At 40.5% G+C, this 576,716-nt stretch overlaps 18 protein-coding genes and 2 long non-coding RNA genes across 33 annotated transcripts; 11 read left to right on the top strand and 9 right to left on the bottom strand.

Moving 5' to 3' along the window:
- Positions 1-31,152: 31,152 nt before the first annotated feature.
- Positions 31,153-50,720, bottom strand: ogfrl1 (opioid growth factor receptor-like 1). Of its 2 annotated transcripts, XM_054798403.1 has the most exons (7): positions 50,374-50,720; positions 47,195-47,281; positions 46,192-46,270; positions 44,072-44,150; positions 42,049-42,115; positions 40,466-40,611; positions 31,154-38,488 (listed from the first exon to the last, which is right to left on the bottom strand). In XM_054798403.1, the coding sequence occupies exons 1-7, from the start codon at positions 50,557-50,559 to the stop codon at positions 37,951-37,953; spliced, it is 1,182 nt and encodes a 393-aa protein (XP_054654378.1). In that variant the 5' UTR covers positions 50,560-50,720; the 3' UTR covers positions 31,154-37,950. The 2 variants fall into 2 exon arrangements, with proteins under 2 accessions (XP_054654379.1, XP_054654378.1); XM_054798404.1 differs by lacking the exon at positions 47,195-47,281 and having other exon boundaries at positions 31,153-38,488.
- A 1,214-nt stretch (positions 50,721-51,934) lies between these two features.
- LOC129193776 (tetratricopeptide repeat protein 7A-like) lies at positions 51,935-74,584 on the bottom strand. 2 transcript variants are annotated; one of them, XM_054798410.1, is made up of 6 exons: positions 74,439-74,584; positions 73,656-73,842; positions 72,797-72,948; positions 72,504-72,672; positions 62,330-62,460; positions 51,935-54,438 (listed from the first exon to the last, which is right to left on the bottom strand). In XM_054798410.1, the coding sequence occupies exons 1-6, from the start codon at positions 74,493-74,495 to the stop codon at positions 54,382-54,384; spliced, it is 753 nt and encodes a 250-aa protein (XP_054654385.1). In that variant the 5' UTR covers positions 74,496-74,584; the 3' UTR covers positions 51,935-54,381. The 2 variants fall into 2 exon arrangements, with proteins under 2 accessions (XP_054654385.1, XP_054654384.1); XM_054798409.1 differs by lacking the exon at positions 51,935-54,438 and adding an exon at positions 59,128-60,478.
- Positions 74,585-76,096: 1,512 nt separating this feature from the next.
- LOC129193779 (hepatitis A virus cellular receptor 1 homolog) lies at positions 76,097-79,257 on the bottom strand. The gene is made up of 8 exons (XM_054798414.1): positions 79,105-79,257; positions 78,712-79,041; positions 78,258-78,340; positions 78,040-78,135; positions 77,941-77,966; positions 76,971-77,024; positions 76,505-76,559; positions 76,097-76,372 (listed from the first exon to the last, which is right to left on the bottom strand). Exons 1-8 carry the CDS (start codon positions 79,160-79,162, stop codon positions 76,310-76,312), a joined length of 765 nt encoding a protein of 254 aa, XP_054654389.1. The 5' UTR covers positions 79,163-79,257; the 3' UTR covers positions 76,097-76,309.
- Positions 79,258-94,608: 15,351 nt separating this feature from the next.
- LOC129193775 (coxsackievirus and adenovirus receptor homolog) lies at positions 94,609-96,970 on the top strand. The gene is made up of 2 exons (XM_054798408.1): positions 94,609-95,495; positions 95,561-96,970. Exons 1-2 carry the CDS (start codon positions 94,620-94,622, stop codon positions 95,594-95,596), a joined length of 912 nt encoding a protein of 303 aa, XP_054654383.1. The 5' UTR covers positions 94,609-94,619; the 3' UTR covers positions 95,597-96,970.
- Positions 96,971-134,286: 37,316 nt separating this feature from the next.
- LOC129194311 (hepatitis A virus cellular receptor 1 homolog) lies at positions 134,287-420,489 on the bottom strand. Its single transcript, XM_054799448.1, has 8 exons — positions 420,402-420,489; positions 416,860-417,099; positions 136,812-136,894; positions 136,552-136,689; positions 136,453-136,478; positions 135,766-135,843; positions 134,773-134,834; positions 134,287-134,621 (listed from the first exon to the last, which is right to left on the bottom strand). The coding sequence occupies exons 1-8, from the start codon at positions 420,487-420,489 to the stop codon at positions 134,614-134,616; spliced, it is 723 nt and encodes a 240-aa protein (XP_054655423.1). The 3' UTR covers positions 134,287-134,613.
- On the top strand, positions 154,600-158,726 carry LOC129193774 (coxsackievirus and adenovirus receptor homolog). The gene is made up of 3 exons (XM_054798407.1): positions 154,600-154,671; positions 156,719-157,649; positions 157,715-158,726. The coding sequence occupies exons 2-3, from the start codon at positions 156,744-156,746 to the stop codon at positions 157,748-157,750; spliced, it is 942 nt and encodes a 313-aa protein (XP_054654382.1). The 5' UTR covers positions 154,600-154,671; positions 156,719-156,743; the 3' UTR covers positions 157,751-158,726.
- On the top strand, positions 201,344-204,814 carry LOC129193780 (hepatitis A virus cellular receptor 1 homolog). Its single transcript, XM_054798415.1, has 8 exons — positions 201,344-201,509; positions 201,573-201,902; positions 202,273-202,355; positions 202,478-202,573; positions 202,647-202,672; positions 203,280-203,357; positions 204,294-204,355; positions 204,507-204,814. Exons 1-8 carry the CDS (start codon positions 201,452-201,454, stop codon positions 204,512-204,514), a joined length of 741 nt encoding a protein of 246 aa, XP_054654390.1. The 5' UTR covers positions 201,344-201,451; the 3' UTR covers positions 204,515-204,814.
- On the bottom strand, positions 212,546-226,352 carry LOC129193783 (uncharacterized). The gene is made up of 3 exons (XR_008573610.1): positions 226,267-226,352; positions 217,543-217,673; positions 212,546-212,642 (listed from the first exon to the last, which is right to left on the bottom strand). It is a non-coding gene; the product is annotated as an uncharacterized LOC129193783 (long non-coding RNA).
- On the bottom strand, positions 232,161-237,259 carry LOC129193773 (coxsackievirus and adenovirus receptor homolog). Its single transcript, XM_054798406.1, has 3 exons — positions 237,204-237,259; positions 234,064-234,994; positions 232,161-233,998 (listed from the first exon to the last, which is right to left on the bottom strand). The coding sequence occupies exons 2-3, from the start codon at positions 234,967-234,969 to the stop codon at positions 233,963-233,965; spliced, it is 942 nt and encodes a 313-aa protein (XP_054654381.1). The 5' UTR covers positions 234,970-234,994; positions 237,204-237,259; the 3' UTR covers positions 232,161-233,962.
- On the top strand, positions 250,957-254,510 carry LOC129193778 (hepatitis A virus cellular receptor 1 homolog). The gene is made up of 8 exons (XM_054798412.1): positions 250,957-251,122; positions 251,186-251,515; positions 251,885-251,967; positions 252,090-252,185; positions 252,258-252,283; positions 253,183-253,236; positions 253,648-253,702; positions 253,835-254,510. The coding sequence occupies exons 1-8, from the start codon at positions 251,065-251,067 to the stop codon at positions 253,895-253,897; spliced, it is 765 nt and encodes a 254-aa protein (XP_054654387.1). The 5' UTR covers positions 250,957-251,064; the 3' UTR covers positions 253,898-254,510.
- On the top strand, positions 255,669-331,170 carry ttc7a (tetratricopeptide repeat domain 7A). 6 transcript variants are annotated; one of them, XM_054798397.1, is made up of 21 exons: positions 255,669-255,770; positions 256,368-256,554; positions 257,261-257,424; positions 257,549-257,717; positions 265,866-265,996; positions 270,095-270,219; positions 272,001-272,079; positions 274,481-274,650; positions 281,871-281,934; positions 282,022-282,159; positions 285,224-285,307; positions 286,686-286,790; positions 287,616-287,733; positions 291,984-292,041; positions 292,868-292,940; positions 294,789-294,949; positions 308,028-308,144; positions 308,405-308,517; positions 311,413-311,547; positions 314,049-314,251; positions 329,195-331,170. In XM_054798397.1, exons 1-21 carry the CDS (start codon positions 255,714-255,716, stop codon positions 329,411-329,413), a joined length of 2,670 nt encoding a protein of 889 aa, XP_054654372.1. In that variant the 5' UTR covers positions 255,669-255,713; the 3' UTR covers positions 329,414-331,170. The 6 variants fall into 6 exon arrangements, with proteins under 6 accessions (XP_054654372.1, XP_054654373.1, XP_054654374.1 ...); XM_054798398.1 differs by lacking the exon at positions 255,669-255,770 and adding an exon at positions 255,777-256,233; XM_054798399.1 differs by lacking the exon at positions 255,669-255,770 and adding an exon at positions 255,777-256,284.
- Positions 344,882-359,048, bottom strand: stpg4 (sperm-tail PG-rich repeat containing 4). Its single transcript, XM_054798411.1, has 7 exons — positions 358,909-359,048; positions 358,735-358,791; positions 354,129-354,383; positions 351,166-351,230; positions 351,037-351,082; positions 345,512-345,616; positions 344,882-345,121 (listed from the first exon to the last, which is right to left on the bottom strand). The coding sequence occupies exons 1-7, from the start codon at positions 359,044-359,046 to the stop codon at positions 345,011-345,013; spliced, it is 777 nt and encodes a 258-aa protein (XP_054654386.1). The 5' UTR covers positions 359,047-359,048; the 3' UTR covers positions 344,882-345,010.
- LOC129193781 (calmodulin-1) lies at positions 361,683-365,330 on the bottom strand. Its single transcript, XM_054798416.1, has 6 exons — positions 365,189-365,330; positions 364,473-364,503; positions 363,348-363,491; positions 363,161-363,267; positions 362,950-363,085; positions 361,683-362,848 (listed from the first exon to the last, which is right to left on the bottom strand). Exons 1-6 carry the CDS (start codon positions 365,189-365,191, stop codon positions 362,820-362,822), a joined length of 450 nt encoding a protein of 149 aa, XP_054654391.1. The 5' UTR covers positions 365,192-365,330; the 3' UTR covers positions 361,683-362,819.
- On the top strand, positions 384,399-393,533 carry LOC129193782 (uncharacterized). 3 transcript variants are annotated; one of them, XR_008573607.1, is made up of 6 exons: positions 384,399-384,525; positions 384,826-384,978; positions 385,086-385,170; positions 385,604-385,744; positions 391,700-391,879; positions 392,792-393,533. It is a non-coding gene; the product is annotated as an uncharacterized LOC129193782 (long non-coding RNA). The 3 variants fall into 3 exon arrangements; XR_008573609.1 differs by having other exon boundaries at positions 392,642-393,533; XR_008573608.1 differs by having other exon boundaries at positions 385,604-385,881.
- Positions 420,490-423,202: 2,713 nt separating the features above from the next.
- On the top strand, positions 423,203-423,811 carry LOC129194310 (gonadotropin subunit beta-2-like). Its single transcript, XM_054799447.1, has 3 exons — positions 423,203-423,266; positions 423,349-423,479; positions 423,557-423,811. Exons 1-3 carry the CDS (start codon positions 423,203-423,205, stop codon positions 423,809-423,811), a joined length of 450 nt encoding a protein of 149 aa, XP_054655422.1.
- Positions 423,812-442,332: 18,521 nt separating this feature from the next.
- papolg (poly(A) polymerase gamma) lies at positions 442,333-469,944 on the top strand. 2 transcript variants are annotated; one of them, XM_054798871.1, is made up of 24 exons: positions 442,333-442,624; positions 443,707-443,865; positions 446,109-446,175; positions 446,269-446,350; positions 453,440-453,549; positions 454,204-454,257; positions 454,991-455,102; positions 458,580-458,669; positions 458,835-458,973; positions 460,024-460,096; positions 460,841-460,961; positions 461,058-461,142; positions 462,642-462,695; positions 463,166-463,285; positions 463,571-463,680; positions 463,844-463,965; positions 464,046-464,203; positions 466,016-466,116; positions 467,110-467,297; positions 467,389-467,466; positions 467,543-467,602; positions 467,710-467,813; positions 467,894-467,994; positions 468,897-469,944. In XM_054798871.1, exons 2-24 carry the CDS (start codon positions 443,711-443,713, stop codon positions 469,070-469,072), a joined length of 2,460 nt encoding a protein of 819 aa, XP_054654846.1. In that variant the 5' UTR covers positions 442,333-442,624; positions 443,707-443,710; the 3' UTR covers positions 469,073-469,944. The 2 variants fall into 2 exon arrangements, with proteins under 2 accessions (XP_054654846.1, XP_054654844.1); XM_054798869.1 differs by having other exon boundaries at positions 442,333-442,650.
- A 3,294-nt stretch (positions 469,945-473,238) lies between these two features.
- rel (v-rel avian reticuloendotheliosis viral oncogene homolog) lies at positions 473,239-503,476 on the top strand. 2 transcript variants are annotated; one of them, XM_054799174.1, is made up of 11 exons: positions 473,239-473,339; positions 473,892-473,930; positions 476,000-476,139; positions 476,240-476,388; positions 479,509-479,600; positions 491,814-491,954; positions 493,505-493,609; positions 493,780-493,998; positions 495,580-495,645; positions 497,314-497,385; positions 497,954-503,476. In XM_054799174.1, exons 1-11 carry the CDS (start codon positions 473,333-473,335, stop codon positions 498,823-498,825), a joined length of 1,902 nt encoding a protein of 633 aa, XP_054655149.1. In that variant the 5' UTR covers positions 473,239-473,332; the 3' UTR covers positions 498,826-503,476. The 2 variants fall into 2 exon arrangements, with proteins under 2 accessions (XP_054655149.1, XP_054655151.1); XM_054799176.1 differs by having other exon boundaries at positions 473,293-473,339; positions 473,892-473,977.
- A 5,716-nt stretch (positions 503,477-509,192) lies between these two features.
- On the top strand, positions 509,193-516,792 carry pex13 (peroxisomal biogenesis factor 13). The gene is made up of 4 exons (XM_054798632.1): positions 509,193-509,317; positions 509,904-510,610; positions 512,262-512,384; positions 516,125-516,792. Exons 1-4 carry the CDS (start codon positions 509,244-509,246, stop codon positions 516,433-516,435), a joined length of 1,215 nt encoding a protein of 404 aa, XP_054654607.1. The 5' UTR covers positions 509,193-509,243; the 3' UTR covers positions 516,436-516,792.
- Positions 516,793-518,197: 1,405 nt separating this feature from the next.
- On the top strand, positions 518,198-541,738 carry sanbr (SANT and BTB domain regulator of CSR). Its single transcript, XM_054798348.1, has 21 exons — positions 518,198-518,338; positions 519,098-519,249; positions 519,341-519,458; positions 520,452-520,545; positions 520,634-520,860; positions 520,992-521,050; positions 523,764-523,924; positions 524,289-524,375; positions 525,691-525,801; positions 525,887-526,010; positions 526,104-526,256; positions 526,363-526,505; positions 528,409-528,499; positions 528,579-528,611; positions 529,699-529,798; positions 532,607-532,692; positions 533,163-533,191; positions 536,738-536,811; positions 536,872-536,960; positions 537,096-537,178; positions 538,695-541,738. Exons 2-21 carry the CDS (start codon positions 519,100-519,102, stop codon positions 538,729-538,731), a joined length of 2,049 nt encoding a protein of 682 aa, XP_054654323.1. The 5' UTR covers positions 518,198-518,338; positions 519,098-519,099; the 3' UTR covers positions 538,732-541,738.
- Positions 540,813-572,384, bottom strand: xpo1b (exportin 1 (CRM1 homolog, yeast) b). Of its 3 annotated transcripts, none has more exons than XM_054798347.1 (25): positions 571,483-572,384; positions 569,552-569,683; positions 569,318-569,419; positions 563,469-563,541; positions 562,176-562,237; positions 560,367-560,411; positions 557,715-557,896; positions 556,697-556,745; positions 556,497-556,616; positions 555,399-555,527; positions 555,168-555,326; positions 554,896-555,093; positions 552,670-552,808; positions 551,464-551,645; positions 551,123-551,279; positions 550,878-551,041; positions 550,657-550,791; positions 550,153-550,336; positions 548,638-548,744; positions 546,877-547,071; positions 543,901-544,069; positions 543,658-543,792; positions 543,428-543,587; positions 543,254-543,350; positions 540,813-542,055 (listed from the first exon to the last, which is right to left on the bottom strand). In XM_054798347.1, the coding sequence occupies exons 2-25, from the start codon at positions 569,675-569,677 to the stop codon at positions 541,909-541,911; spliced, it is 3,216 nt and encodes a 1,071-aa protein (XP_054654322.1). In that variant the 5' UTR covers positions 569,678-569,683; positions 571,483-572,384; the 3' UTR covers positions 540,813-541,908. The 3 variants fall into 3 exon arrangements, with proteins under 3 accessions (XP_054654322.1, XP_054654320.1, XP_054654321.1); XM_054798345.1 differs by having other exon boundaries at positions 550,144-550,336; positions 571,483-572,383; XM_054798346.1 differs by having other exon boundaries at positions 550,144-550,336; positions 571,515-572,383.
- Between the last annotated feature and the right edge of the window lie 4,332 nt (positions 572,385-576,716).

Raw genomic sequence — 576,716 nt, 5'->3', positions numbered from 1 at the left:
ATTTACATTGGACAGTGAACGTGTGCTGTACATGACTATTCAGGTGGAGGTGCAAAATAAAGGTTCTGGCATCTTGACTATAAGGAAAACTGTTGTCTATTCTCAATGAAAATTAACCAGAAAAGCGATCCCCAGTGACATAAAATTATACTCAAATCCTCGGAATTTACAGCTGCTTCAAATTGGAAAATATTTCAGGAAATTGAGCTAAAATGGGTTTCCCCTAGTACCGGTAATTTTATAAATAGAATGTTTGGGCTTAAACGATATATTCCAAGGATAAAAATAAACTGTTGAAATTGAGGACATAAAATTGGCCTCAGAGGTCTAATTTTAAAAAATTTTCTGGGGGAGGGCCCCCAGACCACCAGCTCCATTTCCAGCACCTCAGCCAACAGCCTTGGTCACACCCTCCCTTTTCAAAAAAGCTACATCCGCCCCTGGGTCCCTCCCTTAGGACCTGTTTGTCATAGTGGACCCTAACAGGGGCATAAAAGCCCCCAAAAACTTCGCTCGTAGGATCATTGGGACATGGAAACTCCATCACGATAAGGTGGTGGCTCAGGAAGGGAATACTGTAAATAATATATATGTAATAGTACAGTCGTCCCTCGTTTATGGCGGTTAACCCTGTAAAACCCAAATATAGAAATATGCACACAAAAAAATCACTCATTAAGATGTTGATGTAGGAGGTCTTTGAGGCTGAAAATTAGGTGTTTTTGAAAAATATGTTTTTGGAAGTTTTTACAGAAATTTTCAGCAACGTTGGGCTCAATGGGGAGCAGAATCTCCTGTATTTGTACTCATTATCTGAACATTACAGATTCTAACGATTCGTTTGCAGGATTTTGATTCTGTCCCAGAACAATATAACATATAAAATAATCTCAGTCAGAATCTCAGTTATGAACAGTCATTTATTGCAACAACAAGAGCTTTGACGTTTATTTACAGCGATAGTCCCAGAACCAGTGTCCAGTATGTGTCTGGACAGAGAAGAATGAATAAGTCATAGATGTCACAAACATGGCAAACAGCAGAAATAGATTCTTACCAGAATGAGAGAGGATGCTAGTTGTGCCTGGAACTTTCTCATGTTCAGTATCTCCTTCTTTGGCATCTTGAGAGCTTGACAGTAGAAGAACCACAGCAAGAGTGATGGTGTGCCAGAAGATGTACGTGTACCAACGCCGAGATTTCAGGGCGAACTTGTATTTCGCTGTAAACGCGTCCAACAAATCCATGCCTCCCATGTATTTGTTGTAGGTACCCACAATGTAAGGCCTTTCAACATCAATGTAGGTTGTGGTGGCTTTGTTCCAGTGTTGAATCTAATCCCTAAAAAAAAAGTGTTGTAATTCTGAAACACTGGGTCCTACAGGGTTAAAATAAGATAAAATATGCCTTTATTAATACCACAAGGGGAAATTACAGGTTTACAGCAAAAAGTACAAACAGCACACGAGCATAGTTAATTGGTTCCAGGCTCGAGTCAAGTGGTAGACGCAAAAAAATCACACTTGCGCTCAGCCGGAAGATCCGATTGGCTGTCCATCAAGACACAGGGCGGTCTTCCACCCAAATTAAAGCCCTAACTGGTGCCGACTGCAGCGCAATAACCATCAGACAGTATCTGCGGGCAAAGGGTTTAAAAAACAAAAAACGAATTCAAAGACCTTGTCTTTGAAAAAAAAAAAAAAAAAAAAAAGACCTTGTCTCCTTCATGCCACAAAACTGCCCTTTCGGCCCTTTTAGACTTTGCCAGGGAGCATCAAACATAGGGCATTGAAAGGTGGAAAAAAGTTTTATTCTCTGATGAGAAAAAAAAGTTGCATGCCCATGCCCGAATCAAGCATGCCCAAATGAATTTTTGAAGTGATTAACAAGAACGGTGGAGCTCCTCATTGCTGAGTCCTACTGAGAACATTTTTTGTTCTGGTTTGGAGACTTTTTTGTTGTTTTTTTGAGCGATGTTCCTAAACCTTTGATCAGCTGCTAAACAGCCTATTTCAGTTTAATTGTTGTTTTCAATAAATGACTTTTTCAAAGTGCTTTTTGTCTCACTCGTTTTCGCCTTTTGCATATTGTAGCTCTACTTAAAACCTCATTAAGATCCAAACGTGCAAAATGCAAATTCTAGCAATTTTACATGTATATTTGTGTGTATATTTGAGTGTATTTCAGGCTGAGGGTTAAGCTTGTGACTTGTAATTCTCTACCAAAACGCTAGGGTGCAGTGTTTTCCTGAAAGTGAGCAACCACAACTCTCGTTGAGTAGCTATTTAGCTTCCTGTGTAGTAGTCGTGAACAGTGGCGACTGAAGGCACATCCAGATTGATTGATATACTGTAGATACAGTATCTGTGTATAATAACGTAGCACATTTCACTGTCTGTACCAGTGTTGTAACATTTAAAATAGTAATTACTGTGGAACCTCAGTTAGTGTATGCGCGGTTAGGGTGTTTTTTGCTTAACATTGAAAATTTACGGCAAAATTTTGCTTCGGTTTGCATACATTTTCAGGCTAGCCTACAATACGGCACATGTCTTGTGTTATTAACACACTGCATGACTCCAGCTGTGTTCTTAATGTATTTTTGGTCACAAAACGTCCTTGTTAGCGGCCTATTAGCTTTCTAATACATGGAAACAGGAAGCAGAAGTGAGCTTCATTGCCCGTCTGTGATGTCATCCGTGGTTGACTCTGTAGTTCTTTGCTAACTAACATTAAGTCTCAAAAACGTTAATTGTATATGCGATATCCATTACACTAATGCAAAGCAGTACATTGAGTTATGGCGCACATTATTCTTAGCTAATATCAAGACAATTTACATAAACTTTTTTTCCATTGAGCAGCTATATATAGCATGTTAAACCCAAGAGGATAAAAAGCTATGGGAACTGCTTGTAGACATTTATGCAAGTCAACAGGCCCATATAACACTACTGGCATTTTCCACAACCCTCTTTTTTTGTCTTATTTATTGTTGGTTTTGTGTAGGAAATATAAACCTACCGGTATGGGGATCTAAAAGCAGTTAAAAGACAGTCCGGGTGGAAAAGTATAGTGTTTACACCGAAAGCACCAGTTGGGATGTGGGCCTTAGTTGACACTCATAGCAATGCTGACCTACAGACAATACCCCATTCATTGTTTTCATTTTTCATGTTTAAATGTAGGAAAGTATCATGGTAGGCACGATGAAAATGTTTTATAATTGGTTTGTATGGAAGCATTCGTATTATTCCAGCATGAATAATCGGTAAGATTCAAGTAAATGGTAGGCTTTGAAAATCATATGCATAATAATTTGACAGTGAGCCAATACAGTGATGTCATTGATAGAGGTTATTTTGAGGTATAATGTAAGAAAACATTGCGTGTTTCTGAAAAACTAGTTCATGGTGAAATGTTTGGTCTGTATTTACATTATTTTATTCTGTTTTTATATTTTTTATTATTTATGCGTCCTTTTTGAAAGTAATATGATAGTTTGGATTTACTGTGTTATTTAAAATGCATAATGTGTTTTACAATATTTAAAATTTAAATTTAAAAAGACGCTGCTGCGCCTTCTGCAAGGTGAGTTAGAGTACAGTCAAGTTAAATATAACTAAACAACAATACACCGTGAAAACATTAATTTCATAATAAAAGCATGACGTATACGTAAGAACGTGCTCCATATACTGTAGTGGTTATGAAATTATGCAGTTTGACCAGCTATTAAGTTAATTGCTAAGACTTTATGTATAGTTTAAATAATATAAAGTTATTAATTTTATTGTTATTTCAAATACAAATGTCAACCGGAAACTGGGTGGCTCTGACACTACGAGCTAATACAGTAACGCTAGCTAAGTAAGTACACACCGGTCAGAGGGAAGGGGGCAGGACGACGTCCACTCATGCTCCAATACAAAAACCTTCGTCATCTTAGACGACACACTTTCCTATAACAAACTAGCTCTCCGTCTGCCAGCGCGCTACAAAAGACTGAAAATCACCGGAGAATTTCCAGTTTAAATACCGGGGAAGTTACACAGGAGTTCATCCTCTCATCGATGGAGTCGTAAAGGACAAGTGAACCCAGCTTTGGCAGAACACTCAAGTTTGACCCCAGAGACATTTATCTTCATGTTTTTTAAGTTTTCAAAGGACTGCAAGCTGCTATTACACCGCGATATGTAAAGCGCAACCTCTTTCCCACAACTTTTGTCGGCAGTGAAGTACTCATGGTAAGTTCAAGTTATGTCCGGAATCGCTGGCACAAATTATTTTGCACGTTTCCATAGTTCAAAGACAAATTAATCTCTTAACGCATTCTACGTTTATATTAATTATTTGTTAATGTATATATTCTTTAGATTTTGTTGATCATTGCATCCTAAACTACAGTCCTACCGGTCCCAATTCTGCTTCTTTTGAGGGCATTTTGTGGTAAATAACATGGATGGGATAGAATATTATAGGTTAATATGCCTAAACCGTCTTCATCTAATATTTGTTAAAAACAAATACAGATACCGGCAAATGCCGACATACAGTATGCACGTGACATGTGCAGTTTATTATGTAAGGAATATTTCTGCTTTGCTGTGTGATTTGTACAGTAAATCAGGTATCTTAAACCAACATTGGCTCATGATTTCATTACTTGGGATTTCCCCCTCCAAAATATCAAATAAAATCAATAAAAAGTGACCCCAGAGCCATGCCTATCCATCCCATGGTCCCAAGGTCCTCCCTTGGGACCATGGCTCCGTTGGTTCCCAGGAAGAATAAGATTGTAGATGAAGCACAGTTGGGAAAATATATGTACTGTATATTCCAACAAGACCTCATGAGAACACAGTCAGGAGTGCTAATGCTGTCATTTCATGTAGCCCATGGATGCCCTCTGAGGGCGAGTTTCCCTGAATTGGATTATTTCAGGTTTTTGTAACCAACAAATTGAGGATAACTCGTTTTGGTATCAGAAGTTATGTAAAAATAGTGACAAGTAGAGAGTTATATATATACTACTACTGTGGATCCTGCATATTCACAATTCATCATTTGCAAATTTGCATATTTTTGATGATAGTGGATTTTTTTTACTTGTTTTGTCCTTATAATCTTCATAATTAGCCTATGTATTGGTTAGGAAACCCATCTTGTTTCCGCTACATTCATAAAGCTTGAGTTCCATATGATGTAGTCAGATGCAAACTTCATCTTTATTGAGGAGGTGTTCTTGATATGCAGTAAATTAGCCTATGCCTACCTCACTCAAAAATAACACAACAATTTACACATGTGGAACGCACGGTATAACTAACTAAAATAGATGCTTATACACTAATATACATGCAAAACAATGCTATTTTAAAAATGCATTTAGCAAGAAAGATAAACAACCAAATGCGTTATTACCGGACAAAAGGCCTCTATTAGCCAGTTTTACACAAATTGTCAGTTTCACTCTCAAGTGAAACTACATGTTGAGAGATGACATCAACATGTCTGCTAAATGTGGAATGGTGAGGAATGCTGCACTTGGCAGCAAGGAGATATTTTTCAACATCAGTCTGAATTCTGAGAAAAGCAGTCTCCACCGTGCCCTATGTTTTAAAATGCTCAGTTGTATATATACAGAAAAAGACAGGAACCACTATTTGCATGCGGATAAATGGCATCTGCCAAAACTCGTCACGTTTGCGATGCTCTGCCTTTCCGTTGCAGATGCAAACTCCGGAAGTGATGTTCTCTACTTTCTTGCCCTCGTGCCCTAAGGGGTTTGCGAGCTCCCGAATCTCTGTCCTTCCTAGTTGCAACCCCTGTACGAGGCTGCACCTCAAGAGTCTGTCATTTAAAGACACAGAGCATCCATTGCTTATTTGCCATGATGTGTGAGCAACATGGTTCCTAACTATCATCCCTATTGGCAGTCCTATTGGCACATGACTTTTTTTGTGGTGGTATATTGAACTGCTAATTCTCAGTTCAGTACATTTTATTGCAGCTTGACTTCATCTCTGCGTGCGTGTGTGTATGTGTGTGTGTGCATGTGCGCGTGTCTGTGAGACCAAGCTGGGTTGTTTGTGTTGATCCAGACCTCTGGGCCTCTGTGTTTGAGGAGGGGTCTCCGGCCTTGCAGGGTTGACCTCAGTGTTGCCATAGAGACGACAAGAGTCACTTCCTGAATTCTCAGCCCATCCCAGAGTACATTATTTGCCAGGGAGCTGGACTTAACTCATGACAGAGAAAGAATAAAATGGAAAAGGGTAAGGAGGTGATTTTTATTTCACTTGCATTATTCACAGCGTGACAATGTAATGAACGCGCACTGATAAATAGACTCATAAATTCAACCAAATGTAGTGGTGTACAGTGGAGACAAGCTGTGAACGGCGAATTACTTGAATGAAGAAAAGCATTCTTCAAATTAAGTGAGTTTAGTGTCAGTCCATTTTATAGACTATAATAATTTAATGACACCTCACATTTGTTTGATCCCAGCCTCATGTCTTTGATGGTGTCCGAAACTTTGACCTGGGAGCTAAGGTGTTTCTTGTTTTGGATTTCAGAGGTGTACATTTCCTACATTGTGGGTTTGAAACATTTATTTCAAGTACAGTGCTACCTCGGTTTTTGTACGTCCTGGCTTTTGTAGGATTCGGTTGTCGATTAAAATTACAGTCATCCCTCGTTTATCGAGGTTAATTGGTTCCAGACCCAACTGCAATAAATGAATATCCGCTGAATATTTGCATAGTTAGAGCATAGAAAACCTGTTTAGGACTTTCTTAATACAGGTCTTAACATTGCTATAGCCCTGTAGACATGAAATAACACCCCTATAGTTACTTTTACGCTCCTATTATTCTTTGTTTACATCACATTGTGCAGGCTACAGGAGCACTGCAGGGAAATAACAGACGGGCGCTGCTAGCATAGCAAGCTAGCGAACTAACTAGTTAGCCTCCCCAATTTACTTATTTTAAACTTAAGAAAGTGTTTCAAAACAAAGTGAGGAAGAAGGACAAAGACGCCAAAAATGTACCACTTCCACACGGAATGAGAGGAGCACTTTTTGGTCATCCATTCTCAGCCATGGCATGTCGGCTCGGCTCTGCTGGCACAATAGCCAGTCTCCATGCAGTGTGAAAGGTAATGTAATGTAACATCATGTCTCATAACATTACTGATGCCTCGTGACCAGAATATTACAAATACGTAACTTGTCTTTCAATATTTTTTGACTAATAATAGGCCACAGTCAACCGCGAAACAGCGATCATTTATTATTATTGTTATTTTTTTAAACAACGCAATATAATGAAGGAGCAGTATTCGAACCACAATGTAGCGAGGGACGACTGTATTGCCAGAAATATGTCTCGGTTTTTGTACACTGTCTTGGTGAGTGTATGGTCAAACAGTGCGAGGAATCGAGTGGCCAAACAAAGCATCCACACATTGGTGACTCAGTCTCTGTGAAGAACGGATAGCGGTTCTATCAGAGTTGGGACAGCATAGACAGATCCTGGCCAGGGAACCAATTCATCATCTGTATTGTGTGTGTGGTTTATTTGCTCATAGAATGCTTACAAAATGATGGATAACTTCGTGTCTGTCTACTTTCTTCCTCCTATAAAGCACATATAAAACTGATGAGGCGTTCAATCACACTGTGTATTTCTGAGTGTTAGACAAGCACAATCTATGCTTCTTTTAATTATGTGGCGCAAAAAAGTTGCAAGTAGCAGAACTTTGATAAAGAAGGTGAGAAACACCATTGAATCCAAGAAAGACATCCTAGCAAAGTACGAAGGTAGCGTCCGTTAAAATAGGATTGTAATGTAAAGGTTCCTTGTTAGTAGCGGTTGCAGGGGAACAGTTCAAAGGCGACACGTAACAGTGAGCTGGGCCAGCGTGTGCCATGATGATTGTACCTGCTGCTGAAGTTGACAATGAAGTTCAAGTGGGCATGTATACAGCGCTAACCGTCCACTCTATAGCTACGTTTGTCATAGCTTGAGGCAGCTTTATTTTGAAGCAACCCCAGGTTCTCAAGCGACATCAATTTGCATTTGAAGTCTTTATGAGTCAACCATGTTAATAATCAAAGTTGTGGTTACACGGGCCACCAGCTCTGTTAGTATTCTGGACTCTGTTATATCCGGTGGCCTGTTAAAACTGCTGCAGTGGACTGATGTGCAAGGTCAACTTCGTGATAGGTCAACGACAGAAAGCTGAGTGAAAGAGGAAGGGAGGGTGCTAGAAAAAGCTCGCTGATAAAGAATGGAAACTTGAGGAAAACTTTGGAATGGTTGAGGTAGAGGATTGTTTTTGTGTTCAATATTTGAAGCTCAACTATTAATCACGTCAAGGTTATGTCGTGAAAGTCAAACATTGATTAATTAAGTCAGGACTTCCCAAAGTGCAGGCCGGGGGCCATCTGCGGCCCGTGACTGTTGTTTAATTGGCCCTTGGCACATGAAAAAAATACAATTAAACAAAAAAAAAAAAACAACAGCAGAAATGGAAAAAAGAGGAGAAATTTTCCGAGAACAAAGTCAAAATACTAGTAAATTAAAATCACAATGTTAATTTAAAAAATTGGCGTTTCACAAGAAAAAAAGTCATAAAGAATAAAATTGTACTATGAGGGGGAAAAAGCAATTTACTATTATAAAAAGCAATATACTATTAAATAAAAACAAAAGGTTTTTTGAAAAAGTTTTGAATAACATTTTTTGGAAAATTATGTTGGGAAAAGCTGTAATATTACAAGAATAAACTCAACCTATTATGGAAATAAAGTCCTAATATTACAAGAAAAAAAATCCGAGAAGAAAACTGAATTATTTGTTAATTTAAAAAAATGGAGAGCTGATCCAAAAAGTGTATTGTAAAGAGAAAAAGTTCATAAAAATGTGCTTTGTGACCTGCAACACAAACCTGAGATGCATGCTGTGTTGTATATATATTTGTGTGTGTTTAGTTAATTTAAATATGGTTGTATTATAGTTAAGAATATGGTAGTGTTGTGCAATAGATGTGATAGTTATGTGAAATGACATGTTTGAACGACAGGTGTCGCTAATTCGCAAGGTTGTACAGAGCGTAGAAGAAGTAGTTCAGGAAGTCAGAACAAAAAACCCGAAAAAGTGTTACAGACGCATGTTGAACGTATGTTGTGTTACGAAGTAAAGAAAAACCAAGAAACGACACCTCTGACGTCAACTTCATTCTGTGACTAGCAACGAAGTTACAGCTAAGTTACCACATGCTGTTCTTTTTTTTGCCTTCTTTTTTCATATTACTTTTTTGCAACTTGTTGGGATATGTACATGCATTGGTTTAGGACACCTTTGATTTTTCTGTACACAGCCCTTGCTGGAAAACGTCTGGACCCCTGAATTCATTGTAATTAATACAATTTGGAAAATGCTGTGAGTTTTTTTGAAGTGTTGTCTCCTTAAAGATAAGTAACTGTGCTGTGGAATCTTAAGGCTCTTACGTACCCTCAGGCTTAATTGTGGAAAGTCACGCTGTTGACATCAGGGCCATTCCGAGAAGCCTGTAAATGTAAAACCCACTAAGCTGAGCTGTAACTAGATGAATGGGGGTTCTGCGTGACTCTACAGAAATCCAAGTACCAAGTTAACAATTACATTTGAGTCAGAAAAAAGTAGTAGTAGCAGTGTTTCTGACAGAGGTGATAAGTTGTATTTTCTGTAACGACAATGTAGTATGGTCTCCGTGACAATTGAATAGGATGCCTTACGTGACAAAATTAGCTTTATGGCATATCCGCCATGTTTAGCACAAAAAAATTTTGCAAGGTTAGTTTTTTGGGGGGGGTTTGCGCGTCAGTTAGGGGTGGAAGGTTCGGAGTGCTCCAGTCTTTATCAAGTTAGGTTGGTTACAAAATTGTGCAATGTAAATATTTCCACATGGACAATTGTTAAGGCACAATAGCAGCAATGTAGACATCTACAGAATGAATTGCATGATAGGCAAACTGGTGCTGCCCGCTGACCAAGTACTTTGCAAGAGTCAGGAGATGGATGGTTTGAATCTCCATTTGGGTATATCTGAGTGGAGTTCTCCCCATGCATGGGTTTTAGGTGTGAATGGTAGTTTGTCTATACGTCCAGGTGTAGCAGTATAAATACTGATTGAGCGACTGACTACAAGGCAAAATAAAATAAAATATAGACCAGTCAGCTTGTGTTCGTATCCGCGAGTGTTCGCTAGTTGGGTATTCGTAAGTTGGGGACATAGTGTACATAAATACATATATATATATATGCCACTTCCATATTGTGTGTATCATTCACACTAGCGATGCTTGATTGGTTTCTGACTGCCCTGTTCTGGCGAGTCAGCTCTTCTCTAAACGAGAAATATCATCGTGTTTTAATCTCAAGAGATCTCGTGTTGTGACCCCCCTATGAAATTAAGTAAAATACAAATATAAGACATTCAGATAATGCATTCAAAGACGGTGGGATGATATGTATTATTCTACACTGGTCACTAGGTGTCAGTAATGTTACTGTAATGTCGGGTGAGACACTCAAGCACCAGTCTTGATCGCCAGAACATCAGGCTTTTATTGCAGGTTTGAATTATTCCACAACAGGCACCATAATTCTTAACACGGGCTATTTTTACACCAATAACCCACGGCAAGCTAAAACCCCACTGTGAACCCCCAACGTCGCTTCCTGCCCACGCCACTGGAACACATTTACAGCAACACACATGAGCACAAGTTTTAATTTATGTCTTAAATGTTTTTTTTACTCTTTTATATCTACTATATTGGGTATTAGGAGTGTAAAGGTTACTAGGGGTGTTATTTCATGTCTACAGGGCTCTAATAATGTTAAAAAGCATACTTACACGGTCATGAACAGGCTTTCTATGCTCTAACTATGAAAATATTCCATTTATTAATAAGGAATCCTACTTTGTGGAAATTCACTTATCACGGTCTGGAACCACCATAAACAAGGGATGACTGTATATTCATTTACTACAACCACCTTCAAAAGCCATTTGGTCATAAACCGATTGTCTGTCTAACAATGAATAAAGTAGCCTTTTGGGTTCCAACCCTAAACCCAGATGTTGGGGCCTGCTAGTCATCAGGTAGGTTTTTTAATTTCTCTGCGTGTTTGGTGTCGTAATGGCGATTCAAATTGTAGTCTTTAAACACGGCAATCTGCTCTACAAAAACAAAACACATGGCTGAACAATTAGCAGTTCATCTTTTGTGTAAAACTCTGGGTCCAGTCTTTTTTTGTCATTTTCTTGCCATTTTAATGCACGAATGAAGTAAATTTATTTGAATTTTATTTTCTAACAGGAAGGGACTGGTCATACCCTGCCAGTGATTGTAATGCTTTTGTTGTACATTTGTTGCATGTTTGACTTTCTATGAATTTCGGAGGGTATAGACAGTCAAAACGGCAAAATTGAAACACTAGTTATTTGCTTCATACGCACCATCAGTCAATTACAGTCCAGGATTTGGTAGGTTTCAATTAATCTTGTAAAACTGTGTGGCACTTACAAGAGATTATTGCATACACCTGTCCTTTTTTTCTTTAACTCACGCTTTCTCCTCCTTTACACCTCCTCCTCTTCTCCCTCTCTCCCTCCCTCCTTCCCTCTTCATTCTGTGTGTTAGCCAGTTGCCAAGAATCCAGGGAATGCAGGAATCCAATGTTCTGATAAAGTTTGCTTTGTTCCCCAAGAGACCTGAGTGAGAGCGAGAGAAACAGTGCGTGGTATCCTGAAGTGTTCTGCGCTAGTCTCATACGCTGGCTGGAGCATGTGGAGACAAATTGCCTACCATAAAGTACATGCTGGTCTGTGACATACACAACTAAATATGAACGCTCTCACGCAATTAGCTTTAAATAACACGTGCTGTTGAACAAGTAGCATTCCTGAGGCATTATCTGTGCACTGCATTGGGAAGCACTCGTTAGGCTTTCCACACAGGCACTCGTGGAGTTAAGAGCATTCAGACAATGGGGAACAAAAAGTCGAGTGCTCCTTATGTTCCCAGGGGAGGGACAGGACGAACAGTGTCTAAAACTTGCTGGGTTTTTCTACCTCATTCAGTAGCTTCTCCTGGAGGTCATTGTTCATTTAGTTCAGGGGTGTCCAAACTTTTTCCACGAGGGCCACGTACTGAAAATTTATATACTTTGAATATAAATGGAAGTTCTAGATAAAAAAAAGGCATCTGAGCTTCGTGATATAGATCTTTTTTCCCAAATATTTCAACTTCTTAAATAATTTTCTTCTAGTAATATTCTGACTTTATTCCAATAATATTTTGACTTTATTGTCATGATGTTGAAACAAACATTTTCCACAACCTAACTCTCCAAAAATGACAACTTTATTATGTTTTGTTTGTTTCTTAAAATTAAGATTTAAAAGAAATTATATTAAAAAAAATTATTCAACTCTATGCGACTAAAATTACATTATTTTCCCCTCATAATATTACGAGTTTGTTCTCGTAAAATTGTGACTTTTTTTCTCATTAGAATACAACATTTTTCTCATAATATTTATTCTCATAAAATTACAGCTGTCTTTTCCATTTCTGCTCCTTTTTTTTGTCCAGCTATTTCAACTTCTTAGAAATTTTCTTCTCATAATATTACGACTTTATTGTTGTATTATTGTTATTTTTATTTTATTATTATATTTAGTGTGAATTTTGATATTTACCGTTTTCTTCCCATTTTTTTCCAAATATTTAAGCTTTCTTCTTAAATAATGTTCACAAATTTCTTCTAGTAATATTATGACTTAACATTTTGACTTAATTCCTATAATATTATAACTTTTTCTCCAACCTAATTTTCCCAAAAATACTTTATTTTGTTTTGTTTGTTTCTCATAATAGTATGACTTTTAAAAAATGTTTTTTCTTTAATATTTCAACTCTGTGCTCCTAAAATTATTTTTTTTATTGTTATTACAAGTTTGTTCTTGTAAAATTGCATTTTTTCTCGTTTGAATACAACATTTTTCTTTTTAATATGTTCTCATAAAATTACAGAGGTGGGTTTTTTTCTAACTTTTTAACTTTCTTCTTGTAATATTTTTACTTTATTCTCATATCCATCCATCCATCCATTTTCTATACCGCTTCATCCTCATTAGGGTCGCAGGGGCATGCTGGAGCCTATCCCAGCTGACTTCGGGCGACGGGCGGGGTACACCCTGGACTGGTCGCCAGCCAATCGCAGGGCACATATAGACAAACAACCATTCACACTCATATTCATACCTATGGACAATTTAGAGTCGCCTGCATATTTTTGGGAATGTGGGAGGAAGCTGGAGTGCCCGGAGGAAAAACCACACGCAAACTCCACACAGAAATGCCCAGGGGAGAATCGAACCCAGATCTTCCCGATCTCCAGGCTGTTCCTGTATTGGCCAACGTGCGAACCACTAGACCACCGTGCGGCCCAATGACTCCGCTTATTCTCATATTTTTCCTCAAAATATTACAATGTTAAAATTACTATCGGGACACCCCTAATTATGACTTTTAATTCATCCATTCATTTTCTATGTCGCTTAATCCTCATTCGGGTCGCGGGGGTATGTTGGACCCTATCCCATTTTTGGGTTAGAGGCAGGGCACACACTGGACTGGTCACCAGCCAATTGCAGGCCATTCACACTCACATTCATGCCTATGGACGTAGGCCACCGTGCAACCTAGTGGTTAATAATGATCACTTTATTCACATAACATTTTGACTTTATTCCCATAATAGTGTAACATTTTCCCCAACTTAACTTTATTCTAATAAAATGACGTTATTTTTTCTCATAATACTATGTGTTTATTCTCGTAGATTTATTCAGATTTTTCCATTTTTGCTGTTTTTTTTATTTTTAGTTTTATTGTTAAATTACATTTTTAGAATGTGCTGCAGGCCGCAAAGGGCCCCGGGGCTGTGCTGTGGACATGTCTGTGACGGCTATAAAGACCACAACAGAGAGGACAAAATAATATCAACAACCACAATGATAATACTGCATTGAAACAGTCATACATATTAGTAGTAATAGTAGTAATTAACGACGATAGTGATCAGAATGACAATAAAAGTAATGCACACAATTGTAATAACTATAATCATATTGCCGACATCACGGTCACTGTAATAAAACCAACACCCCTGGTTAACTCGTTAGTTATGTGGGGAAATATGTATGTACTGTGAGTGTGCATATGTACGTGTATACAGGTACAGTCAAACATGTCTATAGCGGCCACTAGAGGGAGACTTCAAAAGTGGCCGCTATAGACAGGAGGCCTCTATAGACAGGTTGGTGTCCAGTTTGAATGTTGACCAGTAGAGGGAAAAAAAAAGGGAAATTTGTTTTTTTAATGTTGACCAGTAGAGGGCACTGTGTGACTGCGGATAAAAGTTGTACAGCACTACTACAAGTAGACTTGTTATTATCCACGACCCACAGAACAAAGCTGTGCTAGTAATATCTTAGGCTTGTTTTTAATATTTTACTTTTTATACGGCAGAGTGTCATTACAGCTTTAGTTCATCAGGAAGTGACGGGAAGTGACGGTGGGCGTCCCGAGCAGGAGAGCTAGGCTCAGTGCTAGCTGTGAGTTTGGAGAGAGTTGGGAAGTGTGTTTATGTTGGCGTGGATGTAAAGTCCTGCAGTGTTCTCCGCTGTTAATAAAGCCATTAAAGTGCATCGGCGACGTGAGTCTCTCCTTCCCCACAACAAGCGGCATTACAGTATTGACACACATTGTGCACATTGTCTCACACCAGGAAATAAACGGTGTCACTTACAGGCATTGGCTGGACAGCTATGTAGTGGGGCTTGTTTAACCTTTGCCTTGTGGGCAAGCAGGAAGGAGAGACGATGCTGAGAGATGTGTGTGTGTTCTGAGCTGCTGTCTGTTGGCCGCGTTCAATAAAGTTGGCAGAAGCAACAGGAGAAGTTTCCTTCTTTGCTTCGGAGCTGAATAACACTGACAAGTTAACAGACTAGTAGCGAACGGAAAAGAAGACGGCTTTGTTTGTGTCGAATACAGAAGATGAGGACTTTGATGGATTTGTGGAAGAGGATTGATGAAAAATAACGTGAGTACATTCTAAAATACTTCAATTAAGTACAACCAAACTCAGTTTTGCTCCCGCTGCCTTTTTAACATGCAGTATTGTATTGTAGCGTCGCTGGGAGCACGTCCTGTTCCTACTTTACGGTAATGTTTTGGTGCAAATGCTCTTAAAGTTACATGTTTGACCAGGAAATAGCAAGCTCAAAAGAAGACGGCTTTTTTATGTGGAACAACTGACAGTTTGTGTGGATCTTGTGAATGATTGTGACTGAGCTAGGACTCAGTAATTAAAGTCTACACACGACGGCTTCATTGATTGAAAAACAAAACGTTTTTGTGCATGAAGCTTCTACTTGAGTCGGTAATTTGGCCGCTATATGCAGTCAGATATTGACCAAGGGAAACAAAATGGGTGGCCGCTGGCCGCGTTAGACAGGTGACTGCTATACACAGGGTCTATAACATGTAAATTTGCTGCGGGGGATTTTTCAGTGGCCGCTATAGGCAGGTGGCCACTCTATAAAGGTGGCCGCCAAGACAGGTTTGACTGTATCTACATGTGCAAGTCGTCATGTATATAAATGTGCGCGAATATGTGAGCGTGTAATTGTCAGTGAGGATGCATGAAAGGAGAGGGACTGCCTCCCATGACCCAGCAAACTCCGCCCCACACAGCCAGGCCGAGCCCCCACCACCAGAAAGCCACTGGGCCCACTGGGCGGGCAGCACCAAGACCAGCCCCCAAGAGCCAGCCCACTGAGCCAGGAAGACCAACAAGGGGCCACAGAGAGGCAATCCCAACAAGAAACAGGGCGCCGGCAGGCTGGAGGACAGCCAAACCCCGAGGCCGTGTAGCCCGCCAATGGCAAAAGACCGGCGGTGACAAACGCCTAAGCGCCCGGCAGAGCACCACACCCCCGGCAGACCCGGCCCCAGGGCGCACGCTCACCACCCCCCGCCCGTCACCCAGGTCCACTGTCCCCATGAGCAAGACCAAACCCCACCCCACCAGAGAGCCCGGCCACCCAGCAGCCACCACGGCGCTGCAACCCCAAGCCATCACGGCGGCATGCAGGCCAGGCCAGGTCAGTCCAAGGAAAGCACCGCAAGCCCCCCCCCGCCTCAAGCCCCGTCATCAACCGGCCCCAACCGGCCACCCCAGGGAAGAGCAGGTGAACCAGACAAAAACGCCCACAAGCCAGGGCACCCCGGGCCATCCACCGCGCTGCGACGGCCAGCGGACAGGTCCACAGCTCCATCCCCGACCCCGCCCGGTGGACAAGCGCCCGGGAATAGGCAGGAGGTACCTCAATCCAGCCTGCTCTATGCTCTGTGATAAGATCATTGCATCAATTATGCAATTAAAAATATTTTTAAAAAGAGGGCAGCTCTGAAGGGCTGGTCTCTGTGTCCCTGAGGGGTCTATGTGTGTGCACGTACAGTATATGATAGGGATGTACAGTATGTGGATGACAGCTAACGACGCAATTAAAATTAAAAAGTGTCTTTTGTGCGATTAAAATTGAGGGGTGACAGACTCAGAGGCATGCCAGGGCCAAAGGAGCTGCGACTTCACTCCCTCGCCACGCGCGACCGTGGACCACGCCCCAAAGTATATGTATATGTATGTGAACTGGTGCAGCGTAACAGGAAGGACGAGGTGCCAATGAATTCTCTGCACCTGAATCATTGCTGTGAAAGAGTTCATTCTAAACGTAATTCTAGTGGTCTTTCTAGCTTTTAGCACATACTGTATACAGTAGTACCTCAAAATGTGAAGACCCCAAAGAACTTACAAACTTGAAATATAAAAGTTACCATAGTTTTAATCCTGTATGTTTGGGAGTTTTCTCTGTCTTTCTTGTGACATATTGGAGATTGGAGATTGAGCTGCCTCAATAAGGGGAGAAGAAGAAAACAATATAAGAAACGTTTCACTGTAAGTTATTAAGTAGGTAAACTTGCATTCAAAGCATGTCTTCATAGTATCCAGTGTATTACTGGTGTATTATTAGTATGAGCAGCCATTTTTGCAGCTGACTTGCTAGCTGCTTTTCGCCTTGTCACCTGTTAAGAGTTTGGGATTGTTTTTGTTGGTTTTTAAGTTTTACAGAGGTTAAATTCTTTTCACACGTGAGAAAATTAAGGATGTTAACACATGAGATATTAATTGTATTCAACTTTCATTGTATGTAGTACTGTCTCGTGAAAGAGCGCAAATGCAACAAACAAATGCAAGAAACGGCTGTAATTTTATGAGCATTGTATTCTAATGAGGGAAAAAAAGTCGCAATTTTACAAGAATAAACTTCTTATATTATGAGGAAAAATAATGCCGTTTTGGTAGCATAGAGTTGAAATATTAAAGAAAAAATACTTTTTAAAGCTTTTTTTAAAGGTCGTAATATTATGACAAACATACAGAACCTCAAAAATGGGGAAAAAAAAGCAAAGACTGAAGTTCATAATACTTCTATAACAGGGTTTTTTAAATACACTTCTGTAAAATACGCTTTTTCACCTATATCACAATCTGAGATGCTTTTTTTTTCTTGAAATTTATATAACTTCTTAGCTATTTACATGCGTTGCTTTACAAAATATCAAAGTGGCCCTTGCATCCTTTTAATTTTTCACTATGTGCCCCTTACTGGAAAAAGTAAAAAGTCTGGACTTCCCTGCTATGAAGCGAAACCTAACTCATTCAGTCCCAGCCATTTTTCAAAAGACAACCCATTCACTTCCGGCCATTTTAGATGATTTTGACTGATGTTTTAAGGCACACAGAATATTGTGTTCTGTGGTTATATAAACATGGAACCTACCAAAACAAATATTAGACTCCTGTCTTTCATCAGAAAAAAAGAGTTTGTTCCTACCTTTTTTCGTTCTTTAGTAGTCAGCAGTAGAACATAGGTAAGTTTCAATATCGGTTCCCGACTAAAAAAAGGGAGAAAACCAGCTTTTTGTGAAAAGATAGATTTCAAGCACACTTTTACTTTGACACATTTTTTTTTTCTGACAGCTCAAATATCTAAACAACTACACCACAACATAAATAACACAAAAGGGGTTGTTTTACATTGAAATTATTTATTTAGAAATATAACATCATGAACTATTTTCAGTTTTTACATTTGGAACTGATCTGTGTGAGTGCATGTGTGTGCACGCGTGTGTGTGCATGTGCATACGTTAAAATTTCCCTAAAATACGGAACCTTCTGCACGCTACACTCTTCCACGTTCTTTGACTTCCTCCTGGCTGTCATGCATGTTTTTTTTCATCCAAATTCCCATGCCCAAACTCTTATCAAATGCACTTCTGCCACCTTTTGCTAGTTTTTATAGCTTTAAACTGCTCTAAAAGTGACATCCATTAGTGTGCAGTTATGTCATCACTTCTTTTTGCGTCTCGCGCAAAAAAATGTAAAAGACATATAAATATAAAAGACGTATAAAAGTCTTTATATGTCTTTAGGATCGGCCGTTTACATCATGCCTGTGCCCCATGCAATCCTTAAACCTTTTACAGGTGGCTATGAGGAAGGAGTGTAAAGGAGAGTTTGTACTGTCAACAGGCGGGAGCTGCCATTTCTGTGTGTGTGTGTGTGTGTGTGTGTGTGTGCGTGCGTGCACGCGTGTGTGTGTCTGTCAAAAAGGGCACAATGGGAGTTCTTCACATTCATTTGCGTGTGAAGATGTAACTTGATTGCTTTGTGTTTGTGTGTTTGTGTGCTGGCTTTGGGCAGTGTGCATGATGGCTCAACAGAAAGTGTGTTTACATGGTAAACATGTGTATGTGTGTGGGATGGGAGTTAAGGCTGTGGAATGTCACATGCTGACAGGATGCTTACTGGACAACAATGGTAGGGAAACTGTGCTGGTGTTTTGGAGTGTGGAATCCTAGGATTTTACCACTTCCACAGAATATGTATTTATTTATGCAAACTGTGTTTTACCTCTGCCAAGCGAGGGAGTGCAAAGGCCTGTTTGTTAGTCATTTAGTTAGGCAGTTATGCATGTGCATGTGCCTAGCAAGAACCCATACATTTTGGTACAAATGGTGACGATAATGGTATATAGTTACTTGCCACTTTGCGCTTCAAATTTTGCAGCTTCACACCATCACGGTTTTTCAAAATTATATTCATTAATAAATCCTGCTGTTTTATGCTTATTATGAGTTTTTAAAAAATGCATATTTAAGCAAATTTGACATATATTTTGCCTAAAGGAAGCATTTTCAAGCATAACAATTTAAAATACAAATATAAGGCATTCACAAGACGCGTTCAAAGATGTTGTGACGATATTTAGTATTCTACACTGGTCACTAGGTGTAATGTTACACAAGCACCAGACTTGATCACTGGAACAGCAAGCTGCTTGTTTAAATGATCTCACAACAGGCACAATGATCCCTAACTTGGGCTACTGTTGCGGCCATAACTCACCCCAAGCTAAAACTCAACTCTGAACCCCTGACGTCACTTCCTGTCCGCTCCTTGGAACACATTTACAGCAACACACACAAGTCTTATTTATGTCTTATTTTCATTTACAGTATTACGTCTGCTATATTGGGTAATACGTGTGTCAAACTGACTATAGGAATGTTATTTCATGTCAAGAGGGCTCTAATAATGTTAAAACCGTATTTAGAAGGTCGTAAACATGTTGTCTATGCGCTAACTTCCATTTATAAATAAGGAAATCTACAGTACTTGGTGGAAATTCACTTATCACAGTTGGGTCTGGAACCAATTAACCTCGATAAAAGAGAGTGTAGAGTCTAGGGACCAATAGTGCTTGTATTGTGTTTTTTAAATCTACAGCAACACCACCTGAACACACTATTACTACTATTTCAAAATGTGACATCTAGAAAGGGTGAATCATTTTGTAATTAATTTAATTTGATATTGTTACATCCCAGAGCCTATATTGGTAATAATTTATCAATACATAATAATACAGGTAAATGTACAGCATACATGTACCACTGTTAAAAAGACCATCATTTTTCTTTATGCCGCACTGTTAATATTTTTGTGTCAGGCGTTCAGATTTCACACTTTGTTCAGTGGTCCTTATACACTGTGAGACACAAAAGTGAAATATATGCAACAATAAATTTATTAATTGAATCATTATCCAATTATTTTGGTATTTAATTAATCATTCCTTGATTTAAAAATGGAAATATCCTCTGATTTCAGCCTCTCAAATGTGAATATTTTAGAATTTACTTAGGAAAAAAGATATTCATGCAACTTTGACTTTGGAAAACAGTGGTGGACATTTTTGCTTCTTTTCTGATATGTTGCGGACTAAACCACTAACTGTTTGTGTTTGGTTCATATTGATTTGGTCCGTCTAGGGCGGATTACTCCGCCTAAACATCAAGCTTCAGAACAGTCTTTCCACCTTGGCAGAGGTTGGTGCCTTTCTAGTTGTTTTTTTGGTTGTTGTTTGTGGACCACAGTCAATATTTACTTCAGCTTCCATTCCCTGATGGTGTCATGGCTAGGTGTGCTATTGTCCATATAATGTTACATACTGGGTGTTCACAAGTGGGAGATGCACCAATGTAGTGTTTTCTTCGTTGCTCAGCACAAGACAAACTAGCAGGAATGCAAGAGTCTGTTATTTTTAACACAGGTTTCTGTCTCTGTTTCTTTCAGGCTTCTACTGCGTGAGGGAAAAGGGCGCAGAGGCCCAGGCCAGTGTTAACACATGTGTATGAATTCTTGTATTGTTTTTGTTATGACAGCTGAGTAATTGAGATAAGATATTCTTCATACCTTCAGCATGCTGGTTGGCAGTTTGGGCTACTGTAAACATCCTTGACTGGAAGCTGGTGTTGGGTCTTGGAGCTTTCAGTCGGATGTTTGCAGCAGCCACCTGCTAGTACCATCACCAGACACTGGACACTTCCTTGGACACAAAACTTCATCTCAGGACGACTGGAGATGGGATATGCACTTATGGCCTAATGTGACCAAACGAGGGACGATGAGACAATTTAAATGGTGGGACACCAACCACTAGCTTCTAAAATAGGAAAAATACAAAACCGTCTGGTGTGCTTTATTAGCCAACAGATCCACGGTCGTCTGTCTACGAACATGTTTCTTCGCTACGCTGGCGTTGTAAGTTGAGTTTTAGAGTAAGTCAGAACCTAAAAACCTAAAATAATAAATACCTAAAATACAGTAAGCCCTTGTTTATGCAAGTTAATTGGTTCCAGACCCGACAGGTGAATTTCCGTGAAGTCGGATTCCTTATTTTGAAATGGAATATTTTCATAGTTAGAGCACAGGAAACCTGTTTATGACACTCTAAATGTTAACATTATTAGAGACCTCTAGACATGAAATAACACCCCTATGGTCACCTTTATACTCCTATTACCCAATATAGTAAGCATAATAAGAGAAAATAAGACATTTAAGACATAAATAAGACTCATGCTCGTGTGTGTTGCTTTAAATGTGTTCCTCTGGAGCAGACAAGAAGTGATGTCAGGGGTTCAGAGTTGAGGGATGATTGTGCCTGTTCTGAGATCATTCAGTCTGGTCAAATGTGGTGCTTGTGTGTCTCACGCAACATTACAGTAACATTAGTGACACCTAGTGACCAGTGTAGAATACTACATATCATCACAACGTCTTTGAATGCGTCTTCTGAATGCCTCATATTTGCATTTTAGATCATTTTTATGCCTGAACATGTTTCATTTAGGCAGAAAATCCATAAAATGGGCTTAAATATGCATTTTTTTTTTGACTAATTATAGGCTGTATTCAACCACAAAACTGTATGATTTATTAATTAATATATTTGTGAAAAACCGTGATAGAGTGAAGCTGTGAAATTTAAAGCGTGAAGTGGTGAGGGATGACTGTACACTGTAAATATCATAGGAGCAAATCCATTCAAATGTCAGTCCCGCACAGTGTCGGCAATCTGTAGTCTGTAGGCATCTGCAGTGGAAACACAACCAGAGCGAGTAAACAAATAAAAATCTAAATAAGAAAACAGAAAAGTGGAACATAAGACATCTTCTACGTTGTACATTAAGATGTGCAAGTTAAACTACGTGTCCTTGCCTTCTGCAATTCGACCACCATGATGAGGAAGGATTTTGAGCAAGGACGTCCACCAGACAGATTAGGTCCAACTACGACTTGGCAAACCGGACTAAAAGTCTCCTTTGTTGGAAGAGAAAGCAATACACCTGGCGCCCAAATACAATACAGTACATCCCACGTCTTTTCTATAGTCCTCCCTCAGGGCATTATGATTGCTGTGTTCTGTGAAAACAAACAAATGGCTGCACTCTCTTCTACTTCTCTTTATTAGAAAATACAATAGGTGGTATTTATAGAATACTGTATTGTTTTGGACAGGTCCAAAAGGACATTTCCACTGACAAAGTCAACATTTTATTGGATATACAGGCTGCCATCATTTTAGGTCTTTTTAAAGGAAAACTGCACTTTTTGGGGGGAATTTTGCCCATCATCCACAATCCTTATGTGTGACATGAACACACGTCTTTCCCTTTTCCGTGTGTTCTAAATAGATAAAATCTGCTAGCACAAGGCAGCTAACAATGCATGTAATGGGATTCATCTGTTCTACCTACAGTATAAAGCCCTATTAAAACACTTCCAAAAATCTCCAACAACATTTTATGACTTTGTATACATGCTATGATTATGCAGTGACAGGTACTTTCATGATAACATGTAATACTTACAGTATTTTTGCTGTATTTTGGCCATTTTAAGCATTACCGGAGCTTCCTTTCCTGGGTGCGTTGATTTCACAGAACCCATAGCAACGGCTGCTGCTTCGGTCCACAACAGCAACATAGAGAGAGCGTTTGCTATCACTTAATCATGGCAGACTTTGTAACAGCCGATGACTACTGCTACTTTTGACTTTTACGCCCCTCCAGGCAGGTAATAATGTTGCTGGGTGCGATGCAGATCCAGCTATAGTGAAACACAAAGCCATTTTCATAGCGTTAGCATGTAGCACTAGTGGTAAAAGTTTCATTGGCAAAATAAAACCATAATGAAACAGGCATTTACAATGTCCGCTCTCACTGGGATGCCGACCGATGGGATGGATGTATCTTTCAGCACAAGACTTGTGCTCCCCGTTGAGCTGGTAAATTCAATTCAGATTTCCATTAGCTTATGTTATGTCTTGGTGGCGATGTGAGACGTGACCGAGACGCCTTGAGTGAGGCGCTGTGTCACTACGCCAGAAAAGTAGTTCTTCAGCGTTAGCTCCTACAATAAAGTGTTGCTCGGTTAATATGCAGGTCACGTTATGTAAATGGGACATTCTTGGCATTTTTGGAGTGTTTTTTTTAAAGGGCTTTATAGTCGAAATACGAGGGTCCCATTAAGTGCATTGTTAGCTGCCTCATGCTCGCTGTTTTTCTTTCATTATAACACTCGGAAAAAAACTAAAGATGTGTGTTCATGTTTCACATAGGGATTGTGGATGATGGGCAAAATTCCGCAAAAAGTGCAGTTTTTCTTTAAGTGTTTTCGTGTGGACACAGCTATTCACGGTGGCTGACGAGGGCAAACACAAACGCTCAAAACACAGAAATGATCCCAAACCAAAAACACACAAACACCATAAAACACATGCAACGGGAAAATCCTGTAATTATGTAAACGCTGTAGGATCAGAAACGAATGCAACAAAAAAATTTGGGAAATGCTAAAACACACACACAAACCCCCAAAAATGCATGCATGCATGAAGAGAAAGCTCATGAAAGTCTAGCCAGGCTAGAAGGGGTGCCAGACCTGTGGGATATCCATCTTTAAAGACTTAAGATGTAATATTTTAGAGCCAAGGTTCCCAAATTGGGGTACGCCAATTGTCATAAGGGGGTATGTGAATAAAAATTTCGAACAATTATTGTCTAACACTCACAATCACGAGTCCGCCTGAACTCCTCGCAAGGCAGAGAGCACAGAGCAGAAAGCAGGAAGGAGGCAGAGCATGAAGTTGTTCATTAAGAGTGCATTAAGAGTTTTCATCTTGAATTCAATTATTGTGGTGTTCCAATCCCACACTGCTTCTAAATTAGGATGAAAATATGAAAAGAGATATGAAAAAGCTTACCAATCCTTTCCAGAGAGACAACAAATCAATGAGAATAAGGTGGGGAAAAAAAAGCCAGTGTTGAGGTTTTGACATTGAATGTCTTCACTCATTAGCCGAGCTGGGAGGTTGCGTGTGTGTGTGCGTGTGCGTGTGCATGTGTGCAACACACCACTGGACCACTGACATGGAAGGAAGGACGGAAGGAAGGAAGGATTTATATTACAAACAACCTCACCTTCACATCCATCGGATCCATCCACGGATTAAAAACATGCTGTGCTTCTTGTGCTTGGTCCTGGAAAGGCAAGGACAGCCATTTCAGACTACTGTATACATACCCGCTGAAAAGTACTTCATAATTCATGAATATATGTTGTACATAACCAAAAAGAGTGCTTTTGATTCAATCAGGGTGTATATGCCATGCAATATTACTGACCTCTGAGTTGCAGGAAGTGTAAACATCCTACACTCTCGGCATCCTCCCCCTGGTGGCCGGGAGTGGGACTGTTTGCACTGCCTTACTCGGGAATTCAACGTCACAATTAATGACAACTTAGGTCATACTTACTTGTACCTCGTTATTACTTTTATATTCATATTTTTCACAATGTAGGATGAGTGGTAGAAAATCAAATATTTTTTTTAATGTAGTAATTTTTGTGGCTATTGAATGAATAAATCATTAAAATACAGTGGTGCCTTGGTTAACGTCATTAATTCATTCCACAGGGTCCGACTCAAACCAAAACAGACTCTAACCAAAGCAAATTTTCCCATAGAAAATAATGAAAATCCAATTAATCCACCATGTGGCAGATGATCACCGGTTATGACTAACGTAGGAAAACACTGGCGTGCAAGTCATGGAGTGTCAGTGGGGACGACCAATCACACACTAGCAAAAAATAGATGAGCTTGTGGGCGGTCTAAAGGGAAACAGGCTTCCTCCTGTTTTCCGCTTGGTCCTAGTGCTTGACCAATGTCTTTTATAATATAGCGTAACATTGTTTTGTAAAAACGAAAAGGGACCTAAACTGTGTTTTAAAAAAAGGGGAGGGGAGGGGACATGTCTCCCCCGTAGACTCCCTAAAATTGTAGAGTATTATAATGCTGGAAATACTTAAGGTAAGGTTCTCCAGTGTCCGAAAAGCGTCTCCTCTGTTTTAACTAATACAACACAACAAAACAGCAAAGCCATTTATTTTTTGCATTTTACTTTTTTTTTTTTTTTAATTTCCTTCCAAGACTGCACATGCATTTTTACATTTGGTAAAGCACTTTCATTCCCAGTGTGCCAATGAAAAGGACACACGTACTGTATGGTCTGTGTCAATAAATAAAGAGCTGTTTAAGTTTGAGCGAAAGGCTTTGTGAAATTCCTTTGACATCCGTGCTGTGAGGGCTGGGGAATGCTTCCCATTCAGGACAGGAAACAGGGAGCGGTTCATCTCTGATTGGCTGCTTTTTTCTGACCCAACAACCTGGGTCATGACTGTCCCTCTGGAATTGAAACTGCCACACATTTTACAATGTACAGTATGACAGTCCAGAGTCCTTTAACAGGGAAAGGAAGTCATTTCATAGATGCTCCATATTGGCTTTTTATAGATATCTGATATACCGATGTTGTCCTGCACTTCATTGCTTAAATCAATATTGGCAGCAGATCTTCCCTCAAGGTCACGTCTTGTATAATGAATAGGGATGTCCGATATTGGCTTTTTTGCCGATAACCGATATGCCGATATTGTCCAACTCTCAATTTCCAATACCGATATGTGTAACATGACGTATCTCCTGTCGTGGAAGTAAGACATACTGTATCTGTTGTGAAGCTAATGGATACAGCATCAGCAATTAGCCTCTCAAGGTGGCTGTAAACAACATTGTAAAACATCTGAGAAATGCTTGCCATTAGGCTTAGGCTGTGACATTTGTTTTAAAAGCCAACAGAGTTGCCATATACATTTTTTTGATCATCAAAAAGTCCAGGGAAGAAAATCAAGTGTCATAATTTTCATGTAGGCCTAGCACTCTCAGTGCAGCAGCAGCAGCAGTGGCGGAGCCAGGAATTTAATTGGGGTGGCCAAGGTGAGACGAGCACTAGCACGAGTGAGACAAATTAAGTTCAAATGTGAAAAGGTATTCTCCAGTCATAAATTACAGTCATGAATTAACCACGATAAAACGAGGGATTATGTATAACAAATGTATTACACGTTATTATTTAACTGTACCAACATTAACACATGTATTCTTATTTATCATGTGAAGTAATGCTTTCTTTATTACAGTCCGTCATGACATGCACGTGGGCATAAAGTGAATATAACGTCCTCCTTTTCCTGTTTAATAAATGTGTATTATGTCATTCTGATGTAAGGTGGTCGTTCCTGCCCAGGTTTTGTGTAATTTCTGACCGTTTCGCTAATTACGGTCGCAGTTATTACAATAAAAACAATCGCAATCACAATAGTAACACTTCTGTCAAGGGAAAAAGTCTTGTTCTGATTGTAGTTTTCTAATCAAACATGCAGTTCGTATAGTCTCCACAAGATGGAGACATTACAACAGGACTGTGCAATCAAACCAATGAGCGATACTAAATGCCTTTTTAATACTCAATAATGCACATCACAGTGTATGTTGGATATATATAATATATCCATATATATATATACATATATGTGTGTGTGTGTGTACGGTCTGGCTCTGTAAACTGTGTATTATGACTGCAAACTGCCTTGTTTTTATAATGGAGTTTAGTCGGCTCACGGAGCTTTAAACAGAACTGCATCACAGCGTGACGTAGTTCACTCACAAATACAGCACACACAAACACACAGCTGCACACAAAATTCTGATAATAATAAAGCACTTGACAATCCTGTAGTCGGCAATAGATTCTGCATTTAAGAGTTTTAAATACTACGCCATAGTTTTCACGACCGTCACTAAGCAATACGTTCTGGAAACGCAATCGGCTCTGTGCATGCACGAGACCTATAGGTCGTTTCCTCCTTTAGCACGTTTTTACGCCAGCGCTTCTGCGACGTCACGTGCTGTGGTAATTATTATTTTTTTAAATGTATGAACATAAATGGTCAGTAACCATACTTCATATATGTAATATATCAGGGGATTATTTTATTAGTGACTCTCCTGAAAAGACTTTGTTAGTATGCGGATGTTTCTATCATCTTATGACATCCACAACTACATAAAAACTTACGCACTGCACATAGCGCAGATGTAAACCTAATATCCAGTTATGTGTAACATAAATCAATAAATACAATAAAATTCAGTGATATTTCAATGTAAACAACCATAAGCAGAGTAGATAGATGATAGACGGAACGCGTAGATCACACGTTACCGAAAAATAGGCCGACCAGATGTACAGTAGAAGACGTGCCACTGCGCAATACGTACCTGGAACGCAATCGGTTCAAATGGGTTCTACGCATGTGCAAAACGCGTCTACATCCGGTTGGCCTATTTTTCGGCAGTCACATGTTAGGCATGTGTAATCTACGCCATCCGTCTCTCTATTTTACGGCAGCAAGCAATATACGTCCCCCCTCCACTCCCAAAAACGTTATTAAGATAGATAGAAATTTGAGAAATAACCATTTTTTTTCTTATATCTTATGCGTTCCGGGTACATATTGCGCAGTGACAAGACGCGTTCTGCACATGTGTACAACCGATTGCGTTTGCGGTACATTGTTAGCTTTAGCTGCTACTTATTGGAGCTTGTTAAACAACTGTCTGACACATTACTGCCAGCAAGTGGTGGGAAGCTGTATTGTATTGTTACTGAGCTCATGGATAATATCGTTGCTGTCTACAACTAACAACATAACCCATACAACAAAATTTAAAAAGTCACAATGTCATCTATTTTGAAGCAGATATGCTTTATTATTATTATTAATAGTAGTAGTATTTATGTATTATTGCACGACAAATTTGACGTGATCTGTTCCGTATTTATTTATTCATATTTTATTTACTTCTTTTTCTTATTTCTCGTGTGTGCAACTTCATCAATTAATTAGATCTGTCACAACCACCCATCAAAGTCTGTGGGCGGGACTAACGCGGATCTAGCCCAATGATTGCGTTGGTCTGAAGCTCTGAAATCGGAGAAAATACTCCCAACTTTCTCGGGAGTCGGTGAGAGATATTTTAAACCTTGCAGAGTATTTGGAAGCCGGATCTGCTGGCCAAGAGCATGTAGCAGTAAATACAGAGGAATTTACTGAAGTTGTTGCAATTATTTGCGCACTTTATGACCAATATATTGAACGGAGAGTGGCTGAAAATTCAGAGGAAGTGCCCCAGCACTTCTCCTCCAGGGTCCATGGACGACATGGTCGACATACACAAGGACCAACGTTTGGCATTTGCCATACCGAACCAAGGTGATTTATGAGTGAAGAATCTTCAGATATGATTATGATAATCATATCTTTCCGTGATGAATATACTCTACATAGAAACATTGGAAAAAAGAGCAATAAATTAACCAAATAAGTTTTTTGTACATAGAATTCAGGCAAAGAAGACGTAACATTTGCTAAAATAAGCATACTGTATATCTGGACAAATAATAGGCCAGAACATATTGTAGCGACTGGTATATTGTGTTGCTCCCAGCTGCTGTTTTGTGTCTGAGCTATAGGGGGCAGTCGGGTTCAGCATGTTGGTTGGAGCAAGCGTTTGGAGGAAAAAGACGTAGATCAAGAGAGGAGGAAGTGTTGCTGCCGTGTACTCATGTGTAGCTAAGTTCGCCTGCAAACCTGTAAGTACTGTTTTGTTGTCAGGAAAATAAATGGCCAACTGCATACATCCATCCTGACGTGTAGTTATTCAGCCGCCATTACAATATTCTGATACACTGGGTGGCGCTATTTATCGCGGTTCTTTGCCTGAATCCACTTGGTTCTATGTCAAATGCCAAACGCTGGTCCTTGTGTGTGTCGTCCAAATGAACCCTGGTGGAGAAGTGCTGGGGTACTTCCTCGAAATTTTCAGTCAATACATAGGTCATAAAGTGCGGAAATTGTTCCAACGACTTCAATAAATTCCTCTGACTTTACTGCTACGTGCTCTGGGTCAGCAGACCCCGCTTCCAAATACCCCGCAAGGTTTAAAATATCTCTCACCAACTCCTTGTATTTTCTCCGACTTCAGAGCTTCAGACCAACGCAGTCATTGGACGAGATTCGCGTTAGTCCCGCCCACAGACTTTGATGGGTGGTTGTGACAGATCTAATTAAATCATGAAGTTGCACACACAAGTCCGTGAAATAATTAAATAGTGAAATAAATAAGTAATTAATTAATTTAATGAATAAAGAATTAAATAAATAGTGAAATAATACATTGTTGAAATAATTACATTTGATTTTACATTAAATGAACTGGTATTGTAATTATTTAGTGACATGTTTAATTAATTATTTAAGGATTTATTTATTGATTTAAATAATCAATTACACATTTAATTATTAAAAAAATTGTTATGGATTTAATTAATTAATTACACTTTTAATTAATTATTTAAATATTTATTTATTGATGTAATTATTTAATGACCCATTTAATTAATTATTTATTTTTTTATTAAGATTTATTTATTTATTTCATTGTGTCCCATTTGGTCCTCCTTAGGGATGCAGATATTTCTTGAAATATATATAACTTCTTACAAAATATCAACGTGAACCTCGCATCCTTTCATTTTTCACCCTTTTGCCCTCGCTGGAAAAATTATGGACACCCGTGCTTTAAACGAAATGAAAGACTTTCCATTATGGAATAAATACGGTCTGTCACCTCATGTAAAAGAAGAACGAAAAAGAAATGCTTCACATTTGCTGTGTAAGAATCCAGGCCTCCTTGTGTCCCAGTTCTTACTGTGCCAAATCCCCACACAATTCTCCCATCTAAGAAATATGCTGCTCATGCTGAGGAATACCTCCCACTTTTGGAACACCTTGAAGCGTGAGTGTGAGTGTGAACGCTTGCGTGGTCTCTCAGTGACTGCTGTGCTGTACGGTTTATGCCTCTTGTGCTGTGGACCCTTCATTCAGTCAGTGTTATTTATGATTCTTATGTAATTATTGTATTATTTGGGAGATGGATGTGTTTTCTGGGGAATGGAAGAGATATTGTATCTCTTTTGCAAGAGCAACAAAGCAAAGACTGCAAACATAAACAAGAAAACAACGGTGCAACTGTTTGTCCAACAGCTGTTGGGATCTACTTTGTCCTCGTCTGCCATAACGAATTGAGAGTTAAAAGAATATTGTGAAGGTATTGTTGAAGGTAGAGCAGTGTGGGGCACACTGAGCTGGCAGGAAATGAAGGACAAGAAGACAGGAACCACATGGAGACACCATCTGTTGTTGGGCAACAATTCAGAGAAAAGCATCAAATTAGACACAACACTGTCTTTCTCTCTCCCACACAACAGAAAGCATAGAAAGGACACAAAGAAATAAATTTATGATGAATGAGTGTACAGTATATTCAATGTATGAAATACAAAAGATTGTAAAATTTGAATAATGTACTGTACTTTCAGGAATTGCATACAGTTTGTCCATTAATCCCTCACCACTTCACAAGTCAAAAAATATGCATATTTAAGCACATTTTACGTATTTTTTGCCTAAATGAAGCATTTTCAAACATAAATATATATAAATGAAGTAAAATACAAACATAAGGCATTCAAAAATGATATGTGGTATTCTATACTGGTCACTAGGTGTCAGTAATGTTACCAGACAAGCACCAGACTTGATCACCGGAACAACAGGCTTTTATTGCAGGTTTGAATGATCTCACAACTCAACTCTGAAACCCCGACATCACTTCCTGTCCTCCCCTCACTCAGCTCCCCTAGCCCCGGAACACATTTAAAGCAACACACTCGAGTATGGGTAGGGTTGGACATCGAGTCTCAAGCATCGATGGGAACCGGGACGAACATTGCCATTCTCCCGGGGTCGGTCACATTTTTAAATTTTGATTCCTAGATTCGATGCTCATGTCACAAATAGCCGCGCACACCAACGAAGAAGCCGGCGAGCACCAATGAAGAAGAAGCAGCTAAAAAGATTGGCTTACCATCATAAAAAAAAGAACGGTCGGCTCAGTGGAACATTTGCGACACAATTTTCAACCCACACAACACATTTCTGGCCTTTAAAATAAGAGCTCCGTTGGCTACATCCTGTTTACTTCTGACAAAAAAATACGTCATAAAAAATACTGTATCTTACACCAACACTGAAGCAGCAAACGAAGTCAACTAGTGCTGAGTGCTAACATTAGCTGGTGTACTCTTTCATAGCCAAATCTTTTTCAAGTTGTTTGATTGTGCATGTTTAAGTGGCTGCAGCGTCACACACTAACACATGAACAACAGCATATGTGGAAATGTTTTTTCATGAGCTTTTCAAAAGTAAACATCTTTTGTGAAAGTGTACTCCTGTGGAAAGAAAGTTCATAACATTGATTCAAGTTAGCGCCTTAATTTAAACCATGCAAACTTTTATGACCCTTACTCTTCAAAGCATCAGAATTGTTAGGAACTGGAATCGAAACAAGGCATTGGAATCGTTCAAATTCCAACGATGCCCAACCCCAAGTACGGGTCTTATTTTTTCTCTGATCGAATCTCCGCTGGGCATCTCTGTGTGGAGTTTGCATGTTCTCCCTGTGCGTGCGTGGGTTTTTGCTAACAGAGTGCTGGCAAATTTTAAATGCTCAGTGGATATCTTGTCTGCACCACAGGCCTTATTATTTCTGAACTTCATCACAATCTTCATTTTTGTCTCTATTGTCCACCACAAAGGAATTATGTTTGACACAGTTAAACAGCTCATAATAATGTTTCTGCCAGAAGTGAGTCATTTCCTCTGGTCTGTTTGCCCCATCAATGTTTGTTGGCAAGGATGTTTTTAAAGTGTTCCATCTTTTGATTTCTTTCCAAAATTCAATAGGACCATTGTTTTGTCTTTTTTTTTTTGCGAGTCAGACCTCAGCGTGTTAATAAATCGTAAGATATATTTCAAATTTGCCTGTTTCGTATAGTTTCTTATATTGTATCTGTAATTTCCTAAATGGTAAAAAAAAAAGCAACGTCTTTGTGAAACCTGGAAGTCAACATTCACAGACAGTAAAGTAATGACAAGCCACTGACGCCACTCTTCGTTCACAACCGCAATATTTATTGAATTCATATTGTGTGCATTCATTTTAAATTGTGGCGTACACATGAGCTTGCTAATACACTAAAGTCCAGTAAATATTGTGAACATTGAAACCTGGAACAATCCCACCGATTCAATGCGCCACATACAAAGTATTCCAGGATGGTTCTCCCAAACAATCACATTCCTGCCTTCATTTCATCCAAACAATGACTCATAATGAATCGGACTAGAATGCGATCACGAGTAAATATCAAAATTCTATACAAAAAGAATGCCAAATAAATGATGGGAAATACTATCCTTTGAGACGCCATTACAAAAGAGGCACTTAATACAGTAGTATCAGTTCACATAATATATTACCACAGTATCCTAAAAAGTCAAACAGTTTAGCCCATGGGATGACATATTTCACCTGAAAAGGTATGACGTGTTGCTAACTATACATTTAAAAAGGGAATTTTCATGGAAACATGAGTATCCTCACAACAGTACTAAAGCGTCACATTTGTGGGCTCATTGTTCACATGTTACTACTATTTGCTGAATACTACCGAGACGTGTCATCGAATACAATAGTTCAAACGTACATATCATGTAAATATTATCAAAGGTATTGTACGGGTGTCCCTAAATATCGAACCATTTGAAGTAACCTTACAGCGCTTTAACAGGAAGACGAAGATTGTCAAAAAAGTGCAGCACATCACCTGACATTAGAAATATCGACGCAGAAGGCTTTCAGGTGACACAAGCAGTCATATTCAAGGTCAACTGTCTGTCCGAACAGCATTTGAACACAACACTCCTGCTCTTTATTCTCGCCAACCTCCAGTCCTACCTTATGAAGTACTAGGAGTACTAGGAGTACTGATGAGAGAAAAAAAAAGGAAATTACATGAAAAAGAGCATTAAAAAAATTAAATAAAGCAGCAATAAAACTTTAGAAGAATCAAGTAGTTTAAAAAAAAACACATTAGTACAAGAATAAAGTAATTATAAAGTGAATCTCAATGTTGCCACAGACACTTTCTATAAGCTGTTTATCACTTCACACTTAAAGGCTCAATAAACTAAAAAGTGCTATTAATGCTACCACCTAATTAATGGTATTTATTACACTTTACAATAATGTTCCTTTTTCTAGTTATGCAGTACAGTAATCCCTCGTTGATCCCGGCTAATTGGTTCCAGACGCGACCACAATAAGTAAATGTCCTCCAAGTAGGATTCCTTATCTACAAATTGAATATTTTTGGAGTTAGAACATAGAAAACCTGTTTACGACCTTCTAAATGCAATTTTAAATATTATTAGAGCCCTCTAGACAATAAATAACACCCCTATAGTCAACTTTATACTCCTATTACCCAATATAGTAGACATAAAACGAGAAAATAAGACATTTAAGACACAAATAGGACTTAGTGATATCGGGGGTTCAGAGTTGAGTTTTAGCTTGGCATGAGTTACGGCCGAGACAGAAGCTCGTGTTGTGAGATCATTCAAACCTGCAATACAAGCCTGTTGTTCCGGCGATCAAATCTGGTGCTTGTGACTCACACAACATTACAGTAACATTACTGACACCTAGTGACCAGTGTAGAATACTACATAATGTCTTTGAATGCGTCTTCTGAACGCCTTATGTTTGAATTTTACTTTATTTAGCTATTTTTATGCTTGAAAGTGCTTCATTTAGGCCAAACTTTGCTAAATATGCATATTTTTTTACTAATAGGCAGCATGATTTATTCATATATTATTTTTGAAAACCCGTGATAGAGTGAAGCCGCGACGTTTGCAGTGCAAAATGGTGAGGGATGACTGCACATTGAAAAACTTTTTAAGGCATACCTGTCAACCTTTGCATTTGAGCATTTCAGGAAAATGAAGGGAAATTCTGGTCTTCCCAGCGTAATTCCACCACAGCCCAGAATTTTACTGCAATGCTTTTATTTTGAAGGCCTGACTTTAATGCCAACATGTGCTACGCCAATATTACATTGCCAGGGTTGCCTCTATTGCCCTCGTTGGAGAGTATTTTTTTTCCCATGAAAGTTAACATACAGGAAATTTACGGCAAACTATTCAAACGGGAGGGCGCCTGGAAAGGTGGGCAAAATATGGGAAAATGGGAGGCTTGACAGGTGTGGTTTATGGTGAGCACAGGATTAACAGCTAAACCGAATGGATAACTATAAAATACAGCAACAGCTGAAAGACCCAAGGGCCCACTGCCAATACACTGCACCACTGTCACCTGCAGTGGTGGGAAAGAAGGGCAGGATTTCCCGGGAGGGTCGACAGGTATGACTTTAACTTGACAAATGTCATACTTTATTAAACAGCCATTTATAACTTTGTTCATATTTGACCTATAAACTAAAAGGCAAGTAACCATCCATCCATTTTCTATAGTAACATTAAAATAAAGCCTTTGGTTGGCTATCCTAAAGTGGTACCTATGTTTTTAAACGCAATAGCAATTGCGTATCTATACTGTAAACAATAGAAAACATGAGCATTTTAAGGTTAAGTCCATTTGGTGCTACTTTTTGCTTCAAAACAACAATATATGATTTATGGAATTAAATGTTCCTCGAAAGAAGTAAGAATGGCTTATCTTGAAGTTTCTAGAAATATTCAATCACATGAATTGGTGTATACAGCAGACAAGTACTATCGTCACTGTGAGTAGATATTGGTAACTAGCATATAATACACAGTAATCCTTCGTTAATCGGTTATGCCTTATTTATGAATAGAATATTTTGTAATTAAAGCATAGAAAAGTTGTTTACGACCTTCTAAATATGGTTTCTAACATTATTAGAGCACTCTAGACATGAAATAACACCCCTATAGTCACCTTTACACTCCTATTACCCGATATAGTACACATAATAAGAGAAAATAAGACTCATTCTCGGTTCAGGGTTGAGTTTTAGCTCGATGCGGGTTACAGCCGCGACAGTAGCCCATGTGCCTTTTGTGAGATCATTCAAACCTGCAATAAAAGCCTGTTGTTCCGGCGATCAAGTCTGGTGCTTGTGTGTCTCACCCAACATTACAGTAACATTACTGACACCTAGTGACCAGCGTAGAATACTACATATCATCACGTCTTTCAATGAGTCTTCTGAACGCCTTATATTTGTATTTTACTTCATTTTTATGCCTGAAAATGCTTCATTTAGGCAGAAAATCCATAAAATGTGCTTAAATATGCATATTTGTTACTAATTATAGGCTGTATTCAACCACAAAACTGCATGATTTATTAATTAATATATTTGTGATTCATTTTTATGCCTGAAAATGCTTCATTTAGTCAAAAATACCTAAACTTTGCTTAAAAATGCATATTTTGGACTAATAATAGGCCTTATTCAACAACAGCATGATTTATTCATGTATTTTTGAAAAACCGTGATAAGAGTGAAGCTGCGAAATTGGAATTATGATGTGGCGAGGGATTACTGCACTATGATTCAACTTCAAAAATCAGTTGAATCAATTTAATGACAAAAAAATTCACCCAGTCTGCTGTCTTTTTGTTGTTTCACTGAGTTTGAAAAGGAAACGTATAAAATATTTACAGTATATAATGCGAGGGTGCCACCATGTTTCCAATTTGAAGATTTGCATGAGTGGATCATCAGCAGGATAGGCCTCTGGTTTAGAAATGCACCTCAATATCAGTAACTAGTAAGCATAAGGCAATCTTTAGTCATGTGTTCAGATGTCCCTGGCGACACGTATGGGCCTCAAGGTTAACACACACTCAACAAAAATATAACAACATTCCACCACCTGATCAACTCTATGCAGAAATGTGAGGCAGATGATGGCCACACGTTTTCTGGCCTTCCCAACTGCACATTTTGGAGTGGCCTTTTATTGTGGCCGCCTAAGGCACACCTGTGCAATAATCATGCTGTCTAATCAGCATCATGATATGCAAAGGAGAAGCACTCACTAACACAGATTTAGACACATTTGTGAACAACATTGGAGAGAAATCGGCCTTTCGTTCAGCTCCCGAAAGATGGGAGCAAAAACAAAAGCATTGCATTTGTATTTTTGTTGAGTGTAGGTTGGAAATTGAGTCCATGGTGGTCTTATCCCAGACAGCATTACTGAGCAGAGCTGAAATGAATTCCCAGCAAAGAGATGTTTACATGAATAAGCCCTTGAGATAATCTACGAGAACAGGGGTGTCCAAAGTGCAGCCCGGGGGCCATTTGCGGCCCACGGCTATTTTTTTTTTTTTATTAACCCACGGTACATTCTAAAAATATAATTTAACAAGAGAACTAAAAAAAAAAACAGAAAACAACAACAAAAATGGAAAAATCAGCAAAGATTTAACAAGAATAAAGTCACAATATTAAAGAAAAAAAGACGTTACTGGTCGTGATATTATGAGTAGCAAACAAAACAAAACAAAGTTGTCATTTTTGGAAAATCAGATTGGTGAAAAAGTTATGATAATATGGAAATAAGGTGAAAATAAAAAAGTCCTAATTATGAAAGGAAAGTTTAAATAGTTGGAAACAGCTATAATTTCATAAAAAAATAAAGTCAAAATATTAAGAGTAAAATTTTTTTAAAAGTCACAATTTTACAAGAATAAACTTATAATATTACGAGGAAAAGTAAAGTAATTTTAGTAGTCATATTGAAGAATTTATTTTTTTAATTCATAATATTATGAGAAACAAAACTAAATGAAATTGTAATTTTTTTAAAATTATATTAAGGAAAAAGTTCTAATATTATGGGAATAAAGTCATAATATTACAAGAAGAAAATTTACAAAAACAAAGTTGAAAGAGTTGGAAATATAAAAAAACCCAACAAAACAGAAAAAACTGCTGTAATTTTACAAAAATAAAGTATTAATAAAAAATTTCAATTTTACGAGAATCATTTCACAATATTACGAGGAAAAATATTGTCATTTTAGTGGCATAGAGTTGAAATATTACACTTATTTTTCAAATAGTAATATTATGAGCAACAAACAAAACAAAATAAAGTTATAATTTGGGGAAAATTACGCTGGGGAAAAGTGATAATATTATGGGAATAAAGTCACAATACTCTGAGAACAAAATTTGCGAAGATAAGATGAAGAAGGAAGCTGAAATATTTGAAAAATTAAAAAAGCAAACGTAAAATCCAAGTGGTCCTTGCATCCTTTCATTTTTCACTGTGGATAAAGTTTGGACACCCCTGTACTAGAACTAGAAAATAAACATTTGTTCACGACATTACAATGTTATCTCATTTAACTTTTTATGGGGTTGTAAAACCTAACCAACAAACTGTTTTTTTTTACTGCTCCATCTATATTGGCCTCATTATTACTTTCTGGAAAAGCCAATATGAATCCAACCATCAGACCACTGGCACCCTACAAAGGAACAACCTCAGCGTACTTGTTTCCTTCTCCCTTCATAATAAGTACCCCCTCCAGTCTATCCATGCCAGTGTATGTGTTCATCCCCTCTGCAGACACATCATGGCATACCACGGCATCATGGGAAGACACAAGTGTCCCGCTACACGCAGAGGAGGAGATGAAGCTCTTGTCCCCCCTCCTCTGTGGTTCTGGTGTGGGAGCAGGTGCTCGGATCCCGCTGCTCCCGGCCCCCACACTAGCACCGTCATCTCCACCTTTAAACCTGGATCTCTTGGGCGGAGGACCCCAGAGAAAAGCGTGGGCGGGCCTGTAGTGGCGGCGAGCGTAGCGCAGCAGGCGTCTACGAGTGGCCGGCAGGCGAATGGTGTATACAAAGTATTCCAGGATGCTGTGCTGCATGTTAGGAAGGGTATTGCGATGCAGGGACTCCTCCAGGAACAAGCCGACCAACGGAGCTTTGAAGGCCTCATAACCCAGCTCGCCCAGTGACTTCAGTATGCGAGTGATGCGTAGGTAGTTGTGCTGTGACCTTCACAAAGTGACAAAGTCATTTCCATCGTTTCATCTTATTCATGACAGTGGCAGGTGAAATGATTTGGTGGAGTAGCATCAGAAGTGGGGTGCAATATTTCATAAGAGGAATAGTGTTCATAGTAGGAATTTGTGGTGGCCTGCCACAAATACATTTGGACCGCCACGGATAAATGTGGCTCTACATGTTTGCCCTTGAACACAAACACCGTGCGTGTTATCAGGCACGCATACAGTGGTGTGGAAAAAGTGTGTGATTTTTTTTGTGCATATTTGGCACACTTAAATGTTTGAGATCATCAAACAAATGTAAATATTAGTCAGTGACAATACAACTCAAATGGTCGGGCCACCCTGAGCAGCAACAACTGCAATCAAGCGTTTGTGATAACTTGCAATGAGTCTCTTAAAAGCACTGTGGAGGAATTTTGGCCCACTCATCTTTGCAGAATTGTTGTAATTCAGCCACATTGGAGGCTTTTCCGGCATGAACCTCTTTTTCAAGGTCATGCCACAGCATCTCAATAGGATTCAGATCAGGACTTTGACTAGGCCACTCCAAAGTCTTCATTTTGTTTTTCTTCAGTCATTCAGAGGTGGACTTGCTGGTGTGTTTTGGATCATTGTCCTGCTGCGGAACCCAAGTTGGTTTCAGCTTGAGGTCACAAACAGATGGCCGGACATTCTCCTTCAGGGTTTTTTTAGTAGACAGCAGAATTCAGGGTTCCATTTATGACAGAAAGTCTTCCAGGTCCTGAAGCAGCAAAACAGCCCCAGACCATCACACTACCACCACCATATTTTACTGTTGGTCTGATGTTCTTTTTCTAAAATATGACGTTCCTTTTACGTCAGATGTAATGGGACACACACCTTCCAAAAAATTCAACTTTTGTCTCATCAGACCACAGAGTATTTTCCCAAAGGTCTTGGGAATCATCAAGATGTTTTCTGGCAAAATTGAGACAAACCTTAGTGTTCTTTTTGTTCAGCAGTGCCCAGTGTCTTTATGATGGAGTCATGAACGCTGACCTCAACTGAGGCAAGTGAGGCCTGCAGTTCTTTGGATGTTGTTGTGGGGTCTTTTGTGATCTCTTGGATGAGCCGTCGCTGCGCTCTTGGAGTAATTTTAATTGGCCGGCCACTCCTGGGAAGGTTCACCACTTTTCCATGTTTTCACCATTTATGGATAATGGCTCTCACTGTGGTTTGCTGGAGTCCCAAAGCTTTAGAAATGGCTTTATAACCTTCTCCATACTGATAGATCTCAATTACTTTCTTTGTCATTTGTTCCTAAATTTCTTTAGCTCTCAGCATGATGTCTAGCTTTTGAGGATCATTTGGTCTATGTCACTTTGTCGGGCAGGTCCTATTTAAGTGATGTCTTGATTGACAACGGGTGTGGCAGTAATCAGGCCTGGGTGTGGCTAGAGAAATGGAACTTACATGTGATAAACCACAGTTATGTTTCAACAGAGGGGGCAATCACTTTTTCACACAGGGCCACTAGGTTTGATTTTTTTTTTTTTTTTAACTGCATTTTGTGTTTAGTTGTGTTGTCATTGACTAATACTTAAATTAGTTTGATGATCTGAAGCATTTAAGTGTGACAAACAAGCAAAAGAACAAAATGTTTCCATGTAAAAATTCCAATTCAGAAAAGAAATGCAATGACAGTTTATGGGGCCATGAAACCAGTGAATTAAGAGGGACAAGAAAATCCAAACAAAAACTTGTTTGAGCATCTGCTTGTTCTTGTGGCTTCACATTTGCTGCTGAATGCAATCACATCACGCAGCAAGAAGGCACCAATTCTTCAGGCAACGTTATGTTTCTTACTGATAGATCCTACTGTGTCAGTCAGCGCCACGTTCCACATAGGACCGGTTCTCACTGGTTCTTTGCATTGATGTTTCTACATGCATGTTACAAAAACCTCTTAAAAGTGCAGCCCCAGCCTCATTTGCGTACTTACTCGTTAAGGTGATGGAAGCGCTCCTGCCAGTTGGAAGACCGAGAGACGTTCCCGCTCTTATCAAGCAGTTTTATGCCGTAGAAATCCAACATGAGGGAATAAGCTGCCAAGAACCTCCTCTTGGCTTCTCGAGTGCTTTGGAATTCCTGAGAGGAGCCAACAAAGGTGCTTAAAGATGCTCGTTCTTTGTTTTGTCTCATAGTGTCCCATAATGTGAAAGTGTGAAATAAAATATTCATGGTCATCGTTGAGGCCAGTGGTTCTCAACTGGTTTGGCTGCACACCTTCATGCAGGGGGTGTCCAAGCTTTTCCCACCGAAGGCCACATAGTGAAAAATGAAAGGATGCAAGGGCCATTTTGATATTTTGTGAAGACGTGCTCAGAAGTTATAAGAAAAAACTGCATGTGAGCTTTGTGATACAGGTGGAAAAGCCTAGAACTTCAGTCTTTGCTCTTTTTTGTCATCATTCTTCCTATTTTTTTTCAAAATTTTCTTTTCTTTTATCTTAAACAATCTTTGTAAATCTTCTTATCATATTATTATGACTTTATTCATATGATATTTCAGTTTTATTCCCATCATATTTTAACTTTTTTCCAATCTAATTTTTAAATATTATAACAGTTTTGGGTATGTTTTCTCATAATACTACGATTTTTAAAACTTAAGGTATTTTTGCTTTTTTATTTTCAGCTCTACGCTACAAAAATTATATTATTTTTCCTCATATTACCACTGTATTCTCGTAAAATTTTGATTTTTTTTCTTGTCAGAATAAGATTTTTTTTCTCTAAATATTTTGACTTTATTCTCATAAAATTACTGCTAATTATTCCATTTTTGCTGTTGTTGTCTATTTCAACTTTCTTCTTGTACATTTTCTTCTCATAATTATATAAATTATATTTTATAATTATATAATTATAAAATGTTTTATAACTTTACAACATTATAACTTCCCCCCCAACCTAATTTTGCCAAGAATTACAACTTTATTTGTTGTTTTGTTTCAACGTTATGCTACTAAAATGGCATTATTTTTTCTCATAATATTGCAACGTTATTCTAGTAAAATGAAACTTTTTCTCGTTCGATTACAACTTTTGTCTCTTTTGACTTTTAAAATTACTGCTGATTTATACATTTTTTTCTGGTGTTTTTTTTCCCCAAATGTGCAGTTGGCCAGTAAAAAACTGCTGCGGGCCGCAAGTGGCCCCTGCACCGCACTCTGGACACCCCCGTCTTAATTACGGGTTTTTTTTCAGTCAAATTCTCAAATATCTCGAATTATTTAATGAAAAGACTTGCAGTTTTAAAATATAACCCAACGTGTCAGTACAAAACAGGCTCAATGAACATTTCAGGAGTAATACGTTTTTATCCACAACGTTGTCGCCTCCTATAGGACTATTAATAGATGACACCCCACCACATGAAAAAATCCTTTTATTAATTGCCACTAAAAATAGGTGTGAGTCGCTACCCATCAGTTAAGAATCACTGTGTTTTTTTATTAGTAGCTTGTCAAGTCATGTAGTGTGTGTGCGTGTGTGTGCGTGTACATGCGTGTGTGTGTCTTACTTTAATCTCATCCTGAGTCAGTTCATGTGCGTAGAAGTTGAGCCCTTGTTCTCGTAATGGAAACAGCCTTTCACCCGGAAATGACGTTTTAAAAAGATGCAAAGAACATTTTTTATATTTATTCACAAGTGAAGTTCAGAGCATCAAGAGCTATGTCATTCATTTGCACCTTCCTGTGGAGTTACAATTACAGCTGGTCCTCGGTTTACGAGTGTTTTGTGATTACGAACGCGCTGCCATTAATTAAAACTGAATTTTGGTCCGTACACACAAGATTCGCTTGAAACCAAGGGACGCCGGCGGAAGAATACGCACCACGTGCACAAGAATGCACTTTTTACACGTCATCGTGTGTCCCAAGCAGCAGTGCGCCAAGGAAAAGGAAAGCCATCACCAGGGAAGTGAAAATTAACATCATAAAAAGCTCAGCGAGAGGAGAGACGCCCACCAATGTTGTGGCTGTGGCAACCACCATTAAAGGCCCTGTCACACCTTGACGATTTAGCCAGCTTACGCCAACGTACGAAAAATTTGGCCAATACGCTGGCGTACGTCGAATAAGTTATGGGTAAGTTTTGTATAAGTTAAGAGCACGCTGAAGCACGCCGGCATACGTCGTAGTGCGTCCAAGTCATCCAAAAATATGGTGCATGAACCAAACTTTTCGACGTATGTCAACGTATGATTCATACGTCACGCATACGCGGGCAATAAGTTATGCGATTGTTGACGCCCGTTCACATACGTTATTTGTAAGTTACGCACAAGTCGTAATACGTCAACATAACTTGAGACAAAACTGCATCTTCTTGGCAAGCTTTGGCTGAGAGGAGATGGAGGCTGTTGTTTTTGCATAGATTACATTATACAGTAAATTATGCTATGCCTTGTAGGAAGTCCTTATTTATACTGTACATGCTTGACCAGTAGAGGGCACTGTGACACTGGGAATGGAACTAACATTTATTAATTTTTTTTTTGCGCTTTGTCTGAGAGAAACAATGCACGTTTTAATCAAGCATTACTGATCACGTCGACATAAAGTGCATAGGAGTATTTACATTCAAAAAGAATGGAGAGATACAGCATGTTCCTGTCCAAGTTAGTGTTTGCTGGAAAAAATAGAACTATTTACAAATGAGTATAAAAGACAGCCGTGAAAAACATGACCATATGTCATAATGACACCACACCCCAGCAATGAACGATAATACACGTATTCCTTCAAGTGTTATTGCACAGTGCAACACTTTAAAAATACTCAAACAACTTTGGGAAATGGAACTAACAGGAGGGGAAGAGGCGTTACAACCTGCGTCATCTCCATCAGAGTGGGAGGGGGAGGCTGTGGGTGGTGATGGATCCCTCCGTCACTGCCCTGACGGCAGCGGTCTTGGAAATTGTCTTCGGCATGATGCTGATGTTGACACTGCGATGTCTCGTGAGGTGAGTCATCAAGTGGCAGCCTTTTTATAGGCTACGGCACGTCATCGTCGGCCATACGCTGCCGTGCGCTTTGCATAAGTTAGACTGGTGTCGGGCATAAGTTGTGAACGCCGGCAACACGCTACGCATTCGTTGGTATGAGTTGCCTATAAGTTATAGACACGTTCTATATAAGTTACTAAAACGCTATGTATACGCCCAAAATTGAAAAAAACGTCCACAGTTCAACGTATGCCATCAAAATGAACACGTCAGGCATGCGCTGGCTAAATCGTCAAGGTGTGACAGGGCCCTAAGGAATGAATGAATGAAAGAATACTCCAGGGGTCATGGATTCTGTGCACTATTACCAGGAGATCTGGGAGGAGAAGAGGTTATTCTTCCACACTAGCCTGTCACAATATTATATGTTCTTTGTGTGTTCTGTGTACAGTGTGAGTGTTTTACAAGTTTCGGTATCATTTTGGTATAAATTCCGACATAAAAAAACTAGACTCACATCACAGGATAGAACGGGAAATTGTTCGTAACCCGAGGACCACCTATACAATGACACCGTGCGTTACGTGTGTCTCACCACTGAATGTAGGTGTGATTGTGCTCCAGCTTGTCGTAGTCACCTCTCCACCTTGTCAAAATCTCTTCTATGTAAATACCTGACGAGAGACAAGATGTTAGTATCCATAGACATTTAGCAGCGTGTGAGGGATCAGTTCACCTGCTGGTCTTTCCAAATCAAACTCAACCTGAAATTTGTGGTCAATGTAATTTGGCTTTTTTGACACTAATTAAAAAAAAAAAAAGATACTTTCACGTCCAAGAGAAAACAGATTTTTACACATTTGTGTCAATGAAGTGTCAAAGAAATATCTCTATATTGCGAGAAATATCTCTATATTAAATAAAGCAAAATATGTCCTTGATCAAAAATCATTCCACACTCTGTACTGTTCCTTAGTATTACCATATCTAACGTATTGTGTGGAGATATGGGGAAATAATTACAAAAGCAATCTTCACTCACTCACTGTACTGCAAAAAAGATCTGTGAGGATAATTCATAATGCCAAGTATAGAGAACATACAAACCCTTTATTTTTACAATCACAGATATTAAAATTCGCACTTTCAAACCGCTAGAATAATGTATAAAGTTAATAATAACTCGTTACCCAAAAATCTAATCAAGTATTTCTCAATCAGAGAGGAGAAATATGATCTTAGAGGAAAATTAAACTTAAAACATTTATATGCGAGAACAACGCTGAAAACCCACAGTATTTCCGTGTGTGGAATTAAATTATGGAACGGATTGAGTAAAGAACTAAAACAATGTACAGAGATGAGCAAATTCAAAAAACAATACAAGCAGTTGATGTTTGCTAAATACAAGGCAGAAGAGTCCTGATTGTTCTGTCAGGTTTGTTATTTTATTTTATTTATTTTTTTATTTTCTATTTTATTTTATTTTATTTTATTTTATTTTTTATTTATTTAATTCAATTTTATTTTTTATTTATTTATTTTTATTTATTTATTTATTATTTTTTTTTATAATTTTCTTTGTTGTGTTAAAAAAAAAAAAAGCTTTGTTCTTATTTATTTATTTATTTATTTAGTATTGTCATCATTATTATCATTATTATGAATGTTCTCTCTTTTTTTGGGGGGGGAGGGTTATCTCACCGTTATCTATTATTATGTGTTATTCTGACTATCACTGAAAACATGACATGGAATGCAGGAAGTGAACTACATGTACTGTACTAGATGTAGAATGGATGGGGGGGTAGGATTAAATAAGCTTTGCTTCTTCCTACTCCTTTTGGACATGTGGAACTGTGAAAGGATGATTCATGAGATGTATTCCATTGGAACCTTCATGTTCAAATAAACTAAACCAAACCAAACCAAACCGAAGTAAAAATGTACAGTCGTCCCTTACAATATCATGGTTCGATTATCACTCCCTCACTCTATGGGGAAAAGAGTTCTCCTCCCATTCAGTGTGGAAGTGGTACATTTTTGGCTTCACTCTCCTTCTTCCCCACTCCACTTTAACCCCTTTCTTAAGTTTAGAATACAGTAAATAAATTGCAGGCTACCTAGTTAGAGCGGACTAATGACGCTAACCGAGGTTCCGCTGTACTATAATATGCTGTATAAATATTCCAAGATGTGCAGCTCTGGTGAATCCCATACCCAAACGGATGACACCAGTGCTCACACGGAATATTGACACTTTGGGCACAATTTAGACATGTTCACTGTGAGGTGTACGTACTACTTACTTGTTGCAAACTTTCCAAGTCGCACACAACAGTGGCCAACAGAGGCCACTTTAAAGACATGAGTGGGATGCCCAGATTTTACTTTACGGCTTGGCTGTAAAAATTGGTTGCTCTACAATACTGTAAAATATTAGAGGGACGTCCCTCAGCTCCAGCGCCCCTGGTAGTCTGGCTGACTTCCCTTTTGTTCCATGAACTTGCAGCACTTTTCTCATGTAGTTGTTTTGGGAGTTTGTGTGTTTTTGCATTTGCAGCATTTTCTAGTTGCAATGTGTTCTATGGTGTTGGTGTGTTTGGATCATTTCTGTGTTTTAAGCGTTTGGACGTTACTGTGTGTGTGTGTGTGTGTGTGTGTGTGTGTGTGTGTGTGTGTGTGTGTGTGTGTGTGTGTGTGTGTCGCACTCACCATCAGGTACTAGTGGGATCTTGTTAAGGTAGAAACGCAAGTTGAGGAACTCGTTGGGTTGCCGGGACTTTTTGTAGTTCTGCATGCAACAACAACAACAAACGTATGTCAGAAGTCGTACGCATGCTCACATTTGTTGTTAGAAAGACCATATGTAGGCAATTAGACATATAATGTGTATACGCTTGCCAACAGTGTTAAAGCATGTTCAATCATTTCCACTGAAAATGCTGTGATGTGAGTGCTCAACCGAAAGGACAGACATGCTAATCTTGAAGAATTTTATGAGTACGGGCACTACACCTTAAGTAAAAGGCTGAAAACAGAAAGGTAAATACAGTTATCCCGCTATTTGCCACTTTGTGCTTCAAATTTTGTGGCTTCACTCTGTGACAGTTGCTCAGAAATATCATAATTAATAAATCATGCTGTTTTGTGGTTGAATACGGCCCGTTAGTAGTCAAAATATATGCATATTCAACGAATTTTTTGCCTAAATGAATCATTTTCAAGCATAAACATGGCTAAAAATGAAGTAAAATACAAATATAAGGCATTCAGCAGACACATTTGAAGACATTGATGATACAGTATGTAGTATTGGGTCACTAGGTGTCAGTAATGTCACTGTAATGTTGTGAGACACACAAGCGCCAGACTCGATCGCCGGTAATAAACGAGAGAATGATGTGTTACAACAGCATTTTTTATTGTAAATGTTTTACTGCAAATTGGAGACGTGAAATTGCCCACAGGTGCGAATGGTTGTTTGTCTATTATGTGCCCCGTCACTGACAACTGAGCCAAAATGGGTGGCGATAGGCTCCAGCTAACTGTATCTGTACTAGAATTTGCTGTTTTACTATTTCAAAATGCCCTTTTCACAGTATTGTTTCTTTCCGCACAGTGTGAGAAAGAGGAACTGAGAGTATGGCTGCCAACGCATGAAACCAAACACACACAAGATAACTCGTATTCTCTACTTGAGTCTGTCTGCGTTTACCGGATAGCAGTGGCGGTATTTGTACAAGTCTCTGGCGGCGTAAAAACTCCTCTTCATCTTCGGAGGAGACTCTGGAGAGTCAGTCAGCTGAGGGAGGAGGAGAGAGAAATGTGATAGAAGCGGATGAAACTGAGAGAAGTAGCGTCAGACTCAACTGCGAACAGCAGGAATATGTCGAGGTTGAGCAACATCCAACATTCACGTCGCTAATGTCGACAAATGACTCCTGAGTCTTTAACCTTAGCGCTGATGTCCAAACCATTTCCGGTGAGGGCAATAGTGAAAAATGAAAGGCTGCGAGGACCGCTTTGATATAAAAAGCAGCACATGTACTGCAGATATGCTAAGAAGTTACCGTACATACTGTACGTTTCAAGAAAAAGACTGCATCTCAGCTTTGCCTTATTGGTGAAAAAGCCTATTATTACTAAGAGCTTCGCTCTTTGCTCCTTTTTTCCCCAATGTTGCTGTTTTTTTTTCATTTATTTGCAAACATTTCAACTTTGTTCGAAAATAATCTCTGCAAATTTTCTTCTCGTAATGTTATAACTTTATTCCCATATTATTATAACTTTTTCATCAGCCTAATTTTCCAGTTACAACTTGATTTTGTTTTCTTTGGTTCTCATAAGATTATGACTTTTTAAATATTTCATCTGAATGCTTCTAAAATCATGTTATTTTTTCCTCCTAATATAATAACATTATTCTTGTAAAATTTTGATTTTTTCTCGTTAGATTACAACTTTTTTCTCTTAGTACCGTAAATCACGGTGTATAAGCCGCACCCCTGTATTAACCGCACCCCCGTTTTCAGGCTCACGGCGGGGGAAAAAAAAAAAAGTTTAGTTCATAAATGCATGCCAGCTCTCTCATCTCAAATCAACATGCGTAAAGGTACTAAGCAATTTCAAAAAGAAGAAGAAAGGAGAAATCTGCTGTCCGTCAATTCATCTGCAATGGAATTCATGTAAGAAAAGTTTATTCCGACACAACCTGCCAATCATACACACTTATTATACACACCAAAGTAACACTCAAACGTAACACTCATGCCGAACTTCGGCATCTACATCTTTAATATTATGGCTAAGCACAGATTAATAATAATAATAATATATATATATATATAATTATATAGTATTATAATTATAATATATAATTGCATACACAAGCATTTTCAGCAACTGTACAGCAGAGGGCGCTAAAGCAACTGTCTGACCCATAGACTGCTATTCTCAAATGGGCTTCTGGTCAATTTCTCCCCGTAATTATAGCCCAATTCTGGCCTAGCGGACCCAAGCGTCACGCGGCGCCAAACTTTGACTGGGCGTTGTTGGAGCGGTGATGAACTTTGCCGTGGCGGAAAATTGCCCGCTCCTCACCGCAATATTTTGTGCAGCTCAAAACTTTCGGAGCGGTAGGAGGAACCATCAGCGGTGGCCGAGCGGATACGGCGTTGCCTTAATGGGGGACAACTTCTGTTAAACGGTGGTGCACGGTTACGAGCGGTGATGAATTTTTTTCACCGCTCCAGGAACGCTACAGCAAAGTTCAGGTGGTGTGACCGGGCTTGTAGTACGAGTGATCTTCCGCAGAAGCGTTGTAGAAGCGTTGTCCGATATTATTTTTCAGTCCAAGTCTGGTCACAGACCTGTCATCGTGTATAAACCGCACCCCGATTTTTTGCTTCTTACCGGTGGAAAAAAGGTGCGGTTTATACACGATTTTGACGAAGTTCTTGTAAAATTGCCGCCGATTTTTCAATTTTTGCTGTTGTTTTTTTCCCCAAATATTCCACTTTTGTCCTTAAATAATCTTCATAAATGTACTTCTTCTAATATGAACACTTTATTCGCATAATATTATAACAATTTCAACTTTATTTTGTTTTGTTTTTTGTCTCATAATATTATGACTTTAAAAAATTAACTGTTATATATAATGATATATAACTACTCTATGCTACTAAAATGACATTATTTTTCCTCATTTTCCAAGTTTATTCTCGTAAGATTGTGAGGTTTTTTTTCCTCGTTAAAATATTATTTTTCTCTCTTAATATTTTTACATTATGATGGTAAAATAACAGATGTTTTTTTCCCCTTCTCCTGTTGTTGCTTTTTCAAAACATTTATTTCAACTTTCTTCTTGTACATTTTCTTCTTGTAATATTATGATTTTAGTCCCAGAATATTTTCACCTTGTTCCCAATAAATAATCTTCGTAAATGGACTTCTTCTAATATTAAGATTTTATTGCCATAATATTACAATTTTCCCCCAAAAATTAAAGCTTCATTTTGTTTTGTTTGTTTGGCAAAACATTACGGCTTAAAAAAAAAAAAAAATCATTAATATTTCAACTTTTGCATTCAACTTTTCAACTTTTTGCAGTGACTTTGGTGACTTTTTTTCGTGTTAAAATTCTCAAGGCATTCAATCGATCGCAGCTGGATTGCTCAGGTTGTCTTAGCTTGTTAAAATATGACTTTTTCCTTTAATATTTTTGATTTATTCTCCTAAAATAAAAGATGTTTTTTTTCCCTTTCTGCTGTTGTTGTTGTTGTTTTTTTAAAATTTTATTTCAACTTTCTTCTGGTAATATTATGTCTTTATTCCTACAATAATTTCACCTTATTCCCATAATATTATAAAATTTCCCTCAACCTAAATTTTCCAATCATTACTACTTAATTTTGTTTTGTTTGTTTTTCAGAATATTATGACTAAATGATAAATATAATATTATGACTAAATAAAAAAAATAATAAAATAATAATAAAAATAACGTTTTTTTCTCTAATATAATCGATGTTATTTTTCTTCATAAATTGACAACGTTATTCTTTGAAAATTGCACATTTTTCTTGTTATATTGCCACTTTTTTTCTCTTAATATTTTGACTTAATTGTTGTACTATTTGCCCCCCCCTTATGTACAGTATTATATTATTATAAATGTGATGCGTTAAAAACAGGAAGTGCTGGTGTGTTATGTCACGTGTGTTTTACCAAGGGGTAAAAGTTCACACAAGACGAACATTCATGATAATTTGGTTGTATGAGATGTTTACTTTAAACGGAATTTAAATATTTGTGCTATCCGTTTGCCCCCACTCGTCGCGCCCCTTGTTCCGCATTCCTTCCCGATGTCAGCAAGCTAAAGCTCCACCGTACCTTATGGGATGAGTCTCCATTGTCTTCCGCGGCCCGCTCGCTCCCCGCCGGGCTCACGCTCTCGGAGATGCCGCTGTCCTCCTCAGCCGCCGGCTCGTCGCTCTCCGAGTCCGACCCCCACGTCGAGTCGCATTCCTCCACGGTGCTCGGCTCCTTGACTCGCCAGTGGCCCAACAGATTTCCCATTTAAATACAAGCAGCTCCCGTTCCCTCGGTCGGTTCCCGTTACCAATATTACATTATGACCTCTGTTTGTAGCTGCACAGCACAGCCCCGTCCTGGCTGCCTTCCACTCAGCTTTGCCACACAGCAAAAAAAAGGAAGAAAAAAATGGCAAGTCGCGCACAGAGGATGCGCGTTGAGGTATGAGGGGTGCTCAGTGCCACTTTGACCAATAGGGATAAGCGTTAAGGAATCACAGTGCCTATCAAACAATACTGTGTAACTGATGGGCTTACCTTGCAATGTACTCTTATTTGGCAATATGTTCATTTGATTTGTTTTGCGCACAATACGGCAATTAAAGAGATGAAATTACAACATTTTATTTCACACTCTGTGGGAGTATGTGCATGTGTAAAAAATTGGGATTTCGCTTTGTAGTGGCGTGTGCCGGAGAGAGATGTTTCATGAGATTAGGCGGGGGGTTGAGTTTATGACTTGAAATTCTCTACCAAACGCTAGGGGGCAGTGTTTTCCTGAAAGTGAGCAACCACAACTCTTGTTGACGAGCTAGCTATTTAGCTTCCTGTGTAGGTGTAGTGAAGACTGGCGACTGAAGCCACATGCAGACGGATGAAGGCCAGGCAGCCAGGACAGGACGTTTGGTCACCCAAAATGATGCAAGAATTTACATTTTGCATTGTTTGATCTTAAGGAGGTTCTAAGTCGAGCTTCGAAATGCAAAAAAAAGAAATAAAAAAAATTTTAGTCAACAATTTATTGCAAAGAAGCATTAAAGTGAAATAGGCTGTTCACCAGCTGATCAAAAGTTTAAGACCATATCTTAAAAAAGAGCCCCTTCTAAAATAGAAATGAAATGTTAAAAAAAATGTACCCTTTCAACACACTTCTGACGCCATGTAAGACAAATATTCACTTGTTTTAATGCAAACTAAAAAAATTGTGAACCTCCCGCATTTTGGAGAACATTAGAAAAACAATTTCTATCTGAGACAAATTTTTGAATTATTAATATTATTTCATTTTTAACCTTTGACACACTTAAGCAGATGTTCTATAAACTACTTGTAATCATTCACTAAATTATTAGATTAATTGATGAAACAGTTATGTCGATACTGTACTCATTTTAAGGCACTCAACCATAATTCAATCAATAAGCATCAATGCAAACAGTTATTCTAAAATCTACTTGTAATCATTATTTATCCACTCAGTCAATTATGTTTTCCTACAGTATGCACCATGTGTATGTACTGCACTGTTTTGTACTACTTTGTTATTGCAATAAAAGTTATTGAAAAAAAATGGCCAAAAGAGGCGGTTCTCAAATAAGAGGCGATCACTACTGGAGACGATGGCTCCAAAAGCTAGTCAACACAGTCAAGGAAAAAATGATTAGACCACCCTTGTTTCTTCAGTTTCTTGTTCATTTGAATGCCTGATACATCTAAAAGTACCTTTGTTTGGACAAATATGACAATGACAACAAAAAGAGGCAGTGCAATACTATAGCTATTCATGAAAGAACTTAAGTGGTTTTGGTTATGATCAAGAAAACCATGGAAGTTGCTAGATATCAGCTCTTAAATTAAACTCTTATGAGCTATATTTGTTATCGTCATTATATGTGTCCAAACAAACGTATCTTTAGTTGTACCAGGCATTAAAATGGATCAATAAACTGAAGAATAATTTTTTCCATGACTGTACCGTATCGTCATCATTGTATCGTGTGTTAGCCAAAAGTTACCGATAGATGGCAGTACTGTAAGGTCATGCATGGTAAAGCCGCCGAATAAAGCAAGGCGATGAAAAACCAAGATGGCGTTTGATGGAAAAGACAACATCACTACGGTCGTGATTGTTTTGTGTTCTTAATGCATGCGTACACGTGCACATGTGCGTCTTGTCACACAGTAAACATCGTTAATAACGGTTTGCATCCGGAATCATTAGTCTTAGCGGCAGCGCACTTCGACGCTTCTCAAGCCAACTTAGCTTGGTCGATGCTAACAAAGAGAGGCGGGGGTTATTGACACATCGCTCAGCAGAGTTCAAATCTGAGTGCCAAGTGTTGTGATTGTGTGAACATGTGCGAAAGAACGATAGCAGAGTACGAGCAGGAACTTTCCCAAACAAAAGAGAACGCGCGACCACGTCAACTACTGGACGCTGTTGTCGAGAAGCACGAAGTTGTGTTACACACAGCAGGTTTGTTTTACTCGTACTCTCACTAGTTTACTAACTTCATATTTTATTATTAACAGTATCCCCAAAGAGGTTGTCCTGTAAGGATGAGGCACTTTGTTTCGATGGTGTTGTTTCAGAAAACGAGACATATTTATGAGGTTGATGTTACTCTCCGCTTGTAACAACGTACCAACATGTTTACACAAAGCTCGCACAATCACCAAAGCAGAGTCTTGATATTTTACACTGCAGTCAGTTGCTGGGTTACACGTGGCGTCACTTCCGGTTACAGTCGTCACCGGCTCAAGCAGATGGGGGGCAAGCAAGCGTGTTTGCAGGTAGAAGTCATGTAACGTCACAGCGAAAATGCTGCATACGTGCGCTGTTCTAGCATGTGGAAATCGTTCAAATAGGGATTTCGGGGAAAAAAAAAAACTCAGGGAAAGTTGGCTGCTGAATCTTTCTCATCGAGTGGAGCCGAGGCTCCAGTTTGCAATGAGCCACAACAACCAACATTTGTACAAAAATGTGGTTGGAACTTGATAATGCTCATGAATATGTGAAATGCAGAAATAATTGCCTTAAAACATAAAAGTATATATTTGTCATTTGGCCTTACCGCTTCGTCTAAAAGCTCCAACTGTTGAAATGTGCAGTTATTCAATAAGCACCATAAATATACCGCCGAGATCACAAAGCCTGCTCGGTTGCATGAGAATAAAGTGGAAAAGTAACATAAAAGAGGGGGGAAGTCCGCACTCATTATGAACACGAGACTACGAGAACACACACCTTCACCTTTTTAAAACAAATATTTATCGAAATAAAGCAGTGTTCTGGTAGAGCGATGCAATCTCGTCGCAAATTGTTTGAACTGCAGGCTACTGGGGAGCATATCAAATTAATTATTAAATTTGCAGCCTCTCGGAAAGACAGCGCAGTGAAATGATGGAGGACACAGACAAGAATGTATTAATTCAGACCGACTTGGTTTAAGAACGCAGGTAGACATGTTCGAAGCGCTATTTTCATCTGCTACATTGTCATGTAGCATGTCTGATGCGGAAGATAAGCTTTCACTGCTGTTAGATCACTTTGTCTTCAACTATTTCATGTCTTCATGCAACACACCATGCACGCTCACACAGTTGGAGCAAATCATGTCAACGGCATCCACAGTTGCTCGCTTTAATGTACCAAAACATTGTACAAACAGGAGTGGGTGTGTGATCATAGTCAATGTGTGCCCCCCATCGGATCACCGGAAGGGACTTGGACTGCCTCTTGGTGTCACGTGTTTGCAACCCAGCAATTGTGGATGGAGATACTTGATAAAAACACGACGTGGTAAAACATGTTGTCATTGGTTGTTTAGCCACACACTTTTAACACAACACACAGGAGAACACAAAGAACCTCAACGTGTTAACACAGTCAATAAGTACTTCTATTCTCTCTTAGCAATCTTACTGTTTTTTTTTCTAAAGCATGTGTTTGTCTTTTTGTGTCCTGCAGACGTCAGTGAAGAACATCTTCCACCTGAGCAGCAGGAGCCACAGCCCGCCGGCATTAAAGAGGAAGACGAGGAGCCACAGCGCCCCCACATTAAAGAGGAAGAGGAGGATCACAGCATCAATCAGGAGGGAGGGCTTCTTGAAGGGCTGGAGGAGTTCCCAGTGATTGGTGTCCCTGTGAAGAGTGAAGATGATGAAGACGAAGTTCAAAGTGAGGAGAAGAGAGAGGTGGAGCCTCCACGTAGCGGCTCAACTCAACACATGACAACAGAAGCTGATGGAGACCACTGCGGAGGATCACAAGCAGACCGCCTCTTAGCTCCACTATCAGATAGTGACGACACAACGTCACACTCTCCTGACACTGATGATGAAGACTCGAAAGCTGATAAGGCACGTCACACTTACAACACACTCTTTAAATGCTCTCAGTGTGACAAAACCTTTAATGACCGTAGTAATATGAAAAGACACATGAAAAATCACACAGGAGAGAAACCCTTCGTGTGCTCGGTTTGCGATAAAAGATTCTCTCAGAAGTCCCATTTGAAAGAACACAAAAGAACACACACTGGAGAGAAACCTTTTACTTGTTCAGTGTGTGGTATAAGTTTTATACGAAGTTCAGATTTAAAGAGACACATGAGGACACACACCGGGGAGAAACCTTTTACCTGCTCAGTGTGCGGTATCGGATTATCGCAGAAGTCACATTTGACGTCACACATTCGAACGCACACTGGAGAGAAACCTTACACCTGCTTGTTCTGTGGCATACGATTTTCTCTAAAGTCATCTTTGACAAAACACACAAGAGTACACACCGGAGAAAAACCTTTTCCTTGCTTGGTGTGTGGTAAAAGATTCTCTAAAAAAGATGGTTTAAAAAGACACACAATAGTACACACTGGAGAAAAACATTTTCCATGCTCCATGTGCAGTAAAAGTTTTTCTCATAAGACAACTTTGATAAGACACACAAGAACACACACTTGAGGAAAAAAAGGTTTTCTGTTCAATGTGCGGTCAGTGAGTCACAGATGGTACAAACGTGACAGAACGACTTCTAGCGATGCCAACTGATATTGTCATGAAACGTGTGCAAGATCCATCCATCCATTTTCTGTACCACTTGTCCTCATTAGGGTCATGGGATATGTGCAATATGATCTTCATCTGCCACATTTAGTCTAGAGAATTGCACATTTGCCCCTCAATAAAACTAAAAACACAATTATGTTCCGTATCATATTTGATGAATCTCCACTTGGAGACAATGGGTGGGAGGCAGGGGACACCCCGAGTCTGACTGGTTGAAGATTTTTAAAAGTTATTATTATGAAAGGAAATAAAGGAAAATAAATGAAAGTAGATGAAGCAACTTTAGTAGAAATTGTGTATGAATGCTGAAGCTGAACTGAAATATTTTTGAAGTATATTCACTGACTGAGGATCGAACCAGCAACCATCAGGTTGGGAGATGACCACTTCATCTCTGCACAGAATAAACACAATGTTTTATGTAATGTTAAATGTAAAATGAATCTCCACCAATGTGCGCCCCCGTTGGTGCGCAATGTGGGTATTTTTTAGAGAAGTCCTGAAAGATAGCCTACATGTCCGGAATGAGATGAACATTTTGATGATGAAATGGTTTGAGAAATGTAGTAGGTAGGTAGCTGACAAAAAACAGAGGAATTTGAAATGTTAGAATGTAAAAAATGGAGACTGATGAAATATGTGAAAGGACGAGACAACGACTGAGGATTGAACCAGCAGCCAGCAGGTTGGGAAACAACCAATCTACCCCCTGAGCCATGTCACCCTGTAGAATGAGTTGAATGTTACAGTAATGCAGTGCTTCTCAAATATAGGGGCGGGTCCCCCTCGGTTGGGGGTTGTTTATGTTGTGTGTGGACGACAACATCATCAGTGAAGTATCTTCATCACCAGAAAGAAAAAAGGTATGGGAGAGAAAGGGGCTTGAGGTTATTTTCTTATATTACAATCCTCATGTCTTCTGGTCTGAATACTGACTATAATACTGAGTAACTTACAGGTTACGAAGGCCTTTGGCTGCTGACGTATGCTGTGTACCTGCAGTGAAGTTAGAAATAGTAAATTCACATCCGGGATCAATAACTCCCAAGCGAAAGTTTGTTAGACCAGCAAACGATACCTCTTTTTAACAATGGTAGCCAGTTAAAAAGTTGCAAGGATTTACATGCCGCACTGTTGGATCTTAGAGGTTCTAAGTAGAGCTTCAAAACGCAAAACAAAGACATGCCAGTGAGACAAAAGAAATTGTCGAAGCACTTCGTTACAAAAAAGCATTAAAGTGAAATAGGCTGATCAAAAGTTTAAGACCACAGACTTTGAAAGCCAAAATCTTGGCAAAAATGTGGATTCAATGTAATTTTCCATCACGTATTCACACTGTCATGATCTCTTGATGCCAAAGGCAAAACATCTTTCTCTCTTTGACCGTGGTGGGGTTATTGAGCTGCATAAGCAAGGCCTCTCGCACAAAAAGTGAAATGTTACACCCAAAAAATGTCACCGACCCTGACCCGATTGGCTGTCCTTCAAGACACGGGATCATCTTCCACAAAAATGAAGGTTGTGAGAGATGCAGAGTGCAGTCCAATAACCATCAGACAGCATCTGCGAGAGAAGGGTTTTAAACTTCAGGAGCTTCAGGTTGTGCAGGGGCGTCAAACAACAGCTGGCTGTGTGGAGTTGCTGCAGGGGGCATCCCTCATGACTGAAGGCCCTCGTCTGTGTGGTAATGTCTGGCTTTTTCAACGGGACAACGCTGCAGTTCACAATGGCCGCCTGAAAAAGGACTTGTTCCAAAGTAATAACCTTTGGACCATCCTGCATGTTCCCCTGATCTAAATCCAATTGAAAACATTTGGGGTTGGATGGCAAGGGAAGTTTACAAAAATGGACATCAGTTCCAGACGTGGATGCCCTCCATGAAGCAATCTTCACCACCTGGAGCAACATTCCCACTAGCCTCCTGGAAACACTGGCATCAAGCATGCCCAAAACAATCTGTGAGGTGATTAACAAGAATGGTGCAGCTACTCATTACTGAGTCCTTTTTTGAACATTTTATTTCTACTTCAGGGGGGATTCACATTTTTTTTAGCTATGGTCTCATACTTTTGATCAGCTGACGAACAACCTATTTCAGTTTAATTGTTGTTTGCAATAAATTGCTTGCTCAAAATTGTTTTTGTCTCACTCCCATTTCTTCTTTTTGCATTTTGAAGCTCTACTTGGAACCTCCTTAAGATTCAACAGTACAAGTGTGTAAACGAGATTTTCTTCATGAAAATTGTGCCAAATGCGAACAGTCGTGTGTAGTGCGTCTGTGTAGGCTTTCAGTCGTACAGGAGTTGTCCAACGAGGGAAAGGCTTCTTGAGACGTCATCTGTACTTATACTGTGAAGAAGGTGTCGGACGTTTCGCTCCTCATCTGAACCAAAAACAGAGCAATGTGGTCTATTCCATCCAGTGTAAAAATGAGGAATGCAAAGAACACTACATTGGGGAAACTAAGCAAATGCTCCAAAAAAGGCTTTATCAACATCGCAGGGACAATTCGAGTGGTCCTCAATCAGCAGTACATCTACACCTTAAAGCAACCAATCACTCTTTTCAGGACAGCGAGATAAAGATTTTGGCCAAAGAAAACAGATGGTTTGAAAGAGGAGTAAAGGAAGCTATTTTTGTCAAACAACAGAACCCATCATTGAATCGGAATGGTGGTTTGAGGTTTAATTTGGACCCTGTGTTCAGCAGGTTACTGAGACCAAAACCCACAGCTCTTAGTCTTGCAAATGAGGTGAAGCCAGGGCCGAGCCAGAACAATAGATGCTAACGAGCCAGTATCAGAGTCGTTCATACCCAACTCAGGGAGCTACACTTCCCTTTGATCAGAGGTGCTAATATCAGGAGAGGATTAGACCACTACTCCTCCCAGTCTTAGTGTAAGGAACCAATAGGAGGAGGGCATTGGCACACCAATTCCGCCCACTCTTACTGTATTTAAGGCCTAGGCTACCAGCACTTGTTAGTTCGCTGACGAAGCTCTTCGGATGAGGAGCGAAACGTCCAAAACCTTCTTCACAGAAGTACAGATGACGTCTCAAGAAGCCTTTCCCTAGTTGTTTGAAGTGTTTAGTAAGAAGTGTTTTTGGGACTGCAGTTGAGTTTAAAGCAGGAATCGTGTTTGCAGTTCAGCAGAACGTGTTCAGGAGGTTGGTGCAGGCGTCACAAGTACCAGTATTTGTGGGTAAACACTAAAAATGTCAAATTTGTTTTGCAACTTTATTCAGTGCAATGAGAAACACACAATAGTTCTGATGTTATCTACCGCCGTGATTGTTGTCTACTTATCACTGACTATACAAACACAAATCTATTATTTTCTATTTTCATTCACCTGTTACCGTACTCTGATGAGCCATCCATCAAAGCGTACTGCAAGACGATTGCCAATGATGTCATATGTGGTGTTGTTGATAGAAGGACAACGTTATGAAAGATTTAAAGTCCTGGAGCTTAATTTCCTGCTGCTGGTCTCACCAGAACTCTTGTGATTGTTAAGCTGGTACTTATCAGAGAATCTTTCATCACACACACTGCAACTCCACACTTTCTCACCAGTGTGTATTCTTGTGTGTATTACAAGTGTTCTTTGGTCACAAACGCTTTTGCTGCAGATTGAACAGTAATATGGTTTCTCTCCAGTGTGTGTTCTCATGTGTACTTTAAAATCGTTGACAAAACTTTTCCCACACACTGAACAGGTAAAAGGTGTTTCTTCAGTGTGTTTTTTCATGTGTTTTCCAAGTGTTCTTTGGTCGTAAAAGCTTTTGCTGCAGATCGAACAGGAATATGGTTTCTCTCCAGTGTGTCTTCTCTTGTGTCTTTTCAAACCATGAGTAAAACGAGTAAAACCTGTACCACACACTGAACAGGAAAAAAGCTTCTCTTCAGTGTGTAATCTCATGTGTCTTGTAAAACTTTGACTTCGTATAAAACTTTTACCACAGATTGAACAGGAAAAAGGTTTCTCTCCAGTGTGTATTGTCATGTGGACTTCAGGCATAAAAATGGCTAAATTAACACAAAAAAACCCCAAATATAACGCAGTCAGAAGATGCATTCAATGACGTTAAGATTATATGTAGTATTCTACACTAGTCACTAGGTGTCGGTAATGTTACTGTAATGTTGGGCGAGACGCACAAGCACCAGACTTGATTGCTGGAACAACAGTCTTTAATTGCAGGTCTCATTTATCTCATAACAGGCACAATAATCCCAAATAAAAATTGAGGTTACTATTGCGGCCGTAACCGACGCCAAGCTGAAACTCAACTTTGAACTCTGAACAATATCTCTACCTGTCCACCAATCACTCAGCTTCCACACCACAGGAACACGTTTACAGCAAAACACCGGAGTCTTATTTATGTCCTAAATGGCTTGTTTTCTCTGATTATGTTTACTATATTGGGTAATACGAGCATAACTGACTATAGGCGAGTTATTTCATGTCTAGAGGGCCCTGATAATGTTAAAAACTGTATTTAGAAGGTTGTAAACAAGTTTACAAGTCTTCTATGCTCAAACTACAAAAATATTCTATTTATAAAAAAGGAATCCTATTTTGAAATTCACTGATGATATTCAGGTCTGGAACCAACCAACTGTGATAAACGAGGGATTACTTTATTTTTTGAAAACACTTTGTCCCAACAATACTCATTAAAAAAATAATGACCAAAAGTCAACTCACACAACATTTTCTCCTGCGATCAACAAATCTATTTAAATAATGCTGGCATCCTACAATTTGGAACGCTGCACATTTCTACTTGGCACAAACATCCGTATAAGAACAAAGTAAAATGCCAAGTAAGAAACTCTGGACTAATACAATCAGTGAAATCATAAACTGGGCTCATTCAGTGCATCATGCATGAATGCAGCATGAACAAGACATTTTAGATTAGAACAGTGCTTCCCAAATAGTGGGGCAGGTCCCTGTCGTGGGGGCATGAGAGGCAGGTAGGACTTTCAGTATGAGTGCAGACCTACCAACATGTGCAATGTCGTATTGTGGTATTCATCATGCAGTTTGACTCTTGAATATGCTTCTGTGCTTCGCTGCTCTCCATTGTGTTGCATTTCGCTGGCTGTGCAGTAAAGATAAATAATAATATTAGCAGTTTCTCAATAGCATTTCAAATCGGTGGGATGTGAAAACATTTTTGTCCCACAGTGAGGGCATGACAAGAAAATAACTGAGAACCACTGATTTAGGACCAGCGCTTTCATTGCAAACTGCATACAGTTAGCCCTCATTTATGGTGGTTTATTGGTTCCAGACCTGACCGTGATAAGTCAATTCCCGTAAAGTAGGAGTCCTTATTTATAAATGGAATATTTTTATATTTAGAAAATAATAAAACTTGTTTACGACCTTCTAAATGTGTTTTTTTTTAACATTATTAGCGCAAGATGTGAAAGAACAGCCCTGTGGTCACCTTTACACTCATATTACTCAACATACAGTAGTAGACATAATGTCATGTTCTGCTGGAGTTGCTTTGCTGCTACCTGTCGGCTGTTGCAGTGTACTGTTGGTCCTGTTGGTCCTAAAATCAAGCCTGTGATTCATTCTGATAAAGCTTGACTTTAACTAATTTGATACCTCACTTTTCACTTCTCTATCCCTGATATTAAAGAAGCAGATTTTATAGCAGGAAAATAGTGTCTTTGGTCCCCATCGCTTTAACATTGAGTCAAAACAAAAGCTGTGATTGACCCACAGACCTTGGCAAGAACAACCATCCTATAAAATATATCATTTAGGCTATGAAAATCTGTTTTAAAAGTCAACAGAGTATCCTTATGAATTTTTTGGTGAATCAAAAAGTCCAGGGAAGAAAGTAAAGTGTCATAATTTTCATGTATATGCCTCACACTGACCCCGCCTCTCGCCCAAAGTCAGCTGGGATAGGCTCCAGCATACCCCCGTCACCCTAATGAGGGGAAACAGCATAGAACATGGATGGATGGATGGATGGATGGATGGATGCCTCACACTGCAGTGCAACAGCATGCTGTGTATTTGTTTTCACCCCACACTAACCACAATACAAATGCGACATGTAGTATTTAAAGAAAAAACAATTTCGAACAATTACATTTTAATGAAATTTCATCTGCAGAGAGATATAAAAGTAAATTAATATCCCATATACTTTTTATCTTGTCTTATAGCTCTGGCCCATGAGTTTGAAGGGCTTAAATTGTACTTCACTTTTCCAAGCACTAATTTTCATGGACTCTCCTTACTGAGTGCGCACGCTCTGAGTCAGATTTTTTCATCGCTAAAATATGGGTTTTGTAACATTGCTAATTAAACCTTTTTCTCTACACTTTGTGTTTTGTCCTCTCTGCATTGAGATCCAACCACTGGCTTGCGCCATTCCTAACACATAATAGAAATATAACCTAATAAAGACTCACATGTTAACATTTGGAGAATTCCTTGTTGTTGTTCCATTTATACTTCGGGTTTCTCAAAGTACTTGACTATTGTCTCATCAATGTAACGTTACTGACACCTAGTGACCAGTGTAGAATACTACAAATCACAACGTGTGTTTTCTGAATGCCTTATTTTGTGTTTTAGTTCATCTAGCCATTTTTATGCTTGAAAATGCTTAATTTAGGCATAGTTTTTAGTAATAATAGGCCATATTCAGCCACTAAACAGTGATTATTTAGAAAAAACATGATAGTGAAGTGTCGAGGGACGACTGTATTTACAATGCAAACTTGAAAATACTGAGCTAGCAAGCTTGTTGCTGCGTGGACCACGTCATCACTCACTTGCCGATATAATTATTGGCAGAACACCGATACCGATATGAATCGATATCCCATTGTTATGCCTATTATTGGGCATCCCAGTCCAAAAGTCTAGTTTAAGAAGTGAAAGCCAAACAAGACGAAAAGCACAATGTTCCCAGAAGCACCTTATCAAGCTCCTGCAGGTAGGACAGAGCAGCGTCACAAGCTTTGAGGTAACAGGAAAGACTCTCTTCCTCCCTCTCCAGCAGACGGATACGAGACACTGAAGAAAGTGCCTGGTGGTCCAGAGACAAACCTGGAACACATACAGACACCAAGAAAAGAAAATTCAGGATAAACATTGACAGTTGTTTATCATTCCTTCAGCAACACAAGCGTGCTCACGGAGGACCATGCTGTACATCCTGTATACAAGCCAAGTCATTTGGGATAGCACCACTGTGACACACAGGAGAGAAGATTAAGACTTAGACAACACACATGCAGTAACCTGGGACCTCCATATAGATATCGAGCATACCTTGGCCAAGGACACTGTTTGGAAATTAATTCAGTTGCAGTCAAATGTGCTTTTAGTTACAATTAAAATAAAGTAATGACTGTTTGTTACATTTGCTATGCTGAGCTACTAAAATTGATTTCATTTTCTCTATCACTTGTGATTTGGATTGCAGGTTAACTGGAGCCTATTCTAGCTTACTTTGGTCAAGAGTCAGGGTATACCCTGGACCAGGGGTCTTTAATTACATCTGTTAAAGGGACAGAATATTTCCCAGACACTTTGAGGGCCAGGACAAAATGTGCCCAGTATACTCTTTAACATTCAATTGGTCGGTATTGAAGTCCATCCATTCATTTTCTATGCCGCTTACCCTCACTAGGGTCGTGGGTATGCTGGAGCCTATCCCAGCTGACTTTGGGCGAGAGGAGGGGTACACCCAGGACTGGTCGCCAGCCTTTGACAGGGCACATAGAGTATAGACAAACAACCATTCACACTCACATTCATACCTATGGACAATTTAGAGTCGCCAATGAACCTAACATGCATGTTTTTGGAATGTGGGAGGAAACCGGAGTACCCGGAGAAAACCCAGGCACACACGAGGAGAACATGCAAACTCCACACAGAGATGCCCAATGGAGCTTTGAACCCAGATCTTCTAGATCTCCTGAACGTGCTGACCACTCGGCCACCGTACGTCCCATTGAACTCCTTCAAAAGCTCACTAGATGTCGCCAAATATAAACAGCCATAAAACAACCCACATCATTGTAAAGCAGGGGTGTCCAAACATTTTGCACTGAGGGCCACTTTGACATTTGCAACACATACATACACACACACATATATATATATATACATATATATATACATACAGTACATATATATATATATACATATATATATACATATATATACATACATATATATATATATACACATATATATATATACACACATATATATATATATACACATACATATATATATATATATATATATATATATATATATACATATACATATACACATACATATATATATATATATATATATATATATATATATACACACACATACATATATATGTATATATATATATATATATATATATACACACACATATATATATATATATATATGTATATAGTTATATTTATATATTTCAAGAAAAAAATACATCTCAGCTTTGTGATATTGGTGAAAAAGCTACTATGAACTTCGCTCCTTGTTCTTTTTTTCCCCATTTTTGTTGTTTTTTCTATATCGTTCTTCTTAAATAGTCTTCTTAAATGTTCTCATTGTAATATTACAACTTTATTCCCATATTTTGACTTTATTCCCAAAATATAACTTTTTCTCCAGCCTAGTTTTCCAAAGATTACACATTTATTTTGTTTGTTTCTCATATTACAACTTTTAAAAAGAACACATGATTTCTCTTTAATAATTCAACTCTATGCTACTAAATTGACATTATTTTTATGAGTTTATTCTTGTAAAATTGCTTTTTTCTCATTAGAATATGTTTTTTTTTCACTCTTAATATTTTGACTTTATTACAGCCGTTTTTTCCATGTCTGAATACAGGAACAGATTATCCCTGAACTTAAGTAAAACTAAAATAATGCTATTTGGAAATAGCAGAAGGGATACGTACGAGCAAATACAAATTAACGGAGTGAATATTGAAAAAGTGGAAGAATATAAATTCCTTGGGGTTGTAATAGATGAAAAAATGAGTTGGAAATCTCATATTAAATATATACAGCAAAAGGTGGCGAGAAATATCTCTATATTGAATAAAGCAAAATATGTCCTTGATCAAAAATCATTCCACACTCTGTACTGTTCCTTAGTATTAGCATATTTAATGTATTGTGTGGAGATATGGGGAAATAATTCCAAAAGCAATCTTCACTCACTCACTGTACTGCAAAAAAGATCTGTAAGGATAATTCATAACGCCAAGTATAGAGAACATACAAACCCTTTATTTTTAAAATCACAGATATTAAAATTCGCAGATTTAGTAAACTTACAAACCGCTAGAATAATGTATAAAGTTAATAACAACTCGTTACCCAAAAACCTAATAAAGTATTTCTCAATCAGAGACGAGAAATATGATCTTAGAGGAAAATTAAACTTAAAACATTTATATGCGAGAACAACGCTGAAAACCCACAGTATTTCCGTGTGTGGAATTAAATTATGTTATGGATTGGGTAAGGAAGTCAAACAATGTACAGAGATGAGCAAATTCAAAAAACAATACAAGCAGTTGATGTTTGCTAAATACAAGGCAGAAGAGTCTTGATCATTACAATGATTGTTCTGTCATGCTTGTTATTTTTTTTGGTTATAAAAATAAAGTTGTATTCATTATTCATATTTATTTTAAACATTTATTTATTTATTATTTATTATTATTATTATCTATTATTATTTTTTTTTTTTTGGGGGGGGGGGGGGGTGTCTTACCGTTATCTATTATGTGTTATCCTGACTATCACAGAAAACATGACATGGAATGCAGGAAGTGAACTACATGTACTGTACAAGATGTGGAATGGATGGGGGGTAGGATTAAATAAGCTTTGCTTCTTCCTACTCCTTTTGGACATGTGGAACTGTGAAAGGATGATTCATGAGATGTATTCCATTGGAACCTTCATGTTCAAATAAACTAAACCAAACCAAACCACTGTATAGACGTTTTCAATCTGGTTTTTCAACCACTATTGGTAACATATTGTTATACTTTTTGGGTGAAACAAAATCTAATCTTGAGCCGGTGACATGCGGCAGCTTTAACAGTTATTCAGTAACACCTTAAATGTTTGAAGACAAACACAAGATGCAGTGCAGTTGCTCCATCTCAGTGAGAAGATAGACCAAAGACAACACGTTAGTTTAATAAACTACAATTTGTTTGCCATCTATTATTGTATTTGTTTATATGCATCATGAATTTATCCCTGATTGAATAAACTAGTGGTCTAGTGGTTAGCATGTTGGCCACACAGTCAGGACATCGTGAAGATCTGGGTTCAAAGCTCCGTTGAACATCTCTGTGTGGAGTTTGCATGTTCTCCCCGTGTGTGTGGGGGTTTTCTCGGGTACCCCGGTTTCCTCCCACATTCCAAAAACATGCATGTTAGGTTCATTGGCGACTCTAAATTGTCCATAGGTATGAATGTGAGTGTGAATGGCTGTTTGTCTATATGTGCCCTGCCATTGGCTGGCCACCAGTCCAGGGTGTACCCCGCCTCTCACCCAAAGTCAGCTGGGATAGGCTCCAGCATACCCGTGACCCTAGTGAAAATAAGCGGCATAGAAGATGGATGGATGGATGAAATAAACTAGGAATCGTCTTTTCCACTCTTCACTCAATCACAAGTTTCTGCTTTGGTAAAAAAACAAAAACGTTAGTGTATCAACTTATAGTGCTTGAATCCTTCTGGATGAGACAAACATTGAGTGAAAACCATGGGAAATGATACTAATTGAATCCATGTAAAAATACATGTCTCTCGTCCAACTGATGGTGGACTTGAATTGCAAATAATAATACCACTGTTGCTGCTATTGACACTGCTATGTAGCACGTTGCTGATCTTTCTTTTCCTCCCTTGTAGTAAATGCTCCTGATTCCCAAGGTGCAAGTTACAAATGTTTCTCATTCATTTATTTATTTGTGGCGGCCCGACACAATTACATTTGGACCGCCACAGAAGCACTATTTTTGTTTGTTTAGCGTGTTCGATCTCACCGACACACACATTCTATTTGAACTGCCAGTGTGGCTTGTCGGTACAACTCCGCACAGGAGATGGCATCATGAATGTGTGCTTCACACATGTAACGCAGACCAGCCCTGAACCCTGCCTGGACTCGATCCAGCATCCACACATCCCCACTTAGAGTTAAGTTGAGCAGTGCTAGTCATGGAGCCAGTAATCCCTCGTTTATGGCGGTTAGTTGGTGCCAGACCCGACTGCGACAAGTGAATTTCCGCAAAGTAGGACTACTTATTTATAAATGGAATATTTTCGTAGTTAGAGTATAGAAAACCTGTTTACGACCTTCTAAATACAGTTTTTAAAATTCTTTGAGCTCTCTAGACATGAAATAACACCCCTATAGGCACATTTACACTCATACTACCCAATATAGTAAATATAATAACAGTAAAAAATCAATTTAAGACATAAATGAGACTTGTTGCTGTAAATGTGTTCCCTAAAGGACCTGAAAGAGAGGCGGACAGGAAGTGATGTTGGGGGTAACAGCCACAACAGTAGCCTGTGTTATTATTAGGGATGAACGATAAACCAATGCGACGGGATATCCGGTTTGAGCAGAGAACAATTTCGATTCGGAGGATGAACCACATTTTGAGTATGGGATTGCTTAGTTTTCCAAGCTAAAACAGCATTTTTATTGCACTCATGTGATTAATAGTTCTATTTACTTATCTGTGCTTGGAAGACGTGTCATTATTTAAGTGGCTTTGCACTATTTATTTATTGTATATTATTGATTGGACTGAAGGTTAAGACTTGTTATATTTGATATAGATTGATGTTTATTGTCAATGCACACAGTATCGTTTGGTGGCTCCATTTCCATTTCTAGCAACATTAAGACATGTAAAAACTGAAGTGTTCCAAATCCAAATTTAACAGGTATAAAATATACATATAAAATATCAAATGTAAAATATTGATCCTATCAAAGAAAAAGATGTTCATTCAGCACGTCTTTTTTTGGTCTGTGTCTAAACAACACAGTAGACACATTTGACACGTTATTCTGTTCACTTTATTTTTGCCAGTGCCTTCCAGCATGCGTGGGGATATAATGTGCTCTTTTACACATTTAGAAATACTGTAAGAATGCCACTTTAATATAATTGCCATCTTTATTTTATACAGCAATGTAAGATTAATAGCTACATCAACAAATATTAAGCGAATCGTATCGTTTCGACACTCCATTGAACCGTATCGAAACGTTCTGTTTCGTTTTTGTATGATATCATTACGTGTGTCTCTAGCTTCAAATCGAGTCGTCTATCACAAAGAGATTTACGTCCCTAGTTATTATTCTCACTATTATTATCATTATTATTGTTGATCATTCAAACCTGCCATAAAAGCCTGTTGTTCCGGCGATCATGTCTGGTGCTTGTGTGTCTCACCGAACATAGTAGCATTACAAGTGATACCTAGTGACCAGTGTAGAATACTATATGTCATCAATTTCTTTGAATGCCTTATACCAGGGGTATCAAACTTGTTTACACTGAGGGCCACATCACGGTTATGGCTGCCCTCAGAGGGCCACGTGTAACACTGAATATACTATACAGTCATCCTTCGTTTATCACGGTTGGTTGCAGACCAGGCCGTGATAAGTGAATTTCTGCAGAGTAGGATTCAGTATTAATAAATGGAATATTTTCGTAGTTCCCATTTCCCACCTCTTTGTTGAGGGGGGGCCATTAGCTACTAGCTACCACCCTAGCAGCAGTTAGCTTTGTAAGCCAGCATGCACATGAATGACGGCACAAAAGTTTTTAAAGCGAATGCCATAGCATGCCACAGTGTGGGAACATTTCGGTTTTAATCACAATGAACACGGTGAGCGCATTAACACCAACACTAACGATTTTGTCAACTGGGGAAAAAAAATACTAATGGAGCTGCTCGGGCAGCGGAGTCTTCGTCCCGACAGTCAACGCTTGCTGAGGCGTTTGGTTGGCAAATAGAAACACAACAGTGCGAAATGGGGCGCACTCACAGACAGTGTCGCTGGCTACATTGCAAAAACATACATATAGGCAACTGCTCTACTTGAGGACCATCTCATGGTTTAAATGTGAATTAAACATCACAATTACACATTAATGAAAAAATTGTCTCAAAAAATGTTGCAGATAAATTTGAAAATCAACGGTAATTTGTAGCACAATTATCGTCCAGCAAAATTTGTTATCGTGACAGGCCCACGCCACAGTGTGCTGTCATGTGCAGGCTGCGAGATCACTGCAGGGACACAAGAGACTGCCGCCGCTTTAAACATAGCAAGCTACTGAACTAACTTGTTAGCCTCCAATTTACTCATTCTAAACTTAAAGTGTTTGCAACAAAGTGGGGGAGAAGGACAAACTATGAAGCCAAAAACCTCCACACGGAGGAGAACTCTTACACTCTATCATGTCAGACATGCCCCACTATTTGAGAGGTCCTGAACGACATGAGCTACAATACAAATACAACGTAGAAGAAGCATTCTGATTGTGAGTGGGGTGCTGTATTATACATTGGCCACTAGGTGTCAGTAATTGTTCAGACTTCGATCACAGGAACACATTTAGTGTAGCACTGCTCGAGCAGGAGTTTTATTTACATCTTAAATGACTTATTAAGTCTTATTTTGTCTACTATATTGGCTAATACGAGTGTAAATCGGCCACTGCGTTAAAATACATCAGGGGTCACCAACGTTTTTCCTTGTGAGAGCTACTTTTACAAAATGAAAATGGCCAAGAGCTACTCATTTTTGTAACATTTATTTTCAGAGCTTATTTTAAACCCAAACAAAGCAAATGTGCTTGTTTTACCAGAACATTAACAAAATGCTGGTGTCCACAACTCACATTTTGTATTTCAGAATGCATTTCTTTCTACTGTTCATTATCTTTCTACTGTTCATTATCATTATTAACTGAAAACCTGAATGAAAAGCAGGCTTGCGGGCATCTCGTGGTCGTGGGGGGCTACCTGGTGCCCGCGGGCAACACGTTGGTGACCCCTGAAATACATCAATGTATTGTAATGGCGGAAGTATGCTGTCCAGAAAAAAACAAGGAACCCCTAACATGTGAGTCTATGTTATCTTATTTATATCTAATACATATGTCTTATTTTCTCTGATTATATCTACTATATTGGGTAATATAGTGTCAAGATGACTATAGGGGTGTTATATCATGTCTAGAGGGCTCTAAAACTGTTTAAAACTGTATTTAGAAAATAGTAAACAGGTTTTCATTGTTCTAACTAAAATATTCAAACTAAATATTCCATTTATAAATCAGGAATCCTACTTCACGGACACACATTATTTCCAGGCTTTCACGGGCCACATAAAATCATGGGCAGATCTGTCCTGTGGGCCATGAGTGGCCATGACACCTGTACCTTACACTGTATTTGCATTTTAGTTCATTTTGCCGTTTTTATGCTTGAAACTGCTTATTTTAGGACAAGACTGCATACGATTTGGTTAATATATATATTTTTTACTAATAATAGGCTGTAACCACAAAACAGCAATCATTTATTCATTAATTCACAGCATGTATATAAAACCATAAAATCTTGTTGGAGGTTTTTGGAGGTGATTGAATAGCGGCCTTTGTAGGCAGCATGGGTGGATCCCATTACGTGCGGTAATGAGCTGTCTCTGTTTATCTGTTTTTATATCTTTAGAACGTACCGAAAACAGAAAGACAAATGTGTTCATGTCTCACATAAGTATTGTGGATGATGGGCAAAATTCCAAAAAAAAGTGCAGTTTTCCTTTAAGGCAATACAAGATGTTGATGAACCCTCTACACTGGCCACTAGGTGTCACGAGTAACATGCACCAGAATATCGCCAACTTTTGCTTTTATTACTATTTTATAATTATTTATAACACAATAAATAACAATAATAATAATAATAACAGTCATCATCATCATAATAATAACACGGACTGCAGCTAAAACTGACCTCTGAATCCCCAACATCACTTCCTGTCAACACGTCTGGAAGACATTTCTTGAAACACACATGAGCATTAGTCTTATTTATGTCTTAAATGTCTTACTTTCTCTGATTGTATCTACTATATTGGGTAATAGGAGTGTAAAAGTGACTATAGGGATGTTATTTCAAGTCTAGAGGGCTCTAATAATGGTAAAATTGGATTCACAAAGTCATAAACAGTCAAACTACGAAAATATTTTGTTTATCAGGTCGGGTCTGCAACAATTAACTGCAATAAAGGAGGGATGACTGTATTTGTACTTTTCTTCATTAGCTATTTTTATGCTTGAAAATGCTCAATCTACTTAATTTAATAATACGTACATTTTTTCATAAAAATTCATTTTTTTTTAAATAACACCCTGGTTAACTCGGTGAGTAATGTGGGGAAGTACGTATGTACTGTGAGTGTGCATATGTACGTGTGTGCCGGTATCTCTGTATGTGTGCAAGTCTTCACGTATATAAAGGGGCGCGAATGTGTGAGCGTGTAATGAGGATGCATGAAAAGAGAGGATCTGCCTTCCACCACCCATCAAGCGCTGCACCACACAGCCAGGCCGAGTCCACACCGCCAGAAAGCCACCGGGGCACAGGGGCAGGCAGCACAAAGTTTAGCCGCCCAAGAGCCAGCCCACAGAGCCCTTCCCCCCGGGAAGACCAGCAAGGGACTGCAGAGAGGCAATCCCAAGCAAAAACAGGGCGCTAGCAGGCTGGAGGACAATCAACACCCGAGACCGGCGAGAGATCACACCGCACAAGGGCAGATGGGCATCGGGGGCCACACACCAGCAGGCCCAGAGACGGCCCAAAACCGGAAATGAGCCCGCCGATGAATAAAAGCACGCACAGACACAAACGCATGCACGCACGCACACATGCAAGCACTCATGCACACACACTGTGGTCGACTACCCAATACCTGGAAGCATCGTTGCAATACATGCCCCGCTGGGGATCCAGGGCGCAGCAGAGTAGGGGACCCACAACCCAGTTCCCGAGCCGGACCACTAGGGACCCCAGGCGCCCCCCCATCCCAATGGCAGGATGTTACCAGCAAGGCGCATGGAGCAGGCGAGGAGGAAAGCAAACGGGCGAGCAAACGGGCAAGCAGCAGGGCAACCCACCACACAGCGCCAGCTGACACCCGCGGGGCAGCAAATTAGAGGGAGTGCTGCACCCCCAGGCCGCAGGGAGGCAGAGCACCAGAGCCGAGAAGGCGAGACCAGCAGCAGACCAGCCGCCGGATCCCCCCAGCCACCGGAAGCCAGACCACCCACCCGTCCCCAGAACCGACGGTGCACCACTTGCGCGCCGGAGCACCACTCCTGACAAGCCCGCAGACAGACCGGGGGCGTCAAAGACACAGACGGCGGCCCAGCAAAGCACAAAGACCAGCGGCGACAAACGGCCAAGCGCCTGGCAGAGCACCACCAGACCCGACCCAGGGTGCACGCTCCCCACCTCCCGCCCGTCACCCATTTCCATTTTGTAGATTTACATGGAGCACAGGAAACATCAAGAATGTTATGGATAATTATACAGCGAGTCAACTCTAGTGCCCCCCGAGCCAACAACACAGCACCACAGATACATTAAAGCCCTGTGGGGAATACTGTATGCCATAATTACTTTTAGGAATAGTATTACTAAAAATATTAAAATCAGACTTAAAATCAAACTGAGTATTGACACTCACATCTCAGTCCAACTAGTCAACCCCATAGTGACTCTTAGTTCTGTTCAAAGTTTCTTTTCCTCGCCTCTGTCGCCAATGTGCTTGCATATTGAGGTTCAGTATGTGTTTTATTTCCTCCACACGGTGAGTACCTTGAGATAACACAACACCATCAGTCCCAGTTGTTCATCATCTAAGAATTCTGCAACTTTTTGCTCTCTACCTTTTGGTCTGGACACATATTTTGCAATGGATGATGTGAGATGTCAACAATGAACTTGTTAAGCATAAAAATGACCAGAATAATAATTTCCTGGAGAGCACTGTAGTACCTTTAATGATGAAGGCCTCAGCCAGCAGGCGCAGGTGGTAGGTGGGTTGGTCGTCACGTGTAAGCTCCTCCAGTCCCACCCTTGCACACATTCCCTGGGCATCGCGGTGGCGCCCCTGCACATAGTGCACTTTGGCCATCAGGAGTAGAGCCTCATTCAAGTAGCGGGGCTGAAGAAGAAGGGGAAGAGGAAAAGGTGTGCGCAATTGTTCTTTGGTTTGTGTCACATTGTTTTAATGGGCTTCAATAACGGCAGATAAAAGCAAGAGCACTCAAGCATGTCATCTGACTGACCGTGAGACGGCCTCGACTTAGGATGGTGTTAAGGTAGCATAATCTGGGTTGCGTCGTGTCCATCAAAGGTGTGGATCGCCGTAATAGGTCCATATTTTCTTGCAGGCACTCTTCAAGAAGTGCCTCGGCCAATAGCAACATCCTATAATCGTCTGGAGGCAGGATTTGAAAACACAACTTGAAAGAAAACATTACACAGTCCATGAAAAGTTGTTGAAGCTCAGGAGTGGTGGTTCCCATATGTCACAGTGCTCAGGTGTGTTTAAAAACTACTGTCTGAACATAAAATCACAATACTGTACACAGTTTACACAGACAGTAGAGAGGGCTATGGATCATATTTTCCAAAACAAACACTCAATCCAAGCCCTGTTTACCTTTTTTGTGCGCTCTGATGCCAGCAGTGTTAAGTCTTACTGCCAATTTGTTTTTGTTGCATTTGTTTGCATTTAAACATAACAGATTTTCCAATAGGAAATTACATCTGGTGAATTCGTTCCAGAGTGAAAATGTCATAACTTACTATTGGGCCAACCAGCCACTGTGTCAAGAGTACAAAGTTCAACTTTAGTACATACTGGTTACACAAATATCTGTACTATTACAAGGCACGAGTGGGTGTTGACTAATGTCAGAAAGGTGCAAATGTAAAACATCACATCCTGATTTCGTGACTTTTAACTGAATTTTGATCATACATGTACGTATACACACACGAACATCCTAAATATTGTGGGTGTTGACCGACGTCAGAAAGTTGCAAATATAAAACATTTATTAGAATTTCGCGACTTTTAAGATATTTGTGTATTTGTGTGTATGTATATATGAGAACAGGGAAAAGGCTAAACGTACTCACCATCTTCGTGCATGCGTGCAGCCTGCATGTGTTCGATGATAGGGGGGATCCTGTCCCACTGACATTCGGCCCGGTACCGATCCAGCTCCGCTTCCAACCGCAGCTGGGTGAACGACACCCGGGATGCCATGGCCGCTCTGTCCCGATGCTGACTGTACTCTCCGGACACGATGGGAGTGACTGCAGACTTCCAGGGGAAAAAAGTATGTAATCTTTGGAGTGTGTGCGCGCGCGCGCGCGTCTGTGGTGGATTAATGATTTTCGATCACCTAAAACACGTGCGTCTGTGGAACAGTGCTACTGTTATTTGAAGCAGTTACCTGCAGTTGGTACATTGAGTCGATACATTTCACATAGGCAGCAGTGGAGTGGAACTATAACTCCTGCTAATCTTTTCAGTTAGCGCATTAAGGGATCAGGTAGAGCTGAGGAAACAGCAATGCAACCTTTTCTGTGTCTCATATGCAACGCAAATAAAGGGAGACTCCAAGTGCGTTCGAAACGTGTGTTTCAAGTGTGAACACAATTCCAAGAAATTACAAAATTGTTCGGTTGTGGTTTGATTTATCAGGCCACACTCGGCATATTCGCAGGATGGCTGGGGTGTCAAGGAAAGGTCAAACTACCAAATGACACAGCTGAGTAAAGGTGCTGAAGTGCAAAATGAGGAGCTATATAGACACAAATCCAACGATAAATTGGGATTGTCCTAAATCACAGCACTGGGTTTGAACAGACACGCACTACTTTAAAAGTCAGCTACTGTATGACATAAAATAAAACCTCAAGTCTTCTGAAAAGCGATACAGCAGCGTCATTTTCTCTCTGGAAACTTGACATTTTTGCTTCAAGTGAAACCGCCTGCAGAGAGGACGGGCGCGGAATCCTTTACGCCCCCTGCTGGTGGCCACAGTCTACACCTGCTTCACCTTTCCTCAACTGCAGTACGGCAACACCACTTGGACAAACGACGTGGTCCATGCCCTTTTTCCTCTACTACTTTTCCAGCCCAAATAGAAATACTTGAATTATTTATTTAGCAAACCATTACAAAGTAATTTCGGTTAAATTACCACACAATGCCTGATGGTATATTTATTGTATAATTACCACATAATTCCTGATGATATATGTATGTGTGTATCTGGAAAGGAGAGGAAGAGTACGTGTAAGACAGAGTACATGTGTGTGAATGAGAGGGACCCAAGTGGAAGAGTGAGCTTACAGGGAGAAGAGATCAAGAAGGTGGAGGATTTTAAGTACTTAGGGTCAACAGTCCAGAGCAATGGAGTGTGGAAAAGAGGTGAAGAAGCGTGTACAGGCAGGATGGTACGTGTGGAGAAAAGTGTCAGGTGTGATGCGTGATAGAAGAGTTTCAGCTAAAATGAAAGGAAAGGTGCACAAAACTGTGGTGAGACCAGCGATGTTGTTTGGTCTAGAGACAGTGTCAATGAGGAAAAGACAGGAGACAGAGCTGGAGGTAGCAGAGATGAAGATGCTGAGGTTCTCTCTGGGAGTGACCAGGAAGGATAGGATCAGGAATGAGTACATCAGAGGGACAGCACATGTTAGAGGTTTTGGAGATAAAGTCAGAGAGGCCAGACTGAGATGGTTTGGACATGTCCAGAGGAGAGATAGGGAATATACTGTGTAGGTAGAAGGATGCTGAGTTTGGAACTGCCAGGCAGGAGGCCTAGAGGAAGACCAAAGAGGAGGTTTATGGATGTAGTGAAAGAGGACATGAAGGTAGTCGGTGTGAGAGAAGAGGATGCAGAAGACAGGGTTAGATGGAGGCAATTGATTCGCTGTGGCGACCCCTGAAGGGAAAAGCCCAAAGGAAAAGAAGAAGAAGATATGTATGTGTGTATCTATCTGCTGTACGTTAAGGACCAAGACAAATATTACTGATGTGAATTGTTGACCTGTGGAGTTATAAAAATAACATGCATACATCTGATTTATCATGAAATGTATACATAAAAATCACATGTACATGTGGAGCATTTGATGAGTATAACGATCCTCAAAGTCATTTGACAAGTTACGTTTGCATTTTTTTATTGAATTCAAATCATAAGTGATTACATGACATGATAGAAAAAATGTGCAGGATGTAACTGGTACGCTTTCAACCAAGCACATTTCTATGTAACACAAGTAGAGATTGAAGGAGTCTGTCATTCTTGTCTACATTGAAATAAAAAAGAACACAATGATTTACTGAGCTAAATAAAACTAACTTGAGATCATATCAAATATATAGATGATAGAAATACACTGTTGTGTATTTTATTTGTATTTCTTGTGCAGTTATGTCCCATTCTGCACACAACAACCTACACGACCCTTGTAGGATAAGATGGATTTGACCTAGATGTTTCTTCATACGTCTATTCAAATAGCATAAACACATCAATGAGTACTGTAGATAAAATACACCATAAAGGAGATAAGCATCAAAGAAAACCTGAAATCACGGCGAGAATACAATATTATTCAATGAAGAGAATTCATTTTCAAATCATTCTGTGCTAGTCAAAGAGTAGGTTATGAAACCCGATGTTAGCATCGAAATCACAGCTTCTCCACCGAGTGATTGTAATGATTCATCTTGGAAGGTGCAGCACGGTGGACTAGTGGTCAGCATGTCTGCCTCACAGTTGGGTGACCACCACATCTCGCTCAAAGCCAGGTGGGATATGCACCGGCCCATAACCCTGAGGAGGACAAGCGGTACAGAAGATGAATGATTTTCAAAGGTCTACGTAGATCTACACTTTAAAGATGAGCCAAGTTTGCTATCATTGGCTGAAAGAAAAGAAGCTAATATAGAAATAAGGGACGCTTACCTCCTCTAAAGGAGTAAACTTCGTCAGCACCACACCCCCTTCATTCCACGCCACACTGAAAATAGAAGACATGTGATTGGGTCATTGCTGATCTTCATCATTCACATGAACTATTTAGAATATATACGCTCTATATGATGCTGTATGTATTCACTAGGGGTGCAACAATACACAAAGATGGTGTCCGTGTTGATCTTGCTGCCACATCGCCGTCTTTGCCAACAATCAAGTCTTCAATGAAGGTAAAAGTAACCTTAAATGTTCATTTATCCCTTCCATTCATCATTTATACGTATTTTAATGCCTTTTAATTGTTTTCTGCAAGTAAAACTATAATTGTAAAACTATAAAACATGTTTTGAGTTAACATTTTTTGGCTTTCAGGAACCAATTAATGACACTAACCAAGGTTCCGTTGTACATGTATTGTTGCAACCCTAATATATACATAAATACATATGCTTACTCGTCAGAAAACGTCGCAATCTCCGACCCAAAGACCGTCCACTTGGGGTTCACACTGCAAGTAGAAGTCATTTAATTGGGTAAATGCAGAGAGTCTTCTTTATATAAATAGATGCATCTCAATAAATTAGAATGCTGGGCAAAAGTTATTTGATGTCAGGAGTTCAGTTTCCGAGTAAGAGACCAATTAAACACCCAGCAAGTTTTTGCAGTTCCTGTTTTGATTAGAGTGTGAACTTGTTTTTCAAATTTTATGAGATACTAAATTTTAATATATAGTATGTGTTATCAATCATCAAAATTATTTAAAAAATTAAGAAATATATTCTGTAAATATTGTACATATATGAGATATAACAGTTTCAGTTTTTGAATTCAACGACTGGCATAAGTTAAAAGATACTTAAATGTATTGAGATGCACCTATGTGGAAAAATAGTAACGTGCATTATTTTTTATTTATTAAGATCCTTAACATAAAAATGTGTTTTGTATGTATCTTGTTTAAAAAATAGAAGGAAATATTTCAGATCTTTGCCTAACACATAACACTAATCTTTTTAGCTTTTGAAATAGTGAAAAAAATCTGAATGTTCTCCTTTCTATTCCAGGTGGTCTAATAAGTCCCTTTAAGCACTGTACCTTGGCTTGTTTTAAAACACCTTTAATGTAAAAATAGCCCCCGCATCCTTCAATTTGCTGTATGCGGCCCTTGTGGCAAAAGTTTGGACACCCCACCATACATCATTATTATTTTTATCAATTATATAATTATTTTATTTATTATTTTTATTATTTATCAAACTAAACCAGCATCAGTGCAAAACTTGCTTCCTAACAAAAAGTGAAGCTGGGAATCACCAATCAGATTCCTATGATGTCATTCCTATCCTGCTCACAGCCTCTAGAGGGAAGATTTGCATCACATTTGAGGATTATTCAGCTCTTTGTTGAAAAAAACGACTACTCACAAGTCAACACTGCCTGTCCGTGTTTTCTGTGAAGAGAGGATGAGGAGCAAGTTTTTAAAAAAGTACTTTGTGGTTCCTCAAGGTAAACGGCACACTTACAATGTACCATGTGGCAGCCATGGCAACAGTCAGCATCACCAGAACAAGGGGTGTCACAGTGGAAGCCACCACAATTGTTGTCTCACTCTCGGTCTCCTATGCAGGGAAGATACCAAAACAGAGCACAGGAACACAGCAGACACTTTTACATGTTATTTTACACTGATGGGTCGGCACACTCTGAGTTCCAATATGGAGGTGGTGGGAGTGGTGCTCACGTTGGCAGTGGAGGGCGTGGTGGCCATGATGGGAGTTGGTGCTGTCTGGATGGAGGAGGGGGCCAAGGCCTCTCTGGGGGGTCCTGGAAAGTGTGTGACACAGCCACAGGAGTCCAAAAGAGTGAACTGTTGCCAGACTTGGGCAGTGCAAGACATGCTCGAGGCCTCGTTAAATATGTCAGTTATAAACACAGACGGTATAAAAGTTAAGAAAAAATACAAATAAATAATTTTCTCTGTGAAACTTCAAGAATAAAGTTGCAGCATCGGTTATGCATAAGTTTCACTTTGGTATTTCTAACTGTGGCACGTTCAGGGAAGTGTAAAAAAGATGGGTTCAACTGAATTAATGCAAAAATACTTTTAATACGTTTTTTTTTTATCAAATATAGTCATCTTCAAATATATATTAAGAACTTCAGACAGTGAAGGCTGATGGTGTGGTGGGTCTTACCTTCTATCTTCACGTCCCAATTGAACAACTGATAGATACCGATGCCCTTCACCAAACAGAAATAATATCCAGAGTCATCCTCATTGACATCCATGATGGTCATTGCCGCATCGCCCTCAGCAATGTTGCCTGTGAAGTGGTAGCGCCCAGACGGTCTGGTGAAAATCACTTTCCCATCTGACCGGAACATCTCATCAGTGCACTCATCCTCGTACTCCGAAACTTCTCTACCCCAGCATACTAGACGTATGTCAGGTGCTTGTTCAGGCAAAAAGCTGCATGGTAAATTGGCATTTTCCCCAACTGGGAACGTGAGCGGTAAGACGCAACCTGTAAGACAGAAAGTCCTTTAAGATGTGCCAGCCTATGAATCAGGGAAAATGTAACTCTTACCCAGGAGGAGACTAAAACCACAAGTCCAAGCAAGGAGTCTTCTGACAGGAGAAGTCATGGTGTCGTAATCTGGCTGTCTCAGAATCAGTTGAAAAAACTTCAGTTCAGCTCAACACTGACAGTGCGACTGGGGAAAAGTCTTTATCAACAGGAGTGACGACGCCCAAAGAAGGCGGATGAGAACTCATGAGGGCTGTGGCCATCCCTTTGGTCCCTCCCACATTTAATTCTTATGAGCACAGTGAAAAAATAAAAAAAACACTCCTAGCAGTGATGCAATGTGAGGAGAGACAATTCAAAGACAGATTAGAACAGGGGTGGGCAAACTTTTTGACTCGCGGGCCGCATTGAGTTAAAAAAATTGGCCGGGGGGCCAGACTATATATTTGATACATGCACACTATTTTACGCTTATAATTCTGACAGTCCACCTGGAATTACAGAGTCATACAATCTGCTATATGTGCCTGTGTCCCTTTTTTCAGGAGCACTCTAAACATCAGACCACATCACACAACAATTGAACTTTACATTTTTTTTCTACTGAATTAAGGATGTGATACACATGTGAACTATGAACGCTGAAACATTGACTATTAAATAATATGTGAACGTCCCTCCTTTTTTACTTCCCAGACATGGCAGTGGGTAGGTTAAATTGTGTGTCACATATTTTTTGACTTGTGTTTGTTTGGTACAATGGGTGAGGTAGTTGTTTGGATCGCTGTATGTGAAAAAGCTATTTAAACCATCAAAAGGTTGTCTCAGATTGACTGACTCTGACTACTTGCAAGTCATGTTGCCAGCTTGTATGTTTAAGGTTTAAATACTTTGGAAGCAACTGGCGGGCCGGATTCAAATGCTTGGCGGGCCGCATGTGGCCCCCGGGCCGTAGTTTGCCCACCCCTGGATTAGAACAATTATTCGTAGTCTGTCTTATTCCGGTTTTATTCCCAAATCAAAGTAGATTGTGTTGTTTTCATAACAGCAAAGGAACAAACTAAAGATGATTGACCAAATGTCTCTCTAGACCAGGGGTGTCCTTAGTGCGACCCAGGGGCCATTTGCGGCCCGTGGCTGGTTTTTAACTGGTCCGCGGCACATTCTAAAAATAGAACTTAACAAGAAAATTTTAAAAAGTTGCAAAAATGTACAAATCTAACAATAAAGTCAAAATATTAAGACAAAAACAAGGTAATGAAAAAAAGCTCTGAGTTCACGAGAATAACATCGTAATATTATGAGGAAAAATAACGTTATTGTAGTAGCATACAGTTGAAATATGGAAAAAAACGTTATTCTTTTAATATCGTAAAATTAAGGTGAAATAGGGGAAGGGTTCAGTTGAGTTTTATCTTGGGGTGGGTAACGGCCGTAGCCCATTTTAGGGATTATTGTTCCTGTTGTGAGATCATTCAAACCTGCAATAAAAGCCTGTTGTTCCGGCGATCAAATCAGGTGCTTGTGTGTCTCACCCAACATTACAGTAACATTACTGACACCTAGTGACCAGTGTAGAATACTACATATCATCACGTCTTTGAATGCCTTATACCAGGGGTATCAAACCTCAGAGAGCCATGTGTAACACTGGATATACTATACAGTCATCCTTCGTTGATCACGGTTGGTTGCAGACCCGACCGTGATAAGTGAATTTCTGCAAAGTAGGATTCAGTATTCATAAATGGAATATTTTCGTAGTTAGAGCATAGAAATCCTGAATAGAATACTACATATCATCACGTCTTTGACTGTGTCTTCAGAATACTTTACTCATTCAGCGGCCGCACGGTGGCCTAGTGGTTAGCATGTTGGCCACACAGTCAGGAGATCGGGAAGATCGGGGTTTGAATCTCTGTTGGGCATCTCTGTTTTCAGGTTCATTGGTGACGCTAAATTGTCCATAGGTATGAATGTGAGTGTGAATGGTTGTTTGTCTATATGTGCCCTGCCATTGGCTGGTGACCAGTCCAGGGTGTACCCCGCCTCTCGCCCAAAGTCAGCTGGGATAGGCTCCAACATACCCTAGTGAGGATAAGCGGCATAGAAGATGGATGATTACTACATTTAGCCATTTTTATGCTTCAGAATGGTTAATATTGACAAAGATACGTAACATTTTCTTAAATATGAACTAATAATGACACTGATACTTTAGTTTGCACTTCAAATGTACTTTAAATTCTACTGTGATGAACCTTATTTTTTAAAATGCCCTTTTGCTGTTACATTAAACCAGCTACATTCAAATGCAGAGGTCAGTGTTTGTTTGGTTTGGTTTGGTTTCATTTTACTTGAACATGCATGAAGGGTCCAATGGAATACATCTCATGAATCATCCTTTCACAGTTCCACATGTCCAAAAGGAATAGGAAGAAGCAAAACTTATTTAATCCCACCCCCCATCCATTCCACATCTTGTACAGTACATATTGTTCACTTCCTGCATTCCATGTAATATTTTTCCATATAAGGATCAGTGTATTCATGAATAAATAATACAAAATAAAAGCAAGCATGACAGAACAATCAGTGTAATGATCAAGACTTTAGCATGTATGGACATCTAGATCAACAGGACAGGAGTAATAATGTTCCATAAGGTCTGATGTTGATCATAATTGGTGTGTATGATGAAGATGACACCATGAAGACATCTGCCTGGATAGATCACTTCCTCAAGTAGTCACAGTGCCACCAGTCAGCTGGGTTAGGCTCCAGCTCACCTGTGACCCGAATGATGACAAGTGGCATAGAAAATGGATGGAAGGATATGTTTTATTGTCTGGAAGTACACTTGTTTGTTGGTGAAACCTAAGAGAAACTTTCGTGCCTTGAGATGTTGTCCTTGAAACCCAAATACCGTGGCTGAGAACAAAAAACAAACAGAAAAGTATTCTTTCTTTGCTACTTCATGTAGCAAACTAAGTATTCCTGATAAAAGCTGAATCACACTCCCAGCAGTGGAATGCAACTTCAAAGGACAACTTGATATTTGCATTTTTGAGAAGAGAAATACTGTTCCTTATACAGTATGTCACAAAAGTCAGTGCACCCGTCACATGTGTGGTGTTCCCTCAAAATAACTTACCACACCGCAATTTACTGTATGTCTGAACAAAAGTAGAAGTGAGTGACGTTAGCTGGATATTCCAGTTGGCCACCGTATTCGCTGTATAAAATATAATTTGTTTGCCACATCAATGTTATCATAAGACATGCTAGCATAGGATATGAGGACAAAATAATTAAGCTGGACTTCCTAGCGACAGGTGCAGAGAGAAAATCTTTGGGCATCGTACATGATGCCAGCCACCCTCTGCATGCCACCATCAGTGTGCAGAAAAGTCTGGTCAGTGAGAGGCTGCCCCTCCCCAGGAGCACAACTAACTGACTTAAAATCCTTTGTTCCCTGTGTCATCAAACTGTATAACTCCTCACTAAAAGGGAGGGGGGAGGCACAGAACAAAGCATCACTGACAATGTACATGCTATATGGTATATAGATGTGAACATTTGTAACCTCCATCCATTTTCTATACCGCTTCTCCTCTTTAGGGTCGCAGGGACATGCTGGAGCCTATCCCAGCAGACTTTGGGCGACAGGTGGGGTGCAATCTAGACTGGACTGGTACATATAGACAAACAACCATTCACACTCACATTCATACCTATGAACAATTTAGAGTCACCAATTAACCAACCATTAGACTTCTTCGAAATACATAAAATTCCTATATTTATACCCCCCTGCACGGTTTCTGGTGCTATTTGGCATGAAAAAGCCGAATATCACAACCATTATTTTCTAAAACATTGGGAACCTTTGCCTCGTGAAGCAAGAAGCTCTCATGTATACACATTTTCCGAAATGCTGGTTTCACAGCATTCGGAGGCTTAGTCTCTGCCACTCTGAAGGCTGGTTGTACAGACCTGGACAAGTTTGTAATCTCAGCCTCAACAACAAGAAGGAACAGGACTTTGGTTGTGCTTGCCTCAGGTCCACCTACATATCCTGAAGGCAAGCTTCTGGGAGTACCGGTGATAGACAGCTCAACAGGAATGGCTCAGGCAGAAGCCTCCATGGATTTACTGGAGGCATGGGGGCTTGCAGGTGTGGTGACTGCCCTTGTGTTTGATACAACGTCTAGCAACAGTGGTGTACACAAGGGAGCTGCTAAACTACTGGAGCAACAGTTGGATAGAAAGGTCTTCTACTTAGCATGTAGACATCACATCCTAGAGGTTGTGGTTGGGGCTGCCTGGAAGAAGCTGTTCGGAAAGGTCAAAGGTCCAGACAATCCATGGTTCAAAGCATTCAAGGGTGCATGGACAGATCTTACTACAGACAACCCCAAGAACCTGTCCATCAGACAAGGATGGCTGAAGGAGAAGAAGAAGGAGTGTGGGGAGCTGCTCCAGGGAATACTTCTCAGAAGCCTCCAAGAGCAGATTATCGTGAGATGGCAGAGCTGACAGTCATACTGCTTGGTGGGACCCCTCCTCGTGGCATCCACTGGAGTCATCCTGGAGCCATCCATCAGGCCAGATGGATGGCCAGGAATATCTACTGTATGAAAATGTACATGTTTGCAGAGCAGATGCACTATGATGATGACACTGTGGCAAAGCTGGAACACCTCAATGTCTTTCTCTCTTTGTTCTACACGCCAATGTGGATGACTGCAACGTTTGCTGATCTGTTTTGTTTTTTTTTCAAATGTATACTTGAATTGTTTCTGCAAATAGAACATTAAAAATGATTCAATTTCATACCCATTATGTTGTTCTATCCCTATTGCATCAAAAGTTTTGGGTGAAAAAACGGCAAAATTTGGCGTTTTTCTACGGTCGTGGGATTATCATCTTTATGGCCAATGAGGCAAAGGTTCCTGACATTTTAGCTCAAAATGGTTATGATTTTTGGCTTTTTCATGCCAAATAGCATCAGAAACCGTGCAGGGGGGTACAAATATAACAATTTTATGTATTTTGAAGAAGTCTAACCTAACATGCATGTTTTTGGAATGTGGGAGGGAACCGGAGCACCCGGAGAAAACCCACGCACGGGGAGAAATTCCCAAGGGAGAATTGAACCCAGGTCTTCCCGATCTCCAGACTGTTACTGTGTTGGCCAACATGCTAACCCCTAGACCACCATGCCCACATTTGTAACCAGGACAATGTAATAATTCCACTTTAGCCTTAAATTATGTACTGTACATATATTTCTCTATCTCTATTTCTCCATTCATTCAGCCATTCATTTTCTTTCCAGCCATTCTCCTTTTCGCTCGTCCTCAATAGCATCGCGGGTATGCAGGAGTCTATCCCAGCAGACTTTGGGAGAGAGCTGAGGTACACCCTGGACTACTAACCAGTCAATCGCAGGGCAAACAAACGTTCACACTCACCATCACACATATGGACAATTTTGAGTATCCAATTAAGCTAACATGGATATTTTTGGAATGTGGGAGAAAGGAACATGCAAACTCCACACAGAGATGTTCCATTCCAACGGTGATACCAACCCAGATCTCCTGACTGTGTGGCCAACATACACTTACACCTGTTTACTCTGTGCTGTACTCAGAGCCGCCCCTCCCTACATGCAGAAGACGAGCAGTGCATTTTGCACAAGGGTGCACATTCTCAGCAAATGTACAGAGGAAGGGCACTGCTGCTGTGAGGTGCGCATAGGGCACCAAGTTAGCCCATGGCAGGCAAGAAAAAAAAAAGAGTCAAGTATTCTGACACAATGATTGACAGCACAAACCATCTGACCAATCAGGAAGTGAGGGGAGAATGCTTAGGACAATTTGCTGTGTTGCTGCTATCGAGACTTTCATTTCTTTGAGGACATATACCCAGGGGTTCTATTTAGTTCTATTTAATCTAATCTAATCTCATCTAATTATGGCTCCTCTCAATGTTAAAGAGCAACAACTCTAAGCCACCAACTTCTCATCTGAAATGCTGTCTATGATTTGGATAAAATGAGCCCGTGTTTAAAAAAGTACTTTGCTATGTGTCTACAGCGATATGCTACAATTTATGTTGAAAGCCTTCGTGACTATTCATAGATTTTTGGTTAAAAATAAATAAATAAAATAATGAATTGAATGAATGAATGAATGAAACACATCTCATTTATCGTATATACTCTGGTCTTGGACCGTAACCCCCATGAAGTGGAACTTGCTTTTAATCATCAGAATTACTGTAGTGACTGTTAGCGGCCCCTTTCTTTGCCACAAACAACAATCTTTATTGCCTGATGTACAAGTTCACACAAAGTTCATATGGTTGTGCAGGATCTAGTCACAGAGATAGAGACTGCCTTTTGAAAGTTGCACATGGAGCAAATAACACAATCACAATGTAACAATGTAATCTAGCCATTGGACACATTACATTTTTGGGAGGTTCAGGGTGAGAAAGGTCAGCCGTGACCCGGCCTGAACGCCTCCGAGTCCTGGAGACAAACAGGTCCTGGAGAGATGTCCTGCAGCCGATCACCTTCTCAGCAGCACGCACAATACGCTGCAGTCTGTGCCTTCCCCTGGCAGTGGCCCAGCATACCACATGGTGATGGAGGAGGTGAAGATGGACTCGATGATGGCCGTGTAGAACTGCACCAGCATCTTGGCTGGCAGCTTGAGTTTCCTCAGTTGCCGCAGCAAGAACGCCCTCTGCTGGGCCTTTTGGATGCGGGAGCTGATGGTCACTAATCTGATGTACAGTTAAGCCTCATCTTTGACATATACTGTAGCCCCCACCCCCTAACATTTATTAAATGGAAAATAACTCACTGTGTGTGTGTTTTTCAAAGTAAAAACAATGACAGCAAAGAGTTAAAATCATAACATGTACAATTATTACATGTGGTATTTTTATTAGAATTGAACTTGAGAGATTTGAGGAAAAAACAGTAGTAACAATTATTTATGTTATGTTTTTATAGCAATTTTACAGATAGGACAGACATAAAAACTTACGCAACACACATAGCGCAGACCTAAACGTCACATCCGGTTACGTATGCCAACAATAACAATACATTAAATGCAGATATTTGAATGTAAACCACCATAAGCAGAGTGCAATGATGGATTCATCTAGAGCAGGGGTCTCAAACTCAATTTCACTGGGGGCCACTGGAGGTAGGTTCTGGGTGAGCCTGGGCCGCATCAAGTATTCGGAGTAGGACTGGGAATCTCAAGGTACCTCACGATGCGATACGATTCGCAATACATGGCTCAAGATAACGAAAATATCTTGATACGGTGATAGGATGACAGAAAAAAAAATGACATAGTTTGTATGTTGCTGCATTCAGCTGGGATAGGCTCCAGCTTACCTGTGACACAAATGAGGACAAACGGTATAGAAAACGGATGGAATTTTTACAGCATATTTTAACCAGAATCAAGCAGCATGGCTGCAAAAAGAATGAGACTCTTTTAGTGCAACATAAGTGGAAACGGGATTTTAGTTTAGGTATCTGACAAACACTGTTTTAAACCCATTCAAGTAGATCGACTCTATAGAGTAGAAGCATAACAAAAATAAATATTTAGTGTAGTATGGCAGTACTGACCGAGAATGACCCGGATAAGACTGAGCAGCACGACTGTACAATTTTGACAATAAACGACGTAAACTAAACACACATCTCTTGATTGAATAACACAACATTTAGTGTTTGAATACAAAAACAAACATTTCTCTTAGTGGGCAGTTTTGTCCACGTGAGCGTGGTGATGCACGAGGTTGCTGTTCATGTCTGTCGTGCCGCCCGTGTGTCCTATTCTTGTCAGACACTTCTTCCATATTGCAAAGTCAGAGTTGTTTCCTCCATGCTGTGAAAGCCACAGTGAGTCCTTACTTTTGATTTGAATCTTTCCACTTAACTTTACCGTCTGAGTCTGCTATTCCGTGCGGTTGTTTGTTTTTTTTTTTCTTCATTTCTTCTTCTTCTGTGGTTTCTGCTCAACTTTTCTGTAAAATGGCGACTCTGCTCACTGAGAAGGGACAGCGCTCGAAGCTTATAGCGGCTATATTTTAATAACAATAAAAACAAGGCGAGAGCGTATTGATGATCCATACTAGGGTTTAATGTGGCGATAGTTTGAGATAAAGATGTTTTGCCACACCCCTAATTGGGTGTTATTCCAGCTCCCAGCATAAATTGTGGTGCTTGGTTTGTAAAACGTTGCTGAAGTTATGTGTTTAGAGTTAACATAGTTGTTTATTATTCCCCATAGTAGTAGTTGCCCTGTGTGTTTACTTACCTGTTACATGTTGTGCTGTCATTTTGTGTTAGCAGCGTGATTGTAGGTAGCGTTCTGTCTCGTGACCCCTTGGTCTCCATGTGATAACACCACGGTTAGTCCAGTATTGGTGTTTACTGTAAGTAACACTGAACTTGCCCGGATGTCGTGGGCTGCAATTACACTACTCTTTGATGTCAGGTTGGGGCCCGCAAAATACGATTCTGCAGCCCGCAAATGGCTCTGGATTTGGTTTCTGCTGGACTTTTTTTTTTCTAAATGGAGAAATAGCATCCGTCCAAACATCTTGCTGGCAAATGCTTTTGTCTGTATTTTTTCAGTGGCAAAAATGTTTAAATCATTTATGGAAGCAAGAAAAGAGGGCTTATAATTTATCCACTTGCACCATGGATATGATATAAAAAAGATGTATTATGTTGTAATTTCTCAAATCTTCATAACGTTTTTGAGAGTGTGTGTGGGGAGGGGGTGACGTATATTGCTGCCGTGAAATAGATTGGTGTAGATTACACGACTAACATGTGACTGCCGAAAAATAGGCCGACCGGATGTAGACGCGTTCTGCACATGCGTAGCACCGATTGCGTTTCCTGTACTGATTGCGTAATGACAGAGTAACAAGCTTGCTCTGTCCTTCCATTCATCTATTTTCTATGCCGCCTATCCTCACTAGGGTCGCGGGTGCTTGCCCGCTCCTGACTAGCGTTATGTCTGTGGTGCCTCCTTTGGATGTTAAACTAGCGAGAGTTGGTTATGCGAGGCGGAATCAAGACTTCTTCTTTGGATACTTCCAATTCTCAGGGTGAAGCCATCAATTGGAAAATCATGGAGTGTATCGCACTGGATAGACGGGAGACGCTGAATTCACCAAAATGTGCCGAATTCACCGAACTTGTGGAGTTTTTCGAGCCACGCTTTGCCATGCCCAGTAGCAAGTATTTCAGAAATATATTTTTTAAATTGCTTTAAATAATTACTATTATTGAATTATGAAAATGTAATAAATAAATGCTTGAAATATTTCACTCACACTGTGTGCAGTGAATATAGAACATAAGACTTTTACTTTTTGAATTGAACTACTGAAATATATGATCTCATATTGTAAATTATTCTCATGTATTGAGATGTGTGTTGAGTCTTGTACGTTGGTAAATATGAAGGATAAAAAGAGTGTGTCTCGCTTTATTACTCAGGCTGCCATACAGTGTCTATTCACAGGCACAATCTGAATAGACTGAACAGTACGGGGGATTTGACCTGCTCTGTTTCCAACCTGGGCCGATGAACCCCTCCTGAGACAACCTGGTGGCTCCGGGACCCCCCAGGAGCACCGTATCGGTACCGAACTTAGTGCAGACACCCCGTGGACATAATCCACTGCAGCTCAGAGCTCCTGGGCTCAAACGGCCCTCCAGCCTCAGCCTCCCAGTAGCTTGGATTACAGGCACGCGCCACCGTACCCGGTCAGGCTCACTCTCACGAGCAGTGCTTTTGACTTTTGCTATAGTGACGTCACCAGGAAGTATGGCGGCCTCTAGTGGTTTTCCATGAAAATAAAGCACTTCCCTGAAAGGAAGGAAATTATATTTATCCACAATATTTAATTTTTTTTTAATTATTTAATTGAAAATGAAAGAAATATCATCCATCATTGCAGACAGTGACTAAAAAATAGATGACAAAGTCGATGAATAGATTTTCATGAAAAGATTTGTTGTGTGGCGTGGCGTGGGGTCCCACTATGTATTGACACGATACAAAAAACACACCAAAGACCTTTTGCAGTAATAAAATATACAGGTGTCAAATGTTAAAATACATATTTAAAAAAACGTTCTGAGACCCTTATTAAAAACCATGTAACCCGCAACGCCTTTATTGTGAAGGCCGGGAGTGTGTCGTTTTGTCTTTGCGTTCTTGACGGCTGTAATGTGTGTGGCTGAGACCAAGTTGGGGGTTCAATCAAGTCCCTCCCAAGTTCATCGCTGTTCCTTATGTTAAGCTTTCACAACGTCAGTGGGCACATTTATGAGAGCCTTGTTTACACATCCATCCATACAATGTAGTTTTAGTGCAAAAACATTGAACAACAATATGACTTGGTTGTCAAGGACAAATAGGGAAATGATTTGTGAAAGATGATGTAAAAAAATATGTAAAATAAACCATATGTTCTTTTTGTTCTGTTTATGTTTGCAAATACGTGTTTTTGTGTTGTGTTGCTCATAGTGTTACACTGTTGATGTTGTAGTGAGCGCTGTATTGTGTAGGGTTCGGACCTGTGATTCAGGGGATGAGCTGGAGGGGGCAGTAACGTTCGCATGTTGTCTTGGAGAAGCCCACGAGTATAAGAAGAGTGAGAAGAAGAGCGTTGGTAGCAGCCTTGCCAGTTGTACTATAAAAATTGTATTTGTACAATACTTTTAGCGTTTGTATGATGTATGATCAATAATCCCATAATATACGATAATCTGACCCCCCCTATACACAGTTATTAGCAAACAAAAACAGGTTACATCCTGCGCTGCGCATTATGTTGTGTATTGTCTCACATGCCTCTTTTACAGCCAATCAATGCGCGATGAAACATGTACGTACAATCATAGACGAAGGTAGACGCCGCATCGAACGCTGAGCTGTACGTCAACGTCGCCGCCATATTGGATGTGGCAAGGCTGCACTTAAAATGAATACAAGTAAATGTACTTACTTCCATTAAGCGTCTTAATTCCTCTCCTTTATACATTCACACACACACTAATATACTTGGGAAACAGTTAGGCACCAAAAATTTGAGAAGATCAAATACATTGTTTTTGGTGCCTGACTGTTTCCCAAGTATATTAGTATTTTCTTTGACAAGGGTTGGTGACACGGCAGTGTAGATCATCCTTGCAGACCCAATTAATGGATGATGTTAAGGCAAGTGGAAACATGCACCAGTCCACATGATGCCCCGGTAACTCGCATCATATTTGAAATACATGTTTAATAATAGTGTACTGTATTTTCATTCATGTCTAAAATGTAGCACCTGCAGCCATTTGTAAACCTGTCATAAATGACTGTACTTTACACTGTACTTGTAAATACGAAGTAGAATACAGTAAATTAATTGTTGGGCAGAATATCCTCCCATTCCTAAATCTTTGCAATTAATACAGCAGATGAAAACCACATAAGCAGTAGATTCAGCACAATATTTATTCATTTACATGTCAAATACTGAAAACATCATTTTGTTTGCCAAACTTTCATCTGAACTTGTACATACTCTATTTGTTTTTATTGTCCGCTTGATGAATGTGCCCGTGCATTTCCTCCGAGACTGCTCTAAAGACAGAAATGTAAACACAAGATCACATTAACACAAGTACAAACATTCATAAGTTAACACACAGAATTTCCCAATAAAACATGTATGTGATGTACACAAACACAAATAATGACTTCATCTTGTTCCATTTATATACGTAATATGTGTGTATAAGTGTTATGTCCTTACATATTCATGCTAGTAAGATCAAACTGTCTATGTCGTAGAAAGATTCAAGACTTTACAAAGGCTCCACACACCAAACTGCTTGCATAAATATATATCAATATTTTTGACGCTTTCTCCCCATTGCACCATAATCTTGACATTTTTTAAGGACTGGACGGAAGTGCGCAAAGAATCTTGGGATATGATGGACCACGAAGGACAGTTTGAATGCAGACTTCCATTCAGTGGAGGAGGAGGACACATTTGGAGGAGACATCGCAGACTTTGTAATTTGGACAGCCTTCACGCGGTGCATGATGATAAATGATCGTACGTCTGACAATGGACTGTACACACTGAGCATGAGTTTAAATGGCACGTTGAGGCATGGGCTGTGATATGGTGGTGTGTCCATTTTGTAATATTGTTAGGAAAGTAACAACTTTCATGAAATACAAAGTGCTTGTGGTTTCTTCATTAAAATTTTACAGCTAGGGCTGGGAATCTCAGGGTGCCTCACGATACGTTACGATTTGTGATACTTGGCTTCATGATAACAAAGATAGGGACAAACGGGCACCATCTTCATACTTTGTGATGAGGTCTTTCATGAATACAATCGTGTTTGTCAGCGTTTATCAATGTTATCAATATTTAGACTCAATGAAAAATCACAGACACCGAAGGTTCTTTGTTTGGTTTGCTGAAGGATACAGGACAGTGCAAACAGACTAGATTGTTACGTGCAATATTGTACAAAAACCAGGGCAAAATTTTGATGGTAATTTTTGTCAAATCATACTTACAAAAACTGAGGTTTGACTATACCGTATCGATTTTTTTGTCACTCCTATTTACAACTCCAAAAAGTACAAACATCACGTGTCACAGACACATCAATTATGTTTGTTTTGAATGTATTGAATCATATGATTATTCAAAATTGTCAACACTTGGAGGTACGACTGTCGTAATTTTACCTTATTGTAAAATGTTACCAAAAAAACCTACTTTCTGATTGGATGGTTGGCCAGTAAGATGAAAGCGTCTGTGCTTTATGACATGCAACTCTTATGTATTTGTACTTTGAAGGGGTGCATATATAAAGTGATTATTTACTGAGGATTCAATGTGTTTGCTGCAGCCGTGTCAGAGAATCTAACTGAGGCTTCCTTCATCATTCAAGAAGTGCAGGTAAAGCTCACATTTTTATGCACAATGCTTAAAAGAGCGTAGAGTGGGGGTGTGGGCAGTGCGGCCCGGTGGCTATTTCACAGCACTTTTCATGGCCCTCAGCATATTCAGACATTAAAATTAATGAATTATTAATATGAATGATCTCATTGAAAACATGCCGTTAAACATTGAACACCAGATGACAGCATTAGTACTTATAAAAGATGATTCAATTGAACTTTGATTTATGGAGCATATGTTCAACACCATGTGACCAAATACAGCATCAATAAATACTATTTATGCCATTGGAATGAATAAAATATTCAAACAACAATACAGGCACAAAAGAGAAGTCAAATATATATAAATAGGGAATCAAATCAACCAAGACATCCTGCCTAAGTAGAAGTAGAGTCGTGGCTTTTTAGGAAACCAGTTTGAGGACGGGGAGGATCAAAGAGAGGAAGACCCGCATGATGATGATGATGATGATACACCAAACCTTGAAGCTAATATGACATGTTTCATACCTATGTGACCTGTATGACATGAAGCTAGTTGTACAGCAGTAATCTGATTTATATTATATATAATATATGTATTTGAATATGATGTAACTGTTTTTTTTGTTTATTTCTCATACAATATAATCACCAGATTAGGGCAGACAAGTGGTGGCACGGTTGCAGGAGAGCATCCACCTTCTCACAGCAGACCTCCAAAATCTTGTCTGTCTTAATTAACAGCATAGGACACTTGGCGAAGAGTGACTTGGCAAAGAGTGACTTGGCAAAGAGTGGTCCTGTTGCTCGAGAGCAGCCCCTCCAGCAGCAGGTCCACAAAGCACGCTGTCTCTTTAAATGCACGATATGTTTTATCCAAACTCAATATCAACTCTAATAAACCAACATGATTACTAAATACAATTCTAAATACAATTCTATGCATAAAAATTGGATATAATACATGACTGATATGTTGATACTATGAGTAATGACATTAGTGTTGATAAGATGTATAGTGGAAGTCATGTTTTGGATCAGAATCATTGGGAGAGACCTGGTAGGCCCTTTGTGGTCATTGAAGGTGTGAAAATGACCTCAGCAAAGTATGTATAGTTTCTCACTGACCATTTTCTTCCATGGTACAATATGAAGAACCCTACCTTGTGTAGCAAAATGACCTTCATGCATGACAACACACAATCGCGTGATGCAAAGAATACCTACCTCTCTGTCATTGGCTGTTATGGGCATAAACGGAGAGAAACTTGTGGTTTGGCTCCTTTTTTTTCTCCTGACCTCAACTAAGTGAGAACCTGTGGAGCTTTGGCAAGCAAATTGTAATAATTGTAAAGGTTACATCAATGAAGCCTGTTAAAATGTTGGTGACTGAAATAGCTTTTGCTTTCAGTAAATATGACCTCCATATGCTGCAAACTCAACCAATGACCATTTTCGGTTCCTAACCAGTGAGATGCTTTGAAATGCCATTGTGCATAATAATGTGGAACAGTGCATGTTAAGTTTTTATTTTTTAAAAACTACTGACGTCATTGGGAGGTTTGTTCAATAAATAATAATTCAAATTGTACTCTGAAGGTTGATGATTTATGAGTAATTTATATTGACTATTGAGCAAAATCAGTAAAATATCAATTGCAAAATAGTTTGAAACGGAATATGTATATTGTGTATGTATTGTAATGTATAACGTATTGCATATTAATGTGCTTTAGTGCTACTTATGAATAAATATACATGAAGTATTATATGTAAGTTATAGTAGCAATCATATCATTTATGAATGAATGGAGGTTGGCGTAAATAAGTTGGTCTTCTTCCCACTCCTTTTCAAGTTAATTTAGGGGACAAAAACAAAAAAAAGAGAGACAAGAGACAAGGACAACAGCAGCAACAACAACAATTGTGACAGAACAACAGAAACATACAGAACGACATCAGCAAATAAATGTCCGTGACAACTATAAAGACGAACAAGGATAAAGGACAAATCAATATCAACAACCACAATGACAAAGCTGTCAATGACAATCAGACATAATAGCAGTCATGAAATGATGAACTATGACAGTGATCACAATGACAATACTGCATTGAAACAGTCGCACACAATAGCAGTCATGAAATGATGAATTATGATAGTGATCACAATGATAATACCGCATTGAAACAGTCACACATAATTGTAGTAATGAAATGATTATCCATGATAGTGAATAGAATCAAAGTTACTGTAATGCAGATCATTGTAAAAAAAAAAAATATATATATATATATATATAAAAATAAGTTAATTTATTTTCTGTTCATATGTGTATTTCGATTCTGTTCTATCTAAACCTTTTTGTTTGCTCTACCCAATGTTGGTGCCATGTACAATCTATATTTTTGCATGGCTCAAAATAAAGAAGCAATCAATCAATGTTTGATTGATTTTTCATGTTTATTTTATAATTTGTTTGATTTTACAGCAAGCTCCTGTCCAGCAGTCCAACCATGGTGTGGGTGCTGTGGTCTTTGGTGGTGATGCTGTGCTTTTGCAGGACAGATGGGGATGATTCACATCAGTCAGTTGTTGGAAGTACCGCCTTTTTTCACTGCAAGTACACCCTTTCCTCTGCTGACGGGTACTACAATATCGAGTGGTTGAAGCTTCCAAGCACACCAGAACATGATAACAGGACCATTATTAGCTTTACTGATGGCAAGCTGCATACTGATCTGTACCCACAAATGGAGGGCAGGGTCTCCTTCACGTCTCCTGACCCCCGCAATGGAGATGCTTCCATATACATCCGCGACTTGCGTCCATCAGACACGGGCACCTACGTGTGCAGCGTGCAAACATCATCTAAAATCTTCAAGCAGAATGTGATGTTGACAGTCATTGAAGAGCTGAGCAATCCAGTGTGTAACGTGGAAGGGAAGCCTGCGGTGGGTAAGGATGTGACACTCAAATGCAGATCAAAAGGCAACCCGCAGCAGTACATATGGGAAAAGACCAGCGGAAACAAGGTGTTGCCTCCTAAAGCCAATGTGGACACCAGAAAAGGGGACTTGCTTGTAAAGAACATCACTGAGGATGACTTTGGACATTATCTCTGCACGGTGAAAGGTCTGAATTCCACCAAAAGCTGTCTGGTCCAACTCAACAATCCACTGGCACCCCCGGGTGATGAAGTTGAATCTACAGGCGCGCTGTCCCCAGTGGCCCCCAGCAATGGAGATCCAGCTACTGTAGCGGCCGTGACAACAGTAATGCTTTTGCTGGCCATTGTCTGTGTTGTGGTTGGTATCTGGTACTGGCGCAGAAGAAGTCGTACGTATGCCCCCAATGAAATTGAGGTGGCGGCGCATCCTAAGTCAAAGAGAGCCAACACGCTGACTCAACCATCAAACACGGTGAGGGACACGTTTTTGACATGTCCACCACCACATGCTGATGATTGATGTTTTTGCTCCGACAGGGAAATCTCTTCTATGACCAGGTGGACGCTCTTTGAGGAGGACCAGGACATGCAGCGGCAACATCATCCCTTTTCTGTCGTTTTTTTAATCATTTGTCCTGTGTTGTCTATACCGTACACTCGGGGTTTCCAACCATGCAGGGGCTCACCAGCTGATGAGCAGCTCACCAATGAGTTTTCTCAGTGTTAATTCAGACATTATACGTATTTAATGCCACATTACCACAAAATAGCGTAGACTAGTGATTTGGATAATGGAAAACTAGGACAAATGTGTTTTTAAGTTTTGGAAAGCAACCAATACTTTCAGGATAAATATCTCGCTAATGTTGTGAGAACATGAAAATAGAAACGTGAAATTTTATGAGACTTCAACTTGGCAAGCGTCAAAAGGATTAACTCTGCATATGTATGTGTCGCTTTGCTTTTTCTTTGGCTTTTTGCAGCCCTTTTGGCAACACTGATTTCAAAAGCTGCCCGCCCGGCAATGGCACGCCAGCCTGTTAGGGATGACGTCACGTGCAGCAGAGTGCCCTGATTCCGCTCAGTTTGATGAAAAACAAGTTGGGAAAAAAACAATACAGCCAAGACAGGACATAAATGTGAGTTGTGGATACTAACATTTTGTTGATGTTCTGGCAAAACAAGCTTATTCAGCATAAAAAAATATTGTACATTTTTTTAAAAAGCAAAAAGAAATGTTATCCCTTGACTATACAGTAGACGCCCCTACAACGTAAATAATCCGCTCCGATAACCTTTATGTTATAGGGTTTTGATGTTATACGAAGCGTAAAATACATGTAAATAGCTTAATCTGTTCCAAGATCTTCCCAAACTCACCCCTTTGGCCCTTCAAAATATTCAAAGTCCACCAAATATTGTGGGAAAATATAAGAAAACATTAGCATAAACATAGTAGAGTAACATTCCAATATAAAATAAGGTAATAAATAAGATTACTGTAAATGAGTAAAACTGAAAAACAAAAACAATCCTACCGTTCACGAGATGTCTTGATCAGGAGCGCAAGTGGAGGCAGGAAGGAGGAGGAGGACTAGCCTGAGTCGAAACGCGACTCAAAGTCTTAAGAGTCAGCTGGTCTCAGACAAACGCACATGCACTACACGATAATGCTGTGTGCAAAATTTGAATTTGTAACTGAATTGTTTAATTAAAATTTGAATTTGTAACTTAATTGTTTAATTAAAATTTGAATTTGTAACTTAATTGTTTAAGTTAGTTTAAGGGGGACTACGAAGAGGAAGGAGTTTGAAGGGACAAGCCTGTCTCTCACACAAACTCACGTACGTGCTGTATAACTCAGCCAATGAGATGAGAGCGTAGGCGGTGCCTTGAAAATCAGCCAATGAGAGCGTGGTGCGTCAGAAGGCGTCACCAAGTGTTAGTCTGAACTTGCACCGACTTGAGGCATTAATAAAGTTGATTGAAAAAAAAGACTTGCACTGACTTGACGCTTTACGTTATATGGAATTTCTTACGTAATACAAAGCAAAAACTGTACATAAATTCTTTATGTCTGTGTAGGCTCTCAGTCGTACAGGAGTTGTCCATCGAGGAAAAGGCTTCTTGAGACGTCATCTGTACTTCTGTGTAGAAGGTGTCGGACGTTTCGCTCCTCATCCGAAGAGCTTCGTCAGCAAACTAATAAGTGCTGGTAGCTTAGGCCTTAAATACAGTAAGAGTGGGCGGAATTGGTGTGCCAACACCCTCCTCCTATTGGTTCGTTACACTAAGCCTGGGCGGAGCAGTGGTATAATCCTATCCTGTTATTCACACCTACGATAAAAGGGAAGTGTCGCTCCCTGAATTGGGTATGAACGACTCTGATACTGGCTTGTTAGCATCTATTGTTCTGGCTCGGCCCTGCCTTCACCTCATTTGCAAGACTAAGAGCTGTGGGTTTTGGTCTCAGTAACCTGCTGAACACAGGGTCCAAATTAAACCTCAAACCACCATTCCGATTCAATGATGGGTTCTGTTGTTTGACAAAAATAGCTTCCTTTACTCCTCTTTCAAACCATCTGTTTTCTTTGGCCAAAATCTTAACCTCGCTGTCCTGAAAAGAGTGATTGGTAGCTTTCAGGTGTAGATGTACTGCTGATTGAGGACCACTAGCATTGTCCCTGCGATGTTGATAAAGCCTTTTTTGGAGCATTTGCTGAGTTTCCCCAATGTAGTGCTCTTTGCATTCCTCATCTTAAAGATCTACATGTAACTGATGTGTTAATTCAGTTAATTTCACCAATAATTCATTTTTCATTTACAGATGAGTACAGATGATAACAGATGAGTAAAGATGAGGAATGCAAAGAGCACTACATTGGGGAAACTCAGCAAATGCTCCAAAAAAGGCTTTATCAACATCGCAGGGACAATGCTAGTGGTCCTCAATCAGCAGTACATCTACACCTGAAAGCTACCAATCACTCTTTTCAGGACAGCGAGGTTAAGATTTTGGCCAAAGAAAACAGATGGTTTGAAAGAGGAGTAAAGGAAGCTATTTTTGTCAAACAACAGAACCCATCATTGAATCGGAATGGTGGTTTGAGGTTTAATTTGGACCCTGTGTTCAGCAGGTTACTGAGACCAAAACCCACAGCTCTTAGTCTTGCAAATGAGGTGAAGGCAGGGCCGAGCCAGAACAATAGATGCTAACAAGCCAGTATCAGAGTCGTTCATACCCAATTCAGGGAGCGACACTTCCCTTTTATCGTAGGTGTGAATAACAGGATAGGATTATACCACTGCTCCGCCCAGGCTTAGTGTAACGAACCAATAGGAGGAGGGTGTTGGCACACCAATTCCGCCCACTCTTACTGTATTTAAGGCCTAAGCTACCAGCACTTATTAGTTTGCTGACGAAGCTCTTCGGATGAGGAGCGAAACGTCCGACACCTTCTACACAGAAGTACAGATGACGTCTCAAGAAGCCTTTTCCTCGATAAATTCTTTATGTTCAGTGGAATTTATGTAAAAGGAGGGTTGTTATGCGAGGTACTACTATACTTGGAAACCTTTAATATATTTTAGCACATGTAACTTGATGTAAGAAAACAATGCCAGACATGTGTTACCACCATGGAACATCACTGACAGCCTCCAAACCACCTCTGGCTTCCTGCACGTCGTCATTCCACCTGCTTGATACTGTGCAGGATGCTACATTGTTTTATTATTCGTCATATATGTGATCAAATAATACATTAAAACTTATACTGTCATATGCAGGTATAGTCAAGGTTTTCAAATGATCCATGAATTTATAATAGGTGTTATTGCTGATCAGAGTTTTGTACAAATGAAGAAAGTAGCAAAATAATAAAAAACTAGCTAATATTACTATTGTTTAATAAATTAGGTTTAGCTCTGAGTTGGAGGTAAATCTACCGACGGAGAACCTCTTTTCTCTCGTCTAAAACATACACCGACTAATAATTTTGCTTTGCCCGTTTTACAGAGCGGGATCTAAAGTGCCAATGTTTCTTACTCTTCATTAAATGGCTGCTCATTACACTCAAGCCTCATTCGGACTCAGTACCTGTCAGTGTGTCAGAACGTGTGATCTGAGAATGATGCCTGAGAAGTTAAACAAGTAGTTCTAACTGCAAGATAAGCGGTGGAGGCTGGAGGCGGGTCCGAATGTAATTATTACGCTGTCTAGACTTAGAAAGGCGCTGGCCGAGATAAATTAGTAAAATTATTTTGTTGAAGTGATGGCCAATTTTTAAAAAAATCCAGTTAATTTGTAATTCTAAACATAATTGAGGTGTTTTTAGTCAATTTTTGTCTCTCGAACGAGGTTAGGATTTTTTCCTTCAGCATCCCTTACAACGGGTGTAAACGCATTTTCATTGAGGGCCACATCGCAGTTACGGCTGCCCTCAGAGGGCCACTTGTAACTCAGTTTTTATGAATCTAAATATGAATATAACCTCATATTATTACACAGTTGCCCATGCATTAGATTATGATAGTTTTACTAACAAATTGATGGAACTTGCTTCAAAATGAGAAGTGAAGTGAGAATGTCATGGTGACAAGCAGACATTCAAGTATTTGTTTTTGAAAAATGCTTGGAATATCTTGCTGCATGATTAAACAATACTGACGTTTAGAAGAACTGCATGCAGTGCAATTTTTCTGTCAAAATGACAGATCAAATACATTTAGAAGGGCAAAGGTGAAGTGCATTATTGACATGGTTTATTCCAAGGGTTTCGCGGGCCGCATAAAATGATGTGGCGGGCCTTGTGTTTGACACCTGTGCCTTACAACATCATGCGATTGAGCTGTCATTAGATGTCATCTAGCGAGTTCTGGGATAGCCAATAGCTACTTTTCTTCCCGAGGAATTGGCAACAGACATCTTGGGATATGAAGGGCCACAAAGGATGGTCTGAATGCAGACTTCCATTCAGTGGAGAAGGACACATTTGTCGGCCACATTTGGAGGAGCCTTTGTGAACTTTCAAATTTGGACAGCCTTTGCATGACGACGTAAAGCCCACAAATGCGGACTAGTAGGCTGCGGACCCTGGATTTAGACAGTCATTGAAACCAAGAGAGAAATGGTTGCTGGGTAACATTCTTGCAATGCTATTGTATGTATAAACACACAGTCAAAAGTTTGGACTCACCTCTTGTATAGCAGTGAGTATGTATGTAGCCGGTCTGTGCTGATACTGGCTAAAAATGTATTCTGCGTTGTGTTCTTTGACGTTGTGAGTGACGAGGAGACAGCTGCAGTTCTCTTGCCAGCCAGAGGGGGGCGTTTATTTTCTGTGCACAACATATAAAATGTACAGCCACCTGAATAAACTTCATGCACACGTCTCCTAAAAAACACATGAAAAACGAACTCCCCAAAACTAGCTTAATTAAAAGCAATAACTTTCGTGAGTTGTCTTCAAACGCTGTACATAATACAGAGAACACACAATGGCATGAAATGTCTTATATTCACATTAGCACATTAAAACATTGTTGCCACCAGACTAACATACCTCTCAGCAGTCAAGGCGACTGAAGAGCGCGCCAGAATGGCAGGAAATGACATCACAGTGATGTCAAAGTTCACACAAAAAGGAATGCAAATAAAATAAAGACTGACCATAAAAAAGTGCTTATAACAAATACATACGTGAGAAATGAAAAATGAATTATTGGTGAAATTAACTGAATTAACACATCAGTTACATGTAGATCCAAATATTTGACTGATACTGTAAAAGTAACCAGACGTTTTAGTTGTGAAAATTCCTTGCTGCATTTTGTTCGTAAAACCTACTCTAGATGTCCTAAGTATTTGGACAGTGACAGTGTTTTAGGATTTTGCCCTTCCAGTATACACTATCATAGTTGATTAATCGGCATGTGATAGAAGTGTTTTTCTGCTTTAAGAGCTTTGACAAAAATATGGCAAACAATTAGTAATTACAGCTGCAAGAAGTTCAACCACTGAAAGATAACATGGAGATTATCTACATGCCACACTTTTTTAATTACATTTTTCACAATTAAACCTGTTACCATTTCATGTTAGCACACATTTAGACTGTTCCAAATTATTATGCAAATGATATTTTTCTCAGGTTTTGCTAAACAGTCTTAATAAATTAGTCACAATTTTCAATTCATCAACCTTTAGAGTACAAACCTAAAAATGCACTGTTCCACATTATTATTCAAAATGAAGTTTCAAAGCATTTCACCGTTAGCCATAAGGAGGATAAGGAGGCACAGGCATAAGGAGGTAATTTTCTGAACGCAAAAGTTATTTCAATCACCAACATTTTAACAGGCCAAGTTACATGTTAGCACAGGGGTCGGGAACCTTTTTGGCAAAGAGCCATGAAAGCCACATATTTAAAAATGTATTTCCATGAGAGCCATATCATTTTTCATCACCAAATACAACCAAATGTGTGTATATTTAAGGAAGACCAACAATTTTAGAATATAAGTCTCTGAATTTATTCTTTTTAATAAAAATGTTATATTGAAGCTAACCAATAATAAATACATTACTTTTTACCATTAATGCAACTTCTGCTGCTGCATGGTTTTGCGCCCTACTCCGTATCTTTCTTTCCCTTTTTCGTCAAAAGGGTTGTCTCTGCACAATTAGCTAGCTGACTATTTGATTAAAGGAGGGACGACCCCAATAATTGTTTTGGTGTCTGACACTGGAAAATGGGAAGGACAGCTGGCATTGCGCTACTAAATCAAATGGATTAAAATGCATTAGAATGCATATTTTAAATGTTATTTTTAACACTGATTTCATTTTACTTTAAAATGTCAGGAAAACAAATTAAAATAAAACACATTTTATGGTGTTAAGAAATGTCTGAGAGCCAGATGCAGTCATCTAAAGAGCCACATCTGGCTCCCGAGCCATAGGTTCCCTACCCCTGCGTTAGCATAACCTTCACAATTCTTACTGAATTTGGGTTTTTGGAGCGTTTCAGCTTGAAAAAAGATGTCAGAATACCCTCCCACAGCTGCTGCTTTGTTGTGATCTGCCTCCCACCCTCATAGATTGGCTTTTTTTTGTTGCGTAATGCTCAGGATCTTTCAAACAATTTAGAATGACTGATTTACTGCTCCCAACCTCAGCAGCAATGGCACGCTGCGAGAGGCCTTGCTTATGCAGCTCGACGATCCAACCACGTTCAAAAAGAGAACGCTTCTTAGCTTTAGCCATCAGGAGGGCATGACCGTGTGAATGCCTGACAGAAAATGAACATTTTGAGCAGATTTTGGCTTTAAAGCCTGTGGTATTAAACTTTCAGCTGATAAACAGCCTATTTCAATTTGTTTTCAATAAATTACTTTTTCAAAGTGCTTTTTGTCTCACTCCCCCGTCATGTTTTTGCATATTGTAGTTCTACTTAGAACCTCATTAAGATCCAAATGTGCAAAATGCAAATTCTAGCAATTTTTCAACGGGTTTGATCAGGAGAGATCAAAGAGTTTGATCAGGAGTGTAAATTTACATGACACTAACGCGTGCATATACAGGTGTTTACTTTCCGTCTGTGTCCTACACTGCCTCCTCCTGGAAGAAATGTTCAAGGACATGTCATCTCATAGTTGATATACTGTACAGCAGTGGTTCCCCTAACCAATACTCACAAGCAGAAACGGTTGCAGTGGGCCAACAAATACATACAATCCTGTTTACTGATGAGGGCCATGCAACCTTGGGTGGTCCGGATAGAGGAAGTAAAGTATGGCCAGCATCTCTCAACAAGGCTGTGATGTCAGCAAGGAGGTAGCTCAGTCATGTTTTGAATCAGAATCATTGGGAGAGACCTGGTAGGCCACGTATGGTCATTCAAGGTGTGAAAATGATGTCAGCAAAGTATATAGCATTTCTTCCGTGGTACAATATGAAGAACCGTACCTTCTGTAGCAAAACGACCATCATGCATGATAAAGCATCTCATGATGCAAAGAATACTTACCCCTGTCATTGGCTGTTATGGGCATAAAAGGAGAGAAACTCATGGTTTGGCCTCATTTTTCCCGACCTCAACCTCAATTGAGAATCTATGGAGCATCGTCAAGCCCAGGTGGACCTAAAAAAAAATCACACCTGCACTGGAGGATCCGATTGGCTTTCCATCAAGACACAGGGCCGTCTTCCACCCACATTAAGGATCTTACTGGTGCCGACTGCAGCGCAATAACCATCAGACGGCATCTGCGGAAAAAGGGTTTAAAAAACAAAAAATTCAAAGACCTCGTCTCCTTCAAAGCCACAAAACTGCCTGTTTAGACTTTCCCAGGGAGCATCAAACATGGGACATTGAAAGGTGGAAAGTTTTATTCTCTGATGAGAAAAAATGTAACTTTGATGGTCCAGATGGCTTCCAACGTTACTGGCATGACAAGGAGATCCCACCTGAGATGTTTTCTACCCGGCACAGTGGAGGGGGGGTCCATCATGGTCTGGGGTGCTTTTTCATTCAGTAGAACACTGGAGCTTCAGGTGGTGCAGGGTTGTCAAACGGCGACTGCTTCCATGCAGATGTTGCAGCGGGCATCCCTCATGACTGAGGGCCCTCGTCTGTGTGGTAACAGCTGGCTTTTTCAACAGGACAACGCTGCAGTTAACAATGCTCGCTTGACCAAGGACTTCTTCAGGGAGAATAACATCACTCTTTTGGACCATCCTGCATGTTCCCCTCATTTAAATCCTATAGAGAACATTTGGGGATGGATGGCAAAGCAAGTTTATAAAGATGGCTATCAGTTCCAGACAGTTGATGCCGTTCGTGAAGCCATCTTCACCACTTGGAGCAATGTTCCCACTAGCCTCCTGGAAACACTCGCATCAAGCATGCCCAAACCAATTTTTGAAGTGATTAACAAGAACGGTGGAGCTACTCATTACTGAGTCCTACTGGGAACAGTTTTTGTTCTGGTTTGGAGAGTTTTTTGTTATTTTTTGAGCGATGATCATACATTACCGTATGACTAAACATGCTACTGTTTTGCTGGCAAATGATATAAATACAGAAAATCAACAAGATATTCATGCAACCTGGAAGAGTTGGCAGCTGTGGAATGTGCAGACAAATTTCCCAGCATTCCTTGCTGTTGTTACAATGATCCCTTTTGACTGTCCTATGCCTCCTTATTTTGTACAGACGGGGTGTAATAGTTAAAGTGCTGCTGTTTTTAGTCGTGTACAGTTAAATTATTTAGACTTTTGGTCTGAATCTGGCACCCTTATTAAGAATGGAGTGGTTTGTCCCGGCCTAGTCAGGGTAGAGCTGTCCTCTAATCTTTGAGCACGGCCTGTGAAGCCTGCTGGGATGAGGCCAAATGGCTTCTCAGTAGGGGTGTAACTGTCACGTTTTGGCAGAGCTGTCAGAAGCTTGACGCCCAGAATGCAGAGAAGAAGCAGCTTGCAAATAAAAATACTTTAATGTGCTCAAGCAGGTACAGGTACTCACAGTTGCAAAGGTGCAAACATAAAGCGACAGAGGGAAAAGCTCTGTGGGCGAAATAACATGGACGATGTACAACAAGTGAGTCAAATCCTTCGGTGACAGTGTGACAGATTGAATAGTATGCACTATGTGGGTGTAGCACAAGTAATTCACAATTGCCTTAATATTCATATGGTACCTATATCATGCTTAAAATGTTAATTGTTAGTTGCAGCACTAAAAGTACAGTAAAATGTTTTTGGCTTAATGTTATTGTAATAGAAAAAGTGATAGTTATTGTAATACTGGAGGGCTCCAGCAGGGGGCGCTTAGAGCTTTTGGATCATACTAAGGACACCTTACTTCCTCCTCCTCAATCATCACAAACGTGGTTTGAGGAAAGATCGTGTCAGTTTGTCATGATTCAATAATTCCCCTTTTCAGGTATTTGTTCTTCCAAATAAGTAGTTTATGCTTATGAATGTGTCATTGAATGTTTAAACGTGTTATGGAATGGTATATGTGTTACGGTGTATGTGTGTTACGGCGAACAGCTGTTTGCCAGCTGATGCGCGAGCCCGTGACTGCGGCGGCCCTGTGACGCGCTCGGCAACAGGCAGAACCCTGTTTAGATTATTGCAGTTTTCTGTAAGAGAGCACTTGGTCGAGCACATCCACTCCCGTATTCAACCAGGTTACTAGAGAGGGGTTTTATATAATTCGGCATTAGTTCGGCCAGTCAATTCACATGATCATAGCCAATTTACTTTCATGAAAAGTTACAGCGGTGAGCGCTCCCGTCTCACCGGCTGGTGCGCGAGCGCGCTAATTACGCAGCTGTGTCAAATCAGGCAGAGTAAAGAGACGCCACTGCAGAGCAGAGCAAAGGTTTTAGTTCCTCCATAGAGCTGTACGGACAGCCGGTAAGATCACTTTTTATTTTCTTTGTGGATGTGCGGCACTTGTTGCGCTGCTGTGGCATTGGAATGTGGGGCAAGGTGCTTTGTGTAATGTTGGCTGAATGGTTGCTTTTGGGGGAAACGAGTCACTTGGTTCACTGCTGGATAATAGTTTAACATTGGATATGGATTGTAAATATGTGCCTCTAAAACGGGGGTAAAATTTGTGGTTAATTCGGTATTTATTAATTTGTGTGTTGGATTTAACCAGTTCCATTACTTAATTGATTCCCGTGGTTAAAAATGTATTTTTATGCATTCACACTGAAATAATTCAGTTAAAATCTGTTTTAACTTAAAGGGAGAGAATTAATCTATTTTTATGTACTTGTGTAATGGTTCAAGGTTAATATTTAAGGGTTTGAAAATTAATTGTGTTGTATTTATTATGGGTTTTGATAATTATTTGATTTGTGAGTACTTGGGTCGCCTCCACCTGCCGAGGAGACTGAGGTCCTTTGGTGTGTGCAGGACTCTTTTACGGACCTTTTATGACTCTGTGGTGGCCTCAGCCATCTTCTATGCTGTGGGCTGCTGGAGAGAGGGGCAGCACGGACAGGGACAGAAGCAGGATCAATAGGCTGATCAGGAGAGCGAGCTTTGTCCTGGACGGTCCTCTGGACTCCGTGGGGGAGAGAAGGATGTTGGCTAAGCTGACATCCATCATGGACAACACCTCTTACCCCCTACATGACTCTGTGGGTTCCCTGAGCAGCTCCTTCAGCAGCAGACTGTTACACCCACGGCTGTCAGGCTCTACAACACCTGCACCACCTGAACCATGTTGTAGTCACTGTATTCCTTACTTGCGTATCTTGCTTGCTGCTGTAACAAGTGAATTTCCCTGCTGTGGGATAAATAAATTACAATACAAATACAAGAATAACATAACATGTCAAATGTGTCTACTGTGTTGTTTAGACACAGACCAAAAAAGATGCTGAATGAACATCTTTTTCTTTGATAGGATCAATATTTTACATTTGATATTTTATATGTATATTTTACACCTGTTCCAAATCCAAATTTAACATTTCAGTTTTTACATGTCTTAATGTTGCTAGAAATGGAAATGGAGCCACCAAACGATACTGTGTGCATTGACAATAAACATCAATCTATATCAAATATAACAATAAAAAAAACAAGTCTTAACCTTCAGTCCAATCAATAATATACAATAAATAAATAGTGCAAAGCCACTTAAATAATGACACGTCTTCCAAGCACAAGCTACTGTTGTGGCCGTTACCCACAACATTACTTCCTGTCCGCCATTGGTTTTCTACTGTTATATTTACTATATTGGGTAGTATGAGTGTAAATGTGCCTATAGGGCTGTTATTTCATGTCTAGAGAGCTCAAATAATTTTAAAAACGGTATTTAGGTCGTAAACAGGTTTTCTATACTCTAACTACGAAAATATTCCATTTTCTATACGGCTTCATCCTCATTAGGGTCGCAGGGGTATGCTGGAGCCTATCCCAGCTGACTTCGGGCGACAGGCGGGGTACACCCTGGACTGGTCGCCAGCCAATCGCAGGGCACATATAGACAACCATTCACACTCAGTCATACCTATGGACAATTTAGAGTCACCAATTAACCTCACCTGCATGTTTTTGGGAATGTGGGAGGAAGCCGGAGCACCCGGAGAAAACCCACGCGCACACAGGGAAAACATGCAAACTCCACACAGAAATGCCCAGGGGAGAATCGAACCCAGGTCTTCCCGATTTCCAGGCTGTTACTGTGTTGGCCAACGTGCTAACCACTAGACCACCGTGCGCCTCTACTTTGCGGAAATTCACTTGTTGCAGTCGGGTCTGGCACCAACTAACCGCCATAAACGAGGGATTACTGGCTCCATGACTAGCACTGCTCAACTTAACTCTAAGTGGGGATGTGTGGATGCTGGATCGAGTCCAGGCAGGGTTCAGGGCTGGTCTGCGTTACATGTGTGAAGCACACATTCATGATGCCATCTCCTGTGCGGAGTTGTACCGACAAGCCACACAGGCAGTTCAAATAGAATGTGTATGTCGGTGAGAGCGAACACGCTAAACAAACAAAAAAATGCTTCTGTGGCGGTCCAAATGTAATTGTGTCGGGCTGCCACAAATAAATAAATGAATGAGAAACATTTGTAACTTGCACCTTGGGAATCAGGAGCATTTACTACAAGGGAGGAAAAGAAAGATCAGCAACGTGCTACATAGCAGTGTCAATAGCAGCAACAGTGGTATTATTATTTGCAATTCAAGTCCACCATCAGTTGGACGAGAGAAATGTATTTTTACATGGATTCAATTAGTATCATTTCCCATGGTTTTCACTCAATGTTTGTCTCATCCAGAAGGATTCAAGCACTATAAGTCGATACACTAACTTTTTTGTTTTTTTGCCAAAGCAGAAACTTGTGATTGAGTGAAGAGTGGAAAAGACAATTCCTAGTTTATTTCATCCATCCATCCATCTTCTATGCCGCTTATTTTCACGAGGGTCACGGGTATGCTGGAGCCTATCCCAGCTTACTTTGGGTGAGAGGCGGGGCACACCCTGGACTGGTGGCCAGCCAATGGCAGGGCACATATCGACAAACAACCATTCACACTCACATTCATACCTGTGGACAATTTAGAGTCGCCAATGAACCTAACATGCATGTTTTTGGAAGGTGGGAGGAAACCGGAGTACCCGGAGAAAACCCACACACACGGGGAGAACATGCAAACTCCACACAGAGATGCCCAACGGAGCTTTGAACCCAGATCTTCTAGATCTCCTGACTGTGTGGCCAACATGCTAACCACTAGACCACTAGTTTATTCAATCAGGGATAAATTCATGATGCATATAAACAAATACAATAATAGATGGCAAACAAATTGTAGTTTATTAAAGCGTAAATTTAGAAATGCAGCAACATTTCTTCCAGTCAAATGAAAAATAGGTCAACCTGATTTTCTTATTTTCTATTCATTGTATCCAAGGTCAATGAGTACTGTTGTAACCTTGATGATGTTTGATTAATTAAAAAAACAGTGTGTTAAAAAAAGGTTTAAGTGCAACCAACGTCTGTAACTACAGATTTTTTATTCTCAATAATACCTACCGACATAGGAATATAAGCCAATACATTGATTAAACAATTCATATTTGGAAAAAAGGAAAATCAAAACTGAACCGAATGTCTTTAATGTGCTTCTCCTGAGTGCTTTGTGCAGCGATGAGGCTCTATGGAGCCTCCTAATGTCAAAGATGCACTAGCTTCCTAAGTTTGTACAGGCCGACTGAGATGGTCTGAAGTCAGACGCCAGACGTACTCTAATGTTGCAGATGTTCAAAGTAGACCTCACCACCCAAATATTATTCCTTCCTTACTGCTGTAGTACAGGGACTTTCTCATCTACTGCGTCTCTATTAGTGCACCTTAAAACCATCACGAAGTCACATCTGCTCATCAGGAAACATGGGGTGAAATGAATGATGATGATATTGGTGATAACAAGATTATCCATGCAGGGCTCTGAGAATGAAGTACACTGTCATATTTCTGTGAATCTTATCCCTGACCTTTCCCTTGTTTTGATATGTGCATACAAAGATGAGTAAAAGTAACGTGTTGTCTTTGGTCTATCTTCTCACTGAGATGGAGCAACTGCACCGCATCTTGTGTTTGTCTTCAAACATTTAAGGTGTTACTGAGTAACTGTTAAAGCTGCCGCATGTCACCGGCTCAAGATTAGATTTTGTTTCACCCAAAAAGTAAACAATATGTTACCAATAGTGGTTGAAAAACCAGATTGAAAACGTCTATACAGTGGAACAGCAGACATGGAAAAAACAGCTGTAATAAAGTCAAAAACATATTCTAATGAGAAAAAAAGCAATTTTACGAGAATGAACTAGTAAAAATAATGAGAATTTAGTAGCATTAAATTATTAAAGAGAAATAATGTGTTCTTTTTAAAAGTTGTAATATGAGAAACAAACAAAATAAATGTGTAATCTTTGGAAAACTAGGCTGGAGAAAAAGTTGTATTTTGGGAATAGAAGTCAAAATATGGGAATAAAGTTGTAATATTACAATGAGAACATTTAAGAAGACTATTTAAGAAATATATCGAAAAAAAACGACAAAAATGGGGAAAAGAACAAGGAGCGAAGTTCATAATAGCTTTTTCACCAATATCACAAAGCTGAGATGAATTTTTTTCTTGAAATATATAAATATAACTACAGTCAAACCTGTCTTAGCGGCCACCTGCCTATAGCAGCCACTGAAAAATCCCCCGCAGCAAATTTACATGTTATAGACCATGTGTATAGCAGTCACCTGTCCAATGTGGCCAGCGGCCACCCATTTTGTCTCCCTTGGTCAATATCTGACCGCATATAGCGGCCAAATTACCAACTCAAGTAGAAGCTTCATGCACGAAAAAGTTTCGTTTTTCAATCAATGAAGCCGTCGTGTGTATACTTTAATTACTGAGTCCTAGCTCAGTCACAATCATTCACAAGATCCACACAAACTGTCAGTTGTTCCACATAAAAAAGCCGTCTTCTTTTGAGCTTGCTATTTCCTGGTCAAACATGTAACTTTAAGAGCATTTGCACCAAAACATTACCACAAATTAGGCTGCGAACAGGACGTGCTCCCAGCGACGCTACAATAAAAAAAAAAAACTTACGCTAGCATGCATGCGGCAGCGGGAGCAAAACTGAGTTGGGTTGTACTTAATTGAAGTATTTTAGAATGTACTCACAATATTTTTCATCAATCCTCATCCACAAATCCATCAAAGTCCTCATCTTCTGTATTCGACACAAACAAAGCCGTCTTCTTTTCCGTTCGCTACTAGTCTGTTAACTTGTCAGTGTTATTCAGCTCCGAAGCAAAGAAGGAAACTTCTCCTGTTGCTTCTGCCAACTTTATTTATTGAACGCGGCCACCAGACAGCAGCTCAGAACACACACACATCTCTCAGCATCGTCTCTCCTTCCTGCTTGCCCACAAGGCAAAGGTTAAACAAGCCCCACTACATAGCTGTCCAGCCAATGCCTGTAAGAAATGACACCGTTTATTTCCTGGTGTGCACTGGTCAATACTGTAATGCCGCTTGTTGTGGGGAAGGAGAGACTCACGTCGCCGATGCACTTTAATGGCTTTATTAACAGCGGAGAACACTGCAGGACTTTACATCCACGCCAACATAAACACACTTCCCAACTCTCTCCAAACTCACAGCTAGCACTGAGCCTAGCTCTCCTGCTCGGGACGCCCACCGTCACTTCCCGTCACTTCCTGATGAACTAAAGCTGTAATGACACTCTGCCGTATAAAAAGTAAAATATTCAAAACAAGCGTAAGACATTACTAGCACAGCTGTGTTCTGTGGGTCGTGGATATATTCTATCAGTTATTATTAAGCCTCTAGCTTCCTTTTAGTAAGTAAAAACCTTGGCTATGATTGCACTACATTGTCATGTAGACCTACAAAGTACACTTGGAAGAACAAGAGGTGAATAAATGTATTGCAACTGATGTGAAACTGATGAGGGGTAGGATTAAATAAGCTTTGCTTCTTCCTACTCCTTTTTGGACATGCAAAATTGTGAATTGTACTATGTGATGTACTACTGTTTGACTCATGCATGTTCAGGATTAAAACCATGAACCATGATAACAAGCCTCGTAGTGCTGTACAACTTTTATCCGCAGTCCGCAGTGCCCTCTACTGGTCAACATTCAAACTGTCTATAGAGGCCACCTGTCTATAGCGGACACTTTTGCAGACTCCCTTGAGTGGCCGCTATAGACAAGTTTGACTGTGTGTGTGTATATATGTGTGTGTATGTATGTGTGTGTGTGTATATATACTGTATATATATCTGTATGTGTTGCTTTACAAAATGTCAAAGTGCCCCTCAGTGCAAAATGTTTGGACACCCCTGCTTTACAATGATGTGGATTGTTTTATGGCTGTTTATATTTGGCGACATCTAGTGAGCTTTTGAAGGAGTTCAATGGGACGTACGGTGGCCGAGTGGTCAGCACGTTCAGGAGATCTAGAAGATCTGGGTTCAAAGCTCCATTGGGCATCTCTGTGTGGAGTTTGCATGTTCTCCTCGTGTGCGTGTGGGTTTTCTCCGAGTACTCCGGTTTCCTCCCACATTCCAAAAACATGCATGTTAGGTTCATTGGCGACTCTTGTCCACAGGTATGAATGTGAGTGTGAATGGCTGTTTGTCTATATGTGCCCTGCCAAAGGCCTCTCGCCCAAAGTCAGCTGGGATAGGCTCCAGCATACCCACGACCCTAGTGAGGGTAAGCGGCATAGAAAATGAATGGATGGACTTCAATACTGACAAATTGAATGTTAAAGAGTATACTGGGCACATTTTGTCCTGGCCCTCAAAGTGTCTGGGAAATATTCTGTCCCTTTAACAGATGTAATTAAAGACCCCTGGTCCAGGGTGTACCCTGACTCTTGACCAAAGTCAACTGGGATAGGCTCCAGTTAACCTGCAATCCAAATCAGCACAAGTGATAGAGAAAATGAAATCAATTTTAATAGCTCAGCATAGCAAATGTAACAAACAGTCATTACTTTATTTTAATGGTAACTAAAAGCACATTTGACTGCAACTGAATTAATTTCCAAACAGTGTCCTTGGCCAAGGTATGCTCGATATCTATATGGAGGTCCCAGGTTACTGCATGTGTGTTGTCTAAGTCTTAATCTTCTCTCCTGTGTGTCACAGTGGTGCTATCCCAAATGACTTGGCTTGTATACAGTATGTACAGCATGGTCCTCCGTGAGCACGCTTGTGTTGCTGAAGGAATGATAAACAACTGTCAATGTTTATCCTGAATTTTCTTTTCTTGGTGTCTGTATGTGTTCCAGGTTTGTCTCTGGACCACCAGGCACTTTCTTCAGTGTCTCGTATCCGTCTGCTGGAGAGGGAGGAAGAGAGTCTTTCCTGTTACCTCAAAGCTTGTGACGCTGCTCTGTCCTACCTGCAGGAGCTTGATAAGGTGCTTCTCGGAACATTGTGCTTTTCGTCTTGTTTGGCTTTCACTTCTTAAACTAGACTTTTGGACTGGGATGCCCAATAATGGGCATAAAAATGGGATATCGATTCATATCGGTATCGGTGTTCTGCCAATAATTATATCGGCAAGTGAGTGATGACGTGGTCCACGCAGCAACAAGCTTGCGAGCTCAGTATTTTCAAGTTTGCATTGTAAATACAGTCGTCCCTCAACACTTCACTATCATGTTTTTTCAAAATAATCACTGTTTAGTGGCTGAATATGGCCTATTATTACTAAAAACTATGCCTAAATTAAGCATTTTCAAGCATAAAAATGGCTAAATGAACTAAAATACAAAATAAGGCATTCAGAAAACACACGTTGTGATTTGTAGTATTCTACACTGGTCACTAGGTGTCAGTAATGTTACATTGATGAGACAATAGTCAAGTACTTTGAGAAACCCGAAGTATAAATGGAACAACAAGGAATTCTCCAAATGTTAACATGTGAGTCTATATTAGTTTATATTTCTATTATGTGTTAGGAATGGCGGAAGCCAGTGGTTGGATCTCAATGCAGAGAGGACAAAACACAAAGTGTAGAGAAAAAGGTTTGATTAGCAATGTTACAAAACCCATATTTTAGCAATGAAAAAATCTGACACAGAGCGTGCGCACTCAGTAAGGTGAGTCCATGCAAATTAGTGCTTGGAAAAGTGAAGTACAATTTAAGCCCTTCAAACTCATGGGCCGCAGCTATAAGACAAGATAAAAAGTATATAGGATATTATTTTACTTTTATATCTCTCTGCAGATGAAATTTCATGAAAATGTAATTGTCGCATTTGTATTGTGGTTAGTGTGGGGTGAAAACGAATACACAACGTGCTGTTGTACTGCAGTGTGAGGCATCCATCCATCCATCCATGTTCTATGCTGTTTCCCCTCATTAGGGTGACGGGGGTATGCTGGAGCCTATCCCAGCTGACTTCGGGTGAAAGGCGGGGTCAGTGTGAGGCATATACATGAAAATTATGACACTTTATGTTCTTCCCTGGACTTTTTGATTATCCAAAAAATTCATAAGGATACTCTGTTGACTTTTAAAACAGATTTTCATAGCCTAAATTATATTTTATAGGATGGTTGTTCTTGCCAAGGTCTGTGGGTCCATCACAGCTTTTGTTTTGACTCAATGTTAAAGCGATGGGAACCAAAGACACTATTTTCCTGCTATAAAATCTGCTTCTTTAATATCAGGGATAGAGAAGTGAAAAGTGAGGTATCAAATTAGTTAAAGTCAAGCTTTATCAGAATGAATCACAGGCTTGATTTTACAAATGTAAACATTTTGTAACATTGTTAGTTTAATACAAAGAGTAATACTCCAACAGAGTAAGACAAAAAAACATACAAGAGTTCAAAACAAAGTACAACTCAAATTACTGGGCAAAGCCACACACAAAGAGGACAAACAAAAATGCTTCTGGAAAAGCCAAGTAGGAAAGAAAAATACTAGCAGGGTAATAACTAACAAAAAGCACTGCTGGAGAAACCAAGCAGGGAATCTAAGGTAATGCTGAAGCTAGTAACAAAAAGAGCTGCTGGAGAATGCCACACAGACAAAAGTTCTCGTAGTATCCTGGAAGGACGAGTGACCAGAAAGCTACAACACGAGGACTGGATGAGCGTGGAGCGAGTGAAGTCCATGGAAAACAATCTGGCAACGAGTGAGTCACACAGCATGGCTTATGAAGGCCGGGTGACTAATTGACCTCAGGTGTTCTCCGGTGGCTCCGCCCCGCAGGACCAACAGTACACTGCAACAGCCGGCAGGTAGCAGCAAAGCAACTCCAGCAGAACATGACATTATGTCTACTACTGTATGTTGAATAATATGAGTGTAAAGGTGACCACAGGGCTGTTCTTTCACATCCAGCGCTAATAATGTTAAAAAAACATATTTAGAAGGTCGTAAACAAGTTTTATTATTTTCTAAATATAAAAATATTCCATTTATAATTAAGGACTCCTACTTTACGGGAATTGACTTATCACGGTCAGGTCTGGAACCCATAAACCACCATAAATGAGGGCTAACTGTATGCAGTTTGCAATGAAAGCGCTGGTTCTAAATCAGTGGTTCTCAGTTATTTTCTTGTCATGCCCTCACTGTGGGACAAAAATGTTTTCACATCCCCCCCAATTTGAAATGCTATTGAGAAACTGCTAATATCCTTATTTATCTGTACTGCACAACCAGCGAAATGCAACACAATGGAGAGCAGCGAAGCATAGAAGCATATTCAAGAGTCAAACTGCATGATGAATACCACAATACGACATTGCACATGTTGGTAGGTCTGCACTCATACTGAAAGTCCTACCTGCCTCTCATGCCCCCACGACAGTTCACCGCACCCCCCCGGGGGGACCTGCCCCACTATTTGGGAAGCACTGTTCTAACCTAATATGTCTTGTTCATGCTGCATTCATGCATGATGCACTGAATGAGCCCAGTTTATGATTTCACTGATTGTATTAGTCCAGAGTTTCTTACTTGGCATTTTACTTTTCTTATACGGATGTTTGTGCCAAGTAGAAATGTGCAGCGTTCCAAATTGTAGGATGCCAGCGTTATTTAAATGGATTTGTTGATAGCAGGAGAAAATGTTGTGTGAGTTGACTTTTGGTCATTATTTTTTTAATGACTATTGTTGGGCCAAAGTGTTTTCAAAAAATAAAGTAATCCCTCGTTTATCACAGTTAGTTGGTTCCAGACCTGACTGTCATCAGTGAATTTCAAAATAGGATTCCTTTTTTATAAATAGAATATTTTTGTAGTTTGAGCATAGAAGACTTGTAAAATTGTTTACAACCTTCTAAATACAGTTTTTAACATTATCAGGGCCCTCTAGACATGAAATAACTCGCCTATAGTCAGTTACGCTCGTATTACCCAATATAGTAAACATAATCAGAGAAAACAAGCCATTTAGGACATAAATAAGACTCCGGTGTTTTGCTGTAAACGTGTTCCTGTGCTGTGGAAGCTGAGTGATTGGTGGACAGGTAGAGATATTGTTCAGAGTTCAAAGTTGAGTTTCAGCTTGGCGTTGGTTACGGTCGCAATAGTAACCTCAATTTTTATTTGGGATTATTGTGCCTGTTATGAGATAAATGAGACCTGCAATTAAAGACTGCTCTTCCGGCAATCGAGTCTGGTGCTTGTGTGTCTCGCCCAACATTACAGTAACATTACCGACACCTAGTGACTAGTGTACAATACTACATATAATCATAACGTCATTGAATGCATCTTCTGACTGCGTTATATTTGGGGTTTTTTTTTGTTAATTTTGCCATTTTTATGCTTGAAGTCCACATGACAATACACACTGGAGTGAAACCTTTTTCCTGTTCAATCTGTGGTAAAGGTTTTATACAAAGTCAAAGTATTACAAGACACATGAGATTACACACTGAAGAGAAGCTTTTTTCCTGTTCAGTGTGTGGTACAGGTTTTACTCATGGTTTGAAAAGACACATGAGAAGACACACTGGAGAGAAACCATATACAGCACCAAGTACAGCTTAAAAATGCAAAAAGAAGAAATGGGAGTGAGACAAAAACAATTTTGAGCAAGCAATTTATTGCAAACAACAATTAAACTGAAGTAGGTTGTTTGTCAGCTGATCAAAAGTATGAGACCATAGCTCAAAAAAATGTGAATCCCCCCTGAAGTAGAAATAAAATGTTCAAAAAAGGACTCCGTAATGAGTAGCTGTGCCATTCTTGTTAATCACCTCACAGATTGTTTTGGGCATGCTTGATGCCAGTGTTTCCAGGAGGCTAGTGGGAATGTTGCTCCAGGTGGTGAAGATTGCTTCATGGAGGGCATCCACGTCTGGAACTGATGTCCATTTTTGTAAACTTCCCTTGCCATCCAATCCCAAATGTTCTCAATTGGATTTAGATCAGGGGAACATGCAGGATGGTCCAAAGGTTATTCCTTTGGAACAAGTCCTTTTTCAGGCGGCCATTGTGAACTGCAGCGTTGTCCCGTTGAAAAAGCCAGTCATTACCACACAGACGAGGGCCTTCAGTCATGAGGAATGCCCCCTGCAGCAGCTCCACACAGCCAGCTGTTGTTTGACGCCCCTGCACAACCTGAAGCTCCTGAAGTTTAAAACCCTTCTCTCGCAGATGCTGTCTGATGGTTATTGGACTGCACTCTGCATCTCTCACAACCTTCATTTTTGTGGAAGATGATCCCGTGTCTTGAAGGACAGCCAATCGGCTCAGGGTCGGTGACATTTTTTGGTGTAACATTTCACTTTTTGTTCCATAACCCTCAGGATGTTTGAAGGAGTTTCAAATGACTGTCTGACTGCGTCCAACCTCAGCACCATTGGTGCGCTGCGAGAGGCCTTGCTTATGCAGCTCAATAACCCCACCACGGTCAAAGAGAGAAAGATGTTTTGCCTTTGGCGTCAGGAGATCATGACAGTGTGAATACGTGATGGAAAATTACATTGAATCCACATTTTTGCGAAGATTTTGGCTTTCAAAGTCTGTGGTCTTAAACTTTTGATCAGCCTATTTCACTTTAATGCTTTTTTGTAACTAACTGCTTCGACAATTTCTTTGTCTCACTGGCATGTCTTTGTTTTGCGTTTTGAAGCTCTACTTAGAACCTCTAAGATCCAACAGTGCGGCATGTAAATCCTTGCAACTTTTTAACTGGCTACCATTGTTAAAAAGAGGTATCGTTTGCTGGTCTAACAAACTTTCGCTTGGGAGTTATTCATCCCGGATGTGAATTTACTATTTCTAACTTCACTGCAGGTACACAGCATACGTCAGCAGCCAAAGGCCTTCGTAACCTGTAAGTTATTCAGTATTATAGTCAGTATTCAGACCAGAAGACATGAGGATTGTAATATAAGAAAATAACCTCAAGCCCCTTTCTCTCCCATACCTTTTTTCTTTCTGGTGATGAAGATACTCCGCTGATGATGTCGTCCACGTACAACATAAACAACCCCCAACCGAGGGGGACCCGTCCCTATATTTGAGAAGCACTGCATTACTGTAACATTCAACTCATTCTACAGGGTGACATGGCTCAGGGGGTAGATTGGTTGTCTCCCAACCTGCTGGCTGCTGGTTCAATCCTCAGTCTTTGTCTAGTCCTTTCACATATTTCATCAGTCTCCATTTTTTACATTCCAACATTTCAAATTCCTCTGTTTTTGTCAGCTACCTACCTACTACATTTCTCAAACCATTTCATCATCAAAATGTTCATCTCATTCCGGACATGTAGGCTATCTTTCGGGACTTCTCTAAAAAATACCCACATTGCGCACCAACGGGGGCGCACATTGGTGGAGATTAATTTTACATTTAACATTACATAAAACATTGTGTTTATTCTGTGCAGAGATGAAGTGGTCATCTCCCAATCTGATGGTTGCTGGTTCGATCCTCAGTCAGTGAATATACTTCAACAATATTTCAGTTCAGCTTCAGCATTCATACACAATTTCTACTAAAGTTGCTTCATCTACTTTCATTTATTTTCCTTTATTTCCTTTCATCATAATAACTTTTAAAAATCTTCAACCAGTCAGACTCAGGGTGTCCCCTGCCTCCCACCCATAGTTTCCAAGTGGAGATTCATCAAATATGATACGGAACATAGTTGTGCAAATGTGCAATTCTCTAGACTAAATGTGGCAGATGAAGATCATATTGCACATATCCCATGACCCTAATGAGGACAAGTGGTACAGAAAATGGATGGATGGATATTGCACACGTTTCATGACAATATCAGTTGGCATCGCTAGAAGTCGTTCTTTTACTCAAATTGCTTTTTCACCCAGAGATGTGGATGTGTGCTTTAAAAAAAGAGGTAAAGTTTCTTTCCAGTGTGGACTGTGATGTGATGTGGTTTGGTTTGGTTTGGTTTGGTTTAGTTTATTTGAACATGAAGGTTACAATGGAATACATCTCATGAATCATTCTTTCACAGTTCCACATGTCCAAAAGGAGTAGGAAGAAGCAAAGCTTATTTAATCCTACCCCCCATCCATTCCACATCTTGTACAGTACATGTAGTTCACTTCCTGCATTCCATGTCATGTTTTCTGTGATAGTCAGGATAACACATAATAGATAACGGTAAGACAGCCCTCCCCCCAAAAAAATAAAAAATTAAATATATATATACATATGCATTAATAATAATAATAACAATAATTAATGAATAAATAAATAAAGAACAATTTTTTTATAAACAGATATAATAATAAATAATAGATAAATAATAAATAATAATAACAATAATTAATAAATAAATAAAGTTTTTTTTTTTATAAACAAAAAAATAATAAATAAATAAAATAAAATTAAAAAAAACAAACCTGACAGAACAATCAGGACTCTTCTGCCTTGTATTTAGCAAACATCAACTGCTTGTATTGTTTTTTTGAATTTGCTCATCTCTGTACATTGTTTTAGTTCCTTACTCAATCCGTTCCATAATTTAATTCCACACACGGAAATGCTGTGGGTTTTCAGCGTTGTTCTCGCGTATAAATGTTTTAAGTTTAATTTTCCTCTAAGATCATATTTCTCCTCTCTGATTGAGAAATACTTTATGAGGTTTTTGGGTAATGAGTTGTTCTTAACTTTAAACATTATTCTAGAGATTTGAAAGTGTACTAAATCTGCAAATTTTAATATCTGTGATTTTAAAAATAAAGGGTTTGTATGTTCTCTATACTTGGCGTTATGAATGATCCTCACAGATCTTTTTTGCAGTACAGTAAGTGAGTGAAGATTGCTTTTGGAATTATTTCCCCATATCTCCACACAATACATTAAATATGCTAATACTAAGGAACAGTACAGAGTGTGGAGTGATTTTTGGTCAAGAACATATTTTGCTTTATTCAATATAGAGATATTTCTCGCCACCTTTTGTTGTATATATTTTTAATATGAGATTTCCAACTCATTTTTTCATCTATTACGACCCCAAGGAATTTATATTCTTCCACTTTGTCAATGTCCACTCCATTAATTTGTATTTGGTCGTGCGTATCCTTCCTGCTATTACCAAATAGCATTATTTTAGTTTTACTTAAATTCAGGGATAATCTATTCTTGTCAAACCATGACTTTAATATGACCATTTCATCCTTGACCTTTTTAATGAGTTCTTGTGTGCTTTCACCAGAACAGAAGGCGGTGGTATCATCCGCGAATAATACCAATTTTAAGTCTTTTGTTGCTTTACAAATGTCGTTGATGTACAAATTAAACAGTTTTGGTCCCAGTATGGACCCCTGGGGTACTCCACACGTGGTGTATAAACTCCCAGATGTATATTCTCCTAGCTTTACAAATTTTTTCCTCTTTGCTATGTAGCTTTTAACCCAATTTAAGACTGAACCTCTAATTCCATACCTTTCTAATTTTGAAATTAAAATAGTGTGATTAATTGTATCAAAAGCTTTTGTCAGATCCATGAATACTGCTGCTGCACATCTTCTGTTGTCTATGGCAGTAGTGATTTCCTCCGTGATTTCGATCAGTGCCATAGAAGTTGAAATGTTGGCTCTGAAACCATATTGACTGCTTGCCAATAATTCATTCTTATTAATAAATTTGTCCAACCTATTATTAAATAACTTCTCCACAATTTTCAAGAATTGTGGTAACAAGGAAACTGGTCGATAATTTGTAAATAGGTGTTTGTCTCCTTTTTTGAAAATTGGAACCACCTTGGCTGTTCTCATTTTGCTTGGAAATATTCCAGTCTGAAATGATAAGTTACTAATATATGTTAACGGGTCTGCGATCTCATTAATGACCTTTTCAACTGTTTCCATTTCGATTCCATGACAATCAGTTGATGTTTTTGCCTTAAAATGTTTAACAATGTCCATAATCTCCTTTTTGGTTACAACAGTGAGAAACATAGAATTAAGATTCCTATCAATAATATCATTCCCTTCATCAATTGTGTCTTGTTTTGGAATTTCTTCTTCCAGTTTTTGTCCAACATTTACAAAATATTCATTAAACATTTCAGCTACCGCATTCATGTCATTCCTGTAAGTGTTTCCAACCATGAAATAGAGAGGATAGTCTGCTTTCTTAAAGTTGTTCTTTATAATACTTTTTAAGATGCCCCAAGTTGCTCTCATGTTATTTTTGTTCTTATCAAGTACATGACTATAATATTCCCTCTTACACACTCTCAAGATAGTTGTCAACTTGTTTTTGTAAGTCTTATACTTTTGTTCTGCTTCTTTAGTCTGTTGAATGATGAATGTCCTTTATAATGTGTTCTTCTTACAGGTGTTTTTTAGTCCTTTTGTCATCCACGGCTGGTTGTTTTTCTTTTGCTTCTTGGGCTTTTCTTGCCAGGGACAGTTCTTATCGTAGAGCTCCATATAAGTACCAAGGAAGCTGTCATATGCCTCGTCCACATCTGTTGCACTGTAGACCCTCTCCCAACTTTGTTCTTCTAGATCTTTCCTGAAGGCCCGGATGCTGTCCTCTGTACGCAATCTTTGAAAAGTCTTTTTTGCCTCCACCTGTCTTTTCTGATAATGTTCATTGTAAATAGTGAACACTGGAAGATGATCACTGATGTCACTAATTAGCAGGCCACTGATGGTGTTGTCAAAGTCATTGGTGAATATATTGTCAATGAGGGTGGCACAGTGGTCTGTTATTCTGCTTGGTCTAATAATTTTTTGGATATAAACTCAAGCTATACATTGTATCTGTGAAGTCGTCTATTTCCTTGCACTTGTGTGAGTTCAAAAGGTCAATATTGAAGTCTCCACATATAAAAATAGTTTTTTGACCTATGTCTGTAAACATTGTCTTAATCCAATCCTCAAATATTGCAATCTTTGACTTTGGAGTTCTATACACACAACTTATTAACACATTTTTGCTTTTTTCTTTACAGATTTCAATTGTTATACATTCTAAAATGTTATCAATGACAAATGACATATTCTTTACCATTTTGTAGTTCAGATGTTTGTCCACGTATACGGCCACACCTCCTCCATTTGAATTGTTCCTGTTTGCACACGTCATTTCATATCCTTCCAGCTCAAAGTCCATTCCTTTGTTAGCATTGATCCAGGTTTCTGAGATTGCTATAACTTTGAAAGGTTCTTTGAATTGATTCAAATATTGTTTAATATTAGTAAAGTTTGCGTACAAGCTTCTGCTGTTTATGTGTATGATGGATAACTTGTCGTCGTTGATGAAACTGTTGTTGTATTGCTCCTCCGTATAATAATGGCAGTCGTTTGTAATGTGAGAGAAAAAATTTAAGTCTGGATCAATATCTTTTTCCATATCCGATTGTTTGTGATCTGTAAAGTAAAAAGTGTCCAGTTGTAGATCTTCTTGTAGCATATTGAAGCTTTTTTCCTCCATGATGGGACACCTCAATATCTTTCTAAGTCCTTGATGTCTTTGACAGCAAGAACTCTTGCCTCTGGTCCTCCATTTACTTTGATGAAGATTTTGCAGTTTGCACTCCATGTTCCTTGGATCTTTCCTTGCTTCCTCAGATCACGTGCTTTCTTCGCAATCTCAGCATTGCGCTTGGTCAGGTGGTCATTCATGTAGACGTTTGTTCCTTTCAGCTTCTTTCCCTGTTTCAGCAGAGCAACCTTGTATTTCTTATTAGTGAATTTGACGATGATGACGGGCGTTGTACGGTTCCTACCATACAATGGGATGCAAGTATCAATAGATTTGATGTCTACATCCACATTCTTTGATTGCAAGAAATCAACAACTTGTTGCTCTGATGAGGCGACATCCATTTCATCTGGTTCTTCAGTATTCGCCACTGCTCTGGCATAGGACCTTGGTTTGATTCAAAGTCCCGTCACGACCACGTCATTCATTCTCGTGTTCTGATCCATGTCATCTATGGTAATTTTCAGCTGCTCAATGATTCTATCTTTTTCTTCACCTTCCTTTTTGAGAGTGGCTACCAGTGCAGCATGACTTTCCTGTAATTCTTTATTCTCCACTCTCAGACCTTGCATTTCCTCTCTCATACTTTGCATTTCTCTTTTCATGTCGTTGGAAGACTCTAGCAGATTTTGAATTACTCTGAACATGGAGTTGGAATTCTCCACAAGTTGCTGCAGCTGTTTTCCAGAATCCTCCGTGGTTTTCGCCATGGTATCCTCACTCTTTTCCATTGAGCTTCTTTCTTGCTTTTTTGCGCGGTGTTTAACTTTCTGTAAGGCTCTCGCTGTTGCTTTATCTATATTTCCACTCAGTTGTGTCATCTGATTAACTGTGTCAACCTTGTCGGGTCTCGGCGGCGGTTGTGGTACTAGGTGAGCACCTCCGGATGTCTCAGGAATCTGTTCTATATCGACATCTTCCATATATATGACTGAATCTGGAGTACTTCGACCAGAACTGCTAGAGCCACCGCTTGTTGCGCTTCCTCTCCCTCTAGCCTTTGACATTGTTAGTGTTGCTTAGCAACGCCGTCAGTTAGCCGTTGGCTTGTGGTGCAATGCCTTCGGTGATTAATATTCGTTTTAACAGCGAGCTTATCTCTCACCAGTATCTCACCAGAGTCCCATTAATCCGGAAAAATCTGCACAGGATAACTCCAAATGTTATAAATCAGGCTTCGTGTGCAGCTGTCAAACCGCGGCTAGCCTGATAGCTTGCCTTTAACGGCTGTCGGCTGCACCTGATTGTCTCTTTTGGTGAGTTTAGTCCACTCGCAGGTCCGAATTGAGGCCGAAGTCTCAGCACTCACTTGCAAGGTTGTAATCACGAGTTGTGATCACGAACTGTATTCGCCAAAGTCGCAAAAGTTTAAAACTCCGGTAATAGTGGACGGAGCTTTTCCGTGAGCGTCCTTTCCATACAACAGGAAGTGACGAAAAATGTGTTCTGTCATGTTTGTACCATCTGTGACTCACTGACCGCAAATTGAACAGAAACCCTTTTTTTTCTCAAGTGTGTGTTCTTGTGTGTCTTATCAAAGTTGTCTTATGAGAAAAACTTTTACTGCACATGGAGCAAGGAAAAGGTTTTTCTCCAGTGTTTACTCTTGTATGTTTTGTCAAAGATGACTTTAGAGAAAATCGTATGCCACAGAACAAGCAGGTGTAAGGTTTCTCTACAGTGTGCCTTCGAATGTGTGACGTCAAATGTGACTTCTGCGATAATCCGATACCGCACACTGAGCAGGTAAAAGGTTTCTCCCTGGTGTGTCCTCATGTGTCTCTTTAAATCTTTGTATAGAACTTATACCACACACTGAACAAGTAAAAGGTTTCTCTCCAGTGTGTGTTCTTTTGTATGTATGTATGTATGTACTTTATTTATCCCACAGCGGGGAAATTTACTTGTTACAGCAGCAAGCAAGACAAGTAAAGAGAACAGTGTAAAGAAAGAATAGTGTCTACAACATGGTTCAGGTGGTGCAGGTGTTGTAGAGCCTGACAGCGGTCGGTATGAAGGACCTGCGGAACCTCTCCTTCTTACACCGTGGGTGTAACAGTCTGCTGCTGAAGGAGCTGCTAAGGGAACCCACAGTGTCATGTAGCGGGTGAGAGGTGTTGTTCATGATGGATGTCAGCTTAGCCAACATCCTTCTCTCCCACACTTCCTCCACGGAGTCCAGAGGACCGTCCAGGACAGAGCTCGCTCTCCTGATCAGCCTATTGATCCTGCTTCTGTCCCTGTCCGTGCTGCCCCCTCTCCAGCAGCCCACAGCATAGAAGATGGCTGAGGCCACCACAGAGTCATAAAAGGTCCGTAAAGAGTCCTGCACACACCAAAGGACCTCAGTCTCCTCAGCAGGTGGAGGCGACTCTGGCCCTTCTTGTAGAGGGCGTGGGTGTTGACGGACCAGTCCAGCTTGTTGTTAAGGTGAACACCCAGGAATTTGTAGCTGTCTACCAACTCTATGTCCGCTCCCTGGATGTTCAACGGTGTAAAGTGAGATGTTTTCCTCTGGAAGTTAATGATAATCTCCCTTGTCTTGCTGGTGTTGAGCTGCAGCTGGTTAAGCTCACTCCAGCTGACAAAGTCCCTGATGACCGTCCTGTATTCCAGATCATTCCCCTCTGAAACACAACCAACGATGGCTGTGTCGTCGGAGAACTTCTGGATGTGACACTGTGTGGAGTTGTGTGTGAAGTCCGAGGTGTAGAGGGTGAAGAGGAAAGGGGAGAGCACCGTACCCTGAGCGCCAGGTGGCAATTACAACCCTGAGCTGGCAGGATCTGTAGGCATGCCCTTGTGTCAGGCCTTGGTGGAATATCAGGGAGGAAATTACGGTTGAACTGTGGAGTTAATGTACCCCATACGCTATCGTTTAGTGGAGTTGGGCGGCAGCAGTGCGCAGGTAAGAACACAAGAACGCCCTGCATAAGAGCGATGTATTGTACTGCATAGTGTGAGAATGTCGAGCACAGTGCACACACATGAGAGTAATGCATCTCTGTAATGGATGCTGATGGGCTTCAGGCATGGTGTGTTCTGTCTTCCCAAAGGTGCGACAGTGTAAACTCTAAACAGCTGAAAGCCTACATGTTGTGTAGTTTTGTTTAGTAATGCTTCATCCAATTTGCAGAGAGACGTCTACAATCAACTACTTATTATGCAGCCTTGAAATCGGGGAATAAGCGTCACCAGAAACTTGGAAGGTAATGAACTGCAAGGAGTGCCACATCGGACGGTGCACTCCATGCCTGTTTTAGGACTGTGTGCCTTGTCTTCATCTGTGAGACTGCAGAGAGATGATATAGTGACATAGGAAAAAGAAAAAACGTGACACTGATGTCCAGTCAGGTTAACGTTATGTGCCGTCGTTCCATGTGCATACTGAACAGGATTATACTATTATGTAAACAGGCCTGTCCTTGTTGATTGTCGTCTTGTTAGATTCTAGTCTCTCTGAATAAGAGTTCATCTACATGCGCGGTCTTGTGTTCGATTCCAATAGATGTCTTCTGGTGGAGCGTGAAGCCATGAGGCCAAACTCCCCTCTGACTAATCGTCTGAAGCAGAGAGCCATGGCTCCTCACGACTAGACTGATTGCAAGGTGCACCAAGCACCGCCCTAATTGATGCTCCAGTGTGTGGTGTTGAGGCACCCTTGGACCAACTAGTGTTGTAATATGGCATTTGTCAGATGCTAAAACATGCATCAAGCCTGAAAAGTATGCTAGATAAACACCTATACTGTGATTTTTTTTTCTGCATGCTAAATGTATTTTCATTAAAAGGAAGCATTTCAAGCCATGCATCATTTCTTCATTTGTTTTTCCATTTGAAACCAACACTAAAAAAGCGGAATAATGATAAAAGCATGTTTAGTGTTAACACCAGTTTTGCCCTGAGTTCCTCAAGGCTTTGGATGTTGGAGGACTGTCTTGGTTGACCCCTTTTTCCAACTATAGGGGGATCATACACCTCAGCCTTCCTGGGAAAGTCTATTGCTGAGTGCTGGAGAGAAGGGAATGACCGTAAGTCGAACCTCGGCTACAGGAGGTGCAATGTGGTTTTTGTCCTGGTCGCAAAGCACTGGACCAGCTCTACACCCTTGCTGGAGGGTACTTGTGCTTTGTGGACTTTGGAAGGATTTTGACGGTGTCCCTTGCTGTGTCCTGTAGATGGTGCCAAGAGTACGATATTGGTGGCACACTACTACGTGCCATTCAGTCCTGTTACAACCGGAGGAGGAGCCTGGTTCACATTGCTTGCAGTAAGTCGAGCCTGTTTCCGGTGAACATGGCCTCCGCCAAGGCTGCCTTCTGTCACCAATTCTGATCATAATTTTCATTGACAGTCCAGTTTGGTTGGGGGCTTTAGAATCTCGTGTCTGCTCTTTCTGATGGCCACAGGCTGTGACCTTCAGCGTCTACTGGGGCTTGTTGCAGCTGAGTGTGAAGCTTGTCAGATGAGACTCAGCACCTCCAAGTCCAAGGCCATGGTTCTCAGTGGGAAAAGGGTGGCTTTCACCCTTCGGGTTGGGAATGAGGCCTTTCCCCAAGTGGAGGAGTTCAAGTATCTCGGGGTCTTGTTCACGAGTGAGGGAAGGTTGAAGCGTGAGGTCGACAGGCGGTTCGGCGCAGCGTCTGCAGTAATGTGGTCACTGTACCAGACCGTCATGGTCAATGTACCGCTGGATCAATGTTCCCACCCTCACCTATGGTGATGGCTTTGGGTCGTGACCGAAAGAACGAGATTGCGGATACAAGCGGCTGAAATGACTTTCCTCCGTAGGGTGGTTGGACTCACCCCAAGAGATAGGATGAAGAGCTCGGTCATCCAGGAGGGGCTCAGAGTAGAGCCACTGCTTCTTTACATCGAGAGGAGCCAGTTGAGGTGGCTCGGGCATCTAATCCGGATGCCTTCTGGATGTCTCCCTGGTGAGGTGTTGTGGTGTTCCGCGCATGCCCAGCCAGGAGAAGGCCCTGGGGCAGATCTAGGACACGCTGGAGGGATTATGTCTCACAGCTGGCCTGGGAACACATTGGTGTCCTGGTCGAACTGGAAGAGGTGGCCTTGGACTGAAGTCTGGGCTTCCCCACTGAGACTGCTGCCCCCGTGAACCGGACTGGGATAAGCATAAGAAAATGGATGGAGATAACATTTTTGGCTTTCTGGAACTGATTCATTGGATTTACATCATTTCTTATGGGAAAAATTGATTATGTTAGGGGCTGTTTCGGTTAGAGTCTAACCTTCACGGCGTGTCACATTTGGCTCAGGCATGGACGAGGATCCCGAGATGCAGAGTGAAGAGTCAATGGAGGTTGAAGGTGTCTTCACACAGAGGTAGCAAAAATACAAAAAGAGGTAACAAAGTCCAACACAAAAAACCTAATCGGGCACAGCCACGGGAAAACAGGTGAAAACCAAATACATTGCTAAATAACAGGTAGCAGGAAAAAATACACAACTGTGGGTGCTGCTGGGACCCAAGCAGGAAACAAAAGGAACTGAGAATGTACGCTAATAAGAGCAACACCAGACGCTAACAAGCTACTGCTGAAGTAAGTCAGGCAGGTAGCAAAAATACAATAGCAAGGAGGACCAGAATGAACACACACCGGTAGCAACTAACAAGGTACAAGAGTGCAGCAAGCAGGTGAGGAGCTGAGAACAATCTGGCGGCGAGTAGAGGCAGTCGACCGGCTTAAGTATGCCAGCAGTCCGAATGAGAGACAGGTGTGTCGGGGTGACTCTGCCTCTGCTGGCACAGCATGCAAAAGATGGCAGAGAGGCAGCAGCAGAGTGGCAACGCAGGCTGTCTCCTCCCCGTCCAAACCTCTTCCGGGTGAACTCGGCGTCTCAAACAGAAGCGCAAAAATGAATTTTATACGCTTATTAGCCATCTTTTTCATAGATAGAATTAGCAAAGTCGGTACCTTTATTGCAAGTTTGACAGACGATCTTACAATTTACATGCGTGGTATGCGCGTTCGACTTAGAAGCTGTACGTTGGGTGCGCGGTGATCTTACACCCTCATGGTCACCACAACTATGTTACCCACAAGCAAAAAAAAAAACAAACTCAGCGATTTGGGAAACCCCACAAATCGCAAGACCAAAAAAAAATCTTACATCCGTTTATGACCTAAGCTTTAGTTACTTTAGTCTACCAAATGGCGATTTCTTTCTATGCTTCTCAGAAGCACCACAACCACTAGAAAAGCAGATGTCATTAAACACACATGGAAACATTACCGACAAAACGAAAGAGAAAGTTATATCGTCTATTAGACTGCGGACGGCTTCTTCAAGCAAAGCTCAACTCATAGATATCAAAACATATTTGCGGGGAATTGAGGACAGTCATTTTTATTCTGAAATAATTGAAAAGTATAATTGGGCAAGGGTGTCTCAACTTTTTCCAGTGAGAGCCACATGCAAGTAATTTGAAGGATGCAGGGTGCAGCATGTGCCACCTACTCCTGGACACTTAAAAAACAAACCTTTTTGTGTTAATTAACTTGAAATATTGATCATAATTCATTTTATCGTAATTCTAGGTCAAAAATGTGCATTTTGCATGGTCACATTTTGATTCAAGTTGAGCACTGATAAATAGATAAGTAATCATCCTACATATCTTTTGTTCCAGTTGAATGTTGGCATCCTTCCGTTTGAATGGGTTGAATTTGAGCTTCGCTTTTGTCCACTTAGGATGGTTATGGTTTAAGTCTGCATATTAATGCAATGCGAAATGTAAGGGGGAAGTTTCACAATCATGATAAAGCAGTATCGGAAGTACAAAAATACATAGAACCAACGATAAGGCCTCATTTTTGGAGGAATCCCCACTCGCGGTTGACAGGTTTACATTGCTGCGCCGTGCAGGCATTAGGACGCCAATATAAATGAAATCGTCAAGATTAAACACTCTTTAATGCACAACATAATCATCAAACTTATTTGTTCATATAACACAATGAACAACTCTTCCTCTGTTGGTCTCATTAGCTCTAAGGCTGCATTAGCAGTGTCACAGTGCCCTCTACTGGTCAAGCATGTACAGTAGCAGTATAAATACAGTACTGATTGAGCGACTGACTACAAGGCAAAATAAAATAAAATATAGACCAGTCGGCTTGTGTTCGTATCCGCGAGTGTTCGCTAGTCGGGTGTTCGTAAGTTGGGGATTAGACACCATGATTGGTGCACAGGTGTGCCTTAGACTGCCCACAATAAAAGGCAACTCTGAAATGCACAGTTTTGTTTTATTGGGGGGGTGGTGGGTTTTACCTCATGCAGTGCAACACATCTCCTTGGCATAGAGTTGATCAGGTTGTTGGTTGTGGCCTGTGGAATGTTCGTCCAATCTTCAATGGCTGTGCGGAGTTGCTGGATATTGGCGGGAACTGGTTCACGCTGTCGTATATGCGATCCAGAGCTTCCCAAACATGCTCATTGGGTGACAGGTCCGGTGAGTATGCTGGCCATGCAAGAACTGGGATATTTTCAGCTTCCAAGAAGTGTGTGCAGATCCTTGCAACATGGAGCCGTGCATTATCCTGCTGCAACATGAGGTGATGTTCTTGGATGTACGGCACAACAATGGCCCTCAGGATCTCATCATGGTATCTCTGTGCATTCAAAATGCCATCAAAATGCACCTGTGTTCTTCGTCCATAACAGACACCTGCCCATACCATAACCCCACCGCAACCATGGGCCACTTGATGCAAACCGCGATGTAAACCGCTCACCCACACAGCGCCACACACGCTGTCTGCCATCTGCCCTGAACAGTGTAAACCGGGATTCATCCGTGAAGAGAACACTTCTCTAACATGCTAGACGCCATCGAATGTGAGCATTTGTCCACTCAAGTCGGGTCGGAGTCTGGTCGAGACCCCGATGAGGACAGCGAGCATGCAGATGAGCTTCCCTGAAACGGTTTCTGACAGTTTGTGCAGACATTCTTTAGTTATGCAAACCGATTGTTTCAGCAGCAGTCCGAGTGGTTGGTCTCAGACGATCTTGGAAGTGAACATGCTGGATGTGGAGGTCGTGGGCTGGTGTGGTTACACGTGGCCTGCGGTTGTGAGGCTGGTTGGATGTACTGCCAAATTCTCTGAAACGCCTTTGGAGACGGCTTACGGTAGAGAAATGAACATTCAATACACGAGCAACAGCTCTGGTTGACATTCTTGCTGTCAGCATGCCAATTGCACGCTCCCTCAAATCTTGCGACATCTGTGGCATTGTTTTTGTGGTTGAATACCACATATTAGTAAAAAACAAAAAAAAGCATACTTAAGATAAATACTTATAATCTCCAAGAGAAAATTTTATGCATTTTCAAGCATAAAAAAAGCTGAATAAAGTAAAATACAAATATAAGGCATTCAGAGGACACATTCAAATAGTGATATGCAGTATTCTACATTGGTCACTAGGTGTCAGTAAGGATACTGTAATGTTGGGTGAGACACACAAGCACCAGCCTTGATCACCGGAACAACAGGCTTTTCTTGCAGGTTTGAATGGTCACACAGCAGGCAAAGTAATATCACATAATAATCATAATCATCATAACTCTATTGTTGCACTCCAGTCTGAACCCCCTCCATACATTCATTTTCATGTCTTCAATGTTTTATTTTCTCTTATGTCTACTATATTTGGTAATACAAGTGTAATGGTCATTATAGGGGTGTTATTTGATGTCTAGAGGGCTCTAATAATGTTAAAACCTGTATTTAGAAGGTTGTAAACAGGTTTTCTATGCTCAAACTATGAAAATATTCCATTTATAAAGAAGGAATCCTACTTTGTGGAAATTCACTTGTCACAATTAGGTCTGGAACCAATTAACAGTGATAAACAAGGGATTACTGTACAATAAATTGCAGTAATTACGCTGGATTTAGCACAGTGCTGGTTTGCATCTGTAGTCTCATACATAAAGAGCATAAAACCATACAATTCAGTAAAAATGAAGGAAAACAGAATAAAACTGATTCAATAATACAGATGATTTATTTAAGCAAATAGTTTTATTTGCATACCTTTGTGTTGCACAACAAACATAGCAACCAGAGTGTCTATTGACTATTGTAGATAATTTGTGTCTTTTTGGCTGTGTTGTTTCTGTGTTTCTGGCTCAGCACTCCCCTTAGCAATGCATTGTTTTACTCCTCTAGAAAGAGATTTTAATTTTAACTGCATATCCAATCCCTTTTTTCCACTAAAATCCATTGTCATGATCCTTTACTTTTTTTTTCTTACTTTCATACAATTCACTATGCTCTCGTCTGTACAAAATATGAATCATAAAAGAGAATGACTTTGGACAAGTTTTAAAATCAATGAACATTTTTCTGATTTTTTTTGTTTGTGTTATGAAATAGAAATAACCTCTTTTCTGATATAGAAATATATTTTAACAAAAACCACAAGAATAAAATGTAATATAATATGTAATAATATATAAACATTGTCTCCATATGGGGGTAAATTCGGGTAAACAAAAAAACGTATTTTTTTTTATTTTTGCAAGCAACCGCAAATTATTTAGTAGTCTAGTCGCGGTTGTTTGTTTACATATCCCCCACGGCCCCCTATGTAAAGCCGTTATGACTCAGGTATGGTAAGATATCGACAGAATTTTTAAAAACTATCATACCCGAGTCCTTATGACTAAGCTCAAGCACACCTGTTGTTAGTGTGAGTGGGTAACAAACTAACAACAGACTTAACAACTCACAAGTTCTGACATAAGTCATTGTCCGAGAAGTGTTTCTTTTGAGTGGTAATATGGCGGCCGCGTGGCTTCACAAGTCATTGACCAATGGCCTATCCACATTTTTTTCGAACAGATCAGTGGTAAAGACCCTTAGGGGTGTTATGTGTTGTGTTGATTTCCGTATTTTTTTTTTTACTTTTATTGAACATTACGTTAAAAAACAAAGAAATACGAATAACAAACGACAAAGGAATTGAAATCGGAGGAATGTACATAAAGTATAAAGTAACACAAATTGATAAAATGTTCAAAGTTTCAATTTAGTCACAACGCTAGGAGTTTTCCATGAGTGTAACGTCCTCTACCGGTGTTTGTGTACGTGTTGCCATGGAAGATGTGTTCCGGATTTGGAGGGGGGAGTGAAAAGAGATACGGACAGGAAGTGACGACATGAGTTCATGTTGGTAGAGCTGTTGGAAGTTAGGTCGGCGTGGGGGCCGTGACAGTAGCCGGTGTTCGGGATTGTGGTGCTGTGTAGTGATTGTTTGACTTCAATAAAAAAGGCTGTTGTTCCGTACATCCGGTGTTTGTGCTGCGCACAGAGTGTTCCAATATACTACAGTGATTGGTCGTGCTCCGTCATGACTGTGGTGACGGCTTACGCAAGGCTAATTTATATGAAAAATAATAATAAAAACAGTAATATAATAATAATAATTAACACGAGTTTTTCCATCCGGGTTACACTAATATTTTACATATATTCTCTAACGCATTTTTTTTTACACTCATTTAGCATTTTATTTTGCCATTTCCACTTTGTAATTCGTTTTTATGTGACATGTGATACTAACCTGGCTTGCTTTTGTGAGGCAAAGAGTAATACTGACACCTGCTGACCAAAAACATTTTTACTTGGACAAGCCTCTTGCAGTGGTGCATTCTTTGTTTTTTCTATTCCTTTGGTATTTTTTTATTTGCAAACATTGAGTGCGTGTTTAAAGCAGTGCTGGACATATAAAGTGCATATTTACATATGTGAGTCGGTTATAGAACACAGTACATAAAAGATAAGTCAGCAATGGTCTACCAAAGGAGCGAGGCGGTGCGTTGTCGGGGGATGTGTCACTCAATGAAAAGTGAGCTGTAAACTGGTAAAACCTAGTCATCAAATATGAGAGCAAAAAGAATAAAAACAGGATAATGATAAATAATAGTCGTCATGATGATTGTTATGTAGCTGAGAGAGAGAAAAATGCTATCCAGTATGTATATACCTGTATGCATAGAAAAAATTACAAATTAAAAAAATAAGGATAAATAAAATCGATTAAATCATACAAAATAATATTGGTAATTAAAAATAATAGTTAATAACAAACATAATTAATATTATTTTGTATTTGTTAGAGCTTCTAATCGATTAAAATAGTTAATCATGATAATCGCATTTTGCACATAGTTAAATCATAATTGATCACATTTAATCGCAGATGAAAAAGGCAAATGGTGGTCACACCAGATACTGACGGGTTTTCTGAGTCCCCTTCTTGCCTTATTAATGGGGTTGGGACCGTGGGGTTGTATACAGTAAATGAGAACAGGGAAAAGGCTAAGTGTAGTCACCATCTCCATGCATGCGTGCAGCCTGCATGTGCTCCATGAAAGGGGGGGTCCTCTCCCACTGACACTCGGCCCGGTACCGATCCAGCTGCGCTTCCAACCGCAGCTGGGTGAACGACACCCGGGATGTCATGTGTCTGTTCCGATGCTGACTGTACTATCCGGACACGATGGGAGTGACTGCAGACTTCCAGGAGAAATAAATATGGAATCATTGGAGTGTGCGCGCATGCGTGTGTGTCATGGATTTATGATCGATCACCTTAAACACGTGCGTCTGTGGAACAGTGCTACGGTTATTTGAAGCAGTTACCTGCAGTTGGTACATTGAGTCGATACATTTCACATAAGCAGCAGTGGAGTGGAACTATAACTCCCGCTAATCTTTTCAGTTAGCGCATTAAGGGATCAGGTAGAGCTGAGGAAACAGCAATGCAACCTTTTCTGTGTCTCATATGCAACGCAAATAAAGGGAGACTCCAAGTGCGTTCGAAAAGTAGGATGTGTAAAATGAGGTATTGAAATGTTACCAATGATACTAATCAAAGTTGTGTCTCTATTATGAGACTGCACTATTAGAGACAGTACTGGAAGCTCACAGGAAATAAATTACTGTAATCTAATTCATTCAAGTTAATTTGAGTACTCCATACTCAATATAAACAAGTAACTGTAATCCAAATATTTAAGATATTTTGAGTACTGCAAACTCAAAATAAACAAAGTTACTATAATCCAGTTATGTAGTAAAATTGAATTACTGCACGCTCACAATAATTAAGTAAATCCTATGTAATTCATCTAAGTTAACAAAAAATAGTTTTTGTGAGGCAGGAAGTTTGCATATTCTTTTTAAGTAAAGTCAATTTATTATATTTTACAGGAGATAAAATACACGATAAAGGAGATGAGCATCAAAGAAAACCTGAAATCACAGCAATAATACAATATTCTTCAATGAAGAAAATTCATTTTCAAATCATTTTGTGCTTGTCAAAGAGTAGGTTTTATCATGATCACTCGAAAAAACAGAACCCAATTTTAATATCGAAATCACAGCTTCTCCACCGAGTGATTGTAATGATTCATCTAGGAAGGTGCAGCACGGTGGACGAGTGGTTAGCATGTCAGACCAGGGTGTCCTCCGCCTCTCGCCCAAAGTCAGCAGGGATAGGCTCGAGCTCACTCAAGGCCCTGAGGAGGACAAGCGGTACAAAAAAATGAATGATTTTCAAAGGTCTACATAGACTTACACCTTTAAGATGAACCATTAAGTTGTATCATATTTGGTTTGGCTATCATTGGCTGAAAAAAGACAAACTAATATAGAAAAATGGATGCTTACCTTTGAATGGACCATACGGCATCCTAATGAATTCCACACCCTTTCCGTTACTGGCCTGCACGCTGAAAATACAAGACATGTGATTGGGTCATTGCTGATCATTGCTGATATATACGCTCTATATGATACTGTATGTATTCACTAGGGGTGCAACAATCCACAAAGATGGTGTCCGTGTTGATCTTGCTGCCACATCGCAGTCTTTGCCAACAATAAGTCTTCAATGAAGGTAAAAGTAACCTTAAATGTTCATTTATCCCCTTCATTCATCATTTATACGTATTTATATGCATTTTAATTGTTTTCTGCATGTAAGACTATAATTGTAAAACTACAAAACATGTTTTGAGTTAACATTTTTGGCTTTCAGGAACGAATTAATGACAGGAACGAATTAATAAATAAATGCCGTGCGAAAGTTATTTGATGTCAGGAGTTCAGTTCAGACTAAGAGACCAATTAAAGGTTCAGCAAGTTTTTGCAGTTCCTGGAGTGTGAACCTGTTTTTCAAATTTTATGAGATGATGAATTTGTTTTTTTAAAAATTATATTTCAAATTAAATATTTATTATTAATCATCAAAATTATTAAAACATTAACAAATATATTCTGTAAATATTTCCCTCTTTTTATAAATAGAATATAACAGTTTCACTTTTTGAATTCAACTGATATAAATGAAAAGATATTCAAATTGATTGAGATGCACCTGTGCGTGTACGTGTGTGCGTGTGTGGGTCACATGTACGGTATATACTGTAATTATAATGAACAAAAAACAGTAAAAATGGGGGGAAAGAGCAAAAAGGCATAATATAACAAGAACAAGTCAATACGAATAAGATTCAGCATGCAGCTCGTTTGTCAGTTGGCCTGCGGCACATTCAAAAACAATATGATACAAAAAAAACACCTAAAATAAATGAATCTGTAAGAATGGAAAAAAGTAGACATTTTGCTAGCAATGAAACAAAAATCTATACATTTTGTTACCTATAAACTGCCATTGGCTCGCGACCAGTCCAGGGTGTTCTCCGCATTTCCTGGAGTAGGCTCCATACCCTCGCGACCCTGGTGAGGAAATGGATGGATGGATGTTACCGATTACCCAAAACTGACACAAAGTTGGCCTAAATGTGAATATATAATCAATTCCAATATATACTCTTTATACGTTATACTCTTCTTTGTAGCCTTTTGGTACTGTTTTCCAACAACACCCCTGAAAAAATAGTAACATGCATTATTTTGTGTTCATTAAGGTCCTAGTGTTTGTATTTTGTTATTATGTAAAAAAAATTTAAGAAATATTATTTTGCCCAACAAATAACAATAACCTTTTTTTAGCATTTTAAAATAGTGAAAAAAATGTGAGTGTTCTCCTTTCTATTCCAGGTGGTCTAATAAAGCCCTTTAAGCACTGCACCTTGGGTTGTTTTTAACGTCTTTAATGTAAAAAGTGTGTCAGAATGGCCCCCGCATCCTTCAATTTGCTGTACGCAATTTAATCAAACTAAACCAGCATCAGTGCAAAACTTGATTCCTAACAAAAAGTGAAGCTGGGAATCACCAATCAGATTCCTATGATGTCATTCCTATCCTGCTCACAGCCTCTAGAGGGAAGATTTGCATCACATTTGAGGATTATTCACTTCTTTGTTGAAAAAAACGACTACTCACAAGTTTACTCCACCTGTCCGTGTTTTCTGTGAAGAGAGGATGAGGAGCAAGTTTAAAAAAAAGTACTTTGTGGTTCCTCAAGGTAAACGGCACACTTACAATGTACCATGTGGCAGCCAGGGCAACAGTCAGCATCACCAGAACAAGGGGTGTCACAGCCAGGGCAACAGTCAGCATCACCAGAACAAGGGGTGTCACAGTGGAAGCCACCACAATTGTTGTCTCACTCTTGGTCTCCTATGCAGGGAAGATACCAAAACAGAGCACAGGAACACAGCAGACACTTTTACATGTTATTTTACACTGATGGGTCGGCACACTCTGAGTTACAATATGGAGGTGGTGGGAGTGGTGCTCACGTTGGCAGTGGAGGGCGTGGTGGCCATGATGGGAGTTGGTGCTGTCTGGATGGAGGAGGGGGCCACGGCCTCTCTGGGGGGTCCTGGAAAGTGTGTGACACAGCCACAGGAGTCCAAAAGAGTGAACTGTTGCCAGACTTGGGCAGTGCAAGACATGCTCGAGGCCTCGTTAAATATGTCAGTTATAAACACAGACGTTATAAAAGTTAAGAAAAAATACAAATAAATAATTTTCTCTGTGAAACTTCAAGAATAAAGTTGCAGCATCGGTTATGCATAAGTTTCACTTTGGTATTTCTAACTGTGGCACGTTCAGGGAAGTGTAAAAAAGATGGGTTCAACTGAATTAATGCAATAATACGTTTAATACATTTTTTTTTATCAAATATAGTCATCTTCAAATATATATTAAGAACTTTAGACAGTGAAGGCTGATGGTGTGGTGGGTCTTACCTTCTATCTTCACGTCCCACTTCATCAACTGATAGATACCGATGCCCTTCAACAAACAGAAATAATATCCAGAGTCATCCTCATTGACATCCATGATGGTCATTGCCGCATCGCCCTCAGCAATGTTGCCTGTGAAGTTCTAGCGCCCAGACGGTCTGGTGAAAATCACTTTCCCATCTGACCGGAACATCTCATCAGTGCACTCATCCTCGTAAACCAAAACTCCTCTACCCCAGCATACTATACGTATGTCAGGTGCTTGTTCAGGGAAAAATCTGCATGCTAAAGTGACATTTTCCCCAACTGGGAACGTGAGCGGTAAGACGCAACCTGCAAGACAGAAAGTCCTTTAAGATGTGCCAGCTTATGAATCAGGGAAAATGTAACTCTTACCCAGGAGGAGACTAAAACCACAAGTCCAAGCAAGGAGTCTTCTGACAGGAGAAGTCATGGTGTCGTAATCTGGCTGTCTCAGAATCAGTTGAAAAAACTTCAGTTCAGCTCAACACTGACAGTGCGACTGCGGAAAAGTCTTTATCAACAGGAGTGACGACGCCCATAGAAGGCGGATGAGAACTCATGAGGGCTGTGGCCATCCCTTTGGTCCCTCCCACATTTAATTCTTATGAGCACAGTGAAAAAAAAACAAAAAAAAAACACTCCTAGCAGTGATGCAATGTGAGGAGAGACAATTCAAAGACAGATAGTCATTTCATCGTAACAGATTAGAACAATCACTCGTAGTCTGTCTTATTCCGGTTTTATTCCCAAATCAAAGTAGATTGTGTTGTTTTCATAACAGCAAAGGAACAAACTAAAGATTATTGACCAAATGTCTCTCTAGACCAGGGGTGTCCATAGTGCTGTTTTTTAATTGGTCCGCGGCACATTCTAAAAATATAACTTAGCAAGAAAACTAAAAAAAAGTTGCAAAAATGGAAAAATCTACGAATAAAGTCAAAATATTAAGATAAAAACAAGTTAATGAAAAAAAGCTCTGATTTTACGAGAATAACATCGTAATATTGATGTAATATGACGAGGAAAAATAACGTCATTGTAGTAGCATAAAGTTGAAATATGGAAGAAAAGCCTTATTCTTTTAATATCGTAAAATCAGGGTGAAATAGGGGGAAGAAAAACCCAGCAGAAATTAAAACAAAATAACTGTAATTTTGCAAGAATAAAGTCAAAATATTAAGTGAAAAAAGTCGTATTCTAAGAAGAAAAAAGTAGTAATTTTAAGAGAATAAACAAGTAATATTCTCAGGAAAAATGATGTAATTTTAATAGCATAGAATTGGAAAAAGAAAAAAAAACATAACATTTTTGAAGTTCGAGGAAAAGGCTTCTTGAGACGTCATCTGTACTTCTGTGTAGAAGGTGTCGGACGTTTCGCTCCTCATCCGAAGAGCTTCGTCAGCAAACTAATAAGTGCTGGTAGCTTAGGCCTTAAATACAGTAAGAGTGGGCGGAATTGGTGTGCCAACACCCTCCTCCTATTGGTTCGTTACACTAAGCCTGGGCGGAGCAGTGGTATAATCCTATCCTGTTATTCACACCTACGATAAAAGGGAAGTGTCGCTCCCTGAATTGGGTATGAACGACTCTGATACTGGCTTGTTAGCATCTATTGTTCTGGCTCGGCCCTGCCTTCACCTCATTTGCAAGACTAAGAGCTGTGGGTTTTGGTCTCAGTAACCTGCTGAACACAGGGTCCAAATTAAACCTCAAACCACCATTCCGATTCAATGATGGGTTCTGTTGTTTGACAAAAATAGCTTCCTTAACTCCTCTTTCAAACCATCTGTTTTCTTTGGCCAAAATCTTAACCTCGCTGTCCTGAAAAGAGTGATTGGTAGCTTTCAGGTGTAGATGTACTGCTGATTGAGGACCACTAGCATTGTCCCTGCGATGTTGATAAAGCCTTTTTTGGAGCATTTGCTTAGTTTCCCCAATGTAGTGCTCTTTGCATTCCTCATCTTTACAGTGGATGGAATAGACCACATTGCTCTGTTTCTGGTTTGGAGCCTTGTCTTTAGGATGCACTAATTTTTGTCTCAGGGTATTTACTGGTTTGAAATAGGTAGGAATTTTGTGTTGCCATAAGATCCTCTGGAGTTTTTCGGAGACCCCCGCTACATAAGGGACTACCACTCCTCTCCTTTTTGCTTCTGTGGGCTTTTGGGTTTCTTTCCCTACTCTCTTCTTTTGACATTTGTTAAAAGCCCACCGTGGGTACCCACAGGTTGAGAGCGCTCTCTGGACAACCTGTGGGTACCCACGGTGGGCTTTTAACAAATGTCAAAAGAAGAGAGTAGGGAAAGAAACCCAAAAGCCCACAGAAGCAAAAAGGAGAGGAGTGGTAGTCCCTTATGTAGCGGGGGTCTCCGAAAAACTCCAGAGGATCTTATGGCAACACAAAATTCCTACCTATTTCAAACCAGTAAATACCCTGAGACAAAAATTAGTGCATCCTAAAGACAAGGCTCCAAACCAGAAACAGAGCAATGTGGTCTATTCCATCCACTGTAAAGATGAGGAATGCAAAGAGCACTACATTGGGGAAACTAAGCAAATGCTCCAAAAAAGGCTTTATCAACATCGCAGGGACAATGCTAGTGGTCCTCAATCAGCAGTACATCTACACCTGAAAGCTACCAATCACTCTTTTCAGGACAGCGAGGTTAAGATTTTGGCCAAAGAAAACAGATGGTTTGAAAGAGGAGTTAAGGAAGCTATTTTTGTCAAACAACAGAACCCATCATTGAATCGGAATGGTGGTTTGAGGTTTAATTTGGACCCTGTGTTCAGCAGGTTACTGAGACCAAAACCCACAGCTCTTAGTCTTGCAAATGAGGTGAAGGCAGGGCCGAGCCAGAACAATAGATGCTAACAAGCCAGTATCAGAGTCGTTCATACCCAATTCAGGGAGCGACACTTCCCTTTTATCGTAGGTGTGAATAACAGGATAGGATTATACCACTGCTCCGCCCAGGCTTAGTGTAACGAACCAATAGGAGGAGGGTGTTGGCACACCAATTCCGCCCACTCTTACTGTATTTAAGGCCTAAGCTACCAGCACTTATTAGTTTGCTGACGAAGCTCTTCGGATGAGGAGCGAAACGTCCGACACCTTCTACACAGAAGTACAGATGACGTCTCAAGAAGCCTTTTCCTCGATGGACAACTCCTGTACGACTGAGAGCCTACACAGACGCATTTTTGAAGTTGTAATATTATGAGAAACAAAACAAAATAAAGTTGTCATTTTTAGAAAGTTAGTTTGGGGGAAATGTTATACTATTATGGGAATAAAGTCATAACATTATGTGAATAAAGTCATAATATCACAAGAAGAACATTTACAAATCTTTCAGAAGAAAGCTTGAAATATTTGGAAAATTTTTCATTTGTTTTTTAAACAACAGCAAAAATGTGGAAAAATAGCAGAGTGAAGTTGATATTAAAAATAGTCCTTTTCACCTTCATCACAAAGCTGAGATGCATTTTTTTTGCATATTTATTTCACAATGAAATCAATTTAATTAAAATACTTCATGTGTATACAGTAAGTCAAGATTACGGTATATTATAGATCAATGGGAGTTGCACAATTACATAGTGATCTCGTCACTGTACTCTATAAGTTAAAGGTCTTTCACGTCACAGCTTTTATGTGTTAGGACTTGGTTCCAAGGAATATAACCTACGGAGGCACTTTTGCTTTTGGATACACACACAGAAATGAAAAACTTTGAAAGACAAATACAGTCATTCCTTGTTTATCATGGTTAATTGGCTGCAGGCCCGACCGTGATAAGTGAATTCCTTATTCATAAATGGAATCATTTTGTAGTTAGAGCATAGAAAACCTGTTTACAACCTTCTAAATACAGTTTTTAACATTATTAGAGCCCTCTAGACATGAAATATCAACCCTATGGTCACCTTTACACTGCTAGAACCCAATATAGTAGATATAATAAAAGAAAATAAGCCATTTAAGACATAAATAACACTCATGCTCGTGTGTGTTGATGTAAATGCGTTCTGGTGTTGAACAGGACGTGACATTGAGGGTTCAGTTGAGTTTTATCTTGGGGTGGATAACGGCCACAACAGTAGCCCATTTTAGGGATTATTGTTCCTGTTGTGAGATCATTCAAACCTGCAATAAAAGCCTGTTGTTCCGGCGATCAAATCAGGTGCTTGTGTGTCTCACCCAACATTACAGTAACATTACTGACACCTAGTGACCAGTGTAGAATACTACATATCATCACGTCTTTGACTGTGTCTTCAGAATTCTTTACTCATTTAGCGGACGCACGGTGGCCTAGTGGTTAGCATGTTGGCCACACAGTCAGGAGATCGGGAAGATCGGGGTTTGAATCTCTGTTGGGCATCTCTGGAGTTTGCAGGTTCATTGGTGACTCTAAATTGTCCATAGGTATGAATGTGAGTGTGAATGGTTGTTTGTCTATATGTGCCCTGAGACTGGCTGGTGACCAGTCCAGGGTGTACCCCGCCTCTCGGCCAAAGCCAGCTGGGATAGGCTCCAGCATACCCTAGTGAGGATAAGCAGCATAGAAGATGGATGATTACTACATTTAGCCATTTTTATGCTTCAGAATGGTTAATTTTGACAAAGATACGTAAAATTTTCTTAATAATGACACTGATACTGTAGTTTGCACTTCAAATGTACTTTCAATTCTACTGTGATGAACCTTATTTTTGTAAAATGCACTTTTGCTGTTACATTAAACCAGCTACATTCAAATGCAGAGGTCAGTGTATTCAGCAAATATCAACTGCTTGTATTGTTTTTTGAATTTGCTCATCTCTGTACATTGTTTGACTTCCTTACTCAATCTGTTCCATAATTTAATTCCACACACGGAAATGAAATGCTGTGGGTTTTCAGCGTAGTTCTCGCATATAAATGTTTTAAGTTTAATTTTCCTCTAAGATCATATTTCTCGTCTCTGATAGAGAAATATTGTATGACGTTTTTGGGTAACAAGTTATTTTTAACTTTATGCATTATTTTATGAGTTTGAAAATTTACGAAATCAGCTAATTTTAGTATCTGCGATTTTAAAAATAAAGGATTTGTATGTTCTCTAAACGTGGCGTTATGAATGATCCTCACCGATCTTTTCTGCAGTACATTGAGTGAGTGAAAATTGCTTTCATAATGATTGCAAGATTGCAAAAGCAAAAAAAAAACAAAAAAAAATGCAGAGTTCAGTCTTTAGCTCCTTTTCCACCAAATGTCCACTAAGTTTTGATTTTAGTTCCTGGAACTAAAAGATTCCTGTGAACCATGGCCTTTTGTGTTTGATTACAATGTGTTGATTGGACTTCACTAACTTACTAAACACATCACCTGCCATTCAGTCTATTCATATTTTAAAAATCATAGTTGTGATCATACAAATCACACGTATTGATTTTCATAAAATTCAGAATTAAACATATTATCTGCAACAATAGCTTATAAACATTCTGATTGATGCATCCATCCATCCATTTTCTATACTGCTTGTCCTCATTACAGTCACAGGTAGGCTGGAGCCTATCCCAGCTGCACCTCACCGGCCTCCCCTGACTTCACATCACTGCTTCTCTGAGAGACTGCTTTGGTGTATGTGTGTGTGACGGACGTGTACGTGGATACCAGACAGTGGTGAGTGAAAGCCATGACCGCCCTTCATTGAATTTGGGTCAAATTTAACAAAGTTTAACTTTGAATTGTGACCAATATAAACATTTATTTGTCCAATCTGTTCTTTTGGTGGTGGTGTTCTTATATGTTTTGGTTGAAAAGTGTAGTTTGGAGACGAAGACTGACAGCAACGACGCACTTTCTTCTAAAATAAACATCAGCATAAATAGTGAAAGATTTTAATCCTACACCATGCAGGCTGTATAGGCGGGGCATGGTGACCGAATTTGATGGCCAGTCTACTGCTTCACCACAAAAAGGGATGATATAATATAATATCATAAGGTCTGACGTTGGGCTTGAAGAAAACACCCTGAAGCAATCCATTGGTCACTTCCTCAGTTACACACAGCATCACCCAGTGGGGACACAACATGACATTAAAAAAGCTGTCATACATTCTCAGTGACAATTACAATTACACACACGCGTGCACATATATGCATGTATATATTCATGCAGACATGCATACATAGACATGCATACATACACACCTACAGAGATACCTGTACATTCATACGCTGTATATACGTACTTCCCCACATAACTCACTGATTTATCTGTGATTTATCAATGGTATTGTCATGCTGTTCCTTTTATTATAATGATGGTGATGTTGCCAATAAGATTACTAACAGTTGTTGTTCATTTTATTATTATTATGGTTAATATTTTCATTATTCCTATGACCACTAATAAGTATAACTGCCTCAATACAATATTATCACTGTGGCTGTTATTATGTTATTATTATCTTATGTCTGGTGACCAGTCCAGGGTGTACCCTGTCTGTCGCCCGAAGTCAGCTGGGATAGGCTCCAGCATGCCCCCGCGACTCTAAAGAGGAGAAGCGGGATAGAAAATGGATGGATGGATGGATGGATGGATGGGATTATCTTATGTTGCTGTTGTTGTTGTCTCTCTCTGGATAGATCACTTCCTCAATTAGTCACAGTGCCACCAGTCAGCTGGGATAGGCTCCAGCTCACCTGTGACCCAAAGGATGACAAGTGGCATAGAAATTGGATGGAAGGATATGTTTTATTGTCTGGAAGTACACTTGTTTGTTGGTGAAAGCTTAGAGCAACTTTTCTTTTCTTGAGATGTTGTCCTTGAAACCAAAATACCGTGGCTGAGAACAAGAAACAAAGAGAAAAGTATTCTTTTTTTGCTACTTAATGTAGCAAACTAAGTATTCCTGACAAAAACTGAATCACACTCCCAGCATTAAAATGCAACATTAAAGGACAACTTGAGGATATTTGCATTTTTGAGAAGAGAAATACTGTTCCTTATACAGTATGTCACAAAAGTCAGTGTACCCCTCACATGTGTGGTGTTCCCTCGAAATAACTTACCACACTGCAATTTACCGTACAGTATGAACAAAAGTAGAAGTGAGTACACCCCTATGAATAAGTACACAACCTTACGTTAGCTGGATATTTGAGTTGGCCACCAACAAGTTGGCAGTATAAAGTATAATTTGTTTGCCGCATCAATGTTGGTATAAGATCGACAAAATTTATTGTTTTGCTTGTGTGACTGGTTGGAAGAAGTCCAGTGTAAAAAACGGGGAACTTTGTACACCCTGAATCCGGAGGTGTTTAATCCTGTGAGTGGTGCATTCTCCTTTGCACAAATCTCCTTTTTTGCACAATTTCAGCCAAACTAGAGAGCACCGTCGCACACTGTCCATGGTTGAAATGGATGAACACAAACGCTTCCTGCAGCTTCTTCTTTGTTGGTGTTCCGCTGCCACTTTGAACATCAGTGCTTCTGATGGTGTTTAGGCCAGCAGAGAAGGCAGCACACCACTGCTGTATGATAAGATGGAGTGACCAAACAACACGGACCATCTTAACAGGAGGACCAGAGCAGACAAGTCCTGCAGATGTTCTTCCAGTCTGTTGTTACCTGGATGGACAAAATAATGAGGCGGCCTAGTTCTGTGACTGTCATGAAGCTGGACTTCCTAGTGACAGGTGCAGAGAGAAAATCTTTGGGTACACTGCTGACCATCGTACATGATGCCAACCACCCTCTGCATGCCACCATCAGCATGCAGACAAGTTTGGTCAGTGAGAGGCAGCTCCTCCGCAGGAGGAAAACTAACTGCTCCTAACTCAAACTAACTTACAATATAAGTCAACTTAAACTAACTTACAATACGTATAAGTTAACTTAAACTAACTTAAAATCCTTTGTTTCCGGCGCCATCAAACTCCTCACTAAAAGGGAGGAGGGGAGGCAATGAATGTGACACTAGACACTAAACAAAGCATCACTGACAATGTACATTTGTAACCTGGACAATGTAATCATTAAACTTTAGCCTTAAATTATGTACTGTACATATATTTCTCTATCCAGCCATTCTCATTTTCGCTTGTCCTCAATAGCATCGCGGGTATGCAGGAGCCTATCCCAGCAGACTTTAGCAGAGAGGCGAGTTACACTCTGGACTGGTAACCAGCCAATCGCAGGGCATATATAGGGCACATATGGAGTAGAACGAAAAACTGTGAGGGCAAACCACTGAACTCTATGCGTGGAATGGCCCCGATCGATTGCTGCGCGTCGATTGACCATAGAGGCCTGACGCCACCGGAAGTATAGAAGTCGCCATGTTGTTTCACCCAAAGCAAGAAAGCCGACTGCGATTGACGCGTTCTGCGACATACTGTATGAATAATTTCAAGATTCAAGAGTTTTATTGTCATCTGCATAGTAAAACAGGCAGTTATACCATGCAATGAAATTCTTATTCTGTTCATTCTCCCAAGAAAAGAAAGAAAACACAAGAAAGTAATAAGAACATAAGAAACATAAATACCAATAAATTAAGCAACAACAACAGAAGAGACATTAATACAGATAAATAATACAAATAAATAAATAAATAAATAAAGTGCTATGAGTGTGTTGCGTGCGGCGTGTGTGAGTGCTTCGTTGAGAAGCCTGATGGCCTGTGGGTAAAAGCTGTTCGCCAGCCTTGTGGTCCTGGACTTCAAACTCCTGTAGCGTCTGCCTGACGGTAGGAGTGTGAATAATGAGTGTTGTGGATGTGTGCTGTCCTTGATGAGGTTGTGTGTTCTTCGTAGGACTCTAGTTTTATAAATGTCTTGCAGTGTGGGGAGGGCTGCCCCAACAATGTTCTGTGAGGTCTTGATCACCCGCTGGAGTGCCTTCCTATCACGTGTCGTACAGTTACCGTACCAAACAGTGATGGAGTCGGTAAGGACACTTTCGATAGTGCATCTGTAGAAGCAACTAAGGTTTGTGGTGGACATGCCAAATTTCCTCAGTCTTCTCAGGAAGTACAGTCTCCTTGGGACTTCTTCATAATTTGTTGGGTGTTGTGAGACCAGGTGAGGTCCTCACTGATGTGTGTGAATAGTAGCCCTCCAGCTTCTGTCTGTACTGTCTTTTGGCCTCTCGTATGGACCTCCTCAGGTCATATCTGGCCTTTTTGGAGTCCTCAGCGGTGCCCATGACAAATGCAGTTGAACGAGCACGTAGCTTAGCCCTTACATCACAGTTCATCCACTGTTTTTGATTGGGGTATTTTCTGTAATACTTGGTGGTGGTAACAGTCTCTATGCATGTGCTAATGTAGCCAGTAACAGCAGAAGCATATTCATCCAAATCAACAGTACAATCTTCCCTCCCCGCTGCAGTTTTAAACACATCCCAGTTTGTGCAGCCAAAGCAGTCCTGAAGTACTTGATCAGTTTCTTCATTCCACACTTTAACTGCTGTACTTACGGGGGGAGCTTGTTTAAGAAGTTGTCTGTATGTTGGATAAAGGAATATGGAGATGTGGTCAGCCTTTCCAAAGTGGGGTATTGGAACAGCCTTCAAAGCACCTTTCATGTTCCTGTAGACTTGGTCCAGGATGCTATTTTTCCTCGTGGGAAAGCTTACATGCTGGTCATATTTGGGGAGAACAGTCCTGAGGTTACAGTGGTTGAAATCGCCAGATATAATGAATACAGCGTCTGGGTGTTTGGTCTCGTGTTTATCAATGATGTCATGCAGGAGGCCTAGTGCGTTAGCGGTGTTAGCTCGTGGTGGAATGTAAACAGCAGTTAAATACACAGCGCTAAACTCACGAGGCAAATAAAAAGGTCTGCATTTCACCATCAGCAGCTCAATGTCCTGCGAGCAGTGCTTTTCCATCGTCTGTACGTCTGTGCACCACCGTTTGTTTACGTAAACACAGACGCCGCCACCTCTGTGTTTACCAGACGCTAAAGTCCGATCTCCCCGGTAAGCAGCAAATGATTCCAACTGGATCGCCGAGTCCGGTATATCCTCCGTCAGCCAGGTTTCTGTGAAGGTGAGGACACAGCACTCTCTGATCTCACGTTGAGCTGTAATCCTTGCTCTTAGTTTGTCCATCTTGTTTTCAAGAGAGCGGACGTTGGCTAGCAGCAGGCTTGGTAGCGGTGGCCTAGTCGCTCTAGCTTTTAGCCTAGCATGCAGGCTGGCCCGCTTACCTCGTTTACGCCTCGGATGCTTTGCTCGCCGGGTATTCAGCTCACCAGGCCTGCAGGCTGCTGCGTTCTCCCGGCGCAGAAGAAAGGCAAAGTCTGAGAGGCTAAATGAAAGTTCATGGTGAACCCTGCCGATGTTCAAAAGTGTCTCTCTGTTGTAATGTACTGCGTGAGTGTGCTGAATGTCCAAAATGAACAATAAAATAGAAAAAAATAGAAAAAAACGGAAGAGTGTCTCAGAGACGTCTGCCACGGAGGGCGCCATCTTGCATCTATTTTGTTTACCGTTACAGTAACACTTTAATACAAATAATTTATAACACCAAAAAAAATATTTGTTGTTTAATACATGCGTTTCTAAGCGCAGTTTTTTGTCTGTTATATTAAATCGCAGGAATTAAAGTTAAATAAAATTAGTGAAAAAAAATAGATACTTTAACTCTGTAAGCATCTTTTCATCTAAGTAGTTGTAAATGACCCCTTATTCTCCTTTAGATTTCCGCACTGCAATGCTCCACTTCTAAAGCAATGGGTAGTAAATATGCGGAGAGACAGGTGGATTCCTGCAGCCAGATCGCAACTCTGTTCAAGTCATTTCACCGAGGAGAACTTCGACAGGACCGGCCAGACTGTTAGATTGCGACAAAATGCAGTTCCAACAATATTTGACTTTCCTGATCATCTTCTAAAGGTGTGCGTTGCATTTAACTTTGATACTACGGAGATCCTTATCATAACAAATACCTTGTGAACACTGAAATTGAGTTGCTATGCATTGTAATTTCACACCATAGAGGTAGAAAAAACCTTAAACTAGAGGGAAATTTGGAGATTTGGGTCTAGTAAATTTACTCTGTTTCAATGGAATTTGTGTTAATTCGTGTTCATTTTTATACCGAACCATAATAAATGTAGTAAATGAAGATACATGTACCTGTATGTGTATGCGTGTGTGCTTTTTTGGGTGAAGCAAGATGGCCGACAATGACTTCATGCGGTCAGCCATGACTCCCCTTCCACGTAGCTTAGAGTTCAGTGGGGCAAACCCAAGCAGTAGCAGTAGCAGTAGCAACCAACAATGTGAACAACAGGATCCGGGCTAAGCGTGAGTCAGGAGGTACAATCTGCCAATGAGGACAAGCTGCTGCTGTGCTTAAGAGGGAATAGCAGGTGATCGCTTGCAGGTGTGCCCCTGAGTCTCCGCCTCCGCCAGACAGAGTGTACTGCAACCAACCATTAAAACATGAATAAACTTTTCTGCAAAAAACACATCTCATTTATCGTATATACTCTGGTCTTGGACCGTAACCCCCATGAAGGGGAGATCTACAGCAACTTTTAATCAGCAGAATTACTGTAGTGACTGTTAGCGGCCCCTTTCTTTGCCACAAACAACAATCTTTATTGCCTGATGTACAAGGTCACACAAAGTTCATATGGTTGTGCAGGATCTAGTCACAGAGATAGAGACTGCCTTGTTACAGTTGGACATGGAGCAAATAACACAATCACAATGTAACAATGTAATCTAGCCGTTGGACACATTACATTTTTGGGAGGTTCAGGGTGAGAAAGGTCAGCTGTGACCCGGCCTGAACGCCTCCGAGTCCTGGAGACAAACAGGTCCTGGAGAGATGGAAGGCTGCAGCCGATCACCTTCTCAGCAGCACGCACAATACGCTGCAGTCTGTGCCTTCCCCTGGCAGTGGCCCAGCATACCACATGGTGATGGAGGAGGTGAAGATGGACTCGATGATGGCCGTGTAGAACTGCACCAGCATCTTGGCTGGCAGCTTGAGTTTCCTCAGTTGCCGCAGCAAGAACGCCCTCTGCTGGGCCTTTTGGATGCGGGAGCTGATGGTCACTAATCTGATGTACAGTTAAGCCTCATCTTTGACATATACTGTAGCCCCCACCCCCTAACATTTATGAAATGGAAAATAACTCATTGTGTGTGTGTTTTTCAAAGCAAAAACAATGACATCAAAAACTTAAAATCATAACGTGTACATATTTTTCATGTGGTATTTTTGATTAGAATTGAACTTGAGAGATTTGAGGAAAAAAAGTAGAAACAATTATTCATGTTATGTTTTTATAGAAATTTTAAGGAGAGGACAAACATAAAAACTTACGCAACACACATAGCGCAGACCTAAACGTCACATCCGGTTACGTATGCCAATAATAACAATACATTAAATGCAGTGATATTTGAATGTAAACCACCATAAGCAGAGTGCAATGATGGATTCATCTCGAGGTTTCCGATGGAGCTTTTTTTTTTCTAAATGGAAAAATACCATCCATCCAAACAAATGCTAGCAAATGCTTTTGTCTGTATTTTTTCAGTGGCAAAAAAAAGTTAAATAATTTATGGAACCAAGAAAAGAGGGCTTGCAATTTATCCACTTGCACCATGGATATGATATAAGAAAAAACATGATTATGTTGTAATTTTTCAAATCTTCAAATGGCATTTTTGAGAGTGTGTGTGGGGAGGGGGTGACGTACATATATTGCTGCCGTAAAATAGATTGGTGTAGATTTCACATGACTAACTGGCTGGCGGGCCCTCACAGGACGGAGCCCAGGCCGCAGAGGATTATCCTGCACATCTGGTGCAGGTGGATCAGGTGGCACAGGTGCCTGCACATCAGGCCACTCCCAGTCACCCTCTGTGTGGCATGGATACACTTCAGTGGCCTGGTCTGAAGAAGACGGAGGTGGCACTCGTCTAAGGCGGCTGGCGTGCCAGCGTGAGCTGTCAGCTAGGCAGAAGGTGGCTGGTCCCAGCTGTGCAGTGATCTGACGAGGTGTTGACCAGAATGAAAGCAGCTTGTGGGCCTGGTTGGGAGGATGGATTCGGACCCATTCTGACACGGCAAGTGCAGGGCATTTCGCACGATGCGTCCGGTTGCTGCTTCCTGCGGCGTTGCTGCTGGGCCACTCCGTCGCCCGGGGAGGGCGTCGCCACCGGGGTCCCGCCTTTTAGTGGGTGCAAACAAGTCACGGCCAAGCATCAGGAGGGCTGGAGAACTGCCAGTAGTGGCATGCGTTGTTGCCCTGTAGTGCAGGAGGGTGCTCTGAAGCGCTGATGCAAATGAGAAGCCATCCACCAGGTGTGCTCTGAGGCCATTTTTTAGGGTCTGGTTAAACCTTTCCACACCACCGTTCGCCTGAGGGTACTACAAGGCAGTTGTAATATGTTTGAAGGTTGTAAAATTGGCTGAGATGAACTGAGGGCCGTTGTCAGTCGTGATGGTGTCAGACACACCCCAGCGGGCAAACAGTGAGGAGAGGAAGTCAGTGACCACGTCGGTGGTGACAGTCCCTACGTGCAGCACTTCAGGCCATTTGGAATGGACGTCATAGGCCACCAGGAGGAAGCGCTGATGCTGAAGGGTGCCGTGGAGCTCCCCACAAATGTCAAGCTGGATGTGGGACCACGGTGCTGACGGCCAAGGCAGAGGCTGCAAAGGCATCTTTCCGCATGCTGCACAGTCCTTCACGAAAGCCTCCAAGTCACTGTCGATGCCCGGCCACCAGACGAGGCCCCTGCAACGTTGTTTCACCTTAACAATGCCCAGGTGGCCCTTGTGTAATTCAAACCTGCAATAAGCCTGTTGTTCAGACAATCAATTCTGGTGCTTGTATGTCTCACCAGCATTGGTTTGGTTGAGTTTAATTTATTTCGAACATGCATACAGCATACATTGAAGGCTTCATACCCCCTCTTCGTATCTCATACATACAGTATATACAAACATACTGTACATATATATACAAACATACATACATACTGTATGTACAGTCAAACCTGTCTTAGCGGCCACCTTTATAGAACAGCCACCTGCCTATAGCAGCCACTGAAAAATCCCCCGCAGCAAATTTACATGTTATAGACCCTGTGTATAGCAGTCACCTGTCCAACGCGGCCACCGGCCACCCATTTTGTCTCCCTTGGTCAATATCTGACTGCATATAGCGGCCAAATTACCAACTCGAACTAGAAGCTTCATGCACAAAAAAGTTTTGTTTTTCAATCAATGAAGCCGTCGTGTGTAGACTTTAATTACTGAGTCCTAACTGAGTCACAATCATTCACAAGATCCACACAAACTGTCAGTTGTTCCACATAAAAAAGCCGTCTTCTTTTGAGCTTGCTATTTCCTGGTCAAACATGTAACTTTAAGAGCATTTGCACCAAAACATTACCACAAATTAGGCTGGGAACAGGACGTGCTCCCAGCGACGCTACAATTTAAAAAAAACATACGCTAGCATGCATGCGGCAGCGGGAGTAAAACTGAGTTGGGTTGTACTTAATTGAAGTATTTTAGAATGTACTCACGTTATTTTTCATCCATCCTCATCCACAAATCCATCAAAGTCCTCATCTTCTGTATTTGACACAAACAAAGCCGTCCTCTTTTCCGTTCGCTACTAGTCTGTTAACTTGTCAGGGTTATTCAGCTCCGAAGCAAAGAAGGAAACTTCTCCTGTTGCTTCTGCCAACTTTATTGATTGAACGCGGCCACCAGACAGCAGCTCAGAACACACACACATCTCTCAGCATCGTCTCTCCTTCCTGCTTGCCTACAAGGCAAAGGTTGTAAATGCTTGAAATATTTCACTCACACTGTGTGCAGTGAATATAGAACATAAGGCTTTCACTTTTTGAATTGAATACTGAAATATATGAGCTTATATTGTAAATTATTCTCATGTATTGAGATGTGTGTTGAGTCTTGTACGTTGGTAAATATGAAGGATAAAAAGAGTGTGTCTCGCTTTATTACTCAGGCTGCCATACAGTGTCTATTCACAGGCACAATCCCACTACTGAACAGTACGGGGGATTTGACCTGCTCTGTTTCCAACCTGGGCCGATGAACCCCTCCTGAGACTACCTGGTGGCTCAGGGACCCCCCAGGAGCACCGTATCGGTGCCGAGTTTAGTGCGGACACCCCCTGGACATAATCTACTGCAGCTCAGAGCTCCTGGGCTCAAACGATCCTCCAGCCTCAGCCTCCCAGTAGCTTGGATTACAGGCACGCGCCACCGTAACCGGTCAGGCTCACTCTCACAAGCAGAGAGTTGACTTTTGCTGTAGTGACGTCACCAGGAAGTATGGCGGCCTCTAGTGGTGTTCCGTGAAAATAAAGCGCTTCCCTGAAAGGCAGGAAATTATATTTAATATGTAATATTATTATTATTATAAAAATTCTTCTCCTTGATACATTCACACACACACTAATATACTTGGGAAACAGTCAGGCATCAAAACTTTGAGAAGATCAAATACATTGTTTTTGGTGCCTGACTGTTTCCCAAGTATATTAGTATTTTCTTTGACAAGGGTTAGTGACACGGCAGTGTAGATCATCCTTGCAGACCCAATTAATGGATGATGTTAAGGACAGTGGAAACATGCACCAGTCCACATGATGCCCCGGTAACTCGCATCATATTTGAAATACATGTTTAATAATAGTGTACTGTATTTTCATTCATGTCTAAAATGTAGCACCTGTAGCCATTTGTAAACCTGTCATAAATGACTGTACTTTACACTGTACTTGTAAATACGAAGTAGAATACAGTGAATTAATTGTTGGGCAGCATATGCTCCCATTCCTAAATCTTTGCAATTAATACAGCAGATGAAAACCACATAAGCAGTAGATTCAGCACAATATTTATTCATTTACATGTCAAATACTGAAAACATCATTTTGTTTGCCAAACTTTCATCTGAACTTGTACATACTCTATTTGTTTTTATTGTCCGTTTGATGAATGTGCCCGTGCATTTCCTCCGAGACTGCTCTAAAGACAGAAATGTAAACACAAGATCACATTAACACAAGTACAAACATTCATAAGTTAACACACAGAATTTCCCAATAAAACATGTATGTGATGTACACAAACACAAATAATGACTTCATCTTGTTCCATTTATATACGTAATATGTGTGTATAAGTGTTATGTCCTTACATATTCATGCTAGTAAGATCAAACTGTCTATGTCGTAGAAAGATTCAAGACTTTACAAAGGCTCCACACACCAAACTGCTTGCATAAATATATATCAATATTTATGACGCTTTCTCCCCATTGCACCATAATGTTGACATTTCTGAAAGGCTGGACGGAAGTGCGCAAAGAATCTTGGGATATGATGGACCACGAAGGACAGTTTGAATGCAGACTTCCATTCAGTGGAGGAGGAGGACACATTTGGAGGAGACATCACAGACTTTGTAATTTGGACAGCCTTCACGCGGTGCATGATGATAAATGATCGTACGTCTGACAATGGACTGTACACACTGAGCATGAGTTTAAATGGCACGTTGAGGCATGGGCTGTGATATGGTGGTGTGTCCATTTTGTAATATTGTTAGGAAAGTAACAACTTTCATGAAATACAAAGTGCTTGTGGTTTCTTCATTCAAATTTACAGCTAGGGCTGGGAATCTCAGGGTGCCTCACGATACGTTACGATTTGTGATACTTGGCCTCATGATAACGAAGATAGGGACAAACGGACACCATCTTCATACTTTGTGATGAGGTCTTTCATGAATTCAATCATGTCAGTGTTTATCAATGTTATCAATATTTAGACTCAATGAAAAATCACAGACCCCAAAGGTTCTTTGTTTGGTTTGCCGAAGGATACAGGACAGTGCAAACAGACTAGATTGTTACGTGCAATATTGTACAAAAACCAGGGCAAAATTTTGATGGTAATTTTTGTCAAATCATGCTTACAAAAACTGAGGTTTGACTTTACCGTATCGATTTTTTTGTCACTCCTATTTACAACTACGTAAAAGTACAAACATCACGTGTCACAGACACATCAATTATGTTTGTTTTGAATGTATTGAATCATATGATTATTCAAAATTGTCAACACTTGGAAGTGCGACTGTCGTAATTTTACCTTATTGTAAAATGTTACAAAAAAAACCTACTTTCTGATTGGATGGTTGGCCAGTAAGATGAAAGCGTCTGTGCTTTATGACATGCAACTCTTATGTATTTGTACTTTGAAGGGGTGCATATATAAAGTGATTATTTACTGAGGATTCAATGTGTTTGCTGCAGCCGTGTCAGAGAATCTAACTGAGGCTTCCTTCATCATTCAAGAAGTGCCGGTAAAGCTCACATTTTTATGCACAATGCTTAAAAGAGCGTAGAGTGGGGGTGTGGGCAGTGCGGCCCGGTGGCTATTTCACAGCACTTTTCGTGGCCCTCAGCATATTCAGACAATCAATTTTATCAATTATTAATATGAATGATCTCATTGAAAACGTGCCGTTAAACATTGAACACCAGATGACAGCATTAGTACTTATAAAAGATGATTCAATTGAACTTTGATTTATGGAGCATATGTTAAACACCATGTGACCAAATACAGCATCAATAAATACTATTTATGCCATTGGAATGAATAAAATATTCAAACAACAATACAGGCACAAAAGAGAAGTTAAATATATATAAATAGGGAATCAAATCAACCAAGACATCCTGCCTAAGTAGAAGTAGAGTCGTGGCTTTTTAGGAAACCAGTTTGAGGAGAGGGAGGATCAAAGAGAGGAAGACCCGCATGATGATGATGATGATAATGATGCATCCAACCTTGAAGCTAATATGACATGTTTCATACCTATGTGACCTGTATGACATGAAGCTAGTTGTACAGCAGTAATCTGATTTATATTAATATATGTATTTGAATCTGATGTAACTTTTTTTTGTTTATTTCTCATACAATATAATCACCAGATTAGGGCAGACAAGCGGTGGCACGGTTGCAGGAGATCATCCAGCTTCTCACAGCAGACCTCCAAAATCTTGTCTGTCTTAATTAACAGCATAGGACACTTGGCGAAGAGTGACTTGGCAAAGAGTGGTCCTGTTGCTCGAGAGCAGCCCCTCCAGCAGCAGGTCCACAAAGCACGCTGTCTCTTTAAATGCTCGATATGTTTGATCCAAACTCAACATCAACACTAATAAACCAACATGATTACTAAATACAATTCTAAATACAATTCTATGCATAAAAATTTGATATAACTCCAAGAATGCGTCGTAATACATGACTGATATGTTGATACTATATTTATGAGTAATGACATTAGTATTGATAAGATGTATAGTGGAAGTCATGTTTTGGATCAGAATCATTGGGAGAGACCTGGTAGGCCCTTTGTGGTCATTGAAGGTGTGAAAATGACCTCAGCAAAGTATGTATAGTTTCTCACTGACCATTTTCTTCCATGGTACAATATGAAGAACCGCCATGGTACAATATGAAGAACCGTACCTTGTGTAGCAAAATGACCTTCATGCATGACAACACACCATCGCGTGATAAAGAATACCTACCTCTCTGTCATTGGCTGTTATGGGCATAAACGGAGAGAAACTCATGGTTTGGCTCCTTTTTTTTCTCCTGACCTCAACTAAGTGAGAACCTGTGGAGCTTTGGCAAGCAAATTGTAATAATTGTAAAGGTTACATCAATGAAGCCTGTTAAAATGTTGGTGACTGAAATAGCTTTTGCTTTCAGTAAATATGACCTCCTTATGCTGCAAATTCAACCAATGACCATTTTCGGTTCCTAACCAGTGAAATGCTTTGAAATTCCATTGTGCATAATAATGTGGAACAGTGCATGTTAAGTTTTTATTTTTAAAAAAGTACTGACGTCATTGGGAGGTTTGTTCAATAAATAATTCAAATTGTACTCTGAAGGTTGATGATTTATGAGTAATTTATATTGACTATTGAGCAAAATCAGTAAAATATCAATTGCAAAATAGTTTGAAACGCAATATGTATATTGTGTATGTATTGTAATGTATAACGTATTGCATATTAATGTGCTTTAGTGCTACTTATGAATAAATATACATGAAGTATTATATGTAATTTATAGTAGCAATCATATCATTTATGAATGAATGGAGGTTGGCGTAAATAAGTTGGTCTTCTTCTCACTCCTTTTCAAGTTAATTTATTTTCTGTTCATATGTGTATTTCGATTCTGTTCTATCTAAACCTTTTAGTTTGCTCTACCCAATGTGGGTGCCATGTACAATCTATATTTTTGCATGGCTCAAAATAAAGAAGCAATCAATCAATGTTTGATTGATTTTCCATGTTTATTTTATAATTTGTTTTATTTTACAGCAAGCTCCTGTCCAGCAGTCCAACCATGGTGTGGGTGCTGTGGTCTTTGGTGGTGATGCTGAGCTTTTGCAGGGCAGATGGGGACTCTTCACTTCAGTCAGTTGTTGGAAGTACCGCCTTTTTTGACTGCAGGTACACCCTTTCCTCTGCTGACGGGTACTACAATATCAAGTGGTTGAAGCTTCCAAGCACACCAGAACATGATAACAGGACCATTATTAGCTTTACTGATGGCAAGCTGCATACTGATCTGTACCCACAAATGGAGGGCAGGGTCTCCTTCACGTCTCCTGACGCCCGCAATGGAGATGCTTCCATATACATCCACGACTTGCGTCCATCAGACACGGGGACCTACGTGTGCAGCGTGCGAACGTCATCTAAAATCTTCAAGCAGAATATGATGTTGACAGTCATTGAAGAGATGAGCAATCCAGTGTGTAACGTGGAAGGGAAGCCGGCGGTGGGTAAGGATGTGACACTCAAATGCAGATCACAAGGCACCCTGCAGCAGTACATATGGGAAAAGACCAGCGGAAACAAGGTGTTGCCTCCTAAAGCCAATGTGGACACCAGAAAAGGGGACTTGCTTGTAAAGAACATCACTGAGGATGACTTTGGACATTATCTCTGCACGGTGAAAGGTCTGAATTCCACCAAAAGCTGTCTGGTCCTACTCAAGAATCCACTGGCACCCCCGGGTGATGAAGTTGAATCTACAGGTGCTCTGTCCCCATTGGCCCCCAGCAATGGAGATCCAGCTACTGCAGCGGCCGTGACAACAGTAATGCTTTTGCTGGCCATTGTCTGTGTTGTGGTTGGTATCTGGTACTGGCGCAGAAGAAGTCGTACGTATGCCCCCAATGAAATTGAGGTGGCGGCGCATCCTAAGTCAGAGAGAGCCAACACGCTGACTCAACCATCAAACACGGTGAGGGACACGTTTTTGACATGTCCACCACCACATGCTGATGATTGATGTTTTTGCTCCGACAGGGAAATCTCTTCTATGACCAGGTGGACGCTCTTTGAGGAGGACCAGGACATGCAGCGGCAACATCATCCCTTTTCTGTCGTTTTTTAATCATTTGTCCTGTGTTGTCTATACCGTACACTCGGGGTTTCCAACCATGCAGGGGCTCACCAGCTGATGAGCAGCTCACCAAAGAGTTTTCTAAGTGTTAATTCAGACATTATACGTATTTAATGCCAAATTACCACAAAATAGCGTAGACTAGTGATTTGGATAATGGAAAACTAGGACAAATGTGTTTTTAAGTTTTGGAAAGCAACCAATACTTTCAGGATAAATATGCTCGCTAATGTTGTGAGAACGTGAAAATAGAAACGTGAAATTTTATGAGACTTCAACTTGGCAAACGTCAAAAGGATTAACTCTGCATATGTATGTGTCGCTTTGCTTTTTCTTTGGCTTTTTGCAGCCCTTTTGGCAACACTGATTTCAAAAGCTGCCCGGCCGGCAGCGGCACGCCAGCCTGTTAGGGATGACGTCACGTGCAGCAGAGTGCCCTGATTCCGCTCAGTTTGATGAAAAACAAGTTGGGAAAAAGACAATACAGCCAAAACAGGACATAAATGTGAGTTGTGGATACGAACATTTTGTTTATGTTCTGGCAAAACAAGCTTATTCAGCATAAAAAATATTGTACATTTTTTTAAAAAGCAAAAAGAAATGTTATCCCTTGACTATACTTGCAAACCTTTAATATATTTTAGCACATGTGACTTGATGTAAGAAAACAATGCCAGACATGTGTTACCACCATGGAACATCACTGACAGCCTCCAAACCTCCTCTGGCTTCCTGCACGTCATCATTCCACCTGCTTGATACTGTGCAGGATGCTACATTGTTTTATTACTCGTCATATATGTGATCAAATAATACATTAAAACTTATACTGTCATATGCAGGTATAGTCAAGGTTTTCAAATGATCCATAAATGTTACAAAACACATTTCAAAAATGTGTTATTGCTGATCAGAGTTTTGTACAAATGAACAAAGTAGCCAAAAAGTAGCTATTAATATTACTATTGCTTAATATATTAGGTTCCGCTCTGAGTTGGAGATAAATCTACCGACAGAGAACCTCTTTTCTCTCGTCTAAAACATACACCAACTAATAATAAAAATGAATTACTGGTGAAATTAACTGAATTAACACATCAGTTACATGTAGATCCAAATATTTGACTGATACTGTAAAAGTAACCAGACGTTTTAGTAGTGAAAATTCCTTGCTGCATTTTGTTCGTAAAACCTACTCTAGATGTCCTAAGTATTTGGACAGTGACAGTGTTTTAGGATTTTGCCCTTCCAGTATACACTATCACAGTTGATTAATCGGCATGTGATAGAAGTGTTTTTCTGCTTTAAGAGCTTTGACAAAAATATGGCAAACAATTAGTAATTACAGCTGCAAGAAGTTCAACCACTGAAAGATAACATGGAGATTATCTACATGCCACACTTTTTTTAATTACATTTTTCACAAACCTGTTACCATTTCATGTTAGCACACATTTAGACTGTTCCAAATTATTATGCAAATGATTTTTCTCTGGTTTTGCTAAATAGTCTTAAATTAGTCACAATTTTCAATTCATCAACCTTTAGAGTACAAACCTAAAAATGCACTGTTCCACGTTATTATTCAAAATGAAGTTTCAAAGCATTTCACCGTTAGCCATAAGGAGAATAAGGAGGCACAGGCATAAGGAGGTAATTTTCTGAACGCAAAAGTTATTTCAATCACCAACATTTTAACAGGCCAAGTTACACGTTAGCACAGGGGTCGGGAACCTTTTTGGCAAAGAGAGCCATGAAAGCCACATATTTAAAAATGTATTTCCGTGAGAGCCATATCATTTTTCAACACCAAATACGACCAAATGTGTGTATATTTATGGAAGACCAACAATTTTAGAATTTAATAAGTCTCTGAATTTCTTCTTTTTAATAAAAATGTTATATTGAAGCTAACAAATAATAAATACATTACTTTTTACCATTAATCCAACTTCTGCTGCTGCATGGTTTTGCGCCCTACTCCGTATCTTTCTTTCCCTTTTTCGTCAAAAGGGTTGTCTCTGCACAATTAGCTAGCTGACTATTTGATTAAAGGAGGGACGAGCCCAATAATCAAGTTTTGGTGTCTGACACTGGAAAATGGGAAGGACAGCTGGCATTGCGCTACAAAATCAAATGGATTAAAATGCATTAGAATGCATATTTTAAATGTTATTTTTAACACTGATTTCTGTAATGTTTTACTTTAAAATGTCAGGAAAACAAATTAAAATAAAACACATTTTATGGTGTTAAGAAATGTCTGAGAGCCAGATGCAGTCATCTAAAGAGCCACATCTGGCTCCCGAGCCATAGGTTCCCTACCCCTGCGTTAGCATTACCTTCACAATTCTTACTGAATTTGGGTTTTTGGAGCGTTTCAGCTTGAAAAAAGATGTCAGAATACCCTCCCACAGCTGCTGCTTTGTTGTGATCTGCCTCCCACCCTCATAGATTGGCTTTTTTTTGTTCCGTAAGGCTCAGGATCTTTCAAACAATTTAGAATGACTGATTTACTGCTCCCAACCTCAGCAGCAATGGCACGCTGCGAGAGGCCTTGCTTATGCAGCTCGACGATCCGACCACGTTCAAAAAGAGAACGCTTCTTAGCTTTAGCCATCAGGAGGGCATGACCGTGTGAATGCCTGACAGAAAATGAACATTTTGAGCAGATTTTGGCTTTAAATCCTGTGGTCTTAAACTTTCAGCTGATAAACAGCCTATTTCAATTTGTTTTCAATAAATTACTTTTTCAAAGTGCTTTTTGTCTCACTCCCCCGTCTTGTTTTTGCAAATTGTAGCTCTACTCAGAACCTCATTGAAATCCAAATGTGCAAAATGCAAATTCTAGCAATTTTTCAACGGGTTTGATCATGAGAGATCAAAGAGTTTGATCAGGAGTGTAAATTTACATAACACTAACGCGTGCATATACAGGTGTTTACTTTCCGTCTGTGTCCTACACTGCCTCCTCCTGGAAGAAATGTTCAAGGACATGTCATCTCATAGTTGATATACTGTACAGCAGTGGTTCTCCTAACCAATACTCACAAGCAGAAACGGTTGCAGTGGGCCAACAAATACATACAATCCTGTTTACTGATGAGGGCCATGCAACCTTGGGTGGTCCGGATAGAGGAAGTAAAGTATGGCCAGCATCTCTCAACAAGGCTGTGATGTCAGCAAGGAGGTAGCTCAGTCATGTTTTGAATCAGAATCATTGGGAGAGACCTGGTAGGCCATGTATGGTCAGTCAAGGTGTGAAAATGATGTCAGCAAAGTATATAGCATTTCTTCCGTGGTACAATATGAAGAACCGTACCTTCTGTAGCAAAACGATCATCATGCATGACAAAGCATCTCATGATGCAAAGAATACTTACCCCTGTCATTGGCTGTTATGGGCATAAAAGGAGAGAAACTCATGGTTTGGCCTCATTTTTCCCGACCTCAACCTCAATTGAGAATCTATGGAGCATCGTCAAGCCCAGGTGGACCTAAAATAAAAAAAAATCACACCTGCACTGAGCCCGAGGATCCGATTGGCTTTCCATCAAGACACAGGGCCGTCTTCCACCCACATTAAGGATCTTACTGGTGCCGACTGCAGCGCAATAACCATCAGACGGCATCTGCGGAAAAAGGGTTTAAAAAACAAAAAATTCAAAGACCTCGTCTCCTTCAAAGCCACAAAACTGCCTGTTTAGACTTTGCCAGGGAGCATCAAACATGGGACATTGAAAGGTGGAAAGTTTTATTCTCTGATGAGAAAAAATGTAACTTTGATGGTCCAGATGGCTTCCAACGTTACTGGCATGACAAGGAGATCCCACCTGAGATGTTTTCTACCCGGCACAGTGGAGGGGGGTCCATCATGGTCTGGGGTGCTTTTTCATTCAGTGGAACACTGGAGCTTCAGGTGGTGCAGGGTTGTCAAACGGCGACTGCTTCCATGCAGATGTTGCAGCGGACATCCCTCATGACTGAGGGCCCTCGTCTGTGTGGTAACAGCTGGCTTTTTCAACAGGACAACGCTGCAGTTCACAATGCTCGCTTGACCAAGGACTTCTTCAGGGAGAATAGCATCACTCTTTTGGACCATCCTGCATGTTCCCCTCATTTAAATCCCATCAAGAACATTTGGGGATGGATGGCAAAGCAAGTTTATAAAAATGGCTATCAGTTCCAGACAGTTGATGCCCTTCATGAAGCCATCTTCACCACTTGGAGCAATGTTCCCACTAGCCTCCTGGAAACACTCGCATCAAGCATGCCCAAACCAATTTTTGAAGTGATTAACAAGAACAGTGGAGCTACTCATTACTGAGTCCTACTGGAAACAGTTTTTGTTCTGGTTTGGAGAGTTTTTTGTTATTTTTTGAGCGATGATCATACATTACCGTATGACTAAACATGCTACTGTTTTGCTGGCAAATGATATAAATACAGAAAATCGTAGACCCGAGCTCCTGTCATGTCTCGTCTTGCGAATTGAGTGTCTTGTGACACCTGTAGTCAATTATATATAAAATAAACTATTTTGGTCCCGGTAACGACGCATGGGGTACACAGCAAAGTATATCCACGCATGATGATGAATGTTTTCTCAGCTTCACAAAATGCTTCTTTTTTGTTACATAGCTTGTTCTACTGCTTCGGTGAGGAACACTGAATTAGGATTTCTGTGTATGGCGTATTTGCAAAGTGGCTGCTAAATCAAGTTCATTAAAGCTTAAAGGCCTTGCGTTTGTGTTGTTGCACTACAACGCATTTTATCCACAGATGGCAAAAACATGGAACACAACACTTTTTCACACCACTGTATAATGTGTGTAGTTATGTTCTACATTGTTCGTTTGAAAGCGAACGGTAAATTTGCAAAAATTAGATTTATAGTTCATGGTGCCAGCCATGATGAACTTGGTGTCGCAGCAAAGCGTCATTTTCAGAATTGACATCAGCGGAGTAAAACCTCTCAGTTTGTTCATTTTCGGACTGCAGTTGAGTTTAAAGCAGGAAACATGTTTTGTTTGCATTTCAGCAGAACGTGTTCAGGAGGTTGGTGCAGGCGTCACATGTGCTCATTGTGTCTCAAGTACCAGTATTTGTGGGTAAACACTAAAAATGTTACATTTTTTTTGCAACTTTATTCAGTGCAATGAGAAACACACAATACTTCTGATGTTATCTACCGCCGTGATTGTTGTCTACTTATCACTGACTATACAAACACAAATCTATTATTTTCTATTTTCATTCACCTGTTACCGTACTCTGATGATCCATCCATCAAAGCGTACTGCAAGATGATTGCCAATGATGTCATATGTGGTGTTGTTGATAGAAGGACAACGTTATGAAAGATTTAAAGTCCTGGAGCTTCATTTCCTGCTGCTGGTCTCACCAGCACACTTGTGATTGTTAAGCTGGTACTTATCAGAGAATCTTTCATCACACACACTGCAACTCCACACTTTCTCACCAGTGTGTATTCTTGTGTTTATTACAAGTGTTCTTTGGTCACAAACGCTTTTGCTGCAGATTGAACAGTAATATGGTTTCTCTCCAGTGTGTGTTATCATGTGTACTTTAAAATCGTCAACAAAACTTTTCCCACACACTGAACAGGTAAAAGGTGTTTCTTCAGTGTGTTTTTTCACGTGTTTTCCAAGTGTTCTTTGGTCGTAAAAGCTTTTGCTGCAGATTGAACAGTAATATGGTTTCTCTCCAGTGTCTATTGTCATGTGTACTTTCAAATATTAATTTAGTCTAAAACCAACACCACACACTGAACAGAAATACGGTTTTTCTCCAGTGTGTATTCTCATGTGGAATCTCAAATGTGGTTTTCGACTAAAACCTGTACCACAGACTGTGGACGGTGGACATGCCAAATTTCCTCAGTCTTCTCAGGAAGTACAGTCTCCTTTGGGACTTCTTCATAATTTGTTGGGTGTTGTGAGACCAGGTGAGGTCCTCGCTGATGTGTGTGCCAAGGAACTTGAAGGTTTTCACCCTCTCCACCTCAGTCTCATCAATAAACAGGGGTCTATGCGGCTCCTTTTCCCTTGTTCTTGGTTCGATGATCATCTCTTTAGTCTTATCTGTATTGAGAAGGAGATTGTTATCACGACACCAAGCTATGAGGTCCGCCACCTCTCTTCTGTATGATGTTTCAACACCACCAGTGATCAGGCCGATGACTGTAGTGTCATCCGCAAATTTAATGATGCTGGTGTTGTTCTGGGAGGCCACACAATCGTAGGTGAAGAGCGTGTAGAGGAGCAACTCAGCACACACCCCTGTGGGGTCCCAGTGCTCACAATTCTTGAGCTGGATGTGCGATTGTGGACTCTGACTGACTGGGGCCCGCCTATTAGAAAGTTAAACGTCCAGTTACAAAGGGAGGGAGACAGGCCAAGTGTGAGGAGCTTATTTGTGTGTTTGTGGGGGCTGACTGCATTAAAAGCAGAGCTATAGTCTATAAATAGCATTCTGACGTATGTGTCCTGGCCCTGTAGGTGAGAAAGGGCTGTGTGGATGGCAGTGTTGACTGCATCATCCGTGGACCGGTTCTGGCGATATGCAAACTGTAGAGGGTCCACAGTTGCCGCCGGGATGCTCTTTTTGATGTGGGTCATGACTATTCTTTCAAAGCACTTCATAACAATCGGAGTGAGTGCTATAGGGCGATAGTCATTCAAGCAGGTCACGTTGCTCTTCTTGGGTACGGGCACTATGGTGGTGGACTTAAAGCAGGTCGGTACAGATGCTTGTGCAAGCGACAGGTTAAATATGTCAGCAAGCACATCAACTAGCTCTGATGAGCAAACCCGAAGTGCACGTCCTGAGATGTTGTCTGGGCCTGCTGCTTTTCGTGGGTTTGTTTTGTTTAGAACCCTGCGCACATCAGCTGATGTCACCATGAGAGGTGAGTCCTGTGTGCTCCCCAAGTCCAGCCACCCTCTCTGCTCATCAGGAGTTTGGGTGTCAAAGCGGGCATAGAACTCGTTCAGCTCATCAGGAAGTGTGGTATGGCTGGATGTGGCTACGCTACTCCGCTGACGATAGTCTGTGATGCGCTGGAGCCCCGCCCACATGCGCCGAGGGTCTGAGGTGGAATAGTAGCCCTCCAGCTTCTGTCTGTACTGTCTTTTGGCCTCTCGTATGGACCTCCTCAGGTCATATCTGGCCTTTTTGTAGTCCTCAGCCGTGCCCATGACAAATGCAGTCGAACGAGCACGTAGCTTGGCCCTTACATCACAGTTCATCCACTGTTTTTGATTAGGGTATTTTCTGTAATACTTGGTGGTGGTAACAGTCTCTATACATGTGCTAATGTAGCCAGTCACAGCAGACACGTATTCATCCAAATCAACAGTACAATCTTCCCTCCCCGCTGCAGTTTTAAACACATCCCAGTTTGTGCAGCCAAAGCAGTCCTGAAGTACTTGATCAGTTTCTTCATTCCACACTTTAACTGCGATACTTACTGGGGGAGCTTGTTTAAGAAGTTGTCTGTATGTTGGATAAAGGAATATGGAGATGTGGTCGGTCTTTCCAAACTGGGGTCTTGGAACAGCCTTCAAAGCACCTTTCATGTTGCAGTAGACTTGGTCCAGGATGTTATTTTTCCTCGTGGGAAAGCTTACATGCTGGTAATATTTGGGGAGAACAGTCCTGAGGTTACACTGGTTGAAATCGCCAGATATAATGAATACAGCGTCTGGGTGTTTGGTCTTGTGTTTATCAATGATGTCATGCAGGAGGCCTAGTGCGTTAGCGGTGTTAGCTCGTGGTGGAATGTAAACAGCAGTTAAGTACACAGCGCTAAACTCACGAGGCAAATAAAAAGGTCTGCATTTCACCATCAGTAGCTCAATGTCCTGCGAGCAGTGCTTTTCCATCGTCTGTACGTCTATGCACCACCGTTTGTTTACGTAAACACAGACGCTAAAGTCCGATCTCCCCGGTAAGCAGCAAATGTTTCCAACTGGATCGCCGAGTCCGAAAATCCTCCATCAGCCAGGTTTCTGTGAAGGTGAGCACACAGCACTCTCTGATCTCACGTTGAGCTGTAATCCTTGCTCTTAGTTCGTCCATCTTGTTTTCAAAAGAGCGGACGTTGGCTAGCAGCAGGCTTGGTAGCGGTGGCCTCGTCGCTCTAGCTTTTAGCTTAGCATGCAGGCCGGCCCGCTTGCCTCGTTTACGCCTCGGATGCTTTGCTCGCCGGGTATTCAGCTCACCAGGCCCGCAGGCTGCTGTGTTCTCCGGGCGCAGAAGAAAGGCAAAGTCTGAGAAGCTAAATGAAAGTTCATAGTGAACCCTGCCGATGTTCAACAGTGTCTCTCTGTTGTAATGTACTGCGTGAGTGTGTTGAATGTCCACAATTAACAATAAAATAGCAAAAACTAGAAAAAAAAACGGGAGAGTGTCACAGAGACGTCTGCCACGAAGGGCGCCATCTTGCATCACATGACATTAAAAAGAAAGAGGAGGATCACAGCATCAGTCAGGAGGGAGAGCATTTTGAAGGACTGGAGGAGTTCCCAGTGATTGGTGTCCCCATGTGAAGAGTGAAGATGATGAAGACAAAGGTCAAAGTGAGGAGAAAAGCACGGTGGAGCCTCCAAGCAGCAGCTCAACTCAACACATGACAACAGAAGCTGATGGAGACCACTGTGGAGGATCACAAACAGATGGCCTCTTAGCTCCACTGTCATATAGTGATGACACAACATCACGCTCTCCTGACACTGATGATGAAGACTCGAAAGCTGATATGACACATCACACTGACAACACACTCTTTAAATGCTCTCAATGTGATAAAACCTTTGGTAACAAAAGAAATCTGAAAATACACATTCGATGTCACACAGGAGAGAAACCGTTCACCTGTTCAGTGTGTGGTAAAGGTTTTGTACAAACAACAGATTTGAGAATACAATCTGGAGGGAAACCTTTTTCCTGTTCAGTCTGTGGTACAGGTTTTAGTCGAAAACCAGATTTGAGATTCCACATGAGAATACACACTGGAGAAAAAACACGTATTTCTGTTAGTGTGTGGTGTTGATTTTAGACGAAATTAATATTTAAAAGTACACGTGACAATACACACTGGAGAGAAACCATATTCCTGTTCAATCTGCAGCAAAAGCTTTTACGACCAAAGAACACTTGGAGAACACGTGAAAAAACACACTGAAGAAACACCTTTTACCTGTTCAGTGTGTGGGAAAAGTTTTGTCGATGATTTTAAAGTACACATGAGAACACACTGGAGAGAAACCATATTACTGTTCAATCTGCAGCAAAAGCTTTTACGACCAAAGAACACTTGGAAAACACGTGAAAAAACACACTGAAGAAACACCTTTTACCTGTTCAGTGTGTGGGAAAAGTTTTGTCGATGATTTTAAAGTACACATGAGAACACACACTGGAGAGAAACCATATTACTGTTCAATCTGCAGCAAAAGCTTTTACGACCAAAGACCACTTGTAATACACACAAGAATACACACTGGTGAGAAAGTGTGGAGTTGCAGTGTGTGTGATGAAAGATTCTCTGATAAGTACCAGCTTAACAATCACAAGAGTTCTGGTGAGACCAGCAGCAGGAAATGAAGCTCCAGGACTTTAAATCTTTCATAACGTTGTCCTTCTATCAACAACACCACATATGACATCATTGGCAATCATCTTGCAGTACGCTTTGATGGATGGATCATCAGAGTACGGTAACAGGTGAATGAAAATAGAAAATAATAGATTTGTGTTTGTGTAGTCAGTGATAAGTAGACAACAATCACGGCGGTAGATAACATCAGAAGTATTGTGTGTTTCTCATTGCACTGAATAAAGTTGCAAAAAAAATGTAACGTTTTTAGTGTTTACCCACAAATACTGGTACTTGAGACACAATGAGAACATGTGACGCCTGCACCAACCTCCTGAACACGTTCTGCTGAACTGCAAACACGTTTCCTGCTTTAAACTTAACTGCAGTCCCAAACTGTACAAACTGAGAGGTGTTACTCCGCTGATGTCAATTCTGAAAATGACGCTTTGCTGCGACACCAAGTTCATCATGGCTGGCACCATGAACTATAAATGTAATTTTTGCAAATTTACAGACACGCATGCACACGGCAATATATTAAGGCACGCAAAATGATCTTATCGAGTTCATTTTCATTTATTGTGTGATTCATTTAGTGTTGTCCCAGGCCCAGTGGCCACGAGACAATTTTTTTTCTCAACAAGAATTTCACATTTTCACAAGAAGTCCCATTTTAACCTCACGAGATCTTGTGGCACATAGTTCATTTCACAGTTCCACATGTCCAAAAGGAGTAGGAAGAAGCAAAGCTTATTTAATCCTGCCCCTTGTCTATTTCACGTCATTTGCAATACAGTTCTTCACTTTATGTATTCCAATGTAGTCTTTATCAGTGATGAAAAAAAAACACATGGACATAAATCCTGCCTTGCTTAAATCAATGCTTTACTTCCTAGTATCGATTCAATCGATTGATTACCTTTTTAATCGATGTTAGATCGATATATGCCATCCACAATGAAAATCTTGGTAAACAGATCAATGTAGTTGAATCGGTCGGAATATAAATCGATGCATTGATGTAGTGAATGAATTGTTACTGTCACGTTCTGCAGGACAGGAGAGCGCGTCTCCTGTCCTGCGCTCTTATTTTGGCGGGTCGCACTTTCTCCAGGGAGGAAGTGGCAACCGCGTCACGTCTGGTGGCAGCGCAGCTGCTTAAGATTATCAATGGCGGTTAAAGGACAGAACTTTGGTACGTGGTTGATTGTCATTGCTCCTCGTCTCTGATCCGGAGCTGTCACCTAAGGATTTGACTCACTTGTTGTACATCGTCCATGTTATTTCGCCCACAGAGCTTTTCCCTCTGTCGCTTTTTGTTTGCACCTTTGCAAGTGTGAGTACCTGTACCTGCTTGAGCACATTAAAGTATTTTATTTATTTGCAAGCTGCTTCTTCTCTGCATTCTGGGGGTCAATCTTCTGACAGCTCTGCCAAAACGTGACAGTTACACCCCTACTGAGAAGCCATTTGGCCTCATCCCAGCAGGCTTCATAGGCCGTGGTCAAAGATCAGAGGACAGCTGTACCCTGACTAGGCCGGGACAAACCACTCCATTCTTAATAAGGGTGCCAGATTCAGACCAAAAGTCTAAATAATTTAACTGTACACGACTAAAAACAGCAGCACTTTAACTATTACACCCCGTCTGTACAAAATAAGGAGGCATAGGACAGTCAAAAGGGATCATTGTAACAACAGCAAGGAATGCTGGGAAATTTGTCTGCACATTCCACAGCTGCCAACTCTTCCAGGTTGCATGAATATCTTGTTGATTTTCTGTATTTATATCATTTGCCAGCAAAACAGTAGCATGTTTAGTCATACGGTAATGTATGATCATCGCTCAAAAAATAACAAAAAACTCTCCAAACCAGAACAAAAACTGTTCCCAGTAGGACTCAGTAATGGGTAGCTCCACCGTTCTTGTTAATCACTTCAAAAATTGGTTTGGGCATGCTTGATGTGAGTGTTTCCAGGAGGCTAGTGGGAACATTGCTCCAAGTGGTGAAGATGGCTTCACGAACGGCATCAACTGTCTGGAACTGATGGCCATTTTTATAAACTTGCCTTGCCATCCATCTCCAAATGTTCTCGATGGGATTTAAATGAGGGGAACATGCAGGATGGTCCAAAAGAGTGATGCTATTCTCCCTGAAGAAGTCCTTGGTCAAGCGAGCATTGTGAACTGCAGCGCTGTCCTGTTGAAAAAGCCAGCTGTTACCACACAGACGAGGGCCCTCAGTCATGAAGGATTCCCACTGCAACATCTGCATGGAAGCAGTCGCCGTTTGACAACCCTGCACCACCTGAAGCTCCAGTGTTCCACTGAATGAAAAAGCACCCCAGACCATGATGGACCCCCCCTCCACTGTGCCGGGTAGAAAACATCTCAGGTGGGATCTCCTTGTCATGCCAGTAACGTTGGAAGCCATCTGGACCGTCAAGGTTACATTTTTTCTCATCAGAGAATAAAACTTTCCACCTTTCAATGTCCCATGTTTGATGCTCCCTGGCAAAGTCTAAACGGGCAGTTTTGTGGCGTTGAAGGAGACGAGGTCTTTGAATTAGTTTTTTTGTTGTTTAAACCCTTTTTTCCGCAGATGCCGTCTGATGGTTATTGCGCTGCAGTCGGCACCAGTAAGATCCTTAATGTGGGTGGAAGACGGCCCTGTGTCTTGATGGAAAGCCAATCGGATCCTCGGGCTCAGTGCAGGTGTGATTTTTTTTTTTAGGTCCACCTGGGCTTGACGATGCTCCATAGATTCTCAATTGAGGTTGAGGTCGGGAAAAATGAGGCCAAACCATGAGTTTCTCTCCTATTATGCCCATAACAGCCAATGACAGGGGTAAGTATTCTTTGCATCATGAGATGCTTTGTCATGCATGATGGTCGTTTTGCGACAGAAGGTACGGTTCTTCATATTGTACCACGGAAGAAATGCTATATACTTTGCTGACATCATTTTCACACCTTGAATGACCATACGTGGCCTACCAGGTCTCTCCCAATGATTCTGATTCAAAACATGACTGAGCTACCTCCTTGCTGACATCACAGCCTTGTTGAGAGATGCTGGCCATACTTTACTTCCTCGATCCCGAACACCCAAGGTTGCATGGCCCTCATCAGTAAACAGGATTGTATGTATTTGTTGGCCCACTGCAACCGTTTCTGCCTGTGAGTATTGGTTAGGGGAACCACTGCTGTACAGTATATCAACTTATCGACAGAGGAGTAGCGTAGCCACGTCCAGCCAAACAACACTTCCAGATGAGCTGAATGAGTTCTATGCCCGCTTTGATACCCAAACTCCTGATGAGGAGAGAGGGTGGCTGGACTTGGGGAGCACACAGGACTCACCTCTCATGGTGACATCAGCTGATGTGCGCAGGGTTCTGAACAAAACAAACCCACGAAAAGCAGCAGGCCCAGACAACATCTCAGGCCGTGCACTTCGGGTTTGCTCATCAGAGCTAGCTGATGTGCTTGCTGACATATTTAACCTGTCGCTTGCACAAGCATCTGTACCGACACGCTTTAAGTCCACCACCATAGTGCCCGTACCCAAGAAGAGCAACGTGACCTGCTTGAATGACTATCGCCCTATAGCACTCACTCCTATTGTTATGAAGTGCTTTGAAAGAATAGTCATGACCCACATCAAAAAGAGCATCCCGGCAACTGTGGACCCTCTACAGTTTGCATATCGGCAGAACCGGTCCACGGATGATGCAGTCAACACTGCCATCCACACAGCCCTTTCTCACCTACAGGGCCAGGACACATACGTCAGAATGCTATTTATAGACTATAGCTCTGCTTTTAATACAGTCAGCCCCCACAAACTAACAAATAAGCTCCTCACACTTGGCCTGTCTCCCTCCCTCTGTAACTGGGTGTTTAACTTTCTCACAGGCAGGCCCCAGTCAGTCAGAGTCCACAATCGCACATCCAGCTCAAGAATTGTGAGCACTGGGACCCCACAGGGGTGTGTGCTGAGTCTGCTCCTCTACACGCTCTTCACCTACGATTGTGTGGCCTTCCAGAACAACACCAGCATCATTAAATTTGCGGATGACACTACAGTCATCGGCCTGATCACTGGTGGTGTTGAAACATCATACAGAAGAGAGGTGGCGGACCTCATAGCTTGGTGTCGTGATAACAATCTCCTTCTCAATACAGATAAGACTAAAGAGATGATCATCGACCCGAGAACAAGGGAAAAGGAGCCGCATAGACCCCTGTTTATTGATGAGACTGAGGTGGAGAGGGTGGAAACCTTCAAGTTCCTTAGTTCTTAGTCCACTTTCAAATAGCTAGAATAATGTTTAAAGTTAATAACAACTCGTTACCCAAAAACCTCATACAGTATTTCTCAATCAGCGAGGAGAAATATGATCTTAGAGGAAAATTAAACTTAAAACATTTATATGCGAGAACTACGCTGAAAACACACAGCATTTCCGTGAGTGGAATTAAATTATGGAACGGATTGAGTAAGGAACTAAAACAATGTACAGAGATGAGCAAATTCAAAAAACAATACAAGCAGTTGATGTTTGCTAAATACAAGGCAGAAGAGTCTTGATTGTTCTGTCAGGTTTGTTATGTTTTTGTTTTTTTTTGTTTATAAAAAAAAGCTATTTATTTATTTATTAATTATTGTTGTTATTATTATTATTATTATTATTAATGTATATATATATTTAATTTTTTTTAAGTTTTTTTGGGGGGAGGGCTGTCTTACCGTTATCTATTATGTATTATCCTGACTATCACAGAAAACACGACATGGAATGCAGGAAGTGAACTACATGTACTGTACAAGATGTGGAATGGATGGGGGGTAGGATTAAATAAGCTTTGCTTCTTCCTACTCCTTTTGGACATGTGGAACTGTCAAAGAATGATTCATGAGATGTATTCCATTGTAACCTTCATGCATGTTCAAATAAAACTAAACCAAACCAAACCAAACCAAACCTTGGCACACACTTCAGCGAGGACCTCACCTGGTCTCACAACACCAACAAATTCTGAAGAAGTCCCAAAGGAGACTGTACTTCCTGAGAAGACTGAGGAAATTTGGCATGTCCACCACAATCCTGAGTTGCTTCTACAGATGCACTATCGAAAGTGTCCTTACAGCCTCCATCACTGTTTGGTACGGTAACTGTACAACACGTGATAGGAAGGCACTCCAGCGGGTGATCAAGACCTCACAGAACATTGTTGGGGCAGCCCTCCCCTCACTGCAAGACATTTATAAAACCAGAGTCCTACGAAGAACACACAACCTCATCAAGGACAGCACACATCCACAACACTCATTATTCACACTCCTACCGTCAGGCAGACGCTACAGGAGTTTGAAGTCCAGGACCACAAGGCTGGCAAACAGCTTTTGCCCACAGGCCATCAGGCTTCTCAACGAAGCACTCACACACGCCGCACGCAACACACGCACACACTCATAGCACTTTTATTTATTTACTTATTTATTCATTCATTTATTTGTATTATTTACCTGTATTAATGTCTCTTCTGTTGTTGCTGCTTAATTTATTGGTATTTATGTTTCTTATGTTCTTATTCTTCCTTGTGTTTTCTTTCTTTTCTTGGGAGAATGAACAGAATAAGAATTTCATTGCATAGTATTGTCATATTGTCATATGTTTTACTATGCATATAATAAAACTCTTGAATCTTGAAACTATGAGATGACATGTCCTTGAACATTTCTTCCAGGAGGAGGCAGTGTAGGACACAGACGGAAAGTAAACACCTGTATATGCACGCGTTAGTGTTATGTAAATTTACACTCCTGATCAAACTCTTTGATCTCTCATGATCAAACCCGTTGAAAAATTGCTAGAATTTGCATTTTGCACATTTGGATTTCAATGAGGTTCTGAGTAGAGCTACAATTTGCAAAAACAAGAAGCGGGAGTGAGACAAAAAGCACTTTGAAAAAGTAATTTATTGAAAACAAATTGAAATAGGCTGTTTATCAGCTGAAAGTTTAAGACCACAGGCTTTAAGGCCAAAATCTGCTCAAAATGTTCATTTTCTGTCAGGCATTCACACGGTCATGCCCTCCTGATGGCTAAAGCTAAGAAGCGTTCTCTTTTTGAACGTGGCCGGATCGTCGAGCTGCATAAGCAAGGCCTCTTGCAGCGTGTCATTGCTGCTGAGGTTGGGAGCAGTAAATCAGTCATTCTAAATTGTTTGAAAGATCCTGAGCCTTACGGAACAAAAAAAAGCCAATCTATGAGGGTGGGAGGCAGATCACAACAAAGCAGCAGCTGTGGGAGGGTATTCTGACATCTTCCAAAGAAATTCAAGCTGAAACGCTCCAAAAACCCAAATTCAGTAAGAATTGTGAAGGTTATGCTAACGCAGGGGTAGGGAACCTATGGCCCGGGAGCCAGATGTGGCTCTTTAGATGACTGCATCTGGCTCTCAGACATTTCTTAACACCATAAAATGTGTTTTATTTTAATTTGTTTTCCTGACATTTTAAAGTAAATGTAAATGTAAATGGTGTCTTCATGCTCCCCGGCGGTCCGCGCTCTCCGCGCCTGGGTTCTGGATCGTATGTCTGGGACCCCGGGGTCCCTGGCTCCGCTGCTCCTTGGGTTACCAACGGGGGATAGGGTGGGGCTTCCGGGTGTCAGGCAGTCGACCACTGTGTGTGTGTGTGTGTGTGTGTGTGTGTGTGTGTGTGCGCGCTTGAGTAAGTAGGTGTGTGTATGAGCGTGCGCGTAGGGATGTGTATGTGCGTAGGAGTGTGTATGTGCGTGCGTGTGGGTGCGTAGGAGTGTGTACAGTATGTGCGTGAGTGTGTGCACTTTTATTTATTTATTTATTTTAGTTATTTATTTTGGGGGGGGGTATATAGGGGTTTGCTCCGTGGGGTCGGGTGCTGGGTGATACATCTCTGCCGCCCGTGCCTCCGCCGGGTGGGTGGAGGGTGTGCCTCCTGCATCCCTTGGCGGGGCGGCCCTGTGTCGGGGGTCGGGCGGGGGTTGGCCCGGGGCGGCCGGGCTCCGCTCCCTGGGGGTGTGGGGGGGGCGGTGAGCGGGAGTTGGCGCTTCCGGCGCGGGCGGGCTTCTTTCCGGTTGTGGAGGCGTCTCTGGGCCTGCCGGTTTGTGGCCCCCGGTGCCCGTCTGCCTTTGTGGGGTGTGATCTCTTGCTGGTCTCAGGGGTTGGCAGTCCTCCGGCCCGCTGGCGTCCTGTCCTTGGCTGGGATTGCCTCTCTTCGGCCCCTTGCTGGTCTTCCCGGGGGGGGGGCCCTCTGGGCTGGCTCTTGGGGCACTGATCTTTGTGCTGCCTGCCCCTATGGGCCTGGTGACCTTCTGGCGGCCGGGGCCCGGCCTGGCTATTTGGGGCGGGGCTCTCTGGGGGGTGGGGGCGGCCCCTTTCCTTTCATGCATTCTCAGTGACAATTACACGCCCACACATTTCTGCACCTTTATATATATGAAGTCTTCCTCACATACAGAGATACCTGTACATATGCACACTCACAGTACATACGTACTTCCCCACATTACTCACTGAGTTATCCAGGGTGTTATTATGTTGTTGGTTTTATTACAGCGATGGTGATATCAGCAGTATGACTATATGTATGTGTGTGTGTGTGTGTATGTGTATATATGTGTGTGTATATGTATATGTATATATATATATATATATATGTATATATATATATTTTTTTTTTTTTTACAATGATGTGCATTACAGTACTTTTCATTCTGTTCACTATCATGGATAATCATTTCATTACTACAATTATGTGTGACTGTTTCAATGCGGTATTATCATTGTGATCACTATCATAGTTCATCATTTCATGACTGCTATTATGTGTGATTGTCATTGACAGCTTTGTCATTGTGGTTGTTGATATTGTTTTGTCCTGATGTCCTTGTTCGTCTTTATAGTTGTCACAGACATTTATTTGCTGATGTCGTTCTGTATGTTTCTGTTGTTCTGTCACTATTGTTGTTGTTGCTGCTGTTGTCCTTGTCTCTTTTTGTTTTTGTCCCCCCCCCCCACTGTTTCCTTTTCTCTTCTTCTCTGTCCCCTCCTGCTCCGGTCCGGTCAAAAGAAAAAAAACCAAAAAAAAATAGATGACTGCATCTGGCTCTCAGACATTTCTTAACACCATAAAATGTGTTTTATTTTAATTTGTTTTCCTGACATTTTAAAGTAAAAGATTACAGAAATCAATGTTAAAAATAGCATTTAAAATATGCATTCTAATGCATTTTAATCCATTTGATTTTGTAGCGCAATGCCAGCTGTCCTTTCCATGTTTTCCGTGTCAGACACCAAAACTTGATTATTGGGGTCGTCCCTCCTTTAATCAAATAGTCAGCTAGCTAATTGTGCAGAGACAACCCTTTTGACGAAAAAGGGAAAGAAAGATACGGAGTAGGGCGCAAAACCATGCAGCAGCAGAAGTTGCATTGATGGTAAAAAGTAATGTATTTATTATTTGTTAGCTTCAATATAACATTTTTATTAAAAAGAATAAATTCAGAGACTTATATTCTAAAATTGTTGGTCTTCCTTAAATATACACACATTTGGTTGTATTCGGTGTTGAAAAATGATATGGCTCTCACGGAAATACATTTTTAAATATGTGGCTTTCATGGCTCTCTTTGCCAAAAAGGTTCCCGACCCCTGTGCTAACGTGTAACTTGGCCTGTTAAAATGTTGATTGAAATAACTTTTGCGTTCAGAAAATCACCTCCTTTTCTCTGTGCCTCCTTATCCTCCTTATGGCTAACGGTGGAATGCTTTGAAACTGCGTTTTGCATAATAATGTGGAACAGTGCATTTTTAGGTTTGTACTCTAAAGGTTGATGAATTGAAAATTGTGACTAATTTAAGACTATTTAGCAAAACCAAACAAAAATATCATTTGCATAATAATTTGGAACAGTCTAAATGTGTGCTAACATGAAATGGTAACAGGTTTGTGAAAAATGTAATTAAAAAAGTGTGGCATGTAGATAATCTCCATGTTATCTTTCAGTGGTTGAACTTCTTGCAGCTGTAATTACTAATTGTTTGCCATATTTTTGTCAAAGCTCTTAAAGCAGAAAAACACTTCTATCACATGCCGATTAATCAACTATGATAGTGTATACTGGAAGGGCAAAATCCTAAAACAGTCACTGTCCAAATACTTAGAACATCTAGAGTAGATTTTATGAACAAAATGCAGCAAAGAATTTTCACTACTAAAACGTCTGGTTACTTTTACAGTATCAGTCAAATATTTGGATCTACATGTAACTGATGTGTTAATTCAGTTAATTCATTTTTCATTTCTCACGTATTTATTTGTTATAAGCACTTTTTTATGGGCAGTCTTTATTTTATTTGCATTCCTTTTTGTTCTGTGAACTTTGACATCACTGTGATGTCATTTCCTGCCATTCTGGCGCGCTCTTCAGTCGCCTTGACTGCTGAGAGGTATGTTAGTCTGGTGGCAGCAATGTTTTAATGTGCTAATGTGAATATAAGACATTTCATGCCATTGTGTGCTCTCTGTATTATGTACAGCGTTTGACGACAACTCACGAAAGTTATTGCTTTTAATTAAGCTAGTTTTGGGGAGTTCGTTTTTTAGGAGACGTGTGCATGAAGTTTATTCAGGTTGCTGTACATTTTATGTTGTGCACAGAAAATAAACGCCCTCCTCTGGCTGGCAGGAGAACTGCAGCTGTCTCCTCGTCACTCACAACGTCACAGAACAACACAGAATACATTTTTAGCCAGTATCAGCACAGACCGGCTACATACATACTCACTGCTATACAAGAGGTGAGTCCAAACTTTTGACTGTGTGTTTATACATACAATATACATTTTGTTATGGCAATTGTTAACTTAACAATTAGCATTGCAAGAATGTTACCCAGCAACCATTTCTCTCTTGGTTTCAATGACTGTCTAAATCCAGGGTCCGCAGCCTACTAGTCCGCATTTGTGGGCTTTATGTCGTCATGCAAAGGCTGTCCAAATTAGAAAGTTCACAAAGGCTCCTCCAAATGTGGCCAACAAATGTGTCCTTCTCCTCTGAATGGAAGTCTGCATTCAGACCATCCTTTGTGGCCCTTCATATCCCAAGATGTCTGTTGCCAATTCCTCGGGAAGAAAAGTAGCTATTGGCTATCCCAGAACTCGCTAGATGACATCTAATGACAGCTCAATTGCATGATGTTGTAGGGGATGCTGTAGGAAAAATTCCTAACCTCCTTCGAGACAAAAATTGACTAAAAACACCTTAATTATGTTTAGAACTACAAATTAACTTGATTCTATTTCTTTTAGTTTAAAATTGGCCATCACTTCAACAAAATAATTTTACTATTTTATCTCGGCCAGCGCCTTTCTAAGTCTAGACAGCGTAATAATTACATTCGGACATTCGGGAAATAATAATGTTGACCAGTAGAGGGCACTGTGGGAATGCGGATAAAAGTTGTACAGCACTATTAGGCTTGTTATTATCCACAACCCACAGAACAAAGCTGTGCTAGTAATGTCTTACGCTTGTTTTTTATACGGCAGTGTCATTACAGCTTTAGTTCATCAGGAAGTGACGGGAAGTGACGGTGGGCGTCCCGAGCAGGAGAGCTAGGCTCAGTGCTAGCTGTGAGTTTGGAGAGAGTTGGGAAGTGTGTTTATGTTGGCGTGGATGTAAAGTCCTGCAGTGTTCTCCGCTGTTAATAAAGCCATTAAAGTGCATCGGCGACGTGAGTCTCTTTCCCCACAACAAGCGGCATTACAGTATTGACCAGTGCACACCAGGAAATAAACGGTGTCACTTGTTACAGGCACTGCCTTGACAGCTACAGTATGTAGTGGGGCTTGTGGGCAAGCAGGCAAGAGAGACGAGACGTGTGTGTTCTGTGTGCTGTCTGGTGGCCGCGTTCAATAAATAAAGTTGGCAGAAGCAACAGGAGAAGTTTCCTTCTTTGCTTCGGAGCTGAATAACACTGACAAGTTAACAGACTAGTAGCGAACGGAAAAGAAGACAGCTTTTTTTGTGTCGAATACAGAAGATGAGGACTTTGATGGATTTGTGGATGAGGATTGATGAAAAATAACATGAGTACATTCTAAAATACTTCAATTAAGTGCAACCGAACTCAGTTTTGCTCCAGCTGACGCATACATGCTAGCGTATGTTTTTTTTATTGTAGCGTCGCTGGGAGCACGTCCTGTTCCCAGCCTAATTTGCGGTAATGTTTTGGTGCAAATGCTCTTAAAGTTACATGTTTGACCAGGAAATAGCAAGCTCAAAAGAAGACGGCTTTTTTATGTGGAACAACTGACAGTTTGTGTGGATCTTGTGAATGATTGTGACTGAGCTAGGACTCAGTAATTAAAGTCTACACACGACGGCTTCATTGATTGAAAAACAAAACTTTTTCGTGCATGAAGCTTCTACTTGAGTCGGTAATTTGGCCGCTATATGCGGTCAGATATTGACCAACGGAGACAAAATGGGTGGCCGCTAGCCGCGTTAAGACAGGTGACTCCTATACACAGGGTCTATAACATGTAAATTTGCTGCGGGGGATTTTTCAGTGGCTGCTATAGGCAGGTGGCCGTTCTATAAAGGTGGCCGCTAAGACAGGTTTGACAGTATATGACGAATAATAAAACAATGTAGCATCCTGCACAGTATCAAGCAGGTGGAATGATGACGTGCAGGAAGCCAGAGGAGGTTTGGAGGCTGTCAGTGATGTTCCATGGTGGTAACACATGTCTGGCATTGTTTTCTTACATCAAGTCATACGTGCTAAAATATATTAAAGGTTTGCAAGTATAGTCAAGGGATAACATTTCTTTTTGCTTTTTAAAAAAATGTACAATATTTTTTATGCTGAATAAGCTTGTTTTGCCAGAACATAAACAAAATGTTAGTTTCCACAACTCACATTTATGTCCTGTTTTGGCTGTATTGTCTTTTTCCCAACGTGTTTTTCATCAAACTGAGCGGAATCAGGGCACTCTGCTGCACGTGACGTCATCCCTAACAGGCTGGCGTGCCGCTGCCGGCCGGGCAGCTTTTGAAATCAGTGTTGCCAAAAGGGCTGCAAAAAGCCAAATAAAAAGCAAAGCGACACATACATATGCAGAGTTAATCCTTTTGACGCTTGCCAAGTTGAAGTCTGATAAAATTTCACGTTTCTATTTTCATGTTCTCACAACATTAGCGAGCATATTTATCCTGAAAGTATTGGTTGCTTTCCAAAACTTAAAAACACATTTGTCCTAGTTTTCCATTATCTAAATCACTAGTCTACGCTATTTTGTGGTAATTTGGCATTAAATACGTATAATGTCTGAATTAACACTTAGAAAACTCTTTGGTGAGCTGCTCATCAGCTGGTGAGCCCCTGCATGGTTGGAAACCCCTAGTGTACGGTATAGACAACACAGGACAAATGATTAAAAAAACTACAGAAAAGGGATGATGTTGCCGCTGCATGTCCTGGTCCTCCTCAAAGAGCGTCCACCTGGTCATAGAAGAGATTTCCCTGTCGGAGCAAAAACATCAATCATCAGCATGTGGTGGTGGACATGTCAAAAACGTGTCCCTCACCGTGTTTGATGGTTGAGTCAGCGTGTTGGCTCTCTCTGACTTAGGATGCGCCGCCACCTCAATTTCATTGGGGGCATACGTACGACTTCTTCTGCGCCAGTACCAGATACCAACCACAACACAGACAATGGCCAGCAAAAGCATTACTGTTGTCACGGCCGCTGCAGTAGCTGGATCTCCATTGCTGGGGGCAAATGGGGACAGAGCACCTGTAGATTCAACTTCTTCACCCGGGGGTGCCAGTGGATTCTTGAGTAGGACCAGACAGCTTTTGGTGGAATTCAGACCTTTCACCATGCAGAGATAAAGTCCAAAGTCATCCTCAGTGATGTTCTTTACAAGCAAGTCCCCTTTTCTGGTGTCCACATTGGCTTTAGGAGGCAACACCTTGTTTCCGCTGGTCTTTTTCCATATGTACTGCTGCGGGGTACCATGTGATCTGCATTTGAGTGTCACATCCTTACCCACCGCAGGCTTCCCTTCCACGTTGCACACCGGATTACTCATCACCACTTTCAACATCATATTCTGCTTGAAGATTTTAGATGACGTTTGCACGCTGCACACGTAGGTGCCCGTGTCTGATGGACGCAAATCGTGGATGTATATGGAAGCATCTCCGTTGCGGGGGTCACGGGACATGAAGGAGACCCTGCCCTCCATTTGTGGGTACAGATCAGTATGCAGCTTGCCATCAGTAAAGCTAATAATGGTCCTGTTATCATGTTCTGGTGTGCTTGGAAGCTTCAACCACTCAATATTGTAGTACTCGTCAGCAGAGGAAAGGGTGTACTTGCAGTGAAAAATGGCGGTATTTCCAACAACTGACTGATGTGAATCATCCCCATCTGCCCTGCAAAAGCTCAGCATCACCACCAAAGACCACAGCACCCACACCATGGTTGGACTGCTGGACAGGAGCTTGCTGTAAAATAAAACAAATTATAAAATAAACATGGAAATCAATCAAACATTGATTGACTGCTTCTTTATTTTGAGCCATGCAAAAATATAGATTGTACATGACACCAACATTGGGTAGAGCAAACTAAAAGGTTTAGATAGAACAGAATCGAAATACACATATGAACAGAAAATAAATGAACTTGAAAAGGAGTGGGAAGAAGACCAACTTATTTACGCCAACCTCCATTCATTCATAAATTATATGATTGCTACTATAACTTACATATAATACTTCATGCATATTTGTTCATAAGTAGCACTAAAGCACATTAACACAATATGCAATACATTATACATGACAATACATACACAATATACATATACACTGCGTTTCAATTATTATGCATATGACATTTTTCAGATGTTCAATTGTCAATAAAAATTAGTCATCATAATTTAAGTTATCAACCTTCAAAGTACAATTTGAAAGCTGTTGAACAAACCTCCCAATGATAACAGCATTGGTTTGAAAAATAAAAACTTAAATGCACTGTTCCACATTATTATACATAACGGAGTGTCAAAGCATTTCACTGGTTAAGAACCGAAAATGGTAATTTGTTGAATTTGCAGCATAAGGAGGTCATATTTACGTAAGCAAATTTGCGTAAGCAAAAGCTATTTCAATCACCAACATTTTAACAGGCCAAGTTAACATCGGATCCCTTCTCTCATATAACCTTCACATTTCTTATATTGAACTTGTGAGTTTTTGGAGCGTTTCTACTTGATTGTCTTTGCAAGATGTCAGAATAGCCTCCAACAGCTGCTATTTTGTTGTGACCACCCTCAGTTTTTTTGCTTGACAAAGCTCCACACGTTCTCAATTAGTTGAGGTCAGGAGAGAAAAAAAGGGTTCCAAACCATGAGTTTCTCTCCTTCCATGCCCATAACAGCCAATGACAGAGAGGTAGGTCCTCTTTGCATCATGCAATGATGCATTGTCATGCATGAAGGTCATTTTGCTTCAGAAGGTACGGTTCTTCATATTGTACCATGGAAGAAAATGGTCAGTGAGAAACTATACATACTTTGCTGAGGTCATTTTCACACCTTCAATTACCACCTACCAGGCCTACCAGGTCTCTCCCAATGATTCTGATCCAAAACATGACTGACATCACAGCCTTGTTGATATATGCTGGCCATACTTTACTTCCTCTATCCGGACCACCCAAGGTTGCACTCAGCAAGATTATTTGAAAATTAATCTTCATGTATTTGTTGGCCCACTGCAACCGTTTCTGCATGTGAGTATTGGTTGAGGTGGCCAAATAGTAGGCTTATGCATAACTTCAAGCTTCTGGAGGATCCTACACCTTGAGGTTCATGGGACTATCAACATATCAGTCATGTATTATGACTAATTCTTGGAGTTATATCCAATTTTTATGGATGGAATTGTATTTAGAATTGTATTTAGTAATCATGTTGGTTCATTAGTGTTGATGTTGAGTTTGGATGAAACATATCGTGCATTAAAAGAGGCAACGTGCTTTGTGGACCTGCTGCTGGAGGGGCTGCTCTCGAGCAACAGGGCCACTCTTTGCCAAGTCACTCTTCGCCAAGTGTCCTATGCTGTTAATTAAGACGGACAGAAGATTTTGGAGGTCTACTGTGAGAAGGTGGATGATCTCCTGCAACCGTGCCACCACTTGTCTGCCCTAATCTGGTGATTATATTGTATGAGAAATAAACAAAAAAAAACAAAAATAGTTGTATCATATACAAATACATATAATATATGTATCATATACAAATACATGTAATATCTATGAGTCAGATTACTGTTGTACAACTAGCTTCATGTCATACAGGTCACATAGGTATGAAACATGTCATATTAGCTTCAAGGTTAGGTGCATCATTATCATCATCATCATCATCATGCATGGAAAAGTCTTCCTCTCTTTGATCCTCCCCCTCCTCAAACTGGTTTCCTAAAAAGCCACGACTCTACTTCTACTTAGGCAGGATGTCTTGGTTGATTTGATTCCCTATTTATATATATTTGACTTCTATTTTGAGCCTGTATTGTTGTTTGAATATTTTATTCATTCCAATGGCATAAATAGTATTTATTGTTGCTGTATTTGGTCACATGGTGTTTAACATATGCTCCATAAATCGGCATGTTTTCAATGAGATCATTCATAATAATTGGTTAATTTTGTCTGAATATGCTGAGGGCCACGAAAAGTGCTGTGAAATAGCCACCGGGCCGCACTGTCGACACCCCCACTCTACGCTCTTTTAAGCATTGTGCATAAAAATGTGAGCTTTACCTGCACTTCTTGAATGATGACGGAAGCCTCAGTTAGATTCTCTGACACGGCTGCAGCAAACACATTCAATCCACAGTAAATAATCACTTTATATATGCACCCCTTCAAAGTACAAATACATAAGAGTTGCATGTCATAAAGCACAGACGCTTTCATTTTACTGGCCAACCATCCAATCAGAAAGTAGGTTTTTTTGGTAACATTTTACAATAAGGTAAAATTACGACAGTCGCACTTCCAAGTGTTGACAATTTTGAATAATCATATGATTCAATACATTCAAAACAAAGACATAATTGATGTGTCTGTTACACGCGATGTATATATTTTTAGGAGTTGTAAATAGGAGTGACAAAAAAAGCGATTTTGGGACCTACGTATGTGACCTATGTGATTTTTCATACCTATGTGATGGGACGATGATGCCTCAAGGAGTGTATTGACACACTACACAAACTGTGTCGGCACTGTATTGATACTGTGTTGGTCACCCAATAGTGACCCCTGCAGTAGTTATAAATCATTGTGTAACAGATGCGAAAAAAAACATGTATTATCATGTCTGATATGTTTTTGTTTATGGGTTAATTTCTCCAAAATCCCTATTTTGTGATTTGTTTTGGTTTCTTCTTAAGTTATAAATTACCATTTGTAACTTTATTTTCGTATTTCCTTTGTCATGGTATAAGCTTTTATTTTGAAGGTTCAGGGGATGTGTACTGCTGCTCACGTTGTCAGTCAGTCCATTTTTGTGCTGGCTGACAGGTACGTTGGTGTGGGAGCAACTAAGTTCTGTAATAACATTTCAGTGGTTAAAATATTGTTTTATTTAACCTAATGGAAACCATGTTACTTATTTATGTTTCTTTAATAATATGTCGTATAGTGTGGTTTGGGGGATGGTTTTGACTGTGGGAGAGCAAGCTAACTAATTAGCTATCAGCCACGTTTTTCTCTCCTATTAGGGGTGTGGGTGAGCGTGCTATCGTGCATTGTGCTGAATGTGCCTCATTCCTGTACAGGCCCGTTGTTATTGAGGAGCTCACGCGCATGTCCTCTTCATGTATTCCACCACACTGCAGGAATAAACTTCTGTTCCAAAGCCGTCTCTGTGTCCCTCCATCGTGCACCAGAACACAACGCAGTGTAGTCGGGACGTGCGGATACACTGGTAGCCCGGCTACAATTGCAGTTAAAGAAATTTCTTGTTTGTGTAAATGCTAAACGGAGTTGGTATGTAAAATATTGCAAATTTAAGTTACAATTCAGAGTTACAATTTTTAACTGATGTAAACATTTTTGTCAACTTAACTGTAAAATCATATGAAATAAAAGACAAAAAAATGATTAGTTTGTGAATTTTTATTGAGGAACAAAAGTTTTTGGAGTGTCTTTGCTCCAAGGCGATTTCTCCTCTTAGACACCAGAAAATTCTCTTTCACATGGTACAGATGACGATGGTGAGCAGAGAGAAAAAATAGACACCCTATCTCATGATTTCGAGATCAGGATCTCGTAATTACGAGATAAAATGAATAAAGCAACTGTAAGGCTCTTTAACTGACTATCATATGTATCACAGGTCATTCACTTGATAAACTGATATCTTTTTTGTTATATCATGATATATGTATTTCTTTAAGGGACGAAGGTTGCGTTACTTGAAGGAATGGGAGAATCTCAGTGCTTCCATGATGCTTACCAGGCATTGTATACAGTGCAGTTAGCAAGCCAGTTTGCATACAATTGACCCGGCATGACCCTTCATTTGGATAAACGACATTTTTTTTTGTTTGCTGCTGCTGCTGAATGACTGACGTAAAAGGATTCATTCATATGATATGTTCTGGAAAATAATAATACTGAACATGCATACCGGTATGTTTGAGATTGCAAACAAGTTATTGTCTTACCCAAAGCATATGGTTTTGTTTCAGTGTTGTTGTTTTTTTCTGTGTGTGTGTGGGTGTATGTGTTTATGGTTATCACACATTATGGTTATCACATATTATTCCTGTGGTTTTTGTTCAAATATATTTCTATATCAGAAAAGAGGTTATTTCTATTTCATAACACAAACAAAAAAAATCAGAAAAATGTTAAATGATTTTAAAACTTGTCCATAGTCACTCTCTTTTATGATTCATATTTTGTACAGACGAGAGCATAGTTAATTGTATGGAAGTAAGAAAAAAAGTAAAGGATCATGACCATGGATTTTAGTGGAAAAAAAGGATGGCGACGCAGTCGGGCGCGGCCGGCGCGGCCGGGTCTGCATGATGGCTTGCTCCCGGCCGATGGACGGGCTGCGGTGAGCGACGGCTTGTTCTCGGCCAGAGGAGGAGCCGCGGCGCAGGAAGACTTGCTCGCGGACGAAGGCTTGCTCTCGGCCGGAGGAGGAGGAGAAGCCGCGGCGGACGAAGGCTTGTCTCGGCTGACGGAACAGCCACGGAGGACGAAGGCTTACTCTCGCCCGAAGGTGGAACCAGAGCCAAAGGTGATCCAATCTCGGGCCCGCGTGGAAGGTTAGCAGGCCTGACCTCGCTCAAGTGAACTGTCGCCCCTGCGGCCGACTCCGGAAGCGCCCCCAACCGTACAGTCGACCATAGCCCCCCTCCAGGGACAGATCCCAGACGTCTCCAGAAGGGTGGAGAAGGGGCTGGAGATGGGTCTTGCATCTGGTTACCTGGCCGAGAGCGACGCTGGTCCTTAGCTCCCGGAGGCGGCTATCTCTGCAATGCTACGGAAAGAAGCACAGGAAGCACTCGCTCCTGTCCTGCGAAACATGACACACTATTGTATTCATGAAAGACCTCATCACAAAGTATGAAGATGGTGTCCGTTTGTCCCTATCTTCGTTATCATGAGGCCAAGTATCACAAATCGTAACGTATCGTGAGGCACCCTGAGATTCCCAGCCCTAGCTGTAAATTTGAATGAAGAAACCACAAGCATTTTGTATTTCATGAAAGTTGTTACTTTCCTAACAATATTACAAAATGGACACACCACCATATCACAGCCCATGCCTCAACGTGCCATTTAAACTCATGCTCAGTGTGTACAGTCCATTGTCAGACGTACGATCATTTATCATCATGCACCGCGTGAAGGCTGTCCAAATTACAAAGTCTGCGATGTCTCCTCCAAATGTGTCCTCCTCCTCCACTGAATGGAAGTCTGCATTCAAACTGTCCTTCGTGGTCCATCATATCCCAAGATTCTTTGCGCACTTCCGTCCAGCCTTTAAGAAATGTCAACATTATGGTGCAATGGGGAGAAAGCGTCATAAATATTGATATATATTTATGCAAGCAGTTTGGTGTGTGGAGCCTTTGTAAAGTCTTGAATCTTTCTACGACATGGACAATTTGATCTTACTAGCATGAATATGTAAGGACATAACACTTATACACACATATTACGTATATAAATGGAACAAGATGAAGTCATTATTTGTGTTTGTGTACATCACATACATGTTTTATTGGGAAATTCTGTGTGTTAACTTATGAATGTTTATACTTGTGTTAATGTGATCTTGTGTTTACATTTCTGTCTTTAGAGCAGTCTCGGAGGAAATGCACGGGCACATTCATCAAACGGACAATAAAAACAAATAGAGTATGTACAAGTTCAGATGAAAGTTTGGCAAAAAAATGATGTTTTCAGTATTTGACATGTAAATGAATAAATATTGTGCTGAATCTACTGCTTTTGTGGTTTTCATCTGCTGTATTAATTGCAAAGATTTAGGAATGGGAGGATATTCTGCCCAACAATTAATTTACTGTATTCTACTTCGTATTTACAAGTACAGTGTAAAGTACAGTCATTTATGACAGGTTTACAAATGGCTACAGGTGCTACATTTTAGACATGAATGAAAATACAGTACACTATTATTAAACATGTATTTCAAATATGATGCGAGTTACCGGGGCATCATGTGGACTGGTGCATGTTTCCACTTGCCTTAACATCATCCATTAATTGGGTCTGCAAGGATGATCTACACTGCTGTGTCACCAACCCTTGTCAAAGAAAATACTAATATACTTGGGAAACAGTCAGGCACCAAAAACAATGTATTTGATCTTATCAAATTTTTGATGCCTAACTGTTTCCCAAGTATATTAGTGTGTGTGTGAATGTATCAAGGAGAAGAATTTTTATAATAATAATAATATTACATATTAAATATAATTTCCTTCCTTTCAGGGAAGCGCTTTATTTTCACGGAACACCACTAGAGGCCGCCATACTTCCTGGTGACGTCACTACAGCAAAAGTCAACTCTCTGCTTGTGAGAGTGAGCCTGACCGGGTACGGTGGCACGTGCCTGTAATCCAAGCTACTGGGAGGCTGAGGCTGGAGGATCGTTTGAGCCCAGGAGCTCTGAGCTGCAGTAGATTATGTCCAGGGGGTGTCCGCACTAAACTCGGCACCGATACGGTGCTCCTGGGGGGTCCCTAAGCCACCAGGTAGTCTCAGGAGGGGTTCATCGGCCCAGGTTGGAAACAGAGCAGGTCAAATCCCCCGTACTGTTCAGTAGTGGGATTGTGCCTGTGAATAGACACTGTATGGCAGCCTGAGTAATAAAGCGAGACACACTCTTTTTATCCTTCATATTTACCAACGTACAAGACTCAACACACATCTCAATACATGAGAATAATTTACAATATAAGCTCATATATTTCAGTATTCAATTCAAAAAGTGAAAGCCTTATGTTCTATATTCACTGCACACAGTGTGAGTGAAATATTTCAAGCATTTACAACCTTTGCCTTGTAGGCAAGCAGGAAGGAGAGACGATGCTGAGAGATGTGTGTGTGTTCTGAGCTGCTGTCTGGTGGCCGCGTTCAATAAATAAAGTTGGCAGAAGCAACAGGAGAAGTTTCCTTCTTTGCTTCGAAGCTGAATAACACTGACAAGTTAACAGACTAGTAGCGAACGGAAAAGAAGACGGCTTTGTTTGTGTCAAATACAGAAGATGAGGACTTTGATGGATTTGTGGATAAGGATTGATGAAAAATAACGTGAGTACATTCTAAAATACTTCAATTAAGTACAACCCAACTCAGTTTTACTCCCGCTGCCGCATGCATGCTAGCGTATGTTTTTTTTAAATTGTAGCGTCGCTGGGAGCACGTCCTGTTCCCAGCCTAATTTGTGGTAATGTTTTGGTGCAAATGCTCTTAAAGTTACATGTTTGACCAGGAAATAGCAAGCTTAAAAGAAGACGGCTTTTTTATGTGGAACAACTGACAGTTTGTGTGGATCTTGTGAATGATTGTGACTGAGCTAGGACTCAGTAATTAAAGTCTACACACGACGGCTTCATTGATTGAAAAACGAAACTTTTTTGTGCATGAAGCTTCTAGTTCGAGTTGGTAATTTGGCCGCTATATGCAGTCAGATATTGACCAAGGGAGACAAAATGGGTGGCCGGTGGCCGCGTTGGACAGGTGACTGCTATACACAGGGTCTATAACATGTAAATTTGCTGCGGGGGATTTTTCAGTGGCTGCTATAGGCAGGTGGCTGTTCTATAAAGGTGGCCGCTAAGACAGGTTTGACTGTACATACAGTATGTATGTATGTTTGTATATATATGTACAGTATGTTTGTATATACTGTATGTATGAGATACGAAGAGGGGGTATGAAGCCTTCAATGTATGCTGTATGCATGTTCGAAATAAATTAAACTCAACCAAACCAATGCTGGTGAGACATACAAGCACCAGAATTGATTGTCTGAACAACAGGCTTATTGCAGGTTTGAATTACACAAGGGCCACCTGGGCATTGTTAAGGTGAAACAACGTTGCAGGGGCCTCGTCTGGTGGCCGGGCATCGACAGTGACTTGGAGGCTTTCGTGAAGGACTGTGCAGCATGCGGAAAGATGCCTTTGCAGCCTCTGCCTTGGCCGTCAGCACCGTGGTCCCACATCCAGCTTGACATTTGTGGGGAGCTCCACGGCACCCTTCAGCATCAGCGCTTCCTCCTGGTGGCCTATGACGTCCATTCCAAATGGCCTGAAGTGCTGCACGTAGGGACTGTCACCACCGACGTGGTCACTGACTTCCTCTCCTCACTGTTTGCCCGCTGGGGTGTGTCTGACACCATCACGACTGACAACGGCCCTCAGTTCATCTCAGCCAATTTTACAACCTTCAAACATATTAAAACTGCCTTGTAGCACCCTCAGGCGAACGGTGGTGTGGAAAGGTTTAACCAGACCCTAAAAAATGGCCTCAGAGCACACCTGGTGGATGGCTTCTCATTTGCATCACTGCTTCAGAGCACCCTCCTGCACTACAGGGCAACAACGCATGCCACTACTGGCAGTTCTCCAGCCCTCCTGATGCTTGGCCGTGACTTGTTTGCACCCACTAAAAGGCGGGACCCCGGTGGCGACGCCCTCCCCGGGCGACGGAGTGGCCCAGCAGCAACGCCGCAGGAAGCAGCAACCGGACGCATCGTGCGAAATGCCCTGCACTTGCCGTGTCAGAATGGGTCCGAATCCGTCCTCCCAACCAGGCCCACAAGCTGCTTTCATTCTGGTCAACACCTCGTCAGATCACTGCACAGCTGGGACCAGCCACCTTCTGCCTAGCCGACGGCTCACGCTGGCACGCCAGCCGCCTTAGACGAGTGCCACCTCCGTCTTCTTCAGACCAGGCCACTGAAGTGTATCCATGCCACACAGAGGGTGACTGGGAGTGGCCTGATGTGCAGGCACCTGTGCCACCTGATCCACCTGCAGCAGATGTGCAGGATAATCCTCTGCGGCCTGGGCTCCGTCCTGTGAGGGCCCGCCAGCCAGTTAGTCATGTGAAATATACACCAATCTATTTTACGGCAGCAATATATGTACGTCACCCCCTCCCCACACACACTCTCAAAAATGCCATTTGAAGATTTGAAAAATTACAACATAATCATGTTTTTTCTTATATCATATCCATGGTGCAAGTGGATAAATTGCAAGCCCTCTTTTCTTGGTTCCATAAATTATTTAACTTTTTTTTGCCACTGAAAAAATACAGACAAAAGGATTGGCTAGCATTTGTTTGGATGGATGGTATTTCTCCATTTAGAAAAAAAAAGCTCCATCGGAAACCTCGAGATGAATCCATCATTGCACTCTGCTTATGGTGGTTTACATTCAAATATCACTGCATTTAATGTATTGTTATTATTGGCATACGTAACCGGATGTGACGTTTAGGTCTGCGCTATGTGTGTTGCGTAAGTTTTTATGTCTGTCCTATCCGGAAAATTGCTATAAAACATAACATGAATAATTGTTTCTACTGTTTTTTCCTCAAATCTCTCAAGTTCAATTCTAATAAAAATACCACATGTAATAATTGTACATGGTATGATTTTAACTCTTTGCTGTCACTGTTTTTACTTTGAAAAACACACACACAATGAGTTATTTTCCATTTAATAAATGTTAGGGGGTGGGGGCTACAGTATATGTCAAAGATGAGGCTTAACTGTACATCAGATTAGTGACCATCAGCTCCCGCATCCAAAAGGCCCAGCAGAGGGCGTTCTTGCTGCGGCAACTGAGGAAACTCAAGCTGCCAGCCAAGATGCTGGTGCAGTTCTACACGGCCATCATCGAGTCCATCTTCACCTCCTCCATCACCATGTGGTATGCTGGGCCACTGCCAGGGGAAGGCACAGACTGCAGCGTATTGTGCGTGCTGCTGAGAAGGTGATCTGCTGCAGCCTTCCATCTCTCTAGGACCTGTTTGTCTCCAGGACTCGGAGGCGTTCAGGCCGGGTCACGGCTGACCTTTCTCACCCTGAACCTCCCAAAAATGTAGTGTGTCCAACGGCTAGATTACATTGTTACATTGTGATTGTGTTATTTGCTCCATGTCCAACTGTAACAAGGCAGTCTCTATCTCTGTGACTAGATCCTGCACAACCATATGAACTTTGTGTGACCTTGTACATCAGGCAATTTTTCAGTCAAGATTGCTGCTTGTGGCAAAGAAAGAGGCCGCTACAGTCACTACAGTAATTCTGCTGATTAAAAGTTGCTGTAGATCTCCACTTCATGGGGGTTACGGTCCAAGACCAGAGTATATACAATAAATGAGATGTGTTTTTTGCAGAAAACTTTGTTAATGTTTTAATGGTTGGTTGCAGTACACTCTGTCTGGCGGAGGCGGAGACTCAGGGGCACACCTGCAAGCGATCACCTGCTATTCCCTCTTAAGCACAGCAGCAGCTTGTCCTCATTGGCAAATTGTACCTCCTGACTCACGCTTAGCCCGGATCCTGTTGTTCACATTGTTGGTTGCTACTGCTACTGATACTGCTTGGGTTTGCCCCACTGAACTCTAAGCTACGTGGAAGGGGAGTCATGGCTGACCGCATGAAGTCATTGTCGGCCATCTTGCTTCACCCAAAAAAGCACACACGCATACACATACAGGTACATGTATCTTCATTTACTACATTTATTATGGTTCGGTATAAAAATGAACACGAATTAACACAAATTCCATTGAAACAGAGTAAATTTACTAGACCCAAATCTCCAAATTTCCCTCTAGTTTAAGGTTTTTTCTACCTCTATGGTGTGAAATTACAATGCATAACAACTCAATTTCAGTGTTCACAAGGTATTTGTTGTGATAAGGATCTCCGTAGTATCAAAGTTAAATGCAACGCATACCTTTAGAAGATGATCAGGAAAGTCAAATATTGTTGGAACTGCATTTTGTCGCAATCTAACAGTCTGGCCGGTCCTGTCGAAGTTCTCCTCGGTGAAATGACTTGAACAGAGTTGCGATCTGGCTGCAGGAATCCACCTGTCTCTCCGCATATTTACTACCCATTGCTTTAGAAGTGGAGCATTGCAGTGCGGAAATCTAAAGGAGAATAAGGGGTCATTTACAACTACTTAGATGAAAAGATGCTTACAGAGTTAAAGTATCTATTTTTTTTTCACTAATTTTATTTAACTTTAATTCCTGCTATTTAATATTACAGACAAAACCTGCGCTTAGAAACGCATGTATTAAACAACAAATATTTTTTTTGGTGTTATAAGTTATTTGTATTAAAGTGTTACTGTAATGGTAAACAAAATAGATGCAAGATGGCGCCCTCTGTGGCAGACATCTCTGAGACACTCTTCCGTTTTTTTCTAGTTTTTGCTATTTTATTGTTCATTTTGGACATTCAACACACTCACGCAGTACATTACAACAGAGAGACACTTTTGAACGCCAGGGTTCACCATGAACTTTCATTTAGCCTCTCAGACTTTGCCTTTCTTCTGCGCCGGGAGAACACAGCAGCCTGCGGGCCTGGTGAGCTGAATACCCGGCGAGCAAAGCATCCGAGGCGTAAACGAGGCAAGCGGGCCAGCCTGCATGCTAGGCTAAAAGCTAGAGCGACTAGGACCTTTTTATTTGCCTTGTGAGTTTAGCGCTGTGTATTTATTTCCAAGACCCCACTTTGGAAAGGCCGACCACATCTCCATATTCCTTTATCCAACATACAGACAACTTCTTAAACAAGCTCCCCCAGTAAGTATCGCAGTTAAAGTGTGGAATGAAGAAACTGATCAAGTACTTCAGGACTGCTTTGGCTGCACAAACTGGGATGTGTTTAAAACTGCAGCGGGGAGGGAAGATTGTACTGTTGATTTGGATGAATATGCTTCTGCTGTTACTGGCTACATTAGCACATGCATAGAGACTGTTACCACCAAGTATTACAGAAAATACCCTAACCAAAAACAGTGGATGAACTGTGATGTAAGGGCTAAGCTACGTGCTCGTTCGACTGCATTTGTCATGGGCACCGCTGAGGACTCCAAAAAGGCTAGATATGACCTGAGGAGGTCCATACGAGAGGCCAAAAGACAGTACAGACAGAAGCTGGAGGGCTACTATTCCACCTCAGACCCTCGGCGCATGTGGGCGGGGCTCCAGCACATCACAGACTACCGACAGCAGAGTAGCGTAGCCACATCCAGCCATACCACACTTCCAGACGAGCTGAACGAGTTCTATGCCCGCTTTGACACCCAAAATCCTGATGAGCAGAGAGGGTGGCTGGACTTAGGGAGCACACAGGACTCACCTCTCATGGTGACATCAGCTGACGTGCGCAGGGTTCTGAACAAAACAAACCCACGAAAAGCAGCAGCCCAGACAACATCTCAGGACGTGCACTTCGGGTTTGCTCATCAGAGCTAGCTGATGTGCTTGCTGACATATTTAACCTGTCGCTTGCACAAGCATCTGTACCGACCTGCTTTAAGTCCACCACCATAGTGCCCGTACCCAAGAAGAGCAACGTGACCTGCTTGAATGACTATTTATGCTATTAGAATGCTATTTATAGACTATAGCTCTGCATTCAATACAGTCAGCCCCCACAAACTCACAAATAAGCTCCTCACACTTGGCCTGTCACCCTCCCTCTGTAACTGGGTGTTTAACTTTCTAACAGGCAGGCCCCAGTCAGTCACAGTCCACAATCACACATCCAGCTCAAAAATTGTGAGTACTGGTACTGGGACCTAACAATCTCCTTCTCAATACAGATAAGACTAAAGAGATGATCATCGACCCAAGAACAAGGGAAAAGGAACCGCATAGACCCCTGTTTATTGATGAGACTGAGGTGGAGAGGGTGAAAACCTTCAAGTTCCTTGGCACACACATCAGCGAGGACCTCACCTGGTCTCACAACACCCAACAAATTATCAAGAAGTCCCAAAGACTGTGACACACACGGTGTAAGAAGGAGAGGTTCCGCAGGTCATTCATACCGACCGCTGTCAGGCTCTACAACACCTGCACCACCTGAACCATGTTGTAGTCAATATGTATTCTTTACACTGTACTCTTTACTTGCGTATCTTGCTTGCTGCTGTAACAAGTGAATTTCCCCGCTGTGGGATAAATAAAGTACAAATACAATACAAAGGAGACTGTACTTCCTGAGAAGACTGAGGAAATTTGGCATGTCCACCACAATCCTGAGTTGCTTCTACAGATGCACTATGGAAAGTGTCCTTACAGCCTCCATCACTGTTTGGTACGGTAACTGTACAACACGTGATGGGAAGGCACTCCAGCGGGTGATCAAGACCTGACAGAACATTGTTGGGGCAGCCCTCCCCTCACTGCAAGCCATTTATAAAACTAGAGTCCTACGAAGAACACACAACCTCATCAAGGACAGCACACATCCACAACACTCATTATTCACACTCCTACCGTCAGGCAGACGCTACAGGAGTTTGAAGTCCAGGACCACAAGGCTGGCAAACAGCTTTTACCCACAGGCCATCAGGCTTCTCAACGAAGCACTCACACACGCCGCACGCAACACACGCACACACTCATAGCACTTTTATTTATTTATTTATTTATTTGTATTATTTATCTGTATTGATGTCTCTTCTGTTGTTGTTGCTTAATTTATTGGTATTTATGTTTCTTATGTTCTTATTACTTTCTTGTGTTTTCTTTCTTTTCTTGGGAGAATGAACAGAATAAGAATTTCATTGCATGGTATAACTGCCTGTTTTACTATGCAGATGACAATAAAACTCTTGAATCTTGAAATTATTCATACAATATGTCGCAGAACACGTCAATCGCAGTCGGCTTTCTTGCATTGGGTGAAACAACATGGCGACTTCTATACTTCCGGTGGCGTCAGGCCTCTATGGTCAATCGATGCGCAGCAATCGATCGGGGCCATTCCACGAATAGAGTTCAGTGGTTTGCCCTCACAGTTTTTCGTTCTACTCCATATGTGCCCTATATATGCCCTGCGATTGGCTGGTTACCAGTCCAGAGTGTAACTCGCCTCTCTGCTAAAGTCTGCTGGGATAGGCTCCTGCATACCCGCGATGCTATTGAGGACAAGCGAAAATGAGTATGGCTGGATAGAGAAATATATGTACAGTACATAATTTAAGGCTAAAGTTTAATGATTACATTGTCCAGGTTACAAATGTACATTGTCAGTGATGCTTTGTTTAGTGTCTAGTGTCACATTCATTGCCTCCCCTCCTCCCTTTTAGTGAGGAGTTTGATGGCGCCAGAAACAAAGGATTTTAAGTTAGTTTAAGTTAACTTATACGTATTGTAAGTTAGTTTAAGTTAACTTATATTGTAAGTTAGTTTGAGTTAGGAGCAGTTAGTTTTCCTCCTGCGGAGGAGCTGCCTCTCACTGACCAAACTTGTCTGCATGCTGATGGTGGCATGCAGAGGGTGGCTGGCATCATGTACGATGGTCAGCAGTGTACCCAAAGATTTTCTCTCTGCACCTGTCACTAGGAAGTCCAGCTTCATGACAGTCACAGAACTAGGCCGCCTCATTATTTTGTCCATCCAGGTAACAACAGACTGGAAGAACATCTGCAGGACTTGTCTGCTCTGGTCCTCCTGTTAAGATGGTCCGTGTTGTTTGGTCACTCCATCTTATCATACAGCAGTGGTGTGCTGCCTTCTCTGCTGGCCTAAACACCATCAGAAGCACTGATGTTCAAAGTGGCAGCGGAACACCAACAAAGAAGAAGCTGCAGGAAGCGTTTGTGTTCATCCATTTCAACCATGGACAGTGTGCGACGGTGCTCTCTAGTTTGGCTGAAATTGTGCAAAAAAGGAGATTTGTGCAAAGGAGAATGCACCACTCACAGGATTAAACACCTCCGGATTCAGGGTGTACAAAGTTCCCCGTTTTTTACACTGGACTTCTTCCAACCAGTCACACAAGCAAAACAATAAATTTTGTCGATCTTATACCAACATTGATGCGGCAAACAAATTATACTTTATACTGCCAACTTGTTGGTGGCCAACTCGAATATCCAGCTAACGTAAGGTTGTGTACTTATTCATCGGGGTGTACTCACTTCTACTTTTGTTCATACTGTCCAGTAAATTGCAGTGTGGTAAGTTATTTCGAGGGAACACCACACATGTGAGGGGTGCACTGACTTTTGTGACATACTGTATAAGGAACAGTATTTCTCTTCTCAAAAATGCAAATATCCTCAAGTTGTCCTTTAATGTTGCATTTTAATGCTGGGAGTGTGATTCAGTTTTTGTCAGGAATACTTAGTTTGCTACATGAAGTAGCAAAAAAAGAATACTTTTCTCTTTGTTTCTTGTTCTCAGCCACGGTATTTTGGTTTCAAGGACAACATCTCAAGAAAAGAAAAGTTGCTCTAAGCTTTCACCAACAAACAAGTGTACTTCCAGACAATAAAACATATCCTTCCATCCAATTTCTATGCCACTTGTCATCCTTCGGGTCACAGGTGAGCTGGAGCCTAACCCAGCTGACTGGTGGCACTGTGACTACTTGAGGAAGTGATCTATCCAGAGAGAGACAACAACAACAGCAACATAAGATAATCCCATCCATCCATCCATCCATCCATCCATTTTCTATACCGCTTCTCCTTTTTAGAGTCGCGGGGGCATGCTGGAGCCTATCCCAGCTGACTTCGGGCGACAGACAGGGTACACCCTGGACTGGTCACCAGACATAAGATAATAATAACATAATAACAGCCACAGTGATAATATTGTATTGAGGCAGTTATACTTATTAGTGGTAATAGGAATAATGAAAATATTAACCATAATAATAATAAAATGAACAACAACTGTTAGTAATCTTATTGGCAACATCACCATCATTATAATAAAAGGAACAGCATGACAATACCATTGATAAATCACAGATAAATCAGTGAGTTATGTGGGGAAGTACGTATATACAGCGTATGAATGTACAGGTATCTCTGTAGGTGTGTATGTATGCATGTCTATGTATGCATGTCTGCATGAATATATACATGCATATATGTGCACGCGTGTGTGTAATTGTAATTGTCACTGAGAATGTATGAAAGCTTTTTTAATGTCATGTTGTGTCCCCACTGGGTGATGCTGTGTGTAACTGAGGAAGTGACCAATGGATTGCTTCAGGGTGTTTTCTTCAAGCCCAACGTCAGACCTTATGATATTATATTATATCATCCCTTTTTGTGGTGAAGCAGTAGACTGGCCATCAAATTCGGTCACCATGCCCCGCCTATACAGCCTGCATGGTGTAGGATTAAAATCTTTCACTATTTATGCTGATGTTTATTTGGAAGAAAGTGCGTCGTTGCTGTCAGTCTTTGTCTCCAAACTACACTTTTCAACCAAAACATATAAGAACACCACCACCAAAAGAACAGATTGGACAAATAAATGTTTATATTGGTCACAATTCAAAGTTAAACTTTGTTAAATTTGACCCAAATTCAATGAAGGGCGGTCATGGCTTTCACTCACCACTGTCTGGTATCCACGTACACGTCCGTCACACACACATACACCAAAGCAGTCTCTCAGAGAAACAGTGATGTGAAGGCAGGTGAGGCGCAGCTGGGATAGGCTCCAGCTTACCTGTGACTGTAATGAGGACAAGCAGTATAGAAAATGGATGGATGGATGCATCAATCAGAATGTTTATAAGCTATTGTTGCAGATAATATGTTTAATTCTGAATTTTACGAAAATCAATCAGTGTGATTTGTATGATCACAACTATGATTTTAAAAATATGAATAGATTGAATGGCAGGTGATGTGTTTAGTAAGTTAGTAAAGTCCAATCAACACATTGTAATCAAACACAAAAGGCCATGGTTCACAGGAATCTTTTAGTTCCAAGAACTAAAATCAAAACTTAGTGGACATTTGGTGGAAAAGGAGCTAAAGACTGAACTCTGCAGTTTTTTTTGTTTTTTTTTTTGCTTTTGCAATCTTGCAATCATTATGAAAGCAATCTTCACTCACTCAATGTACTGCAGAAAAGATCGGTGAGGATCATTCATAACGCCACGTTTATAGAACATACAAACCCTTTATTTTTAAAATCGCAGATACTAAAATTAGCTGATTTCGTAAATTTTCAAACTCATAAAATAATGCATAAAGTTAAAAATAACTTGTTACCCAAAAACGTCATACAATATTTCTCTATCAGAGACGAGAAATATGATCTTAGAGGAAAATTAAACTTAAAACATTTATATGCGAGAACTACGCTGAAAACCCACAGCATTTCATTTCCGTGTGTGGAATTAAATTATGGAACAGATTGAGTAAGGAAGTCAAACAATGTACAGAGATGAGCAAATTCAAAAAACAATACAAGCAGTTGATATTTGCTGAATACACTGACCTCTGCATTTGAATGTAGCTGGTTTAATGTAACAGCAAAAGTGCATTTTACAAAAATAAGGTTCATCACAGTAGAATTGAAAGTACATTTGAAGTGCAAACTACAGTATCAGTGTCATTATTAAGAAAATTTTACGTATCTTTGTCAAAATTAACCATTCTGAAGCATAAAAATGGCTAAATGTAGTAATCATCCATCTTCTATGCCGCTTATCCTCACTAGGGTATGCTGGAGCCTATCCCAGCTGGCTTTGGCCGAGAGGCGGGGTACACCCTGGACTGGTCACCAGCCAGTCTCAGGGCACATATAGACAAACAACCATTCACACTCACATTCATACCTATGGACAATTTAGAGTCACCAATGAACCTGAAAACTCCAGAGATGCCCAACAGAGATTCAAACCCCGATCTTCCCGATCTCCTGACTGTGTGGCCAACATGCTAACCACTAGGCCACCGTGCGGCCGCTAAATGAGTAAAGAATTCTGAAGACACAGTCAAAGACGTGATGATATGTAGTATTCTACACTGGTCACTAGGTGTCAGTAATGTTACTGTAATGTTGGGTGAGACACACAAGCACCTGATTTGATGACCGGAGCAACAGGCTTTTATTGCAGGTTTGAATGATCTCACAACAGGAACAATAATCCCTAAAATGGGCTACTGTTGTGGCCGTTATCCACCCCAAGATAAAACTCAACTGAACCCTCAATGTCACGTCCTGTTCAACACCAGAACGCATTTACATCAACACACACGAGCATGAGTGTTATTTATGTCTTAAATGGCTTATTTTCTCTTAGTATATCTACTATATTGGGTTCTAGCAGTGTAAAGGTGACCATAGGGGTGATATTTCATGTCTAGAGGGCTCTAATAATGTTAAAAACTGTATTTAGAAGGTTGTAAACAGGTTTTCTATGCTCTAACTACAAAATGATTCCATTTATTAATAAGGAATTCACTTATCACGGTCGGGCCTGCAGCCAATTAACCACGATAAACAAGGAATGACTGTATTTGTCTTTCAAAGTTTTTCATTTCTGTGTGTTTATCCAAAAGCAAAAGTGCCTCCGTAGGTTATATTCCTTGGAACCAAGTCCTAACACATAAAAGCTGTGACGTGAAAGACCTTTAACTTATAGAGTACATTGACGAGATCACTATGTAATTGTGCAACTCCCATTGATCTATAATATACCGTAATCTTGACTTACTGTATACACATGAAGTATTTTAATTAAATTGATTTCATTGTGAAATAAATATGCAAAAAAAATGCATCTCAGCTTTGTGATGTAGGTGAAAAGGACTATTTTTAATATCAACTTCACTCTGCTATTTTTTCCCCATTTTTGCTGTAAAAAATTTATTTTCCAAATATTTCAAACTTTCTTCCGAAAGATTTGTAAATCTTCTTGTGATATTATGACTTTATTCACATAATGTTATGACTTTATTCCTGTAATAGTATAACATTTCCCCCAAACTAACTTTCTAAAAATGACAACTTTATTTTGTTTTGTTTCTCATAATATTACGACTTCAAAAATGTTATGTATTTTTTTTCTCTTTTCCAATTCTATGCTATTAAAATTACATAATTTTTCTTCACAATATTACTTGTTTATTGTCTTAAAATTGCTACTTTTTTCTTCTTAGAATACGACTTTTTTCACTGAATATTTTGACTTTATTCTTGTAAAATTACAGCTATTTTGTTTAAATTTCTGCTGGGTTTTCCTTCCCCCATTTCACCTTCATTTTACGATATTAAAAGAATAGCGTTTTTCTTCCATATTTCAACTGTATGCTACTACAATGATGTTATTTTTCTTCATAATATTACGATGTTATTCTAGTGAACTCAGAGCTTTTTTTCATTACCTTGTTTTTGTCTTAATATTTTGACTTTATTGTTAGATTTGTACATTTTTGCAACTTTTTAAAGTTTTCTTGTTAAGTTCTATTTTTAGAATGTTCCGCAGACCAATTCAAAAACAGCCACGGGCCGCAAATGGCCCCTGGGTCGCACTATGGACACCCCTGGTCTAGAGAGACATTTGGTCAATCATCTTTAGTTTGTTCCTTTGCTGTTATGAAAACAACACAATCTACTTTGATTTGGGAATAAAACCGGAATAAGACAGACTACGAATGATTGTTCTAATCCAGGGGTGGGCAAACTACGGCCCGGGGGCCACATGCGGCCCGCCAAGCATTTGAATCCGGCCCGCCAGTTGCTTCCAAAGTATTTAAACCTTAAACATACAAGCTGGCAACATGACTTGCAAGTAGTCAGAGTCAGTCAATCTGAGACAACCTTTTGATGGTTTAATAGCTTTTTCACGTGTGTATCACATCCTTAATTCAGTAGAAAAAAAATGTAAAGTTCAATTGTTGTTTGATGTGGTCTGATGTTTAGAGTGCTCCTGAAAAAAGGCACACAGGCACATATAGCAGATTGTATGACTCTGTAATTCCAGGTGGACTGTCAGAATTATAAGCGTAAAATAGTGTGCATGTATCAAATATATAGTCTGGCCCCCCGGCCAATTTTTTTAACTCAATGCGGCCCGCGAGTCAAAAAGTTTGCCCACCCCTGTTCTAATCTGTCTTTGAATTGTCTCTCCTCACATTGCATCACTGCTAGGAGTGTTTTTTTCATTTTTTTCACTGTGCTCATAAGAATTAAATGTGGGAGGGACCAAAGGGATGGCCACAGCCCTCATGAGTTCTCATCCGCCTTCTATGGGCATCGTCACTCCTGTTGATAAAGACTTTTCCCCAGTCGCACTGTCAGTGTTGAGCTGAACTTAAGTTTTTTCAACTGATTCTGAGACAGCCAGATTACGACACCATGACTTCTCCTGTCGGAAGACTCCTTGCTTGGACTTGTGGTTTTAGTCTCCTCCTGGGTAAGAGTTACATTTTCCCTGATTCATAGGCTGGCACATCTTAAAGGACTTTCTGTCTTACAGGTTGCGTCTTACCGCTCACGTTCCCAGTTGGGGAAAATGTCACTTTACCATGCAGCTTTCCCCCTGAACAAGCACCTGACATACGTCTAGTATGCTGGGGTAGAGGAGTTTTGGTTTACGAGGATGAGTGCACTGATGAGATGTTCCGGTCAGATGGGAAAGTGATTTTCACCAGACCGTCTGGGCGCTACAACTTCACAGGCAACATTGCTGAGGGCGATGCGGCAATGACCATCATGGATGTCAATGAGGATGACTCTGGATATTATTTCTGTTTGTTGAAGGGCATCGGTATCTATAAGTTGATGAAGTGGGACGTGAAGATAGAAGGTAAGACCCACCACACCATCAGCCTTCACTGTCTAAAGTTCTTAATATATATTTGAAGATGATTATATTTGATAAAAAAAAATGTATTAAAAGTATTATTGCATTAATTCAGTTGAACCCATCTTTTTTACACTTCCCTGAACGTGCCACAGTTATAAATACCAAAGTGAAACTTATGCATAACCGATGCTGCAACTTTATTCTTGAAGTTTCACAGAGAAAATTATTTATTTGTCTTTTTTCTTAACTTTTATAACGTTTGTGTTTATAACTGACATATTTAACGAGGCCTCGAGCATGTCTTGCACTGCCCAAGTCTGGCAACAGTTCACTCTTTTGGACTCCTGTGGCTGTGTCACACACTTTCCAGGACCCCCCAGAGAGGCCGTGGCCCCCTCCTCCATCCAGACAGCACCAACTCCCACCATGGCCACCACGCCCTCCACTGCCAACGTGAGCACCACTCCCACCACCTCCATATTGTAACTCAGAGTGTGCCGACCCATCAGTGTAAAATAACATGTAAAAGTGTCTGCTGTGTTCCTGTGCTCTGTTTTGGTATCTTCCCTGCATAGGAGACCAAGAGTGAGACAACAATTGTGGTGGCTTCCACTGTGACACCCCTTGTTCTGGTGATGCTGACTGTTGCCCTGGTTGCCACATGGTACATTGTAAGTGTGCCGTTTACCTTGAGGAACCACAAAGTACTTTTTTTTAAACTTGCTCCTCATCCTCTCTTCACAGAAAACACGGACAGGCGGAGTAAACTTGTGAGTAGTCGTTTTTTTCAACAAAGAAGTGAATAATCCTCAAATGTGATGCAAATCTTCCCTCTAGAGGCTGTGAGCAGGATAGGAATGACATCATAGGAATCTGATTGGTGATTCCCAGCTTCACTTTTTGTTAGGAATCAAGTTTTGCACTGATGCTGGTTTAGTTTGATTAAATTGCGTACAGCAAATTGAAGGATGCGGGGGCCATTCTGACACACTTTTTACATTAAAGACGTTAAAAACAACCCAAGGTGCAGTGCTTAAAGGGCTTTATTAGACCACCTGGAATAGAAAGGAGAACACTCACATTTTTTTCACTATTTTAAAATGCTAAAAAGGTTATTGTTATTTGTTGGGCAAAATAATATTTCTTAATTTTTTTTTACATAATAACAAAATACAAACACTAGGACCTTAATGAACACAAAATAATGCATGTTACTATTTTTTCAGGGGTGTTGTTGGAAAACAGTACCAAAAGGCTATAAAGAAGAGTATAACGTATAAAGAGTATATATTGGAATTGATTATATATTCACATTTAGGCCAACTTTGTGTCAGCTTTGGGTAATCGGTAACATCCATCCATCCATTTCCTCACCAGGGTCGCGAGGGTATGGAGCCTACTTCAGGAAATGCGGAGAACACCCTGGACTGGTCGCGAGCCAATGGCAGTTTATAGGTAACAAAATGTATAGATTTTTGTTTCATTGCTAGCAAAATGTCTACTTTTTTCCATTCTTACAGATTCATTTATTTTAGGTGTTTTTTTTTTGTATCATATTGTTTTTGAATGTGCCGCAGGCCAACTGACAAACGAGCTGCATGCTGAATCTTATTCGTATTGACTTGTTCTTGTTATATTATGCCTTTTTGCTCTTTCCCCCCATTTTTACTGTTTTTTTGTTCATTATAATTACAGTATATACCGTACATGTGACCCACACACGCACACACGCACACACACACAGGTGCATCTCAATAAATTTGAATATCTTTTCATTTATATCAGTTGAATTCAAAAAGTGAAACTGTTATATTCTATTTATAAAAAGAGGGAAATATTTACAGAATATATTTGTTAATGTTTTAATAATTTTGATGATTAATAATAAATATTTAATTTGAAATATAATTTTAAAAAAAACAAATTCATCATCTCATAAAATTTGAAAAACATGTTCACACTCCAGGAACTGCAAAAACCTGCTGAACCTTTAATTGGTCTCTTAGTCTGAACTGAACTCCTGACATCAAATAACTTTCGCACGGCATTTATTTATTAATTCGTTCCTGTCATTAATTGGTTCCTGAAAGCCAAAAATGTTAACTCAAAACATGTTTTGTAGTTTTACAATTATAGTCTTACATGCAGAAAACAATTAAAATGCATATAAATACGTATAAATGATGAATGAAGGGGATAAATGAACATTTAAGGTTACTTTTACCTTCATTGAAGACTTATTGTTGGCAAAGACGGCGATGTGGCAGCAAGATCAACACGGATACCATCTTTGTGTATTGTTGCACCCCTAGTGAATACATACAGTATCATATAGAGCGTATATATCAGCAATGATCAGCAATGACCCAATCACATGTCTTGTATTTTCAGCGTGCAGGCCAGTAACGGAAAGGGTGTGGAATTCATTAGGATGCCGTATGGTCCATTCAAAGGTAAGCATCCATTTTTCTATATTAGTTTGTCTTTTTTCAGCCAATGATAGCCAAACCAAATATGATACAACTTAATGGTTCATCTTAAAGGTGTAAGTCTATGTAGACCTTTGAAAATCATTCATTTTTTTGTCCCGCTTGTCCTCCTCAGGGCCTTGAGTGAGCTCGAGCCTATCCCTGCTGACTTTGGGCGAGAGGCGGAGGACACCCTGGTCTGACATGCTAACCACTCGTCCACCGTGCTGCACCTAGATGAATCATTACAATCACTCGGTGGAGAAGCTGTGATTTCGATATTAAAATTGGGTTCTGTTTTTTTAAGTGATCATGATAAAACCTACTCTTTGACAAGCACAAAATGATTTGAAAATGAATTTTCTTCATTGAAGAATATTGTATTATTGCTGTGATTTCCGGTTTTCTTTGATGCTTATCTCCTTTATCGTGTATTTTATCTCCTGTAAAATATAATAAGTTGACTTTACTTAAAAAGAATATGCAAACTTCCTGCCTCACAAAAACTAATTTTTGTTAACTTAGATGAATTACATAGGATTTACTTAATTATTGTGAGCGTGCAGTAATTCAATTTTACTACATAACTGGATTATAGTAACTTTGTTTATTTTGCGTTTGCAGTACTCAAAATATCTTAAATATTTGGATTACAGTTACTTGTTTATATTGAGTATGGAGTACTCAAATTAACTTGAATGAATTAGATTACAGTAATTTATTTCCTGTGAGCTTCCAGTACTGTCTCTAATAGTGCAGTCTCATAATAGAGACACAACTTTGATTAGTATCATTGGTAACATTTGAATACCTCATTTTACACATCCTACTTTTCGAACGCACTTGGAGTCTCCCTTTATTTGCGTTGCATATGAGACACAGAAAAGGTTGCATTGCTGTTTCCTCAGCTCTACCTGATCCCTTAATGCGCTAACTGAAAAGATTAGCGGGAGTTATAGTTCCACTCCACTGCTGCTTATGTGAAATGTATCGACTCAATGTACCAACTGCAGGTAACTGCTTCAAATAACCGTAGCACTGTTCCACAGACGCACGTGTTTAAGGTGATCCATGACACACACGCATGCGCGCACACTCCAGTGATTACATATTTATTTCTCCTGGAAGTCTGCAGTCACTCCCATCGTGTCCGGAGAGTACAGTCAGCATCGGAACAGACACATGACATCCCGGGTGTCGTTCACCCAGCTGCGGTTGGAAGCGCAGCTGGATCGGTACCGGGCCGAGTGTCAGTGGGAGAGGACCCCCCCTTTCATCGAGCACATGCAGGCTGCACGCATGCATGGAGATGGTGACTACACTTAGCCTTTTCCCTGTTCTCATTTACTGTATACAACCCAACGGTCCCAACCCCATTAATAAGGCAAGAAGGGGACTCAGAAAACCCGTCAGTATCTGGTGTGACCACCATTTGCCTTTTTCATCTGCGATTAAATGTGATCAATTATGATTTAACTATGTGCAAAATGCGATTATCATGATTAACTATTTTAATCGATTAGAAGCTCTAACAAATACATAATAATATTAATTATGTTTGTTATTAACTATTATTTTTAATTACCAATATTATTTTGTATGATTTAATCGATTTTATTTATCCTTTTTTTTATTTGTAATTTTTTCTATGCATACAGGTATATACATACTGGATATCATTTTTCTCTCTCTCAGCTACATGACAATCATCATGACGACTATTATTTATCATTATCCTGTTTTTATTCTTTTTGCTCTCATATTTGATTACTAGGTTTTACCAGTTTACAGCTCACTTTTCATTTAGTGACACATCCCCCGACAACGCACCGCCTCGCTCCTTTGGTACACCATTGCTGACTTATCTTTTATGTACTGTGTTCTATAACCGACTCACATATGTAAATATGCACTTTATATGTCCAGCACTGCTTTAAACACGCACTCAATGTTTGCAAATAAAAAAATACCAAAGGAATAGAAAAAACAAAGAATGCACCACTGCAAGAGGCTTGTCCAAGTAAAAATGTTTTTGGTCAGCAGGTGTCAGTATTACTCTTTGCCTCACAAAAGCAAGCCAGGTTAGTATCACATGTCACATAAAAACGAATTACAAAGTGGAAATGGCAAAATAAAATGCTAAATGAGTGTAAAAAAAATTGCGTTAGAGAATATATGTAAAATATTAGTGTAACCCGGATGGAAAAACCCGTGTTGATTATTATTATTTTTCATATAAATTAGCCTTGCGTAAGCCGTCACCACAGTCATGACGGAGCACGACCAATCACTGTAGTATATTGGAACACTCTGTGCGCAGCACAAACACCGGATGTACGGAACAACAGCCTTTTTTATTGAAGTCAAACAATCACTACACAGCACCACAATCCCGAACACCGGCTACTGTCACGGACCCCACGCCGACCTAACTTCCAACAGCTCGACCAACATGAGGAACTCATGTCGTCACTTCCTGTCCGTATCTCTTTTCACTCCCCCTCCAAATCCGGAACACATCTTCCATGGCAACACGTACACAAACACCGGTAGAGGACGTTACACTCATGGAAAACTCCTAGCGTTGTGACTAAATTGAAACTTTGAACATTTTATCAATTTGTGTTACTTTATACTTTATGTACATTCCTCCGATTTCAATTCCTTTGTCGTTTGTTATTCGTATTTCTTTGTTTTTTTTTAACGTAATGTTCAATAAAAGTGAAAAAAAACACGGAAATCAACACAACATATAACACCCCTGAGGGTCTTTACCACTGATCTGTTCGAAAAAAATGTGGATAGGCCATTGGTCAATGACTTGTGAAGCCACGCGGCCGCCATATTACCACTCACAGGAAACACTTCTCGGACAATGACTTATGTCAGAACTTGTGAGTTGTTAAGTCTGTTGTTAGTTTGTTACCCACTCACACTAACAGGTGTGCTTGAGCTTAGTCATAAGGACTCGGGTATGATAGTTTTTAAAAATTCTGTCGATATCTTACCATACCCGAGTCATAACGGCTTTACATAGGGGGCCGTGGGGGATATGTAAACAAACAACTGCGACTAGACTACTAAATAATTTGCGGTTGCTTGCAAAAATAAAAAAAAAAATACGTTTTTTTGTTTACCCGAATTTACCCCCATATGGAGACAATGTTTATATATTATTACATATTATATTACATTTTATTCTTGTGGTTTTTGTTAAAATATATTTCTATATCAGAAAAGAGGTCATTTCTATTTCATAACACAAACAAAGAAAATCAGAAAAATGTTCATTGATTTTAAAACTTGTCCAAAGTCACTCTCTTTTATGATTCATATTTTGTACAGACGAGAGCATAGTGAATTGTATGAAAGTAAGAAAAAAAAAGTAAAGGATCATGACCATGGATTTTAGTGGAAAAAAGGGATTGGCTATGCAGTTAAAATTAAAATCTCTTTCTAGAGGAGTAAAACTATGCATTGCTATAGGGGAGTGCTGAGCCAGAAACACAGAAACAACACAGCCACAAAGACACAAATTATCTACAATAGTCAATAGACACTCTGGTTGCTATGTTTGTTGTGCAACACAAAGGTATGCAAATAAAACTATTTTCTTAAATAAATCATCTGTATTATTGAATCAGTTTTATTCTGTTCTTTCATTTTTACTGAATTGTATGGTTTTATGCTCTTTATGTATGAGACTACAGATGCAAACCAGCACTGTGCTAAATCCAGCGTAATTACTGCAATTTATTGTACAGTAATCCCTTGTTTATCACTGTTAATTGGTTCCAGACCTAATTGTGACAAGTGAATTTCCACAAAGTAGGATTCCATCTTTATAAATGGAATATTTTCATAGTTTGAGCATAGAAAACCTGTTCACAACCTTCTAAATACAGGTTTTAACATTATTAGAGCCCTCTAGACATCAAATAACACCCCTATAATGACCATTACACTTGTATTACCAAATATAGTAGACATAAGAGAACATAAAACATTGAAGACATGAAAATGAATGTATGGAGGATGTCAGAGGTTCAGGCTGGAGTGCAACAATAGCAACAATAGAGTTGTTATTATGATTATTGTGTGATATTATTATTTTGCCTGCTGTGTGATCATTCAAACCTGCAAGAAAAGCCTGTTGTTCCGGGGATCAAGGCAGGTGCTTGTGTGTCTCACCCAACATTACAGTACCCTTACTGACACCTAGTGACCAATGTAGAATACTACATATCACGATTTGAATGTGTCCTCTGAATGCCTTATATTTGTATTTTACTTTATTCAGCTATTTTTATGCTTGAAAATGCATAAAATTTTAAGTATTTATCTTAAGTATGCTTTTTTTTTGTTTACTAATATGTGGTATTCAACCACAAAAACAATGCCACAGATGTCGCAAGATTTGAGGGAGCGTGCAATTGGCATGCTGACAGCAGGAATGTCAACCAGAGCTGTTGCTCGTGTATTGAATGTTCATTTCTCTACCATAAGCCGTCTCCAAAGGCGTTTCAGAGAATTTGGCAGTACATCCAACCAGCCTCACAACCGCAGGCCACGTGTAACCACACCAGCCCAGGACCTCCACATCCAGCATGTTCACCTCCAAGATCGTCTGAGACCAACCACTCGGACTGCTGCTGAAACAATCGGTTTGCATAACTAAAGAATGTCTGCACAAACTGTCAGAAACCGTTTCAGGGAAGCTCATCTGCATGCATCGGGGTCTCGACCAGACTCCGACCCGACTTGAGTGGACAAATGCTCACATTCGATGGCGTCTAGCACGTTAGAGAGGTGTTCTCTTCACGGATGAATCCCGGTTTACACTGTTCAGGGCAGATGGCAGACAGCGTGTGTGGCGCTGTGTGGGTGAATGGTTTACATCGCGGTTTGCATCAAGTGGCCCATGGTTGCGGTGGGGTTATGGTATGGGCAGGTGTCTGTAATGGACGAAGAACACAGGTGCATTTTGATGGCATTTTGAATGCACAGAGATACCATGATGAGATCCTGAGGGCCATTGCTGTGCCGTACATCCAAGAACATCACCTCATGTTGCAGCAGGATAATGCACGGCCCCATGTTGCAAGGATCTGCACACACTTCTTGGAAGCTGAAAATATCCCAGTTCTTGCATGACCAGCATACTCACCGGACCTGTCACCCAATGAGCATGTTTGGGAAGCTCTGGATCGCGTATACGACAGCGTGAACCAGTTCCCGCCAATATCCAGCAACTCCGCACAGCCATTGAAGATTGGACGAACATTCCACAGGCCACAACCAACAACCTGATCAACTCTATGCCAAGGAGATGTGTTGCACTGCATGAGGTAAAACCCACCACCCCCCCAATAAAACAAAACTGCATTTCAGAGTTGCCTTTTATTGTGGGCAGTCTAAGGCACACCTGTGCACCAATCATGGTTTCTAATCCCCAACTTACGAACACCCGACTAGCGAACACTCGCGGATACGAACACAAGCTGACTGGTCTATATTTTATTTTATTTTGCCTTGTAGTCAGTCGCTCAATCAGTACTGTATTTATACTGCTACTGTACATGCTTGACCAGTAGAGGGCACTGTGACACTGCTAATGCAGCCTTAGAGCTAATGAGACCAACAGAGGAAGAGTTGTTCATTGTGTTATATGAACAAATAAGTTTGACGATTATGTTGTGCATTAAAGAGTGTTTAATCTTGACGATTTCATTTATATTGGCGTCCCAATGCCTGCACGGCGCAGCGATGTAAACCTGTCAACCGCGAGTGGGGATTCCTCCAAAAATGAGGCCTTATCGTTGGTTCTATGTATTTTTGTACTTCCGATACTGCTTTATCATGATTGTGAAACTTCCCCCTTACATTTCGCATTGCATTAATATGCAGACTTAAACCATAACCATCCTAAGTGGACAAAAGCGAAGCTCAAATTCAACCCATTCAAACGGAAGGATGCCAACATTCAACTGGAACAAAAGATATGTAGGATGATTACTTATCTATTTATCAGTGCTCAACTTGAATCAAAATGTGACCATGCAAAATACACATTTTTGACCAAGAATTACGATAAAATGAAATATGATCAATATTTCAAGTTAATTAATACAAAAAGGTTTGTTTTTTAAGTGTCCAGGAGTAGGTGGCACATGCTGCACCATGCATCCTTCAAATTACTTGCATGTGGCTCTCACTGGAAAAAGTTGAGACACCCTTGCCCAATTATACTTTTCAATTATTTCAGAATAAAAATGACTGTCCTCAATTCCCCGCAAATATGTTTTGATATCTATGAGTTGAGCTTTGCTTGAAGAAGCCGTCCGCAGTCTAATAGACAATAGATATAACTTTCTCTTTAGTTTTGTCGGTAATGTTTCCATGTGTGTTTAATGACATCTGCTTTTCTAGTGGTTGTGGTGCTTCTGAGAAGCATAGAAAGAAATCGCCATTTGGTAGACTAAAGTAACTAAAGCATAGGTCATAAACGGATGTAAGATTTTTTTTGGTCTTGCGATTTGTGGGGTTTCCCCAAATTGCTGAGTTTGTTTTTTTTTTTGCTTGTGGGTAACATAGTTGTGGTGACCATGAGGGTGTAAGATCACCGCGTATCCAACGTACAGCTTCTAAGTCGAACGCGCATACCACGCATGTAAATTGTAAGATCGTCTATCAAACTTGCAATAAAAGGTACCGACTTTGCTAATTCTATCTATGAAAAAGATGGCTAATAAGCGTATAAAGTTCATTTTTGCGCTTCTGTTTGAGACGCCGAGTTCACCCGGAAGAGGTTTGGACGGGGAGGAGACAGCCTGCGTTGCCACTCTGCTGCCGCCTCTCTGCCATCTTTTGCATGCTGTGCCAGCAGAGGCAGAGGCAGAGTCACTCCGACACACCTGTCTCTCATTAGGACTGCTGGCATACTTAAGACAGTCGGCTGCCTCTACTCGCCGCCAGATTGTTCTCAGCTCCTCACCTGCTTGCTGCACTCTTGTACCTTGTTAGTTGCTACCGGTGTGTGTTCATTCTGGTCCTCCTTGCTATTGTATTTTTGCTACCTGCCTGACTTACTTCAGCAGTAGCTCGTTAGCGTCTGGTGTTGCTCTTATTAGCGTACCTTCTCAGTTCCTTTTGTCTCCTGCTTGGGTCCCAGCAGCACCCTCAGTTGTGTATTTTTTCCTGCTACCTGTTATTTAGCAATGTATTTGGTTCTCACCTGTTTTCCCGTGGCTGTGCCCGGTTAGGTTTTTTGTGTTGGACTTTGTTACGTCTTTTTGTATTTTTGCTACCTCTGTGTGAAGACACCTTCAACCTCCATTGACTCTTCACTCTGCATCTCGGGATCCTCATCCATGCCTGAGCCGAATGTGACACGCCGTGAAGGTCAGACTCTAACCGAAACAGCCCCTAACATAATCAATTTTTCCCATAAGAAATGATGTAAATCCAATAAATCAGTTCCAGAAAGCCAAAAATGTTATCTTTATCCATTTTCTTACACTTATCCCAGTCCGGTTCACGGGGGCAGCAGTCTCAGTGGGGAAGCCCAGACTTCAGTCCAAGGCCACCTCTTCCAGTTCGACCAGGACACCAATGTGTTCCCAGGCCAGCTGTGAGACATAATCCCTCCAGCGTGTCCTGGATCTGCCCCAGGGCCTTCTCCTGGCTGGGCACGCGCGGAACACCTCAACACCTCACCAGGGAGACGTCCAGAAGGCATCCGGATTAGATGCCCGAGCCAACTGAACTGGCTCCTCTCGATGTGAAGAAGCAGTGACTCTACTCTGAGCCCCTCCTGGATGACCGAGCTCTTCATCCTATCTCTTGGGGTGAGTCCAACCACCCTAGGGAGCAAAGTCATTTCAGCCGTTTGTATCCGCAATCTCGTTCTTTCGGTCACGACCCAAAGCCATCAACATAGGTGAGGATGGGAACATTGATCCAGCGGTACATTGAGAGCTTCGCCTTCGGCTCAGCTCTCTCTTAACCATGACGGTCTGGTACAGTGACCGCATTACTGCAGACGCTGCGCCGAACTGCCTGTCGACCTCACGTTTCGACCTTCCGTCACTCGTGAACAAGACCTCGAGATACTTGAACTCCACCTGGGACAAGGCCTCATTCCCAACCCGAAGGGTGAAAGCCATCCTTTTCCGACTGAGAACCATGGCCTTGGACTTGGAGGTGCTGAGTCTCATCCGACAAGCTTCACACTCAGCTGCAACAAGCCCCAGTAGATGCTGAAGGTCACAGCCTGTGGCCATCAGAAAGAGCAGACACGAGATTCAACCATCAGGTTGGGAGATGACCACTTCATCTCTGCACAGAATAAACACAATGTTTTATGTAATGTTAAAGGTAAAATTAATCTCCACCAATGTGCGCCCCCGTTGGTGCGCAATGTGGGTATTTTTTAGAGAAGTCCCGAAAGATAGCCTACATGTCCGGAATGAGATGAACATTTTGATGATGAAATGGTTTGAGAAATGTAGTAGGTAGGTAGCTGACAAAAACAGAGGAATTTGAAATGTTGGAATGTAAAAAATGGAGACTGATGAAATATGTGAAAGGACTAGACAAAGACTGAGGATTGAACCAGCAGCCAGCAGGTTGGGAGACAACCAATCTACCCCCTGAGCCATGTCACCCTGTAGAATGAGTTGAATGTTACAGTAATGCAGTGCTTCTCAAATATAGGGGCGGGGCCCCCTGGGTTGGGGGTTGTTTATGTTGTACGTGGACGACAACATCATCAGCGGAGTATCTTCATCACCAGAAAGAAAAAAGGTATGGGAGAGAAAGGGGCTTGAGGTTGTTTTCTTATATTACAATCCTCATGTCTTCTGGTCTGAATACTGACTATAATACTGAATAACTTACAGGTTACGAAGGCCTTTGGCTGCTGACGTATGCTGTGTACCTGCAGTGAAGTTAGAAATAGTAAATTCACATCCGGGATCAATAACTCCCAAGCGAAAGTTTGTTAGACCAGCAAACGATACCTCTTTTTAACAATGGTAGCCAGTTAAAAAGTTGCAAGGATTTACATGCCGCACTGTTGGATCTTAGAGGTTCTAAGTAGAGCTTCAAAACGCAAAACAAAGACATGCCAGTGAGACAAAGAAATTGTCGAAGCAGTTCGTTACAAAAAAGCATTAAAGTGAAATAGGCTGATCAAAACTTTAAGACAACAGACTTTGAAAGCCAAAATCTTGGCAAAAATGTGGATTCAATGTAATTTTCCATCACGTATTCACACTGTCATGATCTCCTGACGCCAAAGGCAAATTCCTGTGAGGTGATTAACAAGAATGGCACAGCTACTCATTACCGAGTCCTTTTTTGAACATTTTATTTCTACTTCAGGGAGGATTCACATTTTTTTGAGCTATGGTCTCATACTTTTGATCAGCTGACGAACAACCTACTTCAGTTTAATTGTTGTTTGCAATAAATTGCTTGCTCAAAATTGTTTTTGTCTCACTCCCATTTCTTCTTTTTGCATTTTTAAGCTGTACTTGGTGCTGTATATGGTTTCTCTCCAGTGTGTCTTCTCATGTGTCTTTTCAAACCATGAGTAAAACCTGTACCACACACTTAACAGGAAAAAAGCTTCTCTTCAGTGTGTAATCTCATGGGTCTTGTAAAAATTTGACTTTGTATAAAACCTTTACCACAGATTGAACAGGAAAAAGGTTTCTCTCCAGTGTGTATTGTCATGTGGACTTCAGGCATAAAAATGGCAAAATTAACAAAAAAAAACAACAAATATAACGCAGTCAGAAGATGCATTCAATGACGTTATGATGATATGTAGTATTGTACACTAGTCACTAGGTGTCGGTAATGTTACTGTAATGTTGGGCGAGACACACAAGCACCAGACTTGATTGCCGGAACAGCAGTCTTTAATTGCAGGTCTCATTTATCTCATAACAGGCACAATAATCCCAAATAAAAATGGAGGCTACTATTGCGGCCGTAACCGACGCCAAGCTGAAACTCAACTTTGAACTCTGAACAATATCTCTACCTGTCCACCAATCACTCAGCTTCCACAGCACAGGAACACGTTTACAGCAAAACACCGGAGTCTTATTTATGTCCTAAATGGCTTGTTTTCTCTGATTATGTTTACTATATTGGGTAATACGAGCGTAACTGACTATAGGCGAGTTATTTCATGTCTAGAGGGCCCTGATAATGTTAAAAACTGTATTTAGAAGGTTGTAAACAAGTTTACAAGTCTTCTATGCTCAAACTACAAAAATATTCTATTTATAAAAAAGGAATCCCATTTTGAAATTCACTGATGACATTCAGGTCTGGAACCAACCAACTGTGATAAACGAGAGATTACTTTATTTTTTGAAAACACTTTGTCCCAACAATAGTCATTAAAAAAATAATGACCAAAAGTCAACTCACACAACATTTTCTCCTGCGATCAACAAATCTATTTAAATAATGCTGGCATCCTACAATTTGGAACGCTGCACATTTCTACTTGGCACAAACATCTGTATAAGAACAAAGTAAAATGCCAAGTAAGAAACTCTGGACTAATACAATCAGTGAAATCATAAACTGGACTCATTCAGTGCATCATGCATGAATGCAGCATGAACAAGACATATTAGGTTAGAACAGTGCTTCCCAAATAGTGGGGCAGGTCCCCCCGGGGGGGTGCGGTAAACTGTCGTGGGGGCATGAGAGGCAGGTAGGACTTTCAGTATGAGTGCAGCCCTACCAACATGTGCAATGTCGTATTGTGGTATTCATCATGCAGTTTGACTCTTGAATATGCTTCTATGCTTCGCTGCTCTCCATTGTGTTGCATTTCGCTGGTTGTGCAGTACAGATAAATAAGGATATTAGCAGTTTCTCAATAGCATTTGAAATCGGTGGGATGTGAAAACATTTTTGTCCCACAGTGAGGGCATGACAAGAAAATAACTGAGAACCACTGATTTAGAACCAGCGCTTTCATTGCAAACTGCATACAGTTAGCCCTCATTTATGGTGGTTTATGGGTTCCAGACCTGACCGTGATAAGTCAATTCCCGTAAAGTAGGAGTCCTTATTTATAAATGGAATATTTTTATATTTAGAAAATAATAAAACTTGTTTACGACCTTCTAGATATGTTTTTTTTACATGATTAGCACAAGATGTGAAAGAACAGCCCTGTGGTCACCTTTACACTCATATTACTCAACATACAGTAGTAGACATAATGTCATGTTCTGCTGGAGTTGCTTTGCTGCTACCTGTCGGCTGTTGCAGTGTACTGTTGGTCCTGCGGGGCGGAGCCACCGGAGAACACCTGAGGTCAATTAGTCACCCGGCCTTCATAAGCCATGCTGTGTGACTCACTCGTTGCCAGATTGTTTTCCATGGACTTCACTCGCTCCACGCTCATCCAGTCCTCGTGTTGTAGCTTTCTGGTCACTCGTCCTTCCAGGATACTACGAGAACCTTTGTCTGTGTGGCATTCTCCAGCAGCTGTTTTTGTTACTAGCGTCAGCATTACCTTAGATTCCCTGCTTGGTTTCTCCAGCAGTGCTTTTTGTTAGTTATTACCCTGCTAGTATTTTTCTTTCCTACTTGGCTTTTCCAGAAGCATGTTTGTTTGTCCTCTTTGTGTGTGGCTTTGCCCGGAAATTTTAGTTGTACTTTGTTTTGGACTCTTGTATGTTTTTTTGTCTTACTCCGTTGGAGTATTACTCTTTGTATTAAACTAGCAATGTTACAAAATGTTTACATTTGTAAAATCAAGCCTGTGATTCATTCTGATAAAGCTTGACTTTAACTAATTTGATACCTCACTTTTCACTTCTCTATCCCTGACATTAAAGAAGCAGATTTTATAGCAGGAAAATAGTGTCTTTGGTTCCCATTGCTTTAACATTGAGTCAAAACAAAAGCTGTGATGGACCCACGGACTTAGCAAGAACAACCATCCTATAAAATATATCATTTAGGCTATGAAAATCTGTTTTAAAAGTCAACAGAATATCCTTATGAATTTTTTGGATAATCAAAAGGGCCAGGGAAGAAAGTAAAGTGTCAATTTTCATGTATATGCCTCACACTGACCCCGCCTCTCGCCCGAAGTCAGCTGGGATAGGCTCCAGCATACCCCCGTCACCCTAATGAGGGGAAACAGCATAGAACATGGATGGATGGATGGATGGATGGATGGATGGATGCCTCACACTGCAGTGCAACAGCACGCTGTGTATTCGTTTTCACCCCACACTAACCACAATACAAATGCGACGTAGTATTTAAAAAAAAAAACATTTTCAAACAAATACATTTTAATGAAATTTCATCTGCAGAGAGATATAAAAGTAAAATAATATCCCATATACTTTTTATCTTGTCTTATAGCTGCGGCCCATGAGTTTGAAGGGCTTAAATTGTACTTCACTTTTCCAACCACTAATTTGCATGGACTCTCCTTACAGAGTGCGCACGCTCTGAGTCAGATTTTTTCATCGCTAAAATATGGGTTTTGTAACATTGCTAATTAAACCTTTTTCTCTACACTTTGTGTTTTGTCCTCTCTGCATTGAGATCCAACCACTGGCTTGTGCCATTCCTAACACATAATAGAAATATAACCTAATATAGACTCACATGTTAACATTTGGAGAATTCCTTGTTGTTCCATTTATACTTCGGGTTTCTCAAAGTACTTGACTATTGTCTCATCAATGTAACGTTACTGACACCTAGTGACCAGTGTAGAATACTACAAATCACAACATGTGTTTTCTGAATGCCTTATTTTGTATTTTAGTTCATTTAGCCATTTTTATGCTTGAAAATGCTTAATTTAGGCATAGTTTTTACTAATAATAGGCCATATTCAGCCACTAAACAGTGATTATTTTGAAAAAACATGATAGTGAAGTGTTGAGGGACGACTGTATTTACAATGCAAACTTGAAAATACTGAGCTAGCAAGCTTGTTGCTGCGTGGACCACGTCATCACTCACTTGCCGATATAATTATTGGCAGAACACCGATACCGATATGAATCGATATCCCATTGTTATGCCCATTATTGGGCATCCCAGTCCAAAAGTCTAGTTTAAGAAGTGAAAGCCAAACAAGACGAAAAGCACAATGTTCCCAGAAGCACCTTATCAAGCTCCTGCAGGTAGGACAGAGCAGCGTCACAAGCTTTGAGGTAACAGGAAAGACTCTCTTCCTCCCTCTCCAGCAGACGGATACGAGACACTGAAGAAAGTGCCTGGTGGTCCAGAGACAAACCTGGAAGACATACAGACACCAAGAAAAGAAAATTCAGGATAAACATTGACAGTTGTTTATCATTCCTTCAGCAACACAAGCGTGCTCACGGAGGACCATGCTGTACATCCTGTATACAAGCCAAGTCATTTGGGATAGCACCACTGTGACACACAGGAGAGAAGATTAAGACTTAGACAACACACATGCAGTAACCTGGGACCTCCATATAGATATCGAGCATACCTTGGCCAAGGACACTGTTTGGAAATTAATTCAGTTGCAGTCAAATGTGCTTTTAGTGACAATTAAAATAAAACAATGACTGTTTGTTACATTTGCTATGCTGAGCTATTAAAATTGATTTCCTTTTCTCTATCACTTGTGATTTGGATTGCAGGTTAACTGGAGCCTATCCCAGCTGACTTTGGTCAAGAGTCAGGGTACACCCTGGACCAGGGGTCTTTAATTACATCTGTTAAACAGGGACAGAATATTTCCCAGACACTTTGAGGGCCAGGACAAAATGTGCCCAGTATACTCTAACATTCAATTTGTCGGTATTGAAGTCCATCCATTCATTTTCTATGCCGCTTACTCTCACTAGGGTCGTGGGTATGCTGGAGCCTATCCCAGCTGACTTTGGGCGAGAGGCCTTTGGCAGGGCACATATAGTATAGACAACCATTCACACTCACATTCATACCTATGGACAATTTAGAGTCGCCAATGAACCTAACATGCATGTTTTTGGAATGTGGGAGGAAACCGGAGTACCCGGAGAAAACCCACACGCACACGAGGAGAACATGCAAACTCCACACAGAGATGCCCAATGGAGCTTTGAACTCAGATCTTCTAGATCTCCTGAATGTGCTGACCACTCGGCCACCGTACGTCCCATTGAACTCCTTCAAAAGCTCACTAGATGTCGCCAAATATAAACAGCCATAAAACAATCCACATCATTGTAAAGCAGGGGTGTCCAAACATTTTGCACTGAGGGGCACTTTGACATTTTGTAAAGCAACACATGCAGATATATATATATATATATATATATATATATATATATATGTATATATATATATGTATATACACATATACATACACACACACACACACACACACACACACAGACAGTCAAACTTGTCTATAGCGGCCACTCGAGGGAGTCTGCAAAAGTGTCCGCTATAGACAGGTGGCCTCTATAGACAGGTTGGCGTCCAGTTTGAATTTTGACCAGTAGAGGGAAAAAAAGAAAAAAAGGGGAAATAATAATAATAATAATAATAATAATAATCATAATAATAATCATAATAATCATAATAATCATAATGTTGACCAGTAGAGGGCACTGCGGACTGCGGATAAAAGTTGTACAGCACTACTAGGCTTGTTATTATCATGGTTCATGGTTTTAATCCTGAACATGCATGAGTCAAACAGTAGCACATCACATAGTACAATTCACAATTTTGCATGTCCATAAAGGAGTAGGAAGAAGCAAAGCTTATTTAATCCTACCCCTCATCAGTTTCACATCAGTTGCAATACATTTATTCACCTCTTGTTCTTCCAAGTGTACTTTGTAGGTCTACATGACAATGTAGTGCAATCATAGCCAAGGTTTTTACTTACTAAAAGGAAGCTAGAGGCTTAATAATAACTGATAGAATATATCCACGACCCACAGAACAAAGCTGTGCTAGTAATGTCTTACACTTGTTTTTTATATTTTACTTTTTATACGGCAGAGTGTCATTACAGCTTTAGTTCATCAGGAAGTGACGGGAAGTGACGGTGGGCGTCCCGAGCAGGAGAGCTAGGCTCAGTGCTAGCTCTGAGTTTCTGGAGAGTTGGGAAGTGTGTTTACGTTGGCGTGGATGTAAAGTCCTGCAGTGTTCTCCGCTGTTAATAAAGCCATTAAAGTGCATCGGCGACGTGAGTCTCTCCTTCCCCACAACAAGCGGCATTACAGTATTGACCAGTGCACACCAGGAAATAAACGGTGTCATTTCTTACAGGCATTGGCTGGACAGCTATGTAGTGGGGCTTGTTTAACCTTTGCCTTGTGGGCAAGCAGGAAGGAGAGACGATGCTGAGAGATGTGTGTGTGTTCTGAGCTGCTGTCTGGTGGCCGCGTTCAATAAATAAAGTTGGCAGAAGCAACAGGAGAAGTTTCCTTCTTTGCTTCGGAGCTGAATAACACTGACAAGTTAACAGACTAGTAGCGAACGGAAAAGAAGATGGCTTTTTTTGTGTCGAATACAGAAGATGAGGACTTTGATGGATTTGTGGATGAGGATTGATGAAAAATACATTCTAGTACATTCTAAAATACTTCAGTTAAGTACAACCGAACTCAGTTTTGCTCCCGCTGCCGCATACATGCTAGCGTATGTTTTTTTTTAATTGTAGCGTCGCTGGGAGCACGTCCTGTTCCCAGCCTAATTTGCGGTAATGTTTTGGTGCAAATGCTCTTAAAGTTACATGTTTGACCAGGAAATAGCAAGCTCAAAAGAAGACGGCTTTTTTATGTGGAACAACTGACAGTTTGTGTGGATCTTGTGAATGATTGTGACTGAGCTAGGACTCAGTAATTAAAGTCTACACACGACGGCTTCATTGATTGAAAAACGAAACTTTTTCGTGCATGAAGCTTCTACTTGAGTCGGTAATTTGGCCGCTATATGCAGTCAGATATTGACAAAGGGAGACAAAATGGGTGGCCGCTGGCCGCGTTTGACAGGTGACTGCTATACACAGGGTCCACAACATGTAAATTTGCTGCGGGGGATTTTTCAATGGATACTATAGGCAGGTGGCCGCTAGGACAGGTTTGACTGTAGTTATATTTCTATATTTCAAGAAAAAAAATTCATCTCAGCTTTGTGATATTGGTGAAAAAGCTACTATGAACTTCGCTCCTTGTTTTTTTTCCCCCATTTTTGTTGTTTTTTTCGATATATTTCTTAAATAGTCTTCTTAAATGTTCTCATTGTAATATTACAACTTTATTCCCATATTTTGACTTCTATTCCCAAAATACAACTTTTTCTCCAGCCTAGTTTTCCAAAGATTACACATTTATATTTATATTATAGTTTCTCATATTAGAACTTTTAAAAAGAACACATTATTTCTCTTTAATATTTCAATGCTACTAAATTCTCATTATTTTTATGAGTTCATTCTCGTAAAATTGCTTTTTTTCCTCATTAGAATATGTTTTTTTTTTCGCTCTTAATATTTTGACTTTATTACAGCTGTTTTTTCCATGTCTGCTGTTCCACTGTATAGACGTTTTCAATCTTTTTTTTTAACCACTATTGGTAACATATTGTTATACTTTTTGGGTGAAACAAAATCTAATCTTGAGCCGGTGACATGCGGCAGCTTTAACAGTTACTCAGTAACACCTTAAATGTTTGAAGACAAACACAAGATGCGGTGCAGTTGCTTCATCTCAGTGAGAAGATAGACCAAAGACAACACGTTACTTTTACTCATCTTTGTATGCACATATCAAAACAAGGGAAAGGTCAGGGATAAGATTCACAGAAATATGACAGTGTACTTCATTCTCAGAGCCCTGCATGGATAATCTTATCACCAATATCATCATCATTCATTTCACCCCATGTTTCCTGATGAGCAGATGTGACTTCGTGATGATTTTAAGGTGCACTAATAGAGACGCAGTAGATGAGAAAGTCCCTGTACTACATCTGTGTAGGCTCTCAGTCGTACAGGAGTTGTCCATCGAGGAAAAGGCTTCTTGAGACGTCATCTGTACTTCTGTGTAGAAGGTGTCGGACGTTTCGCTCCTCATCCGAAGAGCTTCGTCAGCAAACTAATAAGTGCTGGTAGCTTAGGCCTTAAATACAGTAAGAGTGGGCGGAATTGGTGTGCCAACACCCTCCTCCTATTGGTTCGTTACACTAAGCCTGCATTCCTCATCTTTACAGTGGTATAATCCTATCCTGTTATTCACACCTACGATAAAAGGGAAGTGTCGCTCCCTGAATTGGGTATGAACGACTGATACTGGCTTGTTAGCATCTATTGTTCTGGCTCGGCCCTGCCTTCACCTCATTTGCAAGACTAAGAGCTGTGGGTTTTGGTCTCAGTAACCTGCTGAACACAGGGTCCAAATTGAACCTCAAACCCAAATTGGACCCTGTGTTCAGCAGGTTACTGAGACCAAAACCCACAGCTCTTAGTCTTGCAAATGAGGTGAAGGCAGGGCCGAGCCAGAACAATAGATGCTAACAAGCCAGTATCAGTCGTTCATACCCAATTCAGGGAGCGACACTTCCCTTTTATCGTAGGTGTGAATAACAGGATAGGATTATACCACTGTAAAGATGAGGAATGCAGGCTTAGTGTAACGAACCAATAGGAGGAGGGTGTTGGCACACCAATTCCGCCCACTCTTACTGTATTTAAGGCCTAAGCTACCAGCACTTATTAGTTTGCTGACGAAGCTCTTCGGATGAGGAGCGAAACGTCCGACACCTTCTACACAGAAGTACAGATGACGTCTCAAGAAGCCTTTTCCTCCCTGTACTACAGCAATAAGGAAGGAATAATATTTGGGTGGTGATGTCTACTTTGAACATCTGCAACATTAGAGTACGTCTGGCGTCTGACTTCAGACCGTCTCAGTCGGCCTGTACAAACTTAGGAAGCTAGTGCATCTTTGACATTAGGAGGCTCCATAGAGCCTCATCGCTGCACAAAGCACTCAGGAGAAGCACATTAAAGACATTCGGTTCAGTTTTGATTCGATTTTCCTTTTTTTCCAAATATGAATTGTTTCATCAATGTATTGGCTTATATTCCTATGTCGGTAGGTATTATTGAGAATAAAAATCTGTAGTTACAGTTGGTTGCACTTAAACCTTTTTTTTAATTAATCAAACATCATCAAGGTTAAAACAGTACTCTTTTACCTTGGATACAATGAATAGAAAATATGAAAATCAGGTTGACCTATTTTTCATTTGACTGGAAGAAATGTTGCTGCATTTCTAAATTTACGCTTTAATAAACTACAATTTGTTTGCCATCTATTATTGTATTTGTTTATATGCATCATGAATTTATCCCTGATTGAATAAACTAGTGGTCTAGTGGTTAGCATGTTGGCCACACAGTCAGGAGACCTAGAAGATCTGGGTTCAAAGCTCCGTTGAGCATCTCTGTGTGGAGTTTGCATGTTCTCCCCGTGTGTGTGTGGGTTTTCTCGGGTACTCCGGTTTCCTCCCACATTCCAAAAACATGCATGTTAGGTTCATTGGCGACTCTAAATTGTCCATAGGTATGAATGTGAGTGTGAATGGTTGTTTGTCTATATGTGCCCTGCCATTGGCTGGCCACCAGTCCAGGGTGTGCCCCGCCTCTCACCCAAAGTGAGCTAGGGTAGGCTCCAGCATATCCGTGACCCTAGTGAAAATAAGCGGCATAGAAGATGGATGGATGGATGAAATAAACTAGGAATCGTCTTTTCCACTCTTCACTCAATCACAAGTTTCTGCTTTGGTAAAAAAACAAAAACGTTAGTGTATCGACTTATAGTGCTTGAATCCTTCTGGATGAGACAAACATTGAGTGAAAACCATGGGAAATGATACTAATTGAATCCATGTAAAAATACATGTCTCTCGTCCAACTGATGGTGGACTTGAATTGCAAATAATAATACCACTGTTGCTGCTATTGACACTGCTATGTAGCACGTTGCTGATCTCTTTCTTTTCCTCCCTTGTAGTAAATGCTCCTGATTCCCAAGGTGCAAGTTACAAATGTTTCTCATTCATTTATTTATGGCGGCCCGACACAATTACATTACACAGCACTGTTTTTGTTTGTTTAGCGTGTTCGCTCTCACCGACATACACATTCTATTTGAACTGCCTGTGTGGCTTGTCGGTACAACTCCGCACAGGAGATGGCATCATGAATGTGTGCTTCACACATGTAACGCAGACCAGCCCTGAACCCTGCCTGGACTCGATCCAGCATCCACACATCCCCACTTAGAGTTAAGTTGAGCAGTGCTAGTCATGGAGCCAGTAATCCCTCGTTTATGGCGGTTAGTTGGTGCCAGACCCGACTGCAACAAGTGAATTTCCGCAAAGTAGGGGCGCACGGTGGTCTAGTGGTTAGCACGTTGGCCAACACAGTAACAGCCTGGAAATCGGGAAGACCTGGGTTCGATTCTCCCTTGGGCATTTCTGTGTGGAGTTTGCATGTTTTCCCTGTGTGCGCGTGGGTTTTCTCCGGGTGCTCCGGCTTCCTCCCACATTCCAAAAACATGCAGGTGAGGTTAATTGGCGACTCTAAATTGTCCATAGGTATGACTGAGTGTGAATGGTTGTCTATATGTGCCCTGCGATTGGCTGGCGACCAGTCCAGGGTGTACCCCGCCTGTCGCCCGAAGTCAGCTGGGATAGGCTCCAGCATACCCCTGCGACCCTAATGAGGATGAAGCCGTATAGAAAATGGAATATTTTCGTAGTTAGAGTATAGAAAACCTGTTTACGACCTAAATACCGTTTTTAAAATTATTTGAGCTCTCTAGACATGAAATAACAGCCCTATAGGCGCATTTACACTCATACTACCCAATATAGTAAATATAACAGTAGAAAACCAATGGCGGACAGGAAGTAATGTTGTGGGTAACGGCCACAACAGTAGCCTGTGTTATTATTAGGGATGAACGATAAACCAATGCGACGGGATATCCGGTTTGAGCAGAGAACAATTTCGATTCGGAGGATGAACCACATTTTGAGTATGGGATTGCTTAGTTTTCCAAGCTAAAACAGCATTTTTATTGCACTCATGTGATTAATAGTTCTATTTACTTATCTGTGCTTGGAAGACGTGTCATTATTTAAGTGGCTTTGCACTATTTATTTATTGTATATTATTGATTGGACTGAAGGTTAAGACTTGTTTTTTTATTGTTATATTTGATATAGATTGATGTTTATTGTCAATGCACACAGTATCGTTTGGTGGCTCCATTTCCATTTCTAGCAACATTAAGACATGTAAAAACTGAAATGTTAAATTTGGATTTGGAACAGGTGTAAAATATACATAAAATATCAAATGTAAAATATTGATCCTATCAAAGAAAAAGATGTTCATTCAGCATCTTTTTTGGTCTGTGTCTAAACAACACAGTAGACACATTTGACATGTTCTTGTATTTGTATTGTAATTTATTTATCCCACAGCGGGGAAATTCACTTGTTACAGCAGCAAGCAAGATACGCAAGTAAAGAATACAGTGACTACAACATGGTTCAGGTGGTGCAGGTGTTGTAGAGCCTGACAGCCGTGGGTGTAACAGTCTGCTGCTGAAGGAGCTGCTCAGGGAACCCACAGTGTCATGTAGGGGGTGAGAGGTGTTGTCCATGATGGATGTCAGCTTAGCCAACATCCTTCTCTCCCCCACTTCCTCCACGGAGTCCAGAGGACCGTCCAGGACAAAGCTCGCTCTCCTGATCAGTCTATTGATCCTGCTTCTGTCCCTGTCCGTGCTGCCCCCTCTCCAGCAGCCCACAGCATAGAAGATGGCTGAGGCCACCACAGAGTCATAAAAGGTCCGTAAAAGAGTCCTGCACACACCAAAGGACCTCAGTCTCCTCGGCAGGTGGAGGTGACCCAAGTACTCACAAATCAAATAATTATCAAAACCCATAATAAATACAACACAATTAATTTTCAAACCCTTAAATATTAACCTTGAACCATTACACAAGTACATAAAAATAGATTAATTCTCTCCCTTTAAGTTAAAACAGATTTTAACTGAATTATTTCAGTGTGAATGCATAAAAATACATTTTTAACCACGGGAATCAATGAAGTAATGGAACTGGTTAAATCCAACACACAAATTAATAAATACCGAATGAATTAACCACAAATTTTACCCCCGTTTTAGAGGCACATATTTACAATCCATATCCAATGTTAAACTATTATCCAGCAGTGAACCAAGTGACTCGTTTCCCCCATAAGCAACCATTCAGCCAACATTACACAAAGCACCTTGCCCCACATTCCAATGCCACAGCAGCGCAACAAGTGCCGCACATCCACAAAGAAAATAAAAAGTGATCTTACCGGCTGTCCGTTCAGCTCTATGGAGGAACTAAAACCTTTGCTCTGCTCTGCAGTGGCGTCTCTTTACTCTGCCTGATTTGACACAGCTGCGTAATTAGCGCGCTCGCGCACCAGCCGATGAGACGGGAGCGCTCACCGCTGTAACTTTTCATGAAAGGAAATTGGCTATGATCATGTGAATTGACTGGCCGAACTAATGCCGAATTATATAAAACCCCTCTCTAGTAACCTGGTTGAATACGGGAGTGGATGTGCTCGACCAAGTGCTCTCTTACAGAAAACTGCAATAATCTAAACAGGGTTCTGCCTGTTGCCGAGCGCGTCACAGGGCCGCCGCAGTCACGGGCTCGCGCATCAGCTGGCAAAGAGCTGTTCGCCGTAACACACATAACATTCCATAACACGTTTAAACATTCAATGACACATTCATAAGCATAAACTACTTATTTGGAAGAACAAATACCTGAAAAGGGGAATTATTGAATCATGACAAACTGACACGATCTTTCCTCAAGCCACGTTTGTGATGATTGAGGAGGAGGAAGTAAGGTGTCCTTAGTATGATCCAAAAGCTCTATGCGCCCCCTGCTGGAGCCCTCCAGTATTACAATAACTATCACTTTTTCTATTTCAATAACATTAAGCCAAAAACATTTTACTGTACTTTTAGTGCTGCAACTAACAATTAACATTTTAAGCATGATATAGGTACCATATGAATATTAAGGCAATTGTGAATTACTTGTGCTACACCAACATAGTGCATACTATTCAATCTGTCACACTGTCACCTAAGGATTTGACTCACTTGTTGTACATCGTCCATGTTATTTCGCCCACAGAGTTTTTCCCTCTGTCGCTTTTTGTTTGCACCTTTGCAACTGTGAGTACCTGTACCTGCTTGAGCACATTAAAGTATTTTTATTTGCAAGCTGCTTCTTCTCTGCATTCTGGGGGTCAAGCTTCTGACAGCTCTGCCAAAACGTGACAGTTACACCCCTACTGAGAAGCCATTTGGCCTCATCCCAGCAGGCTTCACAGGTCGTGCTCAAAGATTAGAGGACAGCTCTACCCTGACTAGTCCGGGACAAACCACTCCATTCTTAATAAGGGTGCCAGATTCAGACCAAAAGTCTAAATAATTTAACTGTACACGACTAAAAACAGCAGCACTTTAACTATTACACCCCGTCTGTACAAAATAAGGAGGCATAGGACAGTCAAAAGGGATCATTGTAACAACAGCAAGGAATGCTGGGAAATTTGTCTGCACATTCCACAGCTGCCAACTCTTCCAGGTTGCATGAATATCTTGTTGATTTTCTGTATTTATATCATTTGCCAGCAAAACAGTAGCATGTTTAGTCATACGGTAATGTATGATCATCAAAAAATAACAAAAAACTCTCCAAACCAGAACAAAAACTGTTCCCAGTAGGACTCAGTAATGAGTAGCTCCACCGTTCTTGTTAATCACTTCAAAAATTGGTTTGGGCATGCTTGATGCACGTGTTTCCAGGAGGCTAGTGGGAACATTGCTCCAAGTGGTGAGGATGGCTTCACGAAGGGCATCAACTGTCTGGAACTGATAGCCATTTTTATAAACTTGCTTTGCCATCCATCCCCAAATGTTCTCTATAGGATTTAAATGAGGGGAACATGCAGGATGGTCCAAAAGAGTGATGTTATTCTCCCTGAAAAAGTCCTTGGTCAAGCGAGCATTGTTAACTGCAGCGTTGTCCTGTTGAAAAAGCCAGCTGTTACCACACAGACGAGGGCCCTCAGTCATGAGGGATGCCCGCTGCAACATCTGCATGGAAGCAGTCGCCGTTTGACAACCCTGCACCACCTGAAGCTCCAGTGTTCCACTGAATGAAAAAGCACCCCAGACCATGATGGACCCCCCCTCCACTGTGCCGGGTAGAAAACATCTCAGGTGGGATCTCCTTGTCATGCCAGTAACGTTGGAAGCCATCTGGACCGTCAAGGTTACATTTTTTCTCATCAGAGAATAAAACTTTCCACCTTTCAATGTCCCATGTTTGATGCTCCTTGGCAAAGTCTAAACGGGCAGTTTTGTGGCGTTGAAGGAGACGAGGTCTTTGAATTTTTTGTTTTTTAAACCCTTTTTCCGCAGATGCCGTCTGATGGTTATTACGCTGCAGTCGGCACCAGTAAGATCCTTAATGTGGGTGGAAGACGGCCCTGTGTCTTGATGGAAAGCCAATCGGATCCTCCGGCTCAGTGCAGGTGTGATTTTTTTTTAGGTCCACCTGGGCTTGACGATGCTCCATAGATTCTCAATTGAGGTTGAGGTTGGGAAAAATGAGGCCAAACCATGAGTTTCTCTCCTTTTATGCCCATAACAGCCAATGACAGGGGTAAGTATTCTTTGCATCATGAGATGCTTTGTCATGCATGATGATCGTTTTGCTACAGAAGGTACGGTTCTTCATATTGTACCACGGAAGAAATGCTATATACTTTGCTGACATCATTTTCACACCTTGAATGACCATACATGGCCTACCAGGTCTCTCCCAATGATTCTGATTCAAAACATGACTCAGCTACCTCCTTGCTGACATCACAGCCTTGTTGAGAGATGCTGGCCATACTTTACTTCCTCTATCCGGACCACCCAAGGTTGCATGGCCCTCATCAGTAAACAGGATTGTATGTATTTGTTGGCCCACTGCAACCGTTTCTGCCTGTGAGTATTGGTTAGGAGAACCACTGCTGTACAGTATATCAACTATGAGATGACATGTCCTTGAACATTTCTTCCAGGAGGAGGCAGTGTAGGACACAGACGGAAAGTAAACACCTGTATATGCACGCGTTAGTGTTATGTAAATTTACACTCCTGATCAAACTCTTTGATCTCTCCTGATCAAACCCGTTGAAAAATTGCTAGAATTTGCATTTTGCACATTTGGATTTCAATGAGGTTCTAAGTAGAGCTACAATATGCAAAAACAAGACGGGGGAGTGAGACAAAAAGCACTTTGAAAAAGTAATTTATTGAAAACAAATTGAAATAGGCTGTTTATCAGCTGAAAGTTTAAGACCACAGGATTTAAAGCCAAAATCTGCTCAAAATGTTCATTTTCTGTCAGGCATTCACACTGTCATGCCCTCCTGATGGCTAAAGCTAAGAAGCGTTCTCTTTTTGAACGCGGCCGGATCGTCGAGCTGCCTAAGCAAGGCCTCTCGCAGCGTGTCATTGCTGCTGAGGTTGGGAGCAGTAAATCAGTCATTCTAAATTGTTTGAAAGATCCTGAGCCTTACGGAACAAAAAAGTCAATCTATGAGGGTGGGAGGCAGATCACAACAAAGCAGCAGCTGTGGGAGGGTATTCTGACATCTTTTTTCAAGCTGAAACGCTCCAAAAACCCAAATTCAGTAAGAATTGTGAAGGTTATGCTAACCGTTAGCATAACCTTCACAAGTTACACGTTAGCAGCTAACGTGTAACTTGGCCTGTTAAAATGTTGGTGATTGAAATAACTTTTGCGTTCAGAAAATCACCTCATTTTCCCTGTGCCTCCTTATCCTCCTTATGGCTAATGGTGAAATGCTTTGAAACTGCGTTTTGCATAATAATGTGGAACAGTGCATTTTTAGGTTTGTACTCTAAAGGTTGATGAATTGAAAATTGTGACTAATTTATTAAGACAGTCTAAATGTGTGCTAACATGAAATGGTAACAGGTTTAATTGTGAAAAATGTAATTAAAAAAGTGTGGCATGTAGATAATCTCCATGTTATCTTTCAGTGGTTGAACTTCTTGCAGCTGTAATTACTAATTGTTTGCCATATTTTTGTCAAAGCTCTTAAAGCAGAAAAACACTTCTATCACATGCTGATTAATCAACTGTGATAGTGTATACTGGAAGGGCAAAATCCTAAAACACTGTCACTGTCCAAATACTTAGGACATCTAGAGTAGGTTTTACGAACAAAATGCAGCAAGGAATTTTCACAACTAAAACGTCTGGTTACTTTTACAGTATCAGTCAAATATTTGGATCTACATGGAACTGATGTGTTAATTCAGTTAATTTCACCAATAATTCATTTTTCATTTCTCACGTATGTATTTGTTATAAGCACTTTTTTATGGTCAGTCTTTATTTTATTTGCATTCCTTTTTGTGTGAACTTTGACATCGCTGTGATGTCATTTCCTGCCATTCTGGCGCGCTCTTCAGTCGCCTTGACTGCTGAGAGGTATGTTAGTCTGGTGGCAACAATGTTTTAATGTGCTAATGTGAATATAAGACATTTCATGCCATTGTGTGCTCTCTGTATTATGTACAGCGTTTGACGACAACTCACGAAAGTTAATGCTTTTAATTAAGCTAGTTTTGGGGACTTCGTTTTTTAGGAGACGTGTGCATGAAGTTTATTCCGGCTGCTGTACATTTTATATGTTGTGCACAGAAAATAAACGCCCCCCTCTGGCTGGCAAGAGAACTGCAGCTGTCTCCTCGTCACTCACAACGTCAAAGAACACAACGCAGAATACATTTTTAGCCAGTATCAGCACAGACCGGCTACATACATACTCACTGCTATACAAGAGGTGAGTCCAAACCTTTGACTCTGTGTTTATACATACAATGTACATTTTGTTATGGCAATTGTTAACTTAACAATTAGCATTGCAAGAATGTTACCCAGCAACCATTTCTCTCTTGGTTTCAATGACTGTCTAAATCCAGGGTCCGCAGCCTACTAGTCCGCATTTGTGGGCTTTACGTCGTCATGCAAAGGCTGTCCAAATTAGAAAGTCCACAAAGGCTCCTCCAAATGTGGCCGACAAATGTGTCCTTCTCCTCTGAATGGAAGTCTGCATTCAGACCATCCTTTGTGGCCCTTCATATCCCAAGATGTCTGTTGCCAATTCCTCGGGAAGAAAAGTAGCTATTGGCTATCCCAGAACTCGCTAGATGACATCTAATGACAGCTCAATTGCATGATGTTGGAAGGCACAGGTGTCAAACACAAGGCCCGCCGCATCATTTTATGCGGCCCGCGAAACCCTTGGAATAAACCATGTCAATAATGCACTTCACCTTTGCCCTTCTAAATGTATTTGATCCGTCATTTTGTCAAAAAATTGCACTGCATGCAGTTCTTCTAAACGTCAGTATTGTCTAATCATGCAGCAAGATATTCCAAGCATTTTTCAAAAACAAATACTTGAATGTCTGCTTGTCACCATGACATTCTCACTTCACTTCTCATTTCGAAGCAAGTTATCCATCAATTTGTTAGTAAAACTATAATAATCTAATGCATGGGCAACTGTGTAATAATATGAGGTTATATTCATATTTAGATTCATAAAAACTGAGTTACAAGTGGCCCTCTGAGGGCAGCCGTAACTGCGATGTGGCCCTCAATGAAAATGCGTTTGACACCCCTGTTGTAAGGGATGCTGAAGGAAAAAATCCTAACCTCGTTCGAGAGACAAAAATCGACTAAAACACCTCAATTATGTTTAGAATTACAAATTAACTTTTTTTTTTTTTTAAATTGGCCATCACTTCAACAAAATAATTTTACTATTTTATCTCGGCCAGCGCCTTTCTAAGTCTAGACAGCGTAATAATTACATCCGGACCCGCCTCCAGCCTCCACCGCTTATCTTGCAGTTAGAATTACTTGTTTTAACTTATCAGGCATCATTCTCAGATCACACGTTCTGACACACTGACAGGTACTGACTGAGTCCGAATGAGGCTTGAGTGTAATGAGCAGCCATTTAATGAAGAGTAAGAAACATTGGCACTTTAGATCCCGCTCTGTAAAACGGGCAAAGCAAAATTATTAGTCGGTGTATGTTTTAGACGAGAGAAAAGAGGTTCTCCGTCGGTAGATTTACCTCCAACTCAGAGCTAAACCTAATTTATTAAACAATAGTAATATTAGCTAGTTTTTTATTATTTTGCTACTTTCTTCATTTGTACAAAACTCTGATCAGCAATAACACCTATTATAAATTCATGGATCATTTGAAAACCTTGACTATACCTGCATATGACAGTATAAGTTTTAATTTATGTATTATTTGATCACATATATGATGAGTAATAAAACAATGTAGCATCCTGCACAGTATCAAGCAGGTGGAATGACGACGTGCAGGAAGCCAGAGGAGGTTTGGAGGCTGTCAGTGACGTTCCATGGTGGTAACACATGTCTGGCATTGTTTTCTTACATCGTCACATGTGCTAAAATATATTAAAGGTTTGCAAGTATAGTAGTACGTCGCATAACATAAACCTCCTTTTACATAAATTCCACTGAACATAAAGAATTTATGTACAGTTTTTGCTTTGTATGTATGTATGTATGTACTTTATTTATCCCACAGCGGGGAAATTTACTTGTTACAGCAGCAAGCAAGCAAGACAAGTAAAGAGAACAGTGTAAAGAAAGCATAGTGTCTACAACATGGTTCAGGTGGTGCAGGTGTTGTAGAGCCTGACAGCGGTCGGTATGAAGGACCTGCGGAACCTCTCCTTCTTACACCGTGGGTGTAACAGTCTGCTGCTGAAGGAGCTGCTCAGGGAAACAACAGTGTCATGTAGCGGGTGAGAGGTGTTGTTCATGATGGATGTCAGCTTAGCCAACATCCTTCTCTCCCCCACTTCCTCCACGGAGTCCAGAGGACCGTCCAGGACGTCCAGTATTACATAAGAGATTCCATATAATGTAAAGCGTCAAGTCAGTGCAAGTTTTTTTTTTCAATCAACTTTATTAATGCCTCAAGTCGGTGCAAGTTCAGACTAACACTTGGTGACGCCTTCTGACGCAGCACGCTCTCATTGGCTGATTTTCGAGGCACCGGCTCCGCTCTCATCTCATTGGCTGAGTTATACAGAACGTACGCGAGTTTGTGTGAGAGACAGGCTTGTCCCTTCAAACTCCTTCCTCTTCGTAGTCCCCCTTAAACTAACTTAAACAATTAAGTTACAAATTAAAATTTTAATTAAACAATTCAGTTACAAATTAAAATTTTAATTAAACAATTCAGTTACAAATTAAAATTTTGCACACAGCATTATCGTGTAGTGCGTGTGCGTTTGTCTGAGACCAGCTGACTCTTAATGAGTTGCGTTTTGACTCAGGCTAGTCCTCCTCCTTCCTGCCTCCACTTGCGCTCCTGATCAAGACATCTCGTGAACGGTAGGATTGTTTTTGTTTATCAGTTTTACTCATTTACAGTAATCTTATTACCTTATTTTATATTGGAATGTTACTCTACTATGTTGATGCTAATGTTTTCTTATATTTTCCCACCATATTTGTTGGACTTTGAATATTTTGAAGGGCCAAAGGGGTGAGTTTGGGAAGATCTTGGAACGGATTAAGCTATTTACATGTATTTTACGCTTCGTATAACATAAAAACCCGATAACAAAGGTTCTCGGAGCGGATTATTTACGTTGTAGGGGCGTCTACTGTATAGTCAAGGGATAACATTTATTTTTGCTTTTTTTAAAAATGTACAATATTTTTTTATGCTGAATAAGCTTGTTTTGCCAGAACATAAACAAAATGTTAGTATCCACAACTCACATTTATGTCCTGTCTTGGCTGTATTGTTTTTTTCCCAACTTGTTTTTCATCAAACTGAGCGGAATCAGGGCACTCTGCTGCACGTGACGTCATCCCTAACAGGCTGGCGTGCCATTGCCGGGCGGGCAGCTTTTGAAATCAGTGTTGCCAAAAGGGCTGCAAAAAGCCAAAGAAAAAGCAAAGCGACACATACATATGCAGAGTTAATCCTTTTGACGCTTGCCAAGTTGAAGTCTCATAAAATTTCACGTTTCTATTTTCATGTTTTCACAACATTAGCGAGCATATTTATCCTGACAGTATTGGTTGCTTTCCAAAACTTAAAAACACATTTGTCCTAGTTTTCCATAATCCAAATCACTAGTCTACGCTATTTTGTGGTAATTTGGCATTAAATACGTATAATGTCTGAATTAACACTTAGAAAACTCTTTGGTGAGCTGCTCATCAGCTGGTGAGCCCCTGCATGGTTGGAAACCCCGAGTGTACGGTATAGACAACACAGGACAAATGATTAAAAAAACGACAGAAAAGGGATGATGTTGCCGCTGCATGTCCTGGTCCTCCTCAAAGAGCGTCCACCTGGTCATAGAAGAGATTTCCCTGTCGGAGCAAAAACATCAATCATCAGCATGTGGTGGTGGACATGTCAAAAACGTGTCCCTCACCGTGTTTGATGGTTGAGTCAGCGTGTTGGCTCTCTCTGACTTAGGATGCGCCGCCACCTCAATTTCATTGGGGGCATACGTACGACTTCTTCTGCGCCAGTACCAGATACCAACCACAACACAGACAATGGCCAGCAAAAGCATTACTGTTGTCACGGCCGCTACAGTAGCTGGATCTCCATTGCTGGGGGCCAATGGGGACAGAGCGCCTGTAGATTCAACTTCTTCACCCGGGGGTGCCAGTGGATTCTTGAGTTGGACCAGACAGCTTTTGGTGGAATTCAGACCTTTCACCGTGCAGAGATAATGTCCAAAGTCATCCTCAGTGATGTTCTTTACAAGCAAGTCCCCTTTTCTGGTGTCCTCATTGGCTTTAGGAGGCAACACCTTGTTTCCGCTGGTCTTTTCCCATATGTACTGCTGCGGGTTGCCTTGTGATCTGCATTTGAGTGTCACATCCTTACCCACCGCAGGCTTCCCTTCCACGTTGCACACTGGATTGTTCATCTCTTCAATGACTGTCAACATCACATTCTGCTTGAAGATTTTAGATGACGTTTGCACGCTGCACACGTAGGTGCCCGTGTCTGATGGACGCAAGTCGCGGATGTATATGGAAGCATCTCCATTGCGGGGGTCAGGAGACATGAAGAAGACCCTGCCCTCCATTTGTGGGTACAGATCAGTATGCAGCTTGCCATCAGTGAAGCTAATAATGGTCCTGTTATCATGTTCTGGTGTGCTTGGAAGCTTCAACCACTCGATATTGTAGTACTCGTCAGCAGAGGAAAGGGTGTACTTGCAGTAAAAATAGGCGGTACTTCCAACAACTGACTGAAGTGAAGATTCCCCATCTGCCCTGCAAAAGCTCAGCATCACCACCAAAGACCACAGCACCCACACCATGGTTGGACTGCTGGACAGGAGCTTGCTGTAAAATAAAACAAATTATAAAATAAACATGGAAATCAATCAAACATTGATTGACTGCTTCTTTATTTTGAGCCATGCAAAAATATAGATTGTACATGACACCCACATTGGGTAGAGCAAACTAAAAGGTTTAGATAGAACAGAATCGAAATACACATATGAACAGAAAATAAATTAACTTGAAAAGGAGTGGGAAGAAGACCAACTTATTTACGCCAACCTCCATTCATTCATAAATGATATGATTGCTACTATAACTTACATATAATACTTCATGTATATTTATTCATAAGTAGCACTAAAGCACATTAATATGCAATACGTTATACATTACAATACATACACAATATACATATTGCGTTTCAAACTATTTTGCAATTGATATTTTACTGATTTTGCTCAATAGTCAATATAAATTACTCATAAATCATCAACCTTCAGAGTACAATTTGAATTATTATTTATTGAACAAACCTCCCAATGACGTCAGTAGTTTTTTAAAAATAAAAACTTAACATGCACTGTTCCACATTATTATGCACAATGAATTTCAAAGCATCTCACTGGTTAGGAACCGAAAATGGTCATTGGTTGAGTTTGCAGCATAAGGAGGTCATATTTACTGAAAGCAAAAGCTTTTTCAGTCACCAACATTTTAACAGGCTTCATTGATGTAACCTTTACAATTATTACAATTTTCTTGCCAAAGCTCCACAGGTTCTCACTTAGTTGAGGTCAGGAGAAAAAAAAGGAGCCAAACCACAAGTTTCTCTCCGTTTATGCCCATAACAGCCAATGACAGAGAGGTAAATATTCTTTGCATCACGCGATGGTGTATTGTCATGCATGAAGGTCATTTTGCTACACAAGGTACGGTTCTTCATATTGTACCATGGAAGAAAATGGTCAGTGAGAAACTATACATACTTTGCTGAGGTCATTTTCACACCTTCAATGACCACAAAGGGCCTACCAGGTCTCTCCCAATGATTCTGATCCAAAACATGACTTACACTACACATCTTATCAACACTAATATCATTACTCATAGTATCAGCATATCAGTCATGTATTACGACGCATTCTTGGAGTTATATCCAATTTTTATGCGTAGAATTGTATTTAGAATTGTATTTAGTAATCAAGTTGGTTTATTAGTGTTGATGTTGAGTTTGGATAAAACATATCGTGCATTTAAAGAGACAGCGTGCTTTGTGGACCTGCTGCTGGAGGGGCTGCTCTCGAGCAACAGGACCACTCTTTGCCAAGTCACTCTTCGCCAAGTGTCCTATGCTGTTAATTAAGACAGACAAGATTTTGGAGGTCTGCTGTGAGAAGGTGGATGATCTCCTGCAACCGTGCCACCACTTGTCTGCCCTAATCTGGTGATTATATTGTATGAGAAATAAACAAAAAAAACAGTTACATCATATTCAAATCGAGGGAAAGGCTTCTTGAGACGTCATCTGTACTTCTGTGAAGAAGGTGTCGGACGTTTCGCTCCTCATCCGAAGAGCTTCGTCAGCGAACTAATACGTGCTGGTAGCCTAGGCCTTAAATACAGTAAGAGTGGGCAGAATTGGTGTGCCAACACCCTCCTCCTATTGGTTCGTTACACTAAGCCTGGGAGGAGTAGTGGTATAATCCTATCCTGTTATTAACACCTCCGATCATATTCAAATACATATAATATATATAATATAAATCAGATTACTGTTGTACAACTAGCTTCATGTCACACGGGTCACATAGGTATGAAACATGTCATATTAGCTTCAAGGTTGGGTGTATCATCGTATCATCATCATCATCATCATGCGGGTCTTCCTCTCTTTGATCCTCCCCCTCCTCAAACTGGTTTCCTAAAAAGCCACGACTCTACTTCTACTTAGGCAGGATGTCTTGGTTGATTTGATTCCCTATTTATATATATTTGACTTCTCTTTTGTGCCTGTATTGTTGTTTGAATATTTTATTCATTCCAATGGCATAAATAGTATTTATTGTTGCTGTATTTGGTCACATGGTGTTTAACATATGCTCCATAAATCGGCATGTTTTCAATGAGATCATTCATAATAATTGGTTAATTTTGTCTGAATATGCTGAGGGCCACGAAAAGTGCTGTGAAATAGCCACCGGGCCGCACTGCCCACACACACACTCTACGCTCTTTTAAGCATTGTGCATAAAAATGTGAGCTTTACCTGCACTTCTTGAATGATGAAGGAAGCCTCAGTTAGATTCTCTGACACGGCTGCAGCAAACCCATTAAATCCTCAGTAAATAATCACTTTATATATGCACCCCTTCAAAGTACAAATACATAAGAGTTGCATGTCATAAAGCACAAACGCTTTCATCTTACTGGCCAACCATCCAATCAGAAAGTAGGTTTTTTTTGTAACATTTTACAATAAGGTAAAATTACGACAGTTGCACTTCCAAGTGTTGACAATTTTGAATAATCATATGATTCAATACATTCAAAACAAAGACATAATTGATGTGTCTGTGACACGTGATGTTTGTACTTTTAGGAGTTGTAAATAGGAGTGACAAAAAAATCGATACGGTAAAGTCAAACCTCAGTTTTTGTAAGTATGATTTGACAAAAATTACCATCAAAATTTTGCCCTGGTTTTTGTACAATATTGCACGTAACAATCTAGTCTGTTTGCACTGTCCTGTATCCTTCAGCAAACCAAACAAAGAACCTTCGGTGTCTGTGATTTTTCATTGAGTCTAAATATTGATAACATTGATAAATGCTGACAAACACGATTGAATTCATGAAAGACCTCATCACAAAGTATGAAGATGGTGTCCGTTTGTCCCTATCTTCGTTATCATGAGGCCAAGTATCACAAATCGTAACGTATCGTGAGGCACCCTGAGATTCCCAGCCCTAGCTGTAAAATTTTAATGAAGAAACCACAAGCACTTTGTATTTCATAAAAGTTGTTACTTTCCTAACAATATTACAAAATGGACACACCACCATATCACAGCCCATGCCTCAACGTGCCATTTAAACGCATGCTCAGTGTGTACAGTCCATTGTCAGACGTACGATCATTTATCATCATGCACCGCGTGAAGGCTGTCCAAATTACAAAGTCTGCGATGTCTCCTCCAAATGTGTCCTCCTCCTCCACTGAATGGAAGTCTGCATTCAAACTGTCCTTCGTGGTCCATCATATCCCAAGATTCTTTGCGCACTTCCGTCCAGCCTTTAAGAAATGTCAACATTATGGTGCAATGGGGAGAAAGCGTCATAAATATTGATATATATTTATGCAAGCAGTTTGGTGTGTGGAGCCTTTGTAAAGTCTTGAATCTTTCTACGACATAGACAGTTTGATTTTACTAGCATGAATATGTAAGGACATAACACTTATACACACATATTACGTATATAAATGGAACAAGATGAAGTCATTATTTGTGTTTGTGTACATCACATACATGTTTTATTGGGAAATTCTGTGTGTTAACTTATGAATGTTTGTACTTGTGTTAATGTGATCTTGTGTTTACATTTCTGTCTTTAGAGCAGTCTTGGAGGAAATGCACGGGCACATTCATCAAGCGGACAATAAAAACAAATAGAGTATGTACAAGTTCAGATGAAAGTTTGGCAAACAAAATGATGTTTTCAGTATTTCAAATGTAAATGAATAAATATTGTGCTGAATCTACTGCTTTTGTGGTTTTCATCTGCTGTATTAATTGCAAAGATTTAGGAATGGGAGGATATTCTGCCCAACAATTAATTTACTGTATTCTACTTCGTATTTACAAGTACAGTGTAAAGTACAGTCATTTATGACAGGTTTACAAATGGCTGCAGGTGCTACATTTTAGACATGAATGAATATACAGTACACTATTATTAAACATGTATTTCAAATATGATGCGAGTTACTGGGGCATCATGTGGACTGGTGCATGTTTCCACTGTCCTTAACATCATCCATTAATTGGGTCTGCAAGGATGATCTACACTGCTGTGTCACTAACCCTTGTCAAAGAAAATACTAATATACTTGGGAAACAGTAAGGCACCAAAAACAATGTATTTGATCTTCTCAAATTTTTGGTGCCTAACTGTTTCCCAAGTATATTAGTGTGTGTGTGAATGTATCAAGGAGAGGAATTCAGGCGCTTAATGGAAGTATGTATATTTACTTGTATTCATTTTAAGTGCAGCCTTGCCACATCCAATATGGCGGCGACGTTGACGTACAGCTCAGCGTTCGATGCGGCGTCGCGCAACGTCGTGCATTGATTGGCTGTAAAAGAGGCATGTGAGACAATACACAACATAATACGCAGCGCAGGATGTAACCTGTTTTTGTTTGCTAATAACTGTGTATAGAGGGGGTTAAATTATCGTATATTATGGGATTATTGATCAAAGATCATACAAACGGTAAAATTATTGTACAAATACAATTTTTATAGTACAACTGGCAAGGCTGCTACCAACGCTCTTCTTCTCACTCTTCTTATACTCGTGGGCTATTCCAAGACAACATGCAAACGTTACTGCCCCCTCCAGCTCATCCCCTGAATCACAGGTCCGAACCCTACACAATACAGCGCTCACTACAACATCAACAGTGTAACACTATGAGCAACACAACACAAAAACACGTATTTGCAAACATAAACAGAACAAAAAGAACATATGGTTTATTTTACATATTTTTTTACAACATCTTTCACAAATCATTTCCCTATTTGTCCTTGACAACCAAGTCATATTGTTGTTCAATGTTTTTGCACTAAAACTACATTGTATGGATGGATGTGTAACCAAGGCTCTCATAAAATGTGCCCACTGACGTTGTGAAAGCTTAAAATAAGGAACAGCGATGAACTTGGGAGGGACTTGATTGAACCCACAACTTGGTCTCACCCACACACATTATAGCCGTCAAGAACGCAAAGACAAAACGACACACTCCCGGCCTTCACAATAAAGGCGTTGCGGGTTACGTGGTTTTTAATAAGGGTCTCAGAACGTTTTTTTAAATATGTATTTTAACATTTCACACCAGGGTTCGATTCTCCCTTGGGCATTTCTGTGTGGAGTTTGCATGTTCTCCCCGTGTGCGCGTGGGTTTTCTCCGGGTACTCCAGTTTCCTCCCACATTCCAAAAACATGCAGGTGAGGTTAATTGGAGACTCTAAATTGTCCATAGGTATGAATGTGAGTGTGAATGGTTGTTTGTCTATATGTGCCCTGCGATTGGCTGGCGACCAGTCCAGGGTGTACCCCGCCTGTCGCCCGAAGTCAGCTGAGATAGGCTCCAGCATGCCCCCGCGACCCTAATGAGGAAGAAGCGGTATGGAAAATGGATGGATGGAAAAAAAATTAAATATTGTGGATAAATATAATTTCCTTCCTTTCAGGGAAGTGCTTTATTTTCATGGAAAACCACTAGAGGCCGCCATACTTCCTGGTGACGTCACTATAGCAAAAGTCAAAAGCACTGCTTGTGAGAGTGAGCCTGACCGGGTACGGTGGTGCTTGCCTGTAATCCAAGCTACTGGGAGGCTGAGGCTGGAGGGCCGTTTGAGCCTAGGAGCTCTGAGCTGCAGTGGATTATGTCCAGGGGGTGTCTGCACTAAGTTCGGTACCGATACGGTGCTCCTGGGGGGTCCCGGAGCCACCAGGTTGTCTCAGGAGGGGTTCATCGGCCCAGGTTGGAAACAGAGCAGGTCAAATCCCCCGTACTGTTCAGTAGTGGGATTGTGCCTGTGAATAGACACTGTATGGCAGCCTGAGTAATAAAGCGAGACACACTCTTTTTATCCTTCATATTTACCAACGTACAACCTGTCGCCCGAAGTCAGCTGGGATAGGCTCCAGCATGCCCCCGCAACCCTAATGAGGATGAAGCGGTATAGAAAATGGATGGATGGATGGAAGACTCCACACACATCTCAATACATGAGAATAATTTACAATATAAACTCATATATTTCAGTAGTTCAATTCAAAAAGTAAAAGTCTTATGTTCTATATTCACTGCACACAGTGTGAGTGAAGTATTTCAAGCATTTATTTATTATTACATTTTCATAATTCAATAATAGTAATTATTTAAAGCAATTAAAAAAATATATTTCTGAAATACTTGCTACTGGGCATGGCAAAGCGTGGCTCGAAAAACTCCACAAGTTCGGTGAATTCGGCATGTTTTGGTGAATTCATCGTCTCCCGTCTATCCAGTGCGATACACTCCATGATTTTCCAATTGATGGCTTTCACCCTGAGAATTGGAAGTATCCAAAGAAGAAGTCTTGATTCCGCCTCGCTTAACCAACTCTTTGCAGTCATTGCAAATCGCAAGATTAACATCCAAAGGAGGCACCACAGACATAACGCTAGTCAGGAGCGGGCAAGCACCCACGACCCTAGTGAGGATAGGAAGGAAATAGATGGATTGAAGGACAGAGCAAGCTTGTTACTCTGTCATTACGCAATCAGTACAGGAAACGCAATCGGTGCTACGCATGTGCAGAACGCGTCTACATCCGGTCGGCCTATTTTTCGGCAGTCACATGTTAGTCGTGTGTAATCTACACCAATCTATTTTACGGCAGCAATATATGTCACCCCCGCCATTTGCGGCCTGCAGAATCGTATTTTGCGGGCCCCAACTTGACATCAAAGAGTAGTGTAATTGCAGCCCACGACATCCGGGCAAGTTCAGTGTTACTTACAGTCAACACCAATACTGGACTAACCGTGGTGTTATCACATGGAGACCAAGGGGTCACTAGACAGAACGCTACCTACAATCACGCTGCTAACACAAAATGACAGCACAACATGTAACAGGTAAGTAAACACACAGGGCAACTACTACTATGGGGAATAATAAACAACTACGTTAACTCTAAACACATAACTTCAGCAACTTTTTACAAACCAAGCACCACAATTTATGCTGGGAGCTGGAATAACACCCAATTAGGGGTGTGACAAAACATCTTTATCTCAAACTATCGCCACATTAAACCCTACTATGGATCATCAATACGCTCTCACCTTGTTTTTATTGTTATTAAAATATAGCCGCTATAAGCTTCGAGCGCTGTCCCTTCTCAGTGAGCAGAGTCGCCATTTTACAGAAAAGTTGAGCAGAAACCACAGAAGAAGAAGAAATGAAAGAGAAAAAAAGGAGAAAAAAAAAACAAACAACCGCACGGAATAGCAGACTCAGACGGTAAAGTTAAAGAAAGATCAGCTCGCATTGTTCAAATCAAAAGTAAGGACTCACTGTGGCTTTCACAGCATGGAGGAAACAACTCTGACTTTGCAATATGGAAGAAGTGTCTGACAAGAATAGGACACACGGGCGGCACGACAGACATGAACAGCAACCTCGTGCATCACCACGCTCACGTGGACAAAACTGCCCACTAAGAGAAATGTTTGTTTTTGTATTCAAACACTAAATGTTGTGTTATTCAATCAAGAGATGTGTGTTTAGTTTACGTCGTTTATTGTCAAAATTGTACAGTAGTGCTGCTCAGTCTTATCCGGGTCATTCTCGGTCAGTACTGCCATACTACACTAAATATTTATTTTTGTTATGCTTCTACTCTATAGAGTCGATCTACTTGAATGGGTTTAAAACAGTGTTTGTCAGATACCTAAACTAAAATCCCGTTTCCACTTATGTTGCACTAAAAGAGTCTCATTCTTTTTGCAGCCATGCTGCTTGATTCTGGTTAAAATATGCTGTAAAAATTCCATCCGTTTTCTATACCGTTTGTCCTCATTTGTGTCACAGGTAAGCTGGAGCCTATCCCAGCTGAATGCAGCAACATACAAACTATGTCATTTTTTTTTCTGTCATCTTATCACCGTATCAAGATATTTTCGTTATCTTGAGCCATGTATTGCGAATCGTATCGCATCGTGAGGTACCTTGAGATTCCCAGTCCTACCCCGAATACTTGATGTGGCCCAGGCTCACCCAGAACCTACCTCCAGTGGCCCCCAGTGAAATTGAGTTTGAGACCCCTGCTTTAGATGAATCCATCATTGCACTCTGCTTATGGTGGTTTACATTCAAATATCACTGCATTTAATGTATTGTTATTGTTGGCATACGTAACCGGATGTGACGTTTAGGTCTGCGCTATGTGTGTTGCGTAAGTTTTTATGTCTGTCCTATCCGGAAAATTGCTATAAAACATAACATGAATAATTGTTTCTACTGTTTTTTCCTCAAATCTCTCAAGTTCAATTCTAATAAAAATACCACATGTAATAATTGTACATGGTATGATTTTAACTCTTTGCTGTCACTGTTTTTACTTTGAAAAACACACACACAGTGAGTTATTTTCCATTTAATAAATGTTAGGGGGTGGGGGCTACAGTATATGTCAAAGATGAGGCTTAACTGTACATCACAGTAGTGACCATCAGCTCCCGCATCCAAAAGGCCCAGCAGAGGGCGTTCTTGCTGCGGCAGCTGAGGAAACTCAAGCTGCCAGCCAAGATGCTGGTGCAGTTCTACACGGCCATCATCGAGTCTATCTTCTCCTCCTCCATCACCATGTGGTATGCTGGGCCACTGCCAGGGGAAGGCACAGACTGCAGCGTATTGTGCGTGCTGCTGAGAAGGTGATCGGCTGCAGGACATCTCTCCAGGACCTGTTTGTCTCCAGGACTCGGAGGCGTTCAGGCCGGGTCACAGCTGATCTTTCTCACCCTGAACCTCCCAAAAATGTAATGTGTCCAACGGCTAGATTACATTGTTACATTGTGATTGTGTTATTTGCTCCATGTGCAACTTTCAAAAGGCAGTCTCTATCTCTGTGACTAGATCCTGCACAACCATATGAACTTTGTGTGACCTTGTACATCAGGCAATAAAGATTGTTGTTTGTGGCAAAGAAAGGGGCCGCTAACAGTCACTACAGTAATTCTGATGATTAAAAGCAAGTTCCACTTCATGGGGGTTACGGTCCAAGACCAGAGTATATACGATAAATGAGATGTGTTTCATTCATTCATTCATTCATTCAATTCATTATTTTATTTATTTATTTTTCACCAAAAATCTATGAATAGGCCAGGTCACGAAGGCTTTCAACATAAATTGTAGCATATCGCTGTAGACACATAGCAAAGTACTTTTTTAAACACGGGCTCATTTTATCCAAATCATAGACAGCATTTCAGATGAGAAGTTGGTGTCTTAGAGTTGTTGCTCTTTAACATTGAGAGGAGCCATAATTAGATGAGATTAGATTAGATTAAATAGAACATAATAGAACCCCTGGGTATATGTCCTCAAAGAAATGAAAGTCTCGATAGCAGCAACACGGCATGCTCTACATAAGACAACAGCAGCACAGCCAGGGCTGCCTATGGCCAAATTGGGGCCCTAAGCAAATTGTCCTAAGCATTCTCCCCTCGCTTCCTGATTGGTCAGATGGTTTGTGCTGTCAATCATTGTGTCAGAATACTTGACTCTTTTTTTTTCTTGCCTGCCATGGGCTAACTTGGTGCCCTATGCGCACCTCACAGCAGCAGTGCCCTTCCTCTGTACATTTGCTGAGAATGTGCACCCTTGTGCAAAATGCACTGCTCGTCTTCTGCATGTAGGGAGGGGCGGCTCTGAGTACAGCACAGAGTAAACAGGTGTAAGTGTATGTTGGCAACACAGTCAGGAGATCTGGGTTGGTATCACCGTTGGAATGGAACATCTCTTTGTGGAGTTTGCATGTTCCTTTCTCCCACATTCCAAAAATATCCATGTTAGCTTAATTGGATACTCAAAATTGTCCATATGTGTGATGGTGAGTGTGAACGTTTGTTTGCCCTGCGATTGACTGGTTAGTAGTCCAGGGTGTACCTCAACTCTCTCCCAAAGTCTGCTGTGATAGACTCCTGCATACCCGCGATGATATTGAGGACAAGCGAAAAGGAGAATGGCTGGAAAGAAAATGAATGGCTGAATGAATGGAGAAATAGAGATAGAGAAATATATGTACAGTACATAATTTAAGGCTAAAGTGGAATTATTACATTGTCCTGGTTACAAATGTGGGCATGGTGGTCTAGGGGTTAGCATGTTGGCCAACACAGTAACAGTCTGGAGATCGGGAAGACCTGGGTTCAATTCTCCCTTGGGAATTTCTCCCCGTGCGTGGGTTTTCTCCGGGTGCTCCGGTTCCCTCCCACATTCCAAAAACATGCATGTTAGGTTAGACTTCTTCAAAATACATAAAATTGTTATATTTGTACCCCCCTGCACGGTTTCTGATGCTATTTGGCATGAAAAAGCCAAAAATCATAACCATTTTGAGCTAAAATGTCAGAAACCTTTGCCTCATTGGACATAAAGATGATAATCCCACGACCGTAGAAAAACGCCAAATTTTGCCGTTTTTTCACCCAAAACTTGTGGGTAACAACATAATGGGTATGAAATTGAATCATTTTTAATGTTCTATTTGCAGAAACAATTCAAGTATACATTTGAAAAAAAAAACAAAACAGATCAGCAAACGTCGCAGTCATCCACATTGGCGTGTAGAACAAAGAGAGAAAGACATTGAGCGTTCCAGCTTTGCCACAGTGTCATCATCATCGTGCATCTGCTCTGCAAACATGTACATTTTCATACAGTAGATATTCCTGGCCAGCCATCTGGCCTGATGGATGGCTCCAGGATGACTCCAGTGGATGCCACGAGGAGGGGTCCCACCAAGCAGTATGACTGTCAGCTCTGCCATCTCACGATAATCTGCTCTTGGAGGCTTCTGAGAAGTCAGTATTCCCTGGAGCAGCTCCCCACACTCCGTCTTCTTCTCCTTCAGCCATCCTTGTCTGATGGACAGGTTCTTGGGGTTGTCTGTAGTAAGATCTGTCCATGCACCCTTGAATGCTTTGAACCATGGATTGTCTGGACCTTTGACCTTTCCGAACAGCTTCTTCCAGGCAGCCCCAACCACAACCTCTAGGATGTGATGTCTACATGCTAAGTAGAAGACCTTTCTATCCAACTGTTGCTCCAGTAGTTTAGCAGCTCCCTTGTGTACACCACTGTTGCTAGACGTTGTATCAAACATAAGGGCAGTCACCACACCTGCAAGCCCCCATGCCTCCAGTAAATCCATGGAGGCTTCTGCCTGAGCCATTCCTGTTGAGCTGTCTATCACCGGTACTCCCAGAAGCTTGCCTTCAGGATATGTAGGTGGACCTGAGGCAAGCACAACCAAAGTCCTGTTCCTTCTTGTTGTTGAGGCTGAGATTACAAACTTGTCCAGGTCTGTACAACCAGCCTTCAGAGTGGCAGAGACTAAGCCTCCGAATGCTGTGAAACCAGCATTTCGGAAAATGTGTATACATGAGAGCTTCTTGCTTCATGAGGCAAAGGTTCCCAATGTTTTAGAAAATAATGGTTGTGATATTCGGCTTTTTCATGCCAAATAGCACCAGAAACCGTGCAGGGGGGTATAAATATAGGAATTTTATGTATTTCGAAGAAGTCTAATGTTAGGTTAATTGGTGACTCTAAATTGTCCATAGGTATGAATGTGAGTGTGAATGGTTGTTTGTCTATATGTACCAGTCCAGTCTAGATTGTACACCACCTGTCGCCCGAAGTCTGCTGGGATAGCCTCCAGCATGTCCCTGCGACCCTAAAGAGGAGAAGCGGTATAGAAAATGGATGGAGGTTACAAATGTTCACATCTATATACCATATAGCATGTACATTGTCAGTGATGCTTTGTTCAGTGCCTCCCCCCTCCCTTTTAGTGAGGAGTTATACAGTTTGATGACACAGGGAACAAAGGATTTTAAGTCAGTTAGTTGTGCTCCTGGGGAGGGGCAGCCTCTCACTGACCAGACTTTTCTGCACACTGATAGTGGCATGCAGAGGGTGGCTGGCATCATGTACGATGCCCAAAGATTTTCTCTCTGCACCTGTCGCTAGGAAGTCCAGCTTAATTATTTTGTCCTCATATCCTATGCTAGCATGTCTTATGATAACATTGATGTGGCAAACAAATTATATTTTATACAGCGAATACGGTGGCCAACTGGAATATCCAGCTAACGTCACTCACTTCTACTTTTGTTCAGACATACAGTAAATTGCGGTGTGGTAAGTTATTTTGAGGGAACACCACACATGTGACGGGTGCACTGACTTTTGTGACATACTGTATAAGGAACAGTATTTCTCTTCTCAAATATGCAAATATCCTCAAGTTGTCCTTTGATGTTGCATTCCACTGCTGGGAGTGTGATTCAGCTTTTTATCAGCAATACTTAGTTTGCTACATGAAGTAGCAAAGAAACTAATACTTTTCTCTTTGTTTTTTGTTCTCAGCCACGGTATTTGGGTTTCAAGGACAACATCTCAAGGCACGAAAGTTGCTCTAAGGACTCACCAACAAACAAGTGTACTTCCAGACAATAAAACATATCCTTCCATCCAATTTCTATGCCACTTGTCATCATTCGGGTCACAGGTGAGCTGGAGCCTATCCCAGCTGACTGGTGGCACTGTGACTAATTGAGGAAGTGATCTATCCAGGCAGATGTCTTCATGGTGTCGTCTTCATCCTATACACCAATTATGATCAACATCAGACCTTATGGAACATTATTACTCCTGTCCTGTTGATCTAGATGTCCATACATGCTAAAGTCTTGATCATTACACTAATTGTTCTGTCATGCTTGCTTTTATTTTGTATTATTTATTCATGAATACACTGATCCTTATATGGAAAAATATTACATGGAATGCAGGAAGTGAACAATATGTACTGTACAAGATGTGGAATGGATGGGGGGTGGGATTAAATAAGTTTTGCTTCTTCCTACTCCTTTTGGACATGTGGAACTGTGAAAGGATGATTTATGAGATGTATTCCACTGGAACCTTCATGCATGTTCAAATAAAATGAAACCAAACCAAACAAACACTGACCTCTGCATTTGAATGTAGCTGTTTTAATGTAACAGCAAAAGGGCATTTTAAAAAATAAGGTTCATCACAGTAGAATTTAAAGTACATTTGAAGTGCAAACTAAAGTATCAGTGTCATTATTAGTTCATATTTAAGAAAATGTTACGTATCTTTGTCAATATTAACCATTCTGAAGCATAAAAATGGCTAAATGTAGTAATCATCCATCTTCTATGCTGCTTATCCTCACTAGGGTATGCTGGAGCCTATCCCAGCTGACTTTGGGCGAGAGGCGGGGTACACCCTGGACTGGTCACCAGTCAATGGCAGGGCACATATAGACAAACAACCATTCACACTCACATTCATACCTATGGACAATTTAGCGTCACCAATGAACCTGAAAACAGAGATGCCCAACAGAGATTCAAACCCCGATCTTCCCGATCTCCTGACTGTGTGGCCAACATGCTAACCACTAGGCCACCGTGCGGCCGCTGAATGAGTAAAGTATTCTGAAGACACAGTCAAAGACGTGATGATATGTAGTATTCTATTCAGGATTTCTATGCTCTAACTACGAAAATATTCCATTTATGAATACTGAATCCTACTTTGCAGAAATTCACTTATCACGGTCGGGTCTGCAACCAACCGTGATCAACAAAGGATGACTGTATAGTATATCCAGTGTTCCACATGGCCCTCTGAGGTTTGATACCCCTGGTATAAGGCATTCAAAGACGTGATGATATGTAGTATTCTACACTGGTCACTAGGTGTCAGTAATGTTACTGTAATGTTGGGTGAGACACACAAGCACCTGATTTGATCGCCGGAACAACAGGCTTTTATTGCAGGTTTGAATGATCTCACAACAGGAACAATAATCCCTAAAATGGGCTACTGTTGTGGCCGTTACCCACCCCAAGATAAAACTAAACTGAACCCTCAATGTCACGTCCTGTTCAACACCAGAACACATTTACATCAACACACACGAGCATGAGTGTTATTTATGTCTTAAAAGGCTTATTTTCTCTTATTATATCTACTATATTGGGTTCTAGCAGTGTAAAGGTGACCATAGGGGTGATATTTCATGTCTAGAGGGCTCTAATAATGTTAAAAACTGTATTTAGAAGGGTGTAAACAGGTTTTCTATGCTCTAACTACAACATGATTCCATTTATTAATAAGGAATTCACTTATCACGGTCGGGCCTGCAGCCAATTAACCACGATAAACAAGGAATGACTGTATTTGTCTTTCAAAGTTTTTCATTTCTGTGTGTTTATCCAAAAGCAAAAGTGCCTCCGTAGGTTATATTCCTTGGAACCAAGTCCTAACACATAAAAGCTGTGACGTGAAAGACCTTTAACTTATAGAGTACAGTGACGAGATCACTATGTAATTGTGCAACTCCCATTGATCTGTAATATACCGTAATCTTGATTTACTGTATACACATGAAGTATTTTAATTAAATTGATTTCAATGTGAAATAAATATGCAAAAAAAATACATCTCAGCTTTGTGATGAAGGTGAAAAGGACTATTTTTAATATCAACTTCACTCTGTTATTTTTTCCCCATTTTTGCTGTTGTTTTTTTTTTTTATTTTAATTTTCCAAATATTTCAAATTTTCTTTCGAAAGATTTATGCTATTAAAATGACATGATTTTTCTTCACAATATTACTTGTTTATTGGCTTAAAATTGCTACTTTTTTTCTTCTTTGAGTACGATGTTTTTCACTTAATATTTTGACTTTATTCTTGTAAAATTACAGCTATTTTGTTTAAATTTCTGCTGGGTTTTCCTTCCCTCATTTCACCTTCATTTTACGATATTAAAAGAATAGCGTTTTTCTTCCATATTTCAACTGTATGCTACTACAATGATGTTATTTTTCTTCATAATATTACGATGTTATTCTAGTGAACTCAGAGCTTTTTTTCATTACCTTGTTTTTGTCTTAATATTTTCACTTTATTGTTAGATTTGTACATTTTTGCAACTTTTTAAAATTTTCTTGTTAAGTTCTATTTTTAGAATGTGCCGCGGACCAGTTAAAAACCAGCCACGGGCCGCAAATGACCCCTGGGTCGCACTATGGACACCCCTGGTCTAGAGAGACATTTGGTCAATCATCTTTAGTTTGTTCCTTTGCTGTTATGAAAACAACACAATCTACTTTGATTTGGGAATAAAACCGGAATAAGACAGACTACGAATGATTGTTCTAATCCAGGGGTGGGCAAACTACGGCCCGGGGGCCACATGCGGCCCGCCAAGCATTTGAATCCGGCCCGCCAGTTGCTTCCAAAGTATTTAAACCTTAAACATACAAGCTGGCAACATGACTTGCAAGTAGTCAGAGTCAGTCAATCTGAGACAACCTTTTGATGGTTTAAATAGCTTTTTCACATACAGCGATCCAAACAACTACCTCACCCATTGTACCAAACAAACACAAGTCAAAAAATATGTGACACACAATTTAACCTACCCACTGCCATGTCTGGGAAGTAAAAAAGGAGGGACGTTCACATATTATTTAATAGTCAATGTTTCAGCGTTCATAGTTCACATGTGTATCACATCCTTAATTCAGCAGAAAAAAATGTAAAGTTCAATTGTTGTTTGATGTGGTCTGATGTTTAGAGTGCTCCTGAAAAAAGGGACACAGGCACATATAGCAGATTGTATGACTCTGTAATTCCAGGTGGACTGTCAGAATTATAAGCATAAAATAGTGTGCATGTATCAAATATATAGTCTGGCCCCCCGGCCAATTTTTTTAACTCAATGCGGCCCGCGAGTCAAAAAGTTTGCCCACCCCTGTTCTAATCTGTCTTTGAATTGTCTCTCCTCACATTGCATCACTGCTAGGAGTGTTTTTTTTATTTTTTCACTGTGCTCATAAGAATTAAATGTGGGAGGGACCAAAGGGATGGCCACAGCACCTCATGAGTTCTCATCCGCCTTCTATGGGCGTCGTCACTCCTGTTGATAAAGACTTTTCCGCAGTCGCACTGTCAGTGTTGAGCTGAACTGAAGTTTTTTTCAACTGATTCTGAGACAGCCAGATTACGACACCATGACTTCTCCTGTCGGAAGACTCCTTGCTTGGACTTGTGGTTTTAGTCTCCTCCTGGGTAAGAGTTACATTTTCCCTGATTCATAAGCTGGCACATCTTAAAGGACTTTCTGTCTTACAGGTTGCGTCTTACCGCTCACATTCCCAGTTGGGGAAAATGCCAATTTACCATGCGGCTTTTCCCCTGAACAAGCACCTGACATACGTCTAGTATGCTGGGGTAGAGGAGTTTTGGTTTACGACGATGAGTGCACTGATGAGATGTTCCGGTCAGATGGGAAAGTGATTTTCACCAGACCGTCTGGGCGCTACAACTTCACAGGCAACATTGCTGAGGGCGATGCGGCAATGACCATCATGGATGTCAATGAGGATGACTCTGGATATTATTTCTGTTTGTTGAAGGGCATCGGTATCTATCAGTTGTTCAAGTGGGACGTGGAGATAGAAGGTAAGACCCACCACACCATCAGTCTTCATTGTCTGAAGTTCTTAATATATATTTGAAGATGACTATATTTGATTAAAAAAATATATTAAACGTATTATTGCATTAATTCAATTGAACCCATCTTTTTTACACTTCCCTGAACGTGCCACAGTTATAAATACCAAAGTGAAACTTATGCATAACCGATGCTGCAACTTCATTTTTGAAGTTTCACAGAGAAAATAATTAATTTGTATTTTTTCTTAACTTTTATACCGTCTGTGTTTATAACTGACATATTTAACGAGGCCTCGAGCATGTCTTGCACTGCCCAAGTCTGGCAACAGTTCACTCTTTTGGACTCCTGTGGCTGTGTCACACACTTTCCAGGACCCCCCAGAGAGACCGTGGCCCCCTCCTCCATCCAGACAGCACCAACTCCCATCATGGCCACCACGCCCTCCACTGCCAACGTGAGCACCACTCCCACCACCTCCATATTGTAACTCAGAGTGTGCCGACCCATCAGTGTAAAATAACATGTAAAAGTGTCTGCTGTGTTCCTGTGCTCTGTTTTGGTATCTTCCCTGCATAGGAGACCAAGAGTGAGACAACAATTGTGGTGGCTTCCACTGTGACACCCCTTGTTCTGGTGATGCTGACTGTTGCCCTGGCTGCCACATGGTACATTGTAAGTGTGCCGTTTACCACCACAAAGTACTTTTTTGTTTTTTTAAACTTGCTCCTCATCCTCTCTTCACAGAAAACACGGACAGGCAGCGTTGACTTGTGAGTAGTCCGTTTTTTCAACAAAGAAGTGAATAATCCTCAAATGTGATGCAAATCTTCCCTCTAGAGGCTGTGAGCAGGATAGGAATGACATCATAGGAATCTGATTGGTGATTCCCAGCTTCACTTTTTGTTAGGAATCAAGTTTTGCACTGATGCTGGTTTAGTTTGATAAAAATCTGGTCACTGCAATAATGATGTATGGTGGGGTGTCCAAACCTTTGCCAACAAGGGCCGCATACAGCAAATTGAAGGATGCGGGGGCTATTTTGACACACTTTTTACATTAAAGGTGTTTTAAAACAAGCCAAGGTACAGTGCTTAAAGGGACTTATTAGACCACCTGGAATAGAAAGGAGAACATTCAGATTTTTTTCACTATTTCAAAAGATAAAAAGATTCGTGTTATGTGTTAGGCAAAGATCTGAAATATTTCCTTCTATTTTTTAAACAAAATACATACAAAACACATTTTTATGTTAAGGATCTTAATAAATAAAAAATAATGCACGTTACTATTTTTCCACATAGGTGCATCTCAATACATTTAAGTATCTTTTAACTTATGCCAGTAGTTGAATTCAAAAACTGAAACTGTTATATCTCATATATGTACAATATTTACAGAATATATTTCTTAATTTTTAAAATAATTTTGATGATTGATAACACATACTATATATTAAAATTTAGTATCTCATAAAATTTGAAAAACAAGTTCACACTCTAATCAAAACAGGAACTGCAAAAACTTGCTGAGTGTTTAATTGGTCTCTTACTCGGAAACTGAACTCCTGACATCAAATAACTTTTGCCCAGCATTCTAATTTATTGAGATGCATCTATTTATATAAAGAAGACTCTCTGCATTTACCCAATTAAATGACTTCTACTTGCAGTGTGAACCCCAAGTGGACGGTCTTTGGGTCGGAGATTGCGACGTTTTCTGACGAGTAAGCATATGTATTTATGTATATATTAGGGTTGCAACAATACATGTACAACGGAACCTTGGTTAGTGTCATTAATTGGTTCCTGAAAGCCAAAAAATGTTAACTCAAAACATGTTTTATAGTTTTACAATTATAGTTTTACTTGCAGAAAACAATTAAAAGGCATTAAAATACGTATAAATGATGAATGGAAGGGATAAATGAACATTTAAGGTTACTTTTACCTTCATTGAAGACTTGATTGTTGGCAAAGACGGCGATGTGGCAGCAAGATCAACACGGACACCATCTTTGTGTATTGTTGCACCCCTAGTGAATACATACAGCATCATATAGAGCGTATATATTCTAAATAGTTCATGTGAATGATGAAGATCAGCAATGACCCAATCACATGTCTTCTATTTTCAGTGTGGCGTGGAATGAAGGGGGTGTGGTGCTGACGAAGTTTACTCCTTTAGAGGAGGTAAGCGTCCCTTATTTCTATATTAGCTTCTTTTCTTTCAGCCAATGATAGCAAACTTGGCTCATCTTTAAAGTGTAGATCTACGTAGACCTTTGAAAATCATTCATTTTCTGTACCGCTTGTCCTCCTCAGGGTTATGGGCCGGTGCATATCCCACCTGGCTTTGGGCGAGATGTGGTGGTCACCCAACTGTGAGGCAGACATGCTGACCACTAGTCCACCGTGCTGCACCTTCCAAGATGAATCATTACAATCACTCGGTGGAGAAGCTGTGATTTCGATACTAACATCGGGTTTCATAACCTACTCTTTGACTAGCACAGAATGATTTGAAAATGAATTTTCTTCATTGAATAATATTGTATTCTCGCCGTGATTTCAGGTTTTCTTTGATGCTTATCTCCTTTATGGTGTATTTTATCTACAGTACTCATTGATGTGTTTATGCTATTTGAATAGACGTATGAAGAAACATCTAGGTCAAATCCATCTTATCCTAGAAGGGTCGTGTAGGTTGTTGTGTGCAGAATGGGACATAACTGCACAAGAAATACAAATAAAATACACAACAGTGTATTTCTATCATCTATATATTTGATATGATCTCAAGTTAGTTTTATTTAGCTCAGTAAATCATTGTGTTCTTTTTTATTTCAATGTAGACAAGAATGACAGACTCCTTCAATCTCTACTTGTGTTACATAGAAATGTGCTTGGTTGAAAGCGTACCAGTTACATCCTGCACATTTTTTCTATCATGTCATGTAATCACTTATGATTTGAATTCAATAAAAAAATGCAAACGTAACTTGTCAAATGACTTTGAGGATCGTTATACTCATCAAATGCTCCACATGTACATGTGATTTTTATGTATACATTTCATGATAAATCAGATGTATGCATGTTATTTTTATAACTCCACAGGTCAACAATTCACATCAGTAATATTTGTCTTGGTCCTTAACGTACAGCAGATAGATACACACATACATATCTTCTTCTTCTTTTCCTTTGGGCTTTTCCCTTCAGGGGTCGCCACAGCGAATCAATTGCCTCCATCTAACCCTGTCTTCTGCATCCTCTTCTTTCACACCGACTACCTTCATGTCCTCTTTCACTACATCCATAAACCTCCTCTTTGGTCTTCCTCTAGGCCTCCTGCCTGGCAGTTCCAAACTCAGCATCCTTCTACCTACACAGTATATTCCCTATCTCTCCTCTGGACATGTCCAAACCATCTCAGTCTGGCCTCTCTGACTTTATCTCCAAAACCTCTAACATGTGCTGTCCCTCTGATGTACTCATTCCTGATCCTATCCTTCCTGGTCACTCCCAGAGAGAACCTCAGCATCTTCATCTCTGCTACCTCCAGCTCTGTCTCCTGTCTTTTCCTCATTGACGCTGTCTCTAGACCAAACAACATCGCTGGTCTCACCACAGTTTTGTACACCTTTCCTTTCATTTTAGCTGAAACTCTTCTATCACGCATCACACCTGACACTTTTCTCCACCCGTACCATCCTGCCTGTACACGCTTCTTCACCTCTTTTCCACACTCTCCGTTGCTCTGGACTGTTGACCCTAAGTACTTAAAATCCTCCACCTTCTTGATCTCTTCTCCCTGTAAGCTCACTCTTCCACTTGGGTCCCTCTCATTCACACACATGTACTCTGTCTTACACGTACTCTTCCTCTCCTTTCCAGATACACACATACATATATCATCAGGAATTATGTGGTAATTATACAATAAATATACCATCAGGCATTGTGTGGTAATTTAACCGAAATTACTTTGTAATGGTTTGCTAAATAAATAATTCAAGTATTTCTATTTGGGCTGGAAAAGTAGTAGAGGAAAAAGGGCATGGACCACGTCGTTTGTCCAAGTGGCGTTGCCGTACTGCAGTTGAGGAAAGGTGAAGCAGGTGTAGACTGTGGCCACCAGCAGGTGGCGTAAAGGATTCCGCGCCCGTCCTCTCTGCAGGCGGTTTCACTTGAAGCAAAAATGTCAAGTTTCCAGAGAGAAAATGACGCTGCTGTATCGCTTTTCAGAAGACTTGAGGTTTTATTTTATGTCATACAGTAGCTGACTTTTAAAGTAGTGCGTGTCTGTTCAAACCCAGTGCTGTGATTTAGGACAATCCCAATTTATCGTTGGATTTGTGTCTATATAGCTCCTCATTTTGCACTTCAGCACCTTTACTCAGCTGTGTCATTTGGTAGTTTGACCTTTCCTTGACACCTCAGCCAGCCTGCGAATATGCCGAGTGTGGCCTGATAAATCAAACCACAACCGAACAATTTTGTAATTTCTTGGAATTGTGTTCACACTTGAAACACACGTTTCGAACGCACTTGGAGTCTCCCTTTATTTGCGTTGCATATGAGACACAGAAAAGGTTGCATTGCTGTTTCCTCAGCTCTACCTGATCCCTTAATGCGCTAACTGAAAAGATTAGCAGGAGTTATAGTTCCACTCCACTGCTGCTTATGTGAAATGTATCGACTCAATGTACCAACTGCAGGTAACTGCTTCAAATAACAGTAGCACTGTTCCACAGACGCACGTGTTTTAGGTGATCGAAAATCATTAATCCACCACAGACGCGCGCGCGCGCGCACACACTCCAAAGATTACATACTTTTTTTCCCCTGGAAGTCTGCAGTCACTCCCATCGTGTCCGGAGAGTACAGTCAGCATCGGGACAGAGCGGCCATGGCATCCCGGGTGTCGTTCACCCAGCTGCGGTTGGAAGCGGAGCTGGATCGGTACCGGGCCGAATGTCAGTGGGACAGGATCCCCCCTATCATCGAACACATGCAGGCTGCACGCATGCACGAAGATGGTGAGTACGTTTAGCCTTTTCCCTGTTCTCATATATACATACACACAAATACACAAATATCTTAAAAGTCGCGAAATTCTAATAAATGTTTTATATTTGCAACTTTCTGACGTCGGTCAACACCCACAATATTTAGGATGTTCGTGTGTGTATACGTACATGTATGATCAAAATTCAGTTAAAAGTCACGAAATCAGGATGTGATGTTTTACATTTGCACCTTTCTGACATTAGTCAACACCCACTCGTGCCTTGTAATAGTACAGATATTTGTGTAACCAGTATGTACTAAAGTTGAACTTTGTACTCTTGACACATGGCTGGTTGGCTCAATAGTAAGTTATGACATTTTCACTCTGGAACAAATTCACCAGATATAATTTCCTATTGGAAAATCTGTTATGTTGAAATGCAAACAAATGCAACAAAAACAAATTGGCATTAAGACTTAACACTGCTGGCATCAGAGCGCACAAAAAAGGTAAACAGGGCTTGGATTGAGTGTTTGTTTTGGAAAATATGACCCATAGCCCTCTCTACTGTCTGTGTAAACTGTGTACAGTATTGTGATTTTATGTTCAGACAGTAGTTTTTAAACACACCTGAGCACTGTGACATATGGGAACCACCACTCCTGAGCTTCAACAACTTTTCATGGACTGTGTAATGTTTTCTTTCAAGTTGTGTTTTCAAATCCTGCCTCCAGACGATTATGGGACGTTGCTATTGGCCGAGGCACTTCTTGAAGAGTGCCTGCAAGAAAATATGGACCTATTACGGCGATCCACACCTTTGATGGACACGACGCAACCCAGATTATGCCGGGCCAAAAGCTACCTTAACACCATCCTAAGTCGAGGCCGTCTCACGGTCAGTCAGATGACATGCTTGAGTGCTCTTGCTTTTATCTGCCGTTATTGAAGCCCATTAAAACAATGTGACACAAACCAAAGAACAATTGCGCACACCTTTTCCTCTTCCCCTTCTTCTTCAGCCCCGCTACTTGAATGAGGCTCTACTCCTGATGGCCAAAGTGCACTATGTGCAGGGGCGCCACCGCGATGCCCAGGGAATGTGTGCAAGGGTGGGACTGGAGGAGCTTACACGTGACGACCAACCCACCTACCACCTGCGCCTGCTGGCTGAGGCCTTCATCATTAAAGGTACTACAGTGCTCTCCAGGAGATTATTATTCTGGTCATTTTTATGCTTAACAAGTTCATTGTTGACATCTCACATCATCCATTGCAAAATATGTGTCCAGACCAAAAGGTAGAGAGCAAAAAGTTGCAGAATTCTTAGATGATGAACAACTGGGACTGATGGTGTTGTGTTATCTCAAGGTACTCACCATGTGGAGGAAATAAAACACATACTGAACCTCAATATGCAAGCACATTGGCGACAGAGGCGAGGAAAAGAAACTTTGAACAGAACTAAGAGTCACTATGGGGTTGACTAGTTGGAGTGAGATGTGAGTGTCAATACTCAGTTTGATTTTAAGTCTGATTTTAATATTTTTAGTAATACTATTCCTAAAAGTAATTATGGCATACAGTATTCCCCACAGGGCTTTAATGTATCTGTGGTGCTGTGTTGTTGGCTGGGGGGGCACTAGAGTTGACTAGCTGTATAATTATCCATAACATTCTTGATGTTTCCTGTGCTCCATGTAAATCTACAAAATGGAAATGGGTGACGGGCGGGGAGTGGGGAGCGTGCACCCTGGGTCGGGTCTGGTAGTGCGCTGCCGGGCGCTGGAGCTTTTGTCGCCGCTGGTCTTTGTGCTTTGCTGGGCCGCCGTCTGTGTCTTTGACGCCCCCGGTCTGTCTGCGGGCTTGTTGGGAGTGGTGCTCCGGCGCACAGTTGGTGCACCGTCGGTTCTGGGGACAGGTGGGTGGTCTGGCTTCCGGTGGCTGGGGGAATCCGGCGGCTGGTTTACGGCTGGTCTCGCCTTCTTGGCTGTGGTCCTCTGTCTCCCTGCGGCCTGGGGGTGCAGCACTCCCTCTCCCGGAATTTGCTGCCCCGCGGGTGTCTGCTGGCTCTGTGTGGTGGGTTGCCCTGCTGCTTGCCCGTTGGCCCACCCGCTTGCTCATTTGCTGGCTTTCCTCCTCGCCTGCTCCTTGCGCTATGCTGGTAACGTCCTGCCGTTGGGATGGGGGGGCGCCTGGGGTTTTCTTGCTCCCTAGTGGTCCGGCTCGGGAACCGGGTTGTGGGTCTGGGACCCCAGGATCCCCTACTCTGCTGCGCCCTGGATCCCCGGCAGGGCATGTATTGCAACGAGGCTTCCAGTGTGTGTGCATGAGTGCTTGCATGTGTGCGTGCATGCGTGTTTGTGTGTGTCTGTGCGTGCTTTTATTGATCGGCGGGCTCATTTCCGGTTGTGGGCCGTCTCTGGGCCTGCTGGTGTGTGGCCCGTCTGCCCTTGTGGGGTGTGATCTCTCTCCGGTCTCGGGTGTTGGTTGTCCTCCAGCTTGCCGGCGCCCTGTTTTTTCTTGGGATTGCCTCTCTGCGGTCCCTTGCTGGTCTTCCTGGGGGGAAGGGCTCTGTGGGCTGGCTCTTGGGGGGCTGATCTTTGTGCTGCCTGCCCCTGTGGGCCCGGTGGCTTTCTGGCGGTGTGGGCTAGGCCTGGCTGTGTGGGGCGGCGCTTGCTGGGTGGTGGGAGGCAGATCCTCTCTTTTCATGCATCCTCAGTAACAATTACACGCTCACACATTCACGCCCCTTTATATACGTGAAGACTTGCACACATACAGAGATACCGGCACACACGTACATATGTACACTCACAGTACATACGTACTTCCCCACATTACTCACTGACTTAACCAGGGTGTTATTTAAAAAAAAATGAATTTTTATGGAAAAATGTACGTATTATTAAATTAAGTAGATTGAGCGTTTTCAAGCATAAAAATAGCTAATGAAGAAAAGTACAAATACAGTCATCCCTCCTTTATTGCAGTTAATTGTTGCAGACCCGACCTGATAAACAAAATATTTTCGTAGTTTGACTGTTTATGACTTTGTGATAACTTTACCATTATTAGAGCCCTCTAGACTTGAAATAACATCCCTATAGTCACTTTTACACTCATATTACCCAATATAGTAGATACAATCAGAGAAAGTAAGACATTTAAGACATAAATAAGACTAATGCTCATGTGTGTTTCAAGAAATGTCTTCCAGACGTGTTGACAGGAAGTGATGTTGGGGATTCAGAGGTCAGTTTTAGCTGCAGTCCGTGTTATTATTATGATGATGATGACTGTTATTATTATTATTATTGTTGTTATTTATTGTGTTATAAATAATTATAAAATAGTAATAAAAGCAAACGCAAAAGTTGGCAATATTCTGGTGCATGTTACTCGTGACACCTAGTGGCCAGTGTAGAGGGTTCATCAACATCTTGTATTGCCTTAAAGGAAAACTGCACTTTTTTTGGAATTTTGCCCATCATCCACAATACTTATGTGAGACATGAACACATTTGTCTTTCTGTTTTCGGTACGTTCTAAAGATATAAAAACAGATAAACAGAGACAGCTCATTACCGCACGTAATGGGATCCACCCATGCTGCCTACAAAGGCCGCTATTCAATCACCTCCAAAAACCTCCAACAAGATTTTATGGTTTTATATACATGCTGTGAATTAATGAATAAATGATTGCTGTTTTGTGGTTACAGCCTATTATTAGTAAAAAATATATATATTAACCAAATCGTATGCAGTCTTGTCCTAAAATAAGCAGTTTCAAGCATAAAAACGGCAAAATGAACTAAAATGCAAATACAGTGTAAGGTACAGGTGTCATGGCCACTCAGCCCACAGGACAGATCTGCCCATGATTTTATGTGGCCCGTGAAAGCCTGGAAATAATGTGTGTCCGTGAAGTAGGATTCCTGATTTATAAATGGAATATTTAGTTAGAATATTTTAGTTAGAACATAGAAAACCTGTTTACTATCTTTTAAATACAGTTTTAGAGCCCTCTCGACATGATATAACACCCCTATAGTCATCTTGACACTATATTACCCAATATAGTAGATATAATCAGAGAAAATAAGACATACTGTATTAGATATAAATAAGATAACAAAGACTCACATGTTAGGGGTTCCTTGTTTTTTTCTGGACAGCATACTTCCGCCATTACAATACATTGATGTATTTTAACGCAGTGGCCGATTTACACGCGTATTAGCCAATATAGTAGACAAAATAAGACTTAATAAGTCATTTAAGATGTAAATAAAACTCCTGCTTGAGCAGTGCTACACTAAATGTGTACCTGTGATCGAAGTCTGATGCCTGTCTCACCAAACAATTACTGACACCTAGTGGCCAATGTATAATACAGCACACCACTCACAATCAGAATGCTTCTACGTTGTATTTGTATTGTAGTTCATGTCGTTCAGGACCTCTCAAATAGTGGGGCATGTCTGACATGATAGAGTGTAAAAGTTCTCCTCCCATTCCGTGTGGAGGTTTTTGGCTTCATACTTTGTCCTTCTCCCCCACTTTGTTGCAAACACTTTAAGTTTAGAATGAGTAAATTGGAGGCTAACAAGTTAGTTCAGTAGCTTGCTATGTTTAAAGCGGCGGCAGTCTCTTGTGTCCCTGCAGTGATCTCGCAGCCTGCACATGACAGCACACTGTGGTGTGGGCCTGTCACGATAACAAATTTTGCTGGACGATAATTGTGCTACAAATTATCGTTGATTTTCAAATTTATCTGCAACATTTTTGAGACAATTTTTTCATTAATGTGTAATTGTGATGTTTAATTCACATTTAAACCATGAGATGGTCCTCAAGTAGAGCAGTTGCCTATATGTATGTTTTTGCAATGTAGCCAGCGACACTGTCTGTGAGTGCGCCCCATTTCGCACTGTTGTGTTTCTATTTGCCAACCAAACGCCTCAGCAAGCGTTGACTGTCGGGACGAAGACGCCGCTGCCCGAGCAGCTCCATTAGTATTTTTTTTCCCAGTTGAGAAAATCGTTAGTGTTGGTGTTAATGCGCTCACCGTGTTCATTGTGATTAAAACCGAAATGTTCCCACACTGTGGCATGCTATGGCATTCGCTTTAAAAACGTTTGTGCCGTCATTCATGTGCATGCTGGCTTACAAAGCTAACTGCTGCTAGGGTAGTAGCTAGTAGCTAATGGCCCCCCCTCAACAAAGAGGTGGGAAATGGGAACTACGAAAATATTCCATTTATTAATACTGAATCCTTGATGATTGATGATTGACAATAAACATCAATCTATCTATATAAAATATAACAATAAAAAAAACAAGTCTTAACCTTCAGTCCAATCAATAATATACAATAAATAAATACTGCAAAGCCACTTAAATAATGACACGTCTTCCAAGCACAGATAAGTAAATAGAACTATTAATCACATGAGTGCAATAAAAATGCTGTTTTAGCTTGGAAAACTAAGCAATCCCATACTCAAAATGTGGTTCATCCTCCGAATCGAAATTGTTCTCTGCTCAAACCGGATATCCCGTCACATTGGTTTATCGTTCATCCCTAATAATAACACAGGCTACTGTTGTGGCCGTTACCCCCAACATCACTTCCTGTCCGCCTCTCTTTCAGGTCCTTTAGGGAACACATTTACAGCAACAAGTCTCATTTATGTCTTAAATTGATTTTTTTACTGTTATTATATTTACTATATTGGGTAGTATGAGTGTAAATGTGCCTATAGGGCTGTTATTTCATGTCTAGAGAGCTCAAAGAATTTTAAAAACTGTATTTAGAAGGTTGTAAACAGGTTTTCTATACTCTAACTACGAAAATATTCCATTTATAAATAAGTAGTCCTACTTTGCGGAAATTCACTTGTCGCAGTCGGGTCTGGCACCAACTAACCGCCATAAACGAGGGATTACTGGCTCCATGACTAGCACTGCTCAACTTAACTCTAAGTGGGGATGTGTGGATGCTGGATCGAGTCCAGGCAGGGTTCAGGGCTGGTCTGCGTTACATGTGTGAAGCACACATTCATGATGCCATCTCCTGTGCGGAGTTGTACCGACAAGCCACACTGGCAGTTCAAATAGAATGTGTATGTCGGTGAGAGCGAACACGCTAAACAAACAAAAATAGTGCTTCTGTGGCGGTCCAAATGTAATTGTGTCGGGCCGCCACAAATAAATAAATGAATGAGAAACATTTGTAACTTGCACCTTGGGAATCAGGAGCATTTACTACAAGGTAGGAAAAGAAAGATCAGCAACGTGCTACATAGCAGTGTCAATAGCAGCAACAGTGGTATTATTATTTGCAATTCAAGTCCACCATCAGTTGGACGAGAGACATGTATTTTTACATGGATTCAATTAGTATCATTTCCCATGGTTTTCACTCAATGTTTGTCTTATCCAGAAGGATTCAAGCACTATAAGTTGATACACTAACGTTTTTGTTTTTTTACCAAAGCAGAAACTTGTGATTGAGTGAAGAGTGGAAAAGACGATTCCGAGTTTATTTCATCCATCCATCTTCTATGCCGCTTATTTTCGCGAGGGTCATGGGTATGCTGGAGCCTATCCCAGCTCACTTTGGGTGAGAGGCGGGGCACACCCTGGACTGGTCACCAACCAATTGCAGGGCACATATAGACAAACAACCATTCACACTCACATTATATCTGTGGACAATTTAGAGTCGCCAATGAACCTAACATGCATGTTTTTGGAATGTGGGAGGAAACCGGAGTACCCGGAGAAAACCCACACACACGGGGAGAACATGCAAACTCCACACAGAGATGCTCAACGGAGCTTTGAACCCAGATCTTCTAGGTCTCCTGACTGTGTGGCCAACATGCTAACCACTAGACCACTAGTTTATTCAATCAGGGATAAATTCATGATGCATAGAAACAAATACAATAATAGATGGCAAACAAATTGTAGTTTATTAAAGCGTAAATTTAGAAATGCAGCAACATTTCTTCCAGTCAAATGAAAAATAGGTCAACCTGATTTTCTTATTTTCTATTCATTGTATCCAAGGTAAATGACTACTGTTGTAACCTTGATGATGTTTGATTAATTAAAAAAACAAATAGTGTGTTAAAAAAGGTTTAAGTGCAACCAACGTCTGTAACTACAGATTTTTATTTTCAATAATGTCAACTATTCCACTGTTTGGGCAAAACAAACACGCTGCTGGTAAAACCTGTTGGTTTTTTCAGAGGGCTACACCTGCAGGTGCGCTGGAAGCGAGAGCCAGCCACCGGCTTATCGGGAACATCAGTGTTTCCACATGCTGCAGTGGGGCTTGAAAATCTCTAGCTGCTTCAGTTACCCGTCTGCCGCGCTTCAATGTGTTGCTTTTCTTTGCACCGACATCGAAACAGGAAAGTGGAAATCAAGCATTACTTTCAACAAGCTAAGTAGAAATCATTTGAACATTATTGTGCTTCATTGTTGTGCTTCATTCCCACTGCACACATTCTTAATAACCATCGAAGTGACTTTTGACCTTGTAAAATCAATGTTATATCTTGCTGAGGTTCTACCGACATAGGAATATAACCCAATACATTGATGAAACAATTAATATTTCCACGCCCAGTGGAAAAAAAAGATAAATCCAATCAAAACTGAACCGAATGTCTTTAATGTGCTTCTCCTGAGTGCTTTGTGCAGCGATGAGGCTCTATGGAGCCTCCTAATGTCAAAGATGCACTAGCTTCCTAAGTTTGTACAGGCCGACTGAGATGGTCTGAAGTCAGACGCCAGACGTACTCTAATGTTGCAGATGTTCAAAGTAGACATCACCACCCAAATATTATTCCTTCCTTACTGCTGTAGTACAGGGACTTTCTCATCTACTGCGTCTCTATTAGTGCACCTTAAAACCATCACGAAGTCACATCTGCTCATCAGGAAACATGGGGTGAAATGAATGATGATGATATTGGTGATAACAAGATTATCCATGCAGGGCTCTGAGAATGAAGTACACTGTCATATTTCTGTGAATCTTATCCCTGACCTTTCCCTTGTTTTGATATGTGCATACAAAGATGAGTAAAAGTAACGTGTTGTCTTTGGTCTATCTTCTCACTGAGATGGAGCAACTGCACCGCATCTTGTGTTTGTCTTCAAACATTTAAGGTGTTACTGAGTAACTGTTAAAGCTGCCGCATGTCACCGGCTCAAGATTAGATTTTGTTTCACCCAAAAAGTATAACAATATGTTACCAATAGTGGTTGAAAAACCAGATTGAAAACGTCTATACAGTGGAACAGCAGACATGGAAAAAACAGCTGTAATAAAATCAAAAACATATTCTAATGAGAAAAAAAGCAATTTTACGAGAATGAACTAGTAAAAATAATGAGAATTTAGTAGCATTGAATTATTAAAGAGAAATAATGTGTTCTTTTTAAAAGTTGTAATATGAGAAACAAACAAAATAAATGTGTAATCTTTGGAAAACTAGGCTGGAGAAAAAGTTGTATTTTGGGAATAGAAGTCAAAATATGGGAATAAAGTTTAAGAACATTTAAGAAGACTATTTAAGAAGAAATATACAGAAAAAAAGTTCATAGTCGCTTTTTCACCAATATCACAAAGCTGAGATGCATTTTTTTCTTGAAATATATAAATATATCTATATCTATAGATATAGATATAGATATATTTATATAAAACACCCCTGCTTTACAATGATGTGGATTGTTTTATGGCTGTTTATATTTGGCGACATCTAGTGAGCTTTTGAAGGAGTTCAATGGGACGTACGGTGGCCGAGTGGTCAGCACATTCAGGAGATCTAGAAGAAAAATTCTGTCCCTGTTTAACAGATGTAATTAAAGACCCCTGGTCCAGGGTGTACCCTGACTCTTGACCAAAGTCAGCTGGGATAGGCTCCAGTTAACCTGCAATCCAAATCACAAGTGATAGAGAAGATGAAATCAATTTTAATAGCTCAGCATAGCAAATGTAACAAACAGTCATTACTTTATTTTAATTGTAACTAAAAGCACATTTGACTGCAACTGAATTAATTTCCAAACAGTGTCCTTGGCCAAGGTATGCTCGATATCTATATGGAGGTCCCAGGTTACTGCATGTGTGTTGTCTAAGTCTTAATCTTCTCTCCTGTGTGTCACAGTGGTGCTATCCCAAATGACTTGGCTTGTATACAGTATGTACAGCATGGTCCTCCGTGAGCACGCTTGTGTTGCTGAAGGAATGATAAACAACTGTCAATGTTTATCCTGAATTTTCTTTTCTTGGTGTCTGTATGTGTTCCAGGTTTGTCTCTGGACCACCAGGCACTTTCTTCAGTGTCTCGTATCCGTCTGCTGGAGAGGGAGGAAGAGAGTCTTTCCTGTTACCTCAAAGCTTGTGACGCTGCTCTGTCCTACCTGCAGGAGCTTGATAAGGTGCTTCTGGGAACATTGTGCTTTTCGTCTTGTTTGGCTTTCACTTCTTAAACTAGACTTTTGGACTGGGATGCCCAATAATGGGCATAAAAATGGGATATCGATTCATATCGGTATCGGTGTTCTGCCAATAATTATATCGGCAAGTGAGTGATGACGTGGTCCACGCAGCAACAAGCTTGCTAGCTCAGTATTTTCAAGTTTGCATTGTAAATACAGTCGTCCCTCAACACTTCACTATCATGTTTTTTCAAAATAATCACTGTTTAGTGGCTGAATATGGCCTATTATTAGTAAAAACTATGCCTAAATTAAGCATTTTCAAGCATAAAAATGGCTAAATGAACTAAAATACAAAATAAGGCATTCAGAAAACACACGTTGTGATTTGTAGTATTCTACACTGGTCACTAGGTGTCAGTAACGTTACATTGATGAGACAATAGTCAAGTACTTTGAGAAACCCGAAGTATAAATGGAACAACAAGGAATTCTCCAAATGTTAACATGTGAGTCTATATTAGTTTATATTTCTATTATGTGTTAGGAATGGCGGAAGCCAGTGGTTGGATCTCAATGCAGAGAGGACAAAACACAAAGTGTAGAGAAAAAGGTTTAATTAGCAATGTTACAAAACCCATATTTTAGCGATGAAAAAATCTGACACAGAGCGTGCGCACTCTGTAAGGAGAGTCCATGCAAATTAGTGCTTGGAAAAGTGAAGTACAATTTAAGCCCTTCAAACTCATGGGCCGCAGCTATAAGACAAGATAAAAAGTATATGGGATATTATTTTACTTTTATATCTCTCTGCAGATGAAATTTCATGAAAATGTAATTGTTTGAAAATGTTTTTTTTTTAAATACTACATGTCGCATTTGTATTGTGGTTAGTGTGGGGTGAAAACGAATACACAGCGTGCTGTTGTACTGCAGTGTGAGGCATCCATCCATCCATCCATCCATCCATCCATCCATGTTCTATGCTGTTTCCCCTCATTAGGGTGACGGGGGTATGCTGGAGCCTATCCCAGCTGACTTCGGGCTAGAGGCGGGGTCAGTGTGAGGCATATACATGAAAATTATGACACTTTACTTTCTTCCCTGGACTTTTTGATTATCCAAAAAATTCATAAGGATACTCTGTTGACTTTTAAAACAGATTTTCATAGCCTAAATGATATATTTTATAGGATGGTTGTTCTTGCCAAGGTCCGTGGGTCAATCACAGCTTTTGTTTTGACTCAATGTTAAAGCAATGGGAACCAAAGACACTATTTTCCTGCTATAAAATCTGCTTCTTTACTATCAGGGATAGAGAAGTGAAAAGTGAGGTATCAAATTTGTTAAAGTCAAGCTTTATCAGAATGAATCACAGGCTTGATTTTACAAATGTAAACATTTTGTAACATTGCTAGTTTAATACAAAGAGTAATACTCCAACGGAGTAAGACAAAAAAACATACAAGAGTCCAAAACAAAGTACAACTCAAATTTCCGGGCAAGGCCACACACAAAGAGGACAAACAAACATGCTTCTGGAAAAGCCAAGTAGGAAAGAAAAATACTAGCAGGGTAATAACTAACAAAAAGCACTGCTGGAGAAACCAAGCAGGGAATCTAAGGTAATGCTGAAGCTAGTAACAAAAAGAGCTGCTGGAGAATGCCACACAGACAAAAGTTCTCGTAGTATCCTGGAAGGACGAGTGACCAGCGAGTGAAGTTCATGGAAAACAATCTGGCAACGAGTGAGTCACACAGCATGGCTTATGAAGGCCGGGTGGCTAATTGACCTCAGGTGTTCTCCAGTGGCTCCGCCCCGCAGGACCAACAGTACACTGCAACAGCCGACAGGTAGCAGCAAAGCAACTCCAGCAGAACATGACATTATGTCTACTACTGTATGTTGAGTAATATGAGTGTAAAGGTGACCACAGGGCTGTTCTTTCACATCCTGCGCTAATAATGTAAAAAAAACATATTTAGAGGGTCGTTAACAAGTTTTATTATTTTCTAAATATAAAAATATTCCATTTATAAATAAGGACTCCTACTTTACGGGAACTGACTTATCACGGTCAGGTCTGGAACCCATAAACCACCATAAATGAGGGCTAACTGTATGCAGTTTGCAATGAAAGCGCTGGTTCTAAATCAGTGGTTCTCAGTTATTTTCTTGTCATGCCCTCACTGTGGGACAAAAATGTTTTCACATCCCACCGATTTGAAATGCTATTGAGAAACTGCTAATATTCTTATTTATCTGTACTGCACAACCAGCGAAATGCAACACAATGGAGAGCAGCAAAGCATAGAAGCATATTCAAGAGTCAAACTGCATGATGAATACCACAATACGACATTGCACATGTTGGTAGGTCTGCACTCATACTGAAAGTCCTACCTGCCTCTCATGCCCCCACGACAGTTCACCGCACCCCCACCAGGGGGACCTGCCCCACTATTTGGGAAGCGCTGTTCTAATCTAATATGTCTTGTTCATGCTGCATTCATGCATGATGCACTGAATGAGCCCAGTTTATGATTTCACTGATTGTATTAGTCCAGAGTTTCTTACTTGGCATTTTACTTTTCTTATACGGATGTTTGTGCCAAGTAGAAATGTGCAGCGTTCCAAATTGTAGGATGCCAGCATTATTTAAATGGATTTGTTGATAGCAGGAGAAAATGTTGTGTGAGTTGACTTTTGGTCATTATTTTTTAATGACTATTGTTGAGACAAAGTGTTTTCAAATGAATAAAGTAATCCCTCGTTTATCACAGTTGGTTGTTTCCAGACCTGACTGTCATCAGTGAATTTCAAAATAGGATTCCTTTTATATAAATAGAATATTTTCGTAGTTAGAGCATAGAAGACTTCTAAACTTGTTTACAACCTTCTAAATACAGTTTTTAACATTATCAGGGCCCTCTAGACATGAAATAACTCGCCTATAGTCAGTTACGCTCGTATTACCCAATATAGTAAACATAATCAGAGAAAACAAGCCATTTAGGACATAAATAAGACTCCGGTGTTTTGCTGTAAACGTGTTCCTGTGCTGTGGAAGCTGAGTGATTGGTGGGCAGGTAGAGATATTGTTCAGCGTTCAAAGTTGAGTTTCAGCTTGGCGTCGGTTACGGTCGCAATAGTAGCCTCAATTTTTATTTGGGATTATTGAGACCTGCAATAAAAGACTGTTGTTCCGGCAATCAAGTCTGGTGCTTGTGTGTCTCGCCCAACATTACAGTAACATTACCGACACCTAGTGACTAGTTTAGAATACTACATATCATCATAACGTCATTGAATGCATCTTCTGACTGCGTTATATTAGTTTTTTGTTAATTTAGCCATTTTTATGCTTGAAAATGCTTAATTTAGGCCAAAAATGTGTAACATTTGCTTAAATACACGTTACTATTAATAGACTGTATTCAACCACAAAACAGCATGATTTACAAATGTATATCCTATATTTTTGAAAAACCATGGTAGAGTGAAGCTGCAAAATTTGAAGCATGAAGTGGCGAGGGATTACTGCATGGCACTTCTAACATGTATTGCAAATTGTAGTATTTGTCTTATTTTGCAAAAACGTTGTTTATTTGTGAAATGCATCCAGCAGCATCACAGGACAAGAAGTAATTTAATGTGTTCATTCATTACATAAGATGCAACCTGACATTGGTTTTAGGGAAAAGCTGCTGCCAATATCGGTGTTGGTAATGAAGTGCTGGACAAGATCGGTATATCGAATATTGGTCAAAAAAGCAATATCGAGCGTCTGTAGTTCAGCTGCCCCAGTGAATGAATCAGGGATGGATGGAGGGGTGAATGGGTGTATTGGGATGCTATTTTAGTGATGCCAACAAAACATCTGATACACATATGAACGTCTCCATCCACTGTGTGTTATGTAAAATTGAGGTACATGCATAAATGTCAATAAAAGTTCCAAAATTTGTCCTAAAAGTACACAGTAAGCTTGGATAGAATGTTTCTATTCATTGTGTAATTTAAAATGTGGGCTTGGTGGGTCTGAAAATGTACACTGACAGTCAATAGTATGAAGGTGATTGTTGCTTTATTTGCAGATAGTAACAACGCCCCACAATAAGACAGCCAAGCTCACTCTGCCGTCTCCACCTGTGGACATAGACTTGGGGTTCTTCCTCCAGGCGGCCCTACAGAGCGCTTACCTGTGTTTGCTGCACAGAGGGTGAGTCCAGTAAGCCTACACACGCACATGCGCACACACACGCACACACATACACATTCGCTGCGGTTGCAGCAAAGCTTTTTAAAAAATTTTTTTTTACTTGTAAAGGCAGTAAATAATTTATTTAATTAATTACGTTAACATTTTCTACCATCATTAACGCATGCGCATCATGTCGCCCCCACCCCTCTCTGTTATGACAGCAGACGCAGGCATAATAGTGTCCCCACATAGAGTCTGCTGCTCTTTAATAACTTCATTCTGACCTGAACACATCAACAGCAGTGTAATTCCAACATCATATATTAGGGATGTCCGACATTGGCTTTATTGCCAATAACCGATATGCCGATATTGTCCAACTCGCAATTTTTGATTCCAATATCAACCGATACTGATATGTGTAACATCACGCATCTTTTAAAATTGTTGTAAAGTAACAATACTCTTACATGGGTACAGTTGTTTTGTTGGCCACTCCACCCATCTTTGAGTAGATAAAATACATGAATTTGCTGATTATTATTTTGATTGATAACGTTCATGTTCTTATTTTAAATTCTTATTTTACTTCATTAAAACTACTCATTAAAACTACTATAAAATATATATATATATATATATATATATATATATATATATATATATATATATATATATATATAATTTATTTATTTATTTATATAATTTTCTTTATTTAGATATTTTATTTTACCAATTTGGTTTTAATTTTACTCTTTTTTTAAATTTGTAATTTTTTTCTACACATCCAGGTATACACATACTGTATATAATTTTTTTCCCTCTCCGCTACATAACAATCATCATGACTACTATTAATTATCACTATCCGGTTTTCTCTCATATTTGATGAATATGTTTTGCCAGTTTACAGTTCACTTTTCTCCTGACAACGCACAACCCTCACTTCTTTTTGTACGCAATTGTTGACTTATGTTTTATGTATTGTGTTCTAAGTATGCACTTTATATGTGCATCGCTGCTGTAAATACACACTTAATGTTTGCAAATAAAGAAAAATACCCAAGGAATACTGTAGAAGCCACTGCAAGAGGCTTGTCCAAGTAAAAATGCTTTTGGTCAGCAGGTGTCAGTATTACTCTTTGCCTCTCAAAAGCAAGCCAGGTTAGTATCACATGTCACATAAGACTGAATTACAAAGTGGAAATGGCAAAAGAAAATGAGTCATACCGCTGATCTAATGAACTAAAAATGGAGCATTGGATATCATTGCATTGAGAGTAATCGATGCTGAAAAAGTTAATTCACATCACTCAAATGTTCTTAGGGTATGAATCATGTTGTGTTTAAGATTCAAGATTCAAGATTCAAGAGAGTTTTATTGTCATGTGCATGGTAAAACAGCAGTTATACCATGCAATGAAAATCTTATTCTGTTCATTCTCCCAGGAAAAGAAAGAAAACACAAGAAAGAATAAGAACATAAGAAACAAACACATAAACATAAATACCAATAAATTAAGCAACAACAACAGAAGAGACATTAATACAGATATAAATAAATAAATAAATAAATAAAGTGCTATGAGTGTGTGCGTGTGTTGCGTGCGGCGTGTGCGAGTGCTTCGTTGAGAAGCCTGATGGCCTGTGGGTAAAAGCTGTTTGCCAGCCTTGTGGTCCTGGACTTCAAACGTATGTGTTTGTCTTTTTCACCTCTGCTCCTTCGTGGTGCATTTTCTGTGTGTATGGCTTTAAAAAGTAGACATAATACTGATTTATGCCTGCTCTGTGTTTGTTAGTCATTTGGCGCAGGGTGCTCACCAGCTGCGCCGTGTGATGAGGGTGGTAGAGTCAAGAGCCTCTCAGGGTTTCAGGAAGGTGAGCTGTCTCACTTACCAATAGAATACTTTAAAGCATGCATTCATATTTTGGTGAAAATATACACAAATTAACATTAATATTAAGCTCAAACTGTGATTTGGCAAGCAGTAGTTCTTTCCCCTATTGCATGGGTGTCCAAACCTTTTCCAGCGAGGGCCACATACTGGAAAATGAAAGGGTGATATTTTGTAAAGCAACACATGTAGATATGCTAAGAAGTTATATATATTTCAAGAACAACAATACATCTCAGCTTTGTCATATAGGTGAAAAAGCTTATTATTAACATGAACTTAGACCTTTACTCTTTTTTTCCCATTTCTGCTGTTGTTGGTTTTTCCCCCAAAATATTTAAACTTTCTTCTTAAAGCCCCCATCACACTAAGGGCCCTGTCACAACTTGACGATTTAGCCAGCGCATGCCTGACGTGATCATTTTGATGGCATACGTTGAACTGCCGATGTTTTTTTCAATTTTGGGCGTATACATAGCGTATTCATAACGGGTTCGACGTATGCATGACGTATTAGTGACTTATATAGAACGTTTCTATAACTTATAGACAACTTATACCAACGAATGCGTAGCGTGTTGCCGGCGTTCACAACTTATGCCCAACACCAGTCTAACTTATGCAAACCGCACGGCAGCGTATGGCCGACGATTACGTGCCGTAGCCTATAAAAAGGCTGCCACTTGATGACACACCTCACTAGACATCGCAGTGTCAACATCACCATCATGCCGAAGAAAATTTCCAAGACTGCTGCCAAGAAGTATCAGGGCAGTGACGGAGGCTGAGGGCGAGGATGTGGATGTAAGAAGGATCCATCAACACCCACAGCCTCCCCCTCCCACTCTCACTCTGATGGAGATGACGCAGGTTGTAACTGCCTCTTCCCGTCCTGTTGGTTCCATTCCCAGTGTCACAGTGCCCTCTACTGGTCAAGCATGTAGCAGTATAAATATGGAGTTCCTACAAGGCATAGCATAATGTACTGTATCTGCAAACACAACAGCCTCCATCTCCTCTCAGCCAACCCTTGCCAAGAAGAGAGCCAAGAAGACTCAGTTTTGTCTCAAAGTATGTTGACGTATTACCAATTTGTGCGTAACTTACAAATAACGTGTGTGAACGGGCGTCAACGATCGCATAACTTATTGCCCGCGTATGCGCGACGTCTGAATCATACGTTGACATACGTCGAAAAGTTTTGTGCATGCACACAATTTTAGGACGACTTGGACGTACTACGACGTATGCCGGCGTGTTTCAGCGTGCTCTTAACTTATACAAAACTTACCCATAACTTATTCGACGTACACCAGCGCATTGGCCAAATTTTTCATACGTTGGCGTAAGCTGGCTAAATCTTCAAGGTGTGACAGGGCCTTAAGCACAAATCAGCAGCAATCAAGGAGAACCAGCCGTAATGAAAACATTTCAAAATTTGCGCTAAATTCAGGAGAGGATTTGAATGCCATTGGAATATGTATCAGGAAAACGAGCTGGCGCTTAATTAGCTTCCTGGATTTTAGCACCTCTGTACTGTGCACACCGGAGGCCGGTGGTAAGATTGGCTCCTTTTTTTCTTGCCGCCATGATGTGATGTAATTGGCGACGCGGAGGTGGCGAGTGACGCTTCAAGGGGCTTGTTGGCTTTCAACCTCTTTTCAGCACCTCTGTCCACACCGGCGGCCACTGGTGAGGTTAACTTGGCTTCTTTTTTCCTTGGCGGTGATGTGAATGTGATATAATGTGAATAAGGCGACTAAAAATAGTATGAATGTTTGGAATGCTGTTTAAGAATATTTAGAATGCAGCCAGTGCAGTTTGACTACCTTTCGAATGCCGTTTGATATTTTTAAACTTCAAATCCACCTTGAAAGTTTTCAGCATGCTAAAATCATTCAGATCAGCCAGAATGGGCCCTAATATTTGGCGTGCACTCAGTACTTGTTCTTTCAACAACTTTTTCCACAACCTACTTTATCAAAAATGCCAACTTTATTTATTGTTTTGCTTCTCTAATATTTAAACTTTATGCTTTATTTTATACTTTATTTGTCCTCATAATACTACAATGTTATTCTCGTAAAAATTACGACTGTTTCTTACGAGATTAAAATTTTTGTCAGTTAATTTTTTTACTTTATTTTTGTAAAATTATTGCTTGATTTTTCAATTTTTGCTGCTGTTGGGTTTTTTTTTTTTTTTGTTTTCTTGTTAAATTATATTTTTAGAATGTGCCACGGGCCTACTTAAAAAAAAAAAATAAACAGCTGCAGGCCGCAAATGACCCCAGGGCTTCACTTTGGACACCCCTGCTTAACTGAGTACTTGAAAAGACAAGGTGAACTACTAATACTTAGTATAATACTGTGGATGCTCCTCAGGCTGCAGCAAGAAAGCTAGCAGAGGTGCTGCTGAGCTCAGTGAGTGAGGACAGCTACTGGCCCCCTCTGGGACCCCCACCCTCCGCCTGGCTCCGTCGAGAGGGAGCCGCCACCTCCAAAGAAGCACTTTACCCTACAGTCAAACCACCACAACGTTATGGCACTGACAGGTTTGAACCCTCTTGCTTTACTTTACATTTCACTGCCTGTTCTTGACATGATCTCCTGACATGATTTTTCAACTTAAATATGTTATATATTGTTTGTAATTATGTTCTATGTTGTTCGTTTTTTGAAAGCGAACGGTAAATTCCCAAAAATTACATTTATAGTTCATGGCGGCAGTAATGATGAACTTTTCCGGAAGTAACACCTCTCAGCTACAAAAGCATAGCGGTGTACGAGCCAGAGGATGTTTACAGCGATTACAGTGGAGATTTCAGCGGTGTGCCAATGGTTTTCAAGGAAAAAAGAAGGGAGAAACATTTGGAGATGAAATAGAGAACTTGCAGAACAAGGACTTAAGCCTTAAGTACGGATGTCCGATATTGGATTTTTTGTGGATAAACGATATTGTCCAACTCTCAATTTCCAACTCTGATAACGATGGATACCGATACCGATATGTGTAACATCACATATCTTTTTCTTGAGTAAAATTGTTGTAAAGTAACAACACTCCTAAAATGAGTACAGTTGTTTTGTTGGCTACTCCACTCATCTCTGAGTAGATAATTCATGTATTACATATTTTATATAAGAATACATTTGTTTCTTGTGCCTTGATTTATGTTATTTTTGGAAAGATTAAATTAATTTTTAGTTTAAGGGGTGTTGTTTAAAATACATGAATTTGCTGATTATTATTTTGATTGAAAACTTTCATGTTCTTATTTTATATTGTTATTTTATTGCATTTATTGCATTAAAACTACTCATTGAAACCACAATATATATATGTGTATATATATATATATATATATATATGTACAGCTGCATAAACAAGGCGTCTCGCAGTGTGCCATTGCTGCTGAGGTTGGAAGCAGTAAGACCGTTATTCTAAATTTTTTGAAAGATTCTGAGCATTATGGAACAAAAACGTCAAGTGGTAGACCGAAAAAAATCACCCCTGTGCTGAGTCGGAGCATCCGATTGGCTGTCCATCAAGACACAGTGCGGTCTTCAACCCAAATTAAGGCCCTTACTGGTGCCGACTGCAGCGTAATAACCATCAGACTGCATCTGCGGGAAAAGGGTTTAAAAAACAAAAAACTAATTCAAATTCTCCTTCAACGCCACAAAACTGCCCGTTTAGACTTTGCCAGGGAGCATCAAACATGGGACATTGAAAGGTGGAAAAAGTTTTATTCTCTGATGAGAAAAAATGTAACCTGAATGGTCCAGATGGCTTCCAACGTTACTGGCATGACAAGGAGATCCCACCTGAGATGTTTTCTACCCGGCACAGTGGAGGGGGGGGTCCATCATGGTCTGTGGTGCTTTTTCATTCAGTGGAACACTGGTGCTTCATGTGGTGCAGGGTCGTCAAATGGCTTGCTTACGTGCAGATGTTGCAGCGGGCATCCCTCATGACTGAGGGCCCTCGTCTGTGTGGTAACAGCTGGCTTTTTCAACAGGACAACGCTGCAGTTCACAATGCTTGCTTGACCAAGGACTTCTTCAGGGGGAATAACATCACTCTTTTGGACCATCCTGCGTGTTCCCCTCATTTAAATCCCATAGAGAACATCCAGTGTGGGGGACACGGCCTCCAGTGCTCCTATGACCACGGGCACCACTGTTGCGTTCACCTTCCAGGCTCTCTCCAGGTCTTCCTTGAGCCCCTGGTATTTCTCGTGTTCCTTTTTCCTGATATTGCCATCATTGGAGATGGCTACATCGATCACAATGGCTGTCCACTGCTGCTTATCCATGATCATGATGTCCGGTTGGTTGGCCACAACCATCTTATCGGTCTGTATTCGGAAGTCCCACTGGATCTTAGCCCTCTCATTTTCCACCACCTTGGGAGGTGTTTCCCATTGCGATCTCCAGTCCATATTCTGCACAGATGTTTCTGTACACTATACCTTGGTTATGGTTATAGCGTAACCATACTCTTGGTTATGGCGTTCCATGTATTCTTTTCCTGCCAGTATCTTACACCCTGCTATTAGGTGCTGGACTGTTTCAGGGGCCTCTTTGCACAGCCTACACATGGGATCCTGCCTGGTGTGGTAGATCTGGGCCTCTATTGCTCTGGTGCTCAAGGCCTGCTCCTGTGCTGCCATGATTCGCGCCTCTGTGCTGTCCTTCAGTCGAGCCCTCTCTAGCCATTGGTAGGACTTGTTCATATCCGCCACTTCAGCTATCTGTCGGTGGTACATCCCATGCAGGGTTTTTCCTCCCATGATGGTTCCTCCAACTCCTTCTTTTCCAGTTTCCACTGCCTGAGACGTTCACTAAGTGCTTCATCTCTTGGGGCCATCTTCCTGATGTATTCGTGGAGCTTGGATGTTTCGTCTTGGATAGCAGTCCTGATGCTCAGTAATCCTCGGCCTCCCTCTTTGCGCTTAGCGTATAACCTCTCGATACTGGATTTGGGGTGGAACCCTCCGTGCATGGTGAGCAGCTTCAGTGTTTTAATATCTGTGGTCTGAACTTCCTCCTTTGGCCAGCTTAATATTCTAGCAGGGTATCTGATCACTGGCAGGACATAGCTGTTCATCCCCAGCCACATTTCTCCAGTCCGGATGACATTCCGATGTCCACGCTGTAGATCCTGGTGGTGTGGATCCACACATATATATATATATATATATATATATATATACATACACACATATATATACACTCCTGATCAAAATCTTAAGACCATTGCCAGTTGTTCTAATGTTAGAAATAGAAGGATTCCTAGATATGTAAAAAGGACATATATCTAAAAATAAGACAACTTTAAAAGAGGTTTTCCCATTTTACATACTTTATTGAAACAAAAGCCAAAATACAAGCATGTTGTGTCAGTGTGTTAATGGTTAACTCCGAATGTAAATAAATACACAGAATATTGTCATGACATTGTATGGTGATTTGATGGCAGTGACTTCAAGATGCAGAGTTGACCCAGTGCAGGTAAAAACTATTTTTATCAGTCGTAGAGCAGAAACCAGAAAGCGTGCAGCAGGAATGTGTAACAAAAGACAAAAAGCTAAGCAAATAACAGCGGAATGGCAAACAGGGACCAATACATACACACATACAATGCTCTGACCAACTAAAGACTAAAATCATAAGAAACCAAATTAGCCACACGTGGGTCCCAGACAACTGTTGTTTTCCCCTTACATGGTTGGGTCCCTCAATGTTCTTCTAACGTTCCCTCTAAAAAAAACAAACAAAAAAAAGAAAGAAAAGTTTGAAGACAAGAATAAATACAAAATTGCAATTTTTCTCATCACCACAAGTGATTGAAAGATTTCAAATTAATTTCATATTTTGAAAATTCACCAACTGAGACAAATAGAAGAAGCATTTTAAATTTACCGTCTGTGTGAGGCAAACTTGACTGTTTGCCAGATGGACTCCTCAAACTCTGCTTGTTTCTGGCCGGGGACATTCTTCTGACCGGTCGATACAGTACAAAGTCACAATGAAGCCAAGTTACACATCAAAACTTCATCAGTCAAGCTTGGCATGAAACTGAAGTATACAATAAACTAACACTAAGAAAGGTTAGATTGCAACTTCCTGGTCATGAAATGGTATTAAACTGGAAATGAAAAACTGAAAGCCTTTGTACCTTGCAGTGGGTCCAGAGATGTATACATTGGTGTCTAAGACGTCTCCAATCCCGGGTGACTGGCTACTTGGTAAACCGGTTGTTGAAAAGATGTATCAGGGTGCGTGGTGTTGACTCGTCTGAAAATAGATATGGATGTTGTTCAGTTCTTTATGGTCGACATGGCACCCATGGTATTTGCAAAAGATGAATCTATGGTGTTACATGAGTCAATAAAAAAAACATACATGAAGGAGGTGGTGACATAGAAATCTGCTGGCACACAAACACATCAGTGCATTTCAATTCAATTAATTTATCTAGTGCCACATCACAACAGCAGTTATCTAATGGCACTTTACACATGGTCACATATTAAAACAGAGACCCAACTGAAACCCTGCATGAGCAAGCACTTGGCGACAGAGGCAAGGAATCAGATCAGTCACATGACATACACTAGGTGGTTCATAATGAATGTTAGCTCCAAGCTAGAAAATCTGAATTTATTGGCAATGTTCTTAAATATGTGCATAGCTGTTAATTTAGATGGCTTGCAGGCATACGCACAGTCCTGAACAACTTTGTTGATTTCTGACCACATTCATCTGGAAGGAAAGCGTGTTCAATATGTACAGTTAGGGAAAAAATATTGAATTGTAAAAATAATGTAGTCTGTACTGAAGGAGTCTTACCGTCACCAAGTCTGATGCCAACCACTTTGGGCGTCTACACTGCCTCAGTTTAGAGATGGTCACATCATCCTCCATCTTCTTCAGTCTCCTATGCCAGTTGTAGTTGTGGGTTCTTGTAGCTGGTCCCAATGTGGAAGTAGTTGAACTGCTTCTTGCACACACAGCCTTTTGCACGTTTTCCACTTCTAGCTTTGCCCTGTTTCATCGCTTTGTGTAGGCCTGTGGCCAATATCTGTAAACATGAGATTGGCCACAGGCAATCCCTGGAATGAAAATTAAAACAAAACCATATGTGCCAGGATATGCATCTCTCTGGATTGCATTGGAGCACCCAGTACAGCATGTTGTTTTGCTCAGATCACTCAATAAGTCAACGTGACAGATGCAGGCTTGACAAATATAACTATAGGTGAATTGTATTGGCTGTACAGGTACAACCATCACAAGTTGTACAGGCACTCAGTCATATCAACAACCACTACAAGTCCATCAATAAATGGGGTGCAGCGGAGTGAAAATGAAATGGCCGAGCTATGTTAACAAGTAACATACCTACCAATCAGCATTTTAGGTGGTCAATTCAAACTGGACAAAGGAATGCCAGTTACCCCCTGTGATGTACGATAGTGTAGCTCATGCCCTAAAAACACTTTTTTTTAATGCATCTGCTCCGAATACCAGCGCATTAAAAGAGAAAGCAAGGAAGTGTTTCTTTGGTCATGCATTTACTCTGTTATCAACGAGCGGTCACGAGAGTGCCGCCGCAGCGCACCTCCACAAGCTGTGGAAGCCTGCAGCCAGTCTACGCATATAGCGGGGGTCATTTAATGAAATTGCTATGAAAACACAGCATGGTCACACTCATTTGTTAACACTACCACCTCCCTGTGAAATATGTAAACCAGGGATGTCCAAAGTGCGGCCCGCGGGCCATTTTTGGCACACATTTTTTATGAAAAAAACTAAACTAAGAATTTACCTTAAATATATGGATTAAAGCCTTTACAAAAAAAATAAAACGTGTACATCATGGCCAATTATGCAAAATCGACAAGTCACAAACAAAGAACAAGATACTAAAAACATTATAAAAGAGTCTCGATTAGTTTGCTGTTGGTAGCAGTTTTTAAGGATTTCATGCTTTATTTTATGTCACTTATAGATGTCACATAGGCTACAAGAACATGTGGAATTCTCTTTTTTTGTGTGTATATGATCATTTTGATGATGGTTATCTATCCAGTGTAAAGACAACATGGCACACACATATAGGCAAAAGGTTAAGGAGAGGTGTCCCCTTCCGTCCTGATGACTTGTATGGAGGCTGCAGTGTGTGGGATGGGTTGGCCAAACCTGTTAAAAAAAATGGTTTAACTGGTTTGCCCTTCTCACATCCCCCTCAATGTGGGCACCTCTCTTTAAGGTCTTCTAAGGCTCAGAAGGTCTTTGATGGCACTTGTTATCCAGGGCTTGTTGTTGACAAAGCAGCGTACTGTCCTTATATAAATAATGAATATCCATCCATCCATCCATTTTCTATACCGCTTCTCCTCATTAGGGTCGCGGGAGTATGCTGGAGCCTATCCCAGCTGACTTCGAGCGACAGGCAGGGTACACCATGGATTGGTCACCAGCCAATCGCAGGGCACATATAGACAAACAACCATTCTAAATAATGAATATAATTAATTAAATATAATCTTTCATCTTGGCAGTCAAATTCATTCATTCATTCAGCAGAACACACAGCAAAACAATACCCCGCTAGCTTTTTCTCTCTATGGAGCGACAGCAGTGACACGTTAGCCTACCAAAAAAGTCATTAATCTCCGTCCTCATCTTCCTCCTGGGAACTAAAACGACTAAGGTCATCCTGTTCCTTAACTATTAAACATCCTCGTAATTCCTTCATCACACACCTTGTCAGTCTCTCTGCCTTTCACTGCCGCTGACGGTGTTGCATTCGTCTCGAGGCAAATTAGCCCTTTGGCTTGAGGTGTCCTCTTCGTCGCGCAGTAGTCCAGCCTTTCGAAACTTGTTGGTGATAGTGTAGCGTTCGAGGTGTAGGGCATCTAAAGTCACACTTTGACAGAAGCTGACAAACTTGAACTCTTTTGGAGTGGACTTGCTGGCTCCGTTTATTCAAAACGTGAGCACAGCATATCACAACACCAGTCGCCTTTATATGACATCTTCCATCATCATCCCACCTTCCAGGCATGACCAATCAACCTACACTAACTGAAAGTGTTACAATAGTGATGGTTACTTACTTATTACGTACTGATATCGATATCAAGGATCTGGATGTCGTTTCAGTCGACCACGACTACACAGAAAGTTAAATCGCTAGTCAGCATGCTCATTCTCAGGAAAACACTTTCCCCTAGCGTGTTGGTAGAGAATTGCAAGTCACCATTACCCATTCAAATCTCATTACAAATACATGTCCCGTTATATCCGTAGTCACAGCAACCTGTCTAATCCTGTCCACGGTTTGATAAAATCATCTCATGTTTTTAGATTAGAGGAAGAGGAGGGACACAAGTAAAGCTGAGGAATAACTGCTATTGTGCTGTCAATTAATTGCTTCTTTTAAAAGGCCCCAATGATATCTGGTAAACATGTCCCATAATAGGACTGTGAAGAAAGTGATCAGTACTGCAAACACTGCATGTGTGTGTGTGCGTGTGTGTGTGTGTGTGTATGGGTTTGTGAGAAAGACGTGAGAACATGCTGTGTAGAGATGATACTCCTAAGGTGGTCTGTGTTGGATTACACACCAGGTGAGTCCGAAACCTGACACCTCTGGCAAAGTGGCACACTGACTGTGAAGGCTTAAGTCAATGATATGTGTGTGTTGACAAGACAAAGACAGCCTTCCAATAGTGTCTTGTGTCTCTTTTTTTCAATGCAGTTGCTTCTGTCCCCAGGACGTGGTAGAAGAGGCTGTGTTACTGCTTCTCATTACCGAGTCCATGGTGAGACATAAACACGCATACTGAAATGCATAGGCAAACAGCTGTTTCCTCCTCTTCATCACGCTAAATATCTTTTTGTCCATGCAGGCCAGTGGTGATGCAGTCATCAGCCGGCAGCCAGACCAGGCTGAGGCGCGCCAGACCACTATGCAGGATTCGGTCTCAGTCTACGACTTGCTCACTATCGGCATGGCCAGGAGGGGGCAGTACACCATGTTGTCTGAGGTGGGTGAGACACACTCACCACCATGCTGCAGGTCTGGGTGGTGTCGAGCAAATGAGTGAGAGATGTGTTAGGGGCAGCATTGTCTTGGCTAAAGCTGTTAATGATCGCCCCCATCAGCCGACAGTAAGGGGATTACATGTCTCCTTCCCTTTGTTTCTACTTCCTATCCCTTTTTTCACGCCATCCCCCAGCCTAGGTCACACTTGGATCTTCTACTCTAACTTTAACCTTGCTTAATCTCATTTTTCCTTGTATTGTGACCTCTGTACTCTTGTAATTGTTACATTATTTTGTGATATGTTTTACACTTAACATGTTGGCTATTAGTTTAAATGAATTAATTGAAACAGGGACTAGCTTTCTACCCATTTTTCCACAAACAAGCATACTGTATCATGGGTTCAGCAAAACCGAGCTTTTCTGTTCTTCTACCTCATTTTTATGAAAGTGGAACTGTTTTCTAAGACAAGGCAAAAATATTCTGTTTTTGTTTTTTTAATGACAGTCTTAAAATACCATAAACCTGCAGTGTCTGCAGGACCTTGGTTAGTGTCATTAATCGGTTCCATGGTTAGTTTCATTAATCGGTTCCAGATGATCCGACTCTAACCAAAACGCACTCTAATCGAATCCATTTTTCCCATAAGAAATCATGTAAATCCAAAAATGTTAGTTTCACAATTATAGTGTTACATGCAGAATACAATTTAAATGCATAAAATACATATAAATGTCAATTGAGAGAGATAAATTAACATTTAAGGTTACTTTTACCTTCATTGAAGATGACCGCGACTGCGAAAAGGGAATTTCCACAAAGTAGGATTTAATATTAATAAATGAAATAATTTTGTAGTTAGAGTGTAGGAAACCTGTTTATGACTTTCTAAATACAATTTTTTACCATTGTAGACATGAAATAACACCCCTATAGTCAAACTTTACACTGCCATTATTTTTGGTTTACACCACATCTGACTAAAAGAAACGCTGACATTGCCAGACAAGCACGACTAAGGAGGAAGCAGGGTTTGATACAATCAACATGGACAAGTAACTGTAAAATCTTCATAATGATGAATGGACCTCCAGAAGAAGCCAAAGTAATGATTATTAAAGACATCACAGATCTGCAAAAGTACCAGAGGAATCAACCCACGAGAGATCAGTAACCAGTCAAACATATAAAACATCAAATAGATATTAGAGACAATTGGGCCTTACTACACATATCTTGGATAACGATATACTGTACATCCGCAGACAAACGTCTTCGCACATATTAGACACATTGCTCAACTGTAATGCGCATCACTGCAGGAACACAAGAGATGCTTTAAACATAGCAAGCTACTGAGCTAACTAGTTAGCCTCCAATTTGTTTATTCTAAACTTAAGAAAGGGTTTCAACCGGAGTGAAGAAGAAGGACCAAGTAAGAGGACAATGCCTTACTTACTTCCACACGGAATGGGAGGAGAGCTTTTTTTCCACTCTATCATGTTGCTGATAGTCCATAGTCGATCAAGAAACAGCGGCCATTTATTAATTAATTAGTTCTTGAAAACCTGCAATAGAGTGAGGGAGCGATGTTTGAACGGCAGTGTAGCAGTGTATATTTTGGGGTGCGATTTACCACATTCAAAACAACATGTAATTATGTCAACAAAAGCCTCCAAACTTGCCATTTTGTATATTCTGAATTCTTAATTCTCTTCTCCTTGGTTTGTTTACCCGCACACACAAGTAAAACCACTTCTGGGTGAACTCGACGTACTGTAATGGAATCACAAAAATCAACATTATATGCTTATTATTCATTTTCTTCAAATTTGATTTCATTCAGAAATGTAAAATAATCCAAAACAAATGAACGAATGATGCGCAGATGTGCTGTTGTTCTGTGCCACTGACTGGTCTAAAGGAAAGAGCATGATTGTTAGAAAGTACGGAAAACGTGAGAAGCTGAACTGAACCAAAATTTGAAAAAAGTAGAGACAAGACATACAAAAAGTACAAAATAATCTAACCAGAAGGAAGTGAATTTATCCAGATGCATGCGCCCACGGTCCACCGGAGCGGCGGCCACTCGTGCCTTTTAAGCAGCTGCGGGCCCATTAGAATCACTTGGGACCTGTCAGCTGATGATCAACTGGAGAGAAAAAGAGTAGAGGCACAGCCAAACAACGGCTCAGGGATCGTAACAGCCGTTTTAGAATGCTAAAATTGTAAATATTTCGATTAGTTTTGATGTTAGAGTGCTGACAAGTTGTTTAAACAACATGCATCAGTTTACTAGTTGTCTCTTTTATTGTGTCCAATTTGGCTGAACTGCATGCTAACCTTTTAACCGGAGGTGAATTTGGGATTGGTCATAGAGAAGCATTTGTTTGCACTTCCATGGTGATGGCTTTCCTTTTCTTTGGCACACTGCCGTTTGGGAGGCATAGTGAAAAGTCCAAAAAGTGAACTAATAAGCGATGTTATTCTTCCTCAGTGTGGCTGAGCAGGCACACATTGTATTCTTCCACCCAGCACACTGTGCTCTGCGTGGTGTATTCTCCCACCGTTTATAGATCAAAATGTATTTTACGTTTACGTTGTAACAACACAGAGCGGCGTACACCGAGGATCACCTGTGCTGTACTGCAAGACGACTTTTTCTGCACCTTCAACGGTCAAATGAGTTTTGAATAGTTTGCTGTCATTTAATGAAAATATGAGACAGACCTTTTCTGCTGTCTAGCTGACTGACAACATCTGGCTGAGCTGCACTGCCTTGCACCCCCCTTCTCATCCACACACATCAGTCACATCATTATGGACTGAAATAGTGCAGAGTGGGTAGTGATGGTGACTGACAGCCATTTCAAGAAAGAAAAATGTGCCAAACCAGAGAAGCCACCGGATTTAGCAACCCTATAAATGAGACAAAAAGGAATGTGTTTAGGTTCATAATACTGATCATCTTATAAGGACGTTTGTGACATCAGTGCGCAGAGCATGCATGACATCAGCTTTTTAAACATTCAACTATTGTCACCAGTCTGCATTTATACTTGCAGTGTCTGGAACGGGCAATGAGGTTTTCATTCAACGAGTTCCACCTCTGGCACCAGCTGGGCTTGTCACTCATGGCGTCTGGGAAGGTGAGGTCATTTCCCCTTAAATGCCATCAACAGCCGCTTCTTACATTCACGGTGTCGCTGCAGAAACATGCAGCGCATGGTTACACAAAGGGTTGAGGCATTGATAACAATCAATTATACAAAATACCCCTGTATAACGTCTCTTGATACACTTGATACACAACCATAAATTGCATAAACTGTCTTGGAATGTTGATTATGATTATTAAATGGTGTAGAATATCGTTGTCGTTTTGACATAACAACTTGAATGAATAGTGGTTACGATAAGGGAAATTGCATAGATCCTCCATGTTGCTTGTCTCCCTCAGTGTGTGTGTGTGTGTGTGCACGAGTGTGTGTGTGTGACAGAAAAATTGATCTGGGTTCCACTAAAAAGTGACGCTGATCAATGAGGGTTCTAGAAATAGGCTGGTCCCAAGAAGGAGAAGGGGCCGCATCAGTGTCGTCAGTTCCGCTTCTATTTAGGGCCAGACTGTTGTGTGCAAATGGGCTCATGCGAGCACAAGTGCATTTGCACATAGTCCATTATTGACCTGGCATACATTTAGTTGGTTTTAAATTGGTCGAACAAGGCTTAACGTATTAATTATTCATGTATTTTGCAGCTACATGATCACTGACTGTTGCATATACTGCAGATCCCCGCTTTTCACAGGTGTTATGTCCGGGCTTAATGTTGATGCTCTTCTCTGATTTCAGATCAGCAGATCTGCTTCTTCCTACTTATTTTTGGACATGTGTAATTGGCGAATTGTAACAAAGTATTCCAATGTAACCTGTATGCATGTTTGACATAAATTAAACCGTACCATACCATACATTTGTACATTCAGCTCCAGAACCCTTCCCTTCTTGCTTCAGTTGCCATTGTTCACTGGCGAAACAATCCAAAGGCCTTAATATGCCTCACGCACTTATTACACACATTTAAAGTATAAAATGTGTAGGAAACGATCGATGACTGTCACAGCTCGTGCTTCTGTAGCCACATAAACTCAGTACACAACTATGGCGTGTTCAAAGACCACCGAACAAAGTGCAAAACATCATCAGTGACACATAAACATGTAACAATTGTCCGCTTCATAATAGCGGTACATGTATGTACTGCATTTTACCTGTATTGATTAATTAATTCATAATAATAGTACATGATGATAATAGTATTGATTGTTTATTTCTATTAATTAATGGTTACCAACTTTTAGTGAATGAAATGTGTTTTTTGTGGTAAAAAAAAGCCTTTTTTGGAGGAAAAAAAAATCTTTTTTGACCAAAAATCTGCAAAGCTGGGAATGTCCACTGTACATGACTCACAATGTGTGTGTGTGTGTGTGTGTGTGTGTGTGTGTGTGTGTGTGTGTGTGTGTTTCAGGCTGTCGGTGCTGTTTCTGTTTTTAAGGAATGTGCCAGGATGAGACCAGAGGACCCTTCATTGCCCCTGTTGGCTGCCAAAGTTTGCATTGGTCATCTGCATTGGGTAAAAAGAACAGTCAACAAATGAATACTGTAAACATGAATTCATGCAAAGAACCCACTCAAAGTACAGTTAAGATTTGTTTCACTATTTTTTCTCTTATCTTTTTCAGATAGTTTGCTGTTAGCATATTCCTTGTGTTGCCAATGTTATCATGACATGCAGACCATTCGGGCAGGCGCACATGGCCAGAATCACGGGCAGCTTGGATAGTCCTGCTGTTCATGACCTAGACAAGCTCCAGAAAGTCACATCAAAAGTGGCATTTTGGGAGGGGAGAGAAAGAATGAACAAGGGCGAGATAGAAAGATACAGAGAAAAGGACCAGATTAGAAAAGAGGAGTTAACAGGGGTGAGTGTGGAGAGCACATCTGTCAGTGGCTGGAGATCATGCTAGGCCGGAGAGACAGTAAGGAGCTTACGGTCTTAATCACAATGGGACTCAATGGTCATTGCACAGTGGCGCATTATATAAATGGGCCACCATTATCCACCACGCACTGGAGAGTCTGGACTGTTATGCAGACGCCGCCAACAAATTTACAATGTTTTGGTCTGTTGATGCGTGCCAGAGAGCGCCACAATCGCAGCACTTAAAATCTGATGTTCCCTCGCCAATCCTATGACATCACCACGTAATTCCTGAAAAGCAGTTTTCTGCTGGTGTCCATTCCAGTAACACATTTCAGGAACCACTGAGCTAATCCTGACTCCTCCTTTGTTCTTAACACTTCACTTTAGCTCCACTTTTCTACTCATGTGCTGTGATCCACCCTCTATCCACCCCACTGTCTTCGTGAGCTAACTGTGTGTCTGTTTGTCTTCCAGTTCTCAGAAGCAGAGGCTTTGTCCCAAAGTGTTGTGTCGATGGGAGAAGGAGCTGGAGAATTTCTTCCCCGGGCCTACCTAGCTTTGGGACTCTCCTACAGTCTGCAGGCTTCTGATGGTGACGATGCACAAAATAACATTAACAAACATTACTGATTGGGTTCATTTTCAAGTCAGGCTTTGGATGCCCAAAAGGTGGTTGCATGGTTTAGCAGCCAAAAGACACTCATTAATATTGCAGAATTTCTTGGCACATGTCTGTGTTGAGTCTGCATGCTGTTTCCTACTTCGGCTTCCTCCCACATTCCAATAACATGCATGTTAGGCTAATTGGAGGCCAGTCGAAGGTGTACCCTGTCTCACACCCAATGTATACTGGGATAGGCTCCAGCTCACCCTCAGCCCCAATGAGGACAGGTTGCATAGAAATTGGATGGATGAATACTGTATACGTACAGTAAGGACAAACACAATACGTTCCAGGATGCTAGTTGAACTCCACTTCGTTCGAATTTCGAAAAAAAAAAAATCTCATTTGAGATAAAAATAGCAAATAGCAAATTTTGAGGGTCAAAATATTAATGACATATCAAAAAACATTAATGAAAAAGTAAAACTAAAACTATTTGAGTAATGTACGGGTGTTGTGATTCATGCATCTCGCTTTTTCTGTTCTTTTTCTAGAAGTAGGGGTGTCCCGATTTGATAATGACATCAGACATCAGCAAAAACAAGTATCGGATGATATAGTCCTGCATTGAAAATGTACTATACACTCCTGATCAAAATTTTGAGACCAGTTGAAAAATTGCAAGAATTTACATTTTGCACTCTTGGATCTTAAGGAGGTTCTAAGTAGAGCCTCAAAATGCAAAAAGAAAAAATGGGAGTTAGACAAACAATTTTTTGAGTAAGCAATTTATTACAAACGAGTATCAAAAGTTTAAGACCATAGCTAAAAAAAAAACAACCTAAAACATAATTAGTATCATGACACCAATAGACACTTGAAAAAGTTAGTAGGTACCCGATGGACGTAATATAGCACTTCCCCGTGTGAGAAAAACGAGCTCCAAACTAACCGCATTGCTTGTTTGTTTTAAAAACAAAATGTCACTGTGGTAAAATGTCACACTTGGACGCCGGATACGAGAAGCAAAGCGGATAATTCCAGCTAGTTAGCTGCGGATAGGTAGGCAAAGCATGCAAAGAAAGAGGCAAGAGAAGTCGAACACCAATAGGTCTGACAAGGGAGTGATCAAACACACTGCCATGGATTGGCGTAGCCTGTGTCAAGCTGTCAAACTGAAACCATTGAGATGTTACAGACTAGCCTTGATTCTTGCAGCAATACGGGACAAAGTGCGTTCCTTGTTGGCTCAATACGGGTGTTGGCAACCCTTCGTGACACAGCACGCGTGCACATTCATGTCATGCCTGTGTTGACTTGACATGAATTGTCATGTTACCGCCGCATGATGATCGTTTTTTGTGATCCGCTTTGAAATGCATTATCGGCATATGCGATCACATATTTTTTACGGAAATCATCCGATACTAATCGAGGGCCGATCTTTGGGAGCTTTCCTACCTAAAATCCCCCTAAAATAGAAATAAAATATTCAAAAAAGGAGTCAGTAATGAGTACCTGTGCCATTCTTGTTAATCACGTCAGAAATTGGTTTGGGCATGCTTGATGCTGGTGTTTCCAGGAAGCTAGTGGGAATGTTGCTCCAGGTGGTGAAGATGGAGGGCATCCACTGTCTGGAGCTGATGTCCATTTTTGTAAACTTCCCTTGCCATCCATCCCCAAATGTTCTCAATTGGATTTACAAAGATCAGTGAAACACGCAGGATGGTCCAAAAGAGTCCTGTGTCAGGCGGGCATTGTGAACTGCAGTGTTGTCCTGTTGAAAAAGCCATTCATTACCACACAGACGAGGGCCTTCAGTCATGAGGTATGCCCCCTGCAACATCTCCACATAGCCAGTTGCCGTTTGACGCCCCTGCACAACCTGAAGCTCCATTGTTCCATTGAAGGAAAAAGCACCCCAGATCATGATGGCGCCCCCTCCACTGTGCCGTGTGGAAAACATCTCAGGTGGGATCTCCTTGTCATGCCAGTAACGTTGGAAGCCATCAGGACCATCAAGGTTGCATTTTTTCTCGTCAGAGAATAAAACTTTCTTCCACCTTTCAATGTCCCATTTTTGGTGCTCTCATGAAAATTACAAACAGCAAGGAGACCTTTTTTCTTCTTAAAAGCCTTCTCTCGCAGATGCCGTCTGATGGTTATTGGACTGCACTCTGCACCAGTAATGAACAACCTTCATTCAGCTGATGAACAGCCTATTTCACTTTAACGGTTGTTTAGACTAAATGCTTACTCAAATATAAATTCATTTTGATAAGGCGTGTTTGAGCACTCTGATACAAGCAGTTGATTCCTGACTCTGCCCAAGCACGTCTGACCAGCAGCGGCCAGATAGAGCCCATGAAATCACAACAAGGGCGTGTGCTAATGTGGTAACAACGTAGCAGAAATACTAGTAGGAGTGATGTCAGTCGCGTGGCAGTGTTTGTTGTTCAAGTTGGAAGGAGACGTTCAAACTGAGCACAAAACTTGTCATGCATACCTCTTTGCACATTTGAAGCAGCATCACGCGGAAAACTCCCACGGGATGGCAAAAACTCATTAACTGTATATAAAAGAGCCAGCCTATACCGGTGGTGAGTAACGTCGGTTTTAAGCGCTTATGTGAGCACCCAGAACCTCGCTATATTAGCTTCACTGACACTACATTGTAGATAAAACTATACCGCAGATGCATAAAGAAGTAAATGGGTCAGTTTTTCTCATACCTACTGTTGCTGACTATTGTCCTCTGTTTGAGTAATATCACTTGAGCAATCATTTTTTCACATTCCACATTAGAAAATCAGTATGGTAATAAAATTTGACATATCGGATTGACATTGGTGTCGGCTGCAGTATATTGGTTTAGTATTGAAAGTGAAAAGGTTGTATTGGGACACCCCTAAATAGAAGTTACCCACTCTCCATCACAACACTCTCCCTATATTTGATATCATGTGATACGGTGATGCATGCATATGGTGATGCTGGGGTCTTACTGCTTTGATTTTGAGTCCTCTTACTTGCACATAAGTCTTGTGTGTATTCGTGTGTGTGTATTCTTCTTCCTTTGTTCTAATGTTCTTCTCTTAACACCACATGTTGAGCTTGGTCCTCCTTTAAGAATAAGAGTCACAAAAAAGCAAAACAAAGCCAAAGAAAACTCTAAATGTGTAGATTATCAATGAATTGCCCTCAGCGATATGCTGATGTCTCATGACATCATCCACGAAAGCCTTCCTAACTTGTAAGATTTTTGCGTCTTTAGTGGCGTATTTGCTCCCAAAAATGTGAGAAAATCCCAAATTGTACTACCTCAGGTCCGTCCGACTGTAGAGGTGCTGCTGTGCTAATAAAAATACAGTAATCCCTTGTTTATTGCATTTTATAGGTTCCAGACCTGACCGGGATAAGTGAATTTCCGCAAAGTAGGATTCCTTATTTATAAATGGAATATTTTTGGAGTTACAGCATAGAAAGCCTGTTAATGCCCTTCTAAATATGTTTTTTAACATTATTTAAAGGCCTCTAGGCATGAAATAACACCTTTACACTCCTATAACACAATATAGTAGACATAATAAAATAAGCAATTTAAGACATAAATAAGATTTGTGCTCGTGTGTGTTGCTGTAAATGTGTTCCAGTGCTAGGGGAGCAGAATGGGGGTCGGACAGGAAGTGACGTCGGGGGTTCAGAGTTGAGTTGAAATCTGTCGTAGGTTACGGCTGCAACAGTAGCCCGTGTTAGGGATTATTGTGCCTGTTGTGAGATTATTCAAACCTGCAAAAAAAGCCTGTTGTTCCGGTGATCGGGTCTGGTGCTTATGTGTCACACCTAGTGGCCACTGTGGAATACTACATATCACAACGTCTTTGAACGTGTCTTCTGAATGTCTTATATTTGTATTTTACTTCATTTAGCCATTTTAAAGCTTGAAAATACATCAATAAACTTTGCTTAAATCTGCATATTTTTGACTAACAATAAGCCCTATTCGACCACGAAACAGCATGATTTTTTAATTATATATATTTTAAAACTTGTGATAGGTTGAAGCTGAGAAATTCAAACTGCAAAGTGGCAAAGGATTACTGTATTTCTAAAACCAATTTACTGGATGTCTTGCTGAGCCGTTATCCGCTAAGATATTGAATCCACATGTACAACATGTGGATTGTATGTGCTAACAGTAAAGTAAATAACCTGCTGATTCTGTCCTTCTTACTTAGCCTCTCTGAAAGAAGATCGGAATGAGTACAACAAAAAAGCACTTCGGATTCTGAGAAAGTAAGTCCCGGTTATTCCAGCCAAATGTTCTATAACTTGTCAGTCTAGTCCAGGGAAGAAAATCAAGTGCCATAATTTTCATGTGGGCCTAACACTCTAGCAGCAGCAGTGGCAGAGCCAGACATTTTTTTATTGGAGTGGCCAAGGTGAGACCATTACTCAGATAGGGGTGGCAATAAGTTGAGACCTGAAACGTCTAGATGGCCGGTGGGGTGGCTGAAGAGTGTCCACCACGTAGCTCCGCCACTGTGCAGCAGTGTTTTTGTAACATTGAATTGTAACATTCCTATTTGTGAGTATAGGTGACATAGAAAATGGATGGATGGAAGGAGCGAGCTAGCTTACTACTTACTAGCCGCCCACGTTTGTTTACACGCTTGAGAGGCGGTTTGATGAGGTCATATTTTGCACACCGGCAAATATGGGAGCCCATAGGCATATATACAGTGTTATATTTATTACTGTCTTTCATTATAGGGAAAAATCCTGATACCAATATTGACCGATATTACATTTTTTATGCCAATATCAGGCCAATAATATTGGTGGGCCGATATTGACAGACATTCCTACTATTGATTTTAGTGTGTACACCTTAGTTTTCTCAGGTCCAGGTGAATTTAATTATTGTGCGTTAATTAAAGATCTAATACCTCATGCAGTCTAAGCCGATGAACATCGTGGCTGCTGAACGTATCCATCTTCATCTGATACCTGTGTTATTTTAGCCGTGTAAGATGCTAGTGCAGGAGTAAAAACTACACAATTGGTTTCAGTGCAATGCAATTTTTGGCACAGCTAGTTATGGCTTTATGTGTCTTCACAGGGCTCATTCCTTGGATCCACTGGATTCTCACATTGCCATGTGCCTGGCTCTTCAGTTGGCACTTGTTCGCCAGGTGAACACACACAAGTCAACTGTCATGTTTGTTGACATGTGTTCTTGAAAGATATTGCTGTTTTCCACCAAGCAGGAAGTCCTTACAGCAGGGTATCGAGAAATTTTGGTTGATTAGACAACACATTTTCCTACTAATTTAAATGTATTTAAATGCACATAAACACAAATGTAATATACAGGAGCTCTGGCAGTGACATCCCCACATTTTAGATCCCACATTTAAGTTAGAAATATTAGCACATTAGTTTTTAATGCACATTAACAAGTTACATTCATACATGTCACCTGTCCATCCATTTTCTTCCACATATCCGAGCCCAGCTCGCAGGGGCTGCAGTCTCAGTAAGATTGCCCAGAATTGCTTGTCTTCGGTTACCTATTCAGCTCCACCAGGGGGCGACACTGAGGCATTCCCAGACCAGCTGTGAGACATAGTCCTTTGCGGCTGGGCATGCCCGGAGCACCTCACAGGTGAGGTGTCTGAGAGGCATCCGAAATAGATGCCTGAGCCACCTCAACTGGCTCCTCTCCATGTGGAGGAGCAGCGGCTCTAGTCTGAGCCCCTCCAGAATGAGTTCCTCATCCAATCTGTACTGGACAGTCCAGACACCCTGCATGGGAGCTCATTTAGGGGTCTTGTGTCCACAATCTAGCAACCACCCAAAGCTTCCAACCATAGGTGAGGTTAGGGACGCAGAGTGACTGGTAAATTGAAACATCACAATGACAGTTTGATACAGTGACGGCATTACCGCTGACCAAGTATATAAAACTAAGAACAAAAAAATCACTTTAAAACATAATCACTGTAAAACATTGAACACCCATGTCCTAAAGTGTATCAAAATAATGGACTGCATCAGAGTTTTGATTTCTGCAGGTTACAGTAATCCTTTGCCACTTTGTGCTTTGAATTTTGCGGCTTCACTCTATCACGGTTTTTAGAAAATATATTAATACATCAAGTTTTTTCAAGGTTGAATACAGCCTATTATTAATAAAAAATATTCATAGTTAAGCAAATATTCGTATTGTTACATGTTTATATATTTAGGTATGTATATATTATGAGGTATACCTTTTTAGTGTTAAGTTGCGGTGTGATGACTTTAGTGTTCTTTGTAAGATGACGCCATGAGTCAGAGTCAGTTATGTTGAGTCTTGACCTCCAGCAATTTCCAATGGGTTGACAAGCTTGTTGTTTTGAGTTTTTTTAATAGTTCCTGATTGGCTCCTGTCAAGTAAAGAGCTACCTGGTCCTCACGGACTCGTGTGTGCCATAATATGCCATTTTTTTCCCCTACATTTAGTGGGTGCAGCTTATACACCGGTGCAGTTTATGCAATGGAATTTACGGTATGTAGTTCTGCTAATGTACACACTATTGAATTGACACTGGGCAGTCACACACCCTCCTTACGAGCGTATATTGTGATTATTAGAAGTCGCTTCAAGAAACGACCAAGTTATACTGTATCTAAGTCATCAGTCAATCATTCAGCATTATATGGTAGAATGACTCAGTATTGAATAACAGAGTGTCTTGCAAACTAGAAGGGACTAAACGCACACACTCAGCATACCATCAAAGCTCACTGGTATTACACATCATTGTTTTCTGTTTTGAACTTTATGGGTATGAATGTTGTGTTGATGATCCATGTCTTTGTTATGTGTTCGGAGTCTTACATAAATGAAGCCTTACCACTCCTCTTCTCTCTCACCTTCAACCTTCAAGTACAGTTATTTAATATTTCACAGCCGGTTGTAAACTATACTGTACATTTAACCGTACATTTGGTGGAAATGCGACTTTGGTTACCTCCAATAATGGATGTGTGTGCAGGTATCGGCAGCGATGGAGCCCTTGCAGGAGGCATTATCTCTCCAAGAGGATGACTTACACTCCCTCCACCTGCTGACTCTTCTCCTCAGTGCTCAGAAACACCACCGCCATGCCTTGGACACCTTGGGACTGGCCCTCAGCCAACACCCTGACAACTTCAAGTAAAAATCACACTCACACATGCAATAGAAAATACGAAGCAATTCGACAGGATGGCTTTTTAGAGTTTGTACATGGTCTTTGAGAGAGAGCGTGCCTGAGTGATTGTGAAGAGCCATGCTGCAGTAACACTTGTCATCTTGCAGGGATAGGGTGTCTCAGCTCCACTGCGTTGGAGGCCAGGCGCACACACAAACAGACACACATACTCGCAATGCCTTATTTAGAAGTGCCAGAGTGAAGGCCTGCATTGCGGTACCTATTTCCCCCTCATACTCCCCTTACCCTTTTAACACAGCAGCTTTGACCCAAGCCCGGGAGCTGACGTTTCTACAAAAACATGCACTCCCGACTTAGTAGCTGTCCTGGACTATCATACTATTTCTCTTTATCAAGCTCATTTCCTTAATGTATTAAATTAAATAACCAATCTGCTGAAATAAAAAATGCAGAATAATCATCATGAAGAGAAGGCCAGATTATATGTGATGGTAGCAACAGGAACAGTTCCTTCACATAAACTACATTATGAAAGCATGTTGCATCATCTCTGAGATGTGTATACTCACTGTTTCAAGAGCTTGTAAAGCACTTCTCTGTACAGCCATTTGGGGTCAGTATTGGCCTCCACCGCCCCAGCAGGACGGCTGGGGGTACTTCCACATCAGGAAAGAGGGGAAGAGAGTGATAATGCACAAACACAACAAAATCGATGGTACAACACAGGGAAAGACAGATTTAAAAGTTGAAAAAGAAAAACATCAAAAGAGAGACAGCTGCTTCTGTGATGAAGCTGTACTGCTTTGCCCTGCATGTAAAATCATTTTACTCTCTTCTCTCTGTCTTCCGTCTAAAATGTACAACCACACACACACACACAGGCTTCCTCTGTAGAGACACTTGACTACTTTGACCCATTTAAGTGCTCTTTTCCAGACCCAGCCAATCACATTCGCTCTTTGCGCCAGGAATCCCCATCACCTGGGTAACCATGAGGTCATATGGGCAGAACATGTAGCATCGGTTGTCATCCTCAAGCTCTTTTTTTACCCGGCAGCACAGAGAAATTAAGTTAAACAATAAGAGAGAGTGTGAGATTAAATATATATATATATATATATATATATATATATATATATATATATATATATATATTTATATATACCAGCAGTTTACTGAGAGGAACAGTTCAAATTTTGTCAATGAAATTTCCTCTCAAGTCTATGGTTCCTAGGTCATACATTTTTGATTTCTGGACTACAGTTATCCTTTGTTTATCGCGATTAATTAGTTTCAGACTCGATCATATCATCAATAAATGATGCTTATTTATAGGATTGCGTATTTATAAATGGAATATTTTTGGAGTCACAGCATAGAAACCTGTTTACGACATTCTAAAGATGTTTTTTAATATTATTAGAGCGCTCTAGACATGTAGTAACACACCTATAGTCATCTTTACTCTTGTATTACCCCATATAGTAGATATAATGATAGAAAATAAGACATATTAGACATATATAAGACTCGTGCTTGTGTGTGTTGCAATAAATGTGGTCCGGACGTGTGGAGGACAGGATGTGACGTCGGGGGTGCCGAGTTGACTTTTAGCTTGGCATGGGTTACCACCGCAATAAGGATTATTGTACCTGTTATAAGATTTCAAACCTGCAGTAAAAACCTGTTGTTCGAGCGATCAAGTCTGGTGCTTGTGTGTCTCACCGAACATTACAGTAAAATTACTGACACTTAGTGACCAGTGTAGAATACTACATATCATCACACCATCTTTGAAAGTGACTTCTGAATGCCTTATATTTGTATTTTACTTCATTTAGTCATTTTTATGCGTGAAAATGCTTAAATACGTAAAATGTGTTTAATCATGCATATTTTTGGACTAATAATAGGTCGTATTGAACCACAAAGCAGCATGATTTATTAATTCATATACAGTATTTTTGAAAAACTGTGATACAGTGGAGCTGTGAAATTTGAAGCACAAAGTGCAGATGGATCAATTCATAATGAAAAATTATTGTTTCGTTTGAACAAAACTATCATAAACATTTTGAGTGTCGGCGGGGCACTTTGCGGCAGTCTACAACCATGCAATGCAACTAAGTTGTTTGGTCCAGATACAGTGTGGTAAAATACACAAGCTTATCTACAGAGAGGAAACTGATGAGGAATATAGCAGGTCGTTGAAACGATAAATAATAGTATGTGAGAAAAGCCAATCATCACCATGCATTTTGATCAGTTCTACAGTAAAAGTCCAAACACTGTTTCATTACAGTAACCTCTTGTTTATTGCAGTTAATTGGTTCTAGACCTGACCGTGACAAGTGAATTTTTGCAAAGTAGGATTTATTTATAAATGAAATAGTTTTGTAGTTTTGTAACAGCACAGAAAACCTGTTAACGACCTTCTGAACACAGTTTTTAACATTATTAGAGCCCTCTAGATGTAAAATAACACCCCTATAGTCACCTTTACACTTGGATTACCCAATATAGTAGATATAATAATAGAAAATAAATGATATAAATGAGGCATAAATGAGACTTGTGCTCATGTATGTTGCAATAAACGTGGACAGGATGTGACCTCGGGGGTTGAGGTTTAGCTTGAGGTCACAAAAGTAGCCCGTGTTATTATTATGACTATTATGTTATTATTATAGTGTCTGTTGTGAGATCATTCAAACCTGCAATAAAAGCCTGTTCTTCTGGCGATCAAGTCTGATGGTTGTATGCCTCACCGAACATTACAGTAACATTACTGACACCTAGTGGTCAGTGGTCAATACTACATGTCATTACAACATCTTTGAATGAGTGTTCTGAATGCAGTATTTGTGTTTTATTTCACTAAGCCATTTTTATGCTTGAAAATGCTCAATTTAGGCAAAAAAATGTGTAAAATTTGCTTAAATATGCATTTTTTTGACTGATGCTTTTCCACCACGAAAAAACATGATTTATTATGTCTGGAAAGCCGTGGTAGAGTCACGCCATGAAATTCGAACCGCGATGTGGTGAGGGATAGTACGTTGATCATTTCATTGTGCCCAAAGCTCACCCTCAGTGCAGTTTTCCTCAGTTTGAGGAGCTTGTTGCTGTGTATTATGACACAACAGTTGTGTTTGTGCACTGTGCTGGTGAGAGGAAGTTTGTGATGTTGTGTATGAGTGTACCAAAGGGAGTGATGTACTTGTGTCTAAGATCTTAACCTTGCACATCCATCTTTGTGCGTCACTGTGTGTGTGTGGGTGCGCAGGTGTGTGTGTGTATGTGTGCGTGCATGCATGTGTATGATCCTTGTTAGATATTGCCAGAGCAAACTGTCAGTTTGCTGTGGCATACCAAATTTCTTCTTCCTGCATCACTCTCACATCAGCTTCCACCAGCCTCTGACTTTTGTTCTATCCTTCCCTTCTTTGCACTTGATTCCTTGATGTCTTTCCACACTGTACATTTTCTGTAACTATTAATTTTCTTCTCTTGTAATTCTAATCGCCCAACACGTGGGTATGCTTTTCACTGTGTGATGGGCTTCTGCATCAGATGGAGAGGTGAAAGGGTGTGTGTGTGTGCGCGCGTGTGTGTGTGTCATGCTTGTGGTCTCACAGTTTGTTCTAAAGAGAATGATTAATCCCTGCCTTTGATTCCGCATTCATCGAACAGGAGGTTGCAGCATGAGCTAGTGTGCGTGTGTGTGTGTGTGCGTAGCTATATAAATATGTGTCAGTTGGCACACACATACGTGCTTGCTTAATGCTCTTTTCACAAACAAAGCATATCAGCACAGGCATGAGTAATCTCTTTGCATGTTTTGCACATGTGTGTGCACCTGCACGTGCCTGCAGAAAACAAACTTTGATCTGTGGGAGTGTAGAATGAGTAATACTGTCGATTGACCACTTTTTTAAGGGAACATTGTTTGCTGTCTTTAAATGGAGTTGATGCTGGCACTCATCCCTTTTAGCTGGCCACCACTGAGCATTTACACAGCAACGCTGCTGCTCACTGCCATCTATTCACCAACACCACACTCTGCACACACTAGTCTCATTCCCAAGAGGCTGAAAATGACAGTTGTAATCAGATGTGCATTATTTCGTCTTGAAATCTACCTTTGTACTGGAGCTCTGAGGCAAACGCTGGCTTTGAACCACAGTTGTATAACAAGCCTTATGTATGACTTTGGACAGTTTATATTTACAAATGAAAATGACTGAGGCGAAGAAGAGTCATAGTCTATAGGCCCTGCATTCATAGATGTATACAGTCAAACCTGTTTATAGCGGCCACTAAAGGGAAACGGCAAAAGTGGCCGCTATAGGCAGGTGGCCATTATAGACAGGTTGGCGCCATTTTGAATTTGTGCGCGCACATATTAACACATATGCACATATGTCTGTGATTAGAAGCTTGTTGTGTTTGCAGATACATATTTCATTGCATAGCAGAACCACCAGTTTTACTGTGCATGTGACAATAAAACTCTTGAATCTTGATATAATTATACTGTTACATGTTGACCAGTAGAGGGCACTGTGGGACTGCGGATAAAAGTTGTAAAGAACTACTAGGTTAATAAACGGCTGTTAATAAAGTGATTAAAATGCATCGGAGACGTGAGTCTCTCCTTCCCCACAACAAGGGGCATTACAGTATTGACCAGTGCACATTGTCTCACACCAGTGTCACTGTCTGCAACGAGCTCCAAAGAAGACAGCTTTTTTTATGTGGAACAACTGACAGTTTGTGTGGATCTTGTGAATGATTGTGACTGAGCTAGGACTCAGTAATTAAAGTCTACACACGACGGCTTCATTGCTTAAAAAACTAAACTTTTTTGTGCATGAAGCTTCTGCTTGAGTCGGCATTTTGGCCGCTATGAGCGGTCAGATACTGACCAAGGGATAAAAATGGGTGGCCGCTGGTCGCGTTAGACAGGTGACCGCTATACACAGGGTTTATAACACGTAAATTTTCTGCGGGGGAATTTTTCAGTGGCCGTTATAGGCAGGTGGCCGTTCTATACAGGTGGCCGCTAAGACAGGTTTGACTGTATTTGTGAGGTTGCCGTGTTAATGTTGTATATGTCTGTATCAATACCATACATGTTACTATGTTTCTAATGTAGATACACAACCTGAGATAATTGCAGATTTGAGAAGAAGAGCACGACCACATCTGCTTCAACCCTAATGTACAGTAAACCATCTGGTCAACCACTGATGTGTTTTGATTTCCTCCCAAAAATGTCCATAGGAAGCAATGGAAATACTGTATATAATAAGTCACTGCACATAATCAATCATACAACCTTCAACAGTACAGGCCAAGTCATTTTAATGTAATTCTGATGTTATTAACCTTACAGCAAGTGTAAAAATAAGTGAAGCATTCTTGTGCAGTCTTAATTACACATAATGTGAGTAGTACGTTGGAGATGCACCTCACTCATTTTACTTTGTAACAATTCTAAATTGTCACTTGTGTTACTTCTGAAATATGAAAGCAACTGACTAGTGTGAGAGTGATAAAACCAGATTGATGACACGGGACTCTTACTGCTTTGACCTTGAGTTTTAGGGTCCGTCCACACGGGGATGTTTTCAGGTTGGAAACGGTAAAGTATTTTATCGTTTCAGCCTTTCATCCACACTGCAACAGTTCTAGGTTGCCCTGAAACTGTATTTTTTGAACATGGCTTCCAGGGTGGGAAAATCTGATGACGTCTGATAACGCCTTGTTGTTTCTGTGTGGACAACACACCACTATGTAGGAACGATGATGTCACAAGACCAGACGTCAGCGGTTGTGTACTGCTACCGAAAAGCCAACATAATATCTGAATATTTCGACTGGCATGAATCCCAGTCGACCCAGGCCCAAACTGCTATTTTTATTATTATTATTATTATAACGTGCATGCGTGAAAACTCACCAAAATATGCAAGCATATCAGATTCAGCAAATTTTTTATATTTCAGGGGTCCCATACACGAACTCCCAAAACTCACTCAGTAGCGCCTCCTTTAAATTTTGCCCCTTCCACCAGTCTTACTGAAAATTTGGTGGAGACGTCGATCATGACAGGACACACGAAAAAGTCTTATGAACCCATGTCGAAAAACAAACAGGAAGTTGGCCATTTTGGTTTCTGTCGGCAATTTTGGGAGAAAACAAGGGGTCTTGCTTCGACATGCTAGTCCAAGGGACTTTGACCAAATGTGCCCAAATTAAAGTCATGAACACTGGACAGTTGGGCGAGGATATGTTGCAAACCAATTTAGCTTACGCCACAGGATGTGTGCGGCGGATGGCACCAAACTTTGATGGTCAATCTGTCGATTCACCACACAAATGTGAACATTAATAGCTCGGGTCCACAAGGTCAGATCTTGATCATAGTTGGTATATACTGTATGATGAAGACGACACCATGAAGTTATATGTAGGTCACTTCCTGAATTTGTCTCAGCGCCCCAAGTGAACCCCACAGTGTGTGGGGGTGCGAGGTCAGGTTTTAGCTGCTCGCGGCTTTAATTTGTCTTACACTCACAGTCACTCTTACACTCTTAGTTGTCAGTCTAGACAAGCGGTTGTGGTGGAAATCTTCTATTTTACCATTAGGCCAATTGATTTGAAGAAATAGTTCTGCTAATATACATTTATGTCAGACTGATTTGCTTGAAGAACAAACTATGCTGTGTTACGACTATTTGCTCATGGCTTGAGCCCTTCTGTCTCCAAAAACAGGTTTCTCCAATGGCGTTTTCACGTCAACAGGTTCTGATTAATCCGGAATACATCCTTGCACCTGATAAAGTCCTGATAACGTTTGTATAACTATGCTTCTGTCCTGTCCTTCGGGGGAGGGGCCCTTGCAGCAGACTCTCAAGGGTCTGTGTCATCTGTCTTCCCCATCTGCAGAATAAATACCCAGACAAACAGATCTGTCATTGAGCAGTTTATTTCTTCTCTCCACCGGTGCTAACGGACATTTTCCACTTCACCGGGCAAGCGGAAGACAATGGACATGAGGCATGCGTTTTTTCTTCTTCTGTAGTTTTGGTGTGTCACGTGGCTTTGTCTGGCTGTCTGTTTACAGCGCCACATGCAGGTGTGCCTTATGTATTACATTGTTTTCACCCAGTGATCCGTTCCTGTGTGTCTGTGACTATTTACTGATCCGAAACTGTGTGAACAATTTAGTTTCAACAAAAAAGAAAAAAAAAACAGGAGTGTTCCCGTATGGACAGTGCCTTATAGTTGTCCTCGTTTCTCGCTCTTTTTTTCACACATCTCTTAACTCTTGTTGAGGATGGTGTAATGACAGGTTACCGGTTGGACCCCAAAACTGAAACATAGCGTGCAGATGGAAGAAAAACAGCTGCTCTCAAAGAGCGGGAATTTCCAAATACGACAAGTCCAGAAAATGACAACAAAAAGCAACAGTGCAAAAGAACCACACCATGTACAGAAAAAATAAAACGTAAATCTAGGACACGAATGTGACGAAGCGTGGGCTGTCGCGGAGCAACGAGGCACTCCAGGAAGACATGACAAAAGCAGACGTGCAACGCAAAACAGGTAGTACATTAACAAAACAAGAAAGAAGCACTAGCACACATAGAAAGTACAGGAGCCGATCAGAAACTGGAAGCAGACCTAAGCAGCGTGCATGTGTGTGTGTGTGTGTGTGTGTGTGTGTGTGTGTGTGGTAGTCTCTTCAGAGCATATTTAAATCCATACTTTGAATGTCATCTGTAATGTGTGAGTTTAATATGACAATCAACACCCTCTATTTAGTCCACAGAGAGTCAGTTCACATGATACACACCAACTCACCATGTCACATTTCAACACAAGGATGGGTTTACACCATCAAAATGCCTGTAAACGTTTTGCCACAGTGGTAATAGGGAGCCTAGAGACACACGCAGCAGGTGTACCCTTCACACAGCACTCCTCTGCAACACTTGTCATCCGCATGTCTGAAAACCTAAGCCCCATCCTCCCACACACTCATGCTTTCAATCCTTCCATTTCCCCCTCTCTCAAACCCTGCACTCAAACACACACACACACACACACACACCTCCCCCCCAGTCATCTACTGACCCATGAGCTGGTAATAAGACGCATTTCACAGAGAGTTTTCTCCCCTGACACAAGCTCTTCTCACTCTGCTATTGAGCCTCACCCGCCCTCACACACCCCACCCCCCACCCTCGTCTGTTCTCCATCCTCTGATAATTGGAGGACCAATCAAGAGCAAGGAGGCAGTGGACAGCAAGAAGGAGACCATAGTCGTCTTTCTCCTCACACTTCTTACTAATGCCCATGACAGACTGCTTCCTCTGAGAAGCCCTCTGACAATTAACACACACACACACAAGCGCTACATCTGTGACTCCCACATCACTTAACCAGTTGTCGTCAACTCAAAGGGTTGAGCAGAAACATCATGGCCTCTGCTCATCCGCCTTTCAACACACTGTATATGGGCGCACAAACTCACGCACACATTGACCCGTATGTGCCTCAGACCTCCGACACTGACGCTTTTTGGCACTTAACCCAGCTACTCTAAAAGAAGGCAACTAATGTATTCAATTTTGTATGCTTTGCTAGATGTTATCAGCTGTGTTACAGTGATTCCACAGTGAAGTACGGTCCTTTATAGCAGGGACGCTGGACAGTGGCCAGTACTGGAAGAGAGAAAAACGAAACATAGTATAGTACCTTTTAGCTTAGCAAACGATAACGATAAATAAAAATGGACACTACGATTCAGATAAAAATTTACTGTGTGAATGTTAAGAAATGCTCTCAAAAAATACATGAATTGAGGACTACAGTCATTCCTCGCCACTTTGCGCTTTGAATTTCCCAGCTTCACTCGAAAATATATTAATTAATAAATCATGCTGTTTGGTAGTAGCCTACTATTAGTTTAAAATATGCATATTAAAATGCATATTTAAATTTGACTTATGTTTTGGCTAAATTAAGCATTTTCAAGCATAAAAATGGCTAAATGAACTTAAATGCAAATATAAGGCATTCAGAAGATGTACTCAAAGATGTTGATGATGTTGTAGTATTCTACACTGGTCACTAGGTGTCAGTAATGTTACTGTCGCCGCAACAACAGGCTTTTCTGAGAATCAACACAGGCTACTGTTGCAGCTGCAACCCACACCGAGCAAAAATGAACTCACGTCACCACTTCCAGTTCGCCCCTCAGTCAGCTCCGCTATCACCGGAAAACATTTACAGCAACACACATGGGCACAAGCCTTATTTATGTCTTAAATGTCTTATTTTCTCATATTGTGTCTACTATATTGGGAGATATGAGTGTAAAAGTGACTATAGGGTGTTATTTCATGCCGACATGGTTTTAATAATGTTTTAAAAAATGTATTTAGAAGGTCATAGGCAGTTTTTCTATGCTCTATCTACGAAAATACAGTAATCCCTTGTTTATCGTGGTTAATTGGTTCCAGACTTGACCGTGACAAGTGAATTTCCATGAAGTAGGCTTCAATATTAATAAACGGAATATTTGCATAGTTATAGCATAGAAAACCTATTTATGACTTTCTAAGTACAACTCCTACCATTACTAGAGCCCTGCATACATGAACACACCTCCAGTCACCTTTTTACACTCATATTACCAGATATAGTAGACATAATTAGAAAAAAGAAGACATTTAAGACATAAATTTGAATGTCTTCCAGACGTGTGGACAGGAAGTGACGACGGGGATTCAGAATTGAGTTTTAGCTGGCGTCTGGCCACAACAGTAGCCCATGTTATGATGATGATGATACCACCTATTATTATTAGCTCCACCAAGCGCAGTGCAAAGCACGAGCACAATGCAGAGGTTATCTGGCGTTTATCTGTTTGTTTGTGTTCAAAATAACTTAAAGTTATGAATGGATTTGGATGACATTTTCAGGAATTGTCAGAAATGGGAATATGGAAGAACTGATTACATGTTTGGGGGTGATCTGGATCACCGTCTGGACCCAGGAATTTTTTTTACGATTCCTTAAAAGAGACTTACTATATTAATTTTCGGGCCTTTGTATTGAGTTCTGGTCTCCTATAGAGCAAAGAAAGCTTTCTAGATCTTTCAGTCTTCCAGACTCTGCACCTCTTCCTGCAGTGTTTAATGCCTCCTGCCCAAACGGTCTGTGTAATTTACTCCCTCCCTCCCATCGAGCCCACTCCGCTGTGATTGGTCACACTCCCAAGCGCTCCCGAGGACTTTCGGACAACTGCCGAATCCCTTTTGTCTGATTATTTACACCAAATAAACACAGTTAGTACCCTGATAAATCGTTACCTACAGCTTGCTGTTCTGTATTATATTGCCGTACTACTATATTTGTAATTTAGTTTATTTAGAAATTTTTTATGCTTGAAAATGCTTAATTTAGGCCAAGAATACCCAACATTTGCTTAAATAAGCATTATTTTGGACTAATAATAGGCCGTAATCAACCACTAAACAGCAATCATTTATTAATTCATTCATTTTTGAAAAACCTTAATAGAGTGACGGAGCGAGGGACGACTGCATTGTATTTATAAGTAGGAATCCTACTTTGCGTAAATTCGCTTATCACGGTTGAGCCTGGAACCAATTAACCGTGATAAACAAGGGATTACTGTATAGCATTCATTCAGGTTAACAAATGATAACGATAAATAACAATGGACACTACAATTCGGACATAAATTTACAATATGAATGTTAAGAAATACTGTCAATATAAATACATACAGTGAGGACTATACCACAGGGAGGTCATACTTCTAGCATGCAGCATAATCCAAATGCTTGAGTTTCCATTTGAAATGTCGTTATAAGCATTTGCCATGTATTGTTTTAGATTAGAATAACATTAGTGTGAATGCTGGAATCTGTGAATGTTTAAACTAAATTACGATTAAACAGAGTACCATCAGCTATAAAGCCCACAAAGAACAAAATTAATAGTGCACAACACTCATCTTTAGTGTCTTGATGGAGTACTCTGTTCAAATTTAATGTCTCTGGGGAGAGCTTCCACCATGATGAAGCCTCTACTTCAGAAGGACAATCATCTTTTATACTGATTTGAGAACAAGGGACATGCTTGTAGGTCCTGCTGAGAAGGGCTGATGAAATGCAGATGAAGCTCATCACAAATGTATTCATGTTGCCTGACCATGTATTAATAACCTTATCTTGAAGAGATGATTCTGTATCATTCTGTACCAAACCAAAAACAAATCCAGAAAACAAATTAAATAAAGGCTATAAATGATTTTTATTTTGTTGTGGTGAAATAAGTATTGGATACCTAATGATTATTTTCTTAGTCAAGTCATTTCAAGCTTGTTATTTTAATAAATTGAGTAAATCGCTTAGTCAGTCAGTCACTTTTTTTTCCAAAGTCAAATCTGATGTGTGTGAATATCCTGTTTTGCCTAAAACATAAGGATAATAGGTCTGCTTTCATGGATGACCGAGGAAATAAAAAAAAATATTCGCATTTGAGAAACGCGAAGGATATTTACGTTTTTAAATTTAAGAAACGATTACTCAAAGACCAAAATAGGATTGGAGCATTGATTAATTGTTGCAGCTCTACAAATTAGTCCTCCCCATCAGCAAAAAGCTTGGTGAGATATGAGAAAATCTGTGGAGGGAGCTGAAACTTGCCAAAAACAGCCCAGGAGAGTACTGTATCTCCCCTCCTGAGATGTGCTAAGAATAAAGCTACAGTGCCAAAAAAATCATGGACTGTTCATGTTTTTGTTCGAGGGTCATTCTTTGTTGAGAACTCAGCGATTGTGTGGGATTGATTGTTGACTAATCGTGTCTTGAAGAAATTGAAAGAAAATGGAGTGCACTATAGTCAGCCCTTACCACTTTGCATTTCGAATTTCGCGGCTTCACACTAGGACAGTTTTTCAAAATATACAAATTAATGAATCATGCTGTTTTGTGGTTGAATGGGGCCTACTATTAATCTAAAATATGCATGTTTAAGCAAATTTTACACATTTCTGGCCTAAATCAAGCATTTTCAAGCATAAAAATGGCAAAATGAACTAAAATACAAATATAAGGCATTCAAAAGAAGCATTCAAATCTACTAGGTGTCAGTAATGTTACATTGATGAGACAATAGCCACTGCAGGAAGTACTCTCCCAATGCTAGCACGTGTGAGTCTACATTATGTCCTATTTATGTCTTAAATGGCCTATTTTCTGTGTATGTACTATATTGGGTAATACGAGTGTAAATGTGATATAGGGGTGTTATCTCATGTCTAGAAGGCTCTTATACTGTTAATAAATGTGTTCAAAAAGTCATAAACAGGTTTTCTATACTCTAACTACAAAAATATTGCATTTATCAATAAGGAATCCTGCTTTGCAGAAATTGTCACGGTCAGGTCTAGAAGCAATTAACCACGATAAACAAGGGATTACAGTACTTGGTCGCGCCAGCAGAGGCGCTGTTAGTTCAGTCTCATTTTCTGTCTAAAGAAACCCAACATGACATCTGCTCTGGGGATCCACACAATCCTCCGGCTTGGACCTCCAGAAAAAAATGTAACTTAAGGTAGATAACGTAAGGGCTTTTAGTATATGGTTTCCTGTGCATATATGACTCGCTCAGAGGGTGTACAGCCCACCATTCTGTTGCAGGAGCTACATTTGCAATAAAAATGACTTTTGGAACACAGTCCCGTCTCCATCAATACTCTCTTCAAGGAGCTAATAAGCTAAATAGTTGATGAGTAACATGGTTTCTCACTGAGATGACTTCCTGGAAAACACCGCCCCTAGCTTTTTGGTGACTTGCCTGGCATGCGTTCAAACTTGAAACAGAACTTTGAATGGTTCATGAAGGTGACGGAAGGGACGTCATAATGACACAGAAGTGTAAACCAAACTTAATATGTTATGGCCATGGACTAGGAAGTTTTTGTTCGAATTTGAATTTATCTAAGATGCCATCTTTGTGTTTTTCCTTCAGTTTGCTGTTCACAAAGGTGAAGCTTGAAGAGGTTCTGTTCGGTCCTGGTGTGGCCTTACATACCTGTGAAGAAATGCTGCAATGCTGGCAAAGCTGCTACGATGTCAGTCACTCAACGTAAGTGTGCCTGCCTACTGTGTTTCACTGTTATATTAGATGCAATTTTAGAGGGAAGGTATTGCTATTGATCGCCTATAGTGTTTATGTGGGTGAGTATTCATGCAAGTTACATATAAGGATCTAATCTAAAAATTTTAAACTGAAAATTTGTATGAGGAAAAAAATGCTTTAAAAATTGCTTTTACTATGCAAACCAATTTAATTAAAATAGCTAATTGTTGAGCTAACATTATCGGAACCTGATGTGTGTGTTCCAGTGAGACAGATGACACGAGTAGTGTACCAGCAGTTGAGAGGCATGGTGCCAGCCCTGGAGTCAGTAAAACATCCATACACCTCACTCTGCCTGACTTCCAAGACACTTCCACTGGTTTGCTTTTTCACTGGTTCAAGTATTTTTAGCTTTCACTTAGTTGGAACTTCCGCTTTACATACATCAATAAGTTAAACACACTTCCACCCATCTAAGTACTATCCAATGTCAGACCAAAAACCTCAATTATTTTAAAGATTGCTAGACTGCCAGATGTAGACCAGGTAAAAACTCATAATGGTTGTAGGTACAAATGATGTTTCCATTATGGGGTCATAAAACTGAATTGACAGTATTTTCCGGATTATAAGGCACACTTTTTTTTTTTTTAATAATTTTACTGGTCCCGCGACTTATCACGTGTGACTTACACAGTATATGGATGCTGGACATATGTGGGCAGACCTGAGAGACCCAAAAGTGTGATGAGGGTGTGCTGGGAACGTTTGGCAAAGTCTCCCGTTCATCAACTCTCAGAGCTTTGCCTGCATCCCGGGGAAGAAAGAGGATATCGTGTTCGAATGGGCTGTATTCCGTGACTCTATTGCTGAGGCAGCCGATCAGAGCTGCTGCCGCAAGGTGGTCGTGCCAGTCATGGCGGCGAGCCCCGAACCGGATGGTGGACACCAGAGGTCAGGGCTGCCGTCAAGCTGAAAAAGGAGTCCTATGGAGCATGGATGGCTTGTTGGACTCCTGAAGCAGCTGACAGGTACCGGCAGGCCAAGCAGCACCCGGCTTTGACGGTGGTGGAGGCAAAAACTCGGGTGTGGGAGGAGTTCGGTGAGGCCTCGAAGAGGTTCTGGCAAACCGTCAGAGGTGCAGGTACAGGAGGTACAATGTAGTTTTCGTCCCGGTCGCGGAACACTGAACCAGCTCTACACCCTTGCAAGGGTACTGGAGAGTACATGGGAGTTTGCCCAACCAGTTTACATGTGATTTGTGGACTTGGAAAAGGCATTTGGCCGTGTCCCCCACGATGTCCTGTGGCAGGTGCTCTGGGTGTACACGATTGGTGGCACGCTACTATGTGCCATTCGGTCCTTGTACAACCGGAGCAGGAGCCTGGTCCACATTGCCAGCAGTAAGCCTGTTTCCTGTGAATGTCGGGCTCCACCAAGCCTGCCCTATGTCACCGATTCTGTTCATAATTTTCATAGGCGTCAAGGGAGTCCAGTTTGGGGGCCGTAGGATCTCGTCTCCCCTATTCGCAGACGATGTGGTCCTGATGGCCTTATCGGGCTTGACCTTCAGTGTTTACTGGAGCGGTTTGCAGCTGAGTGTGAAGCTTCTGGGATGAGACTCAGAACCTTCAAATACGAGGCCATGGTTCTCAGTCGGAAAAGAGTGTATTGCAGCCCCCAGGTTGGGAGTGAGGTCTTGCCCCAGGTGGAGGAGTTCAAGTATCTCGGGGTCTTGTTCAAGAGTGAGGGAAGGTTGGCGTGTGAGGTCGAAAGGCAGATCGGCGCAGCATCTGCAGTAATGCGGTCACTGTACCGGACCATCATGGTGAAGAGAGAGCTGAGCCGGAAGGCAAAGCTCTCAATTTACCGGTCGATCTACAGTATGTTCCCACCTCACCTATGGTCAAGCATGAGATTGCGGATACAAGCAGTGGAAATTTGTTTCCTCTGTAGGGTGGATGGGCTCACCCTAAGAGATAGGGTGAGGAGCTCAGTCATCTGGGAGGGGCTCAGAGTAGAGCCACTGCTCCTTCACATCGACATGGCTCAAGCATCTAGTCCAGATGCCTCCCAGACGCCTCCCTGGTGAGGTTTTTTGGGCATACCCAGCCGGGAAAATGCCCCGTGGGGTAGACCTAGGACACGCTGGAGGGATTATGCTCACAGCTGGCCTGGGAACACCTTGGTGTCCTCCTGGTGGAACTGGAAGAGGTGGCTGGGGAGTGGGAAGTCTGTACTTCCCAACTGTAACTGCTGCCCCCGTGACCCGGACCCAGATAAGCGGAAGAAAATAGATGGATAGGACTTATATTTCAAACTATACAGTAATTATTTGCCACCTTGCACTTTGAATTTTGTGGCGTCACTCCATCATGGTTTTTCAAAATTCTAATAATAAATCATGCTGTTTTGTGGTTCAATACGGCCTATTATAAGAAAAAAAATATGCCGAAGTAAGCAAACTTTATGTATTTTTTGCTTAAATTAAGCATCAAAATGGCGAAATGAACTAAAATACAAATATAAGACATTCAGAGGATGCATTCAAAGACAATGATATGTAGTATTCTACACTGGTCACTAGGTGTCAGTAATGTTACGGTAACATTACTGTTACATTAACACACAAGCACCAGATTTGATCACCGAAACAGGCTTATATTGCAGGTTTGAATTATCTCACAACCAGCACAATAACCCCTAATAAAAATCTGTCATAAAAACACTACAACTGTTGGGCTGCAACCTACACCAAGCTAAACCTTAACTCTGAACCCTCAGTTCCACTTCCTGTCCTCCCGTCACTCAGCAACACATTCACAGCAACACACACGAGCATGGTTCTTTTTTATGTCTTAAATGGCTTCTTATATTATGTCTACTAGATTGGTAATAGGAGTGTCAAGGTGACAATAGGCGTCTTATTTCGTGTCTAGAGGGCTCTAATGTTAAAAACTGTATTTAGAAGGTTGTAAACAGGTTGTCTGTGCTCTAGCTATGAAAATATTTGACTTTTAAATAAGGAATCCTATTCGCGGAAATTCACTGACTTGCACCAGCCGTTTTAGTGTGCAATGAAAATGTTGGAAACATAACGGATACTCCTATACAGTGATCACTTTCCAAAGCCTCGCATACTTAACAATTTTTCAGTCACCTACCATCGTAAAACAGTACCTTAATATCATGTTTCACATTCACTCATGTAGTCACTCAAATGATCATTATTATTGTTTTAAATGTTAATTTTAACATCACTTTCCACTATCAGGTTCAAAGAGTCCATCATCGGTTGCAGCATCTCGTCTGGATGCAGCACTCTCAGAAGTGTCGGACATTAGCTCCATGCATCGCCAAGGACCTACGTACATCTGGACTACCCTAGAACGTATCTGGCTGCAAGCTGGTATGACAGCAGCACGCATCATTTAAAAAAATGCTGACAAATGTTTGTTTTGATTGACTCAAGGAAACCCATACAGTATTAGTCAAGTGTGAACACTTTCAGGTCAGCAAAGAAAATAACCCCCAGCTGCCTATGCCTGTAGTGTCTTTAGTTATGTCTAGACAGGATAACGTTTACACATTATTGCCAAAAGTTTGGGACAGAGCAACAAATGATTCATCTGTGACAGGATGTGCTAAACCCCTTAGCTTCTCGTGAATATTGAGTATATTGAAACAATCCCATGCTTCCAACTTCATGGGCATGATGTAAGGTCCATTAACATATTACAGGAGGAAGAACTTTAGTGTTTCCCATACATTTATTTTTTCTACTGCCACAGAATAGTTTTGGCGCTACTTGTTCGTCCTCGCTCATACACACATAACTATGCGTCATGCATTTCCTCAGTAAGCTGGCAAGGAAAAAAATACTACACAAGCAAAACAAAAGGTGCTGCTGGAAAAGCCAAACAGGATAAAGACCTAGCTGTGGCACAAAACTCAAAACACTGCTGAATAAGCCAAGCAGGGAGCAGGAACTCACAAAAGCAGGAATCTAAAAGCCAGAACACAAGGTTACACATAATACACCACAAGGTGAGAGCAGGTGAACGCTGAGGTACAATCTGGCAATGAGGAGCTGCTTCAGCCATGCTTAAAAAGCCAGGTGAGGTAATTGGCAGCAGGTGTGTACTGACAGCTCCGCACTGCAAGATATAGCAGACGGGCGGCAGCAAAGCAACACCACAGAGCATGACATGAATCATATCTTAACGATGCGTATCAAATTATTTACCACAAAGAGATTTACATCTCTACTTATCATAATACCTAAAGTAAATACTTTTTTTTTAGCTGTGATTAATTGTTTAACTATGGACAAAAAGTGATTAATCGTGATTAAATATTTTAATCAATTGACAGACAGTTGATACTAATAATAACACAAACATTTGTCTTTACATATATGTAAACCATTAATAATATTCCAAACAATATAACTCTATTAAACTTATAAAAATATATAAATATATTACAAAATATTACTACAATAATATGCACGAGCATCAATAGCCAATTATGCGCATTAGACGATTAGGTCTTGGAATTGAACTACATTTTATTTACACTGGCCTAATACATCCTTACTCAATGGAACAAACCAAGGCATACAAAAAGAGTACAGACAAGCAGTTCAATTCACACACTGAGACATTATGAGAATGAGACAGTAAATCTATTGTACACAGCAGAGGAGGAGATCCAAAAGAGAACTATTCCAACCAGCCTGCCTTATTGGGCTGAAGGGGGTGGAATGGGTGGAAGCATGTGGGAGTCATGCCCCCTGTTGCTTACTGTATTTGAAGGTTATTTTCTTTAAATGTCCAACCTTTGACTATTTCTTATTCATGTGCTGAGAAATGAAGCAAAATTGCATCCAAATTGCATCCGTGTGTGCTCATGTGTGTCCCTTGTGTAATGGGACCACACTGAGTTCCTTCCCAGCATTCCGACTCCCATCGGCCACTTCCTGTCACAATCTAACTTCCTGGCCACAGAGGGAAAATAACACAGGAGACTTTATGAGAGGGCGACACCAATTGAGACACATTACACACAGAAGTCATCCCTGATGACATGGATTTTCTGATGAAACTACATCATGAAAATGAATGACAATTTACAAGAAGAAAGTTGACATAATTGGGGGAAAGAAATAGCAGAAATGGAAAAAAACCCAGCTGTAATTTTGCGAGAATGAAGTGGAAATATTAAGTTGTATTCTAACGAGAAGAAAAGTCGCAAATTTATGAGAATAAACTCATAATATTATGAGGAAAAATAATGCCATTTTAGTAGCACGGAGTTGAAATATAAAATATGTTCTTTTTTAAAGTCATAATATTATGAGAAACAAAGCAAAATAATATTGTAATTTTTGGAACATTAGGTATTATTATGGGAATAAAGTCATAATATTATGAGAAGAAATATTATTTCAGAATTAATTATTAAATTAATTATTATAAGATTTATTTAATAAGTATTTAAGGAAAAAGTTGAAATATTTGGAATATTTTTAAAAAACTGCAAAAATTGGGGAAAAAAAGAGGAATAAACAACGTTAATATGAATTATAAGCTTTTTCATTTATATCACAAAGCTGAAATGCAGTTTTTTCTTGAAATATATGTAACGTTTTTGATATTTATTTTGACCTATCAAAGTGCCCCTTGCGTCTTTTCACTTGTCAGTATGTGGAAAAAGTTTGCCACCTGGTCCAGGGCCTAACCGTTTACTCGATGAATCGAAACAACAAGCTTCAGATTCATCGACTTTGTGTTCATATAGCATTCAAGGGCGGCTGATGTATGCAGAATATTTGCATAGCACAGTTGACTGTCGAGTTGAGTCTAAAGTTTTGACTTGAACGTGACTATTTTTGATCTATTGCTGCAGGAGAGCTGTTCATGGAGGATGGCCGACTGAAGGAAGCCCAGTTTTGCATAGCCGAGGCCAGCTCTCTCTATCCCAACTCACACTCCGTGTTGCTACAGAGGGGCCGCCTAGCCGAGCTCCAGGGTCACATGGATGAAGCTAAAATTCTCTATGATGAAGCCCTGGCCATCCACCCTACTGGGGAGCGCATACTGGTGCACATGGTGAGCAACAGCAAGATTCTGTTAAATGAAATAAAACCCAATAGAATGGAAAGAGCATATTTATGTGATGCTGTTTAGGCACACACACACACACAACAGACATACACTGGGTTTGTAGAGCAGTGAGCCTGCACTTCGAGAATAAAAAAAGGCTGAGGCCTACTATACTCTCCCGAGTATACAGTATATACTGTAAATATGATATCATAGCTACAGTGTGATTGTTGTTGTGGTTGTTCTTTGGCATAAAAAAACAATGATTAAAATTTGTAATCATTTGACAGCCCTAATTTTTGTCAAAAGGCTATGAGGAACTGCTCTATTTTCCCAATTTTTGCTGTGTATTTTGTTTAATTTTATTTCTCCAATATGCATTGAGCCACTAAGGAGCCGTGGGCCACAAGAGGCCCCTAACCCCCACTGTTTTAGCGTGCACCTAACATGCATGTTGTTGGGAGAACATGCAAACTCCACACAGAGGTTTTGCAATGGAGATTCTATACTCCAGCCTCCAGACGACGAGGCTGACATGCTAACCATGCAGTCCAACTCTTTTGACATTACTATTCTGTGCTTGACTGCGCTGTCACTGTCCTAACTAAAAATCGGCAGTAGTAGTTAGCATGCCAGCCTCACAGACATCAGATCGAGAGTTCTCCATCGGAACATCTCTGAATTTGCATGTTCTGCCCATGCGTGCGTGGGGTTTTGCCGGGTACTCCGGCTTCGTCACACATCCCAAAAACAATGAATGTTTGGCTAATTTCAGACTCTAAATTGTCCATAGGTGTGAATGGTTGTTTGCTTATACTGTATGTACCCTGTGATTGACTGGTGACCAAACCAGAGTATACCCTACCTTTCAAGTCTGGGATGGGCTCCATGAGGACAAGCGGTGTAGGTGAACGTAGCTGAAGTTAGTTTAGCACAGTGGTGTCCAATTTTTTTCCACCGAGGGCCGCAATACTGATAAATCAAAGGATGCTGGGCCACTTTTACGTTTTTTAAACCAACCCATGTAGATATGTTGAGGTGTTTTTTTATGTTAAAGAAAAACACAGCCCGCATCACAGCTTTGACGGTGACAAAGCTATGATGCAATTACTAGGGTTAACTTTTTCTTTTAACATTACACATTTTTACAAATATTTCAACTTTCTTCTCGTACATCTTGTAACATTATGTCTTTATTCTCATAATATTCTGACTTTATTAGCATAATATTATAACTTTTACCCAATCTAATTTTCCTAAAATTGCAATTTATTCTCTTTTGTTTGTTTCTCAGAATGTTACTGTTTTTAAAATTACATATTTTCGTCATAAATATTTCAACGCTATGCTATGCTATTTTTCTCTTAATATTGCAACCTTATTTTTTCTAATATTTCATTTTTATTGTTTTGTTTTTCATTTTCTTGATTAATTGTATGTTAGAATATGCTGAGAGACGACAAATGGGCCATACGTTGGTCACCCCTGTTTTAGTACTGTATTAGCGTTTAAATTGTTTTTCTCAGGCTACTGCACCTAAAGATATAAAATCTATTATATTAACCATAGTGAAACCATAGTTAAAATGTATTCAACTGTACTTACATTTCTTTATCCAGCCAACAATGCACACACAAATAGATTTTAATCAACGGCCACTAAATTACATTTCATTTACAGTACTCTTCTGCCATCATGAGATGTGTCCTTTTAGCAATGCTTTAATGACTGACTAGAATGCTCCACCAAAGCTGCTCTTGAACTGTGGACACACAATGTTATTACTTTGCAAGCAAGTTGCATCTATCTTACAGCAGCTTTTGTATACTAATTTATTCAGAGAGGGCACATCAGTTATTTAAAAGGTCAAATAAAATGTAAAATTTCACAATTAGGCCAGTAGTGCTGTGCTGCATAACAAGATGTTGCATAATAGTGTACCAAAACAGAAACAATGCAGGGGATGCTTTGATGTTTTTAACTGCAAAATTGACCAACAAGCCCCTTTCCCACCCCCATCACCCCCCAGGCATGCATTGACGTTGTGCATGTGCCTGACTATTTAAAGGGTCTGAATCTTTAAACCTACCTACATCTCCAATTCGTAAAACACTAAAGTGAACAGAATGTTTTCTTTGTGCAGTAGAGGGAGCTGCTGTTTGTGAGTGCCCTTTGCCATGTGGTTTTCAAGTGCAGGGTTCGCTCCTCACAGTTATCATGAATGACATGCTTGTGCCAGCTAGTGATCAGCTACTTCTCTGTACCATTCCATTCCATTTCATTTTTGTCTGCTCATCCGGAGGCGCAGTCTCAGTCAGGAAGTACAGACTTCCCGGTCTCAGGTCACTTTGTCCAGTTCCACCAGGAGAACATCAAGGTCTTCCGAGACCAGCTGTGAGACGTGTGGGTGAGACGGTGGCTCGGGAGGTAGAGCAGGTTGTCCAGAAACTGGCGGTTTGATCCACCCAGTCACTGTTGTTGTGTCCCTGGGCGAGACAATTTGTTGTGTCCCTGGGCGCCCACAATGATGTATGAATGGTTGGTGGTGTTCAGAGAATTGGACATTACCACCACAAGTGTGTGACTGAGGAGTGAAAGACTAATGGGTTCACTTCACTGTAAGTGCTTTGGGTACCTTGATAAAGCACTATATAAAATCTAGTCCATTATTATTATTATTATTATTATCACCAGGGATGTCCGATAATATAGGCCACCGATCATTATCAGGCCGATAGTGGCATAAAATATAATATCAGCCAACATCGGTATCAGTTTTTTTCCCTACCATCAAAAGCAATACAGAGCTTTAGCTTTTGCGCCAACGTCACAAATTTGCTGAACTTGCTGCATCATGTAGTCAATACTGTGCTGCTTACAAGTCTGTTGAAGCTGAAGCTCACAATGAACTTACCAGCTCCATAGAAAAGGTGTGTGTGTGTGTGTGTGTGTGTGTGTGTGGGTGGGGAGGGGGGGTTACGATTCAACATACTCACAGTGTTTTTAAAGAAAGAGCTAAGAGCTTTTTCTAATGACCATAGGTGAAGGTAGGAACATAGCTCCACTGGCAAATTCAGAGCTTTACCTTCTGAGCTCTCTCTTTACCTTCTCAGCTCTCTCTTCACCACCACGGTCCGCCATAGCGACTGCATTACTGCGCCGATTCACATGTCATGCTAATGCTCCAACCTTCCCTCATTTGTGAACATGACCCCAAGATATTTGAATTCCTGCACCCGGGGAAAGACCTCACTCCCAACCCGAAGGGTGTAATCCACCCTCAGAGGAGGCGCTGAGTTTCATCCCAGAAGCTGAGAACCGCCCCAGTAAACACTGAAGGTCACCGGTTGTACAAGGACCGAATGGCACATAGTAGCATGTGAAAACCACATTGCAACTCCTGTAGCTGAGGTTGTACCCTTTTGTCCAGCAATCTGGAATAGACTTTCCCAAAGATGCTGACGAGTGCGGACCCCTGCAGTTGGAACACATCCTCCGGTCACCCTACTTGAGAAGCAGGACCACCACCCTGGTCTGCCAATCCAGTGGTACTGTTCCCAACCAAGACAGTCCCTTAACATCCAGAGCCTTGAGGAATTCAGGGAAAAACTCATCCACCTCGGAGCTTTGCTTTCTATATAACATTCAGCAGGTCAAGCACAGTGAATCCCCCCACATTCGTGATTCAGCATTTAGCAATTTTTTATCAAAAACTGTTATAGTTTTTTATTTTTTTAATTGAAAATAGGCCATTTTTTCTGCTGAAATCATTCAGTCGGTAGTACTTTATGGCGATAGAGCTAAAATGTACAGCATGCATGTTCAAAGCCCACAATTTGTACGTTTATGTCCTTATGCTTCACTGATCATGTTTTTTCGTCACTTTGTTCGGCAGTCCAGGAACCATTGTTGTGTGCTGTGAGACGCAGGAGTTTGTTTGGCTACAGAAGCACTAGCTTCGACAGTGAGTCAATGCAGCCTCAAAACTTGCAGGGAGGCGAACGCAAGTTCAAAATAGGCATTTCTTTGGCCATATCAATTACTGATTGAATACATACATATTCAATCAGTTCAATATTCAATATATTATCAGAATCAAACTCCGGTCTAACATCACTCTCTGTTACAAAGTACAACAATAGGAAATAAAGTTCCTCTATGGAGGGCAGGCTGGTCCCAATGGTTTTCTCTGTGGACCAGAGATGGTCAGATGGTCCGTTGCAGTCTGCTCTTGTCCAGTTTAGTCGGAGAGCTATATATATTATGCTATTAGAGGTACGGGAATCAATCACCTCTATTCAGTAACTGGTTGTTACCAAATCTTTTCAGAATGTGCACACTTATACTCAACTGTTGTTGGTGCGTTCATGTTTGTTGTGGGGTCTTTGTATAGTTCTACATAAGCTGGCAGCAGCATTGTCAGCTGTTCACAATCATTATGTGTTTTTGTTGAGTGTGCAACTGTACTGCCATCGTGTCTTTTTCAGCTAATTTTGGATACTGCAAATAGATTAGGATGTGCCTCACTTTATTCCAATTTATTGCATTGTCAAGTGTTTATTGCGGGAGAAAACAACAAATAGCAAATTTGATTGAAAGAGTGTCTGTGTGACCCTTTCTCTTTGTTTCCCTTTCTTGCTCGCTTCCGCTCTACAAAGATCCTCTCTTGCCCACTCCCACCCACTCACTGCCAGTCTGTCTTCCAGATGATCCGTTGATTAACCGCTGCCTCTATGACTTTTGAGGTCTCTCTGTTATCATGCCAAAGGGACAGAGTGAGGGATATTCCTCAAATTCAAGACCTGCACCCACTCAACACATTCTCCCACATGCAAATGCAAGCCGTCTCCATAGTGACCATAGATGTGTTGTTGATATCTCCTTGACTTAAGCACAGGCTTTCTTGTGACCACATAAGGCTAGTGCATTTGCTGTGATTGTGCACTTTGGTGAGTGTGTGTGTGTGCGTGTGTGTGTGTGCATGTGTGTGCAGAAGTGTAGCCGTGTCGTCGCGTCTTTTCCATATTTGGCCTGTGCTAGAGCCAATCCCTAGAGGTGAAATGTTGAAACAAAGCCAGCTGGCAGTGTCCCACTCTGTGACTCTCACAGGACAGATGTGCTCATTGTGTGTGCGTGTGTGGATTAAGTCTCATGTTGTTGTGGGCACTAATAAACTATAAGAGCTGCTGCTCACAGTGTTACCCTTCATATTTTGGATTAGATTGGAGACACACTAATGGATCTGTGTGCTGAATAGATGCATCCTTGCTTTGTGATGGATGCTAAGTGGGACAGTGTGTGGGACATCATTTGGACATCATCCCTTATTTCTGGCTTGCATGCGCTTGCTAGAATACAACCCACAGCGGCTGCTTTTCTTAGTGGCTCAGGCTCCCTCGTGTATTTTTATACTGTATTTGCCGAGGACACTTTATGTGCCAGTGGCCCATTTATTGTGCTCTACCCCTAAGGGGAATTCTGATTATATTCTTGGTTGACATTCTTGAGCGATTATTCTGCAAAAGTACATACTGTACTCACTTTGAATATCCTTCAGATGTTTTCACCTCGGAGTTAATAAGGGTAGAAAAAAAGAAGATGCATCCCTGCTACGGCTTTCACAGTGACGCAAGCAGGATTTGAGTCAAGTGGGTGCTTGGGCTGATTATATTTCCTCTGTTTCTTTTTCATTTTGAAAAAGTAGGAAAAGTTTGGTTTGCAACGTGAGTGAACACCTTCATTTTCAGTCGGTTCATTTGTGAAACACAAAATTTGTGAAATACAAAAACATACAGTGGATCCTCGCACCTTTGCAATTCTGCATTCACAGCCATGCAATTTAGCGGATTTGCGTTAAAAAAAAAATATTATTTTGGAAAGTAGGCAGTTTTTTTCCCCAATGAACACATCTCATTCACCATAAGTCTGACCAGTGTAAAATAGTACATTTCATCACAACGTCTTTGAATGTGTCTTCTAAATGTTTTTGAATTTGCAATTGACATAATTTTTTGCCATTTTTAAACGGTTAAAGGGTCACTGACATGATTTTTCAACTTTGTTTAAACATGTTCTATGTTGTTAGTAATTATGTTCTACGTTGTTTGTTTTTTTGAAAGCGAACGTTAAATTAGTAAAAATTACATTTTTGGAAGTGTTTTGTTTAAACATGTTCTATGTTGTTAGTAATTATGTTCTACGTTGTTTGTTTTTTTGAAAGCGAACGTTAAATTAGTAAAAATTACATTTTTGGAAGTGTTTTGTTTAAACATGTTCTATGTTGTTAGTAATTATGTTCTACGTTGTTTGTTTTTTTGAAAGCGAACGTTAAATTAGTAAAAATTAAATTTTTGGAAGTGGCGCCGCCTTTTTTCTTTGGAACATGTAAGAAAAGGGGCGCTTCCCATGTGACATCAGTGAAGGCAGAGCTCTCATCTTAGGCAGAGTAAACAAACATGAGAGAATGGACGAGATAGAAGACGTTTACAGTGATGATGGCAAAGATTTGAGAGACGTGCCAGTTTTTGAGGTGGAAGAAACATCTGGAGATGAAGTAGAGAACTTGCAGAACATGGAATTAAAGCCATATTTATTTGAACCATCGACGATAGGACGATATGTCTGATGCTGAGGTGTCCCATGACAAAGACATGGAGATGAAGATTGGTCGACTTCAAACACAAAATTGCAAGTCTAAATTATCTTGTCGTTGCTTATCTTTCAATTATTATTTAAAATTGGCTTCTTCAGGAGTGCAAAGGGCTCTTTGGAGCCTTTTTTATTGTGTAGTTCGTCGTCTATGTCACCGCCCCACCCAGCCCCCCACCGTCAACATATCACTGTGAAAGTAAGTTTTATAAGATGTATAATGCTTTGAATGCTTGCCGCTATGGTGGCATAGTGTTTACAACAATATATGATGATATAGCTGTATATGTAAAGAAGACATTACTTACTGTGTTCTGTGGCAACTTTGACTCCTTTCTCCTCCTTAGCGTCCAAAATGCGTTTATACCGATGAGCACCGTCCCTATACTGGAAAACGCTCCCTTTCAGGGATGGCGATCAGAAAAATTTCCCGCCACGTACTTTAAATGTAATTTTTAGTAATTTGATGTTTGCTTTCAAATAAACTAACAATGTAGAACAGTGGTCACCAACCTTTTTGAGACCAAGATCCCTGCTCTCGGCCGTGAACCTGCACAAGATCTAAGGCTTCCTCACGGGCAGGCATGCCCGGAACATCTCACCAGGGAGGAGTTCAGGAAGCACAACACTAAAAATGTAAAGTATGTATGCAGACTTAAATTATGAAACGGACTGAGTAAAGAACTTACACAGTTTACTAATATGAGTCCATTTAGAAAACAGTACAAGCATAGTGTCTCATCACAGTGTCTCATGTCATCATGAAAAACTCATCATGGGACAGGGGTAGGATCAGGCAAGCTCTGCTCCTTCCGACCCCTTTTGGACATGTTGAAGTATTGAAAAGCAAGTTGTGATACGTGGATTTATATGTTTATTGTGTTGTAAATATTTTAACATGATCTAAATAAAGCACTTAAACAGACAGTGACTCACAGCCCTGGCCAGCTGCTGATATTTTTGGATCAATGAGAATGAAGGTGTGGTCGTGAAGAAAACCTGCAGATGGTTTTGGGCTGCTGTGTGCTCATGATGAATGTAAGCGGTTTAGTCCTTGCAAGCAGCCCACAGGCTAAAATGAAGTGTATTTTCTGTTTGCTTGCCTTGTCAGCCTTTATGCATTTGTGTGGTATGGTGGGGTGTGTGGAATGTGGTTACTTGGACTTACTGTGGTATGAAATGACCCACTCCCAACATCCTTCACATTTCATCTCTGGCACCTGCTGTGAGCCAGGCACACATGTACACTTGACTTTGCTTCCTCTCCTATGGAAACATACACTGTGTGCACAATGATTAAGCAAGTGAATATTTTGATCTTATCATTTTTCTGCAGATTTTCTGGTATAAACCTGGATGCTTTTTGGATGTAAGCATATGTGTTGATGGTGTGGCCGAAGGAGATCAACACACTATATAAACATGTGCTAAGTTTTCATACTTTGCATGCCTTTTGACCCTTGAATACGCTTGTACGCTTCGCTTCTCTCCAGGTACGCATTTTCGAATTTAGTCTCTGAAACCCAGATTATGCTTGGGGTTAGGCCATATGGACCAAAACTCATATCCCGATATGTTTAGGTTGAATATCGATCTACGATATACAGTATATCCCGATATTTTTTTAAGCAAAGTGAGTTTAGGAAAATCAAAGCCAAATATGCGTGTCAAGTTGTTTGATTAAAATAAATACTTAACATAAGGATCCATCCATCCATCCATTTTCTATACCGCTTCTCCTCTTTAGGGCATGCTGGAGCGTCTCCTGACGGTAGGAGTGTGAATAATGAGTGTTGTGGATGTGTGCTGTCCTTGATGAGGTTGTGTGTTCTTCGTAGGACTCTAGCTTTATAAATGTCTTGCAGTGAGGGGAGGGCTGCCCCAACAATGTTCTGTGAGGTCTTGATCACCCGCTGGAGTGCCTTCCTATCACGTGTTGTACAGTTACCGTACCAAACAGTGATGGAGGCTGTAAGGACACTTTCCATAGTGCATCTGTAGAAGCAACTGAGGATTGTGGTGGACATGCCAAATTTCCTCAGTCTCCTCAGGAAGTAAGTCTCCTTTGGGACTTCTTGATAACTTGTTGGGTGTTGTGAGACCAGGTAAGGTCCTCGCTGATGTATGTTAGTCTTATCTGTATTGAGATGGAGATTGTTATCATGACACCAAGCTATGAGGTCCGCCACCTCTCTTCTGTATGATGTTTCAACACCACCAGTGATCAGGCCGATGACTGTAGTGTCATCCGCAAATTTAATGATGCTGGTGTTGTTCTGGGAGGCCATGCAATCATAGGTGAAGAGCGTGTAGAGGAGTAGACTCAGCACACACCCCTGTGGGGTCCCAGTGCTCACAATTCTTGAGCTGGATGTGTGATTGTGGATTCTGACTGACTGGGGCCTGCCTGTTAGAAAGTTAAACACCAGTTACAGAGGGAGGGAGACAGGCCAAGTGTGAGGAGCTTATTTGTGAGTTTGTGGGGGCTGACTGTATTAAAAGCAGAGCTATAGTCTATAAATAGCATTCTGACGTATGTGTCCTGGCCCTGTAGGTGAGAAAGGGCTGTGTGGATGGCAGTGTTGACTGCATCATCCATGGACCGATTCTGGCGATATGCAAACTGTAGAGGATCCACAGTGGCCGGGATGCTCTTTTTGATGTGGGTCATGACTATCCTTCCAAAGTACTTCATTACAATAGGAGTGAGTGCTATAGGGCGATAGTCATTTAAACAGGTCACGTTGCTCTTCTTGGGTACGGGCACTATGGTGGTGGACTTAAAGCAGGTTGGTACAGATGCTTGTGCAAGCGACAGGTTAAATATGTCAGCAAGCACATCAACTAGCTCTGATGAGCAAACCCGAAGTGCGCGGCCTGAGATGTTGTCTGGGCCTGCTGCTTTTCGTGGGTTTGTTTTGTTCAGAATCCTGCGCACGTCAGCTGATGTACAACAAATGCAAATAAACAAGTGAGAGGATGATTTCAGTTGCATAGTAACTCTGACTACTACAACTAATAGTTGGTACACACAGATATTCTCCTAAGAAAGCCAAAACTTCACTTTTGCTTTCTTAAATATTTCACTATGAGCTTTAGTAACATTTTGAATAGACGGAGAGTGCAGCAGTTTAGAAATAAAATTTAAAAAAATACATCTTGCACACAGTGTATTCATACACATGCATGCAAATTCTCAAGGACAGGGACTTGTGCTCATTGAATTAATTGTGTCCCAATTATCAAACGCTCCCATCTTTCTCTCCCTCCTCTCTTCTCCCTGTGCTCGGGGGTGGCTGTCAGCTGATTGGATCATGCGAATACATTATTTATAACGCTTCTTGCCATTTTACGGGATTGCCTAGCAACTAGGGAAATATATTCTATTGAGTAAGACCTCTGATAAGCAGAGAGGGAGCAGTAGAAGACATCCAGAAAGAAAAAGGAAGCAGGGCAGCAAACACACGGGCAACTGGGAGCTGGCTGCTGCTGCCTTTGTTGTTGTGTATGCACGTATGTATGGCTCATGTACTTGTTGGGCAATCTGTTGCACTTTCTGTATACATTTAGTTTAGCTTCACTTTAGCTATTTGTTGTTTGCCCACTGTATTGCCAATACCTTTACCCTTCCACCCTCTGATGTCGCCATGCAAATGTGTGGGTCTTTTATGAGGGCAATAAAATTAAGAAAGATGAGAATATGTTTTGAAATGGAGTTGCTATTTGATATACTGTGCATAAAAACACGTCTGTTTTACATGTCTGACTTGCTGGATGGAGGTTTTAGTCCTTAGCTCTTGATAGGACACTCAACTAGGACACTGAACTATACCTTATTACTACATGCTTTTAAACATTTCAATCCCAGACCAGAAAACGTATACAGGTGTTCCTTGGATTACGAGGTAATTCCATTCCCAGACTGTGATGTAAGTCAAGTTTTAGTGTAAATTGAAATTTATACCTAAATTAACCCTAATTAATCCTAAGTCACTCACTCCCTAATGAGGAAAGGAGGTCTAGAAAATGGATGGATGGAGTCCTTACTTTTATCCCTGGGTTGCAGGCCGTTCTACCTTCTTAAAATAGTGCTGTCTGGAAGGATAAACTCCTCTTCTTCTCCCAGATCTCCTTGTAACAGCACACAGAATCCATAAACCTCCTAGCAAAATTCATTACTCCATAAATCCTTTGTTTCAGAATTTTGGAGGCGCACTGGGCAAATTCCAGCCTGGCCTTGCTCATCTAACAGCAGATAGTGATGCCTTCACTCCTGCCTTCAGCAGGTTATTGCTGATGTCACTAACAGTTGTTTTAGGGTTTTTTTTTACAGCTCTCACCATGTTACTGTCGTCACCTGCTGATGTTTTCCTCGGTCTACCTGTTCCAAGTCTGTTGCTCCTACACCAGCGCTTGCTTTCTTCCTCAGGACTTTCCAAATAGCTGTAGTAGCTATGAGCAATGTTTGTGCACTGCTTCTGATTGATTTCCCAGCTTTTCTTAGATTCCCAATTGCTTGTTTAAATGTATTTATTGATTGAATAAGTAATGTAATATGACACATCAGTGAAATTAAAAGTAAAGTATAAAGGAAATTATTCACCTGAGGCACAGGTTTTGCAATTAAACTTAATTAATAAGGAAATAGTGCGTAAACATCCACAGGCTGTTTGGCTGTAGTCTGTATGTCTCATAGCTCTTTTGCAGTTGTATAAAATATCAGCTTCCATCCAAGAAAAACAATTTCTCCAGTGACAATGAATTGCATAGCGCATTGCTACCTGGTCTTTTCTCCTTGTAGCATTCAGATGTCTTTTTATTTTCCCCAGGAATGATAATACAACAAACCTTTAAGACCAGTTGCAAAATTGCAAAAATGTACATTTTGCTCTGTTGGACCTAAAATGCAAAAAGAAGAGATGGGAGTGAGACAAAAAATGTTTTGAGTATGCAGTTTATTGCAAACAAGCATCGAAGTGAAATAGGCTGTTCATCAGCTGATCGAACGTTTAAGACCACAACCTTTTAAAAAAAAGAAGCCAACTCAAAATTGTGGATTCATTGTGATTTTCTGTCATGTATTCACACTGTCATGATCTCTTGATGGCAAAAAAAGATGATGAGCCGGAGGATCCGATTGGCTGTCCATCAAGACACGGGACAATCCTCAGCCCAAATGAAGGTTGTTACTGGTGCCGAGTGCAGTCCAATAACCATCAGACAACATCTATGAGAGAAGGGTTTTAAGAACAACAAAAAAAGTCTTCAAAGGCCTTTGAACGCCACAAAACCGCCCGTTTAGACTTTGCCAGGGAGCATCAAACATGGGACATTGAAAGGTGGAAAAAAGTTTTATTCTCTGATGAGAAAAAATGTAACCTTGATGGTCCAGATGGCTTCCAACGTTACTGGCATGACAAGGAGATCCCACCTGAGATGTTTTCTACCCGGGGCGGTGGAGGGGGGTCCATCATGGTCTGGGGTGCTTTGTCATTCAGTGGAACACTGGTGATTCATGTGGTGCAGGGTCGTCAAATGGCGGATGCTTACGTGCAGATGTTGCAGCGGACATCCCTCATGACTGAGGCCCCTCGTCTGTGTGGTAACAGCTGGCTTTTTCAACAGGACAACGCTGCAGTTCACAATGCCCATCTGACAAAGGATTTCTTCCAGAGGAATAACGTCACTCTTTTGGACCATCCTGCATGTTCCCCTGATCAAATCCAAATGAGAACATTTGGGGATGGATGGCAAGGGATGGAGACGTGGATGCCCTTCGTGAAGTCATCTTCACCACCTGGAGCAACATTCCCACTAGCATCCTGGAAACACTGGCATCAAGAATGGCACAAGTCCTTTTTGGAACATTTTATTTCTGTTTTAGGGGGATTTTGTTTTTTTTTAGTTCTGGTCTTAAATTTTTGATCAGCTGATCAACATCCTATTTCACTTTAATGATGAATATTTTTTCTCTCAGTCCCATGTCTTCTTTTTGCATTTTGAAGCTCTACTTCGAACTTGCTTAAGATGCAAGAATACAAAATGTAAATTCTTTCAATTTTTTCAACTGCTCTTAAAAATTTTGATCAGGAGTGGACCTGTATGCTCAATCAAAGTGTGCGTATTAACCACGTATCTTGAAAGGGGGATGGAAAGACAGCTAGCCAATTCACTCGTGCCTTAACTAGAAGCACACCTGCACAGCCGAGCTTGATGGGATCAGCTGAGGTAAAAGTGGAGACAGATGGCTTGCAGCAATTAAAGCAAAACCAACGGATACCAGTTGTGTTCTCTCTGATGCCAGAAACAAGAAGCCCTATCGTCTTCAACTCTGCTTTCTTCCGCGTTCCAATCTGTTCTCTCCTTTTTTTTTTTTTCTTTTCAAACTACGAGATCATAATTGTCCATCCATGTCCATAATAATACTGTAATACTGCACCAATATCCTCTCCACCTTTAGCTGGTAATATTGACGCCTTTTAGTGTTTGAAATCATCTCAAATTTGCTAACTTTAGTTGACTTTTAGAGGGTGACAGCTTTTCACCACAGCCTAAAGTTTTTACAGACAGCAGCAGGGAGGAAAGCAAGAGTGGCAGAAGGTAGCCACTGTGTGTGTGTGTGTGTGTGTGTGTGTGTGTTTGCATGTGTGCGAATTTGTCTTATTGGAAGCTTCATCATAGCTCCTTGCAAGCAGTCCCAATGTGTTTATTTTTCTTGAACCTGCAGAAGTTCAAGCTGACAACCCCTTGATTTGCGTGTTCTTCAATTGAAGTCGAAAATTTACACCACAATTCAGCCTCAGCTTGCGTACATTTTCTTGTTAGTGTACAATATGGCACGTCTCGTTATGACACTGCGTGACGCCAACTGTGCTCTTAATGTATTTTCATTAGGGCTGTCAATTTATTACAAATTTTAATCAGATTAATCCGTTTTTAAATCCATTAATTAATCATGATTAATCGCCATTAGCAACTATGTCTGAAATATGCCCATTTTTACTGTATTCAGTTAACAGAAAGATAAACGACAGGACAGGATTGTATAGATCGTATATACATATTTGTACTGTATGTATGATGTCAATGAAGCTAAAAGATACCACACATAGATTATAGTTTTACATGCATAAAACTATTCTAAATACTTAGAAATGATGAATGAAAGGGATAAATAAGCATTTAAGGCAGGGGTCTCAAACACAATTTACCTGGGGGCCGCTGGAGGTAGAGTCTGAGTGAGGCTGGGCCGCATCAAGTATTGGGAGTAGGGCTGGGAATCTCGGGGTACCTCACGATACGACACACGATACATGGCTCACAATATCCATAATATCTTGATACAGGAATAGGGGGGGGGGAATCAAATAAATAAATAAATAATTTTACAGTTTATATTTTGCTGCATTCAGCCGTGAATACCCGTGACCCTAATGAAGACAAGCGGTATAGAAAATGGGTGGAACTTTTTTACCACATTTTTTAAGTGACTCACTCACTCTTAGTTCAGTGTAGGCTTATGTGTGCATCCTACGAGTAACACTGGCTTGTCGCAGGCCGTATTACAGTAATCTTTGAAGACAAGTCGCGGGCCGCAAAATGTGACTCGGCGGGCCGCAAATGGTCCACGGGCCACAAGTTTGAGACCACTGATTTAGGGTTACTTTTACCTTCACTGAAGACATGCCAAAGACATGATGCTGCAACGCGATCAACACAGACACCACCTTGGTGTTTTGCCATGACTTATTTCTTGAATTCAATAGTGTTTCTCAATTTCTTTATCAAAATGTTGGCGCTTGCAACTTTTTTTGGCTCTATTTTGACTTATTTTGTATCTGTGATCAAAAGAAAAGCAGAGACTTGAGTGGAGAAACACTATTGAATTAAAAAAAAATAACTCATAGCAAAACAGGAAGGTGGTGTCCGTGTTGATTTTGCTGACACATTGTGCCTTTGGCAACAAACACGTTTTCAATGAAGTAACCTTAAATGTTCATTTTATTTATCATTCATTTAAAATTGTTTTCTGCATGTAAAACTATAATTGTGAAATGATAAAAACGTGTTTTATATTAACATTTTGGCTTCTTGGATGGATTAATTAGATTTACATTATTTCTTATGGAAAAATTTGATTAGGTTAGAGTATGTTTTGATTAGAGTCGGACCTTCTGGAATGAATTACTGATGCTAACCAAGGTTCCGCTGTATAGTAAACTGACCAGATGAATGTAACAATGCTGTACATACAAATTCATTTGCCAAAATGACCTTTTTTTTTTTTTGTCATTCATGCAGGGTCGACTGCTGGTGAAAAGCGGGCGCGTGCACCTCGGGGAGAAAGTCCTGCGCGATGCAGTTCAGGTCCACAGCACGTCACACGAAGCGTGGAGTGGACTAGGTGAGGCACTGCAGTCTCAAGGGTCCGGTCAGGCCCCCGACTGCTTCCTGACAGCTCTGGAGCTGGAAGCGTCCTGCCCCATTCGACCTTTCACCATCATCCCCAGGGAGCTATGAGAGGTCTGGACTCAAAGTGTAGCTTTGGCTCAACCACCTTGATGGAGAAGAGATTATTCACTGTTTGAAACCATACGGTACATGTCGTTATGTATTTGAGCATCTCGGATTAATTTCTCGGACTAGTTGCTATTTTACTGAGTTTTATGTAACACTTTTATTCCGTTAGAGTCATTTCAGATGTTGTAAGACCAAAACATTGACACTTTGTTTGTAGAATAAGGCTGTTATAACCTTTATGTGGCTTTAGAGATGTTCATGAGGTTTAGTGTTGACAAAAAAGTGTACAGTTGGACCCTCAGAAGTTGAACACAATCTCTTTGAAGGGGTTGTTGGGTTGCCAGTTTGTTTGAAATAGAAGTGTGCCTTTCTAGGGACGGAATGTTGAAAAAGTCTTAAGGGAAGAAAAGCCAAAGAAAACACATCCAACAGACTGGGATGTGAGGGAAGTGTTTGACCAACAAGCCCTGATGCTCCATTGTACTCTCTCTTTATACGTTGCATTCCTATTGGAATTGGACAACTATTATATTTTTGCAAGAAAAAGAGGATTTTTATTTATTTCCTGAAACTGCCAGGAAAGTATCCACAGTTTATTAGTAGTAGGTATACTTTTATTAGTAGAAATGTGTGTGTAAGGGTGGTGATAGAAATGCTGATGCCCTTGAGCAACCACCTGACATTTCCTTTTTGTGTGCATCACTGTTTCTTTGCAAAAATGTCTCCCACATATTACAAACATACCTGTTTTTACTCTGGCTGAGTTCTATCTAGTCAATGATCTAGTCAACCATGCTGGTTTGTATTCCCTTTACCCCTTTAGAGGTTTTATTGCTTTTAACATAGTTTTCATGGGTTGGTTTGTCTGAAGAGTAAAGCTCAGTTTCTGAACCAAAGCTTTGTGCGTTCCTCAGAGATGGGAGAAAAACAAATGTGCAGATTTAAAAAAAAAAAAAAAAAAAAAAAGGATTCACGGCAGAGACCAAGGTTTCTTTGAAGAAGTCACTGGCCAATAAGACGCTCTCCTGATGCAATGACGTCACAATATTTACAACATCAGTACACCACATCGGCACCAAAGACAATTCTACAGCTTTTTGGGACGTGCTTGCTTGTAGTGACGCACTTACCTTGAGTTACAACCTGTTGTGTTTTTCCAAAGAGAAAAAAAAGCGTCTTATTTGAGGGGAGACATTTATTAGTTTAAGTGACACACCCAACTTCTATAAGAGGTCACTAATTGAAGTTGTAAGGCGATACGACAATACCGTTTGAAATCATCCCTACTCAGCAGGGGTGTCCAAAGTGTGGCCTGAACTATTTTTTTTTTTTTTTGTTGGCCCTCTGCACGTTCTAAAAATGCAATTAAACAAGAAAACAAAAAAGAAATAACAGTAAAAATGGAAAAATGATCACTAATTTCATTTTACAAGAATAAAGAGGAAAACGCTCGCATCTTCATCCGCGGCGGAGCTCCGCGGCCATCTTGTTTACATGTGGTCCACAGCGGAAGAACATGTGAGCGTCTTCACACACACATACAAATGGGGAGGCGCAGGCACACGGCGGGAGACAAATATAACGCAGAGCGATTTGTGAGGTCTGTTTTTTTTTGAGGAGGCATTTTTTGGATGCAAATGTGTCACTTTTTTGAACACGTATTGTTTTTAGAAGCCAAACTCCTTACTTCAATGACCCAGCAACTAAACAGAACTATGTTCCTTGTCACAGAAATCCTACCAGAACTGGACTCGCAGAACCAAATGGGGGGGGGGGGGGGGGGGGGGGGTCACTGTTGAAATAGTCAAAACTGATGGGGATGTCATACAACTTCATGTCACAAAATCTGAACTATCCCTTTAAGACACCTTACACTCCTCCACCTTCGGCTTCAGGATGACTCACAGGTGCTCAGTTGGGTTCAGGTGAGGAGACGCACTTGGCCACTCAATCATCTTCACCTTCAGCTTCCTCTAGAAGGTACTTGATCATCTTGGATGTGTGTTTGATGTCCTTATTGTAATCAGGGAGCGGCTTGAGAGTGTCACAGTATATGTTGGAATTCATGTTTCTCTCAATGAACCGGAGCTCCCCAGCAGTCCGGCAGCACTCATGCAGCCCCAGACTATGACACTACCACCATGCTTGACTGTAGGGAAGACACAATTATTGTTGTACTCACTTGTGTTTCCAGCTATTTCTAAAATAATGGATGTGTGTTAAGTCATTATCAGTAGGTAATAAATATATACTGTTATACAAGTTGTACACTGACTACTCTAAAGTACATTCAAGTCCAATTTATTGTCTCTGTAATGAAAATGATGACTGAAATCTGAGGCGTGCATATAAAAATCTGCATTTCAGAAATTCCACATTCCTGTTCAAAATCTCCGTTGGGCATTTCTGTGTGGAGTTTGCATGTTCTCCCCGTGCGTGCGTGTGTTTCCTCCAGGTACTCCAGTTTTTTCCCACATTCCAAAAACATGCACGTTAGGGATAGGCTCCAGCATACCCGCGACCCTAGTGAGGATTAGCGGCATAGAAAATGGATGGGTGGATGTTCGAAATGAACAAAATGTGGAAATCTCACTGAAAATTAGAGTCACACGGACGGATCTTTGCTCATTTTAACAAATGAAGTTAGATGTCAATTAACTGTGATGAGCTAAAATAAAAAGGCATCAGGTCATGTAAAGTGTGATACACGTTTGATGGAATGGCCGCATTTGTTGCCATTTTGTAATCCATAAAACACAAGGAGGAGCAGAATACGTGTAGAGAGGGAATGTGTGCCGTTGTGTGTGGCGACACAGAAACATCCATTTTATATATGCAGCCAGTCACAACAGCAGCTCAGCTTCTGATGTATTTTTCATGATTATGTTGATTGAGGTAGCTTTCTCTGACACACACACACACACACACACACACACACACATGCATCCATGTGTAAGCCGGGGATGGGAGGGTAGTATTGGTATTCTGTAAAATTTTTTAATTGTTTAAAAGCATTTAAAATATGTCATATATACTGTATATTTAAAGACAATGCTCTGTGTTATTATTAGTTATTAGTATAAACATTTAATGTTTTTGTCCAGACATTGTGGCTTTTGCACTATTTTTCATGTTTTTGCTGTTTTTGGGGGTTTAATTTCATTTCTACACTTTGGACACCTGGTGCATACATGTCAACCCTCTTTCCCCAGGAAACTCTCATATTTTGCCCTTCTTTCCTTCTTTAATAATTTACCTCAGATGTGTGGACTTGAGTCACGCAATTTGGACTCGAGTCACAATTTTGATGACTTTGAATTTGACTTGACAATACGGTGATCCCCCGTTTATCGCAGGGGATAGGTTCCCAAAATAACCCCTCACAATACACTTTATACACTTTTGTAAGACTGGCATTAACTTTTCTTACATTTGTCTGTTGTTTAAACACCCTCAAAGTTCACATTTACGTGTAGTTATGTAAAGACACAGGTAAAATAGATTGCAGCTACAGTTCCCATAATGGTTAGCATGCCGAACCAGGACGTAGTGACACAGATGCTACTATCACATGTTATGCTGAAAGTCTTATGCAGCAATTGTGTTTTGATCTGGCAAATCCTAAGTTACTTTGATCAAATGTAGAATTACTACAGCTTCTGCTTGGACATTAACACGGTGGCAGCTGTTAAACACCCATGGAAAAAACAGCCACGCATCACAAGCGAATGACGCTGGGAACACCGAGGTTGGTTGGACTGCAATGTTTGTAGTGTGCATAAAGCACTTAATATGCGGTTCGCACACTGCTACTTGTACTTCCATATTATGTGTATTATCATTTACGGTAGTGACGCCATAGTTCACAGAATGCCTGGCAGACAGCTTTTCTCTAAATGAGAAATATTGTCACATTTTAATCTTGCGAGACCTTGTGACATGAGATCTCATGACACCCTTGATAATCAGACAATAAAATGCAGAGAAATGTCTTACGGGAGGCACTTTCAGTACTCGCTTCATCCTGAGTGGTGGGGGTGTGCGTGAGCTGGAAGGTGCTAGTCGCTGCTGTCCTTCCATAGAGAGGAAAAGCCAGCGTTTTTTTTTTTTTGGACAGCTGTTTAGCAGCAAGTCAAATAGGGGTGTCTTAGAACAATCGACTATTCGACAGTTTGACTCGGAGGCGTCTGATTTGACTGTCAATCTAACCATCAAATCATATAACATGTTATGTGATCAAGATTTTAGCATTCTGACTACATGGGGATGCCCATGGCTGCTGCTGAGCATACATTATTATATAGTATGTCATTGTTTTTGTTATACATAGCCTATTTTTTTAATACAAAAACAGCCCAATTTGTGTTAATAAAGAATTAAAAATGAAGTGTCTGCTTAACAGAAGACCTATATGCATTAATAAAATCACCCGCTTCATAGTCCAGAGGAGCTGAGATGAGTGAACACTCAGATAAATGTCAACATCAATGGACTTATTGGCTCCTAAAAGCTACTAAAAAATCATCCAAAGTGTGGAAGTATTTTGAAAAGGGTTAAAGATGACTCCAGGAAGTGAAATGCAACAGCAGCTTCTTACATACCAAGCGACAACCACCATTACTGGCACATCATTGAACGTCGTTACTGGCTACATTAGCACATGCATAGAGACTGTTAGCACCACCAAGTATTACAGAAAATACCCCAATCAAAAACAGTGGATGAACTGTGATGTAAGGGCTAAGCTACGTGCTCGTTCGACTGCATTTGTCATGGGCACCGTTGAGGACTACAAAAAGGCCAGAATGCTATTAATAGACTCTGCTTTTAATACAGTCTGGCCCCACAAACTCACAAACAAGCTCCTCACACTTGGCCTGTCACCCTCCCTCTGTAACTGGGCGTTTAACTTTCTAACAGGCAGACCCCAGTCAGTCAGAGTCCACAATCGCACATCCAGCTCAAGAATTGTGAGCACTGGGACCCCACAGGGGTGTGTGCTGAGTCCACTCCTCTACACGCTCTTCACCTATGATTGTGTGGCCTCCCAGAACAACACCAGCATCATTAAATTTGCGGATGACACTACAGTCATTGGCCTGATCACTGGTGGTGTTGAAACGTCATACAGAAGAGAGGTGGAGGACCTCATAGCTTGGTGTCATGATAACAATCTCCTTCTCAATACAGATAAGACTAAAGAGATGATCATCGACCCAAGAACAAGGGAAAAGGAGCCGCATAGACCCCTGTTTATTGATGAGACTGAGGTGGAGAGGGTGAAAACCTTCAAGTTCCTTGGCACACACATCAGCGAGGACCTCACCTGGTCTCACAACACCCAACAAATTATGAAGAAGTCCCAAAGGAGACTGTACTTCCTGAGAAGACTGAGGAAATTTGGCATGTCCACCAAAAATCGAAAGTGTCCTTACCGCCTCCATCACTGTTTGGTACGGTAACTGTACAACACGTGATAGGAAGGCACTCCAGCGGGTGATCAAGACCTCACAGAACATTGTTGGGGCAGCCCTCCCCTCACTGCAAGACATTTATAAAACTAGAGTCCTACGCAGAACACACAACCTCATCAAGGACAGCACACATCCACAACACTCATTATTCACACTCCTACCGTCAGGCAGACGCTACAGGAGTTTGAAGTCCAGGACCACAAGGCTGGCAAACAGCTTTTACCCACAGGCCATCAGGCTTCTCAATGAAGCACTCACACACGCCGCACGCAACACACGCACACACTCATAACCCTATTTATTGATTTAATTATTTATTTATTGGTATTAATATCTCTTCTGTTGTTGTTGCTTAATTTATTGGTATTAATGTTTCTTATGTTCTTATTCATTTTCTTGTTTTCTTTCTTTTTTGGGAGAATGAACAGAACAAGACTGTTTTACTGTGCATATGACAATAAAAACTCTTGAATCTTGAATCAGTGACTGTCATTTAAAACAGGTAAGGCTGTTACGCCAACTTCATTTTATATCCCAACAGTGAAGTTTAAGGCAAGAAATTAGGCTGCTAACGGAGAGTTTTGTAAAGTTGTTGTTTGTTAAGCCATGTTGTTCCTCTTCTTTGTGCACTTTTCTGATGTTTTGTTCATCTTGTGTTCCGTGTCACTAAATAGGTACAGGTACAGTTATTGCACACCTACCATGCTTATTTGTTTATCTGAGTGTTTTTTCCAGGTGGAAAAAGTCACAAATTGAATCTGTTCATTTGTAGGAATCCCCATTAGCTGTGCTCTAAAAACAACAACAAAATAAAACATTTGAATGTTTTAAAATCTAACAAATCACATTTAAGCATGAAAATCCTTAGTCGAAGACAGCCCTAAAGTCAAATGCAAGATATTGTTATGCTCTGCTGAATGAATGAATGAATTTGACTGCCAAGATGGAGGATTATATACCCAAGCTCACCAGGAGGCCATCAGACTTTTGCAACAGAGTGTCAGAACTTTTCCTGGAGAAGGATAGGGTGCTATATGTACTTCATATACAGAGAAAAGGTAAGAACACAAATGTTTGTTAGTTTGTAAAAAAAAAAAAGAAGTAAATGACACTAAGAAGCATCTGAAAACAATTTGAAGACATTTTTTAACCAAAGTGAATTATTCTCTTCTTTTTCTTGTTGTCCTCTTAATGAGCAACCTGTCTTTTAAGAAAAAAAAGCTCCAAAGGGGTCAGTACCTCACCACTGCACGTCACTAATCAAGGGGTCCTGTTGGAAATTCCGGTGGAAACACTAGAATTTCTCTTATTGCCTAATTTTCCCTTATTTTCTGAAAAATGTCCCTCATTTCCAGTGTGCCGGTGTGTATGTTAACACGTTGACTTCAATTTGTGTGGAAAAAGAGGACATGTCATCCACATAGAAGGTGTTTGTATTGTGTTTTTTGGTCTCATCTGATCTTAATCCTTCCCATTATAAGTAATAACAGCTTTTAAAATCACTGCCGGATGCTGCATCCTCACCTGCCTTGTCAGTTGTGACTAATGGGCATCACTTCCCTTCCGAGTGTCTCACCGCATTAATGTGTGCACTGGGACTTGCCTACTAGCTTATGTAACGCTGCCTCCCATAACCCCCCCCCCCCCCCCCCCCCCCCCCCCCCCCCCACACACACACACACACACACCTCTCTCTCGCTCTCTCTCTCTCCAGGCTTGCCTGATGTGATGTGGCTTGGTTGCCTAGCATCCAGCCCTTGTTTGAGTAACTGGGGAGAGCAGAGAGATATCTGGTCTTCTTAACGACACGCTTACATGCACACATGCATGCAACGTCGTGTGTCGCCATGTGAGGTATGATGCCAGGCGTCCATGGCTATGTGCTACGGGAGGAGTCGCTTGATTTTTACGACAATCTCTTCCCATTTTCGATTTGCCTTTTAGAAGCACCATACTCCCATCCATCCCGTCCGGTCATTTTCTGCTTGTCCTTGGTAGGACTGGCCACCAGCCAATCACAGGACACACACAGACAACAGTCACAATCTTATTTTTTTTTATTTACAGTCAAAGAGGGCAGAGGAAACCCTTGCGAGGTGACACCCTTGATCACCTGCCTGTAAGGCTGATGTGCTAACCACGATGCCCCGTATGAAAAACCCTCACTTAACAACACTTTGACTGATGCTGCCGTTATCGATGACTGTCATTGCTTTTTCTGCTGTCCGAAAAAAAAATCTATTTTCACGTTTTCCTTCATTGCTCGCCAGCTCTCCCTTGTTCCCGCCTTCCTCTCATTAGCACAGCGTGACACCCACACTGGGAGATGAATGGTCTAATCCCTGTAGGGAAATGAAACATGACATGATATGTATGCACATGCACGGCCTCTCACACACAAACACACGCACATGCACAGTGACACAGAGAGCATGCACATATTGTCTGGACAGCGGGTATGCACACACAAACACACACATGGTGGTCTTGACAGCCCTTGTAAAAGAAGACCGATTAATGAAGGAAGTGGCTCGCTGTAAAGCCTCTCAGAAAGACAACAGGCAGATGAGGCACTCTATTCAATGTCAGTGTCACCACACACACACATACGCACAAATACACAACATATGTACTCACATGTGTACACTTGAGTTCAGTGAGCCGATCATCCATCCGTTCTCTATGCCGCTTATCCTCATTCGGGTCGTGGGGGTATGCTGGAGCCTATCCCAGCTGTTCAATCTCATTTCCGGAGTACTATCACTCAGGTAAACAAACAGCGGTGCACGAAACAGAGGATGTTTACAGTGATTATAACAAAGATTTGGGCCATGTGTCAATAGTTTTTGAGGAGAAAAGAAGGGAGAAACATTTGGAGAAGAAAAAGAGAACTTGCAGAACATGGACTTAAGTCTTAGGCATTGAGATGAAGATTGGTTGCCTTCAAAACACAGAATGGTAAGTGTAAATCACTCTGAAGTTGCTTATCCTTCGATTTAAATCGTCTTCTTAATGAGCATAAAGTGGTCTTTATAACCTGTTTTATTTAATATTTTTGTCGCTGCTGCCCCCGCCCCCCACCGTAAACATACATATCGCAGTGAAAAGATGTTTATATAACATGTATAATGCTTTACAGCCTTGTCGCTCTCACTGAATAGTGTTTAGTAGACATTATGTAAGCAAGACATGACTTACTCTGTTCTGTGGTCACTTTGACGTCGTTCTTGTCTTTTTTTTCCTGTGTACCGTCGGAATAGCATTCTTTTTCAAAATGCGTTTTTCTTCCGTACTTTCGGTTTAAATGCTTCTTGTGAAGATGTTCCTTCAAAGCAGTCATCAGTGAAATGATCCCTGCAAAGAACAGAACTCAGGTTGGGCTTACATCTGTTTCTCGTTCACTGCACTTGCTTCGTCCATTTTTATCCTAAACCTTCGTCTTTTGAAAAAAAAACAACTTACAGTATCACTTGGATACTGTAAACTTCCAGCAGCAACATAACATTTTGGGATGACTCGTATTTTCATGAAAAATATACCGGACCAAGTCGACGATCCACCTCGACAAGCGTTTGTTTACGCTGCTTTAGCTGAGATGTGTCACCCTGATAACATGCCTTCCGGAATGAGGCTGAACTGCCAAGAGCTGGGTCGTCATGGGTGGCGCCATGAACTCCAAATGTAATTTTTTCGAATTTAGCGTTTGCTTTCAAAAATCGAACAATGTAGAACATAATTACGATAAAACATATTTAAGCAAAGTTGTCAGGGACCCTTTAAATGTTCATTTATCCCTCTCAGTCATCATTTATATGCATTTTGAACATTATTTTGAATGGGAGCATTTTATTCGGTTAGAGTCGGACATTCTGGAACCGATAAATAACGTTAACCAAGGTCCCACCGTATATTGCTTTATCTTACAATTTCTTAAATATTTTCATAATTTTTCCATTGCAACTTTAGCTGATGAAAATCCCCTCAAATTCATAGATTCTTGCTACATTTTTGGAGTAAAATAGGCAGTTTTTTTCCGCAGAAAATACCTCTCACTCACCATAAGTCAGTAATAATTTATAAATATGTGATAATACAGGTAAATTGTACAGTATGCGTGTACCGCTGTAAAAACATTTTTTGCACATTTATGTCTTCATGCTTCACTGATAATGTTTTTTCATCAAGCGTTGAGATTTGGCACTTTGTTCGGCAGTCCTTGAACGCACCGTAGTTGTGTGCTGAGACGCTTGGATACTGAAATACTTGCTTTGACAAGTCATCATTCATTCGGGGACGAGTAGCTGCACATTTTGTACTTTAAATGCTTGTGCGGCATATTCATGACTTAAACCTGGATTGTGTGGTGAGTGAAGAATCGCAATTGAAGAGCGAAGGGGAGGCTTCTGGATCTGAATCTAATCCAGTAGTTTCAACGCTCATTTTTATTGCAAATATTAATCCGAAACATCAGGGGCCCACGAAAAGCAGGGCTGTACTGTATTCAAAGTTTGGAATATTGGAATCAACTGTTTATTTAGGGTAACATACAATATATGAACATTTTCTTTTGTGATAAGCAAACATATATGCAAAATAAAGTACATGTGAACATAATAGAGTAGAACATAATAGAGTGAGAGTGCATGATGAGTGTGTTGGAGGAATGAACAGTGCATGCAGACTGTGGCCTCACTTGTCCTGTAGGACGTTGTGTGTACTGCAACATGGTTTCAGCACGTCTGCCTTGAGAGCCATGTGGTTCCGAAATGGATTCTCAGCTCGGACCTCTCTACTTGGATGTTCTACATTAAAGTTCCCCGTGATTAGCTAGCCTGTAATTCACATTCATTCATGTGAATTCTCAAATTCCACATGTAAAGTTTCCCACTTTACAACAAATCATGCAAAGCTGCAACCTATGAGTGACTGTCTGAAAATAATGTTTATGTTCATTTGCCTAGTTTGTAGTTTACTCTCCATCCCACCCTTCTTGCTTTGTCTTCATACTGTGCCTGGAAACAGTCGTTGGCAAGTTCTGCAAGTGTTACTGTCACCTCCCACACTGCGTGTCTTTATTTTTGGAATTCCCTCCAGTTCCTATAAAGCTTGCTAGCACCATGTGCATCCCTCCTATAGGTCACATAGCTCATAATAATTCCAAATGCTTTATGCCACATTGATATTCATATGCAAATGTGGTTCTCACCAAAAAGTAAGGCGGCAATCAAGGTGTCATTCGTCATAGAAAGCCTCTCCCAAAGTTATTGACAAAACCGAAAACAGCAAACAAGACCCACAAACAAGCAGCAAGTGGCGGTTGCACGGAATGAATGGCAAAGTTTCTCAGAAATGACTCAGGCCAGTGGAGGAGCCAGAAATGTTTCATTGGCGTGGCCAAGGTGAGACCATTACTCACATAGCGATGGCGATAAGTTGATACCTGAAATGTCTAGATGGCCAGTGGGGGGGCCGGAGGTTTCCATGTACAGTAGCTCTGCCATGGACTCAGGCTATGTCCACACGAATACGGATTTTTTTAAAAACACATTTTTCTATGCATTTTGGCCTTTTGTCCACACGCAAACATACACTTACGGTGAGAGGTGGGGTACACCCTGGAATCACAGACATAGCGTGTACAGCATAGCTTTCTATGCTGTACACGTTACCTGTATTCCCGTCTGTTTATAAATGATTACCAACTTATGGTCAATAAGATTTATGCGGAAAAACATCCGATTTTTGACCAAAAATCTGCAAATTTGTGGGGAGCCTAAATAGAAAATACCACATTTTTGTAATCTAAATCTATTGTGGCGGTGAAAACGGTAAACATCATAAAAACTATGTACATGTCAATGTGCAAATACTTAACTGTAGAACACTATACTATTAGTGGCTGAGGATATGTTTTGAGTGGACACACTGGTGGTGCTTTATCTCTACTGTGTTCTACAGTGTCATCATTGTCTAATTGTCTTGGACGTGTTATATTTGACATCAAACTCAATTCTTCACTTTTGTTTTAGTCTCGTGTTCAAGTCATACATGAAACCAATTCACTGAAACCACTCTAGATGAACTAACAACGGACTGCAATATAATCCCCATTGTGTAGTGTATGTGGTGTGGTATTCAGGTCATTCTTGTGTATACGGGTGTTTTGCCAAGCCTGTCAGGGGGATACAGGCGACAGGCAAGGCGGCTGGAGTGCAGGTTTCCAAGAAAGACATGGTAAACTATTGCTGTGATGGCCAAACAAGGACTGGATAAGCACAGCAGTTAGGAATAAAAATACAGTAATCCCTCATTCATCGCGATTCATTGGTTCCAGATCCAGCCGTGATAAGTGAATTTCCACAAAGTATTCATTCATGAATGAATGAACATAATTACAGCCCTCTAGGCATGAAATAACACCCCTGCAGGCAACTTTACACTCATATCACCCAATGTAGTAGACATAACAAGGGGAAATAAGCAATTTAATACATAAAGATTCATGCTCATGTGTGTTGCTGTGAATGTGTTCTGGTACTTGGGGAGCTGAGTGGTGGGACGTACAGGAAGTGACGTTGGGGGCTCAGGGTTGAGTTTTAGCTTGGTTACGGTTGCAACAGAAGACCATGTTAGGGATTATTGTGCCTGTTGTGAGATCATTCAAACCTGCAATAAAAGCCTGTTGTTCCGACGATCAAGTCTGGTGCTTGTGTGTCTCACCCAACATTACAGTAACATTACTGACACCTAGTGACCAGTGTGAATGCGTCTTTTGAATGCCTTAAGTTTGTATTTCACTTCATTTAGCCATTTTTATGCTTGTAAATGCTTAATTTAAGCAAAAAATATGTAAAATTTGGTTAAATATGCATATTTTGGGCTGCATTCAGCCCCGACACACCATATTTGACAAAAAACGTGAGAATGAAGCCGTGAAAATCAAAGCGCAAAGTGGTCAGGGATTACTGTACGACAAATGCTTAGTAAATACTAGCAGTGATCATCATATTACAGTGGCTCCCTGAACATCTGTGATTCAGCATTCACAGCCCAGTAAATCTACAAATTTTTGGTCCAATTTGTTTTTTTTTCCATTTTTTTCCCCCAAAATAAGTAGTGGTTTTTTTTGCAGACAATAAAATACAATGAGTAATAATTTATAAATGCATGATAACACAGGTAAAATGTTTAGCATACATGTACTCAAACTACAGTAGGCAGTCGGGTCTTTACCACCCCTCCACTCCTCGTCAGAAAATTTTTAAAATTTGACTTGCATCGGTCGGAATTTTGGACTAAAGACCATAAATTCCCCTGTTTTCCCTTATTTTCTGAAAAAAAAAATCCCTTTTCAGGTGCAAAAGTTGAATTCTGTGACAATCTCTCGGCACAGTGGTTGGGAATGACTGCTATACATAATACAAAACATAAGCAATAAAAACTTCATGCCGTACTTTGAAACAATACGGTGCATTATTTAGCAGAGTGAGGCAGCTGGAACAATGTTAACTTATTTCATGGTAATGACTGATGAATTATTCTTACACTGATGCACTAGTCCAACAACTTAGCAGCTTCTTAACATTGCTGCATTCCTCCATCAGTCACTTCACCCTCGCTTGATCACCCTCAGCCACGTGCACACTCACCAATAGAGCCAACACCATCAGCCACCTAGACAATACTCAACCCTTGTTTGGCAAAAGCCACCAGTCGGGGTTGATGAACGTGCCCTTTCATAGAAGAGTGTCTGAACAACTTGTCAGCTGACTCACCATCACCTTAGATGTGGAAGGGAATATGGACCTGAAAGAAAGTTCTGAACAGATAATGGGAATCACAGTAACTCACAATACATTATTATTATTATTGTCATGCTGCTAACAATGTGCAGTGATTAATATCAATGATACATCACAATATACGCAGTATGGAAATAAAGATTGGAACATTGCATTTTAAGCATACAATAAACTATAATGAAACTGAAACAGACATCATTTATTAATCAATTAATCTCTGAAAAACCGTGATATAGTGATGGAGAGATAATCGAACCGAGATATTGCGAGGGACGACTGTATTCCATATTTTGAGACTAGCTGTCTGCAACCCACCCAGAATGGCTTCGCAACCCACTTTTGGGTCCCTAGCCACCAGTTGAGAATCCCTGCTCTAGTGTATCATGTTTCATTGTATTGTGCAGCAGGATGTGTACGTTTTAAAGTAAAATGTGTCTATGCAGAGGAGCTCGATTGACAGGGGAAAAGCAGCTGGCTCACCGCTCCTGCGGGAGATGGAGGGTGTTAAGACGTCACGATGAGACATATGTCAGATATCTGCAGCGGACTGTCAAGATGACTGAGATAAGAAGGAAGAAGGGCTCCAAAGATGGAGCGAGGCAGATACCTTGGCCCCTACAGGAAGAATGGCTGCTGATGGTTTACATATGCAGCACATCTTGTTCTCTCCACTTGATATATGTGCTCCTTCCTTTTTGTAAGGGCTTCACCTCAGTCTTCCTCTTAAGTGTTTGCAAGTGGAAGTGATGCAAGCCTTGATGTGGACAGTATAATGCGCTGGACTGTTCATCTGGCAGTGAACACTTCAGTGATATCACGATGTGTTGCCACCCCCAGCTAAGTCCTAATTTATCATTCAGAACTCCCCTTGAAAACGAGCATATTTCATCGTAGTGTTATGTCTTTGCAGTCACTTTGCCTTAAAGCAGGCCTGTGCATAGTGCAGCCCGGGGGCCATTTGTTGTGGCTGTTTTTTTATTGCTTGTGCACATTCCAAAAATATACTTTAACAAGAAAACTTGAAAAAAACAACAACGATAGCAAAACTGGAAAAACCAGCAGCAATTTTACAAGAATAAAGTCAAAATATTAAGAGAAAAAAGTTGTAATCTAATGAGGAAAGTCGTAAGTCCTATTACATTGTTTTAGTAGCATACAGTCGAAATATTAAAGGAAGTTGTTATTTTTTTAAGTTGTAATATTATGAAGAACGAACAAAGCAACAAATAAAGTTGTAATTTTTGGAAAATGACAAATTATTGTAAATTGATTAACAATAATCAAGTCAAAATATTATGGGAATTAAGTCAGAATTACGAAAAGCAAATTAAAGTACTTGGGGAAAAAACCAACAGCAGAAATGAAAAAATATATATATAATTTTATGAAAATAAAGTCAAAACATTAAGACAAAAAAGTTGTAATCTAGCAACAATAAAAGGTGCAATTTTAGAAAACGTTGTAGATTATGGGAAACAAAATAAATTGACAAAAACAAATTCGACTGGGGGCAAAGTTATAATATTATGGGAATAAAGTCATCATATTACGAGAACAAAAATTTAGAACGATTATTAAGAAGAACCTTGAAACATTGAAATAAATGAAGAATAAAATGCTCACATAAACGGTAAGTGTTTGATACATGACTACACAGTAAGAAGTGCATGCAGTCCTATCAGTTAAAAAAGTGCTATTGCTCTTCCCTGTTGTCCAGTAATGCCATTTCTTCCCATCATTGCTGCATTCTCAGTCTAAAATCTCAACATTACTGGCTGTGTTTGGTTAGCCGAAAGAAAAAGACAAAGTATGCAGAGTAGGTAGCGATAAGAATAGCTGTTTTATTGTGTGCCACTGCCTTGGCCCATAATAGTGAATGCGTTATCTGAGGGAGCAGCATGCCACACTAAGCTATGTGCATGTGATGCATGGCTGAGCAGCATTCCTCCTCCTGAGTGCATCGCAGGGCAGAGATAGTAGGAAGACATAGCTGCCTGACTGCCAGCAACAGGGAGGAAGAGAAAGGAGCGAGAGCAGCAGAGAGAAGAGATGAAGGGTGAGAGCAACACCGGGAACATGTAGTTAAGTGGAATGAAGTACCCTTTGTTGCAGATAAGATCATTCTGCTTCCCTGGCTGCCATCACTGAAGATAATTCAGCACAGCAAATGTAGCCTATTATGCTGCTGGCAGACCAGAGAACCCGTGCAGAAAAACATGAGTCCAAGCATTAAGAGACTGCAGGTTTGGTGTATTCAGGAATGTACTTTTATTGGATAAAGAGAGCATCACTTGCATGGAATGTTCCTCTACGTAGTCACACTAGGGAGTGTGACGGAAAAGAAGGCTAAAGCGTGGCTCCACAGTGCGCTTGATGCTAAGGCGGTCACCTGACTTCCAGCGGGGTTCATGTGCCCCTGGCCCTGGGGTTATCTGGGTTATATAAAGACAACATCCACACACACGCCTTTATTACTAGTATTATTACCCTCACTGTCATTATTTCTGTTTTTTCACTATTATTATTTCTTTTAGCATTGGCAGAGGTACTGATGCCCTGTACAGTTGAGTAAATAAACATCCCCAGCCACTACATGAAGAAACACAAGTTTTCTAAGGATGTTAATGCACTAAATTGTCTCGTTCTATTCTTAGAGATGTGTGAATTTCTCTTGGAGATCAATAAAGTATCTATCTGCATGTGCGCATCCTATTGTGTTATGCTGCATGTTACAATGTCTTTAAAACGTACAAAATAAATCTCTACTTAAAACAACTTCACTAGCTTGTCTATAACAATGAAGGAAACAAGTATTTACTCACTGAATGCACGCTGTGAAGCCGTGGCAGCTTGGATTTGAAAGAGGAAGTGATGCCTTTTGCAGGTTTGCTTGGAGGATTGTAGACCCCAGGAGCAGGACCCTCCTTCTGAAGGAGTTACATGGTGTTCACGTTATTTACACAAAAACAACACAGTTCAGCCTGGTGTTGTGTACATGCCTCCTCACTCTGCTTTCTTCTTCTACAATTCTATTCTATTGATTTAACAATATGCTGATGGGGAAGGGCGTGTATGGCAGGAGCTCTGTTGAAGATACTGGACATTTGAACTATTTTGGTGCTTTCCTGACTATACTTCATGAACACAAGATCGGCACTGCTCGCTGAATCCCCCAACTTTAACTCGGATAGGCGAGAGGTGCAGATTGAAATAAACTAGTTACAAGTGTCCACACCTGCTAGCAAGTCAAGCTAACTGGCTAACTGCTAAAGTTCAAAACGGTTGCCTAGCAACAATGCCAAACACAAAGCAAAATGAAACTGGCTCTGGATCTACGGACTCAAAATCAGATTAAAAAAAAAAAACAACTCCAGGATTTCGAAGATTTTCTCAAGAAGAAGACACCAGAGATTACCCTATGGAAGAAAATAGAGCATCATGCAATGATACCAACAGTATGTACAGGATGATATCAAGGCACTATTGAAGGATAACGCTGCCTTTTGCACCACTCTTGAGGAAGAAAAAGAAGAAAAGGAAAATATCACTAGGCTAATTAAATTAAATTAAAAACTTAATTGACGAGATGGATTTGAATGCACGAATGAATGATGTGGTCCCCACAGGCCTCCAAATCACACCCAAGTCAAGAGATGTTCCTTCAATAAAGCAACAGATTGCTAACTTCCTACAATCAAAGGAGGTGGATGGAGATATCAACAGCATCGACATTTTTTGTCCCACTATATGGCAGAAACAACACCACACCTGTCATCAGCAAGTTCACCAACAGGGAATTCAAAACCGCACTGCTGAAACAGGGAAAGACGCTGAGAGGCACCAACGTCTCCATGAATGAGCATCTGACAAAACGCAATGCCGACATCGCCAAGAAAGCACGAGACTTGAGGAAGCAGGGAACGATTCAAAGCCTTGGAGCACCAATGTTAAAATCCTCATCAAACTAAATGGAGGTCCAGGTGAAGCAAGAGTGCTTGTTGTCCAAGATATCAGCGATCTGGATACATATTAAAGATACTAAGACAATAAGGATAATGGAGGATACAACCTACAAGAAAGAACCATGCAGCGGGAAAGACTACTGCACATTCAATAACAATGACCTCGATGTAACTGTTTCAAAGGCCAGCTGAATAAAGAAATAAAATGAGGAACTCATGTATCTACGTTCAGTCACACTCAGTGCAACACCAAAGACGGAGGATGTGGATATCAGCAGGGGAGGAAGGAAAGGATAAAAAGAAAGATATACTGTATATATGTGTGTATGTATGTATGTATGTATGTATGTATGTATGTATATGTGTGTTTGTATGTATACATACAGTATGTATGCATTAACAATTGATGTGATACAAAGAAGGGGAAAGATTAAATAAGATCTGCTTCTTCTTACTGCTTTTCGGACATGTGGAACTGTGTCTTGTAACATGAAGCATTCAATGTACACTGTATGCTTGTTCGAAATAAATGTAACCATAACCATAACCATATTCTATTCTCTTTCTGTCTCTATCCCACCCACCCAGTCAAGGCACAGCCACCCCACATTATGCCTCCGTGTTGTTCAAGGTTTCTTCTTGAGAGGGAGTTTTTCCTTGCCTCTGTCTCGCAAGTGGTTGTTCGTGTGGGGCTCTGTTGGTTTTCTTGAGGGCCGTTCCACTGAATCTGTGCCATTTGCTTCTTGTAACCCTTTCAAAATAAACATAGATTTCTGTCTTTTTTCAAGTCTGAATCTGATAATACACGCATTGAACTGCTCAAAATGTGTATTGGCCCTTCTCAGGCAACTGGATTTAATTTTTGTATAATTTCCTAAGACAAGATGGCTCATTTAAGTAACAGGAGTGAGTTTTTAGCAAATATATCAAATATAGCCACCTGGCATTTATACTAACAGCATGCTGACACTAAGCACATTACAGTGCAAATAACGTCCCAAAAATAATTTAGGGTAACAGAACTGCTGAAATATTAACCCTCCTTCCCAATTGTAGTTGAAATATCAAATATACTTAAAAATAAATGAGTGAATTGACTTTTAGAGGATCTGAATGATACAACTTCCTGTGGACCATGTGATTTGTAGAATATTCCAAACTTTTCAGAGGGTGCAATGTGTGACAGCAACAGGACTGGGTGAAGTTAGCATGAGGAAGCTAACAATGCACACAATGGGACACACCTATTTCGACTCTAAAGCCTTCTAAAAAACTTTCAACAACATTTTGTCATTTTATATACATGCTGTGACTATGCAGTAACAGGCACATTTATGATAAGATGTAATACTTACAGTATTTTGCCGTATTTTGTTCATTTTAAGCATTACCGGAATGTCTTTCTTGGGCGCATTGCTTTCACAGAGCCCCTAGCAACTAGCGCTTATCTCTTTTAGCCTGATATACGGAGGATAAGCTACAGGTTTTAGAAGATGAGACGAGAAGAAGAGCGAGTGAAACATCGGCGCAGACGGGGGGAGAAAGAGCCAAGAACGGCATGACTTGGTGGTGTAAACGTGGAGCCAAGACATGCCGACAGAAATCAAGTGTTTCTAATGCACTGAGTGACACACGGCGTTACCATGCATGGAAAGACTTTGCGTATACGACGAGGACATTGCTCCAAGAGACCGCATCACAATGAACGAAGAATTGTTAGCGTTATCAAACCCTACAGTGGCAGCAACTTTTTTCCACCTACCCAAAATCAACTGGAAAAGACACCCCAGGCCAGCTGGACCAGACGGACAACTGTCCATCGAGTAAGTCACCATGATATTGATTCTAATACATTGAGCCCACAGTGATTGATATCACAGCTATATACACACATACAATGCTGTCCTTTCATCCCTTCCTAAAAGATTCAGTCATTCAGCCTTCAACAAAAAAACAAGGCACAGCCACCTTGATTTCAGGTGGCTCCATCATTACATCTGGATGGGATGCTAACAAAGGCGATACCACCCAAACAACCATTGTTAGCAGGAAGAGACCCCACGCCACTGTATCCTAACGATCGTCATTTGACACCGAAAACATCCTTGTCTGGACCTGCCTCCTCCGTTAGAGGAAAAATAGACTGGAGCCCTATCTATACGGGAACATTCTTGGTATTTTTTTGGGTGGGTTGAAAAAAAGTCTCGTCCACACTGTGCCGGATTAGTATATTGTTGCATCCAGACGGGAATGCCCCACTGAGTGAAAACAATGTAATACACAAGGCACACCCACACACAGACGGAACCACGTGACACTCCAACCTACAGAAGAAGAAAGAACGCATGCGCATAAGTCCGCATAAGTCCGTCGTCTACGAAGTGGAATTACTTCTGTGAGTCATTATGGAGTATAACGTGACGCCGATGATCGATGGTCGATGACGTCGTTGTTCTCGTATTGCCAAGCCGACGTTTTCAGATTTTCCCACTCTGTAAGCTGTTTTCAAAAAATACCATTTCACCCAGAATGCCATGAGAGGCTGAAATGGTAAAATACTTTGCCGTTTTGACCTGAAAATGTTTCCTTGTGGATAGCCCCAGGATCTTGCACCAAGCTCTCACACTAGGGCAGTCCTATCTAGGCTGATTGTGAGCCTAGATGAGAGGCGATGAGAAGTTGTCTTCTAAGACAACCTGAACAGTCCAGTTGCAATCGATTCATTGCCCTGAGTATACGATGACCCGGATGAATGAGAATATTCACAGGCAAATCTAGCCACGCACAAACAAACCACGCAATGTGGGCTACTACAGATAACTTGTTTGTCTATTTGTAGTTGTTCATATACTTGTTCTTGTTTCCCAGTCAGTACAGATCGGTCCTATCACATTGTTTTGGTACCTCTCGACAGTGGCCTGATGCATTGTGATTGAGGCGCTGTGTCGCTACACTAGAAAAGTAGTTCTTTGGTGTTAGTTCCTACAACAACAATGTCGCTGTAGCTTGGTTAATATGCAGGTCACGTTATGTAAATGGAACATTGTTGCCGTTTTTTTTATTTTTTTTTTTTGAGGCGGAATAGCTGCGTCCCATTAAGTAGCTGCCTCATGCCAGCTGTTTTTCTCGCTTTAGGATCGTGGATGATGGGCAAAATTCCCCCAAAAAGTGCAGCTTTCCTGTAAGTGTAAATTTCAAAAAAAAAATTTTGTTGTTTTTAAGAAAATAAACTTAGTATAGTTGGGATAAGGAGTAACATACTGTATATATATGTACAAAATATATCACTGAATGATTATATTTCTAACTTTAATAATTGGAGATGGGTGTGTTCAAGGTAGTTTAAATGAATCTTTTAAATTGTATTTATTAAATATGCAATCGGATCAATGTGCAGGACACTTGTATGTATTTTACAGTTCATTTTATTGTGCATTTATACATTTTATTTCCTAGGGGAGAAAATGGCATGGATTCACTGGAATGGCTGTTGACTTTTTGCTTTTCACTTGCTCTCACTCACAGCCACAAATCTCGGTCATCATTTGTGTGCCGTGCAAAAACCACCCAGTCCCACACCACCTCTGATTTCAAACAAACCAGTGTCTTCCAGTCCCTGAACACAGGACATACATTCATATCCAGCCGCTGTGTGAAACAGACAGATGGAGGTGCCTTTTCCTCTATAGCGCTAATCAGAGGGATGGCAGCTACCATGAAATGCCATTTGATCCCACTTGCCCATTTACTTGATCCAGGCTGGACTGCTGGCTCCCAAAGGTGCTAATGCATGCGTATTTAATGGGAGCTGGTGGACAGATATGCCATGTACTGCCATTCTGGAACTATTATTGTGAGCTACAAGATCTGCCTATGATAGACTGTGATCATCACACTGTCCTGTAAGTTTGCCGCAGGATTTGTGTATGAGCTTAATCTTTGACAATGATCGTGTCTCGGAGTCACAATGACACTGATAACAGCAGAAAAATGCTCCCAACTCTGCAGTAATAACACCCTCGGGATTTCTTAGCGCCTTTCCTTCTGTGTCAACACTCGGCAGCTGCCAACAGGTCTCAAATATCTATCAGCTACAAGCATGGAGACACCGTTAAGGCTGCAACACTCTGCAATATGAGCCTAAGCTGACTCCCACGCGCCTTCAAATGGAGGAAATCTTACTATCAGACAGGCGGGGAGATCATTTTTCTTTGGCCCCTGTGGTTGTCATAACCTGCTCATGCACAACATATACCAGATACACATTACAGTAGAGCCCAACTTGTAACCAAAACCTACTGAAAGGATTTTGTAATGAAGCCTTTTTGTGGACAATGGAAAGAGTGATTAGTCCTAATAACGAGTCTTGGAGACCAGATACTTACTGGTGGAAAAGTGATCCTTTGTACTCTTGACCGAAACATCACATGGCTGCAAGTAGAGAAGACAACAAAAAATGATGAAAGAATGGATTCAACATTGTTTGCACCACTGATGTGAAGAACAGTGCTTACTTGCAGGGTATCTTCTCCACTGGTTTCACTGCCACATTGTAATGACAAGGCGAAGTGTCAATTTGCTGGCATGGGAAACAGACAGAGGCCTTCAAATATCTGTAGCAATATGGCAGTTATGGTTACACCTCTTGTCTGCCGGCTTATTTAACATTTTTGGGGTGGGGCTGCACTGTGGTTTGCACATCCGTCTCTTAGTCAGGAGATGTGGGTTCCAATCTCCACTGGAACATCTCTGCATGGAGTTTGTATGTTTTCCCTGTGTTTGCATGGCTTCCTCCCACGTCCCAAAAGAATGTTAAGTGGAGACATGTCCATATGTGTAAATGGTTGTTGTCTATACAGGTATGTGCCCTGTGATTGACTGGTGACCCTAATGAAGACATTAAGTGTTATATAGAGGTGCCTTTTGGTTACACTTCTATAGTATCTGTCACATCAAGATACAAGACAAGGCATGTGTTTCATGCACTGTTGATTTTTTTTTCAGTATTTGTCATGTCAACCAACTCATTTGGCTACACTCATTCATTCATTCTTATCGCTTATCCTGTTCTGGGTCACAGGTTGGCTGGAGCGAGCCTATCCCAGCTGATGTTACCCTGGATTGGTCGCCAGGGATGGTGAACACAGGCAATTGCCTGGGGTCCGAGATTTCCGGGGGCCCCAAACACCTCATAAAGACTGATTATTGAGTTTTTTCTTTGATTTAAAGTATTTATTACTGTTTTATTCTTAATTCACATGCGTAAAACTACATTAAAATGCGTAATCTATCATAATAATTTCGATTGCTCCTCCCCCCTTCTCATGCAATGGACTATACCACGTTACTGCATGTGCAGATTGATTCCGCAAGACCGGAGTGAGACAAATTTGTTGTTGTCAAAAACTAATGCGGAGTTACCCCAGCGGACTGGAGAGGGAGCGAGGGGAACAAACATTTAAAAAAAATCTAAACTAAGGTAGACAGCCAGAGGCTCTTGACAGTACTGCAGCTGAGAATAATGCAGTAGTTTTAGGGATGAAGCTGAGAGTGATGCTTTCCATCACAAAGATGTGAATTTGTAAAAACGTAAACGGAAATAAATAAAGTAACTTTTGACGGCACATTACAACAATGACTAAATACGCCTCTGCTGGTCGCCAATCTATATATTAACATATAGTATATAAAGAAGCAACCATTCACACTTACATTCACGCCTATAGGGAGTTTAGAGTCTCTTATTAAGCTAACATATCTACAGTAATGTATGTTTTTGGGATGTGGGAGGAAACTGGACAGGGACGTGCAGTGAGATTAATATAGATGGCTAATTAAGAGGAAAAGATAAAATAAGTAATACAATAATTCACTTTTGTTAAAAAAATAGTCTTCAAATATTTATTAGTCCCATTTAGTTATTCTTTTATTAACTGAAAATGCATGCACCCTATCCTTCTCCAGGAAAAGTTCTGATACTTGTAAAAGTCTGATCACCTGGTGAGCTAGGGTACTGTATATAATCCTCCATCTTGGCAGTCAAATTCATTCATTCATTCAGCAGAGCATAAAATATCTTTAATGGATTTGAATGTTTATGTTGAATGGATTTGACTTGTTGCTCTCCAGCTGGTGCTGCACTGCTTCTGTAAAAAAAAACGTTACGTTCTATGGAAGGACGGCTGTGAAAAGCACCTTCCAGCTCACTCACGCCCCCAGCCATTCAGGATGAGGTGAGTACTGCAGCGCCTCCGTGTATAACATTTATTTTATCGTGGGATTAGCAAGAATAATGATGTCACACAGGATGTAGAAATTCATGGTCAATAATAAATATTTCTTGGACATTATATTATTGGCAATATGCTGACAAACAGAAACTGGCACACACCATCTGCTATCCAGTTCACGCGCTGAAGTGTACGGAGATGGTAGGCAGGGCTAGTGGCAGCCTCATCTTAGGCTTTTGCCCTGTATTTGATCAGGAAATCTGCATATTCAGTGATTTTTACTCTTCTTCCGCTTATTCGAGGTCGGGTTGCGAGGGCAGCAGCTTAGGCAGGGCGACCTGAATTTCTCTCTCTCCGGCTACTTAATCCAGCTCCTCCTTCCCAGGCTAGTTGAGAGACACAGTCTCTCCAACGTGCCCTGGGTCTTCCCCGAGGCCCCATACGAGTTGAACGTGCCCTGAACACCTCGCCAGGGAGGCATCCTGACCAGATGCTCGAGCCACCTCATCTGGCTCCTCTCAATGCAGACAATCAGCGGTTGTACTCCAAGGTTCTCCCGGATGACAGCGCTTCTCATCTTATCACTAAGGGAGAGCCCAGCCAACCTACAGAGAAAACTCATTTCGGCCGCTTGTACCTGCAATCCTGTCCTTTCAGTCACTCAATGGACAAATATTAATATTTATTTTATAGTATCATTAGTCTTTTTATTTTTTCATCATGACATGGGAGGCAACACAGGCTTATAAGTATGCTTATATAATTATAATAAATGTAGATTTTTTGCAAGAACAGAACATCCTTGATTTTCACAGGGGTTACGATCCGGCACCACCAAGGAATGGTGAAAAACTGTGAGTATTTGACTAAAAATCTCTTCTAGTCTATTTTTGACACACAGCTCGCTCCTCCTCCCCCTCCAAGCCCTCCTGCTAGCTTCCTCCAATTTCGGATAAAAGTGACTGCTGTAATTATTAGATAAGATTCAGCTCCAGAACCCTCTCCTTCTCTCTTCAATTGCCATTGTTCACTCGCGGCTATAAAATGTATAGCTACTCATCACTAACGAATGATAATGTAAGATGATCCATGACTGTCGAAGCTAGTGCTTCCGTAGCCAAACAAGCTTGCGTATCATAACGCACAACAATGGTGCGTTCAAATACGTGTTCTGTTGTCATTTCATTATTTTACATATGAAATTTCACTAAACTGCCATGACAGCAGGCTATTCATATGAAACCTACCTTGTCTCGGATGCCCAGAGTGACAATGTCAGGCCGTGGACATGTCTTAAAAGAGTAGGACATCTTGCGCTTCAGAACCTCTTGGGTGGAGTCAGTTAGGTCGTATGCTCCAGGTAGCAACAGGTCCCCTTTTGGCAATCCCAAAATGTCACGTTTTCGACCGGTGCTTTTAAACCCATACGTCTTCCTGATGGAGTTCAGGTGTGCTTCCTCAATGAAGTCTCGGATGTAATAGACGCCAGGGTTTGGTGTATCCTAAACACGACACAAATTGTCAAACATTTGGGAGAGCCAGACTGATAGACCATTTTTCAGCATTGTCCTCATGTTATGTTTGAGCACTGCTTTTCTTATGTATGATGTTTTTGTGTTTGTATTTTTTGCAGGAAGCAGCTGATTGGCCCCTCTGGAGCATATACTGTAGATGGGTTCAGGTGTGCTTTGCTCTCTCTCTGCTCCCTGCTCTGCGCATGCTGTCCTCATCTGCTGCAGGCTCGTCGCCACCTCCTCATCCTGCTCCAGAACCATTCAGCTGCTTCTTGCTGGCTGCTGGCGTGACACTGAGCAGTAGCCTGGGTTCCTTTCTCGTTAGCTTTTGGTTTCTTGTTTGTCCTGGTTTTTTTGGATTAGGGTTTTAGTTGTTTTTTTTCTCTCATTTAGAGGCAGCAGTGAGGTGACAGGATGATCAGGACCTTTTCATCTCTTTTTTTAGTTGATCCATTAATCAACTTTGGTGACTTGACTTTCTCGTTTCATGCGTCCTCTTTATTTTTATTTTTCCAGCCATTAGGGCAGATAGTATTGTCGATCTAAATGCCCCTACGTGCTCAACATATTTGCTCTGCCAAGGAAAAGTGTGAGATACACTTCTCCTGTTATACAGAATTTAACTTTGATGTTTTGTTGTTATGCAAATTTGGAGTGGCCGGACCGGAGCAGGAGAGGATAGAGAAGAAGAGAAAAGAAAACAGTGAGGGGAGTGCGCTGATAAGAGGGGGACAAAAAAGAGAGAGACAAGGACAACAGCAACAACAACAATTACAACAACAATAACAAAACAGAAACAAACAGGACTACATCAGCACATGTCTGTGACGGCTATAAAGACCATGACGGAAAGGACAAAATAATATCAACAACCACAATGATAATACTGCATTGAAACAGTCATACCCATTAGTAGTAATCGTAGTAATGAAATTATTAACTATGATCAGAATGACAATAACTGTAATGCACATAATTTATAAAAACTATAATCATATCACACCGTCACTGTAATAAACCATCAACATAATAACACCCTGGTTAACTCAGTGAGTAATGTGGGGAAGTACGTATGTACTGTGAGTGTGCATATGTACGTGTGTACAGGTATCTCTGTATGTGTGCTAGTCTTCATGTATATAAAGCAGCACGAATGTGTGAGCGTGTAATTGTCACTGAGAATGCATGAAAGGAGAGGGACTGCCTCCCACCACCCAGCAAGCTCCGCTCCACACAGCCAGGCCGAGCCCCCACTGCCAGAAAGCCACCGGGCCCACAGGGGCAGGCAGCACAAAGATCAAGAGCCACCCACAGAGCCCTCCCCCCCGGGGAAGACCAGGACGGGGCCACAGAGAGGCAATCCCAACTAGAACAGGACGCCGGCAGGCCGGAGGACAGCCAACCCCCGAGACCGGCGAGAAGCACATACACACTGCTGTCGAGGCAAAGACGCAGACAGCGGCCCAGCAAAGCACAAAGACCAGCGGCGACAAACGCCCAAGAGCAGACCCCCGCCCGTCACCCACAGTCCCCACGAGCAGGACCAAGCCCCACCCAACCAGACAGCCCGGCCCGCCAGCAGCCACCACGGCGCAGCAACACCAAGCCACCATGGCGGCATGCAGGCTACCAGTAGCACGGGCACCACCCCCTGAAGACTGCCGACTCCCCCCCAAGTGCGCAGAAGTGCCCACGGCCCACGTCAGTCCAAGGGAAGCGCCACTAGCCGCCCCCCCTACAGTGGGCCCCTCACCTGCCCAGCCCCCTTAACCTCAAGTGTCTATTGTGCGATTTAAATTGAGGGGCGACAGAGTCAGAGGCATGCCAGGGGTAAAGGAGCCTCCGCAAGGCAACTCCACTCTCCCGCCACGCCCGACCGTAGACCACCCCCCAAAGTCCTATATGTATGTGAACTGATGCAGCGGAACGGGAAGGACGATGGCCCTACATGCCCACCCCCCAACACCGCCCGAGCGGGGGGAACTGAGGACACATGATCGACAGACCACACACCACAGTGCACCGCAAGCTACGGGCCGCAGGACACACCACAGGCCCTACCCGGCCCGCCAGGACGCCCAGTCCGGCCCACCCAAACCCCCAGAGACGGTACCCCCAGCACCCTCAACACAGAAGCCCCACCGGAGGCAGCGTCCACAATGCCACCCCCAAATTGCCAAACATCATGGACCAGCCACACGCCCCAAGACAGACCCGACTGCCAATAGAACAGCAGGAACCGCATCCATACGACACACACACCCACACAACTACGGCTGGCCAGGGAGCCACACCATAGCGACCACAAGAGAACCGGGCCCAACATAGAGCGGAGCACAGCCATACCCACGAAGCGGCAAGGAGGCACAGAAAAGCATCACACGACAGGGCCCACGAGAGGAGCGACCCCCCCACCGCCGGACGCCAAAGCACATGCCCCCGCCAGCCCTGCCCCCCGCCACACCGCAGACCAGCCATCACCCCACCTGCCGCCCATCCACCAACATACTCTTTAAATGTTATGTTCCCTGGATTCTAACAGCTGATGAAAGACCAAGCCATCCCTTCACAGACTGGGGCGCTGTTTTGCACCATAACCCTCAGGATCTTTAAGAAATGTTAAATCACTGCCTTACTGCATCCAACCTCAGCAACCATGGTGCGTTGTAAGAGGCCTTGCTTGTGCAGTTCCACAACAGAAAGTCTTTTTGCCTTTTCCATCAGGAGGTCATGACCATGTGACAGCAAATGACATGAAAGACAGATTTTTGCACAGATTTTGAGTTTTTAAAGCTGCAGTTAAAAAAAAAATTGCTAACACTATATTTACAATCTGGTTACAATCCACAACTGAAACCCCTAAGTATCCATCCATCCATTGTCACGTATGCTTGAGCCTATCCCAGCCGACTTAGGGCGAGAGGCGTGGTACAATCGCAGGGCACATTAAGACATACAGACTCCTGGCTGTGTGGCCAACATGCTAACCGCTCGGCCACCGTGCCTGAAGTAGATTAGTACAATTAAAGTAGTGGTGTCTGAACTTTTTCCTTTGAGGGCAGCATTCAAGACATTTTGTACATTAAAGATGGTAAAACCAACCCAATGTACGTCAACAAAGCTTTGTTGTAGGTGACAAAACTGATGTAGTTAACCAAAGGACGTGTTGTCAAAGATCAGAGGAACTGGACATAATATTGACATCATCTTAACTACAAGGAAATAAAAGACACAACTCACAAAGACTTGATGCAGATGAAATCAACAATGGATTCTTACAACACTACAATAAATGTCAACCAGACTCATAGAGCCACAGATAAATCAAGTGAGTGACATATTCACAACAATAACACAATAATAACATTCACTGATAGTGTGTTGTGATGAGTACAGTATACCACACACACACAAAAGGTATGCTGTTTGACTGGCAGTGATTGACACCGACAGATCGATAAGTGCGACAGATTGATAACTGCAAGATGTAAGCGGGCAGTGATCGCTGTTTAGCTAGCTTTGAAATTCGGCTTGAAAAGCCATATTATTATTCTAAGATTCAGACAAAATATAGTTTTCTCTCATGGATTCTTGACTTTTTGTTTATTTCCATCTGCGTCAGTGCGTGTGTTTTTGCCGGTGTGGCTTGAAGACAGATAGACGATGGTACAAGCACCCTCCGGTAATACACTCACTACTTTCCTTCATCCGAGGAGCAGCATCAAAACAACTGTCCTTGAAATGTTCCAAACACCAAACACAATAGCAAGGAATCTGACGCAGAGAATGACATTTTTCGGAAATGTGAACAGACATTGATCAAAGACCTATCACACAATCAGCGGGCGTAATGTCAAAAATATATACGACAACAACAGAAATTCAATACAAAATGCACCACAACAATATAAAAACAATGTATTGCATGGGTTGTTTTGGGAGGGTTCTTGATGAAATGTCACTTGCAGACTGGTTTCAGTGACAAAAAGTGCAAAAAGGGTAAATATTTCAACATTTGAGTGCAGGAAATATGCCTTTCAATGTTATTTTAGACGGTGAAAACAACAAGATGAACATGTTTTGGTGACATAAGAATTTCAATCTATATCCAGAAATTACTTATAAATTGTGCAATTACCTTTTATCAAATGTTTCATTTTAATTTGATCCTTTTAATTATTTTTATGTTATACTTATTATCATATTATATATGATTATGATCATTTTTGTTTTATGATTAAAACAAATTGGAAGTTGACCAGCCTGACGCAACAAACAGGCGTTAGAATTTAGAGATGGCGCTGTGTAAGCTGAGCCACGAAGCATGCGGCAGTACTACCTTCAGTCCTACCAGACACCACCGACTACGGTCGTGCAGGTCCGCATTGCCATCGGCCTGTAGATAAACAAACATACAATATAAGCCAAATACATTGCATTGTATCTACTATAATGACTTTAGTAAGGCAATGTTAAATGATTTGAGTGAATCTCACATGAATTAGGGTCTTACCTTATATGTTCTGTTACCGTTCCGAAATAGGTAGCCAACTTGAATTTGTTTGTCCATGAGGACCGATGCTGCACTGTGCTCATTGCAGTACCATTCACTATCTGGCTGCCTGGAGATCCAGTGACACCTTAGCACCATTAAAACTGTTACTATAGCAGCGACTCCTCTATCAATCAATTTTTCAACAAGCTGGTCCTGTTGGCGGAGAGCTAATTTTAGACTCTTTGGTTGGTGGGTTTGACTGAGAGCAAGACTATTGCAATTGCAGGCCAAGGCCCAGAGTGCAGTGCAAGACATGCCTATTCACTTAGCCTCATAAAATGCTTTCAATGACACTGTAAAAACTATGTTGAATGATGCTTTGTGTAAAAATGCCTTTAGATGTTTCACAAGTAAATTGGCACACAATATGACTAATATTTCTAATGAACTTTTTATAGGCATGAAATAATAACACTACTGTATTCATGTGTATCGTTTAGAATTACAGTTGCAGTCACTCATCGGATGCTTGGATAATATTGAAAAACAATGCAACTGTCAGCGGGATTTTGGATCAACATTTACAATAAAAGTGATTGTTGTAATTATTAGAGTCCCCTTCTCACTTTAATTCACTTGCATGCCTCACACACTTACTAAACACATTTAAAGTATAAAATGTACAGTATAAGGCAGAGGGGTCTTCAATTACAATTTTAAGCAAGCCATGGTTCTCTCATTCACTTCTCGGAAAGTACACAAACGATTTCATTGGCCCATTTTGAGTGTCATCACAGCGTTTCCCATCACGTAACCGTAATAACTGAAGTAATTGCGCTCGCAATTACCATGATTAAATGTTAGTATTATTATAATATAGTTCCCATTCACTTTAACTGATCGTGGATCCGTAAAGGGCCATCGCTGGGTCCGTATCCGGAGCGAGGTCCGCCATTTGGTGACGGCTGGTATAGGTACTACCTACACATTTTATTGTGGTGACTCGTATCCCAGCACACAACTATGGTGCATTCAAGGGCCGCCGAACAAAGTGTGAAATCTCAGTGTTAAAGTATTGTCAGTGAAGCATAAAGACTTAAACGTAACATAAACCAACCTGTGGGCTTTGTAACAGTAGTACATGTATGTTGCACATTTTACCTGTGCAGTCGTCCTTCGCTACATCGCGGTTCAAGTATTGCTCCCTCACTCTATTGTGGTTTTTCAAAAATTAACAAATTTGGACTAAGTTAGTGCAAAAATATTGAAATACAAATTATATGTAGTATTCTGGTCACTAGGCGTCAGTAATGATACAAAACATTGATGAGACATGACATTACATCACATTATTGTTACACTGCATGTAGTCAGCCATGGCATGTCCGTCATGATAAGAGTGAGAAGAAGTTCTACCTCCTATTCCGTGTGAAGGCGTAAGTTTTTGGCTTCTTATTTTGACTTTCTTCCCCACTTTGGAGGCTACTCGTTAGCTCACTAGCATGCTATGCAGCCATGGCTGCATGTTGTGTCCCTTCAGTGATCCCAAGCCTTTGCATGAGCAATGTGGTGTAAACAAAGAATGAGTGTAAAGGTGACTGTAGGGTGTTATTTCATGTCAATATGGCTCTAAGAATGTAAAAAAACGTATTTAAAAAGTCATGAACATGTTTTCTATGCGCTAACTGCAAAAATATTCAATTTTTTAACATTGAATCCTACTTTGCGGAAACAAACTTACCGCAGTTGGGTCTGGAACCAATTAACTGCAATTAACGAGGGAGGATTGTATTATCATGTATTTATAAACGATTACTCACTTAGGGTGAACAAAATGTGTTTTCTACGGAAGAATTGCCTTTTTTCTGAGAAAAAAAAGTGTAAAAAACCTTCTTGCCAAAAATCTGCGAATTTGCGCGGATCCGTTTTGCCCATTGTCTTGACTTGGTTCTGGTGAAGTTGGTCGTGCCTCAAACATTAACACAAGTCTGTCAAAATTCAATAATAGCAATAATTTACTGTTTTATTCTATGGTTGGCGGAATAGTAATAAATAAAATTATGTGATCCCCACATATTGGCAATTTTGTAGATTTTTTGGGGGGAAAACTTGCCCTTTTGTACTTTTTGTCTCCAAAATATAAGTAGGATTTTTTTGGGCAAAAAACCCCCCATGTCATTTAGCCTAAGTCAGCAATTATTTACATGTGATAATGAATCACAAAAGGTCAGCATAGTAGATCGCGGCAAGCTTGAGTGGCACAGGAAGTAGTCGGAGGCCAACTTCATTTGCCTTTTTTCATATTTTTTTCCAAAATATTTTTGTAGCCAAAAATCCACAAATTTGTGCGGATCCACTATATTGAAAAAGAAAAATACTAATCAAATAATGGAACCATTTTTTTTTTGTCTTGACTTGATTCTGATGAGCTTGGAACGCTTTTCACAACAAAGTATTGATTTAACAATGTTTCAAGTTGTAGTTTGCAGTGGTGCACATTTTGCTTTATTTTTAACACAATTTTGCAAAAAATGACTATCCAAATAAAGGCCCATTACCGGTGTACCTAATGTTGGGACTTGACTATAACCGACGAGGGGAAAGAATGTGCACATGGATGTCACTTTATAATAAACATAAGCCGCTCTGAGGCTGACCTGTGCAAAATTACAGTAATAAATGTTTAGACATAAAGAAAACCAAAGTAAAAGTTAACGTCCATATAATTTTGCATTTGTCGAGGCACTGGCCTAGACAGGAAAGTAAGCATAAAATTCACAGAAGGCAGCGCAAGCGGTCCACAATAGTGCTTTATTTTGTCAAACAAATGTATCGCTGAAAGCTACTGTAACAAACTCAACTAGAAATTATAAAACAGGTACACCTCTATTTACACCAGTTTCTGCTCCACCACTCGCAGAGTGCCTGGGTTCAGATATACCAAAGACATGAGGGTTTGACATGTGCGATGCCAACACACAAGCTGTGTAGTAATGACGGCACCTTTACTATAGTAAAAGTAGAAGTACACGTTTCAAACCGTTTCATTCCAGTGCTTTTATTTTAATGACAGAAAACAAAATGTCATCTGAGCTCATCTTAACATTAAGAGGCATTGGCTGATGCTCATCAGTGCTTTTAGGAAATAAGGGGACTTTGTATGCCTTTAAGCAAAGGGGAAAATACTTCTATTAAAAAAAAAAAAAAAAAAAACCCACCATGCCCTCAATACAAAAATAGCAATTACAGGGTACACAAACTCATACATCAATTAGGACTGAGAAAACAAGACAAATTTTCAAATCTGTGTAGATTGTAAATTTTATTGGAAAACAAAATATACAACTTGGAATGGATTATTTGAGGCATGGCCAAAGGCCATTTAAAAAAAAAGAAAAAAGAAAAAGAACATGAGTGAGTAAAACATTAAAAAGCATGGTAAGATTAATCATTTTCTGTTATATAGAACAGCAGATACAAAAAGAGTTTGTACGAGTACCTAGGAGATACACCCGTGTCATTTTTTGCAGTAGTGCAATGCTGAGATTTTCCATATATACTTTTGTCCATAGTCCATGCAGAGTTTCAACTCCTCTACATTGTTTCCATGCCAACAGCGTTGCCAAGTGACAACCAGCTGACAGGTTTCCAATGTCGCCTCACCATGGAGGGCCCCCGAGCACAACACAGGAAGATTCAGTACTTCGGCTCCCAGGGGCCTCCACGGGCATCTGGTTGTATGACCGCTCGTCACTCAAACACCATGACAGCAAAAGAAAGGGACATGGGGACAAGAGCCTATGCAGTTTACATGCAGTTCCTTTGGACAGCAGTAGGGGCAGGGACCAAGGGGGTTAATAAGATTTTACAGATAAATTACACAAAAGAAAAAAGGCAAATTATTTATATATGAAATCTGTACAAGGCCTTCACTTCGCCGTCATCATTTGTACAAACTCTACAGGGGAGGAAGGAGTCAGGAGAAGGACAGATTAGATTTTTGAATTTAAAAAGAGGTATGAAATAAAAACACGTCATTAAAATGCAAAATGTACCAACCTTCATAGTTGACCTGTCCGTCTCCATCAATGTCTGCTTCTCTGATCATCTCATCTACTTCTTCATCAGTCAGCTTCTCTCCGAGGTTTGTCATCACATGACGCAGCTCAGCAGCACTGATGTATCCATTGCCATCCTGAACGTCACATCAGTCAGCACATTTTAGCTTACATATTTCACATGGGAGCGGGTAATATATTAAAGTGTTTACTTTGTCAAAAACACGGAAAGCTTCTCTGATCTCCTCCTCACTGTCTGTATCCTTCATTTTCCTTGCCATCATGGTCAAGAATTCTGGGAAATCTATCGTACCGTTCCCTGAAAAACAAAAACCAATCAACGAGGGTGTTCCAAGTATCTATGCTGCTACATGGGGGGGACTTTTCGAAGCCACTCACCATCAGCGTCTACTTCATTGATCATGTCCTGCAACTCTGCCTCTGTGGGGTTCTGACCGAGAGAGCGCATGACTGTGCCCAGCTCCTTGGTGGTGATGGTGCCATCTCCGTCCTTGTCAAAAAGCGAAAATGCCTCCTTGAATTCTGGTGGCAAAGTGGGAGACGGAGGGGGCGAAGAAAAGGAATTACGTCACTTGTGTTTCCTGTATCAACTGAATGTTTTGACATCCAATGGCAATGTTTTAAACTACAACACTAAACCAAGGGCCGGAGTCGGCAGCTAATGAGGGATGAAATGTGCAGTAACACCGATGGCAATATATTATGGCCTGCATCAGCTTATTAAACAACCTAGGTAGTATTAAACAAGCTCTGCTTCTTCCTGCTCCTTTTCAGTCATGTTGGAACTGTTATACTCCTATGGAACATATGCATGTTTGAAATAAAGACAAACTTTAAAAAAATAAAAAATTCACTGGTTCAACACAATTTTTTTTTTTTTTTAATGTGTTGCCTGCATCAAGATGTATAATGTGCAACCATTCCACTGCTGCAGGTGACAAAACACTGCAAAAGGTAGTGGGTTACAGAACACATGGTAAGGTTGTTCCCAAGTTGCTGAAATGAATGCAAAGCTTAAAACTGACAATAAATTGCTTGAAACACCATTCTAACACCAACAATTATCAGGGCCTTCTGAAAGAGAACACGTCAACTGACACAAGACGTGTCTACAATTATGCAATGCCGCATTAAAAGCAATACGTTGCACAGTACGGATAGCCTATCTGCATTACATCTTAGAGAAGAGAACATTTATGATGAAATTTTCCTTGAAGCACCCCTTCCATGTAGGACACACCCCGGGCAAAGGACACATGAGATCCTCACTGCCGGATTGCATCATTTATAACACAGCAATGGTACGTATTCCATGAGGGAATCCACCAATGCTCTGGAGGCAGCGAGCCATTCCACTTTTGTTCATTCCCAGTGTGAAAAGCAGTAGGGTCGCCTTGAGGAATGAATGCCATAAAAGGCAAGCATATAAATCCAAGGATCCATAACAGGCCTCTTTGCAGGCAGGACGAGGAAAGCAGAAGATCAATGCACTTGGTGGCTTACCAGCAATCTGCTCTTCTGTAAGCTGATCGGCCTGGAAAAAAACATATTCAAAATGACACATGAAAAGCTATTCAGAAGCAGCACATTCTTTACATAAATTGGTTGCATTTTGTAGTGGTGCTAAAGGCTGCTGTTGCTGGCGGCAACATAACGACTCTTGCAAAGAAACACGAGGACAGGAGGCTTGATTACTTGTACAGGAAGTGTACCTCCCCTTTACATTATAGCATATCAATTTAAACGACTTAGGACAATAACATACACGCACGGGCAATTTGGCGGCAACATAACGGTCGCCTTGGCAAGCAAACACAAACCCATCGCAAGACACCAACAACAACGTCACGTTACTTCGCGACAAATGGTCATTGAACGCAGCATCATCAAGGCACTTTATGGGGTCTGGAAGATGTGCTTTACAGTAAATAGGAGCCCAACAATGACGCAGTGCTGTAACAAAACGAGCGCCTGCCGCACTCATGTTAGCCTTTCTTTCATACAAATATAGCAGCGCATACATATAAGGGTCACCTCATCCGAGTATCAAACAATTCGCAACAAGCAAGTTTGTTTATTCAGCCAGCACTGCGGACAATTGGCAGCTCAGTTAGCAGCCCCCGCCGATGACGTTATGATTCCTTTCTGCTCATTTCGAATAGTTCTTGATAGTATAACATTCAAAAACGAAGAAGCGTGTGGTGGTTTTTTGCTCTTACCATTTCGACGTAGATGGAAGTGCTTGTTCACGACACAAAAAAAATCCTCAGCACGTATCCTCGCCACTCTGCCAACCCGTATGAACAGTCGAACACACCACGGCTTAGACAACTGGACTTGCCTATAACGGTTATTTTAAACTCCTCCTCCTTTTTATATCCCTCCGCCAGCTGTCATGTCCCTCCATTGCCTAAATAAAGCAATTTGGGATTTGATGAAGTGAAGGACACTCACAAAATTTCACAAAATACTGAAATATTTATGTGTGTATATTTTTTGATGGTTAAGACTTTGATAAGATAAATTAAACTTTGAATCAATGGCGGTCTACATTATAGCGCACGAATACGTTCTGCTTCCCTGTGATGAGGCACATGCACTAGCGGAAAGGAACGGCGCGTTGTGATTGGTTTGTTTGTACCTGCAATGCGTCACTCCCATGCTCTGCTCTACGCTGCATCTCCAGCCATGGACATCCTGTCACTAGCGCCTAGTATGTCGATGCTCATGGACACCACCCAAAGGCAACTCCAAAAAACAAGGTTTTGCTAAATAAATGTCGTCATCTAGTATTATTTAACTAAAAAAAGCACAAAATTAGCAATTTTATTTCCTCAACATATTAATGCCATTGCGCTCACGCGTTTTATGCCATACCAAGTATCTGCATATATGAGATGTACATGTAAGTAAACGTGCTTTATTGTGAATTAACACGTTTCAGATGTAATTCTGCAGCTATAGTGTGAAGGGAGTATCTGATACGGCTGCTGATGGTTGACTGCACTCCTGTCTCCCAGTGGCCACCTGTCTTGGGTCTGGACCAATGGGAGAGGATGAGGAAGAGGTTGAGGGATGCAGGCGAACCAGGGAACCACTTTTACACCTGAGATAGCTACTGCATGTCTTACAGCCGACGCATAGTGGTTCCCACTTCCAATCTGTGGTGACGCTGTCTGTCATGTGATCAACTGAGCAGTTTCAGATCTATTCATCTTTCTCGAGCATGTTGGATTGTTTTTAATAAGGAGCTTTCTGTCGCTGCAGATTATGTAATTCCAAAAGGTGACGGTGCAAAGTACGCAATCTGTCACAAGAAGCAGATAAGCCGGAGCATGTGTGAATGAATGAATGATTGCATGTAGTATTGTGTTAGCTGACCTTGTACGTAGTATGTATGCATAGCCTGGCTTTGACGAGGCATTGCTGTGCAGCTGCAGTGAATTACTCCACAACAAGTATTGTTCACAAACAGGTTATTGTTGGTCTCTGAAGACCTGATGCAGGACAAAGATGATTGCTGGTCAAAGGTTAACAAGGAAAGCGAAACTTGCCTGACTTGACAAACTTACCAATCTTCATCATAAAAGCCAAGCATGACTTTTTCATGGCACGAGAAAAATAAAAATATCCCTTGTTTTGGAAATTTATCGTGGTTAATTGGTTGCAGGCCCGGTCGTGATAAATGAATGTCCGTGAAGCAGGGTTCCTTATTTATAAATGGAATATTTTCATAGTTAAAGCAAAGAAAACCTGTTCACGACTTTGTCAATACAATTTTAACATTATTAGAGCCCTCTAGATATGAAATAGCACCCCTATAGTCACGTTTACACTCCTATTACTCAACATACCAGACATAATAAGAGAAAATAAGCCATTTAAGACATAAATAAGACTCATACTTGTGTGTTTTTCTGTAAATGTGTTCCGATTCTAGGGGAGAGGAAGTGACATCGGCAGTTCAGAGTTGAGTTTTCACTTGGCTGCAACAGTTGCCCGTGTTAGGGATTATTGTGCCTGTTGTGAGATCATTCAAGCCGGCAATAAACACCTGTCGTTCCAGTGGTCAAGTCTGGCGCTTGTGTGTCTCATGGCACATTACAGGAACCTTACTGACACCTAGTGACCAGTGTGGAGTACTACATATCATAATAACATCGAATTTGTCTTCTGAATGCCTTATATTTGTTTTTTACTTCAATTAGTTATTTTTATGCTTGAAAATGCTTAATTTGGGCAAAAAATACATACAATTTGCTGAAATGTGCTTTATTTACAGTAATAGGCTGTATTTAAACACAAAACATATTTATTTTAATTAATATTATAATATTTTTTTCAATCGTGATAAAGGGATGTCGTGAAATTGAAAGCCCAAAGTGGCGAGGGACAACACTATGTGATAATACAGGCAAAATCAATCATCTTACATTATCATTCATTAGTGGTGTGTACCTGTACATTTTATAGTTCAAAGGTGTTTAATAAATGTGTGACATATTGAAGAGAGACGGGGAGGCTGCTGAAGCTGAATCTAATGTAAGAATTACAAGAGTCGCTTTTATGTGACAAATGTTGATCAGAAATCTGGACAATGTCAACGCTAAGCTAGCAGAATGGTTTGAAGGGGGAGGAGCGAGCCGTGTGTTAAACGTAGCCATTTTTATGGGCATCTCAATTACTTGCGGATCTTTGCCACTCACTCGTGGTCCCGGAATGTAAAACACGGCTATTCTCAAGCCTCTCTTATGTGCACTCTCCTCCTGATCAGCTCTGTGAATATGTAACTTCCAAGCATAATCATAAGACTCCTTATCAGTCACAGGCCGACCCCGAATATTTTAATAAAACAGCAGCTTTCATTTCCTTCCAATAGGGGTCAAAGTTCGCTCCAGTTCAGCAGCGGTGAGGTTGAAGTCACTGCTTCATCTTCATGAATAGCCTCTAACAACACTCGACCTTGCAGCAGTTAGCATTGTTTCTTGTGCATAAAAAGCTTCAGCGATTACTGCTGCGTAACATGGAGACGTTGAACGACCATATAATTATCTTTTTATCGTACGCGAGGACCATGAGGGACGCATCTGAGATGCTGATGGTTACCTGTGTAACACAAAGACACCATTATAAATGAATGAGGTTTTGTAATGCACCTGCTGCTTCCACGCCAAGGGAATGGATCACCTTTCATGGGAGAGAATGGAAGTTGTTTGCACATTGCTATCAATGAAGAGGCCATTACATCATGTGCATGTTTCTGCCTAATGCGTGCCTTGTTTGTTTTGCCTCATGTTTCTGCATGTTTGCTCTGACGTGTAAACAAGTAGCTTGTCTGTGAATGTTTTAGTGCATCAATGGTAAGACCCAACTTGGCGTGGGTGCGATCGTTTGCAGATGAATTTTTTATGACATACGGGCAATTCAGCCGGATCTGTAAAGTCCGACAGCGCCCAACCAGCTTCGGGTATTGCTTGGTTAGCGGCCTACGTGGATGAGCCCAAAGCAAAGCACTTATCTCGCTTATCTCCCGCTCATCTCCACGTCCCTCTGACTGGCTGACTTACGTTGACATAAGCAACATAACCGAAAAAAGCAGTTACTTGCACATTTATGTGTCACTTTTGCCAGACACATAAGAATGGAATATAATAAAAGATTTGTAGACAGCATTTTCCTCTATTTGTGCACATTCACTTTCTTTTCATACGATATTGGAATGACATAAGTACCGTAATCTCTCACTTATCGCGGTTAATTTGTGATGAGTGATGAGTGGCGTAGGAGTCTTTATTTATAAATAGAATTTTTTTGTAGTTAGATCATAGAAAACCTGTTTACAACCTTTAAAATATGTTTTTTTAACATTATTAGAGCCCTCTAGATATGAAATAACACCCCTATAATGACTTTTACATTTGTATTACCTAATATAGTACACATAAGAGAAAATAAGACATAAATAAGACTCGTGAGACTTGTGTGTGTCGCTGTAAATGTGTAAAAGTGATGTCGTGGGTTCAGAGTTGAGTTTTAGCTTAGCGTGGGTTACGCCGGCAACAGCAACCCTTGTTAGGTACACTGTTAAAAAAAGCAACAGTAGCATCTACAGTATCTTGCTTGCAAGTAAGTTTCCCTTACTGTATATATTCTACAGTATGATTACTGTAAATCACGTATAATGTAATATTAATAAGTACTGTATTATTATGGACAGTAATATTAACAGTACTGTAACACTCCTTACAGTAGCATACTGCTGTACTGTATTTTTTACTGTATTTATTACTGTTAATATAAGACCACTGTAATAAGAATTATTGCATTCATTTTAACACTGTGAATCAAAAACTGGAATAAAATCAAGACACATTTAGCCACAAAAAATGTATTTCTTCTTGTTAATGCCAAAACTTATACGAGAAACACAACATGTCTTCAGGGCTGAATCCCATCTGAACACGCCATCACTGTTTTCTTTTGACAATCCATCAATAATACAAACGTTTTCATTTGGAATTTGAAGCTTTGATAGTTCTTCATAACGTCTACTGAACATTTGCGACATAACATTGTGACTACTTCTTGGAAGTCCTCTTCCAGAGTCGGTATTAAGGACACAAGTAAAATACTCTTTGTTTGTAATCTCAAGTCAAAAAAAGTAAGAAAAAGATAAACAAAAGAAAAGAAAAAGAAAAACACGGCTGTTCAGGTAGGTCTCATCATAGATTTCTTGTGCGTACATATCAGGGTGGTGGGCTGGTCTCTCACTTGTTCATTGTCAAAACAAAGACAAACACGGTTTCCAGAAGACGATAGTGGTCCTTTCGAAAATGGACAACGACTGTTTGACAACCATGTTGCACTGACCACTGACGTCCACCACTTCACTTGCTAAATTGATGTAACTTTGGCCAGTGACAGTTAGCTCCAACCGAATAAGGTGACAAATTTAGCTGTCAATGACCGTTGCACGCCACACGTTCCACAATTCAAACGTTAACGTCACTAATCAAACTCGCCAAGCTAAACGTTCATTTTTTTTTACGTCTAGTCCCCCGGAGACAGCACTGAGCGAACTTGTAGCGATCAATGTCATTTGGCAATGAGGCAAAGGGTAAAATAGGCAGGTGTAGCTAATCAAGTGAACACAGGTTGCTTTTTCTCTGCCACTCAAAGTTGTGAAGCGTGTGCAGTTAACTTTCCACCTTTGAAACCCGTGAAACCTGTCATGTTCCCTCTAGAAATGACGGTAGTCGGATACGCAGGAAGAAATGATTTGCTGTCAAATTTATTTTTGATCATGATGCTTTGCAGAACGACAGAAACATGCTGAAAAGAGGTTTTACAGTAAGGATTTGTCCATTATACCGTAATAATGCTGTGAAAACTACAGACTTTTGTTACAATGTATATTGTGCCTGTTGTTCCACGATCAAGTCTGGTGCTTGTGTGTTTCACCAACCGTTACAGTGTCATTACTGACACTTAGAGACCGGCGTAGAATACTTACATATCATCCCAGTGTCTTTGAATGCGTCTTCTGAATGCCTGTTTGTATTTTAGATCATTTAGTCATTTTTATAGTTGAAAATGGTTAATTTAGGCAAACATTTTGTACAATTAGCTTAAATATGCGTTTTATAAATTAATATTTTTAATTAATTCGACTACAAAACAGCATTTTTTATTAATGAATGAATATTTGGAAAAACTGACTGAGTGAAAATATCTATATAAAAGAGTAGCGCAAAATATATAGTTCTGAGTTGTGGGCAGTGGCGTTTTCCTGTAAGATAAGAGCTAGCCCAAGAGAAAAGAAGAGTTGCCAAGCTGCATTGGCCGCATTGAAGTGTGGAGTGTGTCTTGTTGTAAGATATACAGGTCGTCCTACATCAGGGGTCTCAAAATCCTGGACTGCGGGGCCATATTTTGTTTAGTTCAAAGTTTAGTTTTAGTGCACCTTGGGTGATTTATATGAATTTGATATATACACTATTGTGGTGAACTTGAGACCCACAAGAGATGGTCAGAAGCACTTCAGCTTACTTAAAGGAAGCAACTTTTTGATTTAGTGCACAATAGCCAACACTGAACTTGCAGTAATGTTGCCACACAGTGAAATGAGCAGGGAGGTCACTGGACAGAACGCTTACTACCATCACCGTGCAACATGTAACAGGTAAAACACACATAGTGCAGCTACTACTACTATGAGGAATAATAAACAGCAACTATGTTAACTCTAAACACGCAACTCAAGCAATGTTTTACAAAACCAGCTGCTGGGAGCAGCTCTGGCAGCAAGGAGTCGGTAAGAGAAGAAGAAGAACCGTTCATGCTCTGAACTATTATTAATAAAGATTGAGAAGATTGGATCAGTTGTACTTTTTTTTTTTTTGAATACTTGATGCGGCCCAGCCTCACCGAGACTCTACCTCCAGCGGTCCTCAGGTAAATTGAGTTTGATGCCCCTGTCAAGTCAAGTGATGTTTTGTTGGAATTTATACCCAAATGAACTCCTAAGTCACGGCCACTGTACAAAGAACATATATTGACATATAAAATACAGTCATAAAAAGTTAAACATAAGCCTGTCACGATAACAAATTTTGCTGGTCGATAATTGTGCTATAAATTATCGACGATAATCGATAATTGTGACTTTTTTTGACCATATTATAATTAAATTTATCATTCAGTAATCGCTGTGTCATGTCACATTTTAGCCACTAGATGGTATTCAAGTGTGGTGTATCTGTGTTAGGCACAGAAGATGCCTACTACATTATATTAGGAATCGCAGGACATCACCACTTCACCTGGCACTATACATTCACTTCGCCAATCAAACGCCCCAGCAAACGGCAACCGCAGGGACGAATGCCCCACAGCACATCCACAGTGGAACTGAGGCATTCAGCTTAGAAACAATCGCCTTTGCGCTTTCATTCATATTCGCATTTACTTGCTAACTGCTAGCTGGCACTCTGTGTATTCAATCACTATGTAGCTAGCCACCGCTTAAAGACGCTGAATAACTGACAGGAGGCTCACTCTTTCCCTTAATTTGACTATTCAACCAATGCGCTCAGACACAAGCAGAGTGAACCCTCTTGTCATCCACCCTGTGTGCTACAGCAAGACGAGGAAATGGAACAGGGATACGTGCATGTACGCACATGGCAAATTATCAAGGCATCCAAATTAATTAATTTTGTTCAATTAATTGTTTTATCGATTATGATGACAGGCCTAGTTAAACATAACAATTCCTTACTTTTAACCCTCTAGCATTCAATAATCTTTATCCTTAACGATGGCCGTGACAGTCAAGCACGGTGGGCGTGTCTTCTCTAGCTGAGCTTTTTATGGTGTTCACGTGGCAATGGCTTTCCTTTTCTTTGGCGCACTGCCGCTTGCAAGACATAATGAAGTGCTAAAAGTGAATTGCTTTTCTTCCGCAGTGTGGCTGAGCAGGCACAAACTGTATTCTTCCACCCAGCTTGAGGCACACACTGCATTTCTGTGCTGCACGTGCTGCGTATCCTTCCACTGGCTGTAACTACTGTAACTAGTTCTCATCTCAAAGAGTCTCATCTTTACGGACCAAACTTAAGTTATTAATTAATTTAAGGGAGCAAGTTTTCAGCAATAAGAAGAACACGGGGCAGCAGGATTTGATGAGTTGGTCCGCATAGACGGGTTGGCGGGACAGCCTAAGCGGGTTGCACTGTAGTAAGCATGGATGGTTTTACAGTGGTGCAGTAACAGTATTAGGCGTATAAAGTCCAACATCAGACTAGCTGTATATGAGCCAATCCCATCAGCACGCTGGCCTACCTGTTACTGAGAAGTGACTTGTTTTCCAAAATTACATCAGGAGGCAGAAATGATTAATGGCCTCAAATCGGATAAGAGGATTTGCTTGGGCCTGCCTATTTCAATCATGTTGTGCTGAAATGGATCTAGCATCAAGCGTGCACTTAGTTTTCTATCCCCCCCCAGCATGTTTGTGTTTTGAGGCCTGACATTAGATCATCAACATCCACATTACTTGTTTTATTTGAAGGGATCGGAGGGACAAAACCACTTACTGGCTGCCAAATACAGTAGCAGCTGATTTTTATGCTTTCGCTTTTCATTCCCGCTCTTCAGTTCTCTGTCTGTCCCGGGCCGTTTCTTGCTCCCTCCTTCCCTGTCTGGCTTGCTTCCAGGTTGTCTGCTGCAGTCACTGTTCATGAATTTGCTACTGGGAACCTTCCACAAGTGTGCCACTTCAAATACTGTGCCGTCAAGGGAGATTCACCCTCAGTGTCTATCACATGGATCCGGATATGACTGATCCTTCTAGAATACTTAATGTGGCCTATATGGCACAATCTCACTTTTTTTCTCTCTCAATCAGTGTCATAGAACCTGAGATGAAAAACAGCTTGTGGTCGTATAACCACAAATGAGTGCTCAGGAGCACGGCGTCCCTGACCCATTCTCAACGACATGCCAGGTCTTTCACCGCAGGGGTGGAGATCCACAAGCCTGCCTAGTTCAGCCCACGCCTTCCCAATATGATCTCATTCTGCAGGAAGCAGGCTGTGGCCACTTCCGCATGAAGGCTGCAGAGCAGGTGCTCAGCCGCCTGCCTGTCTGTGTGTGTGTGTGCATGCTGCATTTCTGCTCAGCCTTTGCTCATAAACAACCGTGATTGAGCTGCCCTTCATAGAAGACTCTGCAGGGACATCTGGTGACTGGAGCACAAATTGCAGGTCACTGGAAATACTGTTAAGCAGGGGCTTTCAAACAGTGACAGTGTGTATGCATTTGGGGCAGTAGGGGCTGGTTATTTATTTTGTTGTATTAAAAAAAAAAAAACTCATCAAAACATTTATTTACGTATGTATAAATCAATAAATATTAAATCTAATAATAGTACATTCATATTGCGCTCAACTCAGTACATTCCCACTTACAACTTTGGGGGCCATGACCTTACTAAACACTTAAACATATCATTAAATTTGTATTAAACAATTTTACAATCATTGCAAAACCTTAACACTTATCATGCACACACCAAAACCATACCTCATCAACAAACGGGAGGGTTCTGTGAAAGAAAGGCAAAATACGGTACAGTGGAACCCCAGTTAGCATCCGTGAGGTGAGAAACACTATTGAATTCAAGAAATAACTCATGGCAAAACAGGAAGGTGGTAGTGGATGATCTCACTGCCACACCGTGTCTTAAATGTTCATTTATGCCTTTGAGTCATCATTTGTATGTATTTACATGCATTTCAAATTGTTGTCTGCATGTAAAACTATAATTGTAAAACCATAAAAACCTGTTTTGTGGTACTAGTTTTGGCTTTCTGGAACGTATAGTAATAATTGGATTTACTTTATGTTACGTGGCAGTGTGTGTCTGGACCCCAGATGCAGAGGCAAGAGGCAGTGGAAGTCGCATGAGTCTTTAATGGTCCACAAAACGTTAACAAAAGGCGAAGGTGATTAGTTACACCATGAGAAACAAAAAGTTAACCTGGCAGATGCAGGTAACTGAAGCGTAGAAGGAAGAGTTTGGGGTTGAGTGGGTGCAATAATCCGCATAGTTGATGATCGCACACCATGTAAATGCATTTAATATTAACTCTCTTTATCTGTCTGTAAAAAGTAAAGCCGTAGGCCTGTTATATGTAATATACAGAGGTGTGAAATAGTGTTTGCCCCTTCCTGATTTCTTATTTTTTTGCATGTTTGTCACAATTAAATGTTTCAGATCATTAAACAAATTTATAAATATTAGTCAATGACAACACAACTGAACACAAAGTGCAGTTTTTAAATGAAACTTTTAATTATTAAGGGAGACAAAAAATCCAAACCTACATGGCCCTGATTTTTTTCCCTTAATAATAAAAAGTTAATTTAAAAACTGCATTTCGTGTTCATTTGTGTTGCCATTGACTAATATTTAAATTTGTTTGATGATCTGAAACATTTAATGTGACAAGCAAAAAAATAAGAAATCAGGAAGGGGGCAAACACACACTACACCTCTGTGGCTGTAGCTTAAGTTAGCTTAGCAGGTTTTTCTTTATTTTTCTGGAGCTACTGCATCTCCCCTGAAGTCTTCTCTCCCCTCGGTCAGTCTGTCAAAGTAGGTGCTGTAAACCAGTGATTCTCAACTGGTGGGTCACGACCCAAAAGTGGGTCATGGAGCTGTTTTCAGTGGGTTCCTGGTCTTGGCAAAAAAAAAAAAAGTGTAATGACCGGATCTCCCTGAATGCACCTCACATCTATTGTATTTTCTTTCTACATTTACTGTATGCCATGTTTATGGGTGACTTAGCCAAGCTTGAGCGGGAGGGTAAAGACGTTGAGTGCGAACTTAACGTGCCGTCTGTCCGACACACAGCTAGAAGTTTTAGAAGACGTTTTAGTTGAAAAATTTCCGCAATTTGAGTCGCTGCTTGTCATTGAGGGGTGATGGCGGGTCCTGCAGCCAAACCCGTGGAGAACCGCTGCTGTAAACAACTTGCGCAAAAGTACAGTTAGCAACCTGTGATCATGAAGCACCAGTTGTGGAAACCAAACACAAACAGTTAATGGTTTGGTCTGCAACGTATCAGAAAAGAGGCTTTCCAAAATCAAAGCTGATGTGTGTGAATATCTGGTTTTGCCTAAAACACAAAAGTAATAGATTTGCTTTAATGGATGACTAAGGATATTTTGGATTTTTCCCAAGTTGGTTCTTGGGACAAATCAAGAAACGATTAATCCAGTACTAAAATAATTGTCGATTAATTAGATAATCGAGTCGTCATCGACTCATCAATTAATTGTTGTAGCTCTAGTTTAAATTCCAACTTTTGTTTTGAGGGAAAGGCAGCGGTTTGATGCCAGGTATGTGACAGATGCTAAAGGTGCTGTCTAAGAGGCTGCTGGAAACCAAAACCAAAAGGCTGTCCTCGGATTTCAGGTCATTTTGGGGAACGAAAAGTCAAAACATCCGCATCATGTTCAACTTGTTCCTTACTCACTGGAAATAACTGACAAAGAAAGCATTTAAAAGTCACTCATGAGTTTACTTGATTTTCACCATATAAATAAGCCATTCATCTTGTCGTTACAGTATAAAACATCTGCTCCAAACGTGCTTGTGAGATACTGTATCTGTGCATTTCTGTGTGTATTATAAGTGTGCCAAGACTTTATATCCATGTGCAGGTGCAGGCTCCAGTGGGTGTTATCTGAGGCGTTGCCGCGGCGTGATGTTGTCTATGATCCGGGGGCTGCAGTGGCTCATGTAATGCAGGGCGGGGTCAGAGTAGTTGAAGGCTTGAGAATTGTATGGTTCCTGTATCTGATCTGTTAACAGGTGAGGAAGACTGGCGGGGGGAAAAAATGTCACATTTAACATTAACATACGACAAACATCCCATCTTTGGTGCTGTAAAGTTGCAATCATTTGGAGCAATAATCCACTTCACATTTACTGGTTTATTGGTGACCACCTCATGTCTTCAGTTGCACAAAGCTTCTAAAGAAGTGCTGACTCGTGCATATCACATACAGTATCATATCCACCAAAAGTCTGGAGACACTTTCTCATTGACTACAATGCACAACTGTCTCCAAACTTTTGACTGCCAATGTAAAAAATGCACAGATACAATGCCAGTCAAAAGTTTGGAGACACTTTCTCATTCAGTACAATACAAAAGTGTATTGAATGCCCTGTATCTGTGCATTTTGTACCCATAGTGAATCCCTGTCTGTGGTTAAATAAATGTGAAATACAATTACAATTACATATGGCAGTCAATAATCTCAAGCAATTTGTGGGAAAGTTTGGATAAGCAGCACTTGAATATTCAGCAACTCGTCAATATTAATGCCAATTCAAGGCCTAGATAGTGAAAAAATAGAGAGATGCTGAAATATTGAGCTAAAAAAAAGCCCACGGTACAAAAAATACAACAACAAAAAAACCTCAAGGGGAATGTTGTTGCAGTCAATTCCTACAAAATGGAAAACAAAAATGTATAAAAAAAAATACATTCGTTGTCTATTAAACATAATATTTCATACAAGTTGCTCATGCACATTTCTGAAGATGCATCTTAGCAACAAACATTCATGTTAAAGTAACATTTACAGTATGTCACGCTCTGCATGACAGGTTGTACTCTGTTCTGCTATTCTTTCCTGCTTGGTGCTTTTATTTTATTTCTCTTTGGCCAGTGGCTAGTTAATTTGCTTTCATTGGACGTTCCTTTCTGCTTGGACTTCTGTTTCACTTTGGACTTTTACTGTTTGTGTGCTCAATGTTCCTCATCGCTATCTCCACTACCACTTTTTTCTTGTTACCTGGATTTACCTCCTTTTTAGGTACGTTCCTGTTTCCAGCTCCCATGGTGAGTTTTACATCCAACCTAGCTGTGTCTCCTTGTATTTTGCTACTTTGTTTGGGTTGTGCTGCTCAGATGGAGCTTATTGTTTGTTTGGTGATAATAAAGTATATGGATTGCAACAGCCACCGTGTTCTTGCACCCTTGGGCAACACTACCTGAGATAATAGCGAAACAAACAGCCACTAGCTGAAGCCAACAGCATTTCCAATAGCAAACAGGTGGCTCCAAAAACTCTCTCAAACAAAAGTAAAGGTGAAGCATACGAGCATACATAGGTGAAGCATACAAGCATACATACCCCATACATTCAAAGCATACATACTTCAAATTCTAACTGGAATTACAGCCAATGGCAGTTTCAAAACAGTGAGCAAAGCTGTTTGTAGGAAGTATTTTTGTCTATATATATTACCAGTGTAGGCCGCATGGCCTCCAGTTAACTCGAGTTAACTCAGGCCTTATCCTTATTGGCTTTTTTCCACTAAGAATGTGCCGTTTGTGTTACTTACTCTCCAGAAACAGTTGTCTTGCGGCAACAGAAACAAGCCAGTGCAGCCAGAAGGAGAAGCAAAGGGATGCCGATGCCCAGAACCAGGCCCAGAATAAGGTCCATGTCTGTGTTGCTCGATGTATCTCGATCTGCTAAGTTTCAGATCATGTCACATGTGTCAAACTGAGTCTTTCAATAAAGTAATGCAAGTATGGCTTTTCCTGGCATGGCTATACAGCTTTGTTCTTGCAGTTCACATTTCTTATAGCTTCAGTGTCATTTGTCTTCCTTTGAAATTGCACTCACCTAATACACAGGACTGTGCTTCATCCACATCAGTTGTGCCATTGCACACACACCTGTAGCCCCCATAAGTGTTGGTGCAGAGGGCAGGGTGCACACACACCGCCTCCTTGGCCTTACACTCATCCAAGTCTGTGGGTGGGAAGACAGTGAGCAAGTAGGAGACATAAATATTTCTTCATGGCTTATTTCTTCATGACAACGACGACTAGTGGTTGGCGAATATCATATTTTATTGCGTTATGGTGCAATTATACAAGATAATATTGTTTTCTTGGACTGCTAGGCTTAAAAATGGCTTCTTTCAAAAAACTGGACCAACTGAGTTTACCATCAACTTCTATAACGCTGATGTCATAGTGGCTGCTGACTCTGGCCAGGTAGTCTCTGATGTACCAATGAGGTGTGTCACTGGACATATTGATGCGATATTCAACCAGGCGTGGACCGGAGCTCTGTCCTGGATCCTTTCTACTGGCGTTGTAGAATTTGTTCTGGAAACCCCTGGATAGGATGTCAACCAGCTGAAGAAAAGGACATTATTATTGCTTTGTTTGAAAAGAATGTTTGTAAATTGTCAGTAGCATTGTCAGAGAGTCGCATGCTCAAAAAACCCACCTGCTCGAGTCCGTCTGCTCTGTTCCTCCTCCAATCCACAGAAACGTTGAACACATTACCCCCTGTGGACACACAACAGCCTCAACACCTGTGTGGTGACATCTTATGACCATGTATGGGCATGTCTACCAACGTATACAAAGAACTTGGCCATTGGCCACAATGAATGAAACAATATAAAGAACCTTATTAAAAGCTTACCTGGAGGATTGCCAGAGTCACCTGAAGAGAAAAAGATCAAAAATGAGATAATAAATAGCAATATGAAACGAAATGCCTGAGTATACAGTAAAGCCTTGTTTTTCGATGGGGTTCCAGGGCCACCAGGTGATGGTGAAAAATCGCAAGTAATACGCCCATAAAATGTCTATATATTTAACAGCACACGTCTCCCTGAAGTTGAGAGACATAGTCTCTCCAACGTGCCCATGGTCTTCTTCGAGACCTCCTGCTGGTCGGACATGCCCTGAACACCTCACCAGGGAGGCGTCTGGGAGGCATTCTGACCATTTGTTCGAGCCACCTCATCAGTTGCTCCCAGATGACAGCACTTCTCACTCTACTGTATTTCTAAGGGAGAGCGTAGACACCCAACCGAGAAAACTCATTTTGGCCGCTTGTACCGCGATCATGACCTCATGGCCATAGGTAAGGGTAGGTACGTAGACTGGCAAATTTTAGATCAGCCACAATGGACCTATGGAACAGTCCGCAATACCGTAGATGCCGCAACAATTCGCTTGAACTTGTTGACTTGGGGCAGGATCTCATCCCTGACATGGAGATGCCACTCCACCCTTTTACGGGCAAGAACCATCGACTATGACTTGGAGGTGCCGATTCTTATCCCAGCTGCTTCACACTCGGCTAGAAACCGATCCAGTGAGAGCTGAAAATCAGGATCCGATGAAGTCAGCAAGACCACATCATCTGCAAAAAGAAGAGACACAATGCTGCAGCCACCAAACTAGATCCCCTCAACGTCTTCGCTGCACCCAGAAATTCTGTCCATAAAAGTAATTAATGAACGGAATCGGTGATAAAGGGCAGCCCTGGCGGAGTCCAACGCTCACTGGATAGTAGTCCATCACACTGCCAGTAATGTGGACCAAGCTCCGACACCAGTCGTACAGGGAGTGAACTGCCCGAATCACGCAGTCCGATAACCCATACTTATTAAACGCCTTTTCAAATATGAAATGTATAGATTCACAGATGAAATTGGAGTCACGGTGTAGAACAGGCGTGTCCAAAGTGTGACCCGTAGGCCATTTGCGGCCTGCAGCTTTGTTTTTTATTGGCCCACGGCATGTTATAGAAGGAAATTGAAACCAAAAAACCCAGCGGAAATAGAGCAAAAAGGCAAAATGTAAAGAGAAGAAGCTGAAATGTTGAGACTAATAATAAAATAAGAAGTTTTGTCTTTAAAAATATATAAAGTTTGGATACCCCTGGTGTAGAAATTATATACCGTAAGTTTTTGGACCAAAAATCCACAAATTTGGGGGACCGTGAATGCTAAATCACGAATGTGCGGGGATGCACTGAACTGGAATTGAAGTAACACAAAAACAAATATTTGTGATGAAAAACGTATGAACGTACCACATCCGTCAGAGTCCTGAGGGTTCTCGTATCTGCAGAAGCAGTCAACAGAGCCTGGTTTGTTCTTACACTCATACTTGGCATTGGGACAAGCCGACAGCTCAGCACACTCGTCTATATCTTCAGTACACACACAGACAACTTCACTGTTAGATTATTGTTAGTGAAGTTAAGATGATTGCTCTCTAAAGACTCTCTACCTGTACAGTTGATTCCATCGCCAAAATAGCCAGGCTTACACGTGCAGGTGTAGTTTTGTTTTGTGCTGGTGCAAATGGCATCTTTGTGGCAGGGGAAGGTGAAAGGGGGCATGCACATGTCTGGAAAGTACATTGTGAAGCTGATTATTTGAGCCTAAAACATCGCAATTGGTTTGGGACTGACCATGCTCAAAGCACTTGTATCCCTGTTTTCCATTGGACACTGTATTATCCGGGCATTGCCCACAGGTAAAGCGTCCGGGCTGTGACTCAGATTGGCACTGCACCCCTCGGTAACATGGCTTGCCTATGCATGGGTCCGCAACGCTTCCACAAAACCTCCCACTGAATCCTTTGGAGCAGAGGCATCCTAACACCTGGGACATTACCAGAGACACAATATTACTGACTAAAACCAGATGACTTAACAATATAAACATCATCTCAATACACAAACATTGTTGCCAACTTGTGCATCAGTACTCCATGGTTAAGAAATGATAGGAATAGGACTACACACATCCCTAATTTGTTAGCTTGACGTTTTGGGTGACAAATATGCATGTCGTTTTTCAAGTTTACCTGGAACTTTCCCTGCAGATGGTTTTCAGTAACGCTGTCATACAGACAGGTACCTCCATTAAGGCAGTTGCAGATGAGAAGGACGGGGGTAAACAATGAGCTGGAAAGCCCGTCTGTGACCTTAATGGTAAGCTGGACAGGATCAGTGCTAAGGGGCATCCAGGACAAGTAGCCATCACCTAGATTGGAGAAAGGGTCAATAGCCTGGAACTCATTTATTGTACTTTTTGTGACCAAATATCGAGTGACATTTTATTAGTCAATAATTACAGTACATAATTTGCTTTTATATATACAATTTAGCTCAACCTGCATCAAGGCTTAACAATGCTTATACAGTAGGACAAGGAGTACGACAAGGCATTTTGTCTCCCTGTGTTTTTAACATGTCTAAGGCCGATCTATCTGGTTCCCAATACTACCATAAAGCACCTAGCTGATGTATGCTAACGATCTAGTGGTTTTCTGTCCATACAGTGCTAGTCTACAGCGGTTGTTAAGGGTTTGTTCAAAGTATGGCTTGGACTTTGATATTAAATACAATTCAGAAAAGAGCAACATCATGATTGTCAGGAGTAAAGAGGACAGGAAAACTAACTTTCCCTGACTTCTCTCTTTAACATCTTCCAAAGTCTATGATGAGGTGAAATACTTGGGCCATTACATATCCACTGACCTGACAAATGATAGAGACAATTACAGATAATGTTGTATGCAATATGCACAAGCTAACATGCTTGTTAGTACGTTCTCTATGTGCTCAGGAGCTGATAAAGCGTCACTTTTGAAAGCTAATTGTACCCCTACGTATACTGCCCACTTGTGGCGGCATTGTATAAAAAACAGTATACATAAACTTCAGGTGGCATACAATGATGGCATGAGGATGCTGCCATGCTGTAAATTGCCAACACACATCTCTTCTGTGTATGAGGTGTTTTATGAAACGAAACCAGTGGTCGCTGGGGCTTTTAAAGTTGGTGCCCAGCCAAATATAACAAGCATAAATAGGTGCTACGTGGGTTGATCTGACTATTCTTAAGCCATACTGATGAAATGTAGAATTACAGCTTCTGCTTGGACATCAACAAGTAGCAAGCAGCTGTTAAACTCTGATGGAAAAACCATCCACACTGAAGCTGATGCTGGGAACACAGAGGTAGGCTGCAAGGTGCATGTTAAGCGCTTAAGGTGCATAACGCCTTTCACACTGCCACTTCCATGTATTACTATTCATAGTAGCGATGCAATAGTTCTGTTTACAACCTTTTAAATATGTTCTTTTTAACATTATTAGAGCCCTCTAGACATGAAATAACACCATTACAGTCACCTTTACATTTGAACACAAGAAGTGGGGTTCTGAGTTGAGCTTGGTGTGGGTTGCAGATTATTGTTGATATTGATTATTGTAAAAAACGGTTGTTGTGGCAATCAAGTCTGGTGCTTGTGTGTCCCAAACCTTACAGAAACATTACTGGCACCTGTAGTGACCAGTGTAGAATACTACAATGTCATCACGATGTCTTTGAATAACTTGTACGTGTATATTTCACTTCATTTAGCAATTTTATTGCTCGAAGCTGCTTAATTTTGGCAAAAAAACCCATAAAATTTGCTTAAATATGCATATTTTTTGACTGACAGGGCATACTCAACCACGAAACAACATGATGTATGACTTTATATATTTCTGAAAAACCACGATAGAGTGAAGCCGCAAAGTTCGAAGCGTAACGTGACGAGGGAAGACTGTATTTGCATGTTTGTGCACCTCACCACTGCCAATGGAGGCCTGTGGAGGTCTTGGGAAGAGTAGCGAATAGGTTATAGGATCTTCATTTGGGTCCTGGGCAATGATCTGAATGTTAACTGTAGAGTTGACTTCAGCATGGATCACTGTAGGTTCTGTCACGATGGGAGGTGTGTTGCCTACCAGAACATATATAAATATAGTCAAAAGCTCAGTTCTTACTGATGAAATCTTTTCAAGATAATATTGAAATTACCATAGATTAGGGCTAAATTTTTGTATTGTTTCTCAGCATCTAAGGTTTGAAGGCCCAGGCCTGAGCTGCTGGATGCGAGGGTGTCGTGCACACACCGCATGCTGCCTTGGCAGGTTCTCCGTAGCTCCTCTACCACATCGGGACTGAAGCCTTCCAACAACTCTTTGGTGGAGACTGGAATAAGTGGAACTAGTGGAGGCGAAGAGAACAGCAGACTCTCTGGTTGTGGGACTGTCCCTAGAGACACAAATGGGTAAAATATAATAAATGTAAAGCTTTGATTTTGTTATAATGTGCCACTGTATAAAAGTATTTTTTTACAAAAATATCCCAATTGTAGAAAAATGTATTAGCTAGGCGAAAACCTTGCAAGACGGTACAGTGAGAGGGAGGGCTATCACGAGACGAGATGATACACGAGTTTGGGTCTTTTAAGAATAGCGCAATGAAAAAATATAAAATATATATGAGACTATATTGCAATCTGCTAATTTAATTTGTACTACTCTTGCGCACTTTGTGTGTATGCTCAATTCAACGTTAATTGACATACTGTAAGCAGAGATGCAAGGGCTGCTAACTGTAGCACAGTAGCTCGCTGACACAGTTTCAAGAGCGTGAATAAACTAGTTGTCATCTCAGCTGTGTGAGGTTACTGCAAAGAAGGGAAGAGTAGCCAAGTGCATTAGACATTTCAACACCACGAATTTGATATACCATTTGCAAAAGGCAGAAGCCTAAAAAATGAAAAATACGAAATAATACATAAAATAAATATTAACATCCATTGAACTGCATTCTAAATATATTTTCTGTTTGTATATTTTTTTGATTCCAATCATTTTGACCATTTTCTGAAGTAAAAAATCCTTGAATTTGCACAGTTCCTTATCAAATACAGGGGAGCAACCTAAGGTGAGGCCACCGTGAGCGTGGCTTCTTGACTTAGTGGGCAATCCCCGTCGACCGTCTGAGTGCACACTGAGTTGCACTCAGAGCATCTGCCAGTTTCTATTTGTCAGCACGCTGCTAATAATATAATGTTGCAGAAACATTTATTATACACCATGACTTTCTACAGCCTGTGTAACGTCTTTAATGTAAGTGGGAGGTGTTATTTATCATGTTCTGTGTGCTCTGCTGCCCTCTTTCTGCCGTTTGTTGCACCCCCAAGCCTATCAGGAGGAGCCAATTACCACACCAGCCATCTTCAGCTGCAGTCTCACCTACACACATTGCCAGATTGTTACCTGCTCCTCTCGGCACAGTCCCTTTTTGCCTCTGCCAATACATGTTCCTCCATATTCCTTGCCAGGCCTTTTTCCTGCAGTGGTGAGTGTCTCTAGTACTTGCTATTCCTGCTTGGTTCTCAGAAGCTTTTTTTGTTAGCATTTTTCCCTCTCTGCCACCCTTTTTGGCAGCTCCCTTAGTTCTAATGTTTTTCCACATGACTAGGTCCGGGTGATTTTGTGTTGTACTTTTGTATTTTGTGTTTTTTTCCCCACATTGTGGACAACTTTTGCATAGTAAATTTTGATTGTTACACGGACTACCTCGTCTCTGCATGTAGGGATCCAAAACCCGGCCTTGGCCGAACCTTAACAATTATTCTCGCTAATGAAATGCGTACAGTTGCAGCATCTCTGCATCCTGAAGGGGTGGGGGCTTGCGTGAGCTGGAAGTTGCTTGTCACTGACGTCCATTCAAAGTATCACAATGCAGTCAAAGTATCAGGACTTTTCCTCTAGAAGGAAAGGCGGCACGTACCTCATATACAAATAAAAGGTAAGAACGCTAATGTTTTTCAATTTATAAAAAATAAATCAGTATCTGAAAACATTTTTTAACCAAAGTGAATTATTCTCCTCTTTCTTGGTTATCCTCTTATTAAGAAACCTCTAACATTAAAGAATTCCACAGGAGTGAGTGCCTCATCAGCCAGGGGACAGGAGGAGCAGACTTAAGAGGGCAGGAACTGTACGTGTGCCATTGTCCACTTTTTAGTGAATATGCTATTATTTGTATGTTAATTATTTAAGTTACTGTCAACATTGCAACTCTGCTGCTGAGTCTGGTGACCAGTCAAAAAGGCTATTAAAAGCTATGTGCATTTCAAGTTTAAATAAAAAGCAGCAGAAGTACTGCATACAGTGCATATTTGTTGCACAGTTTGAACATGGTGTTTTTTAATGTCTGTATTAAGCATACACGCATGCAATCCTATTACTATAACATTACAGGTTGGTATCTGTATCAGACATAAAAAGTGGTATGGGCCATCTCTAATAAGTTGTATTTGTGTTGTTTAACTTGTATTTTTAATTATTATAAAGAACAACGGCTTCTAATTATAGTGATACAATTTGAGAAAAATGAAATCCAACTGTATGTGTCTACATTCCACTTACAGGAAAGCCCAAATTGATGCAGCTTGTCTTCCGAGGGTGGGTTGAAATCAGGTGAGGACAGGAGCCTGCCGTCAGACATAAGGAAGTCATCTGAGCGGCTAGAACTCCAGAGGCCCATGAGACCCACTGTCCGATTGTAAAAGGTCTGGGGAACTTCCACCATGGCTGCCAACTGTTTGTGGCCTTCCACGCGCCACACCAGCACATGCAGACCACCGGCATACACTGCGGCACATCGATCCACTGAGATACAGCGTACAGCAAAGTCTCTCTCTCCAAGGTGCACTACACCTGAAAACATATTTATCAGACAAAACTGGTTATCTGTTTCATAAAAATAGATCAACCTTCAAGGCCGATGTGTGTCGCTCATACCAATAGTAAGAAATACTTCAGTGTTATCAACAAACACTCGTAGTCCTTCGCCTTCGTCTGCACATCTCCATTCAATCTGTAAGAATTAGCCAAATGTTTACATGTGATAGGGTTTTGTATACAGTGTTCCCTCGTTTATTGAGGGGGTTAGGTTCCCAAAATAGCCCGCAATAAGTTGAATCCGCGAAGTAGCCAGCATAATTTTTTTTTGCAATTATTATATATGTTTTAAGGCTGTAAAACCCCTCACAATACACTTTATACACTTTTCTCAGACAGGCATTAACATTTTGTAACATTTCTCTCTTGTTTAAACACTCTCACCTCCAAGGTTGGACACAAAAAATTATTAATAGTGACTCGCGCGTGCCTGTTTGTCTTGGCGCCGCTCCACTGTAGCGTTTTTGTATCTTTGTTAAAACATATTGCTCCTGTCATCGTGTTTTCCTCCTCATAGTCCTTCTCTAACCAAAGATTCATGTATGCCGTAATGGCGCCCCTCAGCTCCGTGCTTCCAACTTTTTGTGCAATGGTTGGCTTCCTCTGCCTTTTGGGTGCAGAACGTTTTGTCGACATTGTGGGTTTTGTCGGGGAGAAAACTTGCAAACATACTACAAGTTACAAACATACAAACAGACTAAGCTGTTTGCTAGCGACGAACACAACAGGATACGTGGCAGTGCAGAACGAAGGAAATGGATTGACAATGCTCTACAGCCAATCAGAACGCAGAACGCAATGGGCGAGTTCTCCCTTTGCCAATAAGGACGCAGAACACAATGTTCTCTCTTAGCCAATCAGGACGACGAACACAATGTGCATTCATACGCTACAAAAAAAAAGTAGGGATATCCGATAATATCGGCCTATCGTACAAATTGAAAATCGGTCAATATTGGTATGGGTTTTTTTCCTTATAATGAAATATTTCTCAGATGTTTGCGTACGAGAGCTGTAGAATGTTGAGAAGTTAACTGCTGTTGCTGTATTCATTAGTGTCACAAAATATATGTAGATAGATTAGATTTATATAGATATAGATGTATAGATATAAAAAGCACTAAAATTGCGCAAAAACCCCCACAAAACAGCAAGGCCGCGAAAGATGAAGCGCGATGGAGCAAGGGAACTCTGTACTACGACTTACCATAGCAACCTGGCCTTCAGTGTCAGACTATTTATAGTTAATGGACCAATTGATTCACAATGCATCAAGAAAGGAACATAAACTCCTGAGCTATACCACAGACGTGGGTGTACTGGACTGGGAACTGTAAAAAAAAAAAATGCATTGCACAACATCCTTCATAGCCCCATTTATAGAATAGAATTTTAGACATATTGACCTTTCATTACTTTTATACAGTCAGTAAGCCTTTGTTTTCAGTCTCAATTGCAGTATTAAGTTAAATAGACTTTCACTCGCATACCGCTTTTCTACCTTCAAGGTGGGTTACCACATTTACCTACTAATGACACAGTATCGGGAGAAACTGGGGGTTAAATATCATGATCTACCTGGATCTACCTGCCTATCCTGCTCCATTTAGCTTACCTCTTGTTGCAACACAGGCTATAACGTGCAATATTTAGGCCTATGCCATTTTACAAGGAACTATTGGATTGGATTCTTCTGCATTGGAATCTTTTGCAGGAAGATTAGAAGTCTGCATAAGAACCTCTGAAACTGAACTCATGAATACACAAACTGCTACACACACATTTGCTTTAATTTTTCCATATAGACTGGCAAACTGACCTTGCCAATGCCCTGGTAGAAGGCAGCCATGCGTACCACCACTGGGAAGTCAATCTTCCCTTTTGTGTGTGTGTGTAGCCTTTCAGTCTGTCCTTGCAAGGTGAAGATATTGGATCCGGTGTTGGAAGACAGTCGCACAATCACAAACTCTCCTAAGGCCTTAAAGGAGTACTCTGTCCCATCGAAGGTGATGTAGTGGAGGCTGCCATACACCATTGCTGCATTGGAAGCATACAATAGATGTTACAGTTAAGCGAGATTCAAATCCATCCATCCCTTTTCCGCTTTTTACGGGGAAGCAGTTTCAGTAAGTGATAGTAGGGCAATGGACACGGAACGCAATGAAGGGACAGACTACTTGATAGAGGAGAACTGTCACAGAGAACTTTATATGAAGCTCAGATCATAACATTGTGGTTTTGTTACAGACATAGTGGACAACCAATATATGATGAACATTATGGCTTGCAGTACAGAACTTATATACTTTCCACAGAAAAGGTGGATGTCAACTTGACTAAAAGCCAACTTTTTGTAGCAAGCAGTAAATGTATGACTTTTGCTGTATATGCCAAGGTATGTCTGTTCAACTTGGGAGGTGTGCTTTTACTCCAATTTCAGTCTGAAGAGAGTATTCTATGTGTAGCTTTTCCTGGCACAAAGAAATTCATGATATCAGTAAGGACGACCAGGACTTCCCTGTCCACCGGCCACCTTCTAATGTAGTAGGTCTATCCTCAAGCCCCTTCCTCGATAGGCAAGTGCGGAATATCTTACCAAGGAGGCGTCTGAAAGGCATCCAAACTAGGGCTTGTGACCATAGGTGAAGGTAGGAACGTAGACACGGGAGTTCATCACCATAGTCTCCCAATCCAGAGGTACTGTCTTCGACTTCCAAGCAATGTTAAAAGATGTGTCAGTCATGACAGTCCTGCAGCATTCAGAGCAATGATGTATTCTAGGCAAATCTCTTCCACCCCTGGGACCTTGCCACAGATGAGTTGTCTGACTACCTTAGATACCCACATAGAGTAAGTATTGCTTTCACAGTCCAACAATATCGCCAATCAAGGTCAGCAGGCTGCCGTCCACACTGCAGTCAGTAAAGAAAGGGCACTGCTTCACCTTTCTGAGGCGTCAGATAGTTTGTCTGAACCTTTTCGAAGCCAATGAAAAATCATATGTGGCCTCACCAAACTCTTCCCACACCTGTTTTTGTCTCAGCAACCGCCGAGGCTTCGTGTCCCTTGGTTTGATGATACGACTACAAAGTCAATAAAAGACCTGCAGACAGTGTCCTGGTGCCAGGTGCACTTATGGGCATCCTTATGCTCAAACATTTGTAGGACAAACTGTGGACAGAAGTCCAATAGCATAACGCCGCTCACTTTCAGATCCCAATCTCCTACAGGTTAAAACAATTGAGTCTTGAATGGGGATGCTCTCCAGAACCCCCTGGAGGGATCCCAAGAAGGCTGGGTACTTTGAACTGCTTTTTGGTGCATAGGCACAACTCAGAGTCAGAGCCCGTTCACCAACCCGAAGGTGAAGCCCTACAACCTTCCCAATCACCAGGGATGGCAACAAGTTGGGAGGACATGAATAAGCACACACTTGCGTAGCACAACTCGAGTGTAGAATAAACTCCAACCCTTTTTTAACCTTTCCGGTTCCGGAACACAAACTGACTATATCTTGTTTGAGGTGGGGTACACCCTGGACTGGTCGCCAGCCAATGGCAGGGCACATATAGACAAACAACCATTCACACTCACATTCATACCTATGGACAATTTAGAGTCGGCAATTAACCTAACATGCATGTTTTTGGAATGTGGGAGGAAACCGGAGTACCCGGAGAAAACCCACGCACGCGCGGGGAGAACATGCAAATTCCACACAGAGATGACCAACGGAGATTCGAACCCAGATCTTCCCAATCTCCTGACTGTGTGGCCAACATGTTAATAAGAAGAAGAAGAAAGCATTTTATTTGTAAACGCCTTTCAAGGAACCCAAGGACACTGAACATAAACCCAGTTTAAAGCAACCCACACATACCTTTTTATTTTAATGGCATGATCAAATTGAGAATAAGATGTCTTGAATAAGTGGGTTTTGACTGTGGATTTGAAAAGAAGAAGAGAGTCTATGTTGCGGCGGGGGAGTCTGTTGGATGGCTTTGCATGTATACAGCAGGATTTTGAAATCAATTCTAGATGTGACAGGGAGCCAACGGAGGTGCTGCAGGATGGGGGTGACGTGATGAAAAGAAGAAGTTCTGGTGATGATGCGAGCGGCTGAATTCTGGACCAGTTGAAGCTTAAGGAAGGATTTGTGAGGGAGGTTGACGAGGAGAGAATTGCAGTAATCAATAAGGGAGGTAACCAGGCTGTGAACAAGAATAGAGGTAGGATGGGGGCTGAGGGAGGGGCATAGGCGTTTGATGTTGCGTAGATGGAAGTACCCAGACTCTTAACATGAGGGGAGGGGGAGACCATGTTGTTGTTGATGCTGAGGGAGAAACTGTCAACTTTGGATAGTGTAGATTTAGAACCAACTGGGGGACATCTGTTTTTTCCACAGTTGAGTTGAAAGAAAATTTGAGGTGAGCCAGGATTTGATTTCAGTTAAGCAGGTGGTGAGGGAATAGGGAGAGAGGGTGGAATTTGGTTTGCTAGAGAGGCAAGAGCTATCCGCAAAGCAATGGAAACGTATGTAATATTTAAGATATTGCAGAAAGTAAGAAGGTAAATGATAAAAAAGGAGGGGTTCAAGGACAGTGCCTTGAGGCATGCCTGTAGTAACAGGAGAGGAGTGGGATCTGTGGGACTTCAACTGGATGAACTGTCCATCTATAGACCCCAGATGTATATTCTCCTAGCTTCACATATTGCTTCCTGTTTGCTCGATTGCTAGATTTTAACCCAGTTCAAAAATAACTCTATTATTCCATACCCATATACAGTAGACACCCCTACAAAATAAATAATCCGTTCCGAGAAATTTTATGTTATAGGGTTTTGATGTTATACGAAGTGTAAAATACATGTAAATAACCTAATCTGTTCCAAGATCTTCCAAAACTCACCCCTTTGGCACTTCAAAATATTCAAAGTCCACCAAATATGGTGGGAAAATATAAGAAAACATTAGCATAAACATAATACAGTAACATTCCAATATAAAATAAGGTAATAAGATTACTGTAAATGAATAAAACTGAAAAACAAAAACAATCTTACAGTTCAGGAGATGTCTTGATCAGGAGCACGTACAGTAAGTGGAGGCAGGAAGGAGGAGGAGTAGCCTGAGTCGAAAAGCGACTCAAAGAGTCTAGGAGTCAGCTGGTCTCACAGACAAACGCACACGCACTACACGATAATGCTGTGTGCAAAATTTTAATTTGTAACTTAACTTAATTGTTTAAGTTAGTTTAAGGTGGACTACGAAGAGGAAGGAGGTTGAAGGGAGAAGCCTGTCTCTCACACAAACTCATGTACGCGCTGTATAAGTCAGCCAATGAGATGAGAGCATAGGCAGTGCCCCGATAATCAGCCAATGAGATGAGAGCATAGGCAGTGCCCCGATAATCAGCCAATGAGATGAGAGCGGAGGGGGTGCCCCGAAAATCAGCCAATGAGAGCGTGAAGCGTCAGAAGGCGTCACCAAGTGTTACTCTGAACTTGCACCGACTTGAGGCATTAATAAATTTGATTGAAAAAAAAAAAAAAAAAAAAAAAAAAAAACTTGCACGGACTTGATGATTTACGTTATATGGAATATCTTACGTAATACGATGAAAAAACTTTACATAAATTCTTTACGTTCAATGGAATTTACATAAAAGGAGGTTTACGTTATGCGAGGTACTACTGTATTGTAAAACTATACGTGTGTACAAGTAGTTTCATCACAGACAATGTGTAAAGTTTTGACCATGTTATCTTTTTCTATTCACAAGAAAGAAAATCCCTTACCAACTCCCTGTGTGGCCCTTTTGGCTGGCTTGCAGCCATCGAGACTGACCCAACTGTAGCCATTGCAACGATCCAAAGGCCTCTTGCTGAGATAAAGGGGGCAGAGAGAAGACTCAATGCAACACCACTGGAACGGCAGGAGATCTTCATCTGAAGCGAGAGAGGTTAGTTGAAAAAACATGAAAAAGAACAGCGACTCACACAAATGAATCGTCAGCATTTGCTCTTAAGTCACTGACTGGTATGATACAGTATACAGCAGGGGTGTCCATACTTTTTCCATTAGGGCCACATACTGAAAAATGAAAGGATGCAAGGGCCCCTTTGATATTTTGTAAACCAACACATGTAGATATGCTAAGAAGTTACATGTAATTTTAAAAAACTGCATCTCGGCTTTGTGATATAGGTGAAAAAGCCTATTCTTAGTATGAACTTTGGTCTTTGCTCTTTTTTTTCCCATTTTTGCTATTTTTTAATTTTCCATTACTTTCTTTTTAAATAATCTCCTTAAATTTTCCATTTAATATTAATATACCAATATCATATAATAATATATATAATATATTATATAACATAATGACATTATTTTTCCTCATAATCTCACAATGTCATTCTCGTAAAATTACAACTTTTAAGATTTTTCCAGTTTTCTTGTTAAATTATATTTTTAGACTGTATCACAGGTCAATTTAAAAAAAAAAAAAAAAAAAACAGCCGTGAGCCGGAAATGGCCACACTCTGGACACCCCTGAGTGTATATACAGTATCATATCCTCGCATAAATACAGTTTGCCAAACATAACACAGTCAACTAACGGAATTTCTATGCATGAATCAATAAAAGTAGTGCAAAGTTTCCTCAAAAAGTGTAAATATGTATAATGGGACTACCAATATGCTTCTTGCTACTTCCACTTGAGAAGTAGCGCTCGTTGTAACCCGCCAGCAGAGGTCCCTCCGGATCGTATACACATCGCTTTCCTGATTCCTTGTTGGACAAAACTGACTTGAAGACGTGGCCCCTTGCACTACCCCATCTCTGACCCCTCAAAGTCTTCAACTTTGCTCCATAGTCAGCTGTATCCTGCACAAAGGACAAGTCTTCCAGAGCCTGAGTTCGGACACAAGGACATGAGGGCAGCCCTTCAGTCCATTCTGCAGGATCAGGCTCCTTCATTGCCCATGCCTGGCACATCAGTCCTGGGTCTGCATAAGACTGGTCGATTCCATTTAAATCATACACAAATTGGCCGAACTTTCCCAAAGGCCCTTTCACTTGCTGTGGTCTGTATCTCCCCCCTTGGCCAAAAAGGTTTTCTGGGGGCACAGTGGTCTCTATGTGGATGTTTTTTCCATCTGTATAGCCGATGAGGGCTTCAAGATGTTCTCTCTGTCCGGGACCCCAATTCATCTCCCCATATTGTAGGAGGGCAAAGGAGCGCACTCCATCCGTGGTCAGAATGCATTGGAAAGTGTTAGTCTGAAAATAATACACAATATGTTAGTTAGTAAATGTACTTTATTTATGAATGACTTTTGTTTGTACATCAACATTGTCGAATGTATAGTTTGTAGGCATGAAACAAAATAAGTTTTAGTGCTTTTGTCAAAATCTGCCTCAAGGAGGCGCCTATGTTCAACCAATTATTACAGTACTGTCAATGACGTTTGTAGCTTCAGTGGCGCCATGTGAGACCCTCTTTGGTGCCATAATAAAATAGAAAACAGTTTATCATTAATTACGTTTATTTTTTTTGTTTAATAAACGCATGCGCACCAGAGTGTGTGTGTGTGTGTGTGTGTGTGTCTGTGTAAATAAACAGGAAGATACAAAAAAACATGAAGTGGATATTCTTGTCACTCACTTCGTAACTCTTAATTCAGGTGGACAATTTGCTACATTGAAGTATGCTGGAAAACACTGAAAAAACGTTTGCCTTAAATTACGCGATGTGTTTAAACATAACCCCTCATTGCTCATAATAACACGGCTTCATATATATATATACAGTATATATATACAGTATATATATATATATATATATATATATATATATGTATATATATATATATATATATATATTTCAGTGAATTTCCACGAAGTACAATTCAATATTAATAAACAGAATATTTTTGTAGTTAGAGCATACGGGTTGTTAACATTATTAGAGCCCTGTAGACAGGAAATAAAACCCCTATAGTCACTTTTACACACCTATTATTCTTTGTTTACATCACATTGCACAGGCTACAGGATCACTGCAGGGACACAACAGACGGCTGCCACTGGCATAACAAGCTAACGCGCTAACATACAGTATCCGTCTCAGCCATGGCATGTCGGCTTGACTCTGCTGGCTCAGTCGCCAATCTCCATGCAATGTGAAAGGTAATGTAATCTAACATTACTGATGCCTTGTGAATACTAATAATACTACTACAGAATACTACATATAACTTGTCTTTCAATATTTTTTTAGGCCACAGAACAGCAATCATTTATGAATTAATTGTTTTTTGAAAAAACGTGATATAGTCATATTCAAACCGTAATTTAGTGAGGGATGACTGATAAATGGTCTGTTACTTGTACGGCACTTTTCCACCTCCAAGGTGCCCAAAGTGCGTTGACACTGTTAACACACTGATGACGCAGCATCAGGAGCAACTGGGGGTGCAGTATCTTGCCCATGGATACTTTGACATGATCACAGGAGGACTGAGGATCGAACCCACAACCTTCAGGTTGGAGAGGACCACTCTACCACCGGAGCCATACCGCCCCCCCAGCATTATACAGTGTGATTGAGCTTGAGAAAAAAATGGGAGGAAATGATGGCGTCAATACATCGCCAATATTCCTGCGCATAAAAACCGCAATCAGCACATTGTGGTCATTCAAGGCATGACCTGAGCGCACTGATTGCAGTTTTTATGCGCACAAATATTGGCATTGTATTGATGCCATACATTTGAGACCGCAATACCAAGGTGGCTTTAAGAAAATATTGCGTGTGAATACTTTCTTCAGTAAAAAAAAAAAAAAAAAAGTTCACTTTGCTACTGCTGGGTATTGTGTGGATAACTTTAATGGACAAATAATATATACTAATACATTTAACATAACAAAAAGTGGAAAAAGCAAAAAGGATTATTTTTTTAAGGAGCCCTGTACATATACAATCTGTGCCCTGCGACAAGTCCAGGTTGTGCTCTGCCTTTTCGTCAGCTGGGATAGGCTCCAGCTTCCCTGTGACGCTGAACAGTATAGGCAGTTGAAAATAGATTTAGAAAAAGGGTATCACTGGAGGTATGTTATGTGGTACATATACTGTAGGGTTTTTTTTTGTAAAATTATTCAGACATCATTAAAGAGTATAAATTACAGTATTTTTTTAATCTCATGAGTCTTCTATACCTCTGACTGATTGATCTTCTGGTAGGACACGGCCATTACAAGATCCCAGGTAATCTTGAGTATCCAGGAAGGACTGAAGGCAGGCTTGCCTCTCTGCCCCTCAAATTTTGACACATCATCGGTTGTACGATTGAACACTATGTGGGCGTACACGTCTGACATATCCGACTTATGGTATTCCTTGAAAAAAGAATCAATCATTAATAATCTAATAGACTCAAAATGCAAGAGATAGATCTTCCTCTGCCTTTAACCGTTAGTTACATCAAATAATGACATCACCTGATAGAACAACTGTCCATCGCCTTGGGTGAGGTCAGCATCATCCCAGAACACCGCCAAAAGAGATGCATTCATGTCATTGGGAAAACCAGTGGATAAAGGAGCTGGAAAAAGGTACTGCTCATTCACAGCAACAGACTGAAACTGGACAAGGCCGTTATCCGAGAACTAAAACAAAACAGAAACAGACGCACAGATCTTTAAAAGAAAATCTAATTAACAAAGTTGACTGTGTTCTTACTCAAATGAGTTCATAATTTGTCTTTGTCATTTTAAATGTTGATTTTAAATGTCATTAATATAATTCTAAGCAACAGAATAGATGAAGAACCTATACAGTCATGCAGATACTGTATGTGCATTCAGAAAACTTACATAAATTCTGTCATATAATTTCCCCATGAATGGAAAACCCATTGGTGGTTTGATGTATGGAGAATTTCCATCTTCCATGTCCGTGTTTATTCTTTTATCACCAACTTCCGCTCCAAAAGGGTACAGGTTGCTCTCTATTGGTACAGTGGAAAGAGTTAATAAGTGTAATTATTTAATATGAATGTGTTATATTACCTTCATATTGTGCTAAGCATGTACAGCTTCTTCAGTTTGAACAATAGACTTGTGCTGCTAAAAAGGTAAACAACGACCATGTTGACATGCACACAATATTCCTGTGTTGTATTGTAAATATCCTGAAAATTATTGTGACGTGAACACGTTTTTCAGGTTGCTAATTCTGGATCATTTCCCATGCATGTCTGTGTTTATTAGGTCATACACTCCCGATCAAAATATTAAGCCAAGTTGAAGAATTGCAAAAAGAAGAAATGGCAATGGGACAAAAAAAAAAATGGAGTAAGTAATTTATTATAAACAAGCATTAAAGTGAAATAGGTTGTTCATCAGCTGATCAAAATTTTAAGATCACAGGCTTTAAAAGTCAAAATCTTGGCAAAAGTGTGGATTCAATGTCATTTTCAGGTATTCACACTGTGATGATCACTTGATGGCAAAAAAGCTTTCTCTCTTTGAATGCGGTCAAATTATGCATGAGCAAGGTCTCTCGCAGTGTGCCATTGCTGGATGCAGTAAGACAGTCATTTTGACTTTTTTAAAAGATCCTGAGGATTATGGAACAAAAAAGTTTGGTAGACCCCAAAAAAAAAGGTCACCGGCCCTGAGCTGTCCGTCAAGACACGGAATGATCCTTGGCCCAAATGAAGGTTGTTACTGCTGCCGAGTGCAATCTAATAACCATCAGACGGCATCAGTGAGGGAAGAGTTTGAAGAACAAAAAACGCCTTCAAAGGCCTCGCCTTCTTCAACACCACAAAATTGCCTGTTTGGAATTTGCACAACAGCACCAAACATTGAAAGGTGGAAAAAAGATTTATTCTCTGATGAGAAAAAATGTAACCGTCCTGATGGCTTCCAACATTACTGGCATGACAAGAAGATCCCACCTGAGATGTTTTCCACACGGCACAGTGGAGAGGGCGCCATCATGATCTGGGCTGCTTTTTCCTTCAATGGAACAATGGAGCTTCAGATTGTGCAGGGGTGTCAAACGGTAGATGGCTATGTGGAGATGTTGCAGGGGGCATCCCTCATGACTGAGGGTCCTTGTCTGTGCGGTAATGACCGTCTTTTTCGACAGGACCAGGCTGCGGTTCACAATGCACAGCTGACAAAGGACTTTTTTCCAGAGGAATAACCTCACTCTTTTGGCCCATCCTGGGGATGGATGGCAAGGGATGTTGACAAAAATTTACATCAGTTCCAGACAGTGGATGCCCTCTGTGAAGCCATCTTCACCACCTGGAGCAACATCCCCACTAACCTCGTGGAAACATTGGCATCAAGCATGCCCACACCAATTTTTGAGGTGATTAAGAAGAATGGTCCACCTACTCATTGGTGAGTCCTTTTTGACAATTTCATTTTTTGTTTTAGCGGGGTTATCGGGTTATTTTGAGCTATGGTCTTAAGCTTTTGATTGGTTGATGAACAGCCTATTTCACTTAATGGTTGTTTGCAATAAATTGCTAACTCAGTGGTTGTTTCTTCTCACTCTCACTCATTTCTTCATTTTGCATTTGGAAGCTGTACTTACAACATCCTTAAGATCTAACAGTGCAAAATGTAAATTCTTGCAATTTTTCAACTGGTCTTAACATTTTTCACCAGGAGTGTATAAAAATGAAAATCAAAAAGCAAAGTCATTGTTGCACATGCACAATGCTCAGATCGCATGACGTCATACAGAGGCTGTCAAGGTTTACACTTCTGGGGTGAGTAGGAAACAAATGTAATGATGTATCCTAAAGGGTGTAAATATCATGGAGTGCATCAATGGGAGGAAGTACCATAACAGTAATATATTTCCTTCGAGTGTCTGAAAAGCTTAAAGACGCCGTTTTTGTCCGTTCAATTGGGATCCAGCCTTTTCACAGAAAATACAATATTTGAAAACAAAATTTGTTTTGTTTTGACATCATGACGTTATTACCAACTATCTTTGTATTGTAATAAATATGAGAGACAGACGGTCTATACCCTGTACTGGTCACCAGTGTGCATGTAGACACACAAGTCACACTCCCATTCACACCTATGGGCGATTTTGAGAACTTAATTTACATGTTTTTTTTTTAACTTTCAGTGACTACCAGATGCAGAAAACATTGTTCATGCTTTTGTGACCTCTAGGTTGGATTATTGTAACTCTGTTGACAGGTTTCCCTAAGAAGTCTTTAAAGACCCCTCAGTTAGTCCAAAATACTGCTGCACGAATGTTAACCGGAACCCAAAGAAGAGATCATATTTCGCCCGTATTAGCCTCACTGCACTGGTTATCTGTTATTTAGAATTTAGTTTAAAATTCTCCTTGCATACGAAGTACTACACGGTCCGGCACCAATATATCTTAAGGAGCTCCTCCTAGAACCCTAACAACCCAGGAGAACACTGCGTTCCCAGAATTGACAATTACTTGCCACTCCTAGAATTTTTAGAAGTAGAATGGAAGACAGAGCATTCAGTTATCAGGCTCCTCTGTTGTGGAACCATCTCCCCCACTCAATCCACAGGGCAGACACCCTCTCTCTATCAGAGTATCAGAGGCACTTCTCTATGTTCCTTGGACTAAGACTAAGACTTATGTCTTGATCTACCATCTATCCCTCTACTCTATTTTATGTCTTAACCCAAATGGCCGAGACAGATGGCCGCCCTGCAGAGCCTGGTTCTGTGCAAGGTTTCTACCCCAGAGAGAGTTTTTCCTTGCCTCCATCATATAAGTGCTTGCTCATGTGGGCTTTCAGTCGGTTCTCTGTTTTCATTTATGAAACGGACCTTCATGTGTGAAGTGCCATGAGATAACCGCTGTCGTGATTTGGAGCTGTATAAATAAATGGAATTGAATTAAATAACTTGAATTAAATTGAATTGAATTGAGGCAAGTAAGAAACAATCTCCACCAAAAATGCCTTACACCTGATGCTATTACCATGTGGTATTTCAGATCAATAAAATATTCTTAATGGCCCATAGCCATGACTGTAAATGTGAAAGGTTGTCTCTATGTGTCAGACTTTTAAGTCACTTTCTAGGGTATACCCCTTCTCTTGCTACATCACCTGGGATGGGCTGCAGCCCTCCTTAAAGGAAAACTACACTATTTTTGGAATTTTTCCCATCATCCACAATCCTTATGTGAGAAATGAACACATACTGTATGTATTTCTCTTTTCTGTGCATTCTAAAGATATGAAATCAAATAACAAACAGCTCATTACTGCACGTATATGGCATACTTATTCCTCCTAAAAAGTCATCTGAAAATGTCGCCGAAATGCGCCAACAACGCTCCATTGACATATAATGTGACGTGCATATTAACCAAGCTACAGCGACATTGTTATTATTATTATTAACATTGTTAAGCCGATTGAACTACTTTACTGGCACACTGACACTTAGCCTTTCCACACCGAGTAACTACTAGACGGCTAGCCTCAGATCACTGCAAAAATGTAAGGCTACATATTTGAGATACTGCCCGTGCTGTTGTGTTTTTATTCTTGAGTTTAAGTTAACGCTAGGTGTAGGTGTTCCGTTTCTCAGCTGCTATGTGAAATCAATGCGCGGAGAAAGGAATTTCTGAACAAAATACAGCAAAATACTGTAAGTATTACATGTCATCATGAATATGCCTGTTACTACATGGTCACAGCATGTATATAAAACCATAAAACCTTGTTGGAGGTTTTTGGAGGTGTTTTAATAGTGGTCTTTGTAGGCGGCGTAGGTGGATCCCTACAGCTCAAGCTGTCTCTTTATCTGTTTTTATAGCTTTAGAATGCACAACAACAGAAAGACATATGCGTTCATGTGTTTTCACATAAGCATTGTGGATGATTTAAAAAAAAAAAAGTTTAACCATGATAAACAGAATAGAAAATTTGTGAAGAGATGGATACTCACAAAAGATATTGTAAGTAATATGACACTTGAAATACCTAAAAACAGCATTTAAGACACAAACATCAGTGCATATTGGTTATATAAAGTGATAATAAATGTGTTGCTAACCGTTGTGAATCATGTTGCACATTGTATGACTTTTTGGACAGGAACAGGTGTAAGACCCTGGTAGATTAGCACAGGAAGTTTGCCCAGGACATATCACACGGGACAAACATTCATCAAAGTCCACGCATCCTCCTTTTCCATGACCATTGTTTTTGGACGCAGTCCAGCCCTGACTGCAGGTGCATTTAAAGCCTCCTACATGATTGGAGCAGGCGGCAGCAGAATGACACTGCCCATTGGCCTGTTGGCACTCATCAAGGTCTGCACACAGGGATCCGATACTCACAAAGCCATTCATGCATACACATACATATGACCCTGGGGAGTTGTGACAGTGAGCCACAGGATGGCATGGCTTAGTCAGTGCCACACATTCATCCACATCCTCGCACCACAAGCCATTTCCTGCAAAGCCCAAAGGGCAGTGGCATGAAAAGGATCCAAGGGTGTTCCAGCATCGTGCCAAGGAATGGCAAGGTGAATCCTCACATTCATTGGTGTCAACACACATGCTCCTCTCCTCATGGTATCCCATAGGACATGTGCAGTTGTATGCTCCAGGAAGATTGGTGCACACCTGATCAAAGCGACAGGTGGTGTTGTCTTTGCATTCATCAATATCTTCGCAACCCAACTGGAAGGATCTATATCCAGGATAACATTCACAGATGAAGGATCCTGCTGTGTTAATACAGAATGAGTGTTCAGGGCACGTGTTCCTATTTGGGTCATGACACTCATCTACGTCCAGACACTTAGTATCATTGAGAAAGAAGCCCTCATTACAAGGGCAACGATAAGACCCAGGGGTGTTGACACATGCAGATTGGGGCTGACACACTGTTGAGTTGAAAGAGCCTGAGCATTCATCGACATCTACACACTTTGTTCCATTGCTCCAGAATCCAGTAATGCAGTCACAGTAATATGATCCCATTGTATTGATGCATGTCCCATTGGTGCAATGATTAGTATGATTGCATTCATTGATGTCCATGCATACGTCCCCCGCATGGGAAAATCCGGCATCACATATACAATGGAAGCTACCATCGGTGTTGATGCATTTGCTATAGTAAGGGCAGGTAGAGTTGTTCAGGCACTCGTTGATATCCTCACAGTCACTTTTGTTGTTTTTGTACCCTATCCAGCACTCGCAAAAGAAAGATCCCACTGAGTTTATGCAGCTGGATGAACTAGGACACTTGATCAAGTCAAGAGAACATTCATCTACGTCCGAACATGTGGAGCCATTGCCCGAGAACCCTGAATTACATGTGCATATGTAGCTGCCATCAACATTGGTACAGGTGCTGTTGTCAGGACAGGTGAAATTTCCCATTGCACATTCGTCCAGGTCTTGACACTTTGTCCCATTGTCAAGAAACCCTTCCCAACATGTACAGGTGTAGGAGCCATTATTGTTGAAGCAGGAGGAGAAAGTTGGACAGATTTGATCTTGGGATTGGTCACATTCATCCACATCTAAACATTCAGAGCCATTGCCTTGATAGCCATCTATGCACTGACAGTAGAAGGAACCTTGATATGGGTGGCACTCAGTCAGGGGGTGGCAGACGGAGCTAGCATTCATGCACATGTCTTCATTCACACATACCCCCCTGTCATAGACCAGGCCAACAATACACACACAGGAGTAGGAACCGATGGTGTTGCTGCATGTCATGTTTGTGCTACAAGTTGTGTCCTCCAGACATTCATCTACATCGTCACAAACAAAGCCATCGCCCTGGTGTCCATTCTGGCACTGGCAGATGTACGATCCGTACGTGTTGTGGCACAAAGCCTGGGCACTGCAGTTATGCATCAGGGTGGAATTCTGCTCGCATTCGTTTACATCTTGGCACTCAAAGCCGTTGCCTTCCATTCCAAATGGACAGGCACAGATGAAAGATCCAGCAGTGTTTGTGCATCTGGAAACATTATGGCATCCTCCATTTTGGACTTGGCATTCATCAAAGTCTATAATTCATCCAAAATAGGACATTGTCAGGGAAGCAACCCCAATTGGTGATGAAGAAATCTCTCAAGAGATTCATCTAAATGGAGTCAAATAACCAAATTGTGCATTGAATTTTGACAATGTGCTGCTGACACTTACCAGAGCAGTTCTTCCCATCACCCATAAAGCCACTGAGGCAGAAGCAGAGGTGGCTACCCACTGTGTTGATACACTGGGCAAAGTCACTGCACTCGTGTTGTCCTGTTTTACACTCATTTACATCTGGAGAAATAGAAAAGGCACAGGGAAAAAAGAAAGAAAAAACAAATAGGCATTACCGACAGATAAATATTCCTGGTCAATATAAATGCTTGTAAGAATGTCATGGATCTAAAAATAACAAAACTTGTGCAAGTCAGACACAAGCTTGAATGTTTAAATCTGTATTTTGCTTAGATGATTTATAGTGACTCTTGCAAGTGGGAAAAGTGACAGGAGTAATGTAAGAGCATAACGGAACATGTATTTGGATTTTTTTGGTATGAAACATTCTGTATGATGGAGAGACATACCCATTTTCCACATGGTATACAATTGAAGGACAGGAAGTGTGCCTCGCATGTACACTGTATACAATATATTATATCATTTAAGTATTTTTTAATGATTTGATTTCTTATGAGAATTGTACTTAATGGAGAATTACCTGGAGCAGTTTGCAGATTTGCATGTTTCATTTTAAAATTCATTGAAGCTGTTTTGTTGCGTTTTTGTTTTGCATTTTGCACTAAAATGAGCCGAACCATGACCTCATTCATCACAATTAATTGGTTCCAGGCCTGATCTTGATCAGAGAATTTGAAAGAGAAGTAGGATTCCATATACGTAGTTAGAAGGTCGTAAACACGTTTTCTATGCTCAAAATATGGTTAGAGCCCTCTAGACATGAAATAACACCCCTACAGTAACCTTTACGATCGTATTATGCAATATAGTAGACATAATAACAGAAGCTAGTAAATAAGCTTTTAAGACATAAATAAAACTTGTGCTCGTGTGTTGCTGTAAATGCGTTCCAGTGCTAAGGGATCTGAGTGGTGGGGGGACAGGAAGTGATGTCGACAGCTCATGATTGTGTTTTATCTTGACATAGGTTACTGTCACAACAGTAACCCATGTTGGGGATTTTTATGCTTGTGAGATCATTCAAACATGCAATAAAAGCCTGTTGTTTTCCGGTGAAGTCTGTTGCTTGTGTGTCTCACCCAGCATTGCAGTAATGAATACAGCAGAATACTGCATATCATCACGTCTTTGAATGCGTCTTCTGAATGCCTTATATTTGTATTTTAATTCATTTAGCTATTTTTATGCTTGAAAATGATTAATTTTGGCCCAAAATCAATAAAATCTGCTTAAATACAGACGAGGGATTACTGTACATACCAAACTGTGGTATCGTTACACCCATAAGTAATAATGAGGCTCCTATGAATGTACTGTTTTTATTACATAATATTTTTCCTGATGAAACCTATTGTTGAACATTTTTAATGTTATATACGTATATCAAACTTATTTGAGAAAAAATATTGCCTTACCGACACACTGAGTTTCATTGAGAATGTAGCCTCGTTTGCAAGCACAGGAATATGATCCTGGGACATTCACACATTCCGTGTCATTATCAGGACAAATGCTTTCCCTCTGGCATTCATCGATATCAGAGCATACCAGCCCGTCACCAATGTAACCTAGGTCACATACACATTGGTGTCCAGCAGGTGAAGGGTGGCACAGGCCATGAATGTGGCATGCGGGGTCACAGAGTGGAGTGGGTAGCACACAAGTGTCATTTAGGGCCACTGTGCCATTCAAACATGAGCAAAGATGTGCACCAGGGAAGTTGACACACTTTGAGAAATACGGACAAACGCTATCCGAGATGATGCACTCGTCCACATCCTGACAGGAGAATCCGTCACCTTTGTAACCCTCTTGGCAGGAGCAGAAGAAGTCTCCAATAAAGTTGGTGCATAGTGCCCATGGGTGGCATGTGTCCACTACTGAACACTCATCAATGTCCTCACACTGGGTGCCATTTGCTGCAAAACCTCGCTTACAGGTACAGGTGTGGGAGCCAATTGTGTTGAGACATGTGGCGTTTCCATGGCAAGGGTTGTCTTTACACTCGTCAATATCAATACAGTCCATGTTGGTGGCAGGGCGGTAATAACCAACCTGGCAAGGGCACTCATAGGAACCATCAATATTTGTGCATTCTTCATTGACACCACATGGACTGTCCAGTGTCACACACTCATTTACATCCTGGCAAATAGTGTAGTTAACTAAGACAAATCCTGCCTGGCATAGACAAGTAAAAGAACCTTGGTTGTTCACACACGTAGCCTTATTTCTACATCCTCCATTTTCCACCAGACACTCATTCACATCACTGCACTGGATCACCCCGTCTCCAGAGTAACCCACCTGACAGGTGCAGTTGTAGTTACCAGGCAGGTTAATGCAAAGGGCATTAGAGTGACACTGAGTAGCAAGTGAGCACTCATCCACATCCACGCATGTGAAGCCATCTCCCCTATAGCCTCCTGCACACTGACATGTGAAGGAGCCGGGTGAATTGGTGCAGACAGAGTAGGGGCTGCAACGATCCGCAGCGCATTCATCAAGGTCATGGCACCTTGAGTTATTAAAGATGAATCCGCTACCACAGTCACAAAAATATGACCCCCCAGTATTGACGCAGGTAGTGGTTGTGGGGCAGATGTCCGGTGTTGTACACTCATTAACATCGTTGCACAGTTTGCCATCTCCTTCAAACCCCTCCAGACAGGAGCACTCATAACTTCCCAGCCTGTTAATACAAATAGCATTGGGGTCACATGCATTGTTTTCATTGCATTCATTTATGTCAACACATGTCAGGCCATTTCCAACAAAACCACTATTGCAGGTACATTGGTATGAGCCAATGGTGTTAGCACAGCCTGCATATAGACTGCAGATGCTGCTTGCACATTCGTCAATGTCCACACAGGTCTGCCCGTCACTTTCAAAGCCGTTGTTGCATGTGCAGCGATAAGTGCCAGGCAGATTTTTACAGCCTTTGTAGCCAAGCGAGGATGAACACACAAATGGGCTCTCTGAACATTCATCTATATCAAGACACAGGTAGTTTCCATTGCCCTTATAGCCAGCATTACAGGTGCACACATAAGATCCAGGGTTGTTGGTGCATGTTGCATTCCAGTGGCAAATCCTTTGGTTAGCACATTCATTTATATCTGTGCACTGAAAGCCGTTTCCCACGAAGCCGACTTTACATCGGCACTGTCGACCGCCCTCGAAATTACTACAGAGGGCATTGGCGTGACAGCCCCCGTTTTCTTCCTGACACTCATCAATATCCTGGCAATTGGTGCCATCGCCGATATATCCGTTGAGACAGGCACAACTGTAGCTGCCCAGGGTGTTGTTGCAGTGGGCATTTGGATGACAACTGTGTAGGCCACTGAGACATTCATCAATGTCTCTGCAGAGTAGTCCGTCACCCTGGTAGCCTATGCGACACACACAGGTAAAATTGTTTTTGACTTTCAGACACTCGGCCTGTTGATGGCACTTGCTGCCTGCTTCCTCACAGTCTCTTAGGTCAGCAACTGAAAAGAACAAAGGAGAGCTATAAAAATACAGAATCCAATTTTTTTTGTTTGAATTATTTTGTAGAAAAGTATGCGTGTGTTTGCGTTTGTTTGGTATTAACGAGGTCAATGATGATGAGTTGGTTCACCTGCAGACGAGTGTTTCAGCATTGCTAAGAGACTTATCAGCCGCAGGAGTGGGAACCTGAGAGGGCAAAAAATGTTATATATGTTCAGTGTGACAATATATTTTAAAAATGGCAAGCTTTTTCTAAATATATATTTGAGGAGGGGCCATTGTGAGCATTACATGGCTGTTTATCACAAAGCTGAAAGTGTTATCCAAATTCCGCTGTTGAAATTCAAAGTCAAGTTTTGGCCTAACTGCAATATACCGTACATTATATGTTACTTGTTTTCACAGCAGAAAGAAAAGATTGTTATTATTGGTCCTATGCAGATAAACGTCATTCCTTTTTCACATTGGGCTTGTTTGGGTCTGACACCACGATTGATCCCTACAGGACGAGTTGACTGATACGGTTCTGTTTAGTAGATTGAATTGATAACCAAAATCAATTTAGGCATTAATAGTGATTGCTTATGCGTTCTATCATTTCCGTAACATAACAAGGTTATTCTTAACTATCTCTTCTTAACATATATAACATATTGTAGTTTGACAAAAATTGCATGTAACTTTATGTAACACAATTTAGAACGTAGCCTCTTTTTTTGACTTTGCATGCTTCCGTCAGTCGCCAAAGTCAGCTGGGATAGGCTCCAGCATACCCCCCGCGAGGATAAGCGGCAAAGAAAATGGATGGACGCGGTTCTCCTGTCTCTTCTCTTTCTGGGATTCAAGGCACCTTTCTTGAGCGTCCTTAATGATACAGGACACTAGATGGTGCCACTCTGCACGTTTCCTGTATGTCAATACCAGCCTGCTGCACATCTTCTTTACAAAGAACTTGTTTAGAGAACACACAAACCCTTTATTTTTAAAATCACAGCTATTCAAATTAGCTGAGTTAGTACATTTTCAAACAGCTAAAATAATGCATAAACTTAACAATAACTTGTTGCCTAAAGACGTCATACAGTATTTCTCTGTGAGAGAGGAGAAATATGATCTTAGAGGAAAATTAAACTTAAAACATTTATATGCGAGAACAACGCTGAAAACCCACAGCATTTCTGTATGTGGAATTAAATTATGGAACGGATTGAGTAAAGAACTCAAACAATGTACAGAGATGAGCGAATTCAAAAAAACAATACAAGCAGTTGATGTTTGCTAAATACAAGACAGAAGAGTCTTGATCATTACAGTGATTGTTCTGTCATGCTTGTTTTTATTATTAATTATTACACTGATTATTATATCAAAAATATTACATGGAATGCAGGAAGTGAATAATATGTGCCGTTCGGATGTGGAATAGATGGGGGGTAGGATTAAATAAGCTTTGCTTCTTCCTACTCCTTTTGGACATGTGGAACTGTGAAAGGATGATTCATGAGATGTATTCCATTGGAACCTTCATGCATGTTCAAATAAAACTAAACCAAACCAAACCAAACCAAAGGTCTTTGTAGCGCATCAGTGATCGGCCTGGTGGTCTTGATGCTGTCATCATTTCGCCATAAAGCATCACACGTGGAAGCCGGGATGTTGCCACACTGTGAACATGACCAAGCCAACGCAGCCGTCGTTGTCCCAGCTTTGCAAACATGCTTAATGTGTTGGCTTGCTCCAGGATCTGGAGTGGTTGGGTAACCACTTTATCAGCTCTCCCTTTGTAACAGAAGAGTCTTGATACACAGTAGATCCTTGCTTTTCATGGGGGTCACGCAATGAGACCACCCGCAAATGACAAAAACAAAAACGCCGATGAAGATGTATATTTTTGCTATGCTAATCTAGCCTGGGCTGTGCTGCTATGTCAGGGGTCGGCAACCTTTAGCTTCAAAAGAGCCATTTGGGACCCGTTTCCACCAAATTTAAACCCATTTGGAGCCAGGAAACCTATTTGACCACTAAGTTGCATGTAACACTACGCATACAATTTCCTTAAGCATATTGTCACGTTCCTTTTCTGTCTTCCTGGTGCCATTTTTGGTGCCACAATTAGTCCTGTTTCGTAAGCCTTTTCTTAAGCTTTCTTCACCGATTTTGGATTGTGTCATAACACATCGATTAGTTCTAGTTCCAGGACCACTCTCCATGTTGCTTTCGTTGCCATTGTTCATTAGCGACAAAGGAAGCTAGCATGCTAAATAGTTGACCAGCATCATCACTGAGCTGACTCACCAGAAAACACTGACCCCAGCACGGCACAAGCTCAACTCAGACGCACAACTTTGAAGGCTCATGACGGCGTCAGAAGAGATGCATAAAGAGAAGCATAAATCAGCTTGAGCCACAACAGGTGGATGACAGAGCCACATGCGGCTCCGGAGCCGGTTGTTGCAGACCCCTGTACTATGTCTAGCCACTGTGTGTCATAACATACAGTTAATTTGCTTGAGCTTGACATTTCTACCCTTTATACTCACAAAGCACAAACCAACAGTGAGTCATCAAACCATGCGCCTGTCTCACTCACGGTGCAAGCAAAAATAACACAATAAGTAACCTGTGGAACACACAATGTAACTGCACCACACGGACTATGCAGGTGTCGAAATAAAGGTTTATACACTAATATACACGCAAAACAATACTAGCGTTAATTACCCGCAAGGCATGCTGGGTAACTGTGCAAGTGGGCTTGTAATTATCACCAAGATAGGGTAAATGAGGCGGGATTTCTACAAAATAAAGGCCTAATTATGGAGATTAAAAAAAGTTGATTTTCCCAGTAATACTTTTGAATTGAATGCTGAACAGTGACGATGAAAGGATCCACTGTACTTATGAGGCCCTGCACATCAGCGTTAATGTACTATTTTATTCATACAGAGAAGTTGACAGATAACAATGGCAATCATTTTCAACAATCCAACTGAAGTATATTTTATCAAATAAATCCAACGTCCACATGTCAGCTGATGTCTGTCCTGAAAGACCTACACCAGGGGTGTCCAAAGTGCGGCCCGGGGGCCATTTGTGTGTACATCACATGATACAATTTAAAGGAGGAGGAAGAAGCAAAGTTTTTTTTAATCCTACGCCCCATCCGTTTCACATCAGTTGCAATACATGTATTCACTTCCTGTATTCCAAATGTAGTCTTTGCTGGTTAATAACTAGGAAAATGATAAGATAATGGAACAATTAGTATTATAATTGTTGAAGTTTCCATCCATTTTCTATGCTGCTTCATCCTCATTAGGGTCGCGGGGCATGCTGGAGCCTATCCCAGCTGACTTCGGGCGACAGGCAGGGTACACCCTGGACTGGTCGCCAGCCAATCACAGGGCACATACAGACAAACAACCATTCACACTCACATTCATACCTATGGACAATTTAGAGTCGCCAATTAACCTAACATGCATGTTTTTGGAATGTGGGAGGAAGCCGGAGTACCCGGAGAAAACCCACGCGCACACGGGGAGAACATGCAAACTCCACACAGAAATGCCCAAGGGAGAATCGAACCCAGGTCTTCCCGATCTCCAGGCTGTTCCTGTGTTGGCCAACGTGCTAACCACTAGACCACCGTGCGGCCCTTGTTGAAGTTTTGTCACTATAAATAATTCATATAATAAATAAATATCATAATAAGTATAAATAGACATAACACAACAGAGATTTCTGCCTCATGCTGTATTTTCATCCATTATGACCCCCCCAGAAATGTATTTTCGTTCACCCTTTCTATGCGTGCATATCCTTTCTGCTATTGCCAAATAGCATTGTTTTAGTTTTGCTTAAGTTCAAAGATAAATATAAAATGTAATTCCAAAATACTAAAGGTACTGCTGTTGCACACCTGCTGTACCATGTTAAGTTGATTATCTGTGTGTTTTAGCCTTTTTCTTTGAATTGGAAAAAGTCACAAAGGAGATTTCTTTATTTGTAGGAATCACCATGAGCGGGGCTCTTTAAAAAAAAAAATCGATGTATATATTTGACTATTAGTCGACTATGAACAAAATCGAATGAATCAGATTCAACTATGAAAATCCTTATTTGAAGACAGCCCTACTGTACTTATGACCCGTTTCAGTGCTTAGCTCATTCAGTTCCAAAAGTTGCACAATCATTCATCCCTGCCATCTCATGATAAACGTGAGGCTCAATAAATATCTGTATGATATTGAGAAATATTCTGAAAATAAGAATATTTTATTTTAAACAATACTTAGCCGTTCTCTAAAAGAATTGAGCATTTTCACTCACCCCATTATTCCCCGTCTCCGTGCGGTCTTTGTGGACAAAGTGTGAATTCCCTTCGTTCGGCTCGCACTCAGCCTTTTGGTTCTCCTCACAATTTGTCACTGAAGTCTTCAAGTAGCTTCTTCCGCTTCCTTCTACTCCTCTTCTGTCTTGATTCCTTCGCCCAGGGAAACAGGACAATGGCTGGCCTCATCATCATGTGCACTGCCCTGACATCTTAAACCTCTGGGAAGGGTAACACCCATATTCCCCTGGTTGGGTGTCAGCTCCCACACAATACGTGCACCGATTCCCTCAGGCCCGTCTTTATGTTTTTCACTGTAGTCAGACATGCAAACCTTGTGTATGATTTTTTTCACCTGTTCAGATTTGTAGACTCGAAATTCTGCTGCAGTTTCAGCTGTCACTTTTCTTACTGCACGCATGATCAAAATATGAACTGTAAGTAGAACAGAATGCCTTGTCTTTGCCAGTCCAGGTTGTCGTAAACGTAATTGATTTAAGAACTATAGAGGTCAGTACCGCATGCTCATCATTAGTTAGGGAATCGGGGATCATTAGTTAGCAGAACCAGTGTTTCCCATACATTCATTTGACCAGCCTTGTGAATTTAGACGATCAAGCACTTCCTCACACTTCCTGGTTGTGTCACGTGATCTCATGTTTTCCCTGATGTCATGACGGGACGATATTTGCCTTCCATCGCAAAAGGAGAGCGATGACTAAAATGAGAGAAAAAGAAACAAAATATGACATTACAGAAGCAAAGTTATTAGTTTTACAAATGCAGAGTTTACACGAGAGTAGAGAGGTTCTACGTCTGCGGATTTATCCCCAGCTCAGAGCTAAACCCGATGCAGTATATTAAACAACAGTATTATTAAAGCTAGTTTATTTATTACTTTTTGGCTACTTTGTTCATTTGTACTAACTTGCATAATATTTATAAGTTTTACTAAACTGTCTGGCTGTGCTGGAGCTCCATCCTGATTATGATTATCTTTAGTGGTTTAAAGCCTATTTTATTTGTATTTTTTATAAAGTAAATGGGGGATGTCTTTTGTATTTACATAACTGATACTATTTTAAATATTTGAAATACATGTTTATTAGGAGTCGCTGTATTTTCATTCATGTCTACAGTGTAGCACTTGCTGCCATTTGGGGATCCTGTCCCAATGACACTCGGCCTGGTACCGATCCAGCTGCGCTTCCAACCGCAGCTGGATCAACGACGGATGTCATGTGTCTGTCCCGATGCTGACTGTACTCTCCGGACACGATGGGAGTGACTGCAGACTTCCAGGGGAAAAAAAGTATGTAATCTTTGGAGTGTGTGCGCGCACGCACGCGTCTGTGGTGGATTAATGATCTTCAATCACCTTAAACACGTGCGTCTGTGGAACAGTGCTACTGTTATTTGAAGCAGTTACCTGCAGTTGGTACATTGAGTCGATACATTTCACATAGGCAGCAGTGGAGTGGAACTATAACTCCTGCTAATCTTTTCAGTTCGCGCATTAAGGGATCAGGTAGAGCTGAGGAAACAGCAATGCAACCTTTTCTGTGTCTCATATGCAACGCAAATAAAGGGAGACTCCAAGTGCGTTCGAAACGTGTGTTTCAAGTGTGAACACAATTACAAGAAATTACAAAATTGTTCGGTTGTGGTTTGATTTATCAGGCCACACTCGGCATATTCGCAGGATGGCTGGGGTGTCAAGGAAAGGTCAAACTACCAAATGACACAGCTGAGTAAATGTGCTGAAGTGCAGAATGAGGAGCTATATAGACACAAATCCAACGATAAATTGGGATTGTCCTAAATCACAGCACTGGGTTTGAACAGACACGCACTACTTTAACAGTCAGCGTCATTTCTTCTCTGTAAACTGGACATTTTTACTTCAAGCACTGTTTCCAACTTTTCAGGAAGAAAAGTAGCTATTGGCTGTCCTAGAAGTGGTGATGCCATTGTCTAATTTGCATTTCATTTGCATATGATGTTGTAAAATGCTGTAGGAATAAAGCATAACCTTGCAGGAGAGACAAAGAACGTGAGTAAAAACATCTTAATTACGTTTAGAACTACAAATAAACTTGATTCTTAGGTTGTTCATTTAAAATTGGCCATCATTTCATCAAAAAAAAACCCTAATATTTTATCTCTCACACGTTGGGTATTAAAAACTTTTTTAAATTAAAACCCTTCTCCAAGCCCCCGTCTTCTCTTACCTGGTTCTAGTGGCAAAGAACGACGTCTGGGATCCACCTTCGGAAGGGGGGGGGGCTCCTACCAGCAGCTGTACGACGGGAGACGTACATTCCATCCGATCCCGCCTGTGGAGGTGGGGTGGTGTCAACTGCTGTGCATCTGAGGAAGCGCAGTCTTCCTCCTGATGGCCAAGATGCACAGTTTGGTCCATCACCTTGCAGTCAAGACGCAGGGCTCACTGTAGCAATTTAAATGAACGGCCCGCTTCTGCTGCTGCTTCCTCGCCTTCATGTCAAGAGGACAAGACATTCCACCCTTCATCGTCCCATCAGGTGGACGAGACGCTTCCTGCTTCTGCTCAACGTCAGGCCAAGTCGCTTTCTGCCTCTGCTCCACAGCTATGATGTCATTCCTATCCTGCTCACAGCCTCTACAGCACCTGTGTCAAACTCAAGGCTCGCGGGCCAGATGTGGCCCGCCATGTCATTTTATGCGGCTCGCGAGAGCTTAAAAGCATCTAAAAATAAAATACCAAAAAATGAATTAAGAGCGTGCTTTGACCAAAAACTACATTTCACACAATGCATTTCGACTACGGTAGCCGCGGCAGTGTTTCCACATTCATGCCAACAAGTAGAATTGAGATATAATGATCCCAAAATGTCGAGAAAGAGAAAAGTTGATGCAGACGGAAGACTACAGACGGTGCACCGGCAATGTGTGGAGGACAAGTGGGCTTGGTTAGACTAATGAAGGGGAAAATGCAATAAATGAACTGACACACGCCTCTGATAAGGTATCATTGCATTATCCATCAAGAAGCTTTGTGTGGGAAGGTGCTGGGGATGGAGGACATTGTGACCACAGTCATAAAAACAGTGAACTTCATTCGGGCGCGTGGCCTGAATCACCGTCAGTTCCAGCAGTTTTTGCTGGAGATGGGCTCGGAACACGGGGATGTGCCGTACCATACAGAAGTACGGTGGCTGAGTAGGAGCAAAGTCCTCAAGTGATTTTTTGAGCTCAGGGAAGACATTGGGCCTCATTCACGAAAATCTTCTTAAAAGTCTTCTTAAGAAGTGTACTTAAGAAGACGCGGGTTGGAAACTGCGCCCATTCACGACACGTTCTTAAGTAGGGATAATCGTTCGCACCGGTGTTCTTAGGTTGATGAATGCCAACTGCGATGCCCGTGCATGTGAGCCCTAATTTGCATAGGTCACCGCCTATTATTTCCCATACAAGGTAAAAAATGTGCCGTGCGCAACGGGCAGCTGGAGGCGGAGATGGCAACGCGCAAGGGCAAGACTGAGGAGCAGCTGGACAACAAACGAAAGAAAAACTTCAATTGTACAGAAATAGAGGTGCTTTTACAAGGAGTGAGCGAACACAAGACCACCTTATTTTCACGTGTATCCACCGGTCATCAGGCCATCCAAAAAGAGTCGGCATGGAGCACCATTGCAGGAAACATAAATGCCGTTTCCACGGAGAAACGCACCACCGCAGAGGTTAAAAAGAAGTGTTTTGACTTAAAATAGACTAACAAAAAAAAAAGATTAGACTGCACCGGAGGGATCTGGAGGAAACGGGAGGTGGGCCATCAATCAAAAACCAAACCATTTCGGAAACTCTAGAAAATATTTACACAATCATGATGGAAAAATAAAGTCAAAATACATAGTTTGTGTGTGACAATGTATTTTTTCTGTGGTTACATTTGATTAGACGCTGCCTAATTAATACAGCAGCCCCGTGCTCTGGCTCAAGACGTGGCTGGGGGCGCATGTCGTTATCTGGGGGTGCTACGTGCGCAATAGACACACCACGTTTCATTGCGATGTTATTCTGATGATCCTGAACACCTGCAAGAACAGAGAGGGAAGCCTGAAGCCTGAAGCAGGACATCAAATATTCGTGGCTTTCAGCAAATAAATCTAATGGTCCCTTTACATTCTCTCTCTGCGCAGCGCACGTCCAGCCAGCTACTTTTTTTTTTGATGAATTGGGATTTGAAGATATATTTATCAATGGAGTATATTTTAGTTGTTTTGATGATAAATAATTGTTGGGATATTTTAATTGCACTACATTTTTTGGGATCAGGTTGCAAAATCCATCATGAGGGCGATTGCGCATTGAAAGTGCAAGCTTTGCTTGTGCGTAAGAGTCCTCCTGAGTGTTCGTAGAATTTGTTCTTAGATCTAAGAACTGTGAGTTAAGAACACGTTTCATGAATCCCAAAAATCTTCGTAAGAAGGCTTTAAGAACAGATTTGTGCATAAGAACGTTTCGTGAATGAGGCCCATTGCTCTTTTTATGCAGAGTAAAGGAAAACTCCGGTCTGAACTATCAGATCCAAAGTGACTGTGTGACTTTGCTGTGTTGTGTGACATAACCGACCATCTCGCCCAGCTGAATCAGACGCAAACAAGTCATCACGCAGTCGTCCGACACGATCACGGCTTTCCAGCGTAAATTGGACTTATGGATGTGGCAAGTGAAACAGGATAATCTTGTCCACTTTCCTGCTTTTCAGAGCATGTCAGCCTCATTTCCCGAGACTTTTTCATGTGCTCAGTTGGCTACCAAACTAAGCTAGTTAAAGACTGAGTTTGATCGGCGCTTCTCTGACTTCAGAGCACAACAGTCTGGCTTTGACATCTTTGCCAATCCTTTCACCTCCGATGTCTGCACTGCACCCCAAAACCTTCAGATGGAGCTAATTGAGCTTCAAAGCGACAGTGGCCTGAGAGCAAAGTTCCAGGATGCTGCAATCCAGGACTTTTGCCGTCTGCTGCCCCCTGGTTTGATGCCACAGCTTCGACTTCATGTTTGGGAGCACCTATATGTGCGAACAGTTTTTTTCCATAATGAATCTGAACAAAAACAAGCACAGATCACGCCTCACGGATGAGAACCTCCATGCTGTTCTATGCATTGCCTCAGCACAGCACCTAAAACCAGACATCGACACACTGGCAACGCAAAAACGGTGTCAGACATCCGGTCAGAAAACACACAGGTAAGCATTTTTTAAAAACGTAATTAAAATAAATGTAATCCAACCAAGAAGAAGAACAGTTCAACTGAGTACAATGTAATGATTGTGCTTGCATTTTGCTTTGTGTTTATCATTTTCAGAACATGATCAATCGATAGTAGAGAGAGAATCCACTTGGTGTGTTCAAGGACAGGCAGCATCTCTTCATCAAAGACTAACCGAAAAACTTGACCAATATATTTTTGAACTGAATCAACCTTTATTTTGGTATTTTTAGTTGAATAAATATTATTTATGTTTAGCTGCTGTTGTAATTATTGAATGTTTGCAGGTCTTATGTATGTATGCAGACAAATGGTTGTCATCAAACCATCAGTTGGATGCAAGACTGTGTGAAGCCTTTTTTTGTAAAATGCTACATGTGTCATACATGTTCTTTGCAGCTCAGTGTGATGTTATTTTTCTTTATTCACTTGGACAGTTTGATCCTTCATTAATGGAGTTATGTGGGTTTTCATAAGCTGACAACATTTAAAAGAATTCATGTTAGAGCAACAAGCAAACTGTCTATGCAACTGTAATCGTCACTTGAATAAGTTATAATAAATAATGAGTTATTACATTACATTCGATTACATTTAGTTACATTTGTAAGTTATATCTGGCCCTTTGAGGACAGCCATTATGCCTCAAGGTAAACGGCACGTCCTGGAAAGTGTGTGACACAGCCACAGGATTCCAAAAGAGTGAAATGTTGCCAGACTTGGGCAGTGCAAGACATGCTCGAGGCCTCGTTAAATATGTCAGTTATAAACACAGACGTCATAAAAGTTAAGAAAAAATACAAATAAATAATTTTCTCTGTGAAACTTCAAGAATAAAGTTGCAGTATCGGTTATGCATAAGTGTCAGGGAAATCCTTGCAGATAACCAAAACAAGTACTGGACTGTATAACTACTCAAAGAAACACTCAACCCAGCCAAGATTGTCTTTTCTCCCGCGAGGAGAACAGATGGACGCACCAGAGTTGCATTCCCAAACTGCTCTGAATACGTTCTCAGAGTTCTCGCTTTTTATTTGGGTATTCCCTATCTACAAGGTTGTGCAACTCTAAGGGATGGGGTGAGCAACGCAGCTGCACAACTACTTGTCTTTTCCTATGTGTATGCGTCTCTGTGGCAGTTATCAGTAATACATGCGTGGTATGAAGCACATTTCAGCACAGCCTCGAAGGACATCGGTTAGTATGCGACTGCATCCTTGGAGTCAGCAGACAAGGTGGCGCCATGAGTCGCCATCTTCTCTGTTGCTAGGTCACATTCCTAAAACAGACCTTCCTACAAGGCAACACACTTTAACACTATTATGATATAAGAGTGATAATAATATTGCTGGTTAATTTATGTCCAGTTCCGACAGTGTTTAGTACATTTTCATAACAAACCCTTCACAACGATAGAAACAATTTCTTTCACAATAAGTTTCACTTTGGTATTTCTAACTGTGGCACGTTCAGGGAAGTGTAAAAAAGATGGGTTCAACTGAATTCATGCAATAATACGTTTAATACATTTTTTTAATCAAATATAATCATCTTCAAATATATATTAAGAACTTCAGACAGTGAAGGCTGATGGTGTGGTGGGTCTTACCTTCTATCTCCACGTCCCACTTGAACAACTGATAGATACCGATGCCCTTCACCAAACAGAAATAATATCCAGAGTCATCCTCATTGACATCCATGATGGTCATTGCCGCATCGCCCTCAGCAATGTTGCCTGTGAAGTGGTAGCGCCCAGACGGTCTGGTGAAAATCACTTTCCCATCTGACCGGAACATCTCATCAATGCACTCATCCTCGTACTCCGAAACTCCTCTACCCCAGCATGCTAGACGTACGTCAGGTGCTTGTTCAGGGAAAAAGCTGCATGGTAAAGTGGCATTTTCCCCAACTGGGAACATATACAATACAAGAATCAATGTTAATAAGAATATTAAGTGAAATCAAGTCGTATTCTAACAATAAAAAGTAGCAATTTTAAAAGAATAAACTCGTAACATTGTGAGGAAAAATAATGTCATTTTAGTAGCTTAGAGAAGAAATGTAGAAAAAAATATATAATAGTTTTTAAGTCGTAATATTGTCAGAAACGGGCCGCACGGTGGTCTAGTGGTTAGCACGTTGGCCAACACAGTAACAGCTTGGAGATCGGGAAGACCGGGTTCGATTCTCCCCTGGGCATTTCTGTGTGGAGTTTGCATGTTCTCCCCGTGTGTGCGTGGGTTTTCTCCGGGTACTCCGGCTTCCTCCCACATTCCAAAAACATGCAGGTGAGGTTAATTGGCGACTCTAAATTGTCCATAGGTATGAATGTGAGTGTGAATGCTTGTTTGTCTATATGTGCCCTGCCATTGGCTGGCGACCAGTCCAGGGTATACCCCACCTGTCGCCCGAAGTCAGCTGGGATAGGCTCCAGCGTGCCCCCGCGACCCTAGTGAGGATGAAGCGGTATAGAAAATGGATGGATGGATTATCAGAAACAAAACAAAATAAAAAATAAAGTTGTCATTTTTGGAAAATTAGTTTGGGGGAAATGTTATACTATTATGGGAATAAAGTCAAAATATGATGGGAATAAACTAGAAGATCATTTACAAATCTTTCAGAAGAAAGTTGAAATATTTAGAATATTAAAAAATTAAAAAATTTAAAATGAACAGAAAAAATGGGAAAAAAATAGAGGGAAGTTGATATTAATAATAATCCTTATCACCTTTATCACAAAGCTGAGATGCACTTACATTTTGGCATATTTATTTCATCACGAAATCAATTTAATTAGAAATACTTAATGTGTATAATTCAAGATTATATTATAGATTATAAGAGAGTTGCATAGCTGCATGGTGATCTCGTCATTGTACTCTAAAAGTTAAAGGTCTTTCACGTCAAAGCTTGTGTAGGGACTTGGTTCCAAGGAATATAACCTACGGAGGCACTTTCACTATTGCATACACACACAGAAATTAAAAACTGTGAAAGACAAATACAGTCGTCCCATGTTTACTGTGGTTAATTGGTTCCAGGCCCGACTGTGACCGTGAAAGTGGATTTCCGCAAAGTAAGATGACTTTTTGATAAATTGAATACTTTGTAGGTAGAGCAGAGAAAACCTGTTCACAACCTTCTAAATACAGTTTTTAACATTGTTAGAGCCCTCTAGACATGAAATAACACCCATATAGTCACCTTTACACTCCTATTACTAGGAATGTCCGATAATATAAGCCCACCAATATTACTGACCCATTATTGTCTTAAAATGTAACATGGGTTAATATCGGCATCCAGTTTTTTCTGTATAATGAAACAGATTTAAAGAAATGCTGTATAAAGGGGCCTATGGGCTCCTATATTTTCCGGCCCGCAAACAATGAGCTGATCAAACCACGTCGTGAATCGTGTAAACAACCGTGGGTAGCTAGTAACAAGTTTGCTCGCTCTGTGCCTAACGTTATATCTGGTTTGGAATTATTTCCAAGTAGGAATGTTACAATCCACGTAGGATATTGGGCGTATTTTCATTCGTATACACGTTTGTTAGATAGATTACTTCTTCCTCGGATTTATACTGAGTGTTGAATCACATCAAGTCATCGCCTATAGAAGGATATAAATGCACTTTAATATCTACAGTGTGTGCAGATGAAATTTCAATCAAATCTGATGGCGTGAAATATGTTCATTTTGCCTCGGAATTATGTGGAAACGAATACAGTGCGCTGCTGCACTGCCTGTGTGAGCAACAGAGACAGACGGCTGAAAAAAAATCAACTGACACTTCAAGAGTCAACCGAGAAAAAACAAAAAAATACAACAAAGATGTGTTAATTCCGTGACAGGAGATGTGTGATGTTACACAAATCGGTATCGGTTGAAATCGGAATCTGAAATTGAGAATTGGACATTATATATCGGAATTTGGCAAAAAAGTCAATACCGGATATCGCTACCTACAAACCAATATAGTAAACATAATATGAGAAAATAAGGCATTTAAGACATAAATAAGAATCGTGCTCGTGTGTGTTGATGTAAATGTGTTCTGGTGTTGAACAGGAAGTGACATCAGGGGTTGAGAGTTGAGTTTTTATCTTGGGGTGGGCTACGGCCACAACATTAGCCTGTGTTAGGGATTATTGTTCCTGTTGTGAGATCATTCACCTGCAAGAAAAGCCTTTTGTTCCGGTGATCATGTCTGGTGCTTGTGTGTCTCACCCAACATTACAATCACATTATTGACACCTCGTGACCAGTATAGAACGTCTTTGACTGTTCCTTCGGAATACCTTATATTGGTATTTTACTTCATTTAGTCATTTTTATGCTTCAGAATGCTTAATTTGGACAAAAATTATTGATTTAATGAATTTGTTGAATTTTTTTTTGCTTGAAATACTGCCACTAAATGCAGAGGCCAATGTTTGTGGAATGCTATGTTGCAAGATTGCAAAAGCAAAAAAAAAATGCTGTGATGCTGTGTGTAACTGAGGAAGTGACCAATGGATTGCTTCAGGGTGTTTTCTTCAAGCCCAACGTCAGACCTTATGATATTATATTATATCATTAACACCTCCGATAAAATGGAAGTGTCGCTCCTTCACTTCACAACACTTCCCTTTTATCGGAGGGGTTAATAGCAGGAAAGGATTATACCACTACTCCGCCCAGGCTTAGTGTAAGGAACCAATAGGAGGAGGGTGTTGGCTCACCAATTCCGCCTACTCTTACTGTATTTAAGGCCTAGGCTACCAGCACTTATTAGTTCGCTGACGAAGCTCTTCGGATGAGGAGCGAAACGTCCGACACCTTCTTCACAGAAGTACAGATGACATCTCAAGAAGCCTTTTCCTCGAAGGTCACACAAAGTTCATATGGTTGTGCAGGATCTAGTCACAGAGATAGAGACTGCCTTGTTACAGTTGGACATGGAGCAAATAACACAATCACAATGTAACAATGTAATCTAGCCGTTGGATACGTTACATTTTTGGGAGGTTCAGGGTGAGAAAGGTCTGCCGTGACCCGGGCTGAACGCCTCCGAGTCCTGGAGACAAACAGGTCCTGGGAGATGGAAGGCTGCAGCCGATCACCTTCTCAGCAGCACGCACAATACGCTGCAGTCTGTGCCTTCCCCTGGCAGTGGCCCAGCATACCACATGGTGATGGAGGAGGTGAAGATGGACTCGATGATGGCCGTGTAGAACTGCACCAGCATCTTGGCTGGCAGCTTGAGTTTCCTCAGCTGCCGCAGCAAGAACGCCCTCTGCTGGGCCTTTTTGATGCGGGAGCTGATGGTCACTACTCTGATGTACAGTTAAGCCTCATCTTTGACATATACTGTAGCCCCCACCCCCTAACATTTATTAAATGGAAAATAACTCATTATATAATAATTTAAAAATATTACACGTGGTATTTTTGACTAGAATTAAAGTTGAGAGATTTTAGTATAAAAAAAAAGTGGAAGCCATTATTTATGTTATGTTTTTATAGCAGTTTTGTTTTAAGGAGAGGACTTGGGACCTCAAAGGTTTATAAATTTGTCTCTGGTGTTTGGTTGTCCTTTAAACAAATTTAACATTTTAATTTTATGATTTTTCATGAAAAAAAACCCTTAAGATGCATGCCAAAGTCATGAGCAAAAAGAACAAGCAAAAGTTTACCTGAAAAGAAAAGAAAATCTCAGTTGACCCCCAAGGGAGCACATTTAAAACACACATGAGCACGAGACTTATTTATGTCTTAAATGGCCTATTTATCTCGTATTATATCTATTACAGTATATTGGGTAATAGGAGTGTAAAGGTGACTACAGGGGTGTTACTTCATGTCATGAGGGCTCTAATAATGTTAGAAAATGTATTTAGAAGGTTGTAAAAAGGTTTTCTGTGATCTAACTGTGAAAACATTCCATTTATAATTAATTCATCCTACTTCGCAGAAACTCCCTTATCACGGTCGAGTCTGGAACCAATTAAAGGAAGGATTACTGTATATATAAGTATATATAAGGATACTGTATATATAATAACACACACACAGACGTACAGTATATCTCAATAATTAATTGATTGTATTTTTTTAATACGTATGTTAATTAAAACCTTTAAACTGAGATTCATTTCTCACAATATTTGTATCCTTCGCACTACACTGATTTCCTCTGAGACAGTATGGCTCTTCTTCTCCACCTTGTCTAAGTGTTGACACATCCAAATAACTTGGACTTTCATACAATTGTTCCAACTCATGCTCTTGGAATCTGTAGCTTCTCCTTCTTCGATCTTCACTGCAGGGTTCCTCGGACTTTTCAGTTGTTTGTGAGTATTGTCTGATCCAGTGAGTCATGCTGTCTGTCTGTGCACTGTGCAGTCTTTTATGAGGTCAAAGAGAAACTACCGTCTATCATGACCTCTAAGGAGATATTAATAGGGGTTGACCTTGTCAAGTTAAAAAGACATTCTGGAATCTTCAGCAACATTAAATATTTAAGCGAAGGTGCGTATACATTTGAAGATGTATCATTTTGACTTTGCAAAAATCCAAACTAAATTTGTGTGCACCCAATTCTTATGCACCCAGCATACCCTATGCCCCATTAGGGTATGCTGGAGCCTATCCCAGCTGACACACACACACCTGCCAAAGTGATCATAATCACGCTAGTCCAGTCAACCGAGCAAAAACATAGAAGAACATCCAGTATCATCCTATTAGTGTTTCGAGACTTCCTGAGTCGAGGCTATCAGATAAATAAAACCCACTCTCATTTCATCTGTTTCTGTTGTCTTGGGGAGGACAACCTTTCCAACATGCATGCACACAAAGTTTCTCCATTATCATCAAAGTAGGGCTGCTGTAATACGCAGGATTCAGTAAAGATGCATGAAACTGATATTAAAAATGCTTGAAATCAGTGTTGTACATAAAAACCAAGAGTGACTTACGGAATCTTGACAACACTGACAACACACTGTACACACAGGTTTTTTCACTGTTTTCTGACAGAGTTGAAGCATAAGCAGCATCACACTAATAATGTAGATCAACTTAAGACCTGCCTTTCATCTCAATAATTATCTTTCTAAATGAAATAAAGAAGTGATGTTTTCAGCTGCACTAATGTTGTGGTTAATTTAGCATCAAACATATAATGAATGTGGAAATATTGTCCCCAGTCTTCCCACCATTCGGAAAACCATACAATATATATATATATATATATATTTTAATGCTGTCTTACTTAACCCAGGACTCTGTCCTGAATTCAGGCATTTTATTCTGGCTCCGTATTGGTTCCATTTGTGGTCGTGCTAGTTGACAGCGCCTGCACCATCTGCTATCAAGAACTTGAATATTGTTCACTTCCTGTTGAAGTGAGCAGATGTCTGGTGCATGAGATCCACACGTTTTTGGAGTTTGGACTATATTTTGGCGCTTCTTCCTGACCACTCCATTATAGGATTAAAAAACCTCCCAGTAGCTAAGCAATTATGTTTAACGTCCCGAGAAAAGGCTGTCAGTAAATCCCACTCAGGATTACATGAACCTCTACTGTTACTGTTGTTGTGGAGAACATGATCTTTCCAACACGTATGCACACACTCATCTTCATCGGCATCATCAGCCAAGGGTGAGGGAGGTGTGACGTCCTCAAAGTGGATAAAAGTGAGCACTTGACTCCCTTATGCACACAACACTCAGGTAGTACCATTCATTTCTTTACCTGTTCCTACAGTATGTACACCTGATGGTGACTATTAGACCATTATACTAAGAGTTTGTACATTTTGCAAATATGTCATTTAGAATGAGGGTTGAATCATTGGGAGTACAAGTGTAGTGATGATATTAGGGGGTAGATTGTGTAGAGATGATTGATTTGTTAGCACAATGTGAGCTTGTTGGCTGCACAGGTCCGTGGAGTCATGGCCCCGAAGATGTTGACCTTGGTTTGGACCATCTATGCTTTTTGGTGGATCAACATTCCAGGTGATGTCTTGTCTTGTGTGCTGTTATGTTCTGTAGTGTTGTGTTGTTTGCTAATGTTGTTGTTTTGTCATCATGTGACCAGAAGCATCATGTGCCACCGTGTTCTTTCCATCGTGTCATCCGGTCATTCAAAAAGTGTCCTTGGAGAAAGACGGATGTCTCTCGTGTCACATTGTTGAGGCGGCCATCTGTGAGGGTTATTGCTTCAACAAGGTAACCTTGACTTGACATTTGCCTTCAAAGACAACCTCACTGGATATTGGAACAACGTTGTGTCGGTTCTCCTCCAGGACCCGGTCTACATGGATGCCCCCTGGCTCACCGGCCCCCAGAAGGCATGCGTGTACGAGGAAGTGCATTACGAAAAGTTCAAGCTGTCCAACTGCCTTCCAGGAGTGGACCCATGGATCAAGTACCCCGTGGCAATCAGTTGCAAATGTAAAGGCTACTCTCCCGAAACAACCCACAATCTCATGACACCCAACGACCCTGACCAATGTCTTCATGATGACTTTGGCCAAGATGGCTATAGAGTCATCCACTGAAACCATGTGATCACCTTAAACTGCATTGAATCGATGGCAACTGGACTGTTCTGGTTGTCTCAGAAGATGTTTGACATCTCAGACTAGAGCTAATAGGACGGTCTAGTCAGGCTAGAGCTGTCCTCCAGTCCTTGAGCATGACCTGATCAAGCCTGCTTGGATGAGGCCAAACGTCTTCTAAGACAACATGAACAGTCCAGTAGCCATCGATTCAGTGCCCTAAGAATAGAATAGAATGACCTGGATGAATGACAACATTCACAGGCACATTAAGCAGCATAACAAAAATGAATTAAAAAAAGTTTTCCTGGAAGTTATACCTGTGTGTCATTTATATTTTATGAACACCAAACACTATTTTATAAACACCTCCTCCCTCCTCCACCTGGACCACCATCATGGCTGATGTCACACAGGGTCACGGTGCTCAAAAACATTCTATCCCAGCCATTTCTTTGCTCATTATTAGCGTTATGATTCATTTTGAAACTCATTTAATCATTCAGCTGATTAAACCACAGCTTCATGGAATGAAGCGCTTTTTCACATAGAGGCCGCTAGATGGCGTTTTTGTAAGGTAGTACAGAGGTGCAGTGGCACAAAGAATAAAGCTTTCTGGTGATGTGACATACTACATATGTTCATATCGATCCAATAACAAGTAAATACAGAGCCAGTATTGCCGATACCAATACTTTTACCTTAGACATTTTTCAAGATCATTGATTTCGGGATTTTGCCTTTAATTTTATTATCACAATTTTAATCACAATGCACAAGATAAAGATAAAATAAATAAAATAAAATCATGTGTCTCAACGCACTTATTTGTGAACAGTTTAACAATATTCAATAAAAACACAATAAGACAATGTAAAATACCAACATAATAATTCAATGATTTCCTTATTCCCTTTTATTAGATACAATTGCTTGAGCAAAATAAAGTCAATAGCGCAACATAATATAACAAAAGCAAAACCTGCTCATCCTTTGGCTTTGAGCCCCCAAAGTCCTCCTGTGTCCACTGACTAATTTCCTGAGTTTGTAAACAATATAACAATATAGATAATTTGGGGGGGCAGGTGCTCAAGCCAGAAAAAAGTACACCCATTGCAAAAAAAATGCATAAAATGATTACCATTATTGTAAATTATAATAAATATATCCAACCATCCATCCATAGATTTTCTATGCCGCTTATCCTCATTAGGTCGTGGGGGATAATAAATATATATATAAATATAATAGTACAACCCATCCATCTATTTTCTGTACCGCTTCTCCTCACTAGGGTTGTGGGGGTATGCTGGAGCCTATCCCAGCTGACTTCGTGCGAGAAGCGGGGTACACCCTGGATTGGTCACCAGCCAATGGCAGGGTACATATAGACAAACAACCAGTCACACTCACATTCATACCTATGGACAATTTAGAGTCGCCAATTAACCTAACAGGCATGTTTTTGGAAGTGTTAAATAATATTAATAATTAATCATTAAATAACAAACAAGCATTAATACTCACATTCACACCTATCTATAGCAATAACAATCTATAGCAGTTGATCACAGTCAACCAGTCGATCTTTGGGATTTTGCTGGTCAATCTTGAAAATATGAAAAATGAAAGCATTGTCACATCAGTGCCCTCCCCTCCCGGAGAGTGACCAACAGGCACGCATTTTGACCACTGAATGCAGGTTTGAATGATCTCACAGCAGGCAAAATAGTAATACAACATAATAATAGCATCATAATTATAATAACAAGTCGGGCTATGGTTGCAGCCAAAACCCACACCAAGGTAAAACTGTAGTCTGAAACCATGACATTACTTCCTGTCCTCCACATATCCATTTTCATGTCTTCAATGTTTTATTTTCTCTTATGTGTACTATATTTGGTAATACAAGTGTAATGGTCACTATGGGGTGTTATTTGACGTCTAGAGGCCTCTAAAAAGTTGAAACCCGTCTTTAGAAGGTCGTAAACAGGTTTTCTATGCTCAGACTTTGAAAATATTCCATTTATAAAGAAGGAATTCTACTTTGTGGAAATTCACTTGTCACAATTAGGTCTGGAACCAATTAACCGTGATAAACAAGGGATTACTGTACAATAAATTGCAGTAATTACGCTGGATTTAGCACAGTGTTGGTTTCCATCTGTAGTCTCATACATAAAGAGATTCAACAGTACAATCTTCCCTCCCAGCTGCAGTTCTAAACACAACCCAGTTTGTGCAGCCAAAGATTCAAGATTCAAGATGGCGCCCTCCGTGGCAGACGTCTGTTTCACTCTCCCGTTTTTTTCTATTTATTGTGATTTTATTGTTCATATTGGACGTACAGAGCACTCACGCTGTACATTACAGCAGAGAGACACTTTTGAACATCGGCAGAGTCCACCATGAACTTTCATTCAGCCTCTCAGACTTTGGCTCTTTTCTACGTCGGGAGGATGCGCAAGCCTGCAGGTCTGGTGAGCTGAATAGCCGGCGAGCAAAGCAGCCGAGGCGGAAACAAGGCAAGAGGGGCGGCCTGCATGCTAGGCCAAAAGCTGGAGCTACTAGGCCACCGCTACCAAGCCTGCTGCTAGCCAACGTCCGCTCTCTTGAAAACAAGATGGACGAGATGAGAGCAAGGATTACAACTCAACGTGAGATCAGAGAGTGCTGTGTGCTCACCTTCACAGAAACCTGGCTGACGGAGGAAATACCGGACTCGGCGATCCACTTGGAAACATTTGCCGCGTATCGGGGTGATCGGACTTTAGCGTCTGGTAAACACAGAGGTGGCGGCGTCTGTGTTTACGTAAACAAACGGTGGTGCATAGACGTACAGATGATGGAAAAACACTGCTCACCAGACATTGAGCTGCTGATGGTGAAATGCAGATCTTTTTATTTGCCTCGTGAGTTCAGCACTGTGTACTTAACAGCTGTCTACATTCCACCACGAGCTAACACCGCTAGTGCACTGGGCCTCCTGCATGATGTCATCATTTGGCTGCACAAACTGGGATGTGTTTAGAACTGCAGCGGGGAGGGAAGATTGTACTGTTTTGGATGAATATGCTTCTGCTGTTACTGGCTACATTAGCACATGCATAGAGACTGTTACCACCACCAAGTATTACAGAAAATACCCTAATCAAAAACCCTGCATGAACTGTGATGTAAGGGCTAAGCTACGTGCTCGTTGGACTGCATTTGTCATGGGCACCGTTGAGGGCTCCAAAAAGGCCAGATATGACCTGAGGAGGTCCATACGAGAGGCCAAAAGACAGTACAGACAGAAGCTGGAGGGCTACTATTCCACCTCAGACCCTCGGCGGATGTGGATGGGGCTTCAGTACATCACAGAGTATCGACAGAGGAGTAGCGTAGCCACATCCAGCCAAACCACACTTTCAGACGAGCTGAATGAGTTCTACGCCCGCTTTGAAGCCCAAAATCCTGACCAGCAGAGAGGGTGGCTGGACTTGGGGAGCACACAGGACTCACCTCTCATGGTGACATCAGCAGATGTGCGCAAGGTTCTGAACATAACTAACCCACAAAAAGCAGCAGGCCCAGACAACATCTCAGGCCGTGCACTTTGGGTTTGCTCATCAGAGGTAGCTGATGTGCTTTCTGACATATTTAACCTGTCCCTTGCACAAGCATCTGTACCGACCTGCTTTAAGTCCACCACTATAGTGCCTGTACCCAAGAAGAGCAATGTGACTCCAATTAGCACTCACTCCAATTGTAATAAGGTACTTTGAAATGATAGTCATGACACTGTGGACCCTCTACAGTTTGCATACCGCCAGAACCGGTCCACTGATGATGCAATCAACACTGCCATCCACACAGCCCTTTCGCACCTACAGGGCCAGGACACATATGTCAGAATGCTATTAATTGGCTATAGCACTGCATTCAATACAGTCAGCCCCACAAACTCACAGATAAGTTCCTCACACTTAGTCATTCACCCTCTCTCTGTAACTGGGTGCTGAACCTTCTAACAGGCAGGTCCCAGTGAGTCAGAGTCCACAATTGCACATGCAGCTCAAGAATTGTGAGCACTGGGACCCCACAGGGGTGTGTGCTGAGTCCACTCCTCTACATGCTCTTCACCTACGATTGCGTGGCCTTCCAGAACAACACCAGCATCATTAAATTCGCGGATGACACTACAGTCATTGGCCTGATCACTGGTGGGGTTGAAACATCATACAGAAGAGAGGTGGCGGACCTCATAGCTTGGTGTCGTGATAACAATCTCCTTCTTAATACAGATAAGACCAAATAGATTATCATTGACCCAAGAACAAGGGAAAAGGAGCCCCATAAACCCCTGTATATTGATGAGACAAGTGGAGAGGGTGAAAACCTTCAAGTTTCTTGGCACATACCTGTACATCAGCGAGGACCTCACCTGGTCTAACAATAGCCAACAAATGATCAAGAAGTCCCAAAAGAGACTGTAGTTCCAGAGAAGACTGAGGGAAATTTGGCATGTCAACCAAAATGCTCAGTTGCTTCTATTGGTGCACTATGGAACGTGTCCTTACAGCCTCCATCACTGTTTGGTAGGATAACTGCACAACACAAGATAGGAAGGCACTCCAGCGGGTGATCAAGACCTCACAGAACATTGTTGGGGCAGCCCTCCCCTCACTGCAAGACATTTATAAATCTCGCATCCTACGAAGAACAAACAACCTCATCAAGGACAGCACACATCCACAACACTCATTATTCACACTCCTACCGTCAGGCAGACGCTACAGGAGTTTGAAGTCCAGAACCACAAGGTTGGCAAACAGCTTTTACCCATAGGCCATCAGGCTTCTCAACGAAGCACTCACACACGCCACACGCAACACATGCACACACTCATAACACTGAACATATTATAATTGCTTTTAATTTATTGTTATTAATGTTTCTTATGTTCTTATCCTTTTTCTTGTGTTTTCTTCCTTTTTTTAGGGAGAATGAACAGAATAAGAATTTCATTGCGTAGTATAACTACCTGTTTTACTGTGCATATGACAATAAAAAACTCTTGAATAAAGAGCATAACACCACACAATGCAGTAAAAATGACAATTAAAAGAAAACATAATAAAACCGATTCAATTATACATACTAGCAAAACCTATGGAATCCTAAATGTTATCTTTGACTATTGTCAGTAAGGGAGTAGTATTACAAATGTATTATTTTTGTTTTCCAAAAATAACAACCTGCCATTGGAAGGGTTTAAAAGTGGACATTAAAAGTGGACAATGATGATCACAACTGACTTTCTGCAGTAAAAGTATCAAAATGTCTCAAAGCAATCCTCTCAGTGAGCTGGAAGATTGAATTCACATTAAAACTGGGAGCCAACATTTGTAGCATTTCAGAAGAAATCCATGATTTCATCAAGGTTATTGTTCTTTCCGTTTTTACTCCATTTACTGAATTTTTAAAAAATCACACTCAAAAGCAGCACCATTGCTCAAGATTCAAACTCAGTCAAACAAATCAGGTACTTTATTCAGCACAAACATTTATTGGTGGTCCTTTTCTGTAGGACAATCTCAAGAGGGCTCAGTGACTGTATTTCGATAAGCTATGATGATCACCCCCCAGCACTAATATGTCATTCCCATCCTGTTCAGACAGTAGGTAGCCAAGCTGCCTTGTATTTGTGGCTGTGTTGTTTCTGTGGGTGAGGAGGACTAACAAGTAGCAAATGTGTCAAGTTTCTTCTTCTTACAACGGTATTCTTACCACGTAATATATGGCAACTAGGCCAACAGCTAGCATCACCAGCCCAATAGCTGTCACAATGGGAGGGATGACCAGTCTTTCTGTCTCACTCTGATTCTCCCTATGGGTGACCTAACAGAGGGAAGATACGAAAACACAGCACAAACCTTTAGGAGGCACACAAGCAGTGGCAGTTCTATCATTCTCTAGGGGGCGTCACATTGCTAGGAAAAATATTATTGACAGTATCTGTGCTCAGCCCTTATTTGCTCATCAGCAAATGGCATGAATATGGCCTATTATTAGTCAAACAATATGCATATTTAACAACATATTAGATATTTTTGCCTAAATAAAGCATTTAAAGCATAAAAATGGCTAAATGAAGTCAAATACAAATATCAGGCATTCAGAAGACGCATTCAAAGATGATAGGTAGTATTCTACACTGGTCATTAGGTGTCAGTAATGTTACTGTAATGTTGGGTCACACACACACAAGCACCAAACTTGATCGGCGGAACAACAACACAGTAATCCTTAACACGGGCTACTGTTGCGGCCGTAACCCACGCCAAGCTCAACTGAACCCCCGAAGTCCGCCTTAAACTTAGCCCCCTTAGGGAAGACATTTATAGCAACAGCCACAAGCACGAGTCTTATGTCTTTAATGTCTTTATTTTCTGTTATGTCTACTATAATGGGTAATAGAACTGGAAAGGTGACCATATGGGTGTTATTTGATGTCCAGAGGGCTCTAATAATGTTAAAACCGTATTTAGAAGGTCATAAACAGGTTTTCAATGCTGGAACTACGAAAACATTCCATTTGTTAATGAGAAATCCTACTTTGTGGAAATTCACTTATCGTGGTCAGGTCTGTAACCAATTAACTGCGACAAACAAGGGACCACTGTTCTGAAAAATCAAAGGATGCGTAATGCCATTTTGCGAAAAAGGTATCCAGTACCTGTATATACAGTAACCTCAGTTCTTGTTATTAATTTGTCACAAAAGTTTCAGTGAAAAGCGAAATGTACAAAATTTTAGGCAATTTTTCTAAATAATAAATAATTATTTTGGAAATAATAAATCCAATTAACCAGACACCCAAAAAATATGAACCAAAAAATACACTTTATAGAGAATAATTATAGTTTTAGATGCAGAAAACAATGCAAAGTAATTATAAATGCAGCTTTGTTTAAACAGTACGGGTGCCACAAGAGACTCCGTTCACGAGACAAGACTACATGTATACACAAGATTAGGTCAATGAGATGAGATAAGATTTTAGCTTTACTTTTAAGAACAGTACACTGAAAAAAAAATAATCGACCAGTCCTGGGTGTACCCCCACCTCTTTCTCAAAGTCAGCTGGGATAGGCTCAAGCATACCCCCGCAACCCTAGTAAGGGTAGGTGGCATAGAAAATGGATGGATGGATGGATACAATGAAAAAATATGACAATACAATGTTCTTTCACTCTATCGTGGTTCACCTTTCGCAGATTCGCCGTTTCGCAGAATTTTTTTGTGCTTTTTTTTTATTACAGCGTATGAACGCTGTTACAGGCCGAGCCTGGTCCTTTAAGAAGAATTGCCTTGTGGGAAGTTGAGTGTCTGTCTGCACCGCGCATTGTTTTCTGCGTACTGATTGACTGTAGATCGTTGTCAATCAATATCCTTCATGCCGCCCTGCGTGTCTCCTGTGTCATCGCTAGCTTGTCAATGAATCTTCGGTTCGAAGCGCTGCTGCAATATGTTGACAAGGATACAAAAATGCTACAGTACAGCGGAACGGCGCGAGGACGAAAATGCACGGCCACAGGAGAAAAAATATGCGTGACTTAATCATTTCTTGTCTCCTACCTGTAGGCTGATCATTAAAATTCTAACTAAGGTTTGAACTTCTTTGAGAGTGTTGAAACAAGAGAGAAATGTGATCAAATGTTCATGCCTGTCTGAAAAAAGTGTAAGGTGTATGGCGAGGGGTTTTACAGCCTTAAAGCATATACTGTATTATCATTGTGAAAAAATTAAGTTTGCCACTTTGCGGATGTCTTTGCGGGCTATTTTGAGAACCTATCTGTCATGTTCTGTGTCTGTCCATTTGCTGCCGCCTTTCTGCCATTTCTTGCAGTGCACCACTGTACTGGCGGAGGCGGAGCCACCGGTGCACACCTGCGTTCTATTACCGGCTTCTCCTACTTGAAGCATGGCACGAGGACTCGTTCGGTGACATATCGTACTTTTTCGTTGATATGCATTCCTTGTTACCCTTCCTTGCTTATAGCGTTTACCCCGTCTGGTCTCTATTGTTATTTCACGTGCTGAGTATTTTCTCCCTGCTTGGCAAGTTCCAGCAGCGTGAGTTATTTTTCCTGTGCTGTTTCTATTACTGCTTGGGTTTTTCCAGCAGCATTTTCTGTACTACTTTGTCTTTTTGCCTGCTCACCTTTTTGTGGCAGTGTTTTCTGTTATCCTTTGCGTGATTTATGTTGGACTGTGTTTTTCATTCTATTTTTGTATTTTGCCCTTACACACTACTGTGGACACTTTTTGGATTAAATTTCTGTTTTTCACCACCAAGTGTCGCTCTCTGCTCTGGGAACCTAACCACAGCATTGCCGATCCTGACACTATCCCAGTGATAAACGAGGGAACACTGTATATTGCAATCTACTCATTTCTACTACGTTACACTCTTCTGCACTCTCTGTATGCTAGCGGCTCCGCCTCCACCCACCAGGCGATGAGACTGTATGACTGACAAAAGGGCTCACTCCGTTCATGCCGTTGTTCTATGGAAAAAAACAGAGTGAACTTTCTTCCTGCCTGTTTGGAAGCGGGAGACAAGGACATGCATACACATGGCAATATATTGAGGCCGGCAAAATTATCTAGTTATTTTTAATATATTGTGTGATTGATTAATTTATTATTATTATTATCGTCCCAGGCCTAGTGCACACGAGACATTTTTTTTACTAAACGAGAAATGTCACATTTTAATCTTACCCCAAGTGATCAGCAACAACTTTTCTCCTTACATTATGCATTTTTGCTCTTTTTTTCCCCCCATTTTTTGTTTTTTTTTGTACTTGCATTTTTTTTTCAGTTATTGTATTTTTATAATGTGCTGCGAGCCAATAAAAAATGAGCTGGGCCAAAAATGGGCCACAAAGGGGCCCCAGACCACAGTCTCTACACCCCTGGGTTAGACAGTTGGCGTGCGTGTTTTAGCATTTGCACAGAATTGGCAAGGCTTGGTTGATTTTGTGACCACACCAAGTGTTTTGGTGTCTTGTCAATCAGTTGTTGCATATGTTGATCTACAGTATGTGGGGAATTAGCGCTCTCCTGTTTTGAGCGCAGGCACCACCTGAATGAAAAGCAGTGCCTGCAGGGGCGGGGTGTGGCAGGCAGAGGGGGCTGTGGGGTATAATGGGAAATGTCTCATAAAACTGTGTGCCAAAAGGGGGTCCCGGACAGGGCGCCATTAAAGCTAGAACCGCCAAGTTATAATACTCGCTCATCAGACAATGAGCTGCATCACTTACATTAAAGGAGATGGTTAGCACATTGCTGATGGAACTGATGCTCTCACTGTTCTCAGCAAACATCCAGATGCTGACAGTGGCGGGCGTGGTGATCATGATGGTAGCTTCTGTCTGGTCGGAGGGGAGCTTCACTGTCTCTCTGAAGGACCCTGAAGCTGTGTGGGTTATGAGGGTTAGACGCTGAAATGCTACATGCAGTTCAATGAAAGGTGTGTGTGACACATCTGGATTACAGATAGCAGTGATGTGCAATGAGGTTCATGGCTGGTGAGGAACTGACTGCTTTGGAGTTTTTTATGTTAATACAGGTTGCTCATTAAGAGGATAACCAAAAAAAAGAGGATAATTCATTTTGGCGTAAAAAAACACAAACAAAAACTTTACAGATACTTCTTTTACAGATACTTTCTTTTATTTATTTTATTTTTTAGAAATTGAAAAACATTTGTGTTCAGACCTTTTATTTCTACATGAAGTACATGTAGCCATTCCTTCTCCAGGAAAAGTGTATAATCCATTTTGCCAGTCAAATTCATTCAGTCATTCGTTCAGCAGAACACAAAAATATCCTGCATACGTTTGAGTTTGAAAAAAAATTCAGCCTTTTCCTGTGACTACCACCTTCCAGGTCACGCACGCCGCACCCCTTCAGGATGCCTCTCGTATGATATTTCTATGTACAGTCGCTTAACTGGTTCCAGACCCGACTGTGATGAATGAATTTCAACAATATAGGATTCAGTGTTAATAGATGTTACATTTTTGTAGTTAAGAGCATAGAAAACCTGTTTATGACTTTATAAATATGGCTATTATTAGAGCCCTGTAGACATGCAATAACAACTATAGTCACTTTACACTCCTATTATTCTTTGTTTACAACATTCTTTGCTCAACTCTTATGCTGCAGGGACTCGAGATGGCCGCTACCTAGTGAGTTAGCAAGCTAGCGAGCTAACCAGCTAGCCTCAAATTTAGTTCTTCTAAACTTAACAAGCCAAAAACTTACCACTTCCACATGGAATGGGAGGAGAACTTTTTTTCAATCTATCATTTGGGACATGCCATGGCTGACTTCATGCAGTGTTAAGGTAATGTTATGTAAGATAATGTCACAATGATTTGTGTCATTGTTACCGCCAAGTGACCATTAAGGCTGTAGAAAGTCATGGTGTATAATGTTTGTGCAACATTATGTAATTGGCCACATGCTGACAGACAAACTGGCAGGCGCCATGATCCAACTCAGTGTGCTCTCAGACAGTAAGTGGGGTTTGTGCACTAAGCCAAGAAGCCACGCTCACGGTAGCCTCATTTTAGGTTTCTTCCCTGTTTTTGATTAGCGATTTTTACTTAACAAAATGTTCAAAATGATTGTAATCATACAAAATGCATTTATAATACAGATCAATGGACAAATATTTATTTTGTTATTAGTTTTTGTATTTTTCGTCAGGCTCATCTGCCTCTTTTGACCGCACGTCACTGACAAATAAGTACAGTCATGTTTAAACTCCTGCGATTGGCTGGCGACCAGTCCAGTGTACACCGCCTCTCACCGGAAGTTAGCTGGGATAGGCTCCAGCATACCCGCAACCCTAGTGAGGATAAGCGGCATAGAAGATGGAGGGTGTTTAAATGCCTTGTTATTCTTACCATTCACAGTGTCGTACACCAAGAGATATCCTGTTATGTTAAACACGGGAGTCCAAACGAGTGAAACGTTGCCATCATTGATGTCCTTCAACTCAATCAGAGGGGGCCTTGGGCAATCTACGGTACAAGAAATGCTTAAAACGCTACATATAGACATGTGACAATCGGGTAGTTCACATAAAACATTGTAACCATTTAGGACCATCAAATCATTCATACTGACACATTGCCCTGAGAAAGGTTGCCTGCCAACTGGTAACGCTCATCTGATCTACTGATCAGGGCTTTCCCATCTGACCTGATGACTTCATCATTGCAGCTATGCCAGGACATCGAATGTGTTCTTCCCCAGCATACAAAATTGACGTGCTATTCTGTCCTCGTAGCTGCATGGTAAAGTGACATTTGCCCCAGTTGGTACCTTGCAGTGCAATGTGAGCTCTCAACCTTCAAGGACACAATGTTATGTTCATTAAGATGCATCGGCTGATGAATCATGAAAAATGGCTATGTTAATCAGCTTCATAATTCTCTTACCGACCAAGAGACTAAGACCGCAAGTCAAAACCAAGAGGAAAAGTCATGGTGTAATAATCAGAGTTCAGTTCACCAGCCGCACAGCACTCAACTAAAACATAGCCTTTTTTCAACTCTTTTTAGGTTTCCTAAACTGCCTGTGTTTTGTTACTTCAGGCAGCACCAAATTTCCTGCTGATTCTTTTTTTTTATTTCATATCTGACAGCTGATAATGTCCTGAATTGGTAATTGTAGTGTGACAGGTGAGAGAGAGGCGATAGTGAGAGGTTATGAGCCACAGTGATGGTTTTGGACATCTAGGGGCCCAAAGCAGGATTTGGCCTGTGGGCCCTGGCGAGTTAACGAATAATCTGTCACGTCGTTCACACACACCCCTGACACACTCACGGAGAGCACTTTTAGTATTACGGTGGATCCCCACACATTCGGAATTCAGCATTCATCACCCTGAAAATTTGCTGATTTTTGGTAAAAAAAAAAAATCCCAATAGGCCATACATGTACCACTGTTAGAAGCCCACAGTTTTTGCATGTTCATATATTTAAACTTCACTGATAATGTTTTTTCATAAAACATTGATTGTTTATTTGGAGCCATAAAATAAATACACATTATACAATGCTGTACACACCGTACCCACACTGGGTAGAATAACCAGAAAAAAAAGATATTTAAATGTATTATTTATGCATATATGACAGATACACAGAACATAATCAAAATACACAAATAAACAGAAACTATTTGGCTCGAAAAGGAGTGGTTAGAAGACGAGCTTATTTACACCCACCCCCTATTCGTAACACAAAAGCTCGTTATATTAATACATATGCAACATGTTTAAACATTATAATACATAAACAATATAATACGCATGCACACACATATGCAATATGTATTCTTATTATTGTATTATCACATATCAATCTTGTATTATGACTAATTCCTGGAGTTCTATATAATTATGTATACATGAGAATTGTAATTAATAAATATATTGGTATTTGTGTTGATGGTAATAATAATTAGTTTGGATAGAGTGTGCCATGCATTAAAAGAGGCAAAGTGCTTTTGGACCTGCTGCCAGCGAGGGGCTGCTCTCTACCAACACGACCACTCTTGGGCAAGTGTCCTACGCTGTGCATTAAAAGAAACAAAATTTTGGAGGTGTGCTGCGAGAGGGCGGATGATCTCCTGCAACCAAGCATCCCCTTGTCCGCCCTAATGGTATTGAAATTTGGCTCTTTGTTGAGTGGTTCTTGAACACACCATAGTCGGGTGCTGTGATGCAAAAGGCTACAAAAGAGCTAGAGCGCATTTGTTAAATGAGGGGCCCAGACACTGCAGGTTCTCTGTCCAACCAGTTTCTCCAGCAGGTGATTTAATTGATGAGCTCCTTCCCTCAAACTGAAGGAGGTGTTGATCATTACAATCACCTGCTTTAGTGACCGGCTGGAAAGAAAAGCTGCAGTGTCTCGGCCCTCCATGCCACAGGTTTGACACCCCTGCACTAAAGTCAACAGTCAATGAGGTCTCAAAACTTGCACAAAGTGAACACACGTTAATATATGATTATAAATCGTTACTGGAATGACAACATGCAAGCAATGTAGATTATGTAGACGTGACTTGGAGAAACGCCTTCTCTAGCCTGCCTGCGCCGTCACTCACATTCCATTTACTCACCGATAGTTCATTTTGCTGTGAAAGTAATAATAAGGTTGCTTCAATCAAATTAAGACTCTTTGAGACGAACTACACCCACCTTCAGGAGGCTTATGTATCGGGGAAGAATTTGGTGTGACGGCCCGGCGCATATCGGCACTCCACTGATGGGCCATCTCTTCCTGTTAAGTCAAAATTGACGCATTTGAAAATATGCTGTTAAATATAAAGGCCGCAAGACTGCACTAATAGTCATCAAAGCTAAAAAGGATTCATTCTTGTCTTCTATGACAATTATTCTATTAATGCACATCTTTCAAACTTTGATCCGTCAATGCAGGTTGTTCAAACTTTGATACAAGATGATAATGTGTCAAACTCAAACGCACAGGGGGCCAAAACTCAAAGCCAACATTAGGTTGTGGGCTGAACTGGACACTGCTCCCCACCCCATCCCCCAATGTGTCTATCTTATTTATTCCAAAATTTTCAACACTTGTATATTTCTGCATATTGAAAGTATTAAAGGGATAGTTGGGATTTTTGACATGAAGTTGTATGACATCCCCATCAGCAGTGTAGTCCATTAACAGCAACTTACCACCCCCCCAGAACTTGATCTCCTAAGTCCTATTTCAGTGATGAAGAACATAGTTCTGCGTAGTATCTGCCGACATTTAAGTATAGTGTTCATCACATACACATGAATGCACAGTGCGCAGGGATGCAGCGGGAAACATAACGCAGACCGTTTTGTGAGGTCAGATTTTTTTTGAGCAGGCATTTTTGTGATGCAAATGTATTACTCTTTTGAACGCATATTGTTTAGAGAAGCTAAACTCTTTACTTAAATGTCCCCAGCAACTAAGCAGAACTACTCCCCAATAATCCTGGCTCAACAAATAGTAGTTAGCATGGAGAAAATGTTTCATTAGCACTGACGAATAGATAAATAAGCAGCCTGCACACCTTTTATTCTGGTTCCCCACGCGCGCAATGCTGGGATTGGAACATACCAATATAATGTACCCCTGTGGTTGCGTTTTCAGGTTAGGACAGCGCAGCTGGTGAATGTGTCTTTATGTGGACATACATTTTTTTTAAACTTTGCTCGTGTGGATGGACTTTTTTTTTTTTTTACATCGTAGTGGGGGAAATGTGCATTTTTTGTTTTCATTCATTCCTGCTTGAAATTTCTACTTTCTATTTTTCAGCCCATCTGCGGATATACGACTACGGTTGTTTTGGCGTGGTTGTTCTTTTCAATAAAGTGATTGTTGATCGACCACCTGTTTGTCATTCTCTCAATGTCCAGGCAAAAACTACACTATTTTATATCAACACAAAAACATTGGCGGATTACGCATTTCCCAGCAATCGTTGCTGTAGTTAAAATGATCTGTTTTATGCCTCTTTAAGGTGTTATTTTGGACAGGTGGGGTGAATAGTTGAAGTGCTGCTGTTTTTAGTTGTGTACAGTTAAACTATTGGGACTTTTGGTCTGAATCTGGCACCCTTATTAAAAATGGTTGTGAATTTCATGCTATATAAAATATTGTTTCCACTTTTAAAATGATAATGCCAGAGGAGTAGTTTTTAGCAGAGGAATCGCTTAATTACGCAAATCGCAAGGTCCTCCAGGCGGGCCGACTGAATGCTATTTTCCAAACAGTCCCACAGGCCGGATGAAATTGCAGATTTGGCCCCCGGGCTTGATTTTGACACGTACAATGTGATGTGTTTGATGCCTGTGTGACATGCATGAAATGACATAGCAGGTAGCTGTGCAGAGAGTAATTGTATGTTTAGTAGTGATGGCCAGCTGAAGCTTTCTGAAGCACTGACGCTTGTATTGAAAAAGGGTTCATTACTTTGACCAAGTATTTTTGGGGTGAAAAAATAAAACAATGGTCTTTCACTTGTATCACGCTTTTCCACCTCCAAGTGCTTTGACACTGCGACCGCATTTACCTACTGATGACGCCGCATCAGGAGCAACTGGGGTTCAGTATCTTGCCCAAGGACACTTCAAACATGATCACGTGAGGACGGAAGATCGTACCTGCAACCTTCAGGTTTGAGACAACCACTCTACCACCTGAGCCATGCTGCCCCAAAGCAATGTTTTTTTTGATCAAGCAAGAATTTGGATGAATAAACTTTTCATGTAACATGTGCCACGGTGTGGTCTGTCATTGCTAGTGACTTTCTAACATTTGCAAAACATAACAAAAAAACAAAAAAAAAACACATATAGTAATGTACAGTACAATAGGACCAAATCTCATATCCCGATATATTTAGATTGAATATCGATATCCCGATTCTTTTTTCCGCAAAGAGAGTTTAGACAAAATCAAAACCAAATATGTCACTGCATCCCAAATGCGGAGACGAGACAGTCCGTGTAGCATTACAGAAAATGTCCACAAAAAGTAGCAAAATAGAAAAAAATAGAAGAAAATTTGAACTACAAAACATTAACCGAGGCAGCTGCCGACAAAAAACTAGCAGAGAAAGTATAACGAAAAACCAGTGCTGAAAAACTGAGCACGAAACAATAGGCTAACGTTAGCTGAAGCCGCTGCCGGAAGAAGCCAAGCAGGGAAACTAGGTACTCACAGACCAAGGCAAAAAAGGACCAGAAAGTAGTAACACTGAGCAAAATGAGATGCTGGGAGGAGCAGGTTGTAGGCGAATATCAGGGAACAATCTGGCAAGGAGTGAAGCTCACAGCACAGCTTAAGAAGGAGTCAGGTGATAGTTGCCAGCAGGTGTGTTTATGGCTCCTCCCAGCCGGCTCAGCAATGTGCTGCAAGACATAGCAGACAGGTGGCAGCAAACAGCACACAGATCATGACAAGATACACAGAAAAAAAAAACTCTTATCTAAAAATAGCAGCTAAAATATAATAGGCCATTCTGTTCTTGAAATAAATATAGAAAAAGTCAAATATAATATTTTTTTATAATAAACCTTTAGCTGTGCTCAAATCCTCAGCTAATAACAAAAGCACAAAAGAACAAAATATGAAGGAGTGCCCATTTATTTTAAAATGTCAGCAACTCACAAATACTGTAAATAAACCCAAGAAACCTACTGGAGTTGTGTTGATAAAGCTTCCACTACAATCTTCTTGGCCTTTTCAAGTTCAGGAAAGATAAATTCAAAACGAACTTAACGCTTTCAGGCACCTCCTCAGCTCTCGCTTTACCCTGACAGTCCAATCGATACCTGCAATCTCACAATCCGTCTTTCTCTCACTCACAAACAAGACCCCGAGATACTTGAACTCGCAAGACCTTGCTCCCTACCGTGGGATGCAAACCTCACATTTTTCCTGGTTCGACCACATCGTCTGCAAATAGCACAGGTGAGATGCTACGGTCATCAAAGCGGATGCTTGTATGCGTCTTGGCTTCACCTAAACATTCTGTCTATAAAGATGGTGAGCAGGACCAGTAACAAAGGCAGACTTACAGTTAGAATACAATTATTTTTTCTACGTTTGTAGGCAGATATCTCAGCAACTTTACAAGATGTGACCCTCTGATGTGATTGGTCTGTGAGTGAATTTCTGCAAAGTAGGATGCCTTATTATTATTATCATTATTATTTTATTATTATTGTGCCTGGGCATCTCCGTGCGTGGTTTTTCCTTCCACATTCCAAAAACATGCATGTTAGGTTAATTGGAGACTCTTGATTGTTGACGGTCCAGATGGCTTTCAATGTTACTGCCATGACAAGGAGATCCCGCCTGAGATGTTTTCTACCCGGCACAGTGGAGGGGGGGTCCATCATGGTCTGGGGTGCTTTTTCATTCAGTGGAACACTGGAGCTTCAGGTGGAGCAGGGTTGTCAAACGGCGGATGCTTACGTGCAGATGTTGCAGATGGGTAACAGCTGGGTTTTTCAACAGGACAACGCTGCAGTTCACAATGCTCGCTTGACCAAGGACTTCTTCAGGGAGAATGACATCACTCTTTTGGACCATCCTGCATGTTCCCCTCATTTAAATCCTATAGAGAACATTTGGGGATGGATGGCAAGGGAAGTTTATAAAAATGGCCATCAGTTCCAGACAGTTGATGCCCTTTGTGAAGCCATCTTCACCACTTGGAGCAATGTTCCCACTAGCCTCCTGGAAACACTCGCATCAAGCATGCCCAAAATTAATTTTTAAAGTGATTAACAAGAACGGTGGAGCTACTCATCAAACTTTTGATCAGCTGATAAACAGCCTTTTTCAGTTTAATTGTTGTTTTCAATAAATTACTTTTTCAAAGTGTTTTTTGTCTCATTCCCCCTTCTTGCTTTTGCATATTGTAGCTCTACTTAAAACCTCATTAACATCCAAACGTGTAAAATGCAAATTCTAGCAATTTTTCAACTGGTCGTAAGATTTTGATCAGGTCTATATCACAGTTTGATTATCACTCCCTCACTATATTGCATTTTTTCAGAAATTAATTAATTAATTATCGCTGTTTCGCAGTGATACAACGAAAAGAAAAGTGAGGTCTGATTTTTTCGAGGAGGCATTTTTGTGATGCAAATGTGATAATGATAGTGTAAGATGATTGATGAACAGATGGATTCTGAGTTAAGGTGTCGCCTTTAGCCTGGCCATCAGGCTAGCGTTAGAGACTAGCAGACTAGACGAGGCATTTGGCCAAGCATAATCCACGCTGCTTGCCTGTGTTCCACTAACTGTATTAACTTGTGTTCACCTCACTGCAAGTTTTGGTGCGTTCAGGACTGCTGAACAAAGTGTGAAATTTCAACATTTGATGAAACATTCTCAGTGAAGCAAAAATACGTAAAGGTAAAAATTGTGGGCTTTTTTTAAACAGTGGTACATGTATGCTGCACATTTACCTGTATTATCAGGTATTTTTTAATTATGTCAAAATTATGATGAAAGAAATGTGCTTTCTGCAGAAAAAAAACTATTTTTGGAGGGGAAAAAAAATTTGACTTGCAAATCCGCCAGCGGAATTACGAATGTGCAGGGCTCCACTGAACTCAAGACTCTTCTAATGGAGAATAACACTATTCCCAGTCCAGGAGACCTTACTGATACAAGATAAAGACAAACCTGCAAGGACAATAAATAACAAATAGAACAGAATACAATAGTGGACTGTCCAGTGTAGTTAATTTCTTAAAATGCACTTTATGTTGTCTGTAACAATAAAATAAGCTTACACAAATGTCACAACATTGAATATATGTGTAATAACACTTACTACTAACCGTACTACTTTACGGTAAACTGCGGCGGGCCTTGGTGATCACGTGGCCCGTGGTCTCGCGGTCTCGCGCTGGCTGCCGACGTCACATCCACAAACTCCTACAGATTTGTAGTTCTCAATAAAAGTGCCCTCGAGCACTCGGACGCGTGTTTAAGGCTGTAGCCTCTTTAGGAAGATTTATTTAATTAAGCCATTTTTCCTGAAAGATTTCAGACGGAAATGTCAATTCATAAGAAGTGATTCCGGTTCAATGGGAAGCTTTGAGCTGCTCTCTGGAAAGTGACCATTGTTGTAATCAGGTCGAGGCTGTTGTTATTTCTACTTGCTGACCTTCTTAGTTGAACACAGCTTAACAACAGGAGGAGGGCGCAAGTATTGTAAGTGTCATGAAAGAAATGTCAAGGTAAGACAAATGTGTGGCCTTCTCGCCGTAGTAGGCATTTTATTTGCGTTAAACAACCAGAAAGAATAGGCTAAGTGCTAGCTTTAGCCTAGCTAACTGTCATAACAACCAAATAAGGCCTGTTGCCGTCGCTTGTTGTCGAGGCCGTTACATTGACGTTTGTCTAAATATAGTATAAACGATGCCATACAATGACGTGATTTCACTTGTAGTTTGTCCCCGACAAAGTGCAAACTCTTAAAGTGTGTTTTAAAAAGTGGTTATCAAGTCATTTTCATCGTAGCAGAAAGCTAACGTTTTCGCTCATGCTAATTTAGCCCGCTAGCGTTTCCAACCTGTTAGCGAGCTCACGGCTAATGCTCGTAGCCCAGAAGCGAGTTTTGCTCTGTACAGGTTGCACTTTTCATCACCTTTGGGATTTTTAATGTTTAAGTGTTTGTTTGGAACTAGAAACATTTATTTGGCATTGATTGCGGTTGACTTCTTGATGTTGCATGAGGCGAAATGTACTGCAAGAGCAGCAATAACACGACGAATTTGGCAGTTACACTGAACTAAGCAATTTTAAAAAGTAGTCTACATCTTGGAAAAAAATAGTTGCAGATTACTGAGGTGCCATATCGAGTGTTATGTGTACCAGTTAGTTTGTCCCATAGTTGACTGGTATAGCGATCCCATTTTTGGGAAATATTTTCGATTTTGATGTGTGACTTTCTCATCCAATCCATGACATCTCCCGATACATTCTTAAAGTATCGTAAACCCACACAGTCCAAAGACGTTGCTTGCAACTATTGTTGTTGATACAGAAAAATGTAATGACAACTTGGACAGTCTTCCTTGTGGCCATCATTGTGTACTATTTGCTTTCTTTAGTTGTTAGTGTATTTTCTTACAGCCTTGTCTGTTATTGCCCCGCTTTGCAACGCTAATGTAGGGCTCAGAGAGAGAAATTGTCTTACCAAGTCAGAATGTATGTTCATACTGTAGAAGTACCACTACACACGTGGAAAGTACACATTTTTCACCGTGTAATGTGTCATTCTCTTGTTGCAGCAACATGCCTGGTGGGCAGCAGCCTCAGAAACACTATGGCATCACGTCCGCCATTAGCCTTGCTCCCCCACGAGACATAGACCACCAGTACACCAAAAAACTTTGCGATGCTATGAAGCCTTTTGGGGTGTTTGAAGATGAAGAAGAGTTGAACCACAGGTGAGTATCTGGATGTACCCAGATTCAATCAGCATCTATCCTGAATACTCCTTTTATCTGCAATGTATTTATTTGTTTATTTTGTTTAGTGGTGTGTTTTGTTTTATTTCGGTGCAGTGCTTAGTTTGTTTATAATGTCTTTTCTGCGGGTTTTATCCATTTACTTAAATAAGAGTCGACTACAGTGTTTTCCACAGGACTGTAATCTATATGTGGTGTTGGGTTTCAGGGGATGATGTCATCATGTACTATTTTAAAAACACATTTTTCTGTGTTTATGCCTCTTGTCAACATGTGTATGTAGATTTTAGTCCTTTTTTTAAAGATAATGTACATGCCATTGTACATCTAATATTATATAATATAATATTATCACTATATTGATGAACATATATGTTATAATGCGCAGCCAAGACAGTTGTGGTGGATTTTTAAGGCTTCTGATTGGCCAGAATGTGCATGACAGCAGGTAAATGTCGTTAAGAAGCAGAGTTACAATGCCATCTACTGAACAGAGTTGTAACAACAAGCTGCGCTGACAGTCGGCATGGCTCAGGTGGTCGTAGAGTGGTCGTCTCCCAAACTGAAGGTTGCGGGTCGATCCTCCGTCCTCCCGTGATCATGCCAAAGTATCCTTGGGCAAGATACCGAAACCCCAAATGCTCCTCATGGTGCGTCATCAATAGGTAGATGTGCTAACAGTGTCAAAAGCGCTTTGAGTGCCTTGGAGGTGCGCTTTACCAGTGAAAGACCATTTACAGTCCCATTATAATGTGGATATGACCGAGGGCAAGCAGGGAACACCAGATGTGTTATATATATATATATATATATATATATATATATATACACATACACATACACATACACATACACATACACATACACATACACATACACACACACACACACACACACACACACACCTGATCTATCTCCTAATGGCAAATCTGTTTGACAGTTCAAATTTATTTGTACAGTCATCCCTGTTATCCTTATCGCTGTTAATGGGTTTTAGATATTTCAGATCAATATTTTCATAATTACAGCATAGAAAACGTGTTTCTAACCTTCTGAATAAGTTTTTTTTAACATTATTAGAGCCCTCTAAATGTGAAATTACACCCCTATAGCTGTTACCTAGGGCTGGGCAATTAATTGAAAAATAACTGAAAACGACAATTAGAGCTTCTAATCGACATCCAACTGCCGTGTCTTCTCTCCTACACTGACTTGCAACAATAAATCAAGTGAAGATAAATCTGCACGTGCCAAGAGTCATTTCGTTCTTTTTTTATAAACATTGCGTAATCGGAATTTGAGAATACATCAAAAATATACTCGCTTATGTTTCATTCAGCCAAATTCATGAAATAAAAGCAGTTAGTAACACATCAACACAGTGGATGTCAAAAGACGTCAGTGGGGAAGAAGCCTTCGAAATGCAGTCACCTTTTGACGTCTCTGGTACTGAGGCAGGCTTTCTCAGCGATGTCAGAAGACGTCTGTGTAATCGTACATTAACTTAAATCGAGGCTGGAGGTTCAATTAATCATGATTTTAGGTTTTTGCCAAAATCACCCAGCCATACTATTACCCATATAAGAAGAGAAATAAGACATCTTAGACATAAATAAGATCATTGGATCACTTCCTGTGGTGGCTATTGTTTCATCAGTGTAATGTTACTGACACCTAGTGACCAGTGGAGAATACTACTCTATTGCTGCTCCTAAGTAGAGACACCGCTTTACTAACAAGCAGAGAGCAGATATGCAGTGAACATTCACACAGGAGCTGTTGTTGGCTACAAGTCAGACCTGACACCTCCACTCTCCACACTGGTAAAACTCGGCTAAACACAGTCAACGCTAGCCAGCTGACATCACACACATCAAAGCCTAGGCCCCACCCCTTAAGGCACACACAAGTCTCAGATATTTTGCTGCATATCACATCTTCTGAATGGCTTATTTGTATTTTTGTTCATTTGGCCATATTTATTCTTGAAAATATTTAATTTAGGCCAATAATACATACGTTTAATTAAACATGCACATTTTTGACGAATGATAGGCTGTAGTCTACCACGAAATAGTGATGATTGATTTATTTTGAAAAACCGTGGTAGAGTGAAGATGTGAAATTTGAACTGCGAAGTGGCACGGAACAACTGCATTTGTAAAAGAACGTATGGGAAACACTGCAGTATTTGTTGATGAAGAAATTCTTTGTATTTCCAGACTCGCTGTTCTGGGCAAATTGAATAACTTTGTTAAAGAGTGGATCGCAGAGATCAGTGAATTAAAGGTAGGCTGAATGTTATGCTTATGAGTTCACATGCTGAATGAGTGTTGTTTTGGTTTTAAAAGCCAAAACAAATTCTGTTATGTCTTCCAACAGAACCTTCCACCTTCTGCTATAAGCTGTGTTGGGGGCAAGATATTTACATTTGGTTCATATCGTCTTGGAGTCCATACAAAAGGTATGCCAGCTTCACACACATTGCTAGCATAAGGTCATGTTTTCACTTGCAAAAAAATTGTTCTGTTATGTTGGAAAAGCACAAAAAATGTATGCCGTTTTTTTCCCATTTTTCCTATGCAACTATATGCAAAACAACAATGTTGAATTATGGAACATTTTTGTATTTACCTTTGGGTCATTGTCCTGTGTTGGCTGGATGCAGACAGGTTGTCAAAATACCTACAGTAGTTAATGTACATGCAGTATGGACTTTATTGTGAAACGTATTTAGTTTTTAAAGCTCTAGTGTCTTAGCTGCGGACATGTACTTGACTTTCATGTAACAACTGCACAAAATAACAAAAGCTGCCAAATTAGCCATTTCACTTGCATTTCTGCATAGTACATCAACTTCAGACAACTAAAGGATGAGCATGTCAACTGCTTGTATGAAGTTATATAAATGGTAGTATGTTAAGATCGGTGGCAGTGCATCACCTGTTGTTTTTAAATGTTAGCCAGTGGTAAGTGTTCTACCCTTTCTAGCACTGTAAGCATGGATGCTTGTATTGCGCTTCAGCCCTTCTTGTAAGCTACTGTTTTGTAATTTGTTGAAGTCAATAAATGTGATCCTGGGGCACTGGAAGCAATGGAAGGAAGGTGGCCATAAGATAGATGGGTGGTCATGTTAAATATCCAATCACTTGGCCTCAGTTGTTTGTTTGTCATTTGTTCTGTTTCTCTGTCCAATTTTTATATACTATGATGTGCGCTTTGAACATGAATGTTTGTGTTTAAAAAGGTGGCATACAATGTATTTTCTAAGGTTAATTTTGAAAAATAAACCTGACATCTGTGAAGGTGGATTGTGACTTAATGACCGTGGGGAAAACATGGGTCTAAGTAAGTAGTATAAGGCAGTGGCTCAGGTGTGGTACAGGAAAAAAAACCCAGTAAATATGTATTTCTCCACCAATCTGTCATAAATGTATGTTTTGTCTCATCCCAATCATTAAAAAAAAAAATTCTTAAGTAAAAATCGCAGAATTTGCACTATTTTACCATCAAATACAGGGCAGATACCAGAGGTGATGCAACGGTGCAAAAACTATGCTGCGTGGCACTCACCCCCTTTTTGTTTTTCTCAGCATGTGGCCAATATAACATTTGCAGAAAGATTTATTATACACCATGACTTTTTATAGCCTCTGTAATGTTTTTTTTTAATATAAGTATGTGGCAATATTATTTTTGTTGATCGGCCAATAAACTGCAGAGAAAAGGTAAACAGTGATACAGACACTCTGCTCTACCTAAAGGGAGTGTAAGTGTAAATCATCGCTGTGTTTACTTGCACTAAATTAGTCAGATTCTCGAAATAAATTGGTCTCTTCCATTTTCACACATATGTGAAGTCCCTGTTTACAGCACATGATGATCGATGATCCAATGATCGATCGATGGTCACATATGCATGCAAGAACTGGTTTCCAGTCGACACAGTCTTGTTAAATACGTTTTTAAAAAGCTGGTTTCAATCAAATTCATGCAGGCATGACCCTCACAGCATGTGTAAGGTGTAAGACCAGTTAAGAACCCCTGCTGTTCCTGACAAACTTTGTTGCTTGTAGGAACAACAAATAATGACCTGTAGTTGATCAATTGGAATCATAAATGGCTTACATGAAAGACTCTAGATTATGCTCATACCAAAATAGTTTTGTATCATTCATTTGTTTTATCATTTAAAGGGATTGTTGGGTTTTTTGACATGAAGTTGTATGACATCCCCAGCAGCAGTGTACTACACAAACAGTGACTTACCCCTAATTGGTCCCGTGAGTCCAGTTCTGGTCTGAGATCCGTGATGAGGAAAGTAGTTCCGCTTAGTTGCTGGGGCCATTTAAGTAAAGAGTTTGGCTTCTCAAAACAATATGCGTTCAAAAGAGGAATACATTTGTATCACGAAAAATGCCTCATCTAAAAAATCAGACTTCACAAAACACTGTGCGTTACATTTCCCGCCGTATCCTTGCGCACTGTCGCCTGCGCATTCATGTGTATGTGATGAAGACGCTTGCATCTTCTTCCGCTGTGGAACACATTCGTAAACAAGATTGCCGCGGCGGTCCGTCGCGGAAGAAGAGTGGCATTACCGCGAGCGTCATCACATACACGTGAATGCACAGGCAACAGTGCGCAGTGATATGCCGGGAGACAAATACAACGCAGAGCGTTTTGTGAGGTCTGATTTCTTTTTATTTTTTTAAAATTTATTTATTTATTTTAAGAGGCATTTTTGTGATGCAAATATATTACTCTTTTGAACGCATATTGTTTTGAGAAGCCAAACTCTTTACTTAAATGTCCCCAACAACTAAGCGGAACTACATTCTACGTCACGTATCTCAGAGGAGAACTAGACTCACCGGACCAATTGGGTCACTGTTGCTGTAGTACCCTGCTGATGGGGATGTCATACAACTTCATGTCCAAAAAATCAGAACGATCACTTTGATTAGAACAGAAAGGCCAGATTTTGCTTGCACAATGGTCTTGTGTCTTTTAATGGATTCAACCAATCACAGATTAGCGCTTCAGCTATGACAAATTCTGTGATTAACACATTCCCAGGACACCAGACCTTCATGTGAAATGCAACTTAACCTCAGCAACATGCCAAAGATTCAACCACAGACCAAAGTGCTGATAATCAAGAGCCTGAAGGCCAAGTCTGCTGCTCAGGTGGCAGACATCGTCAATGTATCCAAACGTCAAGTGGAGAGGATAAGAAAAAAATTTGAAAAAACGGGTGTAGTTAGTGACAAGCCCAAGGGCCTCATCTATAAAGCTTGCCTACACACAAAACGAGGCCGAAAAGTTGTGTACGCCGTTTTTGATGCAAATTGTCACCTTTTTAAAAACTAGGGCTGTCAGTTGCTGAAAATATTTGTGATAATCACATTTTGTCCATAGTTAACTCATAATTAATCGCATGTAATCGCAGGTTGAAATAAGTTATCTATAATAAGCGCAGATGTAAATGTCTTTGTGGTAAACGATTTGATACGTAACTACAACAGTAACTGCTTCAAATTTTATGTAAAGAATACCAATTTTGGAAATATGGGCCATTATTTTATAAAAAAAAAATAATATACCGTTAGAATTGCCCAAGTTTTTGAATGTTTAATGCGAGCTGCGATTTGTACCACTTTGTTTGACGGTCCTTGAAAGCACCTTCTAACGTTCTCCCATGCACAGATAGACTACTGTATTGTGTTTTTCCCCTTTTTCTTTCACCTCATATTTGGTCCAAAATGCTGATACTATGTGGGAATGCATAAATGTAAGACTTATGACGTTATTGAGTGCTAATGCGCATATTTGCGAAACAAAACCTCTTTGAAAACCAAAGTCCAGGCTCGTACTGGTGGGTGGTGGCTCTGTATTCATTTCGTCCTTTTAATTTGATGTTGGTCCTGTCATAGTTTTACACAATAAGGAAGATAAATTAGATCGCTATAATGTACGTATGTTTTACTGAGGTGTTAAATTTTTCCCAGTGCTAGCTAGTACGCTGCTAATGCTAGCACTGGTAATGCTATTTACAGCCATTCTCGACTTCAGCCATGGTTGTCACATTGACAGCCCGTAAATAGCAGCTCATAACCCAAAATATTAGCTTCAAATTCAAAGCAAAAATCAGCCTGGAGACGGCTTGTATCGAATAAAACACGTGTTAGTTGGGACACTTGTATGCATAAATGACAATTAAAAACAATACCTGCAGTGCTCCAGTCTCTGGCAGGTGACGTAATCTGTGATAACTCAAATCCCAACGACAGTAGATACAAATAACTTTGGTCTTGTTGCAAAAGCCATCCACAAGGGCTTTGAAGCTAAATTTACCATTCAAAATACTCTCTTCTTTGTCCATTTCCGCTCAATATTTGTTTACTCAAACTACGGTGTGGGCCGAGGGTCAAACAGGACCAGTAGTGCTGTTAAAAGAAACTAATTCCTTTAATAGCTACTTCGAATCTAATTCGTTAACTTTGACAGTCATAATAAAACCACAGCCTGGTGTGTGAGTGTGCACACCGGTATGCCACCTTTGCAGTTGGCACACGCGCTTTTTGGCAAAAAGGTGACGCACATTTTAAGTGGTGAAGTGAAATCATAATATTAATATGAATTATAACAAACATCAGGTTGTCAATTGAATAATTCTAGGGTTTAATGGGTCATTGACATGATTTATCAACTTGGCTTAAATATGTTCTATATTGTTTGTAATTATGTTCTACGTTTGTTTATTGAAAGTGAACGGTAAATTTTTAAATTGCATTTATAATATATGGCGGGAGCCATAACGAACTGGAGTCGCAGAAAAGGGGCATCAGCGCAGTTACACTTCTCAGCTAAAGCAGAGTAAACAAACATGAGAGCATGGACAAGAGAGAATGTTTACAGTGATTCTAGCAAAGATTTGAGCGATGTGTCAGTAGTTTTTAAGCAGGAAGAAACATCTGGAGATGAAGCAGATAGAAAAGTTGCAGAACAGGGAATGAAGCCGTATTTATTCGAACCACTGATGACGAATCCAGCGTGTCTGATGCGGAGGTGTCCGATGACAAAGACACGGAGATGAAGATTGGTTGGCTTCAAAACACAGAAACAAAACACGGTGTAAATTACCTTTGGAGTTGTTCATCCTTCAATTATTGTTTTAAATCATCCTGTTAATGAGCGTAAAGGCGTCTTCAGACCCTTTTTTTATTGTGTATTTCATTGGCGGCGCCGCCCCGCTCCCCACCATCAACACATCGGTGTGAAAATATGTTTTATAACATTAACTGCTTTGAATTCTTGTTGCTATGGTGGCATAGTGTTTAGAATGCAATATGTAAGAGGGACATGAGTTACTCTGTTCTGTGGCAACTTTGACGTCATTCTCGCTTTTCCTGTGTAGCATAGCATTAGGAATAGCGTCCGAGCATCCAAAATGCGTTTATACTAGGGTTGGGCAATTTGGCATGCATCATGTATCATGATATTCTTGCACTTCTTGCATTTTGGGATGTATCACGATATGATGATATAATAAAATTCAGCAGAGTCTGCTACAAAAGCTACAAACCTTAACCCATATATTAAATACACTTGTCTCAAATTGTAAAGCTTTTTGTAATTGTAATTACAATAGTTACAAATTGTAATACAATTGCAAATTATAAAGCTGTGAATGCATAGCAATTTTGGAAATATGGGCAATTATTTTATTTAAAAAATAATACACAACAGTTTTTGCATGTTACTGTTGTTTTGTTTCATTGTTTCGGCAAGTGACGACCAGTCCCAGTTTATTTGATGGTCGATGAAAGCATCATAGCTATGTACGTGTGCTAACTTTCTCCCAAACAGCAGATATAGAATTTATATTATATTTGTATTTTCCTGTTTTTCTTTCACCTCATATTTGGTCCCAAATACTGATAGTATGTGGGAATGCATAAAGGTAAGGTTTGATGACTGTATTGAGTGCTAATGTGCACAACGTCAAGTTAATTCACGGCCTTCTACCACACACATCAAACATATTAATACATGTTATAAAAAGCAAACTCCAGGCTCGCAATGGTGGCTCATTCACTGTTTTTAATTTGATGTTATTCCTGTTTCTGATTCCAATTGATCAACTGCAGGTCAAGTTATGTGTTGTTCCTACAACTTAGATAAATGACAGAACTTTTGTCAGGGACTGTATTACATACACATGCAATGCTTGGGTGCGAGGTCCAACCTTGTTATACCCATGACACAGATTGAAATCAATTAACACTGCTGTCAAACGCTTGAAATCCTGAAACCGGTGTGACATTCAACCTTTTAACTTTACATACATGGGAATAGACCTGTCACGATAACACATTTTGCAAGACAATAATTGTCCAACAAATTATTGTAGAAAATCGATATTATTGACATTTTTTGGGGCAATATTTTCCATTAATTATATGGCAAAATAATGAGTACATTGTGTCAAAAGCAATAAACTTTAATTTCTCAAGTGTGTTTAACATTGCAATTGAAATGTCAAGTGCTTTTAAATAAATTTAAACAACATAATAAACAAAAAAAGACAAACTCAATGAAAATAAAATGGACTCTGTCTCATTTAGCAAATATTGCACTTAAATAAAAATCACAATAATAACCCCCCCAAAAAAATGGACGTCTCCTGTTAAGAAAAAAATACTCCAATAAAAACCACACACACACGCAGTTATGTAGTGTATTTTTGAACTAATGTAAGGGGTCATATTTGAGCTGGGCAACATAGGTGTTGGCGGAATAAAATGCAATGTTTCTGATGTCCTTCAACACGTCTTCTTTCACTTGGTTTTTTACAGTTCAGGATTTGCTCTTTGTGACATGTACTGTACGTTCTCGCAGGCAATTTGCACTGTCTAATATTACTCAAAATGTTGACGTTTCAACCATATTGAAAGGCTGCATTTCTTTTGCAATGTAGCGAGCGACACGGTGTGTGAGTGCGCACTATTTTGTGCTGTTTTGTTTTATATTTCCTTTCCGATCAAATGCCTCAGTAAGAGTTGACTGTCGGGACGAAGGCCCTGCTGCACCGCCACACTGGGGCTGTAGCGTTGGGCTTAGAAACCGTGGCTTTTGTGCATTCATTCATATAGGCGTTTGCTTGCCAACTGCTAGCACTCTGTGTATCCACACACTGGTAGCCCTGCCTTTACTTACCGGGGACAGAGAGGTTGACACGAGGGTTCACTCTCGCCATTTATTCCGCTATAGAACCAATGTGCACAGACACATGTAGAGTGAACCCTCTTGTCATCCAGCCTGTGTGGTACAGAGAGACGGGGAAAACAAACAGGCTTGCACATCAATTTATCGAGGTAGCAAAATTTCCTTTTTTTGTTTGTTTGATTTATCGATTATCGTGACAGGCCTAAATTGCGAAGAAAAATATATTATTCTAATTTGATTATTTATTAAAATGTGTTTTGTGTGTGGTGTTATCAGTGTGTGGATTGTTGTGCGACACTGATCAAGGTGCTGCTCATTGCAGGAGCTGATATTGATGCCCTATGTGTGGCACCCCGACATGTGGAAAGGAGTGACTTTTTTCAGTCTTTCTTTGAGAAATTGAAACAGCATGAGGAAATTAAAGACCTGAGGGTAAGCTAGTTTACACTGCATAAATATGTAGTACAAGGGTATGCAACGTTTTTCCAGCGAGGGCCCACGTACAGAAACATTGAAGAATGCAAATGCGGGGGGCCATTTTGTGTATTGAAGATGCAAAAAAACAATCCAGTGTCAATATATGCTAAGCTATCTAAACGAAACATTCATATCTTAACTTTGTGTTATAGGTGGCAAAGTAAATTAGTGTAAAATATAATTGTACGTCTCATTAATAACTAGTTAATTTCATTTTTACAATATGCCAAAGGTCATGAAAAAGCAAGCTCCAGGCTGAAAAATGACCCCGGGCCGCACTTTGGCACTCTGTAATCTAAATTACAATAAGACTTGTAATGCATTTGTGTAAATCTACGTTGCTGATACTATCTACGTGAAATATTCTGCACTTTGTTGAAATATTCACCTTACAGTAAGAAATGCAGATGCAATGACTTGATTTTTTTTTTTCTTGAAGAGAATCAGTTTTTAAAGAGGTATACAAATATTTCTTGTTTGAGTGGATTCTTCGCATTGACACGTTTTTCTTATGTAGGCCACATATACAGTACTCTATATCAGTGGTGGTCAGAAGAAATATTATACAGCTTACCATGTCAAGTTACCTGGTTTACTTGTTGTTTTCAGGCTGTCGAGGATGCCTTTGTTCCAGTTATAAAATTCAAATTTGATGGAATAGAGGTAAGTTTCTACACCATCCAGAGTAAAGTAAAGCAAACAATACCAAGTCAAGTTTGCACACACTAAAAGCAACAGCCATGGTCCATAAAGGGCATACATCACAACAAAAGAAGTGTCATGGCTGGTTGGCAATGGGTAGGGGTTTGGTTTAGGGCTAACATACTCTGACACAAACATATGAAAGTGCGCAGCGGAGCGGACTGTATTGCAATCACTCCTCGACAATTACATAACAGAGAAAGTGTACTGAAATTACAGTAAGTGCAGATCATAGTACATCACGTTGGTTGAACATGCCAGACTTTAAATGTTAAGTGCATCCAAGTATGGTGCACTTATGAGTGTATGAGTATAATCTCAATGTCACTCAGTATGTTGTACACAAGCAGCACTGGCAAGAAATTCTTGATGCTCTTTTAATGTGGTGTCCTGTTTGCCCCCTTTGTCCCATTTTGTACTGTGTGGTGCATTTGTTTTCCCAAGTTGGCGAGGAAATTTTAATAGAACTTGGGGGCACAAACTTGTGCACGCAAAATTGTATCTCACTAGAATTTCCAAAGTAAATGTGTATGTGGTGTAGATGTACTTTTGTGCACCTGCTTGCTAGCTAAAAAGTTATTTGAGTTCCCAGACTGTTTGGTTTGTGCATTGAAATGAAGTTTTCAAATCTAGCTTTCATGTCAAAAACACTTTGAATTTTAACGTGATTACTCGTTTGTCTGTTTCTTAACAGATTGACCTGCTTTTTGCCAGACTGGCATTACAGTCCATTCCAGACAACCTGGACCTACGCGGGGATTCCATCCTGCGAAATCTGGACATTCGTTGCATTCGAAGTCTTAATGGTAAACCACATAAGCATGTAAACGCATACTGATATTAACACATATATATATATATATATATATGTGTGTGTGTGTGTGTGTCATATATATATATATATATATATATATTACAAATGAATTTGTATTTGAGTGAAGTACAGTGGTGTGAAAAAGTGTTTTGCCCCCTTCCTGATTTCTTCTTTTTTTGCATGTTTGTCACACTTAGATGTTTCTGATCATCGAACAAATTTACGTAAATATTCGTCAATGAGAACTCATGATGCAGTTTTTAAGTGAAACAATTTATTAAGGGAGAAAAAAAAATCCAAACCTACATGGCCCTGTGTGGGGGGAAAAAAGTGATTGCCACCCTGAGCAGCAACAACTGTAATGAAGCATTTGCGATAACTTGCAATGAGTCTCTTGCAGCACTGTGGAGGAATTTTGACCCACTCATCTTCGCAGAATTGTTGTAATTCAGCCTCATTGGAGGATCCATCCATCCATCTTCCTCCGCTTATCCGGATCCGGCTCACAGGGGCAGCAGTCTCAGTAGGGAAACCCAGACTTCCTGGTCCCCGGCCACCTCCTCCAGCTGCACTGGGAGGACACCAAGGTGTTTCCAGGCCAGCTGTGAGACATAATCCCTCCAGCGTGTCTTAGGTCTGCCCCAGGGCCTTCTCCCGGCTGGGCCTGCCCGGAACACCTCACCAGGGAGGCATCCGGACTAGATACCCGAGCCACCTCAACTGGCTCCTCCTGAATGTGAAGGAGCAGCGGCTCTACCTTGAGCTCCTCCCAGATGACTGAGCTCCTCACCCTATTTCTTAGGGTATTTCTTAGGGTCTTCCTCACGCTCCAACCTTCCTCCACTCGTGAACAAGACCCGAGATGCATGAACTCCTCCACCTGGGGCAGGACTTCATTCCCAACCCAGAGGGAGCAATCCACCCTTGTTTGACTGAGAACCATGGCCTCAGATCCTCATTGTAGGATTTTGGAGCATTAAGCGCCACAGCATCTCAAAAGGATTCAGGTCAGGACTTTGACTAGGCCACTCCAAAGTCTTTTTTTTTTTATTTTTATTTTTTTATTTTATTTTATTTTTTTTTCAGCCATTCAGATGTGGACTTGCTAGAGGCCCGGTCACACCGCCCGAACTTTACTGTAGCGTCCCTGGAGCGGTAAAAAAAATTCATCACCGCTCGTAACCGCGCACAAAATGGGGAAAAAAAACTCAAAAACACGGGCGTTGTCCTAGCGGTGCACCGCTGAAGTCGGCGTTGCTTTAACGGTAGCGAAAGTTGGTTTAGCGGTGATGCGAGCATTGATACAGCGGCGTTCTGCGCATGCGGATCAGTTATCCATGTATTGTACATAACACATAATGCTGCATTGCTTCAGTGTGAATTTGAATAAACTCCAACGTTGTATTTTACATCATCTGCCACATTTTAATGGAAGCTTAGGTTAGCTTCAGTGTATATAGAGATTGTTTCACTGTGTGGAGGAAAAAAAAGACACACAGCAGTCAGATAAGTTATAAAGGAATTGGCTGTACAGCAGAGGGCGCTAAAGTCAAAGCAATGCCACAACAGACTAATGGGCTCCTGGTCCATTTCTCCCTGTAGTTATAGCCAAATTCTGGTCCCCCTCCGACACCTCCATACCTATGCCAAACCAAAGTTCATCACTGCAATGGATCGCTGCTTCATTGCTGCTTCAACGCCTGACACCGTTCCAGCAATCTCGTGTCCGCTCGTAAAACGCTTATAGCCACTCCACCAAAGTTTGTGCAACGTTTAATCACCGCCCGGGCAACGCTGGCGAAGCAGCAATGGTCCAGCGTTCAAGATTTCTGCCTTGGCCTAGCGGACCCAAGCATCCACGAACTTGCGTCTAGCGGCACCAAACTTTGACTGGGCGTTGTTGGAGCAGTGATGAACTTTGCCGTGGCGGAAAGTTGCCCGCTCCTCCCCGCTGGCAATATTTTGTGCAGCTCAAAACTTTCAGAGCGGTAGGAAGGACCATCAGTGGTGGCCGAGCAGATACGGCGTTGCCTTAACGGGTGCCAACTTCTGTTAAACGGTGGTGAACGGTTACGAGTGGTGATTAATTTTTTTCACCGCTCCAGAAACGCTACAGCAAAGTTCAGGCGGTGTGACCGGGGTTTATGGTGTGTTTTGGATCATTGTCCTCCTGCAGAATCCAAATTAATTTGAGCGTGAGGTCACGAACAGATGGCCTGACATTATCCCTCAGGATTTTTGTTAGACAGCAGAATTCATGGTTCTATTTATCACAGCAAGTCTTCCAGGTCCTGAAGCAGCAAAACAGCCCCAGACCATCACACTACCACCACCATATTTTACTTTTGTGATATTTTTTTTTCTGAAATGCAGCATTACTTTTACATCAGATCTAATGGGACATACACCTTCCAAAAAAATTCAGCTTTTGTCTCGTCAGACCACAGAGCATTTTCCCAAAGGTCTTGGGGATCATTATGTTTTCTGGCAAAAATAAAGCAAGCCTTAATGTTTTTTTTGTTCAGTAGTGGTTTTCGTCTTGGAACTCAGCCATGCAGGCTGTTTTTGCCCAGTGTCTTTCTTAGGGTGGAGTCATGAACACTGACCTTAATTGATGCAAGTGAGGCCTGCTGTTTTTTGGATGTTGTTGTAGGGTCTTTTGTGATCTCTTGGATGAGTCGTTGCTGTGCTCTTGGGGTAATTTTGGTTGGCCGGCCATTCGTAGGAAGGTTCACCACTGTTCCATGTTTTTGCCATTTGTGGATAATGGCTCTCACTGTGGTTTGCTGGACTCCCAAATCTTTAGAAATGGCTTTATAACCTTCTCCATACTGATAGATCTCAATTAATTTATGTTAATTTATGTCATGTTTTCACTTTTTCCACACAGGGCAGTTGTGTTGTCATTGACTAATTTGCTTGATCTGTGACAAACATGCAACATGCATGCAAAACATGCAAAAAAAAAAAAAAACAACAACACAGGAAGGGGCAAATGCTTTTTCACAGCACTGTATTTGTGCTTCAGGTGATATTCAGTATTTCTCTGCCTCCAAACATGGTGAGTCCGGTTGATGCCAAAAAGCTCCACTTTGGTGTCATCTAACCACATAACATTCTCCTCAGGCTTCTCTGAATCATTCAGGTGTTCATTGGTAAATTTCAGACAGGCTTGTATATGTCTTCTGGAACAGGGGGAGCTTGCAGGTATTTAGAGTGGTGGTGGGGGGTCCAGAATTAATTAATTTATAACCTTTTATTGAAGGATTTTTTTCTGGGCTTTTGTTAACATTTTTTTTCTCTCAAATAAACTTACCATAGAAAGTATGGACTGGTCATGTATTTATTATTTTACCAAAAAATTATTTTCTCAACTGTAATTTATGTTGCAGCAATTCAGACATTGCTTTTATTGGAATCAGAGTCCTGTTTTTTGTTTGTTTCTTTCTGATGTCTTTTGTAATTACAGGTTGTCGGGTGACTGATGAAATACTGTACTTGGTGCCAAACAAAGAAAACTTCAGGCTGACACTGAGAGCCATCAAACTTTGGGCAAAACGTAAGCATTATTGTCAGATTAACCTTTATTTTTTGCATTACTTCCATGTGGACAATTTTTTTTTTTTTTTTTTTTTAAGACTAAAACAAGTTTATTAACTGGTTAGTTAGGTTTTTGAATACTGTATTTGTATTTAGTATTATTAAAAGTGCCTTTATACAACAGGTCGTGGGATTTATTCCAACATGCTGGGGTTTCTGGGCGGTGTGTCATGGGCCATGCTGGTAGCCAGGACTTGCCAGCTCTACCCTAATGCTGTTGCTGCCACCCTCGTCCATAAGTTCTTCTTGGTTTTCTCCAAATGGTGAGATTTGTGTTCTGTCTTTCCCCTTCCAAAGAGTTCTTACAAGAGACACAGTTTAACAGTTTATCCACTAGTGTCAGTTATGTTCATTCAGATTACATCTATGTGTTCTTAAGTCGACATTGACATACATGTTATACACATGTTTGTGTCAACGTGTTCTTGCATTGATTATGTCAGTGCTTGTGAATGAGTTGGACAGGGCTGCATTTGGGACCAAAAGTTTCAGACACATTTGCTAGAGTGTGAGTAAGTTAGCGCTGTTTTCATGTCAGTTGTGTGGAAAAGTAGTCGTGTGCAGTTTGTATGACGCTAGTGTCCCAAGTGGTGGCAGCAGCATTGTACATTTCAACACCACAAATTTGAAACATTCGCAAAAGCATCATGGTAAGGAGTAGGGATGTAATGATATGAAAATGTTATCATGATTATGACCAAAATTATCACGGTTATCATTATTATCACAGTATTGTTGAATGTGCTGAAAATGTTTAATAAGTACTGATACACACACAGACGTCCAACAAAGTTTTATTTAAAAAAAAAAAAAAAGACACACACAATATACTTTTCTTGGCCAAGACCAACATTGCAAACTGCGCATACACGGCCTCTTCTGAGTGCTTGCCGGTTACAGAGTTTGAAAGTGCATGTGATCACGCAATGCATTGTGGGTAGCATTATTGAGAGCAAGAGCTTTTCTTTACACCAGAGTTGGTGTTGTGTGTGTGTGTGTGTGTGTGTGTGAGCGTGAGTGAGTGAGACAGAGTGTGAGTGTGAGAGAGTGAGATCTCGTAACTAACGGCTGCTTCTCCAGGAAATGAGCAGTGTCACTGGTCCATGAGTTTATCAAGCACGAGTATTATTTTGAGACCTGAGGAACCCCCACACCCTCCCTCCCCCATTGAAAAAAGAAAAAAGCAAGCCAATGTATGTCAAAAAGATATGATGATCCCTTGGTGGCAGCATTTCAGTTTGTTGTTGATTGATTTACTTTAGGAACACATCCTGATAGACTTAATGCTTGACAAAATTGTTTCTTTCCCCTAGGGAGTGGCCAAATCCTGTGCTTTTGAAACAACCTGAGGACAGTAATCTGAATCTACCTGTATGGGATCCCAGAGTGAGTATAATCCCTGAGTAATACTGTGAATTGAAGTATGATCTGAGCTGGTGCAATTAGATTAAAATTAGGGATGTCCGATATTGGCTTTTTTGCCGATATCAGATATGCCGATATTGTCCAACTCTCAATTTCTGGTTCCCATATTAACCGATATATGTAATGTAGATACTTAAAAAAAATCATTTAAGTAATATATTCTGTCCTTTGGATATGGACTCGTCCACATCGAGATTTGTTTATTCAAGCACATTTTTACATGCCATGAGAGCGAGGTCCCGCATCATGTGTCAATGTGCTGCACTGACAAAGAACACCAAGACCTTCGGGGCGTGCAGCTTACTGCGCTTCACTGAAACAACAGCTAGCCTCCCAGATGCTAACATGGAGCTAGCAGACTTCACAGTCAGAGCGGACAGAGACACAAAAGCCTGTGGAAAGCACAAAGGTGGGCTTGCACTGTATGTGAACAAACAGTGTCATCCTGGGCATGTTAACATTCAAATGTCCATCTATACAGCGTTTTTTAAAATAGGTTTTCATTATAGGGGGAAAAAAAAACAGATACCGGTATCTACCGATATTAGATTTTTATGTCAATACCGGGCTGATAATATTGGTGGGCCGATATGTTCGGACAGCCCTAATTAAAATAGATCACACAACTGTCAATCAGATCATGAAAATCTACATCAAGCTTGTACTGTATGTCTTTCAGTCACATGATACCTGTTTTTTCTTTAGGTGAACCCATCTGACAGATATCACCTGATGCCCATCATCACACCTGCCTACCCTCAGCAAAACTCCACATACAATGTCTCCACATCAACACGCACCATTATGAGCGAGGAGTTTAAATATGGTAATTGCTGTGCAAAATCATGAGTGCACTTCTTCCTGTTAATGCTTATCCTGAGTTATTTAGTACTGGTTTGCTATCTATCTATGATTTAACCAGGTCTCAGTGTCACAGATGAGATTCTTCAGGGGAAAGCTGAATGGCCAAAGCTCTTTGAGCCTCCCAATTTTTTCCAGAAATACAAGTAAGTTTTGAGTTAAATGGTACCGCCTTGAGGGATTGCGAGATCATTTAAAGGGGATTGTCAGATCATCATAGAAATTAGTATGAAATTACTTTTAAACAGGGAGTAAGTGGGCATGCGTTTTGGCAAAGTTGTTTCATGTACGGTATCTCCTCAAGAAGGTTGGAGAAATGTGTTGCTCTTTACATGTTCACTAAACGTCTTGAACATTTGGCCCAATCTGCATTATTTCCAGGCATTTGCGTGATGTGATTATGTGTCACAGATCTTAATGATATTTTCTGACATCTTGCATGGTATCTCACATTTGGGTGCTACGTTTGAGGCACATTTTTTCTGAAATCTAAATTGTATGATTTCAAAGCAATTACTGAGGTTCAACTATACCAGGGGTCTGCAACCCACGGTTCCGGAGCCGGGCTCTTCAGCCTCCTTGTTGTGGCTCCCACGCCGAGCGCTGTGATTTTATTTTTTTTCAATCACCTAAGTGGAGGAAATGTGCATTTTCAGAAAGACTTTGAAATATCTTACTCACCTCAAGTCCATGAATGCATCTATGTTGTATTCTGACTGATTGGATGAGAAATAGAAGGGGGAGTGGGCCCAGGACTATGAATACATCCCTAAAAAGAAAAATGTCGGAAGAAAATAGTTAATTTCCAAATGGACATTTTCCTTTTGCCTTCACTGCCAATGACACTGGTTTATCCCATCTATGCATGTGGCGAGAAATAAACAGAAAATGTAACGTTGAAAGACATTTTTAAAACAAGCACTCAGCTTTTTCTGACAAGTACCCAGCTGTAGATGTGCGTATAGAGAGCGATTTCGGGACTACTTCAGAAGGTTGAGCAGAGCAAACATACTTTATGCTTCAAACTCAGCGACAGCGGCTGGCGTGGCTGCACAGGAGGCCATTAGGAGCAGGAAGTTGCTCACAGATGAAGAATACATAAAAGAATTGTTCATAAAAATATCAGAGCATCTATTCTCCCAATTAAACAAAAAAAATATTATAATAATTTAGAAAATGAAAAAATGCCTCTCTGCAAAGACAGTTTAGAGCAGGACCAAGAGAATGGCAACAAACATCACCGGTAGGCCAATTGATGACATTAATTCAGCGCAAGCATATTGAATTGCCTGTAATGAGTCAAGTGATGTAAACAATATTGAGCAGACAACACTAATATACTAATACATGCTGGGCTTTTTATGTTAAAGTTGGCTACATCATGTTTTCATTTTACACAAATACAAGAACGACTCAAAAAGACCAACATACATTAGTGTTTAAATGAATTCAAATTAGGCCTACACATGCGTTCTGCACTCCTCTTTGTTGAATTCTGTTGTTGTAACAGGTCAAATTTTTCAAAGTTTATTAGCTCGTAATGTTTTGTGGCCCCAGACTATTTTTCTTGACTGAAAGAGGAGGCAAAATGGCTCTTTTGATGATAAAGGTTGCTGACCTCTACATCTTATGATTTGCCTCACAGGCATTACATCGTTCTGACAGCCAGTGCATCCACAGAAGAAAATCACTTAGAATGGTAAGTGCAATTAGAATGTGTCAATTGCTGCATCATTATATCCCACCGTAAAAAACCTGGCAGATACTATGGATTTATACATATTCGTCTGTTATAGGGGTGTTTGTGCACATCTCCACTTTGTTTGGATCCTTTTTTTGAAACAGTACAATTACCTTTTGTTGAGCCTTCCTTTCTAAGTATAATAGACTTGACGGGTCTCAAAAGACAGGTCTTTCTTTCTGGCCATTTTGTGCCGGAAAACAAACTGCTAATGCTTCAGATACTAAACTACCCGAAAGAAGAGCATAATAAACAATAAGTACAATTATAGTCAGCTGTCCTACACAATTGCAAAGGGAGTGAAAGTTGTTAATAGGCCTCTGCTATTCCCAAACTGACTGGTGTTAACAGTATCTTGAATCAGATGCTAGGCTCTGAAGACATGTTAATATAATTTATTTTATTAAATGCAATGTGTTTTCCCTCAGGATTGGACTTGTTGAGTCAAAGATTCGTGTTTTGGTGGGGAACCTGGAGAGGAATGAGTATATTACCCTTGCACATGTCAATCCCCAGTCCTTCCCCGGGTCCAAAGAAAACCGAAATGAGTGAGTTCTGTTTATTAATCCAAGTAGCAAAAGGTCAGTAAGACGACATCATTTAACATATATATGTTATATGTAATTATTATTATTATTATTATTATTATAATTATTATTTTAATAAACTAATTTTGCATCTGAGTGAAATGACAATTTGATTCCAGATCAACTAGCACAAATTCTGATGCCCACAGACTGGTTCTGTGCGCTTGAAGCACACAAATTAGTCCTCTAATCTGAGGGGGGGTGGGAAATTATCAACTGTGAATATATTCTCCAAATGTCTTACAGGAATGATTTTGTCTCCATGTGGTTCATTGGGATCATCTTCAAGAAGGTGGAGAATGCAGAGAGTGTGAATATTGATCTTACATATGACATCCAGTCGTTCACAGATACTGGTAGGTGACCTTTTGGCATTTTTCCTTGAAATGCTTTTCACAAAAGTGTAAGCAATGCAGTTTTCAAGGGAAATGAGAAGTTTTTTTTTTTTTCTGTGGTGAATGTGCAAACATTGAAATGTACCAGTTGTCAAATGATCTTTAACGCCCCTGTTGCCTGCAGTGTACAGACAAGCCAACAACATTAACATGCTGAAAGATGGAATGAAGATTGAAGCAACACATGTGAAGAAGAAGCAGCTTCATCAGTACCTTCCTGCTGAACTGGTGCAAAAGAAGAAGAGAGTGAGCATTTGCTTAGTTTGAACGACATTATGTCCTTTTCCCCTGCTTAGTTTATCCAAAAGTTATCTCCTTTCCTTCAGAGCATAGCAGAGTTAAACCGCAGCTCCAATGGAGGGAGCTCGAAGCGGATTTCTCTGGACAGCAGTCACCTGGACAGCTCAAGAGATACCGACTCAGGGACCCCCTTCAGCTCCCCCACCAGCAAAGCCTCCAAGCCAACATCTGACACAGATGATGGGTATGAAACAGTTGGCTCCTCAATATAATTCCTTCTCTTAGTTTTTACTTTTAGTTTGTATGGTTTAGTAACACAGTAATTCCTCGTTAATCGAGGTTAATTGGTTGCAGACCTGACCATGATAAATGAATTTCCGTGATGTAGATTTCCTTATTTATAAATTGAATATTTTCATAGTTAGAGCATAGAAAGCCAGTTTACAATCTTCTAAATATGTTTGACATTATTAGAGTCCTCTAGACATGAAATAAAACCCCTATAGTCACCTTTACACTCCTATTACTAGGGATGTCAAGAGATTAAAACGTGACTATATTTCTCGTTGAGAGAAAAGCTGTACCGCGGGAATAGGTCATCCAAAAATCTATCAGCCTGTGAGCTATGGCGTCACTACTGTGAATAATAATGTCAGTAGCAGTGAGTGAGGCAGGGTTGGAACCACACATTAATTGCTTTACACATACTACACTAAGTCCCCAACCAACAAACACAATTGGTTCCAGATGACCATTCGCAAGTCGATTGGTTCTTAAGTTGAAAAAAATGTAATATTACCAATTATATAGGTACTACATGTACATGTATACATATATGCGTATGTATGTAACTATGAGTTTGGATGCAGTAGTAATATTAAACGAGGATAATTAATGAAAAAAACAATAATAAAAATGATATAATAATACGTAATGATAAATGTTATTTACCTTTGAAGAGGAGTGGTCGAGCATACGTCGGTGGTGGTGGAGGAGGAGGAGGAGGAGGAGATAGTGGGGAAAAAAAGGACAAGTCGTTGTCGTTAGACTCTTCTAAAAGAGGTAGTGTTCTGTGGGTGGTGTAGAATTAAGCAGGCCTTTTAACTCTTCATAAACTTTAATCACACGCTCTGTCCAGGTTGTATCATACAACTACAACTTAGCCTTCCTCTCTCCTCTTCCTCTTCTCCTGCTACCTGTTGGTCCCATTAGCAGTGTCACAGTGCCCTCTACTGGTCAAGCATGTAGCAGTGTAAATATGGCGTTCCAAAAGGCAAAATACATGAAAATATAGACCAGTCAGCTTGCGTTTGTATCTCCGAATGTTTGCATGTCGGATGTTCGTAAGTTGGGGACTTGGTGTATAAACCTTGCAATCCAACCTACCTCGGTGTTCCCAGCATCACTGGTCTTTGGTGAGTGCTTTTTTACATTGGAGTTCAACATCTGCGGCAGTGTTAATGTCCAAGCAGAAGCTGTAGTGACTCTCCATTTTGTAACAATCGCACTTTTAGCAGTGTCAAAGCTACAACGCAAATAATTGAGGTCACAGGAGGACCATATTAGCTGGAAGAAAGGAACAGCAACGAAAATACTCAATTGCCTCCAATACGACAGTTTAATTGCACCAAATTAATCCTGAATAAGTTTGTGCTCTTTGCAGTGAAAAGTGAAATCTAATTTTGTGGAAGTCTAAATGAAGTGTAAATTTGATTAAATCATAGATCCAGTTAGCCTTTTTCCTTCTCAGTTTGAGCTGAATGCAGCTATGCAGTATGAGTAGTATATATACTGTGTGTGTGTATGTGTATATACAGTATATATTTAATTTCTCAGTTTAATAATGTGGTCTGAAATGTACCTTGTTCTAAAGACTATGGTCTAAAACTGTCTCGAGGTGAGTTTTATATACATTTCCTCATGGCTGTACTTTGTGGAAATAGTTTATAGCTCTCCTAAACTGAACATTACCAATTTTAGTTATCAGCTGCATTTGCCATTTTTGTTGTTTTAGTTCTCGTTTTTCTTACTGTCACTACTCTTATTTCCTCTCCAGTGTCAGTCCCCCCAAGCAACTTGTTTTGGAGGTCTCTCCCGCTGCCAGCTCAGCACCAGCTGCTAAAGAGCAGGGCATGTCTATCCCTGTTATTGGTTCTAGTGAGTCTAATATTTGTAGTGACTGCACCTTCAACATTTATTTCATTTGCTGGGCAATAAAATAGCACAGCATATATCAAGTTACATGGAAAAAAATACTAGACCACCCTTGTTTCTTCAGTTTCTTGTTCATTTTAATGCCTGATACAACTGATACAAGGTACCTTTGTTTGGACAAATATGACAGTGACAACAAAAATAGCTCCTAAGAGTTAAATTTTTTGGCAGTACAATCATATGGCTATTCATGTAAGAATTATTACATGATTTTGGGTCTGTGTAGGCTCTCAGTCGTACAGGAGTTGTCCATCGAGGCAAAGGTTTCTTGAGACGTCATCTGTACTTCTGTGAAGAAGGTGTCGGACATTTCGCTCCTCATCTGAAGAGCTTCGTCAGCAAACTAACAAGTGCTGGTAGCCTAGGCCCTGAACCAGGGCCGAGCCAGAACAATAGATGCTAACAAGCCGGTATCAGAGTCGTTCATACCCAACTACAGGGAGCTACACTTCCCTTTGATCGGAGGTGCTAATGGCAGGAGAGGATTAGACCACTACTCCGCCCAGTCTTAGTGTAAGGAACCAATAGGAGGAGGGTGTTGGCACACTAATTCCGCCCACCCTTACTGTATTAAGGCCTAGGCTACCAGCACTTGTTAGTTCACTGACGAAGCTCTTCGGATGAGGAGCGAAACGTCCAACACCTTCTTCACAGAAGTACAGATGACGTCTCAAGAAGCCTTTCCCTTGTTACATGATTTTGGTTATTATCAAGACAAACCATGGAAGTTGCTAAATATCATCTCTTTAATTAAGCTCTTATGAGTTATATATTTGTTATTCTCATTGTATTTGTCCAAACAAATGTACCTTTAGTTGTACCAGGCATTACAATGGATCAGTAAACTGAAGAAACAAGGGTGGTCTAATCATTTTTTCCATGACTGTATCATTCGGAAATGTATAAATAATCACACCTGTGTTGTACATTTTGCAGAGCCAGTGGTTCAAGCTCCACCAGCCAGTAGCGCTGTCTCTACAACGATAAGTGGGAATGTGATTCCCAATGCAGCAAGCAGCCCCAAAGAGGAGCTTGAGAGTCAGGAGGACTCTGTCAATGGAGCTGCCAAGAGACCTCACTCTCCTACACAAGAAGACATGGCCAAGAAGTCCAAAGACACACAAGTAAGACTACCTTTATGCTTGTTTCACTTTCACACATTTGGTGTTATAGCAGTCTTTTTTTTTTTTCTTTTTTTTTGTGGCTTTGCTGCAGGTGTCCCCTAACGATGAACCTACATTCAAAGAGCCTTTTCCACCATCCTCAGAGACGCATCGAGAGAGATTGAACATTGTAGGTGTTTACTTGGTGTGCTTCTTCTGTCTACAAAACACAACTAAATGTTGAACTTTTGTCCATTCAAAATTAGACTCCTCTCACCGAATCGAAGCCTAAGCCCATTCCGACCATAGATACTCCAAGAACTCAGGTGACACATCCCTAATAAACAAAAAGGGCTTTATCTTCTGAGTTTGTGTGTCATAAAAACAGGAAATTAGGTGCAAGTGGTATAACTGTCATTGTCTCTCCCACCAGAGGCTTCCCAGCATGGAGCTGCCCGATGCCTCCTCACCTCTCCCAGCCAGCAACAGCTGTCGTGTTGTAAAGAATTCCATAAAACTTGCCCTCAATCGCCACAAGTGAGTTTGAAGAGTTGGTGATGTTGGGTTATTTTTTTTTGTCATCTAAGGTCTTTTCTCCTCTGGTTGGTTCATTGCAGCATCACACCTCCCAAGCCCCCAGTGTTCGAGGGTAACCCGACCCCTGAGGCACCTCCTGCCAGTCAAGAAAGGGGCATGTCCATTCCTGTTATTGGATCTAGTGAGTGTCTCCCTTCACATCACTACAAAAAACTCACTCATCTTCCCTGTGTGCATTAAATTCACTTACGTATGTGCCCAGCATGTTTGCATGTAGTTTAAGGGTGTGTTCACACTTGCAGACGTGCCAACATATACAGTCGTCCCTCGCCACAATGTGCTTTGAATTTCACAGCTTTACTTTATCACAGTTTTTCAAAAATATATTCATGAATCATTCTGTTTCATGGTTGAATACAGGCTAGTAGTAAAAAAAAAGGCTTTTTTTGCCCAAGTTAAGCATTTTCAAGCATAAAAATGGCAAAATGAACTAAAATACAAGGCAGAAGATCCATTCTAATAGTGAATGTAAGTGTCCTACATACGTCAGTAATTGTTCGGAGAGACAAACACCAGACTTGATCGCCAGAACAATAGGTATTTAAATGATCTCACAACAGGCACAATAATAACATAATAATCATCATAATAATAATCATCATAATAATACAGGCTACTATTTCAGCCAACAACAAGCTAAAACCTGCAGTGTCCCTTCCTGTCCTCCACACATCTGTCTGACCACCACTAAGCTCCCCTTGGGAATACATGAGCTTGAGTTTTATTAATGTCTTAAATGTTATTTTGTGTAATTATATATACTATTTTGGATAATACGAGTGTAAAGGTGACTATATGGGTATTTCATTTCTACAGGGCTTTAGTAAAAAAAAAAAAAAAAGTTGTGGTATGTGCATACGAGGTGTGTTAGGAAGCAGAATTATGATGCCATTTACTGGAAGTTGTAACAACAAGCTACAGACAGTTCCATTATTACAATGTGTTTTGCTCGGAATAACCAAGCTCAATCAGATAACACATTGAATGACAACAGCGCCTTGGTTCATGCCTTTCTCTTTGCAGAACAAGTTGTGTCCAAGCACACGACGCAAGCCGTCGGCAGCTCCATCCCCACTTTAGTTAGCCGAGGATCAGATCCTCTCAACGGTGCAGCCTCCAAGAGACCTCACTCTCCCTCCCTGGAGGAGCAGTCTAAGAGGCTGAAAGAAACAGAGAAAGCGAGAATCCACATAGCGTGAACTCCCAAATGGAGCCTGGATTCTTGTATACACAGAGGTGGGGTCGGGTCTAACACAGAAGTTCACTTCACACGTTCAGGTCGCGCAGTTTGGGCTGTCGCACAGGATGGACGGACACCTCACCTCAGATCTCCAGAGGTTACAGATAAACCAGTAAATAGGTGATTTGGACAGAGCTGATGTTGTCAGCACTCATGGTCACACGTGTAGCCAGAGTGCATTTTATTCAACACTCACAGAGATCTCAGACAGGAAGTAAAGCAGAACTTTTTTTTTTACTTACTCCCATTACCATTTTTTTCCATTTCTTTTGAGTTAACATGTTTTAAACACAGGAGCCCCAATATTTTCTCCACCTTTGCTTCACATCTGATATATACTGATTTATTTTTGTCTCTTTATTTCCTAAACAGAAATTTGTACAGTAAATGTTGATGTACATAACGTCTTTGTCTTAAGAAGCTCACTGTCAAGTCATTTCGTCTATCATAGTTTTATCTAAAAAGGAAAAATGATGTTTGAAAAAAAGAAAAAAAAACTTTTTTTTTAAATTTTCTTTATAACTTGTCCTGTATAGTTTAGATAAAGCAGCAGCATTTCTGGAAGATTTGCTCGGATTTGACAAATTACAACCATAGTTCTTTGGACCACCTCGACCACTGCAAAGGATTCCACGTTTATGTCCGTCTTTTAAGTGTGTTAAACGGGCCCAGCAGCTGCACTTTTGATGTGCTTGGTAGACTTAAATTAGACTTAGATTTCTGAAGTAATGAAATAATTGGATTCTGGGAGTGGCTGGTCAGAAATTATGTGCAAATTTGCTGTAGACTGAATCAGAAAGATTACTTTATTACACTTTGCTTCTTTTTGTATGTTTTTCTTCAGTCTTTCTTAAACAACACAAATGGACTGTTGCATCTAAAGCTTACCTGCAGTCAACAGGGCAGCCATTTTGGCTCTAAGGAGGGCTAAACACTCACTACCAACCCTCATGTGGAGCCACCAGTTCACTTCCCCTGCTAGTAAAGCAAAGGTTTGTGGTGCTTGATGAAAACTGGTTCAAAGCTTTGCGATTCCTTGTGCTTGTGTGTGTGTGTGTGTGTGTGTGTGTGCGTGCATATGTGGTTGTTTTGTTTTTGAAATTGACAAAATTCCCTTCATTTTGGGTATTAACCCTCTGCACCTCCTGTGGAGGTTCTTAAACGGCTTCTCCTGGGCCACAGGGTAGAGGGCATCAGGAGGAACCCCCCCCCCCCCCCCCCCCCCCCCCCTTCCAACACCTCATCCCTCCATAATGAATTCATCTGAAGCTGGGCAGATTTCAGCACAAATTATGCTGCTGCATTTCTAACCATCAAAGAGCCTTCTTCCTCAGAGCAGGTACTGTTTGAACAGACACAGGCTCTTTTTCCGCTGTCAGTTTTCCCCAACAAAATGTACAGAGAAAGTTTTTTTTGTTTTTTCACCAAAAAGCATATTCTTCATTATTGGGGGTTTTCTTATCACTTAATTTATATTTGCCTATTTGTACCATTTGATCTTTTTTTAAAATAGCATTCATATTAGGGAGCTCTTTTTTGAACAAAAAGAACTGCACCGCCGTTTCAGATAACTCTGTTTTGCTGTTCAGAAACATTTAACAAAAGAGGTCATTTAGATGTTTGTTTCTAAAATGTATTGAAAGGGTATTTTTGTATGTGTTATCACTTCCTTTAATTGAATCTGTACAAACATTAAACCCCTGAAAACTATCCACAAATGTGTGTTTTATTATTGCTTAGACCAGGGGTGGCCACAGTGGCCCACACCACATTCTAAAAATACAGATTAACAAGAAAATGTTTAAAAAAAAAAAAAAATACAAAACACAGCAAAGATGATAAACGTCAGCAGTAATTTTACAAAAAGTCAAAATATTCAGACAAGAAAGTTGTAATCTAATTAGAAAGTCATACTTTTACAAGAATAACACAATTAAGGAATTTTAGTCATTTTAGTAGCATAAAGTTGAAATAAACTTTTTTTAATGGCAATAGAAGAAACAAAACGAATAAAGTTGTAATTTTTGGCTTGCTGAATAAGTTAATATATGGAAATAAAAGAGAAATATGGAAATGGTCATAATTATGAAGAAAATTTACAAGAAAAAAGTTGAAATAGTTGGAAAATGTAAAGAAAATAACAGATATGAAAAAAAACAGCTGTAGGTTTGAGCATAAAGTCAAAATAAGAGGACAAAAAATGGTATTCTAATGAGAAAAAATGTTGCAATTGAAAATGACATTTTAGTATTATAGAGTTTAAATATTGAAGATTTTTTAATTATTATTTTATTGCAAACAAGCATTAAAGTGAAATAAGCTGTTCATCAGCTGGTCAAAGGTTTACAAAAAAAACAAACTCACTCCCCCAAATAATAGAAAGAGATACATTTCAAAAGCACTCCATAATGAGTTGTGGTGCAATTCTTGTTCGTCATCTGAAAAATTGGTTTGTGCATGCTTGATGCCAGTTTTTCCAGGAGGCTAGTGGGAATGTTGCTCTAGGTGGTGAAGATGGCTTCATGGAGGGCATCCACTGTCTGGAACTGATGTTCATTTTTGTAAACTTCCCTTTCTATCCATCCCCAAATGTTCTCAAATGGATTTAGATGAGGGGAACACACAGGATGGTCCAAAAGAGTGAGGTTATTCCTCTGCAAGATGTCCTTTGTCAGGCGGGCTTTGTGAACCGCAGCATTGTCCTGTTGAAAAAGCCAGTCATTACCACACAGACGGCCTTCAGTCATGAGGGATGCACCCTGCAACATCTCCATATAGCTATCTGCCGTTTGACACCCCTGCACAACCTGAAGCTTCATCGTTCCATTGAAGGAAAAGCACCCCAGATCATGATGGCGCCCCTCCACTGAGCCATGTGGAAAACATCTCAGTTGGGACCTCCTTGTCATGCCAGTAATGTTGGAAACCAGCAGGACCGTCGAGGTTACTTTTTTTTTTTAATCATCGGAGAATAATCTGTGAAAATCTTCCACCTTTCAGTGTCCCATGTAACGGGCAATTTAGTGGTGATGAGAAGAGGCCTTTGAAGATGTTTTTTGTTCTTAAAACCCTTCTGTCACAGATTGCTGTCTGTTGATTATTGGACTGCCGGACTGACAAACAGCCAAGTGCATCCACCTGCTCATGGCCGGTGGCATTTTTTGTTCTATAACCCACAGGATGTTTAAAGACGTTTTAAATGACAACCTCAGCAGCAAAGGTGCGCTGCGAGAGGCCTTGCTTATGCACCTCAACAATCCGATCGCGTTCAGATGGAGAAAGCTTTTTTGTCTTTGCCATCGAGATCATGTCTGTGAATACCTGAAAATGACACTGAATCCACATTTTTGCCAAGATTGGCTTTTACAGTCTGTGGTCTTGAACTTTTGATCCGCTGATGAATAGACTATTTCACTTTAATGCTTGTTTGCAATAAATTGCTGAAAACATTTTTTGTCTCGCTCCCATTTCTTTTAATATTTTGACGCTCAAATTAGAATCTCCTTAATATCCAACACTGCACAATGTAAATTCTTGCAATTTTTCAACTGGTTTTAGCATTTTGATCAGGGGGGTATCTTAGCATATCTACATGTGTTGGTTTACAAAATATCAAAGTGGCCCTTATATCCTTTCATTTTTGAGTATGTGGAAAAACTTGACAGCCCTGGCTTAGACTTTTGTGCAGATATTGTTTTCAAATATGTTTATATGGACAGATTAGATGGTTTTAATAGTCAGATGAATGTGCAGTAATTGACAGTGAGCATGTTTGCAATGCAGTTTGTTTATTGTCCCCTACAGGTCTAAAATCGAGCAATACCGCCAGTAATTTACTATTTCTTCAGTAGGTGGCGGTATAAGCTAGTCAACCGCAGATCATTCTTGTAAAACATTTTGCTTTGTTAGTTTTGGATATCAATTGTTTAAAAAAAATACAACTGACTACTGTCAAAAAGAGTTATCTGTCCAGTTGTAGATGGCAACTGACTGAAGATCTTGGCAGTTTCCCCGCAACTCCCAACTCCTTTACAACAGTTACGCGGGTAAACACTCGTTTCTCTGTGTAAGATCTCTGGTGTGACCCGCAGCCTCCTGATTGGTCTAATATGACGGGGGATTTCCGCCTGGGCACTTCCTTCATAACTATTCTTGTCCGCTGTCACTCAAATCAAGCCAGAAGCCTGTGACAAGTCAAGAGTGTGTTTACTTGGGCGTCATGGATGGTAAGTAGCAAGTAATTTATTTCACTATATAGCTGACACCGGTCATATACAGGACATGTAAGACTTTCCTCACGATACCCTGGTGGTTAGCAAGGCAGCCTCACTTACTGGAGACTGAAGGTGTGCATGTCCTCTGGAGTTTGCATGTTTTCCCAGTGCTTCCTCACACACTACTAAAACATGTATTGTCTGCTAATTGGAGACTGTCCATTGTCATGATCGTGAGTGTTATGTATTTGTATGCCTTGTGATTGACTGGTGCACCGCACCCCGCCTCTCACCCAAATTCAGCTAGGGTAGGCTGCGGCTCACCCGTGACCCTAATGGGGACACTCTGTGTAGAAAATGATGGATGGATGGGTAAACATCCAAATAATATTAATCATGCATGAGTATACTAGCTAAATAAACTATATGGCAATAGTACAATAGTACAATACATATCTTAAAAATGCTAATGCTAAAAATACTTTTTTCCCCTTCAGTAGACCCATACACGATTGCTGTTATATCTATTTTTGAGGATCATGCCTTTGTGTGCTTTTCTTGCAGATCTTCTGCCCTCCATGCTTGGGGACGATCCACACATGAGTAAGTACTATTCTCATGTCAAGAGTCAAAGAACAAAAACAAAAAAGGTATTTTCACTTCCTCATTTTCTTTTGAGGGTAAGCAAGTTGCGATTGTGCAGTTCCATGAGTTGTGAAAATAAATCATCATCACTCATCACAGATAAGTGATTTTCTGTGTGGCATGGTCAGGACAGAAGGACAACTAATTGTTTCATAGTAATACTGGCACACTGTGTGCATGTGTGTCTGTGTCCGTGCCATAGTCTCGTTCTGGTGTCCACAACTTCCTGGTTCATTTCTAGTTCCTCTCACACAGGCATCACATAGTACACACGCACAGGGAGAATGGATCTAAACCCAGATCTGGACATTCTAACCACTAGGCCACCATACAACTGCAACTAACGATTCTTCTCTTAGTCGATTTTTCTGAAGCTTGTTGATTCGATTAAGTAAGCGTTTACGCCTTAGATTGGGGGTGTTCATAATGCAGCCCAGCGGTCATTTGCGGCTGGTATTTTATTGTCCAGAGCACATTCTAAAAATATGATTTAACAAGAAAACTGAAAAAAAAAAAAAACAGCAAAAATGGGAAAATTAGAAAGATGTATTAGGAGAAAAAAGTTGTAATTTTACAAGAATAATGTAATATTATGTGGTAATTATAATATTACAAAAAGAAAATTTACAAGATGAAAGAAAGAAAAAGAAAATATCAGAAGGGGGGGGGGAAACAGCTGAAATTTTACAAGAATAAGTTTAAAATATTAAGATATTAAGAGAAAGTCATAATCTAACAAGAAAAAAAGTCATAATATTATGAGGAAAATGAATTTGAAATTTTAGTAGCATAGTTGTAATATGAAAAACAAACAAAACAAAATAAAGTTGTAATATTTGGAAAATTAGGTTGAGGGAAAAGTTAGAATATTATGGGAATAAAGTCAAACTATGACCAGATATAAATTTGCATAGATTAGAAGAAAGTTGAAATATTTGTCAAATTAAAAAAAACAGCAAAAATTTAAAAAACAGAGCAAAGACCGAAGTGCATACGAGTAATAGGCATTTTCACCTGTGTCACAAAGCTTACAAAATATCAAAGTGGCCATTGCAGCATATCAGAAAAGAGACAAAAATGTTGATCGCTGTTTTTCAAAGCCAAAGCTGATGTCTTTCTTTTCTGTGCTTCTAGAGACATAAAAACAGCTAAAAAGAGCTAAGAATGCATGTAATGAGATGCACCTATTCCCCCTATAAAGCCTTCTGAAAAAAACTCCAGAAAGCGCCAACAACGCTCCATTTACATATAATGTGACTTGCATATTAACCAAGCTACAGCATCGTTACTATTATTGTTATTAATATTGTTATGCTGAAGAACTAGTTTCCTGGCATAGTGACACCTCGCGAGACATCGGCCAGCTACTAGCCGGCTAGCAACTAGCTTCACCACACACTCGCTCACAATGCCTCAGGCCACTTCCGAAAGGTAACACCACATATTGGAGCTGCCTCCACTGCTGCTGTGTTTTTGTTTTTGAGTTTGGAAAAATTAATGCTAGGTGCAGCGTTCCTTTCTATGTTGCTATCAATGCACCCAGAAATGAAGTTCCGGTAATGCTTAAAATGACCAAAATACAGCAAAATACTGTATTACATGTTATCATGAATGAACCTCTTTCTACATGGTTACAGCATGTACATAAAACCATAATACCTTCTTGGAGGGCTTTGGATGTATTTTTAATCGTGAGCTTTGAGGGCGGAAAAGGTGTGTCCCGTTACGTGCGTTAATTAGCTGTCTCTCTTTAGCTGTTTTTATATCTTTAGAACGCATAGAAAAAGGAGACGTGTTGATGTGTCACATTAGGATTGTGGATGATGAGCAAAATAAACAAAAATGAAAAAGTGCAGTTTTCCTTTTTATTAAAAAAACAATTGAATACCAAAATAGTTGTTGATTAATTGGATAATCCATTAATCATGCATGCATAGATTAATTGTTGCCGCTGTAAACACCACCCTCTCATTTCTTCCACCATTACTGCATCCTTCAGGTAGCTGATTGTTTTCTCTCCTTCATAGTGGCCGAGCCAGCAATCCGGATCTTCGAGCAGCCCAAGCGAAAAGGAATGCGCTTCCGGTACGAGTGTGAGGGTCGCTCGGCCGGCAGCATCCTCGGAGAGAAGAGTACAGACAACAACAGAACCTACCCCAGTCTGCAGGTGATGTTTGTGTTGTGTTGCGTCTGCGCTTTCACTCCCATTCCTCAGCTTTTTCTGCATGTCCTCTGCAATGAAGCATGATTCTCTTCTACCCCCTTAGATTCTCAATTACTGCGGCAAGGGTAAAGTGTGTGTTTATTTGGTGACAAAGAGCGAGCCATACAGGCCACATCCGCATGGCCTGGTGGGCAAGGACTGCAAAGACGGCTACTACGAGGCCGAGTTCGGGCCGGATCGCAAAGTGATCGCGTGAGTTGGCCTTGCATGTGACCTCTGCTAACCTGATTATCACTTTCCTTACTTTCTTCATCAGCCAAGCATCACCAAACCTTTCACTTATCTGAAAACAAAGAGTAGTTTCTCACAGATACACATGGGGAAACACACCCACATGCACACTCACACACAAAAATGAAGGCTGACAATGTGGGAATTCCCCTAGTGACATCACTGATATTTATGTAGAAAGCGGTAGAAAGGGAAAACAGTGGTTGTGCGTGTGAGTGAGTCAAAATATTTTGACGTGTAGAATTTGCAATACGCTCAAACCTTTTTGGAAGTAAAATACGGCATTCACATACTGCAATCCTTTTTACATTAAATACACAGTCAGACTCGTACAGTTGGTAGAAATGTTAGTAACGAGCCAATACCAAGTAAATACAGTACGGCCGGTATCAATACCTATGACTTAATTGTGAACATTTTTACAATACATAAATACAGCCATATAAGGCTAAAACAGTATCACCAAAATAATTACATGACAGTGGATCTCTGCACATTAGCTGATTTTTGGTCAAAAAAAGTTATTTTTTCCTCCAAAAATAGTCTGTTTTTTGACACATATTTGAACACATTTCACTCACCCTAATAAATTAGAAATACAGTAATCCCTCGCCACTTTGCACTTAAAATTTTGTGGCCTCCTCTATCATGTTTTTTCAAAAATACTGTATATTAATAATTAATAAGTCATGCTGTCTTGCAGTTGATTACGACCTATTATTATATTATTTAAAAAAGCATATTTTTGCTAATTTTTCACCATTTGCCTAAATAAAGCATTTTCAAGCATAAAAATGGCTAAATTAATTAAAATACAAATATAAGGCATTCAGAAGATGCATTCAAAGATGTTGTGAATATGTATAATGTTCTACACTGGTCACTAGGTGTCGGTAATGTTACTGTAATGTTGAGTGAGACACACAAGCACCAGACTTGATCGCCCGGACAACAGGCTTTTCTAAAACTCAACCCCCTGAAGCCCCGGCATCACTTCCTGTCCGTGTCCCCACTCAGCTCACCTAGCACCGGAACACATTTACAGCAACACACACTAGCATGAGCCTTATTTATATCTTAAATGGCTTATTTTCTGTTATGTCTACTATATTTGGGTAATATGAGTGTAAATGTGGCTATGGGGTGTTATTTCATGTTTAGAGGGCTGTAATAATGTTAAAACTGTCTTTATAAGTTTGTAAACTAGATTTCTGTGATTAATCTACAAAAATGTGCAATTCTTAAGAAGGGAGTACAACAAGGCTCATCCCTAGGACCACTTCTTTTTTCTATTTTCATTAACTATCTTCCAAAAATATGCTCTAATTGTCAGGTACACCTACATGCTGTTGATGCTGTAATTTTTTCATCTAGTGTCAATAAATCTATCATTGAAAATACTTTGCAACATGAGTTTGACTCAGTTCAAAGGTGGTTCTCATCAAACAAATGAATTCTAAATAAAAAGAAATCATGTTGTTTGGTACTAGACCAGGTCTTGGTGATGCCTCAGATCTGACCATTTCTTTTACTGATGGCTCATCACTTGCACAAGTTACCTCATTTAAATATCTAGGCCTCTGGATTGATCCTTTGCTGTCTTTTGAGTGTCACATTGAATCCATCACAAACAAATTAAGTCGTAACCTAGCCACACTCTACAGTTCTATAAATTGTCACTCGAATTATTACTTCCTATTCTGGGCTATGCTGGCAGTGTTTATCAGAACACCTTTGAAACATACTGTATCTCCAACCTCTAAATGTCATTTACAATAGTCTATGCAGATTTATTTTAAGGTGCCCATATCGAACTCATCACTGCTCCATGTGCTCCACTGCTTACCTCTCAATAGAAGAAGACAGAAGGAGACACTTTCAAATTCATTCAGTCAACTGCCCCTCTTATTTACAATATTTAATCCCTTTCACATCACCAAACCCTCTTAGACACACTCAGCAACTAATTTTCTTTGTTCCTAAAACGGATACAGAATTTGGCAGACATGCTTTCAAATTTAAAGCTCCATCAGATTGGAACTTTTTACCCAACAATATACGTATAATCAATTCATTTCACCTTTTCAAGAATTCCATATTTTCTTTTCTTAAAACATGATGTAACTGCTTTTAATGGTTGTGATGTTATTAATTGTGGCATATTATTGTTTATTAGTGCTTTTGCTGTTCTGTGGACGGTGTAGTAATGGTGTAATATGTTATTGATGTTATTACATAGTACCGCCATTACTACAAATACTGATATTAACGTCGACATTATTGCTATGGCTGCTACTATACTCTGTGCTTTGTGTGGGTACTGTGGGCTTGTGGGAATGATGGAGTGGGGTGCTAACATTGAGCCTGTGTATGCTGCTTGTGACTGTGCTGTTGTATTGTATTGTATTGTATGTCTTCTGTCGCACCCCCTTGAAAACGACATGGTTCTATCCATCAATAAATTTGTTCAATATTCAACTTATAAATAAGGAATACTACTTTGCGGAAATTCACTTATCACGGGTTTGGAATAAATATGGCACTCCCACTTCCTCTAATAGTTCGCACAGCACCTTCCACTGAATGAATTCTAGTTGCATATGATAACATTGTCTAAAACAGGGGTCACCAACACTTTTCCTTGTGAGAGCTACTTTTACAAAATGAAAATGGCCAAGAGCTACCTATTTTTGTAACATTTATTTTCAGAGCTTATTTTAAACCCAAACAAAGCGAATATGCTTGTTTTACCAGAACATTAACAAAATTCAGGTGTCCACAACTCACATTTTTGTATTTCAGAATGCATTTCTTTCTACTGTTCTTTCATTTTTGACTGAAAACCTGAATGAAAAGCAGGCTTGCACCTCATGTGGTCGTGGGGGGCTACCTGGTGCCCGCGGGCACCACGTTGGTGACCCCTGGTCTAAAACAAACTTACTAAACAAACTTAAGACTGTTGTGTTGTACATACATATATATATATATATATATATATATATATATATATATATATATATATATATATATATATAGTACAGTATTTATAGTACAGTATTTTCTTTATTTTTATTACGCCAGTTTCCAGAATCTGGGCATCCGGTGTGTGAAGAAGAAGGAAGTGAAAGATGCCATTATCGAGAGGATTAGCAGAGGGATCAACCCATTCAATGGTGAGTCCACTTTTACTCTGGGGGTAGGGGGTGGGGTAGATCTTGTGCAGGTTCACGGCCGAGACCAGGGTAGACCATCTTGGTCTTAAAAAGGTTGGTGACCACTGTTGTAATGTTTAAATGTAATGTTTAAATGTGCCACTTAAAAACTGATGTTATTCATTTAACACATGAAAATCTCACATTCACTTTTGTATGCAGTTGTGTTGTGTGCTCTGAGGGATCAGTGCAGATGTATTCCATTGTAACCTGCATGCATGTTCAAATAACATGAAACCAAACCAAACCTGTTGAAAATGTACTTAAATAGTATTACTGTATGTGCTTAAGCATTAGTTCGATAGCTGCAAAGCCATGTGAACTCCACACTGAATCCACACGTTATGGGATGCAGAACTCTACAAGGGCACATGTCTCGTCACACTGCTTGCTAGATGCTAACAAGGCAACTAATGTCGGTGCTAGCTATGCCGCAATGGTTAAATTGACCACTTTTGGCAACACAGCTCATGCCCTTGGTTACAGCACATCGAAGCCCAGTTCCAACTACAAGGAATAACACACGATATGACAAAATATTTCCACATAGTGGCTGCGCTGGACCTCCATTTTCTCTCATACCACAGGAACGGTATAATGGACTATTTTTTTGAAACCGTGACTTTTTCATACTGTTGTATACCTTGAAACTGGTAACCACCCCATGCCTCATCTTCTAATTCGTCAGAAAATATATCAATAGCAAAGTAAAAACTCGAGATACTGCCCAACCCAAGTTGCAACTTAAAGACCATTGGAAAATGTAGGTCCCACCTGAGTTTGACATGACAAAGAAGCTCTGCACCAGTCTACGGTTCGAAAACTGGCACGTCACACGCACGCCCCCGTGTGTTTCTTGTGTTTTTTTGCATGTAGACCAGACGTAGTAGCCCGTACGACCGGTTGTGACCTAGGCTTTACATGAAAGACATTACACAGGCTGTCAAAGTCATGATGTATACTGTAATAATTCTTTTTGCTTACATGATATTAGTTACATGCTGAGTAACAGAAACGCAACAGGTGAGATGAGGCTCACCGTTGCCTCATCTCAGGTTTCTGTCCTATATTTGATTGGGAAATGCGCAAATTCAGCAATAGTTACTTAAGAAAATGTTTAAAATGATTGTACTCATACAGAAAATATATTTATAACACAGATCAGTGTTATAGACTTTTGTCTGCATTTAAGGGGACGAAGGCCCGCGGAGGAAAATGTTAAAGTTTATTTTTTTTGTTATTAACTACACATCACTCATAGCAGTGCTAAGACAGCATGCTTACACGAGTAATACATTCGCTATTCAGCATTATATACGCGCAGATTTTTGGTCAAGAATGTTTTTTTTTTAACATTTTTCTCCGGAATTGTCAGAAAACACATTTAATTCATCATAAGTTGATAATGTATAAATACGTGACAATATAGCTAAAATGTACAGCAGGTGTGTCCAAAGTGCAGCCCGGGGGCTGTTTTTTTATCAGCTCGTGGCACATTGTAAAAATATACTTTAACAGGTAAACTAAGGAAGAAAAAAAAAACAACAGTAAAAAATAATTGAAAAATCACCAGTAATTTTACAAGACTAACATTGTAATATTATGAGGAAAAATAATGTAATTTTAGTAGCATAAAATTGAAATACTGTAGATGTAAAAACAAAAAAAAGTGATGAGAAACGACAAAACAATGAATAAAGTTGTAATTTTGGGAAAATGGGGGGAAAAAACAAAGAGCGATGTTCATACTAATATGCTTTTTCACCTACACTGTGCACAATTATTAGGCAATTTGAATGATTGATTATTAGTTTTATTATTTAACAATAACAATGCTCTTCTCAATGCAAAATGTTAATAAACCTCAAAATAAATCAGTGACCAAGTACGCAACGCAGTAGAGTACTTGGATGCTTGAGAGGGAGCATTGTCCTGCATAAAAATCATGGTCTTGAAAGATGCACACTTTTTCCTGTACCACTGTGTGAAAAAAGTGGCAGTAGGTTTGGGAGTTGAGTTTGAGTCCATCTTCAACCTGAAAATGTCCAACAAACTCATCTTTTAATAATTCCAGCCCTTGCCAATACCCTACCTCCACTTTGCTGGCGTCTGAGTTGGAGTGGAGCTCTCCGCCCATTGCTGATGCAGCCACGGGCCCATCTCGTGTCACTCTCATCTCATCAGTCCATAAAACTTTTGAAAAATCTGTCTTCAAATATTTCTTGGTCAAGTCAGTGCCTTTCAACTTGTGTGTCTTGTTCAGTGGTGGTCGGTTTTCAGTCCTTCTTTTTTTTTTTTTTTTTTTTTCCCCCTGTCCTGTCCAGCCTTTAAAGCAGATAGAATTGTATACCTAAATGCCGTCAAGTGCTCAACAGATTTACTCTGCCAGAGAGAAGTGTGATATACACTTCCCCTGTCATACAAAATTTATTCGACCTTGATGCTTGTTATAAAGCAAATTTGGAGCGCCCGGACCGGAGCAGGAGGGGACAGAGAAGAAGAGAAAAGGAAAGGGGGGGGGGGGGGGCGAGAGGGGACAGAAACAAAAAAAAGAGAGACAAGAGACAAGGACAACAGCAGCAACAACAACAATTGTGACAGAACAACAGAAACATACAGAACGACATCAGCAAATAAATGTCCGTGACAACTATAAAGACGAACAAGGATAAAGGACAAATCAATATCAACAACCACAATGACAAAGCTGTCAATGACAATCAGACATAATAGCAGTCATGAAATGATGAACTATGACAGTGATCACAATGACAATACTGCATTGAAACAGTCGCACACAATAGCAGTCATGAAATGATGAATTATGATAGTGATCACCATGATAATACCGCATTGAAACAGTCACACATAACTGTAGTAATGAAATGATTATCCATGATAGTGAATAGAATCAAAGTTACTGTAATGCACATCATTGTAAAAAAAAAAAAAATACATATACACACATATATACATACATACACATACATACATACATATATACATATATATATATATATATACACATATATACCGCACATACACATATATATATATATAGTCATACTGCTGAAATCACCGTCGCTGTAATAAAACCAACAACATAATAACACCCTGGATAACTCAGTGAGTAATGTGGGGAAGTACGTATGTACTGTGAGTGTGCATATGTACAGGTATCTCTGTATCTCTGGTTTTCAGTCCTTCTTACCTTGGCCATGTCTCTGAGCACTGAACTCCATGTACCCTACTTCTGGACACTCCAGGTTGATTACAGTTCTGGAATATGACAGCACTGGAGGATAATGGGTTCCTGGGAGATTCACATTTGATTTTTCTCAAATATTTGGCAGTTAATTTGCATGTTTTTCTTTCGACACATTTTTTGCTACCCTTTTGTGCACTTGCAACAAAACATTTAACGGTTCTGTGGTCTCCTCCTAATATAATGGCAATTTCAAGAGTGCTGCATCCCGATGGCTGATGTTTTACAGTTCTTGACTTTTCAGAGTCTGTTAAATCTCTTTTCGGGTCCATTTTGCCAGAGGAAAAGAGGCTGCCAGATAATTGTGCACACCTGATAAAGGCTGTTGATCTCCTAAGGCCACACCCTCCCTCAGTACTCACATGCACATCACCTGGTATGCTTGAACCCAATAGGCGTTCAAGTTTATTCAGCTTGCATAAAAATGACAATATGGTCAAAATACTGACTTGCCTAATTGTGCACCCAGTGTATAAATGCAGATGCAGTGTTTTGTTTAAATATATATAACTTCTTAGCATATCTGCTTACAAAATATCAAAGTGGCCCTTGCATCCTTTCACAGCATACCACTGTTTAAAAAAAAACAAAGAATTTTTACATGTATATGTCTTTATATATTTTGTCTACATGTGCCCTGCGATTGGCTGGCAACCAGTCCAGGTTGTAACACGCCAGCATGCCAGCGACACTAGTGAGGACAAGCCGTATAGAAAATGGATGGATGGTTGGATGTCTTTATGTCTTTATACTTCACTATGTTTTTTTTGTCAAGCGATGAGATTAGATGAGAATTAGAATAGACATTTTTATGGTCTTCTCAATTCCTCACGTTTTTTGTTTTTTTTATTCGGTGGTTGTCCCAGAAAGTAACCCAATTAAACCGGGGCTTTACTGTAACGGGATGACATCAGAGCAATTTGACTGGATGTTTAGTAATTCATTTGGAATTCAGTAAGAATATGCCACACATTGCACATTTTGTTCCACTATATAAGTAAAAAAAATAGTTATGAAAAGAAATATTTGTCACACAATAACATTACTGTTTATCTTTCAGCATTCACTATTGACAGGAGCAATACAACGCTATGAATTCAATTCAGTTTACACTGTACAGAAATGATCCATTTGAGAATACTCTTCTCTGTTACTAATATACACTCAACAAAAATATAAACGCAACACTTTTGTTTTTGCTTTCATTTTCCATGAGCTGCACTCAAAGACTTAAAAGTTTTTCTATGGACACAAAAGGCCTGCCTATCTCAAATATTGTACACAAATTTGTGTTAGTAAGCATTCATAATCTATCCATGTCATAGGTGTGGCATATCAAGATGCTGATGAGACAGCATTATTATTGCACAAGTCTGCCTTTGATTGACCACAATAAAAGGCCACTCCAAAATGTGCAGTTTAACTGTATTGGGCATGGTCCGGAGGGGTCCGAAAACCTCTAATAGCGTGTACGCCAATCCAGAGCATCCCAAACACACTCAATGGGTGACATGTCGGCTGAGTATGATGGCCATGCAAGCAATGGGACGTTTCCAGTTTCCAGGAATTCCAGGAAACATGGGGCCGTGCATTGTCATGCTGCAACATGAGGTGGTGCTTGTGGATAATTGACGCAACAATAATACAGTTAACCTTCACATTTTGGAGTGGCCTTTATATTGTGGCCAACCTAAGCACACCTGTGAAATAATCATGCTGTGTTATCAGCATCTTGATATGCCACACCTGTGAGGTGAATATTGTAGATTATGAATCATGAATGATGAATGCTCACTAACACAGATTTAGACAGATTGGTGAACAATATTTGAGAGCGCTACGCCTTTTGTGTTCATAGAAAAAGTTTTACATCTTTGAGTTCAGCTCATTAAAAATGGGAGCAAAAACAAAAGGTTTATATTTTTGTTGAGTATATTACCACAGCCATTACTGCCTCATTTTTGCTGCTGCCTGGTTTTGTTGTCGCTGTGGTTAAAGCATTTCAGAAGAACCTGACCCAGTTCTCTTCACATCAAGTTTATCTAGTGAAATGCCAATTCCTCCCGTGGAGACAGACAGTGGTTCTCTCTGCTGCAAACAGGCGTTAAGCTACTTCCTCATTCTTGGTCACAGTTGCTCAATTGAGCACATGGAAGAAGCCACGTGAGAGCTGGGAATGCAGAATTCATTAGAGGGGGAGGGACGAGTCGACCGAGGGGGGTTCCCCAGCTCAGCAAGATGAGGTTAAAAGCAGAGTTGGCTGCTTTTTACGGGGCTGTAAAACTAGGTATGGAATGGGCTTGGCACTATCTTGACTATCTAGACGTATACTTCACTAACATGTCAGACAGAGTTTTAATCGTCCTCATGACCCATAAGATGCTGTTTTAATCCTAATAAAAAAAAATGGCAGCCAGAAAGTGTTTTTTTCGGATGTAAGAATTATACATCTAAAACGGAGTAATGCTTCGCTATGTGATGAGACTACTGCAGCTTTAAGCACAGCAAGCTAACTAGCTAGTCTCAAATGTATTTATTCTAAACTAAAGAAAGGGTTTGAAACTGACTGGGGAGGAGGTATGAAGTAATAAGCCAATAACGTAACACTTCCACACGGAATGGGAGGAGAACTTTGTTTCACTATGTCATGTCTATGACTGATGATCATTTGGAGCTATTGTCTATTGACTCCATGAAGTGCAAGTTAAGGTAATGCAATGTAAGGTAATGTCTGTGTCCGTCTAACATTACTGATGCCTAGCGACCAGCGTAGAATACTACATATGACTTGTCTTTCAATATTTTTTTTACTAATAATCAACCACAAAACAGGGAACACTTACTAAATAGGTAATTTTTTTTAAAACGCGATTGAGTGAGGGAGCTATGTTCGAACCACAAAGTGCCGAGGCATGACTGTAAGGCGGCAATGGGAAGACATTTTATTTCCTGGGGAACTAAAGACCTACTGCACAGTCGCTGCTCCTCTGCTCTCACCACTTCACAGTCAGCAGTTTCATGAACAAAGTTTATTCATCCAATTACAACCAATATCCAATATTTCTTATTGTTTCCTGATAACCATTAGCACGTAATTGCTCGAGGGGGGCGTGTCTCTATGCATCACTGAGCGGTGGCAAAAGGTGGGGTTAGGGAGCTGGAGCCGACCCTCGATCCCTGACCAAAGTAGGTGTGGTCGGAATGTTAGTCAAGAGGAGAATACAGATTTACAATGTACACAACGTAATATTTATGGACTATTTAATTACTATCGTGCCCCCTCCAAGAGGAAAGCATGACTTTGCACCTGTGGCTTTAACGGTAAGCAGTACTGCCACAGATTGCTGGTCCGCTCACTCTAACCAGCTCACTTCTGCTCAGAAACTTGGCTACTTCCTGCATCAGACGGCATAACTTCCTCTCTTCCATGTCTGTAAACATATAAAAGCAGAAAGCGTGTTATTTGGTGTCACCTGATAACGAACATTTTAAAAGCATTGAAAAAGTCAAGAACTCAAAAAAGAACTTGTTTCTAATGGGAGATTCTCTGTTGTTTGATGCACTGAGCAGAGTAAGACTGCATGGAGGAGTTTCGACAGTGGAAGCCTGTGTAGATGGAGCTCCACTTCTCGTAGTTCTTCTTCTTCTTGAGAAACGAGTAGACAGTTTGAGGCGTGATCAACGGTCTGCTTGCAGCCAACGAGTGCACTCTATTTTGTCAATTGTGTGGAACCTTTTACCTTCATTAACCTGCGATTGGCTGGCGACCAGTCCAGGGTATGTACCCTGCCTGTCGCCCAAAGTCAGCTGGTACAGGCTCCAGCATACTCCTGTGACCCTAGTGAGGACAAGCGGCATAGAAGATGGATGGATGGATTACCTTCATTGAAGACCTGATTGTTGCCAAAGACATGAAGTGGCAGCGAGATCAATACGGACACCACCTTGGTGTTTTGCTATGAGTTATTTCTTGAATTCAATTGTTTTGCACCTTATTTATCAACATGCTGGCACTTGAAACTTTCTTTAGCGCCAGTTGGAGTATTTTGCAGCCGTGATTAAAGGAAAAGCAGAGACTTGAGGTGAGTGACACCATTGAATTCAAGAAATAACTCATGGCAAAACACCAAGATGGTGTCGTCGTTAATCGCTGCCACATCATGTCTTTGTCAATAATCACATCTTCAATTAGAGTAAAAGTAACCTTAAAGTTCATTTGATCCATTTATTTATCATTTATATGTATTTATATGCATTGTTTCCTGCATGTAAAACGATAAAAATGTGTTTTGTGGTAACATTTTTGGCTTTCTTGAAAAGATTAACTGGATTTACATTATTTCTCATGGGAAAAATGTATTTGGTTAGAGTATGTTTCGGTTTAAGTCGGGCCTTCTGAAACGGATTCAAGAAGCCAACAAAGGTTCCATTGTATTAGCTTTGTAGTTTTCTGGTCATCTTAGCAAAAGGGAATTGAAAGAACACAAGTTAAATAAAGGACATTTGCAAAGAAAGATGTCATTCATGCATGCATAAATGCATTGATCTTTAACCTAACTAACTTTGAGCAGCATGAGCAGACAGCCAACAGAGAAACTACTTAACAAGCTGCTTGCACTCTTCATGCTGTGATCACGTTTTAGATGAATGAGTTTCCATCTCGTGCATTGCAGCGCCACAGCAGAAGATACTTAGCCTGACCCTCATTCTGGTCCCACTACTTTCACACACGTCACAAACCAGCTTGTGTTGGGAATCAGACTTCTCGGTTATACAGGCACAGGCAAACACGCACACACACGCGCACACCTCTTTCCACCCTGCTGTGACGTTACTGAGCGTCACTGTGGTAACAAATTGTAGGCGGGGGTGACCTCCATATCGGAGCACAAGAAAGAAATTGAGAGAGGGGTAGTAGGCAGAGGCGAAAAGCCTTCTGCGTGTGTGTGTGTGTGTGTGGGCATATCACAGTACAAGTCTCCCTGCAAGGTGTGTGTTGCGATATTTCTAAATGAATTACAAAAGATTTTTTACATTGTTAGTTATTAAGTGTGATTGCAATATCTCAACGATGTCTGTTACTCCTGCTTGATATACATTCAGCTTTTAAGAGCTAATAAAGTAACTTTTTGCCACTTTACGCTTCAAATTTTGCGGCTTCAGCCTATAACGTTTTTTTTTAATGTATTAGCAAATCACGCTGTTTCATGGTTGAATACGGCCTATTATCGGTCAAAAATATGCATATTTAAGCAAATTGTACGTTTTTTTTGCCTTGATTAAGCATTTACAAGCAATACAAGTAGAAGTCAAACACAAATATAAGGCTTTCAGAACACACATTCAAAGATGTTGTGATTATATGTTGTATTCTACACTGGTCACAAGGTGTCAGTAATGTTACTTTAATGTTGGGTGAGACACACAAGCGCCACACTTGATTGTCAGAACAACAGGCTTTATTGCAGGGTTGAATGATCTCACAACAGGCACAATAATCCCTAACATGGGCTACTGTTGTGGCCGTAATCCAAAATCAAGCAAAAACTCAACTCTGAACCCCTGACGCCACTTCCTGTCCACCCAACACTCAGCTCCCCTAGCACCGAAACATATTTACAGCAACACACTCGAGCATGATTCTTATTGATGTCTTATATGGCTTATTTTCTCACATTATGTTTACTATATTGAGTAGTAGTAGTAGTGTAAAGGTGACTATAGGGGTGTTATGTCATTTCTACAGGGCTGGTGTTTTGAAGAACCGTATTTACAAGGTTGTAAACAGGTTTTCTATGCTCGAATTTATAAATAAGGAATTCTACCTCACTTACGGTCAAGTCTGGAGCCAATTAACCAATAAATTAGGTATTATTGTTCAAGTGTGTACTATACAGGTGATCATCTGTCTACGTACAAGTTCTGTTCCTACGACAGCGTTGTTATCCAAGTTTTAGTGCAAGTCGGAACTTATCCATAAAAAACCTCCTAAGTCACTCACACTGTACGCAGAACATATAAAATAGAGCAATAAAAAGATTAAATACACAAATTAAATGAAACCGTATTGCAAAAAAAGACAGGAAAACTTTTGTTTTAGTTTTTTAGTCTTACACAACCAAAGGCGGGTTGCAAGGAAGTAGGAGATGGGAGTGCACCAGGCTCTAATTTCTAATTTTGGGTCAGCTCAAGCTTCCGCTAGTCAAGAGTTCATTGTTGTTTTTGCTCAAACTTGTATCCTCATTGTATTTTCTTCAGATTTCCTGGGACTATAGTTACTTGTGTGTTGGATGCATTACATTGCATCGACGTTAGCTGTTTTCCACCTCTCATGGTGAGTTTGTTAGCCCTAACTGTGCCTCCAAGCCTACTTTATTTTGCTACTTTGCCTTTTTGTGTGGCATTTTGCTCTGTGTGAGCGGGTGTTTTGTAAGTAAAAGACTTTATTCAGCCTTCTTGCCACCATGTCTCCGCATCGTGGGGAAACGCTTAAAGTGCTCCAAAAAACAACAAAATGAAAGTACTCCCGTATAATAATACAACAATTTTGTCATACTGCTGGCATCCGCCAGTGAACAACTATAAAATAGGAGTGAAATGAAGTTGTGATTATCAAACACCCCCCAGCGAGTTTTCTGAACCTTTGCCATTTTGGCTGTGACGTCTCGTTGAGAGAAAAAAACACAGCCTGGGATGCACAACAAAGCGAAGAAAGAGAAATATTTACACCAAAAACACAATAATAACATTCACTGATATTGTGTTGTGATGAGATGACACACACATACAATGGGCCACAACAGGTACAGTATGTTGCTTGACTGGCAGTGCAGGGCAGACTGTAAGATAGTGAAGACAAGCCCTGAAATTTGGCATGAAAAGCCATATTATTATTCTAAGATTCACTGAATATATCTAGTATAACAAATATAGATTTACTGACTGACACCCTGGCACACTTTTTTTTCCCCACTGTTGAACATCTTCTGGCTTTTGTTTACATGCATTTGCATCAGTGCTGGTGTTTTTTCCCAGTTTTCCCCACCCTCCAGTAATACATATTCAGTCCCAAACTTTCCTTTATCTGAGATTCAGTATCAAAACAACTGTCCTTGAAATGTGCTGAAACACAATACCGAAGAATATGATGCGACGAATGGTGTCTTTTGGAAATGTGATCAGGCTTACGCCCTCTGCTCAAGTGTTCCAGCAAAACACAACAGAGGGGGCATAATATAAAAATATATATATATCAACAGAAAATTGCAAAAAATGCCTTCTATTCCATATATTCCATGGTTACTTCTGGGTGGTCAATGTTGGTCGGCATTTCTCCACTTTTGGTGTATTTTACGAGGTCGAATTTCACTTAAGCGGTGATGGCTTTCCTTTTTTTGGCGCACTGCCATCAGAAGAGTATGCTGTATGCTCGGGAAACATGATGAAAGGAAAAAAGTTAACGAAAAAGAACAAAAGGCGATGTACTTCCTTAGTATAGTGGCGTGTAACAACGTTTTCTTCCTGTATTAATCGTAACCACACAACGACATAACATGAAATATCGTAGCATGAAACACCGTAACACGAGGAACACTTCTAACTTTGTTTTATGGTATGTCCACTCAAAACTGAAGTTGTTCCATCCACCTGTCCTCACTCGCGTTGCAGTTATGCTGGAGCCTATCCCGGCTTTCTTCGGGCGAGAGGCTGGGTACACTCTGGACTGGTCGCCAGCCAATCGCAGATATATATATACAGTCAAACTTGTCTATAGCGGCCACTAGAGGGAGTCTGCAAAAGTGGCCGCTATAAACAGGTGGCCTCTATAGACAGGTTGGCGTCCAGTTTGAATGTTGACCAGTAGAGGAAAAAAGGGAAAAAAATAATAATAATAATGTTGACCAGTAGAGGGCACTGCGGACTGCTGATAAAAGTTGTACAGCACTACTAGGCTTGTTATTATCATGGTTCATGATCATGGTTTTAATCCTGAACATGCATGAGTCAAACAGTAGCACATCACATAGTACAATTCACAATTTTGCATGTCCAAAAAGGAGTAGGAAGAAGCAAAGCTTATTTAATCCTACCCCCTCATCAGTTTCACATCAGTTGCAATACATTTATTCACCTCTTCTTCTTCCAAGTGTACTTTGTAGGTCTACATGACAATGTAGTGCAATCATAGCCAAGGTTTTTACTTACTAAAAGGAAGCTAGAGGCTTAATAATAACTGATAACTGATAAAATACTTCAGTTAAGTACAACCGAACTCAGTTTTGCTCCCGCTGCCTCATGCATGCTAGCATATATATTTTTTTATTGTAGCGTCGCTGGGAGCACGTCCTGTTCCCAGCCTACTTTGCGGTAATGTTTTGGTGCAAATGCTCTTAAAGTTACATGTTTGACCAGGAAATAGCAAGCTCAAAAGAAGACGGCTTTTTTATGTGGAACAACTGACAGTTTGTGTGGATCTTGTGAATGATTGTGACTGAGCTAGGACTCAGTAATTAAAGTCTACACACGACACCTTCATTGATTGAAAAACAAAACTTTTTCGTGCATGAAGCTTCTACTTGAGTTGGTAATTTGGCTGCTATATGCAGGTCAGATATTGACCAAGGGAGACAAAATGGGTGGCTGCTGGCTGCGTTGGACAGGTGACTGCTATACACAGGAGCTATAACATGTAAATTTGCTGGGGGGGATTTTTCAGTGGCTGCTATAGGCAGGTGGCCCTTCTATAAAGGTGGCCGCTAAGACAGGTTTGACTGTATCTGTGTGTATATATATATATATATATATATATATATATATATATATGCATGCTTTTGTTGGCTAAGTGAATACTTTGCAACTGCTTTCTGATAATGCCAATCCTCTTTGTGTATCTGTGTGTGTAACCTCAGTGCCACGAGAGCAGCTGCTGCAGACAGACGAGTATGACCTCAACGTGGTCCGCTTGTGTATACAGGTTTTCCTGCAGGATGAGACCAGCCACTACACCCGAGTGCTAAACCCCGTGGTCAGCAACCCCATCTATGACAACAGTGAGTGACTTCTTGTGGATCAATTTATGCATATGCTTTCCTGAAAGGATTATTTGGTCCACTGACAAAAATACGAGTGTGAACAGAAACCAAACCGCACTAAAGTGGCCACCAAGAATCTTTTTTTTTTATTGCATTTTTGATCCGGACCAGATGCACCCTCATTTTCTCATAGAAAATAATGCTAAAATAAACATTCACTCACTGTCATAAAACCTTCAATAATCATACAGGTAATGAAGTCACATGTTAAACACTGATAGTATTAAAACTAAAATATTAACTTTAATGTCAACTGTCACACAAGTGTAAAAAGAAGTAAACCAATGTAAAAAGAGTTAGTCCGCTTACTTATTGGCGCTTCCTGCGTACTTTTTCCCTTCTTCTCATCCTGGTGTTGTCTTTTTCAGGGCATTAAGCTTTCGAAGGTTTCACTGAAATTGTATTTATGAATCATTTAGATAGAATACTGGCTTGTAGTAATGTCCTTGCCACGGTGACCACGGCTCGTACAACACGTGTGACGTACAACAGTGGTGGACCAGCCAGGAATCCTCTCATAACCTTACTGTTCAGAGTTGTGTGTCGCGATTGCACACACTTAGCTGTATGATCAGAAAAGGTTTATTTGTCCGTTGATCAAATAGTTGTTTCCCTCAATCAAATACAAAGTGTCTTTAATGGTTTTCCTTAATGTGATGTAAGAGATATTTATTCTGTTGAGTTCTTAAATTGGAGCTTTGTGACTTCAGATAGAATGCTATGATAACACTGATCGGATAAAATAGGGGTTAAAACCGCAAAAAACACGAGAGCTGCATCAATCCAATTCATCGGTAACTATTTTGGTATTCAATGAATGTTTTTTTTTTATTTCAAAGCTTAAATATCTGATTCCAGCCTCTCAAATGTGAATATTTTTGAATTTCCTTTAGTCATCCGTGAACGCAGACCTATTATGTTTGTGTTTTAGGCAAAACAAGATATTCACGCATGTCAGCTTTGATTTTGGAAAACAGTGATGGACATTTTTGCCTCTTTTCTGATATGTTGTGGACCAAACCACTAACTGTGTTTGCTTCTTACTGATTTGGTCCATCTAGGGCCTAATCTGTGATTCAATTAATCCAAATAAGAAGCTTCAGCTTAATCGACCGAGAAAATAGTCATTAGTTGCAGCCTTCAAAAACAGTACTACCACATTGGCAACCACAAGAATGAGTATGTACGCGTCTCAACTCTGTTGCAGGTGCTTCTGGCACTTGTGAACTCATTGGGTGTCTCTCTCACACACACACACACACACACACGCACACACACATTGAGAAAGGGGAAGCTGTATATAGACACACTAACCCTCAAACACACCGTTGCCACGGAGGACTTCCTCTTTTGACAACAGACATGTGACTCATTGTAATGAGGCATCAAGTGTAAACTAAGTCAATAAATACTGTATGTTGACTAGAATGTGAACTGACGGCACATCATCATCATTTGTGTTTACAAGCTGACATGTCACATGACCCATGTGCTCTGCTGCATGTCAGGAGCTTCGAAAACTGCAGAGCTGAAGATCTGTCGGGTCAACAGCAACAGTGGCTCAGTGAAGGGAGGAGATGAGATCTTCCTGCTTTGTGATAAAGTGCAAAAAGGTACAATGCATAGATCTCAGGTCCTTTGGAATAACATGAGTATTTCCACTTGATGTTGTCTTTCTTCTATGTTATCTTCTTCATCCAGCCCATTCATTCATTCATTTCTTGTGTTCCATGTCTTGCATGCTCATGGCATTTTCTCTTCCCATCATCCCGCTTTCCTTAAGATGACATCGAAGTGCGATTTTTCTCCTCTGATGGCTGGGAGGCCAAAGGCTCATTCTCCCAAGCCGATGTTCATCGGCAAGTGGCCATTGTATTTAAGACACCACCTTTCTATAACACCGCTATAACGGAGACAGTCACGGTGCACATGCAGCTGCGCCGACCGTCTGATCAGGAAGTCAGCGAACCACTGGATTTCCGATATCTTCCTGATGACAAAGGTAAACAGTGTGACTGGAAATGTTTTCACAAGAAGCCACTACCATTGGACAGTAGATCCTCGCTTTTCGCGGTGGTTACATTCCAGGTCCACCAGCAAAATGGCGGAAAAACGCAAGTAATTAGTACGCACGCCTCACACACGGCTCTCTCCACGCCCTCCAAAACCACCTGCTAGCTTGAGGTTGATGTTGACGTTTTTCTCTAAATTTGGACCAGCATTTCTAATAAAAGTGACTGTTGTAATTATTAGATTCCCCTTCTCTCTTCAATTGCCATTGTCATATATGCCTCACACACGTATTAAACACATTTAAAGTGTAAAATGTATAGCTAATCACCACTAATGAATGATAATGTAAAACAGGGGTGTCCAAAATGCGTTTTGTTTTTTGTTTTTTTGACCTTTGGCACATTCTAAAAATAGAATTTAACAAGAAAAAAACAAAACACCAAAGGCAAAAATGGATTTAACAAATATTAAGAGAAAAAAGTTGTAATCTAATGATGAATTAATATTACAGAAGACAACTTTACGAGAATAACTTCACAATATTATGAGGAGAAACAACATCGTGTTTGTGATATAAGTTGAAATATGAAAGAAAAAAAATGTAAGTGGTACTATTATGAGAAACAATTTTTGGAAAATTAAGTTGAGGGGAAAAAGTCAAAATGGGAATAAAGTCATAATATAATGAGAAAAAAATTAACAAGAAGAACGTTGAAATAGTTGGAAAATCAGAAAAAACAGCAGAAACAAAAAAACAGCTGTAATTTTACAAGAACAAACTTGTAATATTGATAGTGAGGAAAAGTAAAGTCATTTTAGTAGCATAGAATTGAAAGATTAAAGAAAAAGTATATTGTTTTTTTTTTAAGCTGTTATATTATGAGAACCAAACAAAACAAAATATTATTATATTATTATTATACATTTTTGGAAAATTAGGTTGGTCAAAAAGTTACAATATTATGACAATAAAGTCATAATATTGGGAGAAGAAAATTTACAAAGATTATTTAAGAAGAAAGTTGGAATATTTGGAAAAACTTGAAGCAAACACTGAAGTTCATACCAATTAATGTTTTTTTTCACCCAAACGACAATGCTGAGATGAATTTAAAAAATATATATATATAACTTCTTAGCATATATCTATCTACAGTCATGGACAAAATGATGAGACCACCCTTGCTTCCTCAGTTTATTGATCTATTTTAATGCCTGGTACAACTAAAGATACGTTTGTTTGGACACATATAATGATGATAACAAATATAGCTCATAAGAGTTTAATTTAAGAGCTGATATCTAGCAACTTCCATGGTTTTCTTGATAATAACCAAAATCACTTAAGTTTTTGCATGAGTAGCTATATAGCATTGTACTGCCAAAAATTTTTACTCTGATGCAATTTCTTCATCATCAACAGTGAAAAGGAAAAAAACTTTGTGAACAAATAAATTATTTTTTGACCAAAAATCTGAATGGCGAATGCGGAACGCGGGGATCCACTGTATTGTTGTACGTAGTCTATATCCATTATATTGTGTGCTTTTATTTTATTTTTTATTTTTAGACCCCTACGGCTATAATAGAAAAAAGCGCAGTAGAGAGAACTTAATGAAGATGTCGGGATTGTCAGGTAAGATTTAGCCTACAGTTCCTATCATAAGTTGACATACACTCATCATGACAATGAATGCCATACAGTATCAAAATTGGGCCTGTAATGATTTATTTGAAGGGGTGGAATGATAATACAACAAACATCTTTAAAAAAAATTTAAAAACAAGAAAAGGGTGCACAAGTTTTGATTTATTGAACTGAAAAATTGCAAGAATTTAAATTTTGAACTGTTGGATCTTAAGGAGGTTCTACGTAGCGCTTCAACATGCAATAAGAAGAGATGGGAGACAAAAAATTGTTTGCGTAAGCAATTTATTGCAAACAAGCATTAAAGTGAAAAAGGATGTTCATCAGCTGATCAAAAGTCAAAATCATGGCAAAAAAGTGGATTGATTGACATTTTCTGTCAGGTATTCACACTGTCAAGATCTCTTGATGGCAAAGGCAAAAAAGCTTTCTCTCTTAGAATGCAGTAGGATTGGTGAGCTGCATAAACAAGGTCTTTCGCAGTGTGCCTTTGCTGAGGACGCAGTAAGACAGTTATTTGAAACTTCTTCAAAGATCCTGAGGTTATGGAACAAAAAGGAAGATTGTGAAGGTTGTTACCGGTGCCGAGCGCAGTCCAATAAACATTAGACAGCATCTGTGAGAGAAGGCTTTTAAAAGAAAAAAAAAACGCCATCAAAGGCCTCAAGTCCTTCAACACCACAAAATTGCACTATTTGGAATTTGCACCAAACAGGGAACAATGAAAGGTGGAAGGAAGTTTTATTCCCTCCTGAGAAAAATATAACCTTGACGGTCCTGATGGCTTCCAACGTTACTGGCATGACAAGAAGATCCCAGCTGAGATGTTTTCCACACGGCACAGTGGAGGGGACGCCGTCATGATCTGGGATGCTTTTTCCTTCAATGGAACAATGGAGCTTCAGGTTGTGTAGGGGCGTCAAACGGCAGCTGGCTATGTGGAGATGCTGCAGGGGGCATCCCTCATGACTGAAGGCCCTCGTCTGTGTGGTAATGAATGCCTTTTTTCAACAGAACCAAGCTGCAGTTCACAATGCCCACCTGACAAAGAACTTCTTCTAGAGGAATAACCTCACTCTTTTGGCCCATCCTGCATGTCCCCCTCATCTAAATCCAACTGAGAACATTTGGGGATGGATAGAAAGGGAAGTTTACAAAAATGAACATCAGTTCCAGACAGTGGATGCCCTCCGTGAAGCCATCTTCACCACCTGGAGCAACATTCCCACTTAGCCTCCTGTAAACACTGGCATCAAGCATGCCCAAACCACTTTTTGAGATGATTAACAAGAAAGGCACAGCTACTCATTACGGAGTCCTTTTTTTGAACATTTTATTTCTATTTTAGGGGGGTTTCGGGGACTTAAACTTTTGATCAGCTGATGAGCAGCCCATTTCACTTCAATGCTTGCAGTAAATTGCTTACTCAAAAAAATTTGTCTCACTCCTATTTCTTTTTTTTTTTTTAAGTTCTACTTAGAACCTCCTTAAGATCGACAGTGCAAAATGTAAATTCTTGCAATTGTTCAATTGCTACGACATTCATCCCCCATGATGAGACTATGTAAACGTTTGAGTGGGACTATGCACAGTATGTTTACATGTAACAGTAGCTTAATAACAGACACGTGATAAACGTGTGTCTGCATTTTTCAGCTGTTCCATTTTCTGGTTTGGCTATGAGCAGACAAAGGGCAGTGCCACATAACAGGAATCACATGCAGAAAGGTAAGAAAAATCTTCTAGCACTAATCATATGGTATGTTTACATGCACACATGAATCATCACATACATTGATTACATTGATCAGCCAGTATGGAATAGGCTCCAACTCCCCCAACTACACTTAAGAAGCAGCTTGTTTGTATTTTTTTTACATTGAATTTGTACATTTCATTCAACTTCCAACCCCAGCTACAAAATAAGTCATTTTTCAGTTCGATACATTAGTGTCACAGTTCTATATTTCTTTGATACAAAAAAGAGAAAATTTCATGTCTTTTTTTAATTGAAAATACCAACACAGAAGAGTTTTTGAATTAAATGTATGTCTTTGTATGAAACAAAAACAGTAATTATGTATGTGTATATGTGTATACATGTTTATGTATTGTATATGTGTGTGTGTCATGGGATTTGTGAAGATACAATATGTATGTGTGTGTGTGTATATTGTACAGTATGTGTGTAACAGATAAGATTCCATGTTAGTCTGCCTTTCAGAAATTCACCTAATGCCAGTTATAGATTGAGTTCTGTCATGTAAATGTACTGAAGTCACATTATGTTTTCCAGACATGTACCTGAGGCAGCCTTCACCTTCAATGCAGCAGCAACCTGCTGTGTTCAACCAACCGTACCACGCAAATGTTCCAGTCAGCAATTCCTGGACAAATCCCAATGCAGTCCTCCCAATGGATACTGTCACCATCAATCCTTCTAATGCCATGACCGACCTGTCACATCCCAAGAACAATCGGCCACATCATCAAAACCGTGGCTCTGGTTACTCTTGTGAAAGCAATGTGCTCCCTCAGCTCTCCATGAGGGACTTGCAGTGCTTGGATGCGGTTCCTCAAGCTGCTGTGATGACCCAGCCCGAGACCCACTCACTCTTCCACTTGCATCGCCAGAGAGAAGAACAGGCCGCTGATAACCCGGGCCAGAACCACCTAGGGAGCCAGAACCAGGGGCTCCAATCTCTGTGGAACAATTTTAGTACCGTCAGTCCGATGCAGAAGACCTTTGATGGCTCCGTACCCGGTGGAGAAGGGAGAGCTCTGGTGATAGGATCTTTCCCACTTTTGGAGGGAATGGAAAAGAATGAATTTTTAAAGGGCCAAGTTGGGGGAGGGTCTCAGACTGGTTTCCCGCTGAAGCAGGAGCCCCAGATTCAGGTGGGACCAGAGCCCAACATACCTGTCATGACATTCCCAGGAGAAAGCCAAGGCAACACATACACCAACCTGCTTCCTCGGCCTGTGGACAATGGCATGAATGTTTCACGGCAAGACGCTGGTGGAAAAACCCACCCTTCTGATCCAAATGTTAAAACTCCTTACTCAAGTAACCACATGTCTTCCGAGACTCACTTTCGAACTTTGGCAGACTGGTTAAGAGCCGAGACCGTCATTCCTTGTAGTCAAAACAGTAACTACAAGGAGTGACATCAACAGAACAAGCTCAGATCCAAGGAGTTCATGTTGTGTCTCATTTAACATTGACTCACAGAAGAGAAACATTCCTCATTGTTCTGGTCCCTAGCTGGCTAAATGGGCATTTGCTTTGGCTTGAGTGGATTCAGTCAGTTGGAGAACCAGATCAACGCTGTAGTCCATATGTGTTAAACTCAGGCCCAATTGCATTCAGCATGCGGAACTGTTTGGAAAATAGCACTGAGTTGGCCCGCAATGATCAAGTCATGAAGCAATTCTTCTGATATCAACTACTCTTAGAAAAGTTAGTGGCCACAGTATTATATATAGCACAAACCGCACAACCATTTTTACTAAGGGTGCAAGATTCAGACTCAGACAAGAATTTAACTCTACTGGTTCTGTCCGGTTTGGTCCGCTACATAAAAGCGTCATGGAGCTTTGGCCCCCTGTGCGATTGACGCCCCTTTCATTAATTGATTTTCTGTCACTTGTCCTCACTAGCGTTGCAGAGGTATGCTGAAGCCTATCCCAGCCGACTTTGGGCGAGAGGCCGGGAACACCCAGGAGTGGTCGCCACCCAATCGCAGGGCCCAACAAAGACTAGAGGGGACAATTCTACAAGGCAAAAACTAAATTTCCTGAAAGTAAAAGTCCCATTTTAAGCAACCATTTCTTATTTTTTTCCCAAAAAAGAAAAAATATATTGTCTAGCGATTTTCACTTGAGATAAATGATCTTATATTAAAGTAAAGCTTGCCAATTCTTGTGAAGATATTTTTTTGCCAGAAATTCGTTTTTTTTTTCTAGTAACAAACTAAAAACTTAATTTAGATTATTCTTCAGCAACAGATTAATATATATTTGCCTTAAATTAAGAGAAAAAACTACTTACCTAAGTTTATTTTGTAAATTTATGAACGGCCACACACAGAAAATATATCAAAAGATTTGCTGATTTTGGAACAACACTGCAATTTTTATTTGATAGAAATAATCTTATATTAAGATAGTATAGCTAGCCAATTTTTATGAAAATATTTTTTGCCAGTAATAAGTAATAAGCTAAAAACCGTATTTTGATTATTCTTTAACAACAGATTAAGAATGTTTGTCTTAAATTAAGAATTAAGATGGTTTTTAAACTTTCTAAATCTAATAATGGACTCACACACATAAAGATTTGCTAATTTCGGACCAATGTGAAGGCTGCACAGCAAATTTCATAGAGCGTACCAAGATCTATTAAATTAAATCTAGTCCTAAAATCAGTGTAAATGTGTAAAATTATTCAACTTGATTCAAGACAATATTACTCTCTTTTCATGTAGCTTATAAATGTAAAGACTAGTGAATTTCCATGCAAATCGTGCCAAAAAAGAATTCTGATAGTGTTTATGACAATAGGTTTTCTTAAATTAAGTGAATCTGAGATACAATCATACTCTTTTTAAATAAAAAAAGCTCCATCCGTATAATTCGCTTCATGCTTGTTGAAAACAGGTAACCAACAGAACTAAGATGGCCACACGAAACATGATAATGGAAGATAATCCATGACCAGATGGAATCGGAGTCACGGTGTAGCCTTTAGCCTGGTCGTCAGGCTAGAAAAGGAATTTCTCTTAGCCTCGTCTACGTAATCCACACTGCTTGCCTGTTGGAATTCCAGCTACGACTTACCATCATATATTAACTTGTGTTCACCTCGCTAGTACTGACGTAGCCAAACAAACCTTTGCGTCTCACAGCTGAGCACACAACTATAGTGCGTTCACGGACTGCCAGACAAAGTGCGAAATCTCACCCCTTGATGAAAAAACATTATCAGTGAAGTATAAAGAGATGAACATGTAAACATTGGGGGGGGTTAAACAGTACCTGTGCTATCACATATTTATAAATGATCGACTTAGGGTGTATGAGATGTGTTTTCTGTGGGAAAAGAACAACCTATTTTGAAAGAATTTTGTATTTTTAACAGTTAATTGACCAAGAAACTGTGAATTTGCAGGGATCCACTGTAGCATATGTTTTCATTTAAACAGCACTTGTTGTACATACGTGTTAGCCACAGTTCAGAGCTTGCTCATGAATTGACAGGGTACTAAAATTTCCATTGAGGAAGTTTGAGGAAGCACAGGAGTTGTAACGTTCCTTAGTAATGACTATGTCACACCAGTGATCATGAGTTATTCTTTCATGTTTTGTAACAAATGTTTGATTTATACGCCTGTAAATATGATATTGCCTCATTCATTGCTTCATAGGTTGCTAAGAGACGCTTTGATAGACATGGCTAATTAAATAGCAAGCACCTTGTTATCTTTAGCCTAGCTCATGCTAACATTATGTTTTCTATACATTTAAGGACAATTGTTAACTACTGTAGTTTGTTTTGCTGGATTTTTGCCGCAGAATCAGGTTTGAATAAACATTTACTGCAGTAGCTTGTCATTTACTAGCTCTGGATGCACATCATGAGAAAACAATTTCTCTGTAAACGCGGTGTCAGACGTCTCCAGATTGCAGTTATGCTAAAGCGTAGAGAAAAACCTTGTCAGTCAGAGGTAGATACGCAGTGCCCTCCAGAAGCACCGAAACAGTGAGGTCAATTTCTTTATTTTTGCTGTAGACTGAAAACATTCGGGTTTGACACCAAAAGATGAATATGAGAGCAGAGAGCAGCATTTCAGCTTTTATTTCCAGGTATTTACATGCACAGCTTAGAAGATAGCACCTTTTGTTTGAACCCACCTTTCCCATTTTCCATGTGAGCAAAAGTATTAGAACATGTGACTGACAGGTGTGTCCTATTTATATTTATTCAATCAAAACATAGCACTGAATGTCTATGCTCAGTTTCAGATTGGGTAGGATAGGTTTTGCCTCTATATACTGCATTTTGAGGTGAAAACAGCATGAAAACCAGACAGCTGTCTATGGATGACAATTGAATCACTCCATAAAGAAAGAGTTTTTGAGGTTCATCTCTGTACTTTTTGGCAAATTCCAGCCTGGCCTTCCTATTCTCCTTGCCAATGAGTGTTTTTTGTACTTTTTGTTCATGAAGTCATCTATGAAAAGTAGATAGTGATACCTTCCCTCCTGCCCTCTGCTGGTTGTTGTTGATCTCACTAAGAGTTGTTTTCAGGTAATTGTTTTTTCCCCACTGAGAGCCGCATATCAATCATCAAATCAAACTTTATGAGGGCCACATTTATATTTAGCATTTTGTAAACCAACCTGTTTGTTAGATGTGCTAACAAAGAGCCTACATCTCAGCTTGTGTATGACTTTTTTTTTGTGCTGTTTTTCATTCATTTTCTGTGCCGCTTAATCCTCATTAGGGTCGCGGCGGTATGCTAGAGCCTATCCCAGCTGACTTTGGCCGAGTGACGGGGTACGCCCTGGACTGGGCGCCGGCCAATAGCAGGGCACATAGAGACAAACAAACTGTTGCCAATGAACCTAACATGCATGTTTTTGGAACCCAGAGGAAACCCACGCACGCACGAGGAGAACATGCGAAGTCCACACAGAGATGTCCAATGGAGATTAGAACCCAGTAATATTGTAATATTGTGAAAATGTTTTCTTGTTTTTGTTAGCTTTCTTGTTTAGTTGTGCTTTTAAAATGTGTCAATCACTGCAAATGACCCCCGAGCCACCCTTTGGACACCCCTGTTTTACACTCTTTCCAGCTCTCACAATTTTTCTGTCATCAACTGCTCATGTTTTTTCTTGGTCTACCTGTTCCACATCTGATACTTAGTACAACAATGGTTTCTTTTTTCTTCAGGACATTCCAAGTGCTTGTAGTGCCTATGAGCAATGTTTGTGCAGTGCGTCTGAGTGATTTTCCATCTTCTCGCCAATTCACAATTGCAATTGTTTTTTCATGTTGTTTTCACCTCTAAATGCAGTCTACACAGGCAAAACGTATCCTCCCCAATGTGAAACTGAGTCTGTGGTATTTATTGATTGAATAAGTAATGTAATGGGACACACCTGGACAACAAAACACAACTGTCAGTCACATGTTCCAATACACAGATGTAAATACCTGGAAATAAAATCTGAAATGTTGCTTTCTTGTCGCAATTGACCTCACCGTCCCAATACTTGTGGAGGGCACTGTATGTTGAAATCTCTAAAATCGACACAAACACTTGAGAACGGCAGCTTTTTCATTCATTTGATAGAAATACACGATGTAGTGGTACATGCTGCTGCACAAGTTGGATTCTCATCAGCTGAACTGATATCCATCCGTCAAGCAATGAAACTTTTACCTTTTGAGATGACAACAAACCCATATGTAGACACAACGTGAAGTCTTCCACCATGTCGCAAAAGTGACTTACGCATAGTCACAGTAGACTGACCTCAGCATGAGCTGACTCAGAGGAAATGTGTCATGATCATTTACACATTCACAGAAAAAACACCTATTTTTGGAAGAAAAAAAAAAAACCTCCACTGTGCCGGGTAGAAAACATCTCAGGTGGGATCTCCTTGTCATGCCAGTCATGCCAGACCGTCAAGGTTTTACATTTTTTCTCATCAGAGAATAAAACTTTTTTCCACCTTTCAATGTCCCATGTTTGATGCTCCCTGGCAAAGTCTAAACGGGCAGTTTTGTGGCGTTGAAGGAGACAACGTCTTTGAATTTGTTTTGTTTTTTAAACCCTTTTCCCGCAGATGCCGTCTGATGGTTATTGCGCTGCAGTCGGCACCAGTAAGGGCTTTCATTTGGGTCGAAGACCGCCCTGTGTCTGGATGGACAGCCAATCGGATCCTCCGGCTCAGCGCAGGTGTGATTTTTTTGGGTCTACCACTTGAATTTTTTGTTCCATAATGCTCAGGATCTTTAAAAAAATGTAGAATGACTGTTTTACTGCGCCCTACCTCAGCAGCAATGGCACGCTGTAAGAGGCCTTGCTTATGTAGCTCCACAATCCGACCACGTTCAAAAAGAGAAAGCTTCTTAGCTTCTTAAATGTGAATGCCTGACAGAAAATGAACATTTTGAGCAGATTTTCTCAATATATAGTTGTTTTTTTTTCCAAGATGGGAAAATTGGCTCCATGTGTTTGAGGTGGGCAGGTTCATTGTGTTACCTTTTATGTTGCTACCACTTTTGAATAAATTTGGCATACTGACCTGTTCGTGTTGATGCGCTCACCTTGCTCATTATTAATATTCCCACAAGGGGGCTGTGGCATTTGGCTTTGCAAGCATCGTTTTCCCTCCTAACTTCTACTATGTTAGCTTGCACCGCTCCTCGCAAGGCTCCACTCTTGCTGTGTGTATGCTAGCTGTGTGTATCAGTTTGGTCGGCAAATAAATACATCGGGAACAGTGCGAAATGGTGTGCGTTCACAGAAAGTCATCACAAACGAAATGCCGCTCTTTAATGCAGTTGTTGCATTTAAAGAAATGCTGCAAATGTTTGACAGACAGTAGGAATTGCCTGTGAGGAAATACATGTCACAAACGCCAATTCCACAACTGTATAGAGTGAGATATTAAAGGAAATATTGCATTATTATGATGTATTATGAGAATATATTATCATAACATTAGTGCATTTATTTGGCCTCAAAAAATGATGACAATAATATCGTTTAGCGTCAGTTTGTGAGACAATAAACATTTCAAAAAGCACCTGCATTGCCTTTTGACTCAGGTAAATAAAACAGTTATTTGTCCAGTCATATTTTTTCATTGTAGTTTTCTTAAAGTTACTGTTAAAATGTCATGGACCCAATCTTGTGTATCGTCTTGCCTACTCCCAGCAGTTACCTTGCATTGCACCTCTTGAGGCTCCAAACTTTTGCTGAGTGTGCATGCTATCGGCCCCTCAACTCCCACAGAGAGAGAGAGACTGCATGACTGACAAGAGGCGTCACTCTGTTTGCCATTGTTCTATGAAGAGTGTTGGTGCTGAACCAGTGTAAAGACTGAACCCTCTTTTTGCCTGCTTGCGACAGATGAGGAAAACGGACACGCATGCACATGCCAATATTTATTTTTTTTTAATTATCCACTTCATTATCATTTATCAAGTGTTTTATGTATTTATGATCACAAGAAGTGTACAAATATCCTGTTATATGTGTTCATTTATGCAGGAAGCCACATTTGTGATGAAATAAGATGCTTTTGACAGCGCACGTGAGTGTTGCCGTGTTCATAATTAGCATGAAAGTGTGTTTCTGACACTTGCTACCGCATGCCTGTCACAATGTTACCTAACGTTGTAGGAAACACATGCTGGACCTGTTTAGCCACCTTTTTCCAGTCAAGCGCGGCCTTATTTCACCCTAGCTCCTCCCCTTCTCCTTTTGTAAACTCGCCATTATTCCACACCTTACTCTATCAGGCCCACAAGCCCAGTATCTATGCAAACAATGCATTGCACAGATGTTATCGCACCTAATTATACTGTGACTACAGAGCAGGTCTTAACCCTCCTGTTGTCTATTCAAATTTGTGTTTGCACAAATGAACAAAGACTTTACAGGTAGTTGAATATTCCTATCAGAAGGATGATGATTCTGTGGCATAATTAAGTCTTATTTAACGGGTAAAAGGATGCCCACACCACATCCAGCCACTGCATCTAGAACTATGCTCACTAAGATAACGTCTTTCAAGCCTACAATTTGACAGCCATTTTAATTATAGAGTGGTGCTTATGTGTAGCTGCAAACATTTTGCTTGAAGATACACGTCACGGTGCATCGGCGCTGGGAAAATCCCAGCAAAGCTTCAACAAATTGGACTTCTTTTGACGTATTTTTTGTGTAATCTGCATAGTTACGTTCAGTGATGTTATATGTAAAGTGTGCAAATCAATAATACTATTAGTGATAGGGGTTTAAAGTACAGCAATGCAGAGACGTTCTGTGCAGTAATGTCGCCTAAAATCCTAACATTTCTTGGGCCTATTGAAATGATCCAAAGCCAAAAACACGACATAAAACACATGCAGTGGGAAATGATGCAAATTAAAAACGCTGCAATCACATAAACGCTGTAGGATCACAACCAAATGCTAAAAAAAAAAAATGATGTGAATGCCAGTAACATACATAACCCCCTAAACAACTGCATGAGAGAAAGGCTGCAAGTGTATGGCCCAAAACAGAAGCTAGCCAGGGACTAAAGCCTTCTAAAACACCCTCCATTTACATACTGTATAATGTGACCTGCATAATAACCAAGCTACAGCGACATTGTTGTTATTATTGTTATTAACATCGTTATGCCAAAGAACTATGTTACTGGCGTAGTAACACCTCTCAACTCCACACTGGATTGCTACTAGCCGGCTAGTGACTAGCTTCACCACACACTTGCCCACAGCGTGTCAACGCCACGCTCACAATGCCTCAGATCACTACCAAAACGTAACACTGCCTATTGGAGCGGCCGCCACTGCTGCTATGTTTTTGTTTTTGAGTTAATGCTAGGTGTGAGCGTTCGTTTCTATGTTGCTCTGTGAAATCAATGCGTCCAGGAAGGAAGTTGCGGTAATGCTTAAAAGGGCCAAAATATGGCAAAATGCTGTAAGTATTACATGTTATCATGAGATGCGGCGTACAGACGTGCTCAGTGGACAAAATGCGTGCCTGTTGGTCGCTGTCCGGGATGTGAGGGCACTGATGTGAAATACATTTTTTTCAAAATCTTCTCGCGATCGACCGGCAAAGTCCCAAGGACTGACTAGTAGCTCACGATCAGCGGGTTAAAGGTAAGTCAGCCCCTGAAAGCTGCAGTATTTCCCACTGGAGCAGAGATCCAGACATGCAGGGCACCTCCACAAGGCTGGAGAGCCTGCATCACCATCGGCATGAGAGGCGAGGTGTGCAACAGCCTTTGACTAGCGATACCGCGAGGATGACTGAACATGGACCACGGCTGCAAAATAACCCAAAATGTGCCGGCATTTTGATAAAGAAGGTGAGAAACACTATTGAATTCAAGATATAACACATAGAAAAACACCAAGCTGGTGGTGGTTGAGTTTTTGGCAACAATAACGTCTTCAATGGAGGTAAAAGTGACCTTAAATGTTCATTTATCCCTTCCATTTATCATTTATATGCATTTAATGTATGTAAAACCAAAATTGTAAAACTATAAAAGGTATTTGTGTAAACATTTGTGAGACTTGTGGCGTAACTGCGTTAGTTAGCAAAGAACTTCAGAGTCAACTGCTGATGACATCATAAACGGGCGATGGAGCTTTCGCTTCCTGTTTCCATGTATTAGCAAGTGAACGAGGACCTTTTACGCTAAGAAAAATACTTTAAGAACACAGTTGGACTCACGCAGTCGATTAGTAACACAACAAGACGCACCGTATTGTGTGCTAAATGTAATCAATGTATTTGAAAATGTACTCAAACCGAGGCAAAATTTGGGAGTAAACGTTCAGCGTTAACCGAGGATCCACTGTATATGTCACTTAGAAAGACCAAAATCACTTTTCCTTTGTTAAACAAAAGATTAAATACAATTTGTGGCTACAATAAAACCAGAGGAATGTGATTTGCCGAATGGTGCACGTTTTTAGTTCTTATTTCTGCAAACATAAAAACACGCTTCTATCAATGTATGCTAGTGTTGCTCTGAAAAAGGCAAAGTACACGTGTTTGCAGAATAAAATAATGCAGTCATCAAAGTGAGATCTTTCAGGGTTAGGGTTAGACTGTTTGAGTTGGGCAGTCTTGCAAAAATAAAGCACCCTACCCCGGGAGAGAATGCAATTCCAACAGGTCTTATGGTTTTAGGTCAAGTAGGGTGTGAGTACATACATTTAACAAATCACTACAGCAAAGGTTCATGGGTTCTGCATGAACCCCAAATACCAGGTCCACCATCAGCGCAAGCATCTTCCCACACAGCATGACATCATAAACCAAGTCCCAGGACCCTGACAGCATCATCTGACGGACTCTCACACACCCACACTGTGGTAACACACAGGGACCTTGTGCTGATCCGCGGTAACACACACGCCCTCTTGCAGCATTGACCTCACACGGTTTGTTACGTCAAACCACAACACACACCTCTGCACTCACAGGCGAGCAGCCGCCTCCTCACACACCTCTGCTTGTGTGTCATTTTACTTTTTACTCGTGGAATTGAAGGGTTTTCCCTTTACACACCACCAAGGTGAAAATCTACGTTCAAGTCAAACCTTCTTAAATGTAAATACAGAGGGTTTGCAGGCTACAAACCACTGGTAACATGCTCATAACCCAAAGCATACCACATCATGTGGCGGCAGCGTTATGGATGGAACATGCTCGCTGATGTAGATGACTGCTGACTGAAATATGAATTGTGGGGCTTATAGGCCAAAACTCCCTGCTCACATTCCGACAACCAGCCCCATCTAGTCAGCTGGGGTAGGCTCCAGCTCACCTATGACCCTTATGAGGACAAGGTGTAGAGAAAATGGATGAACACTTCAGGCAGCCGTTGAATACAACGGTTTTGACATATTAAGAATTATGGTTATGTTTGGTTCATATTCATTTACAATTATGTCAATTGTGCAAAAATTATTAAAAATGCAAGTAATCATAGTTAAAATACTGTAATGATTATTATAATATCATATCATCATCACATAATAATAACAATTATTATTATTGTTATTATTAATATATACAAAACCTGTATTGGGAATTTTACAATGAATGTAGAAATTCCCTTTGCAAAATAAATTATTTTTAAAACTGTTTTTATTGTTTTGATTATGCGCATTCGTAAAAATATTTTATATTCGTTGCTATTTCCCTTTAAAATTAATTTGTAAGTTTATCTGAAAATGATCCACTTTCACTGCCCTGCCCTACCAGTCCAGGGTGTACCCCGCCTCTCGCCCAATTCAGCTGGGATGGGCTCCACCCTAATTAGGATAAACGGCACAGAAAATAGATGGTTGGATCCACTTTCACTGCTCTTACAGCATGGAGGACATTTGCGTTCACTGTCGCTGAGTAATTTCTCTTACAATAGCAACCTCTGCCGGACCAGAAACGTAATGCATTCTAGCCTTTTAGTTAGGAATTGACCTCATATTGAAATAATACTGTTGGGGGGAAAAAAAAACGAAAACGAAATAATAAATCAATTAAAGCACTTATCTTTAAGTCATAAATTATTTTAATTTGTAGTCATAATAACCATTTGCGATCAGATTTGTCGATTATAAGCTTTTGCGTAGTAAATGAATTTAGCAACTGTTAACGGTTCTATCAACTTGTACTATTTTGAAACTGTTCAAGCATAATGTGTTTGAAAAGTAAGAATTACAAATTTACGAGGAGCACCTGAAGGCAGCGTAAGAGGCGTTCAAGAGCAATAGGCCCCAGGCGGATTTCAACTGTCAGACACTTTGCGCGATGGACTCCCAACCACCGCCAAAGCCGTGGGAACGGCGTATTCCTGGGACGATTGGCACACCTGTAAATTACAGGTAAACATTTGGGGCATTTTGTTAGTTTGGTTTTTTTTTTTAAATTTAGCATAATTTCTCCATATGCTCGTGTAACTTGTTAGCATTAGGCTAATGCTAACGTGAAAGCTGTCGGTGTTTACACCAGAAGGGACACGTCTGGAGTAATGGGCAGTAATAAATAGTTGTAGGTAGTATTACGAGTATGATTTACAATCCTTATAAGCTTGTTGTGATATTTAAACCACCTTGAGAAGGTAGTGAGCGAGTAAGTTACGTTGTTTTGCTAACATAGCCTATCGTGGCCTTGAGTTGTGTCCCTCTGCTGGTGACATTTGTATACATTGTCACATGAAAATCCTGCATTACTTAGCTCCTTTATCAATCACCTTCAACAATATCCACCAATCATGTGTTGGTGTGACAGCAATGTTTATCAGTCACCTTGTTTGGAGATGGATAGATACAGCTTTTAAGTGCATTTGATTGAGATTCATACTGGTTCAGTCCTGGTATTGTGCCAATATTTGGCTTGATCATTACAATGTGTTTAACAAAATAGCACACATAGAGGCAACTATGTGAATCTGTTGTGCTCACCAAACAGGTCTACGGACTTTGGACATCCTGCAGGCCTTTCTGTGTCTACCGGTCCTCCTGTCCTGACCAGAGTTGCACCACCGTTGCCTCCTCGTCCCGTCCAGCAGTCATACCGTCCAGCTTACAGCTCCTTCACCTCTTCTTACAGTCCCTATAGGGGCTCCATGTATGGGGGCTACAGCCCCTACAGCTACAGCGGTGGCTACGGCCTTGGAGGATATGGTCGCTTTTCGCACGCAGAGGAGGTTGTCCCCAGTCGCTTTGTCCAACAGGCAGAAGAAAGCAGCCGTGGTGCTTTCCAGTCCATTGAAAGCATTGTGCAAGCCTTCGCCTCGGTTAGCATGATGTTGGACGCCACATTTTCAGCTGTATATAACAGCTTCCGCGCTGTGCTGGACGTGGCCAACCACTTGACGCGGTTACGAGCACATCTCACCAGGGTTTTGTCAGCATTTGCTTTGGTGCGCACCTTGAGATACCTCTACCGGCGGCTACAGAGACTGCTGGGACGGAGGTCAGATGCTGAGGTTGAGGATTTGTGGGCAGACAGTGCAAGCGATGCCCTGGCTACTAGTGCACCCAGAGGCCCTGGAGCAGCAATGGACGATCAAACTGTTAAGTCGTGGCCAATCTTTCTATTTTTCGCTGTTGTTCTGGGGGGACCCTACCTAATATGGAAACTGCTCAGTTCTGCCCCTGGCTCTGAAGACAGGGGTAAGATATCATATATATCATATTTATATCATTGTTTACTTGGACTGCTCATTGTACATGTTTATGTCTTTATGCTTCGCTGATACTGGTTTTTATTTTTTTTCTTCAAGCGCTGAGATTTTGCACTTTGGCTATGGATTAGGGCCGCGGCTAACTAGTATTTTTGTAGTCGAGTATTCTGAAGCTTGTTGTTTTGTTTAAACGAGTTGTAGCGGCCTGTTGTGCATCCATAACAGGAACACTACTTGCTACCAGAAGATCTGCCTGACGCGTGGCTCGTTTGCCGGTGGTAAAGTCGATCATCCATCCATCCATTTTCTATGCCGCTTGTTCTCACTCGGGTCGCGGTATGCCGGAGCCTATCCCAGCTGACTTTGGGCGAGAGGCAGGGTACACCCTGGCCGCCAGCCGATCGCAGGGCAAAGTTAAACACCTTTTAGACATATATTTCAGTTAAAATCATACATGCAGCTTTATTGTCTTCCATTAAAAGTCTGTCGTTTACAGTTCAGCGTATCCAACATATAAAAGTAAGTGTAATCCAACAAACATTTTGCCCTGCCACCACAGTCAAAGACTGTACCGTTTCTTCAGGTACGGTTATACCCAAACATTAAAGGTGTATCAAAGCACCCCCTATTGACCAAACAATGTAGTGACAAGTAGAACAAAAATACAGAAATTGTACAATTTTGACTCGAACACGAATAATAAGTTAGGCCCTAGAGCACGGCCGCCTATTACAAACCAAAGGATTGGGGGTGGGGGCTTTGATATTTTTATATTATATTTTAGTTTTGTAAAAAGCCTCAAATAAAAACTTTTCTTGTATATTTAAAGACAAAACTGTATTTTATTATTAGTTATTAGTGTCAACATTTCAGCTTCTTCTTTTTGCTGTATTTTTCTTAGTTTTTTGGTTTAATTTGATTTCAACAATGTGCAAAAAAACAAGCTGCGTGCTGCACATGGCATCCTGGCCGCTATTTGGGCATTTCCGCCCTACACGGCCCAAATCAATATGAAGCAAACACAGTTAGTGGTTTGGTCTGCAACATATCGGAGAAGAGGCAAAAATGTCAAGTGCTGTTTTCCGAAGTCTAAGCTGATGCGTGTGAATATCTTTTTTAGCCTAAAACACAAATAATAGATCTGCTTCCATGGATGACTAAGGAAATGAAAAAAATATTTACATTTGAGAGGCTGAAATCAGAGTATATTTACATTTTTAAGTCCAAAAATGAATCGAATACCAAAAGAGTTGTCATTTAATTGGATAAGCAGTGACTCATTGATCAATTGTTGCAGCTCTACTGTGGACACTTACTACTTTTATTGCAACTGTTGATCCAAAATCGGAGGACAACATCAAGCTAGCAGGTGGGATTGGAGGAGGAGGAGCGAGCCATGTCTCAAAAATAAGACAATTTTATGGCCGTATCAATTATTCACAGTTTTTGCTCATCGCAGGAATGTAACCCCCACAAAAAGCAGGGCTCTACTGTAAAAGTGAATGTTTCGGTATGCTCATCCCTCCATTCTTTTTGTGTTATATAAACAAAATAGCCATACCGAAGGTGTTCTCCAGTAACATTTGGCATCCCACTGTGTGTGTGTAACAGGTATGCTTGTTTTTGTGTAACACCTGCAGCCACAAACTGGGCCAGCGGGGAGGATGACCACGTCGTGGCAAGAGCGGAGTATGACTTCACAGCTTCCACTGAGGAGGAGATTTCTTTCCGGGCTGGAGATATGCTCAACCTCGCACCTAAAGGTAAGTCTATGGCAGACAGAAAAAAAAAAAAAGTTTTCTGGTTGATTAAGTTTCTCGTTCTATAACGTAGTACGTGTCTGCTATTACAAATTACACTTTCTAGCTGTTTTGGCAGTTTGTTGTGTGTTGGTGATGTTGCCAGCCATCTCCACAAAGGTTTTCATTAGGGATGGGGCTGATGAGAGCCGGTATCGGAATTTGCCGATACCACCTCCGAAGAAATCCGAGGCAGCTGGTATCCCTGCCAGCTGTTTGGCAACTCTAATGGAGAGCGCTGTAGCTAGCGCGACTGAAGTATGTCCTTTCAGAGTGTAATGCCGCGCTTTTACATTAATCATCTCCTACATGGCGGCAAATAAAATCAACATTTTTTGGAAGCTGCATTGTCACTGTAGGAGGACGAGAACTCGCTCAGCAATGACAGAGAAACCATGCTAACCGCTAAGATAGCTAAAATGGAAAGTAGCAAAAAAAGAAGTGCATGGTACAGCTTAACAGAAGTCTAACTGGAACCCCGCTACAGCGGAGAATAACCAGCTATGAACAGGTAATTAGCAAACGAAGTAATGGGAGTCTAGAGAGGAAAATACACAGACGGGCAATAATGTGAGCAGGCACTTCCGAAAAGCGGAAATGGCGCATTATGTTAACGTGCCAGTTAGCAGCTACAGGAGGAGCCTTTATAAAGGCATTGAATTATTCCTCAAACACGACAATGACCTAAAAAAGCTCCCCTACAAACTCTCCTTATTTCATCAGCAGATTTTGTTATATTAGAAAATTATTTACAAACACAATTTCAGTCCCAACACTACACCAAAATGGGACTGCAGAAATTTTTTACAAAACCCAAATCTTTATTTCTACAAAACTGGCCAGAAAAAGGCATACGGTCTATAATTCACTTGTTGGATCATACAGGAAATGTTGTAACATCTGAGACTTTGAGTTCCAAATTTTGTATAAATGATAAAAAGCAATACAGAATGGTGGTTGATGCAATACCTCAAGTTGTTGTATCAGTGCAATATCAATTATATACAAATGGTGCTTTTGCTTTCGACATACATTGAAAAAAGCACTGTACCCCTTTTCATCCCCCACAAATTTGGCTTTTTTTTTTCTAGAAAAGAAACTGAACACCTAAGATCCAAATCCTACACATTTCCCATTACACCAAAAGAGATTAAATTTAAGGTTCTCAATGGAATTATACGCTTCTGCTCATTTTCTATATCAACGTTTTGGATTTGAAGGCCCTGTCACACCTTGACGATTTAGCCAGCTTACGCCTCAAGGTATGTTGACGTATTAAGACTTGTGTGTAACTTACAAATAATGTGTGTGAACGGGTGTCAACGATCGCATAACTCATTGCCCGCGGATGCGGGACGTATGAATCATACGTTAACATACGTCAAAGTTTTGGGCATGGACTACATTTTTAGACGACTTGGACGTACTACGACGTATGCCGGCGTGCTCTTAACATATACAAAACTTACCCAGAACTTATTCGACGTACACCAGCGTATTGGCCAAATTTTTCATACGTTGGCGTACGCTGGCTAAATAGTCAAGGTGTGACAGGCGTTGGGCATAAGTTGTGAACGCTGGCAACACGCTACGCATTCGTTGATATACTGTAAGTTATAGAAACGTTCTATATAAGTTACTAATACGTCATGTATACATCGAACTCTTTATGAATACGCTATGTATACGCCCAAAATTGCAAAAAAAAACGTTGGCAGTTCAACGTTTGCCATCAAATGATCACGTCAGGCATTCGTTGCCTAAATCGTCAAGGTGTGACAGGGCCTTGAGTGCAATAATTGTGCATTCTGTAACCAGTTTGTTTATTCTGTGACTGTATGTACACCATTGCCTTTTGGGAGGATCTACACCATTGTTTTGTTTTTTTTCTAGAAAAGAAACTGAACACCTAAGATCCAAATCCTACACATTTCCCATTACACCAAAAGCCAAAGAGATTCATTTTAAGGTTCTCAATGGAATATACGCTTCTGCTCATTTTCTATGTCAACTTTTTGGATTTGAAGGCCCTGTCACACCTTGACGATTTAGCCAGCCAATTTGGCCAATACGCGGGCGTACGTCGAATAAGTTCTGGGTAAGTTTTGTATATGTTAAGAGCACGCTGAAGCACGCCGGCATACGTCGTAGTACGTCCAAGTCGTCTAAAAATTTGGTGCATGAACCAAACTTTTCGACGTATGTCAACGTATGATTCATACGTCCCGCATCCGTGCACAATAAGTTATGCGATCGTTGACGCCCGTTCACACACGTTATTTGTAAGTTACACACAAGTCGTAATACGTCAACATACCTTGACACAGAACTGTCTTCTTGGCAAGCTTTGGCTGAGAGGAGATGGAGGCTGTCGTGTTTGCATTTGCAGATAAGTTTGCAGCTTGACCAGTAGAGGACACTGTGACACTGGGAATGGAACTAACATTTATTTTATTTATTTTTTTGCTCTTTGTCTGAGAGAAAGAATTCACGTTTTAATCAAGCATTATTGATCACGTCAACATAAAGTGCATAGGAGTATTTACATTGAAAAAGAATGGAGAGATACAGCATGTTACTGTTCAAGTTAGCATTAGGTTTGATGCACTGTTAGTGTCATTTGTAAGGCATTAATAAAGTTGATTGGAAAAAAAAATGTTGGTTCCATACCCAGTGTCACAGTGTCCTCTACTGGTCAAGTATGGAATCACAGGAGTGCCAAAATTTAAAAGGGAATATGTGTGGAAATACAAAGAGAATCAATAATAAAATATATATATATATATACAAATGTAGTCATTATTTTTCCATTTTGTCATTGTTTTTTTCTGTATTGTCTTTGTTTTTTCCAAATTGCCCTTGTTTTTCCTGTTTTGTATTTGTCTTTTCCACTTGCGTTTTGTCATTGCATTTAGTAATGACAAAGACAAAAGAATGATTTCGGTATTGAGTGTGGAGATTCTCCTGAAAATGAGGCTTTATGTTTATCTTTGGATACTGCTTTATCATGTTTGCTCAACTTTCCGTAGCACCAGTACTTACCTATTTATCAGTGCTCATGTAAAACTTTTGTCCAAATTTGACCATGCACAATACACATTTTTGAACAAGAATTACTTACTATAAACATATTAACCAGTTAATCATGTTTAATATGTCAATTTAATGAAATGTAAGAATGTTTTATGTTTTTTTAAGTGTGCAGCAGTGGGGGGTACATGGCTTGAAGTCAAATGTCTGAAGGCGTACGCGGCTATAAAAAGTTTGGGACCCACTGCTGTAAACTGTTTTGAAATGGCTGTATTATAATTTCAATGCCAAAGTAAGATATTTTGATCATAAAAATGGCAGTGAAACCTCTAAGGTCGAACACTATCAGTTACGGGATGCTGATTGATCTCTGGTTAGTTCCGATATCAAAACATATTTCCCCGTATGAAAGAATAGAAAATAAAGATACATTAATATAATGTCAAACAAAAACAGCAAAACACACAAGTGTGAAGTTAATTTTAAGCAACAAAATAGTGATTCACATGTTCCCTGAATTGTGCAGCCGTGCTTAAAACTTTCCCCTTGCAAATGTCTAAATACGTATTTGATAAGAATGATGATGCCCAACACCCAGTATGTGTATATGAATAGAAGACAAAAACTAATATCTTAACAATGGAATTCTTTTATTCCCTCACTGTCGTGTTCAGAACAACAGCCACGCGTGCGTGGTTGGCTGCTGGCCAGCCTGGATGGTCAGACCGCAGGCCTCGTCCCAGCCAATTACGTCAAGGTCCTCGGCAAGAGGAAAGGCCACAAACACGTAGAGATGGAGAGGCTCACTCAGGTTCAGCAAGGGAACTCGCTGGCCTCCCGGACTGACGCCGCTGCAAATGTGAATCCATCACCTGAGGAGTTATTAGAGTCTGTGTACAAAGCAACACCGACTTCCACCGGCGAGGAACCTTCCAAGTCCAACTCCAGCACGGTGGTTAACATCCCGGAGAAAAATGATCTGTGATGGTTTTGTGAGAAATGTGTTTGAACGTATGTCAGAGATTATTATTACAGCGCTCAACTCAGTCAGGTGCTTGCTGTGTTTCACTGTTAAAGCTGACTCGATAGATCAACGTAGAACTTTGTTGTCGTTAAATAATTTATAAGGAAAGGTTTATGTATAATCCTGCTGTTTTAAAAGCAAGATTGTCATCATGATGGTTAAATGAGAAACTCTTTTGCTTCATTTCATAATTGGTTTCTTAATTGAAATAAGTACAATATGTTCGTAATAAAGAGCTAATTTTGCACAGCCTAAAACACCATACTAGTGGTATAAATACAAATATTTTGGAAAATAAAGTCTTTTAAAAACTTGAAATGCATTACTTGCCTTATTTCAGGGGTAGCCAAATGTTTTCCAGCAAGGGCCACATACCAAAAAATGAAAGGATGAAAGGACCACTTTGATGTTTTGTGAAGTTGTGAGTATTTTTAGAAAAAACTGCATCCCGGCTTTATGGTATAGGTGAAAAAGCCTAATATTAGTATCAACTCGGTCTGTGCTCTTTCTTCCCCCATTTTTTGCAGTTCTTTAGGGGGGGTTTCCAAAAATTTTGACTTTCCTTTCACAATTTTCCTCGTAATATTAGGACATTCCTGTAATATTTTGACTTTGTTCTCATCTTAGTATAGCTTTTCCCAAACCTAATTTTTCAAAAATGACAACTTTATTGTTTTGTTTCTCATAATGTTGTGGCTATTTCAACTCTATGCTATTACAAGTTTATTTTTGTAAAATTTTTGACGTTTTTCATTTCCAACTGTGTCAACTTTCTTCTTGTAAATGGTCTCCTCGCAATTATGACTTTATTCCCATAATATTTTGACTTTATTCTTGTAACATAACTTTTTCCACAACCTAATTTTCCAAAAAATACAACTTTATTTGTTTTGTTTTTTATATTACAACTTGAAAAATAACCTTTAATATTTCAACTTTATGCTACTAAAATGACTATTTTTCCTCTTATGACGGTATTGTCATAAAATTAGAACTTTTTCACATGAGCTTACAATTTTTTTTTTCTTAAAAACTACTGATTTTTTCATTTTTGCATGTTTTTGTAAATTTGCTTGTGAAATTATATTTTTAGAATATGCTGCCGCATGCTGCAAATGGCCCCCCGGGCTGCACTTTGGATACCCCTGCCTTAATTAAACAATGAGTTGTTTAATAGTTTCTCACATTATTAACACACAATAACTAACTAACCAAGCTGCTAATGTAAAACTTAGCTTGAATCTTAGTGTTAGGATGCTGTGTTGAAGAACAGCCTTCGTCTCCTAGCAACGGGACGCCCAGCTTCTTGCTGCAGTGCACAACAGGAACGAACCAACTAAAACGACTGTAAGGTGATTTAAATGTCCTGTTTTCCCTTCTTGACGTGTTATCTCAAAGCCGTTTAATTGCGAATATATATTTGCCTAGTATTGTTATTATTTGAATTATGTAGAACACACTAAGCTACAGTAGTGTGCGGTCGGAACCGATGTGGCGTTCAGGTTACAAAAATATTAATTTGACAAAACATGTCTGCGTACAATGTTCCCTAACGGCTCGATGTATGTCCTTACCAGGATACATGTAAGCGCATTCAAAATGTAATAAAAATAAAAATAATTAACAAGAACATATGAGAGGTCGTTGCGTGTCATCTGCCGGTATTAAAAGCAGAATTTCCTAGGACCCATTGAAAGCATCACATTCTGTCCTGCGAAGTTAGCTAGCATTAGCAATGCCTCTATCCGCCGGCAGGAGAACGTCGCAGCATCAGCATCACCAGTTCTCAATGACAAAACATTGGACAAACCATTTCGTTTTTCTTCGCAAGGGCACGGAAAGCAACCTCTTAGACAGCAGATAAGTATGTCATTGTAACATGTATGTAATATGACCGACTCGTTTGCTAGAGATGGTCGTTTGTTTTAATGCTGGTTGTAGTAGAGGGACTCGGCCTGCGCTAGCATCATCTCTCCAATAATAGTGTCAGAAATATGCATCCCTATACGTGTATTATAATTCATCCTTATAAATATTTGTTCACAAGACACCAACGAAATGATATGATGACTTGTAGTTAATTTCCTTCTCAGGTCAATGATAACTTTAACCCCCCAGTCAATGACAGAATAAAATATAATTTCATCCGGTTGACCTTAGTATCTCAATGGGGGTGGGAATGATCACATCCTCAATTGATTGGACAGGTTATTTTTTTAGAAGTAATTTAGTCAATTCATACTTATATCAGCAAATTATGTAAGGATTAAAAAATAGGATTAGTGGACACTGTGGATGTGCAACTCATGAACGAGTCGTTCAAAAGCAGCACGTTTTTACTGACTTTGCACTCACTGGTACTCATCTCAGTTAACCCGTTCACTTACTCACCCAACTGCTACTGTAACTGCATGTGTATAATTGTATTAGAAAAAAAGCAACAGATCTGGTCCTTTCCTCAAATCAACTGTCAAAGACTCAAGTTTCACTGACTCTCGGGTGCACAGGTGTCGTTGCGCATGTGCGCCTTTCTGCACATGGACGCTGTAACAGGTGATTTGAGTGAATTGCGTACTCATAAGAACTTTCCCATCACTACTGTGGACTCCTTGTTTCTTGCCAGAGATGAGTCGCTGCTCCTTGGACAACAACAACTTTCCTTACGACAACAACGTCCTGGTTCTGGACATGGTGCTGGGCTCCCTTTGGGGACTGTCCCAGCCCATAGACTGGGACAGTGTGGCCAAGCTAGTTCCAGGCTTCACTCCCAAGGAGGTGAAAATGGAAACGCGTCCATCCATGTGTGATTGCATGGTATGCCTGCATGGCATGTTTATAATATGTCACTTCTTACTGACTGTTACAGTGCGCTCTTCGCTTTGAGGAACTGAAAAGCTCCGGAGGTCTTCCTCATCTGGACAACCAGTGTAACTCAGTGACAGCAGGAGTGGCCAGAGATGGCTTGTCTACCATGCTGGACACTGGTGAGGCAGTGGAGACAGAAAGTAACATTATAGGTTCCCAACATGTTCACTTATTTCACCTTGCCAACACATGTACAGTATTTTACTGTACAACCGCTGGCAAGCATTGTAATCATTATGGCTTGTACTTGCAAAGTACAGCAAGCGTTGCAACCTCTGATTTTTTGTGTGATTTAGATGACATATTCCAGAAAATGTTGCTCAGCTTGTGACCTGTCTGACCCCAGAGACACATGAGACCAGGGGTGTCCACCGAGGGCCACGTAGTGACAAATGAAAGGATGCAAGGGCCACTATGATATTTTGTAAAGCAACACATGTAGATATGCTAAGAAGTTATACTGTATATATTTCAAGAAAAAAGTGCGTCTCAGCTTTGGTGATGTAAGTGAAAAAGCCTAAATATCAACTTTCTTCACAAATACATTTTGTAAATTTTCTTTTCATAGTTATGACTTTATTCACATAATATTCTGACTTTATTCTTGTAACATTATAAGTTTTTCTGCAACCTAACTTTACAAAAATTACAACTTTATTCATTTTTTTGTTCGTTTCTCAGAGTATGACAACTTAAAAAAAAAATCTTTTTTCTCTACTATTTCAACTTTATGCAACTAAAATTACATTATTTTTCCACAAAAGGCTACGTTATTTTAGGAAAATTACGACCTTTTCACATTGGATTACAACTTTTTTCTTTCAATATTTTGACTTAGAAGGCAGATTTTTCAATTTTTGCTGTTTTTTAAAAAAACTTTGCTTGTTTTAATATATTTTTACAATGTGCAGGGCTACCGCGCCGCAAATGACGCCCGGGGCGCACTTTGGACACCCCTGCATAAGACACAAGTTTGCAGGGTTGAATGTGAATAACATAGTTCATTTGTAAATAAAACACTTCTCTATCATCTTGCTTTGTTAAAATTCACAGCTACATTTTCACACTGCTTTGACAATATATTTTTATTTTTATATTTTGCATCCTGTCAGGCCTCAAATTGTCGGCATCAGAAAGTGTTTGTGCTTTGGAGAAGAAAGACAAGAAGTTGGCGGAGGATTGTGACAAAGTTCACAAACTAAGAGAGTAAGTTGCCATCTTTTTTGTTGAATTTAAAAACACACTCACGCTTGTCCAGTAGTGTAAATCCATGATTCTAAATGTCCCCACCCAGTCTTAACATGGTGATCCACGTGTGCGATGAGTCCAAGAACCTGAAGCAGGACTTCACATGTCCCAGAGACCTTCTCGTGAAAGAGATGCGCTACTTTGCTGAGTATTTGTCTGTGGACTCACAGAGATGGGAGGAAGTGGACATCTCCGTTCACTGCGATGTTCAGATCTTCGACTGGCTCATGAACTATGTCAGAAGGAACTCTTCCAAGGATAAACCTCGGCTCGGTAAACTCCACGAGTGACCTCGTGAACACTCACACATTTCACACGAGAATGCCCGACCATGAGTGCTTGGTGGGTCACTGGCTGTGGAGTTTTGTGTTGTTGGTTGGTCATGTGGTGTTTGTCGGTTACAGAGCCCAGCAATGTCATCTCAATCCTGATCTCCTCCGAGTTTTTGAAGATGGACATGTTAGTAAGTTAAGGGTTATTAGTGGAGATTTTTTGGGCCTCTGGTTTTTGTGATGTAACAAACAGGGCTTGAGGGACGTTAAACTCTCCAAACACAGTGGTGTGAAAAAGTATTTGCCCCCTTCCTGATTTGTTCTTTTTTAGATGTTTGTCACACTTAAATGTTTCAGATCATCAAACAAATTAAAATATTAATTAATGACAACACAACTGAACACAAAATGCAGTTTTTAAATGAAAATTGTTATTATTAAGGGGGAAAAAAATCCAAACCTACATGGCCCTGTGTGAAAATGTGATTGCCCCCATGTTAAAACATAACAACTGAGATTAATTGAGATCTATCAGTCTGGAAAACTTTATAAAGCCATTTCCATAGCTTTGGGACTCCAGCAAACCACAATGAGAGCCATTATCCACAAATGGAGAAAACATGGAACAGTGGTGAACCTTCCCAGGAGTGGCCGGCCATCCAAAATGACCCCAAGAGCACAGCGACAACTCATCCAAGAGGTCACAAAAGACCCGACAACAACATCTAAAAAACTGCAGGCCTCACTTGCCTTAGTTAAGGTCAGTGTTCATGACTCCACCATAAGAAAGACACTGGGCAAGACGAAAACCACTGCTGAACAAAAAGAACATTAAGCCTTGTCTCAATTTTGCCAGAAAACATCTTGATGATCCCCAAGACCTTTGGGAAAATACTGCGTGGTCTGACGAGACAAAGGTGGAACTTTTTGGAAGGTGTGTGTCCCATTACATCTGGCGTAAAAGTAATGCCGCATTTCAGAAAAAGAACATCATACCAACAGTAAAATATGGTGGTGGTGGTAGTGTGATGGTCTGGGGCAGTTTTGCTGCTTCAGGACCTGGAAGACTTGCTGTCATAAATGGAACCATGAATTCTGCTGTCTAATCCTGAAAGAGAATGTCATTCATTTGTGGCCTCAAGCTGGAATGAACTTCCAGCAGTTCTGCAGCAGGACAATGATCCAAAACACACCAGCAAGTCCACCTCTGAATGGCTGAAGAAAAACAAAATGAAGACTTTGGAGTGGCCGAGTCAAAGTCCTGACCTGAATCCTATTGAAATGCTGTGAAATGACCTTAAAAAGGCGCTTCATGCTGGAAAACCCTCCAATGTGGCTGAATTACAACAATTCTGCAAAGATGAGTGGGCCAAAATTCCTCCACAGCGCTGTAAGAGACTCATTGCAAGTTATCACAAACGCTTCATTGCAGTTGTTGCTGCTAAGGGTGGCCCAACCAGTTATTAGGTTTAGGGTGAAATCACTTTTTCACACAGGACCATGTAGGTTTGGATTTTTTTCCTCCCTTAATAATAAAAAGTTTCATTTAAAAACTGCATCTTGTGTTCAGTTGTGTTGTCATTGACTAATATTTATTTAAATATTAGTCATTGTCATTAGTCATTGACTAATATTTATTTATTTATTATTTATTTAAATATTAGTCAATGACAACACAACTGAACACAACACATTGTTTGATGATGTGAAATATTTAAGTGTGACAAAAAAATAAGAAAACAGGAAGGGGGCAAACACTTTTTCACACCTCTGTATATTTACAATCTTCATTGGGTATTTTTGGTGCTACAGTGGATCCCCTCACATTTTCGATTCAGCAATCATGTAAAAAAAAAAAGTAAATTAAAAAAAAAGATCCGAAAATAGACCGCTTTTTCCACGGAGAACACATCTCATTCACCCTAAGTTGTAATAATTTGTAAATATGTGATAATACAGGTGAAATGTACTAGAGCTGCAGCAATTAATTGTTGAATCAATAGTTAACTGATTATTAACATTTTTTAATTATCGTAGCCATCCATGAAAGCAGAGCTATTATCTTTGTGTTTTAGGCAAAACACGATATTCCCACACGCCAGCTATGATTTAGGAAAACAGCGATCGACCTTTTGGCCTCTTTTCTGATATGTTGCGGACCAAAACACGTTTGTGTTTGCTTCATATTGATTTGGTCCATCTATGGCAGGGGTATCCAAACGTTTTCCACAAAGGGCTGGATACTAAAAAATCAAAGGATGAGGGGGCCACTTTTACATTTTCTAAACCAACCCATGTAGACATGTAGAGACGTTTTTTATTTTTCAAGAAAAAAACAGCCTGCGTCTCAGCTCTGTGTTATCGGTGACAAAGTGTATTATTGACATGAAATTTGTCTCTTTACATTACACTTTTTTGCTATTTTTTTATGTTTACAAATATTTTTACTCTGTTCTTGTACATTTTTTCTCATAATATTACTACTTTATTCACATAATATTTTGACTTTAGAGGCAGTCCCTAAACGCACCATAGTTGCTGTGAGATGCAAAAGTGAAAGTTACATCATAATTTCTCAGATTCCATCTGTTCAAGCCGTTCGAGCCGTGTTTTAAAAATAGATATTTAATCTCAATTACTCACGGTTTTCTGCCATTTGCTAGTGGTCCCGGAATGTAAACCCCACAAAAAGCGGGGATCTACTGTATTTTGTTCTGATTGAAAGAAAACAAGAGGCCTGTTAATAAATGGCTGTTGCCTATATGTAAAATGTGCAGTGTTGTGGGTTGGGTTGTGGGTATATACATACTGTATATATATATATATATATATATATATATATACAGTATATTGGGATGTAAAGAACATTTTTCTGAGATCTAGTATGCATGTGTTCGTACACAGGTAGAAGAGTGTGTCCAGTACTGTCACAAACACATGAGTGCCATTGTGGCCACACCGTGCAACATGAACTGCATCAACAGTAACCTGGCCTCACGTATTGCTAAGCTCTTCAACCACAACGAGGCAGACGACATCAGGGACAAAAAAGACAAGTTCAAGAGGTAAGTGCTGTTGTTACGTTGATGTCTCAAAATTTCGCCGCCGGTGATGTGACCTTTAGCCATTCAGTCGTGATGCCACAGGTTAGGTTCACATGTCCATTTGTACCGTACTTTCCGGACTGTAAGTCGCACTTTTTTTCGTGGTTTGGCTGGTCCTGCGACTTGTACTCTGGAGCGACTTATATATTGTTTCCTTCCATCTTAATTTCCATCTAACTTTCAATCATATGAATGAAAAAATGGTAATATGAGTCAGATATGACCTGGAGGCTGCCACACTTGTGAAACAGAAAAGGGTTTCCCACATAGGGCTCTGATAAAGACAATGCTCTCAGGTAAAACATTTCTGTTTTATTTCCTCAAGCAAACTGTTTCAGAAGAAAATTGAACGACTCTTCGATCCGAACTACCAGAACCGTGACTCACCGAGAAACGCATCAACTCTTTACAGGTGAAGAGAGAACGCTTTATCTACTCTACATGTTGTTGCTGGTGCACATGCTTTTGTTGTTGCTTTCTTAAGTTTGAAAAGCCGCCGATGCACAAAGCAGTGAAGTCACGCCTACATACCAGGAAAAGTGCAATATGTCTTCTCAAATATGACACACAGCTCTCAGTGTGACGTAATTGTACTCCCAAAAAATGAAACAGTGATCTTACTTAAAATCAAATCCGAGTAGTTGTCTATCGTCGACTAGTATTGATATTTTATTTGATTTTTTTAAGGGCCGAGCTAATGGCGATCCCGGCAAATAAACAGATCTCATTTGCAACTTTTTCCACCCTTAAAGAAACAGCCTCGTTGAATAGTTGAATTGTAAATATTTTATGCCTGAATAAAGCATTTTCAAGCATAAAAATGGGTAAATGGAGTAAAATACAAAAATAAGGCATTCAGAAGAAGCATTCAAAGACATAAAGTATTCTACACTGGTCAATAGGTGTCAGTGATGTTACTGTATGTGTGGTGAGACACACAAGCACCAGACTTGATTGCCTGAACAACAGGCTTTTATTGCAGGTTTAAATGATCTCACAAAAGGCACAATAATCCCTAATAAAAACACTGGCTACTATTGTGGCCGTAGCCCTCGCCAAGCTCAACTCAACTCTGAACCCCCGCCATCACTTCCTGTCCGCCCCCACTCAGCTTCAATAGGGAACACATTTCCAACAACACACATGAGCACGATTCTTATTTATGACAAATTTTCGGTTATTATGTTTACTATATTGGGTAATATGAGCGTAAAGGTGACTATAAAGGTGTTGTTTCAAGTTTAGAGGGCTCTAATAATGTTACAAACTGTATTTAGAAGGTTGTAAACAGGTTTTCTATGCTCTAACTATGAAACTATTCCATTTATAAATAAGGAATCCTACTTAACCTAAGAAATTCACTTATCACGGTTGGGTGTGGAAACAATTAACTGCAATAAATTTCTGTTTTAATTATTAATTATTAGTGTAGTGTTATTTATTGACTTTATATAATATTCTTTATTTTGAGACACTGAATTTGGGTTTTTTTCTTTTTTGTAAGCCATAATCATCAAAATTGCAAGAAATACTTCACCTTGTGTTCTGTAGTGAGTGTCAAAAAGCTTTTTCATGATATTAAAATTTTTATTTTACATGTACCTGCATACAGTATGTAAACAATGACTCCGATTCTATTCTTTTCAGCTGGTCTCATCTCAATCATGTGTTGTCCCTTGTCTTCTTCTCAGTAGCACTGACTGTGTTTGGCAAATGTATATTTGTAGGTGTGGTCTGTGCTTGAAGATGCTGACTGAAGACACACAGAGGAAGATTCCTTGTGTTTCAGGAAAAATCAACATTGATTCACATGGAGAGATTGTCTATACCCACTCAAGGTGTGACACAAAAGTCTTTTATTTTCATGAGACTGCACAGTAATGTACATGTCATTTACCTGCATGTGTGTATGTGTGTGTGTAGACTGAAGACCTGGGATGTCAATGAATACATCAGCAGTCTCTATGAGGAGCTCAAATCCTGGGTCCTGGTCTACTGGAGAATCTGGGGAACCATCAACTGTCTTACCTGCTCCCGTTGCCAACAGGTGTGGAAGAGGGAGATGGGGCTGGGGACAGGGTGATGAAGGAAAACATTTTGAGCATTTTTCCAATATCCGTGTTTTTGTGCATTTGTGTAGGAGTTTGTGTGTGCAGAGCTGACCCATTGTCGGTACCACCCAGAAAGTGTTATGTACCCCAGCACGGGGTCTGACAAAAGCTGGCATGGGGCAGGAATCTACCCGTGCTGCAACCAGACTGTGCTCCGCTTTGACCCCACGGGTGTGGTAAAGGTTTGGAGACACACACACCATGTGGGTGCTCCTGTGAGTTAAGTTACAGCATGGATGTGTGTGTGTGTGTGTGTGTGTGTGTGTGTGTGTGTGTTTATACATTCAGGGTTGTAAGATGCGAGACCACATCGTGAACGTACCAAATGAGGAGGACTGTGATGAGCTCACCGCTGCCCATACCCGAGTCCTCAATGACCTGCTGCTGCACCGTGACGCTGTTTGTGTGCCTAACTCACTGCCTGCTGATGGGTCAGTGTGTGTTTGTGTGTGAAGTTAGCCAATTTAAAACAAAGACAATGAAACACTGTTATCTGTGACAACAAGTGACAATACGTGCATATGCTAATGTTGTCGTGATGCTGCTTTGAATGAGACTGTGTGCTTCACATGACTTTTACTGTACAATGGATCCCCGCTTTTCATGGCCGTTGCGTTCCGGGACCAACAACAAATGGCAAAAAACGACAAGTAACTGATACGGTCATAAAAAATGGCCTTCATTTTTCAAATTCAAATTTTTCACTCTGTCATTGCAGCCATTTACCAAAATCTAAAAATTTCATTTTATTTCTCATTAATGTACACTCAGCACCCCATCTTGACAGAAAAAAAACTGAAATGTATTAAAAAAAAAAACAAACTGAAATATCACATGGTCATAAGTATTCAGACCCTGTGCTCAGTATTGAGTAGAAGCATCCTTTTGAGCTTGTACAAGTTTTCCACACCTGGATTTGGGGATCCTCTGCCATTCTTCCTTGCAGAGCCTCTCCAATTCTGTCAGGTTGGATGGTGAACGTTGGTGGACAGCCATTTTCAGGTCTCTTCAGAGATGCTCAATTGGGTTTAGATCAGGGCTCTGGCTGAGCCGGTCAAGAACGGTCACAGAGTTGTTCTGAAGCCACTCCTTTGTTATTTTAGCTGTGTGCTTAGGGTCATTGTCCTGTTGAAAGGTGAACCTTCGGCCCAGTCTGAGGTCCTGAGCACTCTGGAAGAGTTTTCCTGCAGGATACTGTATCTCTGTACTTGGCCGCATTTATCTTTCCTTCATTTGCAACCAGTGGTCCTGTCCCTGCAGCTGAAAAACACCCCACAACATGATGCTCCCACCCCCATGTTTCACTGTAGGGATTGTATTGGGCAGGTGATGAGCAGTGCCTGGTTTTCTTCACACATACCGCTTAGAATTAACACCAAAAAGTTTAATCTTGGTCTCATCAGACCAGAGAATCGCATTTCTTATATTCTGGGGGTCCTTCATGTGTTTTTTTGGCAAACTCTATGCAGGCTTTCCTGTGTCTTGCACTGAGGAGAGGCTTCCGTCTGGCCACTCTGCCATAAAGACCCGACTGGTGGAGGGCTGCAGTGATAGTTGACTTTGTGGAACTTTCTTCCATCTCCCAACTGCATCTCTGGAGCTCAGCCACGGTGATATTTGGGTTCTTCTTTACCTCTCTCAGCAAAGCTCTTCTCCCACGATTGCTCAGTTTGGCTGGACGGCCAGGTCTAGGCAGAGTTGTGGTTGTCCCAAACTTCTTCCATTTGAGTTTTATGGAGGCCGGTATGCTCTTACGAACCTTGAGTGCTGCAGAAATTCTTTTATAACCTTGGCCAGATCTGTGCCTTACCACAATTCTGTCTCTGCGCTCCTTGGGCAGTTCCTTCGACCTCATGATTCTCATTTGGTCTGACATGCACTGTGAGCTGTAAGGTCACACGCGTGTGCCTTTCTTAATAAAGTCCAATCAGTTTAATTAAACACAGCTGGACTCCAATAAAGGAGCAGAACCATCTCAAGGATCAGAAGAAATGGACAGCATGTGAGTTAAATATGAATGTTGCTGCAAAGGGTCTGAATACTTATGGCCATGTGATATTTTAGTTTTTCTTTTTTAATAAATTTGTAAAAATTTCTACATTTCTGTTTTTTTTCTGTCAAGATGGGGTGCTGAGTGTACATTAATGAGAAATAAAATTAACTTTTTTGATTTTGGCAAATGGCTGCAATGACACAAAGAGTGAAAAATTTCAAGGGGTCTGAATACTTTCCGTACTCACTGTACTGGCATAACTTAGAGGTTCCACTTAACATTGTGTGTGTATGTGTGTGTGTGTGTGTGTGTGTGTGTGTGTGTGTGTGTGTGTGTGTCAGAGCTGAAGAGTGCCCTACCAGTGCAGAGAAGGATTGTGATATTCTCTTGGAGCCAACATTCCTCAGACCCCTGAGAGGAGACGGCAACACTGTCAGTATTTCTCACTTTTTTTTTTTCTCCTTTCTTTTTTCCCTAATTTCTGACTTCTTCAAATTCTCTGTTTAACCAGTTTTCTCTTTTGAAGAACTGGAGTCTTCAGCTGGTAGGACCGCTCCCTTTATTTATTCCAGGGGTGTCCAAAGTGTGTTTTTTTATTGGCCCACAGCACATTTTAAAAATATAATTTATCAAGGAAACAAAAAAAAAAAAACAACAGCAGAAATGCTAAAATCTGCTGGAATTTTACAATAACAAAGTCAAAGTCAGTTAAGAGAAAAAAGTAGAAATTTAACAAAAAAAAGTTGTAATTTTACAAGTGTAACGTAATTGTATGAGGGAAAAAAATGTCACTTTAGTAGCAAGATGTTTTTTTTTTTAATTCATAATATGAGAAATAATGAATGAAAGTTGTAATTTAAAAAAAAATGTGTTGGGGAAACATAATATTACATGAGTAAAGTCAAAATATCAGGGGAATAAAGTCATAATTACAAGAAAGTTGAACTAGTTGGAACTAGTTGGGAAAAAAACCCACAACAGCGGAAAGGGAAAAAAACACTGACAATAAAGTAAAAATATTAACAGAAAAAAATTCACAATTTTACGAGAATAAACTCGTGATATGTGAGGAAAAATAATGTCATTTTAGCAGCATAGAGGTGAAATATTATGAAAAAATACATAGTTTTTATGGTCTTAATATTATGAGAAACCACACTTAATAAAGTTGTCATTTATGGAAAATTAGGTTAGGGAAAAATTATATTATAGGAATAAGTAATATTATGAAAAACAATATGAAGAATTTTTAAGAAGTTGAAATGTTGTAATTTTTTTTTTTTAAACAGCAAAAATGGGGGGGAGCAAAGAGCAAAGTTCATATGAATCATAGGCTTTTTCACCTATATCACAAAGCTGAGATGCATTCTTTTTCTTGGAATGGAAAAGGAATGTATAATGTGTGAAAGGAGCTAATGGGTCACAACAAATATTTACACTGACAACACTATGACCACTTTTAATGTAAGGAGATGTAATACAAGTAGTTTTGACAAAGATAACAATGCTTTCGGTTGACATGGTCACTGATCAATATGGTGATATGATTATTGTCATCTTCTTGATGTCATCTTCCAAGATGTTTGTCAGTGTATTGTGAAAGTAAACGCAGTATGATCTTGTCTTTGCAGAGGCAACAGTCGCTTCTGTCAGAAGATGAGGAGTACACCACGGGGTCAGAGGTGACAGAGGATGAGGTGGGGGATGAAGAGGAGTTGTCCAAGAAACAAGGTGATGTAACACACAAAGACACCCTCTTGTCATGTCGAGGCCTGTGTGGAAGATGAGAAAATTCAAATCGACCCATTAAAAGCTATTTTTATACTATTTGATTTCACCCCGAATGTAGTTAGATGCATGTTTTGGAATAATACAGATTGTTCGATAAATTATTTTTAGTGCAAAATAACAAAATTAATTTTTTTTTTAAATCTTTGTTGGCCTGGGATGGAACGCACACCTTCTGCCTTTAATGGTGTGTACCATTACACAAGCATGGATTTGTAGGAGAGTTAGTGAATTCTTTGATTGTATTCTCTTCTTAATGAAAGAAGTTTGTCATAAAATTTCAAGTACAGTGGAACCTTGGCATCATGAATTCGTTCCAGAACGTCTGACTCTCACCGAAACATAGTCTAATTCAATCAATTTTTCCCATAATAATGCAAATCCAATTAATCTGTTCCAGAAAGCCAAAAATTTTAACACAAAACATATTTTTATAGTTTCACAAGTATAGTTTTACATGCAGAAAACTATTCTAAATGCATACAGTATGTATACAGTGGTCCCTGGCTACATTTGCGGTTCAAGCAACGCTCCCGCACTTCATTGTGGTTTTTCGAAAATTAATTCATAAATTACTGCTGTTTTGTGGCTGTCTATGGACTATTATTAGTCCAAAAATATTGAAAGACAAGTTATGTAGTATATGGAGTATTCTGGTCACTAGGTGTCAGTAGTGTTGCATTGATAAGAAATAACATTACATTACCTTTACACTGCATTAAGTCAGCCATGGCATGTCCAACATGATAGAGTAAAAAGAAGTTCTCCTCCCACTCTGTGTGGAAGTGGTACGTTTTTGGCTTCTTACTTTTTCCTTCTTTCCCAGTCCCCTAAATAGGCCGAGGCCGTCTCTTATGCGCAATGATCCCGTAGCCTGCGCATTACAGTTGACCAAAAAGAAAAGAATAATAGGAGTGAAAAGGTAACAATAGGGGTGTTATTTCATGTATGCAGGGTTAAATGTTAAAAAGTATGTTTAGAAAGTCATAAACAGTTTTTCTATGCTCTAACTAATAAAATATTACATTTATTTATTTTGACTTCTACTTTGGAGAAATTCACTTACACCCTATGAAAATTCATGGTTTATTTCTGGATATTCAAAGTGCATTCTAAAAATTCTCACAGCATTCTGAGACATTTCAAATATTAGGGCCCATTCTTGTGGCCGGCCCAAACGTTTCACGCATGCTAAAAACTTTCAAGGTCGATTCGAAGTGGAAAAATATTGAAAGGTATTCAAACTGCATTCTGAGTGCATTCTAAATATTCTTACGATATTCCAAACATTTTGATCGCATTTGAAAAAAACAACACGGCCAGTTGCTGCTGAAACGTCACTGTGAAGCGCTGCCTTATCACTTCACATGCCAAGGAAAAAAGGAGGCAAGTTAACTCCACCAGCGGCCGCCGGCGTGGACAGACCAGAGATTCCGAAAAGAGGTGCTGAAACCCAAGAAGCCTCCTAAAACGTTACTCACCATTGACGCCTGAATTTCCGTGAAGTAGGATTCCTTATTTATAAATGTTTGGAATATTTTTGTAGTTATAACATAGAAAACCTTCAAAATAAGTTTTTTAACATTTTAACAGAGCCCTCTAGACATGATATAACAATCCTAAAGTAACTTTTTACACACCTATTACCCAATATAGTCGACATAATAACAGACAATAAGACATAAATACAGATTCACACGGTAGCATTGACAGCGTACTTCCTGGAGTGGGTAATGTAACATTACTGACACCTAGTAAACAATGTAGAATACTACTGTTTTGTCGCTGTTTGTACCTAAGGAGAGACTCATGATGCACTTCAGTCGCTTTATTAACAAGCAGAGAACACATATGCAGTGAACATTTACACAGGAGCTACTGTCGGCCACAACTCACGCCAGTCACTCGCGCTCTCCACACTGCTAACACTCAGCTGAACACGTCACACACGTCAAATCCCAGGCTCCGCCCCATAAAGTCGCAACACAAGTCACCACAGAACAGTGATCTTTTATCATTTAATTAATTTGAGAAAAAAAGCAATAGAGTAGGGTGCGATGCACTCATGCATTATTAATAACATCACAAGACGTGCGCCTACACTAACCGGTTACAGTATGTTTGTCTTCATGAGGCTGCATGGTGAAACATCATTTGCATTATATGTGCTTGTTTGAACCATCATTATGCTGCAACATTACAGTTACACATTCCTATCAATTCCTGTTTTTATCAGCATTAAAACGTCCTATTTCCAGTAAAGTCGTGTGTTCTATCATCCTGAGACAAGTCTTTGGTGAATTAGCACTTGTGTGTGTGCGTGTCATGTTTTCTTCCTCACTCTCAACATTGTCCTCCTTTTCAACTCTCCCTCACGCTCGCACAGGTAGTGGGGGAGTTTTGACAGCACACATTAGCTTTAATGCAGAGTTCTCACATAACCATTGGAGAGGTGTCTCAAAGCACGGCCGTCACCTCAAATCACTATCACCAGTGGTCTCTCATAGTTCTAATAATACTACTTTATTGTCATAAAATTACAGTTTTTTTCTCTTAAAAATCCTGACGTCTTGTGACATTACAATTCAAGTCAGATGGGATAGGCTCCAGCTCACCTTTGACGCTAATGAGTGCTATACAAGATGAATGAATGGATGGACTTCATAGAGTAGAAACATCAACCATGTCTTTCCACAACCAGAAGATGGCGGCAGATGTCCTTCTAATATCTCATGTTGTTTGTGTCTGCAGCTGCCAAGAAGGCCAAAAAGAACAACAGAACTCTTAAAAAGCAAATGTCCTCGCCTAACCTCCAGCGAAAAGTCAAGCCAGACAAAGTGAGTCAGCTCCTTTCGTGCATCTAAAGCTTGGATACATGCTATATGGGTGTGTATTGACCATGCGCCCGTCCATTTCATTTCTTTACATAAGAAATCGATCTAATGTACCTCTGCAAAGGTCAGAGAGTCAGCCACTGTCCCTTTTTGCTCTACCAGACTGACAGATACAGTAGCAATCGACAGAACTACTTCAAGTGCAGTTAAACAACAAGCTTTATTTTGTTTCACAGGTATTGTTTGGTGTTATTCCAACAAAATAAGATAGGAACATTGAAGGTCTGTGTTGTCAGTTTAAAAAAAAAAATTGGAATCGTCAGGTCAGGCTTTTGAAAGTTCGGTGAACGGCCAAAAAATGTTAATCTGAGCACCCCTAATGTGCATATGGCTGTTCATATTTACTCCAATCACACTTCTGACTTGGCAGGTTAGGAAGGGTTTGTAATTGCCATTTTGTTCGTTTTTTACAGCCGCTGTCCAAAGACAACACTCCTTTCACGTGAGTTCATCTGCATATTTTTTCATTCATAACATCTCTTGGGTAGAGGTGTCCTGCCAGTGTTTGGATATGTTGGATCGCAGTGGCGGGCGGTGCATTTCCTACCAAGGCCTTCAGTGGGGACTTAGCGAACCAATTTGTCAAGTTCTTTGGAGCCAGCCTGTACTTGAAAAGACTAGCGGACGCTCTATCGACTCCCGTAGATTTTCTTCAGTTTATTTCACACTTTTTCACACTTTTTTTCACACTATTTACAGGAGCTTATCAGGTTAGGTTGATAACCTCTGAATCAAAGAGGGATAGCATGATTGTATTACACAGACAAAAGACAGTTTCAGTAACTTAGAAGGTATTACATACCAGTGGTCTCTCTCGTCTTCACTGGTTACAATCACTTATGTTGTACCTTTATTTGTCTACTCAATTTACCAGTTATTTTACTCTCTGCACAACCACCAGGCTTTATATGATGCGTGTATCATATAAAGTAAGGTATCAACAAGTCATTTTGCATCATAACTGTCATAATAATCCTCATGCTCTACTAAATACTTTTACAGTCATGTGATTTATAATTTTAACAATCCATCCTCACAATCTATCCTCACTAAGGTCGCGGGTATGCTGGAGCCCATCCCATCTGACCTCGGGTGACACCCAGGACTGGTCGCCAGCCAATGGCAGGGCACATATAGACAAACAACCATTCACACTCACATTCATACCTGTGGACAATTTAGAGTCGCCAATGAACCTAACATGCATGTTTTTGGAATGTGGGAGGAAACCAGAGTACCCGGAGAAAACCCACGCACACACAGAAAGAACATGCAAACTCCACACAGAGATGCCCAATGATTTCGAATCCAGATCGTCCTGATCTCCTGACGGTGTGGCCAACTTGCTAACCGTTCAGCCACCATGCAGCCAATAATTTTAACAATATATTCTCAAATAAGCCAAATTTGACCAAACACCTCCCACTTGACATCCTGGTTCTTGAACCTTAGGAGGTCACACCAGTCTTTCACGGGTTTCCGCAGGAATCAAGATGATGAGGTGCCTGAGATCTGTGAAGAATCGTGGTTGGAATTCGAGCTTTGAGTTCGCCTTTTTCTTTCTGAGAGTACTTTAACTCTAGCATAGTTGTGTCTTTGAACGGCTCCCAGGACGCTTTGACTGTCAACTTGGTAAAACCAGTGATCCATCTTTAGTCTGCTTTAGCTTTGCATAGATTTTCTGAGTCTGGCTGCCAAGATGTCTGCTTTGACCACACCTTTTGCTCTGGTGGCATCAACTTAGCTTTTGGCTCAACAAGTCGTAGTTGAATCCCTTTGTCTGCCATCAGAGAACGTGATCCCAATCAGTGTGAGGCTGCATATTCCTTGAGCAACTTAATAGCTTCCTCCCTAAGACTGTCAGCGAGTTCTTTGTTGTCTTTTTACTTTACTCCCTCTTTTTCTTGAAACACTTTTGTGACAAAGATTGCTCCTTTTTGCTTAGTAGGAGTGACAACACCAATAGGATCTTGGTATTCATCACACTTTTCTCCAGTTGTCTTATTTCCTTCTTTTTGGAGAAGTTGATCGATGCCATTTTCTACAGTTGGTCACCCTCTACCTCACATAGGTCAATGGAGGGTTTTCTCTTCAACCAGTTTCTCTAGCAGGTGATTTCATTGATGAGCTCCTTCACTCGAATTGAAGGAGCAATGCGACCATTGAAGAACGGTAGACAAGTTGCTTTAATCTTTACGGACCAGGCTGGCGGTGGCTGCGCTCAGCTTCCTCCAGTCGTCAGTGTTTCAGGAGTCATTGTTGCACGCCTTCCTGCGATGTACAAGTGGGCCTTTTTATACTCGGTCTTATCTTTGGTCTTCATAGTGGTTTGGACCCTGTAACTCACATGGGACCCGACTCTCCCATGCTGGAACAGCTTTCCTTGTTTCAGTCACCGGTTCAGGTTTATCCAGGAGTGACATGTAGCCATCTAAATTCATGTCATCAGGGTGAATTCAACGTAGAGGAGTCCAGCTTTGTAGTCTTTGCTTGCGTCAGTGAATCCGTTAAAGTAATGAAAGAGTTTTTCTCAGAACTCTTTCTGGCTCATCTTACCTGCCTTAACCTTCTTTGTGAAGGAACTTTTAGCAGAAGTTCATTGCTTTTTAAGTTCTGTTAACTGAGCTTCCATTTTGAATGGTTCCCGGTTTCACTCCGAAAACTGGCGTGCTACATTGTCTTGGCAGCATGTTTTTCGGAGCAGCCATTTGTCATTTGAAAACGAAAAAATATCACCCAGTTTCACCTCGTTATTCTGTCTGCACGTACGACCACCTTAAAAGAAGCGCTTTTGTTACTTTGGCTTGGTGAGTGGCTGTGCTGCTGCCCGTTTGTTTTGCCATAATACGGAGTTAGCAAGCTGCATTTAGCGCTCTTAATTCCGCTGCAAGACCGCGGCATGTGCTACGTAACGCGCTGTTGATGCATTGATTGGCTACATGATTAAATATGTGCAAACAGGATCTTATCATGAGCCGCACAGTGTTTGTCGTTGAGTTATACCAGGGTGTCCTAACTTCTTCCAGCGAGGGCCAAGGACGCAAGCGTCCCTTTGATAAGTTGTAAAGCAGCACATTCCGACATGCTAAGGAAGTTATCTATGTATTTATGTGGTTATACAGTCGTCCCTCGCTACATCGCAGTTCGAACATCGCTCCCTCACTCTATCACGGTTTTTGGAAAATTCATGAATAAATGGCCGCTGTTTTGTGGTTGACTCTGGACTATTATTAGTCACAAAATATTCAACGACAAGTTATACAGCGGTGTGAAAAAGTGTTTGTCCCCTTCCCGATTTCTTATTTTTGGCATACTTAAATGTTTTCGATAATCAAACAAATTCAAATATCAGTCAATGACAACACAACTGAACGCAAAAAGCAGTTTTTAAATGATACCTTTTATTATCAAAAATGAACCAAACGATGATCCAAAACACACCAGCAAGTCCACCTCTGCATGGCTGAAGTTTCATTTAAAAATGTGTGTTCAGTTGTGTTGTCCGGACTAATATTTCAATTTGGTTGATGGTTTCAAACGTCTGCGAGTGGCTGGCGACCAGTCCAGGGTGCACCCCGCCTCTCGCCCTAAGTCAGCTGGCATAGGCTCCAGCATACCCTAATAGGATAAGCGGCATAGAAAATGGATGGATGGATGGATGGATGCATGCATGGATGGATGGATGGATGGATGGATGGATGCATGCATGGATGGATGGATGGATGGATGGATGGATGCATGCATGGATGGATGGGATTGATTTTAGCATCCTTATGGTAGAACTGTAACAATTAATCAGTGGATCGATGATTCATCGATTATCCAATTAAAGTGGTCCTTTCGTTTTTCGGTATGTGGCCCTTGGTGGAAAAAGTTTGGACCCCCCCTGGCTTACAGGCGGGGCCGACTGTGCTCCTACAGCAGCCATTGATGATGTGCCAATCATGTGGTTGAGCATGTGAGCTGTACTGCTGCTGTGTTCTTGTAGACTGAGTGCTCAGAAGAGTAAGTGGGACAGTTCTCGCTCCATGCGCTACAACCAGGACGCTCAGAGGGAAGAAGGTAAGCAAACAGGCTCTCCTTGTCATTGACACTTTTACATGAGATTCCTTTCCTTCCCAGACCAGCGTCGCATGGCCGAGATCATCGGCTACCTCACAAACATGCGCTTTGGAGACCAGGACCTGAACAAAACCAAGGACACAAAAGAGGTTTGTCACAATACTCACACAAGGCATGACTTTACTTTTACTTGGCTCCTGAATGCTGTGTGTGTGTGTGTGTGTGTGTGTGTGTGTGTGTGTGTGTGTGTGTGTGTGTGTGTCTGTCTGTGTGTGCGGTTACAGCCAGCAGGAGGAATCTACTCCAGATTGGAGGTGCAGCTCAAGTCCGCCTCTCAGGGCCGACAAACTATGGAGAAAACGCCCAGGTAGATATTGATATCGGTGTCCAAAGTGCAGCCCGGGGGCCATTTGTGGCCCGCTGCTGCGCTGCTGCTGCGGCACATTTTAAAACTATAATTTAACAAGAAAAAGAAAAAACAACAGCAGCAAAAACAGAAAAACCAGCAGTAATTTCACAAGAATAAAGTCAAAGTATTAACAAAGCAAACGAAAAAAAGTGGTAATTTTGTGAGATAATGTAATATTAGGAGGAAAAAGGACATCATTTTGTCAGCATGGGGTTGAAATATTAACAAAAAAAGGCATTTTTTTTTTAAGTTGTGATATTCTGAGAAACAAAACAAAACCACGGAAAAGGTTGTCATTTTTGGAAAGTTAGGTTCGGGAAAAAGTTGTGACGAGAATAACATCAAAATATTATGGAAATAAATTCATAATTATTAAAATATATTTTAAAAAAAAATTACAAGAACTAGTGTAGAACTAGTAGGAAAAAATAAAGTCAAAATATATAAAAAAAAAGTTGTATTCTAATGAGAAATAAGTTGCAATTTTATGAGAATAAACTTGTTATATTACATTTTGGTAGCGTTGAATTGAAATATTAAAGAAAAAATATGTTGTTTTTTTTTAAGTTGTCATAATATGAGAAACAAACAAAACAAAATGAAGTTGTAATTTATGGAAAATTAGGTCGAGGAAAAAGTTATAATATTGTGGGAATAAAATCAAAATATTCAAATAAAAAAGTCGTATTCTTATGAGAAAACAAAAATCCAAGAATGATGCTGTGGCGTTATCAGGAAAAATAATGTCACGCTCTTCTCAACGGGCAGCGGGTGCTGCTGTGGGCATAATATTATGACTCTATTCCCATAATATTAACTTCTTCCCCAACCAAATTTTCCAAAAATGACAACTTTATGTAGTTTTGTTTGTTTGTCATAATATTACTATTTAAGTTAAATTGAAATATAAACTATTTCGACTCTATGCTACTAAAATGTCATTATTTTTTTCTTTATTATCCTTTTATTCTAGTAAACTTGCAACTTGTTTTCTCATTAGAATACTTTTTCCCTCTTAATATGTTGATTTCTGCTGTTTTTTTAGAAAATTTTCTGCTTTGTTGTTGTAAATTTTCACCTCATGATTATGAATTTATTACCATAAACTGTTGACTTTATTCTCGTACCATTAGAACTTTTTCCACCACCTAATTTTCCCCCAAAAAATCCAACTTTGTTGTTTGTTTCTCATAATATTACAACTTTTTTCTTTAATATTTCAACTTTACGCTACTAAAATGGCGTTTTTTTTTATTACAATGTTTTACAATTACAATTACAATGTTAATATTTAATTATTATTATTTTTGCAGGTTTTTTTTTTGTTGAGTTATATTTTTAGAATGTGCCGCGAGCCGCAAATGGCCACTTGGTACACCCCTGCTATACATGGAATGCAGGGAATGAAAGATAAAAGTTCCAGACGTAATTGAGTCATACGACAACTACTGTCTTCTTCTCTGTCCCTTTGCAGACCTAAAATACGCTATGCTCAGATCCGGACCACCTAGAGCAGCCGGGTTATGAACGTTGATGAAGATTGGTGTAGAGTCAGCTAATAAAGTGCATCTCCACGTAGCCACCCAACCGCCTCCCGCCAACCCTCGCTCCAACCAAGCTGGTCGAGTCTCTGCTGAAGTCAGGTGGCCGTGCCGGGATGACGACGCTGTTTGTGCAGCTGTGCTCAGTCCTTGAAAAACAAGGAGCTGCCTGGACCTGACTCGACTGCTAGGAAGCGCTATTTGCTGGACTGCCTTCTCAAGTGGTTCTGAAGGATTTATATTTGGACCACAGACAAGTGGGAGGAGGGGACGGCTTCCACAAAGGACAACATGAGACCGTCTTACATAGTCTTCTCCATTTTAAAGTGAACGCTTAGGGCTTAAAAATACTTTAGGTAGTAGTACCCGTGTGGATAGGAAGCCACGAGTCCATTCATTGATCATTCAGAATTCCATTTGTTGGCTTGAATTGATGATTGAAGAATGGCGTCTGGCAGCGAATGAAACAAATGCAAATTTTGTTTCAGCTTGTTTGTGTGGAAGGAAGAACCCGAGCTGCAACTGCACAGACCTGTGGGGAAAATACTGACTCATTTCTGCCATCTAAAAATTCAAATGTAAATATTTGTAATTGAAAATTATCCCCGGAAAATTCAGTTCCATCGCTTGTTGAGATGATTATTAGAAGTGTATAGCGAATCTGCACATTCACCATTCAGTATTCACAGCCCTGCGAATTTGCGGATTTTGAAAAATAAAAAAAAAAATCTATATATGTATATATACAGTAATCCCTCGTTTATCGTGGTTAATTGGTTCCAGGCATGACTGGAATAAGTGCATTTCCACAAAGTAGGATTCAATGGAATATTTTCATAGTTAAAGCATAGAAAACCTTTATTTGATGACCTTCTAAATACGGCTCTTAACATAATTACAGCCCTCCTGACATGAAATAACACCCTTATAGTCACCTTTACACTGTCTTTGACTACAGATGTAGATTACATGATTGATTAATTAATATATTTTTATATATTTTTTTAAACTAACAAAGCAAAGCTGCAAAATGTGAAGCGTGAATTGGCGAGAGGTCACTGTATTTTAACTTTTTTTTCTCCAAAAATAGGCCATTTTTTCCACAGAAAGCAGAGCTCATTCACCTTAAGTCAATAATAATTTTGAAATACATAATACATACAAGCAGGCATCTAATGTAGTCATTACTATCCAGCTACTAGACCTACAGTCGTCTCTCATTTATAGCAGTTCATTGTTTCCAGACCCAACCATGATAAATGAATTTCCACAATATAGGATTCAATGTTAATAAATTGAATATTTTTATAGTTAGAGCATAGAAAACCTGTAAGAACTTTCTAAATACGGGTTTTAACATTATTAGAGCTCTGTAGACACGAAATAACACGCCTGTAGTCACCTTTACACATCTATTATTCATTGTTTACAAAACATTGCATGTCTCTTATGCTGCAGGGATATCCTAGGATGGCCGCCTAGCTAGTGCGCTAACCATTTAGCCTCAAATGTATTTATTCTAAACTTAAGAAGCCAAAAACTTACCACTTCCACACAGAATGGGAGCACTTTTTTCCACTCTATCATGACAGACATGCTATGGCTGACTTCATGCAGTGTTAAGGTAATGTCTCATCAATGTCTTGTGTCATTACTGTCGCCTAGTGACCAGAATACTGCATATCACTTGTATTTCAATGTTTTGATTAATAATAGACCACCATCATTTATTCATTAATTTATGAAAACCTGTGATACAGCAATGAAGCGATAATTGAACCGCGATATTGCGAGTGATGACTACTGCTCTAACATAAATCCAGTTTTGACTTCCAAGTCATTGCTTCTTCACTTGGCATCCGCAGAACATGTGTGTGTGTGTGTGTGTGTGTGTGTGTGTGTGTATGACCTGTATCATTGCTTTGCAGCCTTTCAGCTCCAGCTATGCACGTGCAATGAAAAGCAAGCGTGTATTTAACATCGATATCATTAATATCCATTTAATGCAAATGCATTTTGTGGAAAGCAAAATGTGGAAAGCAAAGACAAAGTTGTAAAATTCTCAATTTTAATCGATTCAAAAAGCTCACAACAAATGTAACACCTTGAGAAGGGATATTTGCCATTAGAGACTGGGTACTTATTAGGATTTATACATTCTTCAGCCTAATTCAAATATTTGCTGTATGGATTTATCTGCACAGAACCCAAAAGATGCAAATGAAAAATTGCAAAATACAAAATGAAATGTAAACCCGGTTTGTTTGTCATTTTGCTCTCTAGGTAGTGTCTTGAAGCACTACTGCATGGTAAACCATCTCAATGAGTACACTTCAACATGTTGAAAGTTAGGAAGATGCAAGCAAAAACCCATAAATACCTCTGCCACCTCCTTTAAACGTCCCATCAATGGAGGCTCACAAATGAGCAACAATCCTCTTAGAGGAAAACAAAAGCCTGATGTCGACTAGGCGACAGTACACACACGCGCGCACGCACGCACACACGCACACACACACCAAGGAAAGAATAGAATAAGAGGAAAAAATGATCCCATGGTATTAAAGATGCTATACAACTGGGATGATATGCACATATTCGCGATCCTTAGGGGGGAAAAAAAGTGTTCAAACTTAGGTTACGCGCAAACCGTGAAAAGATGCTGACCTGTCAAGTTAGCATCTCCCAAGCCTTCATTCATTAGCCGTTAGATTGACATATGTGCCGCCGCTATACAACTATAAGCCTCCATGCAGACTTAACAACCCTGCCAGACTGTGCGTATATGCAATATCTATATATCAACAAAGATACGGGAGAAAGGACCAAAACAAGATGGTTAAAGTGTCCTCATCGTGCAGTTCAGCGCTGATAAAACGCAAGATGGACATTTGTGGAAAGCGATTAGAGAAAAAGTCTGTACAAAAAAGGTACACGATGCACACTGAACCACTGACATGTTATTGGCGCTGTGACGTCCACGCCGCTGAGTGTGGTGGTGGTGGTGGTGGTGGTGGTGGTGGTGGTGGGGGGGGGGGGGGGGGGGGATTGTGGGGTGGAGCTGTCCGTCACGCTCGAGTGCATCTCTTGGGTTGTGTTTGTTGAGTTTGTTTTTCGCCGCACATGTGCACTTTTTTTGCCGGAGCCTCAGTCACACATCTCCTCCGGGATCTCGTGCGGGTTGAGGATGCCCGGAACTGACATTTGGATTTTGTGTTTCTCCTCCTGAGCCTGACGAAGCGACGCTTCCCTCTCCTCCAGGAAAAGGTCTGAGGTGTCCTCGCCGGCAAACTCCTGAGGAGCAGAAGACAAGATGCTTAGATGATGGACTCACCGGGCTGCGTTATCGTTTGATTGATGAGAGTGGTGCTCGTGTTATGGCTTCAAAAACACTCCCACAAATCATTAACACTCTCCTGAAAAAAGACAAGTAGTTACGTGCACGTGGCCCCAAGCGTGAGGCAGACTTTTCTGATACAAGGTCGTCAAAGAAAGTGAAAGTGAAATTGGTCACGGTAAAATGCACAAACAAAGTGAAGAAATGTCCACCAGCATTGGACACTTAGTCTAAGTCGCTCGACATCTTTGAACATGTGAAAGGATCTTCAACTATGAAATGGACACTGATAACTAAGCAGCATGGGCGACTTTTTCACCGATACTGATATTGCAGCCATGAATATCGGCTGATACCGATATCAACAGGAATCATACACGCTTTTATGACTTACTTTGTAGTGTAGAATGTTAGAAAAGGCTTGATCGAGTGATGTTACTCAAACAGAACAACAATCAGCTACAGGAGGTATGAGGAAAAACTCACGCATTTACTTCTGTAGGATCTGGGCTATACTTTTACCAACAATGTAGTGGCAACTGGGCATAATACAGCAAAGTTCAGGTGCTTAAGTTGTATGACATCCCCGTCAGCAGTGTAGTGCATCAACAGTTAACGTTCTTAAGTTTAGAATACGTAAATTTGGCGAGGCTAACTTGCTATGCAAGGCAGCCATCGCTTATGTCCCTGCCACTGTGAATAATAGGACTGTAACGTGCTCTAAAAGCTCTAATCATGTTAAAGCCCGTATTTAGAAAGTCATACAGGTTTTCTACGCTCTAACTATAACAATATTTTGTTTATTAATATTGAATCCTACTTCGCGGAAATTCACTTATCGTGGTCGGGTCTGGAACCAATTAACCACAATAAACGAGGGACGACTGTACTTGTTTTTGTTGCTGGTATCGGTCAGATCTCAATATCGAACCCCTACTAAGCAGTTGTGTCTTCTTTTTGCGACTTCCTCTTCCCAATAAGCCTGTCTCTCCTTCCCTTGCAACGCCCCTTCCAGTGTGCAAGACAACCACGGGACTTTTTACAGTTACAGCTTTATTTTATTCTTGTTTTTTATCTTTTAATTGCTGTATTTGATATTTCCTTGGAGTTTTTGATTTCTTAGTACTTCAAGGGAAAACCTTACAGCAGTCTCACCTTAATCTGGACGAGGAAGTCCCTAAGGTGCTCCTTGAAGGCGGGAATGTCCTGGTTTAGGCTGAACAGTCCGGTTACAAACACCTTCACCTGAGCGCTAGAAAGAACACAGGTGACGTTAGGCTGACCGTTGATGAGCACAGCAGGAGGTGAGGTGTGGTCTCCAGGTCTTACTCCTGCAGGTGAGGGAAGGCTGTCTTGAGCAGGTTGGCCACATACTCCTGAATGAACACCTGGTTGTTGGCAGGTGAGGCGGGGTTCAGTGCTGTGGTGATCTTGCCCTCTTCCACCAAGTTGAACATGTAGGCCAGGATGGACGCGTGCATGGTCAGGCCTGAAGGACACACACGGAGGCTGTCAGGTGTTCACGTTGTCCATGGTTCTCGTGATGTTTGTGGACTCACCTGCCGTGTGAGACGTGTCGGTGACCACAGAGAAGATATGTTGCAGGATATCGCAGAAATAAGTCTGGTAGAAGCTCTGAGCCGCTGCCTCCTCCTGGGCCACGTTCTGCAGCATTGTGTAGAGGATCTGCAGACCTGATGAAGACAAACAACATCCCTTCAGGTGAGGTAGAGACCATGAGAAATGTAGCTATGGTATCCATCACGCCATTCTAGCGTGATAATAGTGGAGGAAGTCCTTACCAGTGTCAGCAACATTCCTCATGGTGTGTTTGAAGGCCCAGATGATGGAGTCCAGCACCAGTTTGAATTGGGCCGGGGGGATGGCGAGGAATGCCGGGAAGCAGTGTGAGTTGACAGCTTGGAGCAGGTAGAAGAAGTGGGTTCTGTGCTCAGGATACTCCTCAAAGTTCTGATGACACAAAGACAAAAATAATCGTCTTTCCCGCTGGCTCACAGTACAGCTTGATATATAAGAACAACAACGGATTTGATTGCTATAGCACTTTTCAAGAGATCCAAAGTGCTTCGCAGTGAACCCTTTATCCTCAGTCACACACTGGCGGTGGTAATCTACATCTGTAGACACAGATGCCCTGGGGTAGAATGATAGAAACGTAGCTGCCAATTGGTGCCAACGGCCTCTCCGACCACCACCAAGCATTCATTCACATTCATACACCAGTGAGGGCAACACTGGAGGCAAGGTGGGTGAAGTGTCTTGCCCAGGGGCACAGCAACAATGATGGATTGAACCTCCAACCTTCCGCTTTCTGGACGACCTGCTCTACCTCCTGCAGCCAAATATCTACCATGTCTTATAGCGCTCATTGTAGTTCATAGCATGATAATAGCATAACTCTTCCTCATATACCAGGCGTGTCCAAATGTGGCCCGGGGGGCTATTTGCAGCAATTTGTTACAAATTTTAAAAACCAACAACAAAAATGGAAAAATCAGCACTAATTTTACAAGAATAAAGTTCAAATATTGTTAGAAAAAAGTTGTAATCTAACAAGAAAAAGTCCTAAATAAAAGAATAACGAAGTAATATTTACGTCAATTTGCGTAGTTTTTGTAGCATAAAGTTGACATTTTTAAGAAAAAAGAGGCTATTTTTTAAAAAGTTGTACAATTATGAGAAACAAACAAAACAGAAAATAAAGTTGTAATTTTTATAAAAGTAGGTTAAATGCTTGCAAAGTTCTAATGTTATGAGATATAAAGTCAAAATATTATGGGAATAAAGTCATAATTACGAGAAGAAAACTTACAAGAAAAAAAAGCAGAAATTGAAAAAGCAGCGGTAATTTTATGAGAATAAAGTCAAAATGTTAAGATAAAACATATCAATTTTAAACTTGAAATATGAGGAAAAATTATGTCAAAAATGTCAGCAAAGAGTTAAAAAAAATTTTTTAAGTTATTTTTTTAATAATACGAGAAACAAAAAAAATTAATAAAAATGCCATTTTTGGAAAATTAGGTTGGGGAAAAGTTATAATATGGCAATAAAGTCATAATATTAAACAATTATTTAAGAAGAAAGTTGAAATATTTGGACAATTTAAAAAACAGCAAAAATGGGAAAAAAATAGAAAAAAAGAGCAAAGTTGATATAATAATACACTTTTACACCTACAGTACATCACAAAGCTCACATGCCGTTTTTTCGATCAAAGTGGCCCTCGTGTCCTTTATCCACTATGTGGCCCTCGCTGGAAAAAGTTTGGACACCCCTGCCATACACAGGTCATTTCAGACACCACAAATAGATTTGGCGCTACCTGCTCAGCCTCGCTCATAAACACATTATAATGAATATAACTGTCTGTGAATGTAGTTTGTCTTTCCAACACCGTACAGTAGATAGCATCGTTACTCTGCTTCATGACACACCACAGACACACCTGGATTGCTAGAGAATAAGAACACGTCGCAGGAAGGATCGGTATTGCCAACGTAGTGATTAGCAATACTTAGTGTGTATTCAGACCTCGCCAGACCAGGGGGGTCCAAGGTTGGGCGCGGGGTCTGTTTGCATTTGCATTTGCCATTGGCACATGCCACGATGTAGAAATAAAATTAAACCAAAACAAACAGCAAAAATGGGGAAAAAATACAGCAAAAAGGAAAAACATGCTTCTCCTCATTAGGGTCGCGGGGGTATGCTGGAGCCTACCCCAGCTGACTTTGTGCAAGAGGCGGGGTACACCCTGGACTGGTCGCCAGCCAATGGCAGGGCACATATAGACAAACAACCATTCACACTCATATTCATACCTATGGACAATTTAGAGTCCTCAATGAACCCAACATGCATGTTTTTGGAATGTTTTTTAGCCTTTTGACAAAATTGAAAATACATGAAAATATCAAAGTAATATGAAAATATCAAATTATGGCCCATCATATTTATGGCCGAATATTTTCAAGCATATAAATGGCTTATAAGTCATTGAGAAGACGAATTCATAGATGTGATGATATGTAGTAGGGGTGCCAGAAGACATTCAGTTCACGAGACGATACACGAGATTGGGTATGCAAGGACGCAACGAGACTAGATTTTAACCTTACTTAAAAAAAAAAAAGTACTATAGAAAATATAAAAAATATGACAATATGTTGCAATCTACTCATTTAATTTCTACTACATTACCTTGCATTGCAATGCTGAAAACCCACAGCATCTCAGCATGCAGACTTAAATTCTGGTATGGATCGAGCAAGGAACTAAACAATGCACCAAGATGAGTGAATTCAAAAACCAATACAAGTAGTTGATGTTTGCTCAATACAAGGCAGAAGTCTTGAACTTGCTTTATTATGCTTGTCTTTGTATTATTTATTTATTATCATTTTGATGATTAAATTTATTGTTCTGTCATGCTTGTTTTTATTTATCAATATTCCCTTTCCCACAGCCACCATCCCAGATACAACCTCAGGAGTAACGACTTGGGGAGAAAAAGGCGGGAAATGACAGGCATTAATAAGTAGTGTGAAAGACGCAACTATAATAATGAGTCCATTGTTATATTACCAAGACTTACAATGGCCAGTATGTGAAGTTTTGTGCAAGTTCTTTTAAATTGTTTGGAGCTAAGGTTTGGAATGTTGTTGTTGCAAGATGTGGTTGGGTGTTTTTTTTTCCCCAAAAGAGATGCAATGAAAACATGAAGGGACAGACATAAAATATCAAGATTCCGGTCGTACCTTGTTGATCATGTTTAGAGTGCACTCGAAGACGGCGTCAAAGATTTGGGGTATCTCACTGGTGATGTGTCCACCCAGCTTGTTGACGATGGTTGCCATGGTGCTGAGAACCTCAGGCTCACGGGCAGCTGGGACGTTGCGTTGATAGTCGATGAGGACAGCGTCCAACAGTGGGGGAACAAAGTTCTCTCCGACCTGCCAAAAGACAAGATCAGCACAATGAATGACGCAACAAACACTAAAAGCTTCCACACAACCAAAGATAGAGCAGTTTACAGTGTTTCCCATACATTCATTTATGGCGCCCACCACAGTTAAATTTGGACCGCCACAGAAGGATTTGGTGCTATATCTCCTCGCCCACGCTCACAATCACAATCACAATACACTGAGTCGTACTGGGTACTCCAGAGCTAACACCTCTCAAAACTACAATATAGTGAGATACTAAATGTACAATGATGTGGACATTATCTTTAAAATTAGCACACACTTACATGGAGCCCACAAAACATCATGAGTGTTTTTTCACGTACTTCCACTGCTACATGAAATCAAAACAACACCAGTGCGTCACTAACTTCACATTCCTTATGACACAAACCAAAAAGCTCCATTTTACCCATCCACACACGCACACACACACAATGAGTTCTGCATCATTTTAGGAGAGGCCAATTTTAGGCATTTGACAATAAAACTATATTAAGAATACAACAAAATCTAATGACATTTAGTTTGATAAAAATACACAAAATTTACTGTCAAAACTGATTTTGCCACCAGTGAACTACGATTTCATCACAGTGACACCACTGGAGGAAAGAATGAGTGATGCTTGCATCCTGTGTCTTGGGTGATAGAAGCTTTTGAACCACTTCAGATGTTAGGTTAATTTCCATTCATAGTTACAGCACAGAAGATCTGTTTATGACTTTCTAAATACGGTTTTTAACATTATTAGAGCCCTCTAGATATGAAATAAACACTCCTAGAGTCACCTGTACACTCCTATTACTATACTATACACCTACTGTATATAGTAGACATATGAGCAAATACGGCACTTAAGATGTAAATAAGTCTACGTTCACACTGCAGGGTATGATGCCCAATTGGGATTTTTTTTGTTGTTAAAATCAGAAGAATGTGACTTGTTGTGTTTACTTACTTTTACTTGAATGTAACGCGCACAACATGCACAAAAGCACGACGTCACACGCATTTCCGTGTGTTTATGGAAGTAAATGTTGCTGCAGTGTGTGCTCTCCTTAACATGTTTGTGGCAATTTCAAGAATTTTGTGTAAATAGGATATTTATTCAATATTTTGTGAACCAAATGATTCGTGTAGGAGATTAGGAAGAAAGAGGGCAAGATTTTTGGCTATGGCAGGAAAAACGTTCGCCTGTGAGTACCTTTATCCAAGTCTTGCACGGTAACCCACGCCTTTTGATGACGTCCAGACTGACCATTCAGACGGCGTTAGATCAGATACATATCAGATTTATTTCTACATACGAGGCCTGACTCGCATTTGAAAAAAAACTGAATTGTACTATTCATACAGAGATAAAAAAAAACAATCAGATACAGTTTACATGTGAGAAAAAAAAATCTGAATTGACCAATAGTGTGAACGCAGCCTGGGACTCGTGTATTGCTGTAAATGTGTTCCGGCGGCGTGGACAGGAAATGACATCGGAGGCTCAGAGTTGATTTTTAGCTGGATTTTTATACGGATTTCATGACAATTTCTCACCATCTGTGGATCGTTGGATCGGCTGACCCAGCCCGAGATCAATTTCAAGGTCTCCCGTTTCACAGTCCTCATACTCCTGATCAGAGGCTGCTTGGTCACCATCTCTCCTGCACCGCACAGAGAAAGCAGCATGTTACACACAAAGACAAGAAAGGGTGGCCTAGTTCGCTTTTTGCCTGCTCAATCTCCATCGTACCTGTAGACTACTGACCACTTAAGCAAAATGAATGTGTATACAGGCCAACAATAATGCAATGCAATGTCTTCATCTGGTACCTTTTATGCAGGCCATCATGCTGTTAAGTGTCATTGCAGTCACATATTGCCTTCCTCAAGTTATAGGAAGAATAGTGCTGCTGTTGTTAACGTCAATGTATTCTATAATGTGCAATGGAAGTATAAAGGTTTTCACTACTTGGAAGATTTCTTTCACTGACGCGCTTGTGAATTTGACTGTAAGGGTGTTTGGGATAGTGCCTTTACACAGCGGAACCTCGGTTTTTGTACGTCCTGTTTTTCAACAAAAATGATTTAAACAAATATGACTTGGTTTTCGTACACAGTTTCGATCGTAAAGTCAAAGAGTGCCCAAACAAACAAGCCGAGTACCCAAACAAAGCATCCACGTGTTGGTGACTCAGTCTCTATGAAGAATGGTTAGTGGTTCGATTTATAGTTGGGACATTAGTCAGATTCCGGCCAGAAATCCTCTATTATGCGCACACAGAACAATGAACAATTCTGTATCTGTCTCCTCTTCCTTCGTCATTTCAAGCACTGCACGCTGATGAGGCCTTCAAGTGCACTGCGCATTTCTGAGTATAAGAGGAATATGCTTTTAAATAAAAAAAAATTGGGATGGCTGCAAAAAAGTGCTTGACCTTTGATAAATAAGATGAGACATTTTCGACAAAATGTCCTTTGTCTTCATATTTTTGGGTGTTTGGAATAGATGAATTGGATTTACATTATTTCGTATGAGAAAAATGTATTCAGTTTCCGTATGTTTCAGTTTTTGTCTGACCTTTTGGAACGAATTCATGACGAAAACAGAGGTTCCAATGTATTTCACCTTTAAGTTCTGACGGTAAGCTATTTTCAGTTCATTGTCAGCCGGTTGGGAGTAGATTTAATTGTTCAGACAATGAAAATATGATTTTATGTATATCATGTACAATTTTAAGTGAAACGGTCTAATAAAAGTTTGTAAATGCAGGTTTGTATCGATCAACAAAATGCCACTGAATTCCAAGGCAGAGTCTTTGCTCTTTGGATTCAAAACGTGATCTCGTCATGAACGAAACATCAGATTACTTACCCAAAAGTGTGAAAAAATACATACAAAAGTTGTTGCTTGGTGTGTCAGTGGACTATTTAGTAAAATAGTAGTGAATTCTTACAGAACAGAAATAGCATGGCAGTTCCATTACCAAGCTGAACTCAGAAGGGGCAGACACTCACTAAATATCTTTGTCCAATTACATAAACACCATAATGAACACACACCTCCCATACCATTTGTCTGAATGGCAGCAGATATGTTCTCGCTGAGGCACTTGTACACATTGAGCATGTCGAGGTAAATCCGTCCCAGCTGGATGACAAAGGGATGACCAACAGCCTTACAGGCTCTGACATTAGTTTTCAGGATGCTGCCAAGTTGCTTCACGGTCTCTGGGTCCTTCAAAATGTCTACATTCTGAAAGTGAAGAAATGCAGCGGGAGGAAAGACAGAGAAATATGATTCATCAATGCGCATCAACAGTGTTTCACAAAAAAACGGAAAAGAAACAGCCATTACATTTGGGCCCCTCCACCACCGCACACATATACAGTAGTTCCTTGTATTATATTATTGTATTTTTATATTATACTGTAGTATATTATATTAAATTATACATTGTTTACTACAGGGTTATGTTTTCATATCACACTCTACATGCAGTGACGCAAACACAAATACCGCCGCCCCCTACAAGAGCCCCATACTTTGGGTTGTCAAACCAGTATGTCATTCACCTTGGTGGCCTGCTGGATGATGCTGTCCCACACTTGATTAGGCAGCAACATGTACTTCTCTATCAGACGCTCCTGTACAGCCTGGTCAGTCTGTGCCCCGATCATGTAACCTACTGCCTCATAGAACGTGTGCACCTGCACATAAACAAGGACACATGGTGAGCAGAAGAACAGTCTCTCTGTAATGTGTCAGTGATTCAGGTGAACATCTCTGTGCTGACCTGCTGTGGCTGTAGGTCACAGATGATGGTGTTGATGTTGTTGAGGATCTCATCAATGAAGGGCATCACCTCTCCCACTTGCACCTGGATAAAGTGGCGCCGGCACTTCTGGGCGATCTTGATGAAAGTGTCACATGCCATGTCTTGAACTCCATCATGGGTCTCTGAAGGACCAGCCACAAAATATATATTATCACAGACAAATATGATAACAAATTGTACATTTAAAAAAAAAAAAACCTTACCATGCATGAACTCAAAGAGCTTGTTGACCACCGTTTTGAGGAACTTCCAGTGGGCTCTGAGGAAGCGAGGATATTGGCCGACAATGTACATGATGTTGGAGGCTATGATGGCCTTATTGTCCTTTCCTCTCTTTTGCTCACACAGACCCAGCAGATCCTGAAACAAACACATGCATCACATGCAGGCAGTACATTTTTGACAATTATGTATTTTTCAGTGACACAAATGCATTTCCTATTACTTCTATCATCTAAAATGCATTCTTTGAGAAGTCAGTTATAATTCAATCTGTATTATATGGCAGGTCACTTCTTTCTGCCTCTTTTTTTTTTTAAAATACCTTAATGACTGTGACCAGGAACCTCTTTTCATCCTCTTCATGCATCGCTCCACTGATGGATCCAATGGCCCAACACAAAGTGTTAAGATTCTTCCAGGACCACTCGGTACCATTTACCTGGTTGTGCAGCTTCTCTGTCATTATGCGCTCTGTGTCTGCATAGTCCAAGTGAGTCAGGTACACTGCAGGGCGGCAGAGAACAATTTTGATCAGAATAGCTGATTAACTTGGACAGGAAGAGGAAAGACATGTCTAAATAAGTAAATGTAATGTAAAACAGTAAGTACCAGAGCAGTTAAATGACGAAATGCTGGTATTTATACTGTAGGTGGAACAAGTAAATCCCAGAATGACAAGCCAGCTAATGTGCAAGACATGTAAAAATTTATTATACATAGCCGTCCCTTGCTATATCGCAGCTCAAATATCGCTCCTTCACTATATAATGGTTTTTCATGAAATAATACATTTGTGGTTGACTATGACCTGTTATTAGTCAAACAATTTTGTAAGACAAGTTATATGTAGTATTGTAGTCACTAGAGGGCAGTAATGTTATGAGATATGACGTTAGATTACATTACTGAGCCAGCAGAGCTGACATGCCCTAGCCAAGATCGAGTAGAAAAATGGGTCCTCCTCTCATTCCGTGTGGAAGTGATACGTTTTTGGCTTCTTTGTCCTTCTTCCCCACTCTATTTGAACACTTTAAACACTTTATTAAGTTTAGAATAAGTAAATTGGAGAGGCTAACTAGTTATTTCGGTAGCTTGTTATGCTCTTATGTCCTTGCAGCGATACTATAACCTGCACAATGTGATGTAAAGAAAGAATAATAGGAGTGTAAAAGTCACTATAGTGGTGGTATTTCATGTCTACAGGGCTCTAATAATGTTAAAAACCATATTTAGAAAATCCTAAACAGGTTTTCTATGGTCTAACTGCAAAAAAGTTCTGTTTATTAATATTGAATCCTACTTCGTGGAAATTCAGTTATTGCGGTCAAGTCTGGAACCAATTAACCGCGATAAATGAGCGATGATTGTAGATGGCTGCTGAGCAAACCATGGGCATCCATTGCCATGAGAATGCATTTTTAACTACAATAAAAATATCTGATTGACGCAGACATTAAAAGGCTAAAAATAAAGTGGTGTGGGTTGCTTTAGATGGTGAAAGCAGTTTTGTGACAGATAAGACACCCACCAAGCGTTTCCCTCATGTTCTTGTAGAGATTTATGGAATCAGTGTCCTTCATGAACTCTCTGACCACCTCCCCCTGGTCATTCTCCACCACCAGGACTTCCTCTGGTTTGGCCATCCGGCTCACCATCAGCAGACGCACCTGTTGAGAGGGATAAACATGTCAGCGCGCGCACACACGCACACCAAAGAGAAAAAGCTGCTGCATTCACACAGGCATTCCACACATTCTCAGTGGATGAATGTGAAGGGACAGCGCCAACAGTTTGCAGTTTGTTGGAAAGACATGAGATTCCATCCATACATCCATTTTCTATATCGCTTGTCCTAATTAGGGTCACTGGTAAGCTGTTGAGCTTATCCCAGCTGAGAGGTGGAGTACATCCCGGACTGGTCGCCAGCCAATCGCAGGGCACATATATAGGCAAATAACCATTCACATTCATACCTATGGACTATTTAGAACATCCAATTAGCCCAGGGGTGCCACTTTGATATTTTGCAAACCAACCCATGGAGACATGTGAAGAAGTTTCCCCTACCTAATTTTCTACAAATTGCAACTTTATTATGTTTTGTTTGGTTCTCATAATATTATGACTTTGAAAAAAATAAATTTTTCTTTAATATTTCAACTCTATGCTACTAAAATGACATTATTTTTCCTCATAAAATTACAAGTTTATTCTCCTAAAATTGCAACTTTTTTCCCATAATATTTAGACTTTATTCTCATTACATAACTTTTTCCCGCAACCTAATTTCCCCCAAATTACAACTTTAATCATTGTTTTGTTTGTTTTTTGTAATAGGATACTTAAAAATATATATATATTTCATACAGTATTTCAGCTACTAAAATGATGTTATTTTTCTTCATAATATTACATTATTTTCATAAATTACAATAATTATTTTATTTTTTTCTGTTGACGACAACTTCTTTCATCAATATTTTGACCTTATTCTTGTAAAATTACTGATTTTTTTGTTTTTGTTTTTAGTTTTCTTGTTAAATTAGATTTTTAGAATGTGCCACAGGCCAATAAAAAAAACCCTCAACAATCCAGTTACAATGAATTCAATGCATTGAGAATAAAAAAAAAAACAACTGTGGGCCGCAAATGGCCCCAAACTATACTTTGGACACCCCTGAATTAGCCTAACACGCATGCTTTTGGGGTGTGGGGAAAAAGCCGGAGTACTCAGAGAAAACGAACATGGCATTACTTCCTGACAATTCAACTGTAACCCCAAATATAAGCCATCATTACTTTCTAATATGAAGTAAACTCCACAAGTAACAATCATCCCTCGTTTATAGCAGTTAATTGGTACTAGACCTGAAAGCGTTAAATGCATTTCCGTGATGTAGGATTCAATGTTAATAAATGGAATATTTTTGTAGTTAGTGCATAGAAAACCTGTGTGACCTCCTGATACGGTTTTTAACAATGTTAGAGCCTTGTAGACATGATTTATTTCTTCTAAACGTAAGAAGCCAAAAACTTACCACTTCCACATGGGACGAAAGAAAACTTTTTTCACTCTATCATGTCGGACATGCCATGCCTGACTTCATGCAGTGGTAGTGGAGTGGTTGTCAATTATTTTCTGTCATGCCCCCATAAGGGACATAAATGTTTTGACCCACTCCCGATGCTATTGATCCTATACTATTAGGAAATTGATCATGTGTACTGTACAGAATGAACTTGAAAATGAAACCAGGAAAATGCAACAAAATGAGAGCGGTGAAGCATACAAGCGTATTCAAGAGTCAAATTGCATGTTGAGTCCAATAAATTTGTACATGTTGGCAGGTCTGCACTAACACTGAAAGTACTCCCTGCCTCTCATGCCCCGCCTGAGTGGTCCCCCCTCCACTATTTGAGAAGCACTGCTAATGGCAGGTTATGTCTCAATGTTTTGTGTCATTATTACCACCTAGTGACCAGAATACTACATATTACATGTATTTCAGTATGTTTTGGCTAATAGTAGACCATAGTCTACCAAAGAGCGATCATTTATGAATTAAATTTCTGGAAAACCGCAAAAAAGCAAGGGCGTAATAATCAAACCGCGATATTGCGAGGAGCGACTGTATAAACTCACAGAATAACACACTGATCTTGAGTTCAGCTGTAATCAAGTGCTGAGCGGGTAGAGGCAACATGTCTTCAGTGAGTCAGTTATTGAAATGAATCAGTCATCAGTGTTTGGTACCTTGGAGAGCACAGGCAAATAGAGCTGTCTGCGTGGTGGCACGTCAAAGTGCTGGTTGCCGGAGAGAAGCGGAGAAGTGGATGTGGAGAAGGGACTTTCTCTGTAGAGCTCAGCAGCAAGGTGGTTCCAATACTCCAGACAAATTTTGAAGATCTCAGTCTCCTCCACTTCTGACACCAGCAGCATGTAGTGGAGGGCCTGGTGCAGGACGGTGAGTGGATTGGATTAAAATCATCTGTGCAGAAGAACTGCCTACTTGTCCAGCAACTTACCTCCATTAATGTTTCTCTCAGGTTGAGCCGCTTCTCAATGAGCTGCCCATGCTCTTTCAGGAACGTACATAGGAACAGACTGAGGTTTTGGATGAAGTTCTGCTCGTCATCTTTACCGTTGGCATAGGCCAGCCGGATGTTGGTGTTCAGAGGAAGCATCTGAGTAGAAAAGAATGGGGTTAAAATTGTACTTGGTTGCCTCATCTTATCCCAGCGTAGCATGAAGCTCACCTGCTTTAGCTGACACATGGTCAGAGTGAAGAGTGTGACAAACTGCTCCTCGTACTGGCTAACGCTTACTCCAGCAATCTCTGTCAAACACTTCAGTGTCACATTGCGAAACATGGGAACATTCAGGAACTGAAAAAATGAGAAGAAGAGACATTTAGCGACATACTACCTTTCTGGGCATGGGCCGGTATGACATTCTGACGGTATGATAACATTGGGCAAAAATATAACGGTTTCTTGGTATTATATTTACAACTCTAAAATGTGTTATTTTGAAAATATCCATCCATCCATCGATACATCCATCTTCTTCCGCTTATCCGGGTCTGGATAAGTCTCAATAGGGAAGTCCAGACTTCCCAGTCCCCAGCCACCTCTTCCGTGAGGACACCAAGGCATTCCCAGGCCAGCTGTGAGACAAAGAGACTCGATGTCCGAGCTACCTCAACTGGCTCCTTTCGATGTGAAGGAACAGCGGCTCTACTTTGAGCCCATCCCGGAGGACCGACCTCCTCACCCTCTCTTAGGGTGAGCCCAGCGACCCTACAGAGGAAACTCATTTCCGCTTGTATCTACAGTCTTGTTCTTTCGGGCCACGACTCAAAAGCTCATGAACATAGGTGAGGGTGGGATCATAGATCGGCCGGTAAATTGAGAGCTTTGCCTTCCGGCTCAGCTCTCTCTTCACCATGACGGTCCGGTACAGCGACCGCATTACTGCAGACACTGCGCAGATCCGCCTGTCGACCTCACATGCCAAACTTCCCTCACTCGTGAACAAAACCCTGAGATACTTGAACTCCTCCATCTGGGGCAAGACCTCACTCCCAACCTGGAGGGGTTAAGTTGCCGTCTTTTGGCAACACAGGTCATGCCAGTGTTTTCAACACACTGAATAACACAAGATGTGACAAAGTATTTCCCCGTGCTGGACCTCCACTTTCTCTCATACCGTTGGACAGTATGACGGACTATTTTAGCAGTTTTGAAACCGTGACTTTTTCATACCATGATATACCTTGAAACCGGTAACCGACCCATGCCTACCTTCCTAATTAAATATCTGCACATCATCTGTGTGAGTGTGTGTCTGCCCACCTTATACACTAATGTGCTGATCAGCTTTGTTTCAAAGATGTAGCCCAAAGGAATCCAGTTAAGGAAACGTAAGAGGGTTTCCAGAGTAGCGTGGACCAGGGGGGCATTCTGGGAATTTTCCTAAGATGCAAGATGATAAACACTTAAAAGTGTGGGTCTGGAAACAACAAAGTTATATTGTGGTATGGTGATTTATATACCATAACAAACTGGCAGAGCTGGAATATCTGGGAGAACTCATTGCACATACTGAAAGAATACAGGACACAGTTTGGTATTGTATACAACTGATTTTTTCTTTAAACATACACTCCTGATCGAAATCTTAGGACCAGTTGAAAAATTGCTAGAATTTGCATTTTGCACATTTGGATCTTAATGAGGTTTTAAGTAGAGCTACAATATGCAAAAGCAAGAAAGGGGAATGAGACAAAAAGCACTTTGAAAAAGTAATTTATTGAAAACAACAATTAAACTGAAATAGGCTGTTTATAAGCTGGTCAAAAGTTTTAAAAGTTTTTCATAAAACCATGTTTGATGCTCCCTGGTAAAGCCTAAACCGGCAGTTTTGTGGCATTGAAGGAGACGAGGTCTTTGAATTAGTTTTTTAAACCCTTTTCCCGCGGATGCCGTCTGATGGTTATTGCGCTGCAGTCAGCACCAGTTAGGGATTTTACTTGGGTGGAAGACCAAGTGCCAATCGGATCCTCGGGCTCAGCGCAGGTGTGATTTTTTTGGTTCTACCACTTGACTTTTTTGTTCCATAATGCTCTAGATCTTTAAAACAATTTAGAATGACTGTCTTACTGCACCCAACCTCAGCAGCAATGGCACGCTATGAGAGCTTATGCAGCTTGACAATCCGACCACGTTCAAAAAGAGAAAGCTTCTTAGCTTTAGCCATCAGGAGGGCATGGCAGTGTGAATGCATGACAGAAAATTAACATTTTGAGCAGATTTTGGGTTTTATAGCCTGTCGTCTTAAACTTTTGATCAGGTGATAAACAACCTATTACATTTTTTTCTTTTGTTTAAATTACAAGCTCCAAATGTTTTTTTGTCTCAGCCCCTTCTTACTTTTGCATATTGTAGATCTACTTAAAACCTCATTAACATTCAAATGTGCAAAATGCAAATTCTAGCAATTTTTCAACTGGTCTTAAGATTTTGATCAGGTCTGTATTTTTTATGACTACTATTTACCAATTTCATACTAACCTGTCTTTTAGATGTTTGGCTTTGACCTGGGTCATCTGACCACTGGAGAAGTCAAAAACCTCCTCACTGAGCAGTTTTAGAATAACCATGTTGTTCTGACAAAGACTCTCACTCGTTCGACTCGCTCCTACGATGTCACTGATGAACGTGGGCCAGTGCTTGGGCCACTCCTGCTTCAAAATCTAAACACACACAGTCACACAATGCAATGAGGCAACCATTTTCTACCAATTCCCATCCACTAGGAAAAGTATCAACTGACGGGTGTGAATCTGTATCTGTGACACTTGCTAAAAATAAGTAATTCCTAAAAAAAAAAAAGTCCAAAAAGTGCCCCAAATATCCCTTTAAAACGTAAAAAACATTGCTAAGTCGTGGCAGAGAGATTGCAATCATGTTGCAATCTCGGCATTGTCATTGTTTGTCAACTTCTTTAAAATTACCTGTAAGGCCACTCCCACCATCCCATCTTAACATGCAAACAACTAAATGATTATTAGCAGCAGATTATTAAGTCATATTTTGTTTTGGACTATTCCATAACTTTATGACATAGGGTCTGTGTGTAAGTAACAGCAATTATTGACTGATAATGAATAAAGGCCTAGTAGGATTTATAACAACCCATTTTACTTTACTTTTTTTTTTTTTTTTTAACACAGTAGTTCCTTGAAAAGGCAGATGGACATGTCCAAAGTGAAAAAAATCCAAATGTCCAAAATGGAAAATGAAAAGTTGTAATTTAACAGAAAAGGTAGCAATTTTATGAGAAAAAATGTGTAAAATGAGGAAAAATTGTGTTATTTTAGTAGCATAAAGTCGTAATATTATGAAAAACAAACAAAACAACGAATAAAGATGTAAAGATGGCAAACTACATTGTAGAAAAATGTATGTTATGAGAATAAAGTCAAAATATTATGGGAATTACGAGAAGATTTACAAGAAAGTTGAAATAGTTGTAAAACAAAAAAATATGAGGAAAAATATCCTTTTAGTAGCATAGAGTTTAAATATTAAAGAAAAAAGTCGCAATATTATGAAAAACAAACAAAACAAAGTTGTAATTTTTGGCAAATGTTATAATAGCTTAATTGGAGACTCTAAATTGTCCATAGGTATGAATGTGAGTGTGAATGGTTGTTTGTCTATATGTGCCCTGCGATTGGCTGGCGACCAGTCCAGGGTGTACCCCGCCTGTCACCCGAAGTCAGTTGGGATAGGCTCCAGCATACCCCCGCGACTTTAATGAGGAGAAGCGGCATAGAAAATGGATGGGATTAAGTAAAAAAAAAAAAAATTAAAAAAGGAATAAAGTCATAATATTACGAGAAGAACATTTACATTGATTTCAGAAAAAAATTGAAATATTTGGAAAATTAAAATAAAAAACAGCAAAAATGGTAAAAAAAAAAAAAAAAAGAGCATAGAAAGCAAAGTTCATACTAATAATAGGCTTTTTCACCTATATCACAAAGCTGAATACTGTATATAGGACTATTAGCATATTACAAAACATCAAAGTGGCCCTTGCATCCTTTCATTTTTCAGCTTTGCCCTCTCTGGAAAAACTTGAGACACCCCTGCTCTGAACAATTACAGGTGGTCCTCGGTTTAAGGCATTTGAGTTTCGCCGTGTTGTGGTTACGTATGCGCTTCCATTAATTATTAATAAAAAAGAACTACTTAGGTGCGCACGGTGGAGTAATACATAGGCGGATGAATACACATACAGTAGTCACACAGCAACACTGAGGACACCGTCACTTTTGCTCTTTTTAGTTAACTACGGAGGTTTAAGCTCCATTATGACCCACAAGGCATTGAGGCTGACTTGGGTGTGGTAAAAGTCAACTTAGACATAATAAGACGCTCAGTGGAGAAATCAACATTGGTTGCATGTCCAGTCCAAGCTGCTGAAATGTAGCAATCATCATGAAGGATAAAGATGCTATCTTTGAACATGTGAAAGGATCTACTCCTATGAAATAGACGGTGATAACAGCATAAGCAGTGTTGTGGTTTCTTTGCAACGCCCCCCACCATTGTGTAAGACAACCACAGTAATAAAAGTAAGGAATTGTTATCTTTTTTTTACTGTTTCATTTAATTCTTGTATTTAGTGTTTTATTACTGTATTTTAGATGTCTTTCATATGTTCTGTGTACAGTGTGAGTGATTTAACAGTTTATATAAAACGACTTTTCACTAAAAGTTGACTTACATCACATTCACAGTCCAGGAACAGACCTCATATGTAAACCCAAGGACTACATACACAGACCCATATCTCATTTATGTTATCTGGCTAAGATTCTAAAATCCCTAGTGTTTGAACCACTGAACATCCTTACGTACATCTAAATTTTAATCAGATTTGGTCTGGAAATGGCACACAGAACATTGAGCAACACAATTTATGGATTTATCTAAAGCATTTTACCACCGTGGGTCATGACATCCTGAAACTATGGTTTCACAGCGCTATCTAAACAGATTTTCTTGTTTCACAAGATCTCTTCAGTGAAATGGTTTGCTGCACCTTTTTCATCACTTCAAAAAAAATCACAGACTGGGTGAGGAATCTTTTGTGGCCGCTGCTGCATACGTACTGTACTGTTATAAGTGAAAGTGGAAATCTTTAAGACTTACCTGAACAAGAATCATATTCAGCTTTCCAATGTACACCTTTTCTTTCTAAAAAAAGAACAAAGTTCCAACAAAAATAACCAAATGATCTTTGGGTTGTTTCACAGGTGCAGACTTTTACAAATGAACCATAATGACAATAGTTGATCTCTAGTATTTCTGTAAGCAACATAATACTGTCATACTTTTGGTAAAGTAAACAATAACCAGCTACACACTATAGCTTTTAACAACATTCTTATAACCAATCTTAATTGACTAGTTTTAGGATTACAGTCATCCCTCGCAATATTGCGATTCAATTATCGCTCCCTCGCCTTTTTTAAAAAATTAATGAATTAATAAATTATTACTGTTTTGTGGTTGACTATGGTGGTTAGTCAGTCATTAGTCAAAACATACTGAAAGACAATGGATTATGTAGTATTCTGGCCACTAGGTGTCAGTAATGATCGATTGAGACATGACATTTGATTAATGTCACACTGCGTGTTGTCAGCCATACCATGTCCAACATGAACATGAACATGAACATGAATGAAAAGAAGCTCTCTTCCAATTCATTGTGGAAGTGGTAAGTTTTTGGGTTCTTTGTCATTCTTCCCACTCCATTTTAAACCCTTCCTTAAGTTGAGAATACAGTAACTAAATTGGAGGCTAATTACTTAGCTCACTAGCTTTCTAATGTTTAAAGCCACGGTCGTTTCTTATGTGCCTGCAGTGATCCCGCAGCCTGTATATTACAGTTGAGCAATGTGGTGTAAACAAAGAATAATAGGAGTGTAAAGCTGACTATAGGGGTGTTATTTGATGCCTACAGGGCTCTAATAATGCTAAAGATTGTATTTAGAAAATCAAAAATAGGTTTTATACGCTCCAACAACAAAAGTATTCAATTTATTAATACTGAATCCTACTTTGCAGAAATTCACTCATCGTGGTCGGGTCTGGAACTAATATACCACCATAAACGAGGGATGACTGTACAGCATAGTGGATCCTCACATATTCGTGATTCAGCATTTGCAAACCCAAAAACTATTGGATTTTGTTTTGTTTTTTATTTCTGTTACTTGTTTCTTCTGAAAATAGACTTTCTTTCTGCAGAAAACACATCTCGTTCACCCCAAGTCATTAATACTTTACAGATACATGAAAATAAAAAAAATTTTAAAGCCCGCCTTTCTCGCCTGCTCGTCTTTAGTGCTGGCCTGATAACGAGGCTAAATCGTGACTACAATTCCATCTGTTCAAGGACCATCTTACACTATCATTCATTAGTGGTGAGTACCCATATATTTTATTAGAGCTTTCCAATAGTATTGGTATTAATATACTATATAAAATATATATTACAATATAACAATATATAATATCAATATTATCGGCCAATTATTGGCATAAAAATGATCAGTTCATATCAGTAGCAGGTTTTCTGCCCATAATGACATCTCTACATTTTTTACTTTAAATGTGTTCAATAAATGCGTGAGGCATATTTGGGGCTTAAACCTGGATTGTGTGTGAACAATAGCAATTGATGAGAGAAGGGGAGGGTTGTAGGGCAGATCTATTCGTCTATCAGTCACTATTATTGCAAATATTGATACGAAATTGGAGAAGAACATCAACGTCAGGCTAGCAAGGGGGTTTGGAGGGAGAGGAGGAAGCCATGTGTCAAAAATAGACAGTATCATGGGTGTCTCAACTGCGAGTGGTCTTGGGTAATAACCCCCACGAATATAGGATCTACTGCGCTTTATCACGTTTAGCCTAAATTCCTCTTTTTACGATCAGAAATGTGTTACATACCTCCACACTGGCAGCATCTGATGACGTCTTAATAATGAGACCAACAACATACTTTTTTATACCTGAAAAATACAGATGTACAAATATTACAGAGGCTTAGCGTATTCAAATAGAATGATAAAAACCGCAACATACCCTGACATGAAAATCTCTACACGTGGAAATAAACTATTCTTCTCCATAAACAAACTGCCAACCTCTTGCTAAAAGTTGGCTGTGACTGAACTTGTATGGGGCGAAGACTTTGGAAGTTACATTTTCCCGAACGTTCTCACAGACCATCAACATTGTCACTGTGAGCAGTGTGTGTTAAAAAGTTTTTTTCAGAGTGGAGCTGAAAACGAGCCAATACTCTGACGCAAGGGGGGAAAAGACATACTTGCCAGTCGCCCTGCACTGGGTTTGCCACTTGTACAAAATTCAGGCATCTACGGTCAGAAGTAGGGAAGTCTTAGCGTCAATGCAAAAATAATTTAGAGCAAAATATGAAAAGGTGGTTGAAGGATCAACTGATTTACAAATCATGTTTCATTATTATGTGTCCTCTCAGCACAAAATCTTACCATTTATCAAAGATTTCTACTTAACATTTGGAGGTATGTACAGTATTGGTAAGATTATTTATTATAATATGAAACAATTGTTTGCAGTGATTAACGTTTGAAATCAAATCATCAACTGCAGGAGAATTTGTGCGAGGTGTTCATGTGGTTGGCAGTTCAACCCCTTCTACTTTTGCAAGAAAATCCCTTCCTAGTCTTTAAATCGGTATCTAAGATCCAAATACTTTGCAGCAGCAAAATCAAGCCAGTGGCGTATAAACTAAAAGGCTTGGTTAGTGACGGCATACACGTGACTTAGGTAAACACGAGCTACGGCATTGACTGCTGCCGCCTTTCCACTGCACAGTACGGCTTCGCCTCGGCTCTGTTCTTTTCACCTCCTTTTGGTCAGGTCAGTTTTCTTGGGAAATTGTGAAAACCAAGCTGCATTGAATGCAACAGTTGAAATGTGACAGCTAAAAACAATGGAGAACAAGAACAGTCTTGTACTTCTCAATGATCGCTGCAACAAAGTGGAGACAGTGGAGTAGAATACTGCAGCCTCCAAAGCTAGGAGACAGCAACAGGCTAAACTAACATTAGCATCAGTGCAGCATGCTTTTGAGCTCAATGCAAAAAGCAATCAGAGCGAGTAGAGCACGTACCAGGATGTGGAAAAGGGGGCAAAAAGCATTGTGATATGATCAAGGTTTCCGAGTGCCACAGGTTACGACAATTAAGAAAAATGTACCTTCACATTGATTCCTGGGAAGAATTTTCCATCTTGTTTTGATAACAGTTTCCAAGATCTGAAGGGCATAGTACTGTAATAAGAAAAGACAGAAAAACATTAATGCAAAGAGAATGTGGAGAAGCCTATAATAACTTGTATGTCCTGATAAAACCATCTTTCATGCAGACTTTTTAGGATGCAGCGATTTGACTTTTATGTTGTTGTCAGCAATAAGCTGGAGTGTTGCAGAATACCAGTGCTTTATACCCACACAGACCATGAAGAAAAAACAATCCATGCATTAAGGCGCATTGCTTAATGCGACACTGATAGCTCCTTCGTTTTTCAGTCAGGTTACTCCTATTTACATTGGCACCGATGCCATTATAATACAAAAGTTTGTTACGCATCCCTAATCTAAGGGTGAGTGCACAGGGCTAGAAGGCACACCAAGATCTGTATTAAATGTATCCTTATTGTCAGGAGCTGAACAAAGGCCAGGGATGGCCACTTGGAATGGTAACAACAGGAAATGATTCAAGCTTGGAGGATCAAAACTGAGACTTTCAAATTCTGCTTACAGACATCAAAGTTTGATCCAACTGGCCCTCCGTTTTTACACATGGACCTTGTGGAAATACTTTAAAAGTACACAGCGTTGTTTACTTGAAATAATCATAAACACAGTATCTGCCAACGCACAAGACACAAGCCGTCCATCCATTCTCTACCACTTATCCTGTGCAGGGTTGCAGCGAGCTGGAGTCTATACCAGTTGAGTGGGGACAGACCTCGCGCTACCCTCACAGAAATCAAGTCAACCACTACGAGACCATCAGTGACCAAGACACAAGCAACTAATCTAAACCTTAAGACGTAGTCTTGGCCCACCATCAGCTTTTGTTTGGATGGAATGAAACATTCAGCTCAGTTCTACGCTGGCCTTTGAAACTTAACATCACTTTCAGTCATTCTAGAGAGTAGAAACTCTTCCTTATACTACAACTCTCCAGCGTCTCTCCAGTTACCTGGCATATTTCATTAAAGTTTGGTGTTTTGTGGCTGACTGCAGCCTTTCCATTGCCATAGAATCAGCTAGTCGTTCACCTTTGTCGTTAAAAAAAGAAACAACATTATTGATAAGTGTTTTTCCGCATTCAATATCAGGGCTTATTTCATCTCTGAAAGAGCATCAACTCAAATTAACTTTTCAAAATCACTGGGCGCAATGAAGCTCCGTCCATCATCTATGCCGCTTATCCTCGCTACGGTCGCGGATATTTTGGAGCCTATCCCAGCTGACTTCAGGCAAGAGGCAGGGTACAACCTGGACTGGTTGCCAGTCACCTGCAGAGCACATATGGACAAACAACCATTCACTCGCATACAGTCAAACTTGTCTATAGCGGCTACTAGAGGGAGTCTGCAAAAGTGGCCGCTATTAGACAGGTGGCCTCTATAGACAGGTTGGCGTCCAGTTTGAATGTTGACCAGTAGAGGAAAAAAGGGAAAAAAATAATAATAATAATGTTGACCAGTAGATGGCACTGCGGACTGCTGATAAAAGTTGTACAGCACTACTAGGCTTGTTATTATCATGGTTCATGGTTTTAATCCTGAACATGCATGAGTCAAACAGTAGCACATCACATAGTACAATTCACAATTTTGCATGTCCAAAAAGGAGTAGGAAGAAGCAAAGCTTATTTAATCCTACCCCTCATCAGTTTCACATGAGTTGCAATACATTTATTCACCTCTTGTTCTTCCAAGTGTACTTTGTAGGTCTACATGACAATGTAGTGCAATCATAGTCAAGGTTTTTACTTCCTAAAAGGAAGCTAGAGGCTTAATAATAACTGATAACTGACAAAATACTTCAGTTAAGTACAACCGAACTCAGTTTTGCTCCAGCTGCCGCATGCATGCTAGCATATGTTTTTTTTTTTAATTGTAGCGTCGCTGGGAGCACGTCCTGTTCCCAGCCTACTTTGCGGTAATGTTTTGGTGCAAATGCTCTTAAAGTTACATGTTTGACCAGGAAATAGCAAGCTCAAAAGAAGACGGCTTTTTTATGTGGAACAACTGACAGTTTGTGTGGATCTTGTGAATGATTGTGACTGAGCTAGGACTCAGTAATTAAAGTCTACACACGACGCCTTCATTGATTGAAAAACAAAACTTTTTCGTGCATGAAGCTTCTACTTGAGTTGGTAATTTGGCTGTTATATGCAGGTCAGATATTGACCAAGGGAGACAAAATGGGTGGCTGCTGGCTGCGTTGGACAGGTGACTGCTATACACAGGGTCTATAACATGTAAATTTGCTGGAGGGGATTTTTCAGTGGCTGCTATAGGCAGGTGGCCCTTCTATAAAGGTGGCCGCTAAGACAGGTTTGACTGTATTCTTACCTACAGTTTAGAGTCGCCAATTAACCTAACATGCATGTTTTTGTAATGTGGGAGGAAACCCACGCACGCATGGGGAGAACATGCAAACTCCACACAGAGATGCCCAACGGCGATTCGAACACAGATCTTCCCGATCTCCTGACTGTGTGGCCAACATGCTAACCACTAGGCCACCGTGCGGCCCAGCAATGAAGCTAATTAAAAAAAAAATAAATCTTAATACCCAATGTTGGTGCCTGTTACTCTACTTTCTCCAACTCAATGACGTGTTGTATGGAACAATGCCAACCACAAATCTAGAGCTAGATTACAGGTGTCAAACTCAAGGCCTGGGCGCCAGATCTGGCCGGCCACATCATTTTATATGGCCCGTGAAAGCCTGGAAATAATGTTTGTCAATAATGCACTTCACCTTTTCCCATCTAAATGTATTTGTTATTTCATTCTGACAGAAAAATTGTACTGCATGCTGTTCTTCTAAACTTTAATATTATCTGGTCATGCAACAAGATATTCCAAGCATTTTTGTTATGAAAAATAAATACTTCAATATCTGCTTGTCACCTTGACTTCTCATTTCAAAGCAACTTATCCATCAATTAGTTATTATATAAATATAATCCTTAAATGCATGGCCAATTGTGTAATAATATCACAAGGCAATTGTACATCCATCTATCCATTTTCTATACCGCTTCGCCTCATTAGGGTCGCATGCTGGAGCCTATCCCAGCTGACTGTGGGCGACAGGCGGGGTACACCCTGGACTGGTCGTCAGCCAATCGCAGGGCACATATAGACAAACCATTCACAACCATTCACACTCACATTCATACCTATGGACAATTTAGAGTTATCAATTAACCTAATCTGCATGTTTTTTTTGGATGTGGGAGGAAACCGGAGTACCCGGAGAAAACCCACGCACACACGGGGAGAACATGCACACTCTACACAGAAATGCCCAAGGGAGAATCAAACCCAGGTCTTCCCGATCTCCAGACTGTTACTGTGTTGGCCAACATGCTAACCACTAGACCACCGGGCGGCCGCGATTATACAGGTACATTTCTATGCATGTGTATTGACAGTTTACATGCGTCCCTCTGAGGGCAGCCATAACTGCGATGTGGCCCTCACTGAAAACGAGTTTGACACAACTGATCGAGATGAACACCATCCATTTCAATTTCTAACCATATGGCATCATGACCATAAAATCATTTTGCTCCAAATATGTTAATTTACTAGCAATTGACTCTTTCCGCTGTAGCGACAATCTCAATTTTTTCTTTTTACTTAAACTTGGTAAAATGATTTTAGTGTGTGCATCACTGATTTTTTTAAACTTTTGATCCAGCATATTTAAAAATATAACAATACAATAAACAATGACAATAAATGACACAGTTTCATATCTAGGTATACAAGTATACACTAATCCCTCGTTTATTGCGGTTCATTGGTTCCAGGCCCGACCGTGATAAGTGAATTTCCGCAAAGTAGGATCCCTTATTTATAACTGGAATATTTTTGTAGTTCCTGTTTATTACCTTCTAAATATGTTTTTAACATTATTTGAGCCCTCTCTCTACACATGAAATAACACCCATATAGTCACCTTTACACTTCTATTACCCAATATAGCAGACAGATGCTTTATTTAGGCAAAAAATCCTAACATTTGCTTAAATATGCATTTATGCATTTTTTTATACAAATAACAGGTCGCATTCAACCATGAAGCAGCATGATATACTAATTAACAAAAGTTTAGTCATAAAAAGTAGAAATTCCATCACTTCTTAAACAGCATCTCCGCTGTTTTCTTTAAAGAGATGTGGAGCTCTCTTTGTGGACTGTAGTCCTAAAATGCTGAGCTTCATTTGGAGTTTTTCAAGTGATTTAGAAAAAGATTTTGTTTTCACTGTTTTGAAAAATAATATTTTTACAAAAGCATTGCATTTAAATTTAGGTGCATTCACCTTCTTTCTGTGGTGAACAACAGTTTGTCACATGCTCTGTTCCAGATGAAATATTTTTATCTAAAAAGGACCAAGGCTGTGCTTAGCAAAACAGTTGGGGAATGCTACAAATGTTTTCAGCCTATGTGGCTTCTTTTGCTACATCCACATGCACCTACACTGGATGCATGTACAGTGGAATGTCCAAACGTGAGCACCCTAAAGGCAGGAAATTTGGAAACCGACCAAAATTTGAGGGAAATTTGCCTCAAAAGTCTTACAAAAACTTGAAAATGTCAGCAAGTCGTGAACTGTATGGTTTTGGGTTTTTGGTGCAAACACCAGAAGGGCAAAGAGGAAAAGTTTGATGATGGCCATAATACCAGAAAGGGAACATATTGCCAAGTTTCAGTAGCATAGCAGCAAAAGTAGTACTCACATCGCTGCTTTAGTACACTACGACGGGTGGGCCTTGGTTTACGCCATTCCATGTCACAACGTTTCGTGGTTACGAACGGCCCTAAATTTATTAAAAACTTAATTTTGGTTTGTAAACACAAGATTCGCTTGAAAACTAGTTACAGCGTGCTGTAGATGAACACTCACCAAGTGGCAACAATGCAGTGTGTGCCTCAAGTGCACAGCAAATGAATACAGTGTGTGCTGCCCAGCTACACTGAAGAATAACATCGCTTATTAGTTAACATTTTGCACATTATTATGTCTCCCAAGCAGCAGTGCATCAAAGAAAAGGAAATCCATTACCATGGAAGTGAAAATGAACATCATGAAAGCTCAGAGAGAGGAGACAATATTGGTCGCTCTTTTGGTCCCAACCACTTGACTGTCGCGGCCATCATTAAGAATAAAGATGATTGAATGCTAAGCTAAAGAATGCTAGAAGGGTCATGGATTCTGTGCGCTGTTACAAGTACATCTGGGAGGAGAAGAGGAGGTTATCATTCCAGTCTTGCCTGGGACAATATTTTAAGCAGGTAGAACCACAAGTATAAAATTAATGAGTTTTTCTCTTTTTATTATTATTTCATTTAATTGTTGTATTTTATATTTTTATTAGAGTTATATTATTAGAGTTTTTTTATTCCACTTACGTCACAATCTTGGAACGGAACTCATTCATAACCCAAGGACCACCTGTACTTCTGTTAAGGATGCGTGGAAGAGTTATTAAAGATTTTATAATAGCGACATTTTGTGTCTGGAAAAATTTATTAGAAAATAAAATTTGGATTTGATTTACTTATTTGATAGGGGTGATGCACTTGTATTTCACTTGTAGTGTAAAAAGTACAATATTCATTCACCTACAACATTAAACATTGTTTAAATTTGTATTTTTTGTTACGGGAAACAAAAATTATTTTAAATTAAGGTTGACCAGGGTCTGGACGGAGTTTAAGGTTCCACTGTACTTTGTATCTGTGGTGGCATGCACATAATTTATATAAATAATCTATAGACTGGACTTACTTTGGTGTTCATGTTTTGAGAGAACTCGAGGATGGTGTCCACTCTCGTCCAGGCGTCCGGATGTTCCTTCAGGTGTGTCAACACTTCTTGTGCCATTCTTTGCTGTAATATATCATTAAAAGGAACTTTTACATTTACAAAAAAGGGGGATAAAACCTGTGTTGGTCAAGCGGACAAATGCAGTGACGTGCTAATTTGTGAATGACTTAAAGATGCAGTTTGCACAAGATGTACCTGAGGTCCCACCCCATGATATAGACAGTTGACCACATTATCCAGCAGGTTGATATCCAGTTTCTGGTTGAAGTCCAGCAGCTGCTGGGCTGCATGGTCTGCTAACATTGTCATAATTGCTGGCATAGAGCTCTGAAACAAGGACAGGAAGGAGGAGGGGTCATGACAGCACCAAACACATTCAACAGGCAAAGTCATGTGCACCATGTGTTTTGGAACAATTCCAAACAGCTGACAATGAAACAAACATCCCCGAAACGCACCAGTGGACTGTCAACAACCAGGCAACACGTCTGCAACTACACAAATATATACAGCCTAGGCCCTTAATAGGCGGCCCGCGGGCCACATCTGACCCGTTTGACGCTCCAATCACCCAAATAATGTAAACCATTCAGTCTAACAATTGATTGCTCATTCATGCAGTACTTCCTCCGCTATGCAGGGGGCGAAAGCAAGATATACTTGCAGCAGTACAAGAAAATGGCTTTAAACAAATATGGTCCACTGAAAATTGGACCTTCAGCAGCGACTGAACTACAAAATATGGATTTAACAAAAATGCGGTGGGGAAGTCGCTGTTTTGAAGGAATATAACCTGCAGCGGCACTTTCAGACCAAACATCAGAACTCTAAGCAGGCCATCCCCTCAGTTTGGATACAGGCTCACACAAATAAAAAAAACTTTGAAAGACAACTACGAGCAAACCCGCACCATTCACCAGGTGGGATGTGATGACCAAATTAAAAACAAACTTTAATTGATGCACTTTTATTTTTCACATGAAATACTGCAACTTTGTTTTGGCATTGCTTTTTATTTTATACACTTGCTCTGTTTACATTAAATACTGCTGTGATGTACCTTAGTTTTGTTCTGCGCTTTTGCTGTTCTACTAAAATGGGTTTGTCTATAACACACAGGTCATTGTTTGTGGAATGCAATGTTTGAAGTCATATCAAATAAAAGCTTTCAAAATGTGGTTACTCATATCAATGGTCTCTTCATTATGCAGTTGGACAGCCCTGATTTAAATATACAATTTTGTGTTGCAGTCAGATTAAAACTGTTGCAAGAAGCCAGGAAGTAGAAACTATTACTGTACAGGAAATGGTCCAATTCTGAAATTATAAGTGATGAAAGAGTGATGGCACACAAATTCTACAATCTTTGACATAGTGTGGATCCAGAGATTGATAAAAAGTCATTATGCCCCTTAAGTGACCTGTCATCTATTTCATACACGACATCAGCATACATGATAGTTTTTGTTCTGTTTTTCATTGGACTCATTTTGTAAAAGGTCTCCATTAACCAAACCACGTGGCCGGCACGTCACTTTGTTTACATCTTCAAGGTAACTCCTCTAAAGTCCCATTTAACAAAAACCCAAAGGAGCAACTTTACGACTGTGTTTGCATTTGTGGTTATGTCACCATTCATTCTCCACAACTTATTACATGCAAAACATTGACTGCCTTTCGGCTGTTTACAAAGCTGCTAGCAGTGTTGTCGCACAGGCAGCTCCCATGTGGTCCAGCAATGTTGCAACTCCTCCCACCCAGTATACACTAGCGCCATCGATGTCTGGATGCTCAAAATATACAACTTCTACTCAGAGATAAAACACGGATATCTGTGTGGCAAAGAGAAGGCTAACTGTGGAGAGCAGTGAGTGCCTAGCAACACCAACTTGACATCAGCTGCCATCACGTACACACACACGGTGATGCTGGGGAAGTGGGAGAGGCATGGATTTAATCACACAACGTTGGCTTACTTACTTACACCGTGCAAAGCAACTTCAAACACTTTAACTACTCATTTCATGTCATTTTACCGTCCTTTCATGAGCTATGCAAAGTTGAAATACTACAACACCCACCATGTATTTCCCACACGTGTAATATAAAGATAATCATATACTCACAGTTTGGTTGCACTTCACTCCAGTTGACCTACCTATAGTCCGAGGCTCTGATTGAAAAGTGTGACGTTCGCCCAAAGAAGCTACCAGATTTAGTCAGCACTTGAGTTGATTAAAAAAGGTTTCCAATGTCCAGCTCCAGCACTGAGGATGTCTGCCTGGTAGGAGCCACTGAAGTGGATTCCAAAACTACAATCACGGCAAAGCTACAAATATGTCACTCCGAGACATTTTCCGAAAGCAAACCTTGATACACCACGCTAACGAATTCGTTACTCTTATTCAATTTCCAGCAGGGCGGTATGGAGGTTGTGTGCCTGCGCCTCCTTTCCTCTCTCAAGCAACTCACTCGCAACCGGTTGAAACCGGTTCAGACTGGGAGATTCCATCTCGGTTTAGTTTTCAGCCGATGGCGCCGCGTAAAGTTTGGACTGAAGTTCCACCTACCGCACGTTGTGATTGGCTGTAGCTTTGGCGGACACTTCCCCGCTGTGCTCCCATTCGACGGTGAAGCTGCCAATCTTTTTCAATTGGCTCAAGCGCCCACGCGACCACTCCGCCCGGAGAGAAAAAGAGGGCAGACTCCTATGTAGAATGGATTTCTTCATGACTCCCCTCTTGGAATTGCAAACAACTTAAATACATCTTTAAGGCCATTATCAATGACTATCGTTGTCATTTACGAATGTTCTTATTGATAACGCGTGCACTCCGACACGTACAAAGTAATCCCATTGGATATATTTAGCCACACGGAATCTTAGTTGTTTCCAGACTTAACATATTAGAAAAAGAAGAGTGTTTTCCCCTCCTGCATGCACACTGCTGCTTTGCATGGTGTGATCCCCAGCAAGTACCATTCATGTGCCTGTTGCTTGTAAGCTGGTAATTTTCCACCAGCCACGAGTGGGCGTGGTTACACGATCACGAACGCACGAGGTTGGAAGAACGACCTGCAGGAGAATTGTGCTCCCAGAATGGGGCAGCCGTAGCAAAGCGACAGGTGGACTTTTTAGATCCAAAGATAAGCAGAAATAGATCATGTAGCGGAACATGGCAGGAGTACATAGTCAGTCCATTGCTGTCAACGAGGATGCAACATGACAGCAGCGTTACCCCCCACCCCCCTTCCACACCCACCCTCTGTGGTCACGTGGTCCTGCGCGCTACTTGATGGAAAAATACTGGATTTGGTGTGTAGGGGAAAGACAGCACACAGTCTAGGAAAGTCATTCACTCGGGATGACTCGGACTTTACCCAGCAACACCGTCGACAAGTCTACTTCATATATTCATGCAAAGCCATCTTACTTCCATGATGAAAATGCATGACATTCATTTAGAGTGCTTGTTTTTACACAGGCACACATACGCACCATGCATTGTCAGGCACGTGCATTTGTAACTACAATGTATAAATCACGATTAAAGTCCTAAAATCATCCGTACTGTTTTGACCATAAGTTATAGTTCCTCTGCAAGGAGAATAGTAGTTTTTCTTATCTCAACTGTGACAACAAGTGCACTGTTTGCGTGCATACTAGTGCAATATCCCAGTAGGCCTACTGTATATCTGAGTCTTTATGATTAACAAGATTTCAAAGCCTATTATCTGTGTCACATTCTTCTAGCTGGTTTGTTTGTTTGGGTGATTGAGGATCACATATGCACTTGCACAATTCAACATTTGTGAAAAGGAGTAGGAAGAAGCCGAGTTTATTTAATCCCACCCCTTCTCCGCATCTATGACTGATAATTCATTCATGTCTTAACTAACATGTTGACACACAATAGTTCATTCATGTGTTTATAGTTTGTCATTAAAAAGTTAGTGCACTTCCTGTGTTTTTGAAAAGAATAGAGAATGTGCAGCAATAGACTGATAGCTTATGCAGTGATGTAGGAAATAAAAAAAAGAATGGAAAAAGGTGTTTAAAAAAACAACAATAAAATAATCAAATTACAGTAGAAAAAAAACTATAGCAGCGCTTGAGCAGTGGGAAAGGAATGGGGAAAATGGTTTTGTAAATAATAACTGTAAATACATTAAAAAGTTTGAATTCAAAATCAACAAGAATTGAAACAAGCAAAAGTAAGTTAGATATACTGCAGTGAAAATTTGACAGAAATGTCTATTCATAAATAAATGCTGCATATAAATGAACAATAACCTATTAATAATGAGCAATGTACATCGCTTAATATTGTAATAATTAGCATACAGTAATCCCTAATTTATTGCAGTTAATTGTTTTTTTTTATTTCTGTACAGTAGAATTTCTTATTTGTAAATGGAATATTTTCATAATTACAGCCTAGAAAATCTGTTTACGATCTTCTACATACAGGTTGTAACATTATTAGAGCACTCTAGACATAAAATAACACCCCTATGGTCACCTTTACACTCCTATTACCCAATACAGTAAACATAACAAGACATGAATAAGACTTGTGTTCACGTGTGTTGCTGTAAACGTGTTCCGGTGCTAGTGGAGATGATTGGGGGTGGTGTCAGGAAATGATATCAGAGTTGGGTTTTGGCTTGGAGTGTGTTACGGCTGCAACGGTACCCCGTGTTAGGGATTATTGTACCTGTTGTGACGTCATTCAAACCTGCAATAAAAGCCTTTTGTTTTGGCAATCAAGTCTGGTGCTTGTGTAGAATACTACACATCATCACAACACCTTTGATTGTCTCTTCTGAATGCCTTATACTGTATTTGTATTTTACTTTATTTGGAAAGTTTTATGCTTGAAAGTGCTTAATTTAGCCAATATTTGCATAAAAATGCATATATTTTTTTTACTAATAATGGGTCATATTCAGTCACAAAATGTATTCATTATTCTATTTTTGAAAAAACATGATAGAATGAATCGTCGAAGTGGTGAGGGATTACTATGCTTCCGCTGTTGAGATGATTCAATATCATTACTAATTGTTGCATTTAGTTTCATGAATTGGCGTAAGCATAAAAATAACATTTGTGTATATAAAGTACAAGAGAATGAGAGCAGGCAAATTAAAAGTTCATACTAAAAGTTAGAGTTTGAGAATAATAAGTAGTGTAAAAAGGTGGCTTTCAGTTGAGTATTGCTTAATTCTGACACAAAATGCTATTCTGTGGAATGACGATGACAAAGTGGTGTTTCAAGTCGCCCAAATAGAAACTGAAAGTGCTATGTGGAGTCCAGCTGCCTCAAGACCTTCATTGTTTACAAGTGTCTCTCCCTTCAAAGCAGAGTGCTGGAATGTAGTGTTACACATTCGTCAAGTTTGGACCAAAGTCAGGTGAAGGCTGGTTAAATCTTGTTCTGCCTGGTTGAAGCACGACGCCTCATTTACATAAATGATCACGGCAACACACCAGGGCTTGACCTCCATGTGGATACCACTTCAAAATAAAGTTATTCAACTGGCTTCCACTGAATCATGAGCTGAATTTAATAGTTCATTTAAACCATATCAATTTATGGTACAAAAACACTTGAAATTATTTAATTCACTCATCTTTGGTGTTTGAAATAATATTTATTTTTTACTTGTGGTAGCTATTGCAATAAATAGACATGTTTACAGTGATTTAAAACCAAAATAGAGAGTTGTGATAGTGATTATTCTGTTACTCCAGTCCATGCTTCAGACAAGTTAACTTAAAAATATAACACATAAAAAATAGCGACACCATCATATGCCGAGTCAAGTGCGTCCCGTAGCTGCTCTCAAATGTCATCCTGGACTGCCCTCTGCTGGACAAAAATGAGAAGTACGGTCATTATAGTAACACTACACCGAGGTTTATAATGAAAGCTTGCACTTGTGTGTACATTTATTAGGCAAGTCAATATTTGATCATATTTTAATTTTTATGCATATTTTCTAACCCCAAGCTGAATAAACTTGAATGCCGATTGGGTTTAAGCATACCAGGTGATATGCATGTGTCTACTGTGTACCTTAGGAGATCAACAGCTTTTATTAGGTGTGCACAGGTATCAGGCAGCTTCTTTTCCTCTGGCAAAATGGGCCAGAAAAGAGACTTAACACACTCTGAAAAGTCAAGAACTGTAAAACATCTTTCATAGTGGACGCAGGACTCTTGAAATTGCTGAAATTACCAAGATGTTAGGACGTGTGTCACGTTTGCTTGTCTCTCTGCTGCCGCATATCTGCCTTATGTTCACAGTGCACCTCAGCAGGCGAGGGTGGAGCCGGCTGAGCACACCTGTGATCAATCTTCATCAGTAATCACTGAGGACTCTTAAACCAGGCAGCGGCGACACACCAGTTACCGGATTGTACTCCTTGACTACCTGCTGCCACTTGCCCGGCTTCCTGCTCCTTACCCTGCTCTCTGGCTCCCTGCTTACCTGTACCTGCCTGCTTAGTATTTGTGATCTACTCCTGTAAGGTTTGCCTTCAGTGAATTTCTGTTCTTGCTAGTTTTGTCGTAACAGCCTTTTGCTGTTAGCGTTTTTTGTTGTTGATTCTTACCATTACTGGATTTTCTTTATTTGTACTTTGTGTTTGCCTCTTGGACTCTTTATATTAGCTTTTCCTTTTTTTTATTATTCGCCGTGTCCCACGGCCTTGCATGACAACGTGTTTTGTTGCAAGAAACGTGTTGAGAGAAAAACATGCAAATTACCTACCAAATATTTGAGAAAAATCAAACGTGAGTCTCCCAGGAACCCATTATCCTCCAGTGCTGTCATATTCCAGAACTGTAATCTACCTGGTGTCCAGAAGTAGGGTACATGGAGTTCAGTGCTCAGAGACATGGCCAAGGTAAGAGAAGCTGAAACCCGACCACCACTGAACAAGACACACAAGTTGAAAGGCTTTGACTTGGCCAAGAAATATCTGAAAACAGATTTTTCAAAAGTTTTATGGACTGATGAGATTAGTGACACAGGATGGGCCCGTGGCTGCATCAGCAACTCAGACGCCAGCAAGGTGGAGGTAGAGTATTGGGTAAGGACTTGAATTATTAAAAGATGAGCTTGTTGGGCGTTTTCTGGTTGAAGATTGGCTCCTGTACCACACTGTGGTACAGGAACAAGTGTGCATCTTTGAAGAAGAAGGATTTTTATGCAGGACAATGCTCCATCTCATGCATCCAAGTACTCCACTGTGAGGCTAAGTAGTAAAGGCCAGGAGTACTGCTATTGTTAAATAATAAAACTAATAATCAATAATGCAAATCACCTAATTGTGCACACTGTGTATATAC

Source organism: Dunckerocampus dactyliophorus, chromosome 14 (genome assembly GCF_027744805.1).
Source record: "Dunckerocampus dactyliophorus isolate RoL2022-P2 chromosome 14, RoL_Ddac_1.1, whole genome shotgun sequence".
Taxonomy (NCBI): domain Eukaryota; kingdom Metazoa; phylum Chordata; class Actinopteri; order Syngnathiformes; family Syngnathidae; genus Dunckerocampus; species Dunckerocampus dactyliophorus.
The sequence above is the reverse complement of the archived record's forward strand: the minus strand, read 5'-3'. Positions and strand labels throughout refer to the sequence as shown.

Coding starts and splice junctions, on each gene's coding strand:
- ogfrl1 (XM_054798403.1), bottom strand. CDS start 50,559: ATGGGAAATCTGTTGGGCCACTGGCGAGTCAAGGAGCCGAGCACCGTG. Junction 40,612..42,048: donor TGACTCAGGATGAGATTAAA/GTAAGACACACA, acceptor GGCTCCTCTCAG/GAATTCCAAAGCACTCGAGA. Junction 38,489..40,465: donor CGCTTCCATCACCTTAACGA/GTAAGTACGCAA, acceptor CACTTTGTGAAG/GTCACAGCACAACTACCTAC.
- LOC129193776 (XM_054798409.1), bottom strand. CDS start 74,495: ATGTCAAGTTTCCAGAGAGAAAATGACGCTGCTGTATCGCTTTTCAGA. Junction 72,673..72,796: donor TAAGTCGAGGCCGTCTCACG/GTCAGTCAGATG, acceptor CTTCTTCTTCAG/CCCCGCTACTTGAATGAGGC. Junction 60,479..62,329: donor ACCTGCAGGAGCTTGATAAG/GTGCTTCTGGGA, acceptor TTTACTGCACAG/CCAGCGAAATGCAACACAAT.
- LOC129193779 (XM_054798414.1), bottom strand. CDS start 79,162: ATGACTTCTCCTGTCAGAAGACTCCTTGCTTGGACTTGTGGTTTTAGT. Junction 77,967..78,039: donor TGGCTGCCACATGGTACATT/GTAAGTGTGCCG, acceptor CTCTCTTCACAG/AAAACACGGACAGGCAGTGT. Junction 76,373..76,504: donor AGTTTACTCCTTTAGAGGAG/GTAAGCGTCCCT, acceptor TGTCCTCCTCAG/GGTTATGGGCCGGTGCATAT.
- LOC129193775 (XM_054798408.1), top strand. CDS start 94,620: ATGCTGTGCTTTTGCAGGACAGATGGGGATGATTCACATCAGTCAGTT. Junction 95,496..95,560: donor TGACTCAACCATCAAACACG/GTGAGGGACACG, acceptor TTGCTCCGACAG/GGAAATCTCTTCTATGACCA.
- LOC129193774 (XM_054798407.1), top strand. CDS start 156,744: ATGGTGTGGGTGCTGTGGTCTTTGGTGGTGATGCTGAGCTTTTGCAGG. Junction 157,650..157,714: donor TGACTCAACCATCAAACACG/GTGAGGGACACG, acceptor TTGCTCCGACAG/GGAAATCTCTTCTATGACCA.
- LOC129193780 (XM_054798415.1), top strand. CDS start 201,452: ATGACTTCTCCTGTCGGAAGACTCCTTGCTTGGACTTGTGGTTTTAGT. Junction 202,574..202,646: donor TGGTTGCCACATGGTACATT/GTAAGTGTGCCG, acceptor CTCTCTTCACAG/AAAACACGGACAGGCGGAGT. Junction 203,358..204,293: donor GAGCCAATGGCAGTTTATAG/GTAACAAAATGT, acceptor TTGTATTTTCAG/CGTGCAGGCCAGTAACGGAA.
- LOC129193773 (XM_054798406.1), bottom strand. CDS start 234,969: ATGGTGTGGGTGCTGTGGTCTTTGGTGGTGATGCTGAGCTTTTGCAGG. Junction 233,999..234,063: donor TGACTCAACCATCAAACACG/GTGAGGGACACG, acceptor TTGCTCCGACAG/GGAAATCTCTTCTATGACCA.
- LOC129193778 (XM_054798412.1), top strand. CDS start 251,065: ATGACTTCTCCTGTCGGAAGACTCCTTGCTTGGACTTGTGGTTTTAGT. Junction 251,123..251,185: donor TGGTTTTAGTCTCCTCCTGG/GTAAGAGTTACA, acceptor TCTGTCTTACAG/GTTGCGTCTTACCGCTCACA. Junction 251,968..252,089: donor CCACGCCCTCCACTGCCAAC/GTGAGCACCACT, acceptor TTCCCTGCATAG/GAGACCAAGAGTGAGACAAC.
- ttc7a (XM_054798397.1), top strand. CDS start 255,714: ATGTCAAGTTTCCAGAGAGAAAATGACGCTGCTGTATCGCTTTTCAGA. Junction 265,997..270,094: donor ACCTGCAGGAGCTTGATAAG/GTGCTTCTGGGA, acceptor CTTTATTTGCAG/ATAGTAACAACGCCCCACAA. Junction 292,042..292,867: donor GCACTTCGGATTCTGAGAAA/GTAAGTCCCGGT, acceptor GTGTCTTCACAG/GGCTCATTCCTTGGATCCAC.
- stpg4 (XM_054798411.1), bottom strand. CDS start 359,046: ATGGTGCTAAGGTGTCACTGGATCTCCAGGCAGCCAGATAGTGAATGG. Junction 351,231..354,128: donor CTCTGGGCATCCGAGACAAG/GTAGGTTTCATA, acceptor TTCCCATGCCAG/CAAATTGACACTTCGCCTTG. Junction 345,617..351,036: donor AAAGGATCACTTTTCCACCA/GTAAGTATCTGG, acceptor TAACTCCTTCAG/AAGGAGGGTCCTGCTCCTGG.
- LOC129193781 (XM_054798416.1), bottom strand. Junction 363,492..364,472: donor TACAGAAGAGCAGATTGCTG/GTAAGCCACCAA, acceptor CTTTGCCACCAG/AATTCAAGGAGGCATTTTCG. Junction 362,849..362,949: donor CGGACAGGTCAACTATGAAG/GTTGGTACATTT, acceptor CCTCCCCTGTAG/AGTTTGTACAAATGATGACG.
- LOC129194311 (XM_054799448.1), bottom strand. CDS start 420,489: ATGCTGGTGCAGTTCTACACGGCCATCATCGAGTCCATCTTCACCTCC. Junction 417,100..420,401: donor TGGGCCACTGCCAGGGGAAG/GCACAGACTGCA, acceptor ACGTACGTCTAG/CATGCTGGGGTAGAGGAGTT. Junction 136,895..416,859: donor GTGGGACGTGGAGATAGAAG/GTAAGACCCACC, acceptor CACACTTTCCAG/GACCCCCCAGAGAGGCCGTG.
- LOC129194310 (XM_054799447.1), top strand. CDS start 423,203: ATGGCCCCGAAGATGTTGACCTTGGTTTGGACCATCTATGCTTTTTGG. Junction 423,267..423,348: donor TTGGTGGATCAACATTCCAG/GTGATGTCTTGT, acceptor TCATGTGACCAG/AAGCATCATGTGCCACCGTG. Junction 423,480..423,556: donor AGGGTTATTGCTTCAACAAG/GTAACCTTGACT, acceptor GTTCTCCTCCAG/GACCCGGTCTACATGGATGC.
- papolg (XM_054798869.1), top strand. Junction 462,696..463,165: donor GAAGAAAATCACTTAGAATG/GTAAGTGCAATT, acceptor GTTTTCCCTCAG/GATTGGACTTGTTGAGTCAA. Junction 463,966..464,045: donor TGGTGCAAAAGAAGAAGAGA/GTGAGCATTTGC, acceptor CCTTTCCTTCAG/AGCATAGCAGAGTTAAACCG.
- rel (XM_054799174.1), top strand. Junction 476,389..479,508: donor CCGGATCGCAAAGTGATCGC/GTGAGTTGGCCT, acceptor TTATTACGCCAG/TTTCCAGAATCTGGGCATCC. Junction 479,601..491,813: donor AGGGATCAACCCATTCAATG/GTGAGTCCACTT, acceptor GTGTAACCTCAG/TGCCACGAGAGCAGCTGCTG.
- pex13 (XM_054798632.1), top strand. CDS start 509,244: ATGGACTCCCAACCACCGCCAAAGCCGTGGGAACGGCGTATTCCTGGG. Junction 509,318..509,903: donor GGCACACCTGTAAATTACAG/GTAAACATTTGG, acceptor CTCACCAAACAG/GTCTACGGACTTTGGACATC. Junction 512,385..516,124: donor GCTCAACCTCGCACCTAAAG/GTAAGTCTATGG, acceptor TGTCGTGTTCAG/AACAACAGCCACGCGTGCGT.
- sanbr (XM_054798348.1), top strand. CDS start 519,100: ATGAGTCGCTGCTCCTTGGACAACAACAACTTTCCTTACGACAACAAC. Junction 529,799..532,606: donor GGAGTTGTCCAAGAAACAAG/GTGATGTAACAC, acceptor TTGTGTCTGCAG/CTGCCAAGAAGGCCAAAAAG. Junction 533,192..536,737: donor AAAGACAACACTCCTTTCAC/GTGAGTTCATCT, acceptor GTGTTCTTGTAG/ACTGAGTGCTCAGAAGAGTA.
- xpo1b (XM_054798345.1), bottom strand. CDS start 569,677: ATGCCAGCAATTATGACAATGTTAGCAGACCATGCAGCCCAGCAGCTG. Junction 560,412..562,175: donor CAGATGCTGCCAGTGTGGAG/GTATGTAACACA, acceptor TTCTTTTTTTAG/AAAGAAAAGGTGTACATTGG. Junction 543,351..543,427: donor GCCTTCCCTCACCTGCAGGA/GTAAGACCTGGA, acceptor TGTTCTTTCTAG/CGCTCAGGTGAAGGTGTTTG.